This window comes from Strix aluco, chromosome W, assembly GCF_031877795.1.
Source record: "Strix aluco isolate bStrAlu1 chromosome W, bStrAlu1.hap1, whole genome shotgun sequence".
NCBI lineage: Eukaryota > Metazoa > Chordata > Aves > Strigiformes > Strigidae > Strix > Strix aluco.
Genome location: NC_133970.1, coordinates 29150136 through 29699403, shown reverse-complemented (window position 1 = coordinate 29699403; position 549268 = coordinate 29150136). Strand labels below are relative to the sequence as shown.

At 42.8% G+C, this 549268-nt stretch overlaps 1 protein-coding gene across 4 annotated transcripts; it reads left to right on the top strand.

Annotated features, from left to right (window-relative positions):
- Positions 1 to 291989: 291989 nt before the first annotated feature.
- On the top strand, positions 291990 to 548224 carry LOC141917749 (proprotein convertase subtilisin/kexin type 5-like). Of its 4 annotated transcripts, none has more exons than XM_074811170.1 (21): positions 291990 to 292694; positions 327097 to 327201; positions 355617 to 355730; positions 393352 to 393495; positions 395828 to 395904; positions 421374 to 421462; positions 423553 to 423725; positions 445415 to 445627; positions 462420 to 462520; positions 478827 to 478930; positions 495859 to 495976; positions 497036 to 497224; positions 502979 to 503115; positions 521076 to 521219; positions 523164 to 523266; positions 523809 to 524002; positions 527018 to 527102; positions 541329 to 541426; positions 541967 to 542096; positions 543135 to 543250; positions 546012 to 548224. In XM_074811170.1, the coding sequence occupies exons 1-21, from the start codon at positions 292497 to 292499 to the stop codon at positions 546125 to 546127; spliced, it is 2748 nt and encodes a 915-aa protein (XP_074667271.1). In that variant the 5' UTR covers positions 291990 to 292496; the 3' UTR covers positions 546128 to 548224. The 4 variants fall into 4 exon arrangements, with proteins under 4 accessions (XP_074667271.1, XP_074667270.1, XP_074667273.1 ...); XM_074811169.1 differs by having other exon boundaries at positions 291990 to 292925; XM_074811172.1 differs by lacking the exons at positions 291990 to 292694; positions 327097 to 327201 and adding an exon at positions 349719 to 349800.
- Positions 548225 to 549268: the final 1044 nt, after the last annotated feature.

The window sequence follows — 549268 nt, the reverse complement described above, 5'->3', positions numbered from 1 at the left end:
GCCCAGCGACTGCGGGTCTGGATGATGGTAACGTATGCAAGTGGTGAGGGATCTTTCTTAATCACTATTCTCTCTCTCAGGTAGTAATGATGTGATGCATTACCCTGTATTTTCCTATTTGTTTAAGTGCACTATTCTGTCTTTTCTTACTGTATGTTTTCTGTATTATTCTGTTATTATTATTTAGTTATTTCTAGTAAATACGCCTGCTCTTTTCACTCTGGTGTCTGAGTTTAATTGGTATCCCTAATCAGCAAAACACAGTGTGGGTCCCCTGTAGGGCAACAGGTCCTGCCATAAAACCTGCTCCAGCATGGTCTCCTCTTCATGGGACACAGTTCCTGTCAGGAGCCTGCTCCAGCATGGGGTCTCTATGGGGTCACAGCTTCCCTCAGGGTACATCCACCTGCTCCACCGTGGGGTCCTCCATGGTGTAGTGAGAGACTAATTTGTGCCAGACCTTAGCACGAGTGACTAAAATAAATGAAAGCTTAGGCCGCATGAATTATACTTTAACCTTTGTTTTTATCTATGGAAACATAATCAGTAGAAAGGGAAGTGTAAGTAAAACTTTAGCTACAGGATGTTCTGTAACAAAAGGAAATGTCTCAAGACACAGACAAAAGGGTGCCTGGAGGATGCAAGAATGAATCAGAAAAAGAGAAGACCCCAGACTCCACAAAAAGGATTGGATGAAGAATAAAGTAGTTTAAAGGGATGTGTGCTGTTCTGCGTAGGTTGGCTTCATTGCCAGAGAATGGCCTTTGGCACATTGAGTTTACTACCATATCATAGGCCACCTGTCCTGGACAGACAGGAAGGCATTAGTGTTTTATCTCTAGTAAAGAAGTTTCTACCTCAGGGTTGAGGTCAGTGCAAGGTCACCATGAAAAATCTTGGCTTATAATTGTTTACACAGTGACTACCCTTCTAGTTTGTACAAGATCCATCAGTTACCAGCATAACCAGAACCTTTACACTTGAGAACACAAATACTCAAGAGTGTTAATTACAGGGAAAAATCTAGACTTCCTCATTCATTCCCCTTTTACAAAAGTCAGTTTTGTCCTTTGACATATGTTTGTAAAGGACTAAAGACAAAGGCTGGAAAACTTGCTTATTTAAATTCTCAGTCACCGCTTTTATACCAAATTATGAAAAGAATAATCTCAACTCTAGCCACAATTTTAAAGCCCAGACATCCCAATAAATTGTAAATATGTTATAACTTGTGACCATTATGCAACCATTCTTCCCCAGCAAAAATAGTTATTAGCATTGTACTGTTAATAAAATAATTTTTTCCTGATTATACCATTCTGAGAAAGATTGACATCATACAGAGGGAAGAATACTTTCCCATGGAGATCTGTGATTTAAACTTGAATCTACTGTGACTGAGCAGAAATCTATCTGTACATCTTTCTAGGTAAATGCAGAGAAGAAGAAAAACACCCCATTTAAAAAATTTGATTTATTTCCCCACAAAAAATGTCAATAGACATATTCACATATTGGCTCCAACAAAGGTACAATATGTTTTCTGACAATACATTTACCCAGAGGTTTACTTTCATAGAATCATAGAATATCCTGAGTTGGAAGGGACCCATGAGGATCATCAAGTCCAACTCCTGACTCCATACAGGGCAACCTCAAAGTTAAACCATAACTCTAAAAGCATCCAAATTCTTCTTGAACACCAACAGACTTGGGGCCATGACCACTTCCCTGCAGAGCTTGTTACAGTGCTTGACCATCCTCTCAGTGAAGAACTTTTTCCTAATATGCAATCTGAACTTCCCCTGACACGGCTTTAAGTCATTCCCTCATATCTTATCACTGGATACCAGAAAGAAGAGATCAGCACCTCCCTCTCTGCTCCCCCTCATGAGGAAGTTGTAGACAGCAATGAGGTTACCCCTCAGTCTCCTCTTCTGTAAGCTGAACAAACCTGGTTTCCTCAACAGCTCCTCGTAAGTCATGCCCTCTAGTCCTTTCACGATCTCTGTTGCCCTCCTTTGGACATGTTCTAATATTTTTATATCCTTCTTACATTGTGGAGCCCAAAACTGCACACAGTACTCAAGATGAGGCACACCAATTCTGAGTATAGTGGGACAATCACTTCTTTCCACTGTTTAACTATACTGTGCTTAACACACCCCAGGATACATTTGGCCATTTTTGCCTCCAGGGCACATTGTTGACTCATAGATCCCTCTTTGCAGGGCTGCACTCCAGCCTCTTGTCCCCCAGTCTATACGTACATCCAGGATTACACTGTCCCAGGTGCAGAATCTGGCATTTGTCCTTGTTAAATTTCATAGGGATGGTGATTGCCCAGTGCTCTAATCTATCCAGATCTCTCTGTAAAGCCTCTCTACCCTTGAGGGAGTTAAATGTCTCTGTTTTATCTTCATCCCTATTTATGAGGTGACCAACCTTATCAAGTAACAGACCAGTGTTTTCTTTAGTTCCCTTTTTGCTGTTAACATACTTTAAAAAGCTTTTTTTGTTATCTACCACAGTACTGGACAGCTTCAACTCCAACTGAACTCAGGCTGTATGAATTTTCTCCCTATAGTAGCAAACAGCATCGCTGTAGTCCTCCTGGGTAGCCTGACCTTGTTTCCAAAGTCCATATGCTTTCTTCTTCTGCATAAGTTCCTGAAGGAAATTACTGTTCAGTCCAGCTGTCCTTCTGCCCTGCTTGCTTGACTTCCAACACATTGAATTGCCTGTTCCTGCACTCTTAAAAGATGGCTCTTAAAAAGTGACTAGCATTTATGGACCCCAATACCCTCAAAAGCAGATTCCCAGGGGATCTTACTAACTAGGTCCTTGAGCAGCCTAAAGTCTGATCTTCCCAAATCCAGGGTAGTAGCTCTGCTGACAGTTTTTCTCATACCACCAAAGATTTTAAGATCAACCATTGTCCTGGTTTAACCAGGATAGGGTTAAGTTTCCCCAGCAGTGGGGGGGAGCTCTAGCCGGGTTATTCAGATGTCCGGGTTATTCAGATACCATGCAGACCTCACATCCTGGCAGGTCACATTTTTCCTGCCGCGGGAGCGCGGTGCACTCATGGTTTTGTACATCGTGCTTCAAACTGCTGTATTTGGTAGCTATTTTGCTCTGTTCATTGCTATCACTATTACTGTTATTGTTATTGTTGTTGTTGGTTGTGTTGCTATTGCACTGTTGTATTAAACCTTTCCTTATTTCAGTCTTGGGGCTTTGTATTTCACTCCCTTTGTGGGGGAGGGGCAGTGGCCGCGTGGTCTCAGACCCCGGCAGGGGCTAAACCACCACAACCATTTCATGATCACTGTGTCCAAGACAGCCACCAATCATCACTTCACCCACAAGACCATCTCTATTTGCAAACAGATCTAGGAGCGTACCTTTCCTAGTCAGATTTTCTGATCTAGAGATTTACCTTAATTCCTTATAGGATAATTCATTGGTGTCACCATCCTGGCTGGGTGATCTATAGTTATCACCTCCCACTCAGAAGATGGAGACAGGTAAATCCCCAACAAAGTGGACAACAGTGAGACAAGTCTCAGAGTCCATACATAAACATTTATTAAATTCCCACAATGTATTAATTGGATACATGATATTCCTTCCGTTACTTAATGATAACAAGGAAAGGGGAAAAAAGAAAAGAAGAGAGAGAGATAGAGATGGGGATAGAAATAGAGATCACCGGTCCGGGTTCCTGAGTCGGTCCCATCGACGAGGGTTCAAGGATGCATTCGTCTTCTTCACTTCTCTTATTCACTACTGTTATCCTTACCCCTCCTCAATTTATACACACTTTCCTTGGGTCCCTCCCCCAGGTCAACCTACATATTGATATATCCCATGTATGAGGAGGAGTAAGGCACTTCATGGGATGATGTAACTAGCATGATCTTGTTAATCTTCATTAACATATGCTGGGGTGTCAGCTTTAATGTGCATTTCACAGATAATGAAGCAAAGGTCATTCACCGGACAGATAGTGCTTGAAATTTTACAAGATGCAGCAGAGCAGAACTGTCCTGTCTCCACAGGGGTCCCTCCTCCAGCTGCATCCTGTGCTATCCAGGCAGCCTTATCAGCTCCCTGAGAGCAAAGCCTGCATTATCCAGACTCCACATTATCCATTCCGTGACTATAGTTTTGTCTTAGGGTAACTGCGAGTGTTTGAGACATTCCTTGACTCAGAGGGCCTCCGTCCCCCCCATCCCTTATCTTTACTAAGTCTCCTCTCTTGCTATTGTTTATGCTTCCCTCAGGCTGTTTCTCTCAGTCTTCATTACAAGTCATCTCTTACATCACCCTGTGGCTCAAACACTCCAAGTTCTTCTTCGACCATTGTGATCCATACGTAGTGAATAGGTACAGAGGAAGAAGAAGACAGAAGGCAAGACAGCATACATCTAACTGCTGCAAGGCAGAATCACAGAATCACAGAATCGTCTAGGTTGGAAAATACCTTGAAGATCATCCAATCCAACCATTAACCTAACATTGACAGTTCCCAACTACACCATGTCCCTAAGTGCTATGTTGACTCTACTCTTGAACACCTCCAAGGATGGGGACCCCACCACCTCCCTGGGCAGCCCATTCCAAAGCCTAACAACCCGTTCTGTAAAGAAATGCTTCCTAATATCCAGTCTAAACCTTCCCTGGTGCAACTTGAGGCCATTACCTCTTGTCCTATCACTCATTACTTGGTTAAAGAGGCTCATCCCCAGCTCTCTGCAACCTCCTTTCAGGTAGCTGTAGAGGGCGATGAGGTCTCCCCTCAGCCTCCTCTTCTCCAGACTAAACAACCCCAGTTCCCTCAGCTGCTCCTCGTACGACATGTGCTCCAGACCCTTCACCAGCTTCGTTGCCCTTCTCTGGATACGCTCGAGTAATTCAATGTCCTTTTTGTAGCGAGGTGTGGGAGTGTCAGCTCTGCGCAGCTGTGAGAGATTCAATATGTTACTGGTAAATGATTAAGAGGCAAGTCGGCATTGGCCTGTCAGCCCTGCGCAGCTGTGGGAGATTCAATTTAACAGGCAAATGGACATCGGCCGGTCAGCTCTGCGCAGGCCTGGAGAAGCAGCAAGGCTTTGAGGAGAAACAGGCCTTGGAAGAAAGATAAGTCAGCTCTGCGCAGGCCCAGAGAAGGAGCAAGGCTTCAATGAGAAACAGACCTTGTAAGAAAGATAAGAAACTGCCAGGCTGTGCTAAGGTGGCAGGGAAAAACAACGGACAGCTGCAACGCTGAGCTGTGGGAAAGTACGGAACTGTCTGATGGGAGAGAGGGTTGATGGCTGTCTAGTTGCTGATTTGCTTATTATGAAGTAAGAGCTTGAATGAGAGCATAAGTATGTATTATTGTATAAGTATTATTATTGTAAGAAGAAAAAGAGAGATTAAAGAAAATAAATGGCCCCTGCCCTGCAGAAAGAAAGAAGAATACTTTGACTTGGTTTTTTTGGCCGCTACAGTGAGGGGCCCAAAACTGAACACAGTAATTGAGGTGCGGCCTCACCAGTGCGAAGTACAGGGGTAAGATCACTTCCCTGTCCCTGCTGGTCATGCTATTTCTGATGCAAGCCAGGATGCCATTGGCCTTCTTGGCCATCTGGACACACTGCTGGGCCTATCATTAAAAACAAGAATCCACATAATATCATAAGACCGATATTTACAAGCCATCTTCCCCAACCCATGAGTCCTAAGGATTTTAATAGTGATGTGATCCATGACCTGGGGCTCCATCCATCAAAGCAATCTGTCAGTTGCATTGCTTGAAAGAGCTCTCCAGTCTTGTCGGTGACCTCCTTGGCACGGGCTTCTTCTATAGAGGTGGTGGCATTGTGAACAGTGATGCAGCATTCTCCAGCCGTATGGTTCAGCCTTTGTCCATTAACACTTTCTATTAACACATACATTCCATCAATGTCATCCACCAACAATCTACATTTTTCATGAGTTTCATGATCATGTCTTAAAACAAAATACAAATCAACATACGCAATTTCATCCCATTTCTGTTCTCCAACAAAACAACATCAATTGCAATATAGTATTATATTTTAAAGATCCATTTTCAGGCCATTTTTCACCATCCTCCAATTGATATTGTGGCCACAACTGATTACAATACCACTTTAGCTTATTTTTAGTAAGGGGATTCCCTCCAAATTTATTCCAATTTCTCAGGATGCATCCTAGAGGAGAGCAGAAGGGTGTCTCCTGGGAAGTAGTAGCGCCCATTTCGGTACCGAAAGAGAAATGCCCCTTACTTCTCAACTTCCACCCCCCTTTTCCTCATAATTTTTTTTAAAAAAATACCTCTTTTTAGTAGCATTACACCATTGTGTCACTTGTCGCCCAAATGCGGGAGAGGAGCCGATGGAGTCTCCAGTCAACAGGTCGTTGTGCACTTCAATCCAGTCGGTCTGCTTCTCCCCATCAGGTATGGCAAGACAATCCAAGCAAGACTCCCAGCGCAGTCACCAAAACTGTTGTCCCACAAGCAGGGTCATTTACCTGGTGTGCAATACGCCAATATACACACAGAGCAGAGGTATTTCTTTATTCCATGTCTGCGCAGAGATGGGTGCTAGGTAGTAATTCCACAAAGCTAGCACACCGCACAAAAGAACTTCAATGTATTTATACACTTCAGACTACCTGAATACACATTTACTGTAATGACCATTGGGTAGTTTCTTATCGCTTTGTCCCTCATTGGTTAACAACATGCCTCATCTCAATTTAAAGTTACAGTGTCTTTTAACTATTTTGTGCAAACTCAAAGAGTGAGGGAGGGGCACATCTTCTTGGTCTTAAATTGAGTTGGTGGTCGCAGTCTCCCCCCCTCCCCTGCCACCTTTATCTTTTCCCCAGTTACCGCAAATTTTGCTGACTTTGGCTTCTCAGACAATTATCCAGCCTTTGGCGCCTTCTGGGGCAGGATGTTCCCCTCTTTTCAATCTTTTAGCTCCTCTTCAAAGGTATAGTCGTTACCAAGGCATGCATTGTTTATGTAAAGTTTCAGGCTTACACAATAGAGCCAGTGATTAGTGGTCTTTGTACGTGATGATAAACATTTGTATGGGCTACAATTCCCCCCCCCCCCCCCCCCCCCAGGAACACTGAGAAATTAACATAGCATCATCAGTCAGAAATACAAAAGCAACAAGGATTATTTCAATGCGCATATGCAAACAACCAAGCAGCTATGGTCTTGGCACTATAGTAGAGAGTTGGGGCTAGATTTTGCGTTTTAACTGATATGCTTGTTAGAATCCAGCTAGTGGGATACAGAAGAAAAAAAAATGGGATGCAGGACACTGCGAACACATTCCAATCATCCTCTTGACATCGGAACATCTTTAATTCAGGATATGAAGGCCCACCTAGAAGGATGGGACAATCCATCTGGTGTTGATGTGGTGTTCTTTCCCATGGGCATCAGTGTTAGCAAAATTGGGAATAAAACTCCTTAACGCTGGGTTTTGCATTAACGAGCAGGCATTACTTTATTCGGCCAGGGACATGAGGGAATTGTCCCACCTAACATGTCCACCGTATGTTGCCTCAGCCAAAGCTTACATACATACATGTGCATTAAATTTCCCAGAACTAATTATCATATCTACATAGTCATTACGCCTGCAGCTTGGGTCTCCAAGGGGCTTCCGTGGGGTCTTTGGTGGTCCTTAGTGGTGATTTGCGGAAAACAGACTCTACAACTCGAAGAGAATTATAAAGCAGGTATGTTTACTCCGGCACCGGGGTGCAAGGGGATTTCTCCACAAAGCTTGCACACCCACAGCACTTTTTACCAAAAACTTATAGAGTGTGGATATACATATTCATTGGATTACATAACACAAACATACATATGCATGAGTGAGGCTGGGTTAGTTCTAGAGGCTGGTGTCAGCAGTTTATGTTCTCTTTGCACCTGCGCATTGCCTCCTGGGGGGCGTCTTCAGGAGGAAGGCTCGTAGTCTTTCTCACCTTGTTTTTCTTTCAGAGCATGCGCAGATTCTCTTAGCCAATTTCTTGAACAACAAAAATATTTTTCAGCCGGTTTACTCATCCTACCATCCGTATATGGCTATCTTTACTCATTACTGAGACCCAGCTAGTTAGAGTACACCTGTTCCCCAAGGACAAAAACATAATTATTTTGCTGAACACTGCAGTTCTTGGTAGATTTTCACAGTAAACTGCTTTGTTTTGATGGACACAGTAGTCCTTGGTAAAATTCCACAGAACAGTCTGGGCAAGCAGGATTCTTAGCAATATTCAAAAATACTATAAGTAATACTATAACTTGTTATAAGTAAGGAAATAAGTTGCTAAGCAGTTTTCTATAAGTAAATAAGTAAATAAGTCTTAAAACAAGTAATCATTTCTCTGTATCAGTGGTCGTTAAAGGTTGTTAGTTCTTGTTACAGTCCTTGATTACTCATCTAGTTCTGACAAGTTTTCTTAAGTACATTCCAAGATAAAATGGCGCAAACTGTCCTTGCTGATTAAATTAGTAAGGATCTTTCAACAATTCCCTCCTTTGAGACTTCCAAGAATTTTCTTGGGAGTCTCATTCTACATTTACTCATAATAGTAATGCTTATCTTGTCTGGGACCCCTACTCATCTTTGCTAAACATTAGGTAATAAGCAGAATGCATTGAATCATAATGCAACATAATATACACATCACTACTATTCCCAGTATGACTATAAATAGTTCCTTAAGCCATTGTAGATCTGGTAACCAAGAAGTAAGCCATTCCCACTGTTACCTGAAAAGCCCAGAGTGCAATAAACCAATCTTAACACACTCAGGAGAGATATTGTATTTATTCAGGCCTGGGTGCTCGGTGGACTTTTTCACAAACCAAGCACCCCAACAGCAGGCTTTCGTGCTCCTTTTATACACAAAAATCACAAGTTAGTACTTTTCCATAACACACCTATTAGATATTGATTGATTAGTGATTAACATACAATTATAATATGGCTTCCCTAATGCGTCTACTACTATGCATGCTCAGGGGAAGGGTCTTAACCTGGGCAGGGGTTTCTTTGACGTGTGGGTGTGTTTTTTAATATTATAATGGAGGCAGTTCCCTTTCAGGACACTCAAAAGTTAGTTTCATTGCCAAGTTAACTGATCGATTAATCACTTTGTCAGGTTGTCAAATAACTCACTCTCAACACAATTCTATACACTGTCTTTATGATCCAGGATGTTCTAGTTATTTTCTAAGGTATGGAGAACAAAGCCTATTGTTTATAAATTTCAATGTCTCACCTGACCAATCTTATGATTATCCCCAGGTGTGCCATAACTATAACTACTAGCATAATCATTAACCATGGCTACTAGTAAGTATGAAGTATACTATATCAATTCCCCCCTTTGAGTCTTATGAAGTTTTAAACAACATAAGTCTCACACCATTTCTTTATAGATTTTTGGCCTGCAAAGCAGCATACACTGAATCAAGCAACAAGTTATAATGATCTTCATTATTATAAGTAATGTGAATAAAAATAAATGTTTCAACCATTCATGATCAGGAAGCCATGAGAGTAACCAAGAGAAGTCTAATCCTTCTCATTCTTTAAATTCGGATGCTAGGTCTTTCACTTGTTGAATTTTCTTTTCGACCAATTGAGAATTATCTGTTAAATTAAAGCAACACATCCCTTTAAACTCCTCACAGCCATGATTGTGTCTAAGAAGTAGATAATTGATTGCCACTCCATTTTCCAGAGTAGCTTCCCTTATTTGTGCCATTTCAATTCTGATAGCTGTGAGTGCCTGTGAAGTATAATTTATATCTTTAATTAGGGCACAAATAATCCTTTTTATTGTGTGGTAATTCATAGTCACTCCAACTCCAGGGGCAAGTATAGCTGCTGCTGACATTTCACTTGAGCTATAGAGAGTGACTTGGGAGTCACAGTCCTCAGGTATCTGATGTGTATTTCTCTTAGCTTGTTCTAAATCTTCCTTATTTAATAACAATGAAGCCATCCTGTCTATGGAACATGGCCCTCCAGTCACATTTGCTGGTATATAGGTATATGCCAATCGCCCACATAGTAAAAAACAACCTATGTGTAATCTAGTATATGCCCAGGCATAGCTTAAATTTTGGGTGATATTGCAGCTTAGAGGAGGCTTCAAAAGAGTTAAATTCTCACATTTTGAAGAGCAATTCACAAACTTCACACAACGCATTGCCAGGAGTGCTCCTTGAACCTTCACTCTCAGCATCCCTCCTTCTTTGATTTTGGTTGATTTACCTGGACTATATATGTTAAGACAAGTCAACTTTGCACCAAAATTTTTAAACATTGTATAGTTTTTTAACAATTCTAAAGGAGTTTGTATCCCTATTAGACAAGAACTATACATTCCTCCTACTGAGTTTTCTGCAGATATACAGAAGGCATATGTGTTGGTTACTTCAAGAGAGTAGACTTTGACCTTTTCAGGGATCTGCTTAGTGAAGTACCATGGGATGATGCCCTGAAGGGGAGAGGGGCCCTAGAATGCTGGTCCATATTCAAGGACCACCTCCTCCAAGCCCAGGAACAATGCATTCCAAAAAAGAGGAAGGGAGGTAAGAATGCTAGGAGACCTGCGTGGATGGACAAGAAGCTCCTGAACAATCTTAGAGATAAAAAGAAAATTTACAGAAAGTGGAAGGATGGACAGGCAGATTGGGAAGAATATAAAGAAGTTGTCCGAGTAGCTAGGGATCAGGTTAGGAAAGCAAAAGCCCAGATAGAATTAAATCTAGCCCGGGACATCAAGGGGAATAAGAAAAACTTTTTTAGGCATGTAAATGATAAAAGGAAGGCTAGGGAAGATGTGGGTCCTCTCTGGAAGGGAACAGGAGAACTGGTCACGGAGGATATGGAGAAGGCTGAGGTTCTCAATGATTTCTTTGCCTCAGTCTTTACAGGAGAGGGCTTCAGCCACACTGCCCAAGATGTAGAAGTTGAAGGTGGGGAGGACTGGGAGAAGGATAATCCGCCCACTGTCAGTGAAGATCAGGTTTGAGAACATCTAAAGAACCTGAAGGTGTACAAGTCTATGGGGCCTGATGAGATCCATCCACGGATCCTGAAGGAACTGGCAAATGAAGTTGCTAGGCCACTCTCCATCATATTTGAGAGGTCATGGCAGTCTGGTGAAGTGCCCACTGACTGGAAAAGGGGAAACATCGCCCCATTTTTAAAAAGGGAAAAAAGGAAGATTCAGGCAACTACAGGCCTGTCAGTCTTACCTCTGTGCCTGGCAAGATCATGGAGCAGATCCTCCTGAAGGCTCTGCTAGGGCACATGGATAATGTGGAGGTGATTGGTGGCAACCAACATGGCTTCACCAAGGGAAAATCCTGCCTGACAAATTTGGTGGCCTTTTATGATGGAGTGACAGCATCAATAGATAAGGCAAGAGCAACTGATGTCATTTACCTGGACTTGTGCAAGGCCTTTGACACTGTCCCGCATGACATCCTCATCTCCAAGTTGGAAAGACATGGATTTGATGGATGGACCACTCGGTGGATAAGGAATTGGTTGGAAGGCCGCATTCAAAGGGTTGCGGTCAATGGTTCAATGTCCAAGTGGAGACCGGTGACAAGTGGTGTCCCTCAAGGATCGGTACTGGGACCGTTACTGTTTAATATCTTTGTTGGCAATATGGATAGTGGGATGGAGTGCAACCACACCACACAGCAAGTTTGCCGATGACACCAAGCTGTGTAGTGTGGTTGACACGCTGGAGGGAAGGGATGCCATCCAGAGGGACCTGGACAGGCTGAAGAGGTGGGCCCAGGCCAACCTCATGAAGTTTAACAAGACAAAGTGTAAGGTCCTGTACCTGGGCCGGGGCAATCCCAAGCACGGATACAGGCTGTGTAATGAGTGGATTGAGAACAGTCCTGGGGAGAAGGACTTGGGCGTGTTGGTGGATGATAAGATCAACATGAGCCAACAGTGTGCGTTTGCAGCCCAAAAAGCCAACCAGATTCTGGACTGCATCAAAAGAAATGTGGTCAGTAGGTCGAGGGAGGTGATTCTGCCCCTCTACTCAGCTTTCGTGAGACCCCACCTGGAATACGGTTTCCAGCTCTGGAGCCCCTAACACAAGAAGGATATAGAACTGTTAGAACGAGTCCAGAGGAGGGCTACCAAGATGATCAGAGGGCTGGAACACCTCTCCTATGACAGGCTGAGAGAGTTGGGCTTGTTCATCCTGGAAAAGAGAAGGCTCCGGGGACATCTCATAGTGGCCTTCCAGTACCTGAAGGGCACCTACAAGAAGGCTGGAGAGGGACTTTTTACAAGGGACTGTAATGATAGGATGAGGGGTAATGAGTGGAAGCTGAGGGAGGGGAGGTTTAGATTAAATATAAGGAAGAAGTTTTTTACTGTGAGCGTGGTGAGGCACTGGAACAGATTGCCAAAGGAGGTTGTGGATGCTCCATCCCTGGAAGTGTTGGCGGTTAGCAACACTTGATAGGGTCCTGTCCACTTTTCTTTAAGAGGATCGTCCTTCCATGTCCGTAGGTAGACCTGATCTCCAGGGCAGAAAGAGTGTACTGGGGAATTGAGGGGTACAGGTGCTCTTAAAAGTATGTATTTGTGGATGGAACTCAATACCTTGTTCAAAAACAAAAGATAATCATTTAACATCTTTTCCCCTACTATATGCATCTGTTTGGGCCTCCCTGTCAAATTGACATTATAAGGTTTGCCATATAGAATTTAAAAAGGGCTTATCCTTTCTCTAGTTCCAGGACTCACTCTAATCCTCAAGAGAGCAAGTGGCAAAGCTTCAACCCATTTTAATTTGGCTTCCTGGCATAATTTAGAAATTGGTTGTTTTAGTGTTTGATTCATTCTTTCTACCTGTCCACTGGATTGTGGCCTCCAAGGGGTGTGCACGTTCCACCTAATCCCTAGTTTTTTGCTCATATTCTTGACAACCTCAGCTATGAAATGTGGACCTCTATCAGAGGACATTCCCAAAGGAACCCCAAACCTTGAAATAATTTTTTAGTATGTGCTTTGTTACCTCTTTTGCCTTGTTGGTTCCACACAGGAAAGTTTCAGGCCAATCAGAGAAGGTATCCATCAATACCAATAGATATCGATATTGGTTACACCTTGGCAATTCTGAAAAATCTATTTGTCAGTACTCACCAGGAGTTATGCCCTTTCTTACCTCTCCCGGAGGGGGTTGGGCTTGTATCTTTGGATTGGTCCCAAGACAAATTTCACATTGATTGCTCACACTTTTATCAATGAGCAACATTTTGACCCCTATTAGATAGTCTTACTGATTCGACCATTGCTTCTGCTCCCATGTGGGTTTCTTCATGGATTTTAGTCATTAACTTTTTCATGATTTCAGGAGTCACTACACATTGTCCACGTGGGGTAATCCACCACCCTTCATTGTCGTTTTTGCATTTTAGTAACTCAGCCAGTTTATCTTCTTTTTCTCTGTATTTCGGGGGTTATACTTGCATTTCCCTTGATGGAATTAGAATGCAAATGGCACTGAGTGCCACTCCTTTTGCAGCTTCATCTGCCCTCCGATTTACTCAGATCACATCCGAATTTCCTTTCTGATGTACTTTACGGTGTATCACAGCGACTTCCTTGGGCTTCTGTACTGCTTCCAGCAAGTTTAAAATCTCTGCTCCATACTTTAGGGTGAGCCACTAGCTGATAAAAGTCCTTGTTCTTTCCAAATACCACCATGGGCATGAACAACTCCAAAAGCATATTTGGAGTCTGTATAGATATTGACTCTTTTTCCTTTGGCTAATTCCAAAGCCCTGGTTAAGGCAATTATTTCAGCCTTTTGTGCAGAGGTATTTGGAGGCAATGCTTTAACTTCTCGATCTTCAGTTAGTGTCACTACAGCATAGCCAGCCTTTCTTACCCCCTTCACAACAAAACTGCTTCCATCAGTATATAGTTCTTCATCTGGAGTTTGGAGGGGAGCATCTCTCAGGTCTGGTCTGCTAGCATACACCTGTTCAGTGACTGGCAAACAATCATGATTAGAGTTATTTTTCTCCTCTGTTGGCATTAAAGATGCAGGATTTAGTACTGTACTCACTTTTAAAGTGATGTTGTCTTGCTCCAGTAACAGGGCTTGATATTGTAACAAACGACTCGGTGTAAGTCAGTGATGTCCTTTTTGTTCCAATACAGTAAGTACAGTGTGAGGGACATGGACTGTTTCTTTTTGCCCCATAGTCAGTTTTCTGGCTTCTTGGATAATGAGAACAGTAGCTGCAACTGCCCGCAGACAGCCAGGCCACCCTGAACTCACTTTATCCAGTTGTTTGGAGAAATAAGCCATGGGTCTTTGCCAGTCTTCTAAAAGCTGAGTTAGAACCCCCAATGCTACATGACCCTTTTCATGAACAAACAACTGAAAGGATTTAGTCAGACTGGGTAGTCCTAAAGCTGGGGCTTTCATTAAAGTCCGTTTAATGTAATCAAAACTTTTCCTGCATTCTGGATTCCATTCTAGAAGCTCCTCAGGACCCTTAGTTGCCTCATACAAGGGCTTCACTAACAAGACAAAATTCGGAATCCGTAGGCGACACCATCCGGCCATTCCTAGAAATCCTCTCAGCTCCATTTTAGATTGGGGTGGGGGCATTCTACAAATGTCTTCTTTTCTGTCATTTCCCAGTCTTCGTTGTCCCTGGGAAATCTCAAATCCAAGATAGGTTACAGTCTGCCTTGCGACTTGTACTTTCCCTTCTGATACTCGGTACCCAGCCATTCCCAAAAAATTCAGCAGGCTGACAGTCTTTTCTTTACAAGTCTCAATAGTATCTGCTCCCAACAAGATATCATCAACATACTGAAGAAGGGTTATTTGATTCTCCTTACCCAGCCACTGCTCCAGCTCCTTATCCAGGATTGTTCCAAAAATGGTCAGGCTATTTTTAAATCCTTGGGGTAGCACAGTCCAGCAAAGCTGAGTTCTTCTCCCAGTCAATGGATCTTCCCATTCAAAGGCAAAAATCTTTTGGCTGTTTTCTTCCAAAGGTATACAAAAGAAAGCATCTTTCAAATCTAAACCAGAGAAGTATACATTTGATTCCTTTATCATTGTTAACAATGTATATGGATTAGGAACCACTGGGTGGATGTCCACTACCAGTTGATTTATTGCTCTTAAATCTTGAACCAGTCTGTATCCCTGATTATGCAATTTTTTCACTGAAAAGATAGGAGTATTGTCTTCAGACTGACATTCTTGTAAAAGTCCATATTTAAGAAAATTATTCACTATTGGCTCCAAGCCTTTCCTGGCTTCCATACTAATAGGGTATTGTTTTTTTCTTACTGGCTGAACTCCTGGTTTTAATTCAACTTTTACTGGTTCCACATTCTTCTCTTTTCCAGGTTTCTCAGATGCCCACACAGAGGGAGTAACTGCATTCTTAATTTCCTCAGGAACATTTCCAAGTTCTTCTTTCTTTTCCGATTCTGCTTGTACCAAATATATTTGTGCCTGCCAGACATTAGTTTTAGTAAAATGAACTTGAATCTTTCCTTTTTAAAACTGATTTGCGCTTCTAGTTTATTTAATAAATCCCATCCCAAGAGAGATATTGGGCACTCTGGAATGTATAAAAAATCATGCATTACTGTTTTTCCTCCAACTTCACATTTCAAGAGTTTCAAAAATGGTCTGACCTCTGTCTTTCCCATGATCTCAACAACAGACATTAAATTTACTTGGAGGCCCCTTGTGACTGAATATTTTGCTCCTGTATCTACTAGAAAATCAAGTTTCATTCCCCAGCTTTATTGGAACCAGGGGCCCAGCTGGGGAGTCCTCCTTCCCTGCCCCCGGGCCCCATCACTCAGATTCAGTTCCCATCATAAGCAAGTCAGCTTCATGAGGTATTTCCCAGGGCTGACTGGCTCTTTTATTTTTTGGACACTCATTTTTCCAGTGTCTTTGCTCCCTGCAAAAGGCACATTGATTAATTCCTAGAGGTACTGACTGTCTGATCATATTTCCATGTCCTACTCCCCTACTTACTCCTCTACTCCTTTTTCCTCATCCTCTGGGAAATCCTCTACCTCGACTGGGAAATCCTCTACCTTGACTTGAAATTTGGCCATTAGCAAGGGTGGCTGCCAAAATTGTAGCTTTCTGCTTTCCGTCTTTTAATTTCTCCTTCTCCACTGCTTTTTTCTCCTCCACTTCTCGATTGTTATAAACTTTGTATGCAATCCTGATTAGCTGAGAGAGAGTCATTCCAGTAACTCCATCTACTGTCTGTAACTTTCGCCTAATGTCTGGGGCTGATTGCCCTACAAACAAGGTAGCGAATACTGCCTTGTTGGGCTCATTCTCTGGGTCCAAATCAGTCCATTTTCTGGCCGCCTCACATAACCTTTCGTAGAAAGCTGAGAGGTCTTCTGATATTCCTTGAATTACCTGAGTTAATTTGGCAAGGTTCTTTGGCTGAGTAATTCCATTTTTAATTCCATATATTAATTGCTGATACTGTTTTCCCATCAGCTTTCTCTCATCTTTATTAGGGTCCCAATTAGGTTCCTGGGTGGGCATAAAACACGCCGGAACATCCCTTGCATTTATCTTCCCATTCTCTGCCGCAGCTTTTTCTAATAGCATTCTCTTTTCTTCCGGGGTTAACAAGCTATTTAGTAAAATTTGCATGTCTTGACAATCTGGATTATGATTTTTCAATAATCATTCTAAAAGAGCGATACATTTTGCCTGGGTTTTCTCTATATGATCCCACTGACTCCTTCAAGTTCATTAAGTCAGAAGTAGTAAATGGTACTTTGACAAATACTGGATTTCCCCCTGGACCTACAGCCTGTCGAAGAGGAGCTAATAGTGTAGGGTGTTGCTGTGCTTGAGTTCTGCCTGCTATAGGGCTGAAACCACCAGCTCCTCCAGCATTATTTTCCTCATTATCCGGAGCTACCAGCATTTCTACATCCTCCTCTTCATCACTCAGTTTTAAACATCTTTTCCCAATGCTACATGCAGAACAACAACGTGACTCTTTATATCTTCCATCATCATGATATTAGAATCAGAATCCAAAAGCTTACATTTTTTTTGAGTTTCGTGATCATTTCTCATATTAAAGAATAAATCAACATAAGGTACCCCATCCCATTTGTCTTGTCATTGACAAAACAACATCAATTGCAAAATAGTATTGTATTTCAATGACCCCTCTCGAGCCATTTTTCACCATCTTCCAACTTATACAGTGGCCACCATTTAGTACAATATACAATTAGTCCTGTTAACGGGTCTCCTCCAAATTTTCCCCAATATTTTATAATACACCCAAGAGGAGAACAAGGAGTCATTTTAGACGGCTGAGCTCCCATAAGCCATAACTATAGCTACTAGCATAATCATTAACCATGGCTACTAGTAAATATGAAGTATACTATCATCACCATGATTTCTCTTTTGTCTTTTCCCATTCCTGTACTGCCTTTTCAATACATGATATTCCTGATTGTTGCATTTTAAAACCATATTCTATGTACGTGCAACTTCCATTATTGGTCCATTTGGCACAGCTCTCTGGCCAACCTAAAGGAATGACCCTCCAGGGAAACCCTGTTTCCCCTGTCATTACTTGTGAGCAAATCCAACAATCAGTCATATTCACCATCTTTGCAAAGCTGATTTTTAAGTTTTCATTTGTGTTGCCATGACCAACTCTGTCAATTACAGTATCTTTCCCCACTACACCCCATTCCAAAATATATAATGTGAAAAATGTCCTCATCTTTTTGTCAGCCTTATCCATAGATCCTCTGCCAATTTCACTCTCCGCTGAAGTTCCTCCAGCATCAGGACTGGTTTTGCTCGAGTGAAATGTATCCACGAGTCGGTCCCTTTCACTTTGACTGTGGTATGAGTGATCAGGAGGATTTGTAATGGTCCTTTCCTCTTTTCTTTAAGAGGTTCGTTGCCCCAGGTCCAGATGTATACCGAGTCTTCTGGATGATAGGGATGTGCTGGAACATCTAGGGTCGCTGGGGAAGCTAAAACAACAAATCTATGCAAAGACAAGAGCACCTTCCCCAAAGATGTTACGTATTCCCTTAAACCATGGCTGTCCCATGGAAAAACAGTTATTTGGTAGGACCTTCCATATAGGATTTCATACGGGCTCCTCTTTTCTTTGGAATTTGAATTCTTGTTCTTAATAAGGCTAAAGGAAGAGCTATCGACCATTTAAGTGATGTTTCTTGGCAGATTTTACTAATTTGTCTCTTTAGGCTCTGATTCATTATTTCCACCTTCCCGCTAGATTGTGGTCTCCATGGGGTATGTAGGTCCCACTTGATTCCCATTATTTTGGATAAGTTCTGCACAACCTCTGCTATAAAATGAGGTCCTCTATCTGATGACGTCCCCAATGGAACTCCGAATCTGGGTATTATTTCTCTTAACAGGACTTTTGCTACCTCCCTAGCTTTGTTGGTGTGACAGGGAAAAGCTTCAGGCCATCCTGAAAAGGTATCAACCAAAACTAGCAGGTAGCAATATCCCTCTTGATGAGGTAGTTCCAAAAAATCTATTTGCCAGTAGTCTCCAGGGCAATTGCCCCTTTTAGTGGTCCCTAAAGGGGATCTTTTATATGAATGGGGGCTATTTTGTAAACAGACTTTACCCTCGTTTACTACGCTCTTAATAATTCCTGACATCCTTAAGCTGAGCACTTGGCTTCTTAAGCTATCTACAATAGCTTCTGTCCCACAATGTGTTGCATTATATTTCTTCTCTGCTAGATGTTTCATTACGGCCTGTGGTATTATGACTTGCTTATCCATAGTTACCCACCACCCTTTGGGATTCCGATGAGTTTTTACTATTTCAGCCAACTGATTGTCCTGGATTTAATATTCAGGTGCCCCTTTAGGTAAGTTTATTTGTCTGGATGGTATAACAACTAGGATGCTTTTTTTTCTGCCACCTCTTTGCTGCTCTATCTGCTAACTGATTTCCTATATTGACTGGAGTATGTCCAAACTGATGGGCTTTAAAATGCATAATGGCTATTTCTCTTGGTAACTGAACACTTTCTAGTAATTGCTTGATAACATCCTTGTACTTGATTGGAGATCCCTGCGCTGATAGTAGTCCTCCTTCCTTCCATATTGCTCTGTGGGTATGTGTCGCTGTTGAGACGGACACGACAAACACCGAATTGTGCAAAATGGCTACTTTATTGTTCTAACAAGCCTTTTTATAACTTTATTAAGAGTATGTGTCCATATATGATTGGTTTAATTAGAGACTAACAGTTCATGATTGGATGACCTCTTCTTTGTTGCAACCTTGATAACATTCCTTTCCTTGTGGTCAGGCAGTTCCGGTCTGGTAGTTCCTTACTCTTGTTTACTCAGCTCTTCTCGGGACTTTCAAGTCTCTTAAAGGTACACGGCTATCTGCTCAAGGTCAATACCAAACTTACATTCTGATCCCTCGGACCAGCTGAGGTCTCCCATAATTCCCCCTTTTTGTATTTGTGCTACAAAAATAGCCTGTGCTGCCCGCTGCAGGGCCCTTTGCAACAGAGACACAAGACATGGCAACATTAATAACACAACTACAATGACAAACAAAAGCAACAACCCAGTTTTTACCAAAGATAACAACCACCCTGATAGTCCCCATCCTTTAAACAAGTTATTCAACCAATCCCATCCATCATTTGCCTGTAACTTCTTCACTCCTTCTTTCAGAAGCTGGATACTTGATTCCGAGTGATCTGACAAATTCATACAACACATTCCGTCAAAGTCTTCACAACCATGTCCTTGGGCTAATAAGGAAAAATCTATTGCAGCTCTATTTTGCAATGTAGCATGCCTAACACTATCAACATCAGTCAACAAACCACTCAACGCATTTGATGTAGCATTGGTTTGCTTACTTAACCAACATCCCAAGTTTGTCAGCTTTTTCAAAGCCGCTGTAGCAGTGACCCCAGGTGCCAATGCTGAGGCAGCTATAATTTCTCCAGGTCCTTGCTATAATTTCTCCAGGTCCCCAAAAGGTGACTGTGTCCTTACAGTCCTCCTTAAATTGATGGATTTATCTTTTAGTTAGTTTTTTATTGTGCATCATAGGAAGGCTGGGTGTTAGTAATGTAAGCCGCCCAAGGCTACATGGACCACCATTAAGTTTCAATGGAATCCCCCCCCATGCTCTATCCCCACAAATTAAAAACATCCCTATGGGCAAGGCAACTGGAACAGAAAAGGAACGTGATATATTGGGGGAAGTGTAATTACACCAGGCTGTGGCATTTCTATATATAGGCAAAGTAGCATTTACATTCTGACCCTTTCGAGTAGTGTTGTAGGTATAGTTAAACATCACACAGGCATCCATTCTAACTGATCCTAGCAACTTTTACTCTTGAGGCTCTTGCGTTATCTGTGGCAAGTGTGCATATACAGGGTCCCAACTATCAACACAGGATTGTGAGTTTTTGCAAAGATTAAAATTAGTGAATGGATTTGGCCAAGTGTCTAGAGGCAACCCGACCAAACAGGTAGAAAAAGGATTTTCAGGGTTAGCAACAGAAAGACATAAAGTTTCTTGATGCGTTACATTCGCCAAAATCACCCATACGTTCTGCTTCGGTTGGCGGACTATCCATTCTTCACTTGCGTGAACCATCCATAACAGGCTGAATACAACAGGCAGGGTACCAATGTGGCCCATGTTCTGTGGAGACGCAAGCATAACCCCTGCCCCAGGTGATTAGGTTATAAGGCTGAGACCATTGCCCCGTCTGTAAATCCTTAACGCGCACCAAGGCAGTTCCATGTACCTCCTGAGTTGAAGAGAAAGAGGCAAAATGTCTCCCAATGGGAGGGACCAACCCTTGCTCGGGCATGGTTAAAAAGTTTAATACATAAATGGCCTTTGCCAACCAGGCCTCTGGGGGCTCCCCTTCCATTCCCCCTTTTTGTTTTTGAAGCAGGCGTTTTACAGTACCATGGGCACGTTCAACAATTGCCTGTCCCGTAGGGGAATGTGGGATGCCAGTAATATGTTGAATCCCCCATCTATGTAGAAATTCCCGAACCGGTCTGGAAACATATGCAGGGCTGTTGTCGGTTTTTACTATTTCAGGGACACCCAAAACAGAAAACGCCTTTTGCCAGTGTCGAATGGCATCTCTGGCTTTTTCCCCTGTATGTGCGGAGGCAAACATTGCATGTGAAAAAGTATCAATGGAAACATGTACATACTTCAACCTTCCAAACTCTGCAATGTGTGTAACGTCTGTTTGCCAGATTTGCAACACCTGTAACCCCTTGGGGTTCACCCCATAAGAATAAGGCACTTGCTGTCCCCAGCAATCAGGACATGATGCTACAATGGCTCTGGCCTCTGTAGCTGTAAGATGAAACTGTCTGTAATGCTCTGGCACCTTGATGAAAAAATTGATGTGATGATTGGGCTTGTTGCAGAGTATTTGGCACCATGGCTATAGACACAAGCCTGTCAGCCCGTGCATTGCCTTCTGCTAAAAATCCTGGTAGGGTACTGTGACTACAAATGTGCAACACATAATAGGGATTCGCACGTTTTTGGATCAATTCCCACAAGAACCGTAACAAATTAAACAATTTTTCATTGTCCACCTGTTTGATGATTGCTTTTTCTAACTGCTGAACCAATCCTGCAACATAAGCAGAATCTGTAACCAAATTAAAAGGTTCTGGAAATCTGTGGAAGGCCTCGGTTACCGCTCTAAGTTCTACAATCTGCGGCGAGCCTTGCTGTTCTGTGACAATATTGTGCCACTCACCATTCACAAACCACATTACAGCTGCCTTTCCTGGTTTTCCTGATCCATCTGTAAACACAGTTAACCCTTCCACTGGCTTCGTGGAATGTAGCCGCTTGTTCCCAATCGAAATTCTGCGCACCAGTTTCAACACTGGGTGGCTGGGGAGGTGATATTTTATTTGTCCTTGAAAATCTGCCAATGCAGATTGTAGTACCATGTTATTTGGTAGGCACCACTCAAAATATTCAGCTTGAATTGGAATAACAATGGTTGCTGGATCCCGTCCCACAAGTTCAAGGCAACGGGTCCGTGTTTTAATTATCAAGTGAGCCACCAATTCAAAAATGCTTGGTGCTGTCTTTTTGAATCGATAGGGTAAAAACGTCCATTCCAGCACACATAGAGGATCCGTCCAGGTTTCATTCCATTGACAAAGTAATGCATATGGAATCGTGTGATCTGTTAAAACAAAAACTTGCACAACTTCTGTTAGTTCCAGGCGATAAACATATTTGTTCTGTATTGCTCTTTCTACCTCATCGAGTACCTGATGTGCTTCCTTGGTTAACCGTCTCGGTGCACAAATATCAGAATCCCCTGTCAATAATTCCATTAGGGGGCTCAATTGAGAAGATGTCAATCCTAAATAGGGCCTAACCCAATGAATTGCTCCCAACAGCTTTTGGATGTCATTGAGATTTTTTACTTCCCTATTCAGCGTTACTGGCTGTGGAGCTACAGTCTGATCCAATATTTTTGCACCTAGGTATAACCAAGGACTTGTACGTTGAACCTTTTCTGGAGCCACAACCAACCCATATTGTTTAAGATGACATAATGCTGATCGTTCCATGTCATCCAACTGGGTCAGGTCAGATGCTGCAAAAAGAATACCATCCATATAGTGATAACAATAAGAATCAGGGTGTTGTTCTCGCAGCCCTGAGAGTGCCCGAGCTACAAACCATTGACAAATTGTGGGAGAATTTTTCATGCCTTGAGGTAACACTTTCCACTGATAGCGTTTCATGGGCTCTGTGTAGTTCATGACAGGAACTGAAAAGGCAAATTTGTTTTTGTCTTGTTCTGCTAATGGAATGGTAAAAACCCCAGTCTTTCAGATCCACAATTAAGATATTCCACCCTGCTGGGATCATAGTAGGTGACGGCAGTCCTGGTTGCAATGCGCCCATACTAGCCATAACGGCATTGATTTGTCATAAATCATGTAACAATCGTCATTTTCCAGATTTCTTTTTTATTACAAACACAGGTGTATTCCAGGGACTGTGAGAGGGTTCAATATAACCAGCCTGTACTTGTTCTTTTACCAAGTCCTGGAGGGCGTTTAACTTCTCTGGGTTGAGGGGCCACTGATCTACCCAAATAGGTGTATCAGTCAGCCACGTTAAAGTCAGGGTAGGTTGTCGTATGCCCTCAAGCACAGTGGCCCCTGTTAAAAATCCGTTGTAATCCTCACACCCCATGCTCCCCAGACATCTCTTCCCCATAAATTCAGAGGAGCAACGGTAACATATGATCGTACTGTGACAACCTGTCCTTCAGGATTCCGAATTGTTACGGGTTTAGCCACCATTAAGCTTTGGGTCACGCCTCCCAGCCCCAATACCCCGGTGTCCATCGTAACAACGGGCCAACTCCGAGGCCAATGGAGTTGGGAGACTATGGTAACATCAGCCCCCATGTCTAATAGCCCAGATACTTTCACCTGTGAGGGGGTGGCGCCATCCATCGCGAGGATGCAAGTCATTTGAGGCCGTTTGTCTGAGATGTTTTGTGTCCACATGACTTGAGGGACACCAGTAGATCCAAATCCACCATCTCCACGCTCTGTTGGATGTGACCTGGGAACACAACTCTTAAAAGGGACAAGCTGAGCAATACGAGTACCTTTTGGAATTGTCAAGGGTGGTGTTGGAGTAGAAACCATGGCACTTATCTGTCCAGTATAATCAGCATCAATAACACCAACATGTACATTGATACCTTGTAAGGCAGCACTTGAACGTCCTATTAACAATGCACTCAGGCCTCTGCCAATTGGTCCATGCGCCGCAAGGGGCACCTTTTGCACAGAATACAATGATATAGTTACTTGCTTGGCGGTGGATACATCCATTCCTGCTGCCCCCTTGGTTTGTCCTGCGAGTTGTTCGCAGAGGATAGATTTGATGGAAATTGCTGGGGCACTGAAGGGAATACTTGTGTCGGCACGCGTCCCTTCGTGCTCGACTTCCCGTTTCCCGACAATAGTTGTCCATATGGTACATATGTCCATATGGTATTTAGATTTACACTGTTTCACAAAATGTCCCACTTTTCCGCATCGGTGACAAGGTATTACTACGGAACTAGGTGCTTTTATCCCTTTCTTCTCAGGACAATTGGCTTTAAAATGTCTTGTGTGACCGCAGTGATAACATTTTTGTTCTTTTACTCGGACAGGTGCCATAGCACTGGCTAAGGCTGCCATCTTATGTTCCACTGACCCAAACTTAGCACAAGCAGTAACCATGGCTTCCAGGGTTGGATCCCCTGGCAATGTATCAGTTATCTTTCTACAGTCTTCATCAGCATTATCCCTAGCTAACTGTGTTGTTAATGTCATTCTTAAGTTGGAATCATAGACCTGTTTCTCTACAGCTGCTTGTAACTTCTCCACAAATGGCAGAAATAGTTCTTTTGGCCCTTGTCGTATAGATGTATACCTTGGCCTAGGTTCAGCTAATTCAGCTGTTCGCATCAGCGCTTGAAGGCCGATCTGCTTGGCCTGTTCCAATACCAGCGGATGTAGTCTAGCTTGTAACTGCGGGTTAGCAAATGCTCCGGTTCCCGTTAACACATCCGCCCCTTGTCTAAATCGGGGATCATCTTGTGAGTGCTGCAGATTGCGCAATCCCACTTGACCAGCTTTCTGGCTCCAAATAGCATTAAATACTGACAATTGAACTGGTTGAAACATTATTTGAGCCAATTGTTGTACATCAAATGGTATATTCTCTTCCATGGTAATGAGACGCAACAATTGCATTGTAGCAGGCGCATTTGGGCCATACTGGGCAATCGTATGCTGCAAGTCTTGTATAACTTTCCAAGCATATGGCCGATGTTCGTCTGGAAGGCCCGCAGCTGCGTCACCACAAGTAACAGGAAAGGCCATTGCACTTGCTACAGCACTCGACATGCCAGTACCCACCGGTGCAGAAATAGCTTCTGAAAACCTTCCCTCTCTTATCTGTTGAATGGGCAGAGGACAGTCTCTTCTAAACCCAGTTTTCATCTCCGGCCTTCCCAGCAAGTGCTGTGCATCTCTGGAATACACTCCTCAAACTTAAATGTCCCTCTGGGTCAGCATGACACTATTGCTAACATTCCCCCAAATCTCCCTGGGTATAGGCTCCATTGTGCAGATAAGGTAATACTGTCAGAGTATTGGCTGACAGGCATGAATGGAGATGCTGTTATAGAGAGTGACCATTTTTTGCCCACACAGAGCCAGAAACACAATGTAGGGTTTTGTTTGTTTGTTTTTCTTCCTTGCCCTCAGTGTATGGGGTAGAATGATATGAGAGGATCTGCCCCCGGATGCTTTTTTCCTCTACTCCTACCGGTCCAATCCTGAGGTGTTAACTCAGGTGAAAAACTTGCTGAAGTCAGTTTTGCTTGAGGAATACACTTAATTCTGGACTCAGTAACTTGATTATTTTGCTTTTTGAAGTGTATTAAGTTGAAACTATTAGTGAAAGGAAGACTGAATATTTTGCTATTTATCCTTTTTTTTGTTTTAAACTGATCTCTTGCTTTTATATTTTTAAAACTGTTCTTGCATTTTGTCCTAAATTATCTCAAAGCAGAAGTGGTTTTGAAGGAATGAGAGAAGGTGTATATTCAACATACACCAAGTATCTTCAGAAGACATGTCTGAATCAGAATAAACATGAATTAAAGAAAGCTAATAAATAAATTTGAGCCACTTTTAAGCTTCCCTGTGGAGTTAAAAACTAAGTACTTTCTTCAGATTGCTCAAACAGTCCCTCAGCAATACTTCCTTACTGTGCTGGTAAGAGAGCTTACAAATATTTGTGATATGTTCTCACTTTCAAATGTTATTGTTAACTTCCTATTGGCAACTTGGACAGATTCAGCCCAATACCATGTACTCTGTGAAGGGAAAATTCTAATTGTAATGGCTCAGCAGTGGTAATTTGTGACTGAGGAATGATCTGGCATGGAGGTTAAGAAGGCCCAACTGCAAGAAGGGGTTAAACTGTCTGGAAGTAGGAATGCCAGAGAAGGCCTCCCTGCAAGGGAGTGAAGTTTCCCTTGATGATGAGATAAGAAGCAGCTGCAGCATTGTCTTGTAGCCATCCTAGAATGCAAGCCCTCAGGGGCCATCTTTGGGCAGCAGAGCTGGGCTGGGGGATGGACCCAAGGCCAGGCTGAGGTGCCCATGCAACTGCTCAATTTTAAAAATAGTCTAGAACACTCTAACATTCCACTTCTAAAAATATATTTGATCAGATTTTTGTATTTGTATTATCCTGGAAAGAATTAGCTATAGGTAAAGCTTTTCAAATATACACTTACTAAAGAAGGCTATGTTGGATTGACCAGAACTGTGCAAGACAGAGGCATTGTGCAAATAGTCATCTGCAGATAGCCTCCTCTACCATTAGGGGCCCAGTCCTGGAAGAAGAGTTTGAACAGTTAAAACATTTAATTTCAAAACTGTTTAAGTGTTAAACCCACAGAATGAATGTTTTGGCCCTGTGAAATATTGCGGTCAACTAAACAGTGCTACTTTGGTTGTTTTGTGTCAATTCAAAATGAAAAACCTAGAGGAGAAGAAAAAAAAAAAACAAAGCCACCAAAATTTCTCTCCCAGCTTTCATTCAAACAGTTATTAAGCATGACTCATAATAGACACTGTCCTGCTTAATTTTATCAGACAGTTTTTACTAGCTTAGACTTTGACCATAGCCGGGCCACATGTTATGCTGAATGCTATTGATTAACATGATTAAATATCCCAGTGCAGACAAAAAAGGTCTTGTAATTAGAGGGTAGAGAAGACAAAAGGTTCATGTGTCTGTTACAGGAGCTGTCTTCTTACATAAATGAAGTTCACAAGGTTAAAATTCTTCAGTGTCAGAGGACAGGGAGAGAATGACCATTCCCAAAAATCACCATTTTCCCCAACAAACTTTGGAGAGGAAAGTTGTATTAATAAATAACTCTAACCTGATGTCTTCTGCTGCCATGAGTTCAATATCCTACATTGGGTCTGCAGCACTGAATTTAAAAATGTAATGTTCTCATATCTGTGGAATTAACTGCCACCAGAAGACCAGCTCTTTCATGCTATGTTTCTTCTGCAGACGGATCTAGGTGTTCCAAAGGGAGGATGATGACAGAAGCACAAGTTGGGCCCCTGAGGTCTGACTGTTAAAGTCCTTACTGGAATGTCCTAAAGGAGGCACAATTACATCACAAGACAGCTAGTGTTCTAACATGTTTTGATACTGAAAAGCTGGTGGAAGAAACTCTCTAAGACTCGTTTTGGAGTTTTAGAAAGCAGGCATTCTTTATTGCAGCGCTGGACACACGCGCGAATAATTTCGCAAAGGTGAGCGCACCAACTCCTAACACTACACAGCTTATATTGAAAGCAATTCATTCATATTCATTAAATTACCACAAATCCATTAACATATTCATACATTTCCTAGAACTAATTAACATATGCATTAGTACTTTGCCCATGCTCACTTCCATTAATCTAAATGAGTCAGTGGTCCTCTGGTGGTCTCTAGTGGCAAATTATAGTCTTCCTCACTGTGTCCTTTTGATGAACCTTTACTCCACACATGCTCACTTTTCCTGGAGGCTGATTGCCAAAACAGAGTCCAGCCTGGACTTGTTCAAAGCCACAATTTTCTTTGTCCAGACACTGAAGCATCCTGTTATCTACTGTTAGGGCATCTAAACTGAGAAACATACATTTTGTTATCTATAGATAAGCTAGTTTGTTTTACAAATGAGTCCTTAGTTCCAGTCCCCTGGTATCAGTTTCTAGGACCAAAATTACTGCTTTTTCTTTAAAATTTCATTTTTCCTTGACAATGCCTTTTTGCCCAACACCAGCAGTTAGTTTTGATTTTAAAAAACTAGAGCAAAAAGTCTTATAGCTGGAAGGGGTTACAGCCAGAGTGAGACTATATACTATCTTATTAGTATTCAAAGTGACAATGGATCACATTTCACAACCACAGTGGTGCAAGACTGGGCACGAAGAGAAGGCATCAAGTGGGTGTTTCATACACCATATTATCCTCAGGCTAATGGCATGGTCGAGCGAATTAATGGTTTAAGAGACATGCCAATGTTTCATGACCTGACCGGGACATACAGTTATCACAAGTGGTTTTTATTGTTAATAACTGCTGGGGAAACTATGGGAACCCAAAGATATGAGCATTTTTCCCTATGGGGTTATTGGTTGATGATACTCCTATATTTAGCAATCATAAGGGCCAGTTCCCATTGAAAATATATGCAGGCTAACCCGTCATGGTGAAGTTATCTTCGATTGGCATTGTGCCTATGACCTTAGTAAAATCTAGGGGTTTACGTGCTTGGAAGGCCTTAGATAAAGGTGGAAAAACTCACCATATTAGTGCCTGATGGATAATTCATGACTTTTAACTCAATGCCTGTGTTATAATCCAAGGCCTAGTTTTGGTTTTTTTAGGATCTTGGAGAAACAGATTGTTTTGGCATCCTGATTGGCAATGGTGATGGTGATCCATATGGACAATCAAGACTTGGATGACAATGTGGTGGTGAATGAATCTTGTGAACTTAGCACCTTTCAGAAGAATATGATGGAATTTGGTGCTATTGAGGGAGGAAAGTGTATTTATCTTCGGATTGTGTCAATGTCACTTTAAATTAACAAATGAAGAAGGTGGCAAAAGACTTGAGGCAATTGTTACTGTATTAAGCATTAATTGGTTGACTGGATATGTTTTCCTTGTCTGAATGGTAAATTAGTTTCCTTCAATTTTGATTGTTTGAGATTTGTTTGTATGATTATCTAGGAATGATGATCCACAATGAGTATTGAAACTCACTGGGACTGTGTTCCCTTTTTAACCTTGGAGGCAAGAGGTGACTGCACCACCACTTCAGGGAAACCAGCTGAATCATGACTGTGGTCACGGGGTGGATTGTGTAGCAGGTGCACCCACCCAATGAATATAGGGCTTCTTGGCTGCTGAAGTGCAGCAGCTATTGAGTGCCCTTGTTCTCAGGGCTTCACAGTAGTTGGGGCCTTTGACCAATGGGAGCTGCTATTGACCACAGATCAGATTTGGCCTGGGTATAAATGGAGTCCCCTGGGAGAGTTATTTTGAGCTAGTCTTCCCCCTGAAGCAGTATGCTGTGGTCTAGGACTCTCCCCTTGGATTGGGATGCTGCCCAAGGAAACTCCTTGAGGTTACTTGGGTCAGGATGCTGTCCTGAGAAGTTCCTCGAGGTTGAGAGTCCTCATTGTTAGGTGAGTGATAAAGCATTTTGGGTTGTTGTTGTTAAACCCTAGGATGTTGTTCTGTTCTCTTCTCACTAGCATTTGAACCTGTAGTTGAATGGCTCTGGAGGGCTAGTTAATTGTGTGGATAATAAATTTTTAATTTTTGCTGGTTGGTTGTTTATTTTGAGAGCCTCCATAACACTGCTGGTAGCTTCTGGATAGTTTAAATTCAAACCACAGATGTTAACAATCCTCCATGAATCCTGCCTCAGTGCTGCTCAGTTGCACAACTTCTGGGAAACAACAAGACTTTGTTGAGGGGGGGTATCACAAAAACATGGTTTCTTGGCCATATGCTTGGAATTTGCATTCATGTGGAGTTACCTGGAAGAACTTGGAAAAAGTAGGGGGCCAGATGTATAACGCACAGGGTAGGGAGTGGAAGTGCATAAAACCCCTGCATGATAAAATTAAGAACAGCACCAGCAAATCTGACAAGTCCATGCTGCTTTGAGTCTGAGCCTTGAGCATATGTCCCACTGACCAGTCCTAATCAATCACTGCCTGGTGAGCAGGATGGTGGTGGGGGGAGGTCCTCCATAGACCATAGAATAAATATTCCATATTCCATATAATAAATTTTTTATTTGCTTCTTCAAAAATTAAATGCTTAGTCACTGTTTTCTAGAAAAGAAAACAGGGGAAAACATTTCTCAAATTGTCCCAGGGATAATTCTTGCACCAATTGGTCCATGTAGATAATCTTCAAGTTATTACATTGTTTTAACAAGACAAAGTCCTCCATAGTGCATTCAGTTCAAGTCCCATATGAAATGCAGTTTGCTTAAAATAATTAAGGTCACAATAAATGTTTAAACTCATTGGCCCATTTCTTAACACATTGTCCAGTTTAGACCCCACCCCCACATGCTGATTTCTAGAGACAGCATAGTTTTGTTATCCTATCCCCTCAGCATTACACTCAATCCCTTTGGTGAGGAAATGGTTGTGGTTCCTCCACCAGTAGTAGTTCCTCCACCAACCTTTCTTCAATATGTTCTTGCAGAATTGAATCTAATTGATTCAGAGGTCACAAACTCCTCTGACTGGTTCAGTTATGGCATGCAGTGGGTCCGCTGCTGAGACAGTCAGAACCAGCTGTGACTGGTACAGGGCATTCAGTACCTGACCTCCTCCCGCAGAGGCCAGCTCTGCAGGATCCCCTCCCCACTAACAAAACCTTGCCAAATATATCCAATACATTCCACCCCTCCTCACCTCTGTGAGACATATTTAAGAACTGTCATTTAACTATACATTCATTACAACCCCTACCTTTAGCATCATCACAACCTTAATATACACGTGTTATAAACTTTACCCTTCCTCCTAGACAATCGGGAATGATATGGTAAGAAGGTGTACATACACTCAATGAAACTCCACCACTCACTCCTACAAAGTACCAAACCCAATAGAGTTACAACAGTTTAAACATATATTCATTACAAAACTGCACCCCTTGTCCCTGTGGACTAGAATATTGGGTTTAACCATATAATACCCACTCTTGTCCATGCAAAACAAAAAACTAAGGAAGTTATAACACTTTGAGCATCTATTCATTACGAAACTCCACCTCTTGTGTCTACAAAACACATCCAAGTATATTATTAGCCATTTGAATATTCATCTATTACAAATTCCACATTTTATCCCTCCACAGGGGTTGTTCCTTTGCAAGGAAAAGCAGGATCGATCTATTGCTCCACAGATCTCTCCACCAGCTGATTCCAAAGCCTTCCTCCATTGTGCCGGGCATTATTCACAAGTGGCATATGCCCAAACTCCCCAGGACTCTGTTCGCTTGAGCTATCAATTTTATCCCACCAGCTCTGTTTTCCCAACATCGCCATAGCATAGGCATCTCTCTGGGGCAGCAGCTGTAGGCCTCCCTCATTTATTTAATTTCACTTTGAGTGAAGAATTGTTGAGTGGTCATGCTCTGGGGAGTGGTGCTTCCAGTAACTGGGGTGGTCTGAACAGGCTCCATTTTTAATTTGGAGTCACAGAATCACAAAATGATTGTGGTTGGAAGAGACCTCTGGAGGTCATCTGGTCCAGCCCCCTGCTCAAGCAGGCCCACCTAGAGCCAGTTGCCCAGGACTATGTCCAGATGGCTTTTGAATATCTCCAAGGAGGGAAACTCCACAACCTCTCTGAGCAACTTATTCCAGTGCTCAGTCACCCTCACAGTAAAAAAGTGTTTGCTGATCACAGAATCACAGAATCATGTGATTCACCCTCCTATGGGGGGAGGTCCTCCATAGACCAGCATGAGAGAAGCCCTGCAAGCAGCTCTTAGTGCCAGATGCCCATGTGATGGACATATGGCTGAAGGATGAGTGGATTTATCAGCTGCATTTTCTGGTCAGTCAAGGGAATGGTCTGAGGAGAGAGCGAACTACAGTTACTGTATCTAGTATAAGGAATCTACCAGGAACTTCTGGCAAAATGTGATGAAAGTAGTTGTCACATAGCAGATGGAATAGGACCAGATGAAGATGAGTTGGGGGTATAAAAAGAAGCACCTCTTTTTCCTTACACACTGTCAGAGGAAAAGGATGAAAAGTACATAATATTTCGTATTAACTTATTGCTTGCCTTAACTTCTAAAGTTAAACTTCTAAAGCGGGTCCAGCCTTATATACTAAAAATCAGCAAGCCAGAATAGCTGGCACCTTTGTTTTGAGTGGAAACATCTGGTTTCATCCTCCTGTTGGATTCCACCCAAAGCCTGGCCAGGGCTCGGAGGGGAGAACCAAGGGAGTTTCTAACAAGGCCAAATACTTGGGTTCTCTCAGCCTTTAACAAGGCTAAACAAGGGAAGTTGGATACATTCTCACAGCGTTTCAGCCTCACTACTGATTATATTCTGTCTAAGCTACGTCTTTCACTAGTGAGCTTACATACTTCGTTAATAATCAGATACTAATAATTAATGCTAATGGTAATACAGATTTTACTAATTAACAGATACTAGTAATGGATAGCATTTATTTGTGAGGTTCATCTAGAGGTCAACTTTGTTTTGTGGCCTATTATTCAGGCCCTTGCACTACACCTGTAACTCCTTGCCTAGTGGGGATAAAACAGGCCTTGGACAGTCTGGTAAACTCCGTGAGTGCATCCCTGATAACAGGAATCTAAGAATGCAAGATAAGTGCCTGAGAAGACACCAGTGTCAAGATAAGCGACTGGAAGACAGTTTAAACTAACCCCCTTGAAACAAGCAGGAACCGAAGGACGGATGAGCAAACTCCATGATCATATATGGACATGGGAAGCCCAAAGTTCAACTAGCAGACAGTGTGAGGAAGACTATGTGGACCACCATGGGAGGGAGAAGACCCTCACTCTATTTTTACTATGCATGCTCAGACTATGTAAATGAATTCCGAGAACCCATTAGGATAAGACTGCCTTTTCCAGGGATTATGATGAATATGTATGCTTTTTGTGTATTAGTGTGTATTAGTCAGAGAGTTTTATTAGTAGTCGGAGCACTCACAGTGGAGTAAACTCCAGTGCTGCCCAGCGCTGCAATAAAGAATACCTGCTTAACAGCTATATTGGATTCTGACTGTTGAGTGAAGCTCTTTGTTCCAGTTGGCGACCCAGATGGGACCCTCTCTGCTCAGCTGCAGGACCCATTGAGAACAGGACTCCCTTGAGCGCCCCCAGGATTTTCCCGGAGGGATTCCTCGCCTCAATTGGATCAGTGCGGGAACAGACAAGGACTATCTGAATAAAGGTATTCTTTAAATCTTTTTTTGGGGCCTGGCCATTAGGAAGCTGTTCATAAATCATGAGATGAGATCTTACATGGAACAGCGTATACCAGGTTGCTAGCACCTCACTGGTATACATTTGGGTACATGTCGGGGAAGGCAGCTGGTCTACTGATAACCTGATTGAAGAAGAGTTTGACCTTGACAAGATTCTGGTGTACCCTTGAGATAGGGAAGCTTTGCTTAAAGCAAATAACTTTCAAGGAGCTGCTGACTGCATAGCAGGATGAAGCAAGCAGGGAGGAAACTGATAAAGGTTATCCAATGAGAATGTTAAAAACAACTTTTTGACCAATTCTATTGTGACACTCTGGCACCTGAAATATATAAAAATGCATGCTTTTAGTAATAAAAAAAACCTAGCTGCTTGTTCACCCATGTGAGTGTGTGTGTGTCGCTTCCACCCCAGCCCCTTGCCTTGGGTATCCTTGTGGTAATTGCATATTCTCTATAGCAGCCCTTCCAGCTAATTGTCTCCAAGTCGATTGAAACACCATGAATTTTATTGGTTGAAATAAAATCTGGGCAAGATGAGTAATATTGTAGGGGCACAACAAATCCGTATTTATTACTTGTATCAATTGCATGAATTCGGGGGAGTTAATGCCAAATTTTGCAGACTTCGCTTGTAAATCTTGCACAACCTTCCAGGAAAATGGGTTATGATCATCATTTTGCCCCAAACCAGGTATAGCTTTGACCACAGGATATGCTATTAATTCACATGGCTCCGAGTTGGAGCTACTCTCACGGGAGAGATCAAGTTTTTAAACTAGATCCCAATTCCCTACTTCAGCTGCCTTTTTCCTGACCTGTGCCCAAAACTGCCTTGGATGTCGTGGTGTAACATTCACAGTGGTGGGGGGCAAAGTCGAGGCTACTACCATCTTTTCCTGAGTGTTTGGGCGGCAATCAGGACCTCCTGATTATTATTCAGGAGGTTACTATCTCCTTTATTTAATAACCCCATTATTCAGGAGGTTACTATCTCCTTTTCCTCATGACTGTCCTCATCATTTGGCAAAGGAACATGCATATGAGTGACAGAAGAGGAGTGAGGTAACTGGAACTCCTCTTTTCCCACAGGGGGGGCACTGGGTACAGTAGGTTTGCCTTTATTAGCAAATTCTTCTTCAATCAAGTTATCGGCAGACCAGCTGCCTTCCCTGACAGGTACACTTTGGTGTACGTTTGGGTGCACTTTGGTGTACATTTGGGTGCACTTTGGTGTACATTTGGGAACACTTTGGTGTTCATTTGGGGACATTTCAATGTTCATTTCAGTGCTTTCTGGTTCTGACATTGGAAATTGTACTGTTGGATCTCACAATTTTGGTTTTGTGTTTCTGGATCTTGCAACATCGGTAATATGAATGATAACGAGATATTATTGAAAATCTGTATGTATGTATGAATGAGTGAGTGAGACGTGCAATTACGCACGAAGCGAGTGCAGAGTCTGGATCCACGGTTCTGTTATTCCGCGAGGAAAACAGCCGGAGAAGGACAAAGTGAGAGGAGAAGAGTGAATCATGATTTTAAACAATATTATTGTTAGCATCAATAATTTGTGGTTGTCCTTGTTGTTATAAGATAACCCCTGGCTGCGTGGTATAACGGGTGGTCAGCAGAGTGGGGGAATTCTGAAAAAGAGCCCGTGAGGATGTGTCCTAGAATACTGGAAAGATATTGGTAGTCCACCAGGAGGGAATGTAAATAAGAAAACTTTAATCAAATATTGTAATCAATGGTGGCCGTTGTATAAATTGGATGGTAAAGAATAATGGCCAAATAATGAAACTTTAAATTATAATACTTTATTGCAATTGATGCTGTTCCTCAGAAGAAATGATAAATGGGATGAGGTGATACATGCTATGTTTTTCACCTTAAGAAATCATCCTGTGTGGCAAAGAGTGTGGTATAAATTTGGCTCCTCAGGATCCCCTTGTTTTGGCATTAGAAAAGGATAAAAAGAGGGAACAGGGAAAGTTGAAGTGATGTTGTTCAGCATGTAGTACTGGAGAAAGATGTCTGAAAGTGAAGGACCAGGGAGAAGTTAATTGAAGAAGCCTGGAGGGTATATAGGAATAGGGAAAACAATGATAGGAGAAAATTAAGTAGAACAATATCCACGGCAACAATTGCAGCATTAGAACAAAGTGCAGGACCTCAGAGACTCCCTGGAGGCAGAGGTAAAGGAGGACCTCCTGTGGGAACTCGAGGAATTTTCCAAACAACACTGAGACCAGATCAGTGTGCTTATTGTGGAGAAAGCGGGCATTGGAAAAAGGAATGTCTGAAACTGAGAAAAATAAAGCCTGAAGTGATTGCTGAAATTGAATGACAGGGACCCGGGGAATCTACCCTAGCGGATCCACTAGTTAAATTGAAGCTAGGGAATCAGAGTGAGGAGATACAATTTCTTATAGATATGGGTGCCTCATATTCTGTATTAAATCAGGAACTAATACCTGTAGGTCACGATTTTGTAACTGTAATAGGAGCTACCGGCCAGCAAAAGAAGGCTTTCTTTTTACAGCCAATTGAATTTAAGATTGAAAAAAAAATGGGAATTCACAAATTCCTTTATCTACCAGAATCTCCGAAATCTTTATTGGGATGGGACTTATTAGAGCAATTAGAGGCACAAATAATTTTTGAAAAGGGTAAAATAGAACTCAGAGTAAAAGATGATAGACTAATTGAAATTTTAAGTTTGGCTATGATTCAAATGTAAAAGCAAACTGAGGGTACCCCAGAACTTGGAGAGATCCTAGATCAAGTGTATCCACGGGTATGGTCTTCTGAAACTCCTGGTAAGGCCAAAAATGCTGTGCTGGTACAGATGGAATTAAAACCTGGTTCTGGTACAATTAAAATAAAACAGTATCCTTTAAGATTGGAAGATCGGAGAGGTATAAAAAAAAAATAATTGAAAGATTCTTAAAATTTGGGTTACTGATAGAATGTGAATCAGAATTTAATACCCCAATTTTACCAATAGAGAAGCCGGATGGGAAATATAGAATAGTACAAGACTAGAGGGCATTCAACAGAATTGTGGAAGATCTATATCCGGTAGTAGCAAACCCATACACCTTACTAACATTAACTAGCCTGAAAGAAACATATGAATGATTCACAGTCTTGGATTTAAAAGATGCATTCTTTTGCCTCAGCTTGGCCCCTGAGAGCCACAATCTATTTGTCTTTGAATGGAAAAACCCCGATTCAGGGCATAAAACTCAGCTCACTTGGACAGTGTTACCCCAAATATTTAAAAATAGACCTACAATTTTGTGGAAACCAATTGGCAAGAGAACTAGAACTTTGGGAAAGGCCTCCAAGTAATGGTATCCTTTTGCAATATGTGGATGACATTTTGACAGCTATGGAGAAGAGAGAAGAGTGTAAAGTATGGACTGTGGGTTTACTGAATTTCCTTGGACTAAGTGGTTATTGAGTGTCATTACAGAAAGCCCAAACTCTGAAGAAAGAAGTGGTCTATTTGGGATTCCTGATTCCAAGTGAAACAAAGAAATTGACTCAACGGTAAAGTTTTTTTACTGTTAAGCAGGTATTCTTTATTAGCAGTGCTGGGGTCACCCTGGGGATTCTCTACCATAAGGGCTCCCCAGAATTAGCAAGGGACATCAGTTTATATACACACAAATCATACATATTCATTAGATTTCCTGAAAAGGGGTGTCTTATGATAATGAGTTCCCAGAATTCATTTACATAGTCGGAGCATGCGTAGTAAAAATAGAGTGAGGGTCTTCGGTGGTTGAGGGAAGAAGTAAGTAGTCTTCTTCACAGTGTTCGCTAGTTGACCTTCTTTCCAGAGCATGCGCTGTGAAGTAAATTCCAGGTGCCTTCTTCCTAAATCAGCAAGATCATCCTCCCTATTATAGTATCTCTGTGTCCTTTTGTTTGAGTCCCCCTTATCTTAGTTTGCCCATTCTAGGAGTTGCTCAAGTGTCCATTGAAGGCTTTGAGTCTGCTATCAGTGAGTTATATAGGGAGCGTTTTACTTTTGTCTAAACAGGCAAAGAGGCCTAGGGAAACAGTCAAGGAGTCCTTGAGAAACAAACACAAGCAAAGTTTTCATGCATCACATTTTAGTCTTAATCAATGATTGTCGGAAATTCATTTGTTTGAGCCCTTTCACAAGGGACAACGACAGCTGACAGCTCGGAAATGAAAGGAAAGAGGCCATCTGTAAGACTCCAGAGCCAACCATGGTAAAAGAACTTTGAACCTTACTAGGAATGACAGGTTGGTGTCGTCTATGGATTTATAATAATGGACTGTTAGTGAAGCATTTATATGAACTACTGAAAGGTAATCAGAAACAATTAATCTGGACTGATGAGGCCAAAAGAGCATTTAAAGAGTTAAAATTAGAACTGATGAGAGCCCCTGCTTTGGGCGTGCCAGATGTGACTACTTTTCTGGTTGTTTGCCTATGAAAAACAAGGAGTGGCCCTGGGAAATTTAGCCCAAAGATTGGGACCCTACAAGGGAGCAGTAGCATATTTTTCCAAACAATTGGATGAAGTCAGCAAAGGATGGCCAGGATGCCTCCGGGCAGTGGCGGCTGTCATCATAATCATTCAAGAGGCTCGAAAGTTTACCCTGGAGTCCAAATGGCCGGGTATCCAGTGACAACTACAGATCAGGTAATAGAAGCAAAACCCCTCCCAAAAGGTACATCCGCACAGAGGGTGAAGATAATCACCTTAACAAGAGCACTGGAGCTCGCTGAAGGACTGTGAGTAAATATATGGACAGATTCAAAGTATGCCTTTGGTGTAGTGCATGCTCATGGAGCGATCTGGAAAGAACGGGGACTTTTAACCACACAGGGAAAAAGCATTAAACATGCAGATATGATACTGCAACTTTTGGAAGCAATTCTGACTGTTGAGTTAACCTCTTTGTTTCACCCTGGTAACCAAAACTGTGTTCTCACTATGGGACATTTTTCTACTGCACCCATCACACCTACTATATTTATAATCTTCCTCGATGGTTTTGTCACCAAAATGGGATAAAAGAACTTCTCGACACCAATGTGATGTAGATAAGTAGACACTCCTTTATTAACGGCTGGGTGCATAGGGGAGTCGTCTCACCAACAATGCACACCTAACTTGTGTAGCACGTGTCTTAAATTGGTCAAATTCATTGTTAGAATTCCCCATAGAACAGGTTCATCTACTGCTCTTGGTATCGGTAAACAAGCAGCACTTTGTGTTATGTTCTGCAAATTGGAAAATTCCTTAATTAATCCTAACATCAAATTTTCTTCTGGTGTTTTCTTTGGGAGGTATATTAGCTGTTCTGTTTCTACCTGCCTTCTATTCCTCACCTTCAGGTCTAATATTTCTTCAGAATTCTCAGTCGCATTTTGTGTTTCGATTGTTACCTCAAAGCAGAATTCCACCAGCATCAGTTTCCAGATTAAAATTAAATCTAAAACAGTTTCCAATCGATATATAAAGTTAGATATATTTTAGAGTCAATTTTGAAGTTCCAGGATCCCTACTGACGATCTTCCAGAAAGGGGGCAGACACCTTCTTCACTCTAGTATAGTGTATCCATGCATCTGATTCTGTGATCTTGATAGCTGTGAAGGTAGTCAGCAGTATTTGAAAGGGTCCTTTCCAGCGTTCTTGCAAGGGTTCAGAAGTCCATGTCTTCACGTTGATGTAGTCTCCAGGTTGAAAGTCATGTACTGGATTTTCCAGGGATAGAGGTCTGTTCCACACTACTGCATTTTGGATTGCAGTCAGGGTTTTTCCTAAGGAGAGTAAATAATTATACACATCTTTGGATTTGGTTCCAGAGATTCATATGGTTTCCCATACAGTAATTCATAAGGACTAACTGATGTGCCACTTTTTGGTTGTACCCTGATTTGCAACAATGCCAATAGAAGTGCCTGAGGCCACTTTAAATTAGTGTCTTGACATATTTTGCTAATTTGCCTTTTTAGGGTCTGATTCATTCTTTCTACCTTTCCACTGGATTGTGGCCTCCATAGTGTATGTAAATCCCAAGTAATTCCCAGAGTTTTACATACACTTTATACTACTTCAGCAACAAAGTGTAGGCCTCTGTCTGAAGAGATCCCAATAGGGACTCCAAATCTTGGGATTATTTCTTGTAGTAACCATTTTACAACCTCTTTTGTCTGAGTAGTACAACAAGGAAAGGCTTCTGATCATCCTATAAAAGTATCAACCCCCACCAGAATGTATCGATACCTATTTTGTCTAGGTAACTCTGAAAAGTCTACTTGCCAATAGTCTCCTGGTTCAATTCCAGATTTGAGTTTACCCATTTGGACCCTTTTCTTTATTACTGGATTATTTTCAAACACAAATCACATTTTTCAGTTATCATTTTGGCTAATCCTAGCATTTTGACTGATACTACTTGTCTTTTTAAAAGGGTTATTAAGGTCTCTACACCCCAGTGACATTCATTTTGTCTGAATTATCTCTCTCACCAAGAGAGACAGAACCCCCACTTGTCCCTTGGATGTCACCCACCATCCAGCTAAATTTTTCTTAGCATTCAATAATTGCCCCAATTTATCATCTTCTTCTGAATATTTAGGTTTCTCCCTTGGGAGAACTACTGTCTTGGTTGGAATCAATGCCATCTGTAATGCTATTTCTTTTGTTGCTTTTCTGGCAGCCCTATCTGCTAAATTATTTCTTCTGATTTCCTTTGTATTCCCAGCCTGATGTGCTTTACAGTGCATGATTGCCACCTGAGTTGGTTTCTGAACTGCTTGCAATAATTGCAAAATTTCATCCTGATGTTTAATATTTGATCCCTGGGAGGACAATAATCCTCGTTCTTTCCACAAGACTCCATGGACATGTACTACCCCAAAAGCATATTTTGAGTCAGTCCAGATATTTACTTTCTTCTTTTCACTTAATTCAAGAGCTCTAGTTAAAGCAATGAGTTCTGCCTTTTGAGCTGAAGTGGTGCTAGACAACGCATTTGCCTCTATGATTGACTTTTCAGTTGTTACCGCATATCTATTGTACCGAACTCCATGTTCCACAAAGCTGCTGCTGTCTGTTTCTAACTCCCAGTCGGGATCTTCCAACGGTGTGTCCTTCAAGTCTTCTCGACTGGAGTACACATGTTCAATGGTAGTCAGGCAGTCATGCTCCAGCTGTCCTTCTTCCTGTGTAGAACTTAGAAAAACTACACGGTTTACCAGGTTAGTTGTTTTTAAAACCACATCATCTTGTTCAGTCAGGACCACCTGGTACTTCATCATTCTGCTCGGGGACAACCAATGTCCCCCCTTCTGTTCTAAAACAGTTATTACTATTGTTACCGAAAATCCGGAATAAAGAACTTATCAACGCCAATTTGATGCAGATAAGCAGACACTTCTTTATTGACGGCCAGGCATGCAGGGGAGTGTTCTCACCAACAACGCACACCAAGCACTAAAATCACTCATCTTATATAGAACTTTTCATATACAATTTCCAAGGACACAGTTTCATACACAAACACAATTCCCAAGGACACAGTTTCATACACAAACATAATTTCCAAGGGCACAGTTTCCTTGGCAGGTACTTGTAAGCTGTTACGGTTGTTTCCCCCAGTTCCTATTAATCCTAGACTTTGACAACTACTTGTATTCTCCTGGTCCTGTATATATATATTATAAATCAACTTACAGATCAGTTTGTATTTGGTTACCTAGGTTCCAAACGTTTCTACTAGATGATTATGACCAATCTCTTCGTCCTTGGTATGGGACTGTATAGGTGATTTTAAAGCAGCAATCGGTTGCTAATTCAAACCACAACAGATAAAAATTTTACTAAATATTTCTTATGATTTTATATTTCTATTAAATCAAACACAATTTCTTCTACTTATTGGTAAATCGATAACATTTCCCCCCTTTGAAAGTGTTGAAAATTATTTCAATACTTTCACATTTTATTCATTTTCATTTTCAAAGTTAGTATTTGTTTCACCATATTTTGGTGGTGGACTGTATTCAGGTGGCACATGTGGTACTTCTCTCATAATCCTTCGATGTGCTGCAAGTCTATTAATAAACTGTCTTTTAAGACAGGCATAAATTAACATGATCATCACAAAGACAATTAACAGCAAAAACAAGGTCTTGATTAGGGATTTCAGCCAAGAGCTCAGGTTCCATCCTAATCCACTAAAAACCTTTCCCAACCAATCTTTGGATATATCTTCTCGAATTGTTTCTGTTTCTTTTTCAATTTTGCCTAAGAGATCTAGATCATGCTCTACATCCTGAGTGACATTAGGAATATGAATGCAGCAATGATCTGGGCTATCCTTGAGATATCCGCACACTCCATGCTCCTTTAGCAGAAGCATGTCTAATGCCATCCTATTCTGAAGTGTCATTCGGGAAGTTGCCTGTAATTGAATGTTTAATTCTTTAAATTCTTTCCTTGTGACGTTGGCTAACTTTTCTACTTGTCCTGTTAACTGATAGAGCCATTCCCTGTTTCTATATGAAGCTATTGGGTTCAAAAGGGACTCTAAAGCCCAGCCAATTTTCACTCCTGTTGATGGTTCATTCCATGTGTCATCATCTGTCTCAGATCTCTTGGTTCGTTTTAATTTTAAATTTTCTAAGGGTCCTTTGAATGGCAATTTCTTCCAAATTGGACACAATGTTGGCAGGCCTAAAGTAACTTGTTTCACCTTACCGTCTACTGGCAAGTGAGTTGTCCAGGTTCCATCACTTAATGCCCAAACCAAATGTCCTGGACTCTGAATGGTAGATTTCTTACAACTGAAAAAGTATCCTCTCCTGGGCGTGAATATACTTGTCAAAGTGAGGTTATTATGAAAACCTCGACAGTAACAACCAAACTTCAGAGCAGCTGCTAAGGGAGGAATTCTCTGAATTATTGAGTCTGCATTGCTGCAATCATATACCTCTTCACACTTCCACCATGGTACTACATGTTCCTTTTCTATTCGTGTAGTACCTTTATCTACTACCGAAGGAAGAATTGCAAGTACACCTTTAATTCAAGTACGGTCCGAAGTAAAACACCAGGGAGTTTTTATGTTCCAGGTTGGTCAAATTCATAGTTAAAATTCCCCAAGGAATAGATTCACCTACTGCTCTTGGTATTGGTAAACAAGCAGTAATCTGTGTAACATTCTGCAAATTGGCAAATCCCTTAATCAATCCTAACATCAAATTTTCTTCAGACATTTCTTTGGGAATGTTAATCAATTGTTCTGTGTCTTGTCTTTTGTTTCTCACCACCAAATCAGTCCACACCAGTGTCACCTGCCTAGCTAACACAAAGAGAATAATCACAAACTGATATAAATAAGTCTTTGGATCACGGCTAATAATCTTCCATGAAGTGGGCGCCTTCTTCACCCGGGTATAGTGTATCCAAGCATCTGATTCTGCAATCTTGATAGCCGTAAAGGTGGTTAACAGTATCTGGAAAGGTCCTTTCCAGCGTTCTTGCAGAGGTTCAGAAGTCCACGTCTTCACATAGACATAGTCTCCTGGTTGAAAGTCATGCACAGGATTTTCAAGGGATAATGGTCTGTTCCACACTATTGCGCTCCGAATTGCAGTCAAAGTTTTTCCTAAGGAAAGTAAATAGCTATACACATCTTGTTTCCCTTTCACATGCATGTTTGGATTTGGTTCTGGGGATTCGTAAGGTTTCCCATACAATAATTCATAAGGACTGACTGAGGTTCCACTCTTTGGTTGTACCCTAATTCGTAACAATGCCAATGGAAGCGCTTGAGGCCATTTTAAATTAGTTTCTTGACAGATTTTACTTATTTGTCTCTTTAAGGTTTAATTCATTCTTTCTACTTTCCCACTGGATTGTGGCCTCCATGAAGTATGTAAGTCCCAAGTGATACCCAAAATTTTGCTAACATTTTGGACTACTTCTGCAACAAAGTGTGGACCTCTGTCAGAAGAAATTCCAATAGGAACTCCAAACCTTGGAATTATTTCTCGTAGTAACCACTTTACTACCTCTTTTGCTTGTGTGGTGTGACAGGGAAAAGCTTCTGGCCATCCTGTAAAAGTATCAACCCCCACCAGGATGTATCGATACCCATTTTGCCTAGGTAAATCTGAAAAATCTACTTGCCAATAATCTCCAGGTTCCGTACCAGATTTTAACCTACCCATTTGAACTCTTTTCTTGATCACTGGATTATTTTTCAAACATACTTCACATTTTGCAGTTATTAATTTAGCCATGTCCATCATCTTCACTGATATAACTTGTTTTTGTAAAGATGTTACTAGAGCTTCTGCTCCCCAATGACATTCTTGATGTTTGGTTTGCATTATTTCTCTCATTAATGAAGGTGGAACTACCACTCGTCCATGAGGAGTTATCCACCATCCAGCTAAATCTTTCTTGGCATTCAGAAATTGACCTAATTTCTCATCTTCCACCCAATATTTTGGCTTTTCTCTAAGAAGGGTTACTGTCTTGGAGGGAATTAATGCCATTTGGAATGGTCGTTCCTTTGCTATTTTCCTTGCCGTTCGGTCGGCCAAATTATTTCCAACAATATCTTTTGTGTTCCCAATTTGATGTGCTTTACAGTGCATGATTGCTACTTGATCTGGTTTTTGAACTGCTTGTAATAATTGTAAAATTTCATTTTGATGCTTAATATTTGATCCCTGAGAGGGCAATAATCCTCTTTCTTTCCACAAAGCTCCATGGACATGTACTACCCCAAAAGCATACTTTGAGTCTGTCCAAATATTTACTTTCTTCTTTTCACTTAGTTCTAAGGCTCGAATTAAAGCAATAAGTTCTGCTTTCTGAGCTGATGTGGTACCCGTCAATGCCTTTGCTTCTATAACTGTGGTGTCTGTTGTTACCGCATATCCAGCGTATCGGACTCCTTGCTTCATAAAGCTGCTACCATCTGTAAACAATTCCCAGTCTAGTCGCTCCAATGGTACGTCCTTCAAATCTTCTCGGCTGGAATAAACATACTCGATAGTAGCCAAGCAGTCATGTTCCAGTTGTCCTTCTTCCTGTGTGGAACTTAAAAACACTGCAGGATTTACCAGGTTAGTTGTTTTTAGAATCACATCATCTTGTTCAGTCAGTATTACCTGGTACTTCATCATTCGGCTCGGAGACAGCCAATGTCCCCCCTTTTGTTCTAAAACAGTTATCACCACGTGTGGGACATAGACTGTTATTGTTCTTCCCAAAGTCAATTTCCGAGCTTCTTGTATGAGCATCACTGTTGCAGCCACTGCTCGAAGGCAGTTTGGCCACCCTTTACTCACTGTGTCCAGTTGTTTGGAGAAGTATCCGACCGGTCGTTTCCAGCTTCCTATTCGCTGAGTCAGCACACCCAACGCCAGATGTTGTTTCTCATGGACAAACAACTGAAAATCTTTGGTTAAATCCGGAAGTCCTAAAGCAGGTGCAGACATTAAGGCCCGTTTTAATTCCATAAAAGCCTTTTGCTGTTGTGGGCCCCATACGAAAGGAAAGTTTTTCTGGGCCTCATACAATGGTTTAGCTATTAGACCGTAGTTCATGATCCAAAGGCGACACCACCCTGCCATTCCCAAGAACGCTCTGAGTTCATGAATATTTTTCGGCTCAGGTATACTACAAATAGTTTCTTTGCGATCTTTTCCTAATTGTCGCTGCCCTTTTGAAATTTCAAAGCCCAGATAAATCACAGTCTGGCAGGCTATTTGGGCTTTCTTCCGAGATACCTTGTACCCATTCAGCCCCAGAAAATTTAAAAGGTCTATTGTTACCTGTATGCAGGTAAGTCTTTCTTCTGTGGCAATCAGTATGTCATCCACATATTGTAAAAGTAAATGTCCAGGCCTTGGTTTGTCCTGTTTCCAAATTTCAAGCTCTTTTGCCAGCTGATTTCCAAAACTCGTTGGGCTATTTTTAAATCCTTGGTGTAGTCTTGTCCATGTCAACTGCATCTTTCGTCCAGTTTGTGGATTTTCCCACTCAAAAGCAAACAATTTTCTGCTTTCCTTTTCCAAAGATATACAAAAGAAAGCATCTTTTAAATCAAGCACTGTAAACCACTGATGAGTCTCCTTTAACGCTGTTAACAATGTATAAGGATTTGCCACCACAGGATATATGTCCTTGACTATTTGATTTACTGCTCTCAAGTCTCGCACCAATCTATATTCACCTGAGGGTTTTCTAACTGGTAGAATAGGAGTATTATACTCAGATTCACATTCTTCTAAAATTTCGTACTCCAAAAATTTATCAATTAATTTCTTCAGCTCCTGTCTGACTTCTGGTTTGATTGGATATTGCTTAATTTTTACTGTCCCTGCACCTTCTTTTAAATCTATTTTCACAGGCTCTGCCAATTTTGATTTGCCAGGAATATCTGTTTCCCATACTGTAGGAATCACTGCAGAATCCACCTCTGGTGGAATTTCCTGCTCTTTCACTTTTTCCTGTATCATCAGGATTTCTCCTGTTTTTGATTCAGGTATTTTCAAGAAAAGTTCTCCTTCTTCAAAAACAATCTGTGCATTTAATTTGGATAACAAATCCCTTCCTAACAAGGGTATCGGACATTCTGGTACATACAAAAATTCATATATAATTATTTTATTTCCAAATTTTAAATCCAGGGGTTGCAGGAATGGCCTATTTTCCTCCTTCCCTGTTGCTCCTATTATGTTTGCTGGTTTTGTTCCAATTTTTCCTTTACAAGTATTCAATACCAAAAATGTTGTTCCTGTATCCACTAAAAATTTAACTTCTTTATCTCCCAGCTTAATTACAACCAGAGGCTCAGCTGGGTTCCCCTCCGGTCCCCTTCAGTCATCTAAAACCATCAATTTGGCTATTTCTTGCTGAGCATTCCCATTTCTTGGGCAGTCTCTCTTCCAATGTCCTTCTTGTTTACAAAAGGCACACTGATTCACTCCTAAGGGGGTATTAAAGTTTTGATTACCATAGTTCATAAATCCTCCCCTTACACTGGCTCCTCGTCCTCTCCCTCTACCTCTTCCTCTGCCTGCTGTCCCTGTCATTACAGCCAACAATCTACTTTCTCTGGTCTTCCTTTCCTCTTTTTCCTGTGGTTATATACTTTCCATGCTGCTTCTAGCATTTTATTCAGACTCCTTGAATCCTCTCCTTCAAGTTTCTGGAGTTTCTTTCTTGTATCTGGTGCCGATTGTCCCATAAAAATCAAAGCCAATTGTATCTGAGCCGCCTCTGTTTCTACTCTTAAGTCAGTATATTTTCGGGCTGCTTCCTTCAATCTCTCCAGAAACGCTGAGGGAGATTCATTCTTATCTTGTCTCACCTCATATAATTTAGACCAATTCAGAGACTTAGGCATGGCATGTTTAACTCCATACAAAATCCATTTCTGGTATCGATTCAGTCTTTCTCTGTGCTCTACATTATTTGGATCCCACTGCGGATCCCCAGATGGAAAATTCTGCTCTACTGTTCCACCTGTTGTCCCACTCAATACAGCCACTTCTACCTGTGCTTTTCCAGTCTTTAATACCATCTGCTTTTCTGTATCATCCAGTAAATTATCCAAGATCACCTGTAAATCACTCCAGTCCGGATTCTGTGTTCTGATTATAGTATCTACCACTCTGCCTACTCTTTCAGGATCTTCTCTATATATACCTGCTGCCTGCTTCCAAGCCATCAAATCCGTAACTGAAAAAGGCACTTTCACATACACTGGCCCATCATTACCAACGCCCTGCCGTAGAGGAGCTATTGTTTGCACCTGCTGCCGAGTTCTTCGGGAGATAGGAGTATGAATTACAATCTCAGACAGCCCTTCCTCCACATCCTCTATTCCACTACTCTCTGGTTCCTCCACCTGTTCCCTATATTCTCGCCCCCGATGCCTTTCTCTCCGCGGAGGGGATATATCTAATTCTGGCCCTTCATCCTTTTCAGCAGAAGCAATTCTTTTCTTTAAACAATCTTTTCCCAACTCACATGTTGAACAACACTTTTTCACTTTTTTTATCATCATAAGTTATAGCCATTACTAAATTATCCCTACTAATCAACTTACATTCTTTCTGCCAATCTTTCCTCTGTCTTAAATAGAAAAATAAATCAACATATGGCACTTCACTCCATTTCCCTTCCCTCCTACAGAACAGCATTAACTGCAGAATGGTGTTATAATTCAGTGTCCCATTCACAGGCCATTTTTCCTGATCTTCCAAAATATACAGAGGCCACCACTGATTGCAATATTCAATCATCTGACTCTTTCGCAAATCATCATGCAAATCTCCCCAATGTGCTAACAAACATCCTAACGGAGAAGTTTTCGGAACTTTGTCATTTGCAGCCAGATTACCCATACTTTTACTTTTGAACAAATGAGTCAGCTTAGATGCCATAATAAATCACTTTACAATACAATACACAATCAATCACTCAAATCTGTCGCTTCGTTCTTCTCCGGCTGCACCCCTCGCAGAGTAACAGAAACACGGATCCGAGCTCCGCACTCGCTTCGTGCTCAATTGCACGTCTCACACTTACAAACACACTCACACCTTTCCACAACTGTTACTATATACAAAGGTATATAACACAATATTACACAATTCTTAAATTCTTATACAATACTCTCCAAAAAAAAAAAAACAATTTTACAATATAACACATGTAAAACTTCTAACTTCTTGTCAGAGGCACTTCCTTTGAGAACGCTATAGCATATAGGTTCTCTTGTTTCCCAATCCACAATTGTCCAACCCTGCAATAGCTTTCGCTTATGTCTTACGGGCAGACGCCTAGGCTTCCAATACACGAGGATCCTTTAGCCCAACCCTGCGCAGCTTTCGCCGCGTCTGACAGGCAGGCTTATACAGTGGGACTCTAACCCACTGTGTGGCACTCTAACCCACTTTCAAAGGGTGGGACTCTAACCCACTCCTGAGTCGGACTCTAACCCACTTTCCAAGGGTGGGACTCTAACCCACTCCTAGTACAAAAAAAAGAAGTGTCTTACCAAAATCCAGGGAACGTCGCGAAGAGCCTTACGGATCGGGGATTGATGGGTATCCCCGAGAAATCCAAGGTGCTGGCTGGAACCAATCAGGTCCCCGATTCCTCCGGTCTCTCTCAGCGAGGTCCCTCCGTGGTCGCCAAAATGTTATTGATTTACCAATAAGTAGAAGTAATTGTTATAGACTATCTTGCCAAAATGATGCAAGTTAGGACAAATTAAATTTCAATTATTTATTTTAGCAAGCGGCAATAAGCAAAACAGCGCTGGGCGGCCGGGGAGTCCCTGCTCCACCAACGGCGCGCACTCACTTCCCGAGGGTTCATCTTTTTTATATCCTCCGCCTTCCGGTATCGGGTCTCTCTGAGAGGTGTACCCTGCGTCTGCGCACTTTGCAGCTAGGGGGTCGCTCCATCCGGGTCTTCCTCACGTCACCAGCTTCTTGTATTTCCTACTTTCCTGAGAGTGGCTCACAAAGTCTTTGTTTATATCTTACAGAATATAGACACTACCCCCTTTTTTTTCTTCTTCTTCTCCCCTTTGTCTTTCTCCCCTTTGTCCTTCTTCCCTTTCTCCCTCTTTTCAGTCTTTTGCCTAGTAGGAGTCCTTACTTCAGCATTTTAACTTAGATAAGCACTTACAGTCAGTTAGTCGTTACACAGTGTAATAGTTAAGATTAAGCTTAGGCCAACATAGTTTATGGAATAACATGTCACGAGCTCCCAGTATCTTCAATGGAATTTGATGAACAAACAGTTTACTGTCTATCACAATCCCCCCTTTTTCTTTTTATCATTTTGTTCATCAAATCGTTGCAATTCTTGTTGACTTAACAGGAGAGTTTTTTTCAATTTAAAGTCATCATCTAATTGATTGTTTTTGGTTTTAATGAGTATTGGACGGGTGACAGATATTAGATATGTTACCCATTGCATCATTCTCCAAGTTATGACATATAATATTATTGACAAAGTCAAACTGATTAAGATTAATATCAAGAGAACCACAATGGGGTGACACAACTTGTTCAAGATGCCTGTAGCAGTAGGTGACCATCCAAAAAGGGTGTCCCACCAGTTATGTTCTGCATTCTTTTTTGCTCTTTCCAAGACTCGGTGTATTTTTTCCACATTGTGATGAATAGTTATTAGAGTTTTCTGTCCGTTTTCTCTAACTTTCTCTAAAATTCTAACTAAGTCTTTGTGTTGAAGTAACTGCTTAACCAAAGTGAGATTCATTCCAATGGGTGTAAGTTGTAGATTATGTATTAATGTATAATTGGATTGCAGGAGTTGGTAAGACGTGACCGGGGCTAAATAGGAAAAGTTACATCCGATTACCTTTGTGAAATTGTAAACACAGAGATTTGAATAATTTTTTGTCTTTATTATGATCTTGTTTACTGTTAAGAATTCACAAATCGTCCTCAAACATACACAACCTTCGCCAATATATATAAGTATTGTTTTAGGATTTTCATTGGGATGGACTTCAAAGTGACAAATATTTTGTTCGGTATCTAAACAAATATCTTGTGCCTCAATTGCATTGTCTTCACAAATGAATCCTTGTTGTTCCCGTACAATGCAGGACTCTAGATTGACAGTTTGCCATTTTTCGTTTACCTTTCGGGCCCATACTCTATGCTCAGAAGGATAGAGTATGGTCCCGTTGTGATTCAGTCCTAATGCAATGATAGGATAAATTTGGTATATGGTGGTATTGTAAATAGTGAGTATAAAGGTAGTAGCTGTGTTTGTGATGGGGTCATAGGTAAAGTTTACCAGGTTCCACCAGGATTGGAGTTTCTTTTCAAAATTAGTAGCACTGTCCCAAATTATTCTCCGAATTTCAGTAGGAAGAATACCTTCTTCACCTTCTTTTATAATTGAGGCAGCTATCGACTGCATCCATATTTGAGCCTGGATGCAGCTGAGAGCTAAAGAGAGGTTATTTTGGAGCACACTGAGTGCATCTGTAATCAATTCATGATCCTTTATATTTACCTTTTCTCCTTTTGGTAATATATTCGATAACAGCCACTGGTTAGTTCCCAAAGCCAATAAGGAAGATCGCAAAGGCCTTTGTATATTAGTTAAATCACTAATTGAGGTAGTCAATTTGTTCATTATCACCTCCGAATCAATACTATTTAAAACTCCCAATCCTGTTCCCAAAGCACCGGTTAAGTCTCTCTGCGTTCTTTTTGTGTGAAGAGTTTGTTTTTTCAGCCAGGTTGTCCATCCCTCGTAAGAAGTCTTTAGGAAAGGTGAACATGCTGGCTGAATATTTGAAACATTATTTTGCATTAACAATTCAACTTGTTTGAGAGACCACGCCGGGTTAAACAGTATTTGTTGTTGACCTGTATTTCTAATTGCATATGGTTCAATTTTAAAAATTCTTGGGCTAAGCACGACTGTTGGTTGTGTTGGAACAGTATGAGTAGTCTGAGTAGTCTCTTTGGGAGTGTGGGTTGTGGTTGTTGTAGTTTCCTCCTGTATATTCAATGGAAATCGGAAAGATATAGCTTGATCTCCTGACCTGGTCCCTCCCAAACAAACTATGGACACCAGTTGGGTTGCAGTAAATGCATACCAACAGGCTTCCGACTCACAACGGGTTTGAGCTATTTTCGATTCCGTTTTGTCTCTGATAACGATTTGAGTAAAAGGGGGCTGACGGACGGTTTGAATTAAAGGGTGCCGACTTATTATCACATTTACATTGAATACTCTGCAGCCTATCTGTATCTCATCTCCTTTTTTAGCTGTCCAGGTATGGGATGAATTCTCCCATTTATATGTTTGGAGTGTTAGGTTATTGCTTAGTATGGCGGTTGCTAACTCTGTCCCATACAAATCTGCATCCATACTTCCTGTATGTCCATAATAAGCATCTGTCCAAGGCCATATAATTTGATTAGTTAGGGTATGTTCAAAAGGTTGGTGGGATTGGTTAGTCGTTCTAGCCCATCCTGGTAGTGTATTCATTGTAGCTAATACACCTAGCCAGACTATCCAATAGCTCCAATAGAAGGCTGACGGGATTCTATAGATTTGCATATTTTTTCTTAGTCTCTTTTGTATCGGGGTGTCTGACACTCTCGTCTGGCCCTTCTCCCTCAGAGGTCCTTTTTTCTTCAGAGTAGGGCAGTAAAGTTTTCCCCACTTTGATACGTCTCTGCCTCCTCTGCCTACTCTGTTGCTTAGAGCAGCAGGGTGTTCCATCTTCTCGGCAGCAGCCGTATTCTTCAGGGGTACGTTTGTTTCTACTCTGGGACACATAGGTCTCCCAGTTTTTATCTTTGACCTCGGGTTCACGACAGGGGACCCAGGGGATGTGTTTTCTACAGATCACCCTTAGGATCTGAGAGTGCTATTGAGTAGGCCAATTAGAGTGAGTGCACTCTCTTTCAGGATTTATCCCTTTAGTAAATATTTTCTACCAAGTTTTAGAATCTCCAGTTTTAGGGCCTGATTAGTTAATCGCTATTCTCGTTAATAACACTGATTACAACTAGACCGAAGATTTATTCCATGTGCATTATGAATCCCCCAGCCTTCTTTACATACATTACACTTTACACTTTATGCATATAAAAGGAAAACAAATATAAGTTTCAATTGGACAAAAATATCAGGGTCTCACTCATCGAGTCCTTCGTAGGTTCTTATCTCACAATGTGTAGAGAGTTCTTTCAGGTTTTCCGAAGGGTGACTCGTAGATCCCCAGGAGGGCTGGTCACTTTCCAGGCCAGATCCTGTATAGGTCCCTTTACTCGGCTTGTGTGTGTCCACCCCTTCTCAGCAGTCCGAACAGCAGTTTCTGTAGTGATAAGAGCAACATAGGGTCCTTCCCAACGGGGGGTCAAAGAAGATTCTTTCCATGATTTGATTAGTACTTTATCTCCTGGTTGGATTTGATGCATGGCCACATCCAATGGAGGCCTTTGTACTACCATCCCCTGAGCCTGTAGTTGTTTTCTCCTTGCCATTAGCTGTATCAGGTAGGACTTTATCTTTAATTCTTCAAGTTGGGGGTGATCCGGTGGCATTTCTAAATCATAGGGCATCCCATATAGCATTTTAAAGGGAGAAATGTCTACATCAGTTCGGGGCTGAGTTCTGATATTTAATAAGGTTAAAGGGAGACACTTTACCCATGACATTTTAGTTTCTAACATTAGTTTGGTAAGTTGTTTTTTTATTTCTTCGTTCAAACGTTCAACTTTCCCTGAGCTCTGCGGGTGCCACGGAGTATGGTATTGCCACTGTGTACCCAGGGCAGCCAAAGTCTCTTTGGCTACTCTGGATATAAAGTGTGGACCTCTATCTGAGTCTATTGCTTCTATTGCTCCATACCGAGGTATAATTTCTTCAAGTAATATCCTTGTTACTGTGTGAGCTGTGGCTCGGGCTGTGGGAAAGGCTTCTACGAATTGAGTTAAATGATCTATAATTACTAATAGGTATTTATACCTCCCCACCTTTGGTAATTCAGTAAAGTCTATTTGTATTCTTGCAAAAGGTCTATGAGCCAATTCTCGCCCCCCATATACTCGTTTTCTTATTTGATGTTTATTTACTTTTTGACAAACGAGACATTCTCCTATCACTCGTTTGGCTATATCATATATCCCAATGCACATGTATTTAGTTGCAAATTGATCCACTAATGCCTGAGTTCCCCAATGAGTGTTTTTATGGAATTGCTGCATTATCTTGGTAGCTATGGGTTTTGGGAGAACTTCTCGGCCGTCCGGGAGTTCCCATTTTCCATTAGCTTTCTGTTTAATCCCCATTTGATTTAATTTTGCTTGTTCTTGAAGAGTAAAACTTAAAAGTTCATAGGATTTTCCATGGAAAAAGCACCACTTAAACCCTGGTCTTTCACATACACATTCTATACCGTCTACTCCGTATTCTTTCCAGCAACCATAACAGGGGAGGTAATTATCTCCACAATTAACACACTGCTTTCTGTCCTCTATCGGATCATCCAAGTCCAGTGCTGATAGCGCTGCTCTCTTTGCCTCTTGATCAGTAAGGTTATTCCCCCGTACTAAAGGATTTAGCCCCCTCTGGTGTCCTTTTACGTGTACTACCGCAATTTCGCTGGGCCCTCGTATAGCTTGTAAAATTTGTGATATTAACTCCTGATGTACTAGGCTCTTCCCCCGAGAATTGATTAAACCTCTTTCTTCCCATATTTTCCCAAAGGTATGTACTATTCCGAAGGCATATCTAGAATCAGTGTATATAGTTCCCACTTTTCCATTTAGTAATTGTAAAGCCTTTAATACTGCATATAATTCACATGCCTGTGCTGACCAGCTGGGACTCAAGGGTCCTGATTCTATCACCTTAAAAGTTTTTCCATCAATTATGGCATACCCTGATTTTCTTTTCCCTTTTACCACTCGAGAGGATCTATCTACAAATAATTTTTCTCCTTTCCCTAATTCCTCCTCTTCCAAATCTGGTCTTATCTTAGTCTGTTCCTCGATGTTACGGAGGCAATCATGAAAAAGATCTTGACTAGGTTCTCCATACAAAAATTGGGCTGGATTTTGTAACGATGTTGTTTCAAGGGTCAGGTGGGGGGACGTAATGAGGATTGCCTCATATTTTACTAGTCTAGCATCGGTTATCCATTTTTCTGCTTTTTGCTGTAACACACCTCTAATATTATGGGGTGATAGTACCCTTAATTCACTACCAAAAGTTATTTTATGTGCTTCCTCAACTAACAAAGCAGCTGTCACCACAACTTGTAGGTACGTAGGCCATCCCCGACTTACGGGGTCCAGTAATTTTGAGATATATGCTACTGGTTTCTTTTTTCCTGCCCATTCCTGGGCTAATACTCCAAATGCAGTTCCTTCCTCTGTGTTGACAAATAAGAAAAATGGTCTTTTTAGGTCGGGCAAGCTCAGAAGAGGAGCATTTACTAATTCAGTTTTTAGTTCTTTTAACCGTTGATCATCTTCCTGAGTCCATTTTAATAATCCATTTTTAGTTATTTTGGTGTATAAAAACTTTACTTTTCCACTATATCCTTCGATCCACTGCTTACAATATCCAAATAGCCCTAATAGCTGCCGGACTTGTTTTTTAGTTTTTGGACTTGGTAGGGAAAGTATCCCTTTCACCCTTTCTGGATCCAATTTCTTAGTTCCTTGACTTAATCGATGCCCTAGGTATTTAACTTCCTTTTCAACAAATTGCAATTTGGATTTTGACACTTTCAGTCCCTTTAAGTTCAGGAAATTTAACAACTTGATGCTTTCTTCCCGAACCCTTTCCTCATCCTCCCCTGCTATTAAAAGATCATCTACATACTGGACTAGGGTAAGGGTATCTCCTATCTGGTAATCCTGTAAAATTTGTTCTAAAGCTTGCCCAAACAGGTTTGGGGATTCAGTGAAACCTTGGGGTAGGACTGTCCACCGGAGTTGAGTTTTCCTGTGGGTGTCTGGGTCCTCCCACTCAAAAGTAAAATAGTTTCTACACTCCTCTTTTAAGGGACATGCCCAGAAAGCGTCCTTCAAGTCTATTACACTGTACCACCGGTCGTTCGGGCCTAATTGACTTAAGAGAGTGTGTGGGTTAGCTACTACAGGGAATCTAGTTACAGTCTTTTTGTTAATTTCCCTTAGGTCATGGACTAATTTGTACCCCCCATCCGCCTTCTTGACAGGTAAAATGGGAGTATTAAAAGGGGACATGCAGGGTTCCAATAATCCCTGCTTTATTAATCTCTGAATTTCTGGTTTTAATCCTTGCCTTCCCTCCAGAGGTATGGGATATTGCTTAATCCTCACCGGTACCTCAGGATCCCGGATGGTTACCATAAAAGGTTCAACATTCCATTTTCCCACCGTATCCGGAGTGTACCACACTTCAGGGTTGATTTTAGTCTCATCTTCAACCCGTAGGGGGCATAGTTTGATTTCAAGTTTGTGTTCTGTTACTTCCAAACTAATTCCTAATTCAATCATTAGATCTCTCCCCAGTAGGTTATAATCTGCCTCAGGTACTAACAATAAGGATCCCACCCCCACTTTAGAATCTGTTTCAAGGAGTACATCTTTAATTACCGGTACTCCGAATGGTTCTCCTTTCGCCCCAACTACTTGTACTTTTTCTGATGAAATCTTACATCCTTGGGGTAATGATTGAACAGTAGATCTCTCCGCTCCTGAATCTACTAAAAATTCTACCTCCTGTTGCCGAGGACCTACTTTTAACTTTATCAAGGGCTCAGTTCGTTCTCGGGTCCCCAGCAAATAGAGCCCCTGACACTCCTAATCTTCTTTAAACATTCTCTCATCCATCATTCTCCTTCTGCAGCTCTTCTTTGTGTGACCTTTTCTTCCGCAATAAAAGCAGACAATACTCCCTTTTTCTCTCTCTCTCTCCGGTTCCTTTGATCTATAGCCTGTTCTTTGACCTTCTTGTTTTCTCCCAGCACTGTTCACTCTCCGTCCTTCCCTTATCGCAGCTACCATCATTCTGGTATGTTTCTTTTGAGTCTCGTCCTCCCTTCGGACATAGACTTTCTGTGCTTCTCTCAGTAATTCATCCAACCCCCGATCCTGCCAATCTTCTATTTTTTCTAGCTTCTTTCTAATATCTATCCATGCTTTTGCCACAAATTGTGTCTTTAACAATGCCTGTTCCACTGGGGTATTAGGGTCTAGTCCTGAGTAAAGCTGAAGATTTTTCCTCAGTCTCTCTAACCACTCAGTAGGAGTTTCATCCTTTTTCTGATGTTCACTAAAGGCTTTGTTTATATTTTGTCCTCTAGGGACTGATTCTCTTATACCCTGGATTACAATCGTCCTCAGGTCTTGCATATGACCTCTATCGATTTCATTTTGATTATTCCAATTAGGTCGATTTAGAGGTCATTTTACATCTGCTGCCGGACCTTGCTGATGCTGTTGATCCCAAATTCTCATTCCTGCTCTCCTGATCATATCCCTTTCTTCAACAGTGAATAGTATAGCCATTATGGCTTGTATTTCATCCCAGGTATAGATGTTTGGTCCTAAAAACTGATCCACCCGCTCCGCCACACCTAAGGGATCCTCCAATAGATTCCCCATCTCTTTTTTAAATTCTCTGACGTCCCCTGAATTAAGAGGGACAGTCACATATCCCATGCCAGGTTGGGGTCCCCCCATCGCAACCTCCCTTAGGGGGTACAAGCCACTATCACCCCACCCCATTCTAGTTTGACTACGGGTTATTCGTCTCGGTTCTTTCGGGGATTCAGGTGGGGAGTCTGAATTCTCTGGGTCCTCCGGCGCAGTCGGAGGAGGTGAAGGCGCCGGAGGTGGGGGTGGAGGTATGTAAGGAGGAGGAGAGGTGGGAGGTTCGTCCTCATCACGTACCTTCTTTTTCTTAACTTTTTCTTTTAGAGGATATAGATTTATTCGGGTATCTGATGCTATCCATACCTGTGCATATTCACTCTCCTCTAAATTAAAGGGTTCCCTTGAGTTGACATAAATGTTTAGGGCTTGGCAGACCCATTCTTCAAAGGACCCAAAAACAGGCCAATAGAGATGGTCGCCTCTGATTTGTTTCCCTCCCCAAACTTCCATACAATAATAAATCATTTTTGCTTTGTCCTTACCCCGCCTAGAGGGGTAATCTTCCCAATGGTTTAACATCAAGCCTAAAGGGCTATCTGGTGGTATTTGGGGGTACCTCACCTCGGGTCCCAAATCACCCATGGGATCAGAAGGCTTGCTTTTCTTCTGTCCCATCTTCCGGAGCGCCTTCACACACTCACACAATTCGCTTCCCCCTTTTCGTGACCCAGTCCCTCGCGGGATATGGGAACTGCACTACCGAGGGGTCCGCACTCGCTTCGCCCTGCTGGGCGTCTCACACACCACGCTCCGGGAAACCCAACCCCAACCGAACGGTAACCGGCCTATACTCACGCAACCCTGCGTCTTCGTCCGGGGCTTTGTGCACAAAGATTACGGGGTTACCGGTATTTTTTTTTTTGCTTGTTGCCGAGTTTTGGAGTTCGTCGGTAGAGGGCGTGATGTGATAGCACTCAGCCGGGGCCGCTGAACTCAGCGGGGCGCGCCTCCCCGTATGGGGCTTCCCACCAGATTGCCTCTATCCGAGTCACGGCACCAATTTTGTTATAGACTATCTTGCCAAAATGATGCAAGTTAGGACAAATTAAATTTCAATTATTTATTTTAGCAAGCGGCAATAAGCAAAACAGCGCTGGGCGGCCAGGGAGTCCCTGCTCCACCAACGGCGCGCACTCACTTCCCGAGGGTCCGTCTTTTTTATATCCTCCGCCTTCCGTTATCGGGTCTCTCTGAGAGGTGTATCCTGCGTCTGCGCACTTTGCAGCTAGGGGGTCGCTCCATCCGGGTCTTCCTCACGTCACCAGCTTCTCGTATTTCCTACTTTCCTGAGAGTGGCTCACAAAGTCTTTGTTTATATCTTACAGAATATAGACACTACCCCCTTTTTTTTCTTCTTCTTCTCCCCTTTGTCTTTCTCCCCTTTGTCCTTCTTCCCTTTCTCCCTCTTTTCAGTCTTTTGCCTAGTAGGAGTCCTTACTTCAGCATTTTAACTTAGATAAGCACTTACAGTCAGTTAGTCGTTACACAGTGTAATAGTTAAGATTAAGCTTAGGCCAACATAGTTTATGGAATAACATGTCACGAGCTCCCAGTATCTTCAATGGAATTTGATGAACAAACAGTTTACTGTCTATCACAATCCCCCCTTTTTCTTTTTATCATTTTGTTCATCAAATCGTTGCAATTCTTGTTGACTTAACAGGAGAGTTTTTTTCAATTTAAAGTCATCATCTAATTGATTGTTTTTGGTTTTAATGAGTATTGGACGGGTGACAGATATTAGATATGTTACCCATTGCATCATTCTCCAAGTTATGACATATAATATTATTGACAAAGTCAAACTGATTAAGATTAATATCAAGAGAACCACAATGGGGTGACACAACTTGTTCAAGATGCCTGTAGCAGTAGGTGACCATCCAAAAAGGGTGTCCCACCAGTTATGTTCTGCATTCTTTTTTGCTCTTTCCAAGACTCGGTGTATTTTTTCCACATTGTGATGAATAGTTATTAGAGTTTTCTGTCCGTTTTCTCTAACTTTCTCTAAAATTCTAACTAAGTCTTTGTGTTGAAGTAACTGCTTAACCAAAGTGAGATTCATTCCAATGGGTGTAAGTTGTAGATTATGTATTAATGTATAATTGGATTGCAGGAGTTGGTAAGACGTGACCGGGGCTAAATAGGAAAAGTTACATCCGATTACCTTTGTGAAATTGTAAACACAGAGATTTGAATAATTTTTTGTCTTTATTATGATCTTGTTTACTGTTAAGAATTCACAAATCGTCCTCAAACATACACAACCTTCGCCAATATATATAAGTATTGTTTTAGGATTTTCATTGGGATGGACTTCAAAGTGACAAATATTTTGTTCGGTATCTAAACAAATATCTTGTGCCTCAATTGCATTGTCTTCACAAATGAATCCTTGTTGTTCCCGTACAATGCAGGACTCTAGATTGACAGTTTGCCATTTTTCGTTTACCTTTCGGGCCCATACTCTATGCTCAGAAGGATAGAGTATGGTCCCGTTGTGATTCAGTCCTAATGCAATGATAGGATAAATTTGGTATATGGTGGTATTGTAAATAGTGAGTATAAAGGTAGTAGCTGTGTTTGTGATGGGGTCATAGGTAAAGTTTACCAGGTTCCACCAGGATTGGAGTTTCTTTTCAAAATTAGTAGCACTGTCCCAAATTATTCTCCGAATTTCAGTAGGAAGAATACCTTCTTCACCTTCTTTTATAATTGAGGCAGCTATCGACTGCATCCATATTTGAGCCTGGATGCAGCTGAGAGCTAAAGAGAGGTTATTTTGGAGCACACTGAGTGCATCTGTAATCAATTCATGATCCTTTATATTTACCTTTTCTCCTTTTGGTAATATATTCGATAACAGCCACTGGTTAGTTCCCAAAGCCAATAAGGAAGATCGCAAAGGCCTTTGTATATTAGTTAAATCACTAATTGAGGTAGTCAATTTGTTCATTATCACCTCCGAATCAATACTATTTAAAACTCCCAATCCTGTTCCCAAAGCACCGGTTAAGTCTCTCTGCGTTCTTTTTGTGTGAAGAGTTTGTTTTTTCAGCCAGGTTGTCCATCCCTCGTAAGAAGTCTTTAGGAAAGGTGAACATGCTGGCTGAATATTTGAAACATTATTTTGCATTAACAATTCAACTTGTTTGAGAGACCACGCCGGGTTAAACAGTATTTGTTGTTGACCTGTATTTCTAATTGCATATGGTTCAATTTTAAAAATTCTTGGGCTAAGCACGACTGTTGGTTGTGTTGGAACAGTATGAGTAGTCTGAGTAGTCTCTTTGGGAGTGTGGGTTGTGGTTGTTGTAGTTTCCTCCTGTATATTCAATGGAAATCGGAAAGATATAGCTTGATCTCCTGACCTGGTCCCTCCCAAACAAACTATGGACACCAGTTGGGTTGCAGTAAATGCATACCAACAGGCTTCCGACTCACAACGGGTTTGAGCTATTTTCGATTCCGTTTTGTCTCTGATAACGATTTGAGTAAAAGGGGGCTGACGGACGGTTTGAATTAAAGGGTGCCGACTTATTATCACATTTACATTGAATACTCTGCAGCCTATCTGTATCTCATCTCCTTTTTTAGCTGTCCAGGTATGGGATGAATTCTCCCATTTATATGTTTGGAGTGTTAGGTTATTGCTTAGTATGGCGGTTGCTAACTCTGTCCCATACAAATCTGCATCCATACTTCCTGTATGTCCATAATAAGCATCTGTCCAAGGCCATATAATTTGATTAGTTAGGGTATGTTCAAAAGGTTGGTGGGATTGGTTAGTCGTTCTAGCCCATCCTGGTAGTGTATTCATTGTAGCTAATACACCTAGCCAGACTATCCAATAGCTCCAATAGAAGGCTGACGGGATTCTATAGATTTGCATATTTTTTCTTAGTCTCTTTTGTATCGGGGTGTCTGACACTCTCGTCTGGCCCTTCTCCCTCAGAGGTCCTTTTTTCTTCAGAGTAGGGCAGTAAAGTTTTCCCCACTTTGATACGTCTCTGCCTCCTCTGCCTACTCTGTTGCTTAGAGCAGCAGGGTGTTCCATCTTCTCGGCAGCAGCCGTATTCTTCAGGGGTACGTTTGTTTCTACTCTGGGACACATAGGTCTCCCAGTTTTTATCTTTGACCTCGGGTTCACGACAGGGGACCCAGGGGATGTGTTTTCTACAGATCACCCTTAGGATCTGAGAGTGCTATTGAGTAGGCCAATTAGAGTGAGTGCACTCTCTTTCAGGATTTATCCCTTTAGTAAATATTTTCTACCAAGTTTTAGAATCTCCAGTTTTAGGGCCTGATTAGTTAATCGCTATTCTCGTTAATAACACTGATTACAACTAGACCGAAGATTTATTCCATGTGCATTATGAATCCCCCAGCCTTCTTTACATACATTACACTTTACACTTTATGCATATAAAAGGAAAACAAATATAAGTTTCAATTGGACAAAAATATCAGGGTCTCACTCATCGAGTCCTTCGTAGGTTCTTATCTCACAATGTGTAGAGAGTTCTTTCAGGTTTTCCGAAGGGTGACTCGTAGATCCCCAGGAGGGCTGGTCACTTTCCAGGCCAGATCCTGTATAGGTCCCTTTACTCGGCTTGTGTGTGTCCACCCCTTCTCAGCAGTCCGAACAGCAGTTTCTGTAGTGATAAGAGCAACATAGGGTCCTTCCCAACGGGGGGTCAAAGAAGATTCTTTCCATGATTTGATTAGTACTTTATCTCCTGGTTGGATTTGATGCATGGCCACATCCAATGGAGGCCTTTGTACTACCATCCCCTGAGCCTGTAGTTGTTTTCTCCTTGCCATTAGCTGTATCAGGTAGGACTTTATCTTTAATTCTTCAAGTTGGGGGTGATCCGGTGGCATTTCTAAATCATAGGGCATCCCATATAGCATTTTAAAGGGAGAAATGTCTACATCAGTTCGGGGCTGAGTTCTGATATTTAATAAGGTTAAAGGGAGACACTTTACCCATGACATTTTAGTTTCTAACATTAGTTTGGTAAGTTGTTTTTTTATTTCTTCGTTCAAACGTTCAACTTTCCCTGAGCTCTGCGGGTGCCACGGAGTATGGTATTGCCACTGTGTACCCAGGGCAGCCAAAGTCTCTTTGGCTACTCTGGATATAAAGTGTGGACCTCTATCTGAGTCTATTGCTTCTATTGCTCCATACCGAGGTATAATTTCTTCAAGTAATATCCTTGTTACTGTGTGAGCTGTGGCTCGGGCTGTGGGAAAGGCTTCTACGAATTGAGTTAAATGATCTATAATTACTAATAGGTATTTATACCTCCCCACCTTTGGTAATTCAGTAAAGTCTATTTGTATTCTTGCAAAAGGTCTATGAGCCAATTCTCGCCCCCCATATACTCGTTTTCTTATTTGATGTTTATTTACTTTTTGACAAACGAGACATTCTCCTATCACTCGTTTGGCTATATCATATATCCCAATGCACATGTATTTAGTTGCAAATTGATCCACTAATGCCTGAGTTCCCCAATGAGTGTTTTTATGGAATTGCTGCATTATCTTGGTAGCTATGGGTTTTGGGAGAACTTCTCGGCCGTCCGGGAGTTCCCATTTTCCATTAGCTTTCTGTTTAATCCCCATTTGATTTAATTTTGCTTGTTCTTGAAGAGTAAAACTTAAAAGTTCATAGGATTTTCCATGGAAAAAGCACCACTTAAACCCTGGTCTTTCACATACACATTCTATACCGTCTACTCCGTATTCTTTCCAGCAACCATAACAGGGGAGGTAATTATCTCCACAATTAACACACTGCTTTCTGTCCTCTATCGGATCATCCAAGTCCAGTGCTGATAGCGCTGCTCTCTTTGCCTCTTGATCAGTAAGGTTATTCCCCCGTACTAAAGGATTTAGCCCCCTCTGGTGTCCTTTTACGTGTACTACCGCAATTTCGCTGGGCCCTCGTATAGCTTGTAAAATTTGTGATATTAACTCCTGATGTACTAGGCTCTTCCCCCGAGAATTGATTAAACCTCTTTCTTCCCATATTTTCCCAAAGGTATGTACTATTCCGAAGGCATATCTAGAATCAGTGTATATAGTTCCCACTTTTCCATTTAGTAATTGTAAAGCCTTTAATACTGCATATAATTCACATGCCTGTGCTGACCAGCTGGGACTCAAGGGTCCTGATTCTATCACCTTAAAAGTTTTTCCATCAATTATGGCATACCCTGATTTTCTTTTCCCTTTTACCACTCGAGAGGATCTATCTACAAATAATTTTTCTCCTTTCCCTAATTCCTCCTCTTCCAAATCTGGTCTTATCTTAGTCTGTTCCTCGATGTTACGGAGGCAATCATGAAAAAGATCTTGACTAGGTTCTCCATACAAAAATTGGGCTGGATTTTGTAACGATGTTGTTTCAAGGGTCAGGTGGGGGGACGTAATGAGGATTGCCTCATATTTTACTAGTCTAGCATCGGTTATCCATTTTTCTGCTTTTTGCTGTAACACACCTCTAATATTATGGGGTGATAGTACCCTTAATTCACTACCAAAAGTTATTTTATGTGCTTCCTCAACTAACAAAGCAGCTGTCACCACAACTTGTAGGTACGTAGGCCATCCCCGACTTACGGGGTCCAGTAATTTTGAGATATATGCTACTGGTTTCTTTTTTCCTGCCCATTCCTGGGCTAATACTCCAAATGCAGTTCCTTCCTCTGTGTTGACAAATAAGAAAAATGGTCTTTTTAGGTCGGGCAAGCTCAGAAGAGGAGCATTTACTAATTCAGTTTTTAGTTCTTTTAACCGTTGATCATCTTCCTGAGTCCATTTTAATAATCCATTTTTAGTTATTTTGGTGTATAAAAACTTTACTTTTCCACTATATCCTTCGATCCACTGCTTACAATATCCAAATAGCCCTAATAGCTGCCGGACTTGTTTTTTAGTTTTTGGACTTGGTAGGGAAAGTATCCCTTTCACCCTTTCTGGATCCAATTTCTTAGTTCCTTGACTTAATCGATGCCCTAGGTATTTAACTTCCTTTTCAACAAATTGCAATTTGGATTTTGACACTTTCAGTCCCTTTAAGTTCAGGAAATTTAACAACTTGATGCTTTCTTCCCGAACCCTTTCCTCATCCTCCCCTGCTATTAAAAGATCATCTACATACTGGACTAGGGTAAGGGTATCTCCTATCTGGTAATCCTGTAAAATTTGTTCTAAAGCTTGCCCAAACAGGTTTGGGGATTCAGTGAAACCTTGGGGTAGGACTGTCCACCGGAGTTGAGTTTTCCTGTGGGTGTCTGGGTCCTCCCACTCAAAAGTAAAATAGTTTCTACACTCCTCTTTTAAGGGACATGCCCAGAAAGCGTCCTTCAAGTCTATTACACTGTACCACCGGTCGTTCGGGCCTAATTGACTTAAGAGAGTGTGTGGGTTAGCTACTACAGGGAATCTAGTTACAGTCTTTTTGTTAATTTCCCTTAGGTCATGGACTAATTTGTACCCCCCATCCGCCTTCTTGACAGGTAAAATGGGAGTATTAAAAGGGGACATGCAGGGTTCCAATAATCCCTGCTTTATTAATCTCTGAATTTCTGGTTTTAATCCTTGCCTTCCCTCCAGAGGTATGGGATATTGCTTAATCCTCACCGGTACCTCAGGATCCCGGATGGTTACCATAAAAGGTTCAACATTCCATTTTCCCACCGTATCCGGAGTGTACCACACTTCAGGGTTGATTTTAGTCTCATCTTCAACCCGTAGGGGGCATAGTTTGATTTCAAGTTTGTGTTCTGTTACTTCCAAACTAATTCCTAATTCAATCATTAGATCTCTCCCCAGTAGGTTATAATCTGCCTCAGGTACTAACAATAAGGATCCCACCCCCACTTTAGAATCTGTTTCAAGGAGTACATCTTTAATTACCGGTACTCCGAATGGTTCTCCTTTCGCCCCAACTACTTGTACTTTTTCTGATGAAATCTTACATCCTTGGGGTAATGATTGAACAGTAGATCTCTCCGCTCCTGAATCTACTAAAAATTCTACCTCCTGTTGCCGAGGACCTACTTTTAACTTTATCAAGGGCTCAGTTCGTTCTCGGGTCCCCAGCAAATAGAGCCCCTGACACTCCTAATCTTCTTTAAACATTCTCTCATCCATCATTCTCCTTCTGCAGCTCTTCTTTGTGTGACCTTTTCTTCCGCAATAAAAGCAGACAATACTCCCTTTTTCTCTCTCTCTCTCCGGTTCCTTTGATCTATAGCCTGTTCTTTGACCTTCTTGTTTTCTCCCAGCACTGTTCACTCTCCGTCCTTCCCTTATCGCAGCTACCATCATTCTGGTATGTTTCTTTTGAGTCTCGTCCTCCCTTCGGACATAGACTTTCTGTGCTTCTCTCAGTAATTCATCCAACCCCCGATCCTGCCAATCTTCTATTTTTTCTAGCTTCTTTCTAATATCTATCCATGCTTTTGCCACAAATTGTGTCTTTAACAATGCCTGTTCCACTGGGGTATTAGGGTCTAGTCCTGAGTAAAGCTGAAGATTTTTCCTCAGTCTCTCTAACCACTCAGTAGGAGTTTCATCCTTTTTCTGATGTTCACTAAAGGCTTTGTTTATATTTTGTCCTCTAGGGACTGATTCTCTTATACCCTGGATTACAATCGTCCTCAGGTCTTGCATATGACCTCTATCGATTTCATTTTGATTATTCCAATTAGGTCGATTTAGAGGTCATTTTACATCTGCTGCCGGACCTTGCTGATGCTGTTGATCCCAAATTCTCATTCCTGCTCTCCTGATCATATCCCTTTCTTCAACAGTGAATAGTATAGCCATTATGGCTTGTATTTCATCCCAGGTATAGATGTTTGGTCCTAAAAACTGATCCACCCGCTCCGCCACACCTAAGGGATCCTCCAATAGATTCCCCATCTCTTTTTTAAATTCTCTGACGTCCCCTGAATTAAGAGGGACAGTCACATATCCCATGCCAGGTTGGGGTCCCCCCATCGCAACCTCCCTTAGGGGGTACAAGCCACTATCACCCCACCCCATTCTAGTTTGACTACGGGTTATTCGTCTCGGTTCTTTCGGGGATTCAGGTGGGGAGTCTGAATTCTCTGGGTCCTCCGGCGCAGTCGGAGGAGGTGAAGGCGCCGGAGGTGGGGGTGGAGGTATGTAAGGAGGAGGAGAGGTGGGAGGTTCGTCCTCATCACGTACCTTCTTTTTCTTAACTTTTTCTTTTAGAGGATATAGATTTATTCGGGTATCTGATGCTATCCATACCTGTGCATATTCACTCTCCTCTAAATTAAAGGGTTCCCTTGAGTTGACATAAATGTTTAGGGCTTGGCAGACCCATTCTTCAAAGGACCCAAAAACAGGCCAATAGAGATGGTCGCCTCTGATTTGTTTCCCTCCCCAAACTTCCATACAATAATAAATCATTTTTGCTTTGTCCTTACCCCGCCTAGAGGGGTAATCTTCCCAATGGTTTAACATCAAGCCTAAAGGGCTATCTGGTGGTATTTGGGGGTACCTCACCTCGGGTCCCAAATCACCCATGGGATCAGAAGGCTTGCTTTTCTTCTGTCCCATCTTCCGGAGCGCCTTCACACACTCACACAATTCGCTTCCCCCTTTTCGTGACCCAGTCCCTCGCGGGATATGGGAACTGCACTACCGAGGGGTCCGCACTCGCTTCGCCCTGCTGGGCGTCTCACACACCACGCTCCGGGAAACCCAACCCCAACCGAACGGTAACCGGCCTATACTCACGCAACCCTGCGTCTTCGTCCGGGGCTTTGTGCACAAAGATTACGGGGTTACCGGTATTTTTTTTTTTGCTTGTTGCCGAGTTTTGGAGTTCGTCGGTAGAGGGCGTGATGTGATAGCACTCAGCCGGGGCCGCTGAACTCAGCGGGGCGCGCCTCCCCGTATGGGGCTTCCCACCAGATTGCCTCTATCCGAGTCACGGCACCAATTTTGTTATAGACTATCTTGCCAAAATGATGCAAGTTAGGACAAATTAAATTTCAATTATTTATTTTAGCAAGCGGCAATAAGCAAAACAGCGCTGGGCGGCCAGGGAGTCCCTGCTCCACCAACGGCGCGCACTCACTTCCCGAGGGTCCGTCTTTTTTATATCCTCCGCCTTCCGTTATCGGGTCTCTCTGAGAGGTGTATCCTGCGTCTGCGCACTTTGCAGCTAGGGGGTCGCTCCATCCGGGTCTTCCTCACGTCACCAGCTTCTCGTATTTCCTACTTTCCTGAGAGTGGCTCACAAAGTCTTTGTTTATATCTTACAGAATATAGACACTACCCCCTTTTTTTTCTTCTTCTTCTCCCCTTTGTCTTTCTCCCCTTTGTCCTTCTTCCCTTTCTCCCTCTTTTCAGTCTTTTGCCTAGTAGGAGTCCTTACTTCAGCATTTTAACTTAGATAAGCACTTACAGTCAGTTAGTCGTTACACAGTGTAATAGTTAAGATTAAGCTTAGGCCAACATAGTTTATGGAATAACATGTCACGAGCTCCCAGTATCTTCAATGGAATTTGATGAACAAACAGTTTACTGTCTATCACAGTAATTGTGTTTGATTTAATAGAAATATAGAATCATAAGAAATATTTAGTAAAAATTTTATTTGTTGTAATTTATACCAGCAACCGACTGCTACTTTAAAATCCCCTATACAGCTCCACACCAAGGCCGAAGAGATTGGTTATAATTATCTAGTAGGAATGTTTGGAACCTAGGTAACCAAACACAGACTGATTTGTAAGTTGATTTATAATACATATACAGGACCAGGAGAATGCAAGTAGTTGTCAAAGTCTAGGATTAATGGGAACTGGGGGAAACAACCGTAACAGCTTACAAGTACCTGCCAAGAAAACTGTGTCCTTAAGCAAAGGGTAATTCTGACAGGGGGAGATTGCGACCATCGACCCATGGACCACCTACTCACATTACACCCCAGACTCATTTCTAGACATTTCTAATCTTTACTGCGCAGAATCGGAAGTAGGCGGATAGTATGTTAATGATTTCTTGGAAATTGTATATTTGTGTATGAACACTTAATGAATATGTATGAATAAGTTCTATATAAGATGTATGATTTTAGTGCTTGGTACGCGCTGTTGGTGAGAACACTCCCCTGCGCGTCCGGCCGTCAATAAAGAAGTGTCTGCTTATCTGCATCAAATTGGTGTTGATAAGTTCTTTATTCCGGATTTTCGGTAACAGGATTATTAAGCAATATTCAGAAATCATTATAAGTTGCTATAAGTAAATAAGTTGCAAAGCAGATGACCATTTCCTTGTATCACCCCCCATCCCCTACTCCTGCGCAGCTGAGGGAGGAAGTAGAGATATCAGGATCAAAACTGAGCCTGGAAAGAAGGGAGAGGCGGGGGGAGGTGTTTTTAAGATATGGTAACACTTCTCACTGTCCCATTCTGTCTGTTAAGTGTTGTTGCTGTTAGTGCTTTGAATTAAAGTGATGTCATCCTTTTCTTCCCCTAACGAGCCTTGTCTTTTGCCTGTGATCATAATGGGTGAACTACCCCTCCCTGTCCTTATCTCGATTACTGAGACTTTTGATTCATTGTTCTCCTTCCCAGTGCTGGGGGGGAAGGGGTGAGTGAATGGCTGAGTGGTGCTCAATTGACCTCTGTGCTCAAACCAGGACACGTGGTTAATAATTACAAGCTCTAGTCCTAACCAAGCAGAGATGACAAATAACATCAACATCCTGGGACTGTAAAAGGAATCGGTTCTAATGAGATTCCTTCAAGATTATTTGGTATATCCAAAATATGGGTTTTGCTTCTGGGTCTTACACACAAACAAATCAGGCAATAGGAAAATCTCTCTAATTCTTCATTTTCCTGATTTTTGAACAGACATAACAGCATTTCCCTGTAATTCTTCCCTAGAGATCAAAATTCTTACTGCAAGTGATCAAGAACAGGAGGAACTGGTAGGACCAGAAATCAGTCCATACAAACATTCAAATGTTCAGACACTGCATCTTTAGATTCCAATAATAGTGTAACAAAATTGTTGTAGAATAAGGAGGGAGGAGACGATAATTCATAGATAATGGCTGTAAATACGTGATTGTGATGAAATACTCTCAAATAAGGCTGATCTGAAAATGAGAACAGTCTAACGAACATGAAGGAATAGGACCTTTCAGAGGGCCTTTAGAGGAATTCTGTTAGCATTCCTTGTATTTTTCCTCCAAAGTCTGATTTTCTACTGCCTTGAATATGCAATCAGTTATTGAGAGTTTTTTAATTATTACATCCTATAGTAATTGATTATATTCTAAAAGATACTTATTATACTTAAATCTTTTCTTGGTTTATTCATAAAACTCCATATGTAACCAGTGGACACTGACTTTTAGTTTGAAGCTCTGCCTCAACATAATCAGTATTTGCAGGTTTCCATGCTCTGTTCATGTCTGTTTTAAAAAAGGAAATATTATTTCCATTTCTACAAGATAAGAATGAAATAATAAATTCCACACATTTTATCTTTAAATCTTGCTTCTTTCAAATTCTTAAAGCACTGGGCAGTTTCTTAACATAAGGCTCATGAAGCATTTACACACTTTTGCAAATCTTTCTATTGTTGTCACCAAAATGGGATAAAAGAACTTATCGACACCAATGTGATGTAGATAAGCAGACACTCCTTTATTAACGGCCGGGTGCGTAGGGGAGTCGTCTTACCAACAACACACACCTAACTCGTGTAACATGCTGATTATATAGGCTACAGTAATACATATTAATCAAGTTCTCATACATAAACATGCTAATCCTCGTAACTCATTTTCTTATTCCCACCTCTTTCCGGTCATGCGCACTTGAGTCCTGAAATGAGTCGGGGGCTGCTTTTGCGACCACCACAGACTACTGACCTAAAAGAAAGACCCTCCAATGCCCTTGACTCAAGGACTTTGGCTCACATTGTGGTTTTAACATGCTTCGAGGCCCTTTCACAATGTATCTTTTAGAACACCTGGTCTACAGGGCAATAAATCATCCTCACCAAACAGTCTAACAATGGTACCTCGTCTAGCAGCGTAACTGGTTGTATGGTTACTTTAAACAACATCTCTATGACTACTTAAAACATTACACCTCTATCTTTTATAAAAACCGATATTTCTGTGAGAGTCTATTTAATTGATTCGTCCTAATCAGTCCTTATCAAAATCACCAAAAATCATCAACTCAAATTAATAACAAATCAGTAACAATCAGTAACATTGTGGTTTAACCCGGCTGGCAATTAAGCACCACACAGCCACTTGCTCACTCCCACCCCTGGTGGGATGGGGGAAGAACTGGAAGGGTAGAAGTGAGAAAGGAACTCGTGGGTTGAGGTAAAAATAGTTTAATAATTAAAAAGATATAATAATCATTTTTAAAATGTAAAGAAAAGAGAGGGAAAAAAGTAACAAAGAGGAGAATAAAACCCAAGAAAGAGAAGTGAAACAAATGATAACAACCGCTCACCACCAACCGATCAATACACAGCCAGTCCCTGAGCAGCAGGCCCCCCCGCTCCAACCTCCCCCCCAATTTTATTGCTGAGCATGATGTCATATGGTATGGAATATCCCTTTGGTCAGTTGGGGTCAGTTGTCCCTGCTTTGTCCCTCCCAAGTTTTTGTGCACCTCCAACCTACTCACTGGTGGGGCAGCATGAGGAGCAGAGAAGGCCTTGACACTGTATAAGCACTGCTCAGCAGTAACTAAAACTTTGGTGTGTTATCAACACTTTTTTCAGCACAAATCCAAAACATAGCCCCATATAAGCTACTATGAAGAAATTTAACTCTATCCCTGAGCAGCCCCAACAATCCCCCCCCACCCCCAGCAGCCTCAACAACTCTCCACCCCCTCACTTCCCCAGCAGCCTCAACAACTCCCCACTGGGAGTTGGTAAGACACTTCTTATTTGGTTTGGTTTGGGAAGTCTGCCTGTCAGATGCAGCAAAAGCTGCACAGGGTTGGACAAAGGGTACCCATTTGGACTGGGAGCTTAGGCATCTGCCCGTAAGACATAAGCGAAAGCTATTGCAGGGTTGGACAAATTTGGGTATTAGAAAAACCTATATGCTATAGTTTTTTATTGGTATTTGTATTTTAGTATTTAAAAAATAAATCAGAAAAAAAGAAATTTAAAAAAAACTGGTGGTGTTTGTGTGAGTTTGAGACGTGCAAATAAGTACGAAGCGAGTGTGGAGCTTGGATTTGTGGTTCTGTTATCCCACGAGGGGTGTAGCTGGAGAAGAACAAAGCGAAAGATTGAGTGATTGTCTGTGTGTGTGAATTTAGAAATATTTTGAAATGACATCTAAACTAACACATTTGTTCAAGAGTAAGAGTGTTGGTAATTTGGCTTTTGATGAAAAGATACTGAAGATTTCCCCATTAGGATGTCTGTTAGCACATTGGGGAGAAATACATGATGACTTATATAAAAGTCAAATGATAAGAGTATTGTAATTATTTGTGGCCTTTATATGTTTTGGAAGATCAGGAAAAGTGGCCTACCAGTGGAACTTTGGAGAAGGATTTGTGAATTCTGGGAACCGAGATTTTAATGCACCCCCAGGAATAAATCAGTGTGCTTACTGTAAAGAAGAAGGTAATTAGAAACGAGCATGTTGAAAGATGAGGGGCGGTCAGCAAGAGGCAGCAAGAGTAATGATCCTAGATGAATGAAGGGGACTGGAGGGGAACCCAGCTGAACCTCTGGTTGTAATTAAGATGGGAGAAAAAGAGGTTAAATTTTTAGTAGATACAGGAGCAACATTTTCAGTACTGAATACCTGTAAAGGGAAATTGGGAATAAAAACAGCAAACATAAGGGGAACAACAGGGAAAGAAGAAAACCGGCCATTTATACAACCCCTGGATTTAAAATTTGGGAACAAAATAATTACACATGAATTCTTGTATGTACCAGAATGTCCGATACCCTTGTTAGGAAGGGATTTGTTGCCCAAATGAAATGCACAAATTGTTTTTGAGGAAGGGGAACTCTTCCTAAAAATACCTGAGTCAAAGACAGGAGAAATCCTGATGATATAAGAAAGAATAAAAGAAGAAGAAATTCCATAGCAAGTAGATCTAGCAGTAATCCCTACAGTATGGGAAACAGATAAACCTGGTAAATCAAAATTAGTACTACCTGTGAAAATACAATTGAAGGAGGGTGCAAGACCAGTAAGGATTAAACAGTACCCAATTAAACCAGAAGTTAGATGGGGAATTAAGAAATGATTGACAAATTTTTGGAGTATAAAATCCTTGAGGAATGTGAATCTGAATATAATACTCCAATTTTACCAGTTAGGAAACCTTCAGGTGAATATAGGTTAGTACAAGATTTAAGAGCAGTGAATCAGATAGTTAAGGGCATTTATTCTGTAGTGGCAAATCTGTATATATTGTTGACAGCATTAAAAGAGACCCATCTGGTTTACAGTGAATGATTTAAAGGATGCTTTCTTTTGCATACCTCTGGAGAAGGGAAGCAGAAAATTGTTTGTCTTTGAGTAGGAAAATCCACAAATGGGATGAAAAGTGCAATTAACATGGAGAAGACTACCCCAAGGATTTAAAAAAAAATCGCCCGACCATTTAGGAAATCAGCTGACAAAGGAACTTGAAGTATGGAAACAAGATAATTCACGGCCAAAGCCTGGGTACTTACTTTTGCACTATGTGGACAACATACTGATTGCTACAGAAGAAAGATTCACCTGCATAAAGGTAGCAATAGAACTTTTAAAATTTTTTTGGACTAAATGGGTACAAGATATCCAGAAATAAAGCCCAAATAGCCAAGCCATTTTCTGAAGCTCAAAAGAACTTTTTCTTTATATGGGGCCCACATCAGCAACAGGCCTTTATAAATTTAAAATGAGCTCTAACGTCTGCACCTGCCCTGGGACTTCCAGATTTAACCAAAGATTTCCAGTTGTTTGTTCATGAAAGACAGCATCTTGCACTGGGTGTGCTGACCCAGAGAATGGGAAGTTGGAAGAAGACCAGTTGGATACTTTTCCAAACAGTTGGATACTGTGAGTAAAGGATGGCCTACTTGCCTTCGAGCAGTTGCTGCTACAGTGATGCTTATTCAAGAGGCCCAGAAATTGACTTTGGGAAGAACAATAACAGTATATATCCCACATATAGTGTTATCGATTTACCAATAAGTAGAAGAAATTGTGTTTGATTTAATAGAAATATAAAATCATAAGAAATATTTAGTAAAATTTTTATCTGTTGTGGTTTGAATTAGCAACCGATTGCTGCTTTAAAATCACCTATACAGTCCCATACCAAGGACGAAGAGATTGGTCATAATCATCTAGTAGAAACGTTTGGAACCTAGGTAACCAAATACAAACTGATCTGTAAGTTGATTTATAATATATATATACAGGACCAGGAGAATACAAGTAGTTGTCAAAGTCTAGGATTAATAGGAACTGGGGGAAACAACCGTAACAGCTTACAAGTACCTGCCAAGGAAACTGTGCCCTTGGAAATTATGTTTGTGTATGAAACTGTGTCCTTGGGAATTGTGTTTGTGTATGAAACTGTGTCCTTGGAAATTGTATATGAAAAGTTCTATATAAGATGAGTGATTTTAGTGCTTGGTGTGCGTTGTTGGTGAGAACACTCCCCTGCATGCCTGGCCGTCAATAAAGAAGTGTCTGCTTATCTGCATCAAATTGGCGTTGATAAGTTCTTTATTCCGGATTTTCGGTAACAGTTTCTAGCGACCCAGATGGGACCTTGCTGAGAGAGACCGGAGGAATCGGGGACCTGATTGGTTCCAGCCAGCACCTTGGATTTCTCGGGGATACCCATCAATCCCCGATCCGTAAGGCTCTTCGCGACGTTCCCTGGATTTTGGTAAGACACTTCTTTTTTTTGTACTAGGAGTGGGTTAGAGTCCCACCCTTGGAAAGTGGGTTAGAGTGCCACACAGTGGGTTAGAGTCCCACTGTATAAGCCTGCCTGTCAGACGCGGCGAAAGCTGCGCAGGGTTGGGCTAAAGGATCCTCGTGTATTGGAAGCCTAGGCGTCTGCCCGTAAGACATAAGCGAAAGCTATTGCAGGGTTGGACAATTGTGGATTGGGAAACAAGAGAACCTATATGCTATAGCGTTCTCAAAGGAAGTGCCTCTGACAAGAAGTTAGAAGTTTTACATGTGTTATATTGTAAAATTGTTTTTTTTTTTTTGGAGAGTATTGTATAAGAATTTAAGAATTGTGTAATATTGTGTTATATACCTTTGTATATAGTAACAGTTGTGGAAAGGTGTGAGTGTGTTTGTAAGTGTGAGACGTGCAATTGAGCACGAAGCGAGTGCGGAGCTCGGATCCGTGTTTCTGTTACTCTGCGAGGGGTGCAGCCGGAGAAGAACGAAGCGACAGATTTGAGTGATTGATTGTGTATTGTATTGTAAAGTGATTTATTATGGCATCTAAGCTGACTCATTTGTTCAAAAGTAAAAGTATGGGTAATCTGGCTGCAAATGACAAAGTTCCGAAAACTTCTCCGTTAGGATGTTTGTTAGCACATTGGGGAGATTTGCATGATGATTTGCGAAAGAGTCAGATGATTGAATATTGCAATCAGTGGTGGCCTCTGTATATTTTGGAAGATCAGGAAAAATGGCCTGTGAATGGGACACTGAATTATAACACCATTCTGCAGTTAATGCTGTTCTGTAGGAGGGAAGGGAAATGGAGTGAAGTGCCATATGTTGATTTATTTTTCTATTTAAGACAGAGGAAAGATTGGCAGAAAGAATGTAAGTTGATTAGTAGGGATAATTTAGTAATGGCTATAACTTATGATGATAAAAAAAGTGAAAAAGTGTTGTTCAACATGTGAGTTGGGAAAAGATTGTTTAAAGAAAAGAATTGCTTCTGCTGAAAAGGATGAAGGGCCAGAATTAGATATATCCCCTCCGCGGAGAGAAAGGCATCGGGGGCGAGAATATAGGGAACAGGTGGAGGAACCAGAGAGTAGTGGAATAGAGGATGTGGAGGAAGGGCTGTCTGAGATTGTAATTCATACTCCTATCTCCCGAAGAACTCGGCAGCAGGTGCAAACAATAGCTCCTCTACGGCAGGGCGTTGGTAATGATGGGCCAGTGTATGTGAAAGTGCCTTTTTCAGTTACGGATTTGATGGCTTGGAAGCAGGCAGCAGGTATATATAGAGAAGATCCTGAAAGAGTAGGCAGAGTGGTAGATACTATAATCAGAACACAGAATCCGGACTGGAGTGATTTACAGGTGATCTTGGATAATTTACTGGATGATACAGAAAAGCAGATGGTATTAAAGACTGGAAAAGCACAGGTAGAAGTGGCTGTATTGAGTGGGACAACAGGTGGAACAGTAGAGCAGAATTTTCCATCTGGGGATCCGCAGTGGGATCCAAATAATGTAGAGCACAGAGAAAGACTGAATCGATACCAGAAATGGATTTTGTATGGAGTTAAACATGCCATGCCTAAGTCTCTGAATTGGTCTAAATTATATGAGGTGAGACAAGATAAGAATGAATCTCCCTCAGCGTTTCTGGAGAGATTGAAGGAAGCAGCCCGAAAATATACTGACTTAAGAGTAGAAACAGAGGCGGCTCAGATACAATTGGCTTTGATTTTTATGGGACAATCGGCACCAGATACAAGAAAGAAACTCCAGAAACTTGAAGGAGAGGATTCAAGGAGTCTGAATAAAATGCTAGAAGCAGCATGGAAAGTATATAACCACAGGAAAAAGAGGAAAGGAAGACCAGAGAAAGTAGATTGTTGGCTGTAATGACAGGGACAGCAGGCAGAGGAAGAGGTAGAGGGAGAGGACGAGGAGCCAGTGTAAGGGGAGGATTTATGAACTATGGTAATCAAAACTTTAATACCCCCTTAGGAGTGAATCAGTGTGCCTTTTGTAAACAAGAAGGACATTGGAAGAGAGACTGCCCAAGAAATGGGAATGCTCAGCAAGAAATAGCCAAATTGATGGTTTTAGATGACTGAAGGGGACCGGAGGGGAACCCAGCTGAGCCTCTGGTTGTAATTAAGCTGGGAGATAAAGAAGTTAAATTTTTAGTGGATACAGGAACAACATTTTTGGTATTGAATACTTGTAAAGGAAAAATTGGAACAAAACCAGCAAACATAATAGGAGCAACAGGGAAGGAGGAAAATAGGCCATTCCTGCAACCCCTGGATTTAAAATTTGGAAATAAAATAATTATATATGAATTTTTGTATGTACCAGAATGTCCGATACCCTTGTTAGGAAGGGATTTGTTATCCAAATTAAATGCACAGATTGTTTTTGAAGAAGGAGAACTTTTCTTGAAAATACCTGAATCAAAAACAGGAGAAATCCTGATGATACAGGAAAAAGTGAAAGAGCAGGAAATTCCACCAGAGGTGGATTCTGCAGTGATTCCTACAGTATGGGAAACAGATATTCCTGGCAAATCAAAATTGGCAGAGCCTGTGAAAATAGATTTAAAAGAAGGTGCAGGGACAGTAAAAATTAAGCAATATCCAATCAAACCAGAAGTCAGACAGGAGCTGAAGAAATTAATTGATAAATTTTTGGAGTACGAAATTTTAGAAGAATGTGAATCTGAGTATAATACTCCTATTCTACCAGTTAGAAAACCCTCAGGTGAATATAGATTGGTGCGAGACTTGAGAGCAGTAAATCAAATAGTCAAGGACATATATCCTGTGGTGGCAAATCCTTATACATTGTTAACAGCGTTAAAGGAGACTCATCAGTGGTTTACAGTGCTTGATTTAAAAGATGCTTTCTTTTGTATATCTTTGGAAAAGGAAAGCAGAAAATTGTTTGCTTTTGAGTGGGAAAATCCACAAACTGGACGAAAGATGCAGTTGACATGGACAAGACTACACCAAGGATTTAAAAATAGCCCAACGAGTTTTGGAAATCAGCTGGCAAAAGAGCTTGAAATTTGGAAACAGGACAAACCAAGGCCTGGACATTTACTTTTACAATATGTGGATGACATACTGATTGCCACAGAAGAAAGACTTACCTGCATACAGGTAACAATAGACCTTTTAAATTTTCTGGGGCTGAATGGGTACAAGGTATCTCGGAAGAAAGCCCAAATAGCCTGCCAGACTGTGATTTATCTGGGCTTTGAAATTTCAAAAGGGCAGCGACAATTAGGAAAAGATCGCAAAGAAACTATTTGTAGTATACCTGAGCCGAAAAATATTCATGAACTCAGAGCGTTCTTGGGAATGGCAGGGTGGTGTCGCCTTTGGATCATGAACTACGGTCTAATAGCTAAACCATTGTATGAGGCCCAGAAAAACTTTCCTTTCGTATGGGGCCCACAACAGCAAAAGGCTTTTATGGAATTAAAACGGGCCTTAATGTCTGCACCTGCTTTAGGACTTCCGGATTTAACCAAAGATTTTCAGTTGTTTGTCCATGAGAAACAACATCTGGCGTTGGGTGTGCTGACTCAGCGAATAGGAAGCTGGAAACGACCGGTCGGATACTTCTCCAAACAACTGGACACAGTGAGTAAAGGGTGGCCAAACTGCCTTCGAGCAGTGGCTGCAACAGTGATGCTCATACAAGAAGCTCGGAAATTGACTTTGGGAAGAACAATAACAGTCTATGTCCCACACGTGGTGATAACTGTTTTAGAACAAAAGGGGGGACATTGGCTGTCTCCGAGCCGAATGATGAAGTACCAGGTAATACTGACTGAACAAGATGATGTGATTCTAAAAACAACTAACCTGGTAAATCCTGCAGTGTTTTTAAGTTCCACACAGGAAGAAGGACAACTGGAACATGACTGCTTGGCTACTATCGAGTATGTTTATTCCAGCCGAGAAGATTTGAAGGACGTACCATTGGAGCGACTAGACTGGGAATTGTTTACAGATGGTAGCAGCTTTATGAAGCAAGGAGTCCGATACGCTGGATATGCGGTAACAACAGACACCACAGTTATAGAAGCAAAGGCATTGACGGGTACCACATCAGCTCAGAAAGCAGAACTTATTGCTTTAATTCGAGCCTTAGAACTAAGTGAAAAGAAGAAAGTAAATATTTGGACAGACTCAAAGTATGCTTTTGGGGTAGTACATGTCCATGGAGCTTTGTGGAAAGAAAGAGGATTATTGCCCTCTCAGGGATCAAATATTAAGCATCAAAATGAAATTTTACAATTATTACAAGCAGTTCAAAAACCAGATCAAGTAGCAATCATGCACTGTAAAGCACATCAAATTGGGAACACAAAAGATATTGTTGGAAATAATTTGGCCGACCGAACGGCAAGGAAAATAGCAAAGGAACGACCATTCCAAATGGCATTAATTCCCTCCAAGACAGTAACCCTTCTTAGAGAAAAGCCAAAATATTGGGTGGAAGATGAGAAATTAGGTCAATTTCTGAATGCCAAGAAAGATTTAGCTGGATGGTGGATAACTCCTCATGGACGAGTGGTAGTTCCACCTTCATTAATGAGAGAAATAATGCAAACCAAACATCAAGAATGTCATTGGGGAGCAGAAGCTCTAGTAACATCTTTACAAAAACAAGTTATATCAGTGAAGATGATGGACATGGCTAAATTAATAACTGCAAAATGTGAAGTATGTTTGAAAAATAATCCAGTGATCAAGAAAAGAGTTCAAATGGGTAGGTTAAAATCTGGTACGGAACCTGGAGATTATTGGCAAGTAGATTTTTCAGATTTACCTAGGCAAAATGGGTATCGATACATCCTGGTGGGGGTTGATACTTTTACAGGATGGCCAGAAGCTTTTCCCTGTCACACCACACAAGCAAAAGAGGTAGTAAAGTGGTTACTACGAGAAATAATTCCAAGGTTTGGAGTTCCTATTGGAATTTCTTCTGACAGAGGTCCACACTTTGTTGCAGAAGTAGTCCAAAATGTTAGCAAAATTTTGGGTATCACTTGGGACTTACATACTTCATGGAGGCCACAATCCAGTGGGAAAGTAGAAAGAATGAATTAAACCTTAAAGAGACAAATAAGTAAAATCTGTCAAGAAACTAATTTAAAATGGCCTCAAGCGCTTCCATTGGCATTGTTACGAATTAGGGTACAACCAAAGAGTGGAACCTCAGTCAGTCCTTATGAATTATTGTATGGGAAACCTTACGAATCCCCAGAACCAAATCCAAACATGCATGTGAAAGGGAAACAAGATGTGTATAGCTATTTACTTTCCTTAGGAAAAACTTTGACTGCAATTCGGAGCGCAATAGTGTGGAACAGACCATTATCCCTTGAAAATCCTGTGCATGACTTTCAACCAGGAGACTATGTCTATGTGAAGACGTGGACTTCTGAACCTCTGCAAGAACGCTGGAAAGGACCTTTCCAGATACTGTTAACCACCTTTACGGCTATCAAGATTGCAGAATCAGATGCTTGGATACACTATACCCGGGTGAAGAAGGCGCCCACTTCATGGAAGATTATTAGCCGTGATCCAAAGACTTATTTATATCAGTTTGTGATTATTCTCTTTGTGTTAGCTAGGCAGGTGACACTGGTGTGGACTGATTTGGTGGTGAGAAACAAAAGACAAGACACAGAACAATTGATTAACATTCCCAAAGAAATGTCTGAAGAAAATTTGATGTTAGGATTGATTAAGGGATTTGCCAATTTGCAGAATGTTACACAGATTACTGCTTGTTTACCAATACCAAGAGCAGTAGGTGAATCTATTCCTTGGGGAATTTTAACTATGAATTTGACCAACCTGGAACATAAAAACTCCCTGGTGTTTTACTTCGGACCGTACTTGAATTAAAGGTGTACTTGCAATTCTTCCTTCGGTAGTAGATAAAGGTACTACACGAATAGAAAAGGAACATGTAGTACCATGGTGGAAGTGTGAAGAGGTATATGATTGCAGCAATGCAGACTCAATAATTCAGAGAATTCCTCCCTTAGCAGCTGCTCTGAAGTTTGGTTGTTACTGTCGAGGTTTTCATAATAACCTCACTTTGACAAGTATATTCACGCCCAGGAGAGGATACTTTTTCAGTTGTAAGAAATCTACCATTCAGAGTCCAGGACATTTGGTTTGGGCATTAAGTGATGGAACCTGGACAACTCACTTGCCAGTAGACGGTAAGGTGAAACAAGTTACTTTAGGCCTGCCAACATTGTGTCCAATTTGGAAGAAATTGCCATTCAAAGGACCCTTAGAAAATTTAAAATTAAAACGAACCAAGAGATCTGAGACAGATGATGACACATGGAATGAACCATCAACAGGAGTGAAAATTGGCTGGGCTTTAGAGTCCCTTTTGAACCCAATAGCTTCATATAGAAACAGGGAATGGCTCTATCAGTTAACAGGACAAGTAGAAAAGTTAGCCAACGTCACAAGGAAAGGATTTAAAGAATTAAACATTCAATTACAGGCAACTTCCCGAATGACACTTCAGAATAGGATGGCATTAGACATGCTTCTGCTAAAGGAGCATGGAGTGTGCGGATATCTCAAGGATAGCCCAGATCATTGCTGCATTCATATTCCTAATGTCACTCAGGATGTAGAGCATGATCTAGATCTCTTAGGCAAAATTGAAAAAGAAACAGAAACAATTCGAGAAGATATATCCAAAGATTGGTTGGGAAAGGTTTTTAGTGGATTAGGATGGAACCTGAGCTCTTGGCTGAAATCCCTAATCAAGACCTTGTTTTTGCTGTTAATTGTCTTTGTGATGATCATGTTAATTTATGCCTGTCTTAAAAGACAGTTTATTAATAGACTTGCAGCACATCGAAGGATTATGAGAGAAGTACCACATGTGCCACCTGAATACAGTCCACCACCAAAATATGGTGAAACAAATACTAACTTTGAAAATGAAAATGAATAAAATGTGAAAGTATTGAAATAATTTTCAACACTTTCAAAGGGGGGAAATGTTATTGATTTACCAATAAGTAGAAGTAATTGTGTTTGATTTAATAGAAATATAAAATCATAAGAAATATTTAGTAAAATTTTTATCTGTTGTGGTTTGAATTAGCAACCGATTGCTGCTTTAAAATCACCTATACAGTCCCATACCAAGGACGAAGAGATTGGTCATAATCATCTAGTAGAAACGTTTGGAACCTAGGTAACCAAATACAAACTGATCTGTAAGTTGATTTATAATATATATATACAGGACCAGGAGAATACAAGTAGTTGTCAAAGTCTAGGATTAATAGGAACTGGGGGAAACAACCGTAACAGCTTACAAGTACCTGCCAAGGAAACTGTGCCCTTGGAAATTATGTTTGTGTATGAAACTGTGTCCTTGGGAATTGTGTTTGTGTATGAAACTGTGTCCTTGGAAATTGTATATGAAAAGTTCTATATAAGATGAGTGATTTTAGTGCTTGGTGTGCGTTGTTGGTGAGAACACTCCCCTGCATGCCTGGCCGTCAATAAAGAAGTGTCTGCTTATCTGCATCAAATTGGCGTTGATAAGTTCTTTATTCCGGATTTTCGGTAACAGTTTCTAGCGACCCAGATGGGACCTTGCTGAGAGAGACCGGAGGAATCGGGGACCTGATTGGTTCCAGCCAGCACCTTGGATTTCTCGGGGATACCCATCAATCCCCGATCCGTAAGGCTCTTCGCGACGTTCCCTGGATTTTGGTAAGACACTTCTTTTTTTTGTACTAGGAGTGGGTTAGAGTCCCACCCTTGGAAAGTGGGTTAGAGTGCCACACAGTGGGTTAGAGTCCCACTGTATAAGCCTGCCTGTCAGACGCGGCGAAAGCTGCGCAGGGTTGGGCTAAAGGATCCTCGTGTATTGGAAGCCTAGGCGTCTGCCCGTAAGACATAAGCGAAAGCTATTGCAGGGTTGGACAATTGTGGATTGGGAAACAAGAGAACCTATATGCTATAGCGTTCTCAAAGGAAGTGCCTCTGACAAGAAGTTAGAAGTTTTACATGTGTTATATTGTAAAATTGTTTTTTTTTTTTTGGAGAGTATTGTATAAGAATTTAAGAATTGTGTAATATTGTGTTATATACCTTTGTATATAGTAACAGTTGTGGAAAGGTGTGAGTGTGTTTGTAAGTGTGAGACGTGCAATTGAGCACGAAGCGAGTGCGGAGCTCGGATCCGTGTTTCTGTTACTCTGCGAGGGGTGCAGCCGGAGAAGAACGAAGCGACAGATTTGAGTGATTGATTGTGTATTGTATTGTAAAGTGATTTATTATGGCATCTAAGCTGACTCATTTGTTCAAAAGTAAAAGTATGGGTAATCTGGCTGCAAATGACAAAGTTCCGAAAACTTCTCCGTTAGGATGTTTGTTAGCACATTGGGGAGATTTGCATGATGATTTGCGAAAGAGTCAGATGATTGAATATTGCAATCAGTGGTGGCCTCTGTATATTTTGGAAGATCAGGAAAAATGGCCTGTGAATGGGACACTGAATTATAACACCATTCTGCAGTTAATGCTGTTCTGTAGGAGGGAAGGGAAATGGAGTGAAGTGCCATATGTTGATTTATTTTTCTATTTAAGACAGAGGAAAGATTGGCAGAAAGAATGTAAGTTGATTAGTAGGGATAATTTAGTAATGGCTATAACTTATGATGATAAAAAAAGTGAAAAAGTGTTGTTCAACATGTGAGTTGGGAAAAGATTGTTTAAAGAAAAGAATTGCTTCTGCTGAAAAGGATGAAGGGCCAGAATTAGATATATCCCCTCCGCGGAGAGAAAGGCATCGGGGGCGAGAATATAGGGAACAGGTGGAGGAACCAGAGAGTAGTGGAATAGAGGATGTGGAGGAAGGGCTGTCTGAGATTGTAATTCATACTCCTATCTCCCGAAGAACTCGGCAGCAGGTGCAAACAATAGCTCCTCTACGGCAGGGCGTTGGTAATGATGGGCCAGTGTATGTGAAAGTGCCTTTTTCAGTTACGGATTTGATGGCTTGGAAGCAGGCAGCAGGTATATATAGAGAAGATCCTGAAAGAGTAGGCAGAGTGGTAGATACTATAATCAGAACACAGAATCCGGACTGGAGTGATTTACAGGTGATCTTGGATAATTTACTGGATGATACAGAAAAGCAGATGGTATTAAAGACTGGAAAAGCACAGGTAGAAGTGGCTGTATTGAGTGGGACAACAGGTGGAACAGTAGAGCAGAATTTTCCATCTGGGGATCCGCAGTGGGATCCAAATAATGTAGAGCACAGAGAAAGACTGAATCGATACCAGAAATGGATTTTGTATGGAGTTAAACATGCCATGCCTAAGTCTCTGAATTGGTCTAAATTATATGAGGTGAGACAAGATAAGAATGAATCTCCCTCAGCGTTTCTGGAGAGATTGAAGGAAGCAGCCCGAAAATATACTGACTTAAGAGTAGAAACAGAGGCGGCTCAGATACAATTGGCTTTGATTTTTATGGGACAATCGGCACCAGATACAAGAAAGAAACTCCAGAAACTTGAAGGAGAGGATTCAAGGAGTCTGAATAAAATGCTAGAAGCAGCATGGAAAGTATATAACCACAGGAAAAAGAGGAAAGGAAGACCAGAGAAAGTAGATTGTTGGCTGTAATGACAGGGACAGCAGGCAGAGGAAGAGGTAGAGGGAGAGGACGAGGAGCCAGTGTAAGGGGAGGATTTATGAACTATGGTAATCAAAACTTTAATACCCCCTTAGGAGTGAATCAGTGTGCCTTTTGTAAACAAGAAGGACATTGGAAGAGAGACTGCCCAAGAAATGGGAATGCTCAGCAAGAAATAGCCAAATTGATGGTTTTAGATGACTGAAGGGGACCGGAGGGGAACCCAGCTGAGCCTCTGGTTGTAATTAAGCTGGGAGATAAAGAAGTTAAATTTTTAGTGGATACAGGAACAACATTTTTGGTATTGAATACTTGTAAAGGAAAAATTGGAACAAAACCAGCAAACATAATAGGAGCAACAGGGAAGGAGGAAAATAGGCCATTCCTGCAACCCCTGGATTTAAAATTTGGAAATAAAATAATTATATATGAATTTTTGTATGTACCAGAATGTCCGATACCCTTGTTAGGAAGGGATTTGTTATCCAAATTAAATGCACAGATTGTTTTTGAAGAAGGAGAACTTTTCTTGAAAATACCTGAATCAAAAACAGGAGAAATCCTGATGATACAGGAAAAAGTGAAAGAGCAGGAAATTCCACCAGAGGTGGATTCTGCAGTGATTCCTACAGTATGGGAAACAGATATTCCTGGCAAATCAAAATTGGCAGAGCCTGTGAAAATAGATTTAAAAGAAGGTGCAGGGACAGTAAAAATTAAGCAATATCCAATCAAACCAGAAGTCAGACAGGAGCTGAAGAAATTAATTGATAAATTTTTGGAGTACGAAATTTTAGAAGAATGTGAATCTGAGTATAATACTCCTATTCTACCAGTTAGAAAACCCTCAGGTGAATATAGATTGGTGCGAGACTTGAGAGCAGTAAATCAAATAGTCAAGGACATATATCCTGTGGTGGCAAATCCTTATACATTGTTAACAGCGTTAAAGGAGACTCATCAGTGGTTTACAGTGCTTGATTTAAAAGATGCTTTCTTTTGTATATCTTTGGAAAAGGAAAGCAGAAAATTGTTTGCTTTTGAGTGGGAAAATCCACAAACTGGACGAAAGATGCAGTTGACATGGACAAGACTACACCAAGGATTTAAAAATAGCCCAACGAGTTTTGGAAATCAGCTGGCAAAAGAGCTTGAAATTTGGAAACAGGACAAACCAAGGCCTGGACATTTACTTTTACAATATGTGGATGACATACTGATTGCCACAGAAGAAAGACTTACCTGCATACAGGTAACAATAGACCTTTTAAATTTTCTGGGGCTGAATGGGTACAAGGTATCTCGGAAGAAAGCCCAAATAGCCTGCCAGACTGTGATTTATCTGGGCTTTGAAATTTCAAAAGGGCAGCGACAATTAGGAAAAGATCGCAAAGAAACTATTTGTAGTATACCTGAGCCGAAAAATATTCATGAACTCAGAGCGTTCTTGGGAATGGCAGGGTGGTGTCGCCTTTGGATCATGAACTACGGTCTAATAGCTAAACCATTGTATGAGGCCCAGAAAAACTTTCCTTTCGTATGGGGCCCACAACAGCAAAAGGCTTTTATGGAATTAAAACGGGCCTTAATGTCTGCACCTGCTTTAGGACTTCCGGATTTAACCAAAGATTTTCAGTTGTTTGTCCATGAGAAACAACATCTGGCGTTGGGTGTGCTGACTCAGCGAATAGGAAGCTGGAAACGACCGGTCGGATACTTCTCCAAACAACTGGACACAGTGAGTAAAGGGTGGCCAAACTGCCTTCGAGCAGTGGCTGCAACAGTGATGCTCATACAAGAAGCTCGGAAATTGACTTTGGGAAGAACAATAACAGTCTATGTCCCACACGTGGTGATAACTGTTTTAGAACAAAAGGGGGGACATTGGCTGTCTCCGAGCCGAATGATGAAGTACCAGGTAATACTGACTGAACAAGATGATGTGATTCTAAAAACAACTAACCTGGTAAATCCTGCAGTGTTTTTAAGTTCCACACAGGAAGAAGGACAACTGGAACATGACTGCTTGGCTACTATCGAGTATGTTTATTCCAGCCGAGAAGATTTGAAGGACGTACCATTGGAGCGACTAGACTGGGAATTGTTTACAGATGGTAGCAGCTTTATGAAGCAAGGAGTCCGATACGCTGGATATGCGGTAACAACAGACACCACAGTTATAGAAGCAAAGGCATTGACGGGTACCACATCAGCTCAGAAAGCAGAACTTATTGCTTTAATTCGAGCCTTAGAACTAAGTGAAAAGAAGAAAGTAAATATTTGGACAGACTCAAAGTATGCTTTTGGGGTAGTACATGTCCATGGAGCTTTGTGGAAAGAAAGAGGATTATTGCCCTCTCAGGGATCAAATATTAAGCATCAAAATGAAATTTTACAATTATTACAAGCAGTTCAAAAACCAGATCAAGTAGCAATCATGCACTGTAAAGCACATCAAATTGGGAACACAAAAGATATTGTTGGAAATAATTTGGCCGACCGAACGGCAAGGAAAATAGCAAAGGAACGACCATTCCAAATGGCATTAATTCCCTCCAAGACAGTAACCCTTCTTAGAGAAAAGCCAAAATATTGGGTGGAAGATGAGAAATTAGGTCAATTTCTGAATGCCAAGAAAGATTTAGCTGGATGGTGGATAACTCCTCATGGACGAGTGGTAGTTCCACCTTCATTAATGAGAGAAATAATGCAAACCAAACATCAAGAATGTCATTGGGGAGCAGAAGCTCTAGTAACATCTTTACAAAAACAAGTTATATCAGTGAAGATGATGGACATGGCTAAATTAATAACTGCAAAATGTGAAGTATGTTTGAAAAATAATCCAGTGATCAAGAAAAGAGTTCAAATGGGTAGGTTAAAATCTGGTACGGAACCTGGAGATTATTGGCAAGTAGATTTTTCAGATTTACCTAGGCAAAATGGGTATCGATACATCCTGGTGGGGGTTGATACTTTTACAGGATGGCCAGAAGCTTTTCCCTGTCACACCACACAAGCAAAAGAGGTAGTAAAGTGGTTACTACGAGAAATAATTCCAAGGTTTGGAGTTCCTATTGGAATTTCTTCTGACAGAGGTCCACACTTTGTTGCAGAAGTAGTCCAAAATGTTAGCAAAATTTTGGGTATCACTTGGGACTTACATACTTCATGGAGGCCACAATCCAGTGGGAAAGTAGAAAGAATGAATTAAACCTTAAAGAGACAAATAAGTAAAATCTGTCAAGAAACTAATTTAAAATGGCCTCAAGCGCTTCCATTGGCATTGTTACGAATTAGGGTACAACCAAAGAGTGGAACCTCAGTCAGTCCTTATGAATTATTGTATGGGAAACCTTACGAATCCCCAGAACCAAATCCAAACATGCATGTGAAAGGGAAACAAGATGTGTATAGCTATTTACTTTCCTTAGGAAAAACTTTGACTGCAATTCGGAGCGCAATAGTGTGGAACAGACCATTATCCCTTGAAAATCCTGTGCATGACTTTCAACCAGGAGACTATGTCTATGTGAAGACGTGGACTTCTGAACCTCTGCAAGAACGCTGGAAAGGACCTTTCCAGATACTGTTAACCACCTTTACGGCTATCAAGATTGCAGAATCAGATGCTTGGATACACTATACCCGGGTGAAGAAGGCGCCCACTACATGGAAGATTATTAGCCATGACCCAAAGACTTTAAAACTGACTCTGAAACATGTTTAATATTTTTATCAGATTGTGATTGTTCTCTTTATATTAGCTTGGAAGGTGATACTGGTGGGATCATGGGCTGATTTTGTGGCTAGAAACAAAAGACAACAAGACACAGAACAATTGATTAACATTCCCAAAGAAATGTCTGAAGAAAATTTGATGTTAGGATTGATTAAGGGATTTGCCAATTTGCAGAATGTTACACAGATTACTGCTTGTTTACCAATACCAAGAGCAGCAGGTGAATCTATTCCTTGGGGAATTTTAACTATGAATTTGACCAATCTGGAACATAAAAACGAGACTACTTATTGCAAACAAAAGCCAGTGACTCAATGGTATGAACAGGTGAAGGTTATTAGGAAACAATGGAAATCACCAGGAAAAAAATCAGACTATGAGAAACTACTGAATTATGACTTTATAACAGGGTCTCAACCTAGCGCTTTGTCTCGAGTTCTGCTCCCAGGAGGCCCAAACCCTAATTTAGGATGGTGTTCATATGATGAACAGATTAAAAACAATGTGAGCAGAAGCATCATGGAATGGCAGTGTAACATAACTGGTCAAAATACACAAAAACAGGCACAGTGGGATTCTGTATGGTCTATGTCCATATTTTCTCAGTTTCAGTACGTGGCTAGAACTCCCTGGTGTTTTACTTGGGACGGTACTTGGATTAAAGGTGTACTCGGAATTCTTCGTTCAGTAGTAGATAAAGGTACTACACGAATAGAAAAGGAACATGTAGTACCATGGTGGAAGTGTGAAGACGTATATGATTGCAGCAATGCAGACTCAATAATTCAAAGAATTCCTCCCTTAGCAGCTGCTCTGAAGTTTGGTTGTTACTGTCGAGGTTTTCATAATAACCTCACTTTGACAAGTATATTCACGCCCAGGAGAGGATACTTTTTCAGTTGTAAGAAATCTACCATTCAGAGTCCAGGACATTTAGTTTGGGCATTAAGTGATGGAACCTGGACAACTCACTTGCCAGTAGACGGTAAGGTGAAACAAGTTACTTTAGGCCTGCCAACATTGTGTCCAATTTGGAAGAAATTGCCATTCAAAGGACCCTTAGAAAATTTAAAATTAAAACGAACCAAGAGATCTGAGACAGATGATGACACATGGAATGAACCATCAACAGGAGTGAAAATTGGCTGGGCTTTAGAGTCCCTTTTGAACCCAATAGCTTCATATAGAAACAGGGAATGGCTCTATCAGTTAACAGGACAAGTAGAAAAGTTAGCCAACGTCACAAGGAAAGGATTTAAAGAATTAAACATTCAATTACAGGCAACTTCCCGAATGACACTTCAGAATAGGATGGCATTAGACATGCTTCTGCTAAAGGAGCATGGAGTGTGCGGATATCTCAAGGATAGCCCAGATCATTGCTGCATTCATATTCCTAATGTCACTCAGGAGCATGATCTAGATCTCTTAGGCAAAATTGAAAAAGAAACAGAAACAATTCGAGAAGATATATCCAAAGATTGGTTGGGAAAGATTTTTAGTGGATTAGGATGGAACCTGAGCTCTTGGCTGAAATCCCTAATCAAGACCTTGTTTTTGCTGTTAATTGTCTTTGTGATGATCATGTTAATTTATGCCTGTCTTAAAAGACAGTTTATTAATAGACTTGCAGCACACCGAAGGATTATGAGAGAAGTACCACATGTGCCACCTGAATACAGTCCACCACCAAAATATGGTGAAACAAATACTAACTTTGAAAATGAAAATGAATAAAATGTGAAAGTATTGAAATAATTTTCAACACTTTCAAAGGGGGGAAATGTTATTGATTTACCAATAAGTAGAAGTAATTGTGTTTGATTTAATAGAAATATAGAATCATAAGAAATATTTAGTAAAAATTTTATTTGTTGTAATTTATACCAGCAACCGACTGCTACTTTAAAATCCCCTATACAGCTCCACACCAAGGCCGAAGAGATTGGTTATAATCATCTAGTAGGAACGTTTGGAACCTAGGTAACCAAACACAAACTGATTTGTAAGTTGATTTATAATACATATACAGGACCAGGAGAATGCAAGTAGTTGTCAAAGTCTAGGATTAATGGGAACTGGGGGAAACAACCGTAACAGCTTACAAGTACCTGCCAAGAAAACTGTGTCCTTAAGCAAAGGGTAATTCTGACAGGGGGAGATTGCGACCATCGACCCATGGACCACCTACTCACATTACACCCCAGACTCATTTCTAGACATTTCTAATCTTTACTGCGCAGAATCGGAAGTAGGCGGATAGTATGTTAATGATTTCTTGGAAATTGTATATTTGTGTATGAACACTTAATGAATATGTATGAATAAGTTCTATATAAGATGTATGATTTTAGTGCTTGGTACGCGCTGTTGGTGAGAACACTCCCCTGCGCGTCCGGCCGTCAATAAAGAAGTGTCTGCTTATCTGCATCAAATTGGTGTTGATAAGTTCTTTATTCCGGATTTTCGGTAACAATCCTGCTTGCCCTGACTGTTCTGTGGAAGCTTACCAAGGGCTACTGCTACTGTGTTCATCAAAACAAAGCAGTTTTCTGTGGAAACTTACCAAGAATTACTATGTTCGGCAAAAATGTTTCTTGTCCTTGGAAAGCAGATGTGCTCTAACTACTTTAGTCTTTTAATGAATAGATAGCCATGTATGGAAGGTAGAAATTGATACACTGGTACTTTTAGATAAGATAGAATGAGTAAACCACCTGAAACCACTCTTGTTGTTCAAGAAATTGGCTAAGAGAATCTGCGCATGCTCCGAGGAAAGTACAAGGTGAGAAAGACTATGAGCCTTCCTCCAAAACACCCCCAAAGACGACCCCCAGGAGGCAATGTGCAGGTGCAAAGAGAACATAAACTGCTGACACCAGCCTTTTGAACTAACCCAGCCTCACTCATGCATATGTATGTTTGTGTTATGTAATCCAATGAATATGTATATCCACACTCTATAAGTTTTTGGTAAAAAGTGCTGTGGGTGTGCAAGCTTTGTGGAGAAATCCCCTTGCACCCTGGCGCCGGAGTAAACATACCTGCTTTATAACTCTCTTCGAGTTGTAGAGTCTGTTTTCCGCAAGTCAGGGGTGCAGTCAGTTCACTGCTTCTTCCTCCAAGGTGGGGGGGAAGCACTCTTCTGCATTCTTTCCCATGCTCCATGTGGCGTCCCTCTCACGGGAGACAGTCCTCCACAAACTCTCTATGTCATGAGTCCTCCCTGACGGATGCATTGTTCCGGAGACGCTCGGGCGTAGGTCACCTCCACGTGTTGCAGTCCTCCTCATACCGAAAGAGCCAGTCGAAGAAAACTCTCTAAAACTCAGAAGTCAGAGTGTTAGAAAGCAGGCATTCTTTATTGCAGCGCTGTGTGCATGGGGGATCTCTCCACCAAAAGTGCACACCTAGGCCAGTGAACCTACGACTTAAATGCAGGTATCTTATACATATTCATGAGGTTTCACAATACAAACATACATATTTATAACAAAGTGTAATTAGTTCTAAAGTTTTGTAACAGTTCCTTCCGCTTTATCTGAAACATGATGCGTATCCTTGAGATGGGAGTCATCCGTTTGGGTCATAAATGTATCAACATTCTCATGCTCTCTTCCACCTTATCGGAAACATGGTGCGATGCGCATCCTTGAGTGGAGCCATCCCTCCTGGTTCCCATGTTTGATATGTGATGCGCATCCTTGGTAATCATCCTTTTGGTCCCCGTGTTTGATATGTGATGCGCATCCTTGAGTTGGGAGTCATCCTCTTGGATCACAGATGTCCTCCATCTCCGGGTGTCAGAGGCCCCAGTCTCACTTCATTGAGTCATAAAATGCCCGTATATCTCTTGTCACCCTGGTGCTATATCCTCTGTCCTTGGGGCCTCTTTCCTTTGCAAATAGCTCTGTCAAAATCTACAAATGCTTTTATAAAAGTATGAACTGTGAGATGAGCTCTATAAATTATAAACTGTTGTGCTGTTATGCAACAGTGATTTGAGTAGCCATAAAGGTGATATGGTTAGAAGGGGAAAATTACTGACAGAGAAAATGCCTGCTAGCCTGGGAACTGCGAGCCTGGGAACTAGGCCTGTGTGTTACTGATTTGTTATTAATTTGAGCTGATTTTAATGATTTTTTGTGATTTGGATTTAAATAAGGAATGATTTAGAGTAACCATACAACCAGTTATGCTGCTACAAAGTCCTTTGTAAAATCCCAAGCTAAGGCCACGTAGGCTAGTAATAACTATTAACTAGATTTCTATTCAAAGAATAAGACTCATGAGGAGGTACTATTGTTAGGCTGTTCATTAAGGACGATTTATTGCCCTGTAGACCAGGTGTTCTAAAAGATACATTGTGAAAGGGCCTCGAAGCATGTTAAAACCACAATGTGAGCCAAAGTCGTTGAGTCAAGGACACTGGAGGGTCTTTCTTTTGAGTCAGTAGTCCGTGGTGGTCGCAAAAGCAGCCCCCGACTCATTTCAGGACTCAAGTGCGCATGACCAGAAAGAGGTGGGAATAAGAACATGAGTTATGGGAATTATCATGTTTATGTATGAGAACTTGTTTATTTTACTGTAGCCTATATAATCAGCATGCTACATGAGTTAGGTGTGTGTTTTTAGTGAGACGATGACTCCCCTACGCACCTGGCCGTTAATAAAGGAGTGTCTGCTTATCTACATCACATTGGTGTCGAGAAGTTCTTTTATCTGGTTTGGTGACATGTGAACCAGAAGTATCCTTGAAAAGTGCAGCTGGAATATCTGAAGTACAGCTGGGTACCTAGAAAAAAGGAGACATCCTGAGATACCATTTACAAGTGCAAAAACAAGGAACTGTAACAGAAATTTATCACGTGAAAAGGTGAAAAATAGTCTGGGAAAAGGCGAAAATATCCTGAGAAAGTAAGAATTGGTAATTGTCATTGCCTATTAAAACTCCAAGAACAGAAAAACAGTCTGGGAAAATAAAAATTGGTCTAAAAGAACAGAAGACATCATCATCTATTGGCTGTTCTGATACAGAGAAATGATTACTTGTTTTGAGACTTATTTACTTATAGAAAACTGCTTAGCAACTTATTTCCTTACTTCTAGCAAGTTATAGTATTACTTATAGTATTTTTGAATATTGCTAAGAATCCTGCTTGCCCAGACTGTTCTGTGGAATTTTACCAAGGACTACTGTGTCCATCAAAACAAAGCAGTTTACTGTGAAAATCTACCAAGAACTGCAGTGTTCAGCAAAATATCATGTTTTTGTCCTTGAGGAACAGGTGTGCTCTGACTGGTTGGGTCTTGGTAATGAGTAAAGATAGCCATATATGGACTGTAGAAGTTCCATTGGTTCTCTTAGATAAGATAGAATGAGTAAACCGGCTGAAAAACACTCTTGTTATTCAAGAAATTGGCCAAGATACTCTGCACATGCTCCGGGGAAAAGTACAAGGTGAGAAAGACTACGAGCCTTCCTCCAAAAGACGCCCCCCAGGAGGCAATGCGCAGGTGCAAAGAGAACATAAACTGCTGACACCAGCCTCTAGAACTAACCCAGCCTCACTCATGCATATGTATATTTGTGTTATGTAATCCAATGAATATGTATATCCACACCCTATAAGTTTTTGGTAAAATGTGCTGTTGGTGTGCAAGCTTTGTGGAGAAATCCCCTTGCACCCTGGCGCCGGAGTAAACATACCTGCTTTATAACTCTCTTCGAGTTGTAGAGTCTGTTTTCCGCAAGTCACTTCCAGGTGAAAAATAGAAATTAACAGCATCTATTGGCTGCTCAAAGTGCTCATAAGGGGGATTGTATGCCCCCTTAAGTCTCTATGATATAAAAAGGACTTAATTCTTACCCAAAATGGAGCTTCTCTCTCTGAGAACTTCCCATGCTCCATGTACTTTTCCTTTCCTAAACAGGCTGAATTCCACATTGTGGTGGTTTAGTCCCTGCCGGGGTCTGAGACCACGCGGCCGCTGCCCCTCCCCCACAAAGGGAGTGAAATACAAAGCCCCGGGGCTGAGATAAGGAGAGGTTTAATACAGCAGTGCAACTGCAACACAACAAACAACAATAACAATAACAGTAACTGTAATAACAATGAACAGCGCAAGATATCTACCAATACAGCAGTGAGAACAGAGAGATCCACATAACACACGCGTTAACCAACTCTCCCGCACTGCCGCACTTGGGCTCCAGGATGTGACATCAGCATGGTATATGAATAACCCGCTAGAGCTTCCCCCCCACTGCTGGGGAAACTTAACCCTATCCTGGCTAAACCAGGACACACATAAACTTTCTACGAGCTCATGGATGCTTACAAGGGATGCCTGGTTGACTCCAGACTCTGTGATACTGATCATCTCTGAAGTGAGACTGTGTCTGTTATCTAATTGGTCACCCTTTGGGCCCACTTCTGGGGTCGGTTCAGTATGTCCTCCCACCTCTGGGTTGGTTGGGTCCTCCACTGGGATCAGTTTGTCCTCCCCTTCAGTGTGGTTTGGCCTCTTCTGAAATCTATCTAGTTCGCTTTGTACTGGTATTATATAACCATATAAGTAATCTATCATATCTGCTGCTATATTTTTTTATAAGTTTGCTTCACTAATCATAAGTTTGTAATAGTATATACTTACTTGGTTGTTGCTGTTATTGGTTGTTGCTATAATATTAATAGTTTCTATTGATTGCTGCCATACTATTGATTGATAGCATATTATTTATTGCTGATAGCAATTTGTAACAGCTTGATATATATATTTACTTTAGCAATCATAGATACACTTGCTAGTGGTGATTTTTGTATTAGTGTATTTACTAGAGGTGATTTGTGTGGCATTTGTGGTAATCTGTAAGAAAGTAGAGAAATTTAGAAGACAAACCCTTTTGTACTTGTACTGGGTCTGCCTGAGCCAGAATTGGTTTTCCCCTGTAGCAGCCCTCCTGGTGCTGTGTTTTATGTTGGGAGCTGGCAGGGTGTTGATAGCACACTGGTGGTGTGGCTACTGCTGAGTAGTGCTTACACAGCACCAAGGCTCTTTCCAACATTTCCCCCCCACAGTGGGACGGGGTGGGCAAGATCTTGGGAGGGGACACAACCAGGACAGCTGACCCGAACTGACCAAAGGGATATTCCAGACCATATGACGTCTGCTCAGTATAAAGCTGGGAGAAAGGAGGAAGGGGGTGGGGTCACCCTTGGTCCTCCGAGGCAACCACTACGCATATTGGAGCCCTGCTTCCTGAGAAGGCCCGACATCGCCTGTTCATGGGAAGTAGAGAATAAATCTGTTTTCTTTTTTTTTGCTTCCGCACGCGGACCTTTGCTTCACTTTACTTATATTAAAACTGCTGTTGTTTTACCCACAAGGGTTGGTTATTTTCTTTCCCCTCTTTGCCCTGTTGAGAAAAAAAGGGGAAGGGGAGGGAAGTGATAGAGCGACTTGGTGGGTACCTGGCATTTAGCCAAGGTCAAACCACCACAGTACTACAGACTCCTATGAACCCACAGTCTCGATCTCTACACACCGTCAGGACGGGTAACCCTTCAGGTCATGACAAACAACTGAAACATGGTTTGATTTTACCTCTATATATGCTTACTAAGTCACTTTTGTATGTATTTTCCTGTGCCTGGACTTCTGCTGCTGCTGCATCAGCCCCCTTTTTAGTATCACTACACAGACACAATCCAAAGTGTTTCTTCACAGAAGAACTATGCTTTGAAACAATTAAGAAAGCTATAGAAAATAGAGGTAAAGGGAGATTAATTTTACTTTTATTTCTCTTCTAGTCAAAACTTTTTTCCTTAGCATGGAAGCATCACAAGTTGTCTCAGAATCATACATGCACCAAGCAGCAAGCTCTTTAAGGCAGACATTTTGTACAGAACATAATGACTGTACACAGCAATGATGCCAAGTTAATCACTATTAATGACTGAAAGCTTGTGTATTAATCCAGACTGAGAGACTGTTTCACATTTAGGAGTCAGTGATCCACATAACAGTTAACCTGAGTAGGTGCAGGCCTGTGCTGTGATGTGCTGCACGTATAGCGTGGCTTTCAGGCCTGTGTTGTGCTCATAGTCCTGAGGGATGGCAATAAACTGTGTTAGCCAAAGTTACAATATCTAGTAAGGGAGATACAGTAAAAAAGTGTTTTCTTGTGTTCAGATAGATTTTTCTGGTTTTTAATTTTTGCCCATTGTCTCTTCTTTCTTTCTTTAATAAATCCCAGCCTCCAGTTTTCTGATTTTTCTACCTCAGCATTTGATCCCCTTCTAACTTTTTGCTCAATGTTTCGTTTATTTTGTTTCAGCTGTGCCATTTTATTGACTCTGAGCTATGATGTCTGCCTCCCTCTGCATATAATCTACATTTCCCATCCACTTATTCCTGGATGATTCTCCCATTTCCTGCTCTCTCCATTTCTAATTGCCCAGCTGTAGTGATCCTGATCCAGAGACCATTGTACATTGAGGAGTTAGGGATCCACAATACAGTTAACCTGAGTATGCCGAGGCCTGCGCTGTGCTGCACAAATTCCTTGGACGCAGGATGAGCTCAGCCAGCTCATTGTAACAGAGGAGCGATTACATCACCTGCATGTCTGTCTTTAATTAAAAGTGCAGCAGAAAATTCTCATGAGAATATCCTTTATGAATATAGTTTTTTACTTGTAAGGAAATTATAAAATAGCTCAAATGGCCAAAAGGGAGAGTTTTTCTCCACAGGCAGGATCTACTCTGTGGAGCATGCTGTGGGAAAATCCATCAGGGCTTTATCTGATGCTGCATGAATGTGAGGTGCTCAGCATCTGAAGGGGCATAAGATTTAATCGCTATCTACATTCCTCCTCTTATTATGTCTTATTAAAGCAGTTATCAAGTTATTTGTTGTCAGGCCTTTCTTACTGAGATCCAGAAAGAACCCTGCACCGTCTTTCTATCCTCATCCCCTTCTCCCCCCCCCTCCCCGCTCCAGTTCAGAATAGCTCGCTCAGAACAAAAATAACCAATTTATACAGCTTCTGAAAAACAGGACTATAAATTTATTTCTACTATAAATTACATTTCTTTGCCTATTACACAAACTCATATCATGGAGTGAATATACTGTAATCTTCTCTCTGCTAAAGGCTCTTTGACATGTAATACTAGTGTTGTTCCAAAACTCAGGGTTCTTTTACCCAGTGTGCATAAAGCCAGTCTTCCCACAGACTCGAGATATTTGTTTATTTCATGTCTATGCAGAGATGGGTGCTAGGTGGTAACTCCCCAAATCTAGCCTACCCCCTTGCAAAGTTACAATGTTTATATACTTTTACAAAAAAAGGAAATGCTATACATTATATTCTGATTGGTTCATTGTGTTACATACTCATCTTAAGGTTGTATTACCTTTTTATTTAGCTACACATGCTCGCTAACTGGGGAGAGGGCAGTTAAACTTAGGTTACCTTTTCCTAGGGGTGTGTTTTTTAACACTACAATTGTATTAAAATGAGGATAGACCACTTCTGGGCAGTTTGATTCAGCAACTGGTGGGTCAGCAGATGTTTCCCTTATCCGAGTTTTACAATCTTGACTCTTCAGGGTTGCTGTATTAGCTTTAACCAGTTCCTTATCAGTTCCTTGCATTCTTTTACACTCCTCCTTCCATCATTCATCATCAATTCCCCCCCTTTGAGACTTACAGAGATATCTTTTGATATTTCCCATCAGTCTCATCTTTCTTTTTCTTCAACAGCTCCATTGATTTTTCTTTCAATTCAAATGTTTCCAGAAATATTTCTTGGATGTTGTTTTCCTCTGTAGCCAACATTATTCATTTTTCACTGTGGTATATGTAGTCAGAAGGACTAAATATGGTCCTTTCTACCTTGTTACGACCCAGACTGGGAGCCCAGGGTATTGTAAAGATTCTGTGATCCCCTCAGGTTAAATTAAGGTGAAATGACACCAGATGACCAGTTAAAATGTTTTATTTGCTGTAGAAACAGCTTAAACTTAGAAAAGGATAATAAGCAATGTGGTCTCTTCTAAATCTATAAGAAAAGAAAGGAAAGAAATGAAAAAGAAAGGAGAGAAAGAGAGTCAAAGAAATACAGATCACCACCCCAGGTTCCAGCATTGTCTCAGGTCCGGTAATCTTGGGTGGTGGGTGCACACACAGCAAAGTTTTCTGTTGCCTTTTAAGTTCATCTTATCAGCTGATTAGCATACTAGACAAAGAGAGGCAGGTATTCCATGAACTCATTTCCATGAGAGATGAGGAAAAGGTGGAGCATGGGTTCTGCACATGCATTGAGGGGGAATTGGGTGCACCAGTGGTTGTGCTTGCCCCCCCCCCTTTATTTTTTCCTCAGTTATTGCATAGGTCCATCTGGTGCTGGTTATTTATCTCTTATCAGTCTTAACCCAAACATCTGGTTTCACTCAGTCCACATTTCCCCCCTTTGAGGCTTATCCAAGGAGTTACAAATCACAAGGGAGTGATACAGAGAAATGATTACTTGTTTTAAGACTTATTTACTTATAGAAAACTGCTTAGCAACTTATTTCCTTACTTCTAGCAAGTTATAGTATTACTTATAGTATTTTTTAAATATTGCTAAGAATCCTGCTTGCCCAGACTGTTCTGTGGAATTTTACCAAGGACTGCTGTGTCCATCAAAACAAAGCAGTTTACTGTGAAAATCTACCAAGAACTGCAGTGTTCAGCAAAATAGCATGTTTTTGTCCTTGAAGAACAGGTGTGCTCTAACTAGTTGGGCCTCAGTAATGAGTAAAGATAGCCATGTATGGATTGTAGAAGTTTCATTGTTTCCATTAAATAAGATAGGATGAGTAAACCAGCTGAAAAATATTTTTTGCTGTTCAAGAAATTGGCCAAGAGAATCTGCGCATGCTCTGGGGAAAAAACAAGGTGAGAAAGACTACGAGCCTTCCTCCTGCAGACGCCCCCCAGGAGGCAATGCGCAGGTGCAAAGAGAACATAAACTGCTGACACCAGCCTCTAGAACTAACCCAGCCTTACTCATGCATATGTATGTTTGTGTTATGTAATCCAATGAATATGTATATCCACACCCTATAAGTTTTTGGTAAAATGTGCTGTTGGTGTGCAAGCTTTGTGGAGAAATCCCCTTGCACCCCGGCCGGAGTAAACATACCTGCTTTATAACTCTCTTCGAGTTGTAGAGTCTGTTTCCGCACATCAATTTGGCACCCCAGATGGGACCCTCTCTGTCCGGCTGCAGGACCGGCTGAGAGGGGGACGTTCTAGGCGCGCCCCGAGGTTTCTTTCTTGGAGAACATCCCTCGCTCTCCCGATCTCGGCAGGGGCAGACAAGGACCATCCATCGGCAGATCAGGTATGTTGGAGAACGGGGAGACCTGTAAGTCGTGAGGAGACGTCCTACATGAGGTAAAGAGCCTTTGTTCTCGCCCCTGGGATTGGGGTGCGAGTCCCCAAGTGGTAGTGGGCCCGTGGGTGGCAGGGTGGTTTCGACACTCTGACCACATTGTAATCCTAAGTCGACCTAGGTACTCCTAGTACGGTGATACAGGAGTGGTGCGAGTTGTGTGAGTAGTGTGGCATTGCTGTGTTACAATCAAATGTAAAATCTGGTAACATTTATAATAATTTAGTCGATATCAATCAGGTGTGGATTTGTGGTAAATGATAAATGGCAAACAGCTCATGGTATATGGTATATGATTTATGCTTTTGGCTTTGATTTATAACTTTTATGATTTAGCAATTGTTGTAATTGGTGTTTTAGTGTTTGTAGTATTTGTCATTTGATGTTGTGTGAGTAATAAGTGTAAGGGCCCCTTTGTGTGGGTGTGTGACTGTTCTGCGGGTGTGAGGCGCAGCCCAGCTGCAGCTGCGGAGTGCGGAGTTCTCTGACCCGCAGTTCCGTTATCCCGCGAGGGAAGAGCCGCAGAGGAACGAAGCGCAGGGCAGACTCTGTACCAGTGGGGGGGTAGTGCAGGACGAGGGAACATTCCTTAGTACAGAGCGCCCTAGTGCCCGCCCGCTGGGTCACTGGTGCTGCCTGTTTGTTCGGGCTCAGTGTTTGAAGTGTCACAGGTGAAATATCTCCTCTAGCGGGAGGCAGTAATTCTGTGTTAATTGTTGTCTTGAATTTAGGTGCATACTCTGCGGGGAGAGTGCACCTTTGTACCATCTGCCTGAGGGGGATATTGTCAGCTTAATCAGGTAGCGTTTTAAGGTAAAGTAGACGAGATGGGAAGCAGCCAGAGTGGGGGAATAGTCAAAAAGAGTCCCCTCGGCTGTATTTTAAAACGCTGGAAGAAGATAGGGGGACCTCCAGGTGCAAGTGTGAACAAAAAGACACTAATAACATATTGCAATCAGTGGTAGCCCCTATATAAATTGGATGAGGGAAAAAATGAGCCCTTAATGGGTCCTGGAATTATAACACCCTGCTACAAGTGATGCTGTTTTAAGGAGGGAAGGAATTGGGATGAAGTCTCCTATGCAGACATGTTTTTCACCCTCCGAGACCATCCTGAATATCAAACAGACTGTGACCTGGCACCCCCATGGGATCCACTAGTGCTGGCACTGGAGAAAGAAAATAATGAGGAAGGGAAAGAGAAAGGGGCCGAAATAAAGGATTTACCAGAGTACTATAAACCACTGGTAGGAAGCCAGCAGGAGAAGAGTGAAAGTTTGGAGGAGCCAGAGCCAGGCTCCCTGCCTCACAGGGACGGGAGAAGTGAGCAGTGGTGCCGGCTGCTCTGAGAGAGGCCATAGGGTGGGATGGGGGGCCCTGCCAGAATAAAAGTCCCATTCACTTCCTTTGATCTTGCAACTTGGAAAAGTGCAGCGAAGGGGTATCGAAGTGACTCTGTTGGGGTGACCAAGCACTTTCAGTTTCTAATAAAACACCCGCGCTGGGACCGCAAGAGAGGAGCCCATATGAGATTGCTAAATGCATATAGAGATTGGATTGTAAGGGGCATGGAGCGGGCTGTACCGAAAGCAATTAACTGTGCGGCCCTATACGCAGGGACCTAAAGATACTCCATCAGAATTCCTGGAGAAGCTCCGGGATACTGTGAGGCGACACACACCCTTAGATAAGGATCAGAGGTGGGAACACAACAGTTAGTGTCATTATTTATAGGGCAATCAGCATGTGACATTCAAAAGAAGTTGCAAAAGCTGAAACTGTTAGAGAGTAGGAATTTGGAGACCTTGTTGTGTATAGAGAGCATATAGCAATAAGAGAGGAGGAAACCTGCATCCTGTTGTAGCAAACCCATATACATTATTAATTAGATTAGTAGCAGAATTAGCTCAGTTTACCATACTGGACCTAAAAGATACCTTCTTTTACTTGCCTTTGAGCTCCAAAACTTAGTTATTGTTTGCATTTGAATGGGAAAACCCGGAATCCAGAAGGAAGATGCAATTAACATGGACTGTGCTACCCCAGGGATTTAAGAATAGCCCCACTCTTTTTGGAAACCAACTAGCTAAAGATCTGGAGCAATGGGAGCGGCCGCATGGAATTGGGGAAGTCCTGCAGTATGTAGAGGATTTATTAATAGCCACAGAGACTAAAGAAATGTGCATAACATGGACTGTTAGTTTATTAAATTTTTTGGGACTTAATGGTTATCGAGTCTCTCCAGAGAAAGCTCAAGTAGCTCAGCAGCAAGTAACTTACCTTGGATACGAGGTCACAGCTGGCCAACGGACCCTAGGAACTGCAAGGAAGGAGGCCATCTGTCAGACCCCTCGGCCACAGACAGCTAAAGAGCTCCGTACGTTCCTAAGAATGACTGGATGGTGTCGCCTGTGGATATATAACTATGGACTCATGGTAAAACCCCTTTATGAACTATTACAGTCAAATCCAAAAACCCTCACTTGGAATGGGGAGGCGGACAGAGCATTCCATCAGCTGAAAAAGAAGCTGATGGATGCCCCTGCTTTGGGTTTACCAGACATCACTAAGCCTTTCTGGTTATTCTCCCATGAGAAACAGGAAATAGCCCTAGGGGTCCTAGCCCAAAATTTGGGACCAGGTAGAAGGACAGTGGCATACTTCTCTAAACAACTTCATGAAGTGAGCAAAGGATGGCCTAGTCGCCTGAGGGCAGTAGCAGCAGTAGTTTTAAGCACACAAATTCACACTGGGCCAGAAAAATCACAGTACTAGTATCCCACAGTGTCTGCAGTACTAGACATGAAGGGAGGACACTGGCTTTCACCCCAAAGGTACCTGAAATACCAAGCCCTCCTAGTGGAACAGGATGATATAGAAATAGAGGTTACTAATATTGTCAACCCAGCTTCTTTTCTCAGTGGAACCACAGGAGAGCCTGTGACACACGACTGCCTGGAAACAATTGAAGCAGTTTATGCCAGCCAGCCAAGCCTCAAGGAAGAACCATTAGAGGATTCTGATGAATTCTGGTATACGGACGGGAACAGTTTTGTTCGGCAAGGTATCTGCAAGGCAGGATACATGATAACCACTGATGATCAGGTAATAGAATCAAAAACTCTTCCTCCGAATACCTCAGCACAAAAGGCGGAAATAACAGCTCTAACACAAGCACTGGAAATGGCCAAAGAAATGAAAATTAATATATGGACAGACTCTAAATACGCTTTCAAAGTGGTCCATGCTCATGGGGCAGTGTGGAAAGAGAGAGGACTCTTGTCTGCACAGAGCAACCATATAAAGCATGCCAAAGAAATCCTCAGACTCCTGGAAGCAGTGCAACTACCTGAAAAGGTGGCTATAAGGCATTGTAAGGCTCACCAAAGAGGAAGTTCCACCCATGAACTTGGCAATGCTATGGCAGATTGTGGTGGTTTAGTCCCTGCCGGGGTCTGAGACCACGCAGCCGCTGCTCCTCCCCCACAAAGGGAGTGAAATACAAAGCCCCGGGGCTGAGGTAAGGAGACGTTTAATACAACAGTGCAACAGCAACACAACAAACAACAACAGTAATAACAATGAACAGAGCAAGATATCTACCGATACAGCAGTAAGAACCGAGCGATGGCATAACACATGTGTTAACCAACCGTCTCGCTTTGGTGCCAGGATGTGATGTCAGCATGATATATGAATAACCCGGCTAGAGCTTCCCCCCACTGCTGGGGAAACTTAACCCTATCCTGGCTAAACCAGGACATAATCCACCCCTTTATTCTATACCATGTGCATCACATCCAGCTGCCACTTAGCAATTAGCATTGACAAAGAAAAATTAACAAAAGCACAGTATAACTCACGGTGTGTTTTCACCCACAATCAAGTCCCCTTGTGGCACGCATCGGACCTCTCCATTCTTCTGCATCACCCACCAGGTGCACCCAGGTCCTTGAGCAAAAACAATCCCGTGGATGGGTTTGCCTTTGCCCGGCGCAGGACTAACCCAGACCATTTTTCCCAGCAGGTCCCTCATGCGCACCACAGGGACTTTATCTCCATCTACAACACGTGGGAGTTTTGACTGAGCCGGGCCAGCTCGATTGGCAGATCCTCTTGTGTTCACTAACCAAGTGGCCTTTGTCAGATGTGTGTCCCAGTGTTTGAAGGTTCCACCCCCCATTGCTCTCAATGTAGTTTTTAACAGTCCATTGTAGCGCTCGATCTTTCCAGAGGCTGGTGCGTGGTAGGGGATGTGGTAGACCCACTCAATGCCGTGTTCTTCTGCCCAAACATCTATGAGGTTATTTCGGAAGTGAGTCCCATTGTCCGACTCAATTGTCTCTGGGGTGCCATGTCACCACAGGACTCAGCCTTCAAGGCCCAGGATGGTGTTCCGGGCAGTGGCGTGGGACACTGGGTAAGTTTCGAGCCATCCAGTGGTTGCTTCCACCATTGTGAGCATGTGGCGCTTGCCTCGGCGGGTCTGTGGCAGTGTGATGTAGTCGATCTGCCAGGCCTCTCCATATTTATATTTCATCCATCGATCTTCATTCCGCTGGGGCTTCACCCGTTTGCCTTGTTTGATTGCAGCACACGTCTCACATCCGTGGATGATCTCTGCGATGGTGTCAATGGTGAGGTCCACCCCTCGATCTCGAGCCCACCTGTATGTTGCATCTCTGCCTTGGTGGCCCGAGGTCTCATGGGCCCACCGGGCTATGAACAGTTCACCTTTACGCTGCCAGTCCAAGTCCACCTGAGCCACCTCGATCTTAGCAGCCTGGTCCGCCTGCTGGTTGTGTTGATGTTCATCAGTGGCTCGACTCTTGGGTATATGGGCGTCCACATGGCGCACCTTCACAACGAGGTTCTCCACCCGGGCTGCAATGTCCTGCCATACTTCAGCGGCCCAGACGGGTCTGCCCTTGCGTTGCCAGTTGTTCTGTTTCCATTGCTGCAACCACATCCACAGGGCACTTGCCATCACCCACGAGTCAGTGTAGAGATAGAGCCTCGGCCACTTTTCTCGCTCAGCAATCTCCAAAGCCAATTGGATGGCTTTCACCTCTGCGAACTGGCTTCATTCACCTTGTCCCTCAACAGCTTCAGTGGTTTCTCATGTGGGATGCCACACCGCAGCCTTCCATCGTCGATGTTTTCCCACAATGCGGCAAGACCCATCAGTGAACAGGGCATATTGTTTTTCTTCCTCTGGCAGCTCGTTATATGGTGGGGCCTCCTCAGCACGTTTCACCTCTTGTTCTGGTGACATCCCAGCATCTTTGTTCTCTGGCCAGTTCATGATCATTTCCACTAATCCTGGGGGGTCGAGGTTCCCTATTCGAGCCCGTTGTATTATCAACACAACCCATTTACTCCACGTGGCATCTGTTGCATGATGTGTGGAGGGAGCCTTTCCTTTGAACATCCATCCCAGCACCAGCAGTCGAGGTGCCAGGAGGAGCTGTGTCTCAGTGCTGACCACTTCTGAGGCAGCTCGAATTTCTTCGTACGCTGCCAGTATCTCCTTCTCAGTCAGAGTATAGTTAGCTTCAGAGCCTTTGTATCCCCGGCTCCAAAAGCCTAGAGGTCGGCCTCGGGATTCCCAATCTGCTCTTTGCCAAAGGCTCCAGGAAGGGCCATTCTCCCCGGCTGCGGTGTAGAGCATGTTCTTAACCTCCTGCCCTGCCCGGACTGGCCCGAGGGCCACTGCCTGGGTAATCTCCTGCTTAATTTGTTCAAAGGCTTGTTGTTGCTCTGGGCCCCATTTAAAATCGTTCTTCTTGCGGGTTACGTGGTAGAGAGGGCTCACAATCAGGCTGTAATTTGGGACATGCATCCTCCAGAACCCCACAGCGCCCAGGAAAGATTGAGTCTCTTTTTTGGTGGTTGGTGGGGCCATGGCTGTTATCTTGTTTATCACCTCCATTGGGATGTGGCGACGCCCATCTTGCCATTTTATTCCTAGGAACTGAATCTCCCTTCCAGGCCCCTTAACTTTCTGTCACTTGATGTCAAAACCAGCCTTCAGGAGGATTTCAATTATCTTCTTTCCTTTCTCAAAGACTTCCTCAGCTGTGTCCCCCCATACAATGATATCATCAATGAACTGCAGGTGTTCCGGAGCCCCACCTTTCTCCAGTGCAGTATGGACCAGTCTATGGCAAATGGTGGATCTGTGTTTCCACCCCTGGGGCAATCGATTCCAGGTGTGCTGGATACCCCTCCAAGTGAATGCAAACTGTGGCCTGCACTCTGGTGCTATTGGAATGGAGAAGAACGCGTTAGCGATGTCAATCGTGGCGTACCACTTGGCTGCCTTCGACTCCAGCTCATACTGGAGCTCTAGCATGTCCGGCACTGCAGCACTCATCACTGGCGTAACTTCATTCAGGCCACGGTAGTCCACGGTCAGTCTCCATTCGCCATTAGGTTTTCTCACTGGCCATATAGGGCTGTTGAAGGGTGAATGAGTCTTGCTGATCACCTTCTGGCTTTCTAGTCGACGGATCAGCTGATGGATGGGGACCAAGGAATCTCGGTTAGTGCGGTACTGCCGCCAGTGCACCGTCTTGGTGGCAATTGGCACTCGCTGCTCTTCAACCTTAAGCGACCCCACCACCGAGGGGTCCTCTGAGAGGCTGGCTAAGGTGGACAATTGCTCAGTCTCCTCCAGGGTAGCTATACCAAAGGCCCACTGGTACCCTTTTGGGTCTTTAAAGTACCCTCTCCTGAGGTAGTCTATACCTAGGATGCACGGGGCATCTGGGCCAGTCACAATGGGGTGCTTATGCCAGTCCTTCCCAGTTAAGCTTACTTCAGCCTCTAATAGGGTCAGCTGTTGGGACCCCCTGTCACTCCGGAGATGCAGATGAGTTCAACCCCACTGTGGCTTGATGGCATCGGGGTGCACTGTGCGCCAGTGTCTACCAAGGCCTTATATTCTTGTGGTTCTGATGTGCCAGGCCATCGGATCCACACCTTCCAGTAAATCCGATTATCCCTTTCCTCCACCTGGCTGGAGACAGGGCCCCTCTAATCCTGCTCACCATCACTCACTTGATCTAAGAGTGACTCCTGCAAGAATGACTTCCTGCTCCCCTCAAGAGGGTCAAGCATACTGTTGGCCATTCTATTCTGTCTGGGGGATTTCCGACTGGACACTGGAGCTGCATCTCTCTTGGAAGACTCCCCTTTCATGGTGGTCTTCCCTTTCAGTTGCTGTACTTGTGCAGCTAGGGTGGAAGTGGGCTGTCCATGCCACCTTCTCATGTTTTCCCCATGGTCGCGGAGGAAGAACCACAGGGTGCCCCGTGGTGTGTGTCTTCCACTGCCCTTCTCTTGGGTGGGGAAGCGCCTGCTTCTAATAGCTGAGACATCAGCCCGTGCAGGTGGAACATAGGACATGTCCTGTTCCACTTTCTGGAGCCTCTGAGACAGTTCTCTTACAGCTGAAACCAAAGCATGTTGGGAGGAAGGGAGACTTCCCTCATATTGCCGGAGCTGAATAATCACTTCGTCCACTGTCTGAGTGTGGGTGTCTCACCACCAGGACGCTACTGCTAATGCTTTGGAATGTGCCTCTGGTCCACTTTGCAGGAACTTCCACCACAACAACTACACAGCAAGGGGCTTGATCTGGATCCATTGGTGACTGCTCATCATTCAGATCACCATAGACCATGTCAAACACAGCCATTTCCCTGAGGTTTTGAATGCCTTTCTCCATGTCGGTCCACTTGCCTAACCGACATAGAGCATCATCCTTGTAGGGGTACCTCTCCCTCACAGCGAGCAGGAGTCGCCTCCAAAGGCTGAGGGTTTGAGTCTGTTTCCCTATTGCCTTGTCAATACCAGCCTGCTTGGCTAAAGGTCCCACCTGCTTGGCCTCTCTCCCCTCCAATTACAAACCAGCAGCTCCACTATTCCAGCATCGGAGCAGCCAGGTGCAAATTTGCTCACCTGGAAGGCGGCCGAAATCCTTCCGCATATCTCGCAATTCACTCGGGGATAGAGATCGGATGATTACCTCCAGCTCTTCCTCCTGTTCTCGTGATGGGCCTGGTTCATTATCACCCTGTACACTGCGAGGGGATTTTTTGGTGTATTTGGTTTTCCGTATCGGGGCGACTGATATTGGCACTGCTTGTCCCTCTGGCCCAGCTGCTGTGCTGGTGGAGGCGACTGGTACTGGCACTGCCTGTCCCCCCGCCCAGCTGCTGCAGCAGCAGGTTCACTTTCAGATCCTGCAGCTCTTTCTCCCCCTTGAGGGCAGTGAACAGCGTTAAAAATGACACAATAAGCATGGGCAATCCCCCAGCACATCGCAGCGAGTTGTGTCTCCCAGGGTTTGTCAGATTGGCAACACACCTTTTTCAAACACTCCACCAGTTTATCAGGACTCTGCATTTGTTCAGGAGTGAAATTCCAAAACGTTGGGGGTGACCACTGACTCAGGCACTTGCCCATCTTTTCCCACACACCTTGCCATTTATAACTATCTGCCCCCGGGGCAGGTTTCCGGGTGGTGCTATTGTTGGAGAAAAACCGCATGGCCCAAAACAAGATCTGGCAGGCATTCAGAAAGCATTGTGCCGCAAACACACTGGCCTGGGTGCTCCAGGGATAGCTGAAACTCTCAAAAACCGAGAGGATCTCTTCCCCTGGCTCACCCACAGAGGGCGTGAGACCCCAAACAAAAGCCCAGGCAGCAAACAGGTACCGGTTCACCCCCACAAGCAGGGATACGAGCCCATTATAAGCAGACAGTAACCAGTAGAGCAAAATAAAACCCTTGACACATTTTCCACCAACAACAAACACCAGTACTAGGAGCACAGAGTGGATATGAGGATTAATCCAGCCCCACCATGCAAGCAAATTGGTCAGCATTGCCAATGTTTCTTATCAAACAATACAAATAAAACCAGAAGAAATTCCACCTAACAGATTGCTCTAACACACCTTCTCCTCTTGTCCTTATTTCAGCCCTCTCTTGCCCCACGTTGGGCACCAAAGTTGTGGTGGTTTAGTCCCTGCCGGGACCCAAGACCACATGGCTGCTGCCCCTCCCCCACAAAGGGAGTGAAATACAAAGACCCAGAGCTGAGATAAGGAGAGGTTTAATACAACAGTGTGACAGCAACACAACCAACAACAACAATAACAATAAGAGTAACAGTGATAACAATGAACAGAGCAAGATATCTACCGATACAGCAGTGAGAAACGAGCTATGGCATAACACATGTGTTAACTGACCGTCTCGCTTCGGCGCCAGGATGTGACGTCCGCATGGTATCTGAATAACCTGGCTAGAGCTTCCCTCCACTGCTGGGGAAACTTAACCCTATCCTGGCTAAACCAGGACACAGATCATGAGGCCAAAAGAGTGGCTAAAGAAGGTAAATTAGAAGTGCAGTCTTTGGTTCCAGATGGTAAAATACAAATTGATTTTTCTGAACTCCCAAGGAAAGGGGGGTTTCAGTACCTTTTGGTCTTGACAGATACCTTTTCCAGGTGGCCAGAAGCATTCCCTTGCTGAACTAATAAAGCCAGAGAAGTAACTAAGGTATTGTTACAAGAAATAATACCAAGGTTTGGGGTTCCAGCAACAATATCCTCAGATCGGGTATCACATTTTGTGGCAAAAATTGTCCAGCAGGTTAATAAACTTTTAGGAATAGACTGGCAATTACATAATTACATACCCCATATAATCCACAAGCCAGTGGTCAAGTAGAAAAATAAATAATTTAATTAAACTACAAATAGTAAAACTAGGCCAGGAAGCTGGATTGTCCTGGCCTCAAGCATTGCCCTTAGGCCTTCTAAAAATCAGAACCAAACCCAGAACTAAGGAGGGATTAAGTCCTCTTGAAATAGTATATGAGAGACCATATATGATACAAGCAGGAATATCAACCCAGGTTGGAGATGAAATACTAACAGATTATGTTATAAGTCTACAAAAGCAGCTGCGAGAAATAGAGAAATTGGTCCTGGGGACCAGGGCTCGAGGTCTGGACAAGCCTGTACACAACATTAAACCTGGTGATTATGTATAGATCAGATCTTTTTCAGATTCACCTCTGGAACCTAAATGGGAAGGTCTGTTTCAGGTGTTATTAACTTCCCATACAGCAATCAAGATTAAGGAACAGACATCGTGGATACACCACACCAGGGTGAAGAAAGCCCCTAAGCCGAAATGGGAACCGACACCTGTGGGACTGCTAAAGCTTTGCATCCAAAAGTGGTGATATGGGTATAAGTGCTTATAATTTGGCTGAACTGTAATTTAACAAGTGCTTGGGAATGGCCTTGGACAGATGCTTATTTTGGACATACAGGCCTTATGGGAAAAAACTTATTGGGGATGAATTTGGCAACCGTTGTAATATATGACAACATGACATTTCAACCAGACAAATGGGAAAAGACGAATTCAATCCATACCTGGACAGTTAGAAGAGGAAAAGAGATACAGATCAGTTGTAGAATCTTCATTGCTAGTGATGTAAAAGATCCGCCTCCCTTGACTCAAATTACTATCAAGAAAATTTCCAATGGGAGGATGGGATCCAGAATAGGCCAAACCCATTGTGTGGCTGAGGTTTGTTGGTATGTATTCACTGCAACCTAACCAGTATCTATTATTTGTTTAGGAGGAACCAAACTGGGGGACCAAGCAGTATCTTTCAAATTCAGATTAAATATAACGCAGGAGGAAACCACAACTACTCCTGTTTATACTATTCCAACTCAGATTACTAATTCAAACCACAAAGATCTTAAACGATTGAGAGCACCATATGTGTATCTGATAGGCCCATATGTAATTAAGAATGTTGGTCAACAACAGTCAATATCTAATCCAACATGGTCTCTTAAACGAGTTGAGTTACTGATGCAGAGTCAAAGACGAACACTTCATACAGGGCGAACCAAAAGAGACCTAATTGGTGCTCTAGGAACAGGATTGGGAGTTTTAAATAGTATTGATTCAGAAATAATAATGAACAAACTCACTACAGTAACCAGTGACCTGAACAAAATACAATATCCTCTAAAATCCTCCCTCCTAACTTTGGGCAACAATCAGTGGCTTATAGCAAGTGCATTTCCACAATGGGAGAACCTAAATGAAAAGGATAAGAAGATAATTGTAGATGCATTAGACACAATTCAAACTAACATTTCTACAGCCCTTAGTTGTGTCCAAGCTCAATTATGGATACAGTCAACAGCAGCTGCAATCATCAGGGAAGGTGAGGACGGAATCCTGCCAAGAGAATTCCGAAAGGTAATTTGGGATAATGCAACAGAATTTGAAAAAAGGTTTCAATCATGGTGGCACTTAGTTAATTTTACCTTTGACCGCCTTAAGAACACATCCACAGCTTTTGTATTAACAATATATCGAGCTCAGGTATATAAACTATATCCGATTGTTGCATTAGGATTGAATCATCATGGAACTGTGATTTATCCCTTAGAGCACAGGGTATGGGCTATAAATATAAGGAGAAATGGCAAACTATTGATGTTGAGGCCTATATTGTGCGAGACCAGCAAGGATTCATTTGTGAAGATAACACCATCAAAGCTCATGACATTTGTCTGGACACTGAACAAAACGTCTGCCAATTTGAGATTCACCCCAATGAAACCCCAGAGACTGTTATAATTTACATGGGGGTGGGATGTGTTTGCTTAAGAACCCTGTGTGACTTTGTACAAGTAGATGACCTTATAGTAGACACAAGTAATCATTCGAACATCTGTATCTGCAATTTTGTTAGTCTTACAGGATGTGATTTCAATTATACTGCTCCTGTCACAACTTATCAATTGTTACGATCTAATTATAAGTTAGTTCAAAATTGGCAGCCCATGCCTATTGGAATGGATCTGACCCTAGTAAGAAAACTTTTGCATCATGAAAATTTAAAGAAATTGATGAAACAGGTCCAAAAAAGTGGACAAAAGACTTTAATTACTGTCCAGCATGATACAGAGAAAATACACCAAATCATGAAACGTGTGAAATCAGACAGAGAACACTATTGGTGGGATGTGTTTACAGGCTATTCCCCATCAGCTACCAAAATCTTAAATATACTGACTGATCCAATATTGATATTACCAATAATTATGACAATATTAACAACAGTAAACCTTTTCTTTTGCTATAAATTGAAGAACCTAACAAAACAAATATGGACCTTACAGACAGTAATAAAATATAATGAAACCCTTTTGACTGCAAAAGTGTAGGGAGTGGCGTTCGGAAGATCTCGCGATGTACGGAAGGAATAGCTGTAGCCCTCCCTTGTTACGAGGTAAGGTGATGGATAGGCTTGTAATGTTAAGGGCACACCCACGAAGGAGGTACTTGGTGAACGTATATAGGTAAGATACACAGTTTAATAAACGGACATTTTGTATCCACCACATTGGTGTCTGTGCTGATGTCCCCGAGAAGGTCTTAACCTCCTGCAGCATTAGTCTCTGCGATCTGAGCGCCACTAACACGTGGAGAGGCAGGTTTAAAGAGGCAGGCTAATTGCGGCAATGCAGTATTAGTCTCTGCGACCTGAGCGCCACTGACATGTGGAGAGGCAGCTTTAACGAGGCAGAGCTAACTGCAACAAATGGTGACCACGACGTGATTTATGACGTGATTTTAGGAGAAACGAACTGTGACAGTCGGCAGTGCACAGCAGGAGGTGAAGGAGCTCCACGCAGGACAGGAGACTCCGCGGCGCGCCATAGATGTGACAGTTAAGGTACTGAAAAGATGGGGTAAACAAAATAAGACTTCTATGAAGTCGAGAACATTAAAAGCAATGCTACAAAGATTGATAAGGCTCGGCGTTTTAGCAGAGCCGATAGACTGTATGAAGCCAGAGCTCTGGCCGCAAATAGAGGCGGAGTTAGCAGAGCAGGCGAAATTAGGAAAGCCGGAGCATTTAATGGCTTGGGGGCAGGCAAATGCAATGATGAAAGCTACCCCGGAGGAGCACTCAGCGAGCTCCGACGATGGGGAGGACCCCGGAGGAGCACTCAGCGAGCTCCGACGATGGGGAGGGGGAAACCGAGGTGCGTAGAGGAGAACTAGCAGAAAAATGGAAGGCAGACATGCAGCGTTGGGGGGCGGAGATGTGGGAGGCATTGGCCTGTCAACCTTGCACAGCCTGTGAGAAAGTGCTAGGCTTTGATGAAAAACAGGCCTTGGAAGAAAGATAAGAGGCTGTTGAGCTATGCCAAGGTGGCAGGGAAAAACAACGGACAGCTGCAACACTGAACTGTGGAAAAGTACTGAACTGCGAGAAGATGCTACCGTGAGAACAGCGCGTGATCAAGAGGGTGATTGGCCTGCAAGCGCGGAGTTGACGGCGGCGGCCCCGGGCCTTCCTGAGCTCCCCCCCAATGCCAGAAGCGGCAGTTTTTACAGAAGGTGCTGACACTGGGATGTGACGTCCCTTGTCTGCCAAGACCACATAATCAATAAGCAATGGCTTTATATATTCTTAACAGTGTTTTGATGTTTGCAGCGTTTATCATTTTATGTTGTGTAATAAGTGTAAGAGGCCTCCTTGTGTGATTGTTTTGCGTGCATGAGACGCAGCCCAGCTGCAGCTGCGGAGTGTGGAGTTCTCTGACAGAGCACCTTAGTGCCCGCCTGCTGGGTCACTGGTGCTGCCTGTTTGTTCAGGCTGAGTGTTTTAAGTGTCACAGGTGAAATATCTCCTATAGCAGGAGGCAGTAATTCTGTGTTAATTGTTGTCTTGAATTGTTGTAATATTTCAAAGCAAAGATCTCATTCATGTAAGGGGCCCAGTAAACTGGGTAGCAACTATTTGTCCATTTATATTGGAAACCCCTATTACATCATGAGGTCGTGACTGTATGGCTCGATGGGGAACTCAAATTGGATCAAATTTGTCTTAATTGCCACTGCAGCACAACCCACCCCTAAACCCACCCTGAAACTAACCTGGAAAACAGAATCACCTGTGTGGGTGGGTCAGTGGCCCTTGCCAATGGAAAAGTTGTGCCACCTTAAGGATTTAATTCAGGAACAGTTAAGTGCAGGACATCTTGTACCTACCACCAGTCCTTGGAACTCCCTGGTGTTTGTTATTTTAAAGAAAAGTGGTAAATGGTGACTTTTACATGATCTCCGACACATTAATGATGCCATGGAGGATATGGGTACGTTACAGCCAGGAATGCCCTCCCCAACAATGATTCCCCGAAACTGGCATCTTGTAATAATTGATCTAAAGGATTGGTATTTACCATTCCCTTGCATCCAGATGATGCACCTAAATTTGCCTTTTTTGTTCCCAGTATTAATGTTAGTGAACCTGCAAGACAGTACCACTGGGTTGTTTTACCACTGTCGCGGATGAAAGTATTGACACGGTAATATTTAGTAAGAAATCTAGGTTTATTAATAACTAACAGCAACTTGTTATTATAAAATAATTCAAAAATACTAAAAGAAAGAAAAGCGACTTATTCAGATTCTAAAATGACAAGATTCACACTAACTTACTTAACGGTACCTATATATACATATATACACATGCATGCACATAACAAAATGGACAAACATACAGAAACAAAGGTGTTTGGATTCAGTAGAATGAACACAGAACAGACATACACACACAGAAACAAGGGTACGTACCCACACACACACACACACACACACACAGAGTAAAGAGAAGCTAGCTCAAAGAAAATTTCCCTCTTGAGTTTAGAGCAAATACTCCCAATGCCTTGGCATTCCTCAACGGGCGATAATTGAGACTCAAGCGGGGGACTTCGCCCTGGCCTTCCGTCTGGAGCAGACGACACCTTAAGGGTTTGGTACCTGAGAGGCGTCCCAGCTCAGGGGAGATGCTGGTCACAGGCCCGCTGCGATCCAGGAGAGCTCAAAGGGTCTCCCTGGTGGTCGCCATTTATAGGGTCCAAGATAATTGACTTTTGTCAAATGCCTTCTGGTGCCTTCCAGCATTTACAAAAGAATTTGATTAATGTGCGACTCTGTTATTGTTCCCATTTGACCACATCCCAGGCACAGGTGTGCCAGGCCCTTAGGAGTTGATGGGCCATTTTAACCATTTCCGAGCAATCGGGAGGGGCAGGAGCCAGGCTCGTTAACATTGTCAGTCCTTATCTCCACAGACTGGTGTATAGCTCGGGGGATGTGGGTGGAATCGCACCTAGCACCAAGCAGCCCAACAAAGAGGGGCGGGGGAGGGGGGTAAGGATTGCACCACCACAACCACAAGGCATAAAAAATAGCCCCACGATGTGTCAGTGGTTTGTTGCAAAGGCTTTGAGCCCTGTTAGAATGCAGGTCCCCCAGGCTGTTATATATCATTATATGGATGACATCCTCATAGCAGCAGAAACACAGGAGATCATGGAAAAGGCTCTTGCTTTAACCAAAGACTCAGTATCTCAAATGGGGTGACAAATAGCACCTGAAAAGGTACAGAGATCATCACCGTGGCAGTACCTGGGGTGGAGAATTTGTGAACAGACCATTGTCCTGCAACAGGTTAAACTTAAAACTGATGTTAAGACGTTAAATGATTGACAGAAACTGTTAGGAGCCATAAATTGGATACAGCTGTTGTTGGGCCTAACTAATGATGATCTGCATAGCTTGTTTGATATTTTGCAAGGAGATCCTTCACTGACATCACCCAGAGTACTTTCAGAGAAAGCGAAACAAGATCTCCACCGGGTAGCTAACGCCATCTCAGAAACACAAGCATCATGATGTGTGCCCGGCCATCCATATCAACTGATATTATTTAACCCTCCAGGGCAGCCCTATGCTCTGCTGTTTCAATGGGATGAAACACTTAGTGACCCTCTTGTTATTATTGAATGGATTTTTTTTTGTCACACCAAATGCACAAGACGGTCACTACTCGTCCAGAAATGTTTGCCAAACTGATCATGAAAGGTGCCACCAATACTGCGTCACTTCTCGTCGCAGATAACAGAGCAACAAGAAGTCCAGGGCAGGGTTCAAGTCCTGGAAAGTGGTAATTGGGAAGGACCATATCCTTTAATAACCTGGGGAAGAGGTTATGCTTGTGTCTCCACAGGTCACAATCCCGGTGGTTACCAGCAAGCTGTGTGTGACCACACCTGAGGTGTGAGAGGCAGCTTTTGGTGGACACTCAGGAGCCGGCTGTGGGTGCTGTGGATGCCCCTGTGCCGACAGTTTGCGGTCTCTTCGACTGATCATTTAAGCAGAATATATGGGTAATGCTTGCAACTGCAATAGGACAAAATATCTCTGTCCTTAATCACACTATGGTTGCCAACCTTTTTAAGAAAAAATGCTAACAGTAATTGTAACTCCTTGATGAAATATATAAGCTTATTAGTTACCAGTAAAAGATGTAGCTTAGATAAAATGTAGTTATTAATAAGGATGAAATGCTATAAGAATGTGTGTATTCAACTTTCCTTGTTTAGCAATATTAAGAATTAAGAACCCAAGTGTTTAACCTTATTAGAAACTCCCTTGGTTTTCCCCCTTGAGTGGTGGCCAGGCTCTGGGTGGAACCCAACAGGAGGATGAGATCAGATGTTTCCGCTCAAAGAAAATTGCCAGTTATTTTGGCCTGCTGATTTAGAGGCTGGACCTGCTTGCAGCGATGTTGGATGCCTCACCTACGGATGGATGCATCGCGTAGGATTTCCAGTTTGCGAGGAAGGGCACTCTAAATTCTCGCTGCATCCAGGGTTCCCCAGCAATTGCGGATCTGAATGTTAGTACCCCATTAAGTAAGTGTGCTATTCTGTATTTTCCTTACTGTTTATTTTTGTAGTATTTAGTCATATCCCTCAAAGTAGTGAAATTAGCCTACTCTCTTAACTAGTAACTGTAATTGCTGTATTGTTTTTAGCCTTCTGTGAAACTATTTTGAGTATGCTGCATTTTTTGAAGTTTCCCTAACACTTAATTCATAAAGTCTTGAAATAAGTGTTGCAGGTGCTGCTGCAAAACAAAGAAAAGAGGATTGGGACTCAGACTAACAAATCTGTACAATGGTTAGAGGCCAAAGCAGTCCAGATGGCACTCCACCAATGTTATAGACTATCTTGCCAAAATGATGCAAGTTAGGACAAATTAAATTTCAATTATTTATTTTAGCAAGCGGCAATAAGCAAAACAGCGCTGGGCGGCCGGGGAGTCCCTGCTCCACCAACGGCGCGCACCCACTTCCCGAGGGTCCGACTTTTTTATATCCTCCGCCTTCCGTTATCGGGTCTCTCTGAGAGGTGTACCCTGCGTCTGCGCACTTTGCAGCTAGGGGGTCGCTCCATCCGGGTCTTCCTCACGTCACCAGCTTCTCGTATTTCCTACTTTCCTGAGAGTGGCTCACAAAGTCTTTGTTTATATCTTACAGAATATAGACACTACCCCCTCTTTTTTTTTTTTTTTTTTTTTTTTCTTCTTCCCTTTGTCTTTCTCCCCTTTGTCCTTCTTCCCTTTCTCCCTCTTTTCAGTCTTTTGCCTAGTAGGAGTCCTTGCTTCAGCATTTCAACTTAGATAAGCACTTACAGTCAGTTAGTCGTTACACAGTGTAATAGTTAAGATTAAGCTTAGGCCAACATAGTTTATGGAATAACATGTCACGAGCTCCCAGTATCTTCAATGGAATTTGATGAACAAACAGTTTACTGTCTATCACAATCCCCCCTTTTTCTTTTTATCATTTTGTTCATCAAATCGTTGCAATTCTTGTTGACTTAACAGGAGAGTTTTTTTCAATTTAAAGTCATTATCTAATTGATTGTTTTTGGTTTTAATGAGTATTGGACGGGCGACAGACATCAGATATGTTACCCGTTGCATCATTCTCCAAGTTATGATATATAATATTATTGACAAAGTCAAACTGATTAAGATTAATATCAAGAGAACCACAATGGGGTGACACAACTTGTTCAAGATGCCTGTAGCAGTAGGTGACCATCCAAAAAGGGTGTCCCACCAGTTATGTTCTGCATTCTTTTTTGCTCTTTCCAAGACTCGGTGTATTTCTTCCACATTGTGATGAACAGTTATTAGAGTTTTCTGTCCGTTTTCTTTAACTTTCTCTAAAATTCTAACTAAGTCTTTGTGTTGAAGTAACTGCTTAACCAAAGTGAGGTTCATTCCAATGGGTGTAGGTTGTAGATTATGTATTAATGTATAATTGGATTGCAGGAGTTGGTAAGACGTGACCGGGGCTAAATAGGAAAAGTCACATCCGATTACCTTGTGAAGTTGTAAACACAGAGATTTGAATAATTTTTTGTCTCTATTATGATCTTGTCTACGGTTAAGAATTCACAAACCGTCCTCAAACATACATAACCTTCGCCAATATATATAAGTACTGTTTTAGGATTTTCATTGGGATGGACCTCAAAGTGACAAATATTTTGTTCGGTATTTAAACAAATATCTTGTGTCTCAATTGCATTGCCTTCACAAATGAATCCTTGTTGTTCCCGTACAATGTAGGACTCTAGATTGACAGTTTGCCATTTTTCGTTTACCTTTCGGGCCCATACTCTATGCTCAGAAGGATAGAGTATGGTTCCGTTGTGATTCAGCCCTAATGTAATGATAGGATAAATTTGGTATATGGTGGTATTGTAAATAGTGAGTATAAAGGTAGTAGCTGTGTTTGTGATGGGGTCATAGGTAAAGTTTACCAGGTTCCACTAGGATTGGAGTTTCTTTTCAAAATTAGTAGTACTGTCTCAAATTATTCTTCGAATTTCAGTAGGAAGAATACCTTCTTCACTTTCTCTTATAATTGAGGCAGCTATCGACTGCATCCATATTTGAGCCTGGATGCAGCTGAGAGCTAAAGAGAGGTTATTTTGGAGCACACTGAGTGCGTCTGTAATCAATTCATGATCCTTTATATTTACCTTTTCCCCTTTTGGTAATATATTCGACAACAGTCACTGGTTAGCCCCCAAAGTCAATAAGGAAGATCGCAAAGGTCTTTGTATATTAGTTAAATCACTAATTGAGGTAGCCAATTTGTTCATTATCACCTCCGAATCAATACTATTTAAAACTCCCAATCCTGTTCCCAAAGCACCGGTTAAGTCTCTCTGCGTTCTTTTTGTGTGAGGAGTTTGTTTTTGCAGCCAGGTTGTCCATCCCTCGTAAGAAGTCTTTAGGAAAGGTGAACATGCTGGCTGAATATTTGAAACATTATTTTGCATTAACAATTCAACTTGCTTGAGAGATCACGCCGGGTTAAACAGCATTTGTTGTTTACCTGTATTTCTAATTGCATATGGTCCAATTTTAAAAATTCTTGGGCTAAGCACGACTGTTGGTTGTGTTGGAACAGTATGAGTAGTCTGAGTAGTCTCTTTGGGAGCGTGGGTTGTGATTGTTGTAGTTTCCTCCTGTATATTCAATGGAAATCGGAAAGATATAGCTTGATCTCTTGACCTGGTCCCTCCCAAACAAACTATGGACACCGGTTGGGTTGCAGTAAATGCATATCAACAGGCTTCCGACTCACAACGGGTTTGAGCTATTTTCGATTCCGTTTTGTCTCTGATAACGATTTGAGTAAAAGGGGGCTGACGGACGGTTTGAATTAAAGGGTGTCGACTTATTATCACATTTACATTGAATACTCTGCAGCCTATCTGTATCTCATCTCCTTTTTTAGCTGTCCAGGTATGGGATGAATTCTCCCATTTATATGTTTGGAGTGTTAGGTTATTGCTTAGTATGGTAGTTGCTAACTCTGTCCTATACAAATCTGCATCCATACTTCCTGTATGTCCATAATAAGCATCTGTCCAAGGCCATATAATTTGATTAGTTAGGGTATGTTCAAAAGGTTGGTGGGATTGGTTAGTCGTTCTAGCCCATCCTGGTAGTGTATTCATTGTAGCTAATACACCTAGCTAGACTATCCAATAGCTCCAATAGAAGGCTGACGGGATTCTATAGATTTGCATATTTTTTCTTAGTCTCTTTTGTATCGGGGTGTCTGACACTCTCGTCTGGCCCTTCTCCCTCAGAGGTCCTTTTTTCTTCAGAGTAGGGCAGTAAAGTTTTCCCCACTTTGATACGTCTTTGCCTCCTCTGCCTACTCTGTTGCTTAGAGCAGCAGGGTGTTCCATCTTCTCAGCAGCAGCCGTATTCTTCAGGGGTACGTTTGCCTCTACTCCGGGACACATAGGTCTCCCAGTTTTTATCTTTGACCTCGGGTTCACGACAGGGGACCCAGAGGATGTGCTTTCTATAGATCACCCTTAGGATCTGAGAGTGTTATTGAGTAGGTCAATTAGAGTGAGTGCACTCTCTTTAGTAAATATTTTCTACCAAGTTTTAGAATCTCCAGTTTTAGGGCCTGATTAGTTAATCGCTATTCTCGTTAATAACACTGATTACAACTAGACCGAAGATTTATTCCATGTGCATTATGAATCCCCCAGCCTTCTTTACATACATTACACTTTACACTTTATGCATATAAAAGGAAAACAAATATAAGTTTCAATTGGACAAAAATATTAGGGTCTCACTCATCGAGTCCTTCGTAGGTTCTTATCTCACAATGTGTAGAGAGTTCTTTCAGGTTTTCCGAAGGGTGACTCGTAGATCCCCAGGAGGGCTGGTCACTTTCCAGGCCGGATCCTGTATAGGTCCCTTTACTCGGCTTGCGTGTGTCCACCCCTTCTCAGCAGTCCGAACAGCAGTTTCTGTAGTGATAAGAGCAACATAGGGTCCTTCCCAACAGGGGGTCAAAGAAGATTCTTTCCATGATTTGATTAGTACTTTATCTCCTGGTTGGATTTGATGCATGGTCACATCCAATGGAGGTCTTTGTACTACCATCCCCCGAGTCTGTAGTTGTTTTCTCCTTGCCATTAGTTGTATCAGGTAGGACTTTATCTTTAATTCTTCAAGTTGGGGGTGATCCGGTGGCATTTCTAAATCATAGGGCATCCCATATAGCATTTCAAAGGGAGAAATGCCTACATCAGTTCGGGGCTGAGTTCTGATATTTAACAAGGCTAAAGGGAGACACTTTACCCATGACATTTTAGTTTCTAACATTAGTTTGGTAAGTTGTTTTTTTATTTCTCCGTTCATACGTTCAACTTTCCCTGAGCTCTGTGGGTGCCACGGAGTATGGTATTGTCACTGTGTACCCAGGGCAGCCAAAGTCTCTTTGGCTACTCTGGATACAAAGTGTGGACCTCTATCTGAGTCTATTGCTTCTATTGCTCCATACCGAGGTATAATTTCTTCAAGTAATATCCTTGTTACTGTGTGAGCTGTGGCTCGGGCTGTGGGAAAGGCTTCTACGAATTGAGTTAAATGATCTATAATTACTAATAGGTATTTATACCTCCCCACCTTTGGTAATTCAGTAAAGTCTATTTGTATTCTTGTAAAAGGTCTATGAGTCAATTCTCGCCCCCCATATACTCGTTTTCTTATTTGATGTTTATTTACTTTTTGACAAACGAGACATTCTCCTATCACTCGTTTGGCTATATCATATATCCCAATGCACATGTATTTAGTTGCAAATTGATCCACTAATGCCTGAGTTCCCCAATGAGTGTTTTTATGGAATTGCTGCATTATCTTGGTAGCTATGGGTTTTGGGAGAACTTCTCGGCCGTCCGGGAGTTCCCATTTTCCATTAGCTTTCTGTTTAATCCCCATTTGATTTAATTTTGCTTGTTCTTGAACAGTAAAACTTAAAAGTTCATAGGATTTTCCATGGAAAAAGCACCACTTAAACCCTGGTCTTTCACATACACATTCTATACCGTCTACTCCGTATTCTTTCCAGCAACCATAACAGGGGAGGTAATTATCTCCACAATTAACACACTGCTTTCTGTCCTCTATCGGATCATCCAAGTCCAGTGCTGATAGCGCTGCTCTCTTTGCCTCTTGATCAGTAAGGTTATTCCCCTGTACTAAAGGATTTAGCCCCCTCTGGTGTCCTTTTACGTGTACTACCGCAATTTCGCTGGGCCCTCGTATAGCTTGCAAAATTTGTGATATTAACTCCTGATGTACTAGGCTCTTCCCCCGAGAATTGATTAAACCTCTTTCTTCCCATATTTTCCCAAAGGTATGTACTATTCCGAAGGCATATCTAGAATCAGTGTATATAGTTTCCACTTTTCCATTTAATAATTGTAAAGCCTTTAATACTGCATATAATTCACATGCCTGTGCTGACCAGCTGGGACTCAAGGGTCCTGATTCTATCACCTTAAAAGTTTTTCCATCAATTATGGCATACCCTGATTTTCTTTTCCCTTCTACCACTCGAGAGGATCCATCTACAAATAATTTTTCTCCTTTCCCTAATTCCTTCTCTTCCAAATCTGGTCTTATCTTAGTCTGCTCCTCGATGTTACGGAGGTAATCATGAAAAAGATCTTGACTAGGTTCTCCATACAAAAATTGGGCTGGATTTTGTAACGATGTTGTTTCAAGGGTCAGGTGGGGGGACGTAATGAGGATTGCCTCATATTTTACTAGTCTAGCATCGGTTATCCATTTTTCTGTTTTTTGCTGTAACACACCTCTAATATTATGGGGTGATAGTACCCTTAATTCACTACCAAAAGTTATTTTATGCGCTTCCTCAACTAATAAAGCAGCTGCCACCACAACTTGTAGGCACGTAGGTCATCCCCGACTTACGGGGTCCAGTAATTTTGAGATATATGCTACTGGTTTCTTTTTTCCTGCCCATTCCTGGGCTAATACTCCAAATGTAGTTCCTTCCTCTGTGTTGACAAATAAGAAAAATGGTCTTTTCAGGTCGGGCAAGCTCAGAACAGGAGTATTTACTAATTCAGTTTTTAGTTTTTTTAACCGTTGATCATCTTCCTGAGTCCATTTTAATAATCTATTTTTAGTTATTTTGGTGTATAAAAACTTTACTTTTCCACTATACCCTTCGATCCACTGCTTACAATATCCAAATAGCCCTAATAGCTGCCGGACTTGTTTTTTAGTTTTTGGACTTGGTAGGGAAAGTATCCCTTTCACCCTTTCTGGATCCAATTTCTTAGTTCCTTGACTTAATCGATGCCCTAGGTATTTAACTTCCTTTTCAACAAATTGCAATTTGGATTTTGACACTTTCAGTCCCTTTAAGCTCAGGAAATTTAACAACTTGATGCTTTCTTCCCGAACCCTTTCCTCATCCTCCCCTGCTATTAAAAGATCATCTACATACTGGACTAGGGTAAGGGTATCTCCTATCTGGTAATCCTGCAAAATTTGTTCTAAAGCTTGCCCAAACAGGTTTGGGGATTCAGTGAAACCTTGGGGTAGGACTGTCCACCGGAGTTGAGTTTTCCTGTGGGTGTCTGGGTCCTCCCACTCAAAAGCAAAATAGTTTCTACACTCCTCTTTTAAGGGACATGCCCAGAAAGCGTCCTTCAAGTCTATTACACTGTACCACCGGTCGTTCGGGCCTAATTGACTTAAGAGAGTGTGTGGGTTAGCTACTACAGGGAATCTAGTTACAGTCCTTTTGTTAATTTCCCTTAGATCATGGACTAATTTGTACCCCCCATCCGCCTTCTTGACAGGTAAAATGGGAGTATTAAAAGGGGACATGCAGGGTTCCAATAATCCCTGCTTTATTAATCTTTGAATTTCTGGTTTTAATCCTTGCCTTCCCTCCAGAGGTATGGGATATTGTTTAATCCTCACCGGTACTTCAGGATCCCGGATGGTTACCATAAAAGGTTCAACATTCAGTTTTCCCACCGTATTCGGAGTGTACTACACTTCAGGGTTGATTTTAGTCTCATCTTCAACCCGTAGGGGGCATAGTTTGATTTCAAGTTTGTGTTCTGTTACTTCCAAACTAATTCCTAATTCAATCATTAGATCTCTCCCCAGTAGGTTATAATCTGCCTCAGGTACTAACAATAAGGATCCCATCCCCACTTTAGAATCTGTTTCAAGGAGTACATCTTTAATTACCGGTACTCCGAATGGTTCTCCTTTCGCCCCAACTACTTGTACTTTTTCTGATGAAATCTTACATCCTTGGGGCAATGATTGAACAGTAGATCTCTCCGCTCCTGAATCTACTAAAAATTTTACCTCCTGTTGCTGAGGACCTACTTTTAACTTTATCAAGGGCTCAGTTCGTTCTCGGGTCCCCAGCAAATAGAGCCCCTGACACCCCTAATCTTCTTTAAACATTCTCTCATCCATCATTCTCCTTCTGCAGCTCTTCTTTGTGTGACCTTTTCTTCCGCAATAAAAGCAGACAATACTCTCTTTTTCTCTCTCTCTCTCCGGTTTCTTTGATCTATAGCCTGTTCTTTGACCTTCTTGTTTTCTCCCAGCACTGTTCACTCTCTGTCCTTCCCTTATCGCAGCTACCATCATTCTGGTATGTTTCTTTTGAGTCTCGTCCTCCCTTCGGACATAGACTTTCTGTGCTTCTCTCAGTAATTCATCCAACCCCCGATCCTGCCAATCTTCTATTTTTTCTAGCTTCTTTCTAATATCTATCCATGCTTTTGCCACAAATTGTGTCTTTAACAATGCCTGTCCCACTGGGGTATTAGGGTCTAGTCCTGAGTAAAGCTGAAGATTTTTCCTCAGTCTCTCTAACCACTCAGTAGGAGTTTCATCCTTTTTCTGATGTTCACTAAAGGCTTTGTTTATATTTTGTCCTCTAGGGACTGATTCCCTTATACCCTGGATTACAATCGTCCTCAGGTCTTGCATATGACCTCTATCGATTTCATTTTGATTATTTCAATTAGGTCGATTTAGAGGCCATTTTATATCTGCTGCCGGACCTTGCTGATGCTGTTGATCTCAAATTCTCATTCCTGCTCTCCTGATCATATCCCTTTCTTCAACAGTGAATAGTATAGCCATTATGGCTTGTATTTCATCCCAGGTATAGATGTTTGGTCCTAAAAACTGATCCACCCGCTCCGCCACACCTAAGGGATCCTCCAATAGATTCCCCATCTCTTTTTTAAATTCTCTGACGTCCCCTGAATTAAGAGGGACAGTCACATATCCCATGTCAGGCTGGGGTCCCCCCATCGTAACCTCCCTTAGGGGGTACAAGCCACTATCACCCCACCCCATTCTAGTTTGACTACGGGTTATTCGTCTCGGTTCTTTCGGGGATTCAGGTGGGGAGTCTGAATTCTCTGGGTCCTCCGGCGCAGTCGGAGGAGGTGAAGGCGCCGGAGGTGGGGGTGGAGGTATGTAAGGAGGAGGAGAGGTGGGAGGTTCGTCCTCATCACGTACCTTCTTTTTCTTAACTTTTTCTTTTAGAGGATATAGATTTATTCGGGTATCTGATGCTATCCATACCTGTGCATATTCACTCTCCTCTAAATTAAAGGGTTCCCTTGAGTTGACATAAATGTTTAGGGCTTGGCAGACCCATTCTTCAAAGGACCCAAAAACAGGCCAATAGAGATGATCGCCTCTGATTTGTTTCCCTCCCCAAACTTCCATACAATAATAAATCATTTTTGCTTTGTCCTTACCCCGCCTAGAGGGGTAATCTTCCCAATGGTTTAACATCAAGTCTAAAGGGCTATCTGGTGGTATTTGGGGGTACTTCACCTCGGGTCCCAAATCACCCATGGGATCAGAAGGCTTGCTTTTCTTCTGTCCCATCTTCCGGAGCGCCTTCACACACTCACACAATTCGCTTCCCCCTTTTCGTGACCCAGTCCCTCGCGGGATATGGGAACTGCACTACTGAGGGGTCCGCACTCGCTTCGCCCTGCTGGGCGTCTCACACACCACGCTCCGGGAAACCCAACCCCAACCGAACGGTAACCGGCCTATACTCACGCAACCCTGCGTCTTCGTCCGGGGCTTCGTGCACAAAGATTACGGGGTTACCGGTATTTTTTTTTTTTTGCTTGTTGCCGAGTTTTGGAGTTCGTCGGTAGAGGGCGTGATGTGATAGCACTCAGCCGGGGCTGCTGAACTCAGGCGGGGCGCGCCTCCCCGTATGGGGCTTCCCACCAGATTGCCTCTATCCGAGTCACGGCACCAATTTTGTTATAGACTATCTTGCCAAAATGATGCAAGTTAGGACAAATTAAATTTCAATTATTTATTTTAGCAAGCGGCAATAAGCAAAACAGCGCTGGGCGGCCGGGGAGTCCCTGCTCCACCAACGGCGCGCGTCCACTTCCCGAGGGTCCGTCTTTTTTATATCCTCCGCCTTCCGTTATCGGGTCTCTCTGAGAGGTGTACCCTGCGTCTGCGCACTTTGCAGCTAGGGGGTCGCTCCATCCGGGTCTTCCTCACGTCACCAGCTTCTCGTATTTCCTACTTTCCTGAGAGTGGCTCACAAAGTCTTTGTTTATATCTTACAGAATATAGACACTACCCCCTCTTTTTTTTTTTTTTTTCTTTTTTTTTTTTTTTTTTTCTTCTTCCCTTTGTCTTTCTCCCCTTTGTCCTTCTTCCCTTTCTCCCTCTTTTCAGTCTTTTGCCTAGTAGGAGTCCTTGCTTCAGCATTTCAACTTAGATAAGCACTTACAGTCAGTTAGTCGTTACACAGTGTAATAGTTAAGATTAAGCTTAGGCCAACATAGTTTATGGAATAACATGTCACGAGCTCCCAGTATCTTCAATGGAATTTGATGAACAAACAGTTTACTGTCTATCACAAGCAAGAGGCAGAGAATCCTGTTAATATTGTTACAGACTCTTTATATGTTTATAAACTTGTACACAAAATGACAACAGTAGGATTTGTGCAGACGGAAGTGTCGACCTTACTTTATGAAGCTCTACAACAGCACATAGGGCAGGCCTTTATTACACATGTGAACAGTCACCAATCCCTACCAGGCCCGATTGTAGAAGGCAATCATAAGGCTGACCAAGCGGCACGGGGTGTGTGGTCATTGGACGCCGCAAAGAGTTTATATGCCTTTCTACACCTTGGAGCAAAAGCCTTAGCAAAAACATGTCATATTTCTCTGTCGCAAGCAAAAAACATAGTGGCACTTTGTCCCACCTGTCAAAAAGGCCCACTGTGGGAGGCAGGTGTCAATCCACGGGGTCTCTCTTCCAATCAGATATGGCAAACTGATGTAACAGCATGTGAATTGTTAAAACCAAATAAGTATCTCATAGTAACCATTGACACCTTTAGCTCTACAATATTAGCCACAATGGCTCGTAAGCAAACAGCCAGACACATTATTGTTCAGTGGGAGGGCGTTATCGCCTTGTTAGGGAAGCCACAAGAGATCAAAACAGATAACAGCCCTTGTTTTGTTGCTAGACGCACAAAAGAATGGTGTGCATTGTGGGACATCAAATTAGTACACGGCCTTCCTTATAACAGTCAAGGACAAGCGATAGTGGAACGTGCACATCACACCCTGAAAGCAAAGCTCTGACAGCTTGGGGAGGGGGAAGGTCATAGAGGGCCAATACCCATAGACTGCCAACAGGCTCTTTTGTCACGCGCTTTTGTTTTGCTGATTAAGGATACCAATTAAACTCGGACACCAGAGTGAAAGGAGTAGGCGTACTTTACTAGTGATAACCAAGTAATGTAACAGTGTAATACAGAGAACATGCAGTAAGAAGAAGCAGAATAGTGCACTTAAAGCAACAAACAGAGTAATGCATCAAATCATTACTACACGAGAGAGAGAGAGAGAATAGTAATTAAGAGAAATACATCACCACTTGCATATATAATCATCATCATCCAGATCCGCAGACGCTGGGCAGCCCCGGTTACAGCGAGGATTTGGAGAGCCTGTCCCGGCAAGTGGGAAATCCTACGCGGTGCGTCCACCCATAGGTGAGGCTTCCAAAGTCGCTGCAAATGGGCCCAGCCTTATATACCAGAGATCGACAAGCCAGAATAGCTGGCACCTTTGTTTTGAGCAGAAAGTTTCTGGTTTCATTCTCCTGTTGGATTCCACCCAAAGCTTGGCCAGGGCTCGGGGGGGAGACCAAGGGAGTTTCTAACAAGGCCAGATACTTGGGTTCTCAGCCTTGAACAAGGCTGCGAAAGGAAAGTCGGATACATTCTCTCCTCTCTACTGATTATATTTTGTCTTTCACTAGCGAGTTTACATATTTTATTAATGACTACATGCTAAGTTAGCAGCTTCAGCTTGGGGCCTGTTGTTCAGGCTGCAGTATTTCAATGCTTTAGCACTTTTTACACCAGCATAAGTGGGTTGTTATAACTTAGTACAATACCTACTAGCACAATGGTTATCAGTTATAAAATATACAGGATTCATCTATAGGTCAACTCTGGCTTGGGCCTGTTGTCCAAGCCTTAGCACTTCATTCGGTCCTTTGACCTATAGGTGAATCATGGCTCTCAAACCATTTCTATGATTAGTGACATTAGTTTTCATCCATCAGTTGATGTCCCGATTCACTATCAGGGAGGTTTCTTAAATGATCCTAGGAGTGAACTTAAGACACAAATGAGGTTAGATGCCATACAACCTCGTAAGCTCTATTTCCCATAACAAGCAATAATAGCGATAGGACAGAGAGAAGAAGAAAAAGTCAGAATACCTAAGCGAGCAAACGGAAGAGATGCAGCAAGATCATTTACCACCACCACGAATCCAGCGACATTCCGTTGTCTCAGTCTCGGTACAGGTTATAAGGTTGCTCCAAGCTCCGCCAAGAGAGAGATGATGTCGAAATCCCGAAATTTCAACTCTGAGTCCTGAGAGAGGAGTACGCAGTCCTTTTATTGTCCCAGTCCCCACAATTCCTCCAAAGAGTGTGCCCGTTTCCACGGAGTTCATTGTACGTGCCACCCCGTGTTCTTCCATGTTCACAGGCCCAGGTGTTCACGGTGGTCTTCACTTGGCTCGCGTGCAAGCGCAATTTGACAGGCACTGCCAAGGGTGTCGTTGTTGTGGCTTCAGGCAAATATGGCAGTTTCTTCAGGGACAGTTCATCTCCTTCAGAGCGTACTCCTCCGTGGTGACAGGATGTTGAGGCCCAGTAGTGGTAGTGGAGCAGCAGCAATGTCAAGACAAGCACAGTCTAACACAGTCTTTTACACCATCCTGTGGCTCGACATCGCTGTCCTCGTGGTGGCACGAAGGATAGATATATAAAGAGAAAGGATAGAAATAGCACGAAACATGATAACTAATAACATTTCTAACGGATATATAAATTTTCCGTTAATAAACATGTAACTAATAATATCTTTAACAAATATGAATATCTTCAGTTAACAAGCATATATCTGACAACATCCCTAACAAATATGTCATGCTCAAAATTAACTAACTCTACAAAACCAAAACATTTTATAAGGCTATATAGTAAATTGGAATCACCACTAACATGTGATCCATTATTCTTCCGTGGTTCTGGCAATGTACCACTGAGTGTTTGCGGCCCTGGCAGTCCACGCGGTCTGCTGCCCTGGTCTGCCGAAGTTGGGGTCAGCATACGCAGCAGGAAAATTGGTTTCCACGCCCCCTTATCCCAAAGCACATGTGTCATCTGGGCCTAGAAATGTCAATCCCAGATTTAAACAAAGGTAAACGAGCAACAACACTACAAATAACAAATAAACCAATATTAACACTAACAATGGTTAACAACATTTTAACCAAACATATAATAAAGGTAACAGTAACAACAACCGTGTCAATCAATAATATTTTAACTAAACATATTTAACCAAAATGTGTCTGAGGCTGGGCCTAAGGATGTGTTCCCGGTCCTTGGGAATTGGGGGAAGAAGGTGGTTGTCTGCATGAATAAGCACAATTACAAGACAGTTTACATGGACACTGACAAGATGAACACTTACATACCACAAGAGAAAATATAGCAAGAGCTAACAGAGCAACCTCCACAAAATTAAGTGTCAAAAGGGGATAAATCCTGGTTGTTGCTGTCAATTGTGGAGCTGAAGATGGTGGTCTGGCTCGCTGGAGCTGGGGTCTGCCTACGCAGCAGGAAAATGTATTTCCACGCCCCAGCCCAGAGCACATGTATAGTTTAGGCCTTGGTATTTCCATCTCGCCTTCATGGGCTCAGTAATGACCTTTTAAAGCCCAGGCCCCATTAGCAAAGTGACCTTCCCCTGATTTGGTATCTATTGTTTGCTCATAATACTGGCAACAGAATGACATAAAACCCCAGATTTGCTTTCCTCCCATTCTTGGTTAACATTTAAGAAGCTGGAGCTTCCCCCTGAATCAAGGGAGCGAGAACGGTCACCCAAAGCAATTTTGCAATGATAGACAATACATCCTAAAAACATTAATAAGACAACATCAACACTATACAAAAATTTAAATTCACATAAGGGTCCCCTGTCGTGACTCAGGATATCTGTCTCCAGGGGGGTTTACCTGCAAGAAAAAGGAAAGAAAAGCTTCTCGGTTCATTTTGAGAACCGGAAGTGGGTTATAATTAGAAGGATGGGATAATCTACCTTGTATTAATTTTGTGCTCCTTTCCATGAGCATCTTTGGCTTTCCAGGTGTACTTGTTTATTGGGGTATCCAATACCAATGGTACTGCTCCCACCATGGGGAGTTGGAGTAAGACAGGTTGTCCTGGCAAAGGAGATGGATTTCTGGAGTGGTCAATGCCATGTGGGGTTGGCATGATTGTTGGAACCTTTGGACAGAATGCTGTGATCTTTGGGCATCCATTTACTGACACATTTAACTCCACTTCTCCCTACTGCAGAGGCCATAAATCAAAAGCCTTTTGAATGGTTTCTTTAGCTAATTCAAAAGCATCTTGCTGTTCATTTCCCCATTCAAATTCATATTTTTTTTTTTCCTTGTCACCTTATACCAAGGGGTTAAAGTTTGTCCCAAATGGCAAATATGTCGCCTCCAGAAGCTGAATAGTCCAATAAATCTTTGAGCTTCTTTTTGTCTTGCGGTACAGCAAAATCTAAATTTTTTTTTTGGTTGGTTTTTTTTTTTTTGGTTGGGCTTTAGGCAGTATTTCTCGATGCCCACAGTGCCACTAAATTCCTAGAAACTTCACTGTCTGAGACGGTCCTTGGATTTCTGCAGGGTTAATTTCCCAACCTTTCTGTTTCATGTGATCTACCACTAATTCAAGAACATGTACCTCCTCATCATCATTTCTTTGAATCAAAATATCATCTATACAGTGACTTAATTGTGTTTGAGGAGGCACCTGTATTTCATCTAAGTGTTCAACTATAATTCTATAACAGATAGTGGGGCTATGCAACCACCCCTGTGGTGATCTAGTGAAAGTATATTGCCGGCCCTGCCATGTGAAGGCAAATTAATCCCAATGCTCTTCTGCAATTGGGATGGTAAAACATGCATTAGCCAAATCTATTACAGCGTACCCAGTTCCTGGATGTTTCTGAACTTCTTCTATTAAAGTGACAGTGTCCGGCACAGCTGCTGCAAGCGGTGGAGTATGTTTGTTTAGTTCTCTAAAATCCACCGTCATTCTTCAAGATCCATTGTTTTTCTTGACAGGCCATATCGGATTGTTCCACACTGTTATGGTCAGTTTTAAAGCTCCTACATCTAATAAATCTCTAATTGTCTGTGATATCTCTTCATGTCCTCCTGGAATTCTATACTGCTTCATTATGACTAACTTAGTTGCAGCTGGGATCTGCACAGGAGGCATTTTCACTTTACCGACGGTAATAGGTCTGGCACTAATACAGGGTTTAACTCCAAATTGATACCAAGCATCAGAAAGATTTAAAGTTAGTCTTTTTAGAATCTCTATACCTTTTATATATCCACGAATGGGGACAATCATGACTGAATATAATCATTTTGGGAGGTTTCTTATTTTCATTTCTATTTGTGTTTGTACAGCTTTAATTTATTTTCCTCCTAAACCTGTAATAATTACAGGTTGTCCTTTAAATTTCTTGGGATTCCAATATATTAAGGAGGCCTCCGCTCCAGTGTCAATCAGGGTATTTACAGTTTGTGGGGACTGCTTGTTCTAAAAAAAATTTTAAGCTCCACATGGGGTTGTCGGTCCTTCTGCACCCACTACCCTGGAGCTTGGCCATTAATTCATTTGTACTGATCATAATATTGATTCACTTCCTTTGCCTCGTGCAAAGGGTACAAGTCAGAAAACGGTGTCTAATCGTCTTTCACCCCCGGAAGCGGTGATCCACTTGGGGGGGGGGGGCGGGAAGGGGGCCTTCCGTGGGCAGATGCAGGGTCCCGTTGAGGTTCGAGAAGGGGTGCTGTAGGCTGAGTTGTCCCTGGATTCTTAGTTTTAGAACTCTGCTCTCTCTTGCTAGGTTTATTCAGCCCTCTCTGTGTATATATTCACCACAGCCCGTTAGTTGGAACTCTACTTTTTTTTTTTTCCCCCCCACGAGACATGCTGTCTTTTAGCAAAGCCATAAACATTTCCTTACGAGAAATCTTATTTTCACTGTCTTTAGGGCTGTCTCAAGTATCTTGATTCCCTGCACTCCTTCGGGGGTCCCACTCCCCAAGGTCACCCTGCTGCTGTATTTTTCTATCACATCACAAAGGGGATTTCCTATCTCAGTAATCAAAAGAGTCGTGATAACATTTTTACAGTAGTACTGCATCTCACACACACTCTTAGATTAAACAGATCGATCTTATATTACCACACAAGGAGCTCCCTTACACCATCTACACAAACACCACAGAATTACACTTATAACCACAAGTACCACTAGGACAATTATGACAAACGACAAATCCAAATTTAACACCATACGTACAATATACAAGTTCCAAGTCTCAGAGTCAATATCGGTGCCAATGGTCAAAGTACACGATGAATCCAGCCCTCTCCTTTTCCTATACTTATATTGTGCTACTCGCACTGTGGCTTTCTCTGCCACTGTCTGATAAGTATCCAGCTTATCAGCAAGCAACTTATTCCAGCATTACAACATCACTATTTGACTCCATAAGTCACATATCTGTCGCTCCATCTGGGAGCGCTCCAACAACAGCCTCTCTTTACTCTGGTGTTGTTTTCTATATGCAGTTAACAAAATCCACCCTCGTTTACTTGAATTTGTAGTCTCTTTTCCTTTTCCAATAGGTATCCTTTTCATATAATTTAGAACATCTAATGGTTTGGCTTCTTGCAGCCAGCTCTCCCATTGTTCACACGGTCCTCCGACCTGAGCCCACTGCTGGGCCCAGGAACTACAGGGAGGATTTTTCAAACCGGGAGTATCTGGTGGACTTGACAAATTACCTTTGAACTTAAATAATGGCATTTTTTTGTTGGATCCCACTTCTGACACCAATTTATGTTTTGCTGATTAAGGATACCAATTAAACTCGGACACCAGAGTGAAAGGAGTAGGCGTACTTTACTAGTGATAACCAAGTAATGTAACAGTGTAATACAGAGAACATGCAGTAAGAAGAAGCAGAATAGTGCACTTAAAGCAACAAACAGAGTAATGCATCAAATCATTACTACACGAGAGAGAGAGAGAGAATAGTAATTAAGAGAAATACATCACCACTTGCATATATTATCATCATCATCCAGATCCGCAGACGCTGGGCAGCCCCGGTTACAGCGAGGATTTGGAGAGCCTGTCCCGGCAAGTGGGAAATCCTACGCGGTGCGTCCACCCATAGGTGAGGCTTCCAAAGTCGCTGTGAGTGGGTCCAGCCTTATATACCAGAGATCGACAAGCCAGAATAGCTGGCACCTTTGTTTTGAGCAGAAAGTTTCTGGTTTCATTCTCCTGTTGGATTCCACCCAAAGCTTGGCCAGGGCTCGGGGGGGAGACCAAGGGAGTTTCTAACAAGGCCAAATACTTGGGTTCTCAGCCTTGAACAAGGCTGCGAAAGGAAAGTCGGATACATTCTCTCCTCTCTACTGATTATATTTTGTCTTTCACTAGCGAGTTTACATATTTTATTAATGACTACATGCTAAGTTAGCAGCTTCAGCTTGGGGCCTGTTGTTCAGGCTGCAGTATTTCAATGCTTTAGCACTTTTTACACCAGCATAAGTGGGTTGTTATAACTTAGTACAATACCTACTAGCACAATTTTTATCAGTTATAAAATATACAGGATTCATCTATAGGTCAACTCAGGCTTGGGCCTGTTGTCCAAGCCTTAGCACTTCAGCTTTGTATACCTTAAATCATTTTGTTCGAGGCAATGAGTCTACACCTCCCCTGTGGAAACACTTTATGCCAGCCCAGGTGACGAAAAACTATCCTTTGGTCCAGATCAGGGAACCGGGCGCAATAGCTTGGGAGTCGGGGTGGTCACTGAGAGTGTTTGGGTGTGGGTATGCAGCAGTGGAAAAGGACGGCCTAATCAAACGGATACCTGCACGGTGTGTAAAACCTGATCTAACATAAGATGGAGTTTTGTGTTACAGTGTTGGTGATGGATCACCCTCCTTAGTTGAGTGTCGCCAACTCACGCAGGATATTGGAGAGAGCAGGCACGAGCACATCACCGCAAAGACGTCTGTTTTCCTCTGGATACAGGGGCAGAATCTTGCTATGTCTCCATCACAGCCACCTTTGTAAAACCAAAATGGTTTGGGTGGCTTGACAAGGTGTGGGCTTAGATTACTAGTTAGCTTAGTTGGGATTGGCTCATTTGGGGAATTATTAGAATATGTGGTGTGCTTCTTGCTATTTGTATTGCCTTTACATGTATTAGTGCCGTAGTTCGTAGATTGTTTAAGAAGGTTAATGTTTTGTTCTTAGACCGACATATGGGTCTTGCTCATCACCGCTTGGAACAGCGCAATAGTGACAATCAACCAAGAATAACAATGTTATAAAGCATGGGGAGGGGGAAGTGTAGGGAGTGGCGTTCGGAAGATCTCGCGATGTACGGAAGGAATAGCTGTAGCCCTCCCTTGTTACGAGGTAAGGTGATGGATAGGCTTGTAATGTTAAGGGCACACCCACGAAGGAGGTACTTGGCAAACGTATATAGGTAAGATACACAGTTTAATAAACGGACATTTTGTATCCACCACATTGGTGTTTGTACTGATGTCCCCGAGAAGGTCTTAACCTCCTGCAGTATTAGTCCCTGCGACCTGAGTGCCACTGACACGTGGAGAGGCAGGTTTAATGAGGCAGAGCTAACTGCAACACAAAAGAATTTGCTTAGGGAAAAGAAAAGAGGGGGAATTGATACAGAGAAATTATTACTCGTTTAGCGACCTCTTTCTCCTCCTTACTCGTTTAGCGACCTCTTTCTCCTCCTTACTCGTTTAGCGACCTCTTTCTCCTCCTTACTCGTTTAGCGACCTCTTTCTCCTCCTTACTCGTTTAGCGACCTCTTTCTCCTCCTTACTCGTTTAGCGACCTCTTTCTCCTCCTTACTCGTTTAGCGACCTCTTTCTCCTCCTTACTCGTTTAGCGACCTCTTTCTCCTCCTTACTCGTTTAGCGACCTCTTTCTCCTCCTTACTCGTTTAGCGACCTCTTTCTCCTCCTTACTCGTTTAGCGACCTCTTTCTCCTCCTTACTCGTTTAGCGACCTCTTTCTCCTCCTTACTCTTAGCATTTTTTAATATTGCTAAGAATCCTGCTTTCCCAGACTGTTCTGTGGAATTTTACGAAGGACTACTGTGTCCATCAAAACAAAGCAGTTTACTGTGAAAATCTACCAAGAACTGCAGTGTTCAGCAAAATATCATGTTTTTGTCCTTGAAGAACAGGTGTGCTCTAACTAGTTGGGCCTCAGTAATAAGTAAAGATAGCCATATACGGATGGTAGAAGTTTCATTGGTTCCATTAAATAAGATAGGATGAGTAAACCAGCTGAAAAATATTTTTTGTTGTTCAAGAAATTGGCCAAGAGAATCTGCGCATGCTCCAAGGGAAAAACAAGGTGAGAAAGACTACGAGCCTTCCTCCTAAAGACCCCCAAAAACGCCCCCCAGGAGGCAATGCGCAGGTGCAAAGAGGACATAAACTGCTGACACCAGCCTTTCGAACTAACCCAGCCTCACTCATGCATATGTATGTTTGTGTTATGTAATCCAATGAATATGTATATCCACACTCTATAAGTTTTTGGTAAAAAGTGCTGTGGGTGTGCAAGCTTTGTGGAGAAATCCCCTTGCACCCCGGCACCGGAGTAAACATACCTGCTTTATAACTCTCTTTGAGTTGTAGAGTCTGTTTTCCACAAATCAGGAGTGGGGACGTGCATCCTTTGATACACTCTGCGCTTCCTTGTGCGTCATTCCTTAGACTAATCACAAAGGCCACAGTTTGTCCTTGAGGTTTTCTGTGTCAATTAATGTTTGAGGCATTAATTCCTTCAGTTCCTTACACCACCCTGTGAGTCAAACATTCGGCAAAACTTCGAGGTAGTCATTGTCATGAGTGGTAATCCAGACATATCAAACAGAGAGAAGAGAGATCATACATTTCACTGTAGAAATACCTATCATCATTGCAAAAAATACTGACAAAAATCACAAATCCAGTGTTTACGAGCTATCTCCTCCATTCAGTGAGTCCTAATGATTGTAAAATAGAGTCAATCCATGATTCAGGGGTGTTACAGAGGCTCTCAAATAAGCCACCAAAAATTAAAAATTTATTATTAACACAATTAACTAGCTCTCCGTAAATTACAAGTTCAAATGACAGAGAGGAGAACAGAACAACTTTCTAGGGTTTAACAGCAACCCAAAACACTTTATCACTCACCTGACAAGTGAGGACTCTCAACCTCGAGGACCTGCTCAGGGCAGCATCCTGACCCAAGTCCCCTTGAGGGGTTTCCTTGGGCAGCGCCCTGACCCAAGGGGAGAGTCCTCAACCACAGCGTGCTGCTCCAGGGGATGAGCTCAAAATGGCTCCCCCAGAGGACTCCATTTATACCCAGGCCGAATCTGACCTGTAGTCAATAGCAGCTCCCATTGGCCAAAGGCCCCAACTACCACAAAGCCCTGAGAACAAAGGCAGCCAGGAGCTGCTACACTTCAGCAGCCAAGAAGCTCTGCTTTCATTGGGTGGATGCACCTGCCACAGTCCATCCTGTGACTACAGTCATGATTCGGCTGGTTTCCTTGAAGTGGTGGTGCAGTCACCTCTTGCCTCCAAGGTTAAAAGGGAGTGCGGTCCCAGTGAGTCTCCATACTCATTGTGGATTGTTATCCCTAGATGATTATATAATCAAACCTTAAAAAAAAACAACCCTCCAACCATACAATGTATTACAATCATAATTGAAGGAATGTGATTAATCATTGTAACAAGGAAGATTCAAACATATCCAATTAATCAATTAATGCTTACTATAGCAACAATTGCCTCAAGTCTCTCGCCACTTTCTTCATTTATTGACCTAAAGTGGCATTAACACAATAGCACCAAGTTTAATCACATTCTTCTGAATGATGCCAGTTTTACCAGATTCATTCACCACCACATTGTCGTCCGAGTCTTGATTGTCCATATGGATCCCCATTGCCCATCAGGATGTCCAAGTCATCTGTTCCTCCAATATCCTAACAAAAAACAGAACTAGGCCTCGGATCAGAACCCAGGCATCAAGTTAAAAATTAGTAATTATCTATTAGGCACTAATATGGTGAGTTTTTCCACCTTTATCTAAGGCTTCCCAAGCATGTCAACAATGTCCATTAGCCTGAGGATAGTACGGGGTGTGCAAACCCACTGTATTCCTTGTGTGCCCACTCCTGGACCACCCCAGCAGTAAAGTGGCTCCTGTTACCCGATTAAATTGATTTGGGTGTTTCCTTCTCTATCTGCCATGTGTGGCAATAATGATCTAACTGCACATAGGGCATCCTCACAGTTTCTCACTGCCCAACTCCCACGGGGGGGGGGGGGGGGGGGGGGGGGGGGGGGGGTGTTTCCAGAGCAATTAACCCCTTCTCCAGGCCTGGTTTTAGAGAGCTTTTGAGCCAGTGCATAGCAAGCAACTGTGGCAAGTGCCAATATCCCCGGACAGGACACACAAATGTAAATTGCCCGCCATCCCACGGGGGAGCAAAGCCATCTCTGCTTCTGACAAAGGAACCACAAAGAGCCCACCCCAGAGCTGGCTGCAGGCCTCGCCCAGCCCAGCCAGGCCCTGCAGCTGACAGAGGCCTGGATGGGCATTCAGCCGCCCATAATCAGCTGTTAATTGCCACCTTTTATTTGGTTTGCACTAGCCACACCGGAGAATTCTAAGGGGAATGTGTACAATTTTATAATCTTTTTTCAGTATCATGAATCACCTCAAAAATACCCTGTTTGGCAGCAGTTGGCAGTGGATGTTGAGAGACACAGGTAACTTCCGTCCCCCTAACTCCAAAACTCCACACTGCCGTGTGGTAAACACCACTGTTTACCTGCCAAAACATCAAACCCTAATATTTTTCCTTTGTTCTCGAGTTCTGCCCTCCAGCAATTGCACCAACTTCGAGATGTTACCAGTAGATTGCCTATGTAATATTGCCCGGAGTACCCCTGTTATAAGTAAATTCTCAAATTGATGTGAGACAGGGCCAATAAAAATTCCAATTGTTTATTTAGCAAGCAGCAACAAGCAAAACAGCGCTGGACAACCGGGGAGTCCTTGCTCCACCAACGGCGCACACTCACTTCCTGAGGGTCCGTCTTTTTTATATCCTCCGCCTTCCGGTATCCGGGTCCGAGAGGCGTACTCTGCATCTGCGCACTTTGCAGCTAGGGGGTCGCTCCATCCAGGTCTTCCTTGCGTCACCAATTCCTCGTATTTCCTGCTTTCCTGAGAGTGGCTCACAAAGTTTTGTTTATATCTTACAGAGTATAGACACTTCCCCTTTGTCCTTCTTCCCTTCTCCCTCCTTTCAGTCTTTTGCACAATAGGAGTCCTTGCTTCAGCATTTCAACTTAGATAAGCACTTGCAGTCAGTTAGTCGTTACACAATGTAATAGTTAAGATTAAGCTTAGGTCTACGTAGTTTATGGAATAACATGTCACAAGCTCCCAGTATCTTTAATGGAATTTGATGAACAAACAGTTTACTGTCTATTACACCCCCAGTGCCAACGCCTTCCGCCAAAGATGATTCCTTCCTGAATCATAAAATCGACCTGACTTATCCCAGGGCAGTTTAAACTTTCTACGAGGAGGCTGCTCGGGGGTGGGGGTGGGGGGGGGGAATTTCCAACTGACTCGCTGAACCCTCCAGCTTCTGTCTTCACCCCCACCCGGGTCAGTCCAGCCCATTTCTCACCCATAAGCAACCAGATCATGTAACACTTCTGCCCACATTAACACATGCACACGAGGGGTGGGGGGGGTTTTGCTGGTTGCATTCAATAGATCTTTGCACCCTTTCTCTGAGGGACTGGACATGGATCTTTAATGCATCCGGGAGCCCTCTAATAAGAGGTCTAAGGTGGCTAGGATCCACCAGTGGGATTCCACACAGCCCCCTCTCATCCACCACGTGAATTCCAGCCACCTTTTGGCCTGTCGGAGCTGGCAGAAGGAGTACCTTTACTTTAATGGTAACAGGTTCCCCCCTCTCCTTAGGGTCCACACCCCCAGCCCAGTAAGACACTCAAGATGTTATCGACTGGTTACCCACTGGTCCATCACTTAAAAACACTCCAGGACACCAGAAACCTCCTGCCTCATCATCACTCAGTGAAATTTGATTCCCCCCCCCCCCCCCCCATCAAAGAAACTCTCCACAAATACTCAGTTTTACCCCGTTTACGCAAATATTTAACCTGAAGCTCACTAAGCTCAGGTCCCATCCAGGGGGTTGTACAGACAGTGGTTTGGGGGTTCCCACCTTGGGGACCTGTATGCCTTTCTGTTTTAATGAGAGGTCACACATGTCTTTCCTCCAACTCCTTTATTTCCTCCAAGCCACTTTCATCAGACTCACCCCAAATATCTCCATCCCACTCCTCAAGATCTACACTTGTAATTAACTTTCAAATCTGAACAACACTAGGGGGCTTTTTTGCCCATACCAGCATAATTTCATTTTTTTCTAATAACCACCTTCTTTATCTTTCTCATAAGAGTTCTGTCTTCAAATAATCTATTTCCAACCACTCCTCTAAACTATCCTTCTCCACTACTACAAAGTAATTGTGCACCTGAATCAAGCAGCCACCTAAAATGGCACACATTTTTCCTTCACTTCCACTATTCCACCAACTACTCAGGCCTTGTTCCAACTTTCTCACAACTTCCACCAGATCAAACCAATTCTCCTTTGCCCACTGTACATCTGGGGAAAAAAGGGGCACAACTATTCTTCTGTAATAACTCCTCTATCAACATCCTGCTGACTACACTAATTTGTTACAGAGGCTCTCAAATAAACCACCAAGAATTGAAAATTTATTATTAACACAATTAACTAGCTCTCCATAAAGTGTAGGTTCAAATGTCTGTGAGAGAAGAACAGAACAACTTTCTAGGGTTTAACAGCAACCCAAATCACTTCACAAAGTCTCACTCACTAGGGTTGAATGGCAACCCAAAACACTTTATCACTCACCTGATAAGTGAGAACTCTTAATCTTAAGGACCTGCTTAGGACAGCATCCCAACCCAAGGCCCCCTAAGGAGTTTCCTTAGGCAGCATCCTGACCCAAGGGGAGAGTCCTCCACTACAACATGCTGCTCCAGAAGACAAGCTCAAAATGACTCCCCCAGGGGACTCCATTTATACCCAGGCCGAATCTGACCTGTAGTCAATAGCAGCTCCCATTGGCCAAAGGCCCCAGTTACCAGGAGGCCCTAAGAACAAAGGCAGTCAGGAGCTGCTACACTTCAGCAGTCAAGAAGCTCTGTTTTCATTGGGCAGATGCACCTGCCACAAGGGGAATGTCCATCAAACCAGTCCTTAGGCTGCACTGACTGAAATAATTCTCTAGTCTTGTCTGTAATTTCTGTCATTTTAGCTTGTGCATCTTCAATGGAGGTGGTCTCATTACATATAGTAATACAACATTCACTATCTGTTAAATTTAACATTCCACAAATTCTTTGTTCTGTTAATAACAACATATCTAATGCTAATTGATTTTGTAGGGTCATTTTTGATACCTGTTGGACCTGTAAGTTTAGTTCTCCAAATGCATACCTGGTCCAGTTATTTAGCACATGCACTTGCCAAGTGATCTTTTCTAATACTAATTGGTGTCAGTTAAGGATCACATAAGGAGCAAATATATTTTTGAACATCAAAGAAATGGTCTGGCCTGTGGTATAATATTCAGAAATGTCAACTCCCATTACAGCCCACTCTGCTCTTCCTGGGGCAGAATCAGAACTCCGTCACCTTTAGGGACAATAAGATAGTGTAAAATTAAAAATTCTTTGAGCACATAATGATGTGGGAGTGTCAGCTCTGTGCAGCTGTGGGAGACTCAATATGTTAAGAGTCAAATCATGTGTTACTGGTAAATGATTAAGAGACAAGTCGGCATTGGTCTGTCAGCCCTGCACAGCTGTGGGAGATTCAATACTTAAGAGCCAGATTGACATTAGCCAGTCAGCTTAACCAGAGAGTTCTGTTTAGGGAGCTTGGTGAAGGTGGAGAGCTCTACCCAGAAGATTTCTGCTTGGTGAGCCAGGCAGGAGCTTTGTCCTGTGCTGGCTTGGAGAAGTGTGAACTCTACTCTGTGCCAGCCTGGAGAAGCAGCAAGGTTTGGAGGAGAAACAGGCTTTTGAAGAGAGATACCAGGCTGTGCTAGTGTGATGAAGAAAATGGCAGCACTGAGACTGTCTGTGTGGTATGGAACTGTTTGTGGCATAAGAGTGTTGATGACTGTCTAGCTGCTGATTTGCTTATTGTGAAGTAAGAGCTAAGGTAGTGAGAGCATAAGTATGTACCATTTTAATAATAAAGGATTTTCCTTCTGTACTTCAATGGAGAGTCCATGCCTCAGTTGCTACAAATGGTGCCCCGTGTGAGGCAGTGATACATGTGATCAGCTTAGATCACTCCGGTGGCACACGCCACAGAACTTAAAAGCTGCTGAAAGGAAGCAGGAGCTGGCGTCAATCACCGTTGCAGGGTGAGCGAGGTGAGCTGTGGGGAAGTGATGGGTAGGTTAGTAACCTCAGAAGGTGCATATTAACTCACATGCCTTGAAGAGAATTCTAAAGTGGGTAGCAGTTGCGGTTACTACATTCACTGTTGCAATATGGGATAAAACAGGAATAAGATTATGGAACTGTGCAACACGAGGGAATCAGGTTGCGGCAGAACTCTTACTGACATAGAGAACTCTTCTTGAGATAATAAAAAGACAAGATAAGAAATGCGACCAGTCTGTTAAGACAGAGGATGAGGACGCAGAGGGCGAGGACGCATGTTCTGAACCCTTGCAGCAAGCTTTATATGCTGGGTCTTTTGACTGTCATAATCTTTTTAGACCCTGACACTGTAAATCCTAAAAGAGAACCTGGCCTGTGTCCTCCCTTGTAGGGAGTGGCGTTCGGAAGATCTCGCGATGTACGGAAGGAATAGCTGTAGCCCTCCCTTGTTACGAGGTAAGGTGATGGATAGGTTTGTAACGCTAAGGGCACACCCACGAAGGAGGTGCTTGGCGAACGTATATATGTAAGATACACAGTTTAATAAACGGACATTTTGTAACCACCACATTGGTATTTGTGCTGATGTCTCCGAGAAGGTTTTAACCTCCCGCGGTATTAGTCCCTGCGACCTGAGCACCACCAACATGTGGGTCGGCAGGTTTAAAGAAGCAGAGCTAATTACAACAAATGGTGACCCCGACGTGATCCGGCGAGAGACGAGCTGTGACAGTCGGCGGTGCACAGCAGGAGGTGAAGGAGCTCCACGCAGGACGGGAGACTCCGCGGCGCGCCATGGATGCCACAGTTAAGGCACTGAAAAGATGGGGTAAATAACATAAGACTTCTATGAAGTCGAGGACATTGAAAGCGATGCTGCAAAGATTGATAAGGCTCAGCGTTTTGGCAGAGCCGATAGACTGTATGAAGCCAGAGCTCTGGCCATAAATAGAGGCGGAGTTAACAGAACAAGCGAAATTAGGAAAGCCAGAGCATTTAATGGCTTGGGGGAAAGCGAACGCGATGACGAAAGCTACCCAAGAGGAGCAACAGGCATGGCGGGGTGCAAAGAAGGGTTTGCAGGGCCTCGCAGAGGAGACCACCCAGATGGAGGAGCTCACAGCGAGCTCCGACGATGAGGAGGGGGAGGACACAATGGGAAATCCAGAGGCGTGGCCCATAGAAGACAAACAGCCAGGGGGAGACAGGGGTGGAGAACAGGGAAGGAGAGACGCGATCCTGTCTGCGCCCCCTGCGTCTCCTCCTGTGTACCCTTGGGGGGAGATGCAGGGGGTGGAAACCGAGGTGTGTAGGGGAGAATTAGCAGAAAAATGGAAGGTGGAGATGGAGGTGGTCCAGCAACAACAAGAGCAGGAGCAAGTTGCTCAGGAGCAGGACCCACTCCTTGATTGGCTGCCGGGCATCCCCTAATCCCCCATGGGTGCTGCGCCATGGAGTGTAGCGGGGCCGGCGGAGCCTCACCTTATAAGGAATTCGAGCGACCCGTTCGCTCATTGGCGGGCGCCAAAGACCCGGATAGGGTCAGACGGCGAATCAGAGAGCGAAGAGGTAGAACATAACCAAAAATGGGAGGATAGAAGAGATCGGGGGCACAGCCCAAACAGCAAGAGGTCCGCCCACAGTTAGAACCATTTGCAGCGGAAATGAAAGGGCTGATGACGCAGCTTACTAGGGCGGTGCAAGAGTTATCCGCTGCTGCTCAGGAGAACAGGCGGCTGCTCTGGGGGGGGGGCAGTACCATCCCCTGCATCAAAGGCCTCAGCAGGCAAACCGACAGGGACCACGGCCCTCAGGGAATGGGCCTTGCTGGGTGTGTGGAAAATCAGGTCACTGGGCACGAGACTGCTGGCATAAGTGCTCGCAGCAGGGAAACGAGAGCGGGGGAGCCAGGAACGGGGGCAGGGCTCCTCCTATGCACTACAAACAGCCCCCACAGAGCAGAGACAACTCCTCTTATACTCCCTGAGTGACAGTAAGATATGCCCAGGGATACCCTCAAGAGAGCAACCCAGACAAAACCCCACCAGTGATGGAGGCGCTGGAGCAAGAACCGTGGCTCTGGTCTTAGATTGTAGCGACAAGCCCATGGTCACCGTTTGGATAAGTCAGCCCTGCCCGGGAAGAACAGAAGAAATAGTAGTACAGGCCATGATTGATTCAGGTGCCGATGTGACAGTAATAGGTGAAAAGTGGTGGCCAGGACAATGGGAAACTACATTTGGGGGATTTGTAACAGGAGTAGGAGGGGCAAAGCCAGTATATAAAGCCATCACCACGACAACGTTTGAAGTACAAGACCAAGACAGAGGAGCTTTAATTGCAACATTAAAACCCATCATGTTAACAGAATTTCACGGAGTTTTGTTGGGCCGTGACTGTATGCAGCAAATGGCATTATAAATTTAGGGTAGGGGCCACTGCCGAGCACATACCGCCCTTAAAACTTACGTGGTTGACAACTTCACCGGTGTGGGTCGAGCAGGGGCCGCTTAACTCAGAAAAATTAAGTGCGCTTTATCAATTAGTAGAAAGAGAAGTGCAGGCGGGTCATTTAGAACCCTCCACAAGCCCTTGGAATACTCCTGTCTTTGTCATCCAAAAGAAAGATATGACCAAATGGCGCTTGCTCCGTGACCTCAGAGCTGTAAATCAACAGATGCAGGCAATGGGCGCTTTGCAACCTGGATTGCCCTGGGGTTCCGCCATACCTAAAGACTGGCCCATTGTGATTGTTGATATCAAAGATTGTTTTTTCATCATTCCCTTGCATCCCGCCGACAAACAGAGATTTGCCTTTACCGTGCCGTCTGTGAACCTTGCTCAACCAGCTCAGCGCTGGCAATGGACTGTACTACCACAAGGTATGAAAAACTCACCTGTCATTTGTCAGCTATATGTGGCCAAGGCCATTGCACCTTTGAGAGAAGGTAGGTCTGACCACCATGTGGTGCATTATATGGATGACATATTATTAGCAGCACCTACAGAACAGCAAGTAGAACACCTGTTTCAGCGTGCCAAAGCCTTACTGCAACAACATAACTTGAGCATTGCTGAAGCAAAGATCCAGCGTGGTACACAGTTACAATATCTGGGCATGACTTTAACTGGGAACAACATAAGTCCGCAACCGATAGCTCTTGCTCCAGACGTTGCCACTCTCCATGACGTTCAGAAACTAGTGGGAGCCTTACAGTGGCTCCGCACCTTTGTCTGTATTCCCTTGGGACTTATGCAACCCTTTTATGAATTATTGAAAGGTGAACACTTGTGGGAGCCAAGGACACTCACGAAGGACTGTCAGGACAATTTAAAGATTATACAAGCTATTTTACAACAACAGCGACCATTGCAGCGATGGGATCCTAAGCATTCAATCACAGCGGGCTGCTTTATTTCTGAACATGGCACAGTAGGCATCCTGTTTCAAGGCACGGACGGCAAGCCTGTGCCCTTAGTCTGGGCTTACCAAAGTACCAACAAGGCTGCCTTTGTTACCATTGTCGCTGCTTTAGCAGACCTCATAGGACGCCTACGCAACATGGCTCTTCAACACTTCGGAAGGGAACCTGACACTATACTCATCCCCTGGAAGCAGCAGGTGTGGGAGGACATGGTTACGCATTCGGAAGACTTACAATGTGCCATCTTTGACTTTCCGGGCTCCATAACGACAGGAAAGGGTCTACAATGGATTACACACCTGAAGACACTTCAACTACAACTCACCCTACCTCTATCCATGCGCCCTCTTCATGGCACAACATATTTTACAGACACCTCATCACAATCACAAACAGCTGCAGTCGTATGGAAAACTGAAGGACGCTGGGAAAAGAGACTGTGGACTCAGACTAACAAATCTGTACAATGGTTAGAGGCCAAAGCAGTCCAGATGGCACTCCAGCAAGAGGCAGAGAATCCTGTTAATATTGTTACAGACTCTTTATATGTTTATAAACTTGTACACAAAATGACAACAGTAGGATTTGTGCAGACGGAAGTGTCGACCTTACTTTATGAAGCTCTACAACAGCGCATAGGGCAGGCCTTTATTACACATGTGAACAGTCACCAATCCCTACCAGGCCCGATTGTAGAAGGCAATCATAAGGCTGACCAAGCGGCATGGGGTGTGTGGTCATTGGACGCCGCAAAGAGTTTATATGCCTTTCTACACCTTGGAGCAAAAGCCTTAGCAAAAACATGTCATATTTCTCTGTCGCAAGCAAAAAACATAGTGGCACTTTGTCCCACCTGTCAAAAAGGCCCACTGTGGGAGGCAGGTGTCAATCCACGGGGTCTCTCTTCCAATCAGATATGGCAAACTGATGTAACAGCATGTGAATTGTTAAAACCAAATAAGTATCTCATAGTAACCATTGACACCTTTAGCTCTACAATATTAGCCACAATGGCTCGTAAGCAAACAGCCAGACACATTATTGTTCAGTGGGAGGGCGTTATCGCCTTGTTAGGGAAGCCACAAGAGATCAAAACAGATAACAGCCCTTGTTTTGTTGCTAGACGCACAAAAGAATGGTGTGCATTGTGGGACATCAAATTAGTACACGGCCTTCCTTATAACAGTCAAGGACAAGCGATAGTGGAACGTGCACATCACACCCTGAAAGCAAAGCTCTGACAGCTTGGGGAGGGGGAAGGTCATAGAGGGCCAATACCCATAGACCGCCAACAGGCTCTTTTGTCACGCGCTTTGTATACCTTAAATCATTTTGTTCGAGGCGATGAGTCTACACCTCCCCTGTAGAAACACTTTATGCCAGCCCAGGTGACGAAAAACTATCCTTTGGTCCAGATCAGGGAACCGGGCGCAATAGCTTGGGAGTCGGGGTGGTCACTGAGAGTGTTTGGGTGTGGGTATGCAGCAGTGGAAAAGGACGGCCTAATCAAACGGATACCTGCACGGTGTGTAAAACCTGATCTAACATAAGATGGAGTTTTGTGTTACAGTGTTGGTGATGGATTACCCTCCTTAGTTGAGTGTCGCCAACTCACGCAGGATATTGGAGAGAGCGGGCACGAGCACATCACCGCGAAGACGTCTGTTTTCCTCTGGATACAGGGGCAGAATCTTGCTATGTCTCCATCACAGCCACCTTTGTAAAACCAGAATGGTTTGGGTGGCTTGACAACGTGTGGGCTTGGATTACTAGTTGGCTTAGTTGGGATTGGCTCATTTGGGGAATTATTGGAATATGTGGTGTGCTTCTTGCTACTTGTATCGCCTTTACATGTATTAGCGCCGTAGTTCGTAGATTGTTTAAGAAGGTTAATGTTTTGTTTTTAGACCGACATATGGGTCTTGCTCATCACCGCTTGGAACAGCGCAATAGTGACAATCAACCAAGAATAACAACGTTATAAAGCATGGGGAGGGGGAAGTGTAGGGAGTGGCGTTCGGAAGATCTCGCGATGTACGGAAGGAATAGCTGTAGCCCTCCCTTGTTACGAGGTAAGGTGATGGATAGGTTTGTAATGTTAAGGGCACACCCACGAAGGAGGTACTTGGCGAACGTATATAGGTAAGATACACAGTTTAATAAACGGACATTTTGTAACCACCACGTTGGTGTTTGTGCTGATGTCTCCGAGAAGGTTTTAACCTCCCGCGGTATTAGTCCCTGCGACCTGAGCACCACCGACATGTGGGTCGGCAGGTTTAAAGAAGCAGAGCTAATTACAACACTCCCTTAGCTGGGGATGATCCGTGGGTAAAAGTGAGGCAAGAAGCCTTGGCACAAGGGGATATGGACATGGCCAGAAAGATTGTTGCTCCTGTAATCTATGAGCCGGGACATCAGCCACATTGTGAAGGACTGCATTTTTCTGTTATTAAAGAACGACAGAAAAGCGTTAATGAGGACAGACTTAAAAAACTCACAACAGGTATACTGGAGGCAATCACACATGGCTGTATTCAGCATTCACATCCCCCCACCTGCAAGCGCAGAGTTGGTGGTGGTGGCGGCCCGGGGCCTCCCCAAGCCCCCCCTGCCGTGGAGTGACTGCCTGCGGCCAAGTCTGGCAATGCGATCGTCTGTCCCGGCTTCTCTTGAACACCAAAAGCGACAGTTTTTTACAGAAGGTGTTGACACTGTGATGCGGGGTCCCTTGTCTATTCTAAAAGGACTACTTTGTGTACTAAAGTATTATGGAACATGCATACTATGCCAGTTTTGTTTATCAGGTCACAAGCTTCTTTGCAGTATCAAGCTGTTATGGAACTCCAGATGACCTGAAAGAAATGACTGACGTTGTTCACTCAATGGGCATCACTGTTCTGCTGGATGTTGTGCACAGCCATGTATCAAAAAACTCTGAAGATGGTCTCAACAAATTTGATGGTACAGATTCTTGTTTCTTCCATGCTGGTCATAGAGGAAATCATCAGCTCTGAGACAGCAGGCTCTTTGACATGCAAAGTGGTGATTCGTGCTCAAAATGGTGAACTCCTCTATCGTATTTCACCTTGGGCAAGATATGTAGTCTCTGATGAAGACTAAGTGAATTACAATTGGGTACACTGGTGTGGTGGTTTGACCTTGGCTAAATGCCAGGTATCCACCAAGTCGCTCTATCACTTCCCCCCCTTTCCCCTTTTTTTCTCAACAGGGCAAAGAGGGGAAAGAAAATAAGATAGGAAACCAAAACAACCCTTGTGGGTAAAACAACAGCAGTTTTAATATAAGCAAAGTGAAGCAAAGGTCCGCGGGCAGAAGCAAAAAAAAGAAAACAGATTTATTCTCTACTTCCCATGAACAGGCGATGTCGGGCCTTCTCAGGAAGCAGGGCTCCAATACGCGCAGTGGTTGCCTCGGAGGACCAAGGGTGACCCCAGCCCCTTCCTCCTTTCTCCCAGCTTTATACTGAGCAGACGTCATATGGTCTGGAATATCCCTTTGGTCAGTTCGGGTCAGCTGTCCTGGTTGTGTCCCCTCCCAAGATCTTGCCCACCCCGTCCCACTGTGGGGGGAAATGTCAGAAAGAGCCTTGGTGCTGTGTAAGCACCACTCAGCAGTAGCCACAACACCAGTGTGCTATCAACACCCTGCCAGCTCCCAACATAAAACACAGCACCATGAGGGCTGCTACAGGGGAAAACCAATTCTGGCTCAGCCAGACCCGGTACAACTGGAATCCCCACCACAGTCATATATACATAAGCATCCTTCCCCCAAGAGATTAAAAAGCCTAAGAATCTATGAGTCTTGATTTAAAAACAAAGAAGGGGGAATTCTCTGGATATACCACATGGTCAACAAGCAATGGGTTTGTGTAAATGTAGATTGTAGTATTTAAGTTAAAAATAATGTAGATAATGCAGACTGTAGTATTTATTAAGTTTAAGGAAATAATGTAGATTGTAGTATTTGTTAGGCTTAAGGAAAATAATAAGATAATGCAGATTGTAGTATTTAAGTTAAAAATAGTGTAGATTGGAGTATTTGTTAAGCTTAAGGCTTGTGTGACTGGAGTGATGATGTCAAAGTGTGTAATCAGCAGAGAGACTGCTTGTATGACCAGAGTAATGAGCCCCTCAAGGAGTTATCTTCCTTATTTTGTAATTATTCTATGTATATTGTGTTTTCTGAAGTTTGTCTAAACCTTAATTGATAAAGCCTTTGCAGGTGCAGTTGTAAAACAAAGAAGGGGGAGATGTGGGAGTGTCAGCTCTGTGCAGCTGTGGGAGATTCAATATGTTAAGAGTCAAATTGACATCGGCCGGTTAGCTCAGCCAGAGAGCTCTGTTTAGGGAGCTTGGCGAAGGTGGAGAACTCTGCCCAGAAGAACTCTGCTTGGCGATCCAGGCAGGAGCTCTGTCCTGTGCTGGCTTGGAGAAGCGCTAGCTCTACTCTGCACCAGCCTGGAGAAGCAGCAAGGTTTGGAGGAGAAACAGGCCTTCGAAGAGAGATACCAGGCTGTGCTAGTGTAGTGAAGAAAATGGCAGCACCGAGACTGCCTGTGTGGTATGGAACTGTTTGTGGGATAAGAGTGTTGATGACCATCTAGCTGCTGATTTGCTTATCATGAAGTAAGAGCTAAGGTAGTGAGAGCCTAAGTATGTACCATTGTAATAATAAAGGATTTTCCTTCTGCACTTCAATGGAGAGTCCATGCCTCAGTTGCCACATAATGAAGGGAAAAGAATTCCACAGTTGAGTTCTGCATGTTCAACTAAATTTAATTTAGAATAAAACTTTCCATTTGAGCATCCTCAGGCCAGACTGAAGGGGGCAGGATAATTGCTGTCCTTACAAGTCGAAGTATCACTACAATTTACAAGGTGAATTGCTGCTGTTGTGGATATCTGAGTGCCCTTTAAAGGACAGTGCATGTAAGGGACTCCAAAATATTGAGTTCGGTTATAATCGTTCACTTGATCATATGTCTTGTTACAGCATTTATCCTTATTTCTATAACAACCCATTGATGATGAATAACCCCAACAAATGCATGTTTTGAATTAATACTCTTACTCTTTCAATTACCCATGTTTCTGATGGGTCCCCCGGCCCAGTATTACAATCAGTTATTTTATTACATTTCCAGAGATGTGAGTGGTCCCATGAGGGTGGTTGTGGGAGGCATTGGCCTGTCAGCCTTACACAGCCTCTGAGAAATAGCTAGGCTTTGATGAAAAACAGGCCTTGGAAGAAAGATAAGAGGCTGCTGAGCTGTGCCAAGGTGGCAGGGAAAAACAACGGGCAGCTGCAACACTGAACTGTGGAAAAGTACTGAACTGTGAGAAGTTACCGCCGCGTGAACAGCACGTGAACAAGAAGGTGATTGGTCTGCACAGCGCGTGTGAGAGTGGTCTTATGCTGATAGGAGAAAAGGTTGAGAGCTGTCTAATTGCTGATTTGTTAACTATGAAGTAAGAGCTTTACTGACAGCATCCGAGAGCATAAGTATGTACCTTTGTAACAATAAACTCTTTTTCTTTCTGGATTCTATGGAGAGTCCGTGCCTCAGTTGCCAGAGGTGGTTCTGCAAACTTTAAAGGTCTCAATGTGGGGTTTTTTATGGGCCACATCCACATTATTTTAGACAGATCTCTGGATCTTATTCCTGTTCCAGCAGGGAGCCTAATGCATGAGGGAAGGATGATATCTAATGTGTAAGTAGCCTCAGAATAATCTGGTTATTTGTAGTCCACATAACTGTTTCTTTTAGCACACTGCAGGCTGCACAAATGTTTCTCATGACCCCCAAGGGCACATAGTATGTATTGCTGTCCATACAAGTGTTTCTCATCAAACACAAGGACAGATTAGATGCATCAGATAGGTCAGTATGTTCTTCATACTGTCAATGATAATTAGAAAGGAACTTCAAGGAGCTACCATCCTTGAAGAAGAGAAACATCCTGGTACATGGAAGCTCGTTAAAGTAGTTGAGCATAAATTAGTTTAATTGGTGATTAGAGTGTCCTTTGGAAGAACTATCCTCATTATAATAGTAAAAATCACACTCACTGCTTTGAAGACCCCTGCCTGAATAAAGACCCTCACCCTTTCAGCGTGCGCAGAAAATTAAAAGCTCACTGCAACTTTAAATCGAAGTGAGCATGTTACTAACCAATGAGGGATAGAAATGGGAAGTAACTAACCAATAATCATTGTAGTAATTACGTAATCATGTAGTTTGAAGTGTATAAATATTTTGAAGTTCTTTTGTGTAGTGTTCTAGCTTTGTGGAATTACCCCCTAGTATCCATTCTTGCGCAACTATGAAATGCACAACTGTCAGTAAGCAACATGACAGTGCAACGCTGTGACGAGATATCAACAAGGGACACGAGGGAGGATCAGTGAGTAGGAATTTTTTTTTGGATTCTGGTTGCTCTGAATAAATCGCTCCACTGAAGAACCCCAGCAGGAGCTTAATTCCCTTCTACACATGGAAGTGTGGGATGAGCAGCAGAGGGCTCTCCTCCCACAAAGCTGAGTGTATGAAGCCCTGGTTAAAGAAATTTTTTCTAGGAAATAATTCCAGTATGGGTTCATCTTACTCCACTGAGGTACCCCCTTGTACCCTTTTGGGATGCATCCTTAGACATTGGAGTAAATTCGGTGGGGATTCCCTGACAAAAGAAAAATTACTGAAATACTGTGTACAATGGTGGTTGGTGTATGAACTTGATGATGACGAAAAGTGGCTGGAATGTGGGTCCTTGAATTACAATACTATTTTGCAATTGATGTTATTCTGTAGAAGGATGGATAAGTGGGATTAAGTACCCTATGTTGATTTGTTTTTCACATTGCATAATAATAATGAGATAAGCTAAAAATGTAAATTGTTAAACAATGATCCTAACGGTATATATGATCTGGCTGAAAATGGGCAAGGAAAGAAAAAGCAGCAGTGTTGTTCAGCATGTGATATAGGGAAAGGGTGTGTTAAAGGATTGAAAGAGCTAGAGGAACCAGAGGATGTGCAATTGTTCGTGTCAGTGTTACTGAAAATCGTAACCAAGAGAACTCTCCAAACCAAATGATAGTTTAGAAAGCCAACACTGGTTTATTGCAGCGCTGGGCACATGGGGGATTTCTCCTCCTAATATGCACACTGAGGAAAAAAGCACACTCATTCTATACATTAAAAAAATGAATATTTATATAATTCCTGAGAAGTACCTGCTTATTTCCAGGGAATCTAATGTAACACTGGTAAGATTACGCATTCTACCAAACCCTTGTATTAAAGTTAGAATTAGGTTTTCATCTAAGTCTGCATTAGCCTCTCCATCTGTATCAACTTCTGCACTTCCTAACATCACCACAAGAGATATAACTCAGAACGTCGTGATTCCTGAGTTAATTTTAAGTGTAAAGGTCCTTTTTGTTTGACAGTCCATTCTGGTGATGTGGCTGGCTTGATCCTACTGTGATATATCCATGGAGTGACTCCTTCAAGCTTGACAGCTGTGTAGGTGGTGAGTAAAATCTGGAAGGGTCCTTTCCACTTTTCCTTCAATGGTTCGTCTGACCACATCCTCAGTCTCTGGGTTGGTATGAATGCACAGGCATATCCAGGGATAGAGGTGCGCTCACAGTGACATACCTGTGGAGAGAGGACAGAATCTTTCCTAGAGAGATAACATACTCTTTCAGGTAATATTTCCCTACGATTTCAGGATTAACTCCTGTCTCTGTCACCTGATAAGGTTTACCATATATGATTTCAAAAGGACTAACCTTTTCTTTAGTTCTGGGCTGGATGTGTATTCGTATTCATATAAAAGCTAAGGGTAAAGCATCCAGCTACTTTATCTGAGCCTCTTGGCAAATTTTACTTATGTGTCTTTTTAGGCTTTGATTCATTCTTTCTACTTTCCCACATGACTGAGGTCTCTATGGAGTATGGAGAAACCATTTTACCCCTAATGCTTTAGCTAAACTTTGAACAGCTTCTGCTATGACTTGTGGACCCCTATCCAAAGACAGTCCTATAGGTACCCCAAATCTCAGTATTATTTCCTTAAGTAACACTTTTGCTACTTCTTTTGCCTTGTTGGTGTGCAACAAGGGAAAGCTTCCAGCCAGCCTGAAAAAGTATCTTATCATTACGAAAAGATACCAGTATCCATTTTGCTGTGGTAATTTGAAAGAGTCTATTTGCCAATAGTCTCCTGACTGTTTCCTCTCTTTGTCGCCCCTGGTAAAGGTCTTCTGGGTAAGGAGGATTGTTCTTCAAGCATAATTCACATTTCTTCACTATGCTTTTGGCTATTCCAGTCATTCGTATGCTTAGCACTCGTGTTTTCAATGCCTCTACCATTGTCTCAATTCCCCAGTGAGTTTTTTGGTGTTGTCTATTAGCCAATTCACACATAATTTCCTGTGTAACTATTACCTGATGTGAAGGACTCACCCAGCACCCTTCTTGATTTTATTTGCCTTCAGTAGATTAGCCAATTGGTTGTCTTCCGGTGTATACTGCAGACTCTTAGGTCCCAACCTCTGGACCTTTTCTGGCAAAACTAGCAATATTTGACTTTCAGCTGCTTTTTTCACAGCTTTAGCTGCTTCTTTCATAGCTTTATCTGCCATATGGTTTCCTATGTGCACCAGACTATTTCCGAATTGATGCGCCTTACAATGCATGATTGCCACTAGTCTAGGTAGATAAATTGCTTCTAATACTTGTTGGATCATTGGCCCATATATGACTGGGGATCCTTGAGAGGTTAAGAGTCCCCTTTCTTTCCAAATGGCCCCATGAGCATGGACAAAACAGCCCCATGAGCAAAGGCAAACTTTGAATCTGTCCATATATTAACAGTTTTGTCCTTTGACAGTTCTGATGCTCTTAGTAAGGTGTACTGGGTCTGGCTGAACTGGAACTGGTTTTCCCCTATAGCAGCCCTCGTGGTGTGTGGAATCACTGGAGAACAATGAACATGTTGTGAGCGATCCAGACCAAGGGGCCTCACTGTAACAGCAAGCTGCAGCTGTGTTCAAGGACATAAACAAGGCCGAGATGGCCTGAGAAACTACATTCCTGCCCAAGAGATAAAGATGTTGGAATGTTGAAAACAGGGGGTCTACCTGGGGGGAGAGCAGCGCGTGGACACCACACCGGGACCAATCATAGGGGGCAAAAGGGCGCGTGAACAAGTAGCTTTAGCCTATTAGCAATAAGATAGCGGCGCGTGAAGTTTGAGATAGAGTATAAATTGCTGTGTATCCTTTAATAAAGTGGCATCAACTTGATCACATTGGTCGTATAAGTTGAGTCCGGAACTTCCGCGTTGGCAACTGGCGCCCGACCTGCAAGAGCCTCATCGAAGATACGCGGGACTCAAGCCCTGGGGAATCGGGACCCTCCCGTCGGTGCTCGCCCGAGCAAGAGAAGACGGCCCAGAGGGGACAGTATCAGCCGTAGCAGGCGCTGCCCCGGCGCCTGGGAAGACGCGCGCGCAATCGTGGGAATCTCGCCCTGATCAGGTGAGCGGCTGGGGAGGAGATGGGGTCCGCGCTGGGTAAAGAAGAAGCGGCAGTGGTTAAGCTCCTCCAACATATACTCTCTGAGAGAGGATTATCTTATCAGGGGAACCTGAGGAGGGTGCTGTTGTGGGCTCGGCAGCACGGACTAATCCCCTCAGTGAGCGCAGCCTTTGAAGCAGCTACTTGGGAAAAGATCGGCGCGGCACTGTGGGACGACATTAGCTCAGGCTCTAAAGACAGTGGGAAACTCTCCACCGTGTGGAGATTGGTCCTAGACACTCTGACAGAACTGAAAGCAGAACGGCAGACCCCCGCCTCCGCTTTCGCTGCCTGGTCAGCAGAGGCCGAACGCGCTGGCGCTCAGGATTCCGCCACTGCTGGGACGTTCGCGGGATCCCTGTTCCCCAAGGCGGCTCCTAAAAGGAGGGACGGGGACGCTGCACGCGCAGCACCCGTGCGGCAGGGAAGGCAAGAGCAAAAGTCAACAGGTTTACTACAGCTCGACTCCCCCCCCTCAAGCTCAAAGGACCAATCCCCGGAGCGCCCCGCCCCGCCCCGCTCCCGCCGCCCCCCGCCCGACCCCGCCGCCCCCCGCCGCCGCCTCGCCAGAGGAAGGCGCCGACCCAGCCCTGCCCCCGTCCTCGCCCCCGACACCCCGACCGGTGCAGGAACAATCTCGTGATGGTTTACAAGATCAGCACCTGCAAGACCTAACGAGAAAACTAGAGCAACTTGAAATCCGAATGAAGGAAGCGGCTCGGCCTATTCCTCCGGCACCGCCGCCGCCCCCTCTTCCGATTAACCCCTTTTTCCCCGACACTGGGGGGGGCGGTCAGGGGGAACAGTGGCAATCGGGCCGCGGCCATCGTCGGCTCAAAGGGAGGGGGGCACTGGGAGGCGCGGGTGGTAATGGTAATCCGGCACATCGATGGCGGGGAGTTACTCGGGATGCGATAATTGAGGGGCAGTTTAACGAGCTGGGACCAATGGCGTTCCCGGTAACAGTAACCCCACAAGGCAAGGAGTGGGAGGCCTGAGACTGGAAAATGATTAAGGAGGCAAAATTAGCAGTAACACAATATGGGTTAAAATCACCATATACTAATTCAGTAATTCAGCAGATTCTTACAGCACATTTATTAACTCCGTATGACGTGCGCATGATTATACAAACCTTAGTAACAGCTTCCCAACAATTGCAATTTTTCCAACGTTGGCAAGTGGCCTGCGAGGCTGCGGCAGCCACACCCCGTCAGCAAGGGGATCCTCTATATGGGGTGCAAGCTCAGATGCTGATGGGCGCAGGCCCTTTTGCCAACCCACATTGGCAAGCAGGGTTTCAACCAGAAGTGTAATGCTTAACCCAAGAATTAGCCCTAAAACCAGTTTTAGCTGTACACGATGAGAAAGCGGCACCAGCATTTACAGGAATAACACAGGGGCCCACGGAGCCCTATCCAAAATTTATTGATAGACTACATGCTGCTAGCAATGGTAATCCTGACTGAAATGATGAAATGAAAGTTAAATCTCTTGCTATGCTTGCTTATGATAATGCTAATGTGAAAACTAAGAAAGCCTTAAGTCTCTTACCTGCCTGCGGCCAAGCCCGGCACCGTGCTCTCGGCGCCCCCCCCCCAAAAGCGGCAGTTTTTACAGAAGCTGCTGACACTGGGATGCGGCGCCCCTTGTCTGCCAACACCACATAATCAACAAGCAATGGCTTTCTATATTCTTAATGGTGGTTTGATGTTTGTAGTGTTTGTCATTTTATGTTGTGTGAGTAATAAGTGTAAGAGGCCTCTTTGTGTGACTGTTCTGCGGGTGTGAGACGCAGCCCAGCGGCAGCTGCGGAGTGTGGAGTTCTCTGACAGAGCGTCCTAGTGCCCGCTGGGTCACTGGTGTTATAAATTGGGGAAAATAACTTTCAGAAGCCAAATCAAGTGACTTATAAAATTTATTAATTCAGCAAGCGGTTGAGCAAGTAAAGCAGCTCTGGGCGGCCGGGGAGTCACTGCTCCACCAACGGCGCGCGCCCCTCCTCTTTGGCAGTCTCTTTTTATAATCTTCAGGTTCTGGGCTGACGTGGTCTTTTTGGTTTCACCTGCGGCTGCGCCTTTTGTTGCTAGGGGGGTCGTAGTCTTCCTCTGCGTTATCTTCTGCTGACCCTCTCGGGTTTTGCCCTTATATGGCATAGCTCATCTCTATGCCTACTTTACAGGATATCGCTAATTGCAGACTTGGCGTAAATCACATCAGACAGACATGCCCACACTCAGGCCTTCACCCTTTGTAAACTATCTGACCAACAAATGCCATTTGCCTCTTATTGCAATCATAAATCACATCAAACAGACATGCACATACCCAGGCTCCCACCCTTTATCTGATCGACAAATACCATATGTCTCTTATCACACAGATTAATATGCACCTTATATTTAGCTAACAGTCTTTCCATCAGTGCAAGCACTGACTTTTCTTCCGAGTGTATTGACCTACCCATCGCTTCCCCACAGCTCACCTTGCTCACCCTGCAACGGTGATTGATGCCGGGTTCTGCTTCCTTTCAGCAGCTACTTAAGTTCTGTGGGGTTTGCCACCGGAGTGATCCAAGTTGGTCACGCTTATTTCCCACACACACGGGGCACCATTTGTGGCAACTGAGGCACGGACTCCCGATGAAATCCAGAAAGAAAGAGAGAGTTTATTGTTACAACGGTACATACTTATGCTCTCAGATGCTGTCGGTAAAGCTCTTACTTCATAGTTAACAAATCAGCAATTAGACAGCTCTCAACCTTTTCTCCTATCAGCATAAGACCACTCTCACACGCGCTGTGCAGACCAATCACCCTCTCGTTCACGCGCTGTTCACGCGGCGGTAACTTCTCACAGTTCAGTACTTTTCCCCAGTTCAGTGTTGCAGCTGTCCGTTGTTTTTCCCTGCCACCTTGGCATAGCTCAACAGCCTCTTATCTTTCTTCCAAGGCCTGTTTTTCATCAAAGCCTAGCACTTTCTCACAGGCTGTGCAAGGCTGGCAGGCCAATGCCTCCCACAGAAAGGGAAGTTGAAAAGATGTTGTTCATCATGCAGTATAGGACAGAGATGCACAAAACTGGGGAAAGAGAAAGGGGCTGAAATAAAGGATTTACCAGAGTACTATAAACCACCGGTAGGAAGCGGAAGGAGGAGAGTGAAAGTTCGGAGGAGCCAGGCTCCCTGCCTCATATCCCCATATCCTCTCACACTCGGAGATGGGAGAAATGAGCAGTGGTGCCGGCTCCTTTGAGAGAGGCTGTAGGGCCAGATGGTGGCCCTGCCAGAATAAAAGTCCCGTTCACTTCCTTTGATCTCAAAACTTGGAAAAGTGTAGCAAAAGGGTATCAAAATGACCCTGTTGGGGTGACCAAGCATTTTCAGTTTCTAATAAAACATGATCCGGATCGGGGTGATATACAATTATTATTGGATCACACGACAGAAACGGAAAAACAATTGATATTAAAACCAGCCCAGGATCTGGCTGTTGATCACCTCAAAGGTACAGGGGAAGATATAAAAGATCACTTGCCCTTGCAGGACCCATATTGGGACCCCAACAAAGGAGCCCATGTAAGATTGCTAAATGCATATAGGAATTGGATTGTAAGAGGCATGGAACTGGCTATATCAAAAGCAAATAATTGGTCGACCCTATACGCCATTCGGCAGGGACCCAAAGATACTCCATCAGAATTCCTGGAGAAGCTGTGGGATACCATGAGGCAGCACACACCCTTAGATCCAGGATCATAGGTGGGAATACAACTGTTAGTGTCATTATTTATAGGGCAATCAGCACATAACATTCAAAAGAAGTTCCAGAAGCTGAAACTGCCAGAGAGTAGGAATTTGGAGACCTTGTTGGACGTAGCATGGAGAGTATATAGCAGTAGGGAGGAGGAGATCTGCATCCTGTTGTAGCAAACCCATATACACTATTGACCAAATTAGTACCTGAATTAGCTTGGTTTACCGTGCTAGACCTAAAAGATGCCTTCTTTTGCTTGCCTTTGAGCCCAGAAAGTCAGTTATTGTTTGCATTTGAATGGGAAAACCCGGAATCCGGAAGGAAGATGCAATTAACATGGACTGTGCTACCCCAGGGATTTAAGAATAGCCCCACTCTTTTTGGAAACCAACTAGCTAAAGATCTGGAGCAATGGGAGCGGCCGCATGGAATTGGGGAAGTCCTGCAGTATGTAGATGATTTATTAATAGCCACAGAGACTGTGCATAATGTGGACTATTAGTTTATTAATTTGGGGGGGGGACTTCATGGTTATCGAGTCTCTCCAGAGAAAGCTCAAGTAGCTCAGCAGAGAGTTAACTTACCTTGGATACGAGGTCACGGCTGATCAATGGACCCTAGGAACTGCAAGGAAGGAGGCCATCTGTCAGACCCCTCGGCCACAGACAGCTAAAGAGCTCCGTACATTCCTAGGAATGACCGAATGGTGTCACCTGTGGATATATAACTACAGACTCATGGTAAAACCCCTTTATGAACTATTAAAATCAAATCCGAAAACCCTCACTTGGAATGGGGAGGCGGACAGAGCATTCCATCAGCTGAAAAGAAGCTGATGGATGCCCCTGCTTTGGGTTTACCTGACATCACTAAACCTTTCTGGCTGTTCTCCCATGAGAAACAGGAAATAGCCCTAGGGGTCCTAGCCCAAAATTTGGGACCAGATAGAAGGGCAGTGGCATACTTCTCTAAACAACTTGATGAAGTATGCAAGGGATGGCCTAGTTGCCTGAGGGCAGTAGCAGCAGTAGTTCTAAATATCCAGGAAGCACGAAAATTCACATTGGGCCAGAAAATCACAGTACTAGTATCCCACATGGTGTCTGCAGTACTCAACATGAAAGGAGGACACTGGCTTTCACCCCAAAGGTACCTGAAATACCAAGCCCTCCTAGTGGAACAGGATGATATAAAAATACAGGTTACTAATATTGTCAACCCAGCTTCTTTTCTCTGTGGAAGCACAGGAAAACCAGTGACACACGACTGCCTGGAAACGACTGAAGCAGTTTATTCCAGCCGGCCAGACCTCAAGGAGGAGCCATTAGAGGACGATGATGAATCCTGGTATACAGATGGAAGCAGTTTTGTCCGACAAGGTATCCGCAAGGCAGGATACGCGATAACCACAGAAGATCAGGTAACAGAATCTAAAGCCCTTCCTTCAAATACCTCGGCACAAAAGGCAGAAATAATAGCTTTAACTCGGGCACTGGAAATGGCCAAGGGTATTAAAATTAATATATAGACGGACTCTAAATACGCTTTCGGAGTGGTCCATGCTCATGGGGCAGTGTGGAAAGAAAGAGGACTATCGTCTGCACAGGGAAAACATATAAAGCATGCCAAAGAAATCCTCAGACTCCTGGAAGCAGTGCAACTACCTGAAAAGGTGGCTATAATGCATTGTAAGGCTCACCAAAGAGGAAGTTCCACCCATGAACTTGGCAACGGTATGGCAGATCATGAGGTCAAAAGAGTGGCCGAGGAAGGTGAAGTAGAAATGCAGTCTTTGGTCCCAGATGGTAAAATACAAATTGATTGTAAGCCTCAATATTCTAGGGAAGATCAAAAACTTATTGAAGATCTAGGGGGAAGCAGAGAAGAGGACAGGTGGGCAAAGACTCCTCAAGGCAAAATAACAGTACCATCTGCATTATTATGGGCTACAGTGATGACAGAACATAGGAAATCCCATTGGGGTGTAGAGGCCTTATATAACTATCTAAATCAACGTATAGTTGCCTGCCCAAAATCTCTATACCACCATCAAGCAGGTTACACAGCAATGTGAAATCTGTTTACAAAATAATCCTAAAACAGGATTGAAGACCCAACCCGGGCGGATAGGAAAGGAAATTACCCAGGGCAACAATGGCAGATTGATTTTTCTGAACTCCCAAGAAAAGGGGGGTTTGGGTACCTTTTGATCTTGACAGATACCTTTTCTGGGTGGCCAGAAGCATTCCCTTGCTGAACTAATAAAGCCAGAGAAGTAACTAAGGTATTTTTACAAGAAATAATACCAAGGTTTGGAGTTCCAGCAACAATGTCATCAGATCGGGGATCACATTTTGTGGCAGAAATTGTCCAGCAGTAAATATTTACGAATAGACTGGCAATTACATACCCCATATAATCCACAAGCCAGTGGTCAAGTAGAAAAATAAATCATTTAATTAAACTACAAATAGTAAAACTAGGCCAGGAGGCTGGCTTGTCCTGGCCCCAAGCATTACCCTTAGCCCTTCTAAGGATCAGAACTAAACCCAGAACTAAGGAGGGATTAAGTCCTTTTGAAATAGTATATGGGAGACCATATATGATACAGGCAGGAACATCAACCCAGGTTGGAGATGAAATACTAACAGATTATGTTATAAGTCTACAAAATAATCTGCGAGAAACAGAGAAATTGGTCCTAGGGACCAGGGCTCGAGGTCTGGACAGGCTTGTACACAACATTAAATCAGGTGATTATGTATATATCAGATCTTTTTCAGATTCACCTCTGGAACCAAAATGAGAAAGTCCATTTCAGGTGCTGCTAACTTCACATACAGCCATCAAGATTAAAGAACGATCATCATGGATACATCACACTCAAGTTAAAGGAGCTCCGAAACAGCAGCGGGAATCAAAATTGATTGGACCTCTGAGGCTCCAAATCCAACAAAAGGATGGACATTAATTATCATCATGATTGTACTATGGGGAGGGATTGTAAGTACATGGGACTCTAACACACATTATACATTAACACAGAATATCTCCCTAAGTCTTTTTGGTTTCATCTGCGGCTGCGCCTTTTGTTGCTAGGGGGGTCGTAGTCTTCCTCTGTGTTATCTTCTGCTGACCCTCTCGGGTTTTGCCCTTATATGGCATAGCTCATCTCTATGCCTACTTTACAGGATATCGCTAATTGCAGACTTGGCGTAAATCACATCAGACAGACATGCCCACACTCAGGCCTTCGCCCTTTGTAAACTATCTGACCAACAAATGCTGTTGCAGTTAGCTCTGCCTCTTTGAACCTGCCTCTCCACGTGTCAGTGGCGCTCAGGTTGCAGAGACTAATACTGCAGCACCACAATTAGCCTGCCTCATTAAACCTGCCAATCCACATGTCAGTGGCGCTCAGATCGCAGACTAATGCTGCAGGAGGTTAAGACCTTCTCGGGGACATCAGTACAAACACCAATATGATGGATACAAAATGTCCGTTTATTAATCTGTGTATCTTACCTATATACGTTCACCAAGTACCTCCTTTGTGGGTGTGCCCTTAACATTACAAGCCTATCCATCACCTTACCTCGTAACAAGGGAGGGCTACAGCTATTCCTTCCGTACATCGCGAGATCTTCCGAACGCCACTCCCTACAAAATGCCATTTGCCTCTTATCGCAATCATAAATCACATCAAACAGACATGCACATACCCAGGCTCCCACCCTTTATCTGATCGACAAATACCATATGTCTCTTATTACAACTGGTGCAGCCTGTTTGTTCGGGCTCAGTGTTTTAAGTGTCATAGGTGAAATATCTCCTCTAGCGGGAGGCAGTAATTCTGTGTTAATTGTTGTCTTGAATTTAGGTGCGTACTCTGTGGGGAGAGGGCACCCTTGTACCATCTCCCTGAGGGGGATATTGTCAGAAGATCATCTACAACCTTACAGGGGTTGTTCGTTTTACCAGGGGTCATAGATGCCGATTATGAAGGGGAAATCAGAATTATGGCCTGGACCCCTGGACCCCCGTGTTCAGTAACAAAAGGGTCAAAAATTGCTCAGCTTGTTTATTTTACTGCGGCTCCCCCTAATAGTATGCCGAGAAGCCGGGGTGACTCAGGATTTGGATCAGCAGGTACTCCTCAAATATTTTGGGATCAGACAGTGACACAAGGTCGACCTCTGGTAAAATGTGCCCTCACTAAAGCAGAAGAATCTGCTGAACTGACAGGCATTTTAGATACTGGCATGGATGTGACCATAATATCTGCGAGCAGATTGGCCGTTAGCTCGGGTAACTCAAGTGCTTTTCAGGGTTGGTGGTCATGCTGTAATGTTTCAAAGCAAATAACTCATTCATGTAAGGAGCCCAGTAAACTGGGTAGCAAATATTCATCCATTTATATTGGAAACCCCTATTACATCATGGGGTCGTGACTGTATGGCTCGATGGGGAACTCAAATTGGATCAAATTTGTCTTAAGGGCCACTGCAGCACAACCCACCCCTAAACCCACCCTGAAACTAACCTGGAAAACAGAATCACCTGTGTGGGTGGGTCAGTGGCCCTTGCCAATGGAAAAGTTGTGCCACCTTAAGGATTTAATTCAGGAACAATTAAGTGCAGGACATATGGTACTGAACCATGAAAAAGTGCTAAGCTGTGAGAAGTTACCACCGCGGTATGGCGGAATGCACCAGGAGTTGGCATTGCGAATGCTTTAACTACTTTAAATAAATATGGGTGTTGGCTTAGCAAACAATCTAATGCTACTTCTTTAGCTTTAAGTGGTCTTTTAACTGATGCTGATAGTGTTAGACATGCTACGTTACAAAATAGAGCTGCGATTGACTTTTGCTTCTAGCGCAAGGACATGGCTGTGCTGAATTTGGAGGAATGTGTTGTATGAATCTATCCGATCATTCAGAATCTATCTTTAAAAGCATTCAGCAATTGAAGGATGGAGTCAAACGCTTAACAGAAGATGATGGCTTGGACTGGCTGACAAGGATGTTTAAAGGTTGGGGATTATCTGGTTGGTTGATAACATTAGTCAAAACTGTCGGAGCAGTCCTTTTGATTGTAGTGACTGTGCTCTCAACGTTGCCTTGCCTTATTGGCCTTCTGCAAAGGGCCCTGCAGAGGACTGTCGGTGCAATGTTTTTAGCACAGGAACAAAGGGGGGTCTGGATCGCTCAAAAACAAAAAGGGGGATTTGTGGAATCGCTGGAGAACAACGAACATGTTGTGAGCGATCCAGACCAAGGGGCCTCACTGTAACAACAGACTGCAGCTGTGTTCAAGGACATATGCAAGGCTGAGATAGATTTAGAAACTACATTTCTGGACAAAAGATAAAGAAGTTGGACTGTTGAAAACAGGATGCCTACCTAGTAGGAGAGCAGCACGTGGACACCACACCGGGACCAATCATAGGGGGCAAAAGGGCGCGTGAACAAGTAGCTTTAGCCTATTAGCAATAAGATAGCGGCGCGTGAAGCTTGTGATAGAGTATAAATTGCTGTGTAGCCTTTAATAAAGTGGCATTAACTTGATCACATTGGTCGTATAAGTTGAGTCCAGGACTTCCGCGTCAGCAGACATCTATTGTGATTTTATTAATTCCCCTCAAATCTTGCACCAGTCTATATTCCTGAGTTCGATGTTTCCTCACTGGCAAGATAGGGGTGTTCCATTTAGACTGACATTCTCATAGTAGTCCATACTGCACAAAGGTATTAATTAGTGGTTCCAACCCACTCTAGCTTCTAATTTCATTGGGTACTGCTTTTTCTTTACCAGCTGTGATCCCGATTTTAATTCGACCTTTACCGGAGTAGCATTCTTTGCTCATCCAGGTTTCTCAGAGGCCCACACCAGAGGTAATACAGCATCCAGAGTCTTGGTTTCTTCCTGTTTCTTTTCAGTCAATAGGCACAATTGAGCTTTCCATGCTGTCTCCTCAGGTACATGTAACTGAATAGACTCATCAGAAAATGTTAATTGTGCTTTCAATTTACATAGTAGATCTAGTCCCAACAATGGGAAGGGTCATTCTGGCATGTATAGAAATTCATGAGTTAACGTAGTACCTTCAATTGTACATTCCATAAGTTTTAAAAATGGCCTTAAAGCTTGCTGTCCTGTGACCCCAACAATTGTCATATGTGTTTTACTTAAAGGTCCCCTACGACTAGTTATTACCAAGTGGGTTGCCCACTTTTGTTTTGTTCCCCAGCTTGACTGGCACCAGGGCATCAGCTGAGGAAATTTTAATACTTTCCTCCGGTCCCTGTCAATCTGAGCCTCCCAGCATAATCAGATCTGCCTCAGATGCTGCCCCCCCTTTAGTCACTGTCCTCTTCTGTGATCTCTCCCTCTTGGGGCACTCATTTTTCCAGTGCCCTTCCTCTTTACAGTAAGCACACTGATTTTGTCCTAACAGTCCACAGACAACACGGCCTCCTCCCCTTCCATTACTGCCACCCCTTCTGAACCCTCTACCTCTTCCTCTAAATGAATTTTCAGTAATTGCTGCTGCCAACAAGGTAGACTGTCATTTTCTATCCTTCTGTCTCTCCTTTTGCCTTTCCCTTTTCTCAACTTCATCTCGAGTATTATAGACCTTATAAGCTGTTTCAGTCAGTTGTGAAATCGACATTCCTCCAGCGCCATCTACCTTCTGTAGCTTTCACCTAATATCTGGAGCAGATTGTCCAATGAATAACATATTAAACAGTCTCCTATTTGCCTCATCTTCTGGATTCAGATCTGTCCACTGCCTAGCAAGATTACACAACCTTTCATGAAATGCTGATGGATTTTCTGTTTCATGTCGAACCCCATACAAAATCAATTGCTGGTATTGTTTAAGCATATTTCTCTCTGCACCTCTATTTGTATCCCACTCTGGATAGATCTTAGGCATGAGTCTGGCAGGGTCATCATCAGCATTATGGTGTTCATTCTCCTTCCTAGCCTTTTCTAACACCAAACACTTCTCCATCATAAAGAAAGTATTCAATATTGCCTGAAGGTCTCCCCAGGTAGGATTATGAGTTAATATTATAGTTTCTAGTAATTGAAACATTTTTTCAGAATTTTCACGGTATGGTCCTACTGAATGTTTCCAATTAAACAAGTCCGAGGTAGTAAAAGGTACATGTACAAACAAAGGTACTCCTTCTACCCTGATAGCCTGTCAGAGGGGTGGGTGCTTGTCTTATTGGACACTGTCCTCTAGTTCTTCCCGAGACTGGACTAAAAGTCTCTTTCTGGGGAGATCCCTCCTCATCATTACTACTCTCACTCACTGGTTTCTATGGTTTTTCCTGTTTTTCTTGTTCCTCGGGTTTCTCTTGTTTCTCTTTCCCTTTCCTCATTCCTGCCCCTGATGATACCAAAGACAAACAATTTAGTTAATATACCAATAACAGGCCCCTTTGTATAAGTACAGACAAGATAAGCAAGCCTACATGCCAAAGAGTGACCCTTCCCCAATTCAGTATGCTTTGTACAGACAAGATAAGCAAGTCTGAGTGTGCGGAGGCAGTCTCGGAATGCATGCATTAGATTTCCTGGAAATAGGCAGGTACTTCTCAGGAATTATATAAATATTCATTTCTTTTAATGTATAGAATGAGTGTGCTTTTTTCCTCGGTGTGCATGTTAGGAGGAGAAATCCCCCATGTGCCCAGCGCTGCAATAAACCAGTGTCGGCTTTCTAAACTATCATTTGGTTTGGAGAGTTCTCTTGGTTATGATTTTTGGTAACAAAATTTGGCGACCCAGGTGGGACCAGCTCTCTGGAGTCTTGACAGACCAGAGGAATTGTGAGGACTCCAGCATGCACCGGGGTATTTTTGGGGAGGCCCTCCAATTCCCTGGTCAGGTGAGTTTCTGCAACAGCTATCTGGGAGATTAACGACATTGGTCATAAGTATTGCTTATTAGATGAGGGAAAGGCTGTGGATGTTGTTTACCTTGACTTTAGTAAGGCCTTTGACACCGTTTCCCACAGCATTCTCCTGGCAAAACTGGCTGCTCGAGGCTTGGATGGGCACACGCTTTGCTGGGTAAAAAACTGGCTGGATGGCCGGGCCCAAAGAGTTGTGGTGAACGGAGTTAAATCCAGCTGGCGGCCGGTCACGAGTGGTGTCCCCCAGGGCTCGGTTTTGGGGCCACTCCTGTTTAACATCTTTATTGATGATCTAGATGAGGGGATCGAGTGCACCCTCAGTAAGTTTGCAGATGACACCAAGTTGGGTGGGAGTGTTGATCGGCTCGAGGGTAGAGAGGGTCTGCAGAGGGATCTGGACAGTCTGGAGCGATGGGTTAAGGCCAACTGTAGGAGTTTCAATAAGGCCAAATGCCGGGTTCTGCACTTCGGCCACAACAACCCCCAGCAGCGCTACAGGCTTGGGGAGGAGTGGCTGGAGAGCTGCCAGTCAGAGAGGGACCTGGGGGTGTTGATTGACAGCCGGCTGAACATGAGCCAGCAGTGTGCCCAGGTGGCCAAGAAGGCCAATGGCATCCTGGCTTGTGTGTCCAGCAGGGACAGGGAAGTGATCTTACCCCTATACTGAGCACTGGTGAGGCCACACCTCGATTCCTGTGTTCAGTTTTGGGCCCCTCACTATAAAAAGGACATTGAATTACTCGAGCGTGTCCATAGAAGGGCAACGAAGCTGGTGAAGGGTCTGGAGCACATGTTGTACGAGGAGTGGCTGAGAGAACTGGGGTTGTTTAGTCTAGAGAAGAGAAGGCTGAGGGGAGACCTCATTGCCCTCTACAACTACCTGAAAGGAGGTTGCAGAGAGCTGGGGATGAGTCTCTTTAACCAAGTAACAAGCGATAGGACGAGAGGGAATGGCCTCAAATTGCACCAGGGAAGGTTTAGACTAGATACTAGGAAGCATTTCTTTACAGAACGGGTTGTTAGGTGTTGGAATGGGCTGCCCAGGGAGATGGTGGAGTCCCCATCCCTGGAGGTGTTTAAGAGTAGAGTCGACATAGCGCTTAGGGATATGGTGTAGTTGGGAACTGGCAGTGTTAGGTTAATGGTTGGACTGGATGATCTTCAAGGTCTTTTCCAACCTAGACGATTCTGTGATTCTATTGGTTGCTTACAAGTAAATCGTATATGAATTAAGTACATGTTGCTGAGCTATTGGTATTGGTATTGGAACTTGTAGTGTGAAATTTTGTAATCCATACTATGGGGATGTCCGGAGTCCGGATTTTGTTTGGGTATTCATGGTAATTTTGAAACTTTGTAAAATGGGAGCTGGACAGTATACTCAAGGGGAAATTCTTAAGTGCTCTCCCTTGGGGTGTATATTAAAACATTGGAGCAAGTTTGGGGGCAACGCCCTCACTCAGAAAAAGTTGATAGAATATGGTAATCATTGGTGGCCCTTGTATACTTTAGATGATCAGGAGAAATGGCCTAAGAATGGAAGTATAAACTATAATACAGTGTTGCAATTAATGTTGTTTTGTAGATGCAAAGGAAAATGGGATGAGATACCGTATGTGAATTTGTTCTTTGCATTACAGGATAATTATGATATATGTAAGGAGTATGGTTTGACTGCAAGTGAAAGTGGTGTATTAGCAGTAGAGGCAGAAAATAAGAAACTGCCTAAGTGTTGTTGCTCAGCATGTAGCATTGGCAGGCAATGCAACAAATATAAAGAGAAATGGTGAGAAGAGGAGGAGGATGTTGAGATGTTGGTCAGACCAAGAAGGCGCAATGGGGCAAGGAGAAATGAGCAGGAAATGGCAGCACAGGGTGAAAAGGGGCAAACGGAAGTCAAAGGGAAAAAAGGAATAGTGACTCAGATACTTCCAATGAGGAGGAAGGTTTCATTCCAGTGGCGGGTAGTGAAACAAAGAGCTTCACTCAACAGTCAGTATTCAGTATAACTGTTAAGCAGGTATTCTTTATTTGCAGAGCTGGGCAGCACTGGGGATCGCTCCACCACAAGTGCTGCACTTACTAACAAAACGCTCTGACTAATATACACAAAAAGCATACATATGCATTAGATTTCTTAGAAAAGGCAGTCTTATGCTAATTGGTTCTCAGAATTCATTTACATAGTCTGAGCATGCGAAGTAAAAATAGAGTGAGGGTCTTCTCCCCTCCTTAGGGGTCCACACAGCCTTTCTCACACTGTCCGTTAGTGAACTTTAGGTTTCTCATGTCCATATATGGTCATAGAGTTACCTCATCCGTCCTTCAGCTCCTGTTTGTTCCAAGGGGGTTAGTTCAGACCAGCTTCCAGTCACTTATCTTGACACTGGTGTCTTCTTAGACACTTGTTTTTTTAGGTTCCTGCTATTAGGGATGTACTCAGGGAGTTTTTCAGACTGTCCAAGGTCTGTCTTATCTTTACTAGGCAAGGAGTTAAAGGTTTCAAAACATCTTACAAGTAGGTAATGACTACAGAGGGTAGTTAGGAAAAAGTATAAATGAAATTATATACATTACAGTAAAATACAGGAAAAATACAGGAAAAATAAAAGCTAGTAAAACACAAGAGATGTCTAACATTAAAACTAAATGTCCTACTTTACAGATGCCTGTACATTAGCAATTTCAAGTATACTTGTAGCAACTTCCCTTCATTTCCTCCCTTTTCTTTTCCCTAAGCAAATTCTTTTGCAGTCAAAAGGGTTTTATTATATTTCATTATTGTTCGTAAGGCCCACATTTGCTCTGTAAGCTTCCTTAATTTATACCAAAAGATAAGATTTACTATCGTCAATACTGTCGTGATTATTAGCAACATCAATGTCGGGTGAGTCAGTATATTTAAGACTTTGGTAGTTGACAGGGGATAGCCCATAATCACATCCCACCAATAGTGTTCTCCATCTGATTTCACTTGTTCCATTATTTGATGTATCCTTTCTGTGTCATGTTGGACAGTAATTAAAGTTTTTTGTCCACTTTCTTGGCTCTGTTTCATTAACCCTTTTAATTTTTCATGATGCAAAAGTTTTCTTACTAGGGCCAGATCCATTCCAATAGGCGTGGGCTGCCAGTCTTGAATTAATTTGTAACTAGGTCGTAACAATTGATAGGTTGTGACAGGAGCAGTATAATTGAAATCACATCCTGTAAGACTAACGAAATTGCAGATACAGATGTTCGAATGATTACTTGTGTCTACTATAAGGTCATCTACTTGTACAAAATCACACAGGGTTCTTAAGCAAACACATCCCATAGCCATGTAAATTATAATAGTTTCTGAGGTTTCGTTGGGGTGTATCTCAAATTGGCAAACATTTTGTTCAGTGTCAAGACAGATGTCATGTGCTTTTATGGTGTTGCCTTCACAAATAAATCCTTGCTGGTCTCGCACTGTACAGGCCTTGACATCAACAGTTTGCCACTTCTTTTTATTTTTTATAGCCCATACCCTGTGCTCTAAGGGATAAATCACAGTTCCATGATGATTCAATCCTAATGCAACAATCGGATATAGTTTATATACCCGAGCTCGATATATTGTTAATACAAAAGCCGTTGCTGTGTTACTAAGAGGGTCAAAGGTAAAATTAACTAAGTGCCACCATGATTGAAACCTTTTTTCAAATTCTGTTGCATTATCCCAAATTACCTTTCGGAATTCCCTTGGCAGGATTCTGTCCTCACCTTCCCTGATGATTGCAGCTGCTGTTGACTGTATCCATAATTGAGCTTGGACACAACTAAGTGCTGTAGAGACGTTAGTCTGAATTGTGTCTAATACATCTACGATCACTTTGTTATCCTTTTCATTAAGGTTTTCCCATTGTGGAAATGCACTTGCCATAAGCCATTGACTGTTGCTCAAAGTTAGGAGGGAGGATTTTAGAGGGTATTGTATTTTGTTCAGCTCACTGGTTACTGTAGCAAGTTTGTTTACTATTATTTCTGAATCAATATTGTTCACAACTCCTAATCCTGTCCCTAGAGCACCGATTAGGTCTCTTTGTGTTCACCTCATATGAAGCGTTCTTCTTTGCATCCAGGTTGTCCATCCTTGGTAAGAGGTCTTTAAGAAAGGTGAACAAGCTGGCTGAATCTCTGAAATATTGCTTTGCATCAATAGTTCAACCCGTTTCAGAGACCAAGTTGGATTAGATATTACTTGCTGTTGACCAACATTTTTAATTACATATGGGCCTATTGGATACACATATGGTGCTCCCAATCATTCAAGTTCTGTGTGATCTGACTCAGTAACCTGAGTTGGAGTAGTATAAACAGGAGTAGTGATGGTTTTCTTCTGTGTTATATTTAATCTAAACTTAAAGGACATAACGTGGTCCTCTAGTCCAGTTCCTCTAAACAAACAATGGACACCGGTTGGACTACAGTAAAGACATGCCAACAAATCTCAGCCACACATTGCTCTTGGCCTATTCTGGGTCCCATTTTCCCATTGGAAATTTTCTTGATGGTAATTTGGGTTGAGGGAGGTGGATCTTTTATACCACTTGCATTGAGAACCCTGCAACCAATCTGTATCTCCTTTCCTCTTTCAACCGTCCAGGTATGGACCAAATTTGTCTTTTCCCATTTGTCTGGTTGGAATGTCGTGTTGTCATATATTACAACAGTTGCTAAGTTCATCCCTAATAAATTCTCTCCCATGATGCCCATATGTCCAAAACAAGCATTTGTCCAAGGCCACTCCCAAGCACTTTTTAAGTTAAAGTTCAGTAAAATCATGAGAACCCATATCACTGTTTTTGGATGCGAAGCTTTAACAGTCCCACAGGTTTTGATGTCCATTGTTGTTCAGAAGCCTTTTTCACTTGAGAGTAGCGAATCCAAGCAGGTTGCTCTTTGATTTTTCCTGCTGTGAAGGTTGTCAGCAATATCTGGAATTGTCCATTCCACTTTTCTTTGAGGGGGTGACCTGAAATAGTTTTAACATAAACCCAATCCCCACGTTGAAATGAGTGTACCGGGGAATCTAGTCCCCATGCCCTGGTTGATAGAACGTTTTTGTTTACTTCCTCCAATTGTTTTCCTAGTGCTATCAAATATTGTTCTAAGCTCATTTCTCCGACTTGAGTGAGATCTTGTCCTTGATATCTAGTTTGGAATGGTTTCCCATATAAAATTTCAGAAGGACTCAATTTTTCTTTGGTTCTTTGCCGACGCGGAAGTTCCGGACACAACTTAGACGACCAATGTGACCAAATTGATGCCACTTTATTAACAGCTACACAGCAATTTACACTCTATCACAAGCTTCACGCGCCGCTATCTTTTTGCTAATAGGCTAAAGCTACTTGTTCACGCGCCCTTCTGCCCCCTATGACTGGTCCCAGTGTGGTGTCCACGCGCTGCTCTCCCCCCAGGTAGGCCCCCTGTTTTCGACATTCCAACTTCTTTATCTCTTGGCTAGGGATGTAGTTTCTCAGGTCGTCTCGGCCTTGTTTATGTCCTTGAACACAGCTGCAGTCTGTTGTTACAGTGAGGCCCCTCGGCCTGGATCGCTCACAACATGTCCGTTGTTCTCCAGTGATTCCACAAATCCCCCTTTTTGTTTTTGAGCGATCCAGACCCCCCTGTGTTCCTGTGCTAAAAACATTGCACCGACAGTCCTCTGCAGGGCCCTTTGCAGAAGGCCGATAAGACAAGGCAACATTAAGAGCACAGTCACTACAATCAAAAGGACTACTCCAACAGTTTTGATTAAAGTTATCAACCAACCAGATAATCCCCAACCTTTAAACATCCTTGTCAGCCAGTCCAAGCCATCATCTTCTGTTAAGCGTTTGACTCCATCCTTCAGTTGCTGAATGCTTTTAAAGATAGATTCTGAATGATCGGATAGATTCATACAACACATTCCTCCAAATTCAGCACAGCCATGTCCTTGCACTAGAAGCAAAAATCAATCGCAGCTCTATTTTGTAACGTAGCATGTCTAACACTATCAGCATCAGTTAAAAGACCACTTAAAGCCAAAGAAGTAGCATTAGATTGTTTGCTAAGCCAAAACTGCAGTGGGTTCGGCCATGTATCCACAGGTATTTCTACCAAGCATGTAGAGAACGGATTTTCAGGGCTTGCGGTGGCGTTTGGTTGTGAGACCGCCCATCCTTCACCCTGAGGCAGGTTCCAATACAGGCCGAACACACCGAGCAGGAACCCAGCGAGAACCGGCATCTGTGAAGACACAAACATAACCCCTGCTCCAAGTTAATATCTCATTCGGTTTCTGTTTCATCTTTCTTAACTTCCCTTTTCCAGGGTCGCACCCATCGACTCGAAACCCATCTAGTGCCGGTGTCGGTAATAACGCAGGCATAGCCTCGACCCGTCATTGTTAGTTCCACAGGTCCTTTCCACTCTCCTGTAGCAACATCTTTGTACTGAGCAAAGGCACTATCTCCACACCGGCTTATACCGGATTTCAGACCCATACTATGTATTACTACTGGTGGTTCCTCCCTATCACCTGTGAGCCGTAAGTAATTTAACACATACACCGCTTTTGCAAGTGGTTCTGCAGCAGCCAAGACCTCTCCCCCTTTTTGTTTTTGCAAAAGCGCTTTTAAAGTTTTGATGTGCTCTCTCCACTATGGCTTGCCCCGTGGGGGAATGTGGTATAGCTGTGATGTGACGTATACCCCAGAGTTGACAAAAAAGAGTAAATTTTTGAGAGGTATAGGCTGGTCCATTATCAGTTTCACGGGTCAATTGAACTAATTCCCCATAGTCCCTGGCCCATTCCGCCCTACCACGATGGTAACTTCTCACAGCTTAGTGCTTTTCCACAGTTCAGTGTTGCAGCTGTCCGCTGTTTTTCCCTGCCCCCTTGGCACAACTCAGCAGTTCCTTATCTATCTTCCAAGGCCTGTTCTTCATCAAAGCCTAGCTATTGCTCAGAGGCTGTGTAAGGCTGACAGGCCAATGCCTCCCACATCTCCCCTTTCTTTGTTTTGCAGCTGCACCTGCAAGACTTATTTCGACACTTTATCAATTAAGGGTTAGGCAAACTTCAAAAAACACAGCATACTTAAAAAAGTTTCACAGGAGGCTAGAAACAATATAGCAGTTACAGTTACTAGAAAAAAGAGTAGGCTAATTTCAGTACCCATAATTAGGGGATATGACTAAATACTACAAAAATAAACAGTAAGGAAAATACGAAATAGCACACTTACTTAATGGGGTACTAACATTCAGATCCGCAATTGCTGGGGAACCCTGGATGCAGTGAGAATTTAGAGTGCCCTTCCTCGCAAACCGGAAATCCTACGCGATGCGTCCATCCGTAGGTGAGGCATCCAACATCGCTGCAAGCAGGTCCAGCCTCTAAATCAGCAGGCCAAAATAACTGGCAATTTTCTTTGAGCGGAAACATCTGATCTCATCCTCCTGTTGGGTTCCACCCAGAGCCTGGCCACAATTCAAGGGGGAAAACCAAGGGAGTTTCTAATAAGGTTAAACACTTGAGTTCCTAATTCTTAATATTGCTAAACAAAGAAAGTTGAATACACACATTCTTACAGCATTTCATCCTTATTAATAACTACATTTTGTCTAAGCTACATCTTTCACTAGTGACTAGTAAGCCTATATATGTCATCAAGGAGTTGGAATTACTGTTAGCATCTTCTCTTAAAAGAGCTGGCAACTGTAGTGTGATTAAGGGCATCCACAGCACCCACAGCCGGCTCCTGAGTGTCCACCAAAAGCTGCCTCTCACGCCTCAGGTGTGGTTGCACACATTCTGCTGGTAACCACCGGGCACTGTGACCTGTGAAAACTCAAGCATAACCTCTTCCCCAGGTTATTAAAGGATATGGTCCTTCCCAGTTACACTTTCCAGGTTTTTTGCTAACACTTGAGCCTTGCCCTGGACTTCTTGTTGATCTGGTATCTCCGACAAGAAGTGATGCAATATTGGTGGCACCTATTTAGCGATTCAAATGCAGCGAAGTGAGTGACGTCAGATTGCCATAATTCTGAGGAGGTGAGTCCCCGAGGGTTGACACCACCAGCTGTTGAAGAGAGGGAGTCCTTCTGGCATTCAGGGCAAGTGGCAATGATGTCTTTAGCCTGACGCCTTGATAAAGAAAACTGGTTTTGTATTGCCCTGGCATTTTGGTGGAAAAAATGCATGTGAAAGCCGAGCTTGCTGTGTTTCTGAGATGGCATTAGCTACACGGTGGAGATCTTGTTTCGCTTTCTCTGAAAGTACTCTGGGTGATGTCAGTGAAGGATCTCCTTGCAAAATATCAAACAAGCTATGCAGATCATCATTAGTTAGGCCCAACAACAGCTGTATCCAATTTATGGCTCCCAACAGTTTCTGTCAATCATTTAAAGTCTTAACATCAGTTTTAAGTTTAACCTGTTGCGGGACAATGGTCTGTTCACAAATTCTCCACCCCAGGTACTGCCACGGTGATGATCTCTGTACCTTTTCAGGTGCTATTTGTCACCCCATTTGAGATACTGAGTCTTTGGTTAAAGCAAGAGCCTTTTCCATGATCTCCTGTGTTTCTGCTGCTATAAGGATGTCATCCATATAATGATATATAACAGCCTGGGGGACCTGCATTCTAACAGGGCTCAAAGCCTTTGCAACAAACCACTGACACATCGTGGGACTATTTTTTATGCCTTGTGGTAAAACAACCCAGTGGTACCGTCTTGCAGGTTCACTAACATTAATACTGGGAACAGAAAAGGCAAATGTAGGTGCATCATCCGGATGCAAGGGAATGGAAAAAAAAAATCCATCCTTTAGATCAATTATTACAAGATGCCAGTTTCGGGGAATCATTGTTGGGGAGGGCATTCCTGGCTGTAACGTACCCATATCCTCCATGGCATCATTAATGTGTCGGAGATCATGTAAAAGTCACCATTTACCACTTTTCTTTAAAATAACAAACACCAGGGAGTTCCAAGGACTGGTGGTAGGTACCATATGTCCTGCACTTAATTGTTCCTGAATTAAATCCTTAAGGTGGCACAACTTTTCCATTGGCAAGGGCCACTGACCCACCCACACAGGTGATTCTGTTTTCCAGGTTAGTTTCAGGGTGGGTTTAGGGGTGGGTTGTGCTGCAGTGGCCCTTAAGACAAATTTGATCCAATTTGAGTTCCCCATCGAGCCATACAGTCACGACCCCATGATGTAATAGGGGTTTCCAATATAAATGGATGAATATTTGCTACCCAGTTTACTGGGCTCCTTACATGAATGAGTTATTTGCTTTGAAACATTACAGCATGACCACCAACCCTGAAAAGCACTTGAGTTACCCGAGCTAACGGCCAATCTGCTCGCAGATATTATGGTCACATCCATGCCAGTATCTAAAATGCCTGTCAGTTCAGCAGATTCTTCTGCTTTAGTGAGGGCACATTTTACCAGAGGTCGACCTTGTGTCACTGTCTGATCCCAAAATATTTGAGGAGTACCTGCTGATCCAAATCCTGAGTCACCCCGGCTTCTCGGCATACTATTAGGGGGAGCCGCAGTAAAATAAACAAGCTGAGCAATTTTTGACCCTTTTGTTACTGAACACGGGGGTCCAGGGGTCCAGGCCATAATTCTGATTTCCCCTTCATAATCGGCATCTATGACCCCTGGTAAAACGAACAACCCCTGTAAGGTTGTAGATGATCTTCTGACAATATCCCCCTCAGGGAGATGGTACAAGGGTGCCCTCTCCCCACAGAGTACGCACCTAAATTCAAGACAACAATTAACACAGAATTACTGCCTCCCGCTAGAGGAGATATTTCACCTATGACACTTAAAACACTGAGCCCGAACAAACAGGCTGCACCAGTTGTAATAAGAGACATATGGTATTTGTCGATCAGATAAAGGGTGGGAGCCTGGGTATGTGCATGTCTGTTTGATGTGATTTATGATTGCGATAAGAGGCAAATGGCATTTTGTAGGGAGTGGCGTTCGGAAGATCTCGCGATGTACGGAAGGAATAGCTGTAGCCCTCCCTTGTTACGAGGTAAGGTGATGGATAGGCTTGTAATGTTAAGGGCACACCCACGAAGGAGGTACTTGGTGAACGTATATAGGTAAGATACACAGATTAATAAACGGACATTTTGTATCCATCATATTGGTGTTTGTACTGATGTCCCCGAGAAGGTCTTAACCTCCTGCAGCATTAGTCTGCGATCTGAGCGCCACTGACATGTGGATTGGCAGGTTTAATGAGGCAGGCTAATTGTGGTGCTGCAGTATTAGTCTCTGCAACCTGAGCGCCACTGACACGTGGAGAGGCAGGTTCAAAGAGGCAGAGCTAACTGCAACAGCATTTGTTGGTCAGATAGTTTACAAAGGGCGAAGGCCTGAGTGTGGGCATGTCTGTCTGATGTGATTTACGCCAAGTCTGCAATTAGCGATATCCTGTAAAGTAGGCATAGAGATGAGCTATGCCATATAAGGGCAAAACCCGAGAGGGTCAGCAGAAGATAACACAGAGGAAGACTACGACCCCCCTAGCAACAAAAGGCGCAGCCGCAGATGAAACCAAAAAGACTTAGGGAGATATTCTGTGTTAATGTATAATGTGTGTTAGAGTCCCATGTACTTACAATCCCTCCCCATAGTACAATCATGATGATAATTAATGTCCATCCTTTTGTTGGATTTGGAGCCTCAGAGGTCCAATCAATTTTGATTCCCGCTGCTGTTTCGGAGCTCCTTTAACTTGAGTGTGATGTATCCATGATGATCGTTCTTTAATCTTGATGGCTGTATGTGAAGTTAGCAGCACCTGAAATGGACTTTCTCATTTTGGTTCCAGAGGTGAATCTGAAAAAGATCTGATATATACATAATCACCTGATTTAATGTTGTGTACAAGCCTGTCCAGACCTCGAGCCCTGGTCCCTAGGACCAATTTCTCTGTTTCTCGCAGATTATTTTGTAGACTTATAACATAATCTGTTAGTATTTCATCTCCAACCTGGGTTGATGTTCCTGCCTGTATCATATATGGTCTCCCATATACTATTTCAAAAGGACTTAATCCCTCCTTAGTTCTGGGTTTAGTTCTGATCCTTAGAAGGGCTAAGGGTAATGCTTGGGGCCAGGACAAGCCAGCCTCCTGGCCTAGTTTTACTATTTGTAGTTTAATTAAATGATTTATTTTTCTACTTGACCACTGGCTTGTGGATTATATGGGGTATGTAATTGCCAGTCTATTCGTAAATATTTACTGCTGGACAATTTCTGCCACAAAATGTGATCCCCGATCTGATGACATTGTTGCTGGAACTCCAAACCTTGGTATTATTTCTTGTAAAAATACCTTAGTTACTTCTCTGGCTTTATTAGTTCAGCAAGGGAATGCTTCTGGCCACCCAGAAAAGGTATCTGTCAAGATCAAAAGGTACCCAAACCCCCCTTTTCTTGGGAGTTCAGAAAAATCAATCTGCCATTGTTGCCCTGGGTAATTTCCTTTCCTATCCGCCCGGGTTGGGTCTTCAATCCTGTTTTAGGATTATTTTGTAAACAGATTTCACATTGCTGTGTAACCTGCTTGATGGTGGTATAGAGATTTTGGGCAGGCAACTATACGTTGATTTAGATAGTTATATAAGGCCTCTACACCCCAATGGGATTTCCTATGTTCTGTCATCACTGTAGCCCATAATAATGCAGATGGTACTGTTATTTTGCCTTGAGGAGTCTTTGCCCACCTGTCCTCTTCTCTGCTTCCCCCTAGATCTTCAATAAGTTTTTGATCTTCCCTAGAATATTGAGGCTTACAATCAATTTGTATTTTACCATCTGGGACCAAAGACTGCATTTCTACTTCACCTTCCTCGGCCACTCTTTTGACCTCATGATCTGCCATACCGTTGCCAAGTTCATGGGTGGAACTTCCTCTTTGGTGAGCCTTACAATGCATTATAGCCACCTTTTCAGGTAGTTGCACTGCTTCCAGGAGTCTGAGGATTTCTTTGGCATGCTTTATATGTTTTCCCTGTGCAGACGATAGTCCTCTTTCTTTCCACACTGCCCCATGAGCATGGACCACTCCGAAAGCGTATTTAGAGTCCGTCTATATATTAATTTTAATACCCTTGGCCATTTCCAGTGCCCGAGTTAAAGCTATTATTTCTGCCTTTTGTGCCGAGGTATTTGAAGGAAGGGCTTTAGATTCTGTTACCTGATCTTCTGTGGTTATCGCGTATCCTGCCTTGCGGATACCTTGTCGGACAAAACTGCTTCCATCTGTATACCAGGATTCATCATCGTCCTCTAATGGCTCCTCCTTGAGGTCTGGCCGGCTGGAATAAACTGCTTCAGTCGTTTCCAGGCAGTCGTGTGTCACTGGTTTTCCTGTGCTTCCACAGAGAAAAGAAGCTGGGTTGACAATATTAGTAACCTGTATTTTTATATCATCCTGTTCCACTAGGAGGGCTTGGTATTTCAGGTACCTTTGGGGTGAAAGCCAGTGTCCTCCTTTCATGTTGAGTACTGCAGACACCATGTGGGATACTAGTACTGTGATTTTCTGGCCCAATGTGAATTTTCGTGCTTCCTGGATATTTAGAACTACTGCTGCTACTGCCCTCAGGCAACTAGGCCATCCCTTGCATACTTCATCAAGTTGTTTAGAGAAGTATGCCACTGCCCTTCTATCTGGTCCCAAATTTTGGGCTAGGACCCCTAGGGCTATTTCCTGTTTCTCATGGGAGAACAGCCAGAAAGGTTTAGTGATGTCAGGTAAACCCAAAGCAGGGGCATCCATCAGCTTCTTTTCAGCTGATGGAATGCTCTGTCCGCCTCCCCATTCCAAGTGAGGGTTTTCGGATTTGATTTTAATAGTTCATAAAGGGGTTTTACCATGAGTCTGTAGTTATATATCCACAGGTGACACCATTCGGTCATTCCTAGGAATGTACGGAGCTCTTTAGCTGTCTGTGGCCGAGGGGTCTGACAGATGGCCTCCTTCCTTGCAGTTCCTAGGGTCCATTGATCAGCCGTGACCTCGTATCCAAGGTAAGTTAACTCTCTGCTGAGCTACTTGAGCTTTCTCTGGAGAGACTCGATAACCATGAAGTCCCCCCCCCAAATTAATAAACTAATAGTCCACATTATGCACAGTCTCTGTGGCTATTAATAAATCATCTACATACTGCAGGACTTCCCCAATTCCATGCGGCCGCTCCCATTGCTCCAGATCTTTAGCTAGTTGGTTTCCAAAAAGAGTGGGGCTATTCTTAAATCCCTGGGGTAGCACAGTCCATGTTAATTGCATCTTCCTTCCGGATTCCGGGTTTTCCCATTCAAATGCAAACAATAACTGACTTTCTGGGCTCAAAGGCAAGCAAAAGAAGGCATCTTTTAGGTCTAGCACGGTAAACCAAGCTAATTCAGGTACTAATTTGGTCAATAGTGTATATGGGTTTGCTACAACAGGATGCAGATCTCCTCCTCCCTACTGCTATATACTCTCCATGCTACGTCCAACAAGGTCTCCAAATTCCTACTCTCTGGCAGTTTCAGCTTCTGGAACTTCTTTTGAATGTTATGTGCTGATTGCCCTATAAATAATGACACTAACAGTTGTATTCCCACCTATGATCCTGGATCTAAGGGTGTGTGCTGCCTCATGGTATCCCACAGCTTCTCCAGGAATTCTGATGGAGTATCTTTGGGTCCCTGCCGAATGGCGTATAGGGTCGACCAATTATTTGCTTTTGATATAGCCAGTTCCATGCCTCTTACAATCCAATTCCTATATGCATTTAGCAATCTTACATGGGCTCCTTTGTTGGGGTCCCAATATGGGTCCTGCAAGGGCAAGTGATCTTTTATATCTTCCCCTGTACCTTTGAGGTGATCAACAGCCAGATCCTGGGCTGGTTTTAATATCAATTGTTTTTCCGTTTCTGTCGTGTGATCCAATAATAATTGTATATCACCCCGATCCGGATCATGTTTTATTAGAAACTGAAAATGCTTGGTCACCCCAACAGGGTCATTTTGATACCCTTTTGCTACACTTTTCCAAGTTTTGAGATCAAAGGAAGTGAACGGGACTTTTATTCTGGCAGGGCCACCATCTGGCCCTACAGCCTCTCTCAAAGGAGCCGGCACCACTGCTCATTTCTCCCATCTCCGAGTGTGAGAGGATATGGGGATATGAGGCAGGGAGCCTGGCTCCTCCGAACTTTCACTCTCCTCCTTCCGCTTCCTACCGGTGGTTTATAGTACTCTGGTAAATCCTTTATTTCAGCCCCTTTCTCTTTCCCCAGTTTTGTGCATCTCTGTCCTATACTGCATGATGAACAACATCTTTTCAACTTCCCTTTCTGTGGGAGGCATTGGCCTGCCAGCCTTGCACAGCCTGTGAGAAAGTGCTAGGCTTTGATGAAAAACAGGCCTTGGAAGAAAGATAAGAGGCTGTTGAGCTATGCCAAGGTGGCAGGGAAAAACAACGGACAGCTGCAACACTGAACTGGGGAAAAGTACTGAACTGTGAGAAGTTACCGCCGCGTGAACAGCGCGTGAACGAGAGGGTGATTGGTCTGCACAGCGCGTGTGAGAGTGGTCTTATGCTGATAGGAGAAAAGGTTGAGAGCTGTCTAATTGCTGATTTGTTAACTATGAAGTAAGAGCTTTACCGACAGCATCTGAGAGCATAAGTATGTACCGTTGTAACAATAAACTCTCTTTTTCTTTCTGGATTTCATCGGGAGTCCGTGCCTCAGTTGCCACAAATGGTGCCCCGTGTGTGTGGGAAATAAGCGTGACCAACTTGGATCACTCCGGTGGCAAACCCCACAGAACTTAAGTAGCTGCTGAAAGGAAGCAGAACCCGGCATCAATCACCGTTGCAGGGTGAGCAAGGTGAGCTGTGGGGAAGCGATGGGTAGGTCAATACACTCGGAAGAAAAGTCAGTGCTTGCACTGATGGAAAGACTGTTAGCTAAATATAAGGTGCATATTAATCTGTGTGATAAGAGACATATGGTATTTGTCGATCAGATAAAGGGTGGGAGCCTGGGTATGTGCATGTCTGTTTGATGTGATTTATGATTGCAATAAGAGGCAAATGGCATTTGTTGGTCAGATAGTTTACAAAGGGTGAAGGCCTGAGTGTGGGCATGTCTGTCTGATGTGATTTACGCCAAGTCTGCAATTAGCGATATCCTGTAAAGTAGGCATAGAGATGAGCTATGCCATATAAGGGCAAAACCCGAGAGGGTCAGCAGAAGATAACGCAGAGGAAGACTACGACCCCCCTAGCAACAAAAGGCGCAGCCGCAGGTGAAACCAAAAAGACCACGTCAGCCCAGAACCTGAAGATTATAAAAAGAGACTGCCAAAGAGGAGGGGCGCGCGCCGTTGGTGGAGCAGTGACTCCCCGGCCGCCCAGAGCTGCTTTACTTGCTCAACCGCTTGCTGAATTAATAAATTTTATAAGTCACTTGATTTGGCTTCTGAAAGTTATTTTCCCCAATTTATAACACCAGTGACCCAGCGGGCACTAGGACGCTCTGTCAGAGAACTCCACACTCCGCAGCTGCCGCTGGGCTGCGTCTCACACCCGCAGAACAGTCACACAAAGAGGCCTCTTACACTTATTACTCACACAACATAAAATGACAAACACTACAAACATCAAACCACCATTAAGAATATAGAAAGCCATTGCTTGTTGATTATGTGGTGTTGGCAGACAAGGGGCGCCGCATCCCAGTGTCAGCAGCTTCTGTAAAAACTGCCGCTTTTGGGGGGGGGGCGCCGAGAGCACGGTGCCGGGCTTGGCCGCAGGCAGGTAAGAGACTTAAGGCTTTCTTAGTTTTCACATTAGCATTATCATAAGCAAGCATAGCAAGAGATTTAACTTTCATTTCATCATTTCAGTCAGGATTACCATTGCTAGCAGCATGTAGTCTATCAATAAATTTTGGATAGGGCTCCGTGGGCCCCTGTGTTATTCCTGTAAATGCTGGTGCCGCTTTCTCATCGTGTACAGCTAAAGCTGGTTTTAGGGCTAATTCTTGGGTTAAGCATTACACTTCTGGTTGAAACCCTGCTTGCCAATGTGGGTTGGCAAAAGGGCCTGCGCCCATCAGCATCTGAGCTTGCACCCCATATAGAGGATCCCCTTGCTGACGGGGTGTGGCTGCCGCAGCCTCGCAGGCCACTTGCCAACGTTGGAAAAATTGCAATTGTTGGGAAGCTGTTACTAAGGTTTGTATAATCATGCGCACGTCATACGGAGTTAATAAATGTGCTGTAAGAATCTGCTGAATTACTGAATTAGTATATGGTGATTTTAACCCATATTGTGTTACTGCTAATTTTGCCTCCTTAATCATTTTCCAGTCTCAGGCCTCCCACTCCTTGCCTTGTGGGGTTACTGTTACCGGGAACGCCATTGGTCCCAGCTCGTTAAACTGCCCCTCAATTATCGCATCCCGAGTAACTCCCCGCCATCGATGTGCCGGATTACCATTACCACCCGCGCCTCCCAGTGCCCCCCTCCCTTTGAGCCGACGATGGCCGCGGCCCGATTGCCACTGTTCCCCCTGACCGCCCCCCCCAGTGTCGGGGAAAAAGGGGTTAATCGGAAGAGGGGGCGGCGGCGGTGCCGGAGGAATAGGCCGAGCCGCTTCCTTCATTCGGATTTCAAGTTGCTCTAGTTTTCTCGTTAGGTCTTGCAGGTGCTGATCTTGTAAACCATCACGAGATTGTTCCTGCACCGGTCGGGGTGTCGGGGGCGAGGACGGGGGCAGGGCTGGGTCGGCGCCTTCCTCTGGCGAGGCGGCGGCGGGGGGCGGCGGGGTCGGGCGGGGGGCGGCGGGAGCGGGGCGGGGCGGGGCGCTCCGGGGATTGGTCCTTTGAGCTTGAGGGGGGGGAGTCGAGCTGTAGTAAACCTGTTGACTTTTGCTCTTGCCTTCCCTGCCGCACGGGTGCTGCGCGTGCAGCGTCCCCGTCCCTCCTTTTAGGAGCCGCCTTGGGGAACAGGGATCCCGCGAACGTCCCAGCAGTGGCGGAATCCTGAGCGCCAGCGCGTTCGGCCTCTGCTGACCAGGCAGCGAAAGCGGAGGCGGGGGTCTGCCGTTCTGCTTTCAGTTCTGTCAGAGTGTCTAGGACCAATCTCCACACGGTGGAGAGTTTCCCACTGTCTTTAGAGCCTGAGCTAATGTCGTCCCACAGTGCCGCGCCGATCTTTTCCCAAGTAGCTGCTTCAAAGGCTGCGCTCACTGAGGGGATTAGTCCGTGCTGCCGAGCCCACAACAGCACCCTCCTCAGGTTCCCCTGATAAGATAATCCTCTCTCAGAGAGTATGTGTTGGAGGAGCTTAACCACTGCCGCTTCTTCTTTACCCAGCGCGGACCCCATCTCCTCCCCAGCCGCTCACCTGATCAGGGCGAGATTCCCACGATTGCGCGCGCGTCTTCCCAGGCGCCGGGGCAGCGCCTGCTACGGCTGATACTGTCCCCTCTGGGCCGTCTTCTCTTGCTCGGGCGAGCACCGACGGGAGGGTCCCTACTCCCAGGGTACAAGCCCCACGTATTTTCGATGAGGCTCTTGTGGGTCCCTGTTCGGGCACCACTTGCTGACGCGGAAGTCCCAGACACAACTTAGACGACCAATGTGATCGAGTTGATGCCACTTCATTAAAGGTTACACAGCAATTTATACTCTATCACAAGCTTCACGCGCCGCTATCTTCTTGCTAATAGGCTAAAGCTACTTGTTCACGCGCCCCTTTGCCCTCTATGATTGGTCCCGGTGTGGTGTCCACGCGCTGCTCTCCCACTAGGTAGGCATCCTGTTTTCAACATTCCAACATCTTTATCTTTTGGCCATGAATGTAGTTTCTCAATCTATCTCAGCCTTGCATATGTCCTTGAACACAGCTGCAGTCTGTTGTTACAGTGAGGCCCCTCAGTCTGGATCACTCATAATATGTCCATTGTTTTCCAGCCATTCCACAGATGTCCATCCTGCAGTGTCTAACCCCTATACTCTACTGTCCATAATGTCTGAAAATAGTGTATATTTTACAGTGCTAGATTTAAAAGATGCTTTTTTTTGCATCCCTCTGGAAGAGGAGAGCCAGATCTTCACCTTTGAATGGGAAAGTCCCACTACCAGTAGGACAGTGCAACTCTGCTGGACTGTGCTGCCCCAGGGATTCAAGAATAGTCCAACTCTGTTCAGTAATATATTTGCCAAAGAATTGGAAGAATGACAAGGTAAGAATCCTTCCATCACACTGTTGCAATATGTGGATGATATACTTTTGGGAACCAGAACTGAACAGGAATGCAAAATGGCCACAATTGACTTAGTTTCCTGGGACTAGATGGATATTGGGTCTCCCAGAAAAAGGCCCAGATAGCTCAGACTACAGTGACTTACCTGGGATTTAAAATATCTCAAGGAAAAAGACAATTGGGTGCAGAACAAAAATAAGCTATTTGTCGAATAGTTCCCCCCAGATCTAAGAAAGAACTGCAAGGGTTCTTGGGAATGGCTAGATGGTACAGGCTTTGGATACCAAACTTCAGTCTGATTGCTAAATCATTATATGCAGATATCAAAGGGCATGAAGAAATTTTGGAATGGACACCAGAGTGCCAGAAAGGATTTGATTCCATTAAAACTGAACTGATGAGAGCTCCTGCTTTAGGTCTAGCGGACTTGAGTAAACACTTTATGTTATAGGTCCATGAGAGACAACATGTAGCATTGGGGGTCCTGACCCAGACTCTAGGAGACTGGAAAAGGCCGGTAGCTTACTTCCCTAAGCAATTGGATTAAGTAAGTAAAGGATGGCCTGCATGTTTGAGAGCTGTAGCTGCAGTAATGGTTTTAATCAGAGAAGCCAGAAAACTAACTTTGGGACAGCTTATCACAGTTTTTGTACCACAGGCAGCAATAGCCATGCTCGAACAAAAGGGGCATCATTGGATCTCTCCTAACAGGCTAGCTCAATATCAGGCAATACTGATTGAACAAGATGATGTCACATTAAGGATGTCTTCAACTTTGAACCCTGCCACTTTAATGCCAGTAGATGAGAAGGGAGAGGTGGAACATGACTGTCTGCATGTCATGGAGCAAGTATACTCTAGCTGACCTGATCTGAAAGATACACCATTAACAGACCCTGAAGTTGAACTTTTTACAGATGGAAGTAGCTTCATGATGAAAGAGGAATGGAAGGCCGGATATGCCATGGTAACCCTACAGGAAGAAACAGAAGCACGAGCATTGCCACCCAACACCTCTGCTCAAAAGGCAGAAATTATAGCCCTAACCTGAGCCTTGGAGCTGTCTAAAGGTAGAAGAGTAAACATCTATACATACTCCAAATATGCATTTGGAGTGGTCCACGCACATGGAGCCATCTGGAATGAGCGTGGACTATTGACTTCCCAAGGAGCTCCTATTAAATATGGATCAGAGATTCTAAAGCTGCTACAAGCTATTTTAGAGCCAAAAGAAGTTGCAATTATACACTACGAAGCACATCAGAAAGGACACACTGAAATAATCAAAGGAAATCAAAAGGCAGATGAAACAGCTAAAAGAGTTGCAAAGGAGGAATCATTGATTGGGGCATTGGTACTGACAGGAAAGGTCTGATGGGAACCCTTGACTTATTCTGTAAAGGAAAACCATCTGGCAAAACACCTCGAGTGTACTAAATCAGAAGAAGGGTGGTGGGTAACCAAAGATGGTCAAGTATTAATCACCACCCTTATGGTTAGAGAAGTGTGGGGATTGGTAAGGATTTCCTGCGGGGAAATGGGCGTGTGAGCAATCCTGCATATGAGCAAGGCTGGTAAAGCCTCAGCGTCAGCAAGGATGTGATGAAATGACCCTGGAAGAATGAGGAAAGACCCAGGAAGGTAAACAACTTCAGGGTGTTGGTCTGGGTGGAGGAAGAAGTTTGTACAATGTCGATGTGGCAGTTCTCATCCAATCAGAAGAGAGCTTAAGGCGCATGTGCAAGGCTAACTGTCCAATCAGAAAGAATTGTACCATGTGATTTTCACCTGCATTATAAAAGGCTTGTTCCACCATAATAAAATTGGCATTGCTTAATCAATCTGGTTGTCCGCATGTCCATCTCTCCCGCATATGGCGCCCTCTGCAGGGACCCACAGATTCACACAAGTCTGATGAGGACTCGGTGAAGTGCAATCACGGGTGGAAAGCCGGTCGAAACTGTTCCGGACGCTGCCCCGGTGTCTGAAGGTGAGAATCAGCGCGCTGTAACTTTGATGCTCTGCGAGAGGCGGTAGCCAGGGAACCGCCTCTGGCGGCGGCCGGGGAGGAATGGGGTCTACGCTTACTAGAGATGAGCAAGCAGTAGTGAAACTCCTCCAACATATCCTCTCCGTGAGAGGGATAAAATATGACAAGTCCACTTTAGAAGGCTTATTAAAGTGGAGCCGAAAGAAAGGACTTATTCCCAGTCCAGGGCGTGTATTTGAAGCCGTTACCTGGGAAGCCATAGGGAAACAGCTATGGGACTCGGTCAGTGATGGAGGAAAGTCGGCAAAAGAAGTGAGCGGTTACACCACGCTATGGAAATTAATCTGAGAGACGCTACAGGAGATGAGTAGTGAGAGCGCAGCTGCGGCTTCTGCCTCTGCAGCTCTCAGAGCAACGTCTAACCCCTGATATATCAGCCACGCCGCCGCTGCCGCCGCTACCGCGCGTCCCCGGCCACAGCCAGAGGGACGGTCCGGCCCCCTCGCCCCTCCCCTCGGCCCCCTCGCCCCGGAGCGACGAGGGAGGGGGGTGCTCTACGCTGCTTGCGGCTCCCGCCACGCTGGGTCAGCCGAAAAGTCCGTTTGCCTTATCGATTGTGCCGCCGGGACCGCGGCGAGCAGCGGGGGCTAGATCCAAAACTGCGCAATCAGGGGCTGGAAGCAGCGGAAGCGTGTCTGATGCCAACCGGAAAGAGACTGAGGAGAAACCGAGAGAGACTATAGACTCCAATAGTGGGCGGGACACAGATGAGGGCGTGGGCAGCAGGGACTTGTACCCGCCTCTCCCGCCCTCACAAGGCAACACCTCGGGAGAACACCCCCTGCCTCACAAGTTGGCTCTTCAAACACTGAAAGTTTACTCCTGCAGCTTGTAAACAGCCTTGAGAAACTGGCTGCAGCACAGGCAGAGAAGATGGAGCAGAAACCATATACCTTTTCGTCAAACACGGGACCTCAACCATCTGCTCCTCCTGATCCATCACTCGAATACTCAGCTCCCGTGCCTGCTACTAATTCCTTCCTCTCATCATTGTCACAGACGGCGACTGCATCCCCACCATCTCACCCTGCAACTTCGCATCTTTTCTCTTCACGCATGCAGAGTGCCTCTGTGGCTATGCACCAATGGAAAGGAATCATAAAAGATGCTATACTAGAAGGATCTTTTATCCCAGAAAGTGTACAAGCATTTCCAGTTTCCTTTAATACTGTTACTGGCGCCAATGAGTGGGATCCCTTAGATTGGAAATTGCTTGAAAAGGCTAGGGCTTCAGTAATCCAAAATGGTCTTCATCACCAATTGACCAAACAAATCATTCACTATATCTTCTCGTCATCGCTGTTAATTCCAAAAGATATTGATCAAATAGCGGCAGTTATTTTAACTCCATCTCACAAAATGTTATTTGAAAGCACATGGTCGAAGTTAGCTAACGAAGAACAGGTTCGTCCGCGCCCACAGGGTGATCCCCTTCATCTTGTCCAAGCACAAATGCTATTGGGTACAGGGCCCTTCACCGCAGTAGATCTACAGGTCAATCTCTCTAATGAAGTGTTACGGCTATCACAGTCAATAGCCTGTCAGGCCCTACTGTCTGTACCTGACACAGAAGGAAAGAAACAGGACAAGTTTGTAGCAGTAAAACAGGGACTAAATGAACCTTTTTCAAAATTTGTAGATCGTCTTTATGACCCTCTAGAACAACAACCTGACATGACCCAAGAGATGAAGGAAAATATGTTTAAGTTAATGGCCTTCAAAAATGCCAATCCATCTACCAAGCGGCTGTTAGTGACCCTCCCACATGGAGCATCTGTAGCTGATATGATTGAGTTAACCGACAGAGGAATGCAACAGGCTAATGTTGCAGCCTATGCCGGTGCAGTGCGTGAAGCAGTTGCACCATTTTTTAACAACTAATTATGAGCCTAGTTATTAATAAGGAGCCCAGCTAGCTCAGTCGGTAGAGCATGGGGCAGAACAAGCCTGCAGAGGAGACAGCCACTGTCAGACTCCTGCTGCATATACTCTCTAAGAGAGGGATAACTTATAATGAAACTTCTGTACGAAGGTTACTTAAATGGTGCAGAAACCACAGCTATCCTGCTGATACCCTCACAGCCTTTGAACCAGCAAAATGGGCTGAAATAGGCAAATGGTATAAAACAAAGAAGGGGGAATTTTCTGGATGAATCACATAATCAACTAGCAATGACTTTATATATTCTTAATGGTGTTTTGATGTTTGTAGTGTTTGTCATTTTATGTTGTGTGAGTAATAAGTGTAAGGGGCCCCTTTGTATGATTGTTTTCCATGTGTGAGATGCAGCCCAGCTGCAGCTGTGGAGTGTGAATGGTGCAACCTGTTTGTTGGAACTAAGTGTTTCAAGTGTCATAACGCTCAAGTGTTAGCAAAAAAAAAAAAAAAAAAAAGGGGGGGGGGGAAGGACCTGGGGGAATAACCAATAACCTGGGGAAGAGGTTATGCTTGTGTCTCCACAGGTCACAGTCCCCACAGGTGGTTACCAGCAAGCTGTGTGCAACCACACCTGAGGCGTGAGAGGCAGCTTTTGGTGGACACTCAGGAGCCGGCTGTGGGTGCTGTGGGTGCCCCTGTGCCGACAGTTTGCGGTCTCTTCGACTGATCATTTAAGCAGAATGTATGGGTAATGCTTGCTGCTGCAATAGGACAAAATACACTATGTCTGTCCTTAATCACACTACAGTTGTGAACTCTTTTAAGAGAAAATGTTAACACTAATTGTAACTCCTTAATGAAATATATAAGCCTATTAGTCACTAGTGAAAGATGTAGCTTAGACAAAACGTAGTTATTAATAAGGATGAAAGAATGTCTGTATTCAACTTCCTTTGTTTAGCAGTATCAAGAATCAAGATCTTAGATATTTAACCTTATTAGAAACTCCCTTGGTTTTCCCCCTTGAGTGGTGGCCAGGCTCTGGGTGGAACCCAACAGGAGGATGAGATCAGATGTTTCCGCTCAAAGAAAGTTGCCAGTTATTTTGGCCTGCTGATTTAGAGGCTGGACCTGCTTGCAGCGATGTTGGATGCCTCACCTACGGATGGACGCATCGCGTAGGATTTCCGGTTTGCGAGGAAGGGCACTCTAAATCCTCGCTGCATCCAGGGTTCCCCAGCAATTGTGGATCTGAATGTTAGTACCCCCGTTATAGGATGATTGAGAAAATTGTTAAAAGGAGTAATCATTGTAATTATTATGATTATTGTGCTTGCTATTATTTTGCCATACTTGATTTCTCGCATTCAACATTTGTTGCAAAAAGGCTTGCAAGGGGTTTGAATTGCTCAAAAACAAAAAGATGGATCTGTGGGGATTGGTAAGGATTTCCTGTGGGGAAATGGGCGTGTGAGCAATCCTGCATATGAGCAAGGCTGGTAAAGCCTCAGCGTCAGCAAGGATGTGATGAAATGACCCTGGAAGAATGAGGAAAGACCCAGGAAGGTAAACAACTTCAGGGTGTTGGTCTGGGTGGAGGAAGAAGTTTGTACAATGTCGATGTGGCAGTTCTCATCCGATCAGAAGAGAGCTTAAGGCGCATGTGCAAGGCTAACTGTCCAATCAGAAAGAATCATACCATGTGATTGTATCTTGTGATTTTCACCTGCATTATAAAAGGCTTGTTCCACCATAATAAAATTGGCATTGCTTAATCGATCTGGTTGTCCGCATGTCCATCTCTCTCGCAGAGAAGTATTGAAGAAAACTCACAGCAAATCTCACATGGGAGCAGATGTGTTAGTTGTGGGCATCAAACAACATGCCATAGGACCGAAATTACAAAAAATGTCAGCAGTTACAAAACATGTCAGCAATGCTGTAAGAAGAATCCAAAGATCCAAAAGAGACCTCCACTGGGAGTAGTTAAACAAGGTCGAACCCCTGGGGAGTACTAGCAAATAGATTTCTCTGAGTTACCAAAATGTAATCAGTTTAATTATCTCTTAGTACTTGTAGATATCTTTTCAGGATGGCCAGAAGCTTTTCTGTGTTGTACCAACAAAGCCAGAGAGGTAATTAGAGTACTATTGAAAGAAGTGATTCCTAGATTTGGTGTCCCAGAAGGGATATCGTTGGATAACGGGCCTCATTTTATAGCTGAAATAGTACAAAGAGTTGCCAAATTCCTACAAATTAAATGGGATCTGCATACTCCCTGGTGGCATCAGTCAAGTGGAAAAGTGGAAAGAATGAATCAGACATTAAAAAGACAAATTTCGAAATTGTGTCAGGAAACTAAGATGAAATGGATAGATGTGCTGCCAATAGCATTAATAATTGGAATTGCCCCCAGGGTGAGAGAGGGTGTAAGTACCATACCCAGTAAATGACTTAACTGGCAAAGATAGCCAAATGCATGTAACAGGAGATCATTCACTAGCTGGATATATGTTATCTCTGGGGCGTGTTCTTTCTTCACTTCACAGGTACCTAAACCAGAGATCACCTATACCTTTAGATACTCCAGTACATGACTTCTAGCCAGGTGACAGAGTCTATATCCGGACTTGGAAGGATGAGCGCTTAAAAGAGCAGTGGAAAGGACTTTACCTGGTACTGTTGATTACCTATACTGCTGTCAAAGTAGAAGGGATAGACTCTTGGACACACTACAGCAGGGTGAAGAAGGCTCCAAAGGAAGAGTAGGTTTCCGAGGAAATCCAACCTTTGAAGATGAATATTTCGAAAATCAAATGAACTGCAGCTGGGAATCCATTAAGTTGTATTCTGATTTAGATTGTAGTCAAGGACTGATTTCTTTGTTTTGTATATTGTTCATAATACTGATTCCTTTTGTGAGATATATGCTTAGAAATGTCTATCAGGAGCAAAGTAGGATTATCTTGGGTGATACAGTATTATATACCAATTTTTCTGACTCAAGAGGAACCAGGAAATCCATGGGATAGAAATTTACATTTCAATCTGATTCAGAGGACCGTTACAATTCCGAACCGGTCTGACTGCTGGGTTTGTACTCAGTTTCCAGAACATGGCCGAAAGGGAATTCCTTTAATGGGAATACCCATTCCTGCAAACTTATCATGGCAAACTTTGTGGAATGGTACTTCCTCAAAAAAAATTCTCTAGAACCTTGAGAACAGGAAGTGGAAAGACCATCTCCATGTGAGAGTTATGAATTATGTTTCCAAAGATGTTTCCCTCCAAGAGGGATGGATAGGATAAATTGCTTGTTGGAACGTAGCATTTTTGTGGGAAATTACACTACATGTAAGCATACAATAAGAATAGGGAAAAGGGGAAATGTCAGCTTACCCAGTGTTGGTTTGCTGGTACCAGAAGGTAAGGGATGGTATTGGATATGTGGCACACGAGCTAGGAAAGTTTTACCGGGGAACTGGGCAGGAATATGCACTATAGGTGCAATCATTCTGAATATAACAATTATAGACAAATTTATTGGAGTTAACGAACTTTGGATACGGTCATTCCTAAAGAAACAAAAAGAACCAATCCTCTTACAGAGCGACCAACAGCTTTTCACTCTTTTGCCAGATGGTTTATACCATGGTTAGGAATCAGCGAATTGGAAAAAGCCATAGTAAACATTTTGGCTGCAATTGAGAGAATTGGAAATGAGACTTACAATGCTATAAAGGCCCTGCAAGAAGTGTCAGAATTAGCTAAAATCGCTTTACAAAACAGGATGGCTCTTGACAATGTGCTAACCTCTCAAGGAGGAGTATGCACAGTTTAAAATATGAGCTGCTATGTATACGTAGATCAGAGTATGCCTTTATGTACTCATCCAATGTGCATGGAGATGCTACTCGAGTATGGGTAGACAAAGATGAGACTTATCTAGATGAATTTAAGTTCTCTAGATAGTCTCAAAGGGGAGAATTGTAGGCCGCATAACTGTTTGTTTTCACACATTACAGGCTGCACAAATGTTTCTCATGACCCCCAAGGGCACATAGTATGTATTGCTGTCCATACAAGTGTTTCTCATCAAACACAAGGACAGATTAGACGCATCAGCTAGGTCAGTATGTTCTTCATACCATCAATAATAATTAGAATGGAACTTCTACTCAGGAGCTACCATCCTTGAAGAAGAGAAACATCCTGGTACATGGAAGCTCGTTAAAGTAGTTGAACGTAAATTAGTTTAATTGGTGATTAGAGTGTCCTTTGGAAGAACTATCCTCATTATAATAGTAAAAATCACACTCACTGCTTCGAAGACCCCTGCCCGAATAAAGACCCTCACCCTTTCAGCGTGCACAGAAAATTAAAAACTCTCTGTAACTTTAAATGAAAGTGAGCATGTTACTAACCAATGAGGGATAGAAATGGGAAGTAACTGTACTGGGTCTGGCTGAGCCAGAATTGGTTTTCCCCTGTAGCAGCCCTCATGGTGCTGTGTTTTATGTTGGGAGCTGGCAGGGTGTTGATAGCACACTGGTGGTGTGGCTACTGCTGAGTAGTGCTTACACAGCACCAAGGCTCTTTCCGACATTTCCCCCCCACAGTGGGACGGGGTGGGCAAGATCTTGGGAGGGGACACAACCAGGACAGCTGACCCGAACTGACCAAAGGGATATTCCAGACCATATGACGTCTGCTCAGTATAAAGCTGGGAGAAAGGAGGAAGGGGGTGGGGTCACCCTTGGTCCTCCGAGGCAACCACTACGCGTATTGGAGCCCTGCTTCCTGAGAAGGCCCGACATCGCCTGTTCATGGGAAGTAGAGAATAAATCTGTTTTCTTTTTTTTGCTTCTGCGCGCGGACCTTTGCTTCACTTTGCTTATATTAAAACTGCTGTTGTTTTACCCACAAGGGTTGGGTTTTTTTCCTATCTTATTTTCTTTCCCCTCTTTGCCCTCTTGAGAAAAAAAGGGAGAAGGGGGGGGGGAAGTGATAGAGCGACTTGGTGGGTACCTGGCATTTAGCCAAGGTCAAACCACCACAGTAACTAACCAATAATCACTGTAGTAATTACATAATCATGTAGTTTGAAGTGTATAAATATTTTGAAGTTCTTTTGTGTAGTGTTCTAGCTTTGTGGAATTACCCCCTAGCACCCATTCTTGCGCAACTATGAAATAAAACTGATATCTCGGCTCTGTGTGTGAGACTGGCTTTTGCACACCGGGTGATGAACCCTGTTTGAGTTACAACAGTTTGAAGGGGTGAAAAGAGAAATCAACAGGAAAGTAAGAAGAAAGTACCCAATAGCTTGACGGGACAGGAATTGTGAATGTTGCTGGTGAAAGGATTGCATTTCAACCAGTAAAGGCTCGTGTAAGCCCAAGAGGTCTTAAGTCTATGTTAACATTTATATCTAGGTGGGAGGCATTACAACTGGCTCACTCCCAAAAAAATGAATTATAAAACACAAAGAAAGTATCATTCACTCCTAACATACCATCCCATATGGGTTGATAAATCTTTTCCACAAAATCATCAATTACGATCTGGTCTGCTTTCCATTACAAGTAAGTACCAGCTTGTCCTGGTTTAACCAGGATAGGGTTAAGTTTCCCCAGCAGTGGGGGGGAGCTCTAGCCGGGTTATTCAGATACCATGCGGACGTCACATCCTGGCAGGTCACATTTTTCCTGGCGCGGGAGCGCGGTGCACTCGTGGTTTTGTACATCGTGCTTCCCACTGCTGTATTTGGTAGCTATTTTGCTCTGTTTATTGCTATCACTATTACTGTTATTGTTATTGTTGTTGTTGGTTGTGTTGCTATTGCACTGTTGTATTAAACCTTTCCTTATTTCAGTCTTGGGGCTTTGTATTTCACTCCCTTTGTGGGGGAGGGGCAGCGGCCGCGTGGTCTCAGACCCCGGCAGGGGCTAAAACTTTTGGCGCTCCAACGTGAGGCTGGAGAAGACTGAAATAAGGACAAAAGGAGAAGTGTGTTAGAGCAATCTGTTAGGTGTAATTTTTCTGTTTTACTTGTATTGTTTGATAAGAAATGTTTGCAATGCTGGGCAATTTGCTTGCGTGGTGGGGCTGGATTAATCCTCATATCCACTCTATGCTCCTAGTGCTGGTGTTTGTTCTCGGTGGAAAATGTATCAAGGGACTTGTTTTGCTCTACTGGTTACTGTCTGCTTATAATGGGCTCGTTTCGCTGCTTGTGGGGGTGAACCGGTACCTGTTTGCTGCCTGGGCTTTTGTTTGGGGTCTCACCCCCTCTATGGGTGAGCCAGGGGAAGAGATTCTCTCGGTTTTTGAGAGTTTCAGCTATCCCTGGAGCCTCCTGGCCAGTGTGTTCGTGGCACAATGCTTTCTAAATGTCTGCCTGATCTTGTTTTGGGCCATGTGGTACTTCTCCAACAATAGCACCACCCGGAAACCTGCCCCGGGGGCAGATAGTTATAAATGGCAAGGTGTGTGGGAGAAGATGGGCAAGTGCCTGAGTCAGTGGTCACCCCCAATGCTTTGGGATTTCACTGTCGAACAAGTGCAGAGTCCTGATAAACTGGTGGAGTGTTTGGAAAAGGTGTGCTGCCAATCTGACAAATCCCGGGAGACACAAATCCTTGCGATGTGCTGGGGGCTTGCCCATGCTTACCGTGTCATCTTTAACACTGTTCACTGCCCCCAAGGGGGCGAAAGAGCTGCAGGGTCTGAAAGTGAGCCTGCTGGTACAGCAGCTGGGCCAGGGGGACAGGCAGCGCCAGTACCGGTCGCCTCCACCAGCACAGCAGCTGAGCCGGAGGGACAAGCAGTACCAGTATCAGTTGCCCCGATACGGAAAACCAAATATACCAAAAAATCCCCTCGCAATGTACAGGGTGATAATGAACCAGGCCCATCACGAGAGCAGGAGGAAGAGCCGGAGGTAATCATCCGATCTCTATCCCTCAGTGAGTCGCGAGATATGCGGAAGGATTTTAGCCGCAGTTCAGGCGAGCAAATTTGCACCTGGTTGCTCCGGTGCTGGGATAGTGGAGCTGCTGGTTTGGAATTGGAGGGGAGAGAGGCCAAGCAGGTGGGACCTTTAGCCAAGCAGGCTGGTATTGACAAGGCAATAGGGAAACAGACTCAAACCCTCAGCCTTTGGAGGCGACTCCTGCTCACTGTGAGGGAGAGGTACCCCTACAAGGATGATTCTCTATGTCGGTTAGGCAAGTGGACCGACATGGAGAAAGGCATCCAAAACCTCAGGGAAATGGCTGTGTTTGACATGATCTATGGTGATCTGAATGATGAGCAGTCACCAATGGATCCAGATCAGGTCCCTTGTACACAGCTGATGTGGCGGAAGTTCCTGCAAAGTGGACCAGAGGCACATTCCAAAGCATTAGCAGCAGCATCCTGGTGGCGAGACACTCAGACAGTGGATGAAGTGACCATGCAGCTCCGGCAATATGAGGGAAGTCTCCCTTCCTCCCAACATGCCTGGGTTTCAGCCGTAGAGGAACTGTCTCAGAGGCTCCAGAAAGTGGAACAGGACATGTCCTATGTTCCACCTGCACGGGCCGATGTCTCAGCTATTAGAAGCAGGCGTTTCCCCACCCAAGAGAAGGGCGGTAGAAGGTACACACCACGGGGCACCCTGTGGTTCTTCCTCCGCGACCATGGGGAGAACATGAGAAGGTGGCATGGACAGCCCACTTCCGCCCTAGCTGCACGAGTACAGCAGCTGAAAGGGAAGACCACCATGAAAGGGGAGTCTTCCAAGAGAGATGCAGCTCCAGTGTCCAGTCGGAAATCCCCCAGACAGAATAGAATGGCCAACCGGATGCTTGACCCTCTTGAGGGGAGCAGGAAGTCATTCTTGCAGGAGTCACTCTTAGATCAAGTGAGTGATGGTGAGCAGGATTAGAGGGGCCCTGCCTCCAGCCAGGTGGAGGAAAGGGATAATCGGATTTACTGGAAGGTGTGGATCCGATGGCCTGGCACATCAGAACCACAAGAATATAAGGCCTTGGTAGACACTGGCGCACAGTGCACCTTGATGCCATCAAGCCACAGTGGGGTTGAATCCATCTGCATCTCCAGAGTGACAGGGGGGTCCCAACAGCTGACCCTATTAGAAGCTGAAGTAAGCTTAACTGGGAAGGACTGGCATAAGCACCCCATTGTGACTGGCCCAGATGCCCCGTGCATCCTAGGTATAGACTACCTCAGGAGAGGGTACTTTAAAGACCCAAAAGGGTACCGGTGGGCCTTTGGTATAGCTGCCCTGGAGGAGGCTGAGCAATTGTCCACTTTACCCGGCCTCTCAGAGGACCCCTCGGTGGTGGGGTCGCTTAAGGTTGAAGAGCAGCGAGTGCCAATTGCTACCAAGACGGTGCACCGGCGGCAATACCGCACTAACCGAGATTCCCTGGTCCCCATCCATCAGCTGATCCGTCGACTAGAAAGCCAGAAGGTGATCAGCAAGACTCACTCACCCTTCAACAGCCCTATATGGCCAGTGAGAAAACCTAATGGCGAATGGAGACTGACCGTGGACTACCGTGGCCTGAATGAAGTTACGCCAGCGATGAGTGCTGCAGTGCCGGACATGCTAGAGCTCCAGTATGAGCTGGAGTCGAAGGCAGCCAAGTGGTACGCCACGATTGACATCGCTAACGCGTTCTTCTCCATTCCAATAGCACCAGAGTGCAGGCCACAGTTTGCATTCACTTGGAGGGGTATCCAGTACACCTGGAATCGATTGCCCCAGGGGTGGAAACACAGCTCCACCATTTGCCATAGACTGGTCCATACTGCACTGGAGAAAGGTGGGGCTCCAGAACACCTGCAGTTCATTGATGATATCATTGTATGGGGGGACACAGCTGAGGAAGTCTTTGAGAAAGGAAAGAAGATAATTGAAATCCTTCTGAAGGCTGGTTTTGCCATCAAGCAACAGAAAGTTAAGGGGCCTGGAAGGGAGATTCAGTTCCTAGGAATAAAATGGCAAGATGGGCGTCGCCACATCCCAATGGAGGTGATAAACAAGATAACAGCCATGGCCCCACCAACCACTAAAAAGGAGACTCAGTCCTTCCTGGGCGCTGTGGGGTTCTGGAGGATGCACATCCCAAACTACAGCCTGATTGTGAGCCCTCTCTACCACGTAACCCACAAGAAGAACGATTTTAAATGGGGCCCAGAGCAACAACAAGCCTTTGAACAAATTAAGCAGGAGATTACCCAGGCAGTGGCTCTCGGGCCAGTCCGGACAGGGCAGGAGATTAAGAACGTGCTCTACACCGCAGCCGGGGAGAATGGCCCTTCCTGGAGCCTTTGGCAGAGAGCAGATGGGGAATCCCGAGGCCGACCTCTAGGCTTTTGGAGCCGGGGATACAAAGGCTCTGAAGCTAACTATACCCTGACTGAGAAGGAGATACTGGCAGCATACGAAGGAGTTCGAGCTGCCTCAGAAGTGGTCGGCACTGAGACACGGCTCCTCCTGGCACCTCGACTGCCGGTGCTGGGATGGATGTTCAAAGGAAAGGCTCCCTCCACACATCATGCAACAGATGCCACGTGGAGTAAATGGGTTGCGTTGATAACACAACGGGCTCGAATAGGGAACCTCGACCCCCCAGGATTAGTGGAAATGATCATGAACTGGCCAGAGAGCAAGGATGCTGGGATGTCACCAGAACAAGAGGTGAAACGTGCTGAGGAGGCCCCACCATATAACGAGCTGCCAGAGGAAGAAAAACAATATGCCCTGTTCACTGATGGGTCTTGCCGCATTGTGGGAAAACACCGACGATGGAAGGCTGCAGTGTGGCATCCCACACGAGAAACCTCTGAAGCTGTTGAGGGACAAGGTGAATGAAGCCAGTTCGCAGAGGTGAAAGCCATCCAATTGGCTTTGGAGATTGCTGAGCGAGAAAAGTGGCCGAGGCTCTATATCTACACTGATTCGTGGGTGATGGCAAGTGCCCTGTGGATGTGGTTGCAGCAATGGAAACAGAACAACTGGCAACGCAAGGGCAGACCCGTCTGGGCCGCTGAAGTATGGCAGGACATTGCAGCCCGGGTGGAGAACCTCGTTGTGAAGGTGCGCCATGTGGACGCCCATATACCCAAGAGTCGAGCCACTGATGGACATCAACATAACCAGCAGGTGGACCAGGCTGCTAAGATCGAGGTGGCTCAGGTGGACTTGGACTGGCAGCGTAAAGGTGAACTGTTCATAGCCCGGTGGGCCCATGAGACCTCGGGCCACCAAGGCAGAGATGCAACATACAGGTGGGCTCGAGATCGAGGGGTGGACCTCACCATTGACACCATCGCAGAGATCATCCACGGATGTGAGACGTGTGCTGCAATCAAACAAGGCAAACGGGTGAAGCCCCAGCGGAATGAAGATCGATGGATGAAATATAAATATGGAGAGGCCTGGCAGATCGACTACATCACACTGCCACAGACCCGCCGAGGCAAGCGCCACGTGTTCACAATGGTGGAAGCAACCACTGGGTGCTCGAAACTTATCCACTGTCCCACGCCACCGCCCGAAATACCATCCTGGGCCTTGAAGAGCGAGTCCTGTGGCGACACGGCACCCCAGAGAGGATTGAGTCGGACAATGGGACTCACTTCCGAAATAACCTCATAGATGCCTGGGCAGAAGAACACGGCATCGAGTGGGTCTACCACATCCCCTACCACGCACCAGCCTCTGGGAAGATCGAGCGCTACAATGGACTGTTAAAAACTGCATTGAGAGCAATGGGGTGTGGAACCTTCAAACACTGGGACACACATCTGACAAAGGCCACTTGGTTAGTGAACACAAGAGGATCTGCCAATCGAGCTGGCCCGGCTCAGTCAAAACTTCCACGTGTTGTGGACGGGGATAGAGTCCCTGTGGTGCGCATGAGGGACCTGCTGGGAAAAATGGTCTGGGTTAGTCCTGCGCCGGGCAAAGGCAAACCCATCCACGGGATTGTTTTTGCTCAAGGACCTGGGTGCACCTGGTGGGTGATGCAGAAGGATGGAGAGGTCCGATGCGTGCCACAAGGGGACTTGATTGTGGGTGAAAACACACCGTGAGTTATACTGTGCTTTTGTTAATTTTCCTTTGTCAATGCTAATTGCTAAGTGGCAGCTGGATGTGACGCACATGTTATAGAATAAAGGGGTGGATTATATCCTGGTTTAACCAGGATAGGGTTAAGTTTCCCCAGCAGTGGGGGGGGAGCTCTAGCCGGGTTATTCAGATACCATGCAGACCTCACATCCTGGCAGGTCACATTTTCCTGGCACGGGAGCGCAGTGCACTCGTGGTTTTGTACATCGTGCTTCCCACTGCTGTATTTGGTAGCTATTTTGCTCTGTTCATTGCTATCACTATTACTGTTATTGTTATTGTTGTTGTTTGTTGTGTTGCTATTGCACTGTTGTATTAAACCTTTCCTTATTTCGGTCTTGGGGCTTTGTATTTCACTCCCTTTGTGGGGGAGGGGCAGCGGCCACGTGGTCTCAGACCCCGGCAGGGGCTAAACCACCACACAGCTTTAAATTGCCAAATGGCGGGAAAAATCACATAGGGTTGTTCAACACAAATTCCTTGATCAGTGTGATTCCAGATTTGCGCAAACCCTCTTATGAGTTCCCATGCTAAATTAGGTCGGGGGGCTGTCTCATCTCCTGTAACAATAAGGAAGGTGAGATAGGTCACCCAAACAAATGATCACGGTGAAAATATATGCATATTATAAAGATCAGAAGGCAAACAGCAATAATACCGGCAGAAAGAATTGTGTTAAGCATCCATGTCCTCTTCTCCAGATTCCTCAGATACTTCATGAAACTTCAATCTCGTGAAAATCCTGTAAAACAAAGAGAGAGAGAGAGAACTCAGTTCAAACGGAACCGATTTTAAGATGTTGGAACCATCCATCGTGTGTTAATTTTATGTTCTTTCCCGTGGCCATCAACAGCTATCCAGGCATATAAATTGAGTGGTGTCTTTGGGGTACCTACCCCACTGTCGGAAGGTCCACTAAAACTGTTTGTCCCAGATAATGTAGCAGGTTTGACGAGTCTTTCTGGTCCTTTTCTCTGGGAAGTAGAGAGGGAGGCCTGGGGCAAAATGCAGTGAGTCTGGGGCACCCATTTGTTCCCCAGCAACTATTTCCTTTGGCAACTGCATCAGGGAGCTGGTAGGCCATCCTGCATCATGAGGTTTAAGAGCTCATTTCAGTAACCCATTTGTTCTCTCTACTATCCCATTAGCTTGTGGGTAGTAGGGAGTATGAAATACCCATTGTATTCCTTCTTCTTTTGCCCATTCCTGCACCACCCGGGCAGTAAAGTGGCTGCCGTTATCTGATTGAATTGACTGAGGTTTTGGTAAGTGACTGAACCACAGTTTCAACTCCTTTACTGTATTTTCTCCAGTTGCCTGCACAACAGCCTCAGCCTGGGTGAGCCCTGATACTACTTCAACCCCTACAAGAACGTATTGCTTCCAGTCTGATTTTTTAAAGGGTCTGAGTCAAGAAACATAGAGTTTGTTCTCTTCTGGGTGCCATTGTTCAGTGTAGCCTTTGGTGTGGCTTGGCAGATCGTTAGAGGATTAGCTATGATAAGAAGGTAGCAGTTAGCCTTGGGGGGTATGAAGTAAAAGAGATAACAAGAACAGCAGGGAGGAACCCTCTTATCTTTTGAAACAACTGTAAGGCAGCCATCTGGTTGAGATGGGCTTACATGGTGAGGAAGACTGTGAGCCTTCCTCTGGAAGACCCCTGAAGACGACCACCAGACTGTAATATGCAGGCACCGGAAGGAGGAGACTTATGATAATGAGTTCTGAGAAGTGATTACAATGATCACGCCTATTCCCTGAACTAATTGTAATAACCCTACCTTTCCTAATGAATATATATGTTTTGGTGTAATAAATGTTTGGCTTTGCTAAGACGGTGTGTCCTTTGGAGGAGTGATCCCCCACGCACCCGGCGCCGTAATAAACATACCTGCTTTATAACTCCTCGAGAGCTGTAGAGTTTCTTTCTGCGCGTCAGGTCGTATATAATCAATTTGCCAAGTTTACCAGAGGCCCTTCCCGTTGATGCGTGGAAACAGACTCTACAACTCGGGGAGAGTTATAAAGCAGGTATGTTTACTCTGATGCCGGGGTGCAAGGGGATTTCTCCACAAAGCTTGCACACCAACAGCACATTTTACCAGAAACTTATAGAGTGTGGATATACATATTCATTGGATTACATAACACAAACATACATATGCATGAGTAAGGCTGGGTTAGTTCAAAAGGCTGGTGTCAGCAGTTTATGTTCTCTTTGCACCTGCACATTGCCTCCTGGTGGGCGTCTTCAGGGGTCTTTGGGAGGAAGGCTCACAGTCTTTCTCACCTTGTACTTTTCCTCGGAGCATGCGCAGATTCTCTTGGCCAATTTCTTGAACAAGAGTGGTTCCAGCTGGTTTACTTCCTCTATCTTATCTAAGAGCACTCGCATACTAGTTTCTACTGTCCATACATGGCTATCTATACTCTACAAAGACTCAACTTGTTAGAGCACATCTGCTTTCCAAGGACATGTCTCTTATTTTTGCCAAACATAGAAGTTCTTGGTAAGTTTCCACAGAAAACTGCTTTGTTTTGATGAGCACAGTAGCAGTAGCCCTTGGTAAGTTTCCACAGAACAGTCAGGGCAAGCAGGATTATTAAGCAATATTCAGAAATCATTATAAGTTGCTATAAGTAAATAAGTTGCAAAGCAGGTGATCATTTCCCTGTATCACCGTCCTGCAAGTGGAGAGGGGGGTCTTGCAAGGGGTGTCTTTCTAATTGGATGTGACATTGACCACAAGCAGAAATAATTGTGTTACACAGTTTTCAAGTAACAGGACAACCCCTGCCACCACCTTCTCTAAACAGATCTTTGGCCCCTGAATGACCACGTTTCATGTGTAACCACTCTAACAGATGTTCCCACTTTTCTTTGTCAGCTTCTGCTGCCATTGTAGATAAACAGGTTAACAAGTCTACTTGATTATTCCAAATGTGGGCTGGGTGATTACCCTTTTGGTGTGCAGCCTCCCATCCCACCAGGAAAATCCCCTGTTTACCAACATTTAAGATTACCTTCCACTTTTATTTTTTCCACACAGGTATTCAGTTGACTTCCCACTGATTTTGTTCCCAGAAGGGGAGCCACTCTGTACACCCTTTAAATACAGCATAGGAATCTGTATAAATAAGCACTGGTTCTTTGTTCTCAGCTTCCTTTTTTATCACACTTCAAACTGCAATCAATTCTCCTACCTGAGCACTTCCCTCCCCTTCTGTTACTGTCACCAAAACGGGATAAAAGAACTTATCGACACCAATGTGATGTAGATAAGCAGACACTCCTTTATTAACGGCCGGGTGCGTAGGGGAGTCGTCTCACCAACAACGCACACCTAACTCGTGTAACATGCTGATTATATAGGATACAGTAATACATATTAATCAAGTTCTCATACATAAATATGATAATCCCCATAACTCATTTTCATATTCCCACCTCTTTCCGGTCATGCGCACTCGAGTCCTGAAATGAGTCGGGGGGCTGCTTTTGCGACCACCATGGACTACTGACTTAAAAGAAAGACCCTCCAATGCCCTTGACCCAAGGATTTTTGGCTCACATTGCAATTTTAACATGCTTCTAGGCTCTTTCACAATGTAACTTTTACAGCACCTGGTCTACAGGGCAATAAATCATCCTCACCAAACAGTCTAACAATGGTACCTCATCACGAGTCTTATTTTTTGTATAGAAATCTAGTTAATGATTATCACTAGTCTACATGGCCTCAGCCTGGGACTTTTAAAAAAGAACTTTGTAGCAGTATAACTGGTTATATAGTTACTCTAAATCATTCCTTATTTAAATCCAAATCATCAGAAGTCATTAAAATCAGCTCAAATTAATAACAAATCAGTAACATTACAAGCTGCTACTCTGAATCAACATGTAAGGCTACTGCCTGGAATTTCCATACCTTCCCTTCTCTTTTTGAGGATGCATCAGTAAACCACACATTCCTCAGGTGAAGTTCAAATGGAGGAGCTGGGTTTATAAGGGAAAGCAGGGCTTCCTGATCAAATCAGTTACCAGGTGGCTCCTGTATCTGAAGTATCTGGGGAGCTCCTTCTATCTTGCGCATGTGACAATAGTGATCTAGTGCATACCACTTCCTGATTGTTTCTCACTGCGCCACCCCTGCAGGGGGTGGGGTCCCAGCTAATACTGGTTTCTGGACCTTAAAAGGCCCTCTCAAAATAACTGGTTGTTGCCTTATGGTCTTTTCAGCTTCCTGTAAGGCCAGGCTAACCACAAGAAGACCCTTCTCCCAAAATGAATAATGTTTTTCTCCATCTTTAAAACTTCGCGAATAAAACCCAGTGGGATGAGTCAGACTCTCCGGTCCACATTGCCACATATGTATGGATAGCCCATGGGTTGCAAAAGCTGACTCGATACGGAGTGAATCTGTTGGGTGTATTGGCCCTAAGGCCTGGTATACGCCAGCCTCAAAGATTAACAGTTTTAAGGCTTCTTCATGGACAGGAGTCCAGTCCCAAATAGCCCTTTTGCATGTCAAATCATACAGGGGGCAAGCTATTGTGAGAGACGACTTGTAAAAACAGGTCCTGAAAGAAACAGGCCTGCAAGAAACAAAGACTGAGAAAAACAGCCTGAGAAAGAGACAAAGGATAGCGGGGGGAGTGGAGGCCCTCCGAGCTAAGGAACATCTTAAACACTCACAAGTAACGAAACTATAGTCACAGGGTGGATAGTGTGGAGGTCGAAGCTGATAAGGCTGCCTGAATAACACAAGATGGGACTGGAGGAGGGAGCACTGTGGAGACAGGATGGCTCTGCTCTGGTGCACCTGGCCAAATTTCAAGGGCCATCTGTCCAGTGAATGACCTTTGTTTCATTATCCACAAAATGCATATTAAAGTTAACATCCCTGAATATGCTAATGAAGACTAACATGATCATGCTAATTACATCATCCCATGAAACACCTTACACCTCCCCATACATGGGATACGTAGGTATGTGGGTCGACCTAGGGGACAGACCCAAGGAAAGTGGGTATAAATTGATTGAGGGGGGGCAAGGAGGGGGGGGTTGGTCCGGAGAGTGCAGTGAAGCGAAGAAGACAGATGCCTCCTTGAACCCTCACTGGCGGGATCAATGCAGGAACCCAGACCGGTAATCTCTATTCCTCTATTCTATCTCCCTCTTTTCCTTTTTCCCCTTTTCCTTCACTACCATTAAGTAACACAAGGCATACTGTATTGCTTGCCATAGCTCATTATATACTTAGCCAATTATCATGTATCCAATAAGTACATTGTGGGAAGTTAATAAATGTCTGGACTTTGAGACTTGTCTCACCGTTGTCTACTCCATTGGGGATTTACGAATCTAAGTCACTTGTGTCCCTCGTCTGAGCGGGACGTGACAGCTATGATGGAAAAATCAGGGATATGTTGTAGGAGAGGCATCGGCCTGTCAGCGCAGCCCCTGAGAAGCAGTAGGGCTTTGATGAGAAACAGGCCTTTGATGAAAAACAGGCCTTGGAAGAAAGGTAAGAAACTGCTGAGCTGTGCCAAGGTGGCAGGGAAAAACAACGGACAGCTGCAACACTAAACTGTGAAAAGTTACCGCTGTATGAACAGCGAGTGAACAAGAAGTTGATTGGTCTGCACAGCACATCTTAGAGTGGTCTTATGCTGATAGGAGAAAAGGTTGAGAGCTGTCTAATTGCTGATTTGCTAATGATGAAGTAAGAGCTTTAACGAGAGCATAAGTATGTACCATTGTAAGAATAAAGGGCCCCTGCCCTGCAGAAAAAAAAAGAGAACACTCTGACTCGTTATTTCAGCTGCTACAACTGGTGACCGCAACGTGCGGATCCCAACCCGATGTGCGAATCCCAACTCGATTTGGGACAGAGCGAGGACCGCGGAAGCCGAGCGGTGGTAGCGGAGCCCAGCTGAACTCTATGATCTGCGAAGGTGAGTCGACTAGTCTGGACAAGTAACTGAAGTCACCTGGAGTGAAGGTGAGCAGCTCAGGCTAACATGGGGGAGCAAATTTCTGCAGAGGAAAAATCTATTTTACATATTTTGACAAAAATTCTGGAGAAGCGGGGAATCAAATATGAGGAAAAGGTGATATGCACTTTGCTTATTTGGTGTAAAAGGAATGGGGTCCCTGCTGATGCACTCTCTGCTTTTAATCTTGAAACATGGAGAGAGGCAGGGAACGCCTTATTCGAGGCAGCCACAAGGGGGGATACCATCGCTGCATCATCTTTCACTACATGGCAACAAATACATGAATCCCTGAAACAGCTAAAAAGTGATCGGACTGCCGCAGTAGCTGCAGCCGATGTCACATCACTTACTGGATCCAATTTTCGGACGGATCATATAGTTGTGCTTCAGACACCCCCAGTAAGGCCGTGGACCCCTTCCATGTGTCCACTACCTGCCGATGAGGATTCTGATGAGGACTCTCTCGAGTCACCAGCACACCACAAAGCATCGAGACATTTACTAATAGATTTATCTGATGACTCGGTGGGGGGACCTGTTGATCGACCACCACCTACTGCCTCCCCAATCCCGATTAAGGGGCCTGAAAGAGATGATTTGCTTACGATACAACTGGTAACAGTGACTATAGGGGCTCCTGACCCCCATAAATTTTGGCTAAAAATAAGGGAGCATGCTCTACAAGGAGACATAGAACTGGCTCAAGCTTTGGGTCCCGGGAAAAAACATGCATACCCGGTACTTGTTAACCCGGATGGCAGTCATAACGAGTGGGAACTGTTCCACTGGGGGGTAGTGAAGGAATTGAGAGCCACTTGTATGCAACATGGATTACACTCTCCTTATGCTCAATCGGTTTTTCGAGGAATCTATGCTAGTGAATTAACACCTCATGACTGTCAGAGCTTGGCTCAGGTCTGTTTAACTCCTATGCAGCTAATGGTGTTTGAAGCAAAATGGAGGCAGCTCGCTCAGGAGCAGGCTTTAGCCAATTTGGAATTCCCACAAGATGACCCTCGTTTTGGGGCAGGACTTACACAATTGCTAGGAGACCACCCTCTTAATGCCCCACAAGTGCAAGCCCAATTACATACATTGATTTTACAACAAGCCAAAGAGCTGGATTTTCAGGCTTTACTTCAAGTACCAGATGTCGGGGCTCCGAAAGCGTCCTGGACTATGATCAAACAAAAGCCAGATGAATCATATATGTCATTTCTAGATAGGCTATGGGATGCATTAGAGAAGCAAGTTAATAATAAACTAGCAAAAGAGTCTCTAATTCTACAGCTTGCACAAGACAATGCTAATGAGGATTGCAGACGTGTAATTGCAGCATTACCCAGTGCTAATCCCTCACTGGTAGAAATGATAGATGTCTGCAGTAAGGTTGGGACAGCAATACATCAAATGGAGACATTGGCAAAAACAGTTGCCATCACAGTAAGGGGGGGATCGACCTTGCTATGGCTGTGGCCGAACAGGACATTTTAAAAAGAACTGTCCAAGAAAAGAGCATGTTAACAATACGCCTCCTGCAAATATACTCTGTGCAAGATGTAAAAAACCAGGGCACTATGCCAAGGATTGTTGCTTGAAAATTAATGCGCAAGGGCAGCCCCTGATACTCCGCCATAATCAGGGAAACGGAGGGCGGAGCGTGAGGGGGGGCCGCGCTGCAACACAAATAACTCCTCGGAATCCATTTCAGGCCTATGTGGTGGACTCACAGCAAAAACCTCAGGAAGTGCCGGAGTGGATGTCGCCACAGCCACGTCAGTGACTATTTCTGATGAGAAAGTTCACAAAGTGCCTCTCCTGGCATATGGCCCTTTAGGGAATGGATTAAGTGCCTTGTTGTTAGGACGTTCTAGTACTACTTTACAAGGATGGTTTGTTCTTCCAGGAGTAATTGATCCAGATTATGAGGGTCAAATTTGTGCTATGATGTGGACACCATCTCCACCAGTAACTGTTCCTCCTAATTGTCATATTGCTCAACTTGTACCATTTGTTTCACAGGCCCTGGGTGCGGAACAACGGACCAGGGGAACTGGGGGTTTTGGCTCCACAGGTACTCCGCAGATCTATTGGACGCAGAACATCGGATCTTCACGTCCTATTATGACATGTATCATTTCGTTATCCAAAGGTACTCCAAAAGATGTGCGGATCAAGGGGATGATAGATACAGGAGCTGACATCACTATTATATCATCCCGAGATTGGCTCAAAAATTGACCAACGATAAATATTGGAGCAGCATTAGCAGGAATAGGAGGAGCCACGACCACTTGTCAGAGTACTATGCCAGTTCAAATTGTTAACCCAGAAGGACAAGTGGCCACAGTACGGCCCTATGTAGTGGCAGTTCCTCTAAATCTATGGGGATGAGACGTACTGGGAATGTGGGGCACGACTATCAGTTCACAGCCAGGGGGGTTTTCATAGGGGCCACTGTCACAGAGGGCACAAAGAGACCAACCATTCCCTTGAAATGGTTGACAACTACCCCTGTTTGGGTTGATCAGTGGCCCCTGTCCCAAGAAAAGCTATGTGCCCTGCAGTCCTTAGTACAAGAGAAATTAGACCAAGGCCACATTGAACCTTCTAATAGTCCTTGGAATACACCTGCTTTTGTAATCAAAAAGAAATCTGGCAAATGGAGGCTGCTGCATGACCTCAGGCAAGTCAATGCAGTGATGGAAAGTATGGGCTCCTTACAACCCGGGATGCCCTCACCAACAATGATACCAAGAGAATGGGACATATGTGTAATTGACCTGAAAGACTTTTTTTTACGATCCCGTTGCATCCTGATGATGCCCCGAAATTGGCCTTTACAGTTCCAACGGTAAACAATCAAGAACCTTGTAAAAGGTATCATTGGATGGTCTTGCCCCAGGGCATGAAAAACAGTCCGACCATTTGCCAGTGGTATGTTGCCTTAGCTCTCTCAACAGTTAGGAAACAGTTCCCTAATGTATATTGTTATCATTACATGGATGACATCTTAACAGCTGCACCAACAAAAATGCATTTGCAGGAAGTGATGCCAGTTTTACGGCAGGCACTGGAAATATATGGTTTGCACATTGCCCCTGAAAAGGTTCAAACACTGCCACCCTGGAGATATCTAGGGGTGAAAATATTAGATCACACTATCCAGCCACAACCAATTCAAATTAATGATGAAGTAAAAACTTTGAATGATGTGCAGAAATTACTGGGTACAATCAATTGGTTACGGCCCTTGCTGGGCATTACAAATTCCCTTTTGGTTCCACTGTTTCACCTTTTAAAGGGAGACTCAGACCTACTTTCAGCTCGACAACTGTCCCCAGAGGCAAAAGCTGTTTTGAGTATTGTTGCCGACGCTTTTGCAAATAAACAAGTTTATAGGATTAATGACCAGCTTGAAGTTAATCTGTATGTCAGACTGTACCGGGTCTGGCTGAGCCAGAATTGGTTTTCCCCTGTCGCAGCCCTCCTGGTGCTGTGTTTTATGTTGGGAGCTGGCAGGGTGTTGATAGCACACTGGTGGTGTGGCTACTGCTGAGTAGTGCTTACACAGCACCAAGGCTCTTTCTGACATTTCCCCCCCCACAGTGGGACGGGGTGGGCAAGATCTTGGGAGGGGACACAACCAGGACAGCTGACCCGAACTGACCAAAGGGATATTCCAGACCATATGACGTCTGCTCAGTATAAAGCTGGGAGAAAGGAGGAAGGGGCTGGGGTCACCCTTGGTCCTCCGAGGCAACCACTGCGCGTATTGGAGCCCTGCTTCCTGAGAAGGCCCGACATCGCCTGTTCATGGGAAGTAGAGAATAAATCTGTTTTCTTTTTTTTTGCTTCCGCGCGTGGACCTTTGCTTCGCTTTGCTTATATTAAAACTGCTGTTGGTTTACCCACAAGGGTTGTTTTGTTTTCCTATCTTATTTTCTTTCCCCTCTTTGCCCTGTTGAGAAAAAAGGGGGAAGGGGGGGGGGAAGTGATAGAGTGACTTGGTGGGTACCTGGCATTTAGCCAAGGTCAAACCACCACACATGCTAAACAACAATCATCCAGTAGGCATTCTAGGACAGTGGGATGAGCAACTCACTGACCCGCTGTTAATATTGGAGTGGGTATTTTTGGCTTATCAAACAAAGAAAACAGTAAGCACTCACATAGAATTGGTAGCAAAATTAATTTGTAAAGGCCGTCAAGGTTGTGTGCAATTAACAGGCCAAGATCCAAAAAACATTCTGGTTTCTATAAAAAATTACAATATTGATTGGTGTTTAGCAAACAGTACAGATCTGCAATTGTCACTGTTGGATTTTTCAGGGAAAATATTGTTTCACTTACCATCACATAAACTTCTGCAAATGCATTTGGAATTGCAAATTGTGCAACGTCCTTTGGTTTCCCCAGTGCCACTTTCTGGCCTTACTGTCTTTACTGATGTGTCCGGAAAGACTGGAAAAGCAGTTGTTACATGGAAGCAGGTTAAAGACTTTGTGGCATGAGTTGCAATCTCGGTCGCAACCCTTTTATGTGCTACATGTCCAAAGCCATACTGCACTGCCAGGGTTTATTAATGAAGGTAATGCACGAGCTGATGCTCTTGCAGCCCCAGCTTGGGCTGCTCCTCTTCCGGACAAATTTCAACAAGCTGTGACTTCTCATGTTTTTTTCCACCAAGGTGCCAGAGCATTACAACGACAGTTTGAATTGACTCCTGCTGCCGCCAAAGATATTATAGCTTCGTGTCCAGACTGCCAACAACACATATCTGTGCCTCAGCTAGGAGTTAACCCTAGAGGTCTACAGAGCCTTCAGTTGTGGCAAACAGATGTTACTCATATACCTGAATTTGGGCGCTTGAAATATGTACATGTTTCTGTTGACACCTTTTCCACAGCAGTATGGGCCACCGCCCATTCAGGAGAGAAAAGTCGAGATGTTACCTCCCACTGGAGATCTGCCTTTGCAGCTTTAGGCATCCCTCATCGCATTAAAACAGACAATGGTCCAGGATATATGGCAGCCCACACCCGCGCGTTTTTACACCAATGGGGTGTATCTCATGTAACTGGCATTCCTCATTCCCCCACAGGACAAGCCATTGTCGAACGTACCCATGCTACTCTCAAGCGATTGCTTGAAAAACAAAGAGGGGTGTAGTGGTTTAGCCTCTGCCGGGGTCTGAGACCACGCGGCCGCTGCCCCTCCCCCACAAAGGGAGTGAAATACAAAGCCCCAAGACTGAAATAAGGAAAGGTTTAATACAACAATGCAATAGCAACACAACAAACAACAGCAATAACAATAACAGTAATAGTGATAGCAATGAACAGAGCAAAATAGCTACCAAATACAGCAGTGGGAAGCACGATGTACAAAACCACGAGTGCACCGCGCTCCGCGCCAGGAAAATGTGACCTGCCAGGATGTGACGTCCGCATGGTATCTGAATAACCCGGCTAGAGCTCCCCCCCACTGCTGGGGAAACTTAACCCTATCCTGGTTAAACCAGGACAAGGGGGAATGCAAGGAGAGATGCCACACAGCCATCTTGCTAAAGCAATATATACTTTGAATCATCTTACCATCCCACAATATTCCAATAACCCTGTGATATTAACACATTTTTTGTCGTTACAGAGCTCGAACGAAGTATCTGTTCCTCGTGCCAAAGTCCTAGTGCGGGATCTTATCTCCCGCAAGTGGGAAGGCCCGTGGGACCTTGTTACTTGAGGACGTGGGTATGCTTGTGTCTCTACAGATCGTGGTCCGCAATGGATACCTGCACGAAATGTGCGACCGTTTTTATCGCCCTCCTCAGAAGTATCACCTCCGCAGTCTGGGTGCTAGCACAACTAAAAACAAATGTCTGGGTCTAACTTGTACGCTTTGCAGGAAGCAAGGGAGGTGAATCAATATTATGGCCTGCACAAACTGTAAATCCTCTGATTGATGCTGAAGCAGAGGTTTCCTCAATATATGGGAACTCCAGGAAAAGCTGTACAAACACAAATGGAAAGGGAAATACAAGACCTCCCTGGACAATTGTATTCAGTCATGTTTCCCTCATTTCTGAATATATAATAGGTATAGACATTCTAAAAGGACTAACTTTAAATCTTTCTGATGGTCAGTACACTAAAGGCCTTGATTTTAAAACAAAGAAGGGGGAATTCTCAGGACACACCACATAATCAACTGGCAATGGCTTAATATACTCTTAATTTCTTTAACAGAAATCATTCTGCTTTGACAGCAGCAGAACGTCATTTTTGCACTATAACAGACTCTGCAATTAAACTACAGGTCTTGTATAAGGATCCTGAAGGAGGCCCGACCTGGAGAGTGGATCTGCTGGTATGGGGGAGGGGGTATGTGTGGCAGGTGCATCCACCCAGTGAAAGAAGAGCTTCATGGCTGCTGAAGTGTGGCAGCTTCTGGCTGTCTTTGTTTTCAAGGTCTTGCAGTAGTTGAGACCTTTGACCAATGGGAGCCGCTATTGACTACAGGTCAGATTTGGCCTGGGTATAAATGGAGTCCCCTGGGGGAGCCATTTTGAGCTCGTCCCCTGAAGCAGCACGCTGCGGTCGAGGACTCTCCCCTTGGGTCAGGACGCTGCCCAAGGAAACTCCTCGAGGTGCCTTGGGTTGGGACGCTGCCCTGAGCAGGTCCTCGAGGTTGAGAGCCCTCACTTATCAGGTGAGTGATAGAGCGTTTTGGGTTGTCGTTAAACCCTAGGTAGTGAAGTTTTGTTCTGCGTTTGAGGTTGCCGTTAAACCCCTGGGGTGTGAGGCTTTGTTTTACGTTTTGGGTTAAAGCCCTAGGGAGTGAGGCTTTGTTTTACGCTTCGGGTTCTGTTAAACCCCAGGAAGTGAAGCTTTGTTTTGCATTTGGGGTTGCCGTTAAACCCCTAGGGAGTGAGGCTTTGTAAAGTGTTTTGGGTTGCTGTTAAACCCCAGAAACTTGTTCTGTTCTCCTCTCGCAGACATTCGAATCTGTAACTTATGGAGAGCTGGTTGGCTGTTTTATTAAAAATAAATTTATTTATTTTTTTAAATTGGTGGTTGGTTGTTCATTTGGAAGCCTCTGTAACAGTATGTTTGTGTTTTAGCGCCCGCAGGTCCCCGGTGGATACCAGCAAGGAAAGTTAAGCCATATCGTGAGCTGGAAGGAGCAACCCTCCAACCCGATGCCACAGACCCCTCAACTAATGAGTATTTGATCATTAACGAAATATATAGGTTTATTAGTTACTAGTGAAAGATGTAGCTTAGACAATTCTGTTTAGCAATATTAAGAATTAAGAACCCAGGTGTTTAACCCTATTAGAAATTCCCTTGGTTTCCCCCCTTGAGTGGTGGCCAGGCTCTGGGTGGAACCCAACAGGAGGATGAGATCAGATGTTTCCGCTCAAAGAAAAGTGCCAGTTATTTTGGCCTGCTGATTTAGATATATGAGGCTGGACCTGCTTGCAGCTACTTTGAATGCCTCACCTATGGGTGGACGTATCACGTAGGATTTCCAATTTGCAAGAAAAGGTACTCCAAATCCTCGCTGCAACCAGGGTTCCCCAGCAATTGCGGATCTGAATGTTAGTACCCCATTAAGTAAGTGTGCTATTCTGTATTTTCCTTACTTTGTAGTACTTAGTCATATCCTTTAATTATTGGCAGTGAAACCAGCCTATTCTTTTCAACTAGTAACTGTGACTGCTGTATTGTTTTTAGGTTCTTGTAGAACTATTTTATGCATACTGTGTTTTTTGAAGTTTGTCTAAAATTTAATTGTTAAAGCTTTGCAAGTGCAGCTGTAAAACAAAGAAGGGGGAGATGTAGGAGAGGCATCGGCCTGTCAGCGCAGCCCCTGAGAAGCAGTAGGGCTTTGATGAGAAACAGGCCTTGGGAGAAAGATAAGAGGCTGCTGAGCTATGCCAAGCTGGCAGGGAAAAACAACGGGCAGCTGCAACACTGAACTGTGGAAAAGTACTGAATTGTGAGAAGTTACCACCGCGTGAACAGCGCGTGAACGAGAGGGTGATTGGTCTGCACAGCGCGTGTGAGAGTAGTCTTATGCTGATAGGAGAAAAGGTTGAGAGCTGTCTAATTGCTGATTTGCTAATGATAAAGTAAGAGCTTTAAGGAGAGCATAAGTATGTACTATTGTAAGAATAAAGGGCCCCTGCCCTGCAGAAAAAAAAAGAGAACACTCTGACTCGTTATTTCAGCCGCTACAATATGTTTCTTCCAAAATACCAGCAAGCCTGGGGCATGTTGCAGGTCCTTCTTATTTGCAGGCCTTTTTACCTCTTCGAAGGTAGTTAAAGTTTCGGGGGAAATACACTGTTCCTCCCTGCCACCAAATACCCAGAAACTTTCTTTCCAAAGAGGGGAGCTGTACCTTTTCTGCTGGAATTTGGAGTCCTAAGCTCTCCAGAGGAGCGATTATCTTCCTTTGGGTCTGTCCCACTACTTCGGTATCAGGGCCGCCAATTAATACATCATCAGTATACTGGCATACCTTAACTCCCATCTCTGGGGCAACACGGGCAATCTCCTGCACCAGTGCGTAGTGGGCAATGATTGGTGAATGGCGGTATCCCTGAGGGAGGCGTGTAAAAGTATACTGCATCCCTTCCCAGGTAAAAGCAAAATGATCTCTGCTTCCTGAAAGGGAACCATGAAAAACATGTCTTTTACATCAATAGTTGCTAAGATCTGGTGGGCTTGTTCCTGTATGGTTGCAATCAGTTCAGCTATGTTAGGCACTGCAGCTGTCAGAGGACCTGTATTGGCCTTTAATCGCCAATAATCAATTGCTAATTGCCACTTCCCATTAGATTTACGGACTGGCCACACTGGGGTGTTATAGGGTGAGTGAGTTGGAATGATTATCCCTTGTTCTCACAGCTCTGCCATTACCAGACTTATCCCCTCCCTGGCCCCTAACGGTAAGGCGTAAGGTTTCACATTAACAGTTTTAGAAGGAGGAAGCGCAGGCGCTTGCTGTAGAAGTCTTATAGAGGCAGTTGGGGACCCAAATTTCCATTCCCTTCCTTTTGAATCCACCCAGGCTTGTCCCTTCAATAGGTCAAGTCCCAGGATATTTGTGGGGAAATTTCCCAGGATCATAACAGCCTCTGTTGCAGTTTCATTCCCAGGTAACCAGCATTTCACCCGAGCAGTCGACTGTGGCTTAGAGTCCCCGAAAACATCTGTAACCCAGATCTGCTTTTTGTCATCAGCTATGCCATTGCGATCAGTGATATCAGCTCGGAGCACTGAGATCTGAGCACCTGTGTCTACTAGAAATGTAACTGGAGTTTTAAGGGGGCTAAGGGGAAAGATAATCAACAAGTCTCCCTTACTATTTTTTGTGAGCCTCCTTAAGTGGACCAACTGGCCGTCCCCAGCTCACTTACTGGAGGTGAGGCATATGGTTTCCTGACTGGAAGTCAATCAAGTTCTCTTCAGTGTTTGAGAGTCAATTACCACCATCTCATTAGGTTTCAGTTCTGCCCTCCCCCTGTCTTGGGAGGTCTACTCATTTTGGGGGGGGAATACTTCCTTTTGCCTTTCTAGACTTGAATGAGCTTTTCTAGCATCATAGTAGGCATACCGTCCATTAAATCTCGGGGAATCCCCTTTGAAATGCCCTCTGTCATAGGATGTATCTTTTACTATCAGAAGGTCACGGCTTCACTGCGGGGGGGGTGGTGGGGGGGGGTGGTGGGGGGGGGTGGTGGTGATGTCGGGAATTGCGCAAAGGCTTAACTTTTATCTCCCCATTTCCTTCCACCCTCCTAAGGTCTGCTTTGGATTGTGTCTCTCCCTGACCGGTGAATCCCATCCATCTCCCGTAATTAATCAACTCCTGTGCTACTTCTCCCCATGTCAACTCCGGGGGGCGCCCCCTCCTCCGGGGTCGGGGTGTTCTCAAACGATCTTGTAATTGCACTGCATATAATTTCAAGGCATTGGGCAGTCCCCTTATGAGAAGAAGCAATCTATTGGGATCTGCCACATATTGCATAGGAGAGGGCTGTTGCAGAATCAGTAATCGGTCATGCATTAGCTGGAGCCATGCAGCCTTTTGTACACTCTCTAGAATGTGTCCTGCTGTCAGAGTCTTTATTGAGAAGGGGTGTCCGCTTTCCATAGGGTCTAATCCTCCTGCCCAATATGCTACTCTCTGGGTCAAGGACCAGGGCTCTCTATTGTCATTGGTGGTTATAAAGAACCCCCCGACCCCAATACCCTCTTGCCTCGTCCTCACTCAGCAAGATACAGTCACCCCTGGTAAGAGATACTCTCCATACATATTAAGTTTCCATTTCTCAGGGTCCCCAGGAATATTTTTCCTGAATTTTAGCCAAATCAGTAGGGGAGTAGGGGACAGTTTGGGTGGTGACTTCTTGGGCCCCTCCCCGACCATCATCAACAGTCTCAGTTTTAATCAGTGGCCATATAACAGCATCTCCCCCCTCAAGGGAATATATTTCTTTTGTATGCTCTAGGTCTTTAAAAGGGTATAACAATTTTGATTCTTTTCTCCCATCAGAATCTGCATCCATATTTTCTACAATGATTTGGGAGCAGGTTTCATCTAATTTCTCCCTTAGTATTTTCTCCTGCTCCAAAGCCTCTGTTAAAGAGGTATGTAAGCTCAGCGGCAAGTTGATCAGAGAGGCTTTTTGTCTCATTTTCTAACTGTTCCTGCAAAGTCTTCACCAGATCTTGAAGGGATTTTATTGCTTCCCCTTCTGCCTGCTGGGTTGTCGCAGTAGAGACGGACACGACAAACATCAGATTGTGTAAAATCGCAAAATGGCTACAATGGCAACTTTATTGTTCTAACAAGCCTTTTTATACCCTTCCTCAAAGTATGTGTTCATACAGGATTGGTTTACTTAGTAACTAACAGTTCATGAATAGGTAATAGTTTCCCTGCTGAGTTGTCAGGACAGTTCTTCTTATCTTTGTCTCGCAGTTCCTTAATCTTGTTTACATGGCTCTTCTCGGGACTTTCTGGCTCCTCATGGATACACTGGAATTTCGTCAAGGCTAAATTCTTCTTCAATCAGGCTGGTGGCAGACCCGCTGCCCCCCCCCCGACACTGGGTCACATGTTTATTCCTTTCTGCTGACACCAGAGTGGCTCCTAAAACTGCACAGACCACTGCTTTTCCTTTTCCTAGTTTGAATCTCCATTCTTTAGCCAGACATTCTGTCCACTACTGCTTGCAGATCATGCCAATTGTTACAGGCCCAAGTCATACCAGGGGAAGAAGGTCGAGCATTATAGCTCTCTAATTTCTCCAGGAGAAGGGTACAATCTACAGTCAGATCTCCCAGGGAGATCATAATGAGCCTACAATCAGTCCTCCCAAGGAGACCATAACAAATATACAACTATGAGGATCAGACCCTTTGTCAGCCCTCAGAGGGCTGTCGCCCCACTTTTTGTATGACTCCTCTCAGAGAGGGGCTACAGTGAAAGCCTGGTCCCAGCAGTTGTCGGGGGAGGCAGCGGGTCTGTCTCTAGTCTAACTGAAGAAGAATTTAACCTTGATGAGATTCCAGTGTATCCATGAGAGGCCAGAAAGTCCCAAGAAGTGCCATGGAAACAAGATTAGAGAATTAAGATAAGAAGAACTGTCCTGACGATTCAGGCGAGAAACTATCACCCAATCGTGAACTGTTAGTTACTGAAGTAAACCAATCCTGTATGAACACCTACTTTGAAGAAGGTTATAAAAAGGCTTGTTAGAACAATAAAGGGGCTTTTGCAGCCATTTTGGTCATTTCACACAATCTGATGTTTGTCGTGTCCGTCTCTACTGCGACAAATGGTGACCCCGATGTGATCGGGTGAAGTGATCATTTAAAGGCAACGTATTCTGCGGCGGGAAGAGCCGCGGAGACGGAGCCCGGTGTAGCTGAGAGCAGAGGGAATCTGCTTGGTCCGGACCTGAACTTCGACACCTAAAAAGGTGAGCCACCGGGAACGGGACTGTAATTATGGGGCAGCAATTAACAAAAGAAGAGGAGACAATTTTGTCTACCTGGAAAGCCCTATTAAAAAGAAAAGAGGTTAAAACCTCAGAACAAAGCCTGAAAAAGATTTTGCTATGGAGTAAGATTCAAGGCTTTGAAGCCACAACAGTTACTGCATTCAGTGTGAGTGCATGGCAAGCAGTAGGATTGAAACTATGGGATGAGGTCTCTAAAGGACAAAAAGAGGCATGTGAGTTGGCAACCACATGGCGTCTATTAAGTGAGACCCTGAAGGAATGGAAAGCAGAATGTGAGGCGAATGATGAGCAAAAGAAAGATGAGAAACCAGAAAATGTTAGGAAGGGGAGAGATTGTGGCCAAGGGGCAAATGAAGCCGATGCCTCAGCGTCGGCGATAGCAGGCAGGAAACCCCTCACGGGCAAAAGCAGATCGCGCCCTCGCCCACCTCCTCCTCCTCCATTAAATATTTTGCGGGGCGATGAGGGCGGTGCAGCGGCGGCCCCTAGCGGCGCAGCAGCAGAAGGGGTGACTCCATCGGCCCCCCCCCCCGAGGAAGAAAATACGGCGAATCCCGCGAATAACACAGAGCCGGAAAGTGAGAGCAAAAATGAAAGTGAGGGAGAAGAAGCTTTAACTGCCGCTATGCGAACTCTGCATATGACAGATAAACCCATAGTGAAAAAAGCCCAGCCATGGACTCTCCCTCCATCCACAATAACTGTAGTCCCAAGATCCCCTGATCGATTTTGGGAGGGAGTTAGGAAGTGTGCTGCTGAAGCTGGCAACTGGGATCTGGTTGAACGCCTCAGCCCATACTCTCCAACCCCGGCATGTCCAAAGCCTGTAGATATAGCAGCAGAGGCTCCTGGTGCATTCCCTGTTTACAAAGCTGCTGCAGGCACAAACCAGCACGATGAGCACAACCCAATCAGCTGGAAAGTGGTGCAGGATTTGCAGAATAAGGCACAGAAATTTGGAATCAATTCTCCTGAGGTGATGCAACTTATTCGAATAATCAGCACAGATTTGCTGTGTCCATATGACGTTACACGTCTCGCACAAGTGCTGTTTCAGCCGGTGCAATTACAAGTGTTTCAATCTACTTGGAGGCAGATGGCACGCGCGGCCACGCAGAATAATTTACGACTGCCACAGGATGACCCGAGGCTAGGCCTCAGAGAGGATGCTTTGCTTGGTGAGGGGCCGTTTAGTAACCCTCAACTGCAAGCTGCATGGCCTCCGATTGTTCTTGAACAGGCACAACATATAGGAATTACAGCATTAAAGCGAACCATGGAAATGGCAGCTCCAAAACAAAAATACATTGCTATCCGCCAAGGCCCCAGAGAGCCCTTTTTGCAGTTTGTAGAAAAAATATCTGCCGCACTGGAAAAACAGGTAGAAGATGAGACGTTAAGGCAAATGTTGTGCAAACAGTTAGCAAAAGATAACACTAATGAGGACTGTCAAAAGATAATACAGTCTTTACCGGGAGATCCTTCTATTCCTGACATGGTGGCTGCGTGTTCTAAGGTTGGGACAGTGGAACATAAGGTGGCTGCTCAGATGGCAGCGCAAGTGGCCGCCCTAGCTACTGCTATGAATATGAGAAATTCAGGGAAATGCTTTGGGTGCGGCAAAGAAGGGCACACGAAGGTAGCTTGTCCAAACAGAACATCACCGGGTAAACAACTGGTGAACATCCCACCGGGAACTAATTGCAACAAATGCGGAAAACTGGGACATTTTGCAAAACAATGTCGTTCCAAATTTCATGTTAACGGGCAGCCACTACAGGGAAACCACAAAAAGAGCGCGAAAGGGTGCACGAGGACAACAAATCCCCTCCCGACAGCCGGCCAACTCCCCTCTGCGAACAGCTATCAGCCGCAACAACTGGCTCAGCAGGGTTGGATGTATCCACCACCGACACAGTAACTATAGTCACCAAAGACATTGTTAAGGTCCCTCTTGATGCGAGGGGTCCTATAGGACAAGGACTGAGTGCATTGCTACTAGGAAGATCAAGTAGCACGTTAAATGGACTGATTGTGCATGTAGGAGTTATTGATGCTGATTTTACAGGTCAAATTTGCGCACTGGTTTCAACCCCTTACCCACCAGTAACAATCCCAAAAGGTACTCGCATTGCTCAACTTATTCTTTTTCCGAGTTGTGTTTCAAAAGCAGAACAGCGACTGCGATGCGATGGAGGCTTCGGCTCTACGGGACCCCCTCAAGTTTGCTGGTCTCAGACTGTTTCATCATCCTGACCACATATGACGTGCACGCTGTTGAATCACGGACAATTGCCGACCACAGTAAGGCTTGCGGGGCGCCTGGACACCGGAGCCGATGTGACTATTATTGCTGATTATCTGTGGCCATCCACCTGGCCAACAGAGGATGCGGACACGGGGGTAGTGGGGCTGGGAGGATCCGCACGAGCAAGGACGGCAGCCACAGCAGTTCTGATTACCAATCCTGAGGGCCAACAAGCAGTCATTAAACCATATGTGATGGCAGCTCCCCTCAATTTATGGGGGAGGGATTGCTTGTCGCAATGGGGGGTGAAAATTACCACGGATTTTTAACGGGGGCCACTGTGCTGCAGGGTGTCAGACAGCCCACGCTTGTTTTAACTTGGTTAACGAATAACCCTGTGTGGGTGGATCAGTGGCCCCTACCAATTGAGAAATTAAAAGCCCTGCAAGAATTGGTGGCAGAACAGCTAGCTGCTGGACACATTGAACCCTCTCAGAGCCCATGGAACACTCCAGTGTTTGTAATAAAAAAGAAATCAGGAAAATGGCGATTTTTGCATGACCTGCGGCAGGTCAGTGCTGTCATGGCCACGATGGGGGCTCTGCAACCAGGCATGCCTTCACCTGCCACGATCCCTCAAGATTGGGAAATCATTGTCATGGACCTTAAGGACTGGTTTTTTACAATACCATTAGCCTCTCAAGACAGAGAAAAATTTGCATTCTCTGTGCCTTCTGTCAATCATGCAGAACCCACAAAAAGATATCAATGGAGAGTTCTGTCGCAGGGCATGAAACATTCACCAACAATTTGTCAATGGTTTGTGGCACAAGCTTTGTCACCTGTAAGGGAAAGATTCCCTACCAGCTATTGTTACCATTACATGGATGACATCCTGTTAGCATCAAACAGCAAGGAGCAGTTGAATGACATGGAGAATTTAGCCAGAGATTCGTTACAACAATATGGATTAGTTATTGCCCCTGAAAAGGTGCAGAAAGTAGAACCCTGGAAATATCTAGGAATGACAGTTACAGGTAAGCAGGTGATGCCTCAACCTGTGAAACTTAACCTTGAAGTTAAAACTCTTAATGATGTACAGAAATTAATGGGATCCCTGAATTGGATTAGGCCCTATCTCGGACTGACCAATTCACAACTGCAACCTTTATTGGAATTATTAAAAAATTCCAATGATCCAACAGAACCCAGAATATTAACTGAGGAAGCATTAAATGTAATTCACATGGTGGAACGATCTATACACGAGAAATTTGTTTCTCGAATAGATCTGTCTCAATTGGTGCAACTCTTTGTACTAATTGACAAAACTGTACCATTTGGTGCTTTGGTGCAGTGGAATTCTGAGTGGGATGACCCACTGCACATTCTAGAATGGATGTTTCTGTCATTCCGACCACGAAAAACTGCTCCTGGACTGTTTGAGCTTATTGCTGATGTAATCATAAAAGCCAGAAAACGATGTACAGAACTAACAGGGCGTGACCCAGCTAAGATTGTTTTACCTGTTCAAAATTGGTATTTTGAATGGTGTCTGGCAAATAATTATGAGCTGCAAGCAGCCATGGCAGGCTTTCAGGGACAGGTGTCATATCACCTGCCGTCACACCCGCTGCTGAAATTTGCTCGAGAAGTACCATTTGGTCAGAAAAATTTAAGCCGCCCAGAACCAGTGAACGGCCTTACTGTTTTTACAGATGGCTCAGGAAAAACAGGTAAAGCAGCAGTAGTATGGTATGAAAACGACAACTGGAACAACAAAGTAGTATATCAAAATGGTTCTCCACAAGTAGTAGAGCTGCGTGCAATGGCTGTTGTTTTTTCTATTTTTTCCACTCCTGTAAATATTGTAACTGACTCAGCGTATGTAGCTAACTTAGTTTCTAGACTAGACAAAGTGGTTTTGACCATGTCAGACAATCAATTATTATTTGATGTACTTTTAGAACTCTGGAAAAGTATTCAACTACGGACAGAACCTTATTTTATCATGCACATCCGTAGTCATACTACTTTACCAGGATTTTATACAGAAGGTAATGCCAGAGCGGGTGCTCTTGTTTCTGCTATGACTCTGAATACTGTTCCTAACATAAAGCAACAAGCTGTATTATCACATCAATTTTTTCACCAAGGATATCGAGCTTTACGACGGCAGTTCAGCTTGTCTCATGCTGAAGCTCATTCCATTGTAGCTGCCTGCCCTGACTGCCAAGGAACTCACACACCAGTGTATTTTGGTACTAACCCCAGAGGTATGCAGGCTCTACAGATTTGGCAAACTGATGTTACTCACATAAATGGATTTGGCCGACAGAAGTATGTTCATGTTTCCATTGATACTTATTCTCATGCCTTAGTAGCAACAGCACATAATGGAGAAACAGGAAAAGATGTAATTCGACATTTCCAAAAGGCTTTTTCTATGCTTGGGGTGCCACGCCAAATAAAAACGGACAATGGACCAGCATATGTTTCACAGAAAGTTCAAACATTTTTCAATTTGTGGGGTGTTACTCATGTTACAGGAATTCCCCATTCCCCAACAGGACAAGCAATTGTTGAGCGTGCACATAGTACGTTGAAGCAGCAGCTTCAAAAACAAAAAGGGGGAATGATTGGGGAACCACCACAGGCATGTTTAGATAAAGCAGTTTATGTTCTTAACTTTCTCCATTATGGGGATAATTCTTCTCTACCTCCTCTTTTTCAGCATTTCTCTTCTCTTTTTTCAAAACAAGATTTGCAAAAAGACATCAAAGTGCATGTTAGAGATCTAATTACTGGCCAGTGGAGTGGACCATGTGAATTATTAACCTGGGGCAGGGGTTATGCTTGTGTCTCTACAGATGCCGGCCCTCGCTGGGTTCCTGCTCGGTGTGTTCGGCCTGTGCTGGAACCTGCATCAGGGTGAAGGATGGGTAGTTCCACAACCCAAGCAGAATGTCTGGGTAACTTTGGCAAACATGACACATCAAGAAACCTTGTGCCTCTCTGCTGCGAACCCGGAAAATCCATTCTCCACCTGTTTGGTGGGAGTGCCAGTAGACACATGGCCAATCCCACAAGCCCTTCAGCCTTTCTCTCTTTGCAACTCTCCAAAAAATTGTACAGATAATTGGGATAGTGTATATAGCCATCTTCCACAGGTTACGCAAGAACCCCAAGAACTAGAGTTGCTAGGCTCTGTCACAATGGATGCTTGTGTGTTTTTTAATTATTCTTATAATACTTCTGCACGGAGAGGGCAAAATGTGAATGCAACTAATGCTGCTTATCATAACTCAACCGCTTGGTGCAATTATACCTCGACTAACATCTCATGGTCTTCTGACGTTCCTCTTGCATTACCTCCTGGTGTGTTTTTAATCTGTGGAGATCGTGCCTGGGGAGGCGTTCCATCTACACTGAATGGAGGCCTGTGTAGCCTCGGACGCCTCACGTTATTAACACCAAATGTGTCAATGATTCTGAATATGACTCGAAAACATAAGCGAGTCCAAAGGACTGTTCATCAGTTTAGCAGTTCTTGTCAAGATAACATTGAATTCTGGAATCCAGGCCAGATCATAGCAGCCTCCATATCGGCACCAGGAGTTGGTGTTGCAAATGCCTTAAGGACTTTGAATAAGTTGGGATGTTGGCTTAGCAAACAGACTAATGCTACCTCTTTAGCTTTAAGTGGCCTTTTAACTGATGTTGATAGTGTCAGACATGCTACGTTACAGAATAGAGCTGCTATTGACTTTTTGCTTCTAGCGCAAGGACATGGATGTGAAGATTTTGATGGAATGTGTTGCATGAATTTGTCTGACCACTCAGAATCTATTTTCAAAAGCATACAGCAGCTAAAGGATGGTGTCAAGCGTTTAACAGAAGAGGATGGATTAGATTGGTTAACAAGGATGTTTAAAGGTTGGGGACTTTCTGGATGGTTGATATCTCTGGTCAAAACTGTGGGGGTTGTGATCTTGGTAATTGTGACCGTGCCTTTAATGTTGCCTTGTCTTGTCAGTCTTCTGCAAAGGGCCCTGCAGAAGACTGCTCTCGCAATATTTCTAGCACAAATACAAAAAGGGGGAATTGTCGGGGGAGGCAGCGGGTCTGCCTCTAGTCTAACTGAAGAAGAATTTAACCTTGACGAGATTCCAGTGTATCCATGAGAGGCCAGAAAGTCCCAAGAAGTGCCATGGAAACAAGATTAGAGATCTAAGATAAGAAGAACTGTCCTGACGATTCAGGCGAGAAACTATCACCCAATCGTGAACTGTTAGTTACTGAAGTAAACCAATCCTGTATGAACACCTACTTTGAAGAAGGTTATAAAAAGGCTTGTTAGAACAATAAAGGTGCTTTTGCAGCCATTTTGGTCATTTCACACAATCTGATGTTTGTCGCGTCCGTCTCTACTGCGACAAGCAGTCACTTTAACACCAATGAGGGGATCCTGCCGACTACACCAATAAAATGTCATGACCCGAATTGGGAGCCCAGGGAATTGTAAAGATTCTGTGATCCCCTCGGGTTAAATTAAGGTGAAATGACACCAGATGACCAGTTAAAATGTTTTACTTGCTGTAGAAACAGCTTAAACTTAGAAAAGGATAGTAAGAAATGTGGTCTTTTATAAATCTATAAGAAAGAAAGGAAAGGAAAGGAAAGGAAAGGAAAGGAAAGGAAAGGAAAGGAAAGGAAAGGAAAGGAAAGGAAAGGAAAGGAAAGGAAAGGAAAGGAAAGGAAAGGAAAGGAAAGGAAAGGAAAGGAAAGGAAAGGAAAGGAAAGGAAAGGAAAGGAAAGGAAAGAAAAGAAAAGAAAAGAAAAGAAAAGAAAAGAAAAGAAAAGAAAAGAAAAGAAAAGAAAAGAAAAGAAAAGAAAAGAAAAGAAAAGAAAAGAAAAGAAAAGAAAAGAAAAGAAAAGAAAAGAAAAGAAAAGGAGAAAAAGAGAGTCAAAGAAATACAGATCACCACCCCAGGTTCCAGCATTGTCTCAGGTCCAGTAATCTTGGGTGGTGGGTGCACACACAGCAAAGTTTTCTGTTGCCTTTTAAGTTCATCTTATCAGCTGATTAGCATACTAGACAAAGAGAGGCAGGTATTCCATGAACTCATTTCCATGAGAGGTGAGGAAAAGGTGGAGCATGGGTTCTGCACATGCATTGAGGGGGAATGGGATGCACCAACACCCTTGGCCAGTGGAGTTGGTGGTTGTGCTCGCCCCCCCCCCCCCCTTTATTTTTTCCTCAGTTATTGCATAGGTCCATCTGGTGCTGGTTATTTATCTCTTATCAGTCTTTTAACCCAAACATCTGGTTTCACTCAGCCCACATTTTCCCCCCTTTGAGGCTTATCCAAGGAGTTACAATCGCAAGGGAGTGGGGACATGCATCCTTTGATACACTTTGTGCTTCCTTGGGCGTCATTCCTTAGACTAATCACAAAGGCCACAGCTTGTCCTTGAGTCCTTGAGGTTTTCTGTGTCAATGAATGTTTGAGGCATTAATTCCTTCAGTTCCTTACACACCTTTCCTTTAACCGTTCATCTTTCCAGGTCCGGATGTAAACCAAATCTCTGGGCTTGAAATTGTGTATTGGAGAGTCCAGAGGAAGGGGAGCTCGCTGATTATGGTACCTGTGTAGAGAAGATAAAACCCGTGCAAAAGAGAGCAGGTAATTTCTCAACATTCCTTCTCATTCAATATGTATCTGATCACTCCGGTCTACTAGTTTAGTAATTGGGTACGATTTTCCATATAAAATTTCAGAAGGACTTACTCCCTGTCTGAATCATAGAGTGATTCTAATCCTTATCAAGGCAACTGGTAAAGCATCTACCCATTTGAGCTGAGTTCCCTGGCACAATTTGGAAATTTGTCTTTTAAAGGTCTGATCATCCTCTCTACCTTTCCACTAGACTGCGGTCTCCAAGGGGTGTGCAAATACCATTTAAAGTGAAGAAATTTTGATACCCCTTGGACTACTTCTGAAATAAAATGGGGTCCATTTTCTGAGGATAACCCTTCAGGAATTCTGAATCTAGGGATTGTTTCCTTTGATAATGCTTTAACAACTTCTCTAGCCCGATTGGTGTAACAAGGGAAAGCTTCTGACCATCCTGAAAAGGTATCTACTAAAATAAGTAGATATTTATACTTTCTATACTTTGGCAACTCAGAGAAATCTGTTTGCGAATGCTCCCCAGGAGTTACTCCTCTTTTCACATCACCTGCCAGGGGTTTTCTTTGTGGTTTGGGTTTATTTACACAGTGAGCTCGGCACTTTCTTACTATCACATCTGCACTCGTTTGCATTTTTGGCCCTATAGCATATCTTTTAACACTGTGGATCATAGCATCTGCTTCCATGTGAGTTTCTTCATGTAACTTTTTCAGAAGGGCTTCTATCATTTTAGTTGTGGTGACGACCTGATGATTTGGAGCTATCCACCATCCTTCTGGATACTTTGAGCACTTTAGCATTTCTGCCAGTTGATCTTATTTCTCAGAATACTGAGGAGGTTTCATGTTGATTTCTCTGCTGGATATTAGGGCTCCAATTATATATTCTTGTAAGGCAGCTTTTGTGGCTGCCAGATTGGCTCCTGTTTCCTCAAATTACTTCTCCTTCTCATTTCTGATGAGATTTACAATGCTTTATCACTATTTCTTTTGGCTCTAAAACTGCATGTATTATTTTTAAGATTTCTTGTCCATATTTTTTTACACCATTTCCCTGTGAAATCAGTAATCCTCTGTTGGAAGTGTGGGAAAAGCAAAACAATGAAAAATCTGCAAAACACACATTTCCTTAATACATGGTGCCCAGAACAAACACAGGACAGGATGGAGATGCAGTGATTTGTGTTGCCGTGGCACCAAGGAGGAATGCGAAGCGAGGTGGAGGCCACGCGGTCCCGTTCTTCCACTTTTCTCCAGGAAAATTTGACATGACTATGCAGATTTATCTCCTGCTCTCAAGGACTGTTTTTCAGTACTCTGCAGACCTTATCTCTCATTCTTCCACTTTTCCCACAAAAAACAGTGCACACCTTGCACCAAGGAACGTGCTGTGTTGTTACTCAAGAAACAATGGCTTGACCACAGTCCCACCCACTCACACATACACACTTAGATAAATACTACCCCGAGTTTGTATCTAACTTGGAGGGATGATAATCCGATACCAAATCGGAGGGACAGATCGATGGGTTTGTGCTCCTCGCCCCCCCTAAGAAGGGATGCCTTTTGGTAAGATTTGGGCCCTCAGCTACGCCAAGTGATTACCTGGGAATTAAGTGTGTGTGATTGCAATCTTTCTTTTTGTGTGCAGTGCTATATAGCCAACCTGCAGTTTGTGCATTTATCGTAGGCAATCTCAAAGAATCTGTACATGTTGCATCAGAATAAACCGTACTATTTGTGAACCTGACTGCTTCTCTTGAATGCAACTGGACCTACAGCATGTGGGCTGTTCGTGCATCTGGTGTCAGGCCTATAGTTATGGCCATAATTGGGATACCTATTAAGAGATAAGTCCAGCCGCCCCTAGCCCTTCTAATCTGAGGACTGGCTAGAACACAAGGGGATTCATCTCTTACCAAATTAATTCATTACCTTAAATGCAACATCCTTGCTCCTTCCAGATGGCTCCATGGGCATGCACCACCCCAAAGGCATATTTAGAATCAGTATAAATATAAACTCTTTGTCCTTTCTCAATTTCAAGAGCTCTTGTAAGAACAATGATTTCTGCCTTCTGTGCTGAAACCCTTACAGGCTTAGGGGCTTAGCTTCTGTTTTCTCACAGAGGGTCACCACTGCATACCCTGCTTTCCTTTCTCCATTTTGCACAAAGCTGCTGCTGTCTGTATATAATTCCAGATACACATTTTTCAGTGGCTCATCCTTTAAGTCCAATCTGCTGGCATAAACTTGTTCAATAGTAGCCAGACAGTCATGTTGCAAAGGTTCTTGCTCCACTATAGGCAGCAAGGTAGCAGGGTTCAAGGTAGATACCACACTTAAGGTCACATCTTCTTGGTCTAACAGTGTGGCCTGGTACTTTGCCAATCGGCTTGGAGAAATCCAGTGATGTCCCTTGTGGTTTAAAACAGTCATCACCATGTGCGTAACTAATACTGTTATAGGTTGTCCTAGTGTGAGCTTTCGGGTTTCCTGAATTAGCAAGGCGGTGGTGGCTACAGCTCGTAGGCAGGCAGGCCATCCTTTTCTCACTTCATCTAGCTGTTTTGAAAAGTAGGCCACTGGTCTCTTCCAACTTCTAAGCGTTTGGGTCATTGCCCCAGAGGCTATGTGTTGCCTTTCATGTACATACAGTTGGAAGGATTTAGTCGTATCAGGGAGGCCTAAGGCTGGGGCTTCTATTAGTTTGCTTTTTATTTTATCAAAACCATCTCAGCATTCAAGGGCCCATTCTAGCAGTTCTCCTGGACCTTTGATTGTGACATATAAAGTCCAAAATTAGGAATCCATATGCGGCAGAACCCTGACATTCCCAAAAATCCTCTTAGTTGTGTCTTAGTCTTTGGCACCGCAATCTGGCATATAGCCTCTTTTCTTTCTTCCCCCAGTGCCCATTGTCCTTTGGATACATTAAAACCAAGATACCAGACATCTTCCTTTGCAATCTGGGTTTTTTTCTTTGAGACTCGATGTCCAGCTAATCCCAGAAAATTCAACAGACTTATTGTTGCTCTCATGCAGATCTGTTCAGTATCAGCTCCAATCAGAATGTTGTCCACATACTGTAAAAGAGTAACACCGTTATTATCATTTTGCCACTGTTCTAATTCTTTAGCCAACACCTCACCAAACAAAGTAGGGCTGTTTTTAAATCCTTGTGGAAGGACAGTCCAAGATAGCTGTTCTTTTCTTCCAGTAGTCAGGCTTTCCCATTCAAAGACAAAAATTGTCGGACTCTGCTCATCCACTGGAATACAAAAGAAAGCATCTTTCAGGTCCAACACTGTAAAGTAAACATTTGTTTCAGGTACTGAGGCCAAAAAAGTATAAGGGTTTGTCACAGTAGGATGTATGCCCTTAGTTATCTGATTTATTGCTCTCAAGTCTTGTACCAGTCTATATTCTTGGGAATGATGTTTCCTTACAGGCAGGATTGGTGTATTAAATTCCAATCAGCATTCTCTAAGTAGCCCATATTGTATAAAAGTATTTATCAGGGGTTCCAGCCCTTTGTGTACTTCCAGTCTAATAGGGTACTGATTTACCCTTACCAGTTTTGTTCCTGGTTTCAATTCTATTTTAATTGTTTCTGTATTCTTTGCTTTACCTGGTTTCTTGGAGGTCCATACCAAGGGAATTACCACATCCAGTACAGTGTTTGGGATGTTTTCTTCAGGCACCTCCGAGATTTTATCTGTCAGCAGGCAAATTTGTTCTTTCTGGGATGTTTCGGGTGGAATGTGAAGCTGTACAGAGTTCTCAGAAAAAGTTACTTGTGCATTTAATTTACATAATAAATCTCATCCTAATAAAGGATTCTGGCATATATAGAAACTTATGAATTAGTTTAGTACCTCAAATTGTACATTCTGTGGGTTGTAAAAATGGTCTTAAAGTTCTTTTTCCTGTTGCCCCAACAATTGGTATGGTAGTCTTACTTAGAGGTCCTTTACAACTGGTCACTACCAAATGTGTAGCCCCGCTATCAATTAAAAAGTCTATGATTTCATTCCCCAGCTTTACTGGAACCAGGGGGATCAGCTGGGGAGACCTTAATATATTCCCCTGGTTGCCTTCATTCATTATCTGAACCCTCCATCATGATAAAGTCGGTGTTTTCTGATTGATCTTGCTCCCTTTTTCTTTCTTTGTAGGGGCATTCATTTTTCCAATGCCCTTCCCGTTTACAGATAGCGCATTGATTTGGTCCCAGAGGCAGTCAGCCTTGCAGATTCTTTTCTTGTCCTACTCCCATTCCACTTCTTCCTCTGCCTCTTCTCATTCCACCTCTACCCATGCCTCTATCTCAGTGGTATTCCCAGCTATAGCAGCTGCCAACAAGGATGCCTGCAATCTCATTACCCTGTTCCTTCTTCTCCTTTCTTTCATCTCAGTTATTGTACACTTTATACGCTACCTCTATTAACTGCAAAATCAACGTTCCTCCTGCCCCATCGACTTTCTGCAATTTCTTTCTACTGTCCTGTGCTAACTGTCCAATAAACAACATGTTAAATATCCTCTGGTTTGCCTCTTCATCTGGATTTAGATCCGTCCATCTTTTAGCCACTTCACATAATCTTTCATAAAAGGCTGATGGTTTTTTTCTCCAGGCCCTGCCTTACTCCATATAAGTTAGACAAATTCTTTGGTTTAGGTACTCCATGTTGAGTCCCATATAGTATTAACTGCCGATATTGCTTTAATTGAACCCTTCCCCCTCCTGTATTAGGGTCCCATTCGGGATCTGTCCTAGTGGGTAAATAATTCTCAGGATCCTCTTGCCTGTTTCTTTTCCCACCTTCTTCTCTAGCTTTATCTACTATCATCCTCTTCTCTTCTGTAGTGAAGACAGTATTCAATAAAACTTGTACATCTCCCCAGTTAGGGTTATGCATTAACATTATAGTTTCCAGGAGTTGGTACATTTCCTCCGTGTTTTTTCGATAAGAACCAACAGATCATTTCCAGTTTAATAAATCAGAGGTAGTAAATGGCACATGTACAAAGACTGGTAAGCCTTCCCCTCCTATTGCTTGTCTTAGGGGCACTTGGATAACAGGTTGGACTTGGCCCCGTGTCCGGCTAGAAATTGGACTAAAGTTTTCATCACCCAATTTTTTTTTTTTGATTGCCTGGTGATTTTTTCTGAATTTGTATTGTGTGGAGGTGGAGGGGTAGGTACCAATAATTGCACATCTTCTGGTTCCTCTTCTTCATCATTTTCCAATCTACAGTCGGTACAGCACCCCTTCTTCCTCCCTGATACAGTTACCATAAGCATGTCGCCCCCCAATTTACAATTATTTTGACTATTTGGTTTTCTATATAAAGACATGAATGCATCAACATATGGTATTTCATCCCACTTCCCAAGCAATGACAAAATAACAGTAATTGCAATACAGTATTATATTGTAAAGACCCATTTTCTAGCCATCATTCACCATCACTTAGTTTATAATTCAGTCACCATCAGTTAACAATATTTTTTCATCTTTTCTTTAGTCACTGGGTCTCCCCTGAGCTTGTCCCAATTTTTCAAAATGCAACCCAAAGGGCTACAGGGAGGAATTGTGGATTGGCTTGATCCCATTCCAACCAAATACCTACTTGCTAGCTCTGACCCCCCTAGTCAGTGATTCCCTTGTGCACACTCAGATCTGACCCCCCTAGTCAATTAAGACAACCCTTGCTGAGTGTCTACATGCAACATTGTGATCTTCCACAGAAGCAATTAAACTAAATTTAATACTCACCAATCCAGGAATTTGCCTCCCTTTCACCCTTGTACAAATATCTCTATTCAGGCATTGCACCTTTGAGTCGCTCATTGTCCTGACCTTGGAAAGAATCCGGAGAAGTCCCCAATCAATAGGTCAGTGCACGCTGGATCTCTGTCCAGTTTGATCTGCTGTCGGGGATGGCAAAACAATTTGGTCAAGGCCTTACAGCTGTCCCATCTGGGTCACCAAAATGTAGTTCCAAAACTCAGGGTTCTTTTACCCAGTGTGCATAAAGCCAGTCTTCCCACAGACTCGAGATATTTGTTTATTTCATGTCTATGCAGAGATGGGTGCTAGGTGGTAACTCCCCAAATCTAGCCTACCCCCTTGCAAAGTTACAATGTTTATATACTTTTACAAAAAAAGGAAATGCTATACATTATATTCTGATTGGTTCATTGTGTTACATACTCATCTTAAAGTTGTATTACCTTTTTATTTAACTACACATGCTCGCTAACTGGGGGGGGCAGATAAACTTAGGTTACCTTTTCCTAGGGGTGTGTTTTTTAACATTACAATTGTATTAAAATGAGGATAGACCACTTTTGAGCAGTTTGATTCAGCAACTGGTGGGTCAGCAGATGTTTCCCTTATCTGTTTTACAATGTTGACTCTGCTGTGTTAGCTTTTACCAGTTCCTTATCAGTTCCTTCGGTCATTCATCATCACAGCATTCTTGCTGTGGGAAAACACAAAACTGCTATTAATGCATGATCCTGATTCATGTTATACAAAGAAATCCCTTATTTTATTGAATTACCTGATGTTTAACATGCACAGATTAGCAGTTCACTTTCATACAATTTCCATTTAGATCTCCTTCTCCTCAGGTATATATAGTAGCACCATAAAAAAAAAGCACCAAGATCCTCTGGATGTATATCTTCAGCTATTTGCTTTTCCATCTTTCTGCCTTTTCACTGTAATTTATGCCAACTCTCTCAAACACACACCCTTTCAGTTTACACAGCCCCATGCATGCAATTATATATACAGAAACCAGACAAAACAAAACCAAACCAGGGAGGTGTTTGGAATGCTCAGATATGAATTGAAGTATGAACCCCAGTTATTTGGGGATACATTAATTATTTTGGAGATTAGGAAGAATCTAGTCTCCATCCCAAGGTGTAGTCTCTGACACTGTAACTAGCCAAATGTAGCACCAATGTTTTGGGTAGGTGATCAGTTAATCATTTTACAAAAAATAAGGTGTTGGCTACTGCCAAAAGCACAACAGTGTGTTGGAGGGACCAATGTGCTTCACTGCTGTTTCTATTCTAATTCTATCATATCGCATACAGCCCAGTCTTTAAATGCATCTAACACATCAGATTTAGCCTCAAAGTACACCTAAATAGCTCTTATATCTGATAAAGGAATCATACCAAATTTCATTTTCCCTATTTAAAAAAAAAGAAAAGAAAAGAAAAAGAATCTGTGGAACGGTAAGTCTGGATCTGTAGAATATAATCATACACTATATCATCCTCTTTAAAAGATGGAACAGCATGTGCTAAAACATAACACAACACATTGGATGTACATTTATTGCATGTGTATAAACCACAAATTTATTGAAAAATCTCATCTGGCAAAATAATAAGCAGAGCAATTGTTACTGTAAATTCGGTCTCAAAAGAACCCTCCAAGACTTACTTTGACGTTTTAGAAGGCAGGCATTCTTTATCGCAGTGCTGGATGCACGGGGGATCACTCCACCTAACGTGCATGCCGAAAGACAAAGGCACACTTACTATATACAATAAAAGAAATGAATATTCATGTAAATTCTGAGAAGTACACACCTATTTCCAGAGGATCTAATGCATATGTTAATACATTGTGCAAGCGTACTAAAATTTGGGGAAGGGTCTCTGAGGAGCTTCCATGGGGGTTTTCGGTGGTCTGTGCTGGTCCCTAGTGGTTGTTGAAGAGGTGTCTCTTAGTGTCCTTTCCATGAACTCTGAGGTTTTTTCATATATGGCCTCGTCTTGGCTCATTGCTCTGTCTGTAAAGTTTCTCAGCTTTCTTATCTTTGACTGCCACAGGTGTCTGTTGGTTTCTCTGCCCTCCCTGGGATGTACCTATCACAGTTGCAAAAATGATGTCCTTGGGTGCATTCTTGTCTGAGGCCCCTTACAGCAATTAGCACCAACTGCTTGCAGGCATCAGCTAGCAGGTATCACAATGAACATGATATTTTAAAAAAATACAACATTGAGAATATAAATCAAAATCAGTGAGAGATTTCCTTATTTCATAGAAAAGCTGACTTAAAACATCATGTGAGAGATTGAAGTTTCTGTCCCTTGGCACAGAGGACATCCAGTGGGTTAGAATTATGTTTTCTTTAAAAAATAGTAGTATGACCTACAATATCTTTCAAACCTTAATTCTGATTTTTTTTATGCTTAAATATAATCTTGCTAATTATAAAATGTAATAGTAATACCTATTAGGTTTAATGTTAAAAGCATTGCAATTGAAACATATATATTGCTCTCCAAAATCTTTTGGCAGCTGAGATTGTGACTGTATAAACTCCTCTGTAGCATTCCTTCCTTAACACATAGCCAGAATTAGCCATTGGCCATAATGCATTTTCTGTTTCACTAAAACATGGGCTTGCAGATCCCAGGTATTCACCATTCATCCTCTCTCACCTTGAAAATCTTTAGAACAGATTTGATTCCTTCCTGCATTGTAGCATCCTGCTCCAGAGTGACCAACCAGGCATTTTGAATGGGACAACCAAAAGCCAGCTCTTGGAGGCTAGTCTTGGGTGTAGAGAGTTTCAACCCACTGCTGAAGGCTAGCCACGGGTAGACAGATTTTTTTATTATTATGGCCAGTTATAAGGTTCTTTAAGCAAGAGTAACCAAGAGTTTTTCAGTGTGCATCATTATCACTTGTTGGTTAGACAAAATAATAGTTTCTCCATCCTTGCCATCTGGGAATTTCAGCAGTACCCATGAGTTGAGACTTCTGGCAGACTGTGGGGAGTGTGGCAGCTCATGCCAACTACTTCATATTTAGCAATTTAATTTCATAATATTGTACCAGAAAGTTTTCAATTAAAAGTGTTTGACATCATAATTTTTCAAAGGTAACAAAGATTCATATATAAGATTTTTTTCCAATTCCTTTTCTTTCCTTAAAAAGAAAAAAAAACAAACCTAGCTTTAATATTGCAAAAGATCTTTTTGGCGAAGTGTTATGGTGGGTTTCCACACAAGTAAACTGTCAGTAAAAAGCTGGCACAATTCCCAATTGATGATGCATTCAGATCCTTCACTTTCCAATAGGCTGAGCATCTGTTTATCCTTGCTGGAAGCCAGCCAACTGCCCAGGCAATGGGAACACCAAGAGATTTAGCAGTTTTAGGTTTGTTGGAGCACTTTATTCTTAAGTGTTAAGAGAGAACCAACTAGTACTTTCTCTGCACACCAGAAATTTGTGGAAGCTTAACATAAACAAAGGGATAGAGGGCACTGCTTATGGCAAAGTTTCTACCAGTGGTTTTGCATTAGCCAGTTCCAGATAAAGCCCTCTTTTTGTAATTGCACAGGAAAGGCCACAGTTTTAGACAAAAAAATAAAGAGAACTCATTTATGATTTCTTTTTCTTGTGGTTTAACCCTGGTAGACAGCTAATCCCCACACAGCTGCTTGCTCACACCCTCCACAGTGGGATGGGGGGGAAAATCGGAAGGGCAAAAAAGTGAGAAAAATTGTCGGTTAAGATAAAAACAGTTTAATAGGTAAAGCAAAATCTATATGTGCAAGCAAAGCAAACAAGGAATTAATTCACTACTTCCCATTGGCAAGCAGGTGTTCAGCCATCCCCAGGAAAGAAGGGCTCCATCACGCATAATAGTTACTTGGGAAGATAAATGCCATCACTCCAAACGTCCCTTGCTTTCTCCTTTCCCCAGTTTTTATTGCTGAGCATGACGTCATATGGTATGGAATATCTCTTTGGTCAGTTGGAGTCAGCTGTCCCAGCTGTGTCCCCTCCCAACTTATTGTGCACCCCCAGCCTACTCACTGGTGGGGTGGTGTGAGAAGCAGAAAAGGCCTTGATGCTGTGTAAGTGCTATTCAGCAACAGCTAAAACATCCCTATGTTATCAACACTGTTTTTAGCACAGATCCACCCATACTAGCTACTATGAAGAAAATTAACTCCATCCCAGTCAAACTCAGTACACTTTTATATTTCCAAAACCTAATTTAAATCATTACCTACAAGTCATGTGGCACCAATAATGTGTAAAACAAAACCAAAAAGCAACACTGTACAAAGCCTGTCAGAGTTAACCAGACCAGTGTTTACCACAATGGAAAAGTGAACAACCCATGAACTGAATCCAGCATTTAGCCAGCAATGAGATAGTAATTTAAAAAGGACCAATCTCATTCTTATGTGTAATCAGATGCAGGAGATAAGGACATGCACACAATCAACGTGATCAAGCAATGCCAATTTTATTGCAGTGAAGCAAGCCTTTTATAATGTTGGTGAGAATCACATGATATGATCACATGGTATCATTCTTTCTGATTGGACAGTTAGCTTTGCACATGCTCCTTAAGCTCTCTTCTGGTTGGATAAGAACTGCCACATCGACATTGTACAAACAACTTCTCTGCCCAGACCAACACCCTGAAGTTGTTTACCTTCCTGGGTTCTTCCTCATTCTTCCAGGGTCATTTCCTTGTCACATCCTTGCTGAAGCTGAGGCTTTACCAGTCTTACTCATATGCAGGATTGCTCACATGCGGATTTCCCAGCAGGAAATCCTTTAGAATCCCCACATATCCCTCTTTTTGTTTTTGAGCAATCCAAGCTCCTTGCAAGCTTTTCTGCAACGATTGTCTAATACAAGAGATTAAGCATGGCAAAATAATAGCAAGCGCACTAATCACAATAATTACAATGATTCCACCTTTTAACAATTATTTGCTCATGATAAGTTGACCTTGCCAAAAGGCTGTGGTATTGGTGCCGGTCTGGGTAATTTGAGCAATGGCATTGGCTTGTGAAAATTTCATTTTTGCCCAACTATCGTCTGACACCAACCCAATGAATTAAACATGTTCTGAATGGGTCCAACGGAGTAGCCGTCGAAAGGCAGAAGGATTCTTGACCTGTCTCATTAGCTATAGTTACCCATATATTCGGTTGGGGAGACACTACTTTTGCTGGATGGGCATTAATCACTGTCAGAACCATCACAAGGTTTAGAATCACAACCTTGATCTCCTTTCCAAGGCCGCACCCATCGACTCGGAACCCATCTAGTGCCGGTGTCGGTAATAACGCAGGCATAGCCTCGACCCGTCATTGTTAGTTCCACAGGTCCTTTCCACTCTCCTGTAGCAACATCTTTGTACTGAGCAAAGGCACTATCTCCACACCGGCTTATACCGGATTTCAGACCCATACTATGTATTACTACTGGTGGTTCCTCCCTATCACCTGTGAGCCGTAAGTAATTTAACACATACACCGCTTTTGCAAGTGGTTCTGCAGCAGCCAAGACCTCTCCCCCTTTTTGTTTTTGCAAAAGCGCTTTTAAAGTTTTGATGTGCTCTCTCCACTATGGCTTGCCCCGTGGGGGAATGTGGTATAGCTGTGATGTGACGTATACCCCAGAGTTGACAAAAAAGAGCGAATTTTTGAGAGGTATAGGCTGGTCCATTATCAGTTTCACGGGTCAATTGAACTAATTCCCCATAGTCCCTGGCCCATTCCGCCCTACCACGATGGTAACTTCTCACAGCTTAGTGCTTTTCCACAGTTCAGTGTTGCAGCTGTCCGCTGTTTTTCCCTGCCCCCTTGGCACAACTCAGCAGTTCCTTATCTATCTTCCAAGGCCTGTTCTTCATCAAAGCCTAGCTATTGCTCAGAGGCTGTGTAAGGCTGACAGGCCAATGCCTCCCACATCTCCCCTTTCTTTGTTTTGCAGCTGCACCTGCAAGACTTATTTCGACACTTTATCAATTAAGGGTTAGGCAAACTTCAAAAAACACAGCATACTTAAAAAAGTTTCACAGGAGGCTAGAAACAATATAGCAGTTACAGTTACTAGGTAAAAAAGAGTAGGCTAATTTCAGTACCCATAACTAAGGGGTATGACTAAATACTACAAAAATAAACAGTAAGGAAAATAGGGAATAGCACACTTACTTAATGGGGTACTAACATTCAGATCCGCAATTGCTGGGGAACCCTGGATGCAGCGAGAATTTAGAGTGCCCTTCCTCGCAAACCGGAAATCCTACGCGATGCGTCCATCCGTAGGTGAGGCATCCAACATCGCTGCAAGCAGGTCCAGCCTCTAAATCAGCAGGCCAAAATAACTGGCAATTTTCTTTGAGCGGAAACATCTGCTCTCATCCTCCTGTTGGGTTCCACCCAGAGCCTGGCCACCACTCAAGGGGGAAAACCAAGGGAGTTTCTAATAAGGTTAAACACTTGAGTTCTTAATTCTTAATATTGCTAAACAAAGAAAGTTAAACACACATTCTTATAGCATTTCATCCTTATTAATAACTACATTTTGTCTAAGCTACATCTTTTACTAGTATATGCCATCAAGGAGTTGGAATTACCGTTAGCATCTTCTCTTAAAAGAGTTGGCAACTGTAGTGTGATTAAGGACAGACATAGTGTATTTTGTCCTATTGCAGCAGCAAGCATTGCCCATACATTCTGCTTAAATGATCAGTCGAAGAGACCGCAAACTGTCGGCACAGGGGCACCCACAGCACCCACAGCCGGCTCCTGAGTGTCCACCAAAAGCTGCCTCTCACGCCTCAGGTATGGTCGCACACACCTTGCCGGTAACCACCGGGGACCGTGACCTGTGGAGACACAAGCATAACCTCTTCCCCAGGTTATTAAAGGATATGGTCCTTCCCAGTTAGCACTTTCCAGGTTTTTTGCTAACACTTGAGCCTTATGTCACTTGAAACACTTAGTCCGAACAAACAGGCAGCACCGATGACCCAGCGGGCACTAGGGCGCTCTGTCAGAGAACTCCACACTCCGCAGGTGCCGCTGGGCTGTGTCTCACACACGCAAGACAATCACACAAAGAGGCCTCTTACACTTATTACTCACACAACATAAAATGACAAACACTACAAACATCAAAACACCATTAAGAATATAGAAAGCCATTGCTTGTCGATTATGTGGTGCGTCCAGAAAATTCCCCCTTCTTTATTTTATACCATTCACCTATTTCAGCCCACTTTGCTGGTTCAAAGGCTGTGAGGGTATCAGCAGGATAGCTGTGGTTTCTGCACCATTTAAGTAACCTTCATACAGAAGTTTCATTATAAGTTATCCCTCTCTTAGAGAGTATATGCAGCAGGAGTCTGACAGTGGCTGTCTCCTCTGCGGGCTTGTTCTGCCCCATGCTCTACCGACTGAGCTAGCTGGGCTCGGCCGCAGGCGGGTGTCACGTCCCGCTCAGACGAGGGGGACAAGTGACTGAGATTCGCAAATCCCCAATGGAGCGGACAACAAGTCTCCAAGTCTAAACATTTATTAACTACTCACAATGTACTAATTGAACACACGATAGTTGGCTAAGTATATAGCAAGTTGTGGCAAGCAATACAATATGCCTTGCATTTCTTAATGGGAAAGGGAAAAGAGGGAGATAGAGGGAATGGGGAAATACAGATCACCGGTCTGGGTTTCTGCGCTGATCCTGCCGACGAGGGTTCCGGGAGGCACAGGAGACATCCCTCTTTTTCACTGGCATCCGTCTTCTTCGCTTCACTGCACTCTCTCTCTGGCCCCGGCCCCCCCCCCACCCTTCTTGATTTATACCCACTTTCCTTGGGTCCATCCCCTAGGTCGACCCACATCCCTACGTATCCCATGTACGGGGAGGGGTGAGGTGTTTCATGGGATGATGTAATTAGCATGATCATGTTAGCCCTCGTTAGCATATTGAGGGGTGTTAACTTTAATATGCATTTCGTGGATAATGAAGCAAAGGTCATTCACCGGACAGATGGCCCTTGAAATTTGTCCAGGTGCACCAGAGCAGAGCCGTCCTGTCTCCACAGGGCTCCCTCCTCCAGCTGCATCTTGTGTTATTCGGGCAGCCTTATCAGCTTCGACCTCCACACTATCCACCCTGTGACTCATAGTTTTGTCTTGCGAGTGTTTGAGGCATTTCTTTGATCAGCCTCAACTTTTGCTTTCTCAGCCTGTTTTTCTTAGTTTCTCGCAGGCCTGGTTTCTCGTCTCTCACAGCTGGTAAGAGACTTAAGACTTTCTCAGTTTTCTCATTAGCATTATCTTAAGCAAGCATATCGAGAAATTTAACTTCCATTTCATCATTTAAGTCAGGATTACCATTACCACCCGCGCCTCCCAGTGCCCCCCTCCCTTTGAGCCGACGATGGCCGCGGCCCGATTGCCACTGTTCCCCCTGACCGCCCCCCCCAGTGTCGGGGAAAAAGGGGTTAATCGGAAGAGGGGGCGGCGGCGGTGCCGGAGGAATAGGCCGAGCCGCTTCCTTCATTCGAATTTCAAGTTGCTCTAGTTTTCTCGTTAGGTCTCGCAAGTGTGGATCTTGTAAACCTTAACAAGATTGTTCCTGCACCGGTCGGGATGATAGGGGCGAGGACGGGGGGCAGGGCTGGGTCGGCGCCTTCCTCTGGCGAGGCGGGGGTGTGTTCTCCTGTGGTGTTGCCTTGTGAGGGAGGGAGAGGTGGGTACAAGTCTTTTTTACCCACGCCCTCATCTGCGTCCCGCCCACTATTGGAGTCTCTTGACTCTTCCGGTTTCTCCTCAGTCCCTTTCCGGTTGGCATCAGATACACTTCCGCTATTTCCATCCCCTGATTGCGTAGGTTTGGGTCTAGCCCCCCCTGCTCGTCGCGGTCCCGGCGGCACAATCGATGAGGCAAACAGATTTTTCGGCTGACCCAGCGTGGCGGGAGCCGCAAGTAGCGTAGAGCACCCCCCACCTGTTTTGCTGATTAAGGATACCAATTAAACTCGGACACCAGAGTGAAAGGAGTAGGCGTACTTTACTAGTGATAACCAAGTAATGTAACAGTGTAATACAGAGAACATGCAGTAAGAAGAAGCAGAATAGTGCACTTAAAGCAACAAACAGAGTAATGCATCAAATCATTACTACACGAGAGAGAGAGAGAGAATAGTAATTAAGAGAAATACATCACCACTTGCATATATTATCATCATCATCCAGATCCGCAGTCGCTGGGCAGCCCCGGTTACAGCGAGGATTTGGAGAGCCTGTCCCGGCAAGTGGGAAATCCTACGCGGTGCGTCCACCCATAGGTGAGGCTTCCAAAGTCGCTGCAAATGGGCCCAGCCTTATATACCAGAGATCGACAAGCCAGAATAGCTGGCACCTTTGTTTTGAGTGGAAAATTTCTGGTTTCATTCTCCTGTTGGATTCCACCCAAAGCTTGGCCAGGGCTCAGGGGGGAGACCAAGGGAGTTTCTAACAAGGCCAAATACTTGGGTTCTCAGCCTTGAAGAAGGCTGCGAAAGGAAAGTCGGATACATTCTCTCCTCTCTACTGATTATATTTTGTCTTTCACTAGCGAGTTTACATATTTTATTAATGACTACATGCTAAGTTAGCAGCTTCAGCTTGGGGCCTGTTGTTCAGGCTGCAGTATTTCAATACTTTAGCACTTTTTACACCAGCATAAGTGGGTTGTTATAACTTAGTACAATACCTACTAGCACAATGGTTATCAGTTATAAAATATACAGGATTCATCTATAGGTCAACTCTGGCTTGGGCCTGTTGTCCAAGCCTTAGCACTTCATTCGGTCCTTTGACCTATAGGTGAATCATGGCTCTCAAACCATTTCTATGATTAGTGACATTAGTTTTCATCCATCAGTTGATGTCCCGATCCACTATCAGGGAGGTTTCTTAAATGATCCTAGGAGTGAACTTAAGACACAAATGAGGTTAGATGCCATACAACCTCGTAAGCTCTATTTCCCATAACAAGCAATAATAGCGATAGGACAGAGAGAAGAAGAAAAAGTCAGAATACCTAAGCGAGCAAACGGAAGAGATGCAGCAAGATCATTTACCACCACCACGAATCCAGCGACATTCCGTTGTCTCAGTCTCGGTACAGGTTATAAGGTTGCTCCAAGCTCCGCCAAGAGAGAGATGATGTCGAAATCCCGAAATTTCAGCTCTGAGTCCTGAGAGAGGAATACGCAGTCCTTTTATTGTCCTAGTCCCCACAATTCCTTCAAAGAGTGTGCCCGTTTCCACGGAGTTCATTGTACGTGCCACCCCGTGTTCTTCCATGTTCACAGGCCCAGGTGTTCACGGTGGTCTTCACTTGGCTCGCGTGCAAGCGCAATTTGACAGGCACTGCCAAGGGTGTTGTTGTTCTGGCTTCAGGCAAATATGGTGGTTTCTTCAGGGACAGTTCATCTCCTTCAGAGCGTACTCCTCCGTGGTGACAGGATGTTGAGGCCCAGTAGTGGTAGTGGAGCAGCAGCAATGTCAAGACAAGCACAGTCTAACACAGTCTTTTACACCATCCCGTGGCTCGACATCGCTGTCCTCGTGGTGGCACGAAGGATAGATATATAAAGAGAAAGGATAGAAATAGCACGAAACATGATAACTAATAACATTTCTAACGGATATATAAATTTTCCGTTAATAAACATGTAACTAATAATATCTTTAACAAATATGAATATCTTCAGTTAACAAGCATATATCTGACAACATCCCTAACAAATATGTCATGCTCAAAATTAACTAAATCTACAAAACCAAAACATTTTATAAGGCTATATAGTAAATTGGAATCACCACTAACATGTGATCCATTATTCTTCCGTGGTTCTGGCAATGTACCACTGAGTGTTTGCGGCCCTGGCAGTCCACGCGGTCTGCTGCCCTGGTCTGCCGAAGTTGGGGTCAGCATACGCAGCAGGAAAATTGGTTTCCACGCCCCCTTATCCCAAAGCACATGTGTCATCTGGGCCTAGAAATGTCAATCCCAGATTTAAACAAAGGTAAACGAGCAACAACACTACAAATAACAAATAAACCAATATTAACACTAACAATGGTTAGCAACATTTTAACCAAACATATAATAAAGGTAACAGTAACAACAACTGTGTCAATTAATAATATTGTAACTAAACATATTTAACCAAAATGTGTCTGAGGCTGGGCCTAAGGATGTGTTCCCGGTCCTTGGGAATTGGGGGAAGAAGGTGGTTGTCTGCATGAATAAGCACAATTACAAGACAGTTTACATGGACACTGACAAGATGAACACTTACATACCACAAGAGAAAATATAGCAAGAGCTAACAGAGCAACCTCCACAAAATTAAGTGTCAAAAGGGGATAAATCCTGGTTGTTGCTGTCAATTGTGGAGCTGAAGATGGTGGTCTGGCTCGCTGGAGCTTGAGTCTGCCTACGCAGCAGGAAAATGTATTTCCACGCCCCAGCCCAGAGCACATGTATAGTTTAGGCCTTGGTATTTCCATCTCGCCTTCATGGGCTCAGTAATGACCTTTTAAAGCCCAGGCCCCATTAGCAAAGTGACCTTCCCCTGATTTGGTATCTATTGTTTGCTCATAATACTGGCAACAGAATGACATAAAACCCCAGATTTGCTTTCCTCCCATTCTTGGTTAACATTTAGGAAGCTGGAGCTTCCCCCTGAATCAAGGGAGCGAGAACGGTCACCCAAAGCAATTTTGCAATGATAGACAATACATCCTAAAAACATTAATAAGACAACATCAACACTATACAAAAATTTAAATTCACATAAGGATCCCCTGTTGTGACTCAGGATATCTGTCTCCAGGGGGGTTTACCTGCAAGAAAAAGGAAAGAAAAGCTTCTCGGTTCATTTTGAGAACCGGAAGTGGGTTATAATTAGAAAGATGGAATAATCTACCTTGTATTAATTTTGTGCTCCTTTCCATGATCATCTTTGGCTTTCCAGGTGTATTTGTTTATTGGGGTATCCAATACCAATGGTACTGCTCCCACCGTGGGGAGTTCAACTAAGACAGGTTTTCCTGGAAAAGGAGATGGATTTCTGGAGTGGTCAATGCCATGTGGGGCTGGCATGATTGTTGGAGCCCTTGGACAGAATGCTGTGATCTTTGGGCATCCATTTACTGACACATTTAACTCCACTTCTCCCTACTGCAGAGGCCATAAATCAAAAGCCTTTTGAATGGTTTCTTTAGCTAATTCAAAAGCATCTTGCTGTTCATTTCCCCATTCAAATTCATATTTTTTTTTTCCTTGTCACCTTATACCAAGGGGTTAAAGTTTGTCCCAAATGGCAAATATGTCGCCTCCAGAAGCTGAATAGTCCAATAAATCCTTGAGCTTCTTTTTGCCTTGCGGTACAGCAAAATCTAAATTTTTGTTTGTTTGTTTGTTTTTATTGGGCTTTAGGCAGTATTTCTCGATGCCCACAGTGCCACTGAATTCCTAGAAACTTCACCATCTGAGAAAGTCCTTGGATTCCTGCAGGGTTAACTATCCAACCCTTCTGTTTCATGTGATCTACCACTAATTCAAGAACATGTACCTCCTCATCATCATTTCTTTGAATCAAAATATCATCTATACAGTGACTTAATTGTGTGTGAGGAGGCAGCTGTATTTCATCTAAGTGTTCAGCTATAATTCTATAACAGATAGTGGGGCTATGCAACCACCCCTGTGGTGATCTAGTGAAAGTATATTGCCGGCCCTGCCATGTGAAGGCAAATTAATCCCAATGCTCTTCTGCAATTGGGATGGTAAAACATGCATTAGCCAAATCTATTACAGCGTACCCAGTTCCTGGATGTTTCTGAACTTCTTCTATTAAAGTGACAGTGTCCGGCACAGCTGCTGCAAGCGGTGGAGTATGTTTGTTTAGTTCTCTAAAATCCACCGTCATTCTTCAGGATCCATTGTTTTTCTTGACAGGCCATATCGGATTGTTCCACACTGTTATGGTCAGTTTTAAAGCTCCTACATCTAATAAATCTCTAATTGTCTGTGATATCTCTTCATGTCCTCCTGGAATTCTATACTGCTTCATTATGACTAACTTAGTTGCAGCTGGGATCTGCACAGGAGGCATTTTCACTTTACCGACGGTAATAGGTCTGGCACTAATACAGGGTTTAACTCCAAATTGATACCAAGCATCAGAAAGATTTAAAGTTAGTCTTTTTAGAATCTCTATACCTTTTATATATCCACGAATGGGGACAATCATGACTGAATATAATCATTTTGGGAGGTTTCTTATTTTCATTTCTATTTGTGTTTGTACAGCTTTAATTTATTTTCCTCCTAAACCTGTAATAATTACAGGTTGTCCTTTAAATTTCTTGGGATTCCAATATATTAAGGAGGCCTCCGCTCCAGTGTCAATCAGGGTATTTACAGTTTGTGGGGACTGCTTGTTCTAAAAAAAATTTTAAGCTCCACATGGGGTTGTCGGTCCTTCTGCACCCACTACCCTGGAGCTTGGCCATTAATTCATTTGTACTGATCATAATATTGATTCACTTCCTTTGCCTCGTGCAAAGGGTACAAGTCAGAAAACGGTGTCTAATCGTCTTTCACCCCCGGAAGCGGTGATCCACTTGGGGGGGGGGGGCGGGAAGGGGGCCTTCCGTGGGCAGATGCAGGGTCCCGTTGAGGTTCGAGAAGGGGTGCTGTAGGCTGAGTTGTCCCTGGATTCTTAGTTTTAGAACTCTGCTCTCTCTTGCTAGGTTTATTCAGCCCTCTCTGTGTATATATTCACCACAGCCCGTTAGTTGGAACACTGTCAATTTTTTTTTTTTTCACGAGACATGCCATCTTTTAGCAAAGCCATAAACATTTCCTTACGAGAAATCCTACTTTCACTGTCTTTAGGGCTGTCTTGAGTATCTCGATTCCCTGCACTCCTTCGGGGGTCCCACTCCCCAAGGTCACCCTGCTGCTGTATTTTTCTATCACATCACAAAGGGGATTTCCTATCTCAGTAATCAAAAGAGTCGTGATAACATTTTTACAGTAGTACTGCATCTCACACACTCACACACACTCTTAGATTAAACAGATCGATCTTATATTACCACACAAGGAGCTCCCTTACACCATCTACACAAACACCACAGAATTACACTTATAACCACAAGTACCACTAAGACAATTATGACAAACAACAAATCTAAATTTAACACCATACGTACAATATACAAGTTCCAAGTCTCAGAGTCAATATCGGTGCCAATGGTCAAAGTACACGATGAATCCAGCCCTCTCCTTTTCCTATACTTATATTGTGCTACTCGCACTGTGGCTTTCTCTGCCACTGTCTGATAAGTATCCAGCTTATCAGCAAGCAACTTATTCCAGCATTACAACATCACTATTTGACTCCATAAGTCACATATCTGTCGCTCCATCTGGGAGCGCTCCAACAACAGCCTCTCTTTACTCTGGTGTTGTTTTCTATATGCAGTTAACAAAATCCACCCTCGTTTACTTGAATTTGTAGTCTCTTTTCCTTTTCCAATAGGTATCCTTTTCATATAATTTAGAACATCTAATGGTTTGGCTTCTTGCAGCCAGCTCTCCCATTGTTCACACGGTCCTCCGACCTGAGCCCACTGCTGGGCCCAGGAACTACAGGGAGGATTTTTCAAACTGGGAGTATCTGGTGGACTTGACAAATTACCTTTGAACTTAAATAATGGCATTTTTTTGTTGGATCCCACCGCTGCCACCAATTTATGTTTTGCTGATTAAGGATACCAATTAAACTCGGACACCAGAGTGAAAGGAGTAGGCGTACTTTACTAGTGATAACCAAGTAATGTAACAGTGTAATACAGAGAACATGCAGTAAGAAGAAGCAGAATAGTGCACTTAAAGCAACAAACAGAGTAATGCATCAAATCATTACTACACGAGAGAGAGAGAGAATAGTAATTAAGAGAAATACATCACCACTTGCATATATAATCATCATCATCCAGATCCGCAGACGCTGGGCAGCCCCGGTTACAGCGAGGATTTGGAGAGCCTGTCCCGGCAAGTGGGAAATCCTACGCGGTGCGTCCACCCGTAGGTGAGGCTTCCAAAGTCGCTGTGAGCGGGCCCAGCCTTATATGCTAAAAATCAGCAAGCCAGAATAGCTGGCACCTTTGTTTTGAGCAGAAAGTTTCTGGTTTCATTCTCCTGTTGGATTCCACCCAAAGCTTGGCCAGGGCTCGGGGGGGGAACCAAGGGAGTTTCTAACAAGGCCAAATACTTGGGTTCTCAGCCTTGAACAAGGCTGCAAAAGGAAAGTCGGATACATTCTCTCCTCTCTACTGATTATATTTTGTCTTTCACTAGCGAGTTTACATATTTTACTAATGACTACATGCTAAGTTAGCAGCTTCAGCTTGGGGCCTGTTGTTCAGGCTGCAGTATTTCAATACTTTAGCACTTTTTACACCAGCATAAGTGGGTTGTTATAACTTAGTACAATACTTACTAGCACAATGGTTATCAGTTATAAAATATACAGGATTCATCTATAGGTCAACTCTGGCTTGGGCCTGTTGTCCAAGCCTTAGCACTTCACCACCCTCGTCGCTCCGGGGCGAGGGGGCCGGACCATCCCTCCGGCCGTGGCTGGGGCAGTGCGGTAGCGGTGGCGGCGGTGGCGTGGCTGATATATCAGAGTTAGAAGCCGCTCCGAGAGCCGAAAAGGCAGAAGCAGCAGCCGTGCGCTCACTACTCATCTCCTGTAGTGTCTCTCGGATTAATTTCCATAGCGTGGTGTAACCGCTCACTTCTCTTGCCGACTTTCCTCCATCACTAACCCAGTCCCATGGCTGTTTCCCTATGGCTTCTCAGGTAGCCACTTCAAACGCAAGCCCTACACTGGGGATAAGTCCCTTCTCTCGGCTCCATTTCAATAAGCCTTCTAGGGTGGACTTGTCATATTTTATCCCTGTCATGTAGAGGATATGTTGGAGGAGTTTCACCACTGCTTGCTCATCTTTAGTAAGCGTGGACCCCATTCCTCCCCGGCCGCCGCCTCTCGCGGCTCCTTAAAGTTACAGCGCACTGATTCTCACCTTCAGACACCGGGGCAGCATCTGTAACAGTTTCGACCGGCTTTCCACCCGAGATTGCACCTCACCGAGTCCTCATAAGACTTGTGCCAATCTTAGGGTCCCTGTTTGGGAGCCAGATGCGGGAGATAAGGACATGCACACGATCAACGTGATCAATCAATGCCAATTTTATTGTCGTGAAGCAAGCCTTTTATAATGTTGGTGAGAATCACATGATATGATCACATGACATAATTCTTTCTGATTGGACAGTTAGCTTTGCACATGCGCCTTAAGCTCTCTTCTGATTGGATGAAAACTGCCACATTGACATTGTACAAACTTCCTTCTCCGCCCAAACCCACACCCTGAAATTGTTTATCTTCCTGGGTTCTTCCTCATTCTTTCAGGGTCAGTCCCTCGTCACATCCTTGCCGAATCTGAGGCTTTACCAGTCTTGCTCATATGCAGGATTGCTCACATGTCCATTTCCTCGCAGGAAATCCTTTAGAATCCCCACAATCAGATCAATGCATTCAATAAATAAATGACCACTAAAGCTGGTCCTTGGTCAGAAGCCTGGACAAAGTTCAAGGTAATATAAAACCTGTTTAGGCTGAGGTCAGTGTCTAGATGCAACAAGGAGACCATGCTGGACTGAAACAAGAGATCTGGGAAAAATTAAGAGGCATAATTTGGTTAAATATTTTATTTCCCTTCCCATAACACAACAGGAATTCCAATGAAAAGCCTTTCCTTGAGTTATAGGATGTAATGGCACCAACAGGGCTTGGTCCTGTGAATTGAATCTTAATCAAAATTTCTATTTCAAGTAAAATAACATCAGTTATTACAGAAAATTAAAATGTTATTCCCCAAAGAAAGGAATCTGCAGTCATTTTTTGGAGGCTGGAGATGAAAAACAACAAAAAAAATTATCATGAGAAATATTGTGTTCTCAATTACTTTCTAAAAATTGATCAGCAAGGTCAATGACCTAAGGATAAGGAAACACATATAGCACCAGCCTGCATCCCATAATGGTCTTACAGGCAGCTGTAAGATCCCCCACAACCATGGGCAAAGGTAGCACTGCCATCTGCCGTCTCTGTGTGATACTGGTCTTGAAATCCGGTTTCCGATTCATGGGTCTGTTGGCTGGTTCTTCTGGTTTGCATGTTTTTTGGGGGAACCCCTTAGGGTCTTTTTCTTATTGTCCCCATGCACATGTTCTTCTGAAGTTAGCATTTTGTTCTGTTTTTCCATTTTCGCAGACAGAGTTGCCTGTGTCTTGCAAAGCCCAAAGTCTGCCCCAGTAATACTGCATGATTACTGAGTTGCTTTAATCCAATATACATCCAGGCTAATTTTAAGAGGAGTGATTCTTCTTCCTCACTACTTATCTCATGCTGTCTCTTAGGCCTTGTGAGGCCATGTGTTGAGCCAGATAAAAGAACTGATCCATCTGAAAGTGGCTTTTGTGTGTGCCAGCAGAGGCATGCATTTATGTTGGATTAAAGCAACTATGCAATTATGGCCTGAGTCCAGTTGTCTGTAGAAGGGGGGTTGGGGATGTTAGAGCCACTGGACAATCAGAAAGAACATATAAAGTCAGCTGTTTAGAACCCATAATGAGAAACAGGGATAGAATGAGTTTAGTTCCAGGGCAAAGGTATGTGAGGCTTTATGTTTCCATTGCTGTTGCCTTTTCTATAAAAGTTGCTCTGAACCATGTTGGAATATATGTGGAGCCCTAGCCTTTAAATGTGCTTTGTTTTTATAGAAGGCAGAGCTAATACTCATCTCAGACTGGCAATCATCAAAAAAAGCTTTCACAATATGGCTGTGTGAATGCAATTGTGTGTGTAAGGGCAGGAATCTAATAATTTAAATTTAGCTATGGGTGTCACAGCTAAATCACATCATGGATTATTATCTGGTATTAACCAGACAAGTGTCTTCTGCTAAAATTGTATTCCAGTGCTTGAATGTCCCAGCTTCAGAATAGTCCAATGTATCATTCTATCTTTCTGGAGGTTGGTGTGTAATAATGAATGTGTTACACCCAATCAATGCCATGTCCCTTGTCCCAGGTGCTTATGAGGTTATTTCAGAAATGGGTCCCATTGTCTGTCTCAATTCTTTCTGGGCTACCGTGTCACCACAAAATTTGCCTTTCAAGGCCCAAGATGGTATTTTGGGTGGTAGCATGGTTTAGAGGGTAAGTTTCCAACCACCCAGTAGTCACTTCCACCATGGTGAGTATGTAGTACATGTCTTGGCAGGTTTGTGGCAGTGGTCCAATATAGTCAATTTGCCAGGTCTCACTATATCAAAAACCCAGCCACTGCCCTCTATTCTAGGGAGACTACTCACGTGGCTCACTTGATTGCAGCACATGTTTCACATTCATGGGTGACCTGCATGATGGCCTTCACGGTCAGGTCCACCCCATTTGTATGTTGCATCCCTCCCTAGATGTCCTGATGTTTCATGGACCCATCAAGCTACAAATAGTTCACCCTTACGCTCCCATTCCAGGTCCAGCTGGCCTGTCCATGATCTCTTCCAGGATTCCTGGGCAGTTGGGGTTCCCCATTCAAGCCCATTGCATGATGAACACGACCCACTTACTCCATGTAGCGTCAATTGCATGATGTGTAGAGGGGATGTTTCCTTTGAACATCCAGTGTAACACAGGCAATCACAGTGCCAAGAGGAGCTGTGCTTCTGTACCAACAACTTCTGAAGTGGCTTGAACCCCCTCATATGATGCCAGTATCTCTTTTTCAGTCGAGGTTTAGTGGGCTTTTGATCCTCAATACTCCAAGGCTCCAAATCCCTAGAGGTCAACCTCAAGTCTCTCCAGGTGCTTTCTGCCAGAGGGTCCAGGAGAGACCATGCTCCCCATCTGCATTTTACACAGCTGGTCCTGTACAGACAAGCCCAAGGGCTATGGCATGAGCTATCTCCTGTTTGATCTGCTCAAAAGCTTGCTGTTGAGATGGAAGGGCCCCACTCAAAATAGCTCTTCTTTGGGGTCACTCCACAGAGAGGACTCACAAGCTGACTATAACCTGGAATATGCATTCTCCAGAATCCCACAAGGCCTAGGAAAACTTGTATTTCTTTCTTGTTAGCTGGTGGGGACATAGTTGCTATCTTATTGATCACATCCATAGGGACATGAAGACATCCATCCTGCCATTTTACTCCCAAGAACTGGATCTGCTTTGCAGGTCCTTTGACCTTGCTTTGTTTTATGGCAAAAACAGCTTTCAGGAGAATCTGAATTATTCTTTATTCCTTCTCAAGCACTTCTGCTTTGTTGCCCCACACAATGATGTCATCAATGTATTGTAGATGTTCAGGGGCATCACCCTGTTCCAGTGCAGTCTGAATTAGTCCATGACAAATGGTAGGACTGTGCTTCCACCTCTGGTGCAGTCAATTCAAGATGTATTGGACACCCCTCCACATGAAAGCACACTGTGGTTTGCACTCTACTGCCAAAGAGATCAAGAAAAAGGCATTGGCAATGGCAATTGTAGCATACAATTTGGCTGTCTTTGACTCTAGTTCCATCATGTCCAGTACGGCAGCACTCAGCAGTGGCGTGAATTTGTTCAGGCCACAATAGTCTACTGTTAACCATCCTCTGTCAAACTTTAGCACTGGCTATATGGGACTATTAAAGGGTGAGCGAGTCTTGCTCCTTGGCTCTCCAATTGATGAATCAGCTCATAGGTGGGAACTAGGATGTCTCAGTTGGTGCAATATAGCCACCAGTGCACTGTCCTGGTAGCAGTCGGCACCTGCTGTTCTTTGACTCACAGCAAGCCCACAGCAGAGGGATCTTCCAAGATGTTGGGCAAGGTAGATGATAGCTGTTTAATCTTCTCTGTATTCACAATGGCTACACCAAAAGCTGATTGGTACCCTCTTGGGTTTTTGAAGTACCCTCCTTTGAGAAAGTGCCAAGGATACAAGGGGCCTCCAGGCTGGTCACAGTGGCATGCTTTTTCAACTTGTCCCCTGCTAAATTCACTTCAGTCTCCAATAAAAACAATGATAGGTACATGCCAAGCCCCGGTACAGTGCTAGAAGCTGCTGGTTTTCATTGGGGTAGACAAGGCACACTTCTATCAGGTGGCATGTCAATCTACTAGGATTACTTGCCTTTTCAGGTGTAAAATCCCAGGCTTTGGGAGGTGATAATCACCCTAGGCACCTGACCAATTCCTTCCACACCCCTGACACCTAGGGATTGGCCACCTCAGGGCATGTTTCAGTATTGTCTCACCCAAAAGTCATCTCCTCTTATGCCAGGATGAAACTAGATTCCACAAATCCAACAGTAAAACAACAGTGTTAATTAATAGTATTAAACAGCTCACATAAGGGTGAACAAGGACATTGGGAGCCTGCAACAAAACCACCTACATCAATCCCAGATCTTCAAAAGATGGCTCCCCAGCACAATAAGGGAATCAATGCCAGGGCCAAGTGCATAGCCATTGTTTGTACTAACATGCTCCCAAGCTCAGCAAACTAGAGATAAGCAGTGTAGCCAGCAAACTCCGTGACCCGCACAGAAGCCTGCCACTTAATGACTATAGCTATAGCACACTCAATTCAAAACTGCTGTTGTCTCATGCCCCATGTTGGGTGCCAAAAAGGACTGTGGTGGGTTAACCTTGGCTGGCTGCCAGGTATCCACCAAGCCGCGCTCTCATTCTCTCTTCTCAACAGGACAGGGGGAGAAAATAAGATGAAAAAGAACTCCTGGGTCGAGAAAAAGGCAGTTTAATAAAGAAAAAGCAAAGGTCACATGCAGAAGCAAAGGAAAACAAAAATATGTATTCTCTACTTCCCATCAGCAGGCAATGTCCAGCCACTTCCTGGGAAGTAGGGCCTCAGTATACATAGTGGTTGCTTCGGAACTTAATAATGAATGCCTTCTCTCCTCCTCCTTTCTCTTAGCTTTTATTGCTGAGCATGATGTCACATGGTATGGAATATCCCTTTGGTCAGTTTGGGTCATCTGTCCTGGCTATGTCCCCTCCTAACTTCTTGCCCACCCCCAGCCTACTGGCCTTTTTGGGCAGGGGGAGAGGTTGGACACCCAGTCTTGATGCTGTGTGAGCACTGCTCAGCAGTAGCCAAAACACTGGTGTGTTATCAACACCTTTTTAGCTACAAATACAAAGCACAGCACTATGAGGGTCTCTATGGGGAAAGTGAGCTCCATCCCAGCCAGACCCAATGCAGTACCTCAAGGAGATTTGACCATAGGTGAAAATAACTGTATTGGGTTTCTGTGTCAAGGTTTCTGGTAGCAGGGGGGCTGAAGGGGTGGCTTCTGTGAGAAGACACCAGAAGTTTCCCCCCATGTAGGATGGAGCCAGTTCCAGCTGGCTCCAAGACAGACTCGTTGCTGCCCAAAGCTGAGCCAATCAGCAATATTGGTAGCACCTCTGTAATATCATATTTAAGAAAGGGCAAAAAATGCTGCACAGCAGCTGTGAGAGAGTGAGAAAATGTATGTGAAACGACTATACAGACACCAAGGTCAGTGAAGAAGGAGAGGGAGGAGGTGCTCCAGGCTTTGGAGCAGAGATTCCCCTGCAGCCTGTGGTGAAGACCATGGTGAGGCAGGCTGTCCCCCTGCAGCCCATGGAGGTCCACAGTGGAGCAGATCTCCACCTGCAGCCTGTGGAGGACCCATCGCTGGAGCAGACTTCTGGCAGGAATTGCAGTCCATGGAGAGGAGCCCATGTTGGAGCAGGTTTTCTGGCAGGACTTGTAACTCCATGGGGGGACCTATGCTGGAGCAGTTCTTGAAGAGCTGCAGCGTGTGGGAAGGACCCAAGTTGGAGAAGTTTGTGAAGGACTGTCTTCTGTGGGAGGGACTCCATGCTGGAGCAGGGGAAGAGCATGAGAGGAAAGAACATCAGAGATGAAGCACCATGAACTGACTGCAGCCCCCATTCCCTGTTCCCCTGTGACTCTCAGGGGAGGAGGTAGAAGAGCTGGAGGTGAAGTTGATCCTGGGAAGAATGGAGGGGTGGGGAAAAGGGTTTTTTTTAAGATTTGTTCTATTTCTTATACTACTCTGTTTAATTGGCAATAAATTAAATTAATTTTCTCCAAGTCGAGTCTGTTTTGCCCATAACGGTAAATGGTAAGTGATCTCCCTGTCCTTAGATCACTACAGGAGGGAAGAAAGGGAAGGGTATGATAGAGGGAAGAAGGAAGGAAGGTGCTGTATCCAGCATGCAATAAGCCAGTCTTACACACAGAGCCGAGATATTTATTTATTTATTCCATGTTTGCACAAAGATGGGTGCTAGGTGGTAATTCCACAAAGCTAGCACACCACACAAAAGAACTGTAATGTATTTATCTTGTTGCATGATTAGTAAAAACCTGCCTAAATTTATGCTCATTGGTCAGTAATTACCATCCCATCTGCTATTGGTTAGTCATGTTTGAATTAGCCTCACTTGCTAGATTAATTAGCATGCATGTTCCTTGCAGGTGTAGGTTGGTCAGTCTGTCTCTTTAGTCTTGAACTGAGTCAGTGGTTGTGATCTCCACCTGCTGCCTTTACCTTTACCCTAGTTACTGCAGAGTTTTGCTGACTTCATGCTTCTTTGGCAATCATCTAGCCTTTAGTGCCTTCTGGGGCAGGATGTTGCCCTTTTATCAATCTTTTAGTTCCTTTTCAAGATTATAGTCATTAGCAAGGCATGCATTGTTTATACAAAGTATCAGGCTTACACAATGAAGCTAATGATCAATGGTCATCCTTAGAAGATCAGTGCAGTACATTTGATCCTGAAGTGTCACTATAACCTAGGCACTAACCCAAACATATGGTTTTACTTAGTCTACAAAGGGAGGAAGGAAGGAAGGAAGGGGTATGATAGAGAGGAGAAGGGAGGAAGGGAGGGAGGAAGAAAGTGGAAGAGTGGAAGGAAGGGTGGAAATAAGGAAGAAGGGAGGGGTATGATAGAGGGAATAAGGAAGGAAGGAAGGGTGGAAGGACAAAGAGAGACTGCCAAATAGGGTAGTGGTTTCCACACTTTTTTGGTCACGCAACTCAGTCTAAAAAATTTTGGGCATGCACCCCTAATGTATGTATGCATGTATATGTATTTAAATTTAAATTGTAAAGATGTACTACTGTAATACTTTATTATGTACACTATAAAACATATACAAAATACATTTTAGAAAAGGGTGAGATAAAGAGGAAATTGTCATGGTTTGAGCTCAGAAGGCAACTGAGTGCCATGCAGCTGCTCACTCCCCCCTTCTTCCCCAGCGCTGGGAAAAAGGAAAGCAAAAGGCCCAGGAAATTGAGATAAGGGCTGGGAAGGATGATGTCATCCATTAAGGCACAGGCAAAAACCAGACTCGTTAGGGGAAGGAAAAAAAATAATATAAATTTAATACAGACACTTGTTGCGGGAGGATATCGGACCTGCACAACTCTATGAGAGTTATAACAAGCAAAGCCGTTTATTTTTCCAATAGTACATACTTATGCTCTCGCCAAAGCTCTTACTTCATAATTAGCAAATCAGCAATTAGACAGCTCTCAACCTTTTCTCCTATCAGCATAAGACCACTCTCACACGCGCTGTGCAGACCAATCACCTTCTTGTTCACGCGCTGTTCACGCGGCGGTAACTTCTCACAGCTCAGTACTTTTCCACAGTTCAGTGTTGCAGCTGCCCGTTGTTTTCCCCTGCCACCTTGGCACAACTCAGCAGTTTCTTATCTTTCTTCCAAGGCCTGTTTCTCATCAAAGCCTGGCTGTTTCTCAGAGGCTGTGCAAGGCTGACAGGCTGATGTCTCCCACATCTCCCCCTTCTTTGTTTTATAGCTGTACCTGCAAGACTTGTTTCAGAGCTTTATCAATTAAGGTTTAGACAAGCTTCAAACAACACAGTATACATAAAATAATTCCACAAAAGGCTAAAAACAATACAGCAGTTACAGTTGCTAGTTGAAAAGAGTAGGACAGTCTTTGACTAAGTATTACAAAATAAGGAAAATACAGAATAGCACACTTACTTAATGGGGTACTAACATTCAGATCCGCAATTGCTGGGGAACCCTGGATGCAGCGAGAATTTAGAGTGCCCTTCCTCGCAAACCGGAAATCCTACGCGATGCGTCCATCCGTAGGTGAGGCATCCAACATCGCTGCAAGCAGGTCCAGCCTCTAAATCAGCAGGCCAAAATAACTGGCACTTTTCTTTGAGCGGAAACATCTGATTTCATCCTCCTGTTGGGTTCCACCCAGAGCCTGGCCACCACTCAAGGGGGAAAACCAAGGGAGTTTCTAATAAGGTTAAACACTTGACTTCTTAATTCTTAATATTGCTAAACAAAGAAGGTTGAATACACACATTCTTATAGCATTTCATCCTTATTAATAACTACATTTTGTCTCAGCTACATCTTTCACTAGTGACTAGTAAGCCTATATATTTCATTAAGAAGTTGGAATTACTGTCAGCATTTTCTCTTGAAAAAGTTGGCAACTGTAGTGTGATTAAGGACAGAGATATTTTGTCCTATTGCAGCAGCAAGCATTGCCCATACATTCTGCTTAAATGATCAGTCGAAGAGACCGCAAACTGTCGGCACAGGGGCACCCACAGCACCCACAGCCGGCTCCTGAGCGTCCACCAAAAGCTGCCTCTCACGCCTCAGGTATGGTCGCACACACCTTGCCGGTAACCACCGGGGACCGTGACCTGTGGAGACACAAGCATAACCTCTTCCCCAGGTTATTAAAGGATATGGTCCTTCCCAGTTACCACTTTCCAGGTTTTTGCTAACACTTGAGCCTTGCCCTGGACTTCTTGTTGATCTGGTATCTGCGACGAGAAGTGACGCAATATTGGTGGCACCTGTGAGACAGGGGAAATGTTTAAAAAGTTCATGGTATATAATGCCTTATTTAGCCTTTCGTGAGGTGTAGATAGATACCCTCCATCTCCCCCTTTTTGTTGTTGCAATAGATGCTTTAGCGTGCCATGCGTACGCTCCACAACGGCCTGTCCGGTCGGTGAGTGGGGAATGCCGGTCAGATGCTTGACTCCCCACTGTATGGCAGGACGCAAACACTGCTCCAGAAAAGGTATCAACAGACACATGTACATATTTTAACGATCCAAATGCAGCAAAGTGAGTGACGTCAGATTGCCATAATTCTGAGGAGGTGAGTCCCCGAGGGTTGACACCACTAGCTGTTGAAGAGAGGGAGTCCTTCTGGCATTCAGGGCAAGTCGCAGTGATGTCTTTAGCCTGACGCCTTGATAAAGAAAACTGGTTTTGTATTGCCCTGGCGTTTTGGTGGAAAAATTGCATGTGAAAGCCGAGCTTGCTCAAAGACATTTGTATTAGCCACTGTAACATGTGCATAGTAACCGGAACAATGATACACACAGGTTCCTGACCAGCAAGGAATAGTAGGTGCTGCCTACCTTTCATGATCAGTTTGGCAAACATTTCTGGATGAGTAGTGACCGTCTTGTGCATTTGGTGTGACAACACAAAAAACAAAACAAAACAAAAAAATCCATTCAACAATAAGAATAGGGTCACCAAGTGTTTCATCCTATTGAAACAGCAGAGCATAGGGCTGCCCTGAAGGGTTAAATAATACCAGTTGATACGGATGGCCGGGCACACATTGCGATGCTTGTGTTTGAGATGGCGTTAGCCACACAGTGGAGATCTTGTTTCGCTTTCTCTGTAAGTACTCTGGGTGATGTCAGTGAAGGATCTCCTCTCAAAATATCAAACAAGCTATGCAGATCATCATTAGTTAGGCCCAACAACGGCCGTATCCAATTTATGGCTCCCAACAGTTTCTGTCAATCATTTAAAGTCTTAACATCAGTTTTAAGTTTAACCTGTTGCGGGACAATGGTCTGTTCACAAATTCTCCACCCCAGGTACTGCCACGGTGATGATCGCTGTACCTTTTCAGGTGCTATTTGTCACCCCATTTGAGATACTGAGTCTTTGGTTAAAGCAAGAGCCTTTTCCATGATCTCCTGTGTTTCTGCTGCTATGAGGATGTCATCCATATAATGATATATAACAGCCTGGGGGACCTGCATTCTAACAGGGCTCAAAGCCTTTGCAACAAACCACTGACACATCGTGGGACTATTTTTTATGCCTTGTGGTAAAACAACCCAGTGGTACCGTCTTGCAGGTTCACTAACATTAATACTGGGAACAAAAAAGGCAAATTTAGGTGCATCATCTGGATGCAAGGGAATGGAAAAAAAATCAGTCCTTTAGATCAATTATTACAAGATGCCCGTTTCGGGGAATCATTGTTGGGGAGGGCATTCCTGGCTGTAACGTACCCATATCCTCCATGGCATCATTAATGTGTCGGAGATCATGTAAAAGTCACCATTTACCACTTTTCTTTAAAATAACAAACACCAGGGAGTTCCAAGGACTGGTGGTAGGTACGAGATGTCCTGCACTTAACTGTTCCTGAATTAAATCCTTAAGGTGGCACAACTTTTCCATTGGCAAGGGCCACTGACCCACCCACACAGGTGATTCTGTTTTCCAGGTTAGTTTCAGGGTGGGTTTAGGGGTGGGTTGTGCTGCAGTGGCCCTTAAGACAAATTTGATCCAATTTGAGTTCCCCATCGAGCCATACAGTCACGACCCCATGATGTAATAGGGGTTTCCAATATAAATGGATGAATATTTGCTACCCAGTTTACTGGGCCCCTTACATGAATGAGATCTTTGCTTTGAAATGTTACAGCGTGACCACCAACCCCAAAAAGCACTTGAGTTACCTGAGCTAACGGCCAATCTGCTCACAGATATTAAGGTCACATCCACACCAGTATCTAAAATGCCTGTCAGTGCAACAGATTCTTCTGCTTTAGTGAGGGCACATTTTACCAGAGGTCGACCTTGTGTCACTGTCTGAGCCCAAAATATTCGAGGAGTACCTGCTGATCCAAATCCTGAGTCACCCTGGCTTCTCGGCATACTATTAGGGGGAGCCGCAGTAAAATAAACAAGCTGAGCAATTTTTGACCCTTTTGTTACTGAACACGGGGGTCCGGGGGTCCAGGGGTCCAGGCCATAATTCTGATTTCCCCTTCATAATCGGCATCTATGACCCCTGGTAAAACGAACAACCCCTGTAAGGTTGTAGATGATCTTCTGACAATATCCCCCTCAGGCAGATGGTACAAGGGTGCCCTCTCCCCACAGAGTACGCACCTAAATTCAAGACAACAACTAACACAGAATTACTGCCTCCCGCTAGAGGAGATATTTCACCTGTGACACTTCAAACACTGAGCCCGAACAAACAGGCAGCACCAGTGACCCAGCGGGCGGGCACTAGGGCGCTCTGTACTAAGGAATGTTCACTGGTCCTGCACTACCCCCCCACTGGTACAGAGTCTGCCCTGCGCTTCGTTCCTCTGCGGCTCTTCCCTCGCGGGATAACGGAACTGCGGGTCAGAGAACTCCGCACTCCGCAGCTGCAGCTGGGCTGCGCCTCACACCCGCAGAACAGTCACACACCCACACAAAGGGGCCCTTACACTTATTACTCACACAACATCAAATGACAAATACTACAAACATCAAAACACCATTAAGAATATATAAAGCCATTGCTTGTTGATTATGTGGTGCGTCCAGAAAATTCCCCCTTCTTTGTTTTTAAATCAAGCCTTTAGTGCACTGACCATCAGAAAGGTTTAAAGTTAGTCCTTTTAGAATGGACAAGGGACTCCGCATCACAGTGTCAGCACCTTCTGTAAAAACTGCCGCTTTTGGTGTTCGGGGGAGGTGGGACGGACGATCGTGCGGTGCCAGATGGCCGCTGGCAGTTGCTCTGCGACGGAGGGGCTCGGGGAAGCCCGGGGCCGCTGCCGCCAACTCTGCACTTTAAGAGTGTCCGAAACCAACTTCCAAGTGGTCGCTAGCTCACTGGCATGCTGATCCCCCTTGGAAATGGCATCCCACAACTGTTCACCTATTTCAGCCCATTTTGCTGGTTCAAAGGCTGTGAGGGTATCAGCAGGATAGCCGTGGTTTCTGCACCATTTAAGTAACCTTCGTACAGAAGTTTCCTTATAAGTTATCCCTCTCTTAGAGAGTATATGCAGCAGGAGTCTGACAGTGGCCGTCTCCTCTGTGGACTTGTTCTGCCCCATGCTGCCCCCGATTGATCACCTCTCCCGGGTGAGTTTCCGTCGATCGACTCTTCTCCTACCTCCCTGTCACACCCCGCTGCAGACAGTACCTCCAATCGGGGATCCTCCCGCGGCGTCTTCTGCGCTCTGTCCTGGGACATCGGGGTCACCATTTGTTGCGGGAGGATATCGGACCTGCACAACTCTATGAGAGTTATAACAAGCAAAGCCGTTTATTTTTCCAATAGTACATACTTATGCTCTCGCCAAAGCTCTTACTTCATCATTAGCAAATCAGCAATTAGACAGCTCTCAACCTTTTCTCCTATCAGCATAAGACCACTCTCACACGCGCTGTGCAGACCAATCACCTTCTCGTTCACGCGCTGTTCACGCGGCGGTAACTTCTCACAGTTCAGTACTTTTCCCCAGTTCAGTGTTGCAGCTGTCCGTTGTTTTTCCCTGCCACCTTGGCACAACTCGGCAGTTTCTTATCTTTCTTCCAAGGCCTGTTTCTCATCAAAGCCTTGCTGCTTCTCAGAGGCTGTGCAGGGCTGACAGGCTGATGTCTCCCACAGACACTAACAACAACAACGCTTAACAGACAGAGTAGGACCATGAGAAGCATTACCACATCTTGAAAACACCTTCCCCCCCACCCCTTTCTTCTTCCTGGGCTCAGCTTTGCTCCCTGTATCTCTACCTCCTTTCCACAGCAACGCAGGGGGCAGGGAACAGGGGGTGTGGTCAGTCCTGCCACTCCTTCCACCTTAGAGGCGGAAAACTTCTGGCATTCCTCCCCTGTTCCAGTGCAACCCCCCTCTCACAGGAGACAGTCCTTCACAAACTCTCTGCGACATGAGTCACTCCCACGGGCGTGTGGGTCACCCCCACGTGTTGCAGTCCTCCCTCCCAGCGCCGAACTACAACAGCGGGGCCTTCTTCCCATAGGGTCCCGGCCTTCTTTGGGCACAGTCACCTGGGTCAGTGTGGGGCCCCCCACAGGCCGAAAATTGGTATCTGCTCCACCATAGACCTCCATGGGTGGCAGTGGTGGGTGGCCCTGCCGTCTCACCATGGGATACAGGGGAGTCTCTGCTCCAGTGCACCTCCCCTGCTTCCTCCTCTATCCTTCCACTGACCTTGGTGTTGGCACAGATGTTCTCCTCAAAACTTCTTCTCACAACTCCCCCCACTCCTCCCAGGTTCCCCTACTTAAATACATTATCGCAGAGGCGCAGCTAATTGGCCCAGCCTTGATGCAAAGGCGGGTCTGACTTGGAGTCAGGGGAGCTTTGAGAAGCTTCTCACAGGGGGCCACTGCTATAGCTGCCTCCCCTGCTACCAAAAAAACCCCTGCCACTCACTCAAACCATGACAGAGGTAAACAATCCAGCAGGCTCTGAGAGTTTTGATTCTGTTAATTCATATTTGTAAAAAAAAAAAATGCTTAAAAGGTAACTTTGTCCAAGCTGATTTTTCCAGATCACGTATCCTCTGTCCTCCCTCCATCAGCATGAAGCCAGATTAAATACTGTGTCATGTCTTTTAGCTAGTTCAACAGAAATTCAGTCATATGCTCATGCCTGGTCCAGACCAAATTTGTAATGTGAGGTGATCTGTTAGTGTACAGTTGTGGTGTTCCTGAACACCACATGCCCCACCATGATAAAACTGATTAAGACCTCTTTTAATCCCCTACCTGAACCTGTAGGGGATTTCTAGTGACATGAATCATGGAACATGGGTTGTTTCTTTTTTCTCAGTTTTCTGTAAACATTTCTGTAACAGCTCCTCAATTCCTTCCTCAGTTGTTCTGGGGTATTGAATCTACTGATGAGCTCCAGGGCTTAGCTCAGCACCAAGTGTCACAGCAAATTCCTGCCTATCCAAATGTTTAATTGTCCTGTGCCTTCAGTGAAATGCTTAGCAGTGGAACCCTTCAGTTTTACTGTTTATTTTCAGCAGTACTGGCTTTTCTTCAGTGTAAACAAAACTGCTTCATGTGTAGGTTTGCTGCCGGAAATAATGCCCAAAGTAATTTAACAAATGCTCTAATTGCTTTCAAATAAATAGTCCAATTATGTCCTGTATTGCTCAGCATTCCTGGAGAAAATCCTCTGAGCTAATAGTGCTTTTATGCATTGTGTCTGTGGTATGCTCCATAGGCATGGATTCCACTGCTAATGCAAATATTTGCAGAGTCATAGCTCCTACAGCCCCCCATGCTGCTCTACTGGACTATAAATCATAGAATCATAGAATGGTTTGGGTTGGAAAGGACCTTAAAGATCATCTAGTACCAACCCCCCTGCCATGGGCAGGGACACCTTCCATAGATCAGGTTGCTCAAAGCCCCATCCAACCTGGCCTTGAACACTTCCAGGGAGGGGGCATCCACAACTTCTCTGGGCATCCTGTTCCAGTGTCTCACCACCCTCACAGTAAAGAATTTCTTCCTTATATCTAATCTAAATCTACCCTCTTTCAGTTTAAAACCGTGACCCCTCATACTATTGATATAGGATAAGAAATGTTTAGGTAAAATAAAATTTAAAGTTACTATATGTTAGAAATTCCTCTTCCATATAATTTTAAACTAAAGTAATCATTAACTGGTGGTCTATTTGTAAGAATGATTCTGTAACAAACACCATTGTGTAGGTGCCTGCTACAAAACAATTTATTACCTTGTTGATCAGAATGTTTTTGAGGATGCGTTGTAAAGAAGCCTTGAAGCATGTTAAAAGTGCAACTCAAGCCAAAGTCCTTAGAGAGAAGGACATTCAGGGGTCTTTCTTTTGAGTCGGTGGTTCGTGGTGGTCGCAAAAGCAGCCCCCCAACTCATTTCAGGACTCAAGTGCGCATGACCGGAAAGAGGTGGGAATAAGAAAATGAGTTATGGGAATTATCATGTTTATATATGAGAACTTGTTTATTATGTATTACTGCATCCTATATAATCTGTGTCTTACACGAGTTAGGTGTGTGTTGTTGGTGAGACAACTCGCCTATGCACACAGCCGTTAATAAAGAATGCCTGCTTCTTAATACTGCATTAGTGTTAAGGAGTTTCTTTATTCCTGATTTCAGTGACACTCACCACACTCCCTGATAAAGAGTCCCTCCCCATCTTTCCTGTAGGCCCCCTTGAAGTACTGGAAGGCCGCTATAAGGTCTCCCTGGAGCCTTCTCTTCTCTAGGCTGAATACCCCAACTCTCTCAGCCTGTTCTCATAGAGGGGAGGTGCTCCAGACCCCTGATCATCTTCGTGGCCCTCCTCTGGAACTGCTCGAGCAGGTCCATGTACTTTTTATGTTGGGGACCCCAGAGCTGGACACAGTACTCCAGGTGGGGTCTCACAACAGCGGAGTATAGGGGCAGAATCCCCTCCCTCGACCTGCTGGCCACACTTCTCTTGATGCAGCCCAGGACACAGTTGGCTTTCTGGGCTGCGAGTGCACATTGCTGGCTCATAGTGAGTTTTCCATCCACTGCTAATCCCAAATCCTTCTCCACAGGGCTGCTCTCAATCCACTCATCGCCCAGCCTGTATTTGTGCTTGGGATTGCCTCGACCCATGTGCAGGACCTTGCACTTGGCCTTGTTGAACTTCATGAGGTTTGCACGGGCCCACCTCTCAAGCCTGTCAATGTATCCTTTCCCTCCAGCGTATCAACCGCAACACACACCTTGGTGTAGTCAGCAAACTTGCTGAGGGTGCACTCAATCCCACTGTCCATGTCTCCAACAAAGACGTTAAACAGCACTGGCCCCAACACCGACCCCTGAGGGACGCCACTTGTCACTGCTCTCCACTTGGACATCGAGCCGTTGACCGCAACTCTTTGAGTGCAACCATCCAACCAATTCCTTATCTACCGAGTTATCCATCTATCAAATCCATGTCTCCAATTTAGAGACAAGGATGTCATGCAAGACAGTGTCAAGTGCTTTGCACAAGTCCAAGTAGATAACATCAATTGCTCTTCCCTTATCCACCGGCGCTGTAACCCTGTCGTAGGAGGCCACCAAATTCGTCAGGCACGATTTGCCATTAGTGAAGCCATGTTGGCTGTCACCAATCACCTCCTTATTTTCCATGTGCCCTAGCATAGTTTCCAGGAGGATCTGCTCCACAATCTTGCCAGGCACAAAGGTCAGACCAACTGGTCTGTAGATCCCTGGGTCCTCTTTATTTCCATTTTTGAAAATGGGGGTTATGTTTCCCCTTTTCCAGTCAGCGGGAACTTCGCCGGACTGCCCCGACTTCTCAAATATGATGGATAGTGGCTTAGCCATTTCATCTGTCAGTTCCTTCACGAGCATAGGATGCATCTCATCAGGTCCCATGGACTTGACTCTCTAGGAAGCCCATTCCAGTGTCTGACCACCCTCTCAGTAAATAAATGCTTCCTACTGTCTAGTCTGAACATCCCCTGGTGCAGCTTTGAACCATTCCCACATGATCTGTCACTGGATACCAGGGAGAAGAGGTCAGCACCTCCGTCTCCACTTCCCCTCCTGTGGTGGTTTGACCTTGGCTAAATGCCAGGTACCCACCAAGTCGCTCTATCACTTCCCCCCCCCCCCCTTCTCCCTTTTTTTCTCAAGAGGGCAAAGAGGGGAAAGAAAATAAGATAGGGAAAAAAAAAAAAAAAAAACAACCCCAAACAACCCTTGTGGGTAAAACAACAGCAGTTTTAATATAAGCAAAGTGAAGCAAAGGTCTGCGGGCAGAAGCAAAAAAAAGAAAACAGATTTATTCTCTACTTCCCATGAACAGGCGATGTCGGGCCTTCTCAGGAAGCAGGGCTCCAATACGCGTAGTGGTTGCCTCGGAGGACCAAGGGTGACCCCAGCCCCTTCCTCCTTTCTCCCAGCTTTATACTGAGCAGACGTCATATGGTCTGGAATATCCCTTTGGTCAGTTCGGGTCAGCTGTCCTGGTTGTGTCCCCTCCCAAGATCTTGCCCACCCCGTCCCACTGTGGGGGGGAAATGTCAGAAAGAGCCTTGGTGCTGTGTAAGCACTACTCAGCAGTAGCCACACCACCAGTGTGCTATCAACACCCTGCCAGCTCCCAACATAAAACACAGCACCAGGAGGGCTGCTACAGGGGAAAACCAATTCCGGCTCGGCCAGACCCAGTACACCTCCTCAGGAAGCTGCAGAGAGCAATGAGGTCGCCCCTCAGCCTCCTTTTCTCCAAACTACACAAACCTTAGCTGCTCCTCATAGGCCGTGCCTTCCTGCCCTTTCACCAGCTTTGTTGCCCTCTTCTAGATGCATTCATGTACCTTAACATCCCTCTTAAATTGTGGGGCCCAGTACCGCAGATAGTACTCAAAGTGAGGCCATACCATTGCTAAATAGAGCAGGATAATCACCTCTTTTCACTGGCTGGTTATACTGTATTGAATGCACCCCAGAATGCAGTTGGCTTTCTTGGCTGCCAGGGCACACTGCTGACTCATATTGAGCCTGCTGTCAACCAGCACCCCCAGATCCCTTTCTGCAGGGCTGCTCTACAGCCACTCCTCTCCCAGTCTATATTTGTGCCCAGCATTACTCCATCCCAGGTGCAGAATCCAGCATCTGGACTTGTTAAATTTCATGCCACTGATGATTGCCCAATGTTCTGATCTATCCAGATCCCTCTGCAAGGCCTCTCATCCCTCAAGAGAATCAACAGCACCTCCCAGTTTGGTATCGTCAGCAAACTTGCTAATGGTGCATTCAACTCCTGCATCCAGATCGACAATAAATACATTGAACAGAACTGGTCCTAGAATTGAGTCCTGAGGAACACCGCTGCTGATCAGTCGCCAGCCAGATGTAGCCCTGTTCACCCTTGAGCCCTGCCTTTCAGCAGGTTCTTCACCCAGCGCAACATGAACCTGCTCATCTCACAGCTGGACAACTTGTCCAGAAGGATGCTGTGAGGGACAGCACCAAAAGCCTTACTAAAATCCAGAAAAACTACATCCACCACCTTCCCTTCATCCACTAGGCGAGTGACCTTATTGTAGAAGGATATTAAATTAGCTAAACAGGACTTTCCCTTTGTGAACCCATGTTGGCTGTGCCTGATGATTGCATTGTCCCTTAGATGCCTTTCAATAGCACCCAGTATGATCTTCTCCATAATTTTTCCAGGTACTGAGGTTAGACTAACAGGTCTGTAGTTTCCTGGGTCTTCCCTCGTGCCCTTCTTGTAAATTGGAATAACACTGTCTAGCTTCCAGTCAGCAGGGACCTCCCCAGGCTCCCAAGACCTTTGGTAGATGATGGAGAGGGGTCCTGCTCTAAGATCTTCTAGCTCCTTCAGTACTCTGGGATTGGATGATGGACAGATGGATGGACAGATGGATGGACAGATTCCCATCTGTTCCCATGGACTTATGAACATTCAGCTAATACAACTGGTCCATTAAAATTTCAGCATCCACAAATGGAAAGTCACTGTTCCAGCCACTCATGGTCCTCCACCTCCGTAGACTGGGCAGCCCAAGGTCTATCAGTTTTATTAAGGACTGAGGCAAAAAAAAAGCATTGAATTCACTCATAGAATGGTTTGGGTTAGAAGGGACCCTAAAGATCATCTTGTTCCAAACCCCCCTGCCATGGGCAGGGACACCTTCCACTAGATCAGGTTTCTCAAAGCCCCATCCAACCTGGCCTTGAACACTTCCAGGGAGGGGGCATCCACAACTTCTCTGGGCATCCTGTTCCAGTGTCTCACCACCCTCACATCAAAGAATTTCTTCCTTATATCTAATTTAATCTTCCCTCTTTTAGTTTAAAACCGTTACCCCTCGTCCTATGACTCCACTCCCTGATAAAAGAGTCCCTCCCCATCTTTCCTGTAGGCCCCCTTAAAGTACTTGAAGGCTGCTATAAGGTCTCCCCGGAGCCTTCTCTTCTCTAGGCTAAACAACGCCAACTATCCCAGCCTGCCCTAATAAGGGAGGTGCTCCAGCCCCCTGATCATCTTCGTGACCCTCCTCTGGAATCGCTCCAAAAGGTCTATGCCCTTCCTATACTGGACACAGTACTCCAGGTGGGGTCTCACAAGAGTGGAATAGAGGGGCAGAATCCCCGCCCTTGACCTGCTGGCCACACTTCTCTTGATGCAGCTCAGGATACGGTTGCCTTTTTGGGCTGCAAGCACACATTGCTGGCTCATAGTTTTCCATCCACTACTACCCCCAAGTCCTTCTCCACAGGGCTGCTCTCAATCTACTCTTCACACAGCCTGTATTTGTGCATGGAATTGCTTTGACCCCTGGGTCAAAGCACTTGGACCTTGCACTTGGACTTGTTGAACTTCATGAGGTTTGCACAGGCCCACCTCTCAAGCCTGTCAAGGTCCCTCTGAATGGCATCCCTTCCCTCCAGCGTATCAACCGCAACACACACCTTGGTGTAGTCAGCAAACTTGCTGAGGGTGCACTCAATCCCACTGTCCATGTCTCCAACAAAGACGTTAAACAGCACTGGCCCCAACACCGACCCCTGAGGGACGCCACTTGTCACTGCTCTCCACTTGGACATCGAACCGTTGACCGCAACTCTTTGAGTGCAATCATGCAGCCAAGTCCTTATCCACCAAGTGGTCCATTCGTCAAATCCATGTCTCTCCAATTTAGAGACAAGGATGTCGTGCAGAACAGTGTCAAAAGCTTTTCATATGTCCAGGCAGATGACGTCAATTGCTCTTCCCTTACCCACCGGTGCTGTAACCCCATCATAGAAGGCCACCAAATTCATCAGGCGCAATTTGCCCTTAGTAAAGCCATGTTGGCTGTCACCAATCACCTCCTTGTTTTCCATATGCCCTAGCATAGTTTCCAGGAGGATCCGCTCCATGATCTCGCCAGGCACAGAGGTGAGACTGACCAGCCCACAGTTCCCCGGGTCTTCATTATTTCCATTTTTTAAAAATGGGGATTATATATTATATATATTACCACTACGACTTCTTAAATATGATGGATAGTGGCTTAGCCATTTCATCCGTCAGCTCCTTCACGAGCATAGGATGCATCTCATCAGGTCCCATGGACTTGTGCACCTTCAGGTTCCTTAGATGGTCTTGAACCTCATCTTCTCCTAGAGTGGGTGGTTGTCCCTTCTCCCAGTCTTTACCTTATGTGTCTTGGGCGGTGTGGCTGGAGCCCTTGCCGGTGAAGACTGAGGCAAAATAGTGGTTGAGTACCTCAGCCTTCTCCATATTCTGGGTGACCAAGTCTTCCTTTTCCTTCCGAAGAGGGCCCACATTTTCCCTAGTCTTTCTTTTATTACAGATGTACCTGTAAAAGCTTTTCTTGTTGCCCTTGACATCCCTGACAAGACTTAATTCTATCAGGGCTTTGGCCTTCCTAACCTGATCCCTGGCTACCCAGACAGTTTCTCTGTATCCCTTCCAGGATACCTGTCCTTGCTTCCACCCTCTGTAGGCTTCCTTTTTGTGTTTGAGCTTGTCCAGAAGCTCCTTGTTCATCCATGCAGGCCTCATGGCGTTCTTACCTGACTTCCTCTTTGTCGGGATGCATCTCTCCTGAGCTTGGAGGAGGTGATCCTTGAATATTAACCAGCTTTCTTGGGCCCCTCTTTACTCCAGGTCTTTATCCCATGCTACTCTGCCAACCAGATCCCTGAAGAGGCCAAAGCGTGCTCTCCTGAAGTCCAGGGTAGCAAGCTTGCTGTGCACCCTCTTTGACGCCTTAAGGATCTTGAACTCCACCATTTCATGGTCCCTGCAGCCAAGGCTGCCCTTGACCTTCACACTCCCCACCAGCCCCTCCTTGTTGGTGAGAACAAGGTCCAGCACAGCACCTCTCCTCGTTGGCTCCTCTACCACTTGGAGAAGGAAGTTATCATCAACGCATTCTAGGAACCTCCTGGATCACTTATGCCCTGCTGTGTTGTCCCTCCAACAGATATCAGGATGGTTGAAGTTCCCCATGAGGACCAGGGCTTGTGAACATGAGGCTGTTCTTATCTGTCTATCGAGGGCCTCATCCGCTCAGTCTTCCTGTTCGAGTGGCCTGTAGCAGACCCCCACTATAATGTCTCCTGTCCCTGCCCTTCCTTTAATCCTGACCCATAAGCTCTTGGTTGGCTCCTCACCCATCCCCAGGCAGAGCTCCGTGCACTCCAGCTGGTCACTGACATAGAAGACGACACCCCCTCCTCGTCTCCCCTGCCTGTCCTTCCTAAAGAGCCTGTATCCTTCCATTACAACACTCCAGTCATAGGAGCCATCCACCATATCTCTGTGATGACAATAAGATCATAGCCCTGCAGGTGTGTGCACATCTCTAGCTCCTCCTGTTTATTCCCCATGCTATGCACATTTGCATAGAGGCGTTTAATTTGGGCCCCCGATGAAGCTGACTGACTGGTTGGAATTCCTTTGTGCTGCTCTTCAGGTGATCTCCTGCTGAGCTGTGATCCCTCTCCAGGCTCTCGGCATCTATTGCTGGCACTGGCATCAAACTGGTAGGAGTGGGATGGACTGAGGTTCCCCTCCCCCAGCAACTTTAGTTAAAAGCCCTCTTCATCAGCTTGGCAAGCCCATGACCGAAGATGCTCCACTTTTTCTTCATCCCTATTAGTCCAATGACCATCTTCAACAAGTATCAGTTCAATGCTTTCTTTAGACCTCCTTTTGCTATTAATGTACTTTAAAAAGCCCTTCTTGTTGTCAGATACGGCGCTGGCCAGTTTCATCTCTAATTGAGCACATAGAGTCCCTTGCAAGGCCCCAGGTGGTAGCATATATCTCATATCTTTTGCTCTTGCCTTTCCACAGCCAGAAACATCTAAGTCCAGAGTTCCATTTTGATCTGCTTTATTGTGAATATTTTTATCTCACAAAGTTTTGGCTACTTCTGTCAGAGATGGCTGTGCCATTACCTCTGTATTTAAGGTCAGCCACCACCTTTCTCATTGACCGTGAAGCCCAGAGATTGTAATAGCAGCTGCACCATGACCCCTGTAAACTCTATTGCTCACTAAAATGAGAATTTGCCACCTGTTCTGATGCTGGGCTTATGTGATGCTGTGATAACATGATAAAAAGTGTGAGATGCTGCAGTTTTTCACAGCATTCTACTGGTCAAAATCTCAACCCCACTATTTGCCACCTTGTCTTCTAATTTCCCTGACCATCCCTCTGCCACCTTAAGAAAATCACTATAAGAAAATAGCTAGAGAATGCAAACCTGCTGAATAATTTTTTTTATTTTCTGAAACCATTTGCTATACTATTTAGGAAGTGAGCCAGTTAAAACCTCTAGACTAATCTCCAACTCTTGCCCAACAGTTAACAGCGATATTGTCATTTCAAAAGAGAAATGACCTGGCAAACAGAAAATTAGAATTTTCTGAAATTTAATATTTCTTTTTAATCCACATGCAATTAAAGATATGGACAGGAGAAAGACCCTTTAAGGCAGGTGCTGAGAACTGGGATAATTGTGATGAAGCTGAAATATAAGTGTAAGTAATCAAGCATGATAATTTATGTCAAGAAACACTTCTCTGACAGTGTACATTTTTAATTTCTGAAATTGTATTATACAGAATTCCTACCAGCCTTTTTTCTGCTTTTAGCAGAAAACATCAAAAAGTAATTGCAGTAAGTAGCTTTGATGATTATTTCTGAGGGTTTTCTTTTTAAGCACTAATAGAAAAATCAGCTATCATCTCATTAATGTGGTAATAGAATTGGACATTAAAAAAGCTTTTATTCTTCATATAGAAAACTCAGTCCTATTAACATTATGATTAAGGATTAATCATAACATTATGATAGGATTAAGCCTTTCACCTTTAGGTTACTGTCACACAAGGTTCAGCTTTGAGCTAGTTTTTTATCATGTACAGACCAAACACTCTTTTGTGTGCAGGAAAGGAACACCAACTTTTAGGTTGCTATTCCCCAAAACGATTAGACAGAACAGGATGTTTTATTTAACCTAGTCTCAGGGTGAAATCTCTAGGTCTAAGTACGTTGTGAACTGAAATCTAGTTCTTACTGGATCACAATTGAAAAGAAGTTTGATGCTGTCATGCATCCTCATCATGGTTAAATTATCCTTGATTCTTGCTCAAGCAACACAGGCTTCTCAGGGATTTTTGCTGATGCAGAATCTGGTTTAAGCTAGGACTAATATACTGGGCAGCCCTATAAGTACAGATTTCAAACACCATTAAACAAACAAAATACCAACCATCTTGTACAAACTTTACAACAACAGAAGAACCATTAGAACAGCACTAATTATAACAGGATCTAATGCAGTTGGGTGCCAGTGAGCAGCAAGCCCTATAATATGATCTAACTGTAGGACTATTTGCCCATGTTTATATCAAACTGTGTTTAATACTCCAGAGGCAGGTACTAAAGTGAAATGTTGCTATGTCCTTTCATACATTGTGAATAAGTTCATATTCTAATTCAGCCAGCAACAGGCTCTTTAAAAATACCAAATCTGATTCTTGATCTTGACTAAACTAAAGAAGGAAGGATGGCTTGTGTAAAGGATTTCTGAGACAATTAAATAAAGGGTCCACAGTGGTAAACATATAATTACTTAATAACTAACTTAAATTCCCCAGTCAAACTCTGAACATGAAAAAGAGAGTGACAGTTCCTATTATTCTTTTACCAAGTGCTGTTGATTCTTTGTTCTCTGAGTACTAATACAGATTATGTCTACCCAGGCAGACATCAGTAATTCAACTAATCCCAAGGTTTAATGGTTCTGTTATTCTATTTGGCTAACAAGATCTTTTTGTTCACTAATGAGGTTTAACACTTAGCATTGCCAATAAGAAACATAAGCTTTCCCATAATAGCATTCTCATCAGAATTCCTCTAAACTTGAAGTCCAAGATGCTTCTTTTAAAAACCCAGGGTTTTAATATTGTAATGAAATTCTTCATTCCTACTGTATTTTGTGCCTCCTACACAAAATATAAATTGGCCTTTTGTTGTATTTTCTCCTTCCCATTCCTAAGGGGGAAGGGGTGAGCGAGTGGCTGGGTGGTGCTCAATTGCCCTCTGGGCTCAAACCACGACATAAAGTGATATTTAACAGTGATTACATAATGCGATTCCTGTACCAGCACTAGCACAGAATGCTGCATATGGGACAAGACCCAAATGGTATAACAGAGAAGGCACTGAGAAACTAATTATGTCTCTGATTTTCTGCTGTGCTCTGCGTTAGAATCTCTCACAATTTTGGCCACAGTAATTTGGGCTGGCTGACAGAGATGCAAAAGTGGTATCTGGAAGCTGGGTGTAACAGGTATGTTTAAGGTTGCATGCACATGTGAACTTGTGCATTTGCATGTAAATCACTTCACAACCTCTGTGCACATGGGAAACAGCATGGAATGAGACAGATGTGAACACTTTCCTTTTGCAGTGTCACCTGAGTACAGCACTTGGTGTTTAAATGGTGGGTGTCAGCATTCGTGGGAACAGAGAATTGTGCCCTAACCATTTTCATATTAATCCCTGAAACATGCTGCTCAGGTAGAGCTTCTAGGGCTCTTACAGAACTTAGCAGACCAGCCCTATTGACGCAGGGGTAAAAATGCTCTGTATGCATTTCCCTCATCCTGTCCCTTCCTCAGGAGGAACTTCAGTCCTAAATAGGGTTTTCCAGACTGTAGAAGTATTCATGTATCCTTTAGTATTCCTCTATGATGCTTAACTTGTAGGAAATGGTACACGTGGAGCGTTCAAACTGTCTTTTGCTGATAACTTAGACATCTCTTAAATTCTTGCCAAGTTTTAGGATAGCACAAATCCTTCACAGACCACAATCATAATCCAAGGTCTAAAAAAAGACTATTTTGACCAGTGGAAACCACTAGGGGTTTGAGGGTTTTGTTGTGGGGGAGTGGGTTGCTTGAACAGCATAAAAATGCTTAAGAAGATATGCTTTAAACTTCCTTTCTAAAAGAGAACCACAAGAAATGCAATTCTATGGTTAGGGATGAAGCTACTAACCACAGAAGTTAAAGGTTTAAAACAAAAGTGTCTTGGATACAGCTACATGACAATATTATACCCAACTATAAATCAGTAATTAAATTATGTTGCCAGTTACCTATTACATAATATATACTCTGAAGGTCTGATACCATTTCATACAGAGGGAAGTCTCTTAAAATTAAGGTCAGTAGAAACTGCCTAAAAGACCACAGAAAAGACTATTCTTATTTTAATCCCTCACATGTTTTAAATTCAGAAAAAAGACCAGAAAAAAAAAAAAAAAGAGAAAGCTTCATCTGAACATTGATATGATCCTATATTACTCATTTTCATTCCCAAAGCTGGTTGATTTACAGAAGAAGATAACAGCCATTAATGTTACATAGGTGATTTTGTAGGGAAGCATAGCACAGTGATTAGTACAAAATTCTTGTACTACAGCTCCTCCATGAATAATGTCAGACCTTATGTTCCAACAACAGCACATAATTAACAGCATGGTATTATCTTCATTTTAATGGGAAGCAGAACCTTAGCAAGAAAGGGTCAGTTTTTGTAATGCTATATCCCATTCAGGTGAATGTCTCCTGGTATGCTATTTCATATAAAAAATGTAAAGGCTTTTGCCTCAAACACTTAGGTGGATTTTCTTACCTTTGGTTCCATTGAAATGAAGCTGTGGGTACCTCTACTTGAGAGAACTGACCTTTTAATCGTTTTACTATGGTAGAAGTGGTAGTAATTCTTCAGTGTTCCAATCTGTAAGGGGAGAAAAGAAAAACAGAGGAAGATATGACAAATGAAAAGTAGTTTTATGGTCATTTTAAGGTCTATAAATTATGCCTTTTCCTACTGTGCTGAAATGTTGCTTGAACCAAGTGATCATTTTTCAAAAGGACGTATGAAATGGATGGAGTGTCCTTGAGGCAGTAACTGCATAACCAAAGATTATAATTGAACTGCTTAGTCTGTCCGTATCTACCTTTTTAATGTTCAAACTATATTCACAGAATCACAGAATCGTCTAGGTTGGAAAAGACCTTGAAGATCATCTAGTCCAACCATTAACCTAACACTGACAGATCCCAACTACACCATATCCCTCAGCGCTATGTCAACCTGACTCTTAAACACCTCCAGGGATGGGGACTCCACCACCTCCCTGGGCAGCCCATTCCAATGTCTAACAACCCACTCTGTAAAGAAATACTTCCTAAGTATCCAAACCCCTGGCTGTGGCACCAGTACCTTAAGTAATTGTTGATTTGCCAGATTTGACTGGTCCTTTCAAATCCTTTTCCTTCGACTGGGAAGATTGATGAAAAAAATACCTGTGCTCCAGAGTCCCTTACTGCCGCTCCCAGGGCTTTGTAGTCCTTGATATTCCTCAGACTGCTTCTGGCTGTATCACTGGTGCCCACATGAAACAACAGCAGTGGATAATAGTCAGTGGACTGTACGAGGCTTGGCAGTCTCTTGGTGACATCCCTGATTCGAGCCCCCGGTAAGCAGCACACCTCTCTAGAGAGTGTGTCAGGTTGGCATATGGGTGTGTCTGTACCTCTCAGAAGAGAGTCGTCTACCACTATCACCTGTCACCTTTTCTTAGTTGCACTAAAAATCTGTAGTCTATATAATTATCTGTGGTTTTTTACATTCTTTTTGTGGAACAATTTTTATGTCTTTTACTGGAATACTGTCTTCTATACATTTTCATTAGGGTAAGGGGACATCTCTTCTTTTACAAATTCCAAGTATCTTCCCAGTGTCTTCCTAGCAGTCTGGAGTTTTGAAATCTGGCCTCTTGAGAAGTCTCAGCACCCAAAATTTCAAAATCTCTTCCTTTTAAGTCTGCCTCAAGAATATAAATCATGAATTTTCCTGTTACTTTGCCTCCTTTTTTATCCTCTTATTTAAAAATATGCCTTTCATGTATCTTTTTTTCAACTTTACATTGGGTGTATGACTCTTCAAATATTATTAAGCTTTGTGAATAGTCTCTTCTGTCTGAATAAATGGTTCAATCCAGAATCATTACATCCATCTATTGTCAGAAAAAATGCAAACTTTTGTCTTCTTTTTTTTGATTACCTTATCTGCAATGGAATCAGAATTAAATAGACTGAAACACAGATTAAGTCTTTTTTCGTTATCCCCTCTATCTACAGAGAATTTAAGCTGTGAGGGGCTTCTAAAGTTCCTTCCTTCCACTCAGCTCTTTTCCCAGATCTAATTTTTTGTTGTTGTTGTAGTATATTCAGGATCCAGTTTTCTTCCATACCAGTGTTTTTTGCAAGTCATCTCTCTTTTTGGTACTCAGCTCTAACTGAAAACACCAAATGAAGATAGAGGAATTCTGTCCCATATTAGGTCTTATACTAAAATGAGTATATTAGGATCCAACATCCAAAGCCATTGTCATGGTTTGAGCCCAGAGGGCAACTGAGCACCACACAGCTGCTTGCTCACTCCTTCCCCCTCAGGAACGAGAAGGAGAAAATAAAACAAAAGTCTTGGGAATCGAGATAAGGACAGAGAGGGATGATTCACCCATTATGGTCATGGGCAAAAGACAGAGTCATTAGGGGAAGAAAAAAGAACATAAATTTAATTTAAATGCCATCATCACCACCACTTAATTTCCTATAAAACAGAGTATGGACAGTGAGAAATACAACCACATCTTAAAAACACCTTCTTCCCGGGCTCAACTTTACTCTCGATTTCTCTACCTCCTCCCCCCGAGCGGTGCAGGAGGGCAGGGGATGTGGGTTACGATCAGTTCATCACCCGTTGTCTCTGCCGCTCCTTCCTCCTCAAGGGGAGGACTCCTCACACTCCTCCCGTGCTCCAGCGTGGCGTTCCTCTCACAGGAGACAGTCCTCCACAAACTTTCTCCAACGTGAGTCCTTCCTATGGGCTGCAGGGGACTCTCTGCTCCAGCGCATCTCCCCCCCTCCTCCTCTTTTCTTCCACTGACCTCAGTGTTTGCATAGGTATCTATCTCCCTCACAACTCCTCCTCACAACTCCTCCTCCTCTCACATTCCCCTTCTTAAATATGTTATCACAGAGGTGCAGCCACCATCGCTAATTGGCTCGGCCTTGGCCAGAGGCAGGTCTGACTTGGAGCCAGGGGAGCTTCGAGAAGCTTCTCACAGGGACCACTGCTGTAGCACCCTCTCCCGCTACCAAAGCCCCGCCACACATACACAAACCCAACACAGCCATCCTGCTCAATAAGTGTGAGTATACCTGCTCTAGTAATTGCGATTTTATTTGTGTATATATATGTACACATATACATATATATATTTTATATATACACATATATGTTTCCATACCAAAGAATAGTGTTTCTGCAAGGAGGCACTAAACAGGCCCTGAGATGTACCCTATAAATAGATAGGGAGCAGGAGGTAAAGGATGTGAAAAGGAACATGAAAGGCATGGAACAAGGCAGAATTAGTTGAGATTTTGAACATGATGATGGTAAGTTTGTCCTCTAATATAGTCAGCAAAATTAGACAGGCTTTCTTATGCCATTTCCGGTACTTCCTGCTTCAGGTCAGACCAGATACTTCACCAGAACAGGCTCTTTAGCTTTCTACCATGGAAAGAACAAGAAAGTATAAAGATGCAGAAAAATAAAGAGATTAAAAATTAATAGCAGATTTTTTTCAGCCTTTTAAAGAGGGTTGCTCCCACTGAATTTTGGGTGAGACACTGAGTTTATTTTACCTTGGTTTCTTTTACTTTACCCTGCTCTGCTATAAAAGATGGTCCCAAACCATAAAGCTCACATGCAAATCTTATGTTTGGATATTGTTGAATCCAGTAATTAGAAATAACCTCTGGTCTTAATCTCATTTCTATTTCAAAGTCTGAGATGCCTGGTGCTTAGAGGCACCTCAGTCCAATGTATACATGCAAAATGAGGAGAAAACATTAGAATTTAGAATGGACCCAAACTCTGGGGAAAAAAAGCCACTTTGGATGATGTAACATGAAAACATATACTTTGCCACACAAAGGAAAAGAAAATTAAATTATTTCTGTGCTAATGCTGTAAAATAGAAATGAAATAGGAAGAATACTTTTCATTTCTCAAGCCAAGATATGTTCAAGGGCCATACTCCGTGGCCATGCTGAAACATGTAACAAACATTTCTCTGAGGTGCCACTTCTTTGGATATTCTATTTAGTTTTCTACTCTGGAAAATTTGTCTCTTAAATATGAACAGAAGTTTTATCACCATTCATGTCTCAAGAACAACTTTTAAGAGAGACCTATAGATCTTCAGCTCCTCTACAGTAAATGCACCATCCAGATACTAAATATCCCAACACTAGAATGATACAGGTAAGTATGTTTTATTATCCCATTTTAAAGATAAGGAAATCAAGAAAGAGACATGGAGTGATCTGTGCAAGGCCACAGAGAGTTAGTATCAGAGTCAGGGCAAAAGTTCAGACCTTCCTTTCTTTGAACCCTGGCTTCACTTCTGTAGATGACATTCTGTTTCTATCAGTGTCCCATGTTTTGCTTCTTTGGAAAACTTGAGATAGCAGAAAATTTAGAGCAGTCTATTTCTGAAACAACATTCACTACAATTATGTTAAAAATAGCTGGGTTCTTGTCACGTCCCGCTCAGATGAGGGAGACAAGTGACTCAGATTCACAAATCCCCAACGGAGCGGACAACAAGTCTCCAAGTCCAAACATTTATTAACTACCCACAATGTACTAATTGAACACACGATAGTTGGCTAAGTATATAGCAAGTTGTGGCAAGCAATACAATATGCCTTGCGTTGCTTAATAGGAAAGGGAAAAGAGGGAGATAGAGGGAATGGGGAAATACAGATCACCGGTCTGGGTTTCTGCGCTGATCCCGCCAGCGAGGGTTCCAGGAGGCATCTGTCTTCTTCGCTTGCATCTGTCTTCTTTGCTTCACTGCACTCTCCAGGGTCCCCCCTTTCTTTGCCTCCCTCGATTTATACCCACTTTCCTTGGGTCCATCCCCTAGGTCGACCCACACACCTACGTATCCCATGTACGGGGAGGGGTAAGGTGTTTCATGGGATGATGCAATTAGCATGATCATGTTAGCCCTCGTTAGCATATTGAGGGGTGTTAACTTTAATATGCATTTTGTGGATAATGAAGCAAAGGTCATTCACCGGACAGATGGCCCTTGAAATTTGGCCAGGTGCACCAGAGCAGAGCCGTCCTGTCTCCACAGGGCTCCCTCCTCCAGCTGCATCTTGTGTTATTGGGGCAGCCTTATCAGCTTCGACCTCCACACTATCCACCCTGTGACTCATAGTTTTGTCTTGCGAGTGTTTGAGGCATTTCTTTGATCAGCCTCAACTTTTGCTTTCTCAGGCTGTTTTTCTTAGTTTCTTGCAGGCCTGGTTTCTCGTCTCTCACTGTTCTTTGTTTTGTTTTGTTTTGGTTTTCTTACACAGCTTCTCTAAACCAAAAAGGAGGATAAGGAAAGACAGACAGACAAGTGGACCACCTACCGACTAGATCCCAACACAGAATTGGAAAATTTGTTAAATACCTTTGTGCAAGAGGAAATTCCTGCTGGGTGCTTTGCATCTCAGCTTGCAGAAGGTCATCATCACAGCTGCACACTATGCTCATTCCTGTTTCCCAGGCAGGAAGGGGAGCAATTATATTTTCTCTGGTTTTGTTTATTTTATGGATGAATAGAAGAAGTAAAAAGTGAACTGACACAGAATATACCAAAATCCATCTGTGTCAGCAAGTTGTAACTAATCATTTTGTAAATCAGATGGTAGTGTTTCTGTCTCTGATTGTATAAATATGACTCTTCTGGTCAGAAGGAGGTCTCAACAAAGCCTACAGTCTTGAGTCCAACCGTCAAGCTAACACTGACAAGTCCACCATGTCCCTAAGCACCATGTCTACATGGCTTTTAAATACCTCCAGGGATGGTGACTCAACCACTTTCCTGGACAGCCTGTTCCAATGCTTGACAACCCTTTCAGTGAAGAAATTTTTCCTAATACAGAATCTAAATCTCCCCTGACACAACTTGAGGCCATTTCCTCTCATCCTATCACTTGTTACTTGGGAGAAGAGACTGACACCCACCTTGCTACAACCTCCTTTCAGGTAGTTGTAGAGTGATAAGGTCTCCCCTAAGCCTCCTTTTCTCCAGACTAAACAACCCCAGTTCCCTCAGCCACTCCTCATAAAACTTGTTCTCTAGGCCCTTCACCAGCTTTGTTGCTCCTCTTTGGACGTGCTCCAGCACCTCAATGCCTTTCTTGTAGTGAGGGGCCCAAAACTGAACACAGTATTCGAGGTGCAGTGTCACAAAGGGACAATCACTTCCCTAGTCCTGCTGTCCACACTATTTCTGATACAAAACCAAAGGGCAACAAAGAAGTGCTAGACTTTTAACAGGTATCATGGCAAATCTTCTCACTTGGTTTGTTTCTTCTGTAAATGCTCAGTTTCTTAATTACAAATTTAAAAGCACAAATAGCTGGCTCTGAATTATCCAATTAAGAAATTATCACAGAACAGACGGAGGGGAGGTAAGGCTGGCACAGAAGGGAAGACTGTTAATGGGAGCAGAAGAACTTGTCATAATTTAGAACCAGCAGTTTATATTTCTTCCAGGATGACTGAAGCTGTTGTAAAAGGATAAAAGAGCAAAAATTCAGCAAAAGACAAAAAAACCAATGTTTCTCATACAATCTGCAGCTCAGAATGAAAGTTTTGTTTTGTAACCAGGATCACTATTACTATAAAGAAATTTATGGTTGCTTAGTTCTAGGATAGAACTATTGTATTAAGATTTATGATCAACAGTATGGTGATCTGAAACCATGTTGTAGGAAGTGCCTATTTTTGTGTCCTTTAGGTGAATTTAGCTCATTATAAGATGAAAACCACACCTCTATATCTTAAGTTACCCACCTCTTCATGAAGCCCCTCACCCTTTGAGCATGCATACATTAATAGGTAGGTACTGTGACTTTAAATGAAAGAGAGGAAAAAAACTAGCCAATAGATGATATTGTGATAAAGTACTAACCAATAGTTATGTATAGAGGCATGTGTTTGTGTGTTCAGAATCAAATAAATATGGTGTGTGTTTATAACTCAGTGTGCTGGCCACTTTGGATGCCTACCACCCTTTTCTGTGCAGAACTGTAATAAATAAAAATATCTTGACTCTGTGTGTTAATTGGGTCTTTGCACACTGGGTGAAAAACCCTGTTTTTTAAGACTCAGATGATGCTTGCAGCTATAAATATATTAATTTCACTTATAAGTTATCATCATTCTCCAGCTACTACTGTCTAGACAATAAATGCATAGGTGGGTGAGGACAACTGGCCATTTAGGAGACTTATATAAAATACAACATTCCCAGAACTTTCTGGGAGAAATGAAAGTTCTGAAATAGTGAGCAGCTAAACACATTCAGATTCCTCTTTTTTCATTATAGGTTGATTACTCCAGTACTGGTTTACACATCACTGTTTTGAAGACTCACCCCTGCTATAACTTCTGGTCCAAGTTCCCATTAATCACCACTGTAGGACTCCACACTTTTTGAACAAGGATTACCAGTTACTGAGCATTAGGCTAATACCTATCACAAAGATATGATACCTTGGTGAGGATCCCTCAGCAATGCTATTATAGATAAACATCATCATGGTCATTATCATCTGTGAAAACTTTCAGCTATGGCCCTTGTTTTTCTTGATAAACAGAGGTGAACATAGAGTAAAACATCCCATAAGTAGGGCATGGAGAATAAGTGTCCTGGGGAGAACAAAGGGGAGAAGTGATGGGATGGTTGTCCCATCACAGAGGGAAGAGAAGATCTCCACAGCAGTAGAAAGATGAGCAGAGAAGGAAAGGCAGATGGGCTATAGAAAGGAACAAAGATTATTTGAAGAACAGGATATGAAGGAGAGAATCTGGGAAAGGAAGAAGCTCTCATCTGTGGATTACTTTGTCCTTTGTACCAAATCAAAGAACATCAAAGTGGCTCTGACAGAAATTGTCAGTGCACCTCCACTCTTTGGCACGTGAGCTAGCAGAGCTCCCCGTGCTCATGACGGGTATCTCCTCTGTACATTGTCACAGAAACACTATACTCAGCTCCTTAAGGAATCCATACAGCAAAATGACTTCCTGTGGTAGTGTCATCCCCCTGAAAAAAACAGTTTGCATTCACAATATCTTTCTTTGTAGCTGGGCCGTTCTTGCTGGGAGTCTATGTTTCTGTCCTCAGACTCATTTTTCAGTTTTTAAATCTGCTAGGACATATTAGAGATATCTGAATCTTTTTCTATTTTGTTTAAAACTAGTAAACAACAAAAGGAAACTTTCGTTTTGTCACTATTGGCATTGACTTTATTATTACTATCCAATAGGGAACAGCTTATGCAGTTTGGTCTGTAGTCACACTAACTTTATATTTGGTAAACCCTTTGACATTCTCACTATCCAGGAGCAAGAAGGTTTATGAAAGATATATTAGGAGAAAAGGATGTTTCACGGCTGTGATCCTGTACTCCTTGAAGACAGCATTATTACAGAATTATTTCTTATTCAACCACCACCACAGAGTTCCCAATTTCTGCTTTGTCTGGAATACAGACAGTGCAAAAACTTGCCATATTTCATAAATGATAGAGATGTTCTTTCAGGCTCTTTCCCCATTAATAAATTCACCACTTTGAGGTCATATCTTTTCTTAGACAAAGATTGTAGTGCAGAAGCTTTTCTTCATTTCAAGGCCAAATAATTGCACTGCAAAGTTTTATGCAAATAAACGGCAGGCATATAACTCACAAGAGTTGTACTGGGACTAGTGGAGAGTCCCAAGTTAAAAGGAATGCTCTAAAACTATTATTTCACACATTATTCAATGGAAAAGGCGCTCTGATTCTTTTACAGGTTAAAGATATGACTTCTACTTCCTCATACAACAAGAAGAGGGCAAAGATGACTGAACATAACCACTATATCATCAGGTACTTCATTTCTTAAGCATGTACATGGATATCATGATGAGCCTCAGGGAAGCACCTGAAAAAAGATCATAGAATCACAGAATCATAGAATAGTTTGGGTTGGAAGGGACCTTTAAAGGTCACCTACTCCAACCCCCCTGCAATGAGCAGTGATATCTTCAACTAGATCAGGTTGCTCAATGCCCCATCCAACCTGACCTTGAACACTTCCAGGGAGGGGGCATCTACCACCTCTCTGGACAACCTGTTCCAGTGTTTCGCCACACTCATTGTAAAAATTTCTTCCTTATACCTAGTCTAAATCTACCCTCTTTCAGTTTAAAACCACCACCCTTTGTCCTACCACAACAGGCCCTACTAAAATATCTGTCCCCATCTTTCTTATAATCCCCCTTTAAGTACTGAAAGGCCACAATAAGGTCTCCCTGGAGCCTTCCCTTCTCCAGGCTGAACAACCCCAACTCTCTCAGCCTGTCCTCCTAGGAGAGGTGTTCCAGCCTTCTGATCATTTTTGTGGCCCTCCTCTGGACCCACTCCAACAGGTCCATGTCTTTCCTGTGCTGAGGACTCCAGAGCTGGATGCAATACTCCAGGTGGGGTCTCACCAGAGCAGAGTAGAGGGGCAGAATCACCTCCCTCGACCTGCTGGCCACGCTTCTTTTGATGCAGCCCAGGATATGGTTGGCTTTATGGGCTGCAAGTGCACATTGCTGGCTCCTGTCCAGCTTTTCATCCACCAGTAACCCCAAGTTCTTCTCCACAGGGCTGCTCTCAATCCCTTCATCCCCCAGCCTGTACTGATACCAGGGGTTGCCCCGACCCATGTGCAGGACTTTGCACTTGGCCTTGTTGAACCTCATGAGGTTCACATGGGCCCATTTCTCAAGCTTGTCCAGGTCCCTCTGGGTGACATCCTGTCCCTCAGGTGTGACAACCACACCACTCAGCTTGTCATCTGCATCCTTGCTGAGGGTGTGTCGTGGTTTGAGCCCAGAGAAAAACTGAGCATCACACAACCGCTCACTCACTCCTTCCCCCTCAGGAATGGGAAGGAGAAAATAAAACAAAAAGGTTGAGAATTGAGATAAGGACAGAGAGGGATGACTCACCCATTATGGTCATGGGCAGAAGACAGACTCGTTAGGGGAAGAAAAAGAGCATCAGTTTAATTCAAGCACACTAACAACACTAAACAAACAGAGTAGGACAGTGAGAAATACAACCACATCTTAAAAACACCTTCCCCAACCTGTCCCTTCTTCCCGGGCTCAGTTTTGCTCCTGATTTCTCTACCTCCTCCCCTGTAGTGGCACAGGGTCAGGGAATGGGGTTACAGTCAGTCTGATGCTCCTTCCTCCCCAGGGAGAGGACTCCTTGCATTGTTCCCCTGCTCCAGCGTGGGGTACCTCTCACGGGAGACAGTCCTCCACAAACTTTCTCTGACATGAGTCACTCCCATGGACTGCAACTCTTCCCAAGATGCTCCAGCGTGGGTCCCTCCCGTGTGTTGCAGTCCTCCCAGCGCTGAACAACAACAGCACGGCTTCCCACAGAGTCCCGGCCTTCTTCGGTCACAGACACCTGCTCCAGTGTGGGGTCCTCCATAGGCTGCAGGTCGGCATCTGCTCCACCATGGATCTCCATGGGCTGCAAGGGCACAGCCTGCCCTCTCACCACAGGCTACAGGGGAGTCTCTGCTCCGGCAAACCTCCCCCCCCTCCTCCTTGGTGTCTGCATAGGTGTCCTCCTCACAACTCCCGCTCCTCCTCACAGATTCCCCTTCTTAAATATGTTATCACAGAGGCATGGCCACCCTTGCTAATTGGCTCAGCCTTGGTGTAGAGGTGGGTCTGACTTGGAGCCGGGGGGGCTTTGAAAAGGTTCTCACAGGGGGTCACTGTTGTAGCCTCCTCCCCTGCTGCCAGAAATCCCTGCCACGCACACAAACTCAACACAGGGTGCACTCGATTTCACTGTCTATGTCATTGTTGAAGATATTAAACAGTACTGGTCCCAATATGGACCCCTGAGGGACACCATTTGTCACCAGTCTTCATCTGGACTTTGAGTCGTTGACCACTACCCTCTGGGTTTTACCATCCAACCAGTTCCCCATCCACCGAACAGTCCACCCATCAAATCTATGTCTCTCCAATTTAGAGAGAAGGATGTTGTGGGGGACCATGTCAAAGGCCTTACAGAAGTCCAGATAGATGACATCCATAGCTCTTCCCTTGTCCACTGATGTAGTCATTCCATTATAGAAGGCCACTAGGTTGGTCAGGCAGGACTTGCCCTTGGTGAAGCCATGCTGGCTGTCTCGAATCACCTCCCTGTCCTCCATGTGCCTTAGAATAGCTTCTAGGAGGATCTGTTCCATGCTTTTCCCAGGCACAGAGGTGAGGCTGACAGGTCATTAGTTCCCAGGGTCCTCCTTTCTACCCTTTTTAAAAATGGGTGCAATGTTTCGCTTTTTCCAATCACCAGCGACTTCACCTGACTGCCATGACTTTTCAAATATTACGGAGAGTGGCTTGTCAACTATATCAGCCAATTCCCTCAGGACTCTGGGATGCATCTCATCAGGTCCCATAGACTTATATATGTTCAGGTTCCTCAGGTGGTCTCAAGCCTGAGCTTCTCCTACAGTGGGAGGGACTTTTCTCCCCCAGTCCCCGTCTTGCAGTCCATCCACTTGAGAGGTGTGGGAAGAGAGGTTGCCAGTGAAGACTGAGGCAAAAACATTGTTGAGTACCTCAGCCTTCTTCTCATCTGTTGTGACCAGTTTGCCAGTCGTGTTCATTGGGGGGTACACTTTCTTTGACCTTCCTTTTCTGGCTGACATACCTGTAGAAGCCCTTATTATTCTTTGCATCCCTTGCCAAGTTCAGCTCCAGTCGTGCCTTGGCCTTCCTGACCCCATCCCTACACAACCGGGCAGTGTCCCTATACTCTTCCCAGGATACCTGTCCCTGCTTCCACTGCCTGTGCATTTCCTTCTTGCCCTTTAGTTTGACCAGCAGGTCTTGACTCAGCCATGCTGGTCTCTTGCCTTCCTTTCCTGATTTCTTACACCTGGGGATTGAGAGCTCTTGTGCTCTATGGAAAGCGACCTTTAAGATCTGCCAGCTCTGTTCTGCTCCCTTGTCCCTGAGGGCAGTTTCCAAGGGGGTCCCATTGACTAACTCCCTGAACAGCTGGAAGTTTTCTTTCCTATAATTCAGGGCCCTGACTTTACTTTTTGCCTGTCCCATATCCCTCAGGACTGCAAACTCCACCAGTGTGTGATCGCTGCAACCCAGGCTGACTCCAATCTTGACGTCTTTGATTAGCTCACTTGTGTTGGTGACCATCAGGTCCAGTATCGCATCCTCTCTGGTAGGACTGTCTATTACCTGGCCTAAGAAGTTATCCTCGATGCACTCCAGGAGTCTCCTAGATTGCCTACAGCTAGCCATGCTACTTTTCCAGCAGATGCCGGGGCAGTTGAAGTCCCCCAGCAGGACAAGAGCCTGCAAGCACGATGCCTCCTGTAGCTGGAGTAAGAAGGCTTCATCAATAGGCTCCCCTTGATTGGGCGGCCTGTAGTAGACACCAACTACAAGGTTCCCTTTGTTGCCTCAGTCTCTAATTATCCCTAAGACAGGGAAACAAGAACTGGGAGGACAATCCCACAGCTAAAGTACCAAAAGTTGTGAAGCAGCTGAATACCAGCTCTCCTAGTGAAGGGTCTGTGATAGTCTGTGAAAGGGGTTCAGGCACAAATGGGACTAGCCCAACTAGAGCTCAGGAAAAGAGGGCGGGCCATGCTGGGAGATACAGAAAGGATTATGTTTTTTCTCTTCAGTTAAGGATGTTCACCTACTAATTTCTGCTAATATTTATAATTTGAAAATTGGAGTAGATTCCCACTTGCCACTGGATTATTCTTTTTAGCAAGAATATGATCTCAGCCATATGATAACAATATATTGACCTAAGAACAGTGAAATAAATAGCACTTTTACATTTGCTGGATTCTATGATACTATGAGAAGAAAGGAAAATCCTATATCTACTTACAATATAGCTGAGTCAATTCTACAGAAATGGTGTAGCTATAACAATTCTGACTCATGGGACGATTGAGAAAAAAGTTAACTAGAATGTTAATTCAAGTGAACTTGGGTGAAAAAATCCAACTTCTTCCACATGGATGAATTCACCCATATGAGACACTGCAGATAAATGATCTTTCCACCATCATACCACAGAGGCCCAACATAATTTCCCTAGCTAAAATTCATAGACACACACTGGAAATTCCATTTTTTATGCCTACTTTCTGCATGTATTTGAGATTATATAACTAAAACTTTGTAATCCAATGAGAAGCTGGAGAGAGAAAATGTGCAGTTGTTATTCTGAAAAGAACTCAGGATTTAGTGTCACAGGATGCTGGATCAGGTAGTGAAGCCAACTGAAAAAATTTCCTGCTTCTACCATCCTTCCTTTTTCTCCATGCCTGAGCCATTTATCCTAGCTATGCACTGTGGCTTACCAGTGAAGTTAGTGCAGGTATTTGCAGATCTGCACTGTCAACCAGATCCCTGAAATTTAAAGAAAAAAAAGGAAAAAAAGAAAGATGTCTTACTTCAATCCCTGGGAAAGTAATGGAACGAGTCCTCAAGACAACTGAAGCAGGTGATTGGGAAAAGCCAGCATGGATTTACAAAAGGCAAATCATGTCAGACTAACCCGATCACCTTCTACAACAAAATAACATCTGTTGATATCGGGAGTGCAGTGGATGTTGTTTACCTGAACTTCTGCAAAGTGTTCGACACTGTTTCCCACAGCCTTCTCCTGGACAAACAAGATACAGACTGGATGCGCGATCTGCGAAATGGGTAGGAAATTGGTGAACAGGCCACACCCAGAGGGTGGTGATCAATGATTTTTACTCAGGCTGGCAGCCTGTCACAAGTGGGGTCCCCCAGGGATCAATACTGGGCCACACGCTGTTCAACATCTTCATAAATGATCTGGACGATGGGATTGAAAGCACCCTCACCAAGTTTGCTGATGACACCAAGATGAGTGGTGAGGCAGACATGTCAGAAGGGAGAGCCATATTACAGAGCGACCCGGACAGGCTGGAAGAGTGGGCTAGCAAGAACAGTATGAGATTTAACAAAGACAAATGCAAGGTCCTGCACCTGGGATGACATTACCAAAGAGCCCAGTATAGGCGAGGATCTGTGTGGCTGGGGAGCAGGAAAGGGACTTGGGGGTCCTGGTGGACAACAAGCTGAACATGAGTCAGCAGTGTGCCACTGCAGCAACAAAGGCAAATGGAATCCTGGGCTGCATCCGCAGGGGCATTGCTGGCAGAGATAGAGACATGATCATCCCACACTACTCAGCGCTTGTCAGGCTGCACCAGGAGTACTGTGTCCAGTTCTGGTCCCCACAATTCCAGACAGACACAGACAGACTGGAGAGGGTCCAAAGGAGGGCCATGAAGATGATCAAAGGGCTGGAGAACCTGTCCTATGAGGAAAGACTGAAGGAGTTGGGTCTTTTCTCCCTGGAGAAGAGAAGGCTCAGGGGGGACTTCATCACAATATTCCAGTACTTACAGGGTAGCTACAAAGAGGACAGAGGGTCTCTCTTCACAAGGAGCCACATAGAGAGGACAAGGGGCAATGGGTACAAGTTGCACTGAGAGAGGTTTCATCTTGATATAAGAAATAAATTTTTTACAGCGAGAACAATCATTCACTGGAACAACCTCCCCAGGGACCTGGTGGACTCCCCATCACCAGAGGTTTTCAAGATGCAATTGGACAGGGTGCTAGATAATCTCAGCTAGGCTCCCTTTCCTATGAAAGGTTGGACCAGATGATCTTTTGAGGTCCCTTCCAACCTGGGCTGTTCTGATTCTATGAAGATGATTTTAATGATGCGGTTTAGAGTTCAGCCCAATCTAAGAGATGCATCTGCACAAATGGGAAGGTGGCAAACACAGGGGTGCTGGCACAGGTGTGTGTACAAGCAGTAAGAGCTTCTTCAGATAGTTTTGCTCCTAAAGCTAGCATCTTCTGAAATTACTAGAATGAGGTGGGAGCCGAAACCATTAAAAAGATAATAAATGATAAAAAGAGAAATCACAGAGTGAACAGAATGAAAAAATATGCAATGCAACCTTATTCAGAAAAATCAAAATGAAATCCACATGGCAATTGAATGAGGCATGTTTCTAGTGATAACAACAGTATCAGCCTGGTTGTCAGTGACCAGCAAAAGCCCAGACATATGCGTTATTTGATGGTCCAGACCTAAATTCGCTTTCTTTGATATCAACAGCCAGTGTTTCACTCATGTCCCCACCCAGGAACCTGGCCTTTATTTCCTTGCATGAATCACTGAACTTCTGCCATTAAATTGCTCGGAAACTCCAAGGCTTGGACTGGAGTACACCTTGTGCAGAGGACTACTCTGTCAAATCCCCATCCCAATTTCTTTTTGTTTTCTCCTGTCCCAGACTCTTTGTCCCAATAGAGTACTTTCTCTTTTTACCCCCTCTGTTTCTTGTCTTCTCTGCATTCAGGGCAGGAGGCTTTCCTCCTTTGCATTGCCAGAAGGCTCATTAAAGACTGCTTGTCAATTATAGTTCTCACTCATACACTGACTGACAAGAAGTGGGAACAGCAATTGCTGGATAAAAGTCACGCTTTGCTGTGAACTTCAGCATCCCCTGCGCAAGGGGTATAGACTATAGTCTATGCACTAAGAACAGTGAGAGGCATGCTCAGTGAGGGTGAATAATCTCAAGATATTAGCTGCTGAACACATCTATGGAGCACTGATCTGCAAAATTCAAACAGAAAAGTGCTGGAAAGTTGAAATGAACCACAGCCCAGTAGAGGCTGCCAGAGCTAGTGAGCTGGAGGGATTTTCAGAGCTGGGAAAGGACTAGAGAGGGAAGAAGAGTTTCAGGACTAGGTAGGCAAAATAGTGAGAACAGAGGCAATTAGACTAAATAGGAGGAAAGTGAGAATACAGAATGAAGTCAGATATTGGATCAGAAAAATTTGGAACTAACAATAGAGGAGGGATTTAGGGATTCGTATCAATAAGTAAAGGGCAAGATGAAGACATGGAAACATCAATTTGAGCAGTTAGTCAGATATTGATTTTGATCAGAGGGAATGAGGAAATGAGATAAAAGGCACAGGTTGTGACTACAGTGATGAAAAAGACCAATTTAGTGCCCTTGCTCACAGAAAAAAAGCCATTTCCTGAGTGTGGTGTGTACAGACAAGCTATTTGGCCTCCCACAGAGCAGAGGCAAGCTCGCCTTCCAACTATATGTGGCCCATATATAGGAAGTATGCTGGATAGAACACACCACTGCTGATAGTCCCTCCAGTGCTCTCTCACTACTCACCGTGTGCCCAGACTGCTTATCTCATAGCCCTGTTGGAAAGAAACAGCTTAAATCAGTACAAGGCACAGGTTAGGAATAAAGGAGTTCTTGTTTTATTGGGGAGGAAGTGCAGTTCCCCATAAGGATGTGGCTGTGATGTACCTACTCAGCAAAACTTTGCAGTTTTGAGTTCACAATGAAATGGGTTCAAATGCACCACAATATGCCTAAAGCCAAGTGTTCCCACATTAGCTGTGATTGATTGCCAGTCGCTTCAGTGGGCTCAGCAAAGAGAACTCGGCTCATAGAGAAAATGTCCATGGAGACCAAGTCCCTCTTTTTTCAGAGGCTGTTTTTGGGTACAGCATAGCTATGGCAACCTTTCTGTTAGGTATATGATACAATGCAGTATTATGAAGGGATGATTAGACCCATTTATTCAAAGGAAAACTGTATTTATCAGGTCTACTAAGTCCTAGTAGCTTTGGTTCCTGTGTATAAAATGTTCTCTTATATGAGCAAAGTTGGAAGTAGATATTGAAATACACAACAGCATGGGTTTATTTTATTTTTTGCTTATAGTTTGTGCCTTTTGTGTCAGAAACCACCACGTCCCCATCTGTTGCAGGAAATAAGGAAGTCAAGACAACAGTAAAATTCACAGCGAAAAGATCAGAAAATACATTTTTCGTTTATCCTCTTCAAAAAACAAACCAAAACTGCAGAAGATTCAGGTTTTGTGACCCATTGATTGCTATGTACTTCGGTAAGGTGGCCATTCACGATTAAATATGCTTTAAACATTCCAGATATAGAATCATAGAATAAAATCATTTTGGTTGGAAAAGACGCTTAAGATTATCGAGACCAACCATTAAGCTAACACTACCAAGTCCACCACTAAACCATGTCCCTAAGCACCATGTCTACATGGCTTTTAAATACCTCCAGGGATGGTGACTCAACCACTTCCCTGGACAGCCTGTTCCAATGCTTGACAACCCTTTCAGTGAAGAAATTTTTCCTAATACAGAATCTAAATCTCCCCTGACACAACTTGAGGCCATTTCCTCTCATCCTATCACTTGTTACTTGGGAGAAGAGACTGACACCCACCTTGCTACAACCTCCTTTCAGGTAGTTGTAGAGAGCAATAAGGTCTTCCCTAAGCTTCCTTTTCTCCAGGCTAAACAACCCCAGTTTCCTCAGCCTCTCCTCATAAGACTTGTGCTCTAGACCCTTCATCAGCTTCATTGCCTTTCTTTGGACATGCTCCAGCACCTCAATATCTTGCAACTATCACTGAACCAAACAATAAGGAGAGCTAATTGCTAGAGGACATTTAATGTCAGATTCAATGAATGCAGATTTATGAATGTTAGCTGTAAGACATAACCTTCTGGGCCTCTAACACTGCTCCTACTGAATCCAATGAGGTTGTTGACTGTGGTTTCAGAAGAAGAACTATTTGTAAAAGAGTGAGACATTATCTGTCAAATTCCCAGGGAAGATAAGCCACATAGAGATTTTGAAACTACAAACAGGGGTAGATAATATGTTGCAATGCATTCAGCAAATGATAATGCAAGCTACAGGAAAAAATATAACAGGGAAAAACTAATCCTTGGCAAATGAATTTTTGGAGACACAGAACAAATAGGGAAGTAGAGAATGGATTTCCCCATTTTGCCTCTTTAAGAGGAATCAGGATTTGGGAAGATGTTAGCTATTAATATAATATTGATGTTTGGGGAAAAAATGAATGAACTTGATGCAGAGAATAATGTGGAGTGTATGGTTTGGGTTGTTTGCATTTTACTATTTCTATTTTAATTTTATTAGGAAAAGAGTAGTTTTAAAGGTAAAAGAGCAAAGGTCTGGAGGGAGGGGAAAAGGCACTCCATGTGTGATTTTCTGTAAAACATTTAACCTCTCATATTTCAGGTCCCTGTGATAAGAATGATGGTTGCCTGATTCTGTAGGACACCTTAAGTTTGTCACAGAAAATATTTTTTTAAAATTATAAGAGTACTTCTCATATTCTTTCCAAATAGTAGTGAATCCTTGCAGTACCTCTGTTAGAATTTTATAGACTTATTCTAGTTTTCAGATAACAGAGTAGACCTATAGGTTGTTCAAAGCCACTGTGGTGACTCTAAGGTTTAGTCTGACAAGCAACAGTGATGTCTCTATGGAATTTTCTACTCTGCTCATTCTAAACTTGTAAATAGAACAATGTCAGGGTAAGTCACTGATTTAAGAGTTTGTGGTCAAAAGAAGGAACCAGGAGATAAGGGAGGGAGTTACTCCAACTTTGTATAAACAATGCATGTCTGGTTAACGCTAAAAAGATTGATAAGAGGGGAACATCCTGCCCCAGGAGTTGCCAAAAGATAGATGGCTGATTGTCTGAGAAGAAAATCGGCAGTATCTGGGGAAAAGATAAAGGTGGTGGTGGGGAGACTGCGACCACCGACTCAATTTAAGACCAAGAAGATGTTGTGTGTCCCTGTCCCCCCCCTTTGAGTTTGCACAGAAGAATTAAGACACTGTAACTTTAAATCGAGACAAGACACGTTGTTAACCAATGAGGGACAAAGCGATAAGAAACTACCCAATGGTCATTACAGTAAATGTGTATTCAGGTAGTCTGAAGTGTATAAATACATTGAAGTTCTTTTGTGCGGTGTGCTAGCTTTGTGGAATTACTACCTAGCACCCATCTCTGCGCAGACATGGAATAAAGAAATACCTCTGCTCTGGGTGTATATTGGTGTATTGCACACTGGGTAAACAACCCCGTTTGCAGGACAACAGTACCAGCTTACATAGTTGCTAGTTTTCTTACATCTTATCAGGTCACCACCAGTTGCTTGTTCCTTTCCTGCCTGACAGTTCCCCAGGCTCTTGTGCTTGCAGCTCTCTGCATTCTGTGTCAGCATAAGCATTTGTACAGATACATGGCAAACCATTTATTTTTCAGGTCAGTATGCATTCAGTTGCCTGAAGCATTTCACAACATGCCTGCATGACTTGTGGAAACACAACACGGGATGAGCTGCTAGGGAAAGTGGATGGTATCCTGGTGCACTCTTTCTCAGCAGGACCGCTGCTCCTCTACTGAAATATTTTTAAATGCATTGACCATGCATGAACTTTGGAGGACATTTTAACACTAAATAAAATCAAATTATATTTGTAAAATGATGATCAGGATGTCCAAGGAGAATCCTGTGAGAAACTAGTTGGCAGAGGTTTGAGGGGCAGCTTCAGGGTTGCTCTTGATTCTGTTTAATATTTGGATTCATTCCTTGGCTCCAGGACCCTGAGGGGGCACAAAGGAGGTGCTGCAGACGGTGTCATACATGGGGCCTTGCTGCAGGCCTTGCACCTCAAACACGACTCCCACAGTCTCAGCAGAGAGAGTGGCAGATTCTCGGCCCGATGAAAGAGGGGAGCCCTTGGACGCAGGGACTCCGGTGTCTGGGACCAGCGGTAGCTCTGGGCGCTCGTTGCACAGAAGAGAGCGAAAGGGGGCGGCAGGGCACAGGGCCGGCGCGACTGCCATTCCCCCTAGCCCTCGGCGCTGCCGGGCGGCGGGAAGGAGGGAAGGCGGGAGGAGGAGAGAGGGAGGTGACCGAGCCTGATTGAACTGAGGCGCTCAGCTGCCAACACTCACACTGCCTGCTGCTGTGCTGCTCTGAGACTCCGAGGAAGAGGGGGAGAGAAAAAGCGAGAAGCAGGAAAGGAGACAGAAGATCACTAGAAGGGGGAAATCTGAGAGAGGAGGGAAGAGCAGAGGGGAGAGAAGGAACTCTCCTCCCCACAGAGAAGACTTTCCATGTTTCTGGGGACAGAGGGAGAACACTGGAGCTCAGAAACCGTGAGAAAAGCTTTCTAATCAAGTTAAGCAATTTACTTAATCCCTGAAGAGGAGAGGAAGGAGGAGAGAGCAATAATCATAATTTCCGATCATAATCATTATTCCCAACCCCTCATAATTTAACCCCCAGACAGTTCAATGAACTATTCCAAGCTCTTCCTAATTTCCTCCTCGGAGTAACTTCGGAGAATTTAGCAGTCGGTTTCGCCTGGAGGTGAGCTTCGGAAGAGGAAAGGAGAAGTTTTGTGGGGGTTCTGTGCGTAGAAGATGAGCTGGAACCGCCGCTGCTGCTGGGGAGGCGGAGGCAGCAGGGACCTTCTCTGCCGGCTCACCCTGGTGCTGGGGTTTCTGTTGCCCGCCTGCAGGACGCGCCTGTACACCAACCACTGGGCTGTGCGGATAGCTGGGGGGCTCCCGGAGGCCAACAGGATAGCTAGCAAGTACGGATACGTCAATCTAGGACAGGTAACCCTCCTTCCAACTACTTCCGAGTTGGCGGTGGCGGCGCAGCCAGCCGGCGAGGTCTGCTACCCGCCGTCGGGGCAGGGGACGGGCAGCTGCAGGGCGGGCTCCCCGGCCCCGGCGTCGCTCCAACCCCGCCGCAGGCCCCGCCGCGGGGAGGCCCGGAAAGCCCTCTGCCGCCCCAGCCTCCCGCCGCGGGGCTGGGCGACTGGAAGAAGTGATGCGTGGAGGCAGGTATAAAGGAGCTGCGCCGGATCGAGTCAGCTTCTGTAGTCGCAGTGCCCCCTCCGCGGCTAGGTGCGGAGCGGGCCGCGAACTGCGGAGTCGTTCTCAGGCGGGGGGGGGGGCGTGGTGGTAGCCGTGAGGCCCTGCCGGGGCTCTGTTTGCCTCCTCGCGCTGGTTCCGCAGCACCGCCCCCATCAAAATAAAAGAGGAGGTTCGCCTTTTATTGAGCGTGTGGTGTCCCCGGGAGCCAGGACGTAGCAGCTGCGGCCGGCCGTCCGCCCGGTACGGGTGGTATCTCGACCCCCCTTTTGGCAGGATGTGGGGAAGGGAAAGGTGACAAGGGTGGCCCTGGTGCCTGGGGCTGCTTCCGGTCGTGCACGGGCCGCTACAACCCGCGTCGAGCCTGGGGACGCACGGAAGCAGGGATCCTACTGGAAAGGGGAACATGAATAAGGGGGCCGGGGCATTGCGGCTTGGAGGGAAACTTTGTGGCTCTACCCTGAAGGTCAGACTTGGCCAGCCTCCCTGGCAGGGCCCATGCTCTGTCATGGCCCCCATGTTTCTGTTCCACAGTCCAATAGCCACCATTTTCTGCTGGGTTTGTTGTGAAATGAGGGAAAAGCAGTCAGCTCTTGGATGCCAGTGCTCTTAAAGTAGAATTATGCAGAACTTCCTTGATCTCTGCCTGATCACTTAGGTGACACCCAACTGGTCAGTTAGGTATACATGTAGCTCTGAAGAGTCCACAGATGTTTAGCTAGAAAACACCTGGAACTAGCTAGACCCAGAAAACAGTCCATGAGAAAATTCTTGGATCCAGACAGATCCAGGAACTACAAGTGAGGAAACACCTGGTTCTCACTGGATCCAATCACACCAAAAAATTTTCTGCTGCTATAGCCTAGGCACAGTTGCTGTTAAAAACATAAGATTTCCTTTTTTCTGACACATTTTCTGCCACAGTATCCTAGGCTTTCCTGACAATTGGCCTTAAAATGTGAGCCACATATACAGGGCTTATAAAGCTGAATGCCTAAAAAATAAACAAGTCTGTTGCATACTTGTGTGCAAATATCCAAGCACAGATCATCAAAGTGACACTTATCCAGTTGTTATTTGTGGTAAAATGAATTCTCACATACTGTCATTGAGTCAAAAGTTTGAAGCATGTATCTCAACCATTCCCAATTATTGCACACCTGAATGAGACAGTTGTGCAGTTTATTTAATATAAATTATTTACATAAGAAAAGCTAGAAAATGACATTGAGGCAGTACAAAACATGGTGTATAAAGACTGAGTACCAGCTTCCCTCTTGGAGCACTTGTGCAGGTAGGCAAGGCTATTCCCATTTGGAGGCACAAAAATTCAGGAGGAAGTTTTTGTGTCAAAAATGAATCCACATCTGGAAATTGTCATTTTTATAAGATGAAGGAATCCAAGAGTAAAGTTTTTTGCATTGATGTGTTTTATTTTTTTCTTATACATGTCTTTTGCTCAAGGTGGTTTTTTTTGTATATTCCTATCTGGGCCTTTACAATGCTGAAATAAGCAACAGTTAGCTGGTTGGAGGATTCACTTCTTCTCCTTTTGTCTTTTGCCAGGCCATTTCAGGACCTGCTTTTTTATACCTAGCACATCCAAATCTCCCGTTGGATTAAGGAAAGAATGTAGTAAACCACTACTGTCTTCTTATGTGTCAGTGAAGTGCCAAGTACCCACCTGTGACATTAATAATAGATACATTACTGATCAGGTGTACAGAGAAGAATGAGAGAAAATAGAGGCTATGAATAATGAATGACTGAAAAATACATTACTAGGTATACAGATGAAAAGAAGGCATATGTGAAGGGAGTCAATACTGTTATTTAGTTATGCAGATAGGGAGAATGCAAGTAGAACAGAAATGTAAGAATGTTAAATGATGCATGCATGAGAAGGAAAACTAGTAATAATATGAACTAGACTGATGGGTGAATTCTATTCTTCTGACTGTTACAAGCCTTAAAGCACAAGAAGCAGGCAGTGGGCATGGGGGAAGAAATTGCACAGAGCTTCCTGTACGTAATTTGCATTTGGAGTGCTAGATTTCATCCTGTCCTGCCAATGTAGAGCTCAGAACTGTACTGTTGTACAGTTATTTGTCTTAAGAAGTCTTATACATTTGCACAGTCTTACTCAGAATTTCCTTTCATGGGTATCTTTTTAGGGTGGCCAGTTTTAGTTTCTGATCATTCCTAGCAAAATCATCTCCAGATGGTATTTCTTTCTCAGTATGTTCATTAGTATGTTGGTGGAAATTCTGATGTTTGCAGTGAATCCGTTCTTATTTTACTCCTACCCTATCCTTATACATTTTTATCAGACTGACCTTGTCACTAGATAGGACTTAGAATTTAAGAATTCAGAGTGCATAAGATAATCAGAATGTCTATGATCTGACTATACATGGTTTAACATATAAATTATGGTTCAAAGCCTACATAAACCAATTATAATTGTATTTCTTAAAATGTACAAAAAATGTGTATCCTTTTTTGTGAAGCTTATTAAACGTATGTAGAGTATATAACTTGTTAGAGATGGGTGAAGAGGAATAAGGCAGTTAGTTACATTTTAGAGAAAGGAAGCTAGGAAGAGTCAGGACTGATGAGTAGGATTTGGCTGCAACAGGCTTTTTGCATAGATTTGAAAAAGCAGGGTGCTATTTGACTCATAACCAAAACAGGGAGTGCAAAAGAATCTATAAGAAGGGGAAAGAATTGGGTGTTTATTATTGAGAGACAATTGGAAATAATTTAAAAATCTGTACTTGAGTGTAAGATGTTGAAAGACTTTTTTTATCTGAACACAGTATCAAAACACTAAAAGAGAGATAACCAGTAAGCAGAATTCTGTTAGAGGCAGGACTTCCCATGCTTAATGTCTGTATATTGTAGCAGCTGTGGTCAGGTAGTTAAACTTTGGTTTTGCAGATAACATCTTCCAGTTAAACTGAAACATTATGATTAAAGCTGAATATGTCAGTAAGAGCTAAGCTGTTTGCTTTTGCTTGAATAAGGTAATTGCAAATCTCATAAAAGTACACATCCCTAAAGAATCTGAAATAGATGACAAAAAGTGTAGCGCATTAAGCATAATATTTATGATTAAATTAAATTTGAGAGCTCATATTTAAGAAGAAAGTGCAAAAATCAAAATCCAGGTTCCACTACAGCTGACCCAAAGAACCCACTCAGTACAAATGACCCAGAAAAATAAAGGAATTAAAATATTCTAGATAAAAGTTAATGAAATTGTGTATAAAAATGGAAGTCAGGGACAATTGCAAAGTTGCAAACCTGGAGGATTCTGACAACATACTTAACTGCATGACTAGAGCTGAAGGGAACAGTGGAAAAGAGGGGAGGGTTGTAGGTGTTACTCTTACCAGATAGCTTGTCAGTTTTGAATGAGTGGAGATACAAGAAGCCCTGAGAGAGAGATATTAGGATAGAGTAGGAGTAAAGCAGTTAAGAGTAGGCAATATTTGCATTGTGTTTGTGGAGAAATTACATTGAAATATACATTAAGTTGGTCAGTGGATACAAGATGGTAGATACAGAAGGGTGTGAATTGTAAATATCAGCCAAGATCCCTTCTCAGTTTTTGTTATTTGGTATGTTCCTGGTAACAGAATTTAGCCCTCCCTTTTGGTGCTCATGTGATTTCCAGTAAAATAATATCTGATTGAGCCTTGAAATATCTATAAGTCCATTTTCATTGCCATGATGATGTCAGGAAAGCTACAAAACCTAGCTGAATGACTGGACCAATCAGACAGAAATAGATGGATGAAAAGTATGTTAAAGGAGGCCTAGAGATCACCTGCTGCTGAGTAACTGAGTCCTGCAACTCACAGCTTCTGGTAAACTCCTGTTGCTCTTAAATTCTCCTTGTGGTCTCCATCCCTTGTTACAACTTCCCAGAAATTTGAAACTTTAGCTTCTCTGCTTATTGAAAAAAGGAGTTTTCCATGAACTTTTTGGAAATATGGCACAAAAGAAAAAGAATTCTATGTTACTCTGTACTTCAGGCTCCATATTCTGGTTCTTGTTTCATATGAATTGCCCCAATGTACTGCTCATTTATCCTGTTTTTTCCTTACCATTGCCAATGTGAAATTGATAGTAGACATAGAAGTTTGGTTGTCCTTCACAGATATTTGAGTTCTTACAGTGAATCTAGTGAGACTATCATTCATTTTCTTCATGTATGGCTTGGAAAAGCAAAGAGCAGCAACTTAGACCTACCATTATATCAACTGTTATTCAATTTCTGTTCAAAGACTCTTTTCCCCATGGGACTGAATGAAAGTTAGGTATCACAAAAATTGAGGCAGTAGATCGCCTTATCAACTGAGACAAGTGGGTGGGATATCCTTCTGAAAGCGTGTGAATTTGATTGCTCTAGTTAGTGCCACCAGTTTGGAGTTTCTGATTTGAACAGTAGGGCCTGCTTCAGCTGACACTCAAATCAATAGGCCTTCATTTAAGGCCTATTAAAGGCCTTTCCCATGACTTGAAGCTTGAGTACTTAGTTACTGCTAATGCCAGTATCACAACTACAGCTGCATTAAAGCTAATGGAGCAAACACAATGAAGCATCAGTCAGTATAGGCTACAAAAGAATTTGGAGACCAGTAATTAGTGGTGTACCCCAGGGGTCAATACTGGTCCAGTCCTGTCTGACATCTCTCTCTGGATAATTCTTTTGGGCTGTTTGCAGCTTCACCAAGGGGCAGTCATGCTTGATCAACTTGATAAACTTCTACGATGAAATGACTGGCCTGGTAGACAATGGGACATCAGTGGATATTGTCTAGCTGGACTTCAGTAAGGCCTTTGACACTGTCTCCCATAAGATCCTCATAGACAAGCTGTATGGATAAGCAGAGAGTGAGTGGGTTGAAAACTGGCTGAATGGCAAGACCCAGAGGGTGGTGATCAGTGGCATGAAGTCTAGTTGGAGGCCAGTAACTAGCGGTGTGCCCCAGGGGTCAATACTGGGTCCAATCCTGTTCAACATCTTCATTAATGATCTGGATGATGGGGCAGAGTGTACCCACAGCAAGTTTGCTGATGACACAAAACTGGGAGGAGTGGCTGATACACCAGAGGATCGTGCTGCCATTCAGAGGGACCTGGACAGGCTGGAGAAATGGGCTGACAGGACCTCATGCAGTTCAACAAGGGGAAGTGCCAAATCCTGTACCTGTGGAGGAACAACCCCATGTACCAGTATATGCTGGGGGCCACCCATCTGGAAAGCAGCTTTGCAGAAAGGGACCTGGGGGGCCTGGTGGGCACCAGGTTGAACGTGAGCAAGCAGTGTGCCCTTATGGCAAAGAGGGCCAATGGTATCCTGGGCTGCATTAGGCATAGTATTGCCAGCAGGTCAAGGGGAGGTGATGCTTCCCCTCTCCTCAGCACTGGTGAGGCCACACCTGGAACCCTGTGTCTAGTTCTGGGCTCCCCAGTACAAGAGAGACATGGACGTACTGGAGAGACTCCAGCGAAGGGCCACGAAGATGATGAAGGGACTGGAGCATCTCTCCAATGAGGAAAGGCTGAGACAGCTGGGACTGTTCAGCCTGGAGAAGAGAAGGCTCAGGGGGGATCTTATCAACGTATATAAATACCTGAAGGGAGGATGCATAGAGGACAGAGCCAGGTTCTTTTTAGTGGTGCCCAGTGACAGGAGAAGAGGCAATGGGCACAAGCTGAAACACAGGAGATTCTGTGTGAACATCAGGAAACACTTTTTTACTGTAAGGGTGATTGAGCACTGGAATGAGTTGCCCAGAAAGGTTGTGGAGTCTCTCTCCTTGGAGATATTCAAAAGCTGTTTGGACATGGTCCTGAGCAACCTGCTCTAGGTGGCCCTGCTTGAGTAGGGGGGTTGGACCAGATGACTTCTAGAGGTCCTTTCCAACTTCAACCATTCTGTGATTCTGTAATCAGTCCCAAGACCTCCTGTATTTGATTGGGCTTTTGAACAGCGTAAACATGTAATGTCATGGCTTAAATGCACAGATATGATCTTTTTCTTTCCTCATCTATTTCAGGCATGTCTGGCCTACCCTTCCTTCTGCCAATGGGCGTGGGGGGTGGGGGTGTGTGTGAGGTGAGAAAGAGACAGTTCAGTGTTCTTTCTGGATCTCAATAAGAAAGGCCTGACAACAAATGCTTACATAAAATAGCTACTTTAATAAGACAGAATAAGAACAGGAATACGGATAGTGAATAAATCTTAACTTCCCTTCAGATGCTGGGAACCCTGTTTTCGTGCAGCATTGGACAGACCCCAGATTAATTTTCCCGTGACATGCTCTGCAGATCCAGTTGGTGGAGAGAAGCTCCTCCTTTTTGGTCATTTGAGCTATTATATAATTTCCTTACAAGAAAACAACTCTATTCCTAATGGGTGTTCACATGAGAACTTCTTGCTGCACTTTTAGATAAAGACAAGGACATGCAGGTGGCATAATCGCAATAAGTGGGAACTGCCTGCAGGCTCCTCTGTTACAATGAGCTGGCTGAGTTTATCCTGTGACCAAGAAATCTGTGCAGCACAACACAGGCCTACTCAGGTGTTGTGGATGAAAGTATCTCACACGGTTATGATTTAATAGGAATTTAAGATTTATTAGTGGTGTGAGGTGGATCAAAAGGTTGAATTTTAGCAACACTTAATGATTGACCATTTTAAAGATTAACAAGGTGATTTGGTAAAATATATTATGATTAAAATAGCAACTTAATTACATATTTGAGAATGACAAGATTCACACTAACTTACTACAGGGTATTCTAAATCAAAGTATATATATGTATATATGTATAAGCACAAAACATACACACACACACACATAAACAGCACAGAAATATTTGGATATCCAGTGAAATATATAGACATTCACACTCGTGATGGCAAATGCGTGTAGTTAAACACATAGATAGGTAAAGAGGTGGATGGAAGAGACTAACCTATAGTTAAAATTTCCCTCCTCTCGAGTTTGGAGCAAATACTCACAATGCATCGGTATCTCTCAACGGGCAATAACTGAGAGTTGAGAAGTCTGACTTCACCCTGGCCTTCCGTCAGCTTTGTGGGCAGACGATCTTCAAACTTTGAGAAGTCTGAGCCTGAGAGGCGTCCCAGCTCAGGGGAGATGCTGGTCACAGCCTGCTAAAGGGTCTTGCTTAGGGTCGCTATTTATAGGGTCCAAGATAACTGACTTTTGTCAGGTACTTTTCCGTTTCAGCCCAACTCAGATGATGGAATATTCTGGTACTTTCTACCAGTTGTGCAGGCCCAGAACTTGCTAGATCTTGGAGTTCTAGTATCATCCCCTTTGGGCCACAACCCAAGTACAGATGTACTAGGCTGTCAGGAAGTATTGATGGTTCCTATTATTCTTTAAGTGGTAAGAGAGGGGGACAGAAACCAGGTGGGCTAAGGGAGTGCCTTAATGCTCTGGTCTACTGCCTTTCCCAAGCCATTTGAATTGGAATGCAGTCTGTTTCCAACCAACAGGGGAGGTAGGAATCAGGAGTTAAGGGAGTGCCTTTATGCCCTGGTTCCCTACCTTTCCCTATTCATCTTGGGTTGGCATGTGACCCATGGGGAGGAAATTTGCACTAAGCACCAAGCGGCCTAAGGGGGGGGGGTTGCACCACCACATCAGGTTAACTGTTATGTGGATCACTAACTCCTAAATGTGTAATGGTTTGTCAGTCAGGATCAATACATTCCACCCCTTGATCCACATACAGTTTACCTTTCCCAAAGATATTATAAGTTACAGATTATATTAGTAAAGTGTTCAGCTAACAGGAAGCTTCTTGACAGGTTGGAATATTATCTCTGTCACAACATCCACCAGTGCGCAGCAGAGGCCTGCGCAGATTCCATTACAATGGCTACTCATGCTAGTATATGGGCTTCTCAAGCCCTAAGTACAAGGCCCAATACAGCAGACATATTTTTTTCAAGATCACTAGCTCCTCGAATACACTGTCTTCTGCAAGGCTCCTAATACACTCTTGAACTGTAATTAGTAGTTTCTCTAGTGAACAAATCTTTGTCTCATGAAAAGTTCCTCTCTCCTCTTTGTGAATGGGTCTCTTAAGAAAGCAAGGTAATGGCAATCCCTCTGGGGTTGTGATAAGGTAGTATAATGCAAAGCAGCCAAAGAATGGCTCTAAGTTGCACACTGGATGGAGCAATATGGAACATATCCCATCCCAGCGGTTCCCTGATTAAATCTTCTTCTGTCTCGCAGTGGCTACACAGAGCAGACCTTTCTCTTAGAGCAAAGTGTCTGTCATTGACTTTTGGGAAAGTTTGGCTGTCTAGATGGCAGCTGCTGAGGATTAAACACATTAAAACATATAGCCTGTTGCATTTTGTACAATTGTCAGAAATATGACTGTGCTGATAGAGTGGAGATTTGTTGCTATTCAGTGAAAGAAGGAAGCTTTCTTTTGATATAGCCATGAAAATTATAGTATACTGATATGTCATCTTGGTTCCCATGGTTTTCTTTGTTTCATGTAAACATAGCTGCTCACTGGATATAAATTTGTGGTTTGGTGCTAAAATATTCTTAATAGACTGGAGAAAGGAACACCAGCTTATAGAAGGATGAATTGTGAAACATCTGAGAAGCTGGGAATGCTGCTCCTAGCTCTGATGCTGAAGCCCTTTGTGATCTTGAGCTAATGACTTAAACCTTTTCTCCCCACTTCTTTATTTATAGAGACAAAAGTATAGAAACACCAGTAACTGGGGGTAGACACATGAGTTTCTTTTAATTTCAAACACATGGGCTTCAAAATAAGGAAAGCTTTCTAGGTTTGCTCTTCTGGGTGCTTCATCAGTCTGCTGCTATCAGGAGCCAGGGATTTCTCATTCAGGCAGGAGACTTTCCTTGAGGCTATAGGAAAGAATGAGAGAAACAAACAGCTGATATCCCCAAGGGGACAGAAGAATGGGAGAGGTGAAGATATCTTTTCTGTGGCTCCAACAAGGAAGAGAAATGCTGCTTTAATTAATATAGGAGTAAACTTTAGATCCCTCTGTTCCTTTTTCTTCCTTAATTCTAGGCAGGGTCAATACTTTTCTAAATCTCATCTTTCCTCTCCTAATCGTATTCTTCCAGTAATCTTTCTTTCCTGAGCTCTTCCAGGGTCTAGTGGCTTACTCCCCACCTTCTGTCACCCTCAGGAGGTGACAGACTGCCCTTTCCCTGCTTTTTCCTGCCTACAAGTAGTACATGCTGTTTACAAAAAGACATCTAAGCAGGCTAAGCTTGAGGAGCTGCCCAGGAGCCACTGTTAGCTATATGGATTTTTTTTTTTAGGATAAATAGTAAATGAAAGTTAACTTATTGGGAATTTACAAATTTAAAGCCAGCAAATCACACACAAAGCGATAATAAATATTAGTTAATTTCAAACCCAAGGTCCCAGTGATGGCACAGAGAAGATGTTGTGTAACAAGATCAATTGATCAGAAAGAATGGGAAGAATGGCTGTTTTCCATTTTCCAAATCTATTCCTGATGAGAAGCAAAAGGAAATCTTGCAAACTAAGTAGTTGAAATTGGAAGACTAGAAAAAAGCATTTCAGCTGAGCGAAAAGGGAGCTTAAGCTAAGATAAAGAGCCTAAAGTAAGGTTGTCTTCAGCAAAGGCAGGATCAGCTGTGCCCACATCTTTCCTGGCAGATATTAAACCTATTTTTGAAAGTCTTCAGTAAGGAGACTCCACAGTGCTAGGGTGTGGTCAATTCTAGTGGTTCATTATCCTCATTGCCCCCTTGAAGTCTAAGCTGCATCTGTCTTCCTACAGTTTAAAGCCTGCATTTCTTTCTCTATGAACATAAAGAATAGCAACAGTAGAAAAGTTGTAGTGTTCCACTCTTCCTTCCACCCACTTTTTTTTTTTTTATTCCATGCAAGCCCAGTTCTTTCCCTTGTTTCACATAGGTCATGTTTTCACCGATCAGTTTTGCTGTTTAACTCCGATCTTTCTAACTGATCCTCATCTTCTTGAAAAATAGATGGAATATTCCTGCTAGAGGTTTACTGCGGAGTAGAGAATAAGGATTCCTTTAGGTGTCCTGAGGACAGCACTTCTATTTACATATCCTGTTATGGTGCTTGTCTTTCCCATGGCTGTACGACATTGTTGACTTATGTTCAGCTTGTGATCTGCTATAGCTCACAGACTTATTCTGCCAAATTTTTAGACAGTTGTCCTCCAGGCTGAATTTGTCCAGTAGATTATTCTTGATTAGGTGTAGTACTTCATATATGTCTTTGCTGAATTTTGTCCTGTTTTTCCAGACCTTATTTTCCAGTTTGTCAAGTTCATTTTGAATTCTGTTCCTGCCCTCCAACATGCTTGCAGTCCCTGTTTCTTGTTGTATGTATGCTTAATAGGTGTATTTTCTGTGCTAATATCCAGATCACTAATGAAAATATTGACCAAAAATAGTTTCTAGAAGAACTCTGTCAGGCAGTAATTTGCTGCTCCACTGTAATGAGCAGATACATTAATGTTACCTATATAGTTTTCACTTACCATTCCATAGTTTAATTTTAGGCACTACTTCAAGAATTCAAAGGGGACTGTCAATCAAGTAGTATTTGTGTATATATTTATAGATGTGTGTATATATATAAATATATTAATATATATGTATATATACACATCTATGTATAGATGTGTATATATATTCATAGATTTGTATATATGTTTATAGATGCAATTTTTGATTTGAAAAGTATCAGCTGAAAATAAATATAAAAATCAGTGATATTGGACTACATCATCAAGTCCAGTTCATTACTGTTATAAGCCTTTAAGTCTTTACAAATAGATCTCTTTCCACCGGTTTTAAATCAGTTTAAAACTTAACAGGTTTTTTTTCCGGTATGTTTTTGCTAGATCCTGCAGTTCAGACTGTGTAAAGTCGTGCACCGATATAGTGTTCTGGGGCACTCCTGGGGGCTTCTTTGCTTTATGCTTTATGCTTTAATGGATGGGCAGAGATGCTGCTGCCGCACTCATCCTCCAACCGCTCTATCCACTCATCCTCACCATCAGTCCCCATCCCTTCCTGCGTATAGCTCATACCTCAGTGGTGCCCTTCCTGGGCTGCTCCATGCACCCCTGCTGCATCGCGTGTGCCTGCACCGCGGGTACCTGTACCGCAGGTGGATGCAACACAGGCGTCTGCATCACAGATGTGTGCACAATGGGCAGCTGTATCAAAGAAATTTACACCCCGGGCGCCTGCACCATGGGCGCTTGCACCAGGTGGTGTAGTTGCTCGTACTAAGTGGGAGCTGCCTGCAGGCTCCTCTGGTACAACGAGCTGGCTATGTCCTGCGGCCAAGGGATTTGTGCAGTACAAAACAGGCCTGAAGGCCACATTATATGTGCAGCGGAACACAGCACAGCACAGGCCTAGGCCTAATTAGGTTAACTGTTATGTGGATTACTAAATCCTCGATGTACAACGGTCTTCCAGCCAGGATCACTACAGGAGGGAAGAAGGAAGGAAGGTGCTGTATCCAGCATGCAATAAGCCAGTCTTACACACAGAGCCGAGATATTTATTTATTTATTCCATGTTTGCACAAAGATGGGTGCTAGGTGGTAATTCCACAAAGCTAGCACACCACACAAAAGAACTGTAATGTATTTATCTTGTTGCATGATTAGTAAAAACCTGCCTAAATTTATGCTCATGAAGATCTACCTCTTTTTTGCTTGTTTTGAACCTGAATCCTACTAGCTTTGTTTGATGGCCTGTAGTTCTTGTACTGAAAGGACTGTGAAAGTGAATCCTCATCCACTTTTATGCCATACATGATTTTTTAGGTTTCTAACATTTCCCCCTAAATTGTCTCATTTCTGGACAGAAGAGTCTTAGCTTATTTAGCTATTCCCCATACAGAAGGTATTTGTCACATCCCGCTCAGATGAGGGAGACAAGTCACTCAGATTCGTAAATCCCCAGCGGAGTGGAGAATGGTGAGACAAGTCTCAAAGTCCAGACATTTATTAACTTCCCACAATGTACTAGTTGGATACATGATAATTGGCTAAGTATATTGTCAGGGTCACCATTAGCCGGGGTCCTTATTTCTCCATGCGGGAACAGAAACGATGCAACACCAATGTGATGATCAGGTCGTCCATCTTTATTATTTTTTTTTATTCCTTTTCTGGTTACATTTATATTCTACTAAGTTTCGTACACGCACTCATCTATCTTCTAATAGGCTACAGGTCATCTACACGCGCTGTTCACGCGCCTCTACAAGCATTTGCATTGGTTAATTGCAATTAGCACGTAAAGCCCAAAACTTGCCAAAACTCCCTTATCTCATACCCTGTTTTGCTCAGACTTGTGTGCTTTTGCTGACCACAGGTGTTTCTCACTTATCTGCTATCTTGTGTGTTTTTGCCAGCCTTATTTTGCTGGCCTTGTCTTCGTCCTTGCATTCTTCTGTCTGTACTAACTTTCTCCCAGCGCGGCCCAGACTCCTACAGTATATAATGAGCTATGGCAAGCAATACAGTATGCCTTGTGTTACCTAATGGTAGTGAGGGAAAAGGGGAAAAAGGAAAGGAGGGAGATAGAGAAAATAGAGAAATAGAGATCATCAGTCTGGGTTCCTGCATCGATCCCACCAGTGAGGGTTCAAGGAGGCATCTGTCTTCTTCACTTCACTTCGCTCTCCGGACCCTCCCCCTCCTTGCCCCCCCTTGATTTATACCCACTTTCCTTGGGTCCGTCCCCTAGGTTGACCCACATCCCTACGTATCCCATGTACGGGGAGGGGTAAGGTGTTTCATGGGATGATGTAATTAGCATGATCATGTTAGCCCTCGTTAGCATATTGAGGGGTGTTAACTTTAATATGCATTTCGTGGATAATGAAGCAAAGGTCATTCACCGGACAGATGGCCCTTGAAGTTTTGGCCAGGTGCACCAGAGCAGAGCCGTCCTGTCTTCACAGGGCTCCCTCCTCCAGTCCCATCTTGTGTTATTGGGGCAGCCTTATCAGCTTCGACCTCCACAGAATGCACCCTGTGACTCATAGTTTTGTCTTGCGAGTGTTTGAGGCATTTCTTTGATCAGCCTCAACTTTTGCTTTCTCAGGCTGTTTTTCTTAGTTTCTCACAGGCCTGGTTTCTCGTCTCTCACATCCCACCCCGTGACTCAAACACTCCAAGTTCTTCTTTGACCATTGTGATCCCAAAAGGTATAGGGAAAAGGAAGACAGAAGGTGAGAGAGCATATAGCTAATTGCTGCAAGGCATAGTATTAAAAGCAAAAATTTGCATAATATCACAATACTAATATTTACAAGCCATCTTCCCCACCCCTTGAGTCCTGAGGATCCCAGTGATGTGACCCATGACCCAGGGTTCCATCCATCAAACCAGTCCATCAGTCGAAAAAGTTCTCTGGTCCTGTTGGCGATCTTCTTCATCATGGCACGGGTCTCCTCTATAGAGGTGGTGGCATTGTGGATGGTGATGCAGCATTCTCCCTCAGTTAGATTCAGCACACCGCACAGTCCATGTTCCTTCAGCAATGCTAGCCGGGTTCTGCAACGCCATCCTAGATGCTTGTTGGGTCTGCACCTTTAATTCCTTAAAGGCATATCTTGTTAGTACATAGAATTGCTAAGTTAAATTTTCTAAAACTATTTGAGGTTACACAATCACATTAGCAGGTCTATAAGGGTTTAAATGGGAATACAATTTAATATTCAGGTACAATTCATTAATGCTTAATTTGTGGGATCAGACCCCTCCAGCTAGTCTTTGATGACTGCATCCTGCTGTTGATGGATGTGGTGTTGTAAGGACCACATCCAGTTATATGAGCTAGCACTGTGATCTGTTTGGTATTTGCAAGCACCAGTTTGCAGTCATGGGTGACTCACAGGCTTCCTTAACTTTGGAGGTGATTCCCAATAAGGTAACTTAAGGCACAACTCCAGGTTAGCCTTCCAATAAGTGAACTCATTAAATGTACCTGTAAAATTTCCTGGATTGTTGATTGTAATTGATTGGCAATGATTTATTCCACACTCAGCAGGTATGATTCCACAAATTATATAATAATGTAAGCAGATTACAAATAATACCTAGCCAATAATGCCTACAACCATTGAAAGTGCTAAAAGTAACATAGGTCTCCTGTTGTCCAGGATAATGGAGCGGGTTTGCAGGGTCTTTAGTCTCTTTTTTCCTGGCGAGTATGGACGGAGGCTTAGGACAGAACGCGGTAAGTCGTGGGCACCCATTAATTCCCCACCGGCTGTTTATCTTCATTACTGCGTCTGGCACCTGTTGTGGCCATCCTGGTTCGTGGGGTTTTAGGACCTGCTTTAGAAGTCCATTGGTGCGTTCCACAATTCCATTTGCTTGGGGATAGTATGGAGTATGGAAAATCCACTGAATTCCTTCATCTTGAGCCCACTCCTGAACCACCCCGGCAGTAAAGTGACTACCGTTGTCTGATTGGATCGATTTGGGCTTAGGCAAGTAGCTAAACCAACATTTTAACCCCTTCCCTGGAGGGATTTGAGCAAGCTCCTGTGCTAGTGCATAATGAGCGATGGTCGGCGAATGGCAGTATCCCTGGGGGAGACGTGTAAAAGTAAATTGCACGCCTTCCCATGTAAAGGCAAAGCGATCTCTGTCTGCCTCCTGTATGGGGACCATAAAGAACATATCTTTCACATCAATAGTTGCTAAGATCTGGTGGCCTTGTTCCTGTATGGTTGCAATCAGTTCAGCTATGTTAGGCACTGCAGCTGTTAGAGGACCTGTATTGGCATTTAATCGCCGATAGTCAATTGTCAGACGCCACTTTCCGTTAGGTTTACGGACTGGCCACACTGGGGAATTATAGGGTGAGTGAGTTGGAACGATTATCCCTTGCTCCCGCAGCTCTGCTATTACCGGAGTGATCCCCTCCCTGGCACCTAACGGTAAGGCGTAAGGTTTCACATTAACAGTTTTAGAAGGAGGAAGCGCAGGCGCTTGCTGTAGAAGTCTTATAGAGGCAGTTGGGGACCCAAATTTCCATTCCCTTCCTTTTGAATCCACCCAGGCTTGTCCCTTCAATAGGTCAAGTCCCAGGATATTTGTGGGGAAATTTCCCAGGATCATAACAGCCTCTGTTGCAGTTTCATTCCCAGGTAACCAGCATTTCACCCAAGCAGTCGGCTGTGGCTTAGAGTCCCCGAAAACATCTGTAACCCAGATCTGCTTTTTGTCAGCAATTATGCCATTGCGCTTGGGAACCTCAGTTTGGAGTGCTGAAATCTGAGCCCCCGTATCTACTAGAAATGTAACTGGAGTTTTAAGGGGGCTGAGGGGAAAGGTAATCAGCAAGTCTCCTTTAGTATTCTCTGTGAGCCTCCTTAAGTGGACCCACCCGCCATCCCCTGGCTCACTTACTGGGGATGGCGCATCCAGTTTCCCGACCCTAAATCAATCAAGTCCTCTTCAGGGGCAGTTGGTGTTTGAGAAGCAATTACCACCATCTCCTTAGTTTCCAGCTCTGTCCCTCCCTTTGCCTGAAAGGTCCGCTCGGTTGGGGGGGGCAGCTTTCTTTTGTCTTTCCAGGCTCGAATGAGCTTTTCTAAAACTGTAGCAGGCATACCGTCCATTAACTCTCGGGGAATCCCCTGTCCGATTCCCTCAGTCCACAAGAGGTTTCTCTTTGCTCTTAAAACTTGCGGAGGGGAAGGAGGCGGATTTTCCTGCTGTTCCACTCTGCGTACCGAGGGCTTAGGTTTACCCGTTCCCCTGGTAAGGCCCATTCTCCGGCCATAATTTATTAGGTCCTGAGCTATCTCTCCCCAGGTCATGGCTTCTCCCCCCGCCCGTCTCCCCCCTTGCGGGGTTAATGCATTCCGCAAACGATCTTGTAATTGTACTGCATGTGATTTCAAAGAGTCCGGCAAGCCCCAAATCAGGGGAGTCATTTGATCGGGGTTAGCAATTAATAGCATCGGGGAAGGCTGCTGCGGAACCAAACGCCTGTCATGCATTAATTGGAGACAAGCAGCCTTCTGCAGACTTTCGGTCAAATGATTTACGGTTGGGGTCTCAATACATACTGGATCCCCCCTTTCCAAGGGGTCCAGACCCCCAGCCCAATAAGCAGCTCGTTGAGTTAACGACCACAGCTCTCTGTGGTCATCAGTAACTAAGAAAACCCCTTGCCCCCAGTATCCCTGGGCCTCATCTTCTGATAACAAAATTCGGTCGCCACCAGTCAAAGATACCCTCCACACGTATTCAGTCTCAGTTTCCTGAGCTCGTCTGGTATATTTCTCCTGAATTTTCGCAAGCTCAGTCGCTGGATATGGTGTAGTTCGAATGGTGACCTGCGGAGCTCTTCCACCCTGACCCTCGGTGGTCTCCGTTTTAATTAATGGTCTTAAATTTGCCCCCTCATTTTTGGGGTAAAAAATTTCTTGGCTTATCTCTAAATCCTTTGTTGGATACAAGGGTCTGGCTGCTGCTTTTGCCAGACTCGTAACTCCCTGTTCACTATCCGGAACAGAGCCGAGATCTGTCCGGTTGCAGGTTTCTTGTTCATTCCCCTCTTTTTCGGACCGTGAGATTTTTTCTCGGTCCAAGGCATCTAACAGAGCCATGTGAAATCGCTGAGTGGTGTTACGCTCATCAGCTAATTGGCTTTTCAGAACTTCAGTTTGCTCTTGCCAGAGTTTAGCTTTTTGTTCAGTAACTTTACGTTCCTCAACCAATTGATCCTGGAGAGCTTTTACCAGATCTTGTAAGGATTTGATCATTTCCCCTTCTAATTGTTTCTTAACATGTTTATCTTTTTGGGCTGCAGTCAGTGCTGCCCCTAATACAGCGCACACTACAGCTTTTCCTTTGCCTGGTCGCGACCCTTGCAGCCCCGCAAGTACATTAATATAGCTTGCCACTGCTTCTGGATTATGCCAATTATCGTGGGCCCAAACCTCTACTAAAGGAGGAGGACAAGCCTTATACTCCTTCAGTTTCTCAAAAACAGGGGAGCAGTCAAGCACCGACATTTCCTGGCCAGTCATGGCTTGCCACTGCTCGAACCTCTCCTGGCTTAGAGCTGAGAGGTCACTTCCCGATTCTCCCTGTCCTTATCGGATAGAGAATCGGTATCCCTCCGACCCTTTCCCAGCATATAGCTGAGGGGCCAATTCCCAGTTCTCCCTGTCCGAGTTTGTCGGATAGAGAACCAGTATCTCATAAGACTTTCCGACACCGAAGGGGATCCTGCCGACTACGCCAATTTTAATGTCACGTCCCGCTCAGACGAGGGAGACAAGTGACTCAGATTCGCAAATCCCCAATGGAGCGGACAACAAGTCTCCAAGTCCAAACATTTATTAACTACTCACAATGTACTAATTGAACACACGATAGTTGGCTAAGTATATAGCAAGTTGTGGCAAGCAATACAATATGCCTTGCATTTCTTAATAGGAAAGGGAAAAGAGGGAGATAGAGGGAATGGGGAAATACAGATCACCGGTCTGGGTTTCTGTGCTGCTCCTGCTGACGAGGGTTCCGGGAGGCACAGGAGGCATCCGTCTTTTTCGCTGGCATCCGTCTTCTTCGCTTCACTGCACTCTCTCTCCTCGGGGGGTGCCCCCCCCCTTCCCTTCTTGATTTATACCCACTTTCCTTGGGTCCATCCCCTAGGTCGACCCCCATACCTACGTATCCCATGTACGGGGAGGGGTGAGGTGTTTCATGGGATGATGTAATTAGCATGATCATGTTAGCCCTCGTTAGCATATTGAGGGGTGTTAACTTTAATATGCATTTTGTGGATAATGAAGCAAAGGTCATTCACCGGACAGATGGCCCTTGAAATTTGTCCAGGTGCACCAGAGCAGAGCCGTCCTGTCTCCACAGGGCTCCCTCCTCCAGCTGCATCCTGTGTTATTGGGGCAGCCTTATCAGCTTCGACCTCCACAGAATGCACCCTGTGACTCATAGTTTTGTCTTGCCAGTGTTTGAGGCATTTCTTTGATCAGCCTCAACTTTTGCTTTCTCAGGCTGTTTTTCTTAGTTTCTTGCAGGCCTGGTTTCTCGTCTCTCACAGTTACTCTTCAGTAAATTGTATTTGTGATAGAGGAGGAAATTACTTAAATCAAGTCTCCTGTGAAAGTCAGTTAAATGAAAACTTTGTACTTACTGTGACCAATAAGAGCTGAATTCAGATTTGAAGGACAAAGTACAGTGTGAAAAGGTTTATTGCTGGCAATATAAATGCTCACTGGAAACAGTATGACTACTGTAGGTGACTGCTTTAGTCAATTTGAATGTTATAAACTCTGTTGCTATTAATGTGCTTAGATGTTTAGATAACTGGATAGAATATAACAGCATATCTAACTTGGTGCCCAGCTCTTAAATATTTTACCTATACAAGTATTCCCATTAGATTTGATTTCCCTTGATTTATAACTTCTAAATTCAATTAGACTCAACAGAGCTATTTCTGATTTACAGTTTTGTAAATGAGAAGACACTTGATTCCATTAGGACTGAGCAAATGTTTACAAGCTTCAGGATAGGTACCATGGTTATTAAATACTTCATGATCAAGATTTAAAAGGAAATGAACATGAACTTCCTGTGCTCTGTGTTGTGGTTTAACTCTGGTAGGCAGCTAATCCCCACACAGCTACTAGCTCACACCCCCCACAGTGGGATGGGGGAGAAAATTGGAAGGGCAAAAAGTGAGAAAAATCATGGGTTGAGATAAAAACAGTTTAATAGGTAAAGCAAAAGCTATATGTGCAAGCAAAGCAAAATAAGGGATTCATTCACTACTTCCCCAACATAAATATTTAGCCATTTCCAGGAAAGCAGGGCTTCATCACGTGCAACAGTTACTTGGGAAGACAAACACCATAACTCTGAACGTCCCCCCCTTCCTCCTTCTTCCCCCTAGCTTTTATTGCTGAGTGTGATGCCATATGGTATGGAATATCCCTTTGGTCAGTTGGGGTCAGCTGTTCTGGCTGTGTCCCCTCCCAACTTCTTGTGCACCCCCAGCCTACTTGCTGGTGGGGCAGTCTGAGGAGCAGAAAAGGCCTTGATGCCAGGATGCTTTGTAAGCACTATTCAACAGTAGCTAAAACATCAGTGTGCTATCAACACTGTTTTCAGCACAAATCCCAAACATAGCACCATACAAGCTATTATGAAGAAAATTAATTCTATCCCAGATAAAACCAGTACACTGTGAAACTTTTCTTGTTGTAGTTTATTAAAACATAAAACCTATTTCTTAACTAACCTTTCTACTGTTTGCATGTTTGAAATAACAGTTTCAGAACCTTGTCAAGCCACATTCTTCTGCCATCCTTTTTAGTAGGGCAGATTAATAATTCTTAGTATGATTAAACACATATTAGACTAAAGCTATTGATGCAGTTCTAATTTTTATCTTTTATATATATCTGAAATTATTTTATAAATTCATACTATTTCCCAAGACCTGTGACCTCTTATGACTTAATGCTTTCCTGTTCTTGCAAAGATAGTTCTTCTAAAACTTAGTTGTGCTAAGGACTCTCTGTTAAGTGTCAATACATGTATGTTGTTTTTTAGCTTTTTTCACGTAATTTCAAGTGTTAAATAAGGTTGCAAAGAGAGCATTGAAGTACTGGAATCCCGGAAAGCAGAATTTAATTTGACAATATGTTTCAAAATACAACTGCATACAATAGATGTATGCAGAAGATATGATCTAGGAAGTTTTGTTGAGTGCATTCTGAGCTTTGTAAAAATAATTAATCAGTTATAAGTCCACCTTACTGTCTGGAGGCAAATTATTTTGGTTTATATTGCGAAGTATATTTTATAATGTTGTGGTGGTTTAGCCCCTGCCGGGGTCTGAGACCACGCGGCCGCTGCCCCTCCCCCACAAAGGGAGTGAAATACAAAGCCCCAAGACTGAAATAAGGAAAGGTTTAATACAACAGTGCAACAGCAACACAACCAACAACAACAATAACAATAACAGTAATAGTGATAGCAATGAACAGAGCAAAATAGCTACCAAATACAGCAGTGAGAGGAGCAGATGTACAAAACCACGCGTGCACCGCGCTCCCGCGCCAGGAAATGTGACTTGCCAGGATGTGACGTCCGCATGGTATCTGAATAACCCGGCTAGAGCTCCCCCCCACTGCTGGGGAAACTTAACCCTATCCTGGTTAAACCAGGACAAATATATTTAGAATAGATAGAATATTTCTCTATTTAGAGGAGTAGAATATTGGAATTGTAAAAATATTTCTGACTGTTTCTAACTAGGTATTTAGAATTCTACATTTAGATTTTGATTCTAATTTGAATTAAGTTTTAATTATAGTTTAGAATTGAAGCTCTAAATATATTTAGATTGTATTCTGGAACAGAATAGAAACCCTTGAAAAGAAAAGCTATTAAAAAAGGAATTGTTATAGAGGTAATCCAAAATGGAATATACAAACTTATAGAAATAATTTCTACTGCAAATTAAAATGTTCTTTTTATGTTCTTTTTAACCTGCATGGTCACTTAATTTAGCTACAGTAAATGTAAATTCTCATTAAAATTTACAAAATTACTTTGAAAAAATCTCAGCCTTGATAATGAATTAGAATGCTATCAAGACTTAAAATTGACCTTTTGTTACTTTTTTATTCTGCTAACAAAGGCATGTGAAAAGTTAAAAGACTAGAGAGTTTATTTTGAGTTTTCCACTGAAAGACTTAATGTGCTACTTTAATTTTTTTTAAAGTAAAATGCAGCAGGATGTAAGCAACAGTAATAACATTCTTATCTGAAAGAACACAATTCAGAGCTGCTTTATTTTAATGGCTTTGTTATTCATTTTAGACATCAACTAATTTGATGTCAAGGTAAGTCCACAGGCGGAATTTCTCTGTGTAAATAGCTGAAACACAGAGGAAAATTGCCAAAAAATACAAAAGAAGTCAGGAGTGGTTTATATTAATTTAGTAAGGTGACCTTTTTTTCCCCATTTAAACAGAAGGAGAGGGAATTTCAAAGGTAAAGTATCAGCATATTCATACCTAGAATGTGAAGAGATACAACCTGATTTATTTATATGGAAATTGTGATGTTTCTATTGCAATAGCTAGGTGGTTTAATTTATCTGCCTAGACTGGATTTTTGTTTGTGTTTCATACACAGGTGGTTCAGAAGGGTATCTTGTTTTCCTGGCTGAACTCTTATCTTTCATACCAAGGATTTAAGGAACTAAGCAAGAACTCTTGAATACAGTATAGCTTTTTTCACTGAGTTGATGTCAATTAGCATCTCATTTTATCTGGAATTTCCATCTATGAGACTCAGAAAAAATGTTTCAAGGTGTAAGGTTTGGTACAAGAGGGGTGCATTTGAGGTCAAGTGCAACTTGTTCAAGAGTGTCACTGTTCAGAAACGGTGACTTTGGCAATACTTGTGGACATATCTGTTTGCTATGAAACAAACCTGAAAAGAAGGGAATATGAGAGGAGCACAGATATGAATTGGCAACTTTGTTTATGCCTACCTCAAGCACAGATGTTTGTACAATTTGGGCCATTTAATTTATGTTAGCTAACTGGGCTTAAAATGGAATGGAAAACTGGGTTACATGGACATTTGAACATAGTTTGAATTCAGACTTTCAGAATAGTCTCAGATGAGTCTGAGGTGATAATCCATATTCATACTCACATTGCCTTGGTTCTGCTGTTGTTTTGGATTCTTTTATTTAATTGAGCACATTAAAAGTGTACTTTTTCCCCACCCAGTAGATATTCCTTTGATGTACTGATTTAGAGCCTCTAATACAGAGACTGAATATCATTATTTCTCTCCCTTAGACTAGTCATCAAACTGATATTATCTTGCTGCTGCAGATCAAGACAAGACCACAGTGTTCAGCAGTTCTGGTAGTTTCTGTGTTTTTTTTTTTAATGCCATCTGCCTGTAGTAATCCAAGAACCTATTTGATCTCATGCAGGGTAGTGTAGGATATCAGCCCCCCCCTAAAAAAAAGTAGTTTAGTTGATTGATTAGGTTAGAAACTGTTGGGAAGGCATATCTAAAGCTGCTTCCATTAGTGTGAACAACTTCCCTGATTATGTTCTGTTACATGAACATTTTAGTCATAGTATCAGAGTCTAGTCATGTAGGTCAGTTTGCTGATCATATATGGATATTTAAGGTGTATTTCATTGGCAATTTTAGCATTTATATTTCCTTACAGAGTTTATGAAGACACTCACATGTGAAGGTAGATTAATTCTTTCAGTCATTATATCCTAAATTATCTTAATACTACCTTAGAATATAAAACTGCATATGGAAGAAATGTATTCCAAAGACTAAGCCTAGAAAGTTTGGCTCTTGTTTCATAGTTAATATCTTTTAAATTCATTGATTTTCTCAACTTTAAAAAGAAAATAAGACCTACTAAATATAAAATTAATATATGTGTGGTATTTGGGTTTTCTGGGTTTTCACTGCAATGTTGTAGGATTATTGTTCCCAGGAGTTATTTTTATCCTTGAATAAGCATAATATGGTATAATTTAAATGTATGTTTGTATCTATCTATTGAAAGTTTTCAGTGATGAAGATTACATCCAAAGACTAATCTACCCCCCTTCTACCCATTCTCCTTGCTTTTGCTCAGACAATTCCTCAGGAATGTTTCTCCATCTCTTTTTACAGAAATCAGGTCTTCCAGGTCAAAAAGAAGATTACAAAGATTTCCCAAGGATAAAACAGCTAAATCATCATCAGTCTCTAAGGTGGTTAGATCTACAGTCTGGTGTTTCTGTTTTTGTATTCCTTTCCTTCTGATAGCATCTCTAAGACTTGGTAGTTAAAAGTATAAAAAAGCAATTTTACAAGAACATCCATAATAATAAGTTTTATTGTGCTATATTTCCATGGTTTAACTATTTGCCACATGGTCCAAAGATTTGAAAGGCCTAAGTAAATTCCCATTAAGGGAAAAAAGGGCAATATAATTTTTAATAACACTGGTGTTACCTTACTGCAAGAGGTACTGATAGTTAGGGAATATGAATTAAATTCCATTTAAAAGATTTGTGATCCTTTTATTTCACTGACAATTATTAACTAAAGTGGTAGATCTCACAATTTTTATTAATAATTTTTATTTATTATTATTATTTGAAAATTGATGGTGCCTGGAAGACATGGCATTATAGTTACTGCACTTAATTCTGTCTCCTGAGGACAAGGTCTCAGAGGGAACAGCCATCAAGCATTATAAATCCTCAGGCATTTCCCCTTTGATTGTGTGCTGGTTTTGGCTGGGGTAGAGTTAATTTTCTTCATAGTAGATAGCATGGGGCTATGTTTTGGATTTGTGCGGGAAACAGTGTTGATAATACAGGGATGTTTTAGCTATTGCTGAGCAGTGCTTACACAGCATCAAGGCCTTTTCTGCTTCTCACAGCACCTCACCAGCAAGTGGACTCGGGGTGCACAAAAAGTTGGGAGGGACACAGCCGGGGCAGCTGACCCCAACTGACCAAAGGGATATTCCATACCATATGATGTCATACTCAGCAATAAAACTAGGGGGAAGGTTGGCGGGGGGGCTGCTGCTCGGGGACTGTCTGGGCATCAGTCAGTTTGTGGTGAGTAGTTGTTTTCATTTGCATCACTTGTCTTTCTTGGGTTTTATTTCTGTCTCTGTTATTTTCCTTTTCATTACAATTTATTATTATTATTATCAGTATATTTTATTTCAATTATTAAACTGTTTTTATCTCAACCCATGAGTTTTCTCACTTTTACCTTTCCAATTCTTTTCCCCCCATCCCGCTGGGGAAGTGAGCAAGCAGCTGTGTGGTGCTTAGTTGCCAGCCAGGTTAAACCATGACATTTGGAAAGTAGAACACGCACATCCCTGCATGTGTGTGCAAGCTTATTTGGCAAAATAAACATGGGACTGTCTCCTATCCCCTCCAGTGTCTTTTGTGGGTGGCTAGTGCTGATAAACTGTAGGACCTCCAGGAGTGCAATTAGGCCACCCTCTAACTGCTGTTTTGGATGCTCTTAAAGAGGTAAGCTACAGTTTATCCTTAAAATAAAGGCCCCAAACTAGTGCAGAACAAAACAAAGAGAACTGGGTGATATTGAGATCTATGCAGCACAAAATAGGACAGATGTTTGTTTATCTTCCCTGAAAAATATGACACGTTTCTATCTATGCAGTTCTGTGCAGTGGTAAAATACAGTTACCTGCTTGAGCTCTGACTTTTAAATAATGTATATGTTTGTGTATACACACACGTATGCACACAGTAGTATGTCTCTAATTCACACTAAAGATAGCAAGATTCATAAAAGCCTAACCTGTGTACAGTATCTTGGTATGGTTAATATGCACATTACTAGTTTCTGAGGACTTAAGAAGCAAGAGTAGCATCATTCAACAGTGGTTAGCACTTCAGCACTGTTTGAGGCTACTCATGTGTTAAGGACACATCTAGGAAGTGACTGACGTCCCTTTGTCTTGGGGCAGCATGCTGTCACCTGTACTGGTGCTAACCCTGGAGCCAAATTTCAGTGGTTGATATGAATAATAATTAAAAAAACATGAAACATTGGCCTGAAACTTAAGGACATTCCTTGTACTGCAGGTTGTTAAACTATCAGAATAAATGAATTAATGCAGTCACAAGTGATATAACAACACAACTGTGTACAATAATGTCCTTAATTACCTTTTGGACTGGCTGAAATCATCATGGAAACTGCATGTTGTTCTGACTCACACTACATCACCAATAGAGTACGCTCATCCATGGACAAAGAAACAGTATTTGCTTTGGTACCTGCTGTAGTGATATCATCCCACAAGAGAACTGCATGTGAATGATCTTGGAATGCCCAGGGTCCTGCAGCTCTGAGATGTCTGTGAGAAGACTTTCCCTTGGAGATTTAAGGAGGGTTTATTCGTAGATATGCGCATGGAGACTGAGACCAGGCTCCTCCATGGGACAGAAATACACCATTTCAGCTTGAATCACCTCTGAAACAGAAGGCATCATAGGGATTGCTATTGTAGTATTGATATGCTCTATTTAGGCTTAGTCAAACCATTTTCTATTTAATTTATGATAAACTGACTTGGTTTAACTGAATGCTTCCATATTTGACTTAAAGTAAACATAAGTCATTCTTTCTGAAAATTAGATATTGATGGACCCATTTAACTATAAAGACTGAGAATAATATCATAAACCCTGGTGCAGTTTCCCCTTTACAAGTATTCATTTAAATTGTGGAATTTTTTCCCAAAAGGTTCTCCCTCATTCCCCAGTGCTGTCTACATTTTAAACTTTAAGATAAAATATTCAAGCGCTCCTTGAGAACAAGAATTGTCTATCAATATTTGTTCTCAGTCTACTCTGATATTTTCTCAAGATTTTTGTGTTCTAATTTTTTAAAAGTAGATTTTTGGAGTTCCTCAGTGACTTTTTTTCAATCCTCTTTGAACCTTTAATGTTGAACACTCCAGTTTCCTACATGCATATTCTTATAGATATAAATTCAGAATACAGGATCTTTAAGATTAGAGCTTTTCAATGTTACTCCATCCTCTTTGGTGATTTAATTCAGGTTTATTTTCAAAACCAAACCTGTTTTCTGAGGTCACTTTGAATTTCAACTTGAAATAACAGTTAGCTCCACTGTCTCTTTTTTACTCATCATTAAGAAACTCTTAACTAAATTATTAAATGTCTTATAAGATTTACAGTGTGATGGAAGGACAAATTCAAAAAAGTCTTGGGGAGGTATTGCTCTAAAGACAAGGAAGCTGAATGTTTGCTTCTAGGTATGCGACTCTGGAAGGGGAAATTTCTTCTTAAAATTGTGAAGGCTGTCTTAGTTTAATATTTACATTTCTACTGTGTACTGATGGAATGAATAAGTATTTTTATTGTACTGTTTTGTATTTGCAATTTTGCATGAATTGATTTTGTACTTCTAGTTATTTTATGAAGTTACCATTTCCATCTTTCTGTCTTCTACTTTCTTGCCCACCTCCTGCAGAAAGAGAAGCCTATTCCTGATGCATAGTCTGATGCTGTGGATGTCTATATAAATAACTGAATCTAGTGTATTTTACAGTATATTTCCTTATGCAACTAGATGGAATGCTTTTTAATAACCATGTAGCCATTTGATGATTATTATATAGTTGTGGTGGTTTAGTCCCTGCCGGGGTCTGAGACCACGCGGCCGCTGCCCCTCCCCCACAAAGGGAGCGAAATACAAAGCCCCAGGGCTGAGATAAGGACAGGTTTAATACAACAGTGCAACAGCAACACAACAAACAGCAACAATAAGAATAACAGTGATAACAATGAACAGGGCAAAATATCTACCAATATAGCAGTGAGAGAAAACCCGGCGGCGCGAACCCCATGCGATCACCGATTCTTCCCACGCTCTGGCGCCTGGACGTGATGTCAGCATGGCATATGAATAACCCAGCTAGAGCTTCCTCCCCCACTGCTGGGGAAACTTAACCTTATCCTGGCTAAACCAGGACATAATCCACCCCTTTATTCTATACCATGTGCGTCACATCCAGCTGCCACTTAGCAATTGGCATTAACAAAGAAAAATTAACAAAAGCACAGTATAACTCACGGTGTGTTTTCACCCACAATCAAGTCCCCTTGTGGCACGCATCGGACCTCTCCATCCTTCTGCATCACCCACCAGGTGCACCCAGGTCCTTGAGCAAAAACAATCCCGTGAATGGGTTTGCCTTTGCCCGGCGCAGGACTAACCCAGACCATTTTTCCCAGCAGGTCCCTCATGCGCACCACAGGGACTCTATCCCCGTCTACAACACATGGGAGTTTTGACTGAGCCAGGCCAGCTCGATTGGCAGATCCTCTTGTGTTCACTAACCAAGTGGCCTTTGTCAGATGTGTGTCCCAGTGTTTGAAGGTTCCACCCCCCATTGCTCTCAATGTAGTTTTTAACAGTCCATTGTAGCGCTCGATCTTCCCGGAGGCTGGTGCGTGGTAGGGGATGTGGTAGACCCACTCGATGCCGTGTTCTTCTGCCCAGGCATCTATGAGGTTATTTCGGAAGTGAGTCCCATTGTCTGACTCAATTGTCTCTGGGGTGCCGTGTCGCCACAGGACTCGCTCTTCAAGGCCCAGGATGGTATTTCAGGCGGTGGCGTGGGACAGTGGATAAGTTTCGAGCACCCAGTGGTTGCTTCCACCATTGTGAGCACGTGGCGCTTGCCTCGGCGGGTCTGTGGCAGTGTGATGTAGTCGATCTGCCAGGCCTCTCCATATTTATATTTCATCCATCGATCTTCATTCCACTGGGGCTTCACCCGTTTGGCTTGTTTGATTGCAGCACACGTCTCACATCCGTGGATGATCTCTGCGATGGTGTCAATGGTGAGGTCCACCCCTCGATCTCGAGCCCACCTGTATGTTGCATCTCTGCCTTGGTGGCCCGAGGTCTCATGGGCCCACCGGGCTATGAACAGTTCACCTTTACACTGCCAGTCCAAGTCCACCTGAGCCACTTCGATCTTAGCAGCCTGGTCCGCCTGCTGGTTGTGTTGATGTTCATCAGTGGCTCGACTCTTGGGTATATGGGCGTCCACATGGCGCACCTTCACAACGAGGTTCTCCACCCGGGCTGCAATGTCCTGCCATACTTCAGCGGCCCAGACGGGTCTGCCCTTGCGTTGCCAGTTGTTCTGTTTCCATTGCTGCAACCACATCCACAGGGCACTTGCCATCACCCACAAGTCAGTGTAGATATAGAGCCTCGGCCACTTTTCTCGCTCAGCAATCTCCAAAGCCAATTGGATGGCTTTCACCTCTGCGAACTGGCTCGATTCACCTTGTCCCTCAACAGCTTCAGTGGTTTCTCGTGTGGGATGCCACACTGCAGCCTTCCATCGTCGATGTTTTCCCACAATGCGACAAGACCCATCAGTGAACAGGGCATATTGTTTTTCTTCCTCTGGCAGCTCGTTATATGGTGGGGCCTCCTCAGCACGTTTCACCTCTTGTTCTGGTGACATCCCAGCATCTTTGCTCTCTGGCCAGTTCATGATCATTTCCACTAATCCTGGGGGGTCGAGGTTCCCTATTCGAGCCCGTTGTGTTATCAACGCAACCCATTTACTCCACGTGGCATCTGTTGCATGATGTGTGGAGGGAGCCTTTCCTTTGAACATCCATCCCAGCACCGGCAGTCGAGGTGCCAGGAGGAGCTGTGTCTCAGTGCCGACCACTTCTGAGGCAGCTCGAATTCCTTCGTACGCTGCCAGTATCTCCTTCTCAGTCAGGGTATAGTTAGCTTCAGAGCCTTTGTATCCCCGGCTCCAAAAGCCTAGAGGTCGGCCTCGGGATTCCCCATCTGCTCTCTGCCAAAGGCTCCAGGAGGGGCCATTCTCCCCGGCTGCGGTGTAGAGCACGTTCTTAACCTCCTGCCCTGTCCAGACTGGCCCGAGGGCCACTGCCTGGGTAATCTCCTGCTTAATTTGTTCAAAGGCTTGTTGTTGCTCTGGGCCCCATTTAAAATCGTTCTTCTTGCGGGTTACGTGGTAGAGAGGGCTCACAATCAGGCTGTAGTTTGGGATGTGCATCCTCCAGAACCCCACAGCGCCCAGGAAAGATTGAGTGTCCTTTCTAGTGGTTGGTGGGGCCATGGCTGTTATCTTGTTTATCACCTCCATTGGGATGTGGCGACGCCCATCTTGCCATTTTATTCCTAGGAACTGAATCTCCCTTCCAGGCCCCTTAACTTTCTGTTGCTTGATGGCAAAACCAGCCTTCAGGAGGATTTCAATTATCTTCTTTCCTTTCTCAAAGACTTCCTCAGCTGTGTCCCCCCATACAATGATATCATCAATGAACTGCAGGTGTTCCGGAGCCCCACCTTTCTCCAGTGCAGTATGGACCAGTCTATGGCAAATGGTGGAGCTGTGTTTCCACCCCTGGGGCAATCGATTCCAGGTGTACTGGATACCCCTCCAAGTGAATGCAAACTGTGGCCTGCACTCTGGTGCTATTGGAATGGAGAAGAACGCGTTAGCGATGTCAGTCGTGGCGTACCACTTGGCTGCCTTCGACTCCAGCTCATACTGGAGCTCTAGCATGTCCGGCACTGCAGCACTCATCGCTGGCGTAACTTCATTCAGGCCACGGCAGTCCACGGTCAGTCTCCATTCGCCATTAGGTTTTCTCACTGGCCATATAGGGCTGTTGAAAGGTGAATGAGTCTTGCTGATCATCTTCTGGCTTTCTAGTCGATGGATCAGCTGATGGATGGGGACCAGGGAATCTCGGTTAGTACGGTACTGCCGCCGGTGCACCGTCTTGGTAGCAATTGGCACTCGCTGCTCTTCAACCTTAAGCGACCCCACCACCGAGGGGTCCTCTGAGAGGCCGGGTAAGGTGGACAATTGCTCAACCTCCTCCAGGGCAGCTATACCAAAGGCCCACCGGTACCCTTTTGGGTCTTTAAAGTACCCTCTCCTGAGGTAGTCTATACCTAGGATGCACGGGGCATCTGGGCCAGTCACAATGGGGTGCTTATGCCAGTCCTTCCCAGTTAAGCTTACTTCAGCTTCTAATAGGGTCAGCTGTTGGGACCCCCCTGTCACTCCGGAGATACAGATGGGTTCAACCCCACTGTGGCTTGATGGCATCAAGGTGCACTGTGCGCCAGTGTCTACCAAGGCCTTATATTCTTGTGGTTCTGATGTGCCAGGCCATCGGATCCACACCTTCCAGTAAATCCGATTATCCCTTTCCTCCACCTGGCTGGAGGCAGGGCCCCTCTAATCCTGCTCACCATCACTCACTTGATCTAAGAGTGACTCCTGCAGGAATGGCTTCCTGGTCCCCTCAAGAGGGTCAAGCATACTGTTGGCCATTCTATTCTGTCTGGGGGATTTCCGACTGGACACTGGAGCTGCATCTCTCTTGGAAGACTCCCCTTTCATGGTGGTCTTCCCTTTCAGTTGCTGTACTCGTGCAGCTAGGGCGGAAGTGGGCTGTCCATGCCACCTCCTCATGTTTTCCCCATTGTCGCGGAGGAAGAACCACAGGGTGCCCCGTGGTGTGTGCCTTCCACTGCCCTTCTCTTGGGTGGGGAAACGCCTGCTTCTAATGGCTGAGACATCGGCTCGTGCAGGTGGAACATAGGACATGTCCTGTTCCACTTTCTGGAGCCTCTGAGACAGTTCCTCTACGGCTGAAACCCAGGCATGTTGGGAGGAAGGGAGACTTCCCTCATAGTGCCGGAGCTGCATAGTCACTTCATCCACTGAGTGTCTCGCCACCAGGATGCTGCTGCTAATGCTTTGGAATGTCCCTCTGGTCCACTTTGCAGGAACTTCCGCCACATCAGCTGTGTACAAGGGACCTGATCTGGATCCATGGGTGACTGCTCATCATTCAGATCACCATAGATCATGTCAAACACAGCCATTTCCCTGAGGTTTTGGATGCCTTTCTCCATGTCGGTCCACTTGCCTAACCGACATAGAGAATCATCCTTGTAGGGGTACCTCTCCCTCACAGCGAGCAGGAGTCGCTTCCAAAGGCTGAGGGTTTGAGCCTGTTTCCCTATTGCCTTGTCAATACCAGCCTGCTTGGCTAAAGGTCCCACCTGCTTGGCCTCTCTCCCCTCCAATTCCAAACCAGCAGCTCCACTATCCCAGCACCGGAGCAACCAGGTGCAAATTTGCTCACCTGGACTGCGGCTGTAATCCTTCCGCATATCTCGCAACTCACTGAGGGATAGAGATCGGATGATTACCTCCGGCTCTTCCTCCTGCTCTCGTGATGGGCCTGGTTCATTATCACCCTGTGCACTGCGAGGGGATTTTTTGGTATATTTGGTTTTCTGTATCGGGGCGACTGATATTGGTACTGCTTGTCCCTCTGGCCCAGCTGCTGTGCTGGTGGAGGCGACCGGTACTGGCACTGTCTGTCCCCCTGGCCCAGCTGCTGTACCAGCAGGTTCACCTTCAGATCCTGCAGCTCTTTCTCCCCCTTGAGGGCAGTGATCAGTGTTAAGGGCGATGCAGTAAGCATGGGCAAGCCCCCAGCACATCGCAGCGAGCTGCATCTCCCGGGGTTTGTCAGATTGGCAGCACACCTTTTCCAAACACTCCACCAGTTTATCAGGACTCTGCACTTGTTTGGGAGTGAAATCCCAAAGCATTGGGGGTGACCACTGACTCAGGCACTTGCCCATCTTCTCCCACACACCTTGCCATTTATAACTATCTGCCCTCAGGGCAGGTTTCCGGGTGGTGCTATTGTTGGAGAAGTACCACATGGCCCAAAACAAGATCTGGCAGACATTTAGAAAGCATTGTGCCGCAAACACACTGGCCTGGGTGCTCCAGGGATAGCTGAAACTCTCAAAAACCGAGAGAATCTCTTCCCCTGGCTCACCCATAGAGGGGGTGAGACCCCAAACAAAAGCCCAGGCAGCAAACAGGTACCGGTTCACCCCCACAAGCAGCGAAACGAGCCCATTATAATCAGACAGTAACCAGTAGAGCAGAACAAGACCCTTGATACATTTTCCACCGAGAACAAACACCAGCACTGGGAACACACAGGGGATACAAGGATTAATCCGGCCCCACCACGCAAGCAAATTGGTCAGCATTGCAAACATTTCTTATTAAACAAATACAAATAAAACCAGAAAAAATTACACCTAACAGATTGCTCTAACACACCCTCTCCTTTTGTCCTTATCTCAGTCTTCTCCAGCCCCACGTTGGAGCGCCAAAGTTGTGGTGGTTTAGCCCCTGCCGGGGTCTGAGACCATGCGGCCGCTGCCCCTCCCCCACAGAGGGAGTGAAATACAAAGCCCCAGGGCTGAGATAAGGACAGGTTTAATACAGCAGTGCAATAGCAACACAACAAACAGCAACAATAAGAATAACAGTGATAACAATGAACAGGGCAAAATATCTACGAATATAGCAGTGAGAGAAAACCCAGCGGCGCGAACCCCATGCGATCACCGATTCTTCCCGAGCTCTGGCGCCTGGACGTGATGTCAGCATGGCATATGAATAACCCAGCTAGAGCTTCCTCCCCCACTGCTGGGGAAACTTAACCCTATCCTGGCTAGACCAGGACAGTTCCATTTGAAGAGAGGTTGGATATAGGTTAATATAGAATTGCTTAAAATACTGCATCACATAGACATACACAAGTCTATGGGATCGGAGGGGATACACCCGAGGGTGCTGAAGGAGCTGGCTGGGGTGCTCGCCAAGCCGCTTTCCAGCATTTACCAGCAGTGCTGGCTGACCGGGGAGGTCCCGACAGATTGGAAACTGGCCAATGTGACGCCCATCTATAAGAAGGGTCGGAAGGATGATCCGGGAAATTACAGGCCTGTCAGCTTGACTTTGGTGCCCGGGAAGCTGATGGAGCAGCTCATCCTGAGTACCATCTTACAACACATGCGGGACAACCAGATGATGAGGCCCAGTCAGCATGGGTTTTTGAAAGGCAGGTCCTGCTTGACAAACCTGATCTCCTTCTACGACAGGGTGACCTGCTTATTGGATGAGGGAAAGGCTGTGGATGTAGTTTACCTTGACTTCAGTAAGGCCTTTGACACCGTTTCCCACAGCATTCTCCTGGTGAAACTGGCTGCTCGAGGGTTGGATGGGCACACGCTTTGCTGGGTAAAAAACTGGATGGCCGGGCCCAAAGAGTTGTGGTGAACGGAGTTAAATCCAGTTGGTGGCCGGTCACGAGTGGTGTCCCCCAGGGCTCGGTTTTGGGGCCACTCCTGTTTAACATCTTTATTGATGATCTAGACGAGGGGATCGAGTGCACCCTCAGGAAGTTTGCAGATGACACCAAGTTGGGTGGGAGTGTTGATCTGCTCGAGGGTAGGCAGGCTCTGCAGAGAGACCTGGACAGGCTGGAGCGATGGGCTAAGGCCAACTGTAGGAGTTTCAATAAGGCCAAATGCCAGGTGCTGCACTTTGGCCACAACAACCCCCAGCAGCGCTACAGGCTTGGGGAGGAGTGGCTGGAGAGCTGCCAGTCAGAGAGGGACCTGGGGGTGTTGATTGACAGCCGGCTGAACATGAGCCAGCAGTGTGCCCAGGTGGCCAAGAAGGCCAATGGCATCCTGGCTTGTATCAGAAATAGCGTGGCCAGCAGGGACAGGGAAGTGATCTTCCCCCTGTACTCTGCACTGGTGAGGCTGCACCTCGATTCCTGTGTTCAGTTTTGGGCCCCTCACTACAAAAAGGACATTGAATTACTCGAGCGTGTCCAGAGAAGGGCAACGAAGCTGGTGAAGGGTCTGGAGCACATGTCGTACGAGGAGCGGCTGAGGGAACTGGGGTTGTTTAGTCTGGAGAAGAGGAGGCTGAGGGGAGACCTCATCGCCCTCTACAACTACCTGAAAGGAGGTTGCAGAGAGCTGGGGATGAGTCTCTTTAACCAAGTAATACGTGATAGGACAAGAGGGAATGGCCTCAAGTTATGCCAGGGAAGGTTTAGACTAGATATTAGGAAGTATTTCTTTACAGAGTGGGTTGTTAGGCATTGGAATGGGCTGCCCAGGGAGGTGGTGGAGTCCCCATCCCTGGAGGTGTTTAAGAGTCAGGTTGACATAGCGCTGAGGGATATGGTGTAGTTGGGATCTGTCAGTGTTAGGTTAATGGTTGGACTAGATGATCTTCAAGGTCTTTTCCAACCTAGACGATTCTGTGATTCTGTGAATATAGTTTGAACATTAAAAAGGTAGATACGGACAGACTAAGCAGTTCAATTATAATCTTTGGTTATGCAGTTACTGCCTCAAGGACACTCCATCCATTTCATACGTCCTTTTGAAAAATGATCACTTGGTTCAAGCAACATTTCAGCACAGTAGGAAAAGGCATAATTTATAGACCTTAAAATGACCATAAAACTACTTTTCATTTGTCATATCTTCCTCTGTTTTTCTTTTCTCCCCTTACAGATTGGAACACTGAAGAATTACTACCACTTCTACCATAGTAAAACGATTAAAAGGTCAGTTCTCTCAAGTAGAGGTACCCACAGCTTCATTTCAATGGAACCAAAGGTAAGAAAATCCACCTAAGTGTTTGAGGCAAAAGCCTTTACATTTTTTATATGAAATAGCATACCAGGAGACATTCACCTGAATGGGATATAGCATTACAAAAACTGACCCTTTCTTGCTAAGGTTCTGCTTCCCATTAAAATGAAGATAATACCATGCTGTTAATTATGTGCTGTTGTTGGAACATAAGGTCTGACATTATTCATGGAGGAGCTGTAGTACAAGAATTTTGTACTAATCACTGTGCTATGCTTCCCTACAAAATCACCTATGTAACATTAATGGCTGTTATCTTCTTCTGTAAATCAACCAGCTTTGGGAATGAAAATGAGTAATATAGGATCATATCAATGTTCAGATGAAGCTTTCTCTTTTTTTTTTTTTTTCTGGTCTTTTTTCTGAATTTAAAACATGTGAGGGATTAAAATAAGAATAGTCTTTTCTGTGGTCTTTTAGGCAGTTTCTACTGACCTTAATTTTAAGAGACTTCCCTCTGTATGAAATGGTATCAGACCTTCAGAGTATATATTATGTAATAGGTAACTGGCAACATAATTTAATTACTGATTTATAGTTGGGTATAATATTGTCATGTAGCTGTATCCAAGACACTTTTGTTTTAAACCTTTAACTTCTGTGGTTAGTAGCTTCATCCCTAACCATAGAATTGCATTTCTTGTGGTTCTCTTTTAGAAAGGAAGTTTAAAGCATATCTTCTTAAGCATTTTTATGCTGTTCAAGCAACCCACTCCCCCACAACAAAACCCTCAAACCCCTAGTGGTTTCCACTGGTCAAAATAGTCTTTTTTTAGACCTTGGATTATGATTGTGGTCTGTGAAGGATTTGTGCTATCCTAAAACTTGGCAAGAATTTAAGAGATGTCTAAGTTATCAGCAAAAGACAGTTTGAACGCTCCACGTGTACCATTTCCTACAAGTTAAGCATCATAGAGGAATACTAAAGGATACATGAATACTTCTACAGTCTGGAAAACCCTATTTAGGACTGAAGTTCCTCCTGAGGAAGGGACAGGATGAGGGAAATGCATACAGAGCATTTTTACCCCTGCGTCAATAGGGCTGGTCTGCTAAGTTCTGTAAGAGCCCTAGAAGCTCTACCTGAGCAGCATGTTTCAGGGATTAATATGAAAATGGTTAGGGCACAATTCTCTGTTCCCACGAATGCTGACACCCACCATTTAAACACCAAGTGCTGTACTCAGGTGACACTGCAAAAGGAAAGTGTTCACATCTGTCTCATTCCATGCTGTTTCCCATGTGCACAGAGGTTGTGAAGTGATTTACATGCAAATGCACAAGTTCACATGTGCATGCAACCTTAAACATACCTGTTACACCCAGCTTCCAGATACCACTTTTGCATCTCTGTCAGCCAGCCCAAATTACTGTGGCCAAAATTGTGAGAGATTCTAACGCAGAGCACAGCAGAAAATCAGAGACATAATTAGTTTCTCAGTGCCTTCTCTGTTATACCATTTGGGTCTTGTCCCATATGCAGCATTCTGTGCTAGTGCTGGTACAGGAATCGCATTATGTAATCACTGTTAAATATCACTTTATGTCGTGGTTTGAGCCCAGAGGGCAATTGAGCACCACCCAGCCACTCGCTCACCCCTTCCCCCTTAGGAATGGGAAGGAGAAAATACAACAAAAGGCCAATTTATATTTTGTGTAGGAGGCACAAAATACAGTAGGAATGAAGAATTTCATTACAATATTAAAACCCTGGGTTTTTAAAAGAAGCATCTTGGACTTCAAGTTTAGAGGAATTCTGATGAGAATGCTATTATGGGAAAGCTTATGTTTCTTATTGGCAATGCTAAGTGTTAAACCTCATTAGTGAACAAAAAGATCTTGTTAGCCAAATAGAATAACAGAACCATTAAACCTTGGGATTAGTTGAATTACTGATGTCTGCCTGGGTAGACATAATCTGTATTAGTACTCAGAGAACAAAGAATCAACAGCACTTGGTAAAAGAATAATAGGAACTGTCACTCTCTTTTTCATGTTCAGAGTTTGACTGGGGAATTTAAGTTAGTTATTAAGTAATTATATGTTTACCACTGTGGACCCTTTATTTAATTGTCTCAGAAATCCTTTACACAAGCCATCCTTCCTTCTTTAGTTTAGTCAAGATCAAGAATCAGATTTGGTATTTTTAAAGAGCCTGTTGCTGGCTGAATTAGAATATGAACTTATTCACAATGTATGAAAGGACATAGCAACATTTCACTTTAGTACCTGCCTCTGGAGTATTAAACACAGTTTGATATAAACATGGGCAAATAGTCCTACAGTTAGATCATATTATAGGGCTTGCTGCTCACTGGCACCCAACTGCATTAGATCCTGTTATAATTAGTGCTGTTCTAATGGTTCTTCTGTTGTTGTAAAGTTTGTACAAGATGGTTGGTATTTTGTTTGTTTAATGGTGTTTGAAATCTGTACTTATAGGGCTGCCCAGTATATTAGTCCTAGCTTAAACCAGATTCTGCATCAGCAAAAATCCCTGAGAAGCCTGTGTTGCTTGAGCAAGAATCAAGGATAATTTAACCATGATGAGGATGCATGACAGCATCAAACTTCTTTTCAATTGTGATCCAGTAAGAACTAGATTTCAGTTCACAACGTACTTAGACCTAGAGATTTCACCCTGAGACTAGGTTAAATAAAACATCCTGTTCTGTCTAATCGTTTTGGGGAATAGCAACCTAAAAGTTGGTGTTCCTTTCCTGCACACAAAAGAGTGTTTGGTCTGTACATGATAAAAAACTAGCTCAAAGCTGAACCTTGTGTGACAGTAACCTAAAGGTGAAAGGCTTAATCCTATCATAATGTTATGATTAATCCTTAATCATAATGTTAATAGGACTGAGTTTTCTATATGAAGAATAAAAGCTTTTTTAATGTCCAATTCTATTACCACATTAATGAGATGATAGCTGATTTTTCTATTAGTGCTTAAAAAGAAAACCCTCAGAAATAATCATCAAAGCTACTTACTGCAATTACTTTTTGATGTTTTCTGCTAAAAGCAGAAAAAAGGCTGGTAGGAATTCTGTATAATACAATTTCAGAAATTAAAAATGTACACTGTCAGAGAAGTGTTTCTTGACATAAATTATCATGCTTGATTACTTACACTTATATTTCAGCTTCATCACAATTATCCCAGTTCTCAGCACCTGCCTTAAAGGGTCTTTCTCCTGTCCATATCTTTAATTGCATGTGGATTAAAAAGAAATATTAAATTTCAGAAAATTCTAATTTTCTGTTTGCCAGGTCATTTCTCTTTTGAAATGACAATATCGCTGTTAACTGTTGGGCAAGAGTTGGAGATTAGTCTAGAGGTTTTAACTGGCTCACTTCCTAAATAGTATAGCAAATGGTTTCAGAAAATAAAAAAAATTATTCAGCAGGTTTGCATTCTCTAGCTATTTTCTTATAGTGATTTTCTTAAGGTGGCAGAGGGATGGTCAGGGAAATTAGAAGACAAGGTGGCAAATAGTGGGGTTGAGATTTTGACCAGTAGAATGCTGTGAAAAACTGCAGCATCTCACACTTTTTATCATGTTATCACAGCATCACATAAGCCCAGCATCAGAACAGGTGGCAAATTCTCATTTTAGTGAGCAATAGAGTTTACAGGGGTCATGGTGCAGCTGCTATTACAATCTCTGGGCTTCACGGTCAATGAGAAAGGTGGTGGCTGACCTTAAATACAGAGGTAATGGCACAGCCATCTCTGACAGAAGTAGCCAAAACTTTGTGAGATAAAAATATTCACAATAAAGCAGATCAAAATGGAACTCTGGACTTAGATGTTTCTGGCTGTGGAAAGGCAAGAGCAAAAGATATGAGATATATGCTACCACCTGGGGCCTTGCAAGGGACTCTATGTGCTCAATTAGAGATGAAACTGGCCAGCGCCGTATCTGACAACAAGAAGGGCTTTTTAAAGTACATTAATAGCAAAAGGAGGTCTAAAGAAAGCATTGAACTGATACTTGTTGAAGATGGTCATTGGACTAATAGGGATGAAGAAAAAGTGGAGCATCTTCGGTCATGGGCTTGCCAAGCTGATGAAGAGGGCTTTTAACTAAAGTTGCTGGGGGAGGGGAACCTCAGTCCATCCCACTCCTACCAGTTTGATGCCAGTGCCAGCAATAGATGCCGAGAGCCTGGAGAGGGATCACAGCTCAGCAGGAGATCACCTGAAGAGCAGCACAAAGGAATTCCAACCAGTCAGTCAGCTTCATCGGGGGCCCAAATTAAACGCCTCTATGCAAATGTGCATAGCATGGGGAATAAACAGGAGGAGCTAGAGATGTGCACACACCTGCAGGGCTATGATCTTATTGTCATCACAGAGATATGGTGGATGGCTCCTATGACTGGAGTGTTGTAATGGAAGGATACAGGCTCTTTAGGAAGGACAGGCAGGGGAGACGAGGAGGGGGTGTCGTCTTCTATGTCAGTGACCAGCTGGAGTGCACGGAGCTCTGCCTGGGGATGGGTGAGGAGCCAACCAAGAGCTTATGGGTCAGGATTAAAGGAAGGGCAGGGACAGGAGACATTATAGTGGGGGTCTGCTACAGGCCACTCGAACAGGAAGACTGAGCGGATGAGGCCCTCGATAGACAGATAAGAACAGCCTCATGTTCACAAGCCCTGGTCCTCATGGGGAACTTCAACCATCCTGATATCTGTTGGAGGGACAACACAGCAGGGCATAAGTGATCCAGGAGGTTCCTAGAATGCGTTGATGATAACTTCCTTCTCCAAGTGGTAGAGGAGCCAACGAGGAGAGGTGCTGTGCTGGACCTTGTTCTCACCAACAAGGAGGGGCTGGTGGGGAGTGTGAAGGTCAAGGGCAGCCTTGGCTGCAGGGACCATGAAATGGTGGAGTTCAAGATCCTTAAGGCGTCAAAGAGGGTGCACAGCAAGCTTGCTACCCTGGACTTCAGGAGAGCACGCTTTGGCCTCTTCAGGGATCTGGTTGGCAGAGTAGCATGGGATAAAGACCTGGAGTAAAGAGGGGCCCAAGAAAGCTGGTTAATATTCAAGGATCACCTCCTCCAAGCTCAGGAGAGATGCATCCCGACAAAGAGGAAGTCAGGTAAGAACGCCATGAGGCCTGCATGGATGAACAAGGAGCTTCTGGACAAGCTCAAACACAAAAAGGAAGCCTACAGAGGGTGGAAGCAAGGACAGGTATCCTGGAAGGGATACAGAGAAACTGTCTGGGTAGCCAGGGATCAGGTTAGGAAGGCCAAAGCCCTGATAGAATTAAGTCTTGTCAGGGATGTCAAGGGCAACAAGAAAAGCTTTTACAGGTACATCTGTAATAAAAGAAAGACTAGGGAAAATGTGGGCCCTCTTCGGAAGGAAAAGGAAGACTTGGTCACCCAGAATATGGAGAAGGCTGAGGTACTCAACCACTATTTTGCCTCAGTCTTCACCGGCAAGGGCTCCAGCCACACCGCCCAAGACACATAAGGTAAAGACTGGGAGAAGGGACAACCACCCACTCTAGGAGAAGATGAGGTTCAAGACCATCTAAGGAACCTGAAGGTGCACAAGTCCATGGGACCTGATGAGATGCATCCTATGCTCGTGAAGGAGCTGACGGATGAAATGGCTAAGCCACTATCCATCATATTTAAGAAGTCGTAGTGGTAATATATATAATATATAATCCCCATTTTTAAAAAATGGAAATAATGAAGACCCGGGGAACTGTGGGCTGGTCAGTCTCACCTCTGTGCCTGGCGAGATCATGGAGCGGATCCTCCTGGAAACTATGCTAGGGCATATGGAAAACAAGGAGGTGATTGGTGACAGCCAACATGGCTTTACTAAGGGCAAATTGCGCCTGATGAATTTGGTGGCCTTCTATGATGGGGTTACAGCACCGGTGGGTAAGGGAAGAGCAATTGACGTCATCTGCCTGGACATATGAAAAGCTTTTGACACTGTTCTGCACGACATCCTTGTCTCTAAATTGGAGAGACATGGATTTGACGAATGGACCACTTGGTGGATAAGGACTTGGCTGCATGATTGCACTCAAAGAGTTGCGGTCAACGGTTCGATGTCCAAGTGGAGAGCAGTGACAAGTGGCGTCCCTCAGGGGTCGGTGTTGGGGCCAGTGCTGTTTAACGTCTTTGTTGGAGACATGGACAGTGGGATTGAGTGCACCCTCAGCAAGTTTGCTGACTACACCAAGGTGTGTGTTGCGGTTGATACGCTGGAGGGAAGGGATGCCATTCAGAGGGACCTTGACAGGCTTGAGAGGTGGGCCTGTGCAAACCTCATGAAGTTCAACAAGTCCAAGTGCAAGGTCCAAGTGCTTTGACCCAGGGGTCAAAGCAATTCCATGCACAAATACAGGCTGTGTGAAGAGTAGATTGAGAGCAGCCCTGTGGAGAAGGACTTGGGGGTAGTAGTGGATGGAAAACTATGAGCCAGCAATGTGTGCTTGCAGCCCAAAAAGGCAACCGTATCCTGAGCTGCATCAAGAGAAGTGTGGCCAGCAGGTCAAGGGCGGGGATTCTGCCCCTCTATTCCACTCTTGTGAGACCCCACCTGGAGTACTGTGTCCAGTATAGGAAGGGCATAGACCTTTTGGAGCGATTCCAGAGGAGGGTCACGAAGATGATCAGGGGGCTGGAGCACCTCCCTTATTAGGGCAGGCTGGGATAGTTGGCGTTGTTTAGCCTAGAGAAGAGAAGGCTCCGGGGAGACCTTATAGCAGCCTTCAAGTACTTTAAGGGGGCCTACAGGAAAGATGGGGAGGGACTCTTTTATCAGGGAGTGGAGTCATAGGACGAGGGGTAACGGTTTTAAACTAAAAGAGGGAAGATTAAATTAGATATAAGGAAGAAATTCTTTGATGTGAGGGTGGTGAGACACTGGAACAGGATGCCCAGAGAAGTTGTGGATGCCCCCTCCCTGGAAGTGTTCAAGGCCAGGTTGGATGGGGCTTTGAGAAACCTGATCTAGTGGAAGGTGTCCCTGCCCATGGCAGGGGGGTTTGGAACAAGATGATCTTTAGGGTCCCTTCTAACCCAAACCATTCTATGAGTGAATTCAATGCTTTTTTTTTGCCTCAGTCCTTAATAAAACTGATAGACCTTGGGCTGCCCAGTCTACGGAGGTGGAGGACCATGAGTGGCTGGAACAGTGACTTTCCATTTGTGGATGCTGAAATTTTAATGGACCAGTTGTATTAGCTGAATGTTCATAAGTCCATGGGAACAGATGGGAATCTGTCCATCCATCTGTCCATCCATCTGTCCATCATCCAATCCCAGAGTACTGAAGGAGCTAGAAGATCTTAGAGCAGGACCCCTCTCCATCATCTACCAAAGGTCTTGGGAGCCTGGGGAGGTCCCTGCTGACTGGAAGCTAGACAGTGTTATTCCAATTTACAAGAAGGGCACGAGGGAAGACCCAGGAAACTACAGACCTGTTAGTCTAACCTCAGTACCTGGAAAAATTATGGAGAAGATCATACTGGGTGCTATTGAAAGGCATCTAAGGGACAATGCAATCATCAGGCACAGCCAACATGGGTTCACAAAGGGAAAGTCCTGTTTAGCTAATTTAATATCCTTCTACAATAAGGTCACTCGCCTAGTGGATGAAGGGAAGGTGGTGGATGTAGTTTTTCTGGATTTTAGTAAGGCTTTTGGTGCTGTCCCTCACAGCATCCTTCTGGACAAGTTGTCCAGCTGTGAGATGAGCAGGTTCATGTTGCGCTGGGTGAAGAACCTGCTGAAAGGCAGGGCTCAAGGGTGAACAGGGCTACATCTGGCTGGCGACTGATCAGCAGCGGTGTTCCTCAGGACTCAATTCTAGGACCAGTTCTGTTCAATGTATTTATTGTCGATCTGGATGCAGGAGTTGAATGCACCATTAGCAAGTTTGCTGACGATACCAAACTGGGAGGTGCTGTTGATTCTCTTGAGGGATGAGAGGCCTTGCAGAGGGATCTGGATAGATCAGAACATTGGGCAATCATCAGTGGCATGAAATTTAACAAGTCCAGATGCTGGATTCTGCACCTGGGATGGAGTAATGCTGGGCACAAATATAGACTGGGAGAGGAGTGGCTGTAGAGCAGCCCTGCAGAAAGGGATCTGGGGGTGCTGGTTGACAGCAGGCTCAATATGAGTCAGCAGTGTGCCCTGGCAGCCAAGAAAGCCAACTGCATTCTGGGGTGCATTCAATACAGTATAACCAGCCAGTGAAAAGAGGTGATTATCCTGCTCTATTTAGCAATGGTATGGCCTCACTTTGAGTACTATCTGCGGTACTGGGCCCCACAATTTAAGAGGGATGTTAAGGTACATGAATGCATCTAGAAGAGGGCAACAAAGCTGGTGAAAGGGCAGGAAGGCACGGCCTATGAGGAGCAGCTAAGGTTTGTGTAGTTTGGAGAAAAGGAGGCTGAGGGGCGACCTCATTGCTCTCTGCAGCTTCCTGAGGAGGTGTACTGGGTCTGGCCGAGCCGGAATTGGTTTTCCCCTGTAGCAGCCCTCCTGGTGCTGTGTTTTATGTTGGGAGCTGGCAGGGTGTTGATAGCACACTGGTGGTGTGGCTACTGCTGAGTAGTGCTTACACAGCACCAAGGCTCTTTCTGACATTTCCCCCCCACAGTGGGACGGGGTGGGCAAGATCTTGGGAGGGGACACAACCAGGACAGCTGACCCGAACTGACCAAAGGGATATTCCAGACCATATGACGTCTGCTCAGTATAAAGCTGGGAGAAAGGAGGAAGGGGCTGGGGTCACCCTTGGTCCTCCGAGGCAACCACTACGCGTATTGGAGCCCTGCTTCCTGAGAAGGCCCGACATCGCCTGTTCATGGGAAGTAGAGAATAAATCTGTTTTCTTTTTTTTGCTTCTGCCCGCAGACCTTTGCTTCACTTTGCTTATATTAAAACTGCTGTTGTTTTACCCACAAGGGTTGTTTGGGGTTGTTTTTTTTTTTTTTTTTCCCTATCTTATTTTCTTTCCCCTCTTTGCCCTCTTGAGAAAAAAAGGGAGAAGGGGGGGGGGGGGAAGTGATAGAGCGACTTGGTGGGTACCTGGCATTTAGCCAAGGTCAAACCACCACAGGAGGGGAAGTGGAGACGGAGGTGCTGACCTCTTCTCCCTGGTATCCAGTGACAGATCATGTGGGAATGGTTCAAAGCTGCACCAGGGGATGTTCAGACTAGACAGTAGGAAGCATTTATTTACTGAGAGGCTGGTCAAACACTGGAACAGGCTTCCTAGAGAGGTGGTCGATGCCCCATGCCTGTCAGTGTTTAAGAGGCATTTGGACAATGCCCTTAATAAGATGCTTTAACTTTTGGTCATCCCTGAAGTGGTCAGGCAGTTGCACTGGATGAACATTGTAGGTCCATTCAACTGACGTATTGTATTGCATTGTATTGCATTGTATTGTATTGTATTGTATGCTATTCTATGCTATACTTGAATATTGCAAAGCAACACATGGCTTGAAGTCTTTATTACTTAAAAAAATTAGCTGGATTTTAACTTAGAGCTGTGTTTTTTGACCTTTCTGCCATTTGGTGAATTTGGGGCTTGCGCCAACTGAACTCCTTAGCTTTTGCTTCATACTGTGTGTTCTAGTGTCATAATATATTTTCTTTTCAGTATGCATGTACACCAGATGTTAGGAACACTAGCAATATTTATGACCGTAGTCTAGATCTTGTTACAGAAATTTGTTTAGGGCCCTCAAAAAATACATAAAAATGTTATTTAGGAGTGATGAAGTGGAAAACTCCTTTCAGGAGATACTTTTCCTATATAGGAAACAAGTATTTCTGAAAGTGGATGTTATACAGTGATACATTCACAATTGGCTAATTTTAAGATTCAAAATATCCCTCTTAAATTTATTGAATTTGAGGGTATATCAGGAAAAACAGTTTCGTATATGTTTTCCCTTCATTGTCTCCAGTAGAAGCTCAACAGAAAACTGTATATGCTGAAGGATTTTGCTTATCCTTAACGATGACAAAATCATTTTACATAAAAACTGTGTGAGAAATTTAAACCTGTAAGATGACTATTTCATCATGGTAGTTATAAACATATGAAAACAGAGGGTTATAGAGGAAACTGCTTGGCAGTCCTTAGTCTGTGGATGCTAGTAGGTGTTAATAACATTTGAGTTACTCTACAGTTTGAGTAAAGCAGTACAGGCTCCTGCATTTTTGAGCAACAAAGTAGGTTTATAAGAGAAAAATGATTGTGCAACTAAGTGTTTAAAGATAGGTAAAGAGAATTAGTACTTTCATTACTAATCTGTGTTCTAAGAGTGTGCCAGGGAAGACAGCAGCACTGACAGCTGCAACGGTCTCATGTTATACTGTCTTTTTGCTGTTATTAGGGTCAGTTTACATTGATAGTGGCAGGGAGATAACAAATTGCTGTTTTGGCTGCTGGGGTATAAAATTGCTGGATATCAGAAAGAGCTGGAAGAGGAAGAAGTGAAGAGATCCTAGTTTTGAAACAGGGAAGATGTGCCATTCTGGAAAAAGGTGATCTTGCAGGACCAAATGCCAGAATATCATCCGAGAGAGAGATTGAAAAAGCCTACAGTTTGGAAAGGAGCACTTTAGAGCAGGCTTTCTAGGAATGTGACAGAACAGATTTTACACATGATTTCCTGAGAGAATACTTCATCTGATACTGATGATATTGGTTATAGTGCAGGATATTAATAGAAAAAGGGATTAAAGGGTGCTTTTTTTTCCCTGCATTTGAAAAACTTTCTGGCAGCAATGTATGTTCCTGATGTAACGTGTCAACACTTTTATGCATCTCTGCCTGCTTCTGACAGGCAAGACAATCACGTTTAATTCTAGTGACAACCTTCTCACCCAGATATTTTAAATTGTGAACAGCAAGTGATCATGATACACGCAGATAATTTGTCATAGCTAGTGTTATTAAAAGATAATAAAAGGCAGGGGCAGGGAGCTGGAATGACATCCATCCTCAAAGTAAAGCAAAAGAAAAAAACCTACAACTTTCTGCGCATCTCCTTAGAACCTCCTTTCTTTTAGAATAATTTTAAAAATTCACTGTCACTGGAAAGCCTCTCATTTCACATGGTTAGATATTCTGTTTCAGACTAGCAGATCCTCATCATCCTGTGAGCTGCAAGTTTTAATGGATTAGATGAGGTGCCAGGCAGCTATGCCCTGTTTGTAGCTGTGCTGCTGAGTGTTTGTGACCTTCATCAGACTACTTTGCTCCTTTGTGCTGACTCCCTGCCTGTGAAATGCAGAGAATGCTGACAGTTGAATAAAAGCTTCAGCAAATGGCAAATGCAAAGCAAATAGTATATATTTTATCCTGTTGAAGTGTATTTCTATTGGTGCCACACAGAACATTTTATGAAGAGAAACAATGTTTTAGTAAACTAAAACACTTACTCTAAATCCTCTCCATATAACCCATGTAAACCAGTTGTTTCCACTGGTGTGTTGACTGTTGCTTAAATAAGTTGTGTTTAGACTAGATTATTGTTTAAATATTTTTTTCCCTTTTTTGAGGGGGACTAAATTCTGTTACTCCTATTGACACTGAGATTCTAAATCAAGGCCAAAATACCTGATGATATTTACTTTTGTAAAGGAATCAAATAAAAAAGTTATTTTTAAGTACATTTACCAAACTCAAAGTCAATTCACTGTTTAATCAATAGCTGTAAGAACAAATTTATGTGATCATATAATAAAACCAGAATTTCCAAATTCTAAATAGTTTTCTGTTTTCCAGGGTGTCCCTAAGAAACTATTTCTCCAGCTACAGTTGTCAGTAGACACATAGCCTGTAAGATGAAAAGGAAACATTGTGATGATCTGATCAAACCATCTGTGGTGGGTTGACCTTGACTGGCTGCCAGGTGTCCACCAAGCTGCTCTCTTACTCCCCCTCCTCAATAGGACAAGGGGAGAAAATAAGGTGGAAAAGATCATGGGTTGAGAGAAAGACAGGGAGATCGCTCAGCAATTACCGTCATGGGCAAAACAGACTTGACTTAGGGAAATTAATTTAATTTATTGCCAATTAATCAGAGTAGGATAATAAGAATTAAGAACAAGTCTAAAAACATCTTCCCCCCACCCCTCTGTCATGGTTTGAGCCCAGAGGGCAACTGAGCACCACCCAGCAGCTTGCTCACTCAGGAATGGGGAGGAGAAAATAAAACAAAAAGCTTGGGAATTGAGATAAGGACAGGGAGGGATAATTCACCCATTATGGTTATGGGCAAAAGACAGACTCTATTGGGGAAAAAAAAGAACATCAATTTAATTTAACACCACCACTTAATTTTCCAATGAAACAGAGTAGGACAGTGAGAAATATAACCACATCTTAAGAACACCTTCCCCTCACTTCTCCCTTCTTCCTGGGCCCAGGTTTGCTCTCAGTTTCTCTACCTCCTCCCCCGCAGCGATGCAGGGAATGGGGGTTGTGGTCAGTTCATCTCCCGTTCTCTCTGCCGCTCCTTCCTCCTCAGGGGGAGCACTCCTCACACTCTTCCCCTGCACCAGCGTGTGGTCCCTCTCACGGGAGACAGTTCTCCACAAACTTTCTCCAATGTGAGTCCTTTGCACAGGCTGCAGCTCTTCACGAACTGTTCCAGCGTGGGTCCCCTGTGGGGTCACAGGTTCTGCCGGAAAACCTCCTCCAGTGTGGGTTCCTGCCACGAGCCTGTTCCTGCATGGGCTCTCCATGGGCTGCAGTTTCCTTCAGGGTACATCCACCTGCTCCAGCATAGGGCCCTTCATGAACTCCAGGGTGGGTATCTGCTCCACCATGGACCTCCATGGGCCACAGGGGGACAACCTGTATCACTATCATCTTCACCACAGGCTGCAGGGGAATCTCTGCTCTGGTGCCTGGAGCACCTTCTCCCACTCCTTCTTCACTGACCTTAGTGTCTGCAGAGTTGTTTCTCTCACATATTCTCACTTCTCTTTCCCAGCTGTTGCACAGTGGTTTTTACCCTTTCTTAAATATGTTATCACAGAGGCGCTACCAATGTCACTGATTGGCTCAGCTTTGGCCAGCGGCAGGTCTGTCTTGGAGCTGGCTGGAACTGGTTCTGTCTGACATGGGGGCAGCTTCCGGTGTCTTCTCATAGAACCCACCCCTGCAGCCCCCACGCTACCAAAAACCTCCACCCATGTTGCAGAAGCTCTCAAATAAGCAAATAACAACCAAAAATTAAAAAAATATTTTCAACACAATTAACTAGCGCTCTGCAGACACACAATGGCAGATTCAAATGTCTGTGAGAAGAGAAGAAAGGTATCACCACAAACTTCCTAGGGTTTAACAACAACCCAAAACGCTCTGTCACTCACCTAAAAAAATAAGGACGCTCAACCTCGAGGAACTTCTTAGGGCAACATCCCAACCCATAGGAACCTCATGGAGTTTCCTTGGGCAGTGTCCTGACCCAAAGGGAAAGTCCCCAACCACAGCACACTGCTCTGGGGGGACTAGCTCAAAATGGCTCCCCCAAGTGACTTCATTTATACCCAAGCTGATTCTGATCTGTGGTCAATATCAGCTCCCATTGGCTGAGGGCTCCAAGCACCTGCCACAGACAGAAACCCAGTACACCATCTTTGACCAGATGTTGTATGGCTCTCTGGAAATAATTTCTATTTGAAGCAGAGCATAGGTTTTAGAAGTCTTCCAATCTTAATTAAAACATTTCCAGCAATGGAGAGTTTTCAGAAGTTTTTAAGTTGTTCTGTTATTTAATTCTTTTTGTTTTATCCAAGTTTATCTAGTTTCAAATTCTAGTCATTTGATGTTTCTATAACTTTGTGAACTTGAAGACAAAGTTTGCTTATAGCAGTTTGCTTACCTGAGTATGTCTGGATACTGTCTTAACTCCCATAATCCTCCATTTCCTCAGCTAAGAATACTTCCTAGAACTGCTCGCTTGTGGATCTACTTTTTTCTTTTCATCATTTTTGTGCCTCTTTCCTGGGTCTTTGCTGTATCAACATACTTCCTTTGCTTTGGATGTAGGAAGCTGACAGTGAGAGCTGCAACAGTGGTCAGTGCAGATATACTCTGTTAACTTGTTTAGTCATTTTATAGACCCAGATACTCTTTGATTTGATGGTCTAAAGAAGGCATTTAGATAATTTAATACTGTTACCTTCTTTGTGAGAGACTGAGATTTATTACCATCTCTTTTGACTTTCCCCGTCCTGGCAAATAGTGGAAGTGCAGTCAGGAGCTTTGAAGCTATCATCTAATGGGTAATACATGTGATGTAATCCACCAGAGTTCAGTTTTGTCTTTTGGTCCTTCCTATCAGCAAGTAAATTAACTGAACAGATGATTAGAAATATAATAATAGTACTAATAGGAAAGGTTATGAAAGCCCTTATAGTTTTTGAAGCTTCTGAAATGTCTGCCCTGGTTAGAGCAGACATCTGTAGCACATCCCAGATGATGTCAAACAAGAGTTATGTTTGTATACTTCAGAAAATGCATGTTTACATGCATGAAGATTGTCTTGGTCAGAGGAAAAAAAAAGGTTTTATTGGTACTGAGTATTAATAACCTGTAATCATATAAAGAATCATATTTATAGTAGGACATTTAAAAATGCTTTCATCCCAACAGAAGACAAAGTAAAAATAGCTCATAAAGATTGCTATCAACTGACATAAACATAGATAAGAGAAATTTAGGCAAGACTGTCCAAACCACACTGTAACATCATGTAAATGGTCTAATTGGAGATGTAATGTTTTATACATTCAATTGGAAAGTCAGTCCTGTAAATGACAGCCATGGAAATAATGGTCTTTATTTTATTTTTCTGAATTTATAGTATGGAAGAGTGTTCTGAATTATGAGTGTAGAGAAATAGAGCCATCACTAGATGACTGTTCTCGGCATGCTTCTAATGTCAAAATGAACACAGGGATCATCAGGGTGCTACAAAACCAAGTAGTTTTGGATCTAGGCATCTCCTGCAATGGAGACTAGCTGTGAAAAGAACAGCTCATCCTTTCCTGGGTAAGCAATGCTGTGAAAACACAGCTAATGGAGGCAGCCAACAGACACAGCAGTTTGTGCAGCAGTTCACACAGAAGGGTGCGAAGAAGGGGGCCTCAATTGAAACTGTGCACTGTAACACTCAGACATAATGGTAACACACCACAGAGCAGTCTCCCCAGCAGATGTTGGAGCAGCTGTCCCTGCTAGGGCAGAGGCTTCAACACAGACTGAGCTTCAGATGGCAGATGCAGCCCTCCAAGTCCCAGGCTGCAGGGAGTGTCTGGGGCCTCTCTTCGATGCCAGGAGAGATAGGCTTCTGTCCTGCAGGAGCTGTGCTGTCTTGTAGGAGCTGTGCCACCAAGTGGAGGAGTTATGGAAAGAAGTGAGCAGGCTGTGCAGCATCAGAGAAGATGAAAGGGAGACAGACAGGATCTTCTCTGAGACTCATCAACTTGAAGAGCCTCCATACCCCATTTGCAACAGAGAAGCAGGCAGCGTCTAACCCTACTATCAAAGTAATCAAAACCTCTGGAGAAGGGGAAGGATGGAAGCTGGTGACTTCTGGCACCAAGAGGAAGGTTCCTGCCCCACCTAAGGGCTTACAACTGCAAAATAGGCTCACCACCCTCAAAGCTGAAAGGGAGCCAGATGTGCCTACAAGCAAAGGACTGGGTCTACCTGACCCTAAACCATGAAAGACTACCAGGAAGAAATGGCAAGTCATTGTAATGGGTGACTCCCTTCCACAAGGGACAGAGGCATGCATCTGTCAACGTGACCAATCATCTAGAGAGGTTTGCTGCCAGCTGGGGGCCAGGATCCGGAATATTGTGGAGGGACTGCTGAAGCTCATCTGGCTCTCTGAATACTACCCCTTGCTATTCCATGTGGGTACAAATAATATTGCCAAGGGCAACCTAGAGAGTATCAAAAGTGACTACAGAGCTCTGGGGGCAGTAGTCAAGGGCATGGTGGCCCAGGTGGTGTTCTCCTCAGTCCTGCCAGTGAGGGGAAAGGGTGTGAGGAGAAGGGCACTAATAAGACAAGTCAATAATTGGCTGTGGAACTGGTGTTGGCAACAGGATTTTTGTTTCTATGACCATGGGAACCTGTTTGCAGACCAGTGTTTGCTTGGGAGATGGGATCCACCTCACTTAGCAGGGCAAAGGTATTTTTCCCAGCAGGATGGCTAACCTCATAAGGAGGGCTTTAAACTAAGAATGATGGGGGAGGGACAGAGTAACCAGCAGCCCTGTGAGTGAGTGACAGACAAGGATTGCTGAGCAAAGGGCCTAGGGTGATGTGACTGAAAGGGATCACAAAATCAACAAAATGGAGCTTAAGTGGGGTCATCTCTGTCACTTGCATGTAAGCTAATAAGTGCATACAAGGCACTGTTATGAAAAAATCCCCCAAATCCTCTCCAAGAACTCAACATGCTGGAGTGCCTCTCTGAAGTACCTGTATACTAATGCATGCAGTATGGGGAATAAACATGAGGAGTTAGAGATCTGTACGTGCAACTGCAGGGCTAGGATTTTGTTGGGATCATTGAGACGTCGTGAGATGGCTCCCATGACTGGAGTGTTGCAATGGAGGGATACAGGCTCTTTAGGAAGGACGGGATGGGAAGACAAGGAGGGGGAGTTGCCCTTTATGTGAGAGAGCAGCTGGAATGCATGGAGTTCTGCCTGGGGATGGATGAGAAGCCAACTGAGAACTTATGGATAAGGATTAAAGAGAGGACAGTTAAAGAAGACATTGTACTGCGTGTCTGCTGTAGGCCACCTGACCAAGAAGAACAAATGGATGAGGTACTCTACAGACAGATAAGAGCAGCCTCAAGTTTGCAGGCCTTGGTCCTCATGGGGAACTTGAACCATCCCAATATCTGCTGGAAGGACAAAACAGCAGGGCATAAGCAATCCAGGAGGTTCCTGGAGAGCATCAATGACAACTTCCTGACACAAGTGATTGTCCTGGTTTAACCAGGATAGGGTTAAGTTTCCCCAGCAGTGGGGGGAAGCTCTAGCCGGGTTATTCATATACCATGCTGAAGTCACATCCTGGCGCGAGCGCGGGAAGAATCGGTGATCGCGTGGGTTGGCGCAGCCAGTTCTCTCACTGCTGTATCGGTATATACTTTGCTCTGTTCATTGTTATCGCTGTTATTCTTATTGTTATTTTTTGTTGTGTTGCTGTTGCTCTGTTGTATTAAACCTTTCCTTATCTCAGTCTCGGGGCTTTGTATTTCACTCCCTTTGTGGGGGAGGGGCAGCAGCCGCGTGGTCTCAGACCCCGGCAGGGGCTAAACCATCACAGTGATAGAGGAGCTAGTGAGGGGACATGCTCTGCTGGACCTCATACTCACCAACAACAAGGGGCTCATGGGGATGTGAAGGTCAAAGGCAGCCTTGGCTGCAGTGACCATGAGATATTAGAGTTCAGGATCCTGAGGGCAGGGAGCAGGACAAAAAGCTAGCTCACAACCCTAGACTTCAGGAGAGCAGTCTTTGGCATCTTGAAAGGTCTGCTTGGAAGATTCCCTGGAGTGAAGAGGGGCCCAAGGAAGCCAGTTAATATTCAAGGATCACCTCCTCCAAGCTCAAGAGAGCTCCATCCCAACAAATATGAAGTCAGGCAAAAATGGCAGGCGGCCTGCATGAATGAACAAAAAGCTCCTAGCCAAACTCAGCACAAAAAGGAAGCATACAGAAAGTGGAAGTAAGTATGGGTAACCTGGGAGGAATACAGACACATTGTCTGAGCATCCAGGGATGGGGTTAGGAAAGCCAAAACCCAAATGGAATTTAATCTGGTCAGGGATGTCAAAGACAACAAGAAGGGCTTCTGTAAGTACATAGGTGACAGAAGGAAAACTAGGGAAAATGTGGGCCTGCTGCTCAATGAGATGGGGAACCTGGTTACACAGGACATGGAAAAGACTGAGGTACTGAATGCCACCTTTGCTTCAGTCTTTCCTAGCAAGACTGGCTTTCAGGAATCTCAGGTCCCAGAGTCCGGGGGGAAATTCTGGAGCAAGGAAGACGTGTCCCCTTGTTGGAAGAGGATCAGGTCAGGGAATACTTAAGCAAATTGGACATACATAAGTCCATGGGCCCTGATGGGATGCATCCATGAGTGCTGAGGGAGCTGGCTGATGTCATTGCAGGCCACTCTCGATAATCTTTGAACAACCATGGTGACTGGGAGAAGTTCTTGAGGAAACCAAATGTCACTTCTATCTTCAAGAAGGGCAAGAAGGAGGACCCAGGGAGCTACAGGCTGGTCAGCCTTGCCTTGATTCCTGGGAAGGTGATGGAGCAAATAATCCTGGAAGCCATTTCCAGGCACATGAAGGACAAAAAAATCATCAGGAGTAGTCAGCATGAATTCACCACGGGGAAGTCATGCTTGACCAACTTGATAAACTTCTATGATGAAATAACTGGCCAGGTAGAGAGGAGAGAGTAGTGGGTATTGTCTAGCTGGACTTCAGTAAGGCCTTCAGCAAAATCTCCCACAAGATCCTCATAGAGAAGCTGTTGATGTATGGGCTGGATGAGTTGACAGTAAGGTGGATTGAAAACTGGCTGAACAGCTGAGCCCAGAGGGTGGTGATCAGTGGCATGAAGTCTAGTTGGAGACCAGGTCAAGGGAGGTGATCCTTCCCCTCTTCTCAGCACTGGTGAGGCCACACATGGAGTCCCATGTCCAGTTCTGGGCTCCCCAGTACAAGAGAGATGTGGACATACTGGAGAGAGTCCAGCAAAGGGCCATGAAGATGATGAAGGGACTGGAGCATCTCTCCTGTGAAGAAAGACTGAAGGAGTTGGGTTTTTTCTTCCTGGAGAAGAGAAGACTCAGGTGGGACCTCATTGCAATATTCCAGTACTTACAGGGTGGCTACAAAGAGGACAGAGGGTCTCTCTTCACAAGGAGCCACATAGAGAGGACAAGGGGCAACGGGTACAATTTGCACTGGGAGAGGTTTCATATCAATATAAAAAAGAAATTTTTTACAGTGAGAACAATCATTCACTGGAACAACCTCCCCAGGCAGGCTCTTTTTCCCAGAACAGGTTGGACCAGGTGATCTTTCGAGGTCCCTTCCAACCTGGACTATTCTATGATTCTATGTGGAAAGACAACAGAGACAGGCTCTTTTCAGTGGCGCCCAGTGATAAAAGAGTCAATGGACACAAGCTGAAACACGGGAGGTTCCATATGAACATAAGTAAATGCTTTTTTACTGTAAGGGTGACTGACTGAGTACTAAAACAGGTTTTCCAGGGAGGCTGTGGAGTCTCCCTCCTTGAAGATAATTCAAAAGCTGTCTGGACATGGTCCTGGGCAACCTGCTTAGGTGGCCCTGCTTGAGCAGGGGGGTTGGACAAAATGACTTCCAGAGATCCCTTTAACCTTAAACATTCTGTGATTCTGTAATTCTGTGAAGTAGACCTATCTGTTATATAGGAGTTGTGGGTTTTTTTAATTGTGTTCCCTTGTAGATTGTGAGTTGTTATGAGGTGATTTGGATAAACTGTGGCCATAAATGATAGAGTAAGTAACTTGTATAAACATGACAGTTGCTTTTAAGCTGCGTTAAAGATCTTTCCTGACTTTTCCAAGACTGAGTTATCTTAGTAACTGAAACATAAGCATCTGAGTTGATTAGGGTACTCCAGATCTGAAGAAGGGAAGAATCCCAAACTACTTGAAACATGCTTTGTCTAAGATACCTGGGGCTGGTGCAGTTGGAAGCCACAAGATAGGAATACAGGCTCCCTAGAACTTGTTCTCATCTCTGCCACAAATCTGCTGTGTGATTTTCATCCTGTAATTTTGAACTGGTCTGTGGTCTGCTGTGGTACAGTGTGCAAGGGAGGAGGTTGGGCAGAGGCTGCTGTCTTGCTCACTCAGCAATTGCTGCAATTGCACCCATGAATAGAAAACCTGCCAATAATTCCCCAAGGAGAAAAACTGTGTGTCTTTTTGCATCTGCCACTTTGATTGTCCCCTACTGTCCTGGTTTTGGCTGGGATAGAGTTAATTTTCTTTTAGTAGTTGGTACAGTGTGTTTTGGATTTAGTGTGGGAATAATGCTGATAACACACCACTGTTTTAGTTGTTGCTAAGTACCGCTTATCTAAGTTAAGGATTTTTCAGTTTCCCATGGTCTGCCAGCAAGCAGGTGCACAAGAAGCTGGGAGGGAGCATGGCCAGGACAGCTGCCCTGAACTAGCCAAAGGGATAACTGGGGGGAGTTGTCCGGAAGTGGGGATTGCTGCTCGGGGACTGTCTGGGTATCGGTCAGCAGGTGGTGAGCAATTGTGTTGTGCATCACTTGTTTTGGGTTTTTTTCTTTGATTTTATTTCTCTCTCTGTTACATCCCTTTTCATTACAATTACTATTATTATATTTTATTACTATTGTCGTTATTTTATTTTATTTTAGTCATGAAACTGTTCTTATCTCAACCCACGAGTTTTACTTTTTTCTTTCAGATTCTCCTCCCCATCCCACTGGGGAGGGGGGAGAAGTAAGTGAGCAGCTGCATGGTGCTTAGTTGCCAGCTGGGCCTAAACCACAACACCTACCTTTCCAGTGGGACATGAATCCTGGCCATTTGCAGACAAGTTGAGCTTCTCCAAAATGTCATTGTAATGCCTGTCTTCCTGAGCCATTCGAGCTGCTAATAAACTCCCTTGGGGCAGGGACTTTGTATCACCAACTCCACCTGGGCTATGCCCTTTTTTTTTGTTTCAGTTCCCAACTTATTCCTCTAAAGCTCTGTTTCTAAAGCAGGAATAAGATTTTGCTATCACACACAGATGTAGGCTAAGGTGTGTTGATATTTGTAAAGGGCTCTCTGAGATCCTGGGATGGGAAAGGGTGCATTGGAAAGGCAAAGGGTGTTTTAGGTATGGTAAAATATACAGCTCTAGATGTGCATGTATGTGGAGGTATGACTGTAGTGCTCTAACGGATTACTTGTATGTAACAAAGTAGATGGAAAACACTTAATTCATAGCAAGACTGACTGGTTTTTCTGTGGCTGAGATATGGAAAAAATATGCATTGAATTTCAGCTTTGTTCCACAGATCAGTACTGTAGCTTGCCCTGCTGTTGTGTAAGATGTGTTTGTTTGGGCATAAGTGGTAATTTCAAACATCTGCTGCTGCTTTCTTTCCTCCTCTGCTTTTCCTTTCTCTTTCCAGCCTTTCCTAACATGTTTCCTTTTTTTATCTTCTTTTTTCAGAGTATGTGTAGCATAATTGACAACTGCGTTAACTGTAGATTGTCATTGACCCTTGCTGAAGCAGCACTTTGTCAGTCAGCAAGAATGCATCATTAGTGCTGCTCAATTCTTTGACTTTTTATCCACTTTAGACCTCTGCAATTTATGGAATGTTATCTGCAGTAATTTTCCATGTTCATGACCTATGTCAACAGTTACTTTATCCAACTGTCTCCATCTATTTTTATGTGCAAACTGGCTGATGTAAGTCAGAGAATACTGATAGGTTAGGAAAATATCTCAGTGTTCAATTATTGTTAAAAAGCCCATGCAATTCTTAAATAGAATAGTCCATTTTTGGGGGTCTCACTTTAGTGACTCTGCCCATAGGCAAGAGATGTGCCACCAGTCTCAATTTCCCCTCCTACATGACTGAGTAACAGCTTAGGTCTCAAGTGTTCAGTAACCTGAATATAGTTATTGGATATTGGCATATCCTCCTGATGCGTTTTAATCCCAAATTTTTTTACTTTTTTTTTCTTTCATTAGAATGTGAAATGCAAATGGAGAATGTTGTCAACTGGTATGTTTAAACAGAGCTTGTATCACAGAAAATTTAATGACAGGACAATTAAGATATGTAAGTGACTGTTTTTGCTACCATGACCTGTAGGAACTATTTTTCTCTTATGGCCTAATATAGGCCAAGTACAATCTCATTTTCTCTCTCTGAGAATGCCAACCTCACTTTTGTCCTTCTTCATCTTGGTGTATTTGAATTCACTTGCATATGAATATTAGGATTATTTAAACTAGCAAAGAATAAAGTACAGCAGGTGCAGAGTGAGAACATCCACATGAGGAGGCAGGCTGCTATTCCAGAATAATTCCTTCTGTAGACAAATCTAAGTGGAAGTTCTGCAATGCAGTACAGCACAAGCGTTGCCTCTTTTGCTCATTCAACCTGACTCATTACAGATTCATTGCTTGTTTGGGGATACTTTCCACACCCCTTATCTGAGTTTTCTCTCTCTTTTTCTCTTTAATTTATGGTGTTCCTGTGTCACCTGCTTTCTTGTTATCTGAGCAGGAATTTCTAATTTCTTCTTACAGGCATAGGACAGATTGAGGTGAATGTTGGCAGTACAAGGGATAAAGTCATGACTGCATTTGGGAGTGGCGCATTCAGCAACTTTTCCTCATAGACTGAAGACCCAAATCTTCATGTTTCATTCTGCAACATAAAAATAATAGATTCTGGTATGAAATTTACTCCCTACTTAAGAGTTAGGGTCCTTTTTCCCCATGCATGCTTTCCTCATACTGGAAAGGACTATGCCTTCAGCTTGTCTATAACTTCTGCTCTTTAATAATTGCATTTTCACATACTTGAGACATTTCTAATCAATTTGAAAATATTTACTCAAGCAGACCCCCTCATGATATATTTTAACAACAAAATAACTACTCTTTCACAAGTGTCCATTGTGTGCATGTTAAAAATTGCATTGCTTTGATAAATAGGTGGATTATTTTTTTCAGCATGTTATTATGTTATATTTTTTCCCCTGTTTTTCAAACATTTTTTTTTTCCCATAGTTTATTGCACTGGAGAAGGTCTTACTGCAACATTCTTATATGGGGCTACTTTTCTATGAATTCTATTGAATGAAGGAGAGGGAAAATAGAAAATAGTTTGATTCACATAGAGATGACATTTTATTATATGCTTTAGTGCTTAAAGAGAATAAAAGATTGGTATGCTTGAATTAGCTCAGAGCAGCTTTTATTCCATAGCATGGTTTCATGCAAGTCTATGAAGAAGAGCTGCATTGTTATGGAACAACCCTGTGAATGCTGATGACTGGAAAGGATGTATTTTTAAAATAGTTTGGTCTCTAGTCTGGCTTGTCTTTGACTTCTAGACATTCAGGAAATGGAACTTTCAAAGCTGAAGTCAGTGGGAAAATGTGTACTGTACCCCCTCAGTAAGAGTGACTTAATGGAAATGTTAAAATGCACCTCACTGTTTGCATAGTCTTCTTTTAGCAATAAATGAGAATCTGTATAATCAATTACTCCAGAGATTTTCCTTCAAGGCCTATGGGTTAGGAAGCGTGGACATGTTTTAAAAGAAAATATTTTAATATAAATGAACTCTTTTCATACAAAATCAGCAAATCCAAGATACATCAGGCATTTGACAGTGATGTGTGCATGAATACCCATGGAATACTCAAAGGAAATATATGTCAGAATACTAAAATAATTGCTGAGTCTTGAGCTAGTCTTCATTAATATAACCCAGTGATTGTACAATTTCACTTAGACTGAAGACTTATGCCAGGTTTTTCTGTTCACTTAGAGGAAGAAACAAACCCCTATAATTCAGTGGAGTAAGCTATTCTATTTCTATAGAAATTATATTTTCTGTAAACTAAATTTTATGCACTGACTTCTCAGCTGAGAAAATGGGTTTCCTGTGATGTTTTAAAATAATATTCCAGATGTGTATTCCAGTGCATCCTCAGTGTAAAAACAATTATTAAGCAGATCCCAACAGATGCTAAAAATCTTACAGAGAAGGCTATAATCAGGACTGTGATCAGGCATGCTGTGTTGTTTTGGGTTATTCTGTCTAGCATCCTGCCCTGTCTGTCTCATGAGAATGCACAGTCATAATAGTAATTTTCACTTTCCCCTTCCACATATGTGGATAGCTATAGGTAGCCAAAATGAATCCTAATGTTTTACACTGTTTCCATCATTACAGAGCTGCTTGTGCTATCCTCCCATATGCATACTCACACAAACATGTCATTTGCCTCTCTCTATATTTTATCAAATAAAATGTCTATTTTATTTATAGTAATTTTATATTACATAAACTTGTCTCAGTTGCTAATGATAGTTTTTGTAGGAGTCTTGATCCAGAGGAGTTCCTAATGCCAATTTAAATGCCATGGGATCTCTGACTTACAGCTCCTCTAGGCAATAGTAGTATTGGTGACTATCTTCTTCCATTAATGTTCATGCATCTGAATCAGAGTTGGCAGTGGTAGAAAGAGTAAAAGTTTAAACTGCTTCTGCTCAGTCTATCTCATTGTTTTTTTTATTTGTGGATGTTTTTACACCATCATGAAGTTGTGCTGGGAATACATTTATAATTCTTCCCTTAAATATGAATGAATTTTCACAATGAGTTGCCATGCATGGCATACTTTGTGTGTGCTCTTAGCCTGTGCAGTGTTGAAATTTGTTGACTTAAATAATTTTCTTCATAACTTTTAAAGGCATGGTAACCTGGGGATGAGTTAAGGGGACAGTAAATACTCTTGCAGCAAAGAAACCTTAGATCCCTTATTCAGCTGAAAATGTTTCTAGCAATAATAGCCAGGTCTGAGAATAAGGTTTGGGAGGTTGATCTGTATAAACCCTGAAAACCATGGTTGGTTATTCAGACCTGTTGAAGTTTTTTTGTTACTCATTTCTGAATACTGGTAACAGAAGAAGAGAGGTCCATGGTCTAAGGCAACCCAGTCACCTAGTGAGTCAGAGATTGAATGGTACATAGAATGCCTCTCAGCTGGCTTCAGATGTGTTGGGAGAGCTGGGCTACCTGCAAGAAAAGAAGATTAAGAGAAAAAACCCAAGCTTGTGTTGTGGAGATCTGGAAAAGAAATCATGTGTTAGCAGCAGGTGACAAGGAAGTAGGGTTCATTATAAATCTGTTATAAATCAACCTCTTTGATGGAGGAGAGCTCCAGTTAAAAGGGATCTTGATCCGACTTTAAATCAGTCTCTTAAGTCTTAAGGCTTAGTGCTTACCAAAGTCTTTGGTTCTCCCTCCTTTGGCTACTCGACAGATATACTCTATACATCTTGCGGGCCTCCAGACATTGCTACATTGTTACGGAGGCTTCCAAATAAGCAACCCACCACCAATTTAAAAAAATAAATAGATTTATTTTTTCCATAAAACCACCAGTCAGCTCTCCGTAGATTACAGATCCGGATGTCCACAAGAGGAGAACAGAATAACTTTCTGGGGTTTGACAGTAACCCGAAATACTTTACAAAGCCCCACTCCCCGGGGGTTTAACGACAACCCCAAACGAAAACTTCACTTCCTAGGGTTTAATGGGAACCCGAAACGAAAAACAAAGCTTCACAGCCTAGGGGTTTAACGGGAACCCCAAACATAAACAAAACTTCACTACCTAGGGTTTAACGACAACCCAAAACGCTCTATCACTCACCTAGAAAGTGAGGGCTCTCAACCTCGAGGACCTGCTCAGGGCAGCGTCCCGACCCAAAGTACCTCGAGGAGTTTCCTTGGGCAGCGTCCTGACCCAAGGGGAGAGTCCTCTGACCGCAGCATGCAGCTCCAGGGGACGAGCTCAAAATGGCTCCCCCAGGGGACTCCATTTATACCCAGGCCGAATCTGACCTGTAGTCAATAGCGGCTCCCATTGGTCAAAGGTCTCAGCTACCGCGAGACCCTGAAAACAAAGACAGCCAAAAGCTGCCACGTTTCAACAGCCAGGAAGCTCTGTTTTCACTGGGCGGATGCACCTGCCACATACATCAAACAGCACCTAAGACTGATTAGCTGCCTGCTCCTGCTGAAGGGACCTCTGGATCATGTAAGATCTGAAGGTGGCAGTCAGCTCTTGGTTTCTTGAGAGGAAGTCCACCAAGATGGATTTCAGCCCAAGCTGAAAGAGATGCTGAGTAACCAGGAGAGAAAGGCACCCTATCCAATTTCTCAGTTCTCTCCAAAGTTGAAAAGGAATTATGATTGTTACTAGAAGATTTAACAGAGAATTTCTGTGTAAGCATTACCAGATAGTCTGTATTCCTAAACTGCATAATTTCTCCTCTAGAAGAATACTGTTGACTCTGAAGTTAATTCTGGGGAAGGGGAAAAATTCAATTATTTATAAAGATGTGGTGAGTTGACCTTGGCTGGCTGTCAGATGCCCACCCAGCTGTTCTCTCACTCCCCCTCCTCAACAGGACAGGGGGAGAAAATAAGATGAAAAAAAGCTCATAGGTGAAGATAAAGACAGGGAGATCGCTTACCAATTACCTTCATGGGCAAAACTTGACCTGGGGAAAATTATGATTCTATGACCAGAAAGTAGAGGCCTGAAGCCTCAACCTCCAACAAATTTTCTGTTAATGTCAATAGAGTTATATTTGTGTAAGTATCCCATGATTTGAAGTTGAGGTGAAGATGCACAGTGCAGACATTAGCCTGGTAAGGAAAGACATTAATACCATCCCTGACAAGTGGCAAAGAGAAATACGTGAGCTGAAAATAAAGTTATTTTATATATATGTATGTGTGTATGCATGCATTGATATTCATAAACAGCACAAATCTAAGGTGCAGAGTTGGCTGCAAGTAGGAAATGGCTGGCTTTCTTGGAGAGAGGTGAACTGATTTTTTATAGTTATGAAACAAAGAAATTGACTCAACAGTAAAGTTTTTTTTGCTGTTAAACAGGTATTTATTAGCAGCGCTGGGGTCGCCCTGGGAATTCTCTACCATAAGGGGTCCCAAGAATTAGCAAGGGACATCAGTTTACATACACACAAATCATACATATTCATTAGATTTCCTGGAAAGGGCTGTCTTATGATAATGAGTTCCCGGAATTCATTTACATAGCCCGAGCATGCATAGTGAAAATAGGGTGAGGGTCTTCGGTGGTCAAGGGAACAAGTAAGTAGTCTTCTTCACAGTGTTCGCTAGTTGACCTTCTTTCCAGAGCATGCGCTGTGAAGTAAAGTCCAGGTGTCTCCTTCCTAAATCAGCAAAATCATCCTCCCTATTATAGTATCTCTGTGTCCTTTTGTTCGAGTCTCCCTTATCTTAGTTTGCCCATTCTAGGAGTTGCCCAAGTGTCCATTGAAGGCTTTGAGTCTGCTATCAGTGATTTACGTAGGGAGCCTAACGAGCGTTTTAATCTTACCTAAACAGACAAAGAGACCTAAGGAAACAGTTAAGGAGTCAGGAGTCCTTGAGAAACAAATGAAGCAAAACACAAGCAAAGCTTTCATGCATCACATTTTAGTCTTAATCAATAATTGTCAGAAATTCATTTGTTTGAGCCCTTTCAGTTATATCCTGTGAAAAAATTCAGCAGAAATATGAGCTGTCAGGAAGCTAGGTGCATGTAAATGTAACCTGAGTTTCTCTGTGAATAGTTTATATTGTTTACATTTATAAAAACTAGCTCCCATTTAGACTAGATAATGCAGAAATGACTGCGGAGTCCTGTCTGCTGTAAGGTTGATGTCACTTTTGGTGTTGCCCTTTCTGGATGTTATGAATCTTTGAAGAGGTATCTGACAGATAAGAATCTGGCTTTCAAAACTAGATTTTTAACCCAAATCTTAATTTTTTTTTTTTGTTTCAAGCTTTTTTTCTTTTTGTTGCAATTTAAACTGTTGCTCAGTACCCAGCTGTTTCTTCCTTGGGGAGTACTGTAGTATAAAATAAAGTTTCAGAGAGCCTGACTGAGTGAATCTTGACAAAGAGTCATTCTGCTATAAAATACAGTTTAATTTTTTTATTTCACTCCAAGTGGTGAAGCTGATTTACATATTGGTTAAGTAGAATGTTTGAGTATGTTACTGAACTTTTTTTTTTCAAGAACAGACCTAAATAAAACAAAAGAAAAAATCTATCATTCATTTCTCATTGTGATATACTGTTAAGTTTTGTAAAAGTAACTTTTTTTAATAGAATTGAAAGAGGAGCTAGTCTAATAATAAAAAAATAATAGAATAATAATGTTATTATTCAAAAGATGCTAGCTAATGAAATCTTTGTAACAGGGGATTTAAACAGACATTCATGGAGACTTGTAGTAGTAACTAAATTGGACGTATTTCCTAGTGAACAATATGCCAAGGTGAGATTTGCATTCCCACTGCCAAAATTAACTCTTTAACATGTAGTATGTCTTGGATTCTGGTAAATGGGAAAATTCCCAAGATTTCACACATTTCTTGATAGTTTCCATGGAATCTTAACACTTACCAAATGTTTTCCTTGTTGGCAGGTAGAGTGGATACAACAGCAGGTGGTTAAAAGAAGAATAAAGAGGGATTATAAACATGGTGGTACCCAATCCATTTATTTCAATGATCCCAAGTGGTCAAGCATGTGGTACATGGTAAGTACATAAAGGGTCATTGGTTCTGTTTCATGATAGCATTCAGTTCTTTGCTGTGATATTTTTAAAAGGGGCAAAATAGTATGTTCCAAAAAAGCAAACTTTCTTTTCTGCTTTATGTAACTAATGAAGATTTGTAAACTCCTTATAAATATTATAAAGAATTCCCAGTGGGCCCTACAATAAGAAGCATTTATTAATGCATTTATTCATGAATGCTTCCTATTGCAAGATGCCTTGGGAATTACTTATTAGATGATAAACTTTCAGCAATGAAAAGGGAAGGAACATAGCCACAATATGTGAGAGCAGTGAACCCACTTGTTTTCAGTGAGCCCAATACACTTTCTCAGCCATTGGTGTGACACAAATTTATCATGTCTTGAAACAGGAGAAAAGAGCCACAAACAATGTATGTTTAGTGTTATAAGTACACCCTTTTTAGTAATGAATAATTCGGTTGAAATAAATTGATTATTTGTGCTGCTTCCTGTCTGACAAGAGTTCTGTGTTATTTGAGCAAACTTTTTTCCCTGATTATAGTCACAGTTAAAGCCTTGAGTGAAACTTATTTATGCAAGAAGTTTTAAAAAATACCCTCATTTTGCCTAGGAAAATCCAAATGAAAAGTTCATGTGTTTACTTAAAGAAAGTCAGGAGCAACAAGTTAGGCAATTGACTCCAGCTCACACATCTGCATTTTGGATATTAAAGATTTGTTCTCTTTCCCTTTCCCTACTGTTCTCTTGATGTAGTTCTCAGTCCTTATATCTTGTTTTGTCACTAGGTTACCTATGTAGCTGAGAGCAGGGCATTCAGAAAGTTTATGACTTAATAGCTTGAATTGCTTCAGATAGATAAGGAGGAAAATATTACTTTTTGGAGACAATATGTAAAATAATTTTCTTGTAAGTAGAGATTGTCTTTTCAGGCATTCTGCTAATTCCAGAGTGTTAGCTTACTATTTCATGTGAATAAACAAGATTGTCCTATATTTATTTTGTTTTGGCTTGTAGCTTGTTGCTGCATATGTTAAAGCCCAAAAATGTCATAGGTTTGCAGTAATTTGCAACTAACAATAAGCTCAGACATTCAGAAGTCCTTATCTTCAAGTATGTACCATGCAAGCATGTAATCAGTCAGCAAGTCTAGTAGCTTGGCTATTTAGTTTCCAGAATTCCTGTATTTTACTAAGTAATACCTTAGTTTCAAAATTCCTCCTATATTTATTAATGGACTATACTATGGATGCTTTTCCCATGGAAAAATGATCCCATCTTAATTTTCAGAGCTAGTGAAGATTTTTGAGGCAATAACTCTCCTCATACAGTAGAAATCTATTTCATTTATGCTTCATTGCAGTACTGTACTGATGTGGCTAAGGGTGTTTTAGCTTTTATCTACAATGTAATAGTTTTCAGTTCTTTGTGAAAACTTTATTATTTTGGGTCATGGGATCATGGCAGGATTTTTTCCCCATCAACTAAAATGCATATATTTGTCTCCTCTTATATCTATGTTTATTCAGTCTGCCTATCCTATAAATATGTGCATAAGGTGACAGATTCCAATAAATGGCCGTAGTTTGTGTTATTGTCGCCTGTCAGTTCTCAATTTTTAAATTTTATTTCAATGTTTTAATTGAAAATTGAACATAACAGTGATTAATCCATAGATAGTCTGCTCTTATTGTGATAAACTTTCAGCTCTGTGTTAGAATAAAAAGAGGGAGGTCAAATTTCAGGAGAAACGCTAGTAAAGTAAAAGCCCACTATGGTTTACAATAACTTATGTAATTTCTCCTTTGTGCTCTTAGATATGCATTCAAGGCTTTTACTGCCACCATAGCTTTTTGGTGCTATTAGATTAGGTGTGGTTTTTTTTTTTTTATTTGACAATAGATGTTTATAATAGTTACCTGTAATTTTCTTTAGGAAGGTAAGTATCCTATTTTCAAATATTGCCTAGCTACATTGCTTCATGGCTACCTTACCTATATGGAAAGCACTTTAAGTCAACAAATGGATTTTACTGGTTGCCTTGTACAACTTTCAGAGTACTTTCAGTTCTGTACCTGTAGAAAAAAGTCCTCACTTACAGACAGGCTGTAAAGGGAGTGTTATTGGTTGATCATATTTGTTTCTACTGAATAACTGCATATTTGCTGTGATGTTAGTGGCAGTGGCTTGATGACATTTTGTTGAGAGTAATCAGTAAAGTATTAGTGAGTACACTATTTCAGCAAGAGAGAATAGCTAAAAATATATTAATGAATTGATTGAGGACTGTATTTGTGACTGTAACCGTAGATACTTTTGTTAATCTGATTTATCTTTAGAAGTTGAAGGAAAAAAAGGAATTCCAGGTTAGTTAATGGTTTCGGTCATCGCTATGTCAGAAAGAGGTTTTTAGGATTCTGGCTGCAAACTTGTTACTGAGAAAGTAATAAAGTATTATCATGTACAGGTTTGCATTTTGACTAATAAGTAACTTCGTCGTGGGTTAGGATTGATATCTTTGGCCATTGATTTGGTATAACCTCTAACAGGGCTGTAAATGTAGTTTAGATTTGTTGACACAAACCTTTTATTCAAGGACTTTGTCAAACAAACTTTCTGATTTCCTTCTGTTTTTCTTCCCTGACTTTTTCTTCACAAGTATCACACCTTGTAATTTTAACAGTCCTGGCTAGAAACGATACATTTTTGTTTGTGTGATATCCATGGCAAGAAGTTGCGAGGGGAATTCAGGCCTTCTCTCCCTTATGGGTAATTAAAAAGGTTAAAAGCATCTCTCAAGACCTATTCCGTGAGCAAATTAAAAGTTATTTTTTATCTTTATATTTTCTCCATTGACTATAAATGCATTCCTAGAAAGAGTAGAGATATTAGGAATTTGCAACTCTTGCAGCCAGAATCTGCAAGATATTTAGCACTTTACATTTCTGTGGAAAACAAAGCAAATAGAGCTTCCAGAGACACTCATTACCTAAACAAGTATGGTTTTACTTTTTCATTATTGGTGTATTATCTATTGTGGAATTAGTGCTTCTCATGCTTTCTAATACCCAGTAAAAGGCAATCTTAAAAAAAAAAAGCTTTATCATAACCTCTGATTTCTGAGGCATCTGTGCTTAAGACTGAAATATATTATTTTTATAGATTAACACATGAAACTTCACATGAGAGTCACTATTCAAATATTATTGAAAACTGACCTATAGAATTGGGCTTGCTCAGAATGAACTGATATCAAAAAAATAAAGTCAAAGGGAAAGCAAGTCCTTAGTTAATATCCCTTTTGAAACTTTGGTTCAGGAGAGAGCTAACAGTCCAGTATGTTGTCCCCAGGGCTCAGCTATCTATGTATCATCATGTTATATCTATTCTTCTCTTTCATTAGTGTTGGCAAAATATTCTGTTTCTCAATAACTGGATGAACTATATACAATCAGTTTGCATAGCTAAAAGACGTCAAAGTCAAGTCTAAAATTGCATAATCTTGTTAAATAGAATGTAGCTGCAAGAAATTGATTTAACCATTGTTTATTTTTTAACAAACCATTGCTAGACTACAAAGACACTGACCATGTCTTTGCAGTCAGTTCAGACAGGAACATGTCTTTTTCAACACTCATCAAGGATAATCCTTTCTGCTACTGTTATCATCACAGAATCATCTAGGTTGGAAAGGACCTTGAAGATCATCTAGTCCAACCGTTAACCTAGCACTGACAGATCCCAACTACACCATATCCCTCAGCGCTATGTCAACTCTACTCTTAAACACCTCCAGGGATGGGGACTCCACCACCTCCCTGGGCAGCCCATTCCAACACCTAACAACACATTCTGTAAAGAAATACTTCCTAATATCCAGTCTAAACCTTCCCTGGCGTAACTTGAGGCCATTCCCTCTTGTCTTATCACTCATTACTTGGTTAAAGAGACTCATCCCCAGCTCTCTGCAACCTCCTTTCAGGTAGTTGTAGAGGGCGATGAGGTCTCCCCTCAGCCTCCTCTTCTCCAGACTAAACAACCCCAGTTCCCTCAGCCGCTCCTCGTACGACATGTGCTCCAGACCCTTCACCAGCTTCGTTGCCCTTCTCTGGACACGCTCGAGTCATTCAATGTCCTTTTTGTAGTGAGGGGCCCAAAACTGAACACAGTAATCGAGGTGCGGCCTCACTAGTGCCGAGTACAGGAGTAAGATCCCTTCCCTGTCCCTGCTGGCCACGCTATTTCTGATGCAAGCCAGGATGCCATTGGCCTTCTTGGCCACCTGGGCACACTGCTGGCTCATGTTCAGCCGGCTGTCAATCAACACCCCCAGGTCCCTCTCTGACTGGCAGCTCTCCAGCCACTCCTCCCCAAGCCTGTAGCGCTGCTGGGGGTTGTTGTGGCCCAAGTGCAGCACCCGGCATTTGGCCTTATTGAAGCTCATACAGTTGGCCTCAGCCCATCGCTCCAGCCTGTCCATCCCTTATACTGCTAATAATAATCTCTAGTACTGAGAAGCCTCTCTAATTTGGGGAAGTTTCCATAGTCCTTGGTCTTACCAGCTTCTTCGCTCTCTGCTTTGCCTAGTTGCTGATGAGCAGGAATTGAATATATAAAAGGATATTTTTGTGAGGGTGACAATTTACCAGAGAAGTGAGATGTTTTGAGATGTGAGGCTGTCTGGAGGGAGAGGCCCTGTTCTATTAGAGCATCTAAGAGTAAATGTGATAGTTAAATGTATAAGCTAAGTGTTTGCTTATCGCTGGATGCCACTACATCAGAGAAAGAGAAAATGTGCATCCAGAGGTTACTCTATAACTAGAGAAGGTATAGCACTGTCAGAGAGAAAGAGGGTAAAGCTAGAACTTCCATTGTAGTAAACCACTGGGGCAAGATGATATTCCTCTGAGAAACTACAGCATAACTGAGCTACCCACAAAAATAAATACTATATCTTTAAAAATGGTGCTATACTCAGGGATGAAGCTAGCCACTATCTCTAAAATGCATACTTGTGGTAATCTTAAAAATGTATATACCGGTGAACCTTACCTAAGAACCTAAGGAAATATCTGACATTATCATTAAGATTATAAACCACAGCAAGAAATGGAAGGTGGGAAGTTGCCTGTCAGTTTCTCAAAAAGAAAATGAACAAGAAAGTCAAATTCATAAGTTGCTTGGAATGGAGGAAGGACATCACCTATTACATAATTGTCATTGTCATTGCTAAATGCATGCCAAACCTATTAAACATAATTCAAAACTTCATAGAAGTAAAACTTTCATTTTATTTTACATATATCTTAAGTCTACAGGGGTGTCAGCTCATTTTTCTTAAATCCTTTTGAAATGTCTATTTTTGCTGTTGATTTCTCTAAATTCAGTCCTGCCTTTTTTGAAGATTGTTTTATTTTTTTCTGGATCTCTTTCTCAAGTTTTATTATTTTCTCTTCCCCTTTTATTCCTCATTATTCTTTATTTTTAGACATAAACCATGCTGTGGGAGAGTAGGTGGAAGACAAAATGCATTTGGAAGAGTGCTAAATGCAGGCAATTTCAGTCTTTTGTTTGGAACCAAAAAGAAGGGCTTTTCTAAAGCTGCACTGTACCTCTTTGTAGTCTGTTAGTTTTCTCTGAAAGAAGTAACAATATAACGGATAAAGGTCTATCAAAAAGTATAACTTATACAGTCTTTTTAGAGGAAAAGCATATTAGGCAAATATAATGAACTTAGACTGATGAAAAAGTCATAATTTTCTTACAAAATCTCTGAAAAGATACTCTAATAGAAATCTGTAAATCCAAGAAAAGATACAATTCCTGGCTGTGCTGTTTCTCCAACTGTTTATATGTTTAATTAACTCTGCAGGCTTTAGGAAAAGCATTCCTGATTTTCAAAACCAGACTGAAAGGACAAGCAGATGCACAAAGTTTTGCTGTGAATGAATAGTTGGTAAATAAACAGAAATAGTGTATGGTCACGTGGTGTGTGAGCCGACACAGGATGCAGGAACAACCACAAAACCACAGATGAAATGCAAAGAGTAAATTTATACTCATTACCTCGTGACCCTGGGGATCTCCCCAGCAGTACCCCGGGCAGAGACACACAAGCAGGGACGCAGGCACCGCAGAGGTCAGTCCTTGCTAGCCAGAAAGAGAAGAAAGAAAAAAAGTCTTGAACCTGCTGCTTTCGCCTGTATATATCAGGGATTTTTGCAGGGGTAGTTTTCCACTGTGCTTTGATCTTTCCCACAGCAGGGAAGGAATCTCAAGGATGTTCGATAAGGTGTGTCTGAGTCTATCACAGGCCTGTGTTATCTAAATGCAGTCAAGCACACAAAGATAAACAACAATTAGTATGATATATGTGTTTTTCAACACCCCAGCTGCAACTCATTTGAGTGTGTTTATAATCCTCCTCACCAGTCTTCCGTTGTATTCCCACACATGGCTAGTTATCTAACACTGAAAGAGGTTTATAAAAAGATCATCAGTGCTGGAACTGGGTGTTGTTCAGCACAATGAGTTGGCAAATAGATGGAGTGAGTCAGCAAAGTGTTTTAGGGAATTTAAGGTGAAAGAGGATTACAGCAATACCAGTAGGTGTACCGGGTCCGGCTGAGCCAGAATTGGTTTTCCCCTGTCGCAGCCCTCCTGGTGCTGTGTTTTATGCTGGGAGCTGGCAGGGTGTTGATAGCACACTGGTGGTGTGGCTACTGCTGAGTAGTGCTTACACAGCACCAAGGCTCTTTCTGACATTTCCCCCCCACAGTGGGACGGGGTGGGCAAGATCTTGGGAGGGGACACAACCAGGACAGCTGACCCGAACTGACCAAAGGGATATTCCAGACCATATGACGTCTGCTCAGTATAAAGCTGGGAGAAAGGAGGAAGGGGCTGGGGTCACCCTTGGTCCTCCGAGGCAACCGCTGCGCGTATTGGAGCCCTGCTTCCTGAGAAGGCCCGACATCGCCTGTTCATGGGAAGTAGAGAATAAATCTGTTTTCTTTTTTTGCTTCCACGTGCGGACCTTTGCTTCTCTTTGCTTATATCAAAACTGCTTTTCTTTTACCCACAAGGGCTAGTTATTTTCTTTCCCCTCTTTGCCCTGTTGAGAAAAAAGGGGAAGGGGGGGGAAGTGATAGAGTGACTTGGTGGGTACCTGGCATTTAGCCAAGGTCAAACCACCACAGTAGGGCATAATAAAACTAGGTAACCGAGCCAGAGTGGAAGCTAAGGTTTAGCAATTACTTGGTGAATAAGTTGAATGAGAGAGGTATAACATTGTTGCACAATTATAGATGTAGAGAGATCATTCAGAATTTTAGAAAGCTGTTGAAGATAAGACTTGCTCTGAAGGTTCACTCATCAGCCAATATTTATCAGTCAGACTGACTCTTATACCATAAGATTTCTGGTACAGACAGATGAAATGTAATTTATACTGCAGTTTAAAGTAGCCCATACACTGATAAGCTCTTGTGGTGGTTTAGCTCCTGCTGGGGTCTGAGACCACGTGGCCGCTGCCCCTCCCCCACAAAGGGAGTGAAATACAAAGCCCCAAGACTGAAATAAGGAAAGGTTTAATACAACAGTGCAATAGCAAAACAACAAACAACAACAATAACAATAACAGTAATAGTGATAGCAATGAACAGAGCAAAATAGCTACCAAATACAGCAGTTTGAAGCACGATGTACAAAACCACGAGTGCACCGCGCTCCGCGCCAGGAAAATGTGACCTGCCAGGATGTGACGTCCGCATGGTATCTGAATAACCCGGCTAGAGCTCCCCCCCCACTGCTGGGGAAACTTAACCCTATCCTGGTTAAACCAGGACATAATCCACCCCTTTATTCTATACCATGTGCGTCACATCCAGCTGCCACTTAGCAATTGGCATTAACAAAGAAAAATTAACAAAAGCACAGTATAACTCACGGTGTGTTTTCACCCACAATCAAGTCCCCTTGTGGCACGCATCGGACCTCTCCATCCTTCTGCATCACCCACCAGGTGCACCCAGGTCCTTGGGCAAAAACAATCCCGTGGATGGGTTTGCCTTTGCCCGGCGCAGGACTAACCCAGACCATTTTTCCCAGCAGGTCCCTCATGCGCACCACAGGGACTCTATCCCCGTCTACAACACATGGGAGTTTTGACTGAGCCAGGCCAGCTCGATTGGCAGATCCTCTTGTGTTCACTAACCAAGTGGCCTTTGTCAGATGTGTGTCCCAGTGTTTGAAGGTTCCACCCCCCATTGCTCTCAATGTAGTTTTTAACAGTCCATTGTAGCGCTCGATCTTCCCGGAGGCTGGTGCGTGGTAGGGGATGTGGTAGACCCACTCGATGCCGTGTTCTTCTGCCCAGGCATCTATGAGGTTATTTCGGAAGTGAGTCCCGTTGTCCGACTCAATCCTCTCTGGGGTGCCGTGTCGCCACAGGACTCGCTCTTCAAGGCCCAGGATGGTATTTCGGGCGGTGGCATGGGACACTGGATAAGTTTCGAGCCATCCAGTGGTTGCTTCCACCATTGTGAGCACGTGGCGCTTGCCTCGGCGGGTCTGTGGCAGTGTGATGTAGTCGATCTGCCAGGCCTCTCCATATTTATATTTCATCCATCGATCTTCATTCTGCTGGGGCTTCACCCGTTTGGCTTGTTTGATCGCAGCACACGTCTCACATCCGTGGATGATCTCTGCGATGGTGTCAATGGTGAGGTCCACCCCTCGATCTCGAGCCCACCTGTATGTTGCATCTCTGCCTTGGTGGCCCGAGGTCTCATGGGCCCACCGGGCTATGAACAGTTCACCTTTACGCTGCCAGTCCAAGTCCACCTGAGCCACCTCGATCTTAGCAGCCTGGTCCGCCTGCTGGTTATGCTGATGTTCATCAGTGGCTCGACTCTTGGGTATATGGGCGTCCACATGGCGCACCTTCACAACGAGGTTCTCCACCCGGGCTGCAATGTCCTGCCATACTTCAGCGGCCCAGACGGGTCTGCCCTTGCGTTGCCAGTTGTTCTGTTTCCATTGCTGCAACCACATCCACAGGGCACTTGCCATCACCCACGAGTCAGTGTAGAGATAGAGCCTCGGCCACTTTTCTCGCTCAGCAATCTCCAAAGCCAATTGGATGGCTTTCACCTCTGCGAACTGGCTCGATTCACCTTGTCCCTCAACAGCTTCAGTGGTTTCTCGTGTGGGATGCCACACCGCAGCCTTCCATCGTCGATGTTTTCCCACAATGCGACAAGACCCATCAGTGAACAGGGCATATTGTTTTTCTTCCTCTGGCAGCTCGTTATATGGTGGGGCCTCCTCAGCACGTTTCACCTCTTGTTCTGGTGACATCCCAGCATCTTTGCTCTCTGGCCAGTTCATGATCATTTCCACTAATCCTGGGGGGTCGCGGTTCCCTATTCGAGCCCGTTGTGTTATCAACGCAACCCATTTACTCCACGTGGCATCTGTTGCATGATGTGTGGAGGGAGCCTTTCCTTTGAACATCCATCCCAGCACTGGCAGTCGAGGTGCCAGGAGGAGCTGTGTCTCAGTGCCGACCACTTCTGAGGCAGCCCGAACTCCTTCGTACGCTGCCAGTATCTCCTTCTCAGTCAGGGTATAGTTAGCTTCAGAGCCTTTGTATCCCCAGCTCCAAAAGCCTAGAGGTCGGCCTCGGGATTCCCCATCTGCTCTCTGCCAAAGGCTCCAGGTAGGGCCATTCTCCCCGGCTGCGGTGTAGAGCACGTTCTTAATCTCCTGCCCTGTCCGGACTGGCCCGAGAGCCACTGCCTGGGCGATGTCCCGCTTAATTTGTTCAAAGGCTTGTTGTTGCTCTGGGCCCCATTTAAAATCGTTCTTCTTGCGGGTTACGTGGTAGAGAGGGCTCACAATCAGGTTGTAGTTTGGGATGTGCATCCTCCAGAACCCCACAGCGCCCAGGAAAGACTGAGTCTCCTTTTTAGTGGTTGGTGGGGCCATGGCTGTTATCTTGTTTATCACCTCCATTGGGATGTGGCGACGCCCATCTTGCCATTTTATTCCTAGGAACTGAATCTCCCTTCCAGGCCCCTTAACTTTCTGTTGCTTGATGGCAAAACCAGCCTTCAGAAGGATTTCAATTATCTTCTTTCCTTTCTCAAAGACTTCCTCAGCTGTGTCCCCCCATACAATGATATCATCAATGAACTGCAGGTGTTCCGGAGCCCCACCTTTCTCCAGTGCAGTATGGACCAGTCTATGGCAAATGGTGGAGCTGTGTTTCCACCCCTGGGGCAATCGATTCCAGGTGTACTGGATACCCCTCCAAGTGAATGCAAACTGTGGCCTGCACTCTGGTGCTATTGGAATGGAGAAGAACGCGTTAGCGATGTCAATCGTGGCGTACCACTTGGCTGCCTTCGACTCCAGCTCATACTGGAGCTCTAGCATGTCTGGCACTGCAGCACTCATTGCTGGCGTAACTTCATTCAGGCCACGGTAGTCCACGGTCAGTCTCCATTCGCCATTAGGTTTTCTCACTGGCCATATAGGGCTGTTGAAAGGTGAGTGAGTCTTGCTGATCATCTTCTGGCTTTCTAGTCGACGGATCAGCTGATGGATGGGGACCAGGGAATCTCGGTTAGTACGGTACTGCCGCCGGTGCACCGTCTTGGTAGCAATTGGCACTCGCTGCTCTTCAACCTTAAGCGACCCCACCACCGAGGGGTCCTCTGAGAGGCCGGGTAAGGTGGACAATTGCTCAACCTCCTCCAGGGCAGCTATACCAAAGGCCCACCGGTACCCTTTTGGGTCTTTAAAGTACCCTCTCCTGAGGTAGTCTATACCTAGGATGCACGGGGCATCTGGGCCAGTCACAATGGGGTGCTTATGCCAGTCCTTCCCAGTTAAGCTTACTTCAGCTTCTAATAGGGTCAGCTGTTGGGACCCCCCTGTCACTCCGGAGATACAGATGGGTTCAACCCCACTGTGGCTTGATGGCATCAAGGTGCACTGTGCGCCAGTGTCTACCAAGGCCTTATATTCTTGTGGTTCTGATGTGCCAGGCCATCGGATCCACACCTTCCAGTAAATCCGATTATCCCTTTCCTCCACCTGGCTGGAGGCAGGGCCCCTCTAATCCTGCTCACCATCACTCACTTGATCTAAGAGTGACTCCTGCAGGAATGGCTTCCTGGTCCCCTCAAGAGGGTCAAGCATACTGTTGGCCATTCTATTCTGTCTGGGGGATTTCCGACTGGACACTGGAGCTGCATCTCTCTTGGAAGACTCCCCTTTCATGGTGGTCTTCCCTTTCAGTTGCTGTACTCGTGCAGCTAGGGCGGAAGTGGGCTGTCCATGCCACCTTCTCATGTTTTCCCCATTGTTGCGGAGGAAGAACCACAGGGTGCCCCGTGGTGTGTGTCTTCCACTGCCCTTCTCTTGGGTGGGGAAACGCCTGCTTCTAATGGCTGAGACATCGGCTCGTGCAGGTGGAACATAGGACATGTCCTGTTCCACTTTCTGGAGCCTCTGAGACAGTTCCTCTACAGCTGAAACCCAGGCATGTTGGGAGGAAGGGAGACTTCCCTCATAGTGCCGGAGCTGCATAGTCACTTCATCCACTGTCTGAGTGTCTCGCCACCAGGATGCTGCTGCTAATGCTTTGGAATGTCCCTCTGGTCCACTTTGCAGGAACTTCCGCCACATCAGCTGTGTACAAGGGACCTGATCTGGATCCATGGGTGACTGCTCATCATTCAGATCACCATAGATCATGTCAAACACAGCCATTTCCCTGAGGTTTTGGATGCCTTTCTCCATGTCGGTCCACTTGCCTAACCGACATAGAGCATCATCCTTGTAGGGGTACCTCTCCCTCACAGCGAGCAGGAGTCGCCTCCAAAGGCTGAGGGTTTGAGCCTGTTTCCCTATTGCCTTGTCAATACCAGCCTGCTTGGCTAAAGGTCCCACCTGCTTGGCCTCTCTCCCCTCCAATTCCAAACCAGCAGCTCCACTATCCCAGCACCGGAGCAGCCAGGTGCAAATTTGCTCGCCTGAACTGCGGCTAAAATCCTTCCGCATATCTCGCAACTCACTGAGGGATAGAGATCGGATGATTACCTCCGGCTCTTCCTCCTGCTCTCGTGATGGGCCTGGTTCATTATCACCCTGTACATTGCGAGGGGATTTTTTGGTATATTTGGTTTTCCGTATCGGGGCGACTGATATTGGTACTGCTTGTCCCTCTGGCCCAGCTGCTGTGCTGGTGGAGGTGACTGGTACTGGCACTGCCTGTCCCCCTGGCCCAGCTGCTGTACCAGCAGGTTCACCTTCAGATCCTGCAGCCCTTTCTCCCCCTTGAGGGCAGTGATCAGTGTTAAGGGCGATGCGGTAAGCATGGGCAAGCCCCCAGCACATCGCAGCGAGCTGCATCTCCCGGGGTTTGTCAGATTGGCAGCACACCTTTTCCAAACACTCCACCAGTTTATCAGGACTCTGCACTTGTTCGGGAGTGAAATCCCAAAGCATTGGGGGTGACCACTGACTCAGGCACTTGCCCATCTTCTCCCACACACCTTGCCATTTATAACTATCTGCCCTCAGGGCAGGTTTCCGGGTGGTGCTATTGTTGGAGAAGTACCACATGGCCCAAAACAAGATCTGGCAGACATTTAGAAAGCATTGTGCCGCAAACACACTGGCCTGGGTGCTCCAGGGATAGCTGAAACTCTCAAAAACCGAGAGAATCTCTTCCCCTGGCTCACCCATAGAGGGGGTGAGACCCCAAACAAAAGACCAGGCGGCAAACAGGTACCGGTTCACCCCCACAAGCAGCGAAACGAGCCCATTATAAGCAGACAGTAACCAGTAGAGCAGAACAAGACCCTTGATACATTTTCCACCGAGAACAAACACCAGCACTAGGAGCACAGAGTGGAGATGAGGATTAATCCAGCCCCACCACGCAAGCAAATTGCCCAGCATTGCAAACATTTCTTATCAAACAATACAAGTAAAAACAGAAAAATTACACCTAACAGATTGCTCTAACACACTTCTCCTTTTGTCCTTATTTCAGTCTTCTCCAGCCCCACGTTGGGCGCCAAAGTTGTGGTGGTTTAGCCCCTGCCGGGGTCTGAGACCACGCGGCCGCTGCCCCTCCCCCACAAAGGGAGTGAAATACAAAGCCCCAAGACTGAAATAAGGAAAGGTTTAATACAACAGTGCAATAGCAACACAACCAACAACAACAATAACAATAACAGTAATAGTGATAGCAATGAACAGAGCAAAATAGCTACCAAATACAGCAGTTTGAAGCACGATGTACAAAACCACGAGTGCACCGAGCTCCCGCACCAGGAAAAATGTGACCTGCCAGGATGTGACGTCGGCATGGTATCTGAATAACCCGGCTAGAGCTCCCCCCCACTGCTGGGGAAACTTAACCCTATCCTGGTTAAACCAGGACAGCTCTGAATTAGTTGCATCTAGGGCTGGCTGCCTTTGGTGTTGATGCTGAAACCAAAATCCAGGAAAGTTCACATAGTTTTCACTTTCAGTGAGGCCTGTGAAATAAAAAATTGTGTTGAATTTTGATACAGGATCTGATGAACTCAGCTTACTTTGTTTCTCTAGGAAACTCCTCTAGTATGATACATCAGTGAAGGATGGATAGTGTTTTCCAGATATATTTGTGAGCTCCCAGGTGAGCTATACTAGCATCCACACAGAGGGACAGACACTCCTGTTCTGACACTATACAGTGGACTCTGGAAGGCAGCTAGAATAAGGCTAATAATGTGAGTAATGTGAATATCCTAAGATCCTATAGCCGTTAAATAAGGTGGAGGTGAAAAGTTAGGCCAATTGCCTCCCTAATGCTGCTGCTGAGATCTTTGAGGAGTTGGCTTATCTTGTGCCTCTCTTCCAACTCCAAGCATGATGGGTAGACCTGAGTAAAGGAAAAGCTCTGGCCTGGTCCTTAATAAAGTCAGGTAAGGCAAGTGGGATTATGGAACAACACAGAGGAAGAGAAAGAAATGAGTGACAAGCACCTGATGGAACAGGTTGGAGACAGATGATGTCTTGTTCTCTGTAGACATGGTAGAACTGATACCATAAGATCAGGTGATACACAATTTGACCTGAACTCATTTCCTGTTGAAAAAAAGCAGTGTATTTTTAGTAATCAAAAACCTGAAGAAGTGAACATATCCTTATCTACTGAAAAGTGATTATTAATGCAACTAGTTTAGCGAGATTAATAAAGAGTTTAATGATGGAAAGACCAGGTAGGCTACTTGATCTGTTCCTCTGGGACATTCAGTTCTGACTTCCAGATAAGCAACCCTGGAAGTTCCCAGGAAACACTGTTTGAGGATTGTGACAGCATTTTCACCGAACCAATAAGTAGCAATATTGAAATAATTTCCATACTTGCTGTCAGAAGAGATTTGCCGCATGTCAAAGTTTCAGTACTAAATCATATAGCAACAGCATATGTTCCACTGCCCAGTTACTACAGTGGTTTTATCTTCAGAAGGATAGATTTGACTTTTATTTTATCTTTTAAGAATTTATTTAAAATGGTATTTGTTTTGAGCAACAATTGAGTCACACTAGGAAACTGCAGGTCTCTTTCTGTATAATGTTGTCTTGTGAAATATCATTTCTGTATCATGTTGTGTTTTTCTGAACTGCCTTCTTTTTTCTGACTAGTTTCTGCAATTAGTAAGGAAATGATAGTGACACCAAATCTATGCTGAATTTCTAATGACATACAATAAATATCTGCCTTTAACTCGAGTCAAAAATAAAGTGATAACAATAAATGATATGGAATATAAATGGATAGATAATTGCTGACATTGAAACCAGTAAAGTGTGTTATACCTGGGCACAATTTGATGTATTTTAGTTTTTCTCTCTCATAGCATTTCAACAGGAAAAGCATTCATTTAAATATATAGGCACATACTTATCTGGAAGTATACTTTTTTCTTCTTGAAGGAGAAGGAATTTGCCCATTGTTACTTTCCAAGAGCAGTTCTTCAAGAACAGTTGCTTATTTAGCTGCCCACTTTTCAGATTTTTCTTGATCAAAATCAAGTAATCAAAATCAAAATAGAAGGCACAGAACTTATTTTATTGCACAATACTGTGAATACTCTAGATGACTAAAAAAGGAAGAGGTAATTTCATTAATTGTAAAGAACATTGCTTTGCTTCAAACATTCGCTTTATGTATTTTTGGTATTGTTTGCTTACTAAAATTGTGGATACTTCAGGAAAGGTATTGCTAAATATGATGTATATTTAACTGATATTGTATAGCTTTTTTCACATAAACAACACTGTACAAGCATGAGGAACCCCAAAATGTCTAGAACTGCACAGCCAGCGTATACAGAAGAATCGATTCTGAAGCTTGCTTGTCTTGTGTTCTAATTGCGACTTGTTGTGATATGTTCAGTTCATTCTCTTAGGAAGCCAACTTGTAGACTGTGAGAGTTATATAAATTTCTGATACAAACAGCAGCTATATTATTGCTCAGTCAGGGAGCAGAAAATAAGTTTTGATCCATTATGTTCCCAAGAGAGCCCAATCTACATAGTGTCCTTTCTCCTTGGAGAACTGCTATTTAGTTCTAGGATGTTAGGTCTCATAGCATTTTTAAATATCATTATGCCTATATTTTCCTCAATACAGATGCCATACGACTTAGGAAATCATGAGAATGGGGACATCAGAACTCCAGCTTTCCTGATTCCTATATCTGTGCTCTAACCTGTCCTTCCATGTATCACATGAGCAAATGTTTACATTCTCTGAGTATGCTGGTGGACAAGTATGCAGAGGACCTTAATTACAAGTATGCAGAGGGCCTTAATTCTTGCTGCTCCTAAGAGTCCCTTTTCAACCATGTAAAAAAAAAAATCTGAACAAATTTACAGTGAGGGTAGAGCCTTTGCTAGATGCAGTACATAACTGGTTTCGTTTGCAGCTACTTCTAATATCATGACATCTCTTCTGGGAATTACAACTGCTGTTCAAGCTCTGTGAAGAGGATTTTCTTCTGCCCAAGCAAGAAACAAGTAGCAGAGAAGACTATAAGTATATCAAACTCTATCAGTGCCATTTTGGAGAGAAGACCAGCAAATGGTTGTGCATATGTGTGGGAAAGGCCCCCAGTGACTTTTAAATACAGATTCAGTGAAAGCTAACCTAAATGTATAAAGTGATCATTGTGAACTCAGACACTGAATACAAGAGTCTGTTAGCACACGACCCCAAGTCTCCTTAAAAATATGTAGGGGTTTTTGGAAAATGTGCCAGTTCTAAGGTGAGGAGCAAGGCAGGCAAAATCTGTGTTTGCTCTTTTCCTATGGAGGTTATAAATTCTACCAGAACTTAAACGCTGACTGTTTCAAAATTAGCTCATTTGCAGCATAGAGCTGAAATGCATGGTGGTCAGAGGGCAGAAATGTGAGGGAGGGAAGAGCCTCAGCACCAAGAGATGCAAGTGTGAATCTTTTACAGTGTTGATATCACTTTTGTCTTACCCTTTCTATTGCATTAGAATCCACTAATCCATGAGTAGCATGTCATTTAAGCATATAATTGCCCTGTCTTTATCTATTTTTATGTCAATTTCTAATAGAATAAGCAAGTTACTTTTAGTTTTGAAAACAATTCAAAACTACATTAAATCCAAATAGTATAAGCACAGGAGCCTAAGAAGCAGCAAATATAAATATACATGAGAGACTAAACATTAACTATACTATACGGTGGGATTTTCCTGTTGTATATTTTGGGACAAGACAGTTCATTAATAAAATGCAAATTACTACTTGGGAGATAGCGTTTTGGTTTTTATGAATATCAAATTCTGGCTACAAGATTACATTCGGGAGCCAGAGAACCTGTTTAGAAAAAAATAAAGACAAGTTTAAGCAAAGACTTTTTTTCTTATATGAATTCTGCTCTGGCTGCAACTAGGCTTGCTATCTACTACTAGCTAAGTAGTACTTAGGAAGTGTTACAGCCTTTACACTGGTAAGGAGTCAGCCTGCTTACAGACAATGTGATTCTAGAAGAAATCCCTGAATGCTTCTATCTCACTGATTTTTGTACTTCAGAGAACTTCCTCAGACCCCTCTCCTGAAGATGAAGTTTCCCAAGACATCAAAGACAATCTAGACTACTCAGTGTCATATGTGGTACAATCTACACTCTCTTTGCCCCCAGCTTCTCAATACTGTCCCCATCCCTTGCACCACATCTTATGGCCACCTGAACAGGCCCAAGAGAAGCAGCAGAGAACAAAGAAATCAAGGAAGATGTTAGGGTTGTACAACTTTCATGAGGATCTTCACACTCAATTTAGGGCATCTATTTTCTTAGTTTGGATTGCATTATTAGGTGTATTTGTTACCCTGGTGTGGTCTTCCTCCTTTTTAAAATCATGTCTCTTTCCATTTGCATTGCATTTAAAAGTTTTGTTGATCTGTCAGTGTCCCACAAACCAGCATTCATTTACTGCTAACTGGCTCAGACCTTGTATTTAAATAAACCTGTTATTAAGTTATGATTACTGTTTAGTTGGTTTTATGGGTTGTTTTGTGTCAAGCCCTAGAGCTGTACAAGAATTGACTAGGGTGTCTGTAACAAGAATCTGAAATGGATCTTCAGTTGGATCAATGCAGAAGCATTATTTATTTTGGACAGCACCAAGGTTAAGAAAAACAAAAGCAACTTTCTACCTGCTTTTCTTAGAAACCTTTTTGCCTGGAAAGATCCTTATGTTTCATATAAATAGCAGAACAACATTTAAGTAACATACGCTAGTATTTTTCTGTTTTAAAACAATCTACATTTATGTGAAGAGTTGTTCACCAACTAAAAATTTATAGATTTTGCTCCAGAAGTAATATAAACTTGTTTTCAATAATTTCTGTCACCTATACCTAAATGTAAAGGCCAAAGGGAAAAAACCCACCCTAAAACATTACCTTATTTGAATGTTTCATATCAGTTCTCTTTTGACATTGCTTTGCATCTTTAAATGAATATCAAAGATAATTTTATTCACTTTAATGTGTTTGTGCATATTTAGAGTTGTTCAGGATATGCATATATTTAAAACAGCACCTAACTCCAGGCACCAACTCCCTCCCAAAGTATTTGAAGGCAGTTAAATAACAGAAAAAGTTTATTTCTTCTAGATCCCGCTTTCTATTGAGGTTTCCCTGGAGTTCCTGACACATAGCTGCTTTTGTCTGATAGAAGCCAGCATCAGCATCTGAATGATTCTTTTCAGAAATACAGCAGAGGATTTCTGTGTTCATTTAGTTTGATCAACAATCATTACAACTGGTAATCTACAATTACAAGCCCACGATTTCTAATTGAGCTGCAATAGGTTTTCAGTAAGACACACATCTACTAGATAGAAGATTGTATTTGTACAAGAGTCACATCCATAGGAATGTTGTCTTAATAATTAACTATTAAAAAACCTTGCACTTTGTAATTGCATATTTATCTTGATAGGCCATTTTCTACTAGATTAAATAAACATCCACTTTCAGTAATCAAGAGATGTATTGCACTCAAGTCATCTCTTCACCTTCTCTTGGATAAAATACATTGAGCTTGTTAAGACACTGATAGAGCGACTTGGTGGGTACCTGGCATTTAGCCAAGGTCAAACCACCACAAAACTGTATTTCCAGCACTTGTTTCAGGAAAAAAAAGCAATGAGGAGGACTCATTTCTCATTTTCCAACAGCATCCTTTTCGAAACATTAATACTAGACACATGCACATAGCATTCCAGAAATAGTCTCATTACTGTCATTTTCATTTACATTATTTGCAGTTGGGGAAAGTTCTTTTAATAGTACTGCTGCGGTCAACACAATCTAGCTGTCTTTAACGATAAGGATGGAGTTTAGTTTAGCAGCAGCTCCCAAAATGCCTAGAAGTTCTCTTATTAGAAAGTTCTATAAACATTGGTCTATGCCCAGTTCTCGACAAAATTAGTGTTTGCAAATATATTGTACGTCTCCAGAACCTTTCTGCAATATCTGTATTTTCTGATATAACTTGAATCTTGAAATTCTGCTGAGATTTCCTTTAAGACCCTTTGCAATTTTCACAGCATTTTTACATTCTATGTCTACTTTGCACAGTCTTTCATATAGCTGTGTCATATGCCTCTGGACTAACCTTCTTCAGCATTTCAGAAGGACCTTAACATTTAATCAGCTGAATCAAATTTCTTGAGACAGTAACAAGAGTAACTCTGTGGTACTTCTTAGCCTTATGCAAAAGTTTTTGTTTTGTTCTGGAACAGTCTTTCTTTTTCTTTTCTGGGCCTACCTAGATTTCTCTGGGTTTGTTCACTCAGTTCTGCCAGATGTTCTTATCTGAAAAATATAACTAGCCACTCCCTCTAGTGGCTTGGATTTATCTTCCTAAGTTTCTCCCATGATATATAGTAGGCCTTGCATTCATCAACCATAGCACATTCAAATGGTGAGAAGCCCATTGGTGCCTAGGATACTTACTTCCTTCCCTATAGACAAACTAAAAATAGCAGCCATTCAGCTTAGTCTGTCCCTATACTGTTAATGGATTTTCACAGCATGCATTTCAGTGTTAAATATTTCTATAAGGCTGTCTAAGGATGGTATAGAATGATTTTTATACTTCTCTCTCAAGAGAATAGTTTCATGACCTTTAAATTTGTACTCTAACAAGTTATCATCTCCTCTGATATACCAACCCAAGCAAATAGTGGGACCAAGAGTACAATAACCTCAGGGCTCATTATGTCCTTAGGAGAAAGGCTTCTAGGTATCGAGTAGCCTAGATTTTCATTGCTGAAGTAAGGGCACAGTGAACAGCTCCAGCCTTAATAACTCTGTATGTCCAAAGGAAAATGGGGAAAAACTCCTGCTCCATTACTAATAATGGAATATGAGATTACTATCATATTCTGAGCTACATGTTCCCTTCTTTTGCTACCCTCTTTTGTCCCTTGAGGAGTAGTAGAGACACACATCTTTCCTACAGCCTCCTGAACAAGTCCTGCTGTCTGACATCCCACCGTCTCATCGTCCCTCTCTCCCTCCTTCTCCCCCAGAACATCCCATCATTAACAGCAGATGTAATCAAGGTATTGCCTCATGGATCAGAGGGACCCAACCACAGCATAAAATAGAAAAAGAAGTGCAACAGTAGTGCAACAGTCCTTAAAAAGTGATATGCGAGTATTCAGAGCCAACATCTCTTCATCTCTTTCCTCATAAGTCCTCTCACCCATACAAGTTCAAAACACTCTTAGAAAAGCAAACTTCTCCCCAAGCATTCCTGCAATAGCACATCTTTCCTAAAGGTCACCTCTTTTCCCTGTGAAATAATAAATAAATAAATAAATAAATGGATTTATATAAGGCCCAGGCTCCTCCCACTCTCATCAGTCTCTAAGAAGGTTAATGATTAACTGGAGCCATCTGTTTAGTGCCTTTTCTTCTTGTGGTTAGTTTAATTCTCTCACGTATGTTCAAACAAAGTCTAAATAGAACCATATACCTCTCCAATACTTCTTAACAACTTCATATAGAACTACTGGTTTTTGACTTGAAAACAGCTTAAAATGTAAATTGTGAAAGGGAGTTAAGGAGATGAGTATTACCAGCCTGAAGCATTCAAAACTCACAGGTCATGCCCAGAATATAGTCTTGAATTTGCATTTAAAATTAAGAGCTTAGAAAAGCCAAACAAATCTAACCTCTGTTCTTTTTATTTGGCTTTTGTGATCTGAGACTAGTGTTCACATTTTCAAATTTTTTTATAACTGAGAGGAATAAAACCAAAACAACAAACAAAACCTTAAAAAATGGAGTACTCTGTCTCAAACAGTCATATAGTTATATGAACTCCATTGGGACTTTCTGTAAAGCTGCCATATTTTTATTTCTTTTTTGGGACTTAGAGGTAAAAAAAAAAGTATGAGGCAAAAGCAAAAGATGTCAGAATGGAAAGAATTTTGTCTCTGGGGAATTATTCATCCTTCATGAATACTGGATCCCCAGGTTTGATGCTCTACAGCTGCTCTGCTCACATATTAATAAAAGAATCACCATTCTTTTTTTCTTAGACAGGACTTTAAGCAGGTAAAAATGCATTAGCTTTTGTTCCACTTTCTGGCCTTCTCTGTCTAAGTAGACTATATAGTAGTGATGGTAGTAGTAGTAGTAGCAGTCATTGGATAGATCTCCTGAGGGAATACTGCCACATACAGAGATCCATTTCCATGCATGGTTCTTCCTTCCTGCATTATTTAGTAGTAGCCACAGGTTGTGAAAATTATTTCTTTCCTCCCCTCTCCCTCCTTTACTGACTTCCCATGAAGTTCTGCATCAGGTTCACATATTTTTCCCAACACTTCCCAGGCAGAAATCTGTCCATATGTCAACATACAGCTCACAATATGTGAGCACTGATTCTAAGATATTCGAGGTACACCAGGTCTATGATGTGCCATTTACGTGGATTTACTCATCCAAAGTAAGCTGGACACATTCTGGCTGCCTTTATACACAATTTCTTCCTCTTTTTTTTTTTCCTCCTTCTGTACATATATGTATTCTTACTCTTTGTGATGATATGGTGGACTTTTCAGAGTTTTTGTGAATGACTCTTCTCACATTTGCCACTTACTGGAGGCAGCATGGCATGCACAATGGCCATGAGGCAGTCTTACCAAGATTTTTGTCTTTGCCTTGAAGGAGCCTCTGTTGTTGCTTCCACATGGGAAGAAATTAGGACTAGAGGCACACAACCTATCAGATCCACAAGTTATGCCCCATATAGGACAAAGGGGTGACATTAAAGGTGGATTCTTTCTGTGCCTCTGCAGGTTCCAGTACTTACAACTGGGAGAAAAACTCTGCAGTCTGCGGACCTAGAAAGGGCAGGAGGGGGTGTGTGTGTGTGTATTTCCCTCGCTAAAAAGGCTGAACCATCCTCAGCCTGGCTGCCTGTGGAACATGGACGTATAGGACATTCTTGAATTATCTCATGTTTAAGCCAGCACATAGCTTACAGGAAAACAACCAGTGTTGACTTAAAAAAGTTCCAATGTTGGAAAAGTGATGGAATTGTCCTGAATATGAATTTAATGTGTTATAAATTCTTCTATTTTTGGAAAGACTAGCAATGTTAGTCACAGCCATAGAATAACAGTTATGGGCTCCTTACTTTTCACTGAAAAAAAAAAAGTCTTGTAAATTATTCTTGATTCATTATAGCCATTAGATAATTCTATGAATACAAGAAGCGTTTTATATTGATTTCCTGTTCTACTTCATCGCTTAAACAGGCTGTGGTGGTTTGACCTTGGCTAAATGCCAGGTACCCACCAAGTCACTCTATCACTTCCCCCCCCTTCCCCTTTTTTCTCAACAGGGCAAAGAGGGGAAAGAAAATAACTAGCCCTTGTGGGTAAAAGAAAAGCAGTTTTGATATAAGCAAAGAGAAGCAAAGGTCCGCACGTGGAAGCAAAAAAAGAAAACAGATTTATTCTCTACTTCCCATGAACAGGCGATGTCGGGCCTTCTCAGGAAGCAGGGCTCCAATACGCGCAGCGGTTGCCTCGGAGGACCAAGGGTGACCCCAGCCCCTTCCTCCTTTCTCCCAGCTTTATACTGAGCAGACGTCATATGGTCTGGAATATCCCTTTGGTCAGTTCGGGTCAGCTGTCCTGGTTGTGTCCCCTCCCAAGATCTTGCCCACCCCGTCCCACTGTGGGGGGGAAATGTCAGAAAGAGCCTTGGTGCTGTGTAAGCACTACTCAGCAGTAGCCACAACACCAGTGTGCTATCAACACCCTGCCAGCTCCCAGCATAAAACACAGCACCAGGAGGGCTGCGACAGGGGAAAACCAATTCTGGCTCAGCCGGACCCGGTACACCTACTGGTATTGCTGTAATCCTCTTTCACCTTAAATTCCCTAAAACACTTTGCTGACTCACTCCATCTATTTGCCAACTCATTGTGCTGAACAACACCCAGTTCCAGCACTGATGATCTTTTTATAAACCTCTTTCAGTGTTAGATAACTAGCCATGTGTGGGAATACAACGGAAGACTGGTGAGGAGGATTATAAACACACTCAAATGAGTTGCAGCTGGGGTGTTGAAAAACACATATATCATACTAATTGTTGTTTATCTTTGTGTGCTTGACTGCATTTAGATAACACAGGCCTGTGATAGACTCAGACACACCTTATCGAACATCCTTGAGATTCCTTCCCTGCTGTGGGAAAGATCAAAGCACAGTGGAAAACTACCCCTGCAAAAATCCCTGATATATACAGGCGAAAGCAGCAGGTTCAAGACTTTTTTTCTTTCTTCTCTTTCTGGCTAGCAAGGACTGACCTCTGCGGTGCCTGCGTCCCTGCTTGTGTGTCTCTGCCCGGGGTACTGCTGGGGAGATCCCCAGGGTCACGAGGTAATGAGTATAAATTTACTCTTTGCATTTCATCTGTGGTTTTGTGGTTGTTCCTGCATCCTGTGTCGGCTCACACACCACGTGACCATACACTATTTCTGTTTATTTACCAACTACCCCCCTTCCCCTTTTTTTCTCAATAGGGCAAAGAAGGGAAAGAAAATAAGATAGGAAAACAAAACAACCCTTGTGGGTAAAACAACAGCAGTTTTAATATAAGCAAAGCGAAGCAAAGGTCCGCGCGCGGAAGCAAGAAAAACAAAAACAGATTTATTCTCTACTTCCCATGAACAGGCGATGTCGGGCCTTCTCAGGAAGCAGGGCTCTGATATGCGTAGCGGTTGCCTCGGAGGACCAAGGGTGACCCCACCCCCTTCCTCCTTTCTCCCAGCTTTATACTGAGCAGACGTCATATGGTCTGGAATATCCCTTTGGTCAGTTCGGGTCAGCTGTCCTGGTTGTGTCCCCTCCCAAGATCTTGCCCACCCCGTCCCACTGTGGGGGGGGAAATGTCAGAAAGAGCCTTGGTGTTGTGTAAGCACTACTCAGCAGTAGCCACAACACCAGTGTGCTATCAACACCCTGCCAGCTCCCAACATAAAACACAGCACCATGAGGGCTGCTACAGGGGAAAACCAATTCTGGCTCAGCCAGACCCGATACAGTCTCCACCCCTTATTCCATACCATTTACGTCATGCCCAGGTCCCACATAACACTCATTTATTCATTCCGTAAGCTTTCTTCACTCCTCTAGATGTTCAGTGACTTGGCTGCCATCTGTCAAGGTGGATGTTCAGGACAGGAGCAGTATGTTTGACTGTTGGACTCCAGCACCGGCTAGGTTTGGGTCATCATCGCATGTATCTGGTTCACTCTTCGTCGTTCCTACTTCCTCCATCACTTCCTGCAACATACAACTCAGCTCACAGATTATTTCCCCCCCAAGGTTAAAACTCCTTGAGGCACACACTGAGTAGCCCCATTCTCCCGCATTACCCACCAAGTACATCCAGGTCCCTGAGCAAAAACAATCCCACGAGTGGGCTTGCCTTTTCCCAAGGGAGGAGCAATCCATACTGCCTTCCCCAGCCATTTCCCTGTGTGTACTACAGGGACCTTATCTCCTCCCACAGTATGAAGGGGTTTTGTTTGGGCAGGACCAGGACGGTTAACAGATCCTCTGGTATTAATTAGCCAAGTGGCTTCTGCTAAATTTATATCCCAGTGTTTCCATCCCCCATTGTCCAATGCTCTCAACATAGTCTTCAACAGTCCATTGTATCTTTCAATCTTTCCAGACGCTTGTGGGTAATAAGGGATGTGATACACCCACTCAATGCCGTGTTTCTTTGCCCAGGAGTTTATGAGATTATTTCGAAAATGGGTTCCATTGTCTGATTCGATTCTTTCAGGAGTACCATGTCGCCATAAAATTTGCCTTTCAAGACCTAAGATGGTATTTCGGGCAGTGGCATGATTTACAGGGTACGTCTCAAGCCAACCAGTAGTTGCTTCCACCATAGTGAGTATGTAGCGCTTGCCTTGGCGTGTTCGTGGCAATGGTCCAATATAGTCAATTTGCCAGGCCTCACCATATCGAAAACTCAGCCATCGCCCTCTGTTCCAGGGAGACTTTACTCGTGTGGCTCGCTTGATTGCAGCACATGTTTCGCATTCATGAGTGACCTGTGAGATGGCCTCCATGGTCAGGTCCACCCCTCGATCACGAGCCCATCTGTACGTTGCATCTCTCCCGAGATGCCCGGATGTTTCATGGGCCCATCGAGCTACAAATAGCTCACCCTTGCGCTCCCAGTCCAGGTCCAGCTGAGCTACTTCAATTTTAGCAGCCTTGTCTACTTGCTCATTGTTTTGATGTTCTTCGGTGGCACGGCTTTTGGGCACGTGGGCATCTACATGACGTACCTTTAGAGCCACGTTTTCCACTCAGGCAGCGATGTCCTGCCACAGTGCAGCAGCCCAGATGGGTTTACCTCTGCGCTGCCAATTGGTCTTCTTCCACTCCTGTAGCCACCCCCACAGGGCATTAGCCACCATCCAGGAGTCAGTGTAGAGATACAGTACTGGCCACTTTTCTCGTTCAGCAATCTTTAGGGCTAGTTGGATCGCTTTTACTTCTGCAAACTGACTTGACTCGCCCTCTCCTTCAGTGGCCTCAATGACTTGTCTTGTGGGACTCCACACAGCAGCTTTCCACTTTCGATGGTTTCCTACCACACGACAGGATCCATCAGTAAACAGAGCATACCGCCTTTCATCTTCTGGTAATTCGTTATATGGTGGTGCTTCTTGGGCACGAGCCACCTCCTCAGGCAGTGCTCCAAAATCTCTACCTTCTGGCCAGTCCATGATCTCTTCCAGGATTCCTGGACGGTTGGGTTTTCCCAGTCGAGCTCGTTGCGTGATTAACGCTACCCATTTACTCCAGGTAGCACTGGTTGCATGGTGCGTAGAAGGGATGTTTCCTTTGAACATCCAATGTAGTACAGGCAATCGCGGTGCCAAGAGGAGCTGTGCTTCTGTACCAACAACTTCGGAAGCGGCTCGAATCCCCTCATATGCTGCCAGAATCTCCTTTTCAGTTGGAGTGTAGTGGGCTTCTGATCCTCGATATCCCCGGCTCCAAAATCCTAATGGTCGACCCCGAGTTTCACCTGCTACCTTCTGCCAGAGGCTCCATGTGAGGCCATGCTCCCCAGTTGATGTGTAAAGTACATTTTGCACATCTGGTCCTGTCCGAACAGGCCCAAGAGCTACCGCCCGAGCTATCTCCTGTTTGATGTGCTCAAAGGCTTGTTGTTGCTCAAGACCCCACTCAAAATTGTTCTTCTTTCGGGTTACTTGATAGAGAGGGCTCACCAGCTGACTGTAACCTGGAATGTGCATCCTCCAAAATCCCACAAGTCCTAAGAAAGCTTGTGTTTCCTTCTTGTTGGTCGGTGGAGACATAGCTGCTATCTTGTTGACAACCTCCATAGGCACATGGCGGCGTCCATCTTGCCATTTTATTCCCAAGAACTGAATCTCCTGTGCTGGTCCCTTGACCTTGCTTTTCTTTATGGCAAACCCAGCTCTCAGAAGAATCTCAATTATTTTTTGTCCTTTCTTGAACACTTCTTCTGCCTTGTTGCCCCACACAATGATGTCATCGATGTACTGTAGATGTTCAGGGGCATCACCCTTTTCCAGTGCAGTTTGAATTAGTCCATGACAAATAGTGGGGCTGTGCTTCCACCCCTGGGGTAGTCGATTCCAGGTATATTGGACACCCCTCCACGTGAAAGCAAACTGTGGCCTGCACTCTTCTGCCAAAGGAATTGAAAAGAATGCATTGGCGATGTCGATTGTGGCGTACCACTTGGCTGCCTTTGACTCTAGCTCATACTGGAGCTCTAACATATCTGGTACAGCAGCACTCAGTGGTGGCGTCACTTCGTTCAGGCCACGATAGTCTACTGTCAACCTCCACCCTCCGTCAGACTTTCGCACTGGCCATATTGGGCTATTAAAAGGCGAATGTGTCTTACTGATGACACCTTGGGTCTCCAGTTGACGGATCAGTTCTTGGATGGGAGCCAGAGAGTCTCGGTTCGTGCGATACTGCCGTCGGTGCACGGTCCTCATGGCAATTGGCACCTGTTGTTCTTCAACTCGCAACAGTCCTACAACAAAAGGATCTCCTGAGAGGCCAGGCAGATTAGACAACTGTTTGACCTTCTCTGTGTTCACACTGGCCACACCAAAAGCCCATCGGTATCCTTTTGGGTCTTTGAAATACCCCCTCTTGAGGTAGTCAATGCCCAAGATACAAGGGGCTTCTGGGCCAGTTACAATGGGATGTTTTTCCCACTTGTCCCCGGTCAAGCTAACCTCGGCCTCCAGTACTGACAGTTCTTGACATCCGCCTGTCACTCCTGAGATCCAGATAGGTTCTGCCCCTCTATAACTTGATGGCATTAATGTACACTGTGCCCCGGTATCGATTAAAGCCTGGTACTTCTGTGGATTTGATGTGCCAGGCCATCGAATCCACACTGTCCAATACACCCGATCATCCCTTTCCTCCTCCTGGCTGGAGGCAGGGGCCCTCTATTCCTGTTCTTGGTCGGAGTATTCACTGTCTGACCCTTGCTGTGCCAGGCCGGAAACTCCTTCATCAGGGCCAAGGGAGGTGATCTCATTCTTCCTGTATCTGGGAGATCGCTGATTACTTTCTTGCGGTTTCACGCCAGCTACATTAACAACCTTCTTGGATGTTGTCTTCTTGGCAGGGGTCTTTCCTCGCAATTCATGTACACGAGCTTCCAATTTGAAGGTGGGTTGACCATCCCACTTCCTCATGTCCTCCCCCTGGTCACGCAGGAAGAACCAAAGTTCGCCACGTGTCATGCGCCTAGGTTTCCCTTTCCCTCTGGCTGGGGTGGAAGAGAACCGATTTCTTGGGGTGCTCCTGACATCTAAGGCACTCGCCCGTAGAGATGAGGAGGTTCCAAGACTCTCTTCAAAGTTCTGAAGCCAGGAAGAGACTGCCTCCACAGTTGGCGTACATCTTAGTCCTTCTCCCATATCCATTTCTGGATAGTACATCGCAGCCAAGCCCGCAGAATACGAGGATGGTGCACCTTTAATCACCTTCCTCCACATGGCCCGTGTGCACAGGACATCCTCTGGATTTTTAGGGGCTTCATCATTATTTGGATCACTATAGATGACTTCCAGCACTGCTAGTTCTCTCAGGTACTGGACACCTTCATCCGCAGTAGCCCACTTCCCTGGGGAGTTGTCCGTAAGATCTTCCTTGAAAGGATATCTTGCTTTAACACTTGAAAGGAGCCGTCTCCACAGACTGCAAATTGCTGTTTCTTTTCCAATTCCCCTTTCAATTCCTCGATCTCTAGCAAGGGAACCCAGCTGTTGGGCTTCCTTACCTTCCAGCTGCTGAGCATCAGCCCCATTATCCCAGCATTGAAGCAGCCAGGCAGCAATCCGCTCACCCGGCTGGCGGCTATAGTCTTTCCGCAGATCTCGCAGTTCTGATGATGTCAGGGACCGGGTAGTTTCTGCCTCCTGTTTGAGTTCTGTTATTCCCTCTTCTGACCCCTTTGCTGAAGGACCCGCTTCTTCCTCCTCTTTTTCGTCCCTTATTAATCGAGGGTATGGACCTGTTGTTCTCCTTGTCCACTGTTTCTTTTTTACTACTGGGGCAATCTCTGCTGTTATTGTTTTTGTTTGAGTTCCCGTTTCCACCACAGTCCTTTGAGAGCACTGAACTGCAGCTCGATAAGCACAGGCCAGGCCCCAGTACAGCGCTAGGAGTTGCTGATTTTCATTGGGATAGACAAGGCACCCTTCTATCAGGTGTTGTGTCAGTTTTGCGGGGTTGCTTGCCTGTTCAGGGGTAAGATCCCAGGCTACAGGAGGTGATAACCGTCCTAGGAATCTGCCCAAATCCTTCCACTCCCCCTGCCACCCAGGGACAGGCCGCCTCAGGGCACATTTTGGTATTCTCTCACCCAAAATTTGCTTTCTCTTACACCAAAAACCTAACGAGCTCCACACAGCCCACAATAGGCGAATAGCATTAATGAACAGTATCAAAGAGCTAACATAAGGATGAATAAGTACTTCGGGAGCTTGCAGAATAAAACCACTCATGATGTTCCCAATTTCTTCCAGCATGTTCCCGAGCTTAGCAAAATAAAGAGAAGCAGAGCAATAAACAAACCCGTGACCAGCACAAGAGCTTGTCGCTTACTAACTGCTATAGCTATAGCACAATTAATATAAAACTGCCGTTGTCCCGCCCCACGTTGGGCGCCAAAATAGACTGTGGTGGTTTGACCTTGACTAAATGCCAGGTACCCACCAAGTCGCTCTATCACTTCCCCCCCTTTCCCCTTTTTTTCTCAATAGGGCAAAGAAGGGAAAGAAAATAAGATAGGAAAACAAAACAACCCTTGTGGGTAAAACAACAGCAGTTTTAATATAAGCAAAGCGAAGCAAAGGTCCGCGCGCGGAAGCAAAAAAAAGAAAACAGATTTATTCTCTACTTCCCATTAACAGGCGATGTCGGGCCTTCTCAGGAAGCAGGGCTCTGATATGCGTAGCGGTTGCCTCGGAGGACCAAGGGTGACCCCAGCCCCTTCCTCCTTTCTCCCAGCTTTATACTGAGCAGACGTCATATGGTCTGGAATATCCCTTTGGTCAGTTCGGGTCAGCTGTCCTGGTTGTGTCCCCTCCCAAGATCTTGCCCACCCCGTCCCACTGTGGGGGGAAATGTCGGAAAGAGCCTTGGTGCTGTGTAAGCACTACTCAGCAGTAGCCACAACACCAGTGTGCTATCAACACCCTGCCAGCTCCCAGCATAAAACACAGCACCAGGAGGGCTGCTACAGGGGAAAACCAATTCTGGCTCAGCCAGACCCGATACACAGGCATAAAATAATAAATGGCTGTGTTTGTTCTTATTGGCCTCTAAGTATATTTTCATTGTTAACTTAAAGAATCAATAAATCTTAAGAACCAAATTAATCTCTGAAGTAAATTAACTAATCCCTCTGAAGATGAATGAGCAATGAATTTGGTATTTAATATGGTACAGTTTTGAAATATTTATCTTGATACAGACACCAATAAAAAAAAGGTAGCAATTCAGTAAAACCTGACTCTAGAAGTCAGATACCATTTAATGCAAAACATCTTGTGTTTGAGATTAATCAGACCTTCTGTTATGTTCCTAGTCGACCTTTAAAATATTATGTGCAGCAATAATCCAAACTTATTTAAAGGTGAAACAGAAAGGAAAATTATTTCCTATGCACTTAGCAATTTCTGTGTATCATGCAATAAATATCTTGTTATAGCTAAGAAAAAATAAAAATTCTCTGCAAGCATACCTTCTTCTTCTTAAAATACTTTCACCTTCTTTTAATTATGCTGAAAGAATAAAAGTGTGATAAATACTTCTGTACATTATTTTATTAAAGAGTCTTCTTAGAAAATATAGCTTTCAACTGTACCCTAGAGAAGACAAAGAAAAAAATAATTTCAGTAGATCACTTCAACATTTCAGGTTATGATGTTCTTCAAAACACATCATGATTTTTATTAAATTATATGAGCCATTTTAATAAGGAGCTTACCTTTCCAGTTCTCTTGATAACCTTCCTGATTACTTATTTCATTCCATTTTAAAATTGGATCACATCAAAAGCATAAAGAAAAGAGATTATTTCTCTTTTTTTTCAGGAAAAGAGAAAACAATTGGTAAGTTTTAACTTAGAACACTGAATGAAACTGTACCTCAGAAAGCTGAACATAGCATCAGGATGTCTCCTCTACTGAAGTTAAAAACCCGCTAAACTTTTCTGCCTATGCATTTGCCCAGATGTCAGAGTCCAATGCTCTCTGACTAGGTTCTTTTAGATATTCCATGCATGGAGGGTGTAATGTTTAATATCAAATTTGCCTATTTGAAGACAGTTGATATTACACAGGATTTCTGATTTAGCAGTGATACAAAATATACTGCATAACACAATATAAATGTAAGTTACACTTAGCGAAACATAGCAATTGCTATACACAGTTCAAGCATAATACCAATGTGATCTCCATTACTGGTGTCTATAATATGCTCACTGTCACAATGCTGGCCATCCCCAATCGCTGGAAAAGAATACGTGGGTTGAAGCCAGATCAAGCCCATTGCTCTCTGAAATTCTTTTGTTAGTTGTCTAGTTTTTATACTCTATGTTGGACTGAGCCATGTATTCACTCCCCCCACGCTGGTCTGGCTAACTCAGGGAGACATTCACACTCTTTTAATGAGCTCAGGGAGAAACATTTACACCACTAGTTGATCCACTCAACTGACATCCCCTTAGTGTTGAGATAAAGCCAGCTTCCTTTGCAACAGCTGTGGTCAGTCACAACCTGCCTTATTCTCTGAGCTTCATGGGCACATCACATGTCCCATCTTCTCTGAGTTTTCTTCTATTTTAGAGGATTTTGGGTCAGTCACACTGGATGAGCTAAGAATGCCAAATATCCCACATTACATTCCCTTCACAAAACAGGTAGATGATCTCTTTTTTTCTGATAGCTCCACAAAATGCCAGGATCCATTTCTTGGCTTTGTGTGCCCATCTTCTCCCTGTTTGTGTTGATCAAGGTCAATGCATAGGCCCTTGACTGTCCTTCCTCTGTGTGCAATCTTGTACAATTTCTCTGTCCTCTCCATGCTCACACTTTAGTAGCTGACACATCCCACTGATGTAAAGAACATGACTGTAATCTGCAGAGTTTGTGCCAAGGACCCTTCAATTACTATTCTAATGAAACCTGAAAGAGTTTTTTTTCTTTTTTTCTTGTTCCTTTTTTTTAAAAAAATGCTATAAAGGGACTAGTATTTCAGAGCTTTCATGGGGTCAGAAGCATGTGTAATGTTCTGCCAAATTAGTTCCAAGACCTGCCAACTCACATGATTGGTCTTTAAAATTATGTTGTTCTGATTATTATCTTGTATTTATCTGTTTTCTTTAGATATTGATAAGAACTTCAACTATTGCTAACTCAGGAAATCAATGCTATGTACCTCATGAAGACTTATAGAGGGCATAATGTACACTTTCTGAGAGACTGCATGTCACAGGACTAGAAACTTCATTTCTATTCTGTTTTTTATAGACTAAAAGGCATGGCAAAATACAGAAGTTTACAGTCGTTGTTTTAATTTGATTTTTAGCTCTGGAATCCCAAAAGATTTTGCCCATTAATATGAGGTGATTCTCCCCCTCTACTCCACTCTCATAAGACCCCACCTGGAGTACTGTGTTCAGCTCTGGGGCCCCCAAAATAAGAGGGACATAGACCTGTCGGAGCGAGTCCAGAGGAGGGCCACAAGGATGATCAGGGGACTGGAGCACCTCCCTTATGAGGACAGGCTGAGAGAGTTGGGGTTGTTCAGCCTAGAGAAGAGAAGGCTCTGGGGAGACCTTATAGCGGCCTTCCAGTACTTTAAGGGGGCCTACAGGAAAGATGGGGAGGGACTCTTTATCAGGGAGTGTAGTGATAGGGTGAGGGGTAATGGTTTTAAATTGAAGGAGAGTAGATTTAGATATAAGGTAGAAATTCTTCACTGTGAGGCACTGGAACAGGTTGCCCAGAGAAGTTGTGGATGCCCCCTCCCTGGAAGTGTTCAAGGCCAGGTTGGATGGGGCTTTGAGTAACCTGATCATGGCAGGGAGGTTGGAACTAGATGATCTTTAAGGTCCTTTCCAACCGAAACCATTCTATGATTCTATAATTCCCAATTTCTCAGTTTAGTAATCGATCACTAACGGGATACACCAAGCCTCAAACCACCAAAATTAGTTCAGCAGACAGAAAACAATAAGATAATGATAATGACAGTAAGCTAGTTTTTAGAGAGAATGTCACAAAATAGCTAAGAGAATCCAGGCACATTTCTGACATCGAATACAATGACAAAACAGAAAACCTTTCTAATTTCATGTCTGATTTTTAATTGCAAAAGAGAGCTTCCAAATTGTCTGTCCAAAAGGTGTCCAAGTGATTCTTTTGGCCTTTTACCCTTGTAAGACATGAATTCCAAGTATGAGAAAGGCTTTGTATCTGAAATTTTCCTTATTATGCTCCTCTTCCTTTCTACAGGTCCTTCAAGAGTCTCTCAACCCTGCAGATGGTTCCTATTAAATAACAACTCTGGTATCATTAACATTTTCCAGTTAAATAGTGCAAAGACAAACATCATGCTTTAATTGCTTTTTAAAAACCTTAATCAAATTACTCTATGTAACTGTGTGAGGGATTGTGTATTCCTTTTGATGGTATCCTCCATGCAATAGATGTAAACAATGTATGTTGAAATGGTGCTGGCTTACTGCAGTTGTCTAGTCATGCTGCTAATGCAGGAAATTTCTGAATTACTTTATCTGCTGGGAGAGGGGGAAATTCCATAGACTAACCTGGTTTATACTATTCCTTTTAAAATTCCAAAACAATATTTCAAAGATTAATAGATGTAATAAAAACACTGCAACACCACAGCTTCTGTACATTAATATGACAAAGATTGTTTTTATTCTAAAAAGAGAAGACAGAAAAAATACATTGAAAATTAGATAATTCAGTACTTGCGCACTGATACAAAATTCAATCAGTCTGAATCACTTAATTTTTATTATCATGACAGATATATTATTTTTTATTTGGGTAACACTGTAAATCAAAACAGTGCCTACAAATTCATTAAAGACCTCTGCTAAGCAGCTAGCAATATAATTTGGATTGATGTTAAAGGAAAATAATAGAATGGAACTCAATAGTGGAAAATTCCTAACAAGAAAGTATTTTGAAGGAAAGAGGAATTTAAAGTGACAGAAAAGAGAGCATATCTATACCATATGGAACAGAACATCTATACCATATTATATATTATATAATACTATATAATACTCTGAAGAGTAATTGTACTTCAAGATTTAATGTGTTTCTGATAAAAGCCAAATCTGACTGCTTTGAGAGCAATGTGAATAATCAAACTAAAATAGAGAAAATCACAAACTACAGAGATCTGAGATCTGATGTTAAACCAAACAAAACTGGAATTTAAGTGGTAAAGGACAGTACTGGACAAGAAGAACAAGTCTGGGAACAGGGAGGTAAGTGCATAGGTAAAAAAGAAGTGAGAGGAGGAAGAAGAGTAAGGAATAGAGGTGAAGAGAAAACATGCTATTTTTAATAGGACTTGAGATTAAATTGTATATTGTAACAGTAAGAACTGAACCCTTCATCTGCTATTGAACTACTCACGCTTGGATGCATCTCCACTGCCTTTCCATTCTCTGTCCCTATTTTATATATTCTGTGATCCAATGTTATATGTGGGTATGCAGTTATGCCTGCTTTACCCCTGGAATTTCTTTTATACTGAAAGAGTTTGTTTAGACTGGCTTTCTGCCCAATCTTGGAGCAGAGCAAGGCAACTTGAATATCAATTTGATCTGGCACATCTTTTGAGAGAATCAATAGAGCACTCAGTAAAGCAGCAGATATATCTTTTGTTTGTGTACATGCAGGTAGCAAAGCAGCTAATGAATTACACCCACCCACCCCTATGCTCCGCCCTTCTGCTGCCACCATAAAAGCAGAAGTTCAGGTAAGGTAAGTGAGGGCAACTGACTGTGCTGACATTATTAAGGGAAAAAGCAGTCATCTTCTGGCAGAGAGCTAAAGAACTTGGAAGAAGAAAGGGATTAAAAACACATATAGGTGCTCAGCCTGAATGGTTTGACTGGCCTGTAAGCAGAACAACTGGCTCATCCCCTAAGATGAGAGGACAAGACAGACAGCAAAGCAGCCAAAAGATTGATCAGCATTTCAGAGAAGGGGGATGAAGGATCAGTGTAATGGTCTAGCTGGTTGCACAACTTGGTCAAGGCATGAGACAATAGTTAGGAATCAAAGTGATCCACTCCAGTCGACATAGATAAAGAGAACATACATATTGGATGAAAATGATGATAAACAAGGACTTTCTACCTTGGTGTTGTGGGTTAGTCCCAGTGGGCAGCTAAGCACCACACAGCTCACTCCCCCGCTCAGTGGAATGAGGGAAGACAATCAGAAGGGTAAAAGAGAGAAACTTGTGGGTTGAGATAAAGACAGTTTAATAAGTAAAGCAAAAGCTGTGCGTGCAAGGAAAGCAAATCAAGGAATTCATTCACTACTTCCCATCGGCAGGCAGGTGTTCAGCCATCTCCAGGAAAGCAGGGCTCCATCATGCGCAATGGTTACTCGGGAAGACAAATGCCATCACTCTGAACATTCCCCCTTCCTTCTCTTTCACCTAGCTTTTACTGCTGAGCGTGACATCATATCCCTTGGGTCAGTTGGGGTCAGCTGTCCCAGCTGTGTCCCCTCCCAACTTATTGTGCACCCCCAGCCTACTCACTGGTGGGGTGGTGTGAGAAGCAGAAAAGGCCTTGATGCTGTGTAAGTGCTATTCAGCAACAGCTAAAACATCCCTATGTTATCAACACTGTTTGGGTCACAAATCCAAAAGATAGCCCCATACTAGCTACTATGAAGAAAATTATCTCTGTCCCAGCCAAAACCAGTACTTTTGGTTTTGCTCTTAATCCAGTAGGAAAATATTTTGATTTTGTTGCTGACTTTGGAGACACTTCTTCAGCATACAGGTGCTCCAAGAAATCTGATTGGTAGTCAGACCCAGGAATCCCAATTGCCTATTGCAGCTCTCTTGGGTTTGCTCTGTAGTTGGGGGCATTTGCTTCTACCTCTCTGTCTCCATGTCTTCACACCAGAAAAACGTGAAGGATAATATTCATCTCTCTTGCAGGTGTTTTCTGATGCTTACTTCAGTAACGTTTGGAAAAATGCAAAGGGATCTGAAAACACTACACATTGTTAACTCTGTTGATTTACATTAGAAAGTCTCATGTCTACAACTGTTATATTCAGTGTACAGAGGGTGAGTTTAGAGTGTAATTAATTTCATAAAACCAGCAGTGCAAACATTTCCAAGCAATATACTGGAAAAAAAATTAAGGTTGGCCTAGACATTCCTTGGAACTGGTCCCTAAAGCCCTTCAAATGCCTTTGTATGTATACATACATACATATATGTATAGGCAGACATACGCACACTAGGGAAAGAGAGCAAGACTATATATTATATACAGGGAACATTCTTAAATCCTGTTTTTTATATGAAAGTATTGTGAATGGGAGAAAGAGGAGGAAGAAAACACAATTTGACAGCAATCTGACCTCAGTTTGCACTGAACATGGCTAATGGTTGCCTTCAGCGTGCTTATGTTCAGGAGGACAGAGATGGACTAAGTCAAGGCAAACTGCATCTTTCAATGTATTTATACTCCTTACAATTTGTAGAGTGCTTAAACATTACACTGAGATAGGAACATCTCAATATAATGTTTAATGTTACTCTGTGGGGCAGAGGGAGTGAATGCCGACCATGCTCATGTGGCTGCTGTTGCTATGATACAAGTTTCAAGTTGGTTTTTTTTTCCCATTTCTTTTTTCTTCTCTCCCACTGTCTGCTTCCCCCCTTCCCCCCACCCCTTCTTTTTTACCTATTGCTCTGGCTGAGGGGAGGAGGTGGAGAAAAGCAGTGCTGATGAGGGGCTGGTTTGATTTACTTTACAGGGGACGGCTTTGCGTATTGATTGGAGTTGCTAATGGGGCATATGAATACCCAAGGTTCACATCTCATTGCCATGGCAAGCCATATTTCTTCATATGTACTGGGTGCATTCGTGTCAAGGAAAGGGCTTTCATTTTTAATATACCCTAAATGAACTTTCTCCCCAACACCAGACTGGGTGTCTCAGAAAGTAGTTCCCCAGGCTGTTCTCAATGTAACTATCTACAATTCATCAGATACCTTAATCCGCAAGTTTTTCAGAATGTTGTTTTGATTACAGGTTCTTCACTGCTGCTTGTCTGCTGTTGTTGCACAATACCTGTCAAAAGCTGCCTTTTATAGATAAAAAAGAATCTGGATTAGTTTCCAGACATTCTGTAAAGAAGTTATACAACACATAAACTCCAAAAAGCAGGTTTTGTTTCCATGGCTGTTTCTGTACAGGCATTTGTCTACTTTTATCCACATATGATTTGTTTTCCTGAAGAAAAAAAAAATCAAATTATTCAAATGCACATTTCAAATGCGTGGGTTTAACAGTCAGGAATAGATGCTTTATTTTACACAGGGCTTCTAGTTGTTCAGTGTGGCTGAACACTTCCCTTTTCTATTGCTTAACATGAAGAGTAATTTGAAAGAGATATAAGCAGGTTTAGCAACTGTCATTTAATTTGGTATTTCTTTTTAAATTATCCCTACATTTCTAAATGAAGATGTTGAACCTGTATAGTTGCTATTCAAGTTAATATGCTCATCTGCTAATTTAAACGGTAATGTTAATGTGAATAGGCTAATATCTCAAACCGACACTGTTAAGTAATCATCTGCAACATCCAATACTTTTATCTCCTCTTCTCTCCTTAGCACTGCAGTGATAACACCAATCATTGCCAATCAGATATGAATATAGTAGGTGCTTGGAAGAGAGGCTACACTGGAAAGAATGTTGTGGTCACTATCCTGGATGATGGCATTGAAAGAAACCATCCAGACTTGATGCAAAATTATGTGAGTCTCTGCACTGTTCTAGATTTGCTGCTTTATTATTACCCTGCAATTTGCTGCTCAAAGACAATCATATTCAAGTTACTGAAGGAGGACGGAAGAGGGAGGGAGGAGGGTTCATATTCCTCAAGTAGTAACGCCAATAGGAGGAAAATATTCTTCCAGGAGGAAAACAAACAGCTTTTAGTAATCTGTATTCTTTTAGTTAAAACTATATGCAGTCTTAACATCTTTAATATATCTGTATGCCTTTCACAATTGAGTCCATTTCTGAAGGGTTAGAACCAATTGTGTGATGTTCTTTCTCTTCTCTGTGATTATTTTACTTAATATCCTCACATCCTGAACACTCTGAGAAGTTAGGAATGGAATACACTGCTTTTGAGTTAATACATGAAGATGAAGTCCATTTTTGGTCAATATGTTTAGCTAGCAATACAGCAGCTCTTCTCAAAGACTGTAATTTTAGGCATATCCTATCCTATCCAATTTTATTTTTAATGTTTATGTTTATTTTTTGTCTTATTGCTAGAAATAATATTAAAGGAAAAAGACATGACTTGTGAGTCAGTTAAAAATAGATGTAGAATATTTTGAGGTCTTTCTAGTAAATCTCTGTTAACTCCAGTGAGCCCACTCCCTATTTGTAATAGGAGAACTGTATCCTTTGTTTACTGTGTCCTATGTTTCATGTAGCCTCAGAAGGTTTTTGTTTGGTTGTGTCTCATCACATTTAAATGATTGGTTTAATATACCTTTGAAGGACTGTGTAATGTGAGGAGAAGCTGCTTCTCTAGTGGTGATTTCTTGGTTTAGTGCCACACTTTGAAGCTGTTTAGAATGTTAGGGTTGTACTTTGCTGGAGTGATTATTCCCGTGGTTCAGGAATAGGCATTACCTGAAAGCACATGACCTTAAGGACCTTATTATTTTTCTGAAATTAAATGTGCAAGCTGTACATTCACATGAGGTAAGGAAACAAATATATTTGGACTGAGTCAGATTGGTGACAATAACACACACAAGGCATGTATATACCTTCAGGCCCATTACAGACATAGATCTTGTAAAAGGGCCTTGAACACAGGCTTTGTGCCAGGGAGCATATCATCTTGACAGAGCATTCAAGAAATGAAGGTGACTACCAATATTAACAACCCATCAAAAGCTACAATGGTGTCCACAGTTCTAAAGCCATTTATTTAAAGTTAGCCACACTTATATCTGTATCCTTCCCCATTGCATGTGGAACTCAGCTTTGAAGTTACTGCATAAGGACAAATGACAGGATATTGACCTATTTATCAACATACACTTAGTTTTATCCTAATGCATGACACATCTTTCATTTTAAACTCTAAAGTCATTTAAACAACCCAAATATAATTTTACCTCCTCATTGAATGACACAGGTGTCACTTCATCCCAGTACTGTCCTTCCACTGAATTCAAAGTAGCTATTTATTCCCTTACCACTTTCTCTCTCCTTTTCCTCATGCCAACAAGGAATTCCCCAGTGCAATTCACATTTCTTGCTTGATGCCTTATATGACAGATTATTTCTGGTGTGGCTGCAAACATGAATATTTGAGGTGGATGTGGTAACTGGCTTTGAACAAAGAAGAGATTAAAAAGAGCTGCTTTACATGTCAACACACCACGTGCTATGACATTAATTAACAGGAACCCTACAAACCTGCAGTTATTTGCTCTATAAACTATTTTTAGTTCTACGAATCTCAGTAAATGTAAAATATGGAACAAAAATATGCAGAAATTTTGCATATATTTGAACCCTCCCAGCCAATTAAGGGATGTTTAGAGAGACACTTTTTTCCAAATGGGAATGTACTTTATGTTTCATTTCAAATTGTATTTTAATAAAAATATTATTAGGATAGTGATATTATTCTTTTTCCTTGAAACAATGACTGAAATTTCAGTCATCTTGCAGATAATTACTTGAATCTTGAAACATTTAGCAAAATCCTGATTTTAAGAATGAACGCTTAATTTCTGAAGGTTTCTTAGAAGGAATATAGTCTTTTGGTTTACTGAAATACCTCTTTCTACTTCCTCACAGACATTGGAACTATGCTTTTTCATGGCATTTTTTATCTTACTCCCTTTTCAAAAAATACAATAAAATAAAATATATAAATCTTATAATTATTAAATATATAATCCTTGCCTAAAACATGCAGTCATCATAAAACCACAGGTATGTTAGTTAGCCTAATTGCTCTCTTGTAGAAAACTGCTGAAGAATGTATAGGCCGCATGAGTCAATGGCTAATTAATGAGAAACTGGTTTTCTTTCCCCTGTTGGCTACAGGATTCACAGGCCAGTTTTGATGTCAATGGAAATGATTTTGACCCTATGCCTCGGTATGATGCCAGCAACGAGAACAAGTAAGGCACTACAACATTCATGACATTTTCAATTTAGCTCATCAAGTAGAATGTACCAATTCTGCTATGAAACTCCAGGAATCTTGAATCCTCATAAAGCAGTGGGATTTGCATTTAAATCTCTGTGAAATATGTATTTATGTTACTCCCACACACACTGCATGATACTTACTCTTTGAATGCATTTGGACTTGTCTAAAAATACATAAAAATTGGTTTGAGAGTTCTAGGCATGTGAAATGAACCATTTTTAATCCCACTGGGATGCAGTAAAGGGTGAATTCCCTTTTTTTGATATCTCTGAGTCATTGGGGTTTGTTATGTGTGAGAACTGACTTAGCTTCTGACTCTGTTGAACTTTATAGATTTTGTGCTTTGAAGAAATACACAAGTTGTTAATGGAGATTTTACTGTCTAGCCATTTATTTTAAACTAACGTTTGCTAAATACCATATAAAAAACAGAAATAGCAGTTCTTTCTGATTATACTGTCTGTGGCTGATGACTGGTTAGATATATCTGTATGAGTGATATAGTACTCCTTCAGCAGAGCACAACTTCCTGGTATTTGTCATTCCAACTCCGCTCTTCTTTGGATGTGCTATGGTGAAGGCTGGGGGAAATGCTGGGAGGGACACCTTCCCTCAGGAAAAAGGCTACATCTCTGTCCCATTGCATATTTGAGGGTAGTTTTTTTATCAGTCACATTTTCAAAATAGGTACTTTGCATAAAGACATTCCTTTCTGTGGAACTTCATGTATTAGAGGAAGGTGAATCATACTATTTGTCAACACGCTGTCTGTACATTTTGTTTTGTTGAGATTTTGCAGAGAAAACAAGGCTGTGATTACATGGTCAGCACAAAAGGGTTACTCCACTCCTTACCTCATAGTTGCTCATTCCTCCTCCCTTTCCCTAGCCTTTGTGCAGCTATACAGAGTAAAGAAGTAATCTAACTGAAAACTATGCTACCAACAACAGCAACAACAAAATTCTTTTTCAGTCAGGTACCTCATTCAGCTCAGCTTGTAGTCAGAGGAGAGCTAGATAGGTATAAGAGAGGTGGAGAAAATGCCTGAACCCGTCAGTGGCAGTGCTGACCAGAGAAATAAGGTGACTGTATGACAATGCCCCAGATGCCTACAATGGTCATCCACAAAACTCAGCGTGATGGACAGGCAGTTGCCATCAGTAGCTGTCAAGGAGTCTTGAGAAAAGATGTGACAGTCAGCCTCGGCCCTCTCTGACTACTTCTCAGCTGAGCTGCCAGCTTGCATCAGGCTCATCTTTCTTTCCTGCTGCCCTGACTCTCCAGTTTAGAAACACATCCTGGCTCATCTGCGTGAAGACACTTCTGTCCTTGGAGTTGGGATATGGCCAGGGTACACTTGGAGGCCTTCCAATTTAACTGCAAATTCAGGGATTCACCTCTACTGTGCTGCTAGGAGCCATGTATCTCCAGCTGTGAATGATGGCTGAATCTTTGTCTTCAACTGGGTGCTGAAGCCATCACTTTCTCACAAAGCATATCCAGAGGAGGTTGGTTTACATTTTATTGCTAGTTGGAGATTGATAGAGGATATAAAACTGGACAGGTTAATTTCTTGCCTAGGACTGGGGGATTTGAATTTTCTTACTATATCTCCCAAGTGAATACTATCATTGACCAGTTTCCAAGGTCCTGAGGTGAGATGTGGTGGTGGGGAGGACAGATGCTGACCTGTATTGAGCCTCCTCGGTGTTGTCAGGAGGTAGGGCATCATTCTAGAGCCATATTTTGGACACAGAGGTAACTTGGAGCATACTTTCAGTATAAGATTACGTGGCAGCCTAACCTCTGCATAGAGGCTCAGTATTTCTGATTTGCAGATATACTGAGCCTGGTAAGCAGCACCTAAGTACCTTCAACTGTTAGGGTTATAGCCTGTCCTTCCCTAATTCCCACTAAACTCAACACAAATAAAATGACTGCATGGGCATTGAAAAGCCTTAGTAGCAGCCTGTCTATATTTTCTGTGTCCAAAATATCATCAGAAATATGAATCATAGCATTATAGAATGGTTTGGGTCGGAAGGGACCTTAAAGATCAACTAGTTCCAACACCCCTGTCATGGGCAGGGGCACCTTTCACTAGATCAGGTTGCTTAAAGCCCCATCCAACCTGGCCTTGAACCCTTCCAGGGAGGGGGCATCCACAACTTCTCTGGGCATCCTGTTCCAGTGTCTCACCACCCTCACAATAAAGAATTTCTTCCTTATATCTAATCTAAATCTACCCTCTTTCAGTTTAAAACCATGACCCCTCGTCCTATCACTACACTCCCTGATAAAGAGTCCCTCCCCATCTTTCCCATAAGTTCCCTTGAAGTACTGGAATGCCACTATAAGGTGTCACGACCCGAACTGGAAGCCCAGAGAATCGCAAGGGTTCTGTGATCCCCTCGGGTTAAATTACAGAATCACAGAATCACGGAATCATCTAGGTTGAAAAAGACCTTGAAGATCACCTAGTCCAACCATTAACCTAACACTGACAGTTCCCAACTGCACCATATCCCTAAGTGCTATGTCAACCCGACTCCTAAACACCTCCAGGGATGGGGACTCCACCACCTCCCTGGGCAGCTCATTCCAACACCTAACAACCCGTTCTGTAAAGAAATACTTCCTAATATCCAGTCTAAACCTTCCCTGGCGCAACTTGAGGCCATTCCCTCTTTTCCTATCGCTTGTTACTTGGTTAAAGAGGCTCATCCCCAGCTCTCTGCAACCTCCTTTCAGGTAGTTGTAGAGGGCGATGAGGTCTCCCCTCAGCCTCCTCTTCTCCAGACTAAACAACCCCAGTTCCCTCAGCCGCTCCTCGTACGACATGTGCTCCAGACCCTTCACCAGCTTCGTTGCCCTTCTATGGACACGCTCGAGTCATTCAATGTCCTTTTTGTAGTGAGGGGCCCAAAACTGAACACAGTCATCGAGGTGCGGCCTCACCAGTGCTGAGTACAGGGGTAAGATCCCTTCCCTGTCCCTGCTGGCCACGCTATTTCTGATACAAGCCAGGATGCCATTGGCCTTCTTGGCCACCTGGGCACACTGCTGGCTCATGTTCAGCCGGCTGTCAATCAACACCCCCAGGTCCCTCTCTGACTGGCAGCTCTCCAGCCACTCCTCCCCAAGCCTGTAGCGCTGCTGGGGGTTGTTGTGGCCCAAGTGCAGCACCCGGCATTTGGCCTTATTGAAACTCCTACAGTTGGCCTTAGCCCATCGCTCCAGCCTGTCCAGATCAAATTAAGGTGAAATGACACCAAACAACCGGCTAAAATGTTTTACTTGCAGTAGAGAACAATTTAAACTTGGAAAAGGATAATAAGCAATGTGGTGTCTTATAAATCTATAAGGAAAGAAAAAGAAAGGAGAGAAAGAGTCAAAGAAATCCGGATCACCACCCCTGGATCCAGCGTTGTCTCAGGTCCGGTAATCCTGGGTGGTGGGTGCACACAGAGAAAAGTTTCTGTTGCCTTTTTAAGTTCATCTTATTAGCTGATTAGCATACTAGATGAGGAAGGGCAGGTATTCCACAAATTCATTTCCATGACAAGGAAAAGACGAGGAAAAAGGTGGAGCATGGGTTCCAGTCTAGTCAGTGGTCGTTGCCCAGCTTTGGTTTTTCCTCTGTTCCCAGAGATCTTATCAGTCATCCCAGAAATTATCATCTCTTATCAGTTCTTGTTACCACTTCAGTGGCGAAGGCACCATTAGTCAGTAGCAAGTCATTAGGCAAGGCAAGCATGGTGTCTGGCTTGCACAATAGGGTTTTGCTCAGTCTATGTCTCCCCCTTTGAGGCTTATCTAAGGAGTTTGTCAATACAACTTCAAGGAAGTGGGGGTGCATCCTTCAGTACACTCCTGCTTCCTTGGGTGACTTTCCTTAGACTAATCCAAAGGCTGCAGCTTGTCCTTGAGCTTTTCTGTGTCAATGAATGTTTGGGGCATTTCTTCCTTCAGTTCCTTACATAAGGTCTCCCTGGAGCCTTCTCTTCTCTAGGCTGAATACCCCAACTCTCTCAGCCTGTCCTCATAAGTGAGGTGCTCCAGCCCCCTGATCATCCTCGTGGCCTCCTCTGGACCTGCTCCAACAGGTCCATGTCCTTCTTATATTGGGGGCCCCAGAGCTGAACACAGTACTCCAGGTGGGGTCACACAAGCAGGAGAATGATCTCCCTCTACCTGCTGGCCACACTTCTCTTGATGCAGCCCATGATATGGTTGGCTTTTTGGGCTGTGAGCACACATTGCTGGCTCATAGTCAGTTTTCCATTCACTACTACCCCCAAGTCCTTCTCCACAGGGCTGCTCTCAAGCCACTCTTTGCCCATCCTGTATTTGTGCATGGGATTGTCTCAACCCATGTGCAGGACCTTGCACTTGGCCTTGTTGAACTTCATGAGGTTTGCACAGGCCCACCTCTCAAGCCTGTCAATGTCTCTCTGAATGGCATCCCTTCCCTCCAGCGTATCAACCGCAACACACACCTTGGTGTCATTGTCAAGCTTGCTGAGGGTGCACTCAATCAACTGTCCATGTCACCAACAAAGATGTTAAAGAGCACCGGTCCTAATACTGACCCCTGAGGAACGCCACTTGTTCCTGCTCTCCACTTGGACATTGAGCTGTTGACCGCAACTCTTTGAGTGCGACCATTGAGCCAATTCCTTATTCACCAAGTGGTCCATCCGTCAAATCCCTGTCTCTCCAATTTAGAGACAAGGATGTCGTGTAAGACAGTGTCAAAAGCTTTGCACAAGTCCAGGTAAATGACCTCAGTTGCTATTCCCTTATCCACCAACGCTGTAACCCCATCATAGAAGGCCACCAAATTCATCAGGCGCAATTTGCCCTTAGTAAAGTCATGCTGGCTGTCACTAATTGCTTCCTTATTTTCCATGTACCCTAGCAGAGTTTCCAGGAGGATCTGCTCCATGACCTTGCCGGGCACAGAGGTTGGACTGTCTGACCTGTAGTTCCATGTGTCTTCTTTTTTTCCCTTTTTAAAAATGGGGTTATATTACCCCTTTACCAGTGAGCAGAAACTTCACTGGACTGCCACAACTTCTCAAATATGATGGATAGTGGCTTAGCCACTTCATCTGCCAGTTCTTTCAGGACCATAGGATGCATCTCATCAGGTCCCATGGACTTGTGCACCTTCAGGTTCCTTAGATTATCTTGAACCTCATCTTCTCCTACAGTGGGCGGTTCTTCATTCTCCCAGTCCCCACCTTTACCTTCTGCGTCTTGGACGGTGTGGCTGGAGCCCTTGCCGGTGAAGACTGAGGCAAAAAGACTTCTCCATATCCTGGGTAACCTGGTCTCCCGTTTCCTTCTGGAAAGGGCCCACATTTTCCCTAGTCTTCCTTTTATCACCAATGTACTTGTAAAAGCTTTTTTTGTTGCCCTTGACATCCCTGGCCAGATTTAACTCTATCAGGGCTTTGGCCTTCCTAACCTGATCCCTGGCTACCCAGACAGTTTCTCTGTATCCCTTCCAGGATACCTGTCCTTGCTTCCACTCTCTGTAGGCTTCCTTTTTATGTTTGAGCTTGTCCAGGAGCTCCTTGTTCATCCATGCAGGCCTCATGGCGTTCTTACCTGACTTCCTCTTTGTCGGGATATATTGCTCCTGAGCTTGGAGGAGGTGATCCTTGAATATTAACCAGCTTTCTTGGGCCCCTCTTCCCTCCAGGGCTTTATCCCATGCTGTGGCAATTGAGGCATGGGCTCTCCATGAAGTGCAGAAGGAAAGACCCTTTATTATTACAACAGTACATACTTATGCTTTCGCCAAAGCTCTTACTTCATAATTAGCAAATCAGCAATTAGACAGCTCTCAACCTTTTCTCCTATCAGCATAAGACCACTCTCACACGTGCTGTGCAGACCAATCACCTTCTTGTTCACGCGCTGTTCACGCAGCGGTAACTTCTCACAGTTCAGTGCTTTTCCACAGTTCAGTGTTGCAGCTGTCCGTTGTTTTCCTCTGCCACCATGGCACAACTCAGCAGTTTCTTATCTTTCTCCCAAGGCCTGTTTCTCATCAAAGCCTGGCTGTTTCTCAGGGGCTGCACGGAGCTGACAGGCCGATGTCGACTTGCCTCTCTCCCACATCTCCCCCTTCTTTGTTTTGTAGCTGCACCTGCAAGACTTGTTTCAAAGCTTTATCAATTAAGGTTTAGACAAACTTCAAAAAACACAGTATACATAAAATAATTCCACAAAAGGCTAAAAACAATACAGCAGCTACAGTTACTAGTTGAAAAGAGTAGGCTGGTTTCACTGCTAATAATTAAAGGATATGACTAAGTACTACAAAATAAACAGTAAGGAAAATACAGAATAGCACACTTACTTAATGGGGTACTAACATTCAGATCCGCAATTGCTGGGGAACCCTGGATGCAGCGAGGATTTAGAGTGCCCTTCCTCGCAAACCGGAAATCCTACGCGATGCGTCCATCCGTAGGTGAGGCATCCAACATCGCTGCAAGCAGGTCCAGCCTCTAAATCAGCAGGCCAAAATAACTGGCACTTTTCTTTGAGCGGAAACATCTGATTTCATCCTCCTGTTGGGTTCCACCCAGAGCCTGGCCACCACTCAAGGGGGAAAACCAAGGGAGTTTCTAATAAGGTTAAACACTTGACTTCTTAATTCTTAATATTGCTAAACAAAGAAAGTTGAATACACACATTCTTATAGCATTTCATCCTTATTAATAACTACATTTTTTCTAAGCTGCATCTTTCACTAGTGACTAGTAAGCCTATGTATTTCATTAATGATCAAATACTAATAGTAATACACATTTTACTAATTAACAAGAACTAATAATGGATAATGTTTAGTGTTTCAGACTTCTCCAAGTGATAGCTGCAGTCACTGAGTTCCTAGGGGAACGTAGCCTGCATGTCGATTCCTGCATCATCAGTTGAGGGGTCTGTGGCATCGGGTTGGAGGGTTGCTCCTTCCAGCTCACGATATGGCTTCACTTTCCTTGCTGGTATCCACCAGGGACCTGTGGGCGATAAAACACAGGCATACCCCCTCCCCCATACCAGCAGATCCACTCTCCAGGTTGGGTCTCCTTTGGGATCCTTATACAAGACCCGTGGTTTAATTGCAGAGTCTGTTATAGTGCAAAAATGACGTTCCGCTGCTGTCAAAGCAGAATGATTTCTGTTTAAGAAATTAAGAGTATATTAAGCCATTGCCAGTTGATTACGTGGTGTGTCCAGAGAATTCCCCCTTCTTTGTTTTAAAATCAAGGCCTTTAGTGTACTGACCATCAGAAAGATTTAAAGTTAGTCCTTTTAGAATGTCTATACCTATTATATATTCAGGAACGGGGGGAATCATGACTGAATACAATTGTCCTGGGAGGTTTCCTATTTTCATTTCTATTTGTGTTTGGACAGCTTCAATTTGTTTTCCTTTCAAACCTGTGATAATTAGAGGTTGTCCTTTAAATTTCCTGGGATTCCCATATATTAAGGAAGCTTCCACTCCAGCGTCAATCAGAGCATTTACAGTTTGTGGGGACCATAATATTGATTCCCCTCCTTCGCCTCCTGCAAAGGGTACAAGTCAGAAAACGATGCCCAATCCTCTTTCACCTCCGGAACCGTTGATCAATCCACGGGGGCCCTCTGTGAGCAGACGAAGGGTCCCGCTGAGGTTTGAGAAGAGGTACTATAGGCTGAGTTGTCCCTGGATCCTTAGTTTCAGAACTATTCAGCCCTCTCTGTGTATATATTCGCTAGGGCTGTCTCGAGTGCCTCGATTCCCTGCACTCCCTCGGGGGCCGCACTCTCCAAGGTCACCCAGCTGCTGTATTTTTTTTTTCTACCACATTAGAAAGGGGATTTCCCGTCTTATCAATCAAAAGAGGTATGATTACATTTTTATATGCCGGTGGGGCAGCCTTAATCAGTTTATTTCTCCTGGTGACAGACAAGGGACGCCGCATCCCAGTGTCAGCAGCTTCTGTAAAAACTGCCGCTTCTGGCGTTGGGGCGGGGCGGGCCGAGGGCGCGGTGCCGGGCTCGGCCGCAGGCGGTTGCTCCGCGGTGGGGGGGGCTCGGGGAGGCCCGGGGCCGCCGCTGCCAACTCCGCGCTGGCAGGTGGGGGGGGGCGAATGCTGAGTACAGAGATCCACACACTCGGTTTCCAGATAGAATACTGTGCCGGCGTTAGTACCGTTTTTAAAAGTGCCAGCCAATCCCATGGGACCAATTGATAGCCATGAGCGATTGCCTCCAGTATACCTGTTGTAAAGGAGTTTTGAAGCCCGTCCTCATTAACGCTTTTCTGTCGTTCTTTAATAACAGAAAAATGCAGTCCTTCCCAACGTGGCTGACGTCCTGGCTCATAGATTACAGGAGCAACAATCTTTCTGGCCATGTCCATATCCCCTTGCGCCAAGGCTTCTTGCCTCACTTTTACCCACGGATCATCCCCAGCTAAGGGAGGACACAGGCCAGGTTCTCTTTTAGGATTTACAGGGTCAGGGTCTAAAAGATTATCACAGTCAAAAGACCCAGCATATAAAACTTGCGTAGTCTTACGCCGTTCCTTCTGATTATCAGGTGGTTTCTCATCAGGCAATGGGGGAGTAGATGACAGAGGGGGCTGCAGGGGTTCATAACATGTGTCCTCACCCTGTGTATTAACAGCCTGGCCATGTTCCTTATCTTGTCTTTTTATTACCTCAAAAAGAGTTCTCCATGTTGGTAAGAGTTCTGCCGCAACCTCATTCCCTCGGGTTGCACACTCCCACAGTCTTGCTCCTGCTTTATCCCATATCGGAACAGTGAATATAGTAACCGCGGCTGCTACCCACTTTAAAATGCCCTTCAAGGCATGAGAGTTGATATGCACCTTATATTTAGCTAACAGTCTTTCCATCAGTGCAAGCACTGACTTTTCTTCCGAGGGTATAGACCTACCCATCGCTTCCCCACAGCTCACCTTGCTCACCCTGCAACGGTGATTGATGCTGGCTCCTGCTTCCTTTCAGCAGCTCTTAAGTTGTGAGGAGTTTGCCACCGGAGTGATCCAAGCTGGTCACGCTTATCGCCGCCTCACACGGGGCACCATGTGTGGCAACTGAGGCACGGACTCTCCATGAAGTGCAGAAGGAAAGACCCTTTATTCTTACAACAGTACATACTTATGCTCTGGTTAAAGCTCTTACTTCATAATTAGCAAATCAGCAATTAGACAGCTCTCAACCTTTTCTCCTATCAGCATAAGACCACTCTAACACGCGCTGTGCAGACCAATCACCTTCTTGTTCTCACGCTGTTCACGCAGCGGTAACTTCTCACAGTTCAGTACTTTTCCACAGTTCAGTGTTGCAGCTGTCCGTTGTTTTTCCCTGCCACCTCGGCAGAACTCGGCAGTTTCTTATCTTACTCCCAAGGCCTGTTTCTCATCAAAGCCTTGATGCTTCTCAGGGGCTGCGCAGAGCTGACAGGCTGATGTCGACTTGCCTGTCTCCCACACCATGCTACTCTGCCAATCAGATCCCTGAAGAGATCTCCTGAAGTCCAGGGTAGCAAGCTTGCTGTGAACCCTCTTCGACGCCTTAAGGATCTTGAACTCCACCATTTCATGATCCCTGCAGCCAAGGCTGCCCTTGACCTTCACACTCCCCACCAGCCCCTCCTTGTTGGTGAGAACGAGGTCCAGCATAGCACCTCTCCTTGTTGGCTCCTCTTTCACTTGGAGAAGGAAGTTATCATCAATGTATTCCAGTAACCTCCTGGATCACTTATGCACTGCTGTGTTGTCCCTGTTTGGTATCAGGGTGGTTGAAGTTCCCCATGAGTACCAGGGCTTGTGAACATGAGGCTGCTCCTGTCTATACAGGGCCTCATTGGCTCGGTCTTCCTGCTCGGATGGCCTGTAGCAGACCCCCACTATAACGTCTCCTGTCCCTTCCTTCCTCTTAATCCTGACCCATAAAAGAGAAGAGAAGAGAAGAGAAGAGAAGAGAAGAGAAGAGAAGAGAAGAGAAGAGAAGAGAAGAGAAGAGAAGAGAAGAGAAGAGAAGAGAAGAGAAGAGAAGAGAAGAGAAGAGAAGAGAAGAGAAGAGAAGAGAAGAGAAGAGAAGAGAAGAGAAGAGAAGAGAAGAGAACTACAGCAATTTTGAAAGCCATACTTTACAAAGTAAGAATTTGTAATGTGCAAGATAATTTATTTCTGCTTCCTGCTATAGCAACTGGACAACATTGCAAAATAGCAACTTGTATTTCCCAGTAAAGGTGGGACGTAAAAATACACTATTGTTTCATGAAATGATCTAGTTTATTCTGCCTCGCTTTATAAGCCATATTTAAGGAGTAGAATGATAGAAAGTAAAAAGAAATGCTGTAAAATTAAGCAGGTTGCCCAGAGAGGTGGTAGATGCCCCATCCCTAGAAACATTCAAGGTCAGGTTGGATGGGGCTCTGAGCAACCTGATCTAGTTGAAGATGTCCCTGCTCATTGCAGGGAGGTTGGACTAGATGATCTTTAAAGGTCCTCTCCAACCCAAACTACTCTATGGTTCTATGTTAGGTGTTTCTGTGCAGCTTTACATACAGCTATGAAACATTAGGGCACTGAATCTGTTTGGTAACATTTTACTTTTAATTAGTAGTTGTGGTGGGTTGACTTTGGCTGGTTGCCAGGTGCCCACCAAGCTGCTCTATCACTCTTCTCCTCAGCAGGACAGGAGGGGAGAAAATAAGATGAAAAAGAACTTGTGGGTCAAGATAATGACAGTTTAATAAAGAAAAAGCTAAGGCCACACACGGAATCAAAGGAAAACAGATTTTTTCTCTACTTCCCGTCAGCAGGTGATGTCCAGCCTCTACCTGGGAAGTAGGGCTTCAGTATGAGTAACGGTTGCTCTGGAAGACAAGCACCATAGTAATGAACACCCCCTCTCCTCCTCCTTTCTCTCAGTTTTTATTGCTGAGCATGACGTCATCTGGTGTGGAATATCCCTTTGGTCAGTTTGGGTCAGCTGGCCTGGCTCTGTCCCCTCCCAACCTCTTGCCCACCCCCAGCCTACTGCCCTTTTTGGGTGAGGAAGTGGGGGGGGGGTTGAGAGACAGCCTTGATGCTGTGTGAGCACTGCTCAGCAGTAGCCAAAACACTGGTGGGTTATCAACACCTTTCTAGCTACCAATACAAAGCACAGCACTATGAGGGCTGCTATGGGGAAAGTGAACTCCATCCCAGCCAGACCCAATAGTGAAGGCTTTCCATTGCTGAGGCTTATTACTGAGAAAAAAAAGGAACAAGAATGAATTAACTGTGGGTTTGGAAGAGTCTATAGATAACCAGCGTCTCACTTTCTGAAAATGTATTTCTATTAGTTAAAGAGATTAATCTTTCAAGCCTTGTAGTCAAAACCAGAGTGGGACAATAGCATCTTCAACTACTATGGTATGTTGGTGTCCTGCCAGAAGTTTACTTTGTTTTGTACAAATTGGCAGCAAATCTTGAAGCTTGTAAATTGTACCGGCCTATTCTAGAGCTTTCTTTTGCTCAGAGGCTGAAGACAACAGTCAGCTGTGGATGAAGTCATTCCTGCTATGCAAATCATCTTGTTTCAGTTTACTGATGAGTCTTGCTGCTTAATTCTTTTTCTGTTATTTCACTGTTACCCGTAAGCATCTGTGTTGAAAGAACTGTATTATTAGTCACAGGTCCAACATAATGACATTCTTTTCAGTGGCAGACCAATACATCCATTGCAATTCGTTATTACTTTCCTTTGTCAGTCATATCAATGTAGTTGTTCAATAAAATGCCAAAGGCTTAATTTTCTTCCAACAGTGACAAGCTGCTAGTTTACACAAGCTGCTTATGTTGAAGACCTCTAATATGTCCCAAGTCATTTAATGAGAACAGATATTAGATATTTGACAGGCAGATCAGCTTTTGCTGCTTACTGGATGGTCAATAAAGTAAAAAATCTTTGACTTTGCCATGTGTTGCAGATGAAAGTATCTCACACGGTTATGACAATAGCAATTTAAGATTTATTAATGGTGTGAGGTAGATCAAAAGGTTGAATTTTAGCAACACTTAGTAGATGATTGATTTAAAGATTAACAAAGTGATTTAGTAAAACATATTATGATTAAAATAGCAACTTAATTACAGACTTCAGAATGTCAAGATCCACAGTAACTTACTACAGGGTATTCTAAATCAAAATATATATCTATGCATATATGTAAACATACAAAACATACACACACACAGACAGTGGGGAAATATTTGGATATCCAGTGAAATATATAGGCAATTATATGTATTTAAGCATATAGATAGGTAAAGAAGTGGATGGAAGAGACTAGCCTATAGTTAAAATTTCCCTCCTCTCGAGTTTGGAGCAAATACTCACAATGCATCGGTATCTCTCAACGGGCAATAACTGAGAGTTGAGAAGTCTGACTTCACCCTGGCCTTCCGTCAGCTTTGTGGGCAGACGATCTTCAAACTTTGAGAAGTCTGAGCCTGAGAGGCGTCCCAGCTCAGGGGAGATGCTGGTCACAGCCTGCTAAAGGGTCTTGCTTAGGGTCGCTATTTATAGGGTCCAAGATAACTGACTTTTGTCAGGTACTTTTCCGTTTCAGCCCAACTCAGATGATGGAATATTCTGGTACTTTCTACCAGTTGTGCAGGCCCAGAACTTGCTAGATCTTGGAGTTCTAGTATCATCCCCTTTGGGCCACAACCCAAGTACAGATGTACTAGGCTGTCAGGAAGTATTGATGGTTCCTATTATTCTTTAAGTGGTAAGAGAGGGGGACAGAAACCAGGTGGGCTAAGGGAGTGCCTTAATGCTCTGGTCTACTGCCTTTCCCAAGCCATTTGAATTGGAATGCAGTCTGTTTCCAACCAACAGGGGAGGTAGGAATCAGGAGTTAAGGGAGTGCCTTTATGCCCTGGTTCCCTACCTTTCCCTATTCATCTTGGGTTGGCATGTGACCCACGGGGGGGAAACTTGCACTAAGCACAGAGCGGCCTAAGAGAGGGGGCATTGAACCACCACATCGTGTCACTATTCATAGTGGATATCTGAAGAAGAGAGCCCAGTAACAGCCAGGGAGCCTGAAGTCTCTCATTACCGGCTTGAAAGATTATGTCACAAAAAGTTCCCCTTGTAGTAGTATGATAGAAAGGAGCACTGACAACTGGGGATATCTGTCTATATAGTTTATGAATTTTGATTGCCGGTATGCAGCTGTTGCTATTCCTTTGAAATTGGCTGTATTGTGTATTGAAGACAACACTGAAGGGAAGATAAGCTGGGTTGGGAAGCACTGCTGTATCAGCTTCTGTCCCTGTACACAGTTACCCAATGAACATGCCTCTCCTTCAGATGGCTGTACCTCAGGGATAATCTTCATATATACTCTTTGTTTCTCTCGGTGAAGGACTGAGAGACTTGATCCATGTCTGTAAACTTTTTTGAGAGGACAACTTTCTTTCCTTGAAAGAAAAATGTAGAAATATTGTGCATGAAGTCCCACCACGTAGTGCGTTTGATTATGTATTGGGTTTGTGTGTGTGGCAGGGGGTTTTGGTAGCAGGGGAGGGGGCTACAGTGGTGGCCCCCTGTGAAAAGCTTCTCGAATCTCCTCCGACTCCAAGTCAAACCTGTCTCTGCGCCAAGACCAAACCAATTAGCAATGGTGGCTGTGTCTCTGTGATAATGTATTTAAGAAGGGGAGTTGTGAGGAGGAGTTGCAAGGAGGACATCTATGCAAACACCAAGGTGTTTCAGATATTTCAGTCTCATCTTGATCACTCACTTCTTGTGAATGCAAATCAGAAGTTATTCTCATAGGATCATTAGCAAAGTTGACCTTTCTGCTCTATTTGGGCACTTGGTTACTGGAAACCGGAGCAGCATTTCTCAGAAAAGAACCCCGATTTGTAGTTGTTCTTCCTTCCAACTCACATACCCACTCTTTTAGGAGGTAGGTAGGTTTTCCATCCCATTTCTTCATGTCTTCTCCATGGTCACGCAGGCGATGCCACAGCTTCCCCCGTGGTGTGTACCGGTTCTCTCGAGTAGAGAAACGATCGCTCCTGATAGCTGAGATCCTAGTCCGTGCAGTTGGGGAGTAGGGCATGTCCTCTTTAAATTGCTGGAATTCTTGAGATAATTTCTCCACAGCCACGATGAGGGAAGAAGAGAGACTTTCTTCATATTGTCATAGTCGGTGAGCCAGTTCATCCACTGTTGGTCCCTCTTTGTCTCTCCAGTCCATTACTGCTAATGCACTGGCATATGATGAGGGTGTGCTCTGTACAAACTTCCGCCACATGGGCCGGGTGCACTGGACTTCATCTGGATCTGTGGGTAGCCGCGCATCATCTGGATCATAGTAAACCATCTCCCGCATGGCTAGCTCCCTCAGGTATTGGATACCACTCTCCATGGTGGTCCACTTACTTGGATGACATACAAAATCTTCCTTAAAGGGATACCTCTCCCTCACACTTGACAGAAGTTGCCTCCAGAGACTGAGATTTTGTGTCTTCTTTCCAATGGCTTTGTCAATGCCCCCTTCCCTAGACAGGGATCCCAGCTGCCTGGCCTCCCTACCCTCTAATTCCACACTACTGGCCTCGCTATCCCAGCATCGGAGCAGCCAGGTAACGAGTTGCTCACCTGGATGGTGGATGAAATCTTTTCGCATGTCTTGCAGCTCACTCAGGAATAAGGATTGGGTGACTATCACTGGCTCTGCCTCCTCCTCCTGTTCTTTTGATGGGCCTGGTTCATCGTCACCCTGTACACTGTGAGGGGATTTTCTCGTGTGTTTCTTCTTAAGTATGTGTTCTGCTGATCAAGGATTCCAATTAAACTCAGACACCAGAGTGAAAAGAGTAGGCTGATTTTACTGTTAATAATTAAAGGATATAACCAGGTAATACAGAAAATAAGCAATAAGAAAAATACAGAATAGTACACTTCATTATTACTACATACAGTTAATTATAGAAATAAGAACAAGCAAGGCAATGCACCTAATCATTACTACATCACGGGGAGAATAGTGATTAAGAAAGATCCCTCACCACTTGCATACGTTACCATCATCCAGATCCGCAGTCGCTGGGCAGCCCCGGTTACAGTGAGGATTTGGAGAGCCTGTCCCGGCAAGTGGGAAATCCTACGCGGTGCGTCCACCCGTAGGTGAGGCTTCCAAAGTCGCTGTGAGCGGGCCCAGCCTTATATACCTAAAAATCAGTAAGCCAGAATAGCTGGCACCTTTGTTTTAAGCGGAAATATCTGGTTTTCATCTCACATTAGGTTCCCCCCAGAGCCTGGCCAGGGTTCAAGGGAGAAGCTAAGGGAGTTTCCCTGCTTATCTAATTTATTTATGTTCTTTTTAAAACAAGGCCATATGTCTGTCCGAAGGCCGGACAGCTGGCTTCATGGACTTGTTAACTTACCCCTACACAGAGAAGAAGAAAGATACATTCAGGATAGACATGTTTTCATTACATTCATCATCAGTAATGAGTATATGATATCTAAGCTACATCTTTCATTAATGAGCATACATATTTCACTAATGACTACATACAGAGTTAGCAGTTTCAGTTCAGGGCCTGTTTCTCAGGCTTCAATAGTCCCACCTTTTACATCAGAATAGGTGGTTTGCTATAACTTAGTATAATACCAATTAGCACAATGGTTATCAGTTATAAAATGTACAGGATTCATCTATAGGTCAACTCTGGCTTGGGCCTATTGTCCAAGCCTTAGCACTTCAGTGTTTAATAGCACTCGGTAAGCGTGGGCGAGGCCCCAGCATGTTGCAGTGAGCTGTGCCTCTCTGGAATTACCTGGGTAACAACATACTTTTTCCAAATATTTTACTAGTGCTTCAGGATTCTGCACTTGTTCAGGAGTGAAGTTCCAATACACTGGAAGTGCCCACTGTTCTAGGTACTTGCCCATGCTATACCACACCCCCAGCCACTCATAGTTCTCCAGCCTTGGGGAAGATCTCCGGGTGATACTCTTAAATAGTTGCTTAAGCCTGAACAAAGCCTGAACCACATGCAGGAACACACTGGCTCCTAGCAGTAAGATGACATGTTAATGTCAACATTCCAAGGATATTTGAAATTTCTGAAAATCTCAAACACAGTTGTAAATAGCCCCAGGACCGATGACTGCATTGTGTCATAGATCAGCATTACAAAGTACAGCAAAACCAAAATCTTAACCCAACTCTCATGGACGGTGAGCAACAGCATGGGAAATACATATTGCAAATGAGGTGATAAAATGTTAAGGAGCCAAGCAATAGACATTATGATCTGATCTGTCGTTATCTCAAACCTCAGGCCCCACATTGGGCACCAAAAGACTGTCATAGTTTGAACTCAGCCGGTAGCCAATCACCATATGGCCAGTCGTTTACTTCCCCCCCCCCCCAAAAAAAAAAAAAAAGAAATTCATTGGTTGAATAATAAAAATTTAGTAATAGTAACAAAACAGCAGTAACAATAATAAGTCCAAACAGGTAATATACAATGCAGTTGCTCACCGACTGGCGACTGGTATGCAGCCTGTCCCCAGCAGCGATCCCAACTGCACCAGAAATCCCACCGCGCCAACCAGAAAACAGAAACGGCAATGAGAGAGCACCTGTCCCCTTATATACTGAGCATGACGTCACATGATATGGAATACTCCAGTGACCGATCCGGGCCTGGCCCTCTAGCTTTGCTCCCTCTCAGACCAAGGAAAGTTAACTCTATCCTGGCCAAAACCAGGACAGTGAGTCATCCCTCCCTGTCCATAACTCGATTCCTCAGCCTTTTGCTTTACTTTCTCCTTCCCAGCGCTGGGGGAAAGAGGGCAGTGAGTTGCTCATGGTACTCAGTTGCCCTCTAAGCTCAAACCACGACACTCCTCTTCTCCTCTGAGACCCACATAGTAGGGGAAGAAAGGCACCTCCCCCTTCTCCTCCAGGATAGATATTTTCTTCCTTGTTATAATGGCTCTTTCATTTCTTAAACATCCCTGTGTAACCAGAATGCTCGTATTGGTGTATGTCAGAAATCTGATTTCGGCTTTTCTGAAGCTTAACTGACTGCTTGGGAATGCCATGTGGGGATGTACCCTGAGGCAGTCAAGTTATGGGAGGCAAGGTGTGTTGGAGAATTTGGGCTGGTACTTAGAGTACTTTTCACCTCTGATGGTTTGGGATTTCACACCTGAACAGGCACAGAATCCTGTTGAAGTGACAGAACACCTGAGGAAAGGATGCGTTGTCTATGCCAAAGAGACACAACTTCTTTCACTGTGCTGGGGCCTGGCCTACGCCTACCAAGCCTATTTTCATACAAATAAACACTGTGGCTAAACCAGAGACCCAACCCTCGACTATAACAGTTGCTCCTGTTGTTACTGTAAAAGCCAGCAGAGGAACTCTCTAAGACTCGTTCTGGAGTGTTAGAAAGCAGACATTCTTTATTGCAGCGCTTCGCACGCACGTGAATAGCTTCGCAAAGGTGAGCGTGCTCCCATATTTATAAGTGGCAGCTGATATACAATGAGATTATACATATTCATAACTTTTCTGCAAAATGAGTTACATATGCATTAGATTTCCTGGAACTAATTACAATATCTGCATCCTAATTACACATGCGCTTTCTTGCTGGGTGGTGGTCTCGAGGTGTCCCTGGTGGTCGTTGACAGTCTTCCTCACCGTGTCTGCTGGTTGACCTCAGTGCTCACACATGCTCACAAAGGTCTGTTTAGGAGGTGCTGTGCAGCTGTGTTGTGTCGTGAGATGGTTTGTTTTAATATGTCCTGTCCTTGTTCCTGTTATCTTCAAGAATAGGCCCAACTGTCTTATTTATTACTGTCTTATCTTCAAACCCTTTTCTTCTTCACAAAAGCACCAACCTTCAGCTGTGTCTGCACATACCAGAAACTACATTGACATTGACCTACTTTATTCTCAGTAAAAAAAATATTTAGCAAGACGAAAAGCAAGATGAAGAGGAAAATAAAATTGTTAGCAAGATGCTTTGGCTTACACCAGAAGACTAAAAGACAGCAAAGAAATGCATCATCACAGCATTTGTGGAATTCAAATAGCAGGTATCAGAGGTGGAGGCTTTAAAATGAAGAGTCTGTTTACATGGAATGGGCTTTTCAAATTACCTGCAGCTGTCTTCAGTAACTCTGAATATTTCCTTACTATAAACATTCAGAGGAGAGCTGTGGATCAATTAACTTCTATCTTAAAGGTGTTCAAAGTGCCTTATACCTTCCTCTTCTAAAAGTCAAAGAATGATTCTTGATAAGATAGATTACTTATGTTTATATTATATAGTGGTGAGATGGGGAGTGATAGTTAATCATAGAACACGCACCTCTTCTCTTTCCATCCATTGCTTGAAATATTCACCTGTCCTTATCTCAAAGACAATCTGGTAGTAAAAAATGTTACTTTGTGTAACATATCAGTGTATAATGCTTAAATTTCTCTTTTGGTCATCTTACTCTTAGAGACCCATCAAAAGACTGGACCTTTACCATCCAAGTACTCAGTTCCTCTTCATTCATGCAGCAGCAGCAGCAAATAGTGACATACACTTTTTCATAGAAGTGTATTTCATCAAATAAAAACAATTTATTTCACATTCTTCATGTAACAGTGCATCATAAGGCAGAAAATGCACCTTTACTAAGGCCTTCCTGAAAAGATCTTCAACACCTTATTGACTTGCTGTTAATGACAGATTGACAAAGTTCCTCCATATAAAAAGAGAAGATCAATCTGAATTGCCAATACATTTTCTTTGTACTCTGTTTTTCATCTTTTTCATATAAAAAAATGAAATTAATACATTTCTGAGAAAGATATACTTAGTTGCCTGGAATGGAAAATTAGTCAAAGCAATTAATGTTTTATAGTGGAAAGCGTTATCCAGCATATAAGTAGATTTTCTTTACATATACTGCCGATGAAATCTTCTTCTTTTACCTGGTGCCCTCTTGAGCCTAAATCTGTCTTTGAATAGGGATTTTTCATGTGTCTCTGTGGTGGGTTAACCTTGGCTAGCTATCAGGCCCCCACCAAGCTGTTCTCTCACTTTCCCACCTCAACAGGTCAGGGGAAGAAAATAAGATGAAAAAGCTCATGGGTAGAGATAAAAACAGGGAGATGACTCAGCAATTACTATAACAGGCAAAACAGACTCAACTTAGGAAAAATTAATTTAATTTATTGCCAAAGGTCCTGCCAGAAAACCTGCTCCAGTGTGGGCTCCTCTCCACAGGCAGCAGTTCCTGCTGGGAGCCTGCTCTTGTGTGGGCTCTTCACAGACTGCAACTTCGATCAGGGTACATCCACCTGCTCCAGTGTGGAGTCCTCCATGGGCTGCTCCACCATGGACCTCAATGGGCTGCAGGGGGATAACCTGCGTCACCATGTTCTTCATCATAGGCTGCAGGGGAATCTCTGCTCCAGTGCCTGGAACACTTCCTCCCCTTCCTTCTTCACCAACCTTGGTGTCTGCAGGGTTGTTTCTCTCACATATTCTCACTCCTCTCACAGCTGCTGTTGTGCAGCATTTTTTACCCTTTCTTAAATATGTTATCACAGAGTCACTACCACCGTCGTTGATTGTCTCAGCTTTGGCCAGTGACAGGTCCGTCTTGGAGCCAGCTGGAATTGTCTCCATTGGACATGGGGGAAGCCCCTGATATCATCACACAGATGCCACCACTGCAGCCCCTCCCACTACCAAAACCTTGCCACATAAACCCAATACACACTCCTTACAAAATTAAAATAAAATAATCTTTTCTTCTTTCCATTCCTTTTCTTCCTTTTAGACTCCTGGTGGAAGACCCTTGTATATGGGCAGAATGCCTCATAACCAAGCTTTCTTTCATGTTTCTATTCTGTGATACTACATCACAGTGACATTAGCACAAAGGACAAGTGAAAAACCTTTTAGCTGAATTTCTCTTCAAAGTGCCACTGGGAACTTATTTCCCTCCAACATAAGCTATCAAAGTATCCAATGAAGCATTGTCCTGGTTTAGCCAGGATAAGGTTAAGTTCCCCCAGCAGTGGGGGGGAGCTCTAGCCGGGTTATTCATACACCATGCGGTCGTCACATCCTGGCGCCAAAGCGGGACAGTCGGTTACCGCATGTACTGTGGGATTTGCTCTGTTCTCACTGCTGTATTGGTAGATATTTTGCTCTGTTCATTGTTATTACTGTTACTGTTATTGTTATTTGTTGTTGTTGGTTGTGTTGCTATTGCACTGTTGTATTAAACCTTTCCTTATTTCAGTCTTGGGCCTTTGTATTTCACTCCCTTTGTGGGGGAGGGGCAGCGGCCGCGTGGTCTCAGACCCCGGCAGGGGCTAAACCACCACAAGCATCTACCTTTAAAGTTTATCAAAATAGGCCTTTGTAGAAAGGCAGTCATGCTTTCTCCTTGGATTTCATGCTCAGTAGAAATTTTCGTAGCTTTAAAGCAGACCTAATAAATTTCAGGCATATGTTGCATCACATTTGTTCATCTAATTAGTTAAGAAATTAGTGTATTGATTGAACAGAAGGGTTTTTTGATTGTTTTTCCGATTAAGATTTTTCTGGGTTTTTTTCATAATTCAGGGTCTGTTCACAAATGTAGACCTCAAGTAAAATATAGGACAGAGAAAAATAAAAGTAATGTGGAAAGAACATAATTGTGAAATGCGTATTTTTTACATCTTCTCTTTTGCAACATAATTTAAGTACTATTTAAAGGACCCATAACATTAAAAGAAATTGAGTTGCATATATGATTAATTCATGCAGTGGGAAGCTGCTTATAAAGAATGCAATTTTATACATATGATCTTGAAATGAATAAAGCAACTTTTAATTTTGTCATTTCCCTTATAAATGTGGAATGCATTTAAAAATAATCTTGGCAGAGAAGCAAGGCTCTAACATAAAAATCTGTTTACAAAATAAATGTATACCATTAATGGACTCAAATTATGATAAAAAAGATTTTTCAATATGTGAAGACTAGTGAAATATTTGGAAACATTAATTTAACACACATGTAAAACCGTCCAAAGATCTAACTTTCTCTGGAATATGTTTTTTTCTATCAGAATTTTACCTGAAATTTCACACTGTGTTTTAATTCAATAAATATATGTAATAATACCTGCATATCAGCCTTTTAAAGCCACAGCTACTTCTAACTGATCATTTCTACTTCACCTGGAATTTGTGGTGCAGTTTCATGTTACATGTAATCCCATTTTAGTATGGGTTGCTGCTGAAAGGGGCAGTCACACTTTCTCTCTCCCTCTTGAGCCAACCACACAGCCTTTGTGTTTCCCATGTACAAAGTTACATGGCCCTTTTGCAAATAGGGTCTGTCTGGTGACCTAGTGGAAATCTAACCCTTTTGATGGTGCTCAGTGGATGTAGTTAAAGTGGCAGGCATGCATATACTCCTCTGTGAACCACAGACAAACTCAAGCTGTTTCTGCTCCTTTTCAGGCAGCCTTCTTTCTCCATGTGTGTTTCTTATCTTTCCCCATTCTCTACTGAAAAAAACTTCATTCATTCCCAGTCACATCCCTCTGCTGCTCTTTCCAAACTTGGTTCCCAGGGAAGGTTTCAACCCATCACAGCATCTCTCTGGGAAGCTGTGTCTGGGCCACATACATTTCACAAAGCAGGTGGCGATTTCTTAATAAAATATATGCACCAATATGATGTGTGTGGGTATATTACATATATACTTTTTTAAGACTATAGTCATCTGTGCTTTGAGTGATAACACCTATAAACTTATATGTGAGACTGAACAAAATCATAATGAGAAAAAGGAAAGTTTGGGAATCATGTGTCAGAGCCATGAAGATGGTTAAGGAGAATCTTTCATATGAGGAGAGGTTGGGAGAGATGGGACTCTTCAGCCTGGAGAAGAGAAGGCTCAGGGGGAATCTTATCAATGTCTATAAATACCTGATGGGAGGGAATGAAGATGAGGGAGCCAGACTCTTCTCGTAATACCCACTGATAGGACAAGAGGCAATGGGCACAAATTAAAAAACATGAAATTCCATCTGGACACAAAAACCCCACTTTTTTACTGTGAGGCTGATCAAACACTGAGACAGGTTGCCCAGAGGGGCTGTGGAGTCTCCATCTGTGAAGATATTCAAAGGTCATCATGACTCGTTCCTGTGCAACCTGCTCTAGCTGACCCTGTTTGAGCAGGAAGGGTGGACTAGATGATCACCAAAGGTCCCTTTTAACTTAAGTGATTCTGTGATTTTGTCTTCTAAATAATTCTGAAGACATACATTTTCCTATGAATATAAATATATTTTTAAAGGCACTGTTTCAAACAAATAGGGAACTAGAAGATTATTTGAAAATACTTGCAAACAAACAGGGATCTTTTTAAAACTCCTTTTCATCTGCTATTCCTGAATGATTTACTCCAGGCTTTTCAAAATAATTCTATATTAGGATAAGATGTTGCCTGATAAATTTCTGTTGGACTGGCTTTCTTCAAGTGAAGAAAATCAGGCTTGAAAAATAGGCTTCATATGAAAAAACCCCTTCAAATAAGTTGTTGTGATTTGAGCTCAGAGGGAAACTGAGCACCACGCAGCCGCTCACTCCCCCCTTCCCCCCCCCCCCCCAGTGCTGAGAAGGAGAAAGTAAAGCAAAAGGCTCGGGAATCAAGATAAGGACAGGGAGGGATGATTCACCCATTAAGGTCACAGGCAAAAGACAGACTCGCTAGGGGAAGAAAAAAAGAACATAAATTTAATACAGACACAAACAACAACAACACTTACCAGACAGAGTAGGACCGTGAGAAGCATTGCCACATCTTGAAAACACTTTCTGCCCACCCCTTCCTTCTTCCCAGGCTCAGCTTTGCTCCTGATATCTCTACCTCCTTTTCCCAGTGACGCAGGGAGCAGGGAATGGGGGTGCAGTCAGTCCTGCCACTTCTTCCACCTCGGGTGGGGGGACAACTTCTGGCATTCTTCCCCTGTTCCAGAGTGGTCCCCCTCTCACAGGAGACAGTCCTCCATAAACTTTCTCCAACATGAGTCCTTCCCACGGGCCGCAGTGCTTCCCAAGCTGTTCTGGCGTGGGATACCCCCACATGTTGCAGTCCTCCCAGCTCTGAACTACAACAGCAGGACTTCTTCTTCCCACAGGGTCCCAGCCTCCTTCAGGGGCAGTCACCTGCTCCGGTGTGGGTCCTCCACAGGCTGCAGGTTGGCATCTGCTCCACTGTAGATCTCCATGGGTGGCGGGGGGGGGGCGGCCTTGCCATCTCACCACAGGATAAAGGGGAGTCTCTGCACTGGCGCACCTCCCCCACTTCCTCCTCCATCCTTCCACTGACCTTGGTGTTCACACAGATGTTCTCTTCGCAACTCAGAATCAGAACTCCTACAACTCCTGCCAGGTTCCCCTTCTTAAATACGTTATCGCAGAGGCGCAGCTAATTGGCCCAGCCTTGGTGCAAAGGCAGATCCAACTTGGAGCCAGGGGAGCTTCAAGAATCTTCTCAGAGGGGCCCATTACTGTAGCCCCCTCCCCCACTACCAAAAACCCCCTCCACTCACTCAAACCCAGGACATAAATCTTGAAAAATTCTCTGATCAAGTCTGGCAAGCACTTGATGAATTATGAACAGGTTAATAAGAAACAATTTGAGGAGATAGACATATATTGATATCAAGATATCGTGATATCTTGATCCAGCTTTAGGATTAATCAGCTGGTCTTGTGAGTAAAAATTATACTTTTCTCATAGAATATATTTCTAATTTACCTGATAAATTGAAAGATGTCCTTTGAAATGATAACAAGTTAGTATTAATCAATCACTTCTAGTGCTTATTATCTTTGTTTCGTCTTTTTTTGTTTCCTAGTCTTATCTAGTTGTTGTTGTTTTACATTAATCCATTGCAAACTAGCTGTCTTAGTGTTTCTCAGCTAAATGTCTAAAAAGGTTAAGGGGAAAAAAACCCTCCTATGATATGGAACTAAGGAGTGACTCTTCTCAGAGCAGGTTGTGCCAAGAGAAAGCAACTGTGATTCTTGTCTGTAACATAGGCGTCAACCTTAATTCAGAAACAGCCTTGTTTTCCAGATGTCTGCGTAAGCAGTCTTTCAACTACCACCGGTGGAAGTGTGCCTGAATACACAACTGACCTCACTTAGCCTCTTCTGAAGTGCTTGCCATGTTGTTATCTATTTTTTGCCTTGACTTTTTAAACTTCTTTCTTTGTGGTTACCTAAGCACTATCTATCTCCATCTCGTCAACTCCCCATGTCTTTAATTGTCTGGTCTGAAACTCCATCTCTCTGCACACACACTCTCTAAAGTTCCCCATTTGCTCCAAATTAATTTTATCACATTTCTGTGGTGGAATTGTTTAACTGTATAATGATGAGGATAAAATTTACTGGTGGAGAACACTCCATGAAACCTATTTCAGCAAGTAAAAATCCTGAAGAGCAGAAACAACTTTCCTACCATAGTGGTCATATGGATGACCACTGTCAACTTGTAGAGAGTGTGGATCAGGGCTAAGCAAGGCATCCCACTCTGACATTGCACAGTGGACAAGGAGGTGAGCAAACTCCAGAGGTTTGGTGTTCTCCTTCAGCTGCTTCTGAAGATTATGCCCTTAAAGCCCAGCTCTGCTTCCAGGTGCAGAGTGTACTTCCCATGAGGAGGGTACTTCAGCTGTTTTTTCTGCCCCTGGAAAGACAGCAGGCTTGCAAGGTTGGCCTGAGGCATGACCAGGATATACTTACACAACAGTTTTGAGCATATCTGGCTTATAGCCACTCTTAGACATGCCTGTGAACAGCTATGTGGGGATAGGCACAGTCTCAGCTTCCTCATGGAAGTATGGGGCACATGCTCTACCTAACGAGGATGCTCACTGGACGTTGTACAGAGAGGCACATGCTAGCGATGTATTTGTCAGTGAATACTTGTGGGAGAATGGAGGACAAAAATTCTGTCCATAATGGAAATATTGGTTCAAAATCAAGAACTGGTGTCCCAGACTTCTTTCTGTTGCTGTGGATTGTGTCTTTGTTACATACTCTGTGTGTTTCCACTGACTAGAAAGTCTGTCATGAAGAGTGTAAGAAGATGGTTATGATAATAATGTTAAAATGTGTTTGGGGAAAAGTTGTAACAAGGGCATTAATTTGCTGTGGGGAGGTACATAGTGCAAGCTATTGTGGATAATTGTGGTTTTAGCACCTGAGTCAATGCCTTTAAATCCCAACAATCTGAGTTGGTGGATTATCTCGCTTACTTGAAAAAAATGATTGTCTGACTGCAGGCATGGAACCCGTTGTGCTGGAGAAGTGGCAGCCACTGCAAACAACTCACATTGTACAGTAGGAATTGCCTTTAATGCCAAGATTGGAGGTATGTGAAACAGTCTTCCACAAAAAAAAAAGTAACTAAAGAGTCATTTGTACCAAATGGTACATTCAGAACTTTCTAAACAAGAGGAGATTTGTATAGATAACTTGTAGCATGGTAGTTCAATACCAGTACTGAAGGAATTTGTCCGCAGTGATGCTTCTCCAGTGTTCCCTGGGACACCACCTCTCAGCACACACAGAAAAATAGAAAGCAAGGCCTTTGATGAAAACACAAACCCCAGAATTAGGACATTTAGGTTTTCTCAGAAATTCAAAGCTTTAACTGAGCTTTGACAAATCAGAAGCAAATGTACACATCACGAATATTTGCTTGCATATTGATCCCAAACAAAACACTGACATAGTTGTTAAACTAAAATAATTTTTGTGTTGTTTGGCTGTGGTCAGAAAGTATCTTCTTTTGATCCCTGTGTGTGATCAGATTATTACTTGAAATAAGAGATTTGATTGCAGTTTTTTATTCTGTTCAGCCAAGAGATTCCAAGTGATTTTTATCAATTCTTAGTCAATGGCTGCTTAATTAAGACATTTAGCTTGGTTCTTGAAATGACTGTCAAAATGTCATGTAATTATCTCTTAGTCTGTACCCTGCCTGTGCCAGTTTTTAACACTTCAAGTGAAGTTTTACTCTGTATTTTTGATGAAATCATGGAATTGGTATATTGGCTTTCAGTAAAAACACCTACAGCTCAAAATCATTAACTATTGATTTTCTGCCCCAAAATAGATGCCATCTGTGAAAAACAAAACATGTTTACCTACATATACTATAGACAACAGTTTAAAAATATGAGCAGGCATACTTGAGGCCATGTTTCTACAATTAATAGTACTGTATCTGATCAGGAGCTGCCCCCATGTCAGATAGAGCTAGTTTCAGTGCTGCCCAAAGCTGAGCCAATCAGCTACATTGGTAGTGACTCTATGATAACATATTTAAGTAAATGTAAAAAAATTATGCACAACAGCAGCTGTGAGAAAGAGGGTGAGAAAAAATATAAGAGAAACAACTCTGCAGACACCAAGGTCAGTGAAGGGAGGAGGTGCTCTGGGCACTGGAGCAGAGATTTCCCTGCAGCCTGTGGTGAAGACCATGGTGACGTAGGTTGTCCCTCTGTAGCCCATGAAGGTCCACAGTGGAGCAGCTATTCACCCTCATTAAAGACCCTCATTTTAGGAGAAGAAACTAGATTTGAGGTATAGCAATTACATTCTTACACAGAGAACACCTGCCGAGAGTGATGTTGAATTTGGTCCACCAAGATGGGTCTTTACTTCAAACCAAAATGTGAGTTGCTGCATCTCTGGACATGTAAGGGATAGTGAAGAGATCAAAGGGGAAAAAAAATCCTTTCCATTGATATTTCATCAAATACTGGCAGCTGAACAAATCTGATTAATGATCTTTGTGATGGAAAGTCATTGACAAGATATCCACCATTAATGCTCACTTTTTTTTTTTTAAATTTGTTTGTACTCTTTTTCTCATTTCAGCACATTTAAGAACTTCTGACCACAAAATAGATCAGAAAAAAGATTCTTAGAAAGTCTGAGTCTTCTTACAACAGCGTGAATGGGGAGTTAATCTGCAGATACAAAACTATGAGTGAAATTGCAATCTGGACATTCAGTTCTTTTACAGGCTGTGGAATGTTTCTTATGAATGTCTCAAATTAAGTGCTGCAGTATAAAAGGAAAAAGCAAAGCAAATAATAACTTCAAGTGAGAAATATAAACATTTCAAGGTTCAAGTCTTTTTTTAGGTTTTCTTTAGTATAAAAGATTCTTCTTAAAGTTCAAAGGCTATACAGTGGATAAATTGACTTGTAGGTAATTCTTAAAACTTGAAGAAAGACAAAAATATTGATTCCTATTTGTCTTTTTTCACATAGAACCTTTTTTTTTTTTTTCATCAGGGAAACACATATCCAAACAGATTGATTTTTTTTTTATTACAATAGAGATCTTTATGACCATTCAGTCCAATGTCCTACACAACAATTTTCTCTGGAAAAAAAGAAAGAACTTTTGAGTTTGATTGTCCTGTTCATTGTATCTTTTGTTCTGAAGGTGTACGGATGCTGGATGGAGATGTGACAGACATGGTGGAAGCAAAGTCTCTGAGCCTTAATCCTCAACACATCCACATCTACAGTGCCAGCTGGGGGCCTGATGATGATGGTAAGACTGTGGATGGACCTGCTTCTCTAGCGCGTCAGGCCTTTGAGAATGGCATCAGAATGGTAGGTTGGCATCAAAGTGCATATCCTGGATCTGCTCTTGTGTGCGGGTGTAAGGGCACATGTGCCCAGTATGTACAAGTGCACTGCAGGGGGAAGAGTCATATTCTTAAGGAAAGAAAAGCTTCATTTGTGTAAAATGAAAAATACATTTCCATTCTATAGCAAATAGATGTTCAATCACTAGATGTGCTTCCTGAAGTATCAGATAACTTTCTTCATTGTCAATTGGAATATATCATCCTCAGTGTCCTTTAAAACTGCCCCGAGGTAAAAATGTAATTCTGCAAGAAAGCTAAGACTGAAAAATGATACTTTGCACAGCAGTGCCAAATCATCAATTCTAAATTGCTATGAAATTATAAAACAAAAGCCTTTGACTTTTTCCTTTTGTTGTTCTGTTTTACTTATTTTCTTAATGGGAATTTGATGGATTTAATAGGAAACTGGGAGATAAAAAACATCTGCACTCATGATTCTTTTAGAGTGCATGTCTAATCTCAGAGAATATTTACTCTTTTTATAACTTACATATGCATTTCTCTAACAGTTTCTACAACTGCAGTTTCTGTGTGATATAGTCCAGAGAGCTTCAATAGTACAATACACAAAATCACAAACATCCCTATATGAAAAAATATAAGATCTTTTCAATTTTTTTTTAATAAATAACTGTCAAACAAATAAGACCACAGAAGGAAATGAGCAGTTAGAGGAAATTTGATGTCAGAGGCAAATTTTTAGTTCTTCCTTTCATCCTCCTGGTATGTTAAATAGATCAGGGAATTCCTGGGCTTCCAGTGCTCACACCTCTTTCCAGTATATAGGATTGGATGGAAAGCATTTTAAAGCTCTGTACTTGAAAGTTTGAGCATTATTTTGAGTGCAGCAGAAGACTTCCTAGTTCAGTGGTGAGTGTCTCTAGGATAAGAAAAGAGGAGATTAGTACAAAATGTTTATTTGAAGAGCCTGAGACTGTTGGACTAATACTGAACATAGTAACACTGTGCAGTAGAAGTGGAAAGTGCAGCTATTATTTAAGTCAATAGGAATTTTAACCGTGTGTGTCAAGACTGATTTTAGCAAACTGTAACTAACATTCAGCCTGGAAGACTTGTCTTGTGTAAGAGACAGTGTCTGCCATTGAGAGATTACATTAATTTAAGATATATCATGAAAAGTGGTCATAAACAGAAACAGGGTGTAGAGTGATAATAGAAAAAGTTACAAGAGTATCTGGTCGAGCTGACAGTCTGTATGGACAGTTCAGTGTTTCAGGTGTTTTACAGTATACTTGACTATAAGTTGTAAATAAATACAACATAAAATTCATACCCACTATCACTGTAACCACTGTATTGCAGCACAGGCCTAGGAGCTGTGAATTCTTCAGTTCTAGTCGCAGCTGCGTCACTGGTTTGTTTTCGCTTCCTCGGTAAAGTTGCATGAATTGCTTATTCTCTCCCTGACCCCCAGAATGTGGATAATACATGTGGACCTATCTGACAGGTGTGTTATGAAGAGCAATTATTGAAATGCTAAATGAATGACAAGGACTGAGTGCATCCTATGCTATGTAATATTAAAAACATGTCTCATAAAATCCAGTATTGTGAATGCTTTACCAACCATGCAGCAATGGACCACTGCCTTCCTTTCATTTGGTCATATGATGATCATTCAGTGTAGAGCTGCAGACTTACGCTTTTGCTTGTTGTACAGTATGTAACATGTTAACCCTAGCATAACAAAATACTCAAGCATGTACTTTATCCTGTGAGAAATTTCAGAGGCTTAGCAGTTAAACAGATTTAGGGACTCTGATTCTGCCCCCAGAGACCTCTGCCGTATTTAATAATCATTATTAGAATAGTTGTTCATAGAGCAATATAACTAGTCTGTGAGAAGACTGAATGCATGTCCATTATTGCTTCCCATGCACTGTCACTTCTCCTTTTAGCTGGAATATCAGCATACCCTAGCACCCCACTACAGTATACTACTCAATTTAAGAAGGATGTGAAGGTCCTTGAATGCATCCAGAGGAGGGCAACAAAGCTGGTGAAAGGTCTGGAAGGAATATCATATGAGGAGTGTCTAAGGACACTGGGTTTGTCTAGTTTGGAGAAAAGGAAGCTGAGGGGCAACCTCATTGCTCTCTACAGTTTCCTGAGGAGGGGAAGTGGAGAGGGAGGTGCTGATCTCTTCTCCCTGGGATCCAGTGAGAGGACACATAGGAATGGTTCAAAGCTGTGTCAGGTGAGGTTCAGACTTGCCATTAGGAAACATTTCTTTACTGAGAGGGTGGTCAAACACCAAAATGGGCTTCCTAGAGAGAAGATTGATGCCCCATGCCTGTCAGTGTTTAAGAGGCATTTGGACAATGTCCTTAATAACATGTTTTAATTTTTGTTCAGCCCTGAAGTGGTCAGGCAGTTGGATTACATGACCATTGTAGGTCCCTTCCAACAGGAATGAATCTATTCTATTCTATTCTACTCTTTGACAATGATCACACAGAAGAAAAACCAATAAAGTGTTGAAGAGACACTACTGGAACTGCAGGACACAAGGGAGGTTGAACAAAATAAGTTTTATATTTAAACATATGTATGTTGTAGTTTAAATACTGTATTTCATGTAGATTAGGCAATCATGAAAAGTTTAGCCCATTTTTCTATATCTGGAGAACTCAGCCATTTTCTCATCAAAATTTCAAATTCTGGATAAATCTGGTATAAATCAAGAATATAGATTAATTTTCCATGGGCAAGGATCTACCTACAAGCATTATTATTCTATTATTACTATAGCTGTAATATGAGAGAATACCCTACAGACCACAAATAAACTTCATTGTACTACTACATTGTCCTATATTTTCATAGATGACAGTATATAATGGAAACATAGTATTTTATTTTACACTTCTGAGCAGAACATGGCAGAAAAATAGCTTGCTATATTTCTTGACACAAGTAAAATTTTTAATTATTTTTTTAATGGTTGAACTTTTATTACATTTTATCAGCTTTCTTTTGTTCTGCCCAAAGTGGCCCATGCAGAGTTGGATAGATTTAAATATTTCCATGTATTTGAAAATGTTGTCTAGCTCTGACTGAGACCTTTTTCATTTCTGCTAAGGAAATAAAAGTTCTTTTCAAAACTTACATAAAACTGTGATAGTTTTGAAAATCTTACTAGCAAGAAAAAGGAAATGGTTAAGGTTAATACTTCTCTAATTTTCACAGTTTAAAATGTAATATATACTGAAAGACTTTACATTTATGTCTCAGTCATCACCTTACTTAGAGGCTTAGTTTGCAGGCCAAAAATAATTTTAAGATGAATCTGTTTTCCATATTGTCTTTAATAAAGCATGCCTTTCAGTTTTTGGATAAAGGTATCCTTTCTATTTTTCTTTACACTGTTGTAATGATTTAGCCCCTGCCGGGGTCTGAGACCACGCGGCCGCTGCCCCTCCCCCACAAAGGGAGTGAAATACAAAGCCCCAAGACTGAAATAAGGAAAGGTTTAATACAACAGTGCAACAGCAACACAACAAACAACAACAATAACAATAACAGTAATAGTGATAGCAATGAACAGAGCAAAATAGCTACCAAATCCAGCAGTTTGAAGCACGATGTACAAAACCACGAGTGCACCGCGCTCCCGCGCCAGGAAAATGTGACCTGTCAGGATGTGACGTCCGCATGGTATCTGAATAACCCGGCTAGAGCTCCCCCCCACTGCTGGGGAAACTTAACCCTATCCTGGTTAAACCAGGACAACTGTCATAAGATATTGAATTATAAAAGATGAAGCAAACAGGAGAAGAAAAGGCAAATTGTCTCTGTGCCAAAAATCAGATCATTGTCCAAGGTAAAGACTGGATAAATACCCTGCCAAACACGGATTTCCCCAAGCAGTCACAGTAATTGCACAAATAATAATAGGAGGACAAAAATGCATATTATGCTGTGTACAGACCTTGACCTTCCATTTTTAGAAATATTGAACTGAACAATGACTATTACATCTAGTACCTGTGAATTAAAGCAACATAGGTACAGAAAAGTTTAAAAAGACCTTCTTTCAGATCTATACAAAGGTTCAGGATTGGTATTCTTCATTTATTCTGCAAGTGCAACTGGATATTAATTTTTAAAAAAACAGGACAGAAAAAAGTACAGCCAAGGTTTTTTAAATGGATCTGAAAAGGAAAGTATGCTTGCTTTTTTATTTTGGAAAATTAGAGGTGGTACTGAATAATAATTAATTAAAGTATAATTAAACTGAATTATCTTTTTTTTACTAAATTAATGAAGTAAAAATGAAATGGATGCAAGAGCCACAGTTTCTTATTCAGTGTGATGTGAGACTGGGATCCTTGAAAAAGAGGCCTGGTGTAACTTTAGCTCTTATTATTCCAATTAACAGTTCATGCAGAGTGTTTTAGAACTATTATTATTTTTAAATCTGAGCTAATATGATTACTCCTTCCAAATCTGGCACAAAATAGCAAAGATAAATGACTATACATTGTTTTCCATAGAGTCTCACAGAGACAGAACATGCCATAAATTGAAATACAAAAATCGATTTCAAGAAAGGATACTGAATAACTGAATTTATGAAATGAAAATGTACACCAGAATTAAATATGCTTTAAAACTCTACCCAGGATCAGGGCAAAGGAAGACGAAACGAATTTTTAAAACCTTTCTTGCGTACAATGATTTTCTGTCACCTTCAGGGCATTTTGTTTAATTCTATTAAATTTACATACTTGGAGATTTTTACTAGTAAACGATTTCTATGCAAATAGCAAAGTTCCCTTTATATCATACTTCCAGTTGACAAAGTCCTATTTCTTTGAAATGGTGGTGTTATAAGGATGAAAAATTCTGGAAGCCTGTGTTTTAAATAGCAATATTTTAAAAGTTGTAGACCTAATAACCTCAAAAACAATTCCATTATAATCACACAGAACTTGCCTGAAAAAAATCAAAGGGTAGTATGTCCAAAAGTAACATATTCAAGATAAGATTGGATATATGATGTCATGAAGCACCCTGTGTTCAAGAATAAATAGGCTTAACATTGCAACATATGATTGTGACCAAATCATGTAATAAAAATTTGGGAAAAAAGGAAGAACAAAAAAGCCTTTCAAAAAGATAAAACCAAGGCACCAGTAGATTTTAAGATGACTGCCTCACATTTTACATGCTATAACCATTTGTACTCAGTTTACATGCCAAGGTTTTGGTAGTGGGGGAGGCTACAGGGGTGGCTTCTGTGAGATGTCAGAAGCTTCCCCCTTGTCCTATAGAGCCAGTGCCAGCTGGCTCCAAGACTGATCCGCTGCTGCCCAAAGCTGAGCCAGTCAGTGACACTCATGGCACATCTGTGATAACATATTTAAGAAAGGGTAAAAAGCGATGCATAACTGCATCTGTGAGAAAGAGGAGTGAGAATATGTGAGAGGAGCAACTCTGCAGACACCAAGGTCAGGGAAGAAGGAGGGGAAGGAGGTGCTCCAGGCGCCAGAGCAGAGATTCCCCTGCAGCCTGTGGTGAAGACCATGGTGACATGCAGGTTGTCCCCTTGCAGCCCATGGAGGACCACATCAGAGCAGATATCCACCCTGCAGCCCATGGAGGACCCCACACTGGATCAGGTGGATGTGCCCTGAAGGAAGCTGTGACACCATGGAGATCCCATGCAGGAGCAGGCTCCTGGCAGGACCTGTGGACCTGTGGAGAGGAGCCCACACAGGAGCAGGTTTTCTGGCAGGACTTGTGATGCCACGGGGGACACAAGTTGGAGCAGTCCATTTCCAAAGGACTGCACCTCGTGGAAAGGACCCATGCTGGAGCAGTTCTTGAAGAACTGCAGCCCAGGGGAAGGACCCATGTTGGAGAAGCTTGTGGAGGACTGTCTCTCGTGGGAAGAACCCCACACTGGAGCAGGGGAAGAGCATGAGGAGGAAGGAGTGACAGAGACAGCACGTAATGAACTGACCGCAACCCCCATTCCCTGTCCCCCTGCACTGCTAGGGGGGAGGAGGTAGAACAGCCAGGAGTGAAGTTGAGCCTGTGAAGAAGGGAGGGGTGGGGACTGGGTGTTTTTAGATTTGTTTTTATTTCTCATTATCCTACTCTCACTTTTGATTGGCAAGGAGACGTAAAGGTTTTGTGATCCCCTCGGGTTAAATTAAGGTGAAATGACACCAAACAATTGGTTAAAATGTTTTACTTGTGGTAGAAACAACCTAATCTTGGAAAAGTATAGTAAGCAATGTGGTCTCTTATAAATCTATAAGAAAGAAAAGAAAGGAAAGGAAAGAAAAGAAAAGGAAGGGAGAGAAAGAGAGTCAAAGAAACCAGATCACCACCCCAGGTTCCAGCGTTGTCTTAGGTCCAGTAATCTTGGGTGGTGGGTGCACACACAGCAAATTTCGTCTTATCTGCTGGTTTGCATACTAGACAAAGAGAGGCAGGTATTCTACGAACTCATTTGCATGAGAGACGAGGAAAGAGATGGAGCATGGGTTCTGCTCGTGTGTTGAGGTGGAATGGGGTGCATTAACCCTTTGCGTCGTTGGTCTTCATCTCCCCCTACCACCTTTACCTTTTCCTCAGTTTTTGTTTCTTGGGCAATTATACAGTCATTAGCTCCATCTGGTGTCAGGTGTTTTTCTCTCTTATCAGTCTTTTAGCTCTTCTTCAAGGCTATAGTTGTAATTTAAAGTGTAGGCATTAACACAGACATGTGGTTTTACTCAGTCTACGTCTCCCCCCTTTGAGGCTTATCTAGGGAATTTGGCTATACAACTGCAAGGGAGCGGAGCCATGCACCCTTCAATACACTCTGCACTTCCCTAGGCAGATAATTCATTCCTTACACTAACCACAAAGGCCACAATTTGTCCTTGAGGCTTTTTGTCTCAATGAATGTTTGAGGCATTAACTAACTCCTTCAGTTCCTCACAGCAGGTTGTCCCCCTGCAGCCTGCGGAGGTCCATGGTGGAGCAGATGCCTACCCTGCAGCCTGTGGAGGACCCCATACCGGAGTAGGTGGATGTTCCCTGAAAGAAGCTGAGAGCCCATGGAGAGCCCATGCAGGAGAAGGCTCCTGGAATGAACTGTGGCCCTTGGAAAGGAACCCATGATGGAGCAGTTCTTGAAGAACTGCAGCCTGTGGGAAGGACCATGTTGGAGATGTTCATGAAGGACTCCCATGGGAGTCCATGGTCTCCCATGGGAAGGACCCCACACTGAAGCAGGAGAAGAGTGTGAGGAGGAAGGAGCAGCAGAGATGAAGTGTTATGAACTGACCGCAACCCCCATTCCCTGTCCCCCTGCATCACTGGAGGGGGAGGAGGTAGAACAGCCAGGAGTGAAGTTGAACCTGTGAAGAAGGCAGGGGTAGGGGAAAGGTGATTTTAGCTTTGTTCTTATTTCTCCCTATCCTACTCTGTTACAATTAACTGGCAATATATTAAATTAATCTTCCCCAAGTTGAGTCTATTTTGCCCATTGTCCTGGTTTTGGCCAGGATAGAGTTAACTTCCCATGGGCTGAGAGGGAGCACAGCTGAAGGGCTGGGTCCTGATCGATCATTGGAGCATTCCATGTCATGTGACATCAAAGCTCAGCATATAGATGGGCGGGTGCTCTCTCATGGTGTTTTTTGGTTTTGGTTTCTGGGTTGGCTGGGTGGAGTTTCTCTGGTGTGGTCAGGTCGCTGCTGGGGACGAGCTCTGTACCCATCGCTGCTTGGTGAGCCACTACTGCATTTTACCCGTTTTGGACTATTATTATTACTGTTGTTTTTGCTAGTTTTTTTTTTATTTAGCCTACAAATTTCTTCTTTTGCCCCTCCTCTATTTCACCGGGGGGGGGGAGGAGCAAACAACTGGCCACATGGCGATTTGCTACCGGCTGAGTTCAAACCACAATACCCACGACAGTAATTTCTGACTGATCTCCCTGTCCTTATCTCAACCCATGAGCTTTTCCATCATATTTTCTCCCCCTGTCCTGATGAGGAGGGGAAGTGATAGAGCAGCTCGGTGGGCATATGTCAGCCATCCAAGCCCACCACAATTACCTACACAAAATAAATTATTCTGTTCTGCTTTGCAGGAGAATTGCACTATAACAAGCAAAGACAGAAATTGCTGTAAAGAGACTTGCAGTCAAATGTCCCAAAATAATTTCCAAAACGGCTATCATTTTATACACCAAATATTGTGGTGCGCAGAGATTAAGACCAGATTTTTAGAACTCTGTAATGTGCATGTTCATCTTGTACAGCTGTAGTTTGAGACTGAATGAACACATATCTGTGTGTATGCATATCTCAGATCATACACGGGTAAGTTTTGCATGCATCAGAGTTCATGCACAGTTTGAATTACTTAGCTAAAAGCTTCTTGAAAAAAACTACTTGGGAGAAGGACACAGAAAACATGACTTCCAGTATGCTGATGTACCCTGATGTTAGGTCCTGGCATTTATCTGTTACATATATTGCATATCCTCTATGATGCAATATCTGAATATGTAATGTATTTACTTCAGCATATTGAGCATATTGGGAGGCTCAGTATTACAGGTGGGGACTGACTGTGTACCAGAATTAACAAAGTTAGGTTGTTCATTTTTTAATATTGTAATTCTTCCTTCTGACATCATGAGACAGTATCAGTGGCTTGAAATAATTTTAATAGTTTGAAGAATTATTATCTAGTCCTAGGCTTCACCATAAACCAGGCCAGAAAATTTCATCTTATTATTACTGCAGCAATCTCCCTCTTTTCTTGATTTATCTATTACTTTCTGTTTACTCTCCATGTCTTGGGAAGAACCAGTCTTGACTGAAATACCCAGAGAGAACCTGTCCACAACTGTGCAAGTTGCTAACTACCTTCATTATTAAAAATATATACCTTATTGCTCATCTGAATTTGTTAGTTTCCCTTTCATTTTAAAATTCCTTTTCTGCTAAATTTATGATGAATCTTATAGTGTTAGAAATCTCCACATGTAAGTAAATGCAGATTTTGGACAAGTGCTCTCCTGGATAAATTAAATTGCAACATAGAACCGTAATACAGGAAACTACCTTGTAAGTCATTCAATACAGTTCTATCACAGGTATCATGTCCTGTAAATACATTTGGCAATTTCTATTTTAGAATGAGTTCAATTCCCCCCTCTCCCCCGTTTCTGTTGGGAGACTCACAGCAGTCACTAATTTATTGATTAGAGACTTTCCTCTAACTTATAGCCAGATTTACTCATGTGCAGTTTCTGCCCATTTGTGCTTTAACTTGAATAGCTTCTCTCCTCCCTTTTTGCTTGTGACATATTTATAGAACACAATCCCATCCCCCCTCAGCCTTCATTTTGCTTTGTTAAACAAGCCAGGATCATTAGTTACTACTTAAAAATTTGATTCTCCATCTTCTTACTCATGTTAGTTGTGCTTCTCTTCACACCTGCCAGCCTGAATTATTTTCTTGAATGCAGATTATCATAATTAATAAATTCATCATTAGCATGTCCTTGCTTTTGATGTTGAAATCACGTAATAACTCTGTTTCAATGGCTCATCCTTAAAATACTCTACTCATAACTTGCTCAAGCCCAGTGATTCTTCAGCACAGCCCACATCATCTCCAGTGCAGTCATTTTCACCTCCATCTCCATCTTGCTGTTATATTAATCTTAAGATCCTTCTGTTTTATTACTGATTTCTTTGAGGGATCAGTAAAAGTTTTGCAGAAACCAGATAGACTGTATCAAATACCTTTCTCTGTATAAAATAAGTCACCAGAGAAGAACTGAACAGATTTATCTGTCAGTCTAAAGTCAGTACATGTTGCATTTTAACATGTTTCCATTAACTTTGATGTCTCTTATTCTCTCCTTCAAAATCTGTTATAAAGCCTTGAACAATAATGTTTTCTATATTCAGTCTCTTTCTGTTAGAATTTCCAAACCACAGTTCTTCCTGTAGTTCTTTCCTGAAATACTTTCTGTTTTCCAGCATAATTTTTTCAAGTGTGGATACCAGAATAGGGCATAGACTTCTCTATGCAGGGGTAGTACCGTTTCCCTATTCCCCGCACATATTCATATTCATCCTGCTTACAGATCCAAGGATCAAACTAAATTTTATGGAATCTCATTGCCAATTGTTTATCTGCCATGACCGTAAACTCCCTTTCAGAGTCACTGTTTTCACAGAATCGTCTACGTTGGAAAGGACCTTGAAGATCATATAGTCCGACCTTTAACCTAACACTGACAGTTCCCAACTACACCATATCCCTCAGCGCTATGTCGACCCGACTCTTAAACACCTCCAGGGATGGGGACTCCACCACCTCCCTGGGCAGCCCATTCCAACGCCTAACAACCTGTTCTGTAAAGAAATACTTCCTAATATCCAGTCTAAACCTTCCCTGGCGCAACTTGAGGCCATTACCTCTTGTCCTATCGCTTGTTACTTGGTTAAAGAGGCTCATCCCCAGCTCTCTGCAACCTCCTTTCAGGTAGTTGTAGAGGGCGATGAGGTCTCCCCTCAGCCTCCTCTTCTCCAGACTAAACAACCCCAGTTCCCTCAGCCACTCCTCGTACGACATGTGCTCCAGACCCTTCACCAGCTTCGTTGCCCTTCTCTGGACACGCTCGAGTAATTCAATGTCCTTTTTGTAGTGAGGGGCCCAAAACTGAACACAGTCATCGAGGTGCGGCCTCACCAGTGCAGAGTACAGGGGCAAGATCCCTTCCCTGTCCCTGCTGGCCACGCTATTTCTGATACAGGCCAGGATGCCATTGGCCTTCTTGGCCACCTGGGCACACTGCTGGCTCATGTTCAGCCGGCTGTCAATCAACACCCCCAGGTCCCTCTCTGACTGGCAGCTCTCCAGCCACTGCTCCCCAAGCCTGTAGCGCTGCTGGGGGTTGTTGTGGCCAAAGTGCAGCACCCGGCATTTGGCCTTATTGAAACTCCTACAGTTGGCCTTAGCCCATCGCTCCAGCCTGTCCAGGTCTCTCTGCAGAGCCTCCCTACCCTCGAGCAGATCAACACTCCCACCCAACTTGGTGTCGTCTGTAAACTTCCTGGGGGTGCACTCGATCCCCTTGTCTAGATCATCAATAAAGATGTTAAACAGGAGTGGCCCCAAAACCGAGCCCTGGGGGACACCACTCGTGACCGGCCGCCAACTGGATTTAACTCCGTTCACCACAACTCTTTGGGCCCGGACATCCAGCCAGTTTTTTACCCAGCAAAGCGTGTGCCCATCCAAGCCTCGAGCAGCCAGTTTTGCCAGGAGAATGCTGTGGGAAATGGTGTCAAAGGCCTTACTGAAGTCAAGGTAAACTACATCCACAGCCTTTCCCTCATCCAATAAGCAGGTCGCCCTGTCGTAGAAGGAGATCAGGTTTGTCAAGCAGGACCTGCCTTTCATAAACCCATGCTGACTGGGCCTCATCACCTGGTTGTCCTGCATGTGTTGTGTGATGGTACTCAGGATGAGCTGCTCCATCAGCTTCCCGGGCACCGATGTCAAGCTGACAGGCCTGTAATTTCCTGGATCATCCTTCCGACCCTTCTTATAGATGGGCGTCACATTGGCCAGTTTCCAATCTGTCGGGACCTCCCCGGTCAGCCAGCACTGCTGGTAAATGCTGGAAAGCGGCTTGGCGAGCACCCCAGCCAGCTCCTTCAGCACCCTTGGGTGTATCCCATCCGGTCCCATAGACTTGTGTGTGTCTATGTGGTGTAGCAGGTCACTGACTCTCTCCTGGTTTGCGGGGGGGTCGTTCTCCCAGTCTCTGTCTTCTGGCTGAGGAGGCTGGATTCCCTCAGTACAAGTGGTCTTGTTATTAAAGACTGAGGCAAAGAAGGCATTAAGCACCTCAGCCTTCTCCTCATCACTGGTTACCATGTTTCCTCCTGCATCCAGCAGGGGATGGAGGCTCTCCCTGGTCTTTCTTTTGCTACTGACGTACTTATAGAAACATTTCTTGTTGTCCTTGATTGCTGAAGCCAGAGTAATTTCCAGCTGGGCTTTAGACCTCGTGATTTCCGCCCTGCATAGCCTCACAGCGTCTTTGTAATCAGTGTGAGTGGCTAGCCCCTTCTTCCAAAGGCTGTAAACTCTCCTTTTCTCCCTGAGTTGCAGCCAAAGCTCCCTGTTCAGCCAGGGTGGTCTTCTCTGTCGCCGGCTTCTCTTGCAGCACCAGGGGACTGCCTGCTCCTGAGCCATTAACACTTCCTTCTTAAAGAGTGCCCAGCCTTCCTGGACCCCTATACCCTTCAGGATCGTCTCCCAAGGGATCCTTTCAAGCAGGTGCCTAAACAAGACAAAGTCAGCCCTTTGGAAGTCCAGGATGTCAGTTCTGCTTAGCCCTCTCCTGGCCTCTCTAAGAATAGAGAACTCTTATTTCATGATCGCTGTGCCCTAGTCATCCTCCGACCGCCACATCATCCACCAGTCCTCCTCTGTTCACAAAGAGGAGGTCCAGCAGGGCACCTTCTCTGGTTGGTTCACTCACTAGCTGTGTCAGGAAGTTATCTGCCACACATTCCAGGAATCTTCGGGACTGGTCCCGCTCTGCTGTGTTGTATTTCCAGCAGATGTCTGGGAAGTTAAAGTCTCCCACAAGAATAAGGGCAAGTGATCGTGAAATTTCTCCTAAATACGTATAGAATATTTCATCCACCTCTCTGTCCTGGGTGGGTGGCCTATAGTAGACTCCTACTACAACTTCTGCCCTGTTGGCCTTCCCCCTGATTGTAACGTAAAGACACTCCACCCTGTCTTCACTACACTTGTACTCAAATCAATCATAACAGTCCCTAACATACAGCGCCACCCCACTGCCTCTTCTTCCTTGTCTATCCCTCCTAAAGAGCTTGTAGCCATCAATTGGCACACTCCAGTCATGGGAGACATCCCACCATGTTTCTGTAATAGCCACTACGTCATAATTTTCCTGTTTCATCATGGCTTCAAGCTCCTCCTGTTTGTTACCCATGCTGTGTGCATTGGTATACATGCACTTCAGATGGGCTGATGTTTTGCCCCCTTCCCCCTTCAAATCTAGTTTAAAGCTCTGTCAATGAGCCCAGCTAACTCCTGCCCCAAGATCCTCTTCCCCCTCTGGGACAGGTGCATTCCATCTAATGCCAAAAGGTCTGGTGCCCTGTATACCAACCCATGATTGAAAAATCCAAAGCCCTGACGGTAACACCAGTCTTGGAGCCACAAGTTCATCTGTTGGGTTCTCCTGTATTCTTCTTCATCCATCCCCCCAACTGAAGGGATGGAGGAGAACACAATTTGTGCCCCCGACCCCTTAATCACTTTCCCCAAGGACCTGAAATCTCTCTTCATTGCTTTAGGACTTCTCCTAGTAATGTCGTCACTACCTACTTGAAAAACCAGGAGAGGGTAGAAGTCCTTGGGTCTTACTAGATTGGGGAGTTTTGCCTTGAGGTCCTTGACCCAGGCCCCAGGGAGGCAGCAGACTTCCCTATGAAATGGGTCCGGTCTGCATATGGGGCCTTCGATACCCCTCAGAATGGAGTCACCCACTACAATGACTCTTCTGGGGTTCTTTTTAGAACTGGTTTTAATACCTGGTCTAGAATGACCCGGCCTTGGTGGACCTTGGTCTTCCTCCTTGTTTGTCTCATTTCCTTCCTCCTTCTCTTCCTCACTCAAAAGTTCCAGGGCCCCGAACAATTGGTTGTCCAACCTCCTGTATGTGTTACCTACAGTCTTCATTTCTAGGTCTATTACCTTGCATTTGGCTGATATGTATCTCAGAATGCCTTTTGGAAGTACAGTTTATACCTGATGTGATCTAGTTTTCTCCAAACTGAGATTACCAAGCAAAAATCAGGATACGTGGCAACCTTAACATTAAGCTAATAATAAATCTTTGATCTTCCATTTGCATGTAGTTAGCAACTTTCAGCATTCAGCCAAAGCAAAATTAGGGATACTGTCTTCCAGTAAATGAAATAGTCAAGTTTAGGCTCAGGTATAACTGGATGAACTATGATACTATGCACATTATTTTCTTTTGGAAATATATAAATAAAGCTATTGTTAAAATTCTTCTCCTTCACTTTGTGTGGAAAGTGAGGTTTTTCACAGATGGTCAGAAAAAGAAATTTTCAAAAACCAGAATTTTCAGAAAATTAAATTCTGTACCAGAAATGTTCTTAAATTACATTCAATGGAATATACAAATCCAAAAGGCAGGAAAACTTGGAATGAGAGTTACAGGAAAATATACCTCAAAACGTACAGTTTCCTTATAATGTCACAAAGTATACTGGAAACAGAAATTGTTTAGTCACCTCATCCCATCTCTCACTCCTATATGGAAATTGCTGTAACAAGCCAGAATAGCATTACTGCTGTTGGAGTAGTTGTCAAAAGGGACCTCTGGTTTTGGGTGCCTAACTTAAAACAGGTGTTATATTTGAAAATAAAGAACCCACACCATTCTTGATGTGGGGTAGTCTTAAGATGGAATGCCAATACTGAAAAGGAACTTCAGCAAAACACTTGAAGTATATGCATTTCAGAGAGTGCATTTTTTGAAACATAAATCTGGTTACTTTGCATGGGCAAATCACTTATTCCCTTTCTTCATAGAATTGTCGGGACTTGAACAACGGCAGAATATATGCATCATGTGGGATAAAAAATAGATTTCTTGAAGCCAAATTGCTGGAATTTTGGCCTCAAGAATTTTCTGTACATAGAATTTAACATAAATTTAAGGCACAAAACATTGAGGCCAATGATTTTGCACACAGTCTAAGTGCATTGTTTCTTCCCAAACAAATGCTATGGGATACCAACTGAACAAAGGGATTACTGCAGTCCTCAGTCTGCAGAGGTAGCAGCAAAGCAGTCTTATTTTCTGCTTTTCTACCAAAAAGAGATAGATATGCAGAAAATCCCCCAAAAGTTCAATAGACAGATGAAAACCAGAAGCATTCTATAAGGAAGAGTGGGATATAACTACTGAAACTACAGTTCTGTGGATCTGATAGACATAGGTTCCTTTCTGGAGAGTTTAATCAGATGGCAGTATAAAGGTAATAAGAACTGCCTGAATCCTCTCCATAGAGTAGGGAGGTGAAATCTGTTCCTTATCCAGTTTTGATTCAGATATCTTTTGTACAGTGCTGCTTACTTTGGCTTTGCAAGCAGAGACAATTTCACCTATCATTAGCTAGAGACTCTTGTGTAACATAAATTTTGGAAAACGTAGCTATTGTTTTGTCACAGATCTATACAATATACAGCTTGCTTTATCCCAGGAGCAACATCAGCAACGATAACAATGGTAATGGTAATATGGAGAGATGGACTAAACCAGAACTGCAATTCATCCAGCCCTGTAGCTGGCTCTTGTTTAGGAAAATGAGAAATTCATTCCAGCATTCCACAGGTTCAGATTTCAGGTTTCAGCCAGTGCTTCTTTTGGTTGCACTTTAAGAACTAATTATAGCTCTGTGGGGAGCATCTTGGAGCTGTTTAAGCTGTTCTAGTGAAGAATAAAATAAATACACTATATGCAAGGATGCATGTTGAAATGTTCTACTAATATATCCCAATAATTATTTTGTTAATGCATTTTTGCTTGTGGTTGCTCAATATGTTATTTTTTTAAGTGCACATGAAGTATTTTCATACTCTAACATTTTGAAGGTATCACATCCTACAACAATATATTTCCTTCTTTTTGCAATGATTACTTATTTTGTCATTCTTTTTCTTAATAAAGTTGTTTCAGAAATAGCCAAAAAAGTTTAATTGTATTAGCAACAACTTGCCCTTTCAACTATGTAAGATAATAATTGTGTTTTATAAGTAGTAATAGATTTTGTACATTGCATATGTATTGTGCATATGTTAATTTCAGCACTAGGAAATTCCTTCTTGTCTTCACAGTTTTCCTAATAGTAAAAATGGGAATGCTAATATAAAAACACAGGACTTAATTTGTAGATGTTCTCTGAAACATGCATCTTTACATTATATATATATACATACACATACACACCTGTTAGGCTTATTATTCATTTCTTTGTACACAGTTTTAATGAATTGATGCATTTTTCTGAGAGCATGGATACCTCAACAGAACTCATGGCCTCAGATATTTTTTGTTCATGAGCTTTTCCTTTTGATACCCACAGAAGAGACAATTTCAATAAAAAGAATCCTTGAGCCTGTTTTCTTCTGATAACACTTCAGAATTGCTGTCTGGGACTTTCAGCTTACTCAGCTTTAGGAGAGATGCCTGTTTTAAAGTGATAGCATTGTACAGTCTACAGAAGAGTCACCAGGCTTTTAATGGTGGTGTGCCAGACTGTATTTCTCATTCCCAAATTAGAGGTTAAGTGTGCTGGTAGAACTCAGCAGGAGCTAGGAGATGCTGCTTCTCAAAAGCAAAATGCTGCTAGTCAGAAGATTGGCATCATCTTGCCTCTATGTGAGGCAGTGACATCCAGCTTCCAGGGAGTACAAAAATAAGTGGAAGCTGGAAGCAAGTTAATGCTGCCTCTCGTAGATGCACCTTGCAGGATGTTGTGATCCTTGGTTCCTGTCTTAAAATTGTGCCCGCTTAATAAATTTTTTAGGTCTCCAGAATACTGAACCCTGCTTTACAACTTCAATTATGAACATTTCCATTTTACAAATTAATTTTTAAGGAAGAAGTCATGTCAAGGGCTGCCTTTTCCAGCTTCCCCATCATGATCATCCTCACGTCCTGTCAGTAGTTTTTGTTCTTGGAAGCATTTTTACAACAGTATTAAGGAGACCACAGGAAATTAAACATTCAGACCCTAGGCGTGCCTAGGTTGTCCCTCCCTCTCCCTCCATTTTATATTTACATGATGTTTTGTGCTCCTGTGTGTGGGATTTCTAGCATATTGGTGCCAAATGATGTCTCTCTGACTATGGCTCCTGTTCCTCTAATTTCTCCAGGTCAGTGGTTCTGTCCTCTGTGTTTCCTGCTCTTTCACATTTACTGTCCCGCCTCTTGGTAAATTTGATAACTTCCACAGAGACAGCAAACCTCACCCAGTAGACAGAGAGGGTTATTGGGGAACATGGTCAGGAAAACTTCAGGATTCACAGGCTGGATTAAGGCCACTTGACTTGTAAAGCATCAAATGAAAGACCAGTTTAAACTTCATAAAATAGTGTGATTAAATCTTGCTCCACTGACTCAAACTATATTTATGTGGTATGTTGACCTTGGATGGCTGACAGAGGCCCACCAAGCTGCTCTATCACTCCCCCTCCTCATCAGTCCTTCCCACAGGCTTCAGTTCTTCAGGAACTACTCCAGCATGGGTCCTTTCCACAAGGTGCAGTCCTTCAGGAATGGACTGCTCCAGCATGGGTCCCCTGTGGGGCCACAGGTCCTGCCAGAAAACCTGCTCCTGTGTGGGCTCCTCTCCACAGGTCCACAGGTCCTGCCAGGAGCCTGCTCCTGCATGGGATCTCCATGGTGTCACAGCTTCCTTCAGGGCACATCCACCTGATCCAGTGTGGGGTCCTCCATGGGCTGCAGGGTGGATATCTGCTCTGATGTGGTCCTCCATGGGCTGCAAGGGGACAACCTGCATGTCACCATGGTCTTCACCACAGGCTGCAGGGGAATCTCTGCTCTGGCGCCTGGAGCACCTCCTTCCCCTCCTTCTTCCCTGACCTTGGTGTCTGCAGAGTTGCTCCTCTCACATATTCTCACTCCTCTTTCTCACAGATGCAGTTATGCATCGCTTTTTACCCTTTCTTAAATATGTTATCACAGATGTGCCATGAGTGTCACTGACTGGCTCAGCTTTGGGCAGCAGCGGATCAGTCTTGGAGCCAGCTGGCACTGGCTCTATAGGACAAGGGGGAAGCTTCTGACATCTCACAGAAGCCACCCCTGTAGCCTCCCCCACTACCAAAACCTTGCCACGTAAACCCAGTACAACCTGGTAGATGGAAACTGTTTTTATTAAGTAGAAGTGTGTTACAATCAACTTACAAATATGTGGGCTGCTGATTTTCCTTAGACCAATGTGTGAAGACCTCTACCTTATAATGGTACCTGCCAGTACCAGTAAAGCATTCACTCATAAATTTGTGTGCACACATGCACACACAGAAATGAATGCACTTGGAGTGGAGGATGTTCTTTTAATAGCGTTAGGAAATTCTGCAGATGTTACTACTGAAATTTTAATCCTGGCTCTGGTTTTTGCAGACTAACCCTTTCATGCTCTTGCACTCATATCCCTTATCCCCCTTGCAACTTGCTGACCAAGGAGAAGGTGGTACTAGCAGAAAAAAGGGGGAATGTCCCAGGACTCTTGTACCATACTTTTACAGGTGCAGTTTCAGCACTGGGGCTTTTCTGCCAATGACCTGAGTCCAAACACTTTTCATTTAAGGTCTTCAGCTGTATTTTGAGCACAGTAGCTTTTCCCAAGAAATGTGCTACCAAATTGGACTCTGACTAGGTTGATAACAAGTTTTAGTTGTCAGCAAAGCATTTTTTTTTTCCTTTCAAAATGGAACCCTTGGGGTCTTTTTTAGTTTTTCTGTAAGTCTGCCTTTTTCTTTGCCAAATAGCTTTAGGAACAAGATCCTTAGCACATTTTCTAGATTGAAGTGCTGTTGTTTTCTGTGAAATGATGAATTCATAAACATGCTGCATTGCAATGTGTTAGAGGAACTGGAATTCTTTATTTGTATGTATTAGAGAATATTTTTTTCCTTTAGTTGGTGCACCTGGTACTTATTTTTTATTGAAGCAACAGACATGATGACACTTTATATATTTGCAGAAGACATTAATTTTGAAGAAATATTTTTTATCAGTTGTTTACAAAAAACTTAGTATGTAAAGGTCAATTTGGGTGCAAATAACTGCTAGTTATTTTAAGACCTGTCATTATTATTACTATGTACATTGGTGTTTATTATTTTTAAATACTGCCTTGCAGAATTTCTAACATCCAGGGGCATGTATTCAGCAGGACTACGTTTTGTGCAGAACAAGAAACCCAAATGAAAAGGGGATTTTGATTTGGCAAGAGTTCATAATGTGGGCAAGGAGAGCTGCAAGATATGAATAAACCACTTCATAAAGTCTGTCTTTTAAAACAACAAAAAAAGTTTATTATTTTGTATCATTTTATCAGCATAGTAGCTAAGAACAACCAAAGGAAGAAAAAGAAGTTGAAATAGTTACACTTCCTGGATGTTTAGCCTGATCTTGTCTGGAGAATGTGGATTTCATAATACATTTAACTTGGCACACTGGGATATTTTTCTCTGCTTGAAATGTGGTTTTTTTTAATGAGAAGTTATATTTTAGAGACATAACCTTATGTAAACACTAGCCAGGAGAATTTGATATTTAACTTATTTTGCTGGAGAGAAGAGTCTACTTTAAAGAAACAAAATTATATTCATCAGTGTTTGAGAATTCAAGCTTGGATTGTGAACTGTGATGGTTTTTTGTCTTATATTGATGTGCTATGCTCACAACAACATGCACTAATAAAAGCCCTCTGTGCATCTGGCTTAAATTTATCTTTGAATTGCTAATTGTTTAAGGTTGACCAGCTAGACATCCAACATCTGTTTTGTGTCATTTGAGGTACACAAACACACTCTGTTTAGAACCAAACAAACAAACTCCCCACATGTCCAAGCAATTAATTCATGCACAGAAAATTGTGGTGGGTTGACCGTGGCTGGACACCAGTTGCCCACCAAAGCTGCTCTATCACTCCGCCTCCTCAACTGGACAGGGGAGAAAAAAATATGTGGGTTGACATAAGGACAGGGAGATCATTCACCAATTACCATCATGGGCAAAACAGACTTGACTCAGGGAAATTAATTTAATTTATTGCCAATCAAATCAGAGTAGGATAATGAGAAATAAAGGCTAAATCTTAAAACACCTTCCCCCTGGGCTTAACTTTACTCCCGAGTTCTCTACCTTCTCCCCCTGAGCGGCACAGGGGGACAGGGGATGGGGGTTGCGGTCAGTTCATCACACATTGTCTCTGCTGCTCCTTCCTCCTCAGGGGGAGGACTCCTCACACTCTTCCCTTGTTCCAGCGTGGGGTCCCTCCCACAGGCTGCAGTTCTTCACGACCTGCTCCAGTGTGGGTCCCTTCCATGGGGTGCAGTCCTTCAGGAACAGACTGCTCCAGCGTGGGTCCCCCATAGGGTCACAAGTCCTGCCAGCAAACCTGCTTCAGCATGGGGTCCTCTCTCCACAGGGTCACAGGTCCTGCTCCACTGTGGGCTTCCCACAGGGTCACAGCCTCCTTTGGCCATCCACCTGCTCCAGCATGGGGTCCTCCCCGGGCTGCAGGTGGAGATCTGCTCCACCGTTAACCTCCATGGGCTGCAGGGGGACAGCCTGCCTCACCATGGTCTTCTCCACGGGCTGCAGGGGAATCTGCTCTGGTGCCTGGAGCACCTCCTCCCCCTCCTTCTTCACCGACCTTGGTGTCTGCAGAGCTGTTTCTCTCACATATTCTCACTCCTCTCTTCCATTTGCAATTGCTGCTGTGAATGGCAGAGTGCTTTCAGATAGTAAGTGTTGATAATGCAAACTATGCAGTTGCATGAATTGGAATTTAATTTGTTTGCATGAAATGCGTAAATATAAATTAAGAAAACCCCAGTTGCAATTACCCAATATCATTAATTCCCAGTTCCCATATATCAACAATATAGTTTGCTGATCAGATTCAGTTTTCATATCAAAGCCTATTTAAGAGTACTAGCACCACCAAAAATATGTTTTGATTCATTTGGATGCTACTTAACTTTGGTATATTAAAAATATATCAAGGTGAGGTTACATATTGTAAGTCTTCATTTGAAATTATGAATATGCTTAAGTAACTTGCCCAACTATTCATATATTTAAAATATCTTACTGAATTGACACTTTAGTGCTTAACGATAATAGATTTATAAGGAACTTTTTCTTTTTGTCCATTATTGCTTATATATTGTGTTGTGCATTTAGCATTTATAACTACTTAAATGGATTGTACTACATGACCTCCAGAGGTCACATCCCACCTCAGATATTCTGTGATTTATAATATCTGTGAAACCATGACACTGTGGTTCATGGTATATAATGCTGCCCAAACAATACCTAGTACCACCAGGCACTCCAAAAAGAAACAACTGAGAGATCCCTAATAAATAAAAGGTACTATATATTACAAAGGGTTTTAGTTGCAAGTATGCTACTTCTTTTCCTCTTTCAATCCAGTATGTTTTAATGCATGCTCCGAGTTTTCATCACCTCTTTCTTGGTAAGGCTGGACAGCATAGATGCTGAGCAACAGAGAAGCTGCATAAAAGTTGTTTCTAAAGCTGTGTTCATCCCACACATTTTCTGATTTTTTTTTTGATGTCAGACTGAACTATACTAGATCCGGTTTTATTTCAGATCCTTTTCAGTGAGATGTTTTGTTCTATTGTCTCTGTCTCATCAAATGTCTTTTGGGGGGAAAGAGATATTTATTTACTTCAGTTAGGGGAATAAGAACAACTGTTAATTAAATATTTCGTATCATTTTCAAACAGGGACGAAGAGGTTTAGGTTCAGTCTTTGTTTGGGCATCTGGAAATGGTGGAAGGAGTCGAGACCATTGCTCCTGTGATGGCTACACCAATAGCATCTACACTATTTCCATAAGCAGCACAGCTGAAAGTGGGAAGAAGCCATGGTATCTGGAAGAATGTGCATCCACACTAGCTACAACATACAGCAGCGGGGAATCCTACGACAGGAAAATAGTATGGTTTTTTTATTATTTCTATGTAGTTGGGTTTGTATTTTGAATAGTAACTTTTTGGGGAGGGAAAGAGAGATTCCTTATTTACACTAATGAATGGACTTTTTCAGAAAAAAAATCATGTTTGGACAAGTTTAATTTGCCCAGGTGTGTTACTACGTTGGTATCACCATACCATCACAGTCCCTAAGCTAGTAATTTGAAGCCAACATGGGTAACTCTGCATGTTGCTGTCTGATGCAATGTAGATATGCCTAATTCATATTACGTTTTTCTGCTCACCAAATTGCTGCCAGCTCCAAGTGATGCTTTCAAAGATCCTATTGCTACTACCAGCAAAACAGATTTGTTTCTTGACCAATATCTTGCATCCTGTCAGTAGGCTTCAGAACATATCCTCCTTTCCTTTCTTTTTTAATCCAAGTCTCATTAGTTTTCATACTTCACATACATTATTTTAAAAGCAGTTTTCCTGCCTACCTCTCTATTTTCTCAGGTTTATTTGGATCCAGTATTATTCATATTGCTGCCTGTTCCTGGTAACTGATATTTTGTGAGCAAGGTTAACCTCATCTTTCCTGTATTGTTTCTCATTTCATTCCTAAATAATCTGCATCCATTTTACATTATGTTCTCATTTTGTCTGGAAAGTCAGGAATTGTTATTAATTCTGTTTGATAATCTATTGATACCATTAGTATTTGTATGCTATGGTATATCTGCTTTTGCAAATTGAGTGGATTTAATAAGCTTTTCAATAGTCAATATACAATTCCTTTTAGCCTTTTACACTCTTGTATTAGGATTAATCAGGTTTGTTGATCACGGTCTTCTTCCAAGCTTATTTATTCCGGTTTATAACTTGAAGATCTTCATTTCTTCCTGATCAGAATATGTAGGTTGGTTTGTTGTTGGGTGGTTTTTTTTTTCCCCCAAATGTTGTCTTCTTAAGCACAGGTTTGATATTAGTTTCTTTCTGGTCCATAGTAGATACCTCCTTTTCTGTCAGAGAGAAGTTAAAAATACTTGCAGCTATTTTTTTTAATAGTCTGCTTTGTCTTTCAGGATTCTGGGATGCTGGTCATCCCTTCTTGGAACCTTCCTTACTTTCATATGATTGAATTTTTGTTTTCAACTTCTTCTGAAGTATCTCTTTTTTCCAGTAATTTTTCTGTTCTTTACTTGCTTCCTTCCACAGGAAGGACCTTATGTCTTTATCTCTCCTGGCATGTTTCTTGTTCTCCCTGGTAAATAATAACAAATAAAAGAAATTACTCCATTTCCTAGCAGTCCTCACTCCTGTGACTAAATTTCTTGGCTTCTATAATCGTGTATCTGGGAGCTGATGGGATTCACATGAACAAGTGGGGCAAGAGGGTTTTTGCTAACAAGCTGGCCAGACTTATAAGGAGAGCTTTAAACTAGACTTGATGAGGGGGAGGGGATGGAGTTTTAAGCAACAGAGAAAAGCCAGGGGCTGCTGATGTATTAGGAACCAACAGAGAAACACCTGTGAAAAGAGGAGTTGGAAGCCACTATGCAACTAGAAAGCTATGATCTAATCACTGTCACTGAAACTTGCTGGGATGAATCACACAACTGGAGCACTGCAATCAATGGCTATAAACTGTTCAGAAGGGACATGCAAGGAAGGAGAGGTAGGAGGGTTGTCCTCTATGTAAAAAAATGGATTGACTGCACACAGATGTCTTTGAAAAACAGCAGTGAACAGGCTGAGAGCTTGTGGCTAAAAATTCCAGGCCATGTGCAAAGAGTTGCAGTCAATGGCTCAATGTCCAAGTCAAAACCAGTAACAAGTGGTGTCCCACAACAGTCCGTACTGGGACTAATACTATTTAATATCTTTATCACTGATGTAGACAGTGGGATTGAATGCACCCTCAGCAAGTTTGCAGATGACACTAAGCTGACTGTCTCAGTTGTCTGAGAAAGCTCCGGGGAGCCTTTATTGTGGCCTTTCAATATATAAAGGGGGCTTATAAGAAAGACAGAGAAAGACTTTTTACCAAGGCCTGTAGTGACAGGACAAGGACTAACAGTTTTTAACTAAAAAAGGGTAGATTTAGATTGGACATAAGGAAGAAATTTTTTACGATGAGTGTCATGAGACACTGGAGCAGGTTGCCCAGAGAAGTTGTGGATGCCCCATCATTGGGAATGTTCAAGGTCAGGCTGGATGGGACTTTGAGCAACCTAATCTAGTTGAAGATGTCCCTGCCCATAGCAGGAGGGTTGGACTAGATGATCTTTAAAAGTCCCTTCCAACCCAAACCATTCTATGATACTATGATTTCCTCTACTATCTTTTAAAAGACCTTCACTAACTTCTTCATGTTTAAGTAAGGCTAATACAGTCTAAGGTGAGCAGAGATGATTGTGATTCTCCAGTTTGACCTCTTGCATAACGCAGTCTATAGGACTTCCCTGAATCCTTCAAATCCCATGGTTATGGTCAACTCAAGTATAATTTTTACAAACACACCCTATCTTGCTTTCAAAATTTCCAGTGACAGAAAATCCACTAAATTCTAGGATAAGTTCTTTACCCATTCCAATTAAAATTTTTCTCTCATTTGCTGTCTGAGCTCTTCTAGTTTCTATTTCTAGGCATTTGGTCTTGTCACATTTTATTGCTCATGTGAAGAGCACTTCAGTTGTCTGACTTCTTTCACTTAGTCCATGTAGTCTGATCAAATCTTCAATTAATCATCTTTGATAAACAGTCGAGCTCCTTGTATCATTCTATATAAAGCATGTTTTCTTCTTAACCCTTTCCCATTTTATGGGCTTTGGGCACCTGAACTGGACACACCATTGCAGTAGAAATTACATCAGTGCCAGATATACAGGGTAATGTGTATCTGTGAGTGCCAGCTCAGTTCTCCTCTCTTTATACATTAAAGCTGAATGAGATGTTCGCCTCACTGTCATGTTACATGTTCATCATTGTGTGACTCTCAAATCACATTCAGAGGTCTTTCTAGTCTTTTTCAGAGTTGTTACTCTGAGGGTAGATACATGAGTAGGCATGGTCTCTTTGGTGGGCCATTTACCATTGGCAGTACTCATTTAGTATTCAATCCAGACCTACCCTCATCATCACTTTCTCTTTTTCCAATGTTTCTACAAGTACATTTATCAGAAGTTGCTGGTGTTTTCTTTTTTGATAAAATCTTTAAATCATAATAAGGACAAAAACTAAATCTTCCTAGGCTCGATTAGAAACAAGGGTCTTTTATATATGCTTATATTTTGAGATCTAGTAATCATGCCATGCTAAACCATGTATTATGTATCTGTGGAGGGTTAACCTTGTCTGGCTGCCAGGTGCCCACCAAGCCACTCTATCACTCCCCTCCTTAGTGAGACAGGAGGAGAAAATCAAATTAAAAACTCGTGGGTCGAGATAAAGGCCATTTAATAAGGAAAAGCCAAGGCCATACGTGGAAGCAAAGGAAACAAAAAGTTGTATTCTCTACTTCCCATTAGCTAGCAATGTCTAGCCATTTCCTGGGAAGTAGGGCCTCAGTACGCATAGTAGTTGTTCTGGAATGCCCCCTTCCCCTCCTCCTTTCTCTTAGCTTTTATTGCTGAGCACAGCATCATATGGCATGGAATATCTCTTTGGTCAGTTTGGGTCAGCTGTCCAGGCTATGTCCCCTCCCAACCTCTTGCCCATCCCCAGCCTGCTGGCCTTTGTGGGCAGGTTCAAGAGACAGCCTTGATGCTGTGTGAGCACTGCTCAGCAGTAGCCAAAACACTGGTGGGTTATCAACACCTTTCTAGCTACCAATACAAAGCACAGCACTATGAGGGCTGCTATGGGGAAAGTGAACTCCATCCCAGCCAGACCCAATACAGGGATTCACAATTAAAATTAAACTAATTCATTCTCATGTAAATGAGAAAAAACTCAGATGTCATATGAGATTCTGCAATGTAGTACTACAGAAATACAGATCTGATATAAGGGACAGTAAATGGCTAATAATTTATAATGTCACATTCTCTAGTTACTACTTTTTTTCATTGAATTCCTCTAGTTCTAATGTGTTTGTTTTTTTCTTTTCTGATTTTCTATCCAAAGTTTTGCAGAATTTATTATGAGGTGAATAACCAAATGTTAGACACTCTTTTTGTGGACTAGAAAGGGACAAGTAAAAATTTCTATAATAATGTTTTGGCTTCAATATGGATCAATAGAAGCTCCTACACTTTTGTACCTGCCTGATGACTTCTTTTCCCTTTTCATTCCTACATGTTTCTGTAATTGTTTATTACAAATATGTAGCATAATTTTAGGACATTTTCTAGTTTGGGGTTTTTTTTCAGTTTTTTACAGTGTTTTGCTGATCAGGGATATCAATTAAACTCAGACACCAGAGTGAAAAGAGCAGGCGTATTTTACTAGAAATAACTAAATAATATAACAGAATAATATAGAAAACATACAGTAAGAAAAGACAGAATAGCGCGCTTAAACAAATAGGAAAATACAGGGTAATGCATCAAATCATTACTACCTGAGAGAGAGAATAGTGATTAAGAAAGATCCCTCACCACTTGCATACGTTACCATCATCCAGATCCGCAGTCGCTGGGCAGCCCCGGTTACAGCGAGGATTTGGAGAGCCTGTCCCGGCAAGTGGGAAATCCTACGCGGTGCGTCCACCCGTAGGTGAGGCTTCCAAAGTCGCTGTGAGCGGGCCCAGCCTTATATACCTAAAAATCAGTAAGCCAGAATAGCTGGCACCTTTGTTTTAAGCGGAAATATCTGGTTTTCATCTCACGTTAGGTTCCCCCCAGAGCCTGGCCAGGGCTTAAGGGAGAAGCTAAGGGAGTTTCCCTGCTTATCTAGTTAATTTATGAGCAAGGTCACAAGGCCAGACAACTGTTTCTGTGGCTCCGTTATCTTGCTCACACATAAAGAAAGATAAAGATACATTCAAGATAGACATGTTTTATGATGTTTAAGCTACATCTTCTATGCATATTTCACTAATGACTACATAAGGAGTTAGCAGTTTCAGTTCAGGGCCTGTTGCTCAGGCTTCAGTACTCCCACCTTTTACATCAGAATAGTTGGTTTGCTATAACTTAGTATAATACCTATTAGCACAATGGTTATCAGTTATAAAATATACAGGATTCATCTATAGGTCAACTCTGGCTTGGGCTGGTTGTCCAAGCCTTAGCACTTCATTCGGTCCTTTGACCTATAGGTGAATCATGGCTCTCAAACCATCTCTATGGTTAGTGACATTAGTTTTCATCCATCAGTTGATGATGTTTTGTCAGGCGTGTCCCGATCCAATATCAGGGAGGGTTCTTAAATGATCTCAGTAGTGATCTTAAGACACAAACGAGGTTAGATACCATGCAACCTTGTAAACTCTATTTCCTGTAACAAGCAATAATAGCGATAGGACAGAGGAAAGAAGAAAGAAAAAGTCAGAATACCTAAGCAAGCAAACAGAAGAGATGTAGCAAAATCAGTTACCACCACCACGAATCCAGTGATGTCCTGTTGGTTCAGTCTCTCCTGAAATCTCAGCTCTGAGCCCTGAGAGAGGAGTACGCAGTCTTTTTATTGTCCAAGTCCCCACAATTTCTCCAATTTCTCCAAAGAGTCCGCCCATTTCCACGGAGCTCATTGTCATACGTGCCGCCCCGTGTTCCTCCAGGTGCACATGTCCAGGTGTTCACAGTGGTCGTGCTGGAGAAGGGGTGTCGGCCTGTGGCGTCTTCAGCTTCCGCACGCCTTCCTCACCCTGATTTCTTCTCCACCTGGCTCGTGCGCCAGCGCAGCTTGGCAGGCGCTGCCAAGGATGATGTCGTTCTGGCTTCAGGCAGATATGGTGGTTTCTTCGGGGACAATTCATCTCCTTCAGAGCATACTCCTTCATGGCGACAGGATGTTGAGGCCAGGTAGTGGTAGTGGTGCAGCAGCAATGTCGAGACAATACAGTCTCTCACACTGCCCCATGGCTTGACATTGCTGTCCGCGTGGTGGCACAAAGGATAGAGATATAAAGAGAGAGAGAAAGAAAGGACAGAAATAGCGTGCAACATGACAACTAACGATATTTCTGGCTAACATATAACTAATAACATCTTTAACAGATATATAAATTTTCTGTTAATAAACATGTAACTAACAATATATTTAACAAATATGAATATCTTCAGTTAACAAGCATATAGCTAACAACATCTCTAACAAACATGTCATGCTTAAAATTAACTAACTCTACAAAACCAAAACATTCTACAAACCGATTTTAAGGTTGCAAGGAATCAGTAGAAGAACACAACGGCAGCTCACATGATTGATATTCACAGGGACAAAAAAGATGTATTATAAGAACAAATAAGAAAATTATTATCAAGGCTCAGGCTATAAAGTGAATTGAAATTATTACTAACATATTATCCATTATTTTTCCGTGATTCTGGTAATATATCACTGAGTGTTTGTGGCTCTGGTAGCCCACACAGTCTGTTGCCCTGCTCTGCCGAAGTTGGGGTCAGCATACACAGCAGGAAAATCTCTTTCCACGCCCCTTTATCCTAAAGCACATGTGTCATCTGGGCCTAGAAACTTCTATCCCAGATTTAAACAAAGGTAAATGAGCAATAACACTACAAATAACAAATAAAACAATATTAACACTGACAATGGTTAACAACATCCTAACCAAACATATAATAAAGGTAACAGTGACAATAACAATGTCAATTAACAATATTTTAACCAAATATATTTAACTAAAATGTGTCCCACGCTGGGCCTAATGGATGTACTCCCGGTCCTTGGGGATTGGGGGAAGAAGGTGGTTGTCTACATGAACAAGTACAATTACAGGATGTTTTACATGGACACTTATAAGACCAACACATACATATCACAAGGGAAAATATTCTGGTTGTTGCTGTCAATTGTGGAGCTGAAGATGGTCTGGCTCGCTGGAGCTGGGGTCTGCCTTTGCAGCAGGAAAATGAATTTCCATGCCCCCAGCCCAGAGTGCATGTGTGGTTTAGGCCTTGGTATTTCCATCTCGCCTTCATGGGCCCAGTAATGACTTTTTAAAGCCCAGGCCCCATTAGCAAAGGGACCTTCCCCTGATTTGGTGTCTGTTGTTTGCTCATAATACTGGTAACAGAATGACTTAAACCCACAAATTCGTTTTCCTCCCATTCTTGGTTAACACTTAGGAAGCCGGTGCTTCCCCCAGAACCAAGGGAGAGGGGAACAGTCACCCAAAGCAATTTTTGCAATGATAGACAATACATCTTAGAAATATTAATAAGACAGTGAACATCAACACTGTATAAAAATTTAAATTCACATAAGGATCCCCCGTCATGACTCAGAATATCTGTCTCCGGGGGGTTTTACCTGCAAGAAAAAGGAAAGAAAAGCTTCTCGGTTCATTTTGAGAACCGGAAGTGGGTTATAATTAGAAAGATGGGATAATCCACCTTGTATTAATTTTTTGCTCCTTTCCATGAGCATCTTTGCTTTCCAGGTATACTTGTTTATTTGGGTATCCAATACCAATAGTACTGCTCCCACCACGGGGAGTTTGACTAAGACAGGTTGTCCTGTAAAATGAGATGGATTTCTGGTGTGGTCAGGGCCATGTGGGGCTGGCTTGATGCCCGCAATGCCACTGAATTCCCAGAAATTTCACTGTCTCAGACGGTCCTTGGATTTTTGCAGAGTTAATTTCCCAACCCTTCTGTTTCATATGATCTACCACTAATTCAAGAACTTGTTGTATTTCCTCCTCATCATTTCCTTGAATCAAAATATCATCTATATAGTGGTTTAACTGTGTGTGAGGAGGCAGCTGTATTTCATCTAAGTGTTCAGCTACAATTCTATAACAGATAGTGGGGCTGTGCAACCATCCTTGTGAAAGCAAATGCTTTTCTGCAATTGGGATAGTAAAAAATGCACTAGTTAAATCTATTACAGCATACCGAGTTCCTGGATGTTTCTGAACTTCTTCTATTAAAGTGACAGTGTCTGGTACAGCTGCTGCAAGCGGTGCAGTATGTTTGTTTAGTTCTCTAAAATCCACTGTCATTCTCTAGGATCCATCACTCTTCCTGACAGGCCACACCGGACTGCCACCTCAAAACTTCTACATCTAATAAATCTCTAATTGTCTGTGATATCTCTTCATGTCCTCCCAGAATTCTATATTGCCTCATTGTAACTAACTTAGTTGCAGCCAGGATCTGCTCAGGAGGCATTTTTCACTTTGCTGACCGTAACAGGTCTGGTACTAATACAGGGTTTAACTCCAAATTGATACTGACTATCAGAAAGATTTAAAGTTAGTGTTTTTAGAATGTCTATAATGATTTTATATTCAGGAATGGGGACAATCGTGACTGAATATAATAATTTTTGGAGGTTTCCTGTTTTCATTTCCATTTGTGTTTGTACAGTTTTAATTTATTTTCCTCCCAAACCTGTAATAATTACAGGTTGTCTTTTAGATTTCCTGGGATTCCCATATATTAAGGAGGCCTCTGCTCCAGTCTCAATTAGGGTATTTATAGTTTGTGGGGACCGGTTGTCCTCAATAAAAAACAAACAACAACAAAAGGAAAAAAAAAAAAAACACAACCAACTTTAAGCTCTACATGGGGCCATCGGTCCTTCTGCACCCACTGCCCTGGAGCTTGGCCATTAATTCATATGTGCTGATTATAATATTGATTCACCTCCCTTGCCTCCTGCAAAGGGTACAAGTCAGAAAACGCTGCCCAATCCTCTTTCACCCCCGGAACCAGTGATCCACTCACGGGGGGCCCTCCGTGGGCAGATGGAGGGTCCTGTTGAGGTTCGAGAAGGGGTGCCATAGGCTGAGTTGTCCCTGGATTCTTAGTTTTAGCACTCTGCACTCTCTTGCTAGGTCTATTCAGCCCTCTGTGTATATATTCGCCACGGCTCGTTAGTTGGAACACCATAAATTTTTTAATGAGACATGCTGTCTTTTAACAAAGCCGTAAACATTTCCTTACGAGAAATCCTGTTTTCACTGCCTTTAGGGCTGTCTCGAGTATCTCGATTCCCTGCACTCCCTTGGGGGCTCCACTCTTCAAGGTCACGTAACTGTTGCACTTTTTCTATTACTTCATCGAGGGGATCCCCCATTTCATTAATGCAAAGGGGCATAATTACATTTTTATATGCCAGTGGAACGGTTTTAATCACTCTGTTTCTCATAGTGACCGACAAAGGATGCCACATCATAAAGTCAGCGTCTCCTACAAAAATAGCTGCTTTCATCCCTTCCTCTTTCATTCGCTGTATACAATCTCGCAAAGCAAACCACTGACGGTCAGATGCCAGCCAATCATTCTCTGTAGGATATTTGGTATTACATCCCAGAGCAGCCAGTGTTAACAAATTAATATCCTGAGTGTTGTTTTGAAATGCATCCTGCACAAAAGCATTTGAACTTAAAATCAAAAACTTTTTAGAATCTCCTGCGTCTAGGGTTACCCCTGCCACTCCCTGATCCTGCATTTGCACCATCCAAGAGAGCAAGGATTCCCCCGGTCTCTGCTTAAATCTTTCAATTATATCATTTACTTGATACTGTGTATAATCCTCTATCATATCCTTCCTCACAGCTTGCCCACTATTAGGATCTCTACCAGGATCCCACTGCACACTCGCTTCTGCAATCACTGCATGCACTTTCTTACACTTTCTCCTTTTCCTATACTCATATTGTGCTACTCGCACCGCAGCTTTCTCCGCCACTGTCTGATAAGTGTCCAGCTTATCAGCAAACAACTTATTCTGGCATTGCAACATCACTATTTGACTCTGCAAATCACATATCTGTCGCTCCATCTGGGAGCGCTCTAACAACAGCCTCTCTTTACTCTGGTGTTGTTTTCTACATGCAGTTAACAAAATCCACCCTCGTTTACTTGAATTTGTAGTTTCTTTTCCTTTTTCAATAGGTACCTTTTCATACAATTTAAAACATCCAATGGTTACTTTAAATAATGGCATTTTTGTCGGATCCCACTTCTGACACCAATTTATGTTTTGCTGATCAGGGATATCAATTAAACTCAGACACCAGAGTGAAAAGAGCAGGCGTATTTACTAGAAATAACTAAATAATATAACAGAATAATATAGAAAACATACAGTAAGAAAAGACAGAATAGCGCGCTTAAACAAATAGGAAAATACAGGGTAATGCATCAAATCATTACTACCTGAGAGAGAGAATAGTGATTAAGAAAGATCCCTCACCACTTGCATACGTTACCATCATCCAGATCCGCAGTCGCTGGGCAGCCCCGGTTACAGCGAGGATTTGGAGAGCCTGTCCCGGCAAGTGGGAAATCCTACGCGGTGCGTCCACCCGTAGGTGAGGCTTCCAAAGTCGCTGTGAGCGGGCCCAGCCTTATATACCTAAAAATCAGTAAGCCAGAATAGCTGGCACCTTTGTTTTAAGCGGAAATATCTGGTTTTCATCTCACGTTAGGTTCCCCCCAGAGCCTGGCCAGGGCTTAAGGGAGAAGCTAAGGGAGTTTCCCTGCTTATCTAGTTAATTTATGAGCAAGGTCACAAGGCCAGACAACTGTTTCTGTGGCTCCGTTATCTTGCTCACACATAAAGAAAGATAAAGATACATTCAAGATAGACATGTTTTATGATGTTTAAGCTACATCTTCTATGCATATTTCACTAATGACTACATAAGGAGTTAGCAGTTTCAGTTCAGGGCCTGTTGCTCAGGCTTCAGTACTCCCACCTTTTACATCAGAATAGTTGGTTTGCTATAACTTAGTATAATACCTATTAGCACAATGGTTATCAGTTATAAAATGTACAGGATTCATCTATAGGTCAACTCTGGCTTGGGCCTATTGTCCAAGCCTTAGCACTTCATACAGTCATAGTTAGCTGACTGCATATTTTCACCTATACAACTCTTTTCCACATGGAGCTTTTTTTTACTGACTTTGGACTGAAGTAAATGACAACAACTTCAGGTCTGTAACAATTTGGGCTAATGGTTACAGTGAAACATACACTGATGTTAGCATCTTACATGAGTACTGCAGTCTGTTGCTCAGGTAACATACTCAAAATGTACTTGACTTTATGCTGCACCAAATTGTATAACATTAAATGTTTGCCCATTATGGACTGTTTCTAACCTTTGGATGCGTTATATATGCCCAAAACATACAAACATTTCACAGATGCAGTTGGATGTATGACTTTTACATACACACTTAGAGAAAAAAAAATAGAATTATTTTTAGGTGTTTTCAAGAGCAGCTACAAAGTGCAGACACGGGTATAGAAACTCACACTCAGAGACAAAGGCAAATGAAGGCTAGGTAAAGACCATAAAAATGTACTTTATGGAGGTAATCTTTCAGAATAGAGTGAGTGTAGCAGTAATAGCCAATGACATACAGTTGTGAAGGTATTTTTTCCTATTCTTCTCTTCTCTGCTATTTTGAATGCTAAAGGACAATGATGGAAGATCATTTCCCCACTCAGGACCATACAGCTAGAAAAGGTTAAGCTATAGCTATTTATATAGGCCTTGAATTTATCAAATATTGCACAAATGCATCATCTTTTCTTTGACTTCCTTTTTCAGATAATTCCTTAAAGCCCTAATGAATTTACATATGATAATCCCTCACAGATATAATTTATAAACCTATTATATTACTCATCTTCTATAAATAACCTCTGTACTTATTGTTTCTCCTATTTCTTTTCTTCATAAAACAATGTCACATGTTGTCACGTCCCGCTCAGACGAGGGGGACAAGTGACTCAGATTCGCAAATCCCCAATGGAGCGGACAACAAGTCTCCAAGTCTAAACATTTATTAACTACTCACAATGTACTAATTGAACACACGATAGTTGGCTAAGTATATAGCAAGTTGTGGCAAGCAATACAATATGCCTTGCATTTCTTAATGGGAAAGGGAAAAGAGGGAGATAGAGGGAATGGGGAAATACAGATCACCGGTCTGGGTTTCTGCGCTGCTCCTGCTGACGAGGGTTCCGGGAGGCACAGGAGACATCCGTCTTTTTCGCTGGCATCCGTCTTCTTCGCTTCACTGCACTCTCTCTCCTCGGGGCGCGCCACCCCCCCCACCCCCCCTTCTTGATTTATACCCACTTTCCTTGGGTCCGTCCCCTAGGTCAACCCCCATACCTACGTATCCCATGTACGGGGAGGGGTGAGGTGTTTCATGGGATGATGTAATTAGCATGATCATGTTAGCCCTCGTTAGCATATTGAGGGGTGTTAACTTTAATATGCATTTTGTGGATAATGAAGCAAAGGTCATTCACCGGACAGATGGCCCTTGAAGTTTTGGCCAGGTGCACCAGAGCAGAGCCGTCCTGTCTTCACAGGGCTCCCTCCTCCAGCTGCATCTTGTGTTATTGGGGCAGCCTTATCAGCTTCGACCTCCACAGAATGCACCCTGTGACTCATAGTTTTGTCTTGCGAGTGTTTGAGGCATTTCTTCGATCAGCCTCAACTTTTGCTTTCTCAGGCTGTTTTTCTTAGTTTCTCACAGGCCTGGTTTCTCGTCTCTCACAACCTCTTAACATTTTCAGGGCATTTATAGGATGTGCATGCAAATAGGTTTTGCAACACTTAATTTCCATTGTCAAAATTAACGAACTATTGACAGGAGGGAAGAAGAGAGATAAAGAAAAGCTATGAACATTTTATTTGTAGGATTTGACTTTTATTTGGTAATAGATAAAAGTATTTTTTAATGAAAAGGTGTGTGCAAATGTGAAGGATATTAAATAATAGAGCAAGAAAAGCTCTTTCTAGACTTCAGTATTCTTGATTCTGGCCTTTGGTAAATTTAAGGGCATGACATTATAAAACCATCCTTTTCAATTTCTAGAACCTGCCATTTTGTTTCACTTTATTCCCACCTGCTTTCAACAATCACTTCATAGGTCCTGTTAACTTCTCTTTTAGAAGTCTTTTGTGTTAGCCTGCACATCTTTACGTGTCACTAAAACTTTCAACAGCCTTATATGAATTATGTAATATATCTACTTCCAAATATTAATGCATATGTGTGAAACCTATACCTCCTCTTTGCAATTGCTTGTATTGTTTCCAGATGGCATGTGGCTAGGTTTTTAGAGCATATTGTGCATAGCTTCCAGCTTCAAAGCCAGACAGATATTTTTACATCCTGCACTTCTTTGTGATTTTTGATCCTCTCCTTCTGGCCTCACAGATCATTCAATCTGCTGCCTTTTTGGAAGTTTCTATGCTATGGACAGCTGTCTGCTAGCAAGTGTTCTAACATGCACATGGATTTTGCTTGAACTTCTGTTAGGTGGTAGTGAATTCTTGTCTCTACTGCCTTGCTCTTCCTAGGAACAACTTCTTCAGAAATAAAGGTATAAATTAGAATCTCACAGAATCACAGAATCATCTAGGTTGGAAAGGACCTTGAAGATCATCCAATCCAACCTTTAACCTAACACTGCCAGATCCCAACTACACCATATCCCTCAGCGCTATGTCGACCCGACTCTTAAACACCTCCAGGGATGGGGACTCCACCACCTCCCTGGGCAGCCCATTCCAACGCCTAACAACCTGTTCTGTAAAGAAATGCTTCCTAATACCCAGTCTAAACCTTCCCTGGCATAGCTTGAGGCCATTCCCTCTTGTCCTATCACTTATTACTTGGTTAAAGAGGCTCATCCCCAGCTCTCTGCAACCTCCTTTCAGGTAGTTGTAGAGGGCGATGAGGTCTCCCCTCAGCCTCCTCTTCTCCAGACTAAACAACCCCAGTTCCCTCAGCCGCTCCTCATACGACATGTGCTCCAGACCCTTCACCAGCTTCGTTGCCCTTCTCTGGACACGCTCGAGTCATTCAATGTCCTTTTTGTAGTGAGGGGCCCAAAACTGAACACAGTCATCGAGGTGCGGCCTCACCAGTGCTGAGTACAGGGGTAAGATCCCTTCCCTGTCCCTGCTGGCCACGCTATTTCTGATACAAGCCAGGATGCCATTGGCCTTCTTGGCCACCTGGGCACACTGCTGGCTCATGTTCAGCCGGCTGTCAATCAACACCCCCAGGTCCCTCTCTGACTGGCAGCTCTCCAGCCACTCCTCCCCAAGCCTGTAGCGCTGCTGGGGGTTGTTGTGGCTGAAGTGCAGCACCTGGCATTTGGCCTTATTGAAACTCCTACAGTTGGCCTTAGCCCATCGCTCCAGCCTGTCCAGGTCTCTCTGCAGAGCCTCCCTACCCTCGAGCAGATCAACACTCCCACCCAACTTGGTGTCATCTGCAAACTTCCTGAGGGTGCACTCGATCCCCTCGTCTAGATCATCAATAAAGATGTTAAACAGGAGTGGCCCCAAAACCGAGCCCTGGGGGACACCACTCGTGACCGGCCGCCAACTGGATTTAACTCCGTTCACCACAACTCTTTGGGCCCGGACATCCAGCCAGTTTTTTACCCAGCAAAGCGTGTGCCCATCCAAGCCTCGAGCAGCCAGTTTTGCCAGGAGAATGCTGTGGGAAACGGTGTCAAAGGCCTTACTGAAGTCAAGGTAAACTACATCCACAGCCTTTCCCTCATCCAATAAGCAGGTCGCCCTGTCGTAGAAGGAGATCAGGTTTGTCAAGCAGGACCTGCCTTTCATAAACCCATGCTGACTGGGCCTCATCACCTGGTTGTCCTGCATGTGTTGTGTGATGGTACTCAGGATGAGCTGCTCCATCAGCTTCCCAGGCACCGATGTCAAGCTGACAGGCCTGTAATTTCCCGGATCATCCTTCCGACCCTTCTTATAGATGGGCGTCACATTGGCCATTTTCCAATCTGTCGGGCCCTCCCTGGTCAGCCAGGACTGCTGGTAAATGCTAGAAAGCGGCTTGGCGAGCACCCCAGCCAGCTCCTTCAGCACCCTTGGGTGTATCCCATCCGGTCCCATAGACTTGTGTGTGTCTATGTGATGCAGTAGTTCCCTGACTGTCTCCTCCTGGATTGCGGGGGGGTCATTCTCCCAGTCTCTGTCTTCTGGCTGAGGAGGCTGGATTCCCTCAGTACAAGTGGTCTTGTTATTAAAGACTGAGGCAAAGAAGGCATTAAGCACCTCAGCCTTCTCCTCATCACTCGTTGCCATGTTTCCTCCCGCATCTAGCAGGGGATGGAGGCTCTCCCTGGTCTTTCTTTTGCTGCTCACATCCTTATAGAAACATTTCTTGTTGTCCTTGATTGCTGAAGCCAAAGTAATTTCCAGCTGGGCTTTAGACCTCCCGATTTCCACCCTGCATAGCCTCACAGCATCTTTGTAATCATTGTGAGTGGCTAGTCCCTTCTTCCAAAGGCTGTAAACTCTCCTTTTCTCCCTGAGTTGCAGCCAAAGCTCCCTGTTCAGCCAGGGGGGTCTTCTCTGTCGCCGACTTCTCTTACAGTACCTGGGGACTGCCTGCTCCTGAGCCATTAACACTTCCTTCTTAAAGAGTGCCCAGCCTTCCTGGACCCCTATACCCTTCAGGATCGTCTCCCAAGGGATCCTTTCAAGCAGGTGCCTAAACAAGACAAAGTCAGCCCTTTGGAAGTCCAGGATGTCAGTTCTGCTTAGCCCTCTCCTGGCCTCTCTAAGAATAGAGAACTCTTATTTCATGATCGCTGTGCCCTAGTCATCCTCCGACCGCCACATCATCCACCAGTCCTTCTCTGTTCACAAAGAGGAGATCCAGCAGGGCACCTTCTCTGGTCGGTTCTCTCACCAGCTGTGTCAGGAAGTTGTCTCCCACACATTCCAGGAATCTCTGGGACTGGTCCCGCTCTGCTGTGTTGTATTTCCAGCAGATGTCTGGGAAGTTGAAGTCTCCCACAAGAATCTCTTTAGATTAATATTTTCTGAAAGAAACATCTTCAGAATAAATAGTTTTATGTGTGATTTATTGTGTTACAGAGAATATCTACCTAAAATTCTTTATGAGATAAGAACTTCCTAACACTAAGTAGAAGACTGTCTCTTTAGTCGGTATTGCACATTATGGCTTTATACATCCACTTAGATCACATATAAAAATATATAGCAACATAGGTGATCTCTAAACCAAATATGTGATGACATCAGGATTTACAGATGTCACTTAATTCCATGTGAATTATTGCATAAAACAGGAAGGAAGGGACTATGGATTAAACACAGCACTTAGCATGAACATAACAATTCTATTCTCTCACATACTTTCAGTGTGACTTCAGGCAACCCAGTTAACCCCTCTGTAGCTCTGTTTTGTAGTTGCTACAATGGGCATAATCAGTCTGTATGATGGGAGCACTGTAAGGTTTAATTAATTCCTATCTGTAAAGCACTTTGAGAGTCCTGGATGGGAAGTGCTCTATAAATGCAAATAGAAGGGCAGAGCTTTAACCATGCTGTTATAAAACCCTGTGCATGTTTTTCTAACTTATAAGTCTTTTGTTGGTCATGCCATGAAAAAAACGTAGACTAACTTACATTTTCAGTGCAATAGAGAACAATTCTCCAAGTTCATTAATGTCTTCAAGCTCTGTGTATAATATGAACATCTCAAGTCATTGAACACATGAAGCTTTTTTTTTCCTTGAAAAGTAAGAAGGAAATACCCTCCACTTACATGTGACGCATTCGAACAAATGAAACCTGTTCCGATTTCTGAAACTGTGTCTTAAATTTTGCGCATTCAATTTCTTCCAGATCACCACAGACCTGAGGCAGCGTTGCACAGACAACCATACTGGAACCTCAGCCTCTGCACCTATGGCTGCAGGCATCATTGCACTGGCACTAGAAGCAAAGTAAGATCTGAGTTATCTTCTAGAAAAGAAACAAATTAAACAATTTCCCCCCCCCCCCCCCCCGAAAAAACCCAAAAACAACCAACCCATATAAAGACTAGACTAGACTAGACTAGTTCAGTTGGAAGGGACCTACAATGATCATCTAGTCCAACTGCCTGACCACTTCAGGGCTGACCAAAAATTAAAGCATCTTATTAAGGGCATTGTCCAAATGCCTCTTAAACACTGTCAGGAATGGGGCATCGACCACCTCTGCAAGAAGCCTGTTCCAGTGTTTGACCACCCTCTCGGTAAAGGTTTCCTATTCTCTAGTCTGAACCTCCCCTGGTGCAGCTTTGAACCATTCCCACATGTCCTGTCACTGGATAGCAGAGAGAAGAGCTCAGCACCTCCCTCTCTACTTCCCCTCCTCAGGAAACTGTAGAGAGCAATGAGGTCGCCCCTCAGCCTCCTTTTCTCCAAACTAGGCAAACACAGAGTCCTTAGACAATCCTCATAGGCCGTGCCTTCCTGCTCTTTCACCAGCTTTGTTGCCCTCTGGATGCATTCGAGTACCTTAACATCCCTCTTAAATTGTGGGGCCCAGTACCGCAGATAGTACTCAAAGTGAGGCCATACCATTTCTAAATAGAGCAGGATAATCACCTCTTTTCACTGGCTGGTTATACTGTATTGAATGCACCCCAGAATGCAGTTGGCTTTCTTGGCTGCCAGGGCACACTGCTGACTCATCTTGAGACTACTGTCAACCAGCACCCCCAGATCCCTTTCTGCAGGGCTGCTCCCCAGCCACTCCTCTCCCAGTCTATACTTGTGCCCAGCATTACTCCATCCCAGGTGCAGAATCTGGCATTTGTTCTTGCTAAATTTCATGCCACTGATGATTGCCCAATGTTCTGATCTATCCAGATCCCTCTGCAAGGCCTCTCGTCCCTCAAGAGAATCAACAGCACCTCCCAGTTTGGTATCGTCAGCAAACTTGCTAATGGTGCATTCAACTCCTGCATCCAGATCGACAATAAATACATTGAACAGAACTGGTCCTAGAATTGAGCCCTGAGGAACACTGCTGGTGAACAGATGTAGCCCCTGTCACTACAACCCTTTGAGCCCTGCCATTCAGCAGGTTCTTCACCCAGCGCACCTTGTACCTGCTCATCTCACAGTTGGACAACTTGTCCAGAAGGATGCTGTGAGGGACAGTATCAAAATCCTTACTAAAATCCAGAAAAACTACATCCACCACCTTCCCTTCATCCACTAGGCGAGTGACCTTTTTGTAGAAGTATGTCAAATTAGCTAAACAGGACTTTCCCTTTGTGAACCCATGTTGGCTGTGCCTGATGATTGAACTGTCTATATGGCTATATCTGGCACTCCCTTTGAACATCCAGCCATGTACTGTCAGCTGAAGTGCCAGGAGGAGCTGTGCTTCAGTACCAATTACTTCTGAAGCAGCTCAAACTCCATATGCTGCCAATATCTCTTCAGTTAGAGCATAGCAGGGTTCAGATCCTCTATATCCCCGACTCCAGAATCCCAGGGATTGGCCCCGGGTCTCCCTCTCCCCTGGTGCTCTCTGCCAGAGGCTCCAGGTAGGGCCATTCTCCCCGACTGCAGTGTAGAGCACATTTTTGACATCTTGTCCTGCCCAAACTGGCCAAAGGGCTACTGCATGGACTATTTCCTGTTTAATTTGTTCAAAGGCTTGTTGTTGCTCAAGGACCAATGTAAAATCATTCTTTTTCTGGGTCACTTGATAGAGAGGGCTTACGATCTGACTGTTAATTTAGAATATGCAGTCTCCAGAAACCCACAACACCCAAGAAAGCTTGCGTTTCCTTTCTGTTAGTCAGTGGGGACATAGCTGTTATTTTATTAATCACCTCCATTGGAATCTGACGACGTCCATCTTGCCATTTTATTCCTAAAAACAAATCTCCTGTGCAGGTCCCTTGACCTTACCATGCTTTATGGCAAAACTGGCTCTCAGAAGGATTTGGATTATTTTCTCCCCTTTCTCAAAAACTTCTTCTGCTGTATTACCCCATACGATGATGTCATCAATGTATTGCAGGTGTTCCGGAGCTTCACCCTGTTCCAGTGCAGTCTGGATCAGTCCATGGCAAATGGTGGGGCTGTGTTTCCACCCCTGGGGCAGTCGATTCCAGGTGTATTGGACACCCCCCCAGGTGAAAGCAAACTCTGGCCTGCATTCTGCTGCCAAAGGGATTGAAAAGAACACATTAGCAATATCAATCATGGCGTACCACTTGGCTGCCTTCGACTCTAGTTCATATTGAAGCTCTGGTATGTCCAGCATGTCAGCACTCAGCAGTGGCGTAACTTCATTCAGGCCACGATAGTCTACTGTCAATCTCCACTCTCCATTAGACTTTCGCACTGGCCATATGGGGCTATTAAAGGGTGAGTCTTGCTGATGACTCCTTGGGTCTCCAGTTGACGAATCAGTTCATGGACAGGAATTAGGGAGTCTCGGGGTGGTGCGGTATTGCTGTCGGTGCACTGTTGTAGTGGCAATTGGCACCCGTTGTTCTTCGACCCTCAGCAATCTCACAACAGAAGGATGCTCTGAGAGACCAGGTAACACAGGCAGATGTTTAATTTCCTCTGTCTCCAAGGCAGCTATACCAAAAGCCCACTGGTACCCTTTTGGGTCCTTAAAATACCCTCTCCTGAGATAGTCTATACCAAGAATGCATGGAGCGTCTGGGCCAGTCACAATGGGGTGCTTTTGCCACTCATTTCCAGTTAGGCTCACCTCAGTCTCGAATAGTCATCTGTTCAGAATGCCCTGTCACTCCTGAAATACAAATGGGTTCTGCCCCTTTAAAATTTGATGGCATTAGGGTGCATTGAGCAGCAGTGTCCACTAAGGCCTTATACTGCTGGGGGTCAGATGTGCCAGGCCATCGAATCCACACAGTCCAGTAAACTTGGTTGTCCCTGTCCTCCACCTGGCTGGAGGCAGGGCCCCTCTAATGTTCGTCATAGTATCCACTATCAACAAATGGGTTAGTGTGGTGTGCACCGGTCTGAGTCTCATCTCGTGCATACAAATCAGAAGTTCTTCTCATAGGATCGTGAGCAAAGTCAACCCTTCTGCTCTATTTGGGCAACTGATTACTGGAATCTGGAGTGGCATTTCTCCTGAAAGAACCCCGATTTGTAGTTGTTCTTCCTTCCAATTCATGTACCCGCTCTTCTAGGAGGTAGGTAGGTTTTCCATCTCATTTTCTCATGTCTTTTCCATGGTCATGCAGGCAATACCACAGGTTCCCCCATGGTGTATACTGATTCTCTTGAATAGCGAAACGCTTGCTACTAATAGCTGAGATCCTAGTCCGTGCAGGTGGGGAGTAGGACATATCCTCTTTGAATTGCTGGAACTCTCGGGATAGTTTCTTGGCTAGTATATCTGGCAACCCCTCCACAGTCACGACGAGGGAGGAAGAGAGACTTTCTTCAAATTGCCGGAGTTGGCGAGCCAATTCATCCACTGTTGGTTCCTCTTTGTCTTTCCAGTCCATTATTGCTCATACATTGGCATGCAACAGTGGTGCACTCCGTACAGACTTCCACCACATGGGCCGGGTGCACTGGACTTCATCTGGATCTGTGGGTAGCCGCGCATCATCTGGATCATAGTAAACCATCTCCCGCATGGCTAGCTCCCTCAGGTATTGGATACCTCTCCATGGTGGTCCACTTACTTGAATGACTTGTAACATCTTCTTTGAGGGGGGATACCTTTCCCTCATGCCTGACAGGAGTTGCCTGCAAAGGCTGAGGGTATGTGCCTTTTTTCCAATTGCTTTGTCAATGCCCCCTTCCCTAGAAAGGGATCCCAGCTGCTTGGCTTCCTTACCCTCTAATTCCGCTATCCCATCATCAGAGCAGCCAGGTAACAAGGCGCTTGCCTGGATGGTGGCTGAAGTCCTTTTGCATGTCTCGCAGCTCACTCAGGGATAGGGATCGGGTGATTACCACTGGTTCTGCCTCCTCCTCCTGTTCTCGTAATGGCCCTGGTTCATTGTCATCCCTTACAACACGAGGTGATTTTTTTGTATATTTCTCCTTATGTATGGGAGCAACTGACACATCACGGGTTGGTTCTCTGGTTCAGCTGCAGTACCTGTCGTCGGGGTCAGCTTAGCTGCAATACCTGCTGCCAGAGTTGGAGTGGCTGCAGCGCTTGTCATGGGGGTTGTAGTGGCTACAGTTTCTGTTGTGGACATTGGAGTGACTGCAGCACCTGTCATTTTGTTATCAGATCCAGAGACCTTCTCTTCCCTTTGGGGGTACTGAACAGTGTTTAATAGCACTCGGTAGACATGGGCCAAGCCCCGTCATGTTGCAGCAATCTGTGTCTCTCTGGAACTGCCAGGATGACAGCATGCTTTTTCCAAGTATTTTACTAGTTTTTCGGGATTCTGCACTTGTTCAGGGGTGAAGTTCCAAAACACTGGAAGTGCCCACTGTCCTAGGTACTTTCCCATGCTATCCCACACCCCCAGCCACTCATAACTCTCCAGCCTTGGGGTAGATCTCTGGGTGATACTCTTAAATAGTTGCTTAACCCTGAACAAAATCTGAACCACATGCAGGGACATGCTGACTCCTAGCAATAAGACCATGTTAGTTTCAGCATTCCAAGGATACTCAAAATTCTCAAAGTTTTCAAATGCTGTTGTAATTAGCCTGGAGAAGGGGAAGGGGAGGGGAGGTGTCTCCCCCATGGATTGGCTCTCCGAGAAAAGGTAAAGGGTGTAATTGTCAACGCTTTCCGCTAGATGGCCCCCGAAGTACAGAGGAGACACAATGCTATGTACAGATACCGGACTGGTTAACTTTATCATGCCATAAACCAGTGTTACATAGCACAGCAAAGCAAAAATCTTATTCCACTTCCCACGGGTGATAAGCAGCAGCATAGGGACTATATATTACAAGTGAGATGATGCATAGCACAACTCTAAGAATGAAAGCCAAGACTCTAGGAGCCAATAAATCGACATTATGACAAGCAATTGCTAAGCCAATAAAATGAATGCTTATAAGAAATTCGTTATAACACACTCTGATCAGATCTGTCGTTATCTCAACCCTTCGAGCCCCACATTGGGTGCCAGAAAGGACTGTCATGGTTTAAACCTGACTGGCAGCCAAACACCACACAGCTGCTCGCTCTCCCTCCCCCTCCGGGGGGATAGGAAAGAGAACTGGAGAGATAAAGGGAGACTATTAGGTTGAGATAAAAACAATTTAATAATTGAAATAGAATAAAAAATTGAAAATTGAAATAGATTAATAACAATAATAGAAAGTACAAACAGGTAATGCACAGTACGATTGCTCACCACCCGCCAACTGATACCCAGCCTGTTCCCGGCTAGTGATCCCTAAGAAAACCAAGATCCCAAAACCACAATCCTGGAAGCAAGAGAGAACCCACTCCTTCCTGGCCGACCGTCCTTTATATACTGAGCATAACATTACATGATATGGAATATTTCATTGGCCAATTTGGGTCTGGTGCTGTGGCTCTGCTCCCTCCCAGCTTCTTGTACACCTGCACACTGGGGAGTTGGAAAGTCCTTGATCTCTTAGCAACAACTGATAAATCAGTGTATTATCAACATTCTTCTCATACCAAATCCCATACTGAATCCAAAGCACAGCACTATTCTAGCTACTGAGAAGAAAGATTAACTCCATTCCAGCCGAAACCAGGACAACCTACCATCAGAAATGAAAAAAAAAAAAAAAAAAGAAAAAGCCTTCTTTGCTGTTGGATTTTTCTTCTGTAAATTTGCAAATTAGGCTGACCTCATGCTTAGGCCTCATGCTTACTTGGTATTCTGAAGTGATAGATGATGGCATAAATTCTTCAATATTGCAAGGAGATCATGACATAATATATTCAATGTGAATGTCTTAAATTTGTTTGTATAAAATCTATCTAGAAGATTACCTCTTACCTGCCTACTGATTTGAACCTTCTACTTAGTTAGCTTTTCCAACTGGAATCTGGTCCTGAAATAGTGGCAAGGAAGAATTTTGGGAAGGTGATGTACTTACTATCCTATTTTAATCTTATATGAACACATCTTTCTTATGAATCACATTTTCAGTCCAGTATTTTAGTATAAAATGACATGTTTTCCTTCAGGAACCAAAGAAGTACAACTGAGTTTCAAAATGCTTATTTGGAATCCTAGGGAGCATAATGCAGAAATGCATATATTGAAGAACTATCTCATGCAAAGAAAGGCATCTTATAATCTTCATATTCTTTGGTTTTCCTATGGTAGTCACTTGTTTTATCTGATCAGTTACCAGTGAATCTAGTATTCTGCTTAAGCTCTATGAGTAAATGCTTGCTTGTGTATTGCACTTCTTTATGGTCATTACACAGTGCTGAAATTTGCTAGTTGTAAACCAGCACTTATGAGTGTAAAGTATAACCTATTTAGTCAGCATAGGTAATAATCTTATTACTAAAATAACTATTTGTGTTACTTAGTGCCATTCACTGTTGATATCAATAAACCTTTCTCACTGATGAAAGGTTTGAACTTGGGATTTGGATGAATCAAAGTCAGGAGAGACAGTCTATGACACATTCATTCTTGTGGGCATTGTGCACATTCCTATCAAGAAGCCAAATTAAAAAAAAAAAAAAAGTTGCATCAGTTCTGCCAAAAGAATAAATTATACATGTAATTACATGAGTTAGAAATAGCACCTGAAATGGAATTATGAATCTGCTATGTTTGTGAGAGAGTCTGTTTTCTCCCATTATTCTCTTCAGATGAGCTATAGACTTCATTTGTATTTATCTGTATGAAGGCAAGGTTAGCACAAGGTAGTGCTGGGAATAGATAAAGAATTTCAGTGAATTCTGATAGCACTGATCCATTCAGAAAACTGACAGTGCACCTCATTCTTTTAAAAGGCAGTATAACTGAGTATAATCACTGAGATGAAAGGAAAATGGAATTCAAATTGTAAGGGGTCAAGAGTGTCAGAGCAAGACACTTCAGATTTTTGAAAACTGACAGGATGCAACATTTCCCACATGGATTTTCTTACAGATACTCCATCAACAGGAGAGAAAAGCAATATACTGTCTGTTTAGGCACAGTTTTGGGTACAGAGAACATATTTCTGTGTCTTCAAAGTCAGGAGAGGATTCTGTCCCATTTATGAGGAGCTTGTTTGTTCATAAATACAGTAAGAGGCTAAAAGTGCTAAGACAGTTGAAGCAAACTGTGGAAATTCTTTCAAGTGAACTTTGTATATAGGATTCTAGTATAAGAAAAAATGAGAGGTTATTATTGAAGTCCATCAGTCTTAGCTAGGGCTTTGCTCTATTGATTGACTGTCTAATATAAAAGGGAAATTTAAAAACTGTGAGTTAGAAATCTTTTTATGAATCTTTCCATTTTTGAAGTAGGTTTAAAATAATGCTCTTGATGATGAAGTATTTTTAAAGTGTAAGCATAAATCTTTAATTTAGAACCTGTGTTTCTCTTGAGCTTTAACCATCTGTGCCACTTTTGCAATTTCAGTTATTATATTGAGATTAAATTGGAACTATTTTCCTGAGTTAAGGTTGCCCAGTGTTTCCCATTTTAAGGTCCTGATTTCAGTTATATATAACCTTGACAAAGAGTAATCATTTGGTCTGAAATTTTCCATGTAATTTGCTTTAAAAAAAGGTTTTAAGAAAATTCCCTTCCAGCTATTTCTTAAACTGAGTCTAGGGTAAAAAAAGTTTGACTGTTCGTTTTTAACTTTTACATTGAGATTTAGTGTGTCTGTGCTTTGGAGCAACAGCTAGAAATAGAATAAGTGGATAGCCATTCTTCTGGTACCAGGCCAATGCCTTTTATAAGGTTTTTTAAAAATCTCAGTTGGCATGTGTTCCATTGAGAGTTTTAAGAGTTTGGCAGCTCTATTCCCTATAGTTTCTTGGTTCACTAAATGTTCCCTAGACTCAGCTTTTAGAGGCTGATTAGGGTTTTCTCTGAAGTTGCTCTTATTAGGTGCTGACACCATTCATGCACCAACCTTGAAAATGGGAAGCCCGTCTTTTTTACTCTGTGTTCCTGCAGCAGAAGAAAAACAAGTGGAAGAGAAGCAGATTCACTGGATTGCAGTCCCCCTGCAGACTTTTGAGACATAGTGTCATAGCTCTACTATATTAAAAGTATATCGTGGTTTAACCCCAGCCAGCAACTAAACACCACACAGCTGCTCACTCACTCCCCCACACCCAGTGGGATGGGGGAGAAAATTGGAAGGATAGAAGTGAGAAAACCTTTGGGTTGAGATAAAGACAGTTTAATAGGTAAAGCAAAAGCCGTGAACACAAGTAAAGCAAAACAAGGAATTCGTTCACTACTTCCCATCGGCAGGCAGGTGTTCAGCCATCTCCAGGAAAGCAGGGTTTCATCACGTGTAATGGTTACTTGGGAAGATAAACGCCATCACTCCGAACATCCGCCCCTTCCTTCTTCTTCCCCCAGCTTTATATGCTGAGCAGACGTCATATGGTATGGAATATCCCTTTGGTCAGTTGGGGTCAGCTGTCCCGGCTGTGTCCCCTCCCAACTTCTTGTTCACCCCCTGCCTACTTGCTGGCTGGGTTGTGTGAGAAGCAGAAAAGGCTTTGACTCTGTGTAAGCACTGCTCAGCAGTAACAAAAACATCCCTGTATTACCAAATCTGTTTTCAGCACAAATCCAAAACATAACCCCATACTAGATACTATGAAGAAAATTAACTCTATCCCAGCCAAAACCAGCACAAAGTAGTACATCATCACTGGGATTGGCAGACATATTAAAATCATTAGCCTGGGTACCATGCTAACCATAACTGCCTGTATTAACCTAAGATAATGTAAGGCTTCCCTATATGTACAATCACAGTTGATCCTAAAACTAGCAACTGACCCAGGGTTTTTCTTGCTGTTGTTTCTGTGTTGTTGCCCCTCAGCTGGCTATGTGCACTGTCTTATGGGTAGTCCCATTTCATTCTTCCTCTGGAGAAGGCACAGTAAGGAATGTGATGCAGGTACCTATATCTCCTAAGGAACTTCTCCTCAGAAAGCCATCATTATCTACATGCAAATGGACAATTGATTGTTTTCTTATTCGCACTTACTATTTTCTGTGTCTTGGAAAAGGATGATACTCTGCAGGCTCTGGACTCTGTCATCACTGTGTGCACTGCAGATTTGATACAGGTACACAAATACACCATTGCTGATGAACATATGGCTTCTTATCCTGCTGTTAGTCTAAAGAAATATATCCACCACATCATATCACAACTGCACTTACTCTCGATTCTTTTGTGGGTGCACTTCAGAGTCTTGTTCCCTGAAGAAAGAAATAAAAGACCACCCATTTTCTTTATCTGGGTAAAGTGAAAGCTTTAACAAACTGGATGCACAGTCTCACTTTTGCAGCAGAGGGCTATCAATTACAAAATTAATAATATTATTTGAGCAAAACTTCTTTGTCATGTCTGCTTCTTAACTCCATTCTGTAAGGTAGCACCATAGCTAAAAATAGCACACTTGCTCTTTCAGGAATGTAATTTCACACTTTTCAAAAATAAAATGTGAACTGTAGATTTGTTTCATAATATTTCAGCATACATGGAAACATAAAGGCAGAGGCTGCTACTACTTTGGGAAGTTAGATGAGCAGGAGGTCATTAACTATTAATTTTGGAATTTGACCAAGATACAGCACAGAATCTGTTGTATTTGTGAGAAGAGCTAGAATATGTCAAGTACACATAAGATTTTACCTGGCCTGGAACAACAGACCATCACCCCAGCACTGAAAGGCGTGCTCAATTCTGAAAGGAAAAAAATGGTATTCACCAAATCTAGCATGTCAAGGTTATTTATTGTTCTGCTATGCTTAGTTGAAGATAATACATTAAATCACAACAGAAGGAAGCAAATCAATTTATTTTTATCTAAAATTAAGGCATATTTTTCCATTTTAAAATAAAATCTAAAGAGCTTTGGCTCATAACAGCAAAAACTTTTCCATACAAAAATCTGAACCTATCTAAGCAACAGTAAAGTGTTGACAAGACTCATTTCAATATTCTTTTTTGCCAAAGGGATAACTTGGCAAAAGCAGAGTGTGAAAGGTTTGGGGATCCATATTTTTCCAAAAAATATTAATCTAGTTTAATTTAATTATCATATTCAATAATCAGTTTGATCATGGCAAGACAACACATCCATCTTTGTTCCATTCCAATGCTCTTTATTGATCATTTCCTTTCCATCTTTACCTTGGTCTCATCTCGTGTCTTTCACATCCTGTTTCTTGCATTTGGAATCCTGCCATTCTCCCGTGTGCCAATATATCTCTGCTTCCTCGTTTTCAAAGTCTTCAAAATAGCTTTCTGAGGAAGTTTTCCAGAAGAGCTATCAGTTATCACCTCTGTCTCAGTTCTCCACTTTGTTGTTGTTTGTTTCTAGGAAGAATTGCCTTTGTACAATATTGTAAAAAAATTACGTGGGACAAAGTATCTAAGTATGCTCTGAGCCCACTGCTTGCAATTAACAGACTATTAAATTTGTACACCAGTATCCTGTATTCTTCCCTAAAAAACAATAATAAGAAGATAATCCAAAAGATGGCTGTAGCCACTCAAAAAGTCTTTAAATCCTGACTCATGAAGAGACTAGGATGCATTGCAAAAACTATGGAGATGTTGCACTAATACAAACTGAACAGCATAAAGAAGAGCCAAACATAAGCTACTAAAGATGATGTTGGGAAGGCAAATGTTACTACACTGAAAAGAATTTTTAAAAGATATAGCTTTAAATGGAAAACTTCTGAAGTTGTAGAATTTGTGAGTTTGAGATGTTTAAGGTGTATATGTTTATGATATCAATAATGTACTGAAGTTAGTTTGTTAATGACTGTTGGAATGGAAGGATCCAGTGTGTCTTTCCACATCATTGGTGGATGACAGGAAACTTCAGAATGTAATTGGTTTGAGTTATGGGCTCTTAATGAGTTTTAGTAAGCATTTTGTTTTCAGTGTCATTCTACCTCTCTTCTTTATCCAGTACCTACATTAAGATATTGATGGAAAAAGAGAACTGTGACAATTAGTGTAAAAAAAAGGCTAATCAGCAGTTTTGATCATAGAAAGATATTTTCGCAACATTTTATTAATTGCACATCTCTTTAGACAGAGGTCTATTGCATATGCCCTTAATGCTACTAATAATTGACCTTTGACTTATGATATTTTTTAATTGCTATTTTTTTTTTTTAGAGAATCTTGGCTTTAGCCAGATTAAGTTTGTCCTGTCTTTCTTTCAGATGGATATCATTGGGTGAAATTGAATAGCAATCAGAAATTAGTAGCAGAAGTGAGAAATTCCTGATATGCCATCTGGAACCCAGAAAATAACTGTAAGCACAGAACTGAGATCTAATTCTGAAGCAATCAAGTGAAGTAAAGTTTTGTTTGATGTGCTAATTGAATGATCAGTACTAGGTCAGCTAAAGAAAAGGCTACTAGAGCAGAAACAGAAAGTTTACATTACAGTGAAAGAGCTAGATGCTGATCAGGAAGCACATGATATTCTTTTATAGCAGGGTGTTAACAAGGTTATTTGAAGAGTACATCATCATCAGAACCTGTAAAAGTGTGAGACATGTCAAAAGTGTGTGTCCATATGCACAATTGGATTGTTAAACACTGGGGTCCATTTCTGTAACTCCTGATTTTCAGGAATGAAATGGTTATGGTGTAGACCATTTAGATATTTATGCACAGGATAGGCACAACAAGCAGAGGGCATCTTCATGTCACATCCCTCTTAAAATCCTCTGTTGCAATAGGCATCTTCACACTGACTATGCAACCTGGGAAAGAAGAATAACTCCCATTAACACAGCCAATATTCCTGTCCATGGAGTCATTAGGGCAGGTAATGGGGTTGTAGGTAACACAGGACAAGTTGGCTGATTTATAAGTGATGGGAAAGTGTGAATAAACCAGAAAACTGTTTGTTATGCTTTGTTTATAAATTTATCATAGGCCCCATAAGGGTGGGGTCATGCATAAACTAGTGGAACACAAGTTGTAATTTTAAAACTTATAACTATGTGTCCCACAGCACTACAAGATATCTAGGGCATAGAGACTACTTTTTAGATGGTTTATAGCAACAATTATTCATGTCTCTCCTCTCATAACCAAGATTTACAAAGAAAGCAATTTGATACTTCCAAAATGAAAAGTGTCTCTTTTTCTTAATTCATCCTGTGATATTGTGGCTTTTCTTTGATTTTTGGAGAAACATTTATTGCATTCTTCCAACAATTCTCTGCTATTTTGGTAAGATTTTTTTTTTCAAATTAGACCATATTTGTCATATTCAAACTGCTGGTTATGTAGCAATCATTATTCATCTTGTTAGCAATATCATTTTGCTAAAAAGGCAAAACTAAATTGTCACCCCATTTGTATCATTATTGCATTCAGTGATATTTTTGCTTATTGCCCCTCTTGCACTGATTATTTATTTTGAACAGTTATTTTTGGCACTGTATCATTATGGAAAAAGAATAGAGTCTGAATTCTTTACTTTTTCCAGGATTAGCCCAATTGTCACCAGGGAGACCACTTGTGGAATGAAGAAATCAGATTTGGCCAAAAATTATGATTTACCAGTTCTAAGCAGCTTGAATAGTGATATTTGTTCTTGTTTAAAGATTCAGTTTAATCTCAAATGAATATTGCTGTAATATAATTTAATATACTTGTTCTGTTTCATTTTTTCTCATTTACCTTGTTTCATAAACATTTTGAGAAGCCTGAAAGAAGAGGGCTATATCTCAGAGTATAAATAGTTTGTTGAGGACACAGCGTACATTATTTTTTGTCTGTCAGACAATTTTGTATCTAATTGTTCTCACTTCTGCTTATTCTGACATGATTTTGAGTATTGTCTGGTATGTATAATCCTAAGGCAATTTCAGATGAGATCCATAAAAAATTTTCTCTTGGAAGGAAATTGCCCAGTTTTTTAAATCAATCCATTATCAAGCAGAGTTAGTACTGTTCTTGATAATGTATTTGTTCATTTCAAGATGTTTAGCTATTAATTCTTCTGAGATGAATGAAGTGATAAACCAATTAACATCAATGATATCTTGTCTGGATCTGTGGCCCACAAACAACTGTTTACTCACTTAGGATGCAATTTTGACATGTTTTACAAGTATTTGACCAATTCTGTGGGTTTTTTCAGATGCTTTAAAATTGGCTGATAGGATGTCCTGTTTAAAAACAAAACAAAGCAAAAAATCCTTCTTCTTTCTCCAAATGAACCGCTATTTTGCCTTCAGCCCAGTTTCTTTTTTGTTTTTTTTTTTGTTTGTTGTTGTTTAAGTGTCTGGAAGAAATTATGGGCAAACAGTTTGCAGACCTATTTTGTTTCAAATGAGGTGTCTACTTTAGAAAGGAAATTTCAGTCTGTCAATAACGCAATTCTTAGTGTAGTGAAGGTCCTATAGTAGGCTATAGAAATGTTGTTCTTATGCTGTTAAATCTCTTAGATGTAACAAACCATCATTCCTTAAGAAGAAAATGTAAAAACGTATATCTCATGAATCCTAGAGTAAGCAAACAGATGTGGAGATCGTATAAGAGACATTGATTTAACTATATACCTTTTTGTGTCCTGGAAATAAGACCTTTGATCAAAGATTTTCTGCCCCAGAAATTCTTGCCTTATTTTTTATGATTAGATAAGGATGGTACAACAGTGAATGGCTCATTTTTCAAGATCTGACATGGGTTTTGTTTTTAAAAGTAAACCATGATTTTGATACATAATCTCATTTTCTGACTGGATGACTAATTCCAGTTTATGGGAGTTCAGTATTATCAAGTAGAGGCTACTATATCCTTATATCCTTTATCCACCATTCCTCTTCAAATAATCAGTAGAGTGAACTCTAGCTTGAAACTCTCCTTTTAACGTTGATAGTATTTTAGTGCCTTATTTTTTACCAGTAGCATGGACAGCTTGCTTTATGTAATTACAGATTGTTTAGATCCCAGATTATAAATAATGCAGCTCTAGGGATTCCTGGAGGTCTTCCTGAAGGCCTGAAACATGTTTTTCTAAGACTTTACACAAGCTCCCAATAGAATTCCTGAGCTGGTATAATCTTATTGATTTTTTTTTCTTGAAGCATGTTATATGACAGTCCAAGCATACTCTATCTTACAAGCCCTTAATGATCATGAATGACATTTCCTTTTTTTGCAGTTGTTTTTACCAGCCCAGGTGGATAAAGTATTACTGTCATTCTAGTCCAATGGTCTAGTGTGAGATATGCCACCTTAAGGTAAAACTGTATCTATGGGCATATTAATGTTTTAATAAATGTTTAGGGCCAGAAGGCATCAGTTCTCCTTAAAAATAACATAATAGTTTAAACATGAGTACCCCCATACCTTGTACACAGACACAGAGAAATTAAAGGGTCACGAATTTACACAGTTTAGAAGAAATTTTAAAAAAATCTGAGTTCAATCAATAAGAGATTCAATTATAAATCATCTTCCTTCTTCAGATTATTCCAGCTCCAATTTATGTTTCAACAGCTAGCATAAACAGGACTTTTTGTGTTGATGACAGAAAAATATACACCACTTCCTGTGATGTCCCAACTGTAGCTAGAAAGGTGCTAGGTTGCATCAGCATACCCATGGGCCCCACACACTCACTGGGAAATGTTCTGCAATGGAAAAGATACACTCAGAAATAAAATGGTATTACTGCAAGGGTAGCAAAAAAAATGTGTATAGTGAAATGGTTTAGTACCCTTCTTTGGACTGTCCCTTACAACATAGTTGCATAAAAGAAGCCTGATTTTTTCTTGGCAACTCCTACTTGATTTGAAGCATATAGATTATAAGGCTGTTGGAAAGTAACATTTATGAAAGTCATATGTAAGTGAATGTCCTTTACATCCCAAGTTTTTCTCCATTATATAGAATTCTAGACCATGGTTCTGAAGCATAACTGCTTTTCATTTTCTGTATTTCCACCCAGACAGGTGAACTCCCTTTTCTTTAATACCCATCAATATATGTCTATATGTGCACTGAGGATAAGATAGGGGCAAGTTTTTTCTATAAACGGGTCAATTATAGTTTTGCAATAACTTCTGTGTACCTACTGCATTCTCCTGAACATGTATTCGATTGTTTCTTAAAAGCTTGATTTCAGCTCACAGGATAAGCAAGATTCTACTTCCATAGTTAAGTGCCATATAGCACTGATTACTCAAGTATTTCTTAAAAATATATATACTTTTGAGAAAACAAGTTCTGGAAGATGCGAAACACTACAGGTGGAGGGGGGGGCAGAAGCCAACTGACACAGCATTTGCTTGTGCACATCAAACAGAGAGATGAGTGATATTTTTCTGTCTTCCAATGTCAGGGGGAATCATAGAAGAATTGGATATTTCTGTATGTTTCTTATTATCCTATATCTGTTCTCCAAATAAATTCTTGTTGAAATTTCTAATAACTAGGCTCATAGTCTGAATTCATAGTATGGATGCATTGTCTTTCACTGTCATGGCAGACAAGGAATCCATTATTAGGAATCCGTTAAAGGAATTCACCTTTGTGCTATCAGACACTTGCTCTGTAACTATTCAAATTCAGTGCTGGCAATTTGGGCTTCTTTAAGAATATATGGAGCCATAGCAAATTCCAAGACTGGGGTAATAGACAAGTGAATAACAACAGAGTCATCTGAAATGGCTTCAACAGGAGTTAAAATCCTAAAGGAATTTCCAGCTTGAGGGCTTAGTTACTAAGATTTAGTAAAGCTATTCAGTGAGCCATCAATTTGCTTTTCTTTAGCTTTGACTGGTCAAGGTAGGTAATCACATATAGTGGTTGGTTGTCATACAAATTACCTCTGGGTGAAATGTACTTTGCTTAGCAAAGCATTAGAAGTTTTATACAACAGAATACTGCTCATATGTCTTTATATTCTGCTTAATGCAAACCTTCTAGCTGAATAAACAATTTTATATAGTAATTCTGTAAAATCAGGACATACTATTTTGAATAGAACAAAGGAGACCATGGAAGAGAAATAGCAATTTTTTTTTGTTTGGATATTTTATCCCTCCATTCCGGTGAAATGTTTGATTTTTTACTTTGTCTTTCCCCCTTTTCATAGTCCATTTCTGACCTGGAGAGACATACAGCATATTATTGTCAGGACTTCACGTACAGGACATCTGAATGCTAATGACTGGAAAACCAATGCAGCTGGTTATAAGGGTGAGAGCTTCCTTTCTTCTTTGTCATCAGAGGCAACATAATTTTTGACATTTTTTAAGAGGAAATAATCTCAAGTAGTTTGGTTGACTCTGTGTTGTGCATAGCTTTGAGTCTTTACATTAACAAAAGGGGCCTATTTTCTCCTTTATAAAGAAATGCTCTAAAAATGGCTAAAACCAAAAATGCAGCTACAAAAGGCGTTGGCCAGATCCTGGTAGTCCCTTTTGGTCCTAATTTGTGCAGTATTGGCAGAAAACCAAGTAAATCAGGTGTTTTAAAATTTATCCTTGTATAGCTAGTATACTCATAAAATAGCCTAGAGTTGGAGTTGTAGCAGTTACCGGATTCAGACCACATTCTCATTTAGGACTGCTGACAATTTTGATTAAAAAATGACAAAACAGTGTTCTCCAATTTCAGAATTATATGAATCACCCTACATTTTTCAATATTTAAGATTTAGGACAAAACCAAATGTTGAGTTATCAAGACTTAATGGGACAGAAATCATACTCTTCAATCATCTCTAATGTAGGTTTCTAAAATTTTGTAGTGTCTTATATTTTTGTATTAAAATTACCTCTTTAGGCTGTATCTTCTATAATGTGAGCAGAAGTACACAATTGTGCCACTAAATAAGACATATATTTTCAAGACAGGTTAAAACTGGACCTTGAATCCATACAATGTTGTATTTCAACATGGGTTGGGTTCTGATTTCCATTCACTAAACTGTTAACTGCTTTCAGTCTGGATTGCATCTAAAAAAAAAACCCAGAATGTCTTATTTCTGGTTCTCCTTTCATGAGAATTCTGCCCAGGACTGCAGAACTTCTTTTAAGATGAGCATATGTCTCGAGATTTGAACTGTTTTGTGCTAGGATCTCTTGAGACCAGAATATAATATATAAGAACCATCAAATATTTACACTAGTTTCATTGAAAAACTGAAGCCTAGTGTTAATCTATTCTAGATTGAGGCACTGCTACCATAGAGAATCTTTAATATATCTTTCTGACCTATGACAATTTTGCTGCAACTGAATATAAACCAAACAAAAACAACTTTTGTTTTTCAATCCAAACCAGACCCTAACTACAAAGAATAGATGTAGAAATGGGTATTTGACTCCAACCCCTTCACTATGTGAAGGTTTTGACCTGGTTTTGTCCCATTTACAACAAGCACATGCCCACATGCAAAAACACATACAGTGAGAAATAATAACTTACTTACAGTAACATTACAATATTTGTTATTGTGAAACATAACTCAGGATTTCAAAAGTTTTGGCAGGAAGTCATGACTGTATTATCATTTTGTTGGAGCTATCTGAAATTCAAACAATAGTTTTCAAGTAGCATAAAATAGAGTTGGCTTTTTTTCATTAACTCACTCTCAAAATTCTATCTTTTTGTGTTTTTCCACTTGTTTCCTGAGAGAGGCAGTCTATGATTCACTTCACAGCAGCTGTCACTCATTAGCAAAAGAGAAGTCACACTAACACACTATCATTAACAGCATTGGCAGCAGGACATGGACTGTTACACCACTGTAGCTAGCTTAATCTGAATCCTTGGAGCCACACATTTTTCTATTTGTTGTAGCAGATATATATAGAAGAGAAGGGGTGGAAAAGATTTTTTCCTCCACTTGTGCAAAATCATGAACACAGATAAGATCAACTGGGGGACTGGGAGTCACGAAATACAACTTGATCTGGCAGAACTCCACTGTAGACTCCATAGTGGAATTGAAAAAGAGGAAGACAAACTAAGTGCCTCAACCTATATGGAGCTCAGGAATCAACTTTAACCCAAATAAAAGCACTAGTTTTAACGAAATTATCTTGGCAAGTTAGGATGAGCAAATGCTTCCAATAAAATCCCAGCTCTCTTTAAACCTCTGTTGGTTTTAGAAGAAGAAAAAACAAAAGATTTAGATTAAATCACAACATTCAAAACTGGACTCATTGTTTGCACACCACTGCTGGCAAGATTGAAACAGTATGTTACTATTGCACATGGCAATATTTAGGATAATATTTGACTATTATCCTTCACTGTTGCCAAGAGTAACAAAAGAATGTTTTTTAATAGATCAATTACTCTGAGTTCCTTAAGGAAATGTATCATAATTTTGTTGATGACAAGATCCATATTTCTTCCAAGGCATGTTCTTAACAAGGTAAGGGTGAGTGTTGTCCCACAAGTGGGGTCATTTACCCGGTGTGCAAGACGCCAATATATACACAGAGCAGAGGTATTTCTTTATTCCATGTCTGCGCAGAGATGGGTGCTAGGTAGTAATTCCACAAAGCTAGCACACCGCACAAAAGAACTTCAATGTATTTATACACTTCAGACTACCTGAATACACATTTACTGTAATGACCATTGGGTAGTTTCTTATCGCTTTGTCCCTCATTGGTTAACAACGTGTCTTGTCTCGATTTAAAGTTACAGTGTCTTAATTCTTCTGCGCAAACTCAAATGGTGAGGAGGGGCATGTCTTCTTGGTCTTAAATTGAGTCGGTGGTCACTGACGATTTTCACTGACTTCATGCTTCTCAGGCAATCATCCAGCCTTTAGCAGTTTCTGGGGCAGAATGTTCCACTCTTATCAATCTTTTAGTTCCTCTTCAAGGGTATAGTCATTAGCAAGGCATGCATCATTTATACAAAGTTGGAGCAACTCACTCCCTTATCTCCTGGTTCCTTCTTTTGACCACAAACTCTTAAATCAGTGACTTACCCTGACATTGTTCTATTTACAAGTTCTTATTTCAGCAGAATGAGCAGAGTAGAAAATGTCATAGAGACATCTTGAGGAAGCTTTTTTTTTTTTTTAAATTAACGAAAGAGACTCACAAGAAACAATCTGTCTTTCTTCCATGCAAGAAGAAAGAAAAAAATGAGGATAAAAGGAGAGAGACTTGCTCTTTTAGAAATGAGAATTGAAAGGGTAAAAACAACAAAAACTTCAAAGAACCTCTCACTCAACAGAGGGTCAGCAAAGGCTGGTAGTTGAAAGTGGGTCAGCATGCCTTTTCAGTGGGATGTGTTTCCAGGCTGCATGGCAACATTGTCCCTCACTATAGTCCTTTGCAGTCTTTCTCTGTTGCAGAACACACAGAAGGAGCTCACAGATGTCATTACTGATTGCAAGATCTCCATATTTCTGTCTAACATTAATAAAAAGAAAGACTGTTTCATAAAAAGCACTTGAGCCAGCCAGTGATTTGCTAAAGCAATGCCAATTACTTGTTTAATTTTCTGTCAAGTAAACAGCATTCATTAAATGTATGTCAACAGAATAAAGAAAGGAATTGGGCAAGAATTTTTTATTGTTTTGGCTTGGTTTGGTTTGTTATCAGCCATCAGGAATTTATTACTTGATAGTCTCCAAAAGAAAGATCGAATACTCATTTCAGAGTATTTTTCATCTAGTCAGTTGTAAATATAATTTGTCACTAGATAGAGAACAATTTGGCTCACTTTGTCTTCAAAATCAGAAGGTTTTTATATAATTAAGCATCTAATTAGCCAGTTATTTAGAAAAAAATACTAGAGAATATCTCTTTTTGTGAAGATATGAAAATTGTTGAACTATTTCTGCTATGGCAGATTGGTAGGCAAAGGCTCATTGTTTTGTCAATTGTTTTGCCACTGCATTCATAAAAAGGGAACACTGCGTTAATGCTGATTTGTTTCTGGGCTGAAAGAAGCAAAATGAAACACTGCAGTTTTAAGAAAAATGATCAAATCACCTGAACAATTCTTTATATGTAACTGAAGCTCCATATACTGTCAAATAAAATTCTCTGGGGAAACAGACCATTCAGAGTGAAGGAATACTATTAATTTGCAGGGAGATTTTAGAGAACATCCTTCAGTCTTCTTGGCTCTAAAGCATAGATAATAACACTTAATACAGTGAAAAAAAATGCCACTGAAAGAAATGAAAATCAAAACTCTAGCTACTTTTTTCCTTTTCAGGATATTTTTAGGCCTGGTGAAGGTAGTCTTCCTACAGAAATTGAGAGCAATCTCTTTTGCCAGGAAATAATAACAGACTAGCAGAACTAAATCCCATCCATTTAGATTAGCCGAAGTATCACAGTTAGCTACTTTAGGAGAGAGAAGCGGCCTTTGAATATAATTTTTTAATTATAGTGTTCTAGTGTTTAATAAAACTGGTAATTATTCTTGTAAGCAGAGCATTGCCAATTCTGGGAATGATAAAGAGACAAGACTCTGTTCCTATGGTTGGTCAGATGTAAATTGCTGTAAGGCAACTGACTGGTAACCAGGCACAAATTCAGAGACCAGTGAGAAAATCTGAATAACAGCATGTACATTTCAGAGAAAATAAATAAGCTATCCATAAGCACCATGATGCATATTATAAATAATTATTTTAAATTATATTTTGAAAACATTGTTAAAAGCTGGTATAAGACTCCTGAAAATGGCAAACACTCAAAAACTGATATGTCAACCAAAGCTATTCATATATCAAAAAACCTTCCAATCTTACAGATTCCAGATGGTATTTGCATATGGCGCTAAGAGCCAATATCAAGTTCTACCCACCCCTACAGCCCATACACATGGTGCACAGAGCATGTAGAACATGGGCTTTGAGTTTGGCTATCAGTTTAGGGTTGTTTGGCTAGCTAATACCAAACACATGAAATCACATCGATTTTACTTTGTAAGAGTGGAACAGACTATCCTATGCAAATTAGACTAATGATTTTTTGTGATTGAAAAATGAAGATTGATGCCAGTGTCTTCTGGGTTCAACTTGTTGAGGAACATTGGCAAATTAAATCTCACATGACTTGTTTCTCTCACTCTCCAGGGGCTTTGTTGGCTCTAGGCAATGTTTCCTCACCAGGAATACCCCTAGGGCCATGTCCTCTGGCCACTGGATCCTCTCAGCAGGCCCATAGCTTCATTCCCAAGCCATGACACAGAGCTATTTCTGTAGCTTTACACCACCCAGGGAATCCTGTTAAGCTAGATTTTGCTTCCAGACACATTAGTCTTTGAAAAAGGCTCCAGCTCAGCAGTGTCACTCTCTAAACTACTGGTGTAATGATAACATCAGAAGAACCTGGCAAGGACATCAAACTATTAGAAAGTGTCCAGAGGAGGGAGACCAAGATGGTGAAAGGCCTTGAAGGCAAGATTTATGAGGAGCAGATGAAGTCACTTGGTTGTTCAGTTTAGGGAAGAGAAGGCTGAGGGGTGACCTCATCATGGTCTACAACTTCCTCAAGGGGGGCAGCAGAGAGGGAGGTGCTGATCTCCTCTCTCTGGTGACCAACGATAGGATATGAAGAAATGGTATGAAGCTGTGTCAGGGGAAGTTCAGATTGGACATTAGGAAAAGGTTCTTCACTGAGAAGGTGGTCAGTCATTGGAGCAGGATCCCCAGGGAAGTGGTCACAGCACCAAGCCTGTCCGAGCTCAAGGAGCATCTGTACAATGCTCCTAGTCATATGGTTTAGTTTTAGGTAGTCCTGTGAGGAGCAGGGAGTTGGACTTGATGATCCTTATGGGTCCCTTCCAACAGAATTAGATTCTATGATTCTATAATCTAGAGTCCTATTTTCCAGGCATTAAGTCACAGGATTTTAATATTGTGGGAATTACATTTATCAAGAAGCAGGTATATAACATGCCATTTCCAAATGTGAGGCACACAAACCAGAATCTTGAGTAGGCAACTGAGAGTAAGAGTCTGGAAAAGCAACTACATTTTCAGAAAGACAATCCAACCATATCTTATACGTCCATGACAAAGTCTTCAACCTATGTGGATTTAAAGTCTGAGAGATATGTTGGCACTCACTCGCATAACTAGGCATTAGTCTTATATTAGGTGGACTGGTTAAATTCATCTGAATATTTTTCACCTTGTAGCCCCTGCTTGGTAGTTGTTGGAACACAGGGTAGCATTTGGTTTAGCACCAGGAAAGCAGGCAAGCAAACCAGTTAAAATTATTAATTTTAATTAATAATTAGCTAGTCTAACAGTGAGCAGAAGTGCCACCACATCTCTCCTCAACATTGACAGAGTATGTGTGATAGATAAAGGTGTGTTTAAATATCGTAGAAATCAGAGTCAATACTATCACCTTTATTGTTGCTTCTTACAGAGAGTATTGCTGTAGTAAAAGAAAATATTGAAGGTGGGATTTGGAAACGAAGAGAATTGAGGACAAGGGGCATAAAATGTATTTTTTTAGTGGAAAGTTTAAAATGATTGTGGCATTTTATTTTCTGGTCAATGCAAGCTTTCTAGATGTTTTTTGATTCAGCTGGAAGCTATGAATAATGTTTTTTAATGTAATAATAAAATTGCATTAGGAATTTTTCAGTTTCATATTTTTAACCTAAAGAAATTGCCTAGTATCTGAATTCTGCTAGCCTTCAGTGAGACCTAAAAATTCTTCTTGGGATTTGGGGAAGGTATTTGGAGAATATATTGGATTCTGCAGCCTAAACCATGATTGTTTGGTTGTTTTTTTTTTTTTTTTCCTTTTTCCCCAGCACAAATTGAGATCTACCCAAATTTGCTTTTAGTTGAAAGACATGTAAGATGAGGAATATATCTGTATAGTTCCAGAGATGGAGATGTACAAAGGAGGAGAGAGAATCTCTCAGAGAAGCTAGGGAGGTGTCACTTCTCCCAGTCTCAGACTCTTCATTGTCAAAGCTTCTCATTACTCACTAACTCTGCAGCACTATGTTACCTGCTGTCTCTAAAAAGCAAAGAATGGAGTTGTGAATTTAAAATGGAGTCTAAGCAGAAACCAGGCTTATGCAGGGATACATAAAAAAAAAAGTAGATTGACATTTTGTGCCACTTGGTTGCTTTCCTATTGTGTGCCAAATTTACACCTGTTTTAAAATGTAAATTAAATGGTTCTAAAACAGGAATAACAGCAGACAAAAGGCTAAATTAGGCTTTAAATTTCTATTAGAATATCACTCAAAATCATCATCAATCCATGATCAGCACAATAGACAAAGAATTTTAAAAGATAGTGCCTCTGCTCAACAACTTACAGACTTGATGTCCGTTTCCTAGATATAGATATGCACAATTACTATACTCTGAAGATCCTAGTATTCCAGGCATTTCCAAGTGGATTGACAACACTAACAGTACACAGAACATGGGAATAATAACCTTTGACATTGCTTTCTTTTGAAAAGCCCAACTCAGACCTTTAGCAAAAGTCTGCAAAAGATTGGGTGGAGGGGAAACGGAGGAACAGTCTTCCTCTGTGGACACATAACCTCAGAGTGTGCTACTTAATATGAAATGTAGATTCCCATTTTGCTGTATTAAGAAAGAAAAACCAGGAGCACTGAATTAAAAAGTGAATGGTAAACCAATACAATTCTCCAAAGTAGAATGCTTTGCTTATAGACAATGAAGCCCACATTTCTCATTTACATCCATGGCAAACTACATAAACATCTTATGCAAGGGGGTAGTTTTGTCTTTTTAATAAAACAACAAACACCTCCCCTTGGGAAGACCAAAGCTCTTTGTTACTGTTGCATTGTTATATTTCAGTTTCAGTGATTATGAAACTGGCAATTGATTTATTATCAGAGAGTGTCTACTTTAGTGGGACTGAGATTCAGGCCAGTTAGGCATTTAGAGCATCTTGGTAGTGTTGTCCCAAAATGGGGGTTCATCACCCAATATGCAGATGCCCAATTCACACACAGGATGGAGGTGTTTTCCTTTATTACATGAATGTGCATGCACAGGTGCCTGTCCCAAGACAGCACACCGTGATCCCAAAAACTGTGACTATTTATACACACAATCTATACATATTCAATACACTGATACATATCTACTAAGTGATTGGTCATAATCTCTACACTTAGCATGTAAATTAGCACACATGCTTAGTTTGCCCTCTCCGCTGCCTTCTTTTGAGTCTGGGGTGTAATTAGAGTCAGTGGTCCATGGGTCAGTGGTCGCAATCTCCCCCTGACAGAATTACCTTCTACCTAGTTTCCTCATCATTTGGCAGACATGAGCAGGTCATCGTAGTTCGTTGTCTCTACTTCCCATTAATCCTACGTAGGCTCCTGCTTTTTGACATGTGTATACAATAGCAGATTGTTTCGAGGTTAATCATTTGTTTCTACCATTATCCTAAACACCTAATCATTTGGTTCTACACCTTTCAACATTTCTTTTAATAATCCAACATTAGTAGGATCTAGAGCATCAAGGAGCCTATGCTCCCTGTTTAATAAACGGGAAAGATAAGTGCCTCCATAGAACAATTCAGATCAGTTAGATGCCTGAAGTTATGTATAACTGTATCACTATTTCCTTCTGGAAAAATCAGCTCATGCAAATCAGTGGGAGTGTTGCTATTAACTCAGTGGATGGAGAAATTAATCCACAAGGTCTATTAACAGTGTTATTGGTCCAACTATCTGTGTAAACTTGGCTGATTGTTTAACTTCCCTTTGCCTCAGGTTACTGATCTGTATCTACTGTATAGAACTACCGGGATAGTGTGAAGTCTATTTACTTAATTAATATTTTCTGTGCTTTGGGATGAGGTTGGTATAATTTCAATTCTAAAAAATTGCAAATTATTAAATACTTTGCAAAACACTTTGTTACATCTGTATGCACATTTATATATAATCTTTCTCTGCCAAAATCCTGCTGCAGCCATATACTCAGTCAGGAATTCAAGTGTAAATATTCCTCTGGAGCACCAGTGCTTCTGAACAAACACAGCCATTGTGCAAGACAGCAGCTCTGCACCATGTGTCTGACACATCTGACAGCACAGAAATGGTATCTTTGTGTCTCCTTCTAACAATCTGTCAGCATTTCCACTTAGAGTTCCTTTAACTCATCTGTTATCATTGTTCTGAGATGAAGCCTAGCATATAGGCTCTCACCAAAAGGTGTTTTTATTATTTGATGGGATGAAATGACAAGTACATTTGGCTGCTTTTAAATCATTAGGGAATCCTAAATGTACCTCCAAGGGTAAACTTGCCCCTAATAAAGGAAATGTTTCTCTTTTTTTTTAAAGTATTCCTCAATGCAGTCACAAAATGGCTTGTTTTGATTAGAGAAAATTTGCAAAATGTCATTTTTTGCAATGGACCTTTGTGCTTTTTGGGAAAATGCAACATTAAATGACTATCATGGAGTTTCAAAATTACAGCTTCCGTTATTGTAGATGAGCCTTAGTCAGCTTTATTTCAGCAAACTTTGTTTCCCCTTTTAAATGCACATAATCCTTAGATTTATTCCATTCACATAAGTTGTCTCATTTTAAGAAATAAAAATAAATGATTTTGTTATAAAATTGTTATATCTGTAGTAGAGGCTTTAGGATTTACAGCTAAATCTTGCTGCAGAAACCCAAGAGAAGCAGCAGCTTGTCTGTCTTAGCAGTCATCAGCTAGTAGTAGTCAGGTTTTCTGTTTATAGCAACCCTGCTCCTTCAGAAGCAGAGGTAAAACAGTCTTCCTGGTCACTCTGTTGATGTGCACTGGTACTTTCTGTGACACTGAAGAAAATATCCCCATATGCAGGGCACAACAGAATACTGTATGCTCTGAAGACTACTATGGTTTACTCATACCTAAACCAGCTCTGAAAAGTAAATCAGATACTGATTCAGGTCTTGCTGCATGGCCATACTGGATACACACAGCTTCTCAGTGCTGACCACTGACCGTGGGGTGGCTGAATCCCACTGACCTGTGCCTTGAGGCTGCTAACACTTGTGAGAGAGGAAGGTATTTGGGTGGTACTTGCTGTCACTGTTAGTGGAGTCTGACTCTGATGACCCAAAACTGTCTTTTGCTTTTAGTCCTTTTAGTCAAACAATGTCTACCTCACATTTTAAATACCTGAAATAGAAAGATACTGCCAGGGTGTGAATGCAACAGTGATCTTGAATTTAATTTATGTCTTAAGATGATGGTTTTTAGGGGTTAAGTGAATGCAAAGGTTCAAAGAAGGTGATACAGTGTCAGAACTGCATACAGAAACTATTCACAAAGCTACACTGGCTGCTGGAAGTTTAGCTTCTACTAGCTGTCCCACCAGTGATCCTGGAAGATCTATATTTTATTCTATCAATGAATAAGAGCTTTCAGTCAGACAGAAAACTATAAAATACAGACAGTTGATTTTTGTTGTCAACTATATTGTCAGGTAAAACCACGGTTAGTATATTACTAGAGAAATTATTTTTACTGATACAAGAATCAGTAATTGACATAAACACAACTGGAAGCTTAATAAAGGCGATTTTTAAGTATTCTGTACTTCTCTAGTTATAGAAACCCCTCGATTTCTCATTGTGCACCTTTGCAACAGCCACTTTTATAACAAATTTATTGCACCACTTTCTGTCCTATAAATCCTTCTCTAGTGTGATGGTAAGATTAATGAAATAATTTTAATAGCCTGGATCAATTTTTAATAATTTTTAATAACCTGGATTGATGGGAATTGTGTTGGAAGGAAGGACTGGGTTTGTTGTTGAAAAATTGAAAAATTTGAGGTTTGGTTCTGTATAAAATATGAAAATGTAAATATTGTACTTAATTTTAAAAGCATGAGGGAGTTGCTTTTACAACCAAGAGCAAAAATGAATGTTCTTGCACAGTTGTGTTATTGGCTTGTAAAGCGGTTATGCATTTCAGAAATCACATCCTGTTACAGATTACTGGTCATAGGTTGGCACAAAACAGTGTAATTTGTGGTTAAGGATATGGCTGAAACAAGATGAATTCTCATTGAAGATCAATGTTCTCTCAGTTAAGACATGGCAAAACAAAATGAAAATAGTTTAAGCAGTATGTTATTGTAGCATTTCTCCTTTTTTTTATCCCTTAATTTTCTTCAAACAACTGGCTTTTCTATTTGTAATTAGAAGTATTTTGATATGCTAAGCAAATGACAGAAACAAAGTAATATACAATGAGTTCTATATTTGCAAATAAACTATCAAATGTGAAATAAATATTGGTGTAGGTTGGGTTGAAGTAGTTAAAGAATGAGAGTAACTGGAGAGTCTTAAGAATTTTTCATTTTAATATATTTGAAATCCTTCAACTAAAACTGAAACAAATATTGACTATGGTCCTATGAAATACTGGAATTCCTTTTGATAAGGAAAAGGAAGTAAATAAAAGAGTAGAAAGGGGAAGCTTTCACTGCTGTTAAAACATAGATATTTTGGAGTCTCTGTTGTCAAATACACAGTTGCCAGCACAGTACCTGGCATCAGATGACTACATATATACATTTCCTAATCAGGTGTAAAAAAATGGTCCTGATTGCTCTGACTACAGTGCTAGAAACACTTGCAAATGTTCATCTCTCCTTGGTGAATGTGTGCAGTAATACGGTTGTGGAAACAAGCTCAGACTCACTTAAGTACTTTGGTACAGATGACTATATAACCATTCAAAACTTGCCAGAAAAATCTTTCTTTTTCTAGACAAATACACATGCACACACAGGCACACAACTGAATTACAAAATAGACTAACAGAAAACAAATGCAAAAAAAAAACAAAGAAAAATTTTGTAGTCCCATGTCTTCCCATCTTGCTAAGCAATATTTAAGAGAACCAAAGCATAAGGGGGATTTCAGACTCTTATTTTGTATTTCTCATTCTGGATGAGACTGTAGCAAGATCCTAAGGTAGTGTAAATCGACAAGTCATAATAATTTACATATCTGAGTCTAGTTTAGCACAGCTGCATATTCCTGATTTGAAAAACCAAGGGTATTGCAGTTTGTCTTGCCTACTGATTTAGTATTTGATATATGTTATCAATTATCACAGATACCAGGAAATATTTGCATTTCCAATGCTGCTTTTATGGTATAGAAAGCTAAAGGCCAAAAAATATAGTGGAGAGAAAATATCCTGCAGTGCTTTTTTTCAAATGAGGAGAATATCAAGGGAAGCTTAGCATCTAAACTATTGCTGAGACATCTTGATGATAGGAAACGGAAACTGCAGCATAACAAAGTTGCCTGCACTGAGGTGCTGGAAATACTGTGTTTTCAGTGTTTAAGCACAGTTTTCCTGGAGTCTGCATGATTTTGTGTTATGATTTATCAAAACCAGAAATTCATATTTCTCTTAGTCATGTGGATTTTATATTCTGTCTTTAGATTTGTGGCTTTACATCCTCTTTGTATACAAATAAAGAAGCTATTGAATTTTCAGTAGCAGTTTGAGACAAAAACAAAGGGATTATGAAAAAGCTGGGGAAGTCTATCCAGCAGCTGAGCAGGCCTTGATTTCATGCCGAGGTAACAGAGGTACCGCTCTAGGTATAAATAAATGGACTTTAGCCCCTAGAAATGTTATTTTCTTTAATGATAGGAAGAGTAAAGAGATTAGCAAAAAATTGATATTTACTTTGTGTTCCAGGAGACAAGTTTTTCTCTGAAAGTTTTACTGCATCTGTAAAGCTGTGTATGCATGTGATTTTGCAGAAATAGGAATGGGTCAATTTGCATTGCTGCATGAGTGGAAGGAGGATTTAAGGACAGTTCTGCCCATGGACACCTTCAGCACCAGATCAAAGTTTGCAGCTCTTGAGCTCAACGAGAGCAAAAGACTGTCCCTTAACCACCAATTTATGTTATACCAACCTCACATTCCCCTTCCATCTCTGAAAGGTAAATATCTTCTTACAGGACAGCACTACACCCCCTCAGAAGCAGACAGAATGATTATTAACTAAAATTTTAAATATCAGAGCAATGGATGCAGTGTAAGAATAGATGAGTGACTGCACAGATAAATATGCTTTGATCAGAAGATATTTTTGCAAGAGGATGTCTATGATCAGGGAGCTTTCCATCACGAGGACCCTCTTCACAGTATGAACATTTTTCTCCATTTAAGCCTTCCTTGCCTTTCTTCTGTCTGCCCTCACCCACATGTAAAAATAGGAAGTCTCTTTCCCTATCCATCTGTTCACAGAATACATTAAAGAGAATTCAGAAATCTGAAGGAGGGTTGAATTTCATTATCTTCATATATTGTAGTCCTTTTGTTTCATTTCTGAAAACAATACCTGCCTTATTTGGCAGAGGTGTTGTGTTTAGTTCTCTCCAAATAAACGTTTCCATGCTATGTGCACTTGAGTTTGGGGCTGAAGGTGAAGGAGATGGAAAGAGAACAATTTCATTACACAGTCGTTATGCCTTACAGGAATTTCCTTTAAAGAACCCTCTTCAGTTGGCAGTTTCAGACAGCACTAGATATTGCCATATTTGGAAAATGGAATCCTTAAGTACCAATTACTTTTATGCTTTGAACTGTTATTTGTTTGACAAGGTTGGGGGTTTTTTTGGATGGAGTTCTCTGAATTCTAGTTTTGCAATGAATGGAGGTTGCTTTCATAAAACCCTCTGCAAGGTGCAATTGGAACAACTTATGCCATGCTTTGTCACATTAAGTATTAAAATAACATTTATGTTTTTCTGAGGGTTTTCTGGTAACACTGTCTGCAGTAGCAAGATAAATTGATTTATTAATACAGTGTTATTTGTGATCTAAACTCCACCCTCCAGAAGCTTTTTTCTTTCACCTCCACCCCTCAGGATTCTTACCAAGGGCACAGATTTGTCATAATAAAACCACATGGTGAGCAGCTCTTTCTAATTTATCAAAATTCATTTGCAAGCTTCTGTTTTGATTGGAACAGCAACCAAAACCACATAGCTGATTTAAAATTAGTAAGTGAAACTTTGAGTTTGTTTTGTAAGGCTGTTTATTACTAATCCCTTTACAAACTAGACATTTTTACTGAACTTGATCTTTAAACAGAAATTCAAAGCAGTTATCTTTTACCCTTTGTGAGCTGCTGAAATGCTTGAGACAGTTACATCAAGTACTCAAAATTATCAAGAAGTTAAAGATCATGGGACTGGAGCAAATCTGTTGGAAATGCCTCATCTTGTCTGGGAGTTTTACATTTGAAAGTTCAAACCTTCTTTCACATGCATCTAAGGAAAGATGACGCTTTAAAGCCTTCTGCTTCTTTGAGTAAAAGGCATTCAGGCATTAAGTTAAATTACTATGCATTAAATTTCTTGCAAGAGGACAGTTGTTGTCTCTCCATATCATGGCAGGCAGGTAGAGGTAAGGTTGGACCATCCAGGAATGAGCATCAACAGGATGCTATCTTCCAGGCATAAACGTTCAGTACCACTGCATGCTGGCAAAGGGTCTGGAGACCAAGTACTATGAGGAGCGGCTGAGGGAACTGGGGTTGTTTAGTCTGGAGAAAAGGAGGCTCAGGGGAGACCTCATCGCCCTCTACAACTACCTGAAAGGAGGTTGTAGTGAGGTGGGTGTCAGTCTCTTCTCCCAAGTAACAAGTGACAGAATGAGATAAAATGGCCTCAAGTTGCGCCAGGGGAGGTTTAGATTGGATTTTAGGAAAAATATCTTCACCAAAAGGGTTGTCAAGCACTGGAACAGGCTGCCCAGGGAAGCGGTTGAGTCACCATCCCTGGAGGTATTTAAAAGCTGTGTAGACGTGGTGCTTAGGGATATGGTTTAGTGACAGACTTGGCAGTGTTAGGTTAACGGTTGGACTCGATGATCTTAAAGGTCTTTTCCAACCTAAATGATTCTATGATTCTATTCTATGTGTGATGCATGCAGTAGGTAATATCAGAGGTCAGCAGCCACGTTACAGCTCTCTCCAGCAATAAGTTCACTGACCTGCATCTGTGTGGTGGTTTAGCCCCTGCCGGGGTCTGAGACCACGCGGCCGCTGCCCCTCCCCCACAAAGGGAGTGAAATACAAAGCCCCAAGACTGAAATAAGGAAAGGTTTAATACAACAGTGCAATAGCAACACAACAAACAACAGCAATAACAATAACAGTAATAGTGATAGCAATGAACAGAGCAAAATAGCTACCAAATACAGCAGTGGGAAGCACGATGTACAAAACCACGCGTGCACCTCGCTCCGCGCCAGGAAAATGTGACCTGCCAGGATGTGACGTCCGCATGGTATCTGAATAACCCGGCTAGAGCTCCCCCCCACTGCTGGGGAAACTTAACCCTATCCTGGTTAAACCAGGACAAGCTGCAGAAGTGCAAAGGAGGTAGAGAAAGGAGCCTTTCAGACACATGTTCTGCATGAAAACCAGATTAACTTTAAAGCCGTGGACTTCAAATATCATAACTTTTTTACCCTCCTCATGCAGCTAACTTTAGGGAGATGTTGGATCTAGTTGGCTGGCTGGCTAGTGGGGAATGTGCTGCATATAAGAGTAGGAGAACATCTACATGCTACACTCAGGAAAGTAAACAGCATAGAGAAGTTATAAAAGACAGTCTGTTCCTTCATAAGTCCAGTGTCTCAGTTGCCTTCAATATTTACATGTGTGTGTGTCATGATTTAAGCCCAGAGGGCAACAAAAGCACCACGCAGCAGCTTGCTCACTCCTCCCCCCCCCCCCCCCCCCCCAGTGGGATGGGGAGGAGAAAATATAACAAAAGGTTTGGAGATCGAAATAAGGATAGGGAGGGATGACTCACCAATTATGGTCATGGGCAAAAGACAGATTTGATTTGGGAAAAAAACCCATCAATTTTATTTAGACACCACCACTACTAATTTACCAATCAAATCAGAGTAGGCTAGTAAGAAGTATAACCACATCTTAAAAACACCTGCCCTCCACCCCTCCCTTCTTCTTGGGCTCAGCTTTGCTCCCAATTTCTCTACCTCCTTCCCCCCAGAGGCACAGGGGGGCAGGGGATGGGGGTTGCGGTCAGTTCATCACCCCTTGTTTCTGCTGCTCCTTCCTCCTCAGGGGGAGGACTCCTCGCACTCCTTCCCTGCTCCAGCGTGGGATCCCTCCCATGGGAGACAGTCCTCCAAGAACTTCCTCCAATGCGAGTCCTTCCCACAGAGCTGCAGATCTTTATGAACTGCTCCAGCATGTGTCCCTTCCACAGGGTGCAGTCCTCCCAGACTGCTCCAGCGCGGGCTTCCCTCAGAGTCCTGGCCTTCTTTGGGTGCAGCCACCTGCTCTGGCGTAGGGTCCTCCACGGGCTGCAGGTGGGCATCTGCTCCACCGTGGACCTCCATGGGCTGCAGGGGGACAGCCTGCCCTCTCACCAGGGGCTGCAGGGGAATCTCTGCTCTGGCACACCACCACCCCCCCCTCCTCCTTTCTTCCACTGACCTCGGTGTTTGCATAGGTATTTCCCTCACCACTCCTCCTCACAACTCCTTCTCCTCTCAAGTCCCCTGTCTTAAATATGTTATCACAGAGGCACAACCACCGTTGCTAGTTAGCTTGGCCTTGGCCAGAGGTGGGTCCAGTTTTGGAGCTGGGGAAGCTTCTAGCAGCCTCTCACAGGGGCCACCACTGTAGCCCCTTCCCCTGCTACCAAAACCCCCACCACACAAACCCAATACAGTGTGTGTATTTGCTATTTGAGTGACAGAAATTACTCTTCTATGGTTCTTTACACCTTTTAACATTATGTCATATAAAAGGACCAGGCTGAATCTGAACAAAGGGTAATCTGAGGCAATTGTACTCCCTGGCATTCTGCAGTTCTGGTCCACCCTCCTCATGGTAAGGTGATGTTATTCATGCTGGTCATTAGCTGCTTCTGTAATAAAGTAGTGAACAGATTCAGTGAACAAATTAGATATGTTCCTGGCAAAGAGATTTTTGAGCTTTGAGCCAAAGAAAATAAGAAGTAGGAAAAAAAAGCAGTTGCTGTTAGCACATGATTCTCTGGAATTTTCTGTGATGAACGTTTTTATCAAGGTTCCAATTTTTTTTACAGGGTTTCATCCTATATTTGCATTCTGCTTGTACCTTGCAGTGAGCCACCTCTATGGATTTGGACTGATGGATGCTGAAGCAATGGTGATAGAAGCAGAGAAGTGGACAACAGTCCCTCAGCAGCATGTGTGTGTGGAGAACACGGATCGGCAAATCAAGTAATACCTGCTGCCAAAACTCTTGCTGGTATAAACTTATGGAAAGAAGTTGGGTATAATATACCCCTCCCTTGTATTGTGTTTAATGGGTGATTTTGAAAGCTACACTGAGAATATCTCTCACCTTCAGATATGTCAGATCATTTGCCTGTAAAGTTTGTTCCCTGCAATTCTTGGAATGGAATTTAAAGCATGTCCCAAAACCTGAAGGTATAAAACAAGTCAGGCTGGATATGTTAATTGATACTGGCATAGATGATGCTCTGAAGAACAAGAATGTCTAGTTCAGTGCACTGCAGTCATCTTTGTAAGATGAGTACAAACTCAATAGTCCAGTGTCTAACAGACAAATATTATTTTCATTAAAATCTTATCACTCTGAAACAGTCTCAGGAGAGTCTCTGTCTCAGAGGCTAAGACTAAACTTTTTTTTGCTTGCTAGGATAGGGTCTGTATAGAACCAGGCTTAAGAGTAGTATTCTGTACTCTGTGGATACAGAGAGAGCATCAGTCATTAATGCACATTTCCGAAGTTTTTATTTGATAGATATACTTGACAGTCTAGGTCCATAACTGGAATAGTCTGCAAGGAAGCCATGCCAATTTAAACCATCTGAGTCCAATACTGTTTGCCCACTGCTACAGTTAATATGTAATACTTGCTATCACATAAGCAAGGACTATGGCTATGCCAGGCATTTCCTGTTACTTAATGACCAGCTGTCATCCCATGACAATCCCAACTGGCCACTAATCCACAAAAAATGCTCTGTCCCAAAGGTTTATTCCTATTACAGGTCATCACCGTCCTCTTTTAGCATGTGTACATGTCAGTATAGCCTTTAACAGAAAGCCCAGTTATTGCCAGTGACTGCAGTAAAGTAATTACATTATGGTGATAGTTTCAGCTAGGAAATAAGTGTTAAAACCAAGGGTTATAGACTACTGATTTATCAGAAATTATTGTCCAACACTGACAATCACTACTAAGAAAAAGTAATTTAGTTGTCAGGGACAAGCAAGAATCATTGATGTTGTTTTTATATGCTTATATTATAGAACTATACGGCCTGACAGTGTTGTCCGTTCAATTTACAAAGCCACCGGCTGTTCAGATAATTCCAACCGCCATGTGATCTACTTGGAGCACGTGGTTGTACGCATCACTATTACTCACCCTCGACGTGGGGACTTGTCAATTTACCTAACATCTCCTTCTGGAACTAGGTCACAGCTCTTGGCCAACAGGTATAGTATGACAACACAACTTTGCAACCCAGTCAGCACACAGAGCCTGCACTGAGATTGCAGCATCATCAAAGAGTAGTCAAGTCATTACAGTAGGTTTTGCTGAAAGATACAAGTTCTTGATCATTTTTTCTGAAAGAGATGGGGAAAATTAAGAACAAACTACTTTATCAGTAGAAGAATAGGCTGTAAAGCTGTTGAAGATTATAATCTTTAAAATTAAGATTAGTCAATTTTGATAGTCTTTTGTGGCTCACTAATTATTAGATGGATGGGAAGTGCAAAGAAAATAACAGGCTGAGGGTTAAAGAAGGAAACTGAAGCTGAATGGAAATATGTTTCTACATACTACTGACACTTATTTTTCATTCCCCTCCTTTCTTATGCCTTTGTCTACTAGTAATAAAAATCAGACAGAATCTTCTGTTACTATTTTCTTTAAACTTTCAGAATATGATTATGACTTCTGATGTTACCAATTTGCATATCCTTTTTTTCCCCTTTTGTAGTAGTATGTAGTATGCTCAAGCCATGAAAGGCTCTCGGTAGGAGAATGCTGAGAAGTTGCACTAGCACTTTAAAATGAATGGGTCCATCTATAAGCAGCTTATTAAAATTTTTAAAAAGTCAGCAATTTCCTTCATCCCATAGATCTACTATGGATACTTGCTGTTGGATGTCAGCCCCCTCTAACATTAGCCACTAAGAAAGATCCATCCTTTTTTTCATCCTGTCACCTCTACAGTATGTTCTTGGAGAAACTGTGAGACTTCATCAAGTAGTTTCTTTTCTTCCAGATTGGACTCAAACAAGTATATTTTTATCCAATGCAGCATTTCCAACATTTGTGCAATTTCAGTCCCTAGAGGTGAGCTACATCATTAGCATTTGTCCTCAACAAACTGAAAAGCTGCCCAGTGGTATTTCTATTTCCTTGGTCTAGTATGAGAAATTTTCTTTGAAGAAACCATCAGTATCCTTCCCAGATACATAATGCTAAATCATCAATCAAGAGCACTGCTGCCTACCATAGATCATTAAAGCACTGTGAAAGCCCAGAGGCCTCCTCAAACTCCATCCCATTTCCAACAATGCAAATAAGTTACAATTATAAATGCTTCCATACTTCTCTAGCTGGCTAGAAAATTCTTCCTGACAGGACTCCAGTATAATAAGGAATTTTTTTGCCTTGGTGACTAGCAGCTTTAGATGACTGCAGCTCTGCTGGACACAGAGCATGGGTCCCACACAAAAGTTGACATTGATGCAATGTGTCTCAGAAACAGCAAGAGCTGCCACACGTCACATCTATGTTGTGAGAACTCTTCTGCCTTCCCACTCAAGTCTTCACAAAAGTTTATATCCCTAGTCCTAATCCTCAAAGCTTTTAATGAATTGGGAGTGGCTTGCTTTCCAGGCTGTCTCATCATCTACATTTCCCCAGTCAGATTTGCTGAAAAAAGCACATCAAATGGAAAGAAAGTTGTTATGGAGTTTTTGGCCCCTTTAGGATATCTCCTGTGTTTCATTGCCGGTGTTGTCAGTGCCTTGCAGACAAAACACACATGCACACACATCTATCTCCCTGCTACGCTGAACAAAGAATTTACCCTTTGCTAACCAGTGCAGAGGGCAGTCTTCTACCCTCTGAACAGTTACTAATCAGGCTTTTGTTTTCTATTTGAAGGAATCCTCCTTTATCTTTCTGTCCTGTTTTTATGCCACAGTTCTTCCATGCTTCAAAATGAAAACTTCTAAAAGACCTCCAATTGGGTATCCAAACAAAACAAGCTTGTGTAAACCCAGTGATCTTAACACAGCTAACTCTTCGCTCTAGCCTTTCATGTCTTGCAGTTGACTCACAGCAAGTGGGAAATAAAGACATTCCAGTATTCACAGTTCACCTCTGGTGATGGCTGGTATATGGAAAAAGTACAAAGTTTAATTCAATCAGTCTCTTTGTAACCCCTGCTCCTTAAAAAGTAATTGTTTTCTGTGCCTGTGGTAGAGAGAAAAATTAAGTGCATGTATTGAAATATGGTGGTGTTCAGCTGCTTCTTATCCTATACTATCAGAATGCTAGCGTGAAAACAAAGAAACCTGAAAGGCCATTTAATGTTTTGCCATTTTTGCAAAAACAAATTATTTGTGAAAAAGCAAATATTCATATGTTCACACCAGAAATTCCTTACCCAAGCAAGCTTCAGAGATATACTGACTTGTCAGTCACATTTGACTGACACCAACTCACAGCTCTGGGGTACTAATATTAAGCAATAAATGTATTTTGCAAAATCTAGGTCTGAAATACACTAGAGCCTTCACAAAGCCCTTTCTTAGGGTAAAGTGATGTGTATGGACACAACACTTTTCAAAATGATATTTCAAGATTTGTTTTATATGGATTTTCTGTTTCTTACAATTTAGTTGTCTTACAGTTAGTATACTGTGTGTTGTTGGGTGTGTATGCTTTAGCATTGTGTTATGAAAACTGGGGTAGGAGTATTGTTATTCACTAACATGAACATTTCTTTAGTTTTGGGGCATTTGAGTTTTAAAGTATTAATCACAAGGGCATCAGAATAAAGTCATTCAAGTGTAAGTAGCATGCAGGGATGCCTTGGCAGCAAATGATCTGGGATTTTTTCTATAGGCAAAGGTTCCAGAGGCTGCTGTACATTGCTACTACCTGACAGATGCTTTTCTCAGACATACAAGAGCTTTTAATGAACATGTACATGATTAATAGCAGCAATATCAGCTGTTTTTACTGAAACTAGGGAAAACCTCATTGCTTTACCATTACTCACCTGGGTTTAATTTGAAACAGTTTGCTGGTAAAATGTCTTAAAGTACAAAAGGTATATTTTACACATGTGCGCTTTTCTACCAATTCTGGAAAGAAGAGTCATTGTGTAGTTTCTGGTGTTTTGACAGTAGGTTCTCCAGACAATACCTGGCCTTTTTCTGCATATTTTGTTCTTAATGTTGGCATCCCCTAAAATTACTTCAGTAAGAAAACTTGTTAATTGTAGGTGATGTGGATTCCTTTGCAGCCATTTGGTGGATTACACTGTCACTGCCTTGAGCCTCGTGTATTCTTTAAAAACTGCATTACAGGGAACATATGCTTTGTTGTTTGGAAAGTACTAAACATGATTACATTGTATATACTGCAACAGAAGAAAATACAGGCTTGGAAAGTGCTGACTGGTGTGAGGATGAGGATTAATTGTTCAAATGATTAGTTAAGTCCAAAGGGGAACAGTATCCCCTTTTTAAAACAATTGGCCACTGAATTTGGCAGCATCTGTTTCTGAGTACTTTTTGGGCCATGGAGGAGCAGCTAAATAGAAAGAGGATAGAAGCCCCAAACTTTGGGCTGGCTTGTCTCCCACCAAAGTCACAGCTTGTTTAAATCTTGTTCTTTAAATCAGCTGCTGCCATTCAAACTGCATAACTGAGTTTTTTTTAACCATGGGGTGGCAAGTTTCCAGGCCACTAGGTTCCTATGCTTACATGGCACTGACATTATACCTTTGATCAGCAATAAAAGGAAATATTTTCAATACCATCTTTTTTTGTATAATGAAATCTTCAATAATCAGTAAATGTTAATAATACCCTTCTCTGCAGAAAACTCTTAGACCAAAACTGAGGTATTCTCATCTGATCTCACTTGCAAGATCACTTCATAAAAATTCTTGGTGATCAGAAGTAGAGGAAACATTTTCTTTATAGGAGGTCATTGTAATTTTTGGACCAGTCCACCTTACATCTTTATTGTAGTTTATATATTAGACTCCAATAACAAAAATGACATTTCAGGGGTAAAAAGAAAAGGATAGGGTCAACTTTCGTGCTAAGTCTCAGTGTTTCAAGTAGCTGTGAAAATTACCCTATGGTGACATTATTAAATCCAGGATGAGTAAACAGTAATCCTTTGCTTATGCTATGTCCACAGGATGAAGCAGTTCTTGGAAAACTTTCTCCCAACTCTAACTTGCTATGTTTCATTTAATTTCTCGATTGTCTATGTCTTTTATTTTTCTGAATAGACACCCAGTACCCTTCTATCATCCATTCTTTGAACTGCAATTGCAATGTCAATATCTCTAAGAAGGATTTGAATACTTCTTTTGTTCTATCCTGTCAGTATTAGCAATAGATATGGTGAGAAGCTCTGGGGATACTGGAGACACAATATTAAAAAGAAACCAAACAGTAAACATTTTTTTTTATCTCAAAGAGGAAAAAGTTACTGCTGATTTTTTCAGCTCAGCAGGAAAGTCTAACTGGGTTTATATACAAGAGTGTAAGTGAATGCCAGGGATGCTATTCTCCATCTAACTCATCATGGAAGATGTTCAAAGATAAATATGGACAAAGAATGAAATGCAATATATCTGTGATCTAGAATGACACATGCCTTTCTTTGAGGACTGAAACTAGTAAAGAATTAATCAGGGAGATCTGCAGGGTAGGCAGGTATTGGATTTTAAAATTCAGAACTTTAAGTTCAATTTTAGTGGAAAATTAGCATCCATAATTAAAAGTTTGTAATAATTTTCAATAGTAGAAGTGTGAATAAAGACAAATGGATGAAGACAAATTTAGGATCCAGCTAAATGTCTCAGATTATGGGTTTTGTACTGAACCAAAAAGAAAGAGAGGAGCTGTGTAAAACAGACTACAGGAAGAACACCTAGGATTTTGCTTCCTGTAGATAGGTTTGCCCCAGCTACTATGGCAAGAATGAATGGGTCTTTTCCTAGCCTTATAAAAACTAGGCCCAGCTCAATCTTAGTATAACAACACTTATTACATTGAGTTTCAGGTGGAATAAATTGAATTGTGTGATGAACACTCAGTGTTCCCTACTGCCCTTACCTTAATCAGAGATCCCTTTTCAGACCTACATGACTGATGGATAGGAAAAGTCTGTATATGTGGCACTGTGTTCATTCATGCTCTTGCATTAGAATTTCTACCTGTTTAGAGTGAGGTTTCTGAAGATTTACTGCAAATTCAGTAGGAAAACACACACAGCTTTTAAGAAGATAACTATTAGCATCAGCCACACAGCTGGCTGACCAGTGCAGTATGTGGAACTCAGCAGCCTGACATGTCTTTAGGTGATGACAGAGGATCTCGTGCTTATATGTATATAAGCATGGATATAAGATGTATATAAGCATGGTCATAAAAATTATCAGATTATTCTAAGCATCTTGTTAAACTATTTTAATCTATAAAAACCTGTAATAGTCAACTAACAATTCATCAGACCATATACTAATAATTTACTAGTCCATGACAAGCTAAGTGTATCCTTGATATGAAGTATGACATGATATGAATATGACAAATACCAAAATCAATTAACCATCTGGACTGGCTCCATAATCCTTAAAAAGATCCTATTCTGTATATATTTCTTTCTGAATAAGGAAAAGTACACTTGAACTTTTTGGTAACTATTTCGATTGTTTCATCCTTTCACTCAACACCACTGAAAGGGAAATCCGGGTTCTTTGATTTGAGAGTGCATAAGCAGAGCAACATAAAAATACTTGAACTGTTAAGTATGTACAACATACATACACATACAGATAGCCTCAGAGTCAGTATCTTTCTACTTTTTTTTCTTAATGATTCTTCTGATCATTCCTGTTCTCAGCACTGTAAGGCCACACCTGGAGGCTTAGCTCCACTAAAATGGTGCATTTAAAATACTGTCATCATTTATTTTAGGTTATTTGATCATTCCATGGAAGGATTTAAAAACTGGGAGTTTATGACTACTCACTCCTGGAGTGAAAAAGCAGCAGGTGACTGGATCTTGGAAATCTGTGACACTCCATCTCAGCTGAGAAATTTCAAGACTCCAGGTATGACTCTAACCTTTATTTGGGATCAGTGGATTCTGAAGAATACTTGCAGTTGCTAACACTGCTTTGACTCTTTTACACCTTTGATAAATACATGTGAGATCTCATTGGTTTTAATGTGATTGGCAGAGCTGTGAAGACCTATGCACTATTCTAAATTTCAGTTATCAAAGCAGACTTCATTTTTATGTTGCTGATATTTTCCATTTAAGACATGGTTCTCTTTTATTCTGAACTTATTTCTGGTTTCTGTGGAGAAGTTCACCTTCTCAGGGTAAACTCCCCTCTTTCTTGCATTCAAAGTTGTTGCCTAGAAATATAAAAAGATAGTTTTGCCATGTATAGTTAGATCATACCAAGCATGAATTCTTCAAGCAGAGGAAGACTCCTGTACCATCTAGCAGGTTACCAAGAATCAGTGCTTTAAACAAACAAAATCTTTAGTAGTTGGAGTTTTCAAGGAAAAAGACACAAAACTACATGAAACTGCATGTGCCACATTTGAAATAAGATATAATATTTCCATATACAGACATCTGTTTTCCTGGACGTTGAATATATTTATCTGACACGTCTTCAACATACATTAGAGCAGCCCAAAATTATTCTACTGTATTAATTTTTCCAGTGACTCTCATGGCTGATATAGGGCCTAAGAATTTATTTCCATGTTGTTTTTCTTTGCTTTGTATTTTTTATTCTACCCATAAGGAAAACAGTGTTTACAGAACTAGATTCCTTTATACAGAAGAAAGAAATTGCATTGTGCTCCTGTGCATATAGGTAAAGTGCTCAGACTTCACATTTGTTTACTTAAGAACTAGAATTTTTAAGGCTATAGTCATTCATCTGTTTTTAATTCCCACTGCACAGTTCAGATTCATTCACAAATTTCAGAATGAGCACTTCAAAAGAAGTGGATATTGAGGCTTTCAAAGGCACCTACTCACAGGAGTAAGTGCTTACTTCTATTTGCTGGTTATGAGGTCCTTGTAGACCTACTGAAACTTTCAGCCTTGAGATCCATTTTGAAATAGATATAGTATACAATGACAAAAATATATGCATGAATACTGAATATAATCCTTCTCATGGGACCTCATGTCAAAATAGGTGGAAACCCTTTAATAAAAAACTCTCATGGGGCTACATCTGGCTGGCAACCAGTCACCAGCAGTGTTCCTCGGGGCTCAATCCTAGGGCTGGTTCTGTTCAATATTTTTATCAATGATCTGGATGCAGGAGTTGAATGCACCCTTAGCAAGTTTGCTGACGATACCAAACTGGGAGGTGCTGTTGATTCTCTTGAGGGACGAGAGGCCTTGCAGAGGGATCTGGATAGATCAGAACATTGGGCAATCATCAGTGGCATGAAATTTAGCAAGAACAAATGCTGGATTCTGCACCTGGGATGGAGTAATGCTGGGCACAAGTATAGACTGGGAGAGGAGTGGCTGTAGAGCAGCCCTGCAGAAAGGGATCTGGGGGTGCTGGTTGACAGCAGGCTCAGTATGAGTCAGCAGTGTGCCCTGGCAGCCAAGAGGGCAAACCACATTCTGGGATGCATCACAGTATAAACAGCTAGTCAAATTAGACCCGAATGTTCCTAATGTATTGGAAATTACTTATCACTAAGGCTAAATTAACACTTTGTCTTGATATCTTAGCCATGTGATGTTAATTGTACCAGCAAATGCAGAACAAAGTTTCCAGTACACTAAAAGGGGTATTCATTAAATATATTGGGAAAAGTAACCATAGACTTTTGCGGGAGGATATCGGACCTGCACAACTCTATGAGAGTTATAACAAGCAAAGCCGTTTATTTTTCCAATAGTACATACTTATGCTATCATTAAAGCTCTTACTTCATAATTAGCAAATCAGCAATTAGACAGCTCTCAACCTTTTCTCCTATCAGCATAAGACCACTCTCACACGCGCTGTGCAGACCAATCACCTTCTTGTTCACGCGCTGTTCACGCAGCGGTAACTTCTCACAGTTCAGTACTTTTCCACAGTTCAGTGTTGCAGCTGCCCGTTGTTTTCCCCTGCCACCTTGGCACAACTCAGCAGTTTCTTATCTTTCTCCCAAGGCCTGTTTCTCATCAAAGCCTTGCTGCTTCTCAGGGGCTGTGCAGGGCTGACAGGCCGATGCCTCCCACATCTCCCCCTTCTTTGTTTTGCAGCTGCACCTGCAAGACTTGTTTCAGAGCTTTATCAATTAAGGTTTAGGCAAACTTCAAAAAACACAGCATACTTAAAATAGTTCCACAGAATGCTAAAAACAATACAGCAGCTACAGTTACTAGTTGAAAAGAGTAGGCTGGTTTCAATGCTAATAATTAAAGGATATGACTAAGTACTACAAAATAAACAGTAAGGAAAATACAGAATAGCACACTTACTTAATGGGGTACTAACATTCAGATCCGCAATTGCTGGGGAACCCTGGATGCAGCGAGAATTTAGAGTGCCCTTCCTCGCAAACCAGAAATCCTACGCGATGCGTCCATCCGTAGGTGAGGCATCCAACATCGCTGCAAGCAGGTCCAGCCTCTAAATCAGCAGGCCAAAATAACTGGCAACTTTCTTTGAGCGGAAACATCTGATCTCATCCTCCTGTTGGGTTCCACCCAGAGCCTGGCCACCACTCAAGGGGGAAAACCAAGGGAGTTTCTAATAAGGTTAAACACTTGGGTTCTTAATTCTTAATATTGCTAAACAAAGGAAGTTGAATACACACATTCTTACAGCATTTCATCCTTATTAATAACTACATTTTGTCTAAGCTGCATCTTTCACTAGTGACTAGTAAGCCTATATATTTCATTAAGGAGTTGCAATTACTGTCAGCATTTTCTCTTAAAAGAGTTGGCAACTGTAGTGTGATTAAGGACAGAGATAGTGTATTTTGTCCTATTGCAGCAGCAAGCATTGCCCATACATTCTGCTTAAATGATCAGTCGAAGAGACCGCAAACTGTCGGCACAGGGGCACCCACAGCACCCACAGCCGGCTCCTGAGTGTCCACCAAAAGCTGCCTCTCACGCCTCAGGTATGGTCGCACACACCTTGTCGGTAACCACCGGGGACTGTGACCTGTGGAGACACAAGCATAACCTCTTCCCCGGGTTATTAAAGGATATGGTCCTTCCCAGTTACCACTTTCCAGGTTTTTTGCTAACACTTGAGCCTTGCCCTGGACTTCTTGTTGATCTGGTATCTGTGATGAGAAGTGATGCAATATTGGTGGCACCTGTGAGACAGGGGAAATGTTTAAAAAGTTCATGGTATATAATGCCTTATTTAGCCTTTCGTGAGGTGTAGATTGATACCCTCCATCTCCCCCTTTTTGTTGTTGCAATAGACACTTTAGCGTGCCATGCGTACGCTCCACAACGGCCTGTCCGGTCGGTGAGTGGGGAATGCCGGTCAGATGCTTGACTCCCCACTGTATGGCAGGACGCAAACACTGCTCCAGAAAAGGTATCAACAGACACATGTACATATTTTAACGATCCAAATGCAGCAAAGTGAGTGACGTCAGATTGCCATAATTCTGAGGAGGTGAGTCCCCGAGGGTTGACACCACTAGCTGTTGAAGAGAGGGAGTCCTTCTGGCATTCAGGGCAAGTGGCAATGATGTCTTTAGCCTGAGGCCTTGATAAAGAAAACTGGTTTTGTATTGCCCTGGCGTTTTGGTGGAAAAATTGCATGTGAAAGCTGAGCTTGCTCAAAGACATTTGTATTAGCCACTGTAACATGTGCATAGTAACCGGAACAATGATACACACAGGTTCCTGACCAGCAAGGAATAGTAGGTGCTGCCTACCTTTCATAATGCACTCTTTTTTTTTCTTCTTTTTTTTTTTTTCGTTTCCCAACAGTCTATATACTCCTGTTGGTATCAATGATACCATGGTATTTAATGATGTTACCGACTCGGAGGCTGCTAGATCCACACCTGATTGGTATCGACTAAATTATTATAAACCACCACTGATTGCAATATTTTATTAGTGTCTTTTTATTCACACTTGAGCCTGGAGGTCCCCCTATCTTCTTCCAGCGTTTTAAAATACAGCCTAGGGGACTCTTTTTGACTATTCCCCCACTCTGGCCGCTTCCCATCTCGTCTACTTTACCTTAAAACGCTACCTGATTAAGCTGACAATATCCCCCTCAGGCAGATGGTACAAGGGTGCCCTCTCCCCACAGAGTATGCACCTAAATTCAAGACAACAATTATCACAGAATTACTGCCTCCCGCTAGAGGAGATATTTCACCTGTGACACTTCAAACACTGAGCCCGAACAAACAGGCAGCACCAGTGACCCAGCGGGCGGGCACTAGGGCGCTCTGTACTAAGGAATGTTCACTGGTCCTGCACTACCCCCCCACTGGTACAGAGTCTGCCCTGCGCTTCGTTCCTCTGCGGCTCTTCCCTCGCGGGATAACGGAACTGCGGGTCAGAGAACTCCGCACTCCGCAGCTGCAGCTGGGCTGCGCCTCACACCCGCAGAACAGTCACACACCCACACAAAGGGGCCCTTACACTTATTACTCACACAACATCAAATGACAAATACTACAAACATCAAAACACCATTAAGAATATATAAAGCCATTGCTTGTTGATTATGTGGTGCGTCCAGAAAATTCCCCCTTCTTTGTTTTTAAATCAAGCCTTTAGTGCACTGACCATCAGAAAGGTTTAAAGTTAGTCCTTTTAGAATGGACAAGGGACTCCGCATCACAGTGTCAGCACCTTCTGTAAAAACTGCCGCTTTTGGTGTTCGGGGGAGGTGGGACGGACGATCGTGCGGTGCCAGATGGCCGCAGGCAGTCACTCCGCAGCGGGGGGGCTCGGGGAGGCCCAGGGCTGCCGCCGCCAACTCTGCACTTTAAGAGTGTCCGAAACCAACTTCCAAGTGGTCGCTAGCTCACTGGCATGCTGATCCCCCTTGGAAATGGCATCCCACAACTGTTCACCTATTTCAGCCCATTTTGCTGGTTCAAAGGCTGTGAGGGTATCAGCAGGATAGCCGTGGTTTCTGCACCATTTAAGTAACCTTCGTACAGAAGTTTCCTTATAAGTTATCCCTCTCTTAGAGAGTATATGCAGCAGGAGTCTGACAGTGGCCGTCTCCTCTGTGGACTTGTTCTGCCCCATGCTGCCCCCGATTGATCACCTCTCCCGGGTGAGTTTCCGTCGATCGACTGTTTTCCATCCTCCCTGTCACACCCCGCTGCAGACAGTACCTCCAATCGGGGATCCTCCCGTGGCGTCTTCTGCGCTCTGTCCTGGGACATCGGGGTCACCATTTGTTGCGGGAGGATATCGGACCTGCACAACTCTATGAGAGTTATAACAAGCAAAGCCGTTTATTCTTCCAATAGTACATACTTATGCTCTCACCAAAGCTCTTACTTCATAATAAGCAAATCAGCAATTAGACAGTTATCAACCTTTTCTCCTATCAGCATAAGACCACTCTCACACGCACTGTGCAGACCAATCACCCTCTCGTTCACGCGCTGTTCACGCGGCGGTAACTTCTCACAGTTCAGTACTTTTCCACAGTTCAGTGTTGCAGCTGTCCGTTGTTTTTCCCTGCCACCTTGGCACAACTCGGCAGTTTCTTATCTTTCTCCCAAGGCCTGTTTCTCATCAAAGCCTTGATGCTTCTCAGGGGCTGTGCAGGGCTGACAGGCTGATGCCTCCCACAATAGACTATGAGCATAGCTATGCAATTCTTTTTTGTATGTCCAGAGAATTTTCAGTGCTTTGGAATGTGATAAGGAGACAGGTATTAAACAACAACTACATCGTTTAAATTTAATCAGATTACTTGAAGAAAAAAAAATCAATTATTTTCAGCTTCGTCTTACACTTGTTATTCTTCAAGCAGCCAGGAGCTGCTCTGTCTTGAAGATCAGTTTAGGGCAGCCCTTCACCTTTGTATGTACTGGCATCCAATGTTTTCTCCAAGATGGATGAAGGATAGCCAGAGAGCAACACATTTCAGCTATTTCCCCTCTTTTCTCTTCCCTGGCACTCTCCCTATACTAAAGCCTGGAAAAGAACTAGCATGGAGACATTTTGGAAACTGTTCAACTAGGCTGTTCTCCAGACATCATTTACAGCCCTTTTATGTTACCAGGACAGTCTAAAAGAGAAAGGCTACATTTCCAGCTTTACACTTTAAAGCCTGTTGCTGCAAATTCTTTTTTATGAGTTCTCATATGGTCTTGTTGATTTATTGATTTCAGTACTTCATATATACTCTTCTCTGTGCTACAGTGGCTATTCTTATGGGACTGATTTCTTTTGTTCCATGAGGACTAAAACCTGAAGTTTCAGCTCTGGAGGGAAAGGGGCAGTAAGGCCAGAGAATATGGAGAAAGTAGACCTGCCCAGCTGAGGGTGGTGGAGGAAGCTAGTATGCTGAAAAATCCTGCTGGAGAATATATACTTTGCTTTCTTTAAACCTGAATGTGAAACACAGTTGTAGACTGGTTAGGGTTTTGCACACTTTGGGATTTTACAAAGTGCAATCTGGTTGTGAATTTGGGCCCTGGTTCATTGTATCGTATTTAGTAATATGTCTCCCAGTTTTATAGAGTAGTTCTTGCCTCATGATGGAAGCTGTCCAATGGCATTTCTGTTCAGAAAAATTTGAAAGTGCCTTACTGTTCTTCTGTGTGTGTGTGAGGTGAGAGAGATGATACAGGGTTCTTTATGGATCTTGATAACAAAGGCCCAACAACAACAGGTTTAATGAAATGGCTGTTTTAATAAGGTAGAAAAAAAGAGGAATATAGATAGTGAGTAAACCTCACATGCCTTCAGATGCTGGGTACCCTGCATTTGTGCATCATTGGACAGACCCCTTATGGATTTTCAGATGGCACGATGCACAGATCCTGTCTGTGGAGAGGTTCATCCTCCCTCCCATGCCATGGTGCATTTTATTTTGTGCGACAAACCAATTTATATATCTCCTCCTGACAAGTTGGCATGTTATCTCTGTCATAACATCCATCAGCATGCAGCACAAGCCAGCATGGGACACTCCAGCAGATTCCCTTACAGTGGCTACTCATGCTAATCTATTGGCTTCTCAAGCCTTAAGTACAAGGCCCAACAGAGCAGACATGGCACGCTCAAGATCACTAACTCCTTGAATATGTCTTTCAGAAGACTCCCAATGCACTGCCATATATTAATAGTGGATAAACTCAGCTGTTTGGGCACGTTAGGGTTAGTCTCCACACTGAACAGAATGCGAAGTAAGCAAAAGGTGCTTAAACATGATTTATGGTGCCTTTCCAGTTTATCACCATAGCCTGCAGTTTATCATACTGATACCACTGTCATGCCTGTTTCTCATTTCTCTGTGTGTGTATTTGTTTAGCTATTAAAAGGTCTGATAATTAAGAGCTGCAGTTTTCCTGTAATCAAAATGAGAACAAAGAGTCAACATGTCATGAAATCCCAACACTGGCAAGGTAACGCCACATCTGCTACCCATAAAGAAACGTATGGTTCAGTTCATAAAAACAGTGTGTGTGATTTCTGCATTTAATTCTGTAGAGTTTATTGAGGGGGATATGTGCTTGCAGTAAAATGCTGCGATATATCCTTTCTTCTATACATACAATATGGGACCTCTGTTATGTACTAAATGCAAGCAATATAAGGGATTATTTTAGCCAAGCTAAATGATGGAATCAGCCAAAAATGGGGACAGAAACATTTTGGCTCAAATGTTCACACTTTTAAAATTCATTATAAAAGTGTGTGGATATATGCTTATTTATTGAAATACTTTCATTGTGCAAACTAAACCTGCCTTGAGGCAGACTTAACTTATTTGCTGGCAAATCACATGAATTTTCTCTCTATTTACTTAACCATTCTTAAAAGGAAACTAATCTCCCAAGACACCCTGCATTATTCCCCTCACTACCCTTTTGCATTAGTTATATATTTGTCATGACCCGGACTGGAAGCCCAGAGAGTCACAACAGTTCTGTGATCCCCTCGGGTTAAATTAAGGTGAAACAACACCAAACGACTGGTTAAAATGTTTTACTTGTGGCAGAAAACAATTTAAACTTGGAAAAGGACAATAAGTAATGTGGTCTCTTACAAATGGGAAGGGAAGGGAAGGGAAGGGAAGGGAAGGGAAGGGAAGGGAAGGGAAGGGAAGGGAAGGGAAGGGAAGGGAAGGGAAGGGAAGGGAAGGGAAGGGAAGGGAAGGGAAGGGAAGGGAAGGGAAGGGAAGGGAAGGGAAGGGAAGGGAAGGGAAGGGAAGGGAAGGGAAGGGAAGGGATCACCACCCAAGGATCCAGCGTTGTCTCAGGTCCGGTAATCTTGGGTGGTGGGTGCACACACAGCAAAGTTTTCTGTCACCTTTTAAATTCATCTTATCAGCTGATTACCATACTAGACAAAGAGAGGCAGGTATTCCATGAGTTCATTTCCATGAGAGATGGGGAAAAGGTGGAGCATGCGTTGGGGGGGAATGGGGTACATTAACCCTTTTGTCCAACTGAGTCGGTGGTCACGATCTCCCCCTACCACCTTTACCTTTTCCTCAGTTTTTGTTTCTTGGGCAATTATCCAGCCATTAGCTCCATCTGGTGTCAGTTGTTTATCTTTCTTATCACTCTTTTAGCTCTTCTTTGAGGCTATAGTTGTAAATTAAAGTGTAGGCATTAACCCAAACATATGGTTTTACTCAGTCTACCTCTCCTCCCTTCAAGGCTTATCTAAGGAATTTGGTTACACAACTGCAAGGGAGCGGAGCCATGCACCCTTCGATACACCCTGTGCTTCCCTCGGCAGATAATTCATTCTTTAGACTAATCACAAATGCCATAATTTGTCCCTGAGGTTTTCTGTGTCGATGAATGTTTGAGGCATTACTTCCTTCAGTTCCTTACAACATTCAAGGCTCCAGTCCTACCTGCAGGTATGTTAATACAAGCCCTTCCATGTGTATAACATTCAGGCACAACAATGCACTATGCCTGAGAAGCATCTTTGCCTGTACTTATTTTTAGTGGGTCCTTGCAGGTATTAACTTCTAGTATTCAGTATTTTTACCAGTGTTCTGGAAGAAATAAAAAATCAACACTTGGAAACTATAGTGATCATTGGGGCAAAATAATGATGAGGATGGAACTTAGCAACTTAGCAAAACACATTTTTCAATTACATCCGTTATATTGTCGATATGCTGTAGAATTGGGTTAAAACACAAAAAGAACAGAGACTATGCAGAGAACCTGTAGCTTTGAAAAGGCTCTAGAGGTGACTTTTTCTAGTTAAACATGAGCTCCCTGTATAACTCTTGCTAAAAATAAAGTGCTTTTAAGAACCCAGCTGAATCACTTTAAAGAACATTGAGAGGCAACTTGATCCCTAAGTGTCTGTACAGGAAGAAAAAGTGCAATTTGACTCTTTTTAATGTAGTGGGGACTAAAGACCTACATGGCTGTGATCTAAAGCTAGGAAAAGGCAAATTGAAAATAAGGTGCATACAGTTTGACAGTCAAGGTAATTAGGCAGTAGATTGGTAAGAGCTGTGATAGGCTCTTCATGAGTTACTTTTTAAAATCAAGACTGAATGTTTCTTTAAAAGTTATGCTTTGCTTCAGCTACAAAAAGTTGGAAATTACTGTGTGAAACAACTGTTGTATGATGTAGAGTCTTGCCTATAGTCTTTTATAAAAAAAAAAAGTTGAGTATAGAACAGAGGTTTCATATAAAGTGTAGAAATTTCTATCAAAAACAGGTTAAATTGCATCAGCAGAAACAGTGAGATAGCAGTTTTATTCCTGTCTTTAACCCCAATACAAAACAGTTTAAAAGAATTGGGGATACATCTGTCATGTATCTGTCATTCCTCAGTGAGATCTCTGGCTTTGCTTACTGTTGCTTAATGCTTGGAAGATGAATACAAGCATTAAGCAGACAGATAATGTATTGTTTTCATCATGCTATTGGAGGATATCAGATGACATTGGGAAAATACAGAAAAATAACTTGATTCTAACAAAAGTCAAAGTAATTTTCTTGTACAGGTTGAAAAAAAAACAAATGAATATGAAAGCTCCAAACAAATTATTGAGTATCATTAACATAAAAGAAGAGAAAGGTTGCTTGAATTTAATTTTACATGAAACATATTGATTTTCCTGAGACATACATGGATTACATAATTTTTAAATCAGTAGTCTGATTCAGCATTTTACTGCAAGTCTTTTTAACCACAGAACAGCCTCCAAAAATAGAATCTTTCAAATTTAGAAAAGAAATACTCCCCACTCTCCTATTACCTGTATCGTCTTATGAGAATTTGACATTTACAACAAGCTGCTTCAACATAGATAAATACAATCAAAAGATTCCCATCTTTTCAAGCAGGGATGTATTTTTTATGCTTCATTACTTTAAGAATTCTTTCAGGCCTGAATCCTTTTGCTCTTTCATGGAATAAAGTCACTGTGGAATATAGACATGGAGGTAGAGACTGGAATTTCACACCTTGTGTCCCAACAACCTGAACTGATGACTTGATATACATTTATCTTCTCTTTCCACTAAAAAACTTGCCAAAAAAGTAACATAAACCCTGAGGCAGGCAATTTTTTTTTTCTTCACTCAAGTACTAAGAGGATAAAATATTAGTTGTCGCTGTTGAGACAGACACGACAAACACTGAATTGTGCAAAATGGCTACTTTATTGTTCTAACAAGCCTTTTTATAACTTTATTAAGAGTATGTGTCCATATATGATTGGTTTAATTAGAGACTAACAGTTCATGATTGGATGACCTCTTCTCTGTCGCAACCTCGATAACCTTCCTTTCCTTGCGGTCAGGCAGTTCCGGTCTGGTAGTTCCTTACTCTTGTTTACTCAGCTCTTCTCGGGACTTTCAAGCCTCTTAAGGGTACATGGTTATCTGCTCAAGGTCAATATCAAACTTACATTCTGATCCCTCAGACCAGCCGAGGTCTCCCATAATTCCCCCTTTTTGTATTTGTTCTACAAAAATAGCTTGTGCTGCCCGCTGCAGGGCCCTTTGCAACAGAGACACAAGACATGGCAACATTAATAACACAACTACAATGATGAACAAAAGCAACAACCCAGTTTTTATCAAAGATAACAACCACCCTGATAGTCCCCATCCTTTAAACAAGTTATTCAACCAATCCCATCCATCATTTGCCTGTAACTTCTTCACTCCTTCTTTCAGAAGCTGGATACTTTTATGTATTGATTCCGAGTGATCTGACAAATTCATACAACACATTCCTTCAAAGTCTTCACAACCATGTCCTTGGGCTAATAACAAAAAATCTATTGTGGCTCTATTTTGTAATGTAGCATGCCTAACACTATCAACATCAGTCAACAGCCATAACAGGACAAATACAATGGGCAGGGTACCAACACGGCCCATGTTCTGTGGAGACACAAGCATACCCATGTCCCAGGTGATTAGGTTATAAGGCTGAGACCATTGCCCCGTCTGTAAATCCTTAACACGCACCAAGGCAGTTCCCCGTACCTCCTGAGTTGAAGAAAAAGAGGCAAAATGTCTCTCAATGGGAGGGACCAACCCTTGCTCGGGCATGGTTAAAAAGTTTAATACATAAATGGCCTTTGCCAACCAGGCCTCTGGGGGCTCCCCTTCCATTCCCCCTTTTTGGTTTTGAAGCAGGCGTTTTACGGTACCATGGGCACGTTCAACAATTGCCTGTCCCGTAGGGGAATGTGGGATGCCAGTAATATGTTGAATCCCCCATCTATGTAGAAATTCCCAAACCGGTCTGGAGACATATGCAGGGCCGTTGTCGGTTTTTTACTGTTTCAGGGACACCCAAAACAGAAAACGCCTTTTGCCAGTGTCGAATGGCATCTCTGGCTTTTTCCCCTGCATGTGCGGAGGCAAACATTGCATGTGAAAAAGTATCAATGGAAACATGTACATACTTCAACCTTCCAAACTCTGCAATGTGTGTAATGTCTGTTTGCCAGATTTGCAACACCTGTAACCCCCTGGGGTTCACCCCATAAGAATACGGCACTTGCTGTCCCCAGCAATCAGGACATGATGCTACAATGGCTCTGGCCTCTGTAGCTGTAAGATGAAACTGTCTGTAATGCTCTGGCACCTTGATGAAAAAATTGATGTGATGATTGGGCTTGTTGCAGAGTATTTGGCACCACGGCTATAGACACAATCCTGTCAGCCCGTGCATTGCCTTCTGCTAAAAATCCTGGTAGGGTACTGTGACTACAAATGTGCAACACATAATAGGGATTCGCACGTTTTTGGATCAATTCCCACAAGAACCGTAACAAATTAAACAATTTTTCATTGTCCACCTGTTTGATGATTGCTTTTTCTAACTGCTGAACCAATCCTGCAACATAAGCAGAATCTGTAACCAAATTAAAAGGTTCTGGAAATCTGTGGAAGGCCTCGGTTACCGCTCTAAGTTCTACAATCTGCGGCGAGCCTTGCTGTTCTGTGACAATATTGTGCCACTCACCATTCACAAACCACATTACAGCTGCCTTTCCTGGTTTTCCTGATCCATCTGTAAACACAGTTAACCCTTCCACTGGCTTCGTGGAATGTAGCCGCTTGTTCCCAATCGAAATTCTGCGCACCAGTTTCAACACTGGGTGGCTGGGGAGGTGATATTTTATTTGTCCTTGAAAATCTGCCAATGCAGATTGTAGTACCATGTTATTTGGTAGGCACCACTCAAAATATTCAGCTTGAATTGGAATAACAATGGTTGCTGGATCCCGTCCCACAAGTTCAAGGCAACGGGTCCGTGTTTTAATTATCAAGTGAGCCACCAATTCAAAAATGCTTGGTGCTGTCTTTTTGAATCGATAGGGTAAAAACGTCCATTCCAGCACACATAGAGGATCCGTCCAGGTTTCATTCCATTGACAAAGTAATGCATATGGAATCGTGTGATCTGTTAAAACAAAAACTTGCACAACTTCTGTTAGTTCCAGGCGATAAACATATTTGTTCTGTATTGCTCTTTCTACCTCATCGAGTACCTGATGTGCTTCCTTGGTTAACCGTCTCGGTGCACAAATATCAGAATCCCCTGTCAATAATTCCATTAGGGGGCTCAATTGAGAAGATGTCAATCCTAAATAGGGCCTAACCCAATGAATTGCTCCCAACAGCTTTTGGATGTCATTGAGATTTTTTACTTCCCTATTCAGCGTTACTGGCTGTGGAGCTACAGTCTGATCCAATATTTTTGCACCTAGGTATAACCAAGGACTTGTACGTTGAACCTTTTCTGGAGCCACAACCAACCCATATTGTTTAAGATGACATAATGCTGATCGTTCCATGTCATCCAACAGGGTCAGGTCAGATACTGCAAGAAGAATCATCCATATAATGATAACAATAAGAATCAGGGTGTTGTTCTCGCAGGCCTGAGAGCGCTTGAACTACAAACCATTGACAAATTGTGGGAGAATTTTTCATGCCTTGAGGTAACACTTTCCACTGATAGCGTTTCATGGGCTCTGTGTGGTTCATGACAGGAATTGAAAAAGCAAATTTGTTTTTATCTTGTTCTGCTAATGGAAGGGTAAAAACCAGTCTTTCAGATCTACAATTAAGATATACCACCCTGCTGGGATCATAGTAGGTGACGGCAGTCCTGGTTGCAATGCGCCCATACTAGCCATAACGGCATTGATTTGTCGTAAATCATGTAACAATCACCATTTTCCTGATTTCTTTTTTATTACAAACACAGGTGTATTCCAGGGACTGTGAGAGGGTTCAATATGACCAGCCTGTACTTGTTCTTTTACCAAGCTCTGGAGGGTGTTTAACTTCTCTGGGTTGAGGGGCCACTGATCTACCCAAATAGGTGTATCAGTCAGCCACGTTAAAGTCAGGGTAGGTTGTCGTATGCCCTCAAGCATAGTGGCCCCTGTTAAAAATCCATTGTAATCCTCACACCCCATGCTCCCCGGACATCTCTTCCCCATAAATTCAGAGGAGCAACGGTAACATATGATCGTACTGTGGCAACCTGTCCTTCAGGATTCCGAATTGTTACGGGTTTAGCCGCCATTAAGCTTTGGGTCACGCCTCCCAGCCCCAATACCCCGGTGTCCATCGTAACAACGGGCCAACTCCGAGGCCAATGGAGTTGGGAGACTATGGTAACATCAGCCCCTGTGTCTAATAGCCCAGATACTTTCACCTGTGAGGGGGTGGCGCCATCCATCGCGAGGATGCAAGTCATTTGAGGCCGTTTGTCTGAGATGTTTTGTGTCCACATGACTTGAGGGACACCAGTAGATCCAAATCCACCATCTCCATGCTCTGTTGGATGTGACCTGGGAACACAACTCTTAAAAGGGACAAGCTGAGCAATACGAGTACCTTTTGGAATTGTCAAGGGTGGTGTTGGAGTAGAAACCATGGCACTTATCTGTCCAGTATAATCAGCATCAATAACACCAACATGTACATTGATACCTTGTAAGGCAGCACTTGAACGTCCTATTAACAATGCACTCAGGCCTCTGCCAATTGGTCCATGCGCCGCAAGGGGCACCTTTTGCACAGAATACAATGATATAGTTACTTGCTTGGCGGTGGATACATCCATTCCTGCTGCCCCCGTGGTTTGTCCTGCGAGTTGTTCGCAGAGGATAGGTTTGATGGAAATTGCTGGGGCACTGAAGGGAATACTTGTGTCGGCACGCGTCCCTTCGTGCTCGACTTCCCGTTTCCCAACAATAGTTGTCCATTAATATGGCATTTAGGTTTACACTGTTTCATGAAATGTCCCACTTTTCCGCATCGGTGACAAGGTGTTACTACGGGACCAGATGTTTTTATCCCTTTCTTCTCAGGACAATTGGCTTTTAAATGTCCTGTGTGACCGCAGTGATAACATTTTTGTTCTTTTACTCGGACAGGTGCCATAGCACTGGCTAAGGCTGCCATCTAATGTTCCGCTGACCCAAACTTAGCACAAGCAGTAACCATGGCTTCCAGGGTTGGATCCCCTGGCAATGCCTCAATTATCTTTCTAGAATCTTCATTAGCATTATCCCTAGCTAACTGTATTGTTAATGTCAATCTTAAATTGGCATCATAGACCTGTTTCTCTATGGCTGCTTGTAATTTCTCCACAAATGCAGAAATGGTTCTTTTGGCCCTTGTCTGGTTCCACTGCTAATAATTAAAGCATATGACTAAGTATTACAAAACAAGGAAGATACAGAATAGCACACTTACTTAATGGGGTACTAACATTCAGATCTGCAGTTGCTGGGGAACCCTGGTTCCAGCGAGGGTTTGGAGTACCTTTCCTCGCAAACCGGAAATCCTACGCGATGCGTCCATCCGTAGGTGAGGCATCCAACATCGCTGCAAGCAGGTCCAGCCTCATATATCTAAATCAGCAGGCCAAAATAACTGGCAATTTTCTTTGAGCGGAAACATCTGATTTCATCCTCCTGTTGGGTTCCACCCAGAGCCTGGCCACCACTCAAGGGGGAAAACCAAGGGAGTTTCTAATAAGGTTAAACACTTGGGTTCTTAATTCTTAATATTGCTAAACAAGGAAAGTTGATTACACAATACAGATTTTACTAATCAAAGCAAAATGAGTTCTGTTTAAGAAAATTACAACAATTGCTAAATCATAAAAGTCATAAATCAAAGCCAAAAGCATAAATCATATACCATGAGCTGTTTGCCATTTATCATTTCCCACAGATCCACACCTGATTGATATCAATGAAATTATCACAGATCCACACCTGATCAATATCGACTAAATTATAGGGAACTCCACACTCCACAGCTGCAGCTGGGCTGTGTCTCACACACGCAAAACAACCACACAAAGGGGCCCCCTACACTTATTACTCACACAACATAAAATGACAAATACTACAAACATCAAAACACCATTAAGAGTATATAAAGCCATTGCCAGTTGATTATGTGGTGTGTCCAGAGAATTGCCCCTTCTTTGTTTTAAAATCAAGGCTTTTAGTGCACTGACCATCAGAAAGGTTTAAAGTGTCTTTTTAGAATGAACAAGGGACGCCGCATCCCAGTGTCAGCACCTTCTGTAAAAACTGCCACTTTTGGTGTTCGGGGGGGCGGGACAGATGGACACACGCCGAGGGCACGGTGCCAGACTCGGCCGCAGGTGGTCGCTCCGCGGTGGGGGGGGGCTCAGGGAGGCCCGGGGCCACCGCCGCCAACTCCGCGCTTGCAGGTGGGGGGGTGCGAATGCTGAGTACAGCCATGAGCAATTGCCTCCAGTATACCTGCTGTGAGTGAGTTTTTAAGTCCGTCCTCATTAACGCTTTTCTGTAGTTCTTTAATAACAGAAAAATGAAGTCCTTCCCAATGTGACTGACGTCTCCAGTCTCTTCAATGGTGTGGGATACAAAAAGGGGTTGGTAGACACCACAGGGGTTTTTTTCATTTTCTTCATCAGAGGGAGGTGGTGCGTTCTGAGGGAGGGGTGGAGCAGGGGGCTCCACGACGGGAGGCAAAGCGGGGGCTGCCTGAGGGGCTTTCGGTCTTCGTGGAGGAAACAACTCATCTTGTGCTTCCTCATCAGAGTCCTCATACAATCTCCTTGCCCTTAACCGCGGTCTACGTTTAGGATGGGCTCCCCCCGCTAGGTCCATATCTTGACCTCTCCCTGCCGAGACCCGGTCCATGGACACCCCTGGATTATAAGGGGTTTCCCCTGAGCTTTCTTTCTCCACCTTAAAGTCCTTTAAACTCTCTTTTAACAACCTCCAGGTTGTAAGGAGGTCAGTCGCATTCTTATTACCCTGCGAGGCACACTCAAGCAATTTCTGTCCCAATTCTTCCCATTTGCTCACACTAAATGCAGTAACAGTGCTAGCTTCATATCCTTGCGCTTTGCTCCACAACATTTTTGGGAGCACTACGTCATCCAATTTGACTCCCCTGCGCTGAAGCAGCAACTTCCACATTGTCATAATCATACCCTCCTCCTTGGAGAGGCTAGCACCCATTGTTTTGTTCCCAGCCGCTCACCTGCACGGTGTCAAATTTCAAAAGGTTGTCCGGACTATGCAGCTCTCCCCGCTGCTACGCTTGACTGGGCTCCATCTCCGTGGCTCTTCCCGCCGTAATTATTTATTTCCTCGGTGTTGGGATCACGTCGGGGTCACCATTTGTCGCTGTTGAGACAGACACGACAAACACCGAATTGTGCAAAATGGCTCCTTTATTGTTCTAACAAGCCTTTTTATAACTTTATTAAGAGTATGTGTCCATATATGATTGGTTTAATTAGAGACTAACAGTTCATGATTGGATGACCTCTTCTCTGTTGCAACCTCGATAACCTTCCTTTCCTTGCGGTCAGGCAGTTCCGGTCTGGTAGTTCCTTACTCTTGTTTACTCAGCTCTTCTCGGGACTTTCAAGCCTCTTAAGGGTACACGGTTATCTGCTCAAGGTCAATATCAAACTTACATTCTGATCCTTCGGACCAGCCGAGGTCTCCCATAATTAGTGACTGACTCAGACAATGCAGTGATATATCTGCCAAATCACTAGGCCAAATAAATAAAAAATTATGCTGGTTTGGGAGGGGACATTGACATTCTACTGTGGAAATTTTAAAATAAATTGTTTCATATCCATCAAGATACCAATGAAAAATACTCTTGAGTATTAAACAAAATGTAACCCCTTCCTTAAATCAGAATTCTTAATATATAGCTAGTTAGCTAAAATATCTCAAATAATAATAACCGGATAATTAATATTATGAGGAAAAGTGAAATCTGGAGCAAAACCTCACCTTGTTAAACACCATATGAATGGTTTCTAAAACTAGATTTTAAATATTTAACTTCCAGGCAAATTGAAAGAATGGTCCTTAGTACTTTATGGAACATCCATCCAGCCTTACTCACCAAGAAATGATTTTCCAAAAGTGGAAAGAGTGAACTCTAGTCCACTTGAAGACCCTACAGAAGATTATGGAACAGATGACTATTCAGGTATGTTCTTTGAAGTATTGTTCATTTACTCTGTGCATTTATTGAACACATAAGGGGTTGAAGGAGTAACTTGAGACTCTGCATATATAAAATGTTTATGTCATGGGCCTTGTCAATATATGATCAGATATTGTCAAGACTCCTGTCTTGCTTACTTGATATGTTTCCTCTTCTACATTTTGTGCATCTTGGTCTTTTTGCATTAATTCAAGACTAATATTCTGATCCCGCAGCAGGGTATGTGGTCTTTCTTGTCTGGGAAACAATTACATGGTGCTGACATACTAAAATAAGCTAATTAATTTATTTTAAATTAAATAACTAATATTAGTCAAACAGAAACAATATCCATAATCAATATAATGAACCTTTCATGGATTTTCTCTGACTAGAAGAACAAAATTATATTTATATTTCATTTGATTAGTTAGAATTGCAGTGGCACAACTGATAATAATTATGCAGAATTTATAGTAATTATATATAGAAAAATTAATATTCTGAGACTAAAACATGGTGCTGACAGAATGTCTACTAAAAAGAAGTTACATCAGGATTTTCTCATAGGGGGATAGGAGTAGTGGGAGCTAAGTGAAATTGTTTCTTAAATTAAGATCAGAATTATTTGTTTCATTATTTAAAGTTATATATTTATTTTACCCTTATGAGTTTGTAAGCATAGAGTTATAGAATTTTACAGTACAGTTAACACACTATGAAGAATGCACTGGTTTTTATATATGTATATATAAATATATATATGCACACAAACACACATATATATGAATAACATTATCTTATACATCTCTGCTGTTTTTCGTAGAATGCTTTTAGAAGGAAAAGAAAACATTTGGAAGGAAGAGAGCTATTCAGGCATGGACTGGATAGATGTCTTTCTCTGGTGTTCATTTCAGTCATCACCACCATACTGTAGAAGGGGAAAATGGAGAAGAAAATAGGTTAACAGAAATTACATTTGGGAGAGAGATTCAGAGCCTTGGCAGTTTATTGCAGGGAAAGTGAAGAGCAGGGTTTGAGGTTTAATGTAAAAGAGTGGATCCCAGATCTAGGGAACTATATGAATCACCTAAAGACAGTTACCTCAGCTTGCACATGTGCTATAATACCAACAACGTGTAACTTGTATCTCTGATGTAAAGGTTGCTAACTTCTTATACTTTTGTTGTATGAAACAAACTCACTTTACTTCAAGTTTGCCTGATGAGGAATCTTGAGGAGGCTGGCAAACTCAAAGCATTTCATTCACCAGAGAGCAATGATCCTAAAATAGTTATGAGTTTACCCACATGCCCTCTTCCCCATATGTAAAGGCAGGAGTCAACAGTCCTCTCCTCCTTTAGCTGGAAGGACCTATTTGAAAACTGTAAACATGAGGTTCAGGTGAGATGGAAGATTAGTTAGCTAAGTTATGTAGCAGCACAGAGAGAAGCTAGTCTGGACCCTGGGGTCACTTTGGTTGTGGTAGCTGCCTGGACTAATTGTCACCAACTTAGTAACCAGAGTAGCTGCTAATCATGTTATTTGTCATTTATGTTGACCTGCTTGTGACGATGATGTTGCTAATCATTCCTTATTATGAATTCCAGAAGCCTTTGAACATCTCTGAATAAAAATCAAAATTATTTGTTACTCATTAGGAAAGCATATGCTTGGATCCAGAAATAGTTTCTGATAGATTCTACAGCGGATGCCATGCTTGCTAAAATATTAGAAATCACTGTGGGTAGTTACTGAGGCCCAGATCTGCAAAAGTCTTCAGATACTGAAATCTTTCTCTTTTCAGTAGAACTAAATTACTATTTGGACTTTAGATCACATAGGGAAACAGAGTAATTGCATTCTGCATTAAAATACTGTGGTTTAAAGGATACTAAGTACTGAATAAGAAGTGTTCTCCACCCCAGATTTTTGGTTTTATTATAGGTCCCTGTAATGCAGAATGCAGTAAAGTAGGATGTGATGGGCCAGGACCAGATCATTGTACTGACTGTCTGCACCACTACTACAAATCTAAGAACAACACACGGTAGGACCAAGATAAAAATCTTTACTTCATAGATTCCTTGGTGTATGTCATAAATTCCTTTCCTCTTCTCTTTGCTGCAGTCATGAATAATTTATTTTCCTTTGAATTTGACAATTTTTCTTAGGAGTTGGGAAAAAATAGCTAGTCAGAATTTAAAGTACAGCTTTCAAACACTCTTCACTGATTATTTCCTCATCTCTTGATTATTTTTCATAAGGTGGCTATATATATAACTGTGATAGCTACTACAGCTTCTGTGATTGAGTTTGTACAAATAGGAAGAGATGTGGATGGTTAAAAATGATATCATATGACTGTCTGACAAGGCAATTGCCAGTGAGATAGCATATGCTGTAGGAAAACAAAGCAGCCTTTAAGAGAAGAGGTAGATTGATACAGTGCTTGGGAAGATTATAGCAAATATGTGATGATTAGAAAAGCAGGAATGCTGAGGAATACTTCTGCTTTGCAATCATGGTCCAGGAATTTGGTGGCAGGCTATCTCATTAACAACTCTACCTTCTCTTCCCTGCTGTCTGCAGGATCTGTGTTTCGACCTGCCCACCTGGTCACTACAATGCAGACAAGAAACGCTGTAAAAAATGCTCACCCAACTGTGAAACCTGTGTTGGAAGCCATAGTGACCAGTGCATGACCTGTAAATCTGGCTACTACCTGAATGAAGTAACCAATAGCTGTATTACCAACTGCCCTGATGGATTTTACCTGGATAAGAGTTAGTATTTTTTATTGTTTCTTTATTGTCGGCTACAGAATTTGGTCTGGGAAGGTTGCTGGAATACTTACAAGCAAGGAAGGTATATGTTGATGTATTTATCTCTTATCTTAATAAGTTGTTAGATGCCAAGCGTGATCAATAATCTCAAAAATCAACCTGGGATTCTGCCTTGATTTTAAAAATCATGCTTTGTGGTAGGATATCTTTTCTGCTTGTGGCTGGGAGTAACAGTAGCAGAACAAGAGCAGTTCAAGAACAAGTCAGCTGTAGGACAGAATGGGTTATCACTACTCCAGAAAGGGATGGGCAGCACCCAAATTCTGAACATGAGGCTTTCCTCATTCCCCCAAACTTAAATGCTGTAGCACCATCAAGATCTTGTGTGCGTAGAATAGACAGGTGAAAAATCCTGCATGGCCACTGAACTGATGCTCTAAATAAAAATAGAGTCCTCGGATGTAAAAAGTGCTTGTAAATGCATTTCTGGCAGACTAAGTACCTGCAGTGATGTGATTACCCAAGAGCAGTAATTGTCTACCATGTGAGACACCTGTCTTCAGTTTCCTCCTGTGATTGCCAAGTAGAGTACCTGTGTTTAATTTCCAGCTTTGGCTATCAAAACTACTTAGACATATATTCAATCATGTGCTTAAAATCTACTGACTTCAGTTAGCTTTAGACACATGCTTAAAAGATAAATATGTGCTTGAGAGCTTTGTTCAGCTGGATACCTAACTTTTTTCTTTCTGTATCATGAAACTGTGCAGGTACTAGGGTTTTTTTTCCATTTTCACTGTGAAAAACTACAGTGAAAGTAACTCCCTTCCACCCGAAATCAAGATGGATAGATGAAAATTTAGAATTAAATAGGAACGTCAAGTTTTTCTTCTCAGAGAGGTACATAGCACTGAAACTATATTGGGTGTATGTGCAAGATTTTGGGGGGAAGGGGGCCTGCCAGAGTGGCTTCTGTGGGAAGAGGTATGGGGCTGCTCTGTGCCGGACACAGCTGGTTCCAACTGGCTGGGCAATGACCCCACTGCAGGCCAAAGTAGAGCCAATCAGCAAAGTTTATGGCACCTCTGTGAAAACATATTTAAGAAAGTGTAGAAAATGCTGGATGGTAAGAGGGAACAAAAAGAGTGAGAAACAGTGGAGGGAACACCAAGGTTGGAAGAGCTGGAGGAAGTGTGCCATGTCTGAGCAGATACAGCCTGATTTGCAGAAACAGACTACAACTCAGCGAGAGTTAGAAAGCAGGTATGTTTACTCCGGCGCCAGGGTGCAAGGGGATTTCTCCACAAAGCTTGCAGACCGACAGCACATTTTACCAAAAACTTATAGAGTGTGGATATACATATTCATTGGATTACATAACACAAACATACATATGCATGAGTAAGGCTGGGTTAGTTCTAGAGGCTGGTGTCAGCAGTTTATGTTCTCTTTGCACCTGCGCATTGCCTCCTGGGGGGCGTCTTCGGGGGGCTTTGGGAGGAAGGCTCACAGTCCTCCTCACCTTGTACTTTTCCTTGGAGCATGTGCAGATTCTCTTGGCCAATTTCTTGAACAACAAGAGTGGTTTCAGCTGGTTTACTCATTCTGTCTTATCTAAAAGTACCAGTGTATCAATTTCTACCATCCATATATGGCTATCTATTCATTAAAAGACTAGTTAGAGCACATCTGCTTTCCAAGAACAAGAAACATATTTTTGTTGAACATAGTAATTCTTGGTAAGTTTCCACAGAAAACTGCTTTTTTTTTTTGATGAACACAGTAGCCCTTGGTAAGCTTCCACAGAACAGTCAGGGCAAGCAGGATTATTAAGCAATATTCAGAAATCATTGTAAGTTGCAAAGCAGGTGATCATTTCCTTGTATCAAGCCTATGGAGGGCTGATGCCAGAGCAGAGGGATATTCCTGAAGGAACTGCCACTCATGGAGTAATCCACACCAGAGCAGATTTTCCTGACTGGACTGCAGCCCGTGGACAACCTGTGCCGGAGCAGAATAAAAGTGTGGGAAAGAAAGAATATCAGAGAGACAGCTATGTACTGACCATAACACACACACACACCACACACCTCCCACCCTCAGCTGTTCAGGGGCATAGAGGAGGCAGAAGTGAAGTTAAGCCTGGGAAAAGGGGGAGGAAAGGTGTTGGTTTAATGTTTGTCTTTTTGTTTTCCACTATCTGAATTAGTAATTATTTTTTAATTGGCAATAAATTAAGTTAATTTTCCTCAAGTCAAGTCTGTTTTGCCTGCAATGGTAATTGGTAAGTGATCTCACTGTCTTTATCTCAACCCATGAGCATTCTCATTCCTGTTCTTCCTATTTTCTCCTCCCTGTCCTGCATGGGGGGTGTGTGGTGTGAGTCAGCAGCTGGGTGAAAGTTTGACTGTTAACCAAGGCCAAGCCACCACAGTATTTCAAAAGGTAGGAGGTCTGAAGACAGAAAGGGAGGGAAATCTCTTCAAGGAGGGAGGTTTTGAGATGAAAAGGCAGGTCTTAAGTAATTTATGTCTTTGTTTTGTTAAGATCAGAAGTGTTTGTGCAGGTGTGTCCTTGAACACCAAATCAGGTAAGACAGGACAGGTTGCTTGTATGGAAGGCATAAGAGGTAAATTGCAGGAGGGTCACAGGAACACATTTGCATTCATCACTGTATATTGCTGCTATATGAAAAGTCTATTTAATTCCATATTATAAATAGTTAATCTACATTAAATACAATTATGAAGGTTTTTTATCAACCTCAAAGCATGATTTTTTTTTTTTGTAAGGGTACAACTGTTACTTCAAATATTTAGAAATAGTTTAAACCGTTTGATGCTTGATGGGAAAAGCTAATGATAGCAGAATATAGCTTTTTTAGTATAGCTTACTGCTTCCATTCCTGATGTCAAGCTAGAAAGTAATAAGTCATGTAATAACTTACCCATATCATTTTATGAAATATAACTGACCAGGGTTTTTTGGGCTGTTTTCTTCTTTTTTCCTTTGTAGATAAGATTGTTTGCCGAAAATGCAGTGAAAACTGTAAGATATGTGTTGATTTCCAAATCTGCACAGAATGCACACGTGGCCTAAGGTAAGGAAACAATGGATGTAACTAAACACAAATACCTGAAGAGGCTTACTAGTCTATGAATACATAACAAAGACAGTTACATAGCTATTTAACCTTTAGTGGTCCTCATTCATGTGTTCCCTTGCTGTTTAGATTTTAATATACTATTTTCTTGTGCCATTATGGTTAACAATGGATTTTTAGAAGACCTTTCATTTCAAGTGAAATAGAAGCCACAGTCATATGGAAAGCTGACTTCTTCCCTTTTTTGACCTACAGTGTGGCAGTTGAGGTTTATTTTAGAAGTACAGCTGGTAAACTGTATTAATCCTTCTGTTTCATTCCTGTGATAGAAACTATTTTTCTTGTCTTTATGGTATGTCTTCATACATCCAATCATTCATTTATCTCAAGCATCTTAGGCTCCATTCTATTATGATATAATGTGCACATATATTAAACAGCAGTGGATGGTTTTTCTTGGTAGGGGGACTTAATAATTCCTGAAATTAAGAGATAAAGTCCACAAAGAAGCAGTACACATTTCAACCTCCTTTATGAATGAATTATCTTTTGTTCCAAGCAGCAAAGGTCAAAAATCTTACAAAATTCACAAAGGACTGTAGGCTGGCTTTATGCCACTAAAAATATGAAATCAGTATTCGGTAGGTATAGCGGTTCTTTTAGAATACAGGTGTTCTATGAATGTTTTTTAACACTGAACCTTTACCCTCTGTCAAAGTGGATTTTCATCTTTCAGTTAGTAAAAGCTGAATGTTGTTTCCACAACAATGATACCTAGATTCCTTTACATTTTGTAAAGGAATTTTCATTTCTCTCTATTTACATTGCATTTAGATTATTTTTTTTAAGTGCCTGCACAATTCTTATTACAAATATAGCTATTTTTTTAAAAGCAACCCTTTAAAGATGAAGTATGATCTAATGGGAAGGAAAGCATGGAATCAAATCATAACATTAGTCTATTTACACTCTCTGTGAAATAGGAGTATCTACTTCCCTCTTAAAGTGGAATTAAATTTGCAATCCATATTAGGATTTTTAGAGCATTTTAACAGACTTAACATGGTATCCTGTGTATCTGAGAAATCAGATTAGTAAAGTAGCAATTTAGAAGTTCCTACAATAGCCAAGATATATCTGAAGACCCAAGATTACAACTTTGCGACTTTATAGGACACAGTCTCTTAAAAAAAAGCTATGCCCACATTTTCATTATTTCTCAGGAAATGAGATTATGTATTGTTCTGCTGATCGAGGATGCCAATTAAACTCAGACACCAGAGTGAAAAGAGTAGGCTGATTTTACTGTTAATAATCAAAGAATATAACTAAGTACTACAGAAAATAAGCAGTAAGAAAAATACATAATAGTACACTTCATTATTACTACATACAGCTAAGCAAGGCAATGCACCTAATCATTACTACACGACGGGGAGAATAGTGATTAAGAAAGATCCCTCACCACTTGCATACGTTACCATCATCCAGACCCGCAGTCGCTGGGCAGCCCCGGTTACAGCGAGGATTTGGAGAGCCTGTCCCGGCAAGTGGGAAATCCTACGCGGTGCGTCCACCCGTAGGTGAGGCATCCAAAGTCGCTGTGAGCGGGTCCAGCCTTATATACCAAAAATCAGCAAGCCAGAATAACTTGCACTTTTCTTTGAGCAGAAACATCTGGTTTCATCCTCCTGTTGGATTCCACCCAAAGCTTGGCCAGGGCTCGGAGGGGAGAACCAAGGGAGTTTCTAACAAGACCAAACACTTGGGTTCTCAGCCTTGAACAAGGCTAAACAAGGGAAGTTGGATACATTCTCACAGCGTTTCATTCTCACTACTGATTATATTCTGTCTAAGCTACATCTTTCACTAGCGAGCATACGTATTTCCTTAATGATCAGATACTAATAATTAATGCTAATGGTAATACAGATTTTACTAATTAACAGATCCTAATAATGGATAACATTTAGTTGTGAGGTTCATCTAGAGGTCAACTTTGTTTCGTGGCCTATTATTCAGGCACTAGCACTACAATCGGTCCTTTGACCTATAGATGAACCAGGGCTAATAAACTCTTTCTATGGTTAATTTAGGTCCAGAAGTTACGCGTATAGACCTCAATCTCTGTTCATCAATTGATGATGTCTCATCAAATATAGTTATAAATTGGATCCCCTTCATTGTGTGCTTAATCAATTATGTACCACAAGGAATTAAGCAAGGAATAAACAGTAAGCCAACGCATAAGGAAGAAAAGGGCACGTTTAATCCACAGACCCCCTGGCAGCCACCAGAACATGTCTAAGTCCCAATCTTCCCATGTTTGAATCAGTACATGGGCCAGTTTCCTCATTTCCTTGGTTATTTGTCTCACCACTTTTCCATTGTCATCAATTTGCAAGCAACAATTGGATTAATTTAATTTTCCACAGACTCCCCCCTCTTCTGCCAATAAGTAATCTAGGACCATGCAATGATGAAAAATCACATACTTCATTTGAGTGGGTTGGTCAGCCAGAAGGTCAAGAGCTGCGGCCATCTGATTAGTGATTATTTCTAAAACAGCTTGTAGTCGAGTTATCCAATTTAATTTATAAATGGGTTCTTGGGCACGTGCAATTATTTTGTTAGGATACCAAGTAGCTGGTCCATAATATTCTATGATTCTTTCAGGTGGCCATTCATCTTTTCTCCATCTTTGGGAGCTTCCCCTAGCCAGGGACATGTCAATGGATTGTTTTTCTCTAATCAAATCATCATATACTTTGGTTCCGAGCCCCTTTCCCTGATCCGGTGACAATAAAAAGAATAGGGGCCTGATATATCCTATGTAACATGTCCCTGACCAATTCGGGGGTAGCTTCCGATAAGCATGTTGGCCACAAATCCAATAATGTCCCTTCAAGGCCCAGGTTCTGTTAGCAAAGGGGCCTTCCCATGTTTCATCATCAATTGGTGGGTCAAAGTACAGCGTGTTTCCTGAACCTAACGGTCCTCCGACGATAGTTGGTTCACCATAAGAATTGTAATACTTACATCTTCAAGCTCCCATGTGGGGTACCCATTGACAATTACATCCCCGAGATGTTTGATTGGATTTGGACCAGAACTTATTAAAATAAGTTTAAGTTCCATTTTGGTGTTGCCATTTCCACTGATAATCGCGTACAACATGCGTTCTACTTGTAGAATTGTCTTGGGGGCAGCTTAAAAATAAGTGGTCAAAGAAACCGTCTTGTTCCACTGCCCTACAACCTTCAAAATCTTGCCCGTAGTTGTGATAGGAACACCTTACCCAGCTACCATTAGTAAGCTTAACATGCATTTGATTCCATCTGCCTCGATATTTGGAACAATCATAAGGGGGACAATTAGGAGTCCAACAATCAAAACCTAAAGATAAAGTCCATTCACAAACACTTTTTCCCACTTGAACCCCATGTTTTCGTGTCCGATCAAGGCAGTAAATGCCTTTTCCAGAGAAGCACAGTTGCTAAGGATCGCTGTCTTCAGTCCAAAATCTGGTTCCTTCATGTACGTCGCTTTGGTCACTGATCCACCACTTGGGTGACACTGGTTGGGGTATCCAAGGCCAATCTTCGAATCCACTTGGGCTCCCGCAGACCCAACAATTGCTGAGATTGAATGTGTTTGCTACTGCCTCTCCTAGGGATAAAAATCTATTTTCCCAATTTACAATTTGATTAAAATGATAACATATAATCAATAATACCAACAATAGTCCCATTGTCCGTGCGTTCTCTGTTCTTCACAAAAACTAGTTTCTCAGATCAGGTGATGTGGATAATATCCTCTCCCGAAGGGGCTGTTGCGGTAAACAGGTAGATTCAGTGGTGCAGGACCTGTAAGACAAAACTCCATACCACCTAGTTACTCTCGCAAGTAACATTGTGTTGCAGGGACATACTCCCATTTTTCTTGTCTGGGTCTCATGGTCAAAATGGTGTTATCTTTCCCCATGGCTGTTATAGATTAAAAGTAATTTAGTGGGAAATAACCACTTCTCAATTTTTAGTGATCAATAATAAATTTATTAGCAAGCGGCGAGTGAGCAAAACAGCGCTGGGTGTGCCGGGAGTCTCTGCTCTACCAGGACACACACCTGACCCGGCAGAACCGAGTCCCTTTCTAGTGTAGGCTTCATCCATATTCATGATGGGCGTACCCTGAGGGGTCTGCAAAGGTGTAAACAAGTTTTCCCGGGCTTTTCTCAGGTTTCTCAGGTTTCCGTCACAGAAGGGGGGATGACTCAGCACAAGTGTTTTTGTAGTGGCTTGAAGATGGGGGCCATTTTAGCTCCCTTCTAACAACTGATTTTAACAATAGAAACTATATACATATATCTTATTTCTTATTTACATAAGAGAATTACAAAACTGCTCGGCCACAACATCCTGACTACAACTTCTTTTTCCCCTTGAGATTTGAATAACAAATACCATATATGTTTTATTACAATTCCCCCCTTTTCTTTTAACTAATTTTGTTTTTCAAATCTCCTTAACACATCACAGACTTGTTAAATATACATGGTCCGAAAGTTAACCCAATTAATAATAACACTAGGGGTTTCATAAAATGGAGGTTTAACATCAAAATTGCGATTCCTCCCATAGCCCAAATGACTACTATAGTGAGGAGAGTTGGTGGGTTCATCTTCCAATTACTAGCTAATTGTACAAACGTGTCCCCTTTCTGTCTTGCGACAGGATTTGCATGCTCAGATCTTTTCCTTCCCCATGCTTTCCAGTTCTCCTTGCCACAACAATCACCTGAACTGGTTGCTTCGAGGCCTTTCTTATTTTCCCCTCTCCATACGTCTCTGCCTCCTCCGCCTACTCCATTCATTCCTTAGAGCAGCGGGGCTTTCCATCTTCTCGGCAGCAGTCGTATTCTGTGGGGTGAGGGTCTTGTTATCGACACCTTAACGCCTCCCAGTTCCAGGCTTTCACTTGTGGGATCGTACAGGGCACTTGGAGTATTTGGAATTTGCAAAGAGTTTGTACTATATTCACGTTATGGGGCTTAGGTTCATTGGTATGCACACAATTTTTCCTGTTGATGACTGGTTAATTTTCTTTCTCTTTTATAGCACTGGTCACAGTATTCCTTTGGGGAATAGCCGTGGACGCAGTGCGCCCACCAACTTTCCTCACAAGTAGTGCATTTAAAACACACAAAAGGATAACAAACACAGTTAGGGGTTTTACAAAATTCATTTAGTCCTTCTTCCTTCGCAACACTAGTTTCAGATCTCCTGATGTTTCAGCTACTTCCCAGTGATCAGGCGTTAAGGGTCCTTTCACTCTGGTAGCATGAGTCCATCCCTTTTCAGCAGTCCGGACAGCAGTCTCTGTTGTGAGTATAACAAGAAACGGTCCCTCCCAACGAGGGGTAAGAGAGGATTCTTTCCAAGTTTTTATTAACACCTTGTCTCCAGGTCTTATGGAGTGCATACAAATTTCTAATGGAGGTCTCTGTACTACCATCCCTTTTTTGTGTAGTTCTTTTCTCCTATTCATGAGGTTTATTAAGTATGGTTGCAAATTGTCTTTTTCCAATACTGGGTGATCAGTGGGAAATTCCATATCATAGGGCATACCATATAGCATTTCAAACAGGGATATTCCAGTATCAGTTCGGGGCTGGGTCCGGATATTCAGAAGTGCTAGGGGTAAACACTTAACCCAAGACATCTTTGTTTCTAACATTAATTTGGTAAGTTGTTTCTTGATTTCTCCATTCATTCTTTCTACTTTTCCTGAGCTTTGTGGATGCCAGGGAGTGTGAAATTCCCACTTGGTCCCCAGGGAAGTCAATGTCTCTCTGATTATTTTAGACAAAGTGGGGACCCCTGTCCGAATCGATTACTTCCATATTTCCATACCTAGGGATGATGTTTTCTAAGACTATTTTTTTTTTACCACAGTATTTGTTGTAGCTCGAGTGGTGGGAAAGGCCTCCACATAATGAGTGAGATGATCTACCAATACTAGGAGGTATTTGTACCGTCCTACTTTTGGTAGTTCTGTAAAATCGATTTGAATTCTTCCAAATGGTCTGTATGCCATATCCCGTCCCCCTTGCATCTTTTCTCTTAATTGGTGTTTATTAATTTTCTGGCACGTTAAACAGCTTTTTATTATTTCCTTAGCAACATTATAAATCTCTATGCACATGTATTTAATAGCAAACTGGTCTACCAATGCTTGTACTCCCCAGTGAGTTTTAGTATGGAAATCCTTCATAACTCTCCAAGCCATTGCCTTCGGGAGAACCTTCCTCCCATCAGGTAATTCCCATTCCCCTTGTTTTTCATTAATTCCCATTTGTTTCAATTTTTCTTTCTCTTGGTTAGTAAACGTGAATCCTAATTTGGTGGGGTCTGTTCTTTCGTTTGTGTTTGATTCTGTTACCATCAATGCTAGTAGTGCAGCCCGTTTTGCCTCTTGATCAGCTAGAATATTTCCCCTGATCTGTAGTGAGGTTCCCTGTTGGTGTCCTCTTATATGCACTACTGCTATTTTCTTAGGACCTCTTAATGCTTGGAGAGTCTGGATAATTAGAGACTCATGTATTAGCCCTTTTCCTTGTGAATTAATGAGTCCCCTTTCTTCCCAAATTTTTCCAAAAGTGTGAATTACTCCAAAGGCGTACTTAGAGTCTGTATAAATGGTTCCCTCTTTTTCCTTTAAAATCTGTAACGCTCTTAGTACTGCATATAGTTCACAAGCTTGAGCCGACCAGCTAGGACTCAGTGGTCCTGATTCTACTACCTCTAGGGTGGGGTTCCACTAATAATTGCATAACCTGATTTTCTTTTTCCTTCTACCACTCTAGAGGATCCATCCACAAACAGCTTTTCCCCTTCTTCTAATTCTGTTTCTTCTAAGTCTGGCCTGATTTTTGCCTGTTCTTCAATGGTATGGAGGCAATTATGGTTTAAACTTTCGCTTGGCTCCCCATATAGGAATTGTGCTGGGTTTTGAAGACTAGTTACTTCAATCTCTAACTTTGGTGAGTGTATTAATATTCCTTCATATTTGAGGAGCCTGGCGTCTGTTATCCATTTGTCCGCTTTTTGTTGAAGCACTCCCCTAATGTTATGAGGAGTCAACACCTTCAGATTCCCCCCAAATGTAATTTTATTAGCCTCTTCTACTAACAAGGCCACTGCCACTATCGCCTGGAGGCATGTTGGCCATCCCCTACTTACGGGGTCTAACAATTTAGATATGTATCCCACAGGCTTCCTTTTCCCAGCCCATTCTTGGGTTAATACCCCAAATGCCGTGCCATCTTCAGTATTGGCAAATAAATAAAAGGGCCTTCTTATATCTGGTAAAGTCAATACTGGAGCGTTGACTAAGTCAGTTTTTAATTTTTCTAATTTTTCCTCATCGTCTGGGATCCATTTAAGCAACCCGTCTTTTGTTAATTTCTGGTATAAAAATTTAACTTTTGTACTATAATTTTCAATCCATTGTCTACAGTACCCCAGTAGTCCAAGGAGCTGCCTAACCTGTCGCTTGTTTTTGGGAGCCTGGAGAGAAAGAATTCCGTTTACCCTCTCTGGGTCTAATTTCTTGCTCCCTTTACTAATCCAGTGACCTAAATACTTCACCTCTTCTTCTACAAATTGCAATTTAGATTTGGATACTTTTAATCCTTGGAGGCTTAAGAAATTTAACAACTTAATGCTTTCCTTTCGTACCATCTCTGGGTTGCCTCCTGCTAACAGAAGGTCATCTACATATTGTACTAAAGTAACACCTTCCCCCAAGTTATAATCTTTTAAGATGTGTTCGAGGGCTTGTCCAAAGAGGTTAGGGGACTCAGTAAAACCCTGAGGCAAAACTGTCCACCTCAGCTGTTGTTTCCTAAAGGTATCTGGGTCTTCCCATTCAAAAGCAAAATAATTTCTACACTCCTCTTTTAGAGGACATGCCCAAAAAGCATCTTTCAAGTCTATTACGCTATACCACTGATTTTCAGGATTCAATTGATAAGTAAAGTATGGGGGTTCGCCACTACAGGAAATCTGGTTACAGTTCTTTTGTTGATTTCTCTTAAGTCATGCACTAATCTGTAACTCCTATCTGCCTTCTTAACGGGCAATATTGGAGTATTAAAAGGTGACATACAAGGTTCTAATAGCCCTTGATTAAGGAGTCTCTCTATTTCAGGCTTTAAGCCTCTCCTGCCTTCTTGCGGCAAGGGATACTGTTTGATTCTAGTCGGGATCTCTGGGTTCCTAATGGTGACTTCGAAGGGGGTGATATCCAATCTACCCACTGTCTCTGGGGTATACCATACTTCTGGGTTAATCTTTTCTTCATCCGCCACTGTGAGGGGGCATAATCTGACTTTGAGTTCTCTTTCTTCTACTTCCAGATTAATTCCCAATTCTATAATCAGATCCCGTCCAAGTAAATTATAATCTGCTTCTGGTAATAATAAAAATGTTCCAATCACATATTTGCATTTTGATTCAACAATCACATCATGAAGAACCGGGGCCTCAAACGGTTCACCTTTAGCCCCTATTACACTGATTTTTTCTGATGATACTTTACAGCCTGGAGGCAGAGCCTGAATGGTAGATCTTTCGGCTCCTGAGTCCACAAGGAACTCTACCTCTTGTCGCTGAGGACCCACTTTAAGTTTTATCAAGGGCTCTTTGTTCTTTGGGTTCCCAGCACATAGAGTTCCTGACCCCACTAATCTTCAGAAAACATTTTCTCATCTTGGATTCTCCTCCAGCAAACCTTCTTCACATGCCCCTTCCTTTTGCAATAAAAACATTCCACTTCCTTCATATTAAAGCAGGCAGAACCATTCAATGAATGAAAATCTCTGATCCCAAAGAAACCATAGTCTCCAGGTAATCATCACATAAAACATCCATGTTCTGCACAGCTTTATTACATGCAGGCACTGGGGAATGCACAGAACAGTTTTCAGGCTAAAATAATGCAGTTTGCTGCATGTTTGAGTTGTTACACACTCTGCATTGCCTCCTCTCAACCTGAAACTCCTACTCCTGGGTCTAGACATTTAGAGCAAGGGCAGTTTAAATCTACCGAGACTGTTGCCCATGTACTTCCAGATGCCATCAAATAAAGCATCTGGGCAGCTATACCACACACGCAGTGCGCGGTGTTTACATAGCACATCACAAATTACAAAACTGGTAAGCTCTAGGCCATGGCCTGTGAGGAGAAAGTCTGCAAAGGGCACAGCAGCATCCTCCTCCTTTGGAAAAGACACAACATTTATGAGCTGTCTAGTCAGTGTGCTACAATTATGTCAGTTCCCCGTCTTTTGGTTAAGAAGTACAAACCAGATTAGCAGCTCCAAAAGAATGTGGTCTGGGGGCAAATTAGCTTGAACTTGGCTCCCCAGCCCATATACCTGCCTGTATGCTAGAACCCTGATTCTTTTTTTTTTTTTTTTTTTTTTTTTTCCAACTCCTGCCAATGATGTAAGAGAGCTGCCTGCTTGAAGAACAGGCAGCCAGATTAAGCTGCAGATCTGCTCACTTTTTTCCCTCTTGGACTATTGCTTTCACTCTGATAATGTTTTACTCCGATTTTCTTATTTAAATTGATTCATCACTGTTAAGAAAAAAAAAGCTACTGAAGCTAGCCAAGGGCTTGTATCTATCACAGTATCTTTTGATCCTTGTCTACAGTCCTTAAAATACCAAGAGGATAGAAAGTTCTAAGCTGTCACCTTCTGATCACCAAGTCAAGCAGGCAAAGGTATACTGAATAATAAACGAGTTATGAAGAGGTGAAACAACATTTAAATAGATCATTATCTGGGTATCCAAACTGATAACGAGAACAATACCACCACTTCAAGTAGGAATCCACCTAAACTTTCTGAGCTTCTCTCAGCAATTCCTCTCCCTTGCCAATCTTCTATCTTTTCTAGCTTCTTCCTAATATTTGCCCAAGACTTAGCCACAAACTGAGTCTTTAATAATGCCTGCCCCACAGGGGTGGCAGGATCTATTCCTGAGTACAACTGTTATTAATATTCTGCCCTTGGGGAACTGACTCTCTTAATTCCTTGAATTATGATCATTCTTAAATCTGCCATGTGGGTTTGGTGGCCTGGGTCTTGATTATTCCAGTTGAGTTTTACCAACAGCCACTTCTGATCTGCTGTGGGACCCACTTGATGTTGCTGGTCCCAAAGTCTTATACCTGCCCTCCTGATCATATCTCGTTCCTCCATAGTAAATAGAATTCCTAGGATAGATTGTAATTTATCCCAGGTATATAAATCTGGGCCAAGAAACTGGTCCACCTGTTTGGCTACGCCAAGCGGGTCCTCTAATAGGTTCCCCATTTCTTTTTTTAAAAATCTCTCACATCTCCAGTGTTGAGGGGAACAGTGACATACCCCGTTCCCGGTTCCCCTTGTGCCCCCACTCCTGGCACAAGCATTTCTCTAAGGGGGTATAATCTCCCTTCCTTAACTTTGCTTCGGGTAACCCGCTGAGGGGGTCCGGGAGATTCAGGGTCAGAATCATTGGTTACAAGTATGAGCGGGTTAGAAGGGGGGGGGGGGTGGTGCTCAGCACAGAGCCCCCTCGAGACAGTTTACTGCATCCTGTCTCTGAGCAGAAGCCTAAACGCTAATTTGGGGCCGCTCGGTGCCCCCTGCTCCAGCCCCAACCCCCACCCCGGGGCAGCTGGGTGCTCGGGACGGGCCCTCCCGGCTGGGGAGGGGGCAGCTCTGCCCCCCCCCTCCCCCACGCTGGGCCAGGCTCCGTGACACTGCTCCAGGGCTCGGCTTGGGCACGCTGCTCGGGTCGGGCGGTGGCGCCCCGGGAACAAGCCCTGTCCCAGCTGGAGCCAGCAGCGGGAGGAGTTCAGCTGCCCCCTCCCATGGATCCAGAGGGCTTGCTTTCCCTCTGTCCCATCTTCCAGAGTGCCACTCACTCGCACTCTGGGATTACCAACCCCAACCGAACGGATAACTGCACAAACGCAAATACTTACTCCTCCCCGGAGTCTTCGATCGGTCTTCGTGCACAAAATTTAAGGGGTTCTGCAGATTCTTTTGCTCACTCCCGAGTCCGAATTAAAAGGGGTTCGGATATCCAGCGTTTTGGCCACGAGATCCTCAGACTGGGGCTATCCGAAGATAGGGCACCTCCCCTATCTGGGGTTTCGCACCAAAAGATCTGGATCCGAGTCACGGCACCAAATTTGTTATAGATTAAAAGTAATTTAGTGGGAAATAACCACTTCTCAATTTTTAGTGATCAATAATAAATTTATTAGCAAGCGGCGAGTGAGCAAAACAGCACTGAGTGTGCCGGGAGTCTCTGCTCTACCAGGACACACACCTGACCCGGCAGAACCGAGTCCCTTTCTAGTGTAGGCTTCATCCATATTCATGATGGGCGTACCCTGAGGGGTCTGCAAAGTTGTAAACAAGTTTTCCCGGGCTTTTCTCAGGTTTTCGCGGGCTTTTCTCAGGTTTCGGCGGGCTTGTCTCAGGTTTCCGTCACAGAAGGGGGGATGACTCAGCACAAGTGTTTTTGTAGTGGCTTGAAGATGGGGGCCATTTTAGCTCCCTTCTAACAACTGATTTTAACAATAGAAACTATATACATATATCTTATTTCTTATTTACATAAGAGAATTACAAAACTGTTCGGCCACAACATCCTGACTACAACTTCTTTTTCCCCTTGAGATTTGAATAACAAATACCATATATGTTTTATTACAATGGCTATTACTTCAGCCGGTTCGGGGGGACCATTTGGCCTCTGAACCCATACTTTGGCTCCACTGTTAATACCTGTTGATCCGAACCCTTTATCTCCACGGACTGTGGTGACTGGGGGTGGATCCCCTTTCTTTACCCCTGCTTCAGAACTGGCAGTATCAACAATTGTGCTACCTGGTCTTGGGGTTGAATAGTCAAATCTTGTTCACCATTGTTTAACAGAATTACCTTAATTTCACCTTGATAGTCTGCATCAGTCACTCCTCCCATGATATGAACACCTTTCAGGGCTAGGCTCAAGCAAGCAGTTATTAATCCAAAGTGTCCTGGGGGAATCTGAATTCCTATTCCAGTATCGATGACCCTTGTCTGTCTTGAGCATATTTTTGTTAATGTTAATGCATGAAGGTCTAACCCTGCAGCTTCTGGGGTGGCCCGACAAGGGGCAATGGCTCCTGGGGCAATTTCCCAATAAATCAAAGTTTCTTTTATTGTCAAAGGTTTTACTTGTAGATTAGGTGTGATCATATGCATTAAGGGGGTTTCCATTTCCCCAATGGGCCTGTTGTTAAGAATATGTAATGCATCTGTGAGATGTGTTCTCCATCGGGATGGGTTTCCATCCCCCAGTTTTCTCAATTGCTCTTTCAACAACCCATTCATCCACTCGATCAATCTGGTGGCTTGGGGGTAATATGGTATATGAAAAACCCACTGAATGTTTTGTTGCTCAGCATATTGTTGCACAAACTTATTTCAAAAATGAGACCCATTATCAGTTTGAATTTACAATGGAATTCCATAGTACAAAATTATTATACCTATAGTACAAGTGGTGCTATGGTGAGTGGCCCTCTTACAGAGATGGGCAATCAGATATCCAGAATAGGTATCTACAGCTGTGCAAATATATTTACATCCTCAATTTTGGGGTAGAGGCCCAACATAATCCATATGCCAAATTTCTCCTGGTAATTTTCCTCTCCCTAATTGTCCTTTCACAATATGTGGTATTGAACATTTGTGAGTATGTTGGCATACAGGGCATTGGGAAATTCTAGTTTTAATCATATCAAGTGACATTGTTGTGCCACACTCTTGAACCCACCTGTAAAGGGCTTTTTCTCCAAGATGCCCACACTTTTGGTGTGCCCATTTTGCCAAGCCTTCATGATCCTCCTTCTGAGGGAATTCCAATCCAGCTTGGGAAATCTTTGCCCAGTTGTCTGCAACAGAATTATAGAGTCATTCTAAAGTGTCTGTGTTACTATGAGCATCCACATGAAACACAGTTACCTTAGTCCTTTGCACAGTTTCCCAAATACTTTTCCACAGTTCCGTTCCCCAGACTTCCTTGGATCTACCACTAGTTAACTAAACTTGGGCAAATCATCTGTAAAAACAAGATAACTCTACCTGCCTTGCAAAGTACTTTGAGATGTGTGTCTGAGGAAAAATAATAATCAAGCAGGTTTTGCTGTATTTGTTGAATTACTAATTTAAACTATTTTTCTTTCCAAACTGGGATCACATGCACTCCTGAAAATTTCCAGTGGTGCTGAGCACACACAACTTTTATTGGATCCAGTCTGTAAAAGATTAACACCTGCTTTGGGTGATACTCCCTAAAGCTACAGAGCATTTTTAGAGATATGGCTAAATTGGATGAAAGCTAAGAATTCACAGAAGATGGAAAACATGTGAGAGAAGTCCTAGCTTAAGAACCGCCACCCCACCCCACCCCCCGTTCTAGGCACCTTATAACAGGAAAGATACTTCAAGACAAGCTTGGAAATGTAACTCTATACTATCCTTTTTTCTGTTACTATTTTGTATTATCACTCAAAAGTGCCTGCAGGCAGAATACCTCTAGCTGTAATCTTGACAAATCTCCCAAACTATGTAGAACTGGTATTCAGTTAAGAGATTTGAAAGAAAGCTGCTATTGCAGAAAGAGGTGATTACCTTAATTGTGAATCTAATCTTAGCCTGTGCTGTAGCATGGTATCAGGAGATGCTGCTGGTCTTTCAAGAGAAGCAAGCATGAGATCTTGTTAACAAATCCTTTACTGGTTTTTTTTAATGCAGTGGTGCTGCCCCTGTGCCAAATTCCTCATGGGCAACTGTATTTTCCGTGCCTGATATTTCAGTATTCTTTGGCATTGTTTGGGTTTTTTCCATCCTCTACTACTTGGTAGTATTTACTATGACTTTGTAAACAGCTGTTGTATTTCACCATGGGCAAAACTGCATTTCATTCCCACTTGAAGTGATTACCATCTCTAAATTTATAAAATATGACCAATGGAAGTAGCTGGTGAGCCCTAATATTTGAGTTGTTCTTTTATTAAAAAGAGAACTACTGTATTGTGAATGAGCTTCTTGTCTTCTGTTGCTGTTATCTGCTCAGAGCTCAAGTACTGCTTTTTCTCCTTTTTACAATAGTTTGCATGGCACCAAATGTGCTATCTACTGTGAAGAAGGAAAATATCATAATGGTAGGGAATGTGAACCATGTCACCATTCCTGTGCGACGTGTGCAGGTACCTCCCTGACATTTATTTACATTTTTTAATTTCTTCTATATTTTTACCTCTGCTTTTATTTTATTATACATAGTTTCAGTACAGCATGATTCCTGACATGTAAAATCTTTATTCTCTTGGTAGTTCTTTAATATAAGAATGGCAGACTTTCAGCTAATATGAAAATCTACATTTTCTAGTTGAAAAAGCACATACACTCATTTCTTTGCTTTTAATGGAGCTCATTCTGATTTCCAATCGTGCCCTCCATTTTCTTTCTGGAAAAAAGAAATGATTGATAGATATTGTGACAGCTTTAGAACTATCAATATCCTATTCTTTCAGAAAAAGATATTCTGAAATTATGTAGTTTATTCTAATCATGTATCTTTATTGCTTGATATTACTGTTCGCAATACATAGTGGCAGGAAGGAAGTAAGGTAAGTAGAATGTGGCCTCTAAAATTATGATAAGGTTTTGTTACAGTTAGAGATGGTGTCTGTTAGACAATAGTAGGAACTAGCCAGTAATGCAGTGTATTTTCTCTCTGGTTTAAGGTGCTGGAGTAGATGCTTGCATAAACTGCACACAGGGTTATTTTATGGAAGATGGAAGATGTGTACAATCCTGTAGTAGTGGTTATTACCTTGATCACTCTACTGAAAGTAGATATAAAACCTGCAAAAGGTATGATCAGTTCTTCAGTGGCTAATTATGTCTCTAATGTTTGACAGCATATTAGTTATTATTGTGCATGAAAAGATAAATAATAGTTATGAGAACATAAAATTGCTGACAAAAAATCAGGAAAGCAAATGAAGGAAAAGGGTATTTTTTTACTTCATTTATTTATTTATTTACATTCATGTCAATTATATTCATGCAAGTTTTTTGAAAGTGTTTTTTTTCTTGTGCATATATGTGTGTCCTTCACTTTAAAAAGCTTGTAGTGAGAATCTGAGTAGATATGCATAGGAATGTAGAATTTACAGATCTAACAGAGGAGCTGTGTTTCTCAATAACAAACCAAAAAAGTCAAACTCTGATTTTTAACTGCAAGTTAATTGCTATTCATAAGGACCATTTCAGCTGTTCAGCTGCACAGACACAATCATGACACAAATATAATATCAGGCTGGTGTCCAGAATAGTTCATCTGACTCAGTGTACAAATGGAACAGGTTGTGCTATACAAGGAAGGGACATTTTTTTTCTGTTTTGTTTTTCCTTAAACAAATATTACAGGCTCTTTGGAATCATTTATTATTGGCTTGCATTGAGTTCAGGGCGGGAACAGAATCACAGTTTGTTAGATTTTTTTTCCACAAAAAAACCCAATCAATACACAAACTATGATGCAACCAGAAGGGTGATGAAAGGACTGGGCAGCATGCCAGTCTTTTCCATTCTGTGGCTTTGAGCTCGTCCCTTGCATGGATACACAGTCCATTTAATATCTTTTGTTGATTACTTCTGCATAATTCAAAAATGCTAGAGTAATGCATCTATTTAATAAAAAAAAAGTGTGAATAAAGAGTGATTGGAAGAAAGAAGCAGGACAGGGTTGCAGGAGTAGGTGGTGGTGATGGTTGTGGTTATGATTTATTATAACAGCTGATACAGTTGGAAACAGCAAACAAGTCCTCTGCAGTAAACAAGAGGTATCTTGGGAACTCTTGCATTTGGTGAGTGGCCATAAGGCCAACCTCAGCTGCTGTCTTTCAGGTGTGATGCCAGCTGTTTGGATTGCAGTGGTCAAGGAGACAGAAACTGTACGAGCTGTCCAAGTGGCTTTAACCTAGACACTGGTGTCTGCATAGTGGGAACAATCTGCAAGGATGGTGAGTACAGTTCTCTGAAAAGATCCGTTTTATCACTTCCAGCTTCTTTTATACATATCGGGTTGGTTCAGTCTTTTCTTTTGTTATATTCTTGATCTGAGGTCAATGTTATTTCTTAATGTTTTCATGTTTATGAAAAGGAGAAAACTACATTAGTGTGTATTAATAGGATTAGTTGCACTTTACCTGAATTTTCAAAAAATAATTCCCCCCCAACAACCTACTGTTCCTTCATTATCTGTTTTTTAAACTCATTGCTTTCAAAAGAATTTTTATATGAAGGCCCTAGTGTACTGTCAATAGAATCACATTTATCTTTTTTTTCATTTTAACCTGTGAAAATGTTAATAAGTAAAAATTATTTTAAGTATCTTGAATAATGTGAAAGGGTAGCAAGAGGAGGAAAATGATTTTGAATAGAAAGCACTCAATTTGTGATAGAGACTTGAACTTTCTTCAAGTTCTCTGAGGCAACCAAGATATTCTTACTGGAAAGGATTGGCTTAATTATTCACTATTATTCATTCCTTTCAAACATCACAGTTATACAAACACTTAGATAATGTCATGCTTCCCTAAAAGTGTTGCTATGTGAATTACTTGTTGATGCAGTCCAACTAGTATGGTCCAACAGGAAAATCATACCAGAAAAAGTGTGAAAAATATCCAACATCAAAAGTAGTAAAAGCTAACATTGACTCTTGGGTCCAGCTCACTCCATCTGGATTTAATAAGAGTTTATTTAAAAAAAATAAAAATAGGGCTGAGTCTTGTTTCTGTGGACCTTTACAGCTCCTGATGGTTTTTAGGTTTTCAGACTTTGAGAAGTATCCTGTCCAGTGTAAAGTCACATTACAGGTACAGAAGTAAACCAGTCATAAGACCTTTTCATATCAGGACATTAGAAAAAGTGTCACTGTAATCTAGAGCTAGTCCAGAGAAGATCAGATATAGATGGACAAATGAAAAGCAAGTTTAATGTTATGAGCTTTTGGGCAATCACAGTCTCGGTAATATATTGCAGTTCAGTACTGCAGTGCAGACATTTGACATATCAATTTGTTATTTAATATTCTAGGATAAATCTGTCCTCATTTGTACATGTGTTATGGTTTACCCCCAGAAGGCAGCTAAGCACCACACAGCTGCTCACTCACTCTCCCCACAAATGGGATGGGGGAAAGAATTGTGAAACAAGTGAGAAAACTTGTAGGTTGAGATAAAGACAGTTTAACAGGTAAAGCAAAGCTGCATGCGCAAGCAAAGCAAAACAAGGAATTCATTCACTACTTTCCATTGGCAGGCAGATGTTTAGCCATTTCCAGGAAAACAGGGCTTCATTGCGCATAACAGTTACTTGGGAAGACAAATGCCATAACTCCAAATGTCCCCCCTTCCTCCTTCTTCCCCCCAGCTTTTATCACTGAGCACAATGTCATATGGTATGGAATATACCTTTGGCCAGTTGGGATCAGCTGTCCCCACTATGTCCCCTCCCAGCTTTTTGTGACACTCCCATCCTACTTACTGGCAGAACAGACTGAGAAACAGAGAAGGCCTTGACGCTGTGTAAGCACTGCTCAGTGATAGTTAAAACATCCCTAAGTTATCATCAACACTGTTTTGATTCACAAATCCAAAACATAGCCCCATACTAGCTACTATGATGAAAATTTACTCTATCCCAGCCAAAACCAGTACAACATACAATCTCAAGTGACTCCAGAGAGTTTGCAGAAAGAAATATCAGTGAGGGTGGAAGTTACTTTCTTAGTCTTCATACAGCAGAAGGTGAAGGAAGTTTGTATGCCTGAAATTCCCACCTTTATCTTTGATGTTTTATATAGTGCTTTTTTTTGCCACATGCAAACAAATTCTCTGCTCTTCCCCCAGTGTAAATACTGTTGATGAATATGAATTCAGATATGAAGTGGCATTAGAGCAAAATGCACAGAAATAAGATATATTGATGTCTTACAAAACTACTTAGTCTTGAACAGAATTGAGGAGGTCCTGTGCACTGAACTTTTTTATTGTAGTATCCAAGTCAGATTATACCAAAATTGTGTGACCTAGCATTATTTCTTAACTCATGGGCCTGTATGCTTACTTTGGATACATATGTAGTTGCCCAAGACCAAGAATGCTCCATCTCACTGCTGTTTCCTGCACTCTTTCCTGTGCAATTGCAATGGGAAGGGTTCATTGGCATGTGGGCCATAAGGCAATTGCAGTGCATCATACTGGATCCCACCACAGTATAGGGCAGCCAAGGAAAATAAAGTAGTCTTCTTTTTCTGTAAGTTACCAGGTGTGGAGGGTCTCATTTTGCTGCCTGACAATCAAGCACAGGTCATGTGCCTAACTCATTCTATAGGATTTGCATTTTTGTTGAGAATGTTTTATTCTTTTTGTGTGATTTGACTGTTTTATTCTTTTGTTTCATAAAAACTGAGGAAAAAACCAAAACAAACCTCCTTTGCTGTAAATATCACTGTTTTCTAATTATTCTCTTTCTAATCTATTTTTCCTTTTCACAAATGGATGCCAATCATTCCCTGTTGGACCACACAATATTTCTTCCTGAAAAAAAATGCTGTTGACTGAAATTCCTTTTGATGGACCAAATTTCCTACTTACTCCTGAATGGTCTCTTCAACCAAATCTGCCTGTCTGACCAATTAAACCTTCCTCCATTGTACACAACATGCTCTCCAAATCTTCAACTTCCCCTCCTTCTCTTATTGCTGTCCTCTGGAAGCCACGGAAGAGTCCTGGGCTGAGGGAGGATTCTGTATGCTGGTGAAAAAGAACAATCTGTGCCAGCGGAAAGTGCTTCAGCAACTGTGTTGCAGAACATGTACACACAAGGAGTGAACTGACACCTCCCAGAGTCCTCCTGCTCCTGTAGACTTATAGATTAATCCATATTATTGAAAAAGGTTAAAAAAAAAAAGGGGGGGGAGGGGGAAGCAAGATGACTCTCTCTCTCCCTCCTCTTTGTCTGGGGATATGGTGAACTGTTATTTGGAACTTAAATGGAAAAACTACAACATGCCTACCTTTAATAACTGGGTGTTTAGAGCTGAGCATCCAGGATCACAGTCAGTATTGTGTGACCAAAGCATCTGATGCCAAAATTACAGTTTAACTCCTTATTTGATTTCCTGTCAACTTTATGATTACTCCTGGTTTTTTGAAGGTCCTTTTTCTTCCCTTTTTTTTTCCTACTTGTTTCCCCTTCAAGATGATTAAAGTGTGTTTCGAGAATGCAACACAAGTTTACATGAATTAAAACTAAACAACACAAAAATGTTTGCATCAGTCTTTTTCGTGCTAGATACAGAGACAGGGGGAACTTAAGGAAATGAGTCCTTAAAGGAATCAGAAACATTGTTAGACTAGGTTCTGCACCTTTTTTAACAGTATTAAAACCAAACAAAAGATAATTTCTAAACACGTTTCTTACTTCCTCTACTGTGTGCTGGTTTTTGTATCACATGAAGTATGTATATATGCTTTGCAAAAATGTTTTTCGGTCATATAGATTTGATTTTTAGACAGCTAGGTCATTAACAGATATGCTAGGATTTTTATTTTATTTGACAAATTAAAAAATTTAATTAATTTGACAATTAAAAAATTGTCAAAGGTATTTCAAATAAGCTTTTTAAAAAAAACACCGTTGTTCCTGTTTGAACAAATTCAAAAGATACAATTCCTCTTGGTTTGCATAAACAAGAGTAATGTATATGCTAAAAAATCAGAAAACATTGGTAACATGTAAGGAGTGCTGTTATCTTGTAATGTTCACAAAACAAGGGACCTGATCCTGCAGGCATGTGAGGCTATTCATAGTGCCTGTACAGAAATGTCAGTGTGACTATGCGACAGGATGTGTTTACAGGACTGAATTTGTAAGTGAGCAAGCTGTGCCAAATACATCTCCAGGAGTAATTACATATAGATCAGTAAATCAAAGGTTTTCTTGGTGTAACAATCTTGTTATGATGGGCTTGAGTCTGCTTTTAACCACTTGCAATAAAAATTTGAGCAGGAATAATCCTGTTGAAGCCAATGGAGTTACCTCACTGTAAAACTAGTCTGTGTGGGAAGAGAAGCAGGCCCCCGTGTTTCTCTCTTTACGAGGTACACAGCTGTCAGTACAAATTTCCATTTAATATATTTTCATCTTTCTAGGCTTTGCTTAGCATACTGTTTGAAACCCATACATTTAGCAGAAAACAATAAATTGAACTTCAAAGATACTGGTTTTGGGAGAAAATACATAAACTGTAGAAAGTTAGTCTCTCTGTTATCTTTCCAGGACACACAAGCAGAAAATAGATTGCTGGTGTTTAAGCATGTAAATGTTAAAAAATACAGAGGCTCTTGTTTTTTTTAACACAAAAATTGTTGTGGAAGTTTTATAAATGAACGGATACAAACCTATAGAGATTATATGCTCCCTTTATTAAAGAGCTGATAAACTATTACAACCCACATCTGGTTCTATATGACAGGAGGGACCTGCAAAGCTCATTGCAAACTTCCTGATAGACATTCAGACATTCAAAATTATAAGAATTTAGTTTGTATTGTTGCTGCTTTATCTTTCAATATAACATTATTAACTAGAAATTAATGCTTTCGAAGTTTAATATTATAGATATAAAATATATAGATATATATTCATAATTGAGATTGAATTGTGTAATGGATTGTAAATAATTTGTTTGGATATTTGCAAATGCCTCTAATGCTATTATAGGGAAGAAATTGATAGCTGTTTTCTTTTAAAAAACTGACACATTGTTAAGTCCAAATTAATTTTTACTGAAAAAAATACTGTACATGTGGAAAATGTTCAACTGTTATTTGTAAAATAGAGTAGTTCTATTGTAATTGATGCTGTCCAAAATCAATGTTATTCCATATTTTAATTTTTCTATTAAATTAACCTAAATTCCTGTTGATAATCTATAAGTAAAATATCTCTAGTGAAGGACAAAGATAGCTTTATAGCATAGAGCACTTTGATTCTACATACAAGTCATTGAAACAAATTGGGACGGTAGGGGTGTTTATTGAGGTTTGGGGTTTTTTTAAGCAGTGGAATTTATCAGAGCAGAAATGTCTGGTTTCCATGGAGGACACCTTTCATGTAGTAGCAGTACATCCATGTCTGAACCTTGGTGTATAATAGCATTAGCTTCTTCCCACCCATAAGAGTTTGTGATGGGACTAATCTCTTGCATGCTTAGGATTAAAAGGTCAGACACATAAATACTGAATGGCTCAGTTTAGGAGAAAAGTATCAGTTTTGCAGTCATATGTGTCCATTTATGCAGTGAGATATTGGTGCCCATTCATTTGCCAATGCACACATTCAGTTGATCCAAATCACATCACTGGACTGTGTACTTGCAAATGGCAGGCTGTCCTTCCCATTAAATCAAGAGGATTCCATATAGACTCAGCTATGGCTGCTTCAGGATCAGAGCCTTGATTGGCATTAGCCAATATGCTCATTCATTACCCCACTTAATCTTGCAGTCTGAATGGAGACCAAATTGCCAATGCATCTGCAGAAGTCTTATATTCAGATTTAAGTTTTAAGCACATTTGCTGAAACCGTGTAAGGAAGCTTCTGAACAACTGCTTTTCAGCTAATGGTTTTCAAGCTTATACATCTTGCTATAACTTTGTTTTAAAACAAAGAGTTAGGCCATCGTTCTCAGTTTCGTTGTCGCTTCTGGGAGCATGCGTTCAGCAATAGTTTGGTAAAACCACAACAGGAAAAAAAGGTTGGCCTAATCCATACACTACTACTGTATGAAGAGCAGCTTCATTCAGCTCTCACCCCATTTTCATTTTCCAATTGGTGTGAGTGTGTTGGGTTTGTGTGTGTGGCAGGGTTTGGGTAGCGGGGGAGGGGGCTACAGTAGTGGCCTGTGAGAAGCATTTCAAAGCTCTCCCGGCTCCAAGTTGGACCCACCTCTGGCCAAGGCTGAGCCA

Coding starts and splice junctions, on each gene's coding strand:
- LOC141917749 (XM_074811169.1), top strand. CDS start 292,497: ATGAGCTGGAACCGCCGCTGCTGCTGGGGAGGCGGAGGCAGCAGGGAC. Junction 292,926..327,096: donor GAAGTGATGCGTGGAGGCAG/GTATAAAGGAGC, acceptor CTCCCCTTACAG/ATTGGAACACTGAAGAATTA. Junction 527,103..541,328: donor GAATGCACACGTGGCCTAAG/GTAAGGAAACAA, acceptor TTTTTACAATAG/TTTGCATGGCACCAAATGTG.